Source organism: Clavelina lepadiformis, chromosome 8 (assembly GCF_947623445.1).
Source record: "Clavelina lepadiformis chromosome 8, kaClaLepa1.1, whole genome shotgun sequence".
In the NCBI taxonomy this organism is placed as follows: Eukaryota; Metazoa; Chordata; class Ascidiacea; order Aplousobranchia; family Clavelinidae; genus Clavelina; species Clavelina lepadiformis.
Window position 1 is genome coordinate 6,425,345 of NC_135247.1, and position 571,671 is coordinate 6,997,015.

The 571,671-nt window shown below is 36.1% G+C and overlaps 43 protein-coding genes, 3 long non-coding RNA genes, 3 other non-coding genes and 3 pseudogenes across 89 annotated transcripts; 27 read left to right on the top strand and 25 right to left on the bottom strand.

The window, feature by feature from the left end:
* The first annotated feature begins 2,306 nt into the window (after window positions 1–2,306).
* LOC143468610 (uncharacterized) lies at window positions 2,307–8,368 on the top strand. Its single transcript, XM_076965942.1, has 12 exons — window positions 2,307–2,741; window positions 3,281–3,488; window positions 3,748–3,854; window positions 3,937–4,009; window positions 4,079–4,208; window positions 4,328–4,493; window positions 5,192–5,360; window positions 6,359–6,459; window positions 6,555–6,626; window positions 6,905–7,060; window positions 7,667–7,829; window positions 7,968–8,368. Exons 1-12 carry the CDS (start codon window positions 2,640–2,642, stop codon window positions 8,099–8,101), a joined length of 1,581 nt encoding a protein of 526 aa, XP_076822057.1. The 5' UTR covers window positions 2,307–2,639; the 3' UTR covers window positions 8,102–8,368.
* Window positions 8,369–9,961: 1,593 nt separating this feature from the next.
* LOC143468613 (uncharacterized) lies at window positions 9,962–10,516 on the top strand. The gene is made up of 3 exons (XR_013119009.1): window positions 9,962–10,141; window positions 10,242–10,317; window positions 10,392–10,516. It is a non-coding gene; the product is annotated as an uncharacterized LOC143468613 (long non-coding RNA).
* A 1,910-nt stretch (window positions 10,517–12,426) lies between these two features.
* LOC143468611 (uncharacterized) lies at window positions 12,427–19,615 on the top strand. The gene is made up of 11 exons (XM_076965943.1): window positions 12,427–12,741; window positions 13,010–13,116; window positions 13,200–13,272; window positions 13,342–13,471; window positions 13,599–13,764; window positions 14,559–14,727; window positions 17,062–17,162; window positions 17,258–17,329; window positions 17,608–17,763; window positions 18,372–18,534; window positions 18,673–19,615. The coding sequence occupies exons 1-11, from the start codon at window positions 12,483–12,485 to the stop codon at window positions 18,804–18,806; spliced, it is 1,530 nt and encodes a 509-aa protein (XP_076822058.1). The 5' UTR covers window positions 12,427–12,482; the 3' UTR covers window positions 18,807–19,615.
* Window positions 19,616–21,564: 1,949 nt separating this feature from the next.
* On the bottom strand, window positions 21,565–29,204 carry LOC143468612 (integrin alpha-X-like). The gene is made up of 11 exons (XM_076965944.1): window positions 28,693–29,204; window positions 26,481–26,554; window positions 26,193–26,320; window positions 25,903–26,020; window positions 25,636–25,810; window positions 25,370–25,442; window positions 24,779–24,921; window positions 24,569–24,674; window positions 24,365–24,479; window positions 24,077–24,162; window positions 21,565–23,606 (listed from the first exon to the last, which is right to left on the bottom strand). The coding sequence occupies exons 1-11, from the start codon at window positions 28,896–28,898 to the stop codon at window positions 23,337–23,339; spliced, it is 1,494 nt and encodes a 497-aa protein (XP_076822059.1). The 5' UTR covers window positions 28,899–29,204; the 3' UTR covers window positions 21,565–23,336.
* A 9,918-nt stretch (window positions 29,205–39,122) lies between these two features.
* On the top strand, window positions 39,123–66,036 carry LOC143469881 (integrin alpha-1-like). Of its 3 annotated transcripts, none has more exons than XM_076967755.1 (30): window positions 39,123–39,445; window positions 42,547–42,620; window positions 42,747–42,871; window positions 43,139–43,256; window positions 43,335–43,509; window positions 43,880–43,952; window positions 44,538–44,680; window positions 44,768–44,873; window positions 44,956–45,061; window positions 45,588–45,673; window positions 58,751–58,901; window positions 59,204–59,289; window positions 59,489–59,728; window positions 59,886–60,086; window positions 60,266–60,405; window positions 60,561–60,709; window positions 60,919–61,079; window positions 61,200–61,300; window positions 61,444–61,563; window positions 61,769–61,916; window positions 62,367–62,513; window positions 62,881–62,969; window positions 63,117–63,203; window positions 63,351–63,459; window positions 63,558–63,695; window positions 63,829–63,972; window positions 64,126–64,260; window positions 64,441–64,548; window positions 64,671–64,799; window positions 64,894–66,036. In XM_076967755.1, exons 1-30 carry the CDS (start codon window positions 39,225–39,227, stop codon window positions 65,020–65,022), a joined length of 3,939 nt encoding a protein of 1,312 aa, XP_076823870.1. In that variant the 5' UTR covers window positions 39,123–39,224; the 3' UTR covers window positions 65,023–66,036. The 3 variants fall into 3 exon arrangements, with proteins under 3 accessions (XP_076823870.1, XP_076823867.1, XP_076823868.1); XM_076967753.1 differs by lacking the exons at window positions 39,123–39,445; window positions 42,547–42,620; window positions 42,747–42,871; ... (5 more) ...; window positions 44,956–45,061; window positions 45,588–45,673 and adding exons at window positions 52,225–52,490; window positions 52,719–52,975; window positions 53,185–53,327; ... (5 more) ...; window positions 55,285–55,475; window positions 55,937–56,007; XM_076967752.1 differs by lacking the exons at window positions 39,123–39,445; window positions 42,547–42,620; window positions 42,747–42,871; ... (5 more) ...; window positions 44,956–45,061; window positions 45,588–45,673 and adding exons at window positions 52,224–52,975; window positions 53,185–53,327; window positions 53,444–53,628; ... (4 more) ...; window positions 55,285–55,475; window positions 55,937–56,007.
* Window positions 66,037–68,098: 2,062 nt separating this feature from the next.
* LOC143469789 (uncharacterized) lies at window positions 68,099–71,840 on the top strand. Its single transcript, XM_076967606.1, has 5 exons — window positions 68,099–69,361; window positions 69,476–69,699; window positions 69,931–70,046; window positions 70,118–70,241; window positions 70,408–71,840. The coding sequence occupies exons 1-5, from the start codon at window positions 68,401–68,403 to the stop codon at window positions 71,494–71,496; spliced, it is 2,514 nt and encodes an 837-aa protein (XP_076823721.1). The 5' UTR covers window positions 68,099–68,400; the 3' UTR covers window positions 71,497–71,840.
* Window positions 71,841–72,211: 371 nt separating this feature from the next.
* LOC143469517 (uncharacterized) lies at window positions 72,212–83,663 on the bottom strand. 4 transcript variants are annotated; one of them, XM_076967246.1, is made up of 39 exons: window positions 83,519–83,663; window positions 83,339–83,434; window positions 83,072–83,232; window positions 82,941–82,999; window positions 82,768–82,867; window positions 82,497–82,652; window positions 82,167–82,297; window positions 81,998–82,083; window positions 81,846–81,929; window positions 80,984–81,228; window positions 80,812–80,873; window positions 80,629–80,728; window positions 80,365–80,520; window positions 80,123–80,253; window positions 79,794–79,930; window positions 78,900–78,947; window positions 78,653–78,825; window positions 78,463–78,521; window positions 78,276–78,378; window positions 77,988–78,143; window positions 77,316–77,443; window positions 77,168–77,238; window positions 77,034–77,066; window positions 76,898–76,924; window positions 76,591–76,742; window positions 76,441–76,499; window positions 76,222–76,321; window positions 75,953–76,114; window positions 75,758–75,885; window positions 75,589–75,692; window positions 75,420–75,482; window positions 75,121–75,195; window positions 74,885–74,977; window positions 74,577–74,709; window positions 74,350–74,461; window positions 74,016–74,239; window positions 73,732–73,898; window positions 72,526–72,555; window positions 72,212–72,458 (listed from the first exon to the last, which is right to left on the bottom strand). In XM_076967246.1, exons 1-39 carry the CDS (start codon window positions 83,604–83,606, stop codon window positions 72,388–72,390), a joined length of 4,263 nt encoding a protein of 1,420 aa, XP_076823361.1. In that variant the 5' UTR covers window positions 83,607–83,663; the 3' UTR covers window positions 72,212–72,387. The 4 variants fall into 4 exon arrangements, with proteins under 4 accessions (XP_076823361.1, XP_076823360.1, XP_076823362.1 ...); XM_076967245.1 differs by having other exon boundaries at window positions 78,653–78,828; XM_076967247.1 differs by lacking the exon at window positions 72,526–72,555 and having other exon boundaries at window positions 78,653–78,828.
* Window positions 83,664–85,671: 2,008 nt separating this feature from the next.
* On the bottom strand, window positions 85,672–96,513 carry LOC143469365 (DEP domain-containing protein 1A-like). Of its 2 annotated transcripts, none has more exons than XM_076967038.1 (21): window positions 96,395–96,513; window positions 96,123–96,272; window positions 94,916–95,031; window positions 94,700–94,784; window positions 94,440–94,549; window positions 94,151–94,365; window positions 93,828–93,989; window positions 93,559–93,711; window positions 92,332–92,368; window positions 91,821–91,943; window positions 91,620–91,732; window positions 90,985–91,476; window positions 89,260–89,464; window positions 88,988–89,181; window positions 88,770–88,845; window positions 88,551–88,641; window positions 88,185–88,364; window positions 88,011–88,079; window positions 87,310–87,435; window positions 86,857–86,984; window positions 85,672–86,687 (listed from the first exon to the last, which is right to left on the bottom strand). In XM_076967038.1, the coding sequence occupies exons 1-21, from the start codon at window positions 96,440–96,442 to the stop codon at window positions 86,681–86,683; spliced, it is 2,880 nt and encodes a 959-aa protein (XP_076823153.1). In that variant the 5' UTR covers window positions 96,443–96,513; the 3' UTR covers window positions 85,672–86,680. The 2 variants fall into 2 exon arrangements, with proteins under 2 accessions (XP_076823153.1, XP_076823152.1); XM_076967037.1 differs by having other exon boundaries at window positions 85,674–86,687; window positions 88,770–88,848.
* A 7,198-nt stretch (window positions 96,514–103,711) lies between these two features.
* Window positions 103,712–123,453, bottom strand: LOC143468197 (uncharacterized). 2 transcript variants are annotated; one of them, XM_076965228.1, is made up of 12 exons: window positions 123,202–123,453; window positions 114,294–115,217; window positions 113,999–114,096; window positions 113,422–113,692; window positions 109,614–109,761; window positions 108,544–109,505; window positions 107,939–108,071; window positions 107,280–107,815; window positions 107,050–107,208; window positions 106,385–106,782; window positions 106,028–106,218; window positions 103,712–105,870 (listed from the first exon to the last, which is right to left on the bottom strand). In XM_076965228.1, exons 2-12 carry the CDS (start codon window positions 114,961–114,963, stop codon window positions 105,480–105,482), a joined length of 3,957 nt encoding a protein of 1,318 aa, XP_076821343.1. In that variant the 5' UTR covers window positions 114,964–115,217; window positions 123,202–123,453; the 3' UTR covers window positions 103,712–105,479. The 2 variants fall into 2 exon arrangements, with proteins under 2 accessions (XP_076821343.1, XP_076821344.1); XM_076965229.1 differs by lacking the exon at window positions 114,294–115,217 and having other exon boundaries at window positions 123,202–123,450.
* A 760-nt stretch (window positions 123,454–124,213) lies between these two features.
* Window positions 124,214–125,914, top strand: LOC143468672 (E3 SUMO-protein ligase KIAA1586-like). Its single transcript, XM_076966007.1, is given in 5 exon segments — window positions 124,214–124,306; window positions 125,004–125,354; window positions 125,357–125,481; window positions 125,483–125,672; window positions 125,675–125,914. Coding segments are annotated over 5 exon segments (999 nt in total).
* Window positions 125,915–128,569: 2,655 nt separating this feature from the next.
* LOC143469210 (reversion-inducing cysteine-rich protein with Kazal motifs-like) lies at window positions 128,570–151,984 on the top strand. 2 transcript variants are annotated; one of them, XM_076966821.1, is made up of 22 exons: window positions 128,570–128,743; window positions 128,839–128,897; window positions 129,985–130,068; window positions 132,939–132,972; window positions 139,525–139,601; window positions 143,915–144,006; window positions 144,215–144,396; window positions 145,249–145,508; window positions 145,940–146,042; window positions 146,684–146,807; window positions 146,968–147,117; window positions 147,629–147,765; window positions 147,933–148,076; window positions 148,226–148,414; window positions 148,615–148,728; window positions 148,924–149,095; window positions 149,315–149,471; window positions 149,552–149,701; window positions 149,782–149,917; window positions 150,160–150,327; window positions 150,634–150,776; window positions 151,024–151,984. In XM_076966821.1, the coding sequence occupies exons 1-22, from the start codon at window positions 128,680–128,682 to the stop codon at window positions 151,246–151,248; spliced, it is 2,964 nt and encodes a 987-aa protein (XP_076822936.1). In that variant the 5' UTR covers window positions 128,570–128,679; the 3' UTR covers window positions 151,249–151,984. The 2 variants fall into 2 exon arrangements, with proteins under 2 accessions (XP_076822936.1, XP_076822937.1); XM_076966822.1 differs by lacking the exons at window positions 128,570–128,743; window positions 128,839–128,897; window positions 129,985–130,068; window positions 132,939–132,972 and adding an exon at window positions 138,297–138,487.
* Window positions 151,985–156,840: 4,856 nt separating this feature from the next.
* Window positions 156,841–193,777, bottom strand: LOC143469621 (triple functional domain protein-like). Of its 4 annotated transcripts, none has more exons than XM_076967376.1 (58): window positions 191,159–193,777; window positions 189,718–189,832; window positions 189,250–189,442; window positions 188,421–188,642; window positions 187,833–187,965; window positions 187,416–187,597; window positions 187,126–187,248; window positions 184,211–184,356; window positions 183,525–183,729; window positions 182,458–182,586; window positions 182,221–182,322; window positions 181,558–181,767; window positions 181,285–181,389; window positions 180,857–181,026; window positions 180,263–180,428; window positions 179,612–179,798; window positions 179,334–179,500; window positions 178,979–179,122; window positions 178,460–178,621; window positions 178,256–178,340; window positions 177,975–178,148; window positions 177,722–177,853; window positions 177,513–177,604; window positions 177,045–177,157; window positions 176,760–176,857; window positions 176,372–176,522; window positions 175,862–175,999; window positions 175,519–175,648; window positions 175,166–175,291; window positions 174,432–174,599; window positions 174,172–174,306; window positions 173,880–173,999; window positions 173,201–173,280; window positions 173,024–173,135; window positions 172,695–172,866; window positions 165,254–165,373; window positions 164,745–164,935; window positions 164,421–164,576; window positions 163,805–163,954; window positions 163,262–163,330; window positions 162,935–163,117; window positions 162,604–162,758; window positions 162,326–162,395; window positions 161,836–162,018; window positions 161,497–161,625; window positions 161,242–161,411; window positions 160,734–160,909; window positions 160,271–160,369; window positions 159,794–159,996; window positions 159,640–159,713; window positions 159,446–159,513; window positions 159,192–159,372; window positions 158,938–159,063; window positions 158,754–158,841; window positions 158,588–158,687; window positions 158,307–158,478; window positions 158,051–158,201; window positions 156,841–157,817 (listed from the first exon to the last, which is right to left on the bottom strand). In XM_076967376.1, the coding sequence occupies exons 1-57, from the start codon at window positions 191,223–191,225 to the stop codon at window positions 158,057–158,059; spliced, it is 7,962 nt and encodes a 2,653-aa protein (XP_076823491.1). In that variant the 5' UTR covers window positions 191,226–193,777; the 3' UTR covers window positions 156,841–157,817; window positions 158,051–158,056. The 4 variants fall into 4 exon arrangements, with proteins under 4 accessions (XP_076823491.1, XP_076823492.1, XP_076823490.1 ...); XM_076967377.1 differs by having other exon boundaries at window positions 158,938–159,066; window positions 187,893–187,965; window positions 191,159–193,775; XM_076967375.1 differs by having other exon boundaries at window positions 158,938–159,066; window positions 191,159–193,775.
* Window positions 193,778–196,036: 2,259 nt separating this feature from the next.
* On the top strand, window positions 196,037–198,781 carry LOC143469234 (uncharacterized). The gene is made up of 6 exons (XM_076966861.1): window positions 196,037–197,249; window positions 197,454–197,521; window positions 197,718–197,837; window positions 197,929–198,036; window positions 198,127–198,202; window positions 198,469–198,781. The coding sequence occupies exons 1-6, from the start codon at window positions 197,069–197,071 to the stop codon at window positions 198,480–198,482; spliced, it is 567 nt and encodes a 188-aa protein (XP_076822976.1). The 5' UTR covers window positions 196,037–197,068; the 3' UTR covers window positions 198,483–198,781.
* Window positions 198,530–201,518, bottom strand: LOC143469232 (prohibitin 1-like). The gene is made up of 7 exons (XM_076966860.1): window positions 201,340–201,518; window positions 200,342–200,503; window positions 199,971–200,113; window positions 199,803–199,856; window positions 199,527–199,685; window positions 199,322–199,400; window positions 198,530–198,912 (listed from the first exon to the last, which is right to left on the bottom strand). The coding sequence occupies exons 1-7, from the start codon at window positions 201,425–201,427 to the stop codon at window positions 198,779–198,781; spliced, it is 819 nt and encodes a 272-aa protein (XP_076822975.1). The 5' UTR covers window positions 201,428–201,518; the 3' UTR covers window positions 198,530–198,778.
* A 9,528-nt stretch (window positions 201,519–211,046) lies between these two features.
* LOC143468898 (DNA-directed RNA polymerases I and III subunit RPAC1-like) lies at window positions 211,047–213,859 on the bottom strand. The gene is made up of 2 exons (XM_076966372.1): window positions 213,476–213,859; window positions 211,047–213,375 (listed from the first exon to the last, which is right to left on the bottom strand). The coding sequence occupies exon 2, from the start codon at window positions 212,349–212,351 to the stop codon at window positions 211,302–211,304; it is 1,050 nt and encodes a 349-aa protein (XP_076822487.1). The 5' UTR covers window positions 212,352–213,375; window positions 213,476–213,859; the 3' UTR covers window positions 211,047–211,301.
* A 2,293-nt stretch (window positions 213,860–216,152) lies between these two features.
* Window positions 216,153–221,106, top strand: LOC143469222 (ubiquitin-conjugating enzyme E2 G2-like). The gene is made up of 5 exons (XM_076966841.1): window positions 216,153–216,408; window positions 219,870–219,951; window positions 220,039–220,157; window positions 220,264–220,404; window positions 220,735–221,106. Exons 1-5 carry the CDS (start codon window positions 216,366–216,368, stop codon window positions 220,857–220,859), a joined length of 510 nt encoding a protein of 169 aa, XP_076822956.1. The 5' UTR covers window positions 216,153–216,365; the 3' UTR covers window positions 220,860–221,106.
* Window positions 221,053–224,660, bottom strand: LOC143469221 (WD repeat-containing protein 88-like). 3 transcript variants are annotated; one of them, XM_076966840.1, is made up of 12 exons: window positions 224,470–224,660; window positions 223,849–223,978; window positions 223,538–223,648; window positions 223,334–223,419; window positions 222,607–222,809; window positions 222,202–222,328; window positions 221,972–222,085; window positions 221,816–221,886; window positions 221,644–221,726; window positions 221,432–221,500; window positions 221,272–221,364; window positions 221,053–221,200 (listed from the first exon to the last, which is right to left on the bottom strand). In XM_076966840.1, the coding sequence occupies exons 2-12, from the start codon at window positions 223,960–223,962 to the stop codon at window positions 221,084–221,086; spliced, it is 1,188 nt and encodes a 395-aa protein (XP_076822955.1). In that variant the 5' UTR covers window positions 223,963–223,978; window positions 224,470–224,660; the 3' UTR covers window positions 221,053–221,083. The 3 variants fall into 3 exon arrangements, with proteins under 3 accessions (XP_076822955.1, XP_076822953.1, XP_076822952.1); XM_076966838.1 differs by having other exon boundaries at window positions 223,849–224,000; XM_076966837.1 differs by having other exon boundaries at window positions 223,849–224,660.
* Window positions 224,661–227,016: 2,356 nt separating this feature from the next.
* Window positions 227,017–234,085, bottom strand: LOC143469379 (lysine-specific histone demethylase 1A-like). The gene is made up of 12 exons (XM_076967055.1): window positions 233,880–234,085; window positions 233,426–233,606; window positions 231,857–231,963; window positions 231,582–231,758; window positions 230,255–230,397; window positions 229,864–230,092; window positions 229,106–229,291; window positions 228,880–229,012; window positions 228,445–228,650; window positions 227,902–228,147; window positions 227,638–227,815; window positions 227,017–227,307 (listed from the first exon to the last, which is right to left on the bottom strand). The coding sequence occupies exons 1-12, from the start codon at window positions 234,033–234,035 to the stop codon at window positions 227,156–227,158; spliced, it is 2,094 nt and encodes a 697-aa protein (XP_076823170.1). The 5' UTR covers window positions 234,036–234,085; the 3' UTR covers window positions 227,017–227,155.
* A 2,446-nt stretch (window positions 234,086–236,531) lies between these two features.
* On the bottom strand, window positions 236,532–246,952 carry LOC143468934 (catenin delta-2-like). 2 transcript variants are annotated; one of them, XM_076966419.1, is made up of 18 exons: window positions 246,680–246,952; window positions 246,376–246,470; window positions 244,655–244,770; window positions 243,910–243,971; window positions 241,993–242,620; window positions 241,737–241,883; window positions 241,525–241,636; window positions 241,215–241,272; window positions 240,917–241,042; window positions 240,675–240,828; window positions 240,001–240,232; window positions 239,598–239,715; window positions 239,299–239,472; window positions 238,983–239,179; window positions 238,765–238,898; window positions 238,350–238,599; window positions 237,941–238,145; window positions 236,532–237,830 (listed from the first exon to the last, which is right to left on the bottom strand). In XM_076966419.1, the coding sequence occupies exons 1-18, from the start codon at window positions 246,755–246,757 to the stop codon at window positions 237,603–237,605; spliced, it is 3,114 nt and encodes a 1,037-aa protein (XP_076822534.1). In that variant the 5' UTR covers window positions 246,758–246,952; the 3' UTR covers window positions 236,532–237,602. The 2 variants fall into 2 exon arrangements, with proteins under 2 accessions (XP_076822534.1, XP_076822535.1); XM_076966420.1 differs by lacking the exons at window positions 246,376–246,470; window positions 246,680–246,952 and adding an exon at window positions 245,581–246,341.
* A 3,441-nt stretch (window positions 246,953–250,393) lies between these two features.
* On the bottom strand, window positions 250,394–271,139 carry LOC143468324 (kinetochore protein NDC80 homolog). Of its 2 annotated transcripts, XM_076965464.1 has the most exons (16): window positions 270,830–271,133; window positions 265,953–266,068; window positions 265,627–265,796; window positions 261,626–261,728; window positions 259,594–259,653; window positions 258,205–258,301; window positions 255,873–255,967; window positions 255,666–255,770; window positions 254,545–254,646; window positions 253,852–253,995; window positions 253,582–253,749; window positions 253,428–253,517; window positions 253,228–253,314; window positions 252,403–252,539; window positions 252,017–252,164; window positions 250,394–250,791 (listed from the first exon to the last, which is right to left on the bottom strand). In XM_076965464.1, exons 1-16 carry the CDS (start codon window positions 270,957–270,959, stop codon window positions 250,711–250,713), a joined length of 1,833 nt encoding a protein of 610 aa, XP_076821579.1. In that variant the 5' UTR covers window positions 270,960–271,133; the 3' UTR covers window positions 250,394–250,710. The 2 variants fall into 2 exon arrangements, 1 of the variants encoding a protein (XP_076821579.1); XR_013118989.1 differs by lacking the exon at window positions 250,394–250,791 and having other exon boundaries at window positions 252,022–252,164; window positions 253,278–253,314; window positions 270,830–271,139.
* Window positions 271,140–276,283: 5,144 nt separating this feature from the next.
* LOC143469418 (cilia- and flagella-associated protein 65-like) lies at window positions 276,284–290,809 on the top strand. Its single transcript, XM_076967111.1, has 41 exons — window positions 276,284–276,428; window positions 276,671–276,780; window positions 276,889–276,930; window positions 277,146–277,262; window positions 277,356–277,464; window positions 277,755–277,921; window positions 278,828–279,024; window positions 279,115–279,255; window positions 279,331–279,443; window positions 279,569–279,677; window positions 279,885–280,000; window positions 280,481–280,630; window positions 280,981–281,129; window positions 281,282–281,408; window positions 282,809–282,953; window positions 283,132–283,271; window positions 283,582–283,719; window positions 283,848–283,940; window positions 284,126–284,272; window positions 284,405–284,629; window positions 284,708–284,878; window positions 284,976–285,130; window positions 285,262–285,401; window positions 285,594–285,674; window positions 285,762–285,900; window positions 286,029–286,157; window positions 286,311–286,426; window positions 286,513–286,640; window positions 286,732–286,842; window positions 286,933–287,124; window positions 287,244–287,405; window positions 287,502–287,645; window positions 287,726–287,842; window positions 287,971–288,234; window positions 288,451–288,686; window positions 288,819–288,938; window positions 289,036–289,186; window positions 289,332–289,436; window positions 289,542–289,681; window positions 289,760–289,909; window positions 290,490–290,809. Exons 1-41 carry the CDS (start codon window positions 276,348–276,350, stop codon window positions 290,593–290,595), a joined length of 5,673 nt encoding a protein of 1,890 aa, XP_076823226.1. The 5' UTR covers window positions 276,284–276,347; the 3' UTR covers window positions 290,596–290,809.
* A 5,107-nt stretch (window positions 290,810–295,916) lies between these two features.
* LOC143468887 (galactose-3-O-sulfotransferase 2-like) lies at window positions 295,917–305,590 on the top strand. 4 transcript variants are annotated; one of them, XM_076966356.1, is made up of 9 exons: window positions 295,917–296,104; window positions 300,036–300,159; window positions 300,442–300,542; window positions 300,625–300,742; window positions 300,981–301,110; window positions 301,458–301,563; window positions 301,676–301,827; window positions 302,229–302,421; window positions 304,384–305,590. In XM_076966356.1, exons 1-9 carry the CDS (start codon window positions 296,087–296,089, stop codon window positions 304,786–304,788), a joined length of 1,347 nt encoding a protein of 448 aa, XP_076822471.1. In that variant the 5' UTR covers window positions 295,917–296,086; the 3' UTR covers window positions 304,789–305,590. The 4 variants fall into 4 exon arrangements, with proteins under 4 accessions (XP_076822471.1, XP_076822472.1, XP_076822469.1 ...); XM_076966357.1 differs by lacking the exon at window positions 295,917–296,104 and adding an exon at window positions 297,287–297,423; XM_076966354.1 differs by lacking the exon at window positions 295,917–296,104 and adding an exon at window positions 298,850–299,103.
* Window positions 296,564–297,143, bottom strand: LOC143468889 (uncharacterized). The gene is made up of 2 exons (XR_013119035.1): window positions 297,011–297,143; window positions 296,564–296,889 (listed from the first exon to the last, which is right to left on the bottom strand). It is a non-coding gene; the product is annotated as an uncharacterized LOC143468889 (long non-coding RNA).
* A 6,332-nt stretch (window positions 305,591–311,922) lies between the features above and the next one.
* Window positions 311,923–323,431, top strand: LOC143469464 (uncharacterized). Its single transcript, XM_076967159.1, has 8 exons — window positions 311,923–312,453; window positions 317,037–317,194; window positions 317,370–317,464; window positions 317,691–318,585; window positions 319,373–319,523; window positions 319,681–319,798; window positions 321,374–321,514; window positions 322,231–323,431. Exons 1-8 carry the CDS (start codon window positions 312,386–312,388, stop codon window positions 322,726–322,728), a joined length of 2,124 nt encoding a protein of 707 aa, XP_076823274.1. The 5' UTR covers window positions 311,923–312,385; the 3' UTR covers window positions 322,729–323,431.
* A 2,183-nt stretch (window positions 323,432–325,614) lies between these two features.
* Window positions 325,615–327,998, bottom strand: LOC143469406 (arylsulfatase B pseudogene; annotated as a pseudogene).
* A 7,142-nt stretch (window positions 327,999–335,140) lies between these two features.
* LOC143469310 (arylsulfatase B pseudogene) lies at window positions 335,141–336,319 on the top strand (annotated as a pseudogene).
* Window positions 336,320–341,550: 5,231 nt separating this feature from the next.
* LOC143468658 (arylsulfatase B pseudogene) lies at window positions 341,551–343,630 on the top strand (annotated as a pseudogene).
* Window positions 343,631–344,028: 398 nt separating this feature from the next.
* On the bottom strand, window positions 344,029–356,553 carry LOC143468657 (armadillo repeat-containing protein 8-like). 2 transcript variants are annotated; one of them, XM_076965990.1, is made up of 14 exons: window positions 356,383–356,553; window positions 353,600–353,748; window positions 351,568–351,732; window positions 349,936–350,101; window positions 349,645–349,801; window positions 349,243–349,391; window positions 348,921–349,127; window positions 348,689–348,844; window positions 347,857–347,958; window positions 346,124–346,345; window positions 345,526–345,657; window positions 345,168–345,431; window positions 344,774–344,925; window positions 344,029–344,676 (listed from the first exon to the last, which is right to left on the bottom strand). In XM_076965990.1, the coding sequence occupies exons 1-14, from the start codon at window positions 356,440–356,442 to the stop codon at window positions 344,631–344,633; spliced, it is 2,127 nt and encodes a 708-aa protein (XP_076822105.1). In that variant the 5' UTR covers window positions 356,443–356,553; the 3' UTR covers window positions 344,029–344,630. The 2 variants fall into 2 exon arrangements, with proteins under 2 accessions (XP_076822105.1, XP_076822104.1); XM_076965989.1 differs by having other exon boundaries at window positions 348,689–348,847.
* A 4,603-nt stretch (window positions 356,554–361,156) lies between these two features.
* LOC143468121 (ORM1-like protein 3) lies at window positions 361,157–362,443 on the top strand. Its single transcript, XM_076965120.1, has one exon. It carries the CDS (start codon window positions 361,222–361,224, stop codon window positions 361,681–361,683), a length of 462 nt encoding a protein of 153 aa, XP_076821235.1. The 5' UTR covers window positions 361,157–361,221; the 3' UTR covers window positions 361,684–362,443.
* Window positions 362,444–369,127: 6,684 nt separating this feature from the next.
* Window positions 369,128–376,771, top strand: LOC143468673 (monocarboxylate transporter 12-like). Its single transcript, XM_076966008.1, has 8 exons — window positions 369,128–369,715; window positions 370,514–370,657; window positions 370,835–371,015; window positions 371,119–371,307; window positions 371,507–371,760; window positions 373,617–373,744; window positions 373,903–374,131; window positions 374,781–376,771. The coding sequence occupies exons 1-8, from the start codon at window positions 369,475–369,477 to the stop codon at window positions 374,945–374,947; spliced, it is 1,533 nt and encodes a 510-aa protein (XP_076822123.1). The 5' UTR covers window positions 369,128–369,474; the 3' UTR covers window positions 374,948–376,771.
* Window positions 376,772–378,018: 1,247 nt separating this feature from the next.
* LOC143468120 (11-beta-hydroxysteroid dehydrogenase 1-like) lies at window positions 378,019–383,267 on the top strand. 4 transcript variants are annotated; one of them, XM_076965119.1, is made up of 6 exons: window positions 378,019–379,284; window positions 381,066–381,196; window positions 381,400–381,511; window positions 381,593–381,784; window positions 382,023–382,160; window positions 382,296–383,267. In XM_076965119.1, the coding sequence occupies exons 2-6, from the start codon at window positions 381,146–381,148 to the stop codon at window positions 382,499–382,501; spliced, it is 699 nt and encodes a 232-aa protein (XP_076821234.1). In that variant the 5' UTR covers window positions 378,019–379,284; window positions 381,066–381,145; the 3' UTR covers window positions 382,502–383,267. The 4 variants fall into 4 exon arrangements, with proteins under 4 accessions (XP_076821234.1, XP_076821231.1, XP_076821233.1 ...); XM_076965116.1 differs by lacking the exon at window positions 378,019–379,284 and adding an exon at window positions 379,347–379,500; XM_076965118.1 differs by lacking the exon at window positions 378,019–379,284 and adding an exon at window positions 379,358–379,576.
* Window positions 383,268–386,387: 3,120 nt separating this feature from the next.
* On the bottom strand, window positions 386,388–389,769 carry LOC143468119 (4-galactosyl-N-acetylglucosaminide 3-alpha-L-fucosyltransferase 9-like). The gene is made up of 2 exons (XM_076965115.1): window positions 388,940–389,769; window positions 386,388–388,682 (listed from the first exon to the last, which is right to left on the bottom strand). The coding sequence occupies exons 1-2, from the start codon at window positions 389,656–389,658 to the stop codon at window positions 387,794–387,796; spliced, it is 1,608 nt and encodes a 535-aa protein (XP_076821230.1). The 5' UTR covers window positions 389,659–389,769; the 3' UTR covers window positions 386,388–387,793.
* A 434-nt stretch (window positions 389,770–390,203) lies between these two features.
* Window positions 390,204–398,289, bottom strand: LOC143468122 (uncharacterized). Of its 3 annotated transcripts, none has more exons than XM_076965122.1 (6): window positions 396,618–398,289; window positions 395,531–396,404; window positions 393,599–394,325; window positions 391,905–392,341; window positions 391,531–391,713; window positions 390,204–391,167 (listed from the first exon to the last, which is right to left on the bottom strand). In XM_076965122.1, exons 2-6 carry the CDS (start codon window positions 396,115–396,117, stop codon window positions 390,540–390,542), a joined length of 2,562 nt encoding a protein of 853 aa, XP_076821237.1. In that variant the 5' UTR covers window positions 396,118–396,404; window positions 396,618–398,289; the 3' UTR covers window positions 390,204–390,539. The 3 variants fall into 3 exon arrangements, with proteins under 3 accessions (XP_076821237.1, XP_076821238.1, XP_076821236.1); XM_076965123.1 differs by having other exon boundaries at window positions 395,531–396,306; window positions 396,392–398,289; XM_076965121.1 differs by having other exon boundaries at window positions 395,531–398,289.
* Window positions 398,290–406,498: 8,209 nt separating this feature from the next.
* Window positions 406,499–409,844, top strand: LOC143468124 (uncharacterized). Its single transcript, XM_076965124.1, has 4 exons — window positions 406,499–408,142; window positions 408,265–408,482; window positions 408,582–408,714; window positions 408,832–409,844. Exons 1-4 carry the CDS (start codon window positions 406,775–406,777, stop codon window positions 409,708–409,710), a joined length of 2,598 nt encoding a protein of 865 aa, XP_076821239.1. The 5' UTR covers window positions 406,499–406,774; the 3' UTR covers window positions 409,711–409,844.
* A 61-nt stretch (window positions 409,845–409,905) lies between these two features.
* LOC143468125 (beclin-1-like) lies at window positions 409,906–415,041 on the bottom strand. The gene is made up of 9 exons (XM_076965125.1): window positions 414,312–415,041; window positions 413,081–413,287; window positions 412,780–412,916; window positions 412,251–412,358; window positions 412,056–412,148; window positions 411,793–411,939; window positions 410,669–410,879; window positions 410,444–410,583; window positions 409,906–410,316 (listed from the first exon to the last, which is right to left on the bottom strand). Exons 1-9 carry the CDS (start codon window positions 414,486–414,488, stop codon window positions 410,151–410,153), a joined length of 1,386 nt encoding a protein of 461 aa, XP_076821240.1. The 5' UTR covers window positions 414,489–415,041; the 3' UTR covers window positions 409,906–410,150.
* A 4,380-nt stretch (window positions 415,042–419,421) lies between these two features.
* LOC143468873 (DNA damage-regulated autophagy modulator protein 1-like) lies at window positions 419,422–421,789 on the top strand. Of its 3 annotated transcripts, XM_076966336.1 has the most exons (6): window positions 419,422–419,563; window positions 419,777–419,836; window positions 420,055–420,191; window positions 420,375–420,546; window positions 420,666–420,742; window positions 420,992–421,789. In XM_076966336.1, exons 2-6 carry the CDS (start codon window positions 419,812–419,814, stop codon window positions 421,199–421,201), a joined length of 621 nt encoding a protein of 206 aa, XP_076822451.1. In that variant the 5' UTR covers window positions 419,422–419,563; window positions 419,777–419,811; the 3' UTR covers window positions 421,202–421,789. The 3 variants fall into 3 exon arrangements, with proteins under 3 accessions (XP_076822451.1, XP_076822452.1, XP_076822450.1); XM_076966337.1 differs by having other exon boundaries at window positions 419,458–419,836; window positions 420,671–420,742; window positions 420,992–421,133; XM_076966335.1 differs by having other exon boundaries at window positions 419,460–419,836.
* Window positions 421,790–424,217: 2,428 nt separating this feature from the next.
* On the bottom strand, window positions 424,218–433,561 carry LOC143468640 (zinc finger and BTB domain-containing protein 41-like). Its single transcript, XM_076965970.1, has 17 exons — window positions 433,150–433,561; window positions 429,522–429,680; window positions 429,272–429,427; window positions 429,054–429,134; window positions 428,214–428,253; window positions 427,998–428,060; window positions 427,816–427,861; window positions 427,578–427,660; window positions 427,343–427,459; window positions 427,164–427,275; window positions 426,986–427,082; window positions 426,810–426,863; window positions 426,476–426,560; window positions 426,242–426,378; window positions 425,310–425,506; window positions 424,959–425,003; window positions 424,218–424,631 (listed from the first exon to the last, which is right to left on the bottom strand). The coding sequence occupies exons 1-17, from the start codon at window positions 433,186–433,188 to the stop codon at window positions 424,448–424,450; spliced, it is 1,695 nt and encodes a 564-aa protein (XP_076822085.1). The 5' UTR covers window positions 433,189–433,561; the 3' UTR covers window positions 424,218–424,447.
* A 1,346-nt stretch (window positions 433,562–434,907) lies between these two features.
* Window positions 434,908–434,989, top strand: Trnas-aga (transfer RNA serine (anticodon AGA)). The gene has a single exon. It is a non-coding gene; the product is annotated as a tRNA-Ser (tRNA).
* Window positions 434,990–436,833: 1,844 nt separating this feature from the next.
* LOC143468639 (inositol hexakisphosphate kinase 2-like) lies at window positions 436,834–442,247 on the top strand. Its single transcript, XM_076965969.1, has 6 exons — window positions 436,834–437,226; window positions 437,362–437,530; window positions 438,706–438,946; window positions 439,245–439,445; window positions 439,530–439,654; window positions 439,789–442,247. Exons 1-6 carry the CDS (start codon window positions 436,929–436,931, stop codon window positions 440,621–440,623), a joined length of 1,869 nt encoding a protein of 622 aa, XP_076822084.1. The 5' UTR covers window positions 436,834–436,928; the 3' UTR covers window positions 440,624–442,247.
* Window positions 442,248–445,741: 3,494 nt separating this feature from the next.
* On the top strand, window positions 445,742–456,852 carry LOC143468845 (kynurenine formamidase-like). The gene is made up of 10 exons (XM_076966284.1): window positions 445,742–445,846; window positions 449,757–449,872; window positions 450,723–450,857; window positions 451,000–451,195; window positions 453,225–453,273; window positions 454,378–454,463; window positions 454,633–454,900; window positions 456,261–456,402; window positions 456,485–456,589; window positions 456,683–456,852. The coding sequence occupies exons 3-10, from the start codon at window positions 450,825–450,827 to the stop codon at window positions 456,701–456,703; spliced, it is 900 nt and encodes a 299-aa protein (XP_076822399.1). The 5' UTR covers window positions 445,742–445,846; window positions 449,757–449,872; window positions 450,723–450,824; the 3' UTR covers window positions 456,704–456,852.
* LOC143468844 (far upstream element-binding protein 3-like) lies at window positions 456,137–475,420 on the bottom strand. 6 transcript variants are annotated; one of them, XM_076966280.1, is made up of 21 exons: window positions 475,249–475,419; window positions 469,638–469,707; window positions 467,989–468,039; window positions 467,814–467,880; window positions 467,665–467,714; window positions 467,346–467,396; window positions 466,759–466,888; window positions 466,354–466,549; window positions 466,006–466,110; window positions 465,811–465,879; window positions 465,438–465,570; window positions 465,199–465,324; window positions 464,835–465,002; window positions 464,653–464,760; window positions 464,427–464,569; window positions 464,169–464,352; window positions 463,957–464,022; window positions 463,783–463,866; window positions 462,721–462,830; window positions 462,357–462,503; window positions 456,137–456,575 (listed from the first exon to the last, which is right to left on the bottom strand). In XM_076966280.1, the coding sequence occupies exons 1-20, from the start codon at window positions 475,312–475,314 to the stop codon at window positions 462,390–462,392; spliced, it is 2,091 nt and encodes a 696-aa protein (XP_076822395.1). In that variant the 5' UTR covers window positions 475,315–475,419; the 3' UTR covers window positions 456,137–456,575; window positions 462,357–462,389. The 6 variants fall into 6 exon arrangements, with proteins under 6 accessions (XP_076822395.1, XP_076822396.1, XP_076822394.1 ...); XM_076966281.1 differs by lacking the exon at window positions 456,137–456,575 and adding an exon at window positions 457,349–460,111 and having other exon boundaries at window positions 467,989–468,036; window positions 475,249–475,420; XM_076966279.1 differs by lacking the exon at window positions 456,137–456,575 and adding an exon at window positions 457,349–458,719.
* On the bottom strand, window positions 466,235–466,307 carry LOC143469903 (small nucleolar RNA SNORD83). The gene has a single exon (XR_013119234.1). It is a non-coding gene; the product is annotated as a small nucleolar RNA SNORD83 (small nucleolar RNA).
* Window positions 466,619–466,691, bottom strand: LOC143469912 (small nucleolar RNA SNORD83). The gene has a single exon (XR_013119243.1). It is a non-coding gene; the product is annotated as a small nucleolar RNA SNORD83 (small nucleolar RNA).
* Window positions 475,421–480,718: 5,298 nt separating the features above from the next.
* LOC143469311 (uncharacterized) lies at window positions 480,719–493,947 on the bottom strand. The gene is made up of 16 exons (XM_076966967.1): window positions 493,564–493,947; window positions 490,943–491,144; window positions 490,580–490,752; window positions 490,048–490,198; window positions 489,809–489,972; window positions 489,603–489,699; window positions 489,423–489,512; window positions 484,146–484,257; window positions 483,815–483,925; window positions 483,322–483,611; window positions 482,681–482,815; window positions 482,446–482,598; window positions 482,109–482,213; window positions 481,786–481,965; window positions 481,466–481,651; window positions 480,719–481,313 (listed from the first exon to the last, which is right to left on the bottom strand). The coding sequence occupies exons 1-16, from the start codon at window positions 493,800–493,802 to the stop codon at window positions 481,029–481,031; spliced, it is 2,673 nt and encodes an 890-aa protein (XP_076823082.1). The 5' UTR covers window positions 493,803–493,947; the 3' UTR covers window positions 480,719–481,028.
* LOC143469312 (uncharacterized) lies at window positions 488,369–488,921 on the top strand. The gene is made up of 2 exons (XR_013119098.1): window positions 488,369–488,635; window positions 488,809–488,921. It is a non-coding gene; the product is annotated as an uncharacterized LOC143469312 (long non-coding RNA).
* Window positions 493,948–499,223: 5,276 nt separating the features above from the next.
* On the top strand, window positions 499,224–506,312 carry LOC143468577 (uncharacterized). Of its 3 annotated transcripts, none has more exons than XM_076965888.1 (6): window positions 499,224–499,535; window positions 503,608–503,970; window positions 504,061–504,205; window positions 504,334–504,439; window positions 504,651–504,771; window positions 504,859–506,312. In XM_076965888.1, the coding sequence occupies exons 2-6, from the start codon at window positions 503,829–503,831 to the stop codon at window positions 505,824–505,826; spliced, it is 1,482 nt and encodes a 493-aa protein (XP_076822003.1). In that variant the 5' UTR covers window positions 499,224–499,535; window positions 503,608–503,828; the 3' UTR covers window positions 505,827–506,312. The 3 variants fall into 3 exon arrangements, with proteins under 3 accessions (XP_076822003.1, XP_076822001.1, XP_076822002.1); XM_076965886.1 differs by having other exon boundaries at window positions 499,257–499,535; window positions 504,334–504,526; XM_076965887.1 differs by lacking the exon at window positions 499,224–499,535 and adding an exon at window positions 500,566–501,531 and having other exon boundaries at window positions 504,334–504,526.
* LOC143468576 (ATP-dependent RNA helicase DDX55-like) lies at window positions 499,561–510,458 on the bottom strand. 2 transcript variants are annotated; one of them, XM_076965885.1, is made up of 15 exons: window positions 510,297–510,458; window positions 509,858–509,992; window positions 509,579–509,738; window positions 509,348–509,507; window positions 509,106–509,217; window positions 508,791–508,995; window positions 508,494–508,587; window positions 507,896–507,988; window positions 507,697–507,823; window positions 507,402–507,564; window positions 507,209–507,335; window positions 506,903–507,074; window positions 506,646–506,720; window positions 506,453–506,572; window positions 499,561–500,566 (listed from the first exon to the last, which is right to left on the bottom strand). In XM_076965885.1, the coding sequence occupies exons 1-14, from the start codon at window positions 510,381–510,383 to the stop codon at window positions 506,501–506,503; spliced, it is 1,782 nt and encodes a 593-aa protein (XP_076822000.1). In that variant the 5' UTR covers window positions 510,384–510,458; the 3' UTR covers window positions 499,561–500,566; window positions 506,453–506,500. The 2 variants fall into 2 exon arrangements, with proteins under 2 accessions (XP_076822000.1, XP_076821999.1); XM_076965884.1 differs by having other exon boundaries at window positions 499,564–500,566; window positions 506,473–506,572.
* Window positions 510,459–521,921: 11,463 nt separating this feature from the next.
* On the top strand, window positions 521,922–535,927 carry LOC143468261 (uncharacterized). 5 transcript variants are annotated; one of them, XM_076965358.1, is made up of 9 exons: window positions 521,922–521,998; window positions 522,418–522,514; window positions 531,707–531,832; window positions 531,966–532,097; window positions 532,201–532,381; window positions 532,480–534,005; window positions 534,161–534,358; window positions 534,508–534,640; window positions 534,727–535,927. In XM_076965358.1, exons 2-9 carry the CDS (start codon window positions 522,437–522,439, stop codon window positions 534,930–534,932), a joined length of 2,580 nt encoding a protein of 859 aa, XP_076821473.1. In that variant the 5' UTR covers window positions 521,922–521,998; window positions 522,418–522,436; the 3' UTR covers window positions 534,933–535,927. The 5 variants fall into 5 exon arrangements, with proteins under 5 accessions (XP_076821473.1, XP_076821474.1, XP_076821475.1 ...); XM_076965359.1 differs by having other exon boundaries at window positions 521,933–521,998; window positions 522,424–522,514; XM_076965360.1 differs by lacking the exons at window positions 521,922–521,998; window positions 522,418–522,514 and adding an exon at window positions 526,171–526,215.
* LOC143468262 (eEF1A lysine and N-terminal methyltransferase-like) lies at window positions 535,818–542,884 on the bottom strand. The gene is made up of 13 exons (XM_076965363.1): window positions 542,644–542,884; window positions 541,531–541,640; window positions 540,623–540,724; window positions 540,204–540,395; window positions 539,781–539,924; window positions 539,341–539,455; window positions 538,285–538,413; window positions 538,044–538,201; window positions 537,733–537,922; window positions 537,299–537,428; window positions 536,858–537,111; window positions 536,626–536,760; window positions 535,818–536,346 (listed from the first exon to the last, which is right to left on the bottom strand). The coding sequence occupies exons 1-13, from the start codon at window positions 542,786–542,788 to the stop codon at window positions 536,051–536,053; spliced, it is 2,100 nt and encodes a 699-aa protein (XP_076821478.1). The 5' UTR covers window positions 542,789–542,884; the 3' UTR covers window positions 535,818–536,050.
* Window positions 542,885–545,932: 3,048 nt separating this feature from the next.
* LOC143469025 (transcriptional protein SWT1-like) lies at window positions 545,933–555,269 on the top strand. Of its 3 annotated transcripts, none has more exons than XM_076966553.1 (17): window positions 545,933–546,112; window positions 546,383–546,529; window positions 546,683–547,152; window positions 548,471–548,534; window positions 548,760–548,935; window positions 549,221–549,291; window positions 549,413–549,477; window positions 549,634–549,772; window positions 549,840–549,946; window positions 550,101–550,313; window positions 550,391–550,528; window positions 550,613–550,719; window positions 550,804–550,882; window positions 551,057–551,196; window positions 551,354–551,556; window positions 551,740–551,856; window positions 553,352–555,269. In XM_076966553.1, exons 1-17 carry the CDS (start codon window positions 546,058–546,060, stop codon window positions 553,491–553,493), a joined length of 2,433 nt encoding a protein of 810 aa, XP_076822668.1. In that variant the 5' UTR covers window positions 545,933–546,057; the 3' UTR covers window positions 553,494–555,269. The 3 variants fall into 3 exon arrangements, with proteins under 3 accessions (XP_076822668.1, XP_076822670.1, XP_076822669.1); XM_076966555.1 differs by lacking the exon at window positions 553,352–555,269 and adding an exon at window positions 553,085–553,208; XM_076966554.1 differs by lacking the exon at window positions 545,933–546,112 and having other exon boundaries at window positions 546,121–546,529; window positions 553,352–555,262.
* A 199-nt stretch (window positions 555,270–555,468) lies between these two features.
* LOC143469026 (uncharacterized) lies at window positions 555,469–563,702 on the top strand. The gene is made up of 16 exons (XM_076966556.1): window positions 555,469–556,519; window positions 556,664–556,805; window positions 557,302–557,377; window positions 557,550–557,956; window positions 558,060–558,160; window positions 558,775–558,895; window positions 559,724–559,845; window positions 560,014–560,137; window positions 560,255–560,346; window positions 560,425–560,563; window positions 560,664–560,721; window positions 561,187–561,339; window positions 561,421–561,552; window positions 562,164–562,323; window positions 562,438–562,508; window positions 562,988–563,702. The coding sequence occupies exons 2-16, from the start codon at window positions 556,688–556,690 to the stop codon at window positions 563,220–563,222; spliced, it is 2,109 nt and encodes a 702-aa protein (XP_076822671.1). The 5' UTR covers window positions 555,469–556,519; window positions 556,664–556,687; the 3' UTR covers window positions 563,223–563,702.
* A 2,150-nt stretch (window positions 563,703–565,852) lies between these two features.
* LOC143469559 (uncharacterized) lies at window positions 565,853–570,055 on the bottom strand. Its single transcript, XM_076967300.1, has 6 exons — window positions 569,783–570,055; window positions 569,502–569,671; window positions 569,267–569,367; window positions 568,872–568,997; window positions 567,201–568,104; window positions 565,853–567,024 (listed from the first exon to the last, which is right to left on the bottom strand). Exons 1-6 carry the CDS (start codon window positions 570,012–570,014, stop codon window positions 566,767–566,769), a joined length of 1,791 nt encoding a protein of 596 aa, XP_076823415.1. The 5' UTR covers window positions 570,015–570,055; the 3' UTR covers window positions 565,853–566,766.
* Window positions 570,056–571,671: the final 1,616 nt, after the last annotated feature.

A 571,671-nucleotide genomic window follows, 5' to 3' on the forward strand; every position in this document is an offset into this window, starting at 1 on the left:
GTTACTTGTTAGGCAACTTGATTTCACTTATCTTACCGGTTTTTATGTTGAATTTGTTTATATATTTGGTGATTGTTTTCTTGTCACGTGCTTTTGATTTATCTATTATTTTTATGTACTGTACTGTTTTGTATTGCACGAACTTAGCACTCCCTGTAGCACATGTTTGAGTAAGTTTAGCTGTTGCCTTTGGCAGCATAGTGTAATCTTTAATTACGATTGTAATTCCGCACCGTTTTGTTTACGATACTAATTTTATTATGCACGTTCCATTACCCTTAATTTTGTGACATCAATCAATTCGGTGGATGTTCCCGTAGCAACAGCCTTTCTTGGTTTAGTTATTTTCCTCTACGAGATTTTCTGATATTTTTGAGATATTGATGTTTTAAAATTTTCATCTAATACGTGTTAATCGCATACATAGGCGCATTACGGACTTTAATAAATTCACAATATTCTGACAGAGTTGGTGTAAAACTAATCCAGAACAGGATAAACCTCATTTTAATAAGAAAACTATACACTTAATTGTATTTTATCAAGTTATTATAACAACAACAGACACCTTCCAGACGGACCAATCTTTTACAGCATGATAATCCAAAGGTTGATAAACTCTTCATTCCAAAGTCTTAAGCTGCGGATCATACAGTTCTCAGTGGCAGAAATACTGTAGATAAAGTGCTTGACAAAGATTTAATAACTTGTGCTTAGCCTAGTCAGTTTACGAATTCTCATCTTATGCTATAGCGTAATATCAGCAACAATCATGACTCATTTTGTTGCATCTGTGGTCAACATACAACGCAAAATCAAAGTGAAAACATCACAAAATTTGTTAAGCATTTGTTCTTTCGTACTTCAAGGGTGAACCTTAGCGATCAATTGGCGATTTTGCATACATTGGGGTTCCCACAGGCCACAAGGTATGCAAAACCTGTGTAGATGTGGAAAAGGGTTGAGGTTGTGGCAAAATGGAAAAAAAGCTTGAAGTTTGGTGTACCCATATGGTGTGGAGAGAACTACAAAATCACCACGATAACGTTTATATCTCATAGTGAAGTTAACAGGTTTTAATCGTAGCAAGAAAAATAGGAAGTATGCTGGCTTGGCATCAGTGAGGTGACTAGTGTTGCACTCTGAAGGTATTCCTGGTCCTGTCTTGACATCACTGTCAAACCTTTAAAAATCAAACAAAGAAGAACCACATGACAAACACAACTACAATCGCAAGTTTTATTAACTAATGTCAAAACATTTTTATCAGAGCAATCATCAAATCATAAGCTCCTACGAGATTAGATTTGCTTTTTTTTAAATAACCGGTTAGGCAGCTCCCACCCAGTATAATTGAAGCCATCTTTCTCATTCTTTCGTCTATGACACTCTTTTTCCCTTAAAGATATGTTTCTGTTATAAGATGCGGCATGTATTTCTGCATTATCGTTAGCATATGTTCGATTCTGATTTAACAAAATTTGCTTTTCGTGTTGGTGAGCTTGGAAAATTTAAAGTTTTTCTTAACATTTAGCGCCCTTTTGTAAAGATTTTATAGCCAAGATCTGCGTTGCATTATCCTCAATAACAATGCGCTGACGATGCTAATGCAAGTTGTGTATGTCTTGTAACTGGATCATTTACTAAAAATGCACTGTCTAGTATACGAACCTCGTGATTCTTCTATAACGTTAAAATGTGCATTAATCAATTTAAAAATGTTTCTTGGTATCACTAAGGTTTATATGTCCTGGTTGTGAACTTATAACTTACAAATAAACTTGTTTAATTTTCTTGTCAAAATTTTATGAACAGTAACGTAATTAATTTTTTTAATCAAAGAGGTTTCATGGTGGTTACCCTTATAAGGTTTAGTTTTCATAGGGTTTTATTAAGTTAGCATTGAAGACAGATATATTTAACAAGCTCTGAAACCCTATAGGTGTACCAGTAGTTTATGCAAAATAGGCAAATTAACCCAACATAAATGTAACGAATTCTTGCTTTGTTCTATGAATGACCTATTTTTGTTTTAAGTAAGCGCAACAGCAAGTGCTTAGCTGCGTTGCCCTGAAGATACATGAACTCATCTCTGAATTGTGCCATTGCTAACTTTACAAACATCAGTGCAACAGAGTGAAGTAGAACGTTTCGTAATCAATCAGGATAATCAACTTGAGAGACATAGAGAAGAATTATCAGCTTTAGAAAACATTATATTCGCCTGAAGGCATATCAGCATAGCCGAAACATGAACGTTTTTTCTGGGGTAGGCTTGATAACAATGTAAGAAAGTGTAGTTGGGTACGTTGCAGACCAACACAGTTCAGTAGCCTAGTTAGTTTCATGCGTTTATGCAAGACAGTTGAAAAAAGATTGTTTGACCGTATAGTAGGTTAAAATTTTGAATAAATCTAGACAAAACATAAAACAGCTTCACCCGAATTCTTCACAGGCTTTTAAAATGAAAAAAGTATAGGTGTTTGATGAAGCTTTGTTGATGTATTTGTAAGAAATTTTCTTATATATTGTCTTTACTTTTGTATATTCTATACTATCTTTAATTTTATGGACCAATCAAGGCTCTTAATACAACCTAGAATCCTTACATTCAGTATAGTGAGCTATTGTTAGCGATCATGGTGTTAAAGAGTCCGATGCCCGACATAGTATTGCCTGGTCATAGTTTTCATGAGTATATGCTTCGGAGATTACAAGCCCATGGAGACGAAATTGCTTTGGTAAATATTCTTATAGCCTTTTAGCCTTCTGCAACTTTTCATAAACTATATCGGCAACATTCTAGTTATTACAACCACATGAAATATAATACATTTCATATGCTTGAAGCAACCAGGACCTAAACACACGCTTCAAGTGCAAGCAAAATATATGCTGTGCATGCAATAAAGTCGAAGAAGGTAACACACGTCATCGCTTCGTACCTTTTCTATTCTGGGTGTGATGTGGGCTAATGCGGATACCGACTGTAATAAGAAATGAAGAATAATAATATGAAGGGCTCTATGCCGTTTGATTTGGTTAAATATATCTAATTCTACATGGAATGTTTGAATCGAGAGGCAAGCATGCCAGCATGCACAGAATACATTTGAAAAATTGTTGAAGCGTGAGTTTTTGCAACCTGCATGTCTTGATCTCTTGAAGCTCTAAATCTGTTTGATTCGAGTTATTATTATGAATGCAGAAACTTATTTTTTATCAATTAATGATAGTGAAACAGCTGATAAAGTATTATCTCAGTCACATTTATTTCCAGATTGCCTGCGAAAATGGGGACACAATAACTTTTAACCAGATCAGAGAAAATGCTTTGAAATGCGCATGCGCATTCAATAGCTTGGGTATAAAGAAAGGTGACGTAATAGCAACATGCTGTTCAAATTCTTTCGCTTTCTCTTACGTTCTGATTGGAGCATCAATATGTGGAGCAGTGGTAACAACGTGCAACCCGAATTACACCAAAGGTACTTGGAGCAATGCCGAGTTCTATTTCATAAGTGACTGGAATCACTCTTCCGCTATCTTTAAGGAGCTTTAAGAAATTTTAAGCAGTTTTGACAAAATAGTTGCATTTCGTCATAATGATTGTTATGACAAGTAAGTAATTGTAACATGTAAGACAACACCTATGTAATTATAGTCGTTGCAACATTTCTGCTCAGTGTTTCTGCCGCCTACAAAATTAGCTTTAGAGTAAGCAATAAAACTGTATGAAAATTATAGAGGAAATGGGAAGTCAATTTGCTGACTCTCAACCAAGGATAATACTCATTGATGGGAAAAATCACCAAAAAATCAAAGACATAAGTCTTAATGTAAAAAGTATTATGGTAAGCATTTATATCGATGTCATTGTTAGAAAGCAACGAAGAAATTGGTTTTATTCTGTAATTATGTATTTGCAACGTCTAGCGCATCATTTCTGTTGATGAAAGTACTGAATGTGGAACTATCGCAGACTTGATGGAAAAAGCAACTTTTGCTGGTATAAATTTAAATCTGGCATGGCACTAAAGGACATCAAATCACTTCGTAATGCTTTCAATTTCCTCAGACTATCCTCACGACACAGTTGTTGAATCCGACGACACACTATTATTACCGTACTCTAGTGGCACAACTGGACTGCCTAAAGGAATTATGCTTACTCACCAAAATGTTGTTGCTTTGAACGAAATAAGCAGGTAGAAACTTTGTATAAATGTACCTAAGTTATATTTAATTAAAGAAATTAATTACATAACTACTGTAATTTTCATGTTCTATAGGTGTATTTTCATATTTATATAGGTTTGTTTTACAGAATGACATTCGGTATCTGGCAGACGGATAGCTTGTATTTAGTTTTGCCAACATTTCATATTGCTGGTATATTAAGCATAACACTTAGCCTTTCCATGGGCACAAAGGTGGTGATGGAAAAACGCTTCTCGTTGGAAAGTTTATTCAGAAATATTGAAAAACACAAGGTAACATTAAGTTTTCACATAATCTGAAATCTGTCATTGGAAAAACGAGATATGTCATGGTGGCTCCAGTGCTTCTCAACTGAGAGTATTATTTGGATGTACTACAAAAGCTTGTAGATTTTTAGTGTCATCGTTAATGGCAGATTATGAACTAAAGTTTTGCTTACCTTGACCAGTTTTCTAAAAAATTCCTTTTTGAGTTTTTATTCTTTCTCGTTTATCACATTTCTTTCTTTGCAACTATACTTACCATCTATAACTTGAAGGAAATCATATAGGCAGGTACACGACGTTTCAAAATCGTTGTTTATATATGGCCAACAAAATTTATGTATACGGCGTTTAAAAAGTGTACACCATAAATTGGCAGCTATTGTACATATAAATATGAAAATACATTTCATTTGAAGTCGATTTAAAGCAATTTATGACGCGTACAACCCCCAAATTTTTGCCCATTGCCCAATTTAGGAGAGATGATCAAACACAGGAAAACTCAGCTTTTAGAAACTTTTACTCCCCCACCCTCAAACGCATTCCCAAATACGCCACTGACCAAGCTTATCATAGCATGTAAGATTAATGATAATACCACCGAAAGTCAGGTAAAGCTGTTTAAACTATAGGTCACTATCAATAAAAATGTCAAACAAGGTTAGCTTTTAGTGTGAATTTAACGTAAACATATTTTTCTACAGATCACTTTACTGGTCTCTGTCCCACCAATGGTTTTGGCAATATTTAACAGTCCGTTACTTTCCACATATGACATTTCGTCTCTATCGAGAATTATTTGCGGTGCAGCCCCATTGGCTGACGGTGTCGCTGTCGAAGTCCAAAAACGATTGAATGTCCGTTTATATCAACGTAAGCATTTTTGTGTGTTTTATAGTGGGGAACCGGTATTTATTTGCTTTATTTAAACATAAATAAATAAATTATAACTTAGTATAAATTTAATTTTCGTATAAATTTAAAATATAAATATTTGTGACCAAAATGAAGATCGCAGTACTTAAAAAAGGCTTTTTAAACTTTATAGTGGTAAATTTTGTACTTGTGTTGAAATGTTTGAGATATAGTTAATCCTGCCTGTCTATACCTTTGTCATCCTTGGACTAAAAAAGGTTTTGCACGACATTAACTTATGAATCGTAATTGTTTAACCCACTGCTGCTTGCTGTCGTGCCTGAAGATAGACACAAACCTATGTATGTCAGGTCTATTCTTACACCACATTTAAACTCATGAATAACGATGAACTTAATAAACTCATGAAAACTATCATGTCATATGTAGCCTATACTGGGTTTAGTTTGTTATGGACGCATTTAGATTTTACTTCTTTCACATGACTTGTTTTTTATTAAACCAAACTTGGCTCGTGGCTAACACACTCTTTAGGTCCTAGGCTACATAAGCAATACGGTGCTACAATAGTGACGTTATAGTTCAGTGCGAAAACCACTAAGGCGACAACCCGCTAACAAAACCACTTGACTACGCTCCCGCAGGTGGTCGACTTACCGGGATTCTACGATACTCCTTTGTTGTCTGTCACAGGAAACATTCTAATCATACTTGATTCGAATACCGAAGTGATCTCTATTGTTTCTTTTAAAGTGACGTAACAAGAACCGCGATCTTCGTCATAATTAAGCGATGAATTTGCGTTTTTTTGCCACATATTTATATCAATAACTGCTTAACCACTACTTATTAGTGCAAATCCTTTTACGGTATATTTGCTGACAACTACTCTTTGGACTTGCCCCTCACTTTAAGGAAATTTAGATACTGTTTTACTCAAATAGACAGACTTATGGTTTCTCAACCAGTATAATGTAAACATAAACTTGCTACAGTATGGGGAATGTCAGAAGCTGTTCCTTTGACTTCATCTGGATTGGATGTTAATATTCCCATTCGCTCTGTCGGCGTCGTCACTCCCAATACCATGCTGAAGGTAGTACTACAGCCTATGTTGACTTGAAAAGCTACAGCGTCTTTTTATAATACTGCAGGCTAACACAACATTTTCCCCATGCTCTTTTACAATAGGTTGTCAATCCGGAAACTGACACGGAATTAGGACCAAACGAAGAGGGCGAGTTATGTGGAAAAGGTCCGCAGGTATGAATTTATTTTACCAATGGAAATATCATCGATATGGTGTGAGGTATGAATATAGGTCTACTCGTTATTATGGCATCATTTATGTTGTCTGGGAACAGTCAACCTTTCACCACATATTTTTTCCGCTTTAATGGCTGACTTGAGGCACATTGATTGCCATTACAGTGCAAAAAACATTTGTAATTTAACAGCGAAAAGGTCCCAGGTTCATGCTACGCTGTCAAAAAGCGTTCATTTGAAAACTTTTATCAAATAATTTTTTTTATTACTTGTAGGTGATGAAGGGCTACTTTAACAATCGCACAGCGACATCAAATTGCATCGATTCCGAAGGATGGCTGCACACAGGAGATATCGGTTATTATGACAAACATGGATGCGTTTACATCATTGACCGGCTGAAGGAGCTGATTAAATACAAAGGGTTTCAGGTAATCTTTTCTTATACGTTGTTGAGTTATTTTTGCAAAATGTACTCATACATTTAGCAAAATCCAAACCGTGTTTAAACCAGAAATATACTTGTATATGACTACCAAAACCAAGGTCAAAATATCACATGTTATGCCAGTTTAAGCATACGGGTTTGCACGTTGGGCCACAAGTAGCGAATTAAAAAAATCTAAAATAAAAAAGGCAGCTGCAGAAATATGGTTTTTGAGAAAAATGTTAAAAATCACATGGAGGGAAAGGACTAAAATTTGCAAAAATGGAAAGGACTTCAACAAAATCATTCAGAAAACAACAAATGCAATTCATAGGACATGTCCATAGATATGGAAATCTGGAGAAAGCAGCAGTGTTGTTAGGTTTCATAGAAGGAAGAGTAGTGGACGAAAAAATTGACATATCTCATTAGTTTAAATAAATCGACCATAGATGGGTATGTTAAAACAACGACTTTATCCGCATGTCCAATGACAGAGAGGCTTTGATGACCACGATCGCCGATGTTAGTCGCAGATCTGGCACTTAACTAACTTATGCTTTGAGAACATAGAGATTGCAATCATTTCTAAAACTACCTCAAAACTTAGGTTGCTCCGGCTGAACTCGAAGAAGTCCTTTTGCGTCACCCGCAAATATCTGATGTTGCAGTGATTGGTATTTCTGATGCGCAAGCTGGAGAGGTACCAAAAGCATTCGTTGTCAAAAATGACAAATCTCTTGCTGCTGAAGACATTCATAAATATTTGGAAGGTATGATATTGTCTATATAGGTTCCGTTTTCTTATAGTAAATATCAAGCAGTTTTGATTGTATCAGCAAGAAATTGTTATTTTCCTTTATGACGATACATTTGTTTAATTGCAAGTGACTGCTGTTGAATTTTACCAGGGAAGGTGTCATCTTACAAACATTTGCGTGGAGGAGTCACATTTCTTGATGTTATTCCTAAAAGTCCAAGCGGAAAGATTGTAAGAAGATACTTACGTGATCAGGAAAAGAAAAAACTTTCAAACAGAAACTAAGACAAAAATTAATGAAACAAAAAAATGTTTGGGTTTTATTGTTAATCTCTATTAATTGATTACAAAGCATTACTGTATACATATTATACTGCAAACTATACTAAATCGATTTATTTATGACGTTAACTGGTGGCTTGCAAGACTAATGTTATATATGTTGTCTGATAGTAATATTGCCACTGATTTGAATGCAAGTATACGAAAAACGCACACCTGCTTTTTGTTCTTGTAACATTAGACTAATACATAATTTAAAGGAGCAACCGATCCAGTTGTTGCTATAGAGCAAGCTTTTTTCAGAAACATTCTCACGCAAGTTGATATATATCCAAACTGAAGCTTGTTCGAGCGATTTTGTTGTCATAATACCAATATCAACTGTCGGTAAATCGAAAGTTTACCTCAGTTTACATCAAGTTGATGGCAATAAGAAACAAAAAGATACCTGCAGAGCAGACCTACTGTAGGTGGTGTTTACTATAATTTGCTGCAGGGCAAAGACTTTTAAATAACAGTTTTAACTTGCTTTTTAAATAGACTGCTGGTATTTTTGTTGTCATGTTAGCTTCTGTGTAATCGATAAGTTAGGCTATCGGTACATTCAAGCTCCGCAAAACCTGATGACGACATCACCCTGCACAACTATGCGCAAAATACATTGAATTTCATGAAAGTTTGCGAACTCAAATATGCCAAAATACATTTTGAAAATTATTGAAGCGTGAATGACCGCAGGAAATAATCTTCGTAGTTTGACAGCGGAACCGGCAATCAACTAACATGTGGAGAAATACAAAATCTAGCTATGCGATGTGCGTGTAGCCTATACGTTGAACAAGTTAGGAATCAGTAAGGGTGACGTGATTGCAATTAGCTTGGTCAACTGTATGGAATTTATTCCAATTGAAGTCACCATTTCAGCCTGTGGAGTGATGATCACTACGTGCAATCCTAATTATACGAAAGGTATCAAAGCCATCTGACTTCTTAACTGCCATTGTATGAAACATTGTATTGTAATTACCACATCATTGCTATGCCTTGCAGACGAACTCATAAAGCAATTTCCAGATTGTAAATCAAAGCTTGCATTTGTGGATTTACAACATGTTCGAAAAATGGAAGAAATTGCTGGAAAAATATCTTCGCTTACGGTAGGCTATCATTTCTGGAAGTGTTGAAGAAAGTAAAGAAAAAAAACACAACATAGACTATTCCAGTACTCTGTTACACATATTAAACATCCAGCTGCTGTGGTAACAGGACACGATAAATTACAAACAGTATTCCGAATTGTGAAATGTACTTTGCCTATATGTACTCTTCAACATGTGGTGGTAACATCACTTTTACGAAATTATTTGTTGATAATACCACATGTACACCATCGGTCAACATCCCGGTTATGCTTTATTTAACGATTTAACAACCAGCTCAAAATTAAAAGGTAAAGTAGTTAAACAATTTCAGGTCATACTATAACAGATCACGGCATGAGGTTTTTGCTTAGACTTGACAAAGTTCAAGATTTTTTAAGTTTGTCTTCAGTTGATGAGGAAGATGCGTTTTTGCTTCTTTATGCTAGTGGGACAACTGGATTACCAAAAGGAATAGTACACACGCAAAGGAACTTGACAGCAATATGTGAATTACGAAAGTAAGCTTACTTACAACTGGCCATACTAAAAGTTGCTACCGCAAACCGAGGCTTAGGGTATTTCACTTGCAGCATATCCCTTGGACAAGGAGCAAAACTGATCATCGAGAAACGATTTTCTGTAAAAAAACTGCTTACCAGCTCAGTAAAGTACAAGGTAATATTCACAAGATATTTTAAAAGATTCGTAGCCTCAAAGCTATTGCATTTTATTGAAATGTCGCATTTGTTCCTGCCGTGTCACCGATGATTTTGCAAATCTACAATAGTGATTTGCTGGCTCAGCATGACATCGTTAACCAGGATTGTATGTTCTGCCGCTGCTTTACCGGACGGGGTTGCTAGTGACGTTAAAATACGCCTGGGTATTCGCTTATTTCAAGGTAAGTCTTGTAGTTGTCATACAAGAAACTTTCACTTCATACCGTACTTGACTCTTAAATCACTCAGGTTTCTGGTTAACAGAAAGCTTGCCTTTAACAGCTGCCGCATTGGACATGCACAATTGCACATTCCTATTTGATCGATTGGAACTTTAGTTCCAAATACAACATTAAAAGTAAGAATACTGAGCTTTCAAGAAGATCGTACTCAAGAAAAGTTGTTGTTACGTTGCATGTTTCACATTTGTAGATAGTGGATAAGAACATCGGAAATGTCTTGGACCAAACCAAGCAGGAGAACTATGCGTTAAAGGTCCTCACGTGAGTACCATATATGAAAATTGAAGTATTAAGTTATGCTAAGTATGTGAGTTAACTTAGTCTATGGTACATCAACCAAGGGGAATGGCTTTCTATGAGGGTAGTTTTCGGTTAAACATTAATTAGGCTTAAATTACGTGCACACGGTTATGAAAAGATATTACAATAGTCCAAAAGCAATATTAAACTCAATTGATCATGAAGGCTGGTTTCACACAGGGGATGTTGGTTACTATAACGAACGCTGGTATTTGTTTATTGTGGATAGACTGAAAAAGATGATCAAATTCCACGGATTTCAGGTCAAATTTGATCTTCTATAGTGAAGTTACTGATGTGATGTGGCATCTTTGATGGAATCAGCAATAACATATACAAATTTATGGTCGTTTGTACCGGCTGATTTAGAAGCACTACTTTTAAGTTATCCAAAAGTATCCGACGCTGCGATGATTGGGGTCCCGTACGGTGACGCAGGCGAAGCCTCCAAAGCTTATTTAGTTCGGATTGATCCTTCCCTAATAGCAGAAGACAAACACCAACTCATAAAAGGTAGATTAGCATAGAATATAGAAACTTTAAAACTACGATGTAAGCTCGTTTCATATTTCAGTGCATAAGTGAAATTACGACGCAAAGTTGTTGTGGCTGTGGCAGAGGGAGAGTATAAGTTCGGGCCCGAATCTGGCCCGATTTGTTTGTAACTTGCTGACCCGAAACGCCCGGCCCGACTTATAACTCTGATTTATTTATTTATTTTTGCCAACTTTATTTTGACCTAACGAAATTGCTTATTTGTAGAGGCCACAGTTCTTCCTCCAGTTACCCAAACATAACATTTTGTCGATTTCAGACCCAAACGTAATATTTTGTCGAAAAGTCAAGGTGTTTTATGGATTATAAAAAGTGCGTCGTGTTTTTTGGCGATAGATTTAGGTAGCTTGTGTTATTTTGTCCTTGTGAAAAAGGCACTATGCCTCGATTTTCTCCGCATGCTAAATTCTAATAAACAGCAGATTAAACAATTAATCAGAAAAATCTCGACAAATCTGTCTAACTTTTGCTGAAGACGATTTAGCTTGCTTAGGCATTTATGTAGCCTAATACGGAATGTCAGTAGGCTATTCCTAAAATCCAAACTGTTGATCTTCGAAAAGACCACGTTTATGAAGAGGAAGTGTTTTATAAGAATTATTTAAATACGCAACAATGAATAAACAATGGACAATTTGCGATAAAAGTTACTGCTGATCCAAGTGGGCATTGTGACTTATTTCCTGTTTTTATGGGTTAATATGGTTTAATTGTGTCGCAGTTCCTGATTTACAATGCTTCCACGAGGATTTTTACAAAAATTACTCTCAAAAAACACAAAAACTTTGTCAAAAGCCATAATTTGACAAATTTTGACTTTATTGAAAATTTTGACTTTATTTTGACCTATAAACTTCTTAGTAACAATCCCCTAGGTGCTGAAAACAACTTTATTCTTTGATTCGTGGTCAGACGAGGTCCTTAAAAAATTTTGACTTTATTGACTTTTGCGGGCCCTACTTATAGCCTTTTAGCCTTCTGCAACTTTTCATAAACTATATCGGCAACATTCTAGTTATTACAACCACATGAAATATAATACATTTCATATGCTTGAAGCAACCAGGACCTAAACACACGCTTCAAGTGCAAGCAAAATATATGCTGTGCATGCAATAAAGTCGAAGAAGGTAACACACGTCATCGCTTCGTACCTTTTATATTCTGGGTGTGATGTGGGCTAATGCGGATACCGACTGTGGTAGTAAGAAATGAAGGGCTCTATGCCGTTTGATTTGGTTAAATATATCTAATTCTACATAGAATGTTTGAATCGAGAGGCAAGCATGCCAGCATGCACAGAATACATTTGAAAAATTGTTGAAGCGTGAGTTTTTGCAACCTGCATGTCTTGATCTCTTGAAGCTCTAAATCTGTTTGATCCGAGTTATTATTATGATTGCAGAAACTTATTTTTTATCAATTAATGATAGTGAAACAGCTGATAAAGTATTATCTTAGTCTCATATATTTCCAGATTGCCTGCGAAAATGGGGACACAATGACTTTTAACCAGATCAGAGAAAATGCTATGAAATGCGCATGCGCATTCAATAGCTTGGGTATAAAGAAAGGTGACGTAATAGCAACATGCTGTTCAAATTCTTTCGCTTTCTCTTACGTTCTGATTGGAGCATCAATATGTGGAGCAGTGGTAACAACGTGCAACCCGAATTACACCAAAGGTACTTGGAGCAATGCCGAGTTCTATTTCACAAGTGACTGGAATCACTCTTCCGCTATCTTTAAGGAGCTTTAAGAAATTTAAGAAATTTTAAGCAGTTTTGACAAAATAGTTGCATTTCGTCATAATGATTGTTATGACAAGTAAGTAATTGTAACATGTAAGACAACACCTATGTAATTATAGTCGTTGCAACATTTCTGCTCAGTGTTTCTGCCGCCTACAAAATTAGCTTTAGAGTAATCAATAAAACTGTATAAAAATTATAGAGGAAATGGGAAGTCAATTTGCTAATTGTCAACCGAGGATAATATTCATTGATGGGAAAAATCACCAAAAAATCAAAGACATAAGTCTTAATGTAAAAAGTATTATGGTAAGCATTTATATCGATGTCATTGTTAGAAAGCAACGAAGAAATTGTTTTTATTCTGTAAATATGTATTTGCAATGTCTTAGCGCATCATTTCTGTTGATGAAAGTACTGAATGTGGAACTATCGCAGACTTGATGGAAAAAGCAACTTTTGCTGGTATAAATTTAAATCTGGCATGGCACTACAGCACATCAAATCACTTCGTAATGCTTTCAATTTCCTCAGACTATCCTCACGACGCAGTTGTTGAATCCGACGACACACTATTATTACCGTACTCTAGTGGCACAACTGGACTGCCTAAAGGAATTATGCTTACTCACCAAAATGTTGTTGCTTTGAATGAAATAAGCAGGTAGAAACTTTGTATAAATGTACGTAAGTTATATTTAATTACAAGAATTTAATTAAGCAACTACAGTATACTGTAATTTTCATGTTCTATAGGTGTATTTTCATATTTATATAGGTTTGTTTTACAGAATGACATTCGGTATCTGGCAGACGGATAGCTTGTATTTAGTTTTGCCAACATTTCATATTGCTGGTATATTGTGCATAACACTTAGCCTTTCTGTGGGCACAAAGGTGGTGATGGAAAAACGCTTCTCGTTGGAAAGTTTATTCAGAAATATTGAAAAACACAAGGTAACATTAAGTTTTCACACAATCTGAAATCTGTCATTGGAAAAACGAGATATGTCTTAGTAAAAGGCAGCCTTTGGGGGAGCAATATACCATAGTGGGTCCAGTGCTTCTCAACTGAGAGTATTATTTGGATGTACTACAAAAGCCTGTAGATTTTTAGTGTCATCGTTAATGGAAATTTATGAACTAAAGTTTTGCTCACCTTGGCCAGTTTTCTAAAAAATTAACACTATGCTGTAAGTATGTTTGGCCATGACTCCTCACACACCCAAATTTTTTGGGCCATAGTCCTTTTTGAGTTTTTATTCTTTCTCGTTTATCACATTTCTTTCTTTGCAACTGTACTTACCAGCTATAACTTGAAGGAAATCATATAGGCAGGTACACGACGTTTCAAATCGTTGTTTATATATGGCCTACAAAATTTATGTATACGGCGTTTAAAAAGTGTACACCATAAATTGGCAGCTATTGTACATATAAATACGAGAACACATTTCATTTCAAGACGACAATTTATGAGGTGTAAAACTCCCAAATTTTTGCCCATTACCCAATTGAGGAGGGGTAATGAAACACGGGAATTTAAAACCCAGCTTTTAGAAACTTTTACTCCCCCACCCTCAAACGCATTCCCAAATACCCCACTGACCAAGCTTATCATAGCATGTAAGATTAATAATAATACCACCAAAAATCAGGTAAAGCTATTTAAACTATAGGTCACTATCAGTCAAAATGTCGAAAAAGGTCAGATTATAGCGCAAATTTAACCTAAACATATTTTTCTACAGATCACTTTACTGGTCTCTGTCCCACCAATGGTCTTGGCAATATTTAACAGTCCGTTACTTTCCTCATATGACATTTCGTCTCTATCGAGAATTATTTGCGGTGCAGCCCCATTGGCTGATGGTGTCGCTGTCGAAGTCCAAAAACGATTGAATGTCCGTTTATATCAAGGTAAGCATTTTTGTGTGTTTTATAGTGGGCAACCGGTATTTATTTGCTTAGACTCTAAGCCTTAGAGTGAGGGCAAGTTCAAAAATAAGTTGGCCTTAAATCAAAGAATAGTTGTCAGTAAACATACTGGTGAAAGGATGTTTAATAATACGTTCTGATTGAGTAGTTATTGCCGACATAGTATTGCAAATTCTATTATGACTTAAAGAGCGGCTAATATAACGTCACACTCTAAAAACAATATCCCTCATGGCTGGGATTTGTATTAGGTGGGCTATGCCACTATGGTAGGCTAGCTAACGCTTTACGGATGGAATATGTCTTCACATGTAGGTGACTGGTAGCAGGCAATATTTGTTTTCAGCGTTGGAATGTCACAAAAAAGAACACGTGAACTGATAAAGTATTCTTGTTTTTACCGAAGTTACCGGTACCGGACTATCTAGGTTAGAGCCCACAGCCAAGACTAAACTATACTGGTTTGCATCTACAATTCTACATTAACCAGTACAAATACCCCAACAGTAAGCTGGTTTAGGCTTATTTAACGCGAAATGTTCTTGTTATACACTTAAGTACGCTTTTATTACATCTAATAGGCCTACTATTTACTTGTCGACCACCAAAAACTTTTTAGGTCGCCACTATTTCACCAGAAAAAAATCGTGCTGTCGAAGCTATTTTTTACAGTTTCTTGTCAACCTAACTCAAATGTTATAACACATTAACCTAAAGTTAACTCCAATAAAACCTTAAATAGCTAAAGTCAACTTCTTGCATACCCATTCTCCTAACGGTTAGGAGGACCTAGCCGTTACCTTATTAGGACCTAACCTATAGTAGTTTAGATTTATTTAACGCAAAATGTTCCTGTTATTCACTTAAGTACGTTTTTGTTATACCTGTTACAGTGGAACCCCGGTTAACGAACAACCAGCTATCACGACCACTTCAAAGTGGCACGGAATATCTTTCTATCGCAATGTATAACTTTCTGTTTGGCCAATGCGACCACTCCGGTACCCAAACAGCGACAGCAATAAATTGGCACGAAGCAAATGATTGAACCCCACCTAACACGCCCACTAATACATCATGAGTATGACAGAAAAAATCGCAAACTTTTTAACGGGCAATTGTTAAATCATAAACAATTAATTGCAGCTGCGCCGTTATCATTTGTGACAGTATTGTGGCGATGGCTGGGCACCACTATTTCACTGGAAAAAATCGTGCGTTCGAAGGTATTTTTTACGGTTTCTTGTTCAATCTAACTTACATTTTATAACTTAATAACCTAAATCTACCTTCTAATCTCAGTCTAACTCCAATAAAACCATAAATAACTGAAATTAATTTTTGCATTCTCCTAACCAAGGGTTTCGTATATCGTAAATTTCGTATAAATTTAAGATATAAATTTCGTGACCAAAATGAAGATCGCAGTACTTAAAAAGGCTTTTTAAACTTTGCAGTGGTAAATTTTGTACTTTTGTTGAAATGTTTGAGATATAGTTAATCCTGCCTGTCTATACCTTTGTCATCCTTGGACTAAAAAAGGTTTTGCACGACATTAACTTATGAATCGTAATTGTTTAACCCACTGCTGCTTGCTGTCGTGCCTGAAGATAGACACAAACCTATGTATGTCAGGTCTATTCTTACACCACATCTAAATTCATGAATAACGATGAACTTAATAAACTCATGAAAACTATCATGTCATATGTAGCCTATACTGGGTTTAGTTTGTTATGCAAAACTAACTTTATTTTGATTTTACTTCTTTCACATGACTTGTTTTTTTATTAAACCAAACTTGGCTCGTGGCTAACACGCTCTCTAGGTCCGAGGCTATATAAGCAATACGGTGCTACAATTGTGACGTTATACTTCAGTGCGAAATCCACTAAGGCGACCAACCCGCTAACACGATCACTTCACTATGGTCCCGCAGGTGGTCGACTTACCGTGATTGTACGGTACTCCTTTGTTGTCTGCCAAAGGAAACATTCTAATCATACTTGATTCGAATACCTGAGTCATGTCTATCGTTTCTTTTAAAGTGACGTAACAAGAACCGCGACTTTCGTCATAATTAAGCGACGAATTTGCGTTTTTCTGCCACTTATTTATGTCAATAACTGCTTATCTACTACATATTAGTACAAATCCTTTTACCGTATATTTACTGACAACTACTCTTTGATTTAAAGCCAACTTGTTTTTGGACTTGCCCCTCACTTTAAGGAAATTTAGATACTGTTTTACTCAAATAGACAGACAGACTTATGGTTTCTCAACCAGTATAATGAAAAAATAAACTTGCTACAGCATGGGGAATGTCAGAAGCTGTTAATTTGACTTCATCTGGGTTGGATGTTAATATTCCCATTCGCTCTGTCGGCGTCGTCACTCCCAATACCATGCTGAAGGTAGTACTACAGCCTACGTTGACTTGAAAAGCTACAGCGTCTTTTTATAATACTGCAGGCTAACACAACATTTTCCCTGTGCTGTTTTACAATAGGTTGTCAATCCGGAAACGGCTACGGAATTAGGACCAAACGAAGAGGGCGAGTTATGTGGAAAAGGTCCGCAGGTATGAATTTATTTTACCAATGGAAATATCATCGATATAGTGTGAGGTATGAAAATAGGTCTACTCGTTATTATGGCATCATTTATGTTGTCTTGAAACAGTCAACCTTTCACCACATATTTTTTCCGCTTTAATGGCCGACTTGAGGCACATTGATTGCCATTACAGTGCAAAAAACATTTGTAATTTAACAGCGAAAAGGTCCCAGGTTCATGCTACGCTGTCAAAAAGCGTTCATTTGAAAACTTTTATCAAATAATTTTTTTTATTACTTGTAGGTGATGAAGGGCTACTTTAACAATCGCACAGCGACATCAAATTGCATCGATTCCGAAGGATGGCTGCACACAGGAGATATCGGTTATTATGACAAACATGGATGCGTTTACATCATTGACCGGCTGAAGGAGCTGATTAAATACAAAGGGTTTCAGGTAATCTTTTCATAAATCGTCGTTGAGTTATTTTTGCAAAACGTATTCATACATTCAGCAAAATTCAAATAGTGTTCAAAACCAGAAATATACTTGTAAATGACTACCAAAACCAAGGTCATAAAATCACATGTTATGCCAGTTTAAGCATACGGGTTTGCACGTTGGGCCACAAGTAGCGAATTAAAAAAATCTAAAATAAAAAAGGAAGCTGCAGAAATATGGTTTTTGAGAAAAATGTTAAAAATCACATGGAGGGAAAGGACTAAAATTTGCAAAAATGGAAAGAACTTCAACAAAATCATTCAGAAAACAACAAATGCAATTCATAGGACATGTCCATAAATATGGAAATCTGGAGAAAGCAGCAGTGTTGTTAGGTTTCATAGAAGGAAGAGTAGTGGACGAAAAAATTGACATATCTCAATAGTTTAAATAAATCGACCATAGATGGGTATGTTAAAACAACGACTTTATCCGCATGTCCAATGACAGAGAGGCTTTGATGACCACGATCGCCGATGTTTGTCGCAGATCTGGCACTTAACTAACTTATGCTTTGAGAACATAGAGATTGCAATCATTTCTAAAACTACCTCAAAATTTAGGTTGCTCCGGCTGAACTCGAAGAAGTCCTTTTGCGTCACCCGCAAATATCTGATGTTGCAGTGATTGGTATTTCTGATGCGCAAGCTGGAGAGGTACCAAAAGCATTCGTTGTCAAAAATGACAAATCTCTTGCTGCTGAAGACATTCATAAATATTTGGAAGGTAAGATATTGTCTATATAGGTTCCGTTTTCTTATAGTAAATATCAAGCAGTTTTGATTGTGTCAGCAAAAAATTGTTATTTTCCTTTATGACGATACATTTGTTTAATTGCAAGTGACTGCTGTTGAATTTTACCAGGGAAGGTGTCATCTTACAAATATTTGCGTGGAGGAGTCACATTTCTTGATGTTATTCCTAAAAGTCCAAGCGGAAAGATTGTAAGAAGATACTTACGTGATCAGGAAAAGAAAAAACTTTCGAACAGAAACTAAGACAAAAATTAATGAAACAAAAAATTGCTTGTGTTTTATTGTTAAGCTCTATTAATTGATCACAAAGCATTACTGTATACATATTATACTGCAAACTATACTAAATTGATTTATTTATGACGTTAACTGGTAGCTTGCAAGACTAATGTTATATATGTTGTTTAATAGTAGTTTTGGCACTGATTTGACTGCAAATATCCGAAAAACGCACACCTGCTTATTGTTCTTGTATCATTAGACTAATACATAATTTAAAGGAGCAACCGATCCAGTTGTTGCTATAGAGCAAGCTTTTTTCAGAAAAATTCTCACGCAATTTGGCATATATCCAGGCTATAATTTGCTGCAGGGCAAAGACTTTTAAATAACAGTTTTAACTTGCTTTACAAATAAACTGCTGGTATTTTTGTTGTCATGCTAGCTTCTGGATAATCGATAATTTAGGCTATCGGTACATTTGAGCTCCGCAAAACTTGATGACGACATCACCTTGCACAACTATGCGCAAAATACATCGAATTTCACTAAAGTTTGCGAACTCAAATATGCCAAAATACATTTTCAGAATTATTGAAGCGAGAATGACCGCAGGAAATAATCTTCGTAGTTTGACAGCTGTACCGGCAATCAACTAACATGTGGAGAAATACGAAATCTAGCTATGCGATGTGCGTGTACGTTGAACAAGTTAGGAATCAGTAAGGGTGACGTGATTGCGATTAGCTTTGTCAACTGTATGGAATTTATTCCAATTGAAGTCACTATTTCAGCCTGTGGAGTATTGATCACTACGTGCAATGCTAATTATACGAAAGGTATCAAAGCCATTTGACTTCTTAACTGCCATTGCATGAAACGTTGTATTGCAATTACCTCATCATTGCTATGCCTTGCAGACGAACGCATGAAGCAGTTTCCAGATTGCAAGTCAAAGCTTGCATTTGTGGATTTACAACATGTTCGAAAAATGGAAGAAATTGCTGGAAAAATATCTTCGCTTACGGTAGGCTATCATTTCTGGAAGTGTTGAAGAAAGTAAGGAAAAAAACACTACGTAGACTATTACAGTACTCTGTTACACATATTAAACATCCAGCTGCTGTGGTAACAGGACACGATAAATTACAAACAGTAGGCCTATTCCGAATTGTGAAATGTACTTTGCGTATGTACTCTTCAACATGTGGTGGTAATATCACTTTTACGAAACCATTTGTTGATAATACCACCCAAACCTAAAAGGTAAAGCAGATAAACAATTTCAGGTTTTTGCTTAGACTTGACAAAGTTCAAGATTTATTAAGTTTGTCTTCAGTTGATGAGGAAGATGCGTTTTTGCTTCTTTATGCTAGTGGGACAACTAGGTTACCAAAAGGAATAGTACACACGCAAAGGAACTTGACAGCAATATGTGAATTACGAAAGTAAGCTTCCTTACAACTGGCCATACTAAAATTTGCTACCGCAAACCGAGGCATAGGGTATTTCACTTGCAGCATATCCCTTGCACAGGGAGCAAAACTGATCATCGAAAAACGATTTTCTGTAAAAAAAACTGCTTACCAGCTCAAAAAAGTACAAGGTAATATTCAAAATATATTTTAAAAGATTCGTAGCCTCAGAGCTATTGCATTTTATTGAAATGTCACATTTGTTCCTGCCGTGTCACCGATGATTTTGCAAATCTACAACAGTGATTTGCTAGCTCAGCATGACATTGTTAACCAGGATTGTATGTTCTGCCGTTTCTTTACCGGATGGGCTTGCTTTACGACTTACAACTCTGATCGGAAGTAAGAAGTAACATAGTTATGCTGTATACAATCTTGCTATAAGCTAATTATGATTTTTTTGTATAAACCACTAAGTAGTTTATACGTCAAATGCATGTTATGTCAGATAAATAAACTCGTAACCATTCGAGTTATTGCAAATTACAAAAAAAGTCTTGACTTGACTCCAGTGAACAATATTTGAAGTACCTCGACTTCATTCGAGTCGGTTCTTGTTATTTCACTGTTTGCGTAAAACCGATCTTTCTTTGTATTTTTATCCGAACACACATTGAACACATTGAAATATAAGTTATAAATTATTTTTTTCTAAGGCTATCTAGGTTTCAGACGTCAAATTACTCTGGTCACTTATTTTCAATTGACTCGACTTGACTTGTTTCTTAAAAGGTAAATGCCGATGGCTTGAGTTGACTTGCGACTTGAGTTTCATAATTTGGTAACGAGGATCCAATTACATACAAGTATTTTCAAGCCGTTAATTGCGTAAACACTTCACTGAAAATTTTGAGTGTAAATAAAAATACCACACACACCTGCACGTAACGAAGACGTTTTCAAACCGGTTCGTGGTCGATTCAACCCACGGACAATTCAACCCAGGATTACTCAACTAACATCTGTGAGTTGAATAGACCTTGGGTTGAATCGCCCGTGGGTTGAATTGATTGATCACTTTTCAAACCAGTTATGTGGCAAACTGTTGCCTGTTATATGCACCTGTCCTTCTATCTATACCTACCTACTTGTTTAATGCAATTGTATACCAACATAAAATGATTTGATTTTTGCACTACATGGCCGAATGTACAACACGACTAAATTGCGCGAATTATTCCATACAGCTTGCAACAACTGATTATGTCGGCAGTCTTACTCTTGCTTGCTAGAATAACGGCATGTCCCTTCTAAAATATAAAAACTTTTAGCTTAAATCTAAACCATCAGGCTTTCTGAGACAAAAATTCAAATTAAAGCAAAAATGGTTTAATAATTTTATAAAGCAAATCGTTTTTCGGAAAACGAAATGCGTAAGCTACTTTTGCATGGTACGATAGTACAAAAGGAAACATTAAAACACTCACCCAGGCTTTGAAAAAAATGTTGCTGCATTTACAACCACATTCAACTGATTGTTCTCTCTCATAGTTTATATAGTTCTTTTACAGTAAATCCAATTACCGAAGGAACAAACCAAACAAACTCATACGCACACTAAACAGAATGGTTCCACGACATATGGCCGCGGGAAAATGACCGCGAACAAACTCACCGGGGACAACTGAACGTGACGTAAATTGACCGCGAACAAACTGACTGTGATGTAAATTGACCGCGAACAAACTAACCGAGAACAGACTTACCGGAATGAAAATTGACCGGGAGGTAAATTGACCGTGCAAGTGCTGAATTATTGTGTTTAAGTTGATGGTAGTATATGATATGTAAATATTTGTTTGTAACTATTTCCTTTGTTTTTAACAAAATTTTTTTTTATTTCAATACACATTGAAACATTTATTGAAATTAACAGAAATATTTCCGGAAATACGAGAAATACGAGTAACAACATTAAAAGACGTTCACTGCAAAACACATATGACACTACATAATAAGGGCACTAAAATTTACACAAACTGTTATTTGAACAAATAAGGAAGTTTATTGCGCAAATTGTAGGTTGTGGGCGATGCCTCTGAGAAAATCTAATATGTCACGAGATGAGATAGGGTGAGATAGGCTACAACGCATTGTTTCATAATCTCATCAAACAACTCGTCTAGACCGGGAAAATGCATGTAACAATAGGAAATCTATGAATATGGGTCACCCTACACCCTACAAGGGGCCAAAAAACTCTACGAGTGGCAACCTTGACTGCAATACACGTACTGGATAGTGACTAGATAGCGACTAGATAGTGAATTAGAATTTTGACCTTTTGACGGCCAATTTGTCGCCGGTTAATTTGATCGCCGGCCAATTTATCGACGGTTAATTTCATCGCCGGCCAGTTTACGTCACGGTTAATTTGATCGCCGGCCAATTTGTTGCCGGTCAGTTGTCCACTACCAGTTGTCGCCGGTGAGTTTGTTCACGGCCATATGTCGTGATCCCAAACAGAATACCGGGCAACGTACCGAATGCAGTATGGCGATTGTAATAGTGCATTGTAATAATTTATATAAATGGCATTTTAATAAGCGATCGTGTGTTCTCCAATTAGATGAAATGTTATACTGTATTTAGAAAGCTGTACTGTCATTGGTTAATCGTGTCATTCAAACATTTAATTCCTAAACCGACATATTTGACACAGTATATGAGTGTTTTTAAGTGGCGTCATATATTTAGAGTGTGCGAAGTTAGATGGTACTTTGGTAAAGAATCTCGGTGACGTAGAATATGTTAGATTTTTAGTTATTACTATAAAATACTATGTACACGTAGCATGACGTGGAGAACGATGTTTCTTTCCCTGATTGGCTGAGCATAGCGATATAAAAACTAAGGCTTTGTTCAAGCGACCTCTCTTTTCCCTTCTCGATTATATAATTATTAATTATCATTCAATTCAAGTGATTAGTTCTATTCGGATTTTGATATGGATATGAAATTGCTTCTGATGTAATTACGACTATATTTTGGGAATATAAGAATTTGGACTTTATGAACGTTTTACTGACTTAAAGAAACAATCAGAGATAGCATAAACAACGGAGTCAAAATAAAATAGTCAAGGAGTTCTAAAGGAAAGACTAAAGCCTTTGGCTTCAGGCCAACCTAAAACAATCAACATCGCCATCCCCATAGCAGCAAAGCTGTTGATGAAATTATACGTATGAAACAAACTTACCTTTCCTGTAGATGAATGTGATGAAAAACCAATTCGTGCAAGTAACATGTGGTACCGCTCAGATAAAACTGCACTCAGCGAACACATACATCTTCTATAAATTTCGCAGCATAAGCGATACTCCACATATCCAAACAACTCCTGAGTAAACTGAAAAAAGAAATAAAAGAGTATGATTACCATTCACTACGTTTTAATTTGTTGGTAGTTTAATGTATTAAGTCTAATGTATAATCAGTCCAAAACTTGTGAACCATATATACTCACTTTTAGTTTGCTGTTAATGAATGCTCTTCAAAGCAAAATGTCCTTCAAGGATGCATATTACATGAGTAACATCAAGAACCGAATTGTTAGGTTTTTATATTCTTTCTAAACTGACTTTAAACATTTACAATCCCTTTACTAACTCTGCCACATCATTCTAGTCTCTGTATACTGTTTATACGTTTCCTGTTGTTTTTTTCTAGCTTTCTTATTATACTGTATTGTTTAATACAATTGACGAAGGAATAAGCGAAATGAGCCCACGTTCGCACACCAAACCAACAATCAAACATCTGCACGACATAAAGTGAAACCCTGGACCAAAGCATATCTACTTCATGAAACAAACTTACCTTTTTATTAGAGTAATGTGATGAAAAACCAATCTGCGCAAGTTGAAGGTCGTATGTTATAGCAGAGACGTCTCCCGATGACGATCCTACATTGATGACAAAAATATGAAATACTTGTTTAATTTGGTTTGGGTTGGGCACTATTTTATCAACGAAATCGTATATTGTTATAGGACTATACAAAGCAAGGGTAAACGGTGTTCATTAATAAGTATATGTAACATATTTTATGCTGATTTGTCATACTGAAAAACATTCAGTCAACTATACTGTAGCATCAAAAAGAACCTTCAAGGGCAAAATTTAGGATAGCGTTCCGTAGGCGATTAACAATTTCATTTAGCCCACTAAATTCTGACACATAGTACACCCTCTCATCTGTATCGGTTCCTGTCGCTACAACCTATTAAAAACGTCGTCATACATTAAAGTTCAGCAACCTACTCAACCAAAAGGAAATAAGTGAACTTTCTGAGAAACTTAAATTCCTACTCGAAGTTCTTTTTTGACAGCGCGGCCCACACCAACAGAAAATGTAGTTATGCCAAGAGATCGAACATATGCTGCACTTTGCTCTAAATATTCAGCATCGCTTGATCTAAACACATCACGATTTAAATAATTTGACAACTACCAAAGTAACAGTAGGCCTATACCATAATTATCACATAGTTGTACGGAAATCGCTTAAGCTATTTGTACCTGCCATCGGTTAACAAGATCAAAACTTTTGCAGTTGAGTCGGAGTCAAAACGATTGGAGCTTTTGAAATCTGCGACAGTTTTATTCAATGCATGTGCGGTGTATGTTGTGAAGCTGAAGAGGTCTATTTTATCTACAGCTTCCTAAAAACATATAAAAAGACAATCTTTTCAAAACCTTGCTTTAGGAATGTAATCTACATACTCAATTCACTATTCATTACAGCATGTGATAGCATCTATATTGATCGTACTTATATAACGAGATTAACTACTTTGCTATGCGATTTGCTTAACGTAAAACATAAATCAATATTCAATATTAATATCGCATATCAGGGGTGGGAAAATTTATTCAATGAAAAAGTTATTTGCGGAAAATTACAAACACCAGCGAGCCGCAAAATCAGTAGTGTCAATACAAATACGGCAAACAATGCACGGATAATGAACAATAATGGATATTACTCTTCAGCTAGAAGAGCCACAAAAAACATGTCGGTGAGCCACATGCGGCGCGCGAGCCTCAGTTTGCCCACCTTTGGCATATAGGATATGTTATGTAATATGTATACATATAGAAGTCACTCACCCCAAAAGCTGCTGTGCTGTTATATTCACCGAGTGCTATTTCCGTGACTATGTAAGGTTGCTCGTTGAGTGGTCTATAAAACAAATATGCACTTCCGATATGTCCATTGTTAGGCTACTTCGAAAAAAGTTTGAATATTCGAATGAGGTTCATTTCTCAATCTTTGTTTTAAATTGACTATTTTCGTTATAGGTATTGTTGTAATAATCGATAGAAAGCGCTCAACGGAAATTATTAAACTGTCAATGCAATTTTAATACACTTACAGTGAGTCGTAAAAATGGGCGTACTGGACCACTCCCACCCTGGTGGAATCATCGTTGATGTTAAAGTTGTTTGCGACTGCTTTGGTCCAGTTTTTGACACGTTCGAAATTGTCAGCCCCAACAGAACCAGATCCATCAAGCAAAAACATCAAATCCAGAGCAAATATTGGACAACCTGAGATCATAAAAAATGCTTGTTAAATGCTCTTTAAAAATTAGAAATTTAAAGTAAGATGATAATAAATGAAAGTAGTTTATTTGCTTTACTTGTATTTATTGTTCTTGGGTCCGGGTTCCAAGCCTGACCCAAGTCAGAAGTTTTATAACAATATCCAGGGTTGTAGTTGACGTTTGTACACATTTGTTTTTGTGTGGGAGAGCAGGCCTGCATTTTATGAAAATATGAAGTACGATTATCTTTGTAAAACGTATACAGTTTGAAACACTTCGTCGAAGCCATCCAAAGGTTATAAGAACAAGTGCAGAAAAGCTTTCGACTGAGTATAAAATTGATATAGAATGGAAGAGATGTTTTTACAGTACTACTGCTTAATTACCACCAAATCTCCTTCTGCACTAAGCTCCAGAGATTGCCCAAAAGCACTTCCCGGTTGCAGATCTGGCGGTCTAATTGACGAACAATTTGTATTGCCCATCAGATGACATGAGAAAAGGTTCCCGGTAGCTAAATATACTCCCTTTTTCATAGTATTCGAAATATTTTTTAAAGTTAAAATTAATATAGTAATGGGATTATTAATTATTTGGTTGCCAGATGTCGCACTTTTAAGAAAAAGCTACCAGTGTAATGCAAAACTAAAGTAGGCTACTGGAAGTGGTCTTACGTATTCTGGAACTTGAATTCTTTTCATCACTTGTATTCGTTGTATCAGTAAAATAGGGTGCTCCCACCATGAAGCTTTAATAACAAGAAAATAATTAAAAATTGTTATAACCTGCCGATTCATTGTTGCAGTTAAGTTTTGACTGGATTTGCTATATGTACAAGCCAGTAGCTGATACAGGTGCCAGTTGTGTTGGCCTACGTTTTATGGCAGTATACTTGTATAGCTGCATGGTAGTTGTTATGGGTGCCGTCAAAGAGTTAAAATGGATGAGTGAATGAGTAAAGTTATGTCGTTGTATTAAATCTGTGTCTATCTTATAGTAACGAAAGGACATCGCACATGCGTTTTATGTTGTACAACAACCAGGAAGTCGAGCGTTGGGTGTGCAGTGTGAATATTGTCATTCTTGCATATTGCTTCCTTGATAAACCCGAAAATATATACACAGCTTGTACATAATTGTTAATGTTATCATAATTATATGCAAGTTAGGCATTTTGTACCGCTAAAGTTTGCAGCCAATTGCTTTTTTCACTTCGAATCGGTTGTTGAACGTAAGTGTTAGTGGGATTGCTGTAGGCTGTGAGTAAAGCAAACTTCATAATCATGCATAAATGTTTTTATTCTTTATATGTTTTACATGCATTCAGATTATGTCGGCTACTTATGAAGTTCATATTAAACGTGGATGATGAGAAAAGGGACCTTCTTAGTATCTTCTCATTTATTCGCCAATGTCATGCCTTCTATCGCAAAACACAAATGGTTTTCTTCTGCAACAGTTTAAGCACCAATCCGGCACAGCTAAAGCTAAGGGCTTAATTGTGGCATAGTCAAATTGGTATAACTTAAATTTGTTTTAACACCCGTTTGCCTACTAGCTAATTTGGAAGTTTCTAGCTAGAATCGCCACTTTATGCCATATTGTCTTCTAACAATACACGTTAGCAGATAATTTGCTAGTTTGCGATTTATGTCAATCAAATTGAATGTTTCCTCTAGAGTATAGAGCCTAGAACAAGAAATTAATAAAAGAAGATGTGTTCTTCATCACAGCAAAACAAAACACGCGCTGACATACCATGTCTTATTTAAGTTACTTGACGTCCAATCAGTACTGCGAACATAATTTTAGCATAATCGTAATCTTGGCTTGATCATATGGGAATCACTCAACAAACCAGGAACAAGTTGACTGTCAAAAGTCTCAAACTCAAATTGCTCTGAGGGCCAAATGAAGACTTTTAATTTAACGATAGATGGGCGCAATACACAATAAAAGTTAAAAAGATAACACGATAAAAAAAACAATAAAAAGAACATAATGCTTTACAAATGTTTAATACGGTTTTCTATTAAAATTTAAAAAATTCTAATACGATTGTTTATTGCATACTTTTTAAATCTATAAACAAATACTTGGCGATAAAAAGATTAATTGCTTATTACGGCATTTGGCAATTCCAAACTACATCACGAGCCACGTGTTTGAGACCCATATTCTAAATAACGAACAGTTGTTGGTAAGCACGCTGCACAAAGAATTTTTCGATAATATTTATAATGGTTTTACTGGTTGAGCAACTAATACCAAAAATGTTTGGCAAAATTGCAAATTCGGCGCTAGTTATGGTGTCACAAGGTAAAAACAATGCGAAATCCATGTGAATGGTGCTGGTTTTGGATCAATCATATGATTGGAACGTTCCGTTTTGGCAACAAGAAATGGCTTTGGGTTTACATACTTAAGTGCGTAACAGGTATTTTTTGCTAAGTTAAGCCTAAGTTAGCTTACAGTTGGTGAGTTAGTGTATACACTGGTAAAGGAATTAAAGCCTACTAAGCTCAGTGTGAAAGCAAGTCATACTGGACGTAGTTTACTTATTTACAAAAGCCATGCTTACGTCAAACACCAGCCATAAAGCAGGTAGTATTGTTATTGTTAGGTAATCGTTGCACACCTCCTTAATTAGCGGAAAGTTTGTTACAAATGTTTAGCAATACAGTAACAGCTTAACGAGTACATGTTATGAAAACATTTTTGTCGTTTTACGCACTGTCACTGCATGACCACTATGTACTTTGATTTAAGGCCAACTTGTTTCAAACTTGTCGTTCTTAATGTTACTAAAAATGCTGATTTTAAGCAATACAGAAAAACATTACTGTTAAGAAAATAGAAAGTTTTATATTATTTTTAAAATCATACCTTCCGCTAGTATCTAGCTTGACGTTGTATCCAAAAAATGAAGGACTTCTGCCTTCGTCCGATGTGCTTAAATTTTCACCTGCTTGTGATGCCAACCCGGCTGGATGTATAAAGTTGAACGATTCCACCGAATCTTCTATGTTAAAACTTTCGCACATGTGCGATAGCAAAGCCCACAAAAAGATGGCTCTTCCGCAATGAAGCATTTCGAATTATTTTTATCTGTTTTAGTTCTAATGTAATCAGCGCGTCCGTTCAATCCTCAGTCCTGTCGATTATTTACACTATTCAGCACATAATCTGCATGTCATCAGCGTAAAATTAGCCTACATGATGCAATGTATCAGGAAACAGTCCAACAGGACGCACTTTTTTAATTAGGAATGGCTTTCTGCAACTTAATCAAGTATACCTGGCCTAAATAGATTGTCATAAAACTGTAGACTATGTATTCTGTGGCATATAGAGTATGAATAGAAAACCACCATAACCAGGTCACAATTTATTATTCACATATTTGCTATAATTTTTCCCGAACATATCGTTGAGTAATTTATAAATAAATTTGCACGGCAATTGTTTCCTTTGAACTATTTTTTGATAACTTGTTGCAATTGTTTCTGCAATTAACAATTTTGTTTTGCGTATCTTTCTAACATTGACTTTTTGTCTTATTTCAATTCATCTTATATATGGTTAATTCAATATGCCATTGCAACGACGAAAACTGCAACGTTTGCTAAAATATCAAGCTGAAAAAGAAAGAAATAAACTCCCCAACGTTGAATGCGGAAAGACACTGTTGCACTATCCATGGCAATGGCTCTTTGTTTATGTTGTTGGAAACTGCTTGATAGCAGTTTCGTACTATTAGTCTCATAACATATATTTGTATAAATTATTATCTGATTTCCGGGGTAATCTAACTGTATGTTATCTGACTCCTAGATTGCTAAAGCCTAGCCCAGTTTAGAAAACCTCTAAACCAGTGTTTCTTAACCTTTTTGTCTCAGTACCAACTTTTACTTTCAAACAAATCGGATGCCCCACCATCAGTGGCGTATATTTAGGATTACGCGGAAGAGGAAGCAAAACGTTTTTAAAGCTAAATCTAGAATTTCGGCGTTTGTCCATCTCGCTCAAAATCCGTTTAGCACAAAAACGTTGAGTTTTTATGCCTCAAAAACTGCTTTACATTTCGAAATGACATCTATTTTCATGTTTATAGGAAAGCCTGCAATAGCTTGCAAATTAAGCTGTACAATTTTGAAACGCCATATACCAATCAATATTGCATTATGCTTTCCTCGGTTATAATCGATAAATGGTCACAAACAAGGAAATATGATGAACGATAAGAAAAGATGTCGTAAAAAACGCGAGGGATCCATGGCCCTATACCCTCTCTCCACTAAATACGTTACTGAGCCGGTACAGTGTATTTCCGCTCAATTTCAAAGTGAAAGTTGCAATAATTGATTAAGTAGTTCTTCGTTAAATTTAAATTCACACACTTTACAAAAAAATTTCCAAGCTCCACAAAAAACTTTGCTAGGTCCCACGTTAAGAAACATTGCTCCAAACTATCATTTAGTCAAATTAATATTGAGATTCCTGCTTACAAGAGCCATTTGTATTATATACAGAATTCAGTTACATAGACCACAGATCACAACCTAAGTAGATCAACAGGCGTGGAGCGCTGTATGACTAGCCCAATGAGACTGAACGATATGACGCTGAAGCGCCATGTTGCTCACTAACTGAGATTACCTATATCTGATTAGATGGACAGCTACAGCTATATAAATAGCCAGGATCGGAGAAAGAAGGTGACGACAACACGTGACTGAGAAAAAAACAAATTAAATATGTTAGATCGTATACATGATGCGAAATGTGGTGTAACAACTGATTACGACATTGCACGAGACTATTGCATCGGCGGAAAACAGGTAATTATCCCCGGGTTATAAGGTCATGGGATCACGGAAAGCTATAAAAGGTAATACGCAAGAGAAATTAATATCACGAAACCTATATCAATATTGCTCAACTTTGCAGCTTTTGGAGCTTAGTAAAAAGCAAGAAAAAAGTAATTTGCGGAATGGAAATTTACAAGCGATGTAGCAAACACTATTTCCGGGTTATTATAAAAAGTGTTACAATACACACTGTACAATAGACGCTCTAAAAATAAACCTTAAAAATGGTCTTTCAAAATGTCCCTTTCAAAATGGCTTCACTTGACTCCAGTTGTAAAACTATAATTAAGAAATGAGTTACTTACTGACCAAGTATTAGGGCTAAGTTCCTTCATCTCTCTCTACATATACACCATTAACGCTTGTAGTAACGTATAGCCTATTTGTTAGAATACAAATAATAGGTGATGGCAAAATATTTTAGGCCTTCTAAAAACAATCTGCTTGGTTTGATGTATGGTATAGTAATTTTATCTTCAGAGTGAGGAAAGTCTTAGCAAGACTTAAATCCGGCAATGATTCTTCAACGCTTGAGCTCCAGTTACCGAGCTTGTCCTTGTGCAAGTTCCGATACACATAAAAGTTTTATTTGTTCTTTTTGTGTTTCTTTCATATAATATTACCCAAATGTGAATTTTTCACCAGGACTACCGAAAAGGAGTCAGGGTCGTTACCGCCTTGCCTTTGGGCATTGTAATTACAACGATACAGCGCCACTGGCCGCATTAATGCGAGCTAAGCGCTTCATCCACTCCAATAAAAATAATAAATTAGGCTAACGCAGTGGGCAGGCGTTTGGTAAAATTTCTATGTCAGAGAATATCTTGGACAGAGAGCACCAACCAACAAAGAGAAGCTGTAATAGTTTAAATGTATTGTGTGAGCAAGAAAGATTGCGTGAGGACTCTTCAAAACGGAAATGCTCCACACATACTTTAGTACAACAAACAATACACAGACAAACGTTTCGGTTTAACTTAGTTTCTCCTATTCGTTAGGATTAGGATATTAGCAATACGGCAAAAGTAAACTCAAATGCTTTTTGGAAATCTTAATATGACATCTGTTAAATTATTTTTTGAACTAAGTTTTACATCCAATGAATAATGATTAGTTTCCTGGGGAATTACAGCATGATAATAAAACGGACGCAATACTTTTCATTATAAATATTATGCCTATACTTTGATAGGTATGCCAACCCGTCTGGATGTATAAAGTTTAACGATTCCACCAAATCTTCCATGTTAAAACGTTCGCACATGTGCGATAACAAAGCCCATAAAAAGATGGCTCTTCCGCAAAGAAGCATTTCAAACTGTTTTTATCCCGTTTTGTGTAAGTTTATAATTAACCAATATGTTCGTTTGGTCTTCAACTTCTTTGACTGCGAGCTATTCAGTTCAAAGTATAATCAAATACAATCAAGGCTGACGAAGTATCAAGTACAATATACGTCAGGAAACAAGACAGACTTTCTTTTTAGGGCGAATTCAGTATAAATACATGTACGTAGTACACGAATTCACGTGAGTCTGAAAGACTGTGACTATCTCTATGTGCCTCGAAACGTAACGTCTACATAATCTTACGATAACCAGCTAACTATGTTTCTTCAACGCATAACATTCTGTTTTTCAATATATCCTGCGCAGAAATCGAACAAAATTGACACGTTTTATCTGTTTTAATTATCATACAAGCTAATTAAAATATGTTTTATCTGCGTACCACTTCCACCTCTTTTCACTTAATTCTGTTTACTTTAAAACGTAAAAGTTACGTGCAACAATATTTTAATGATATAGCGAATCGTCATAAACGAAAATGTCCAGCTAACAGAAATTTTTACATATTGCGAGTATATGTATGCGTGTATAATCTTTGCTAATGCCTTTTTGGCTTTGACATCTGTTATTCCTGCGCAAGCAATAAAGTAAAAGAACAATATATGTCATTCGCTGACATTACAAGATATATGACCGAAAGTAGCAAAGGTTAACACACTCATAAATCTGTGATACACATCCGCTTAACAAATTTTGTGATAAATGCTTTGTTTTCTATGTTTGAATAACAACTTCCCAGTACAAAGGGACACAAATATAGTCATGCAATACAGAGTTTAAAATAAATTACTTATTTCGTACTCTTCCTTCGAACGTAAAAGAACACTTTCCAAACAAAATGCCTTTCTGTGGCGCATCTAATATGAAGTGATGTGCCAGAAACCTATTCAATAAAATTGACTAATAAAATCTTAATCAAACTCGAAAGTTCAGCACGAGACTTAACAATTTTTAGTGTTTCACGAATTCCAGCTTCATTTATTCATTCCAGCACCCGACCATTAAGTTTTTATGGAAATAATAAGGAAAAGGCTATATTGTTGCCAGACAATTTATTAAACAAACTAAACCAAATACAACCAGTTATTGTAATGTAAATGTCCTCGGGTTTCATTTTAGGCCGACTGCATGGTTACCGGCTTTTGTTTATGTACACTTGCTGTAGCCATTACAGTACGAAATTCACACGTGTTGCGCAGAACGTCACGCGCAACACACGCAATTTTTCAGTTCCTTTTATCATATTTCCATATTGCAGTACCAAATGCATTACTAGTCTAGCACAGGGTTGCTTAACTTGGGTTCTGCGAATATTATGATGAACTTTAGGTGATTAATCAAAAAGATTTCATTTTTTTTAGTTTTGTTCAGTTTAGGAAGCTTGAATTAAGATTTAGGTAAGAGTGGGATACCGTGGGAGGTGGGACACTATACTGTGCAATTCTTTTCTCGTAGAATCTCATTACTTCAGCTGTTTCCAGGAAAGTGCATGTGCGCATTTTACCTAAAAGAAAAAATGTTTTTCCTTGAGATTTTGTGATGTACTGAATTTACTTTGTTTAGTTGTAGCGGTCCGCAGTCTTTAAAGGTTCCTTGAAGGGATTCGTCACCAGAAAAGGTTGGCTCTAGCATAATGATTTCTACAGTATGAATGGCACAAAGAGCATTGCATTTCAGAGCTTTGTTTATTACGAGAAAACTTCAATTAAATTGTTTCATCTAAAGTATAATCTGCCATTTCCTCTTCATTTTCTCTAAAAAGGTTGACTGATTGATAACGGTCAGGTCTAGGCCGAGGTGCAACGTGCATGCGCTTCATTTGCAACGGGCAACAACGTTAACGTTTCATTACCTGGAATTACATAGAGGAAAATGAGGCACTTGTCGAGAATTTTGCTGGAATTCTGGCAATAAACGTTTTTAAGCGCTAACAACATTTAACATGTTGAATCAGGGACTAATTAGCACATTTACTTCGGTAAAAGTTTAACCCTGGCTGCGGCTTACTGGGCCTAGGAAGCGTTTGGTTTTGAACGTTGAGTAACTGTAGAAGATTATGAATTTTACATTTTTTTATCTTCAGCTTCTGATCTTGACAGACCTTTGACAAAACGTTCGGTTTAGCAAAGTATATTATGTGATTAGAATGTTCATAGACAGATACTGTATCTGGTAACTTCAGATTTGTTGTAAGACTTCCTCAGGATTTGTGTTCGTCCATTCTCGTAAGGAGATTGCACAGGAAAGAGTTTTTTACAGTTTGGAAGCAGCTAATACAAAAGATCAGCAAATTGATTTTTGTCGCGCTTTTCTGTCCTGCAGGGCGGATAAATCCAAACTGTGTGCTTGTGTGGTTTTGGTACGTCGTCTCCTTATTATAATATAATCAACGGAAGCGTGGGACAGGACATTTTTGTGACGTCATAATTAGCTCTGTTCATTGATGCTTAAAGCCACATTTTCCCCAAGAGACTGCACATGGGAACGTGCTATACGTCCTTACTTAGTCCTATAGAATCAATCCAGGTGTTGTTGGTGCACACCAATCATTAAGAACTATCCTGCCCGGCCAAAAAAAATTCAAATCCGGAATTCCGTTTAATCACGATTTCAACTTAACGTGAGTTGAGTTCGAGAGCATGCTTTCGTGTGATGTGACATCATGCACGTCCAATTAAAGTGCGTTTTCATGTTTATGTTATTTTTGTTCTTTGCCTTAATTTGCACAGAAATTATCAATCGAAATACTCATTCAAGGGACAAACTGTATCAAAAAGGTTAGGAACTCCTCGTCTACCAACATACTGTACATAAATGTGTCCATGCTTGTTTTGTACTGGTGCTCCGTATGGCTGCATTTGTCGCTGCATGTAATACATTTCACGCGGCATGTAGCACGTTTGCAGATGCTTTTCCATTTTCGTCTCTTAGAAAAGGGGAAATGATTAGTTTAGTTGACTACGATCAATATCATTTATCTTTGAACAGATTTTTATCAAATGTTTTACAACTAACCTTGTAAGTCACTTTCGAGTTCAGCATTATTTCAAGTATTTGCTTTATGAGCTCTAACTTGAGGCGGAAATTGCCACATCGCAGTTTACCAGGGATATCACGTTCCAAAGGTTTTTCCGGTAAACGTGTTGTCTAATTACTGCAGTAGACATACCTGACGGAAAGTGAAATGCTTACGAATTCTGTGTAAAAGCTGGTTTTTCTTCGTGTTAGTAGCAAGGGAGACGTAAACCAAACTGCAGTTTAGCTTATAACTCGATATTACTGTGTTTTTAGGATATCCTCGTAACGAAATCAACATATTGCCAGGAAGTATCACTCCCTGCATGGCCGCACGCGCTAGTAGTGAGCACGTTACAGTGTGCATGATTGTTTACTTAGTCTAACGTCCCATGTTACAGCTGGAGCAGTATGATAAGCCGATTAATGCAAGACGCAGGGTTGTGAGATAGAATTAAACAGCATTATCGGTTGCAGAATATACTCATGTTGTATTTCCTGATAACTATATATGCATCGGTAAATTGCAGCAGTGCTTCCTTTTTAAACTTGTAATTTCAGTGGTGTTAGGGAATGTGTCGAATTCAAACCCGGAATCCGAAAGTTCCGTACAAACGACACCATATTAAACGTTCTCAAGAAACCGAGCTGTTTTTTCAAGTTTACCCAAACGTTTACTTTTTAACCTAACAAGGAATGATTGTAACTATTGCAAGAGAGTTCTACAAGGCATCTTGAAATAAGGGTCGATGATGATAACGAGTTGAGCTTGAATCAATGAGAAGTAGTCAGTAAATAAACCGGAAAAATACTTTTTTAATAACGTTTCGTGGTACAATAGACAGCAGTACTATTGACAGACAGCTACAATATTCGTAGTACTTTTCGGTTAAAGCTTGTGAAGGGACTACACTTGACTATATTCTTAATGGTTAAACATCTTAACATACACAACAGTTCGTTCTTTCTTTTTTCTGAAGCTTTTATGTTTTTTTCCAAGTCTGCCCATTCACGCAGGGGTGACAAGTGACCTAAATGTGTTTCCGGTTCTCAGTATTCTTGTTTGTATTTATGGTGTTGGTAACAACCTGAGTCCGAAATGACTCGAGTCATATGACGACAGTTGTGAAGTTAAATAAGGGATACACTTATAAATACACTTTTATGAAACAAACTAATTTGGAGACGTCCATGGTTTCACGAAAATCAATTTATGTAAGGTTAGAAAGTTAGTTTGTAAAGTTAAATACATTAATTTGACTTGAGTCTCAGTAAAAATTGACTGGTGTCACAGCTTAAAGTGAGCGGCAAGTCCAAAAACAAGTTCACCTTACGTGAAAGAACACTGCTCACTGAATATTCTGGTAAGACAGTTTTCAAAAATAATGAAGTAATAAAGTTCTTCGTTAGGTAATTATAAGCAAAAGAAAATCGCAAAACTGACGGTATAATTGTGACGTAGATCAAGGTTCCTGTGATGTCATAGGTAATCACACACAACATATTTGCAAATTTATAAATTTAACAATACCTACTGTATATCACGTATGTATCTGTTACAGCTGTATAGGTTGCTCTAACTGCCAATAGCTTGACAGATGACAGCCTATAGCGGCATTGCCAAACCACGGCAACCAGTACGGTACAGGTTTGACCGGTACTCCCATCTAGGATACCGTAACTTTACGGGACGCAAATGATTGCGCTACCGGATTTTTTTGTTTAAAACCATCGTAATTCTTTCAATTACATTGCTTCACGTTGTTAATTTCTTCACAGGATACCTAATTGGACCTAAGCTAAACACTTCTGAGTTCAGTTGACTACGGCGCAAGAAAAGCAACTGCAGCAGCATATTGTCAAGCAACTTGACAGATGTATAACAAGACATAACAAGAGCTTTAATCTACGTTACAACGAAGGCCAAACCTAAGACTTTTTGTAGTTTTCTTTTGCCGAAAACAACTTAACCACAAATTATTTTACAAAAATATTTTACCAAGCTATTCAGTTAACAGTGTTCTTTCGTATAATATCAAATTTGGTTTTGAACTTGCCCCTCACCTTAATTTGATTCGAGTCAGAAAAATGACTTGATTACAACCCTAACGTTTTTATTTCGGAGGTCATTTCTTTTGTTACTCGAGTTAGAGGTCTTTCCCTAGTCGGGCCCTTCGATCGATTTGCCACCCGCGATACAACAATTTTTGTCAGGTTCAATATTCGAAGAACTCAGAAATTTTCAGAACGAATTTGGTTCTTGTTGGTGTGACAAATTTCAGTACGTATGCTCAACTGTCAACTCACAAATTGACTTGTCGCACCATCCCTTTTAACCGCAAGTGAACTGCGTTTTTTCATTTTCACTTCTAGTGTAGCGTGCGTGTCGTTGCTGGGATTGTAATTGTTCGTAAAATATATGTTTAAAATGCTTGAGTTTTAAAACTTCTTGAACTTTCTTAGCCTTGCCGCGTCTACCATCCTGTTGTAGTCTAATGCGAATTAAGACATGTTAATTCACGACTTGATTAAGTTTTCTTATCACAAATGCTTTTGCTTTAGACCGGTGGTTTTCAACCTGGGGGTCGCGACCCCCATGGGGGGCATTAGCCTTTTTTTCGGGGTCGCAAGAGCTTTCAATGAGTATAAAGTTAATACATGAGTCTTTGTTTAACAGAAATATCATTTAATCGTTTTATTTTGCTATTTTGAATACACAACAACATTACATATGTTTAACTGGAAATTTTTGGAAGGGGTTCGTCTGATTATATTGGGTTGCAAAATGGGTCGCTGAATGAAAAAGGTTGAAAACCACTGTTTTAGACTGATACAGGCCATGTGTTATTGTATATGGTAGTGCTTTATAACGCCGGTGATTGCTGGTATTGTATGTGGCGCAAATTATATTTGTTTAGCTCTAAGCAGCCTCTACTATACATGTAGTGCCGTAATTAATTAGCATTTCCGCACAGTTTTGTTCACGTCACTATCTTTTTACGAGCGCTGCCTTTTCGTGAAAGAAAGTTTTATTATGTAGTAATCTGTTTTGAGGTTGGTGATTGTGGTTTGGTTTTGCATTTTCTTCCCTCTGCCTCCATACCTGTTGTTTTGTATATTGTATTCAGTTCAGTTGTTCTTCACAATTTTGCAACTTGTGTTTAGGCAGCAGTTATTAAGCTAAACAAAGAGTAATAAGCTAAGTTACTGTTACTACTTACGTTGGTGTCGATGTTAGTGTGCGTACTATAGAATTTAGCCAAGTTTTACAACTCTGTTACTTTCACCAAAAAGCCATACTTAGTAAGGGACTTTGGTTTGGAGGCTAACCGTTGAAATTTTTCGTACCAGTTTAAAATAAGTTATCGCTTCTTTGCTTGTAGGCTGCAACACAACTTGTGCTTAACAATTTGTTTTATTAGTATAAGAATATAGTTTATTGGCTTTTGAAAACATAACCTCACTTGGTGAATGACAATCAGTTTGGAAGATTGTAAGGTTATTGTTAATCTTACCTTTGCCAGCAAAGTTTACAATGATTTCTTTTCAAATTTAACTAATTTTCGTACTGTATAATGATGTAATTAAGGCTTTCATATGTTATTTTTCGTTTTAGTCGGAATCTTGCCACATAGATCAGCACTGTTCCGTGAATTTTTTTTGGTTTGGGTTCGTGCCGTCTCACCCCTAACATTTTTATGCGATTAATTCCTATGGCCCCTGAAAATTGATTCAAAATTTCTTGCCGAGCTGTTTATTCAGTTAATAGCGCTTTTTCATATTGGACAATTTTGTTTTTGCATTATAATTATTAAGGTAAATATGAGTATTCATAATTACCTTAAATTGTCAACTACAGCGTTGTTTAAAAGAGGTATAATTGTCTTTAAAAAAATGTTCTAAACATTTACAAAATTTACAAATACGATAAATTAATTAAAAATCTGACGTTTTTCCAAAGTTCAACACAATAGACCACTGATAAGTTTGCCACTAACATAAAGGGAAAAAATAAAAAGTACTATGCACAAAGGTTGAAAAACATTGCTTTATTTCTTCAAATGGCGTTGCGTGTCTACAGGAAGAACCTCAGGTTGACTTTTCTTAGATATCATTTTGTTACATAAAGCGTAATTAATTTTGGCTTATTTTGAATGAACATTGAAGACGAAGCTGTGAAGTGATGAGGTGGACTCAGTTTAGAGTGTACCCGTTTGGAGATAAATTTACCTTGTGGATTGTATTTGTGAGCTTGTGCGAAGGCTTTAACGTTGAGGATTCAACTGAGTCGTTGCACTACGTACGCCCATCGATTCGACATCCAAGAAAGAGCGTAACCACATCGGAAAAAGAGAATAAAAACTCGTTTTTCGGTTATAGCTTTCAGCTAGACAACAGTAGGAGGTAAGTCTTACTTTAAACCTATATAGTTCAACGAGTACAAGCAAGTATATAATGTGGTTACATGCACGCATTTCTTCTTAGGTGCACTCTAATAAAATATGCTTACATAAAAACATTATAAAGATTAACCAATTGCTAAACCTTTGCAATACGGTAAAACCTATAGCGCCATTGTTCCATTGACATTTACGTTCCAGATCACCTGTACAAGATCTAGATTTAGGTCAAAGCCGTCTCACGTAACCTTCTGAAATTTGTAAACCCAAGGGACACAACAAAGTAATGATTCAAAAAGCTGTAAATTAGGCTGAAAATGTTTCGACATGAGGGATCCTAATGCTTTTTTTTGTATTATGCTTCTTACATATCAACACGATTTAACGATTTCTTTATGTAGTTATGTAACGCGCCGATCACATTTACTCACTGTATGGGGCAAGATGAGGCTGTGGAGAGCGGTAACCAAAACAAAACAGTGTGTATAAGTAAAAACGATAAGCATTAAAGCGTACTGCACTACGACAAACTAAAAATAAAAACCTGCTGTTGGCATCCAGTCGAAAAACAGCTGCATGGTGGTTGAAAAATACAACGGGTAAGTTAAGTAAGCTGCCGCTGAGGTAAGGGCAAACTATTTAACAAGATTAGTTAGATTACCCAACATTAATCACTTGTCACTTTAAAATAAACGCTGACCTCTATAACCGTGTAACAGTCTGTTTTGAGTTTCTGATAGTCTAAACATAACAAAGTTACCAGGTTAAAACACTACCATTATTATACAGAACAAATGAAACACATACACTTAAAACGCCTGGAAACTGTAAGAAACATATTTTGAAGAGCTTTCCTAAACTATATTGATAATGATAACGATTAATAAGATTTAACGAAAACATCCTACGTCTGGTTACGTGCGAAGTCAAACGAAAAGAGGAAGTTTTAAACAATAAATCTCACTTCCAGAAAATGTATGCAAATACTAATAAAAAACCTGGCCACGGTCGCAACCATAGCAAGTTGCTGCAGTCTGCATCAACACTGCTGTATCAACAAACTTCATTGCAAGATGATTTTTGATGTGCTGCAACATCGCCAAAGTGAGCAACCGCTTTATTGGTGATGCTATGAGTCGTCTGGATTAAACCAGCTGCTTTCTTATTTTTCTGCAATCACGTGAAATCCATCAGTCATCGGTGCTTAACCTTAAGCCGTTTTTGATCTAAACGAAATAAAAATACACGACATTCGGGAAATCATAGATTCGTTTGAAAGGTTTAGAATAATCAGGACATTCAAGCCAAAATTTGCTTAACACAAATGCAGGTAAATAGTCTGCTACATATTCATACGATCCGCATATTGCGATTTCAATACTTTTAATAATGTATACAGTATACCTTTCCGGTGGCATCAAACACCAAAAAATGCCATAAAATCTTTGTTTGTTTTATTATACAGTGAATTTACTAAAAGACTGATTAATCGAAAAATCCTCCATGGGGCTCTCTGATATTTTGCATGTTAATTTAGTACGCTTTGGAATACCATTCCATAAAATACCATTTAAAAACCATGATTCAAACTTTTTTTACAGAGGCGTAAAATAAACACTAGAATTTTTGGTCCAAAAAACCCAATTTTAGCTACATTCATGTTAACTTTTACCATAATTCTGCACGCGACCTGGGACATTGAAGCACGCCAACTGCTAGGGTAATTCCCAGGCTAGAAAACAACTCCAAACATGCTGCATTCTGATTGGTCTAAACATTTTTTTAAAGCCCTACGTAGGAGTACAACAAATTCATAAAGATCTTAGTTTTAGGTGTTTGACGCCTCCTTCAAAGGGTCCCTACTCCCACACCCACATAAACTACCTGTCCCCATGTACTGTAGCTCGGCGTGAGTTTAGATCGTCAACTAACGTCAGTAGCGGATTAAGGGGTTACCCGACTGGGATGCAGCCGAGGGTATCCGAATTTTAGGGACCCAGTGAGTTAAAAAACACGTACTTATAACAACAGAAATGACTTAATTCTGGTGTTCACTTGATGATTTCGTTTGAGTCTGTTCATTACAAGAACATTATTGTCTGATATTTTCTTACATTTGTGCGTTCTCTTGACATTATTACGTCCCAGTAACTATTTCTCCCACCAAGTTGGGAACTGCACATATTCAAACGTCGACTCATATGAAGTCATTCTGAGGCCATCATGAATCGGTAAAGTTAAGACGTCATAACCACCTTTATTTGGTTGCGAACAAAGTCATTAGTTGCAGTTTTCTTAGCCATTCTTAAAATAGTAATTCTGTACAGACTAACCAAACTAAAACCTGTAATTTCGCCTCCAAATACAAAAAAGTTGTTGTATTTGTAACTTAATTTTAACCATCAATGCGATTCAATCCATTCTAAACTTTTTTCGCATCAAAAGAACAATTTTTTCGCAAAAATAAGTAGATTTTTTACAGACAATTTAAGTTTTGCGGTTCCACGTACGTCAATTCCGAAGCTATGGCTGTTAAAAGCCTGATACGTCATTTGGATGACATATGCTGGTTAACTTACCAAGATATTGCGTGTATACATTCCTGCTTCTTAACAAAGAGCTTGTATATCGTTCAAATATACGTCCTCAACAACATGCTAGTTCATCAATTTTACTGTTTTAGAACTGATATTTAACCGCAACATATTAGCATTTAATAAACCTCGCGCCAAGTAGGAAAAGATTTGGATTCGTGGAAATATCTATATAATAGTTTTTCACATTTCAAATCCAGAATCTGCTGACTTTCAACGTAACAAATAACTAATGATGAGCAAACGAACCATACATATAATTTGTCACGCTATTGTTGGATAAAAGAAATCTATTTTTGCTTGCCATACAAAATCGCTAAAATATTTGCAACCATTCCACTGTTTGTATGATCGCTCGATAAAATTTATGTATACGAATATAAATGCTTTGGATCTTGGGAAGAGTAAGGTGTTTTTCTGACAATTTTCCACGAAAAACTTTTCACAACAATTGGTTAATAAGAATGATTTCAGGTTTATTGAGCAGGTAATGACAATTTACTTTTTATAGATTAACTGTGGGCTCACCCTACTTCGCTGACAGGGTTAAGACAAGGGTTAAAGGAAATTCGAAATCCAATTTACGTAAGTTGCATATGAATTTGTTTGCATGTAATAACTTCAATATTTGGAAAATATAAATCAAATTTCAACTTAACCATTTAAACTATTTAGTAAATATACTAGTTAAATTTCGATTACACTCATCAGCAACTGGGAACATATTTTCTTGCTCCACGGACAAGACTAAGTGCCACGCAATTGGGCCGCCAGACTTGAAACCGGGTGATTTATTTGGCGAATCGTTAGATGTTACAGCAGATGGAACGTCACTGGTTAGCCATTTAACACAACTTCGTTGGTTTAAAGTTTTTACCTACAGTGCCTTGTACGTATCTGAAGTTGTCTGAACCGTGTTAACCAAATTTTAAAGTAAATTAAAAAAACAGGATATAGTTTGGCACTTTCTAGATTAACTTTACATTTTTCGACACGAGCTTTCGCAAGCATAAGCTTGCTTCTTCAGGTGTATTGCGAAAGGAATTGTACGTATCTGTAATAGGTGAAGTTCCTTTTAAGATGTTACAATTACTTGTTTATAGGTGTGCTCGCCCACGAAGCAGCAGATTTGCACAGGGGCAAAGTACAGTCCGGGGTATTGCTACAAAAGTTCAGATCGCGGCCATACCTGGAGACCTGACCCATTAACGCGGAACATAAGTTGGGAATAAACTTATATAGACCTAGTTATCTATAATGAATTTTAAAGAAAATTATGGCAGCGGATTTATATTACAGGTTGCCCCCACTTCGCTTTGGATTTGATATTTCTACTTGATGGTTCCTTTTCAGTTGGCGTCGACAACTTTAAACGTGTAAAGGACTGGATGAAATCTGTTGCAAGTCACTTTATCATCAATGATGACACAACTCGATTGGGTGTTGTTCAATACTCGCATTTTTACAAAAACATGTAAGTGTGATGAAAAAACACATTTTTTGTTTTCACATTTTAAGAATATTTATTTACTGTTCGTATGATTTTTTCTGTACACTACAACTGTAAGGAACATAAAGATATAGCTATAACAGAAATGAGAAAGAATAGAGGATATAGAGGAATATATAGATATGTAGATATAAGATATATATGTAAACAATATAAAGGTATAGTTAATGCCTCCTATAAAACTTGTATCCTTATTAAGTGCAATAAAATGTATTCCTCATAAATTTTTTTAACAGTAACTGTTGATTTAGTTATGAGATACTGGAGCTGTAAAAATCCGTAGGTTTCGGTGAATGTTTTACGAATCAAAGAAACCTAGTGTTTTGAATTGTAGGCCGCTCAACGAACAACCATACATGGTAACAGAAATCGCATTGGGCGAATACACTGATCAAGAAGCGTTCATGGTAAGACGCTTTTACATGCTCAAGTTTATTGAACTTAAACTTCCTAATCCAACAGTAATTTATTTTATATCCGAAATTATGACGATAAATCTCTTTTTGCCTAGAAAAACGCAACGAAAACCTAGTATGTAGACTACCTAGAGTTTAGCAGATATTTTAACCTGGCCAATGTGGGAGAGACGAGTCATTCTTTGCATTCGAACCACAGCCAACTTTTGTCGTATAGCAATCGACATCAATCACTCTTCATACATGCTCTATTTCGATTTTGTAGTTACCCACAAGAGCTTAAAACACTTGAATTTTCAAAAACGTCGTATTGTAAATATGGCAGCTAATTAAACGTATAATTGCACATTTTGTCATTGGTTAACCAAATGGAAACAAATGTATATTTCCTATTTATTTTTTCCAGAGGGAACAATTATGACTGTAGGCTACAATAACTTCTAAACTCGTTCTATCAAACATTCTAGCTAATTTGCTATACAATTTTACCATGTAGTTATGCTTTTGTTACTTTTATTTTCAATTTTTGTTTCCGTTAATATTACTTTTTTACTTTCATAACCTTGTATATTTTAGAAAGCTGTGAAGAAAATAAAGCTTCACGGATACACAACATTCACAGCACACGCTTTAAACAAAACCGTACTCGATTTTCAAAGTTCTGAACGTTTTAACTCGACGTCAACTTCAAAAGTATTGATCCTGTTAACCGACGGCAGGTACGGAAAGTGCAACTACTTTCGATAAGTTTTAGAAAACAGTGTAAGCTATACTTTGAGTTGGTCTTTACTGCGTCTTGAATATAGGTCAAAGGATCCTGAATATTTAGAGCAAAGTGCTTCATATGTTCGATCTCTTGGCATAACAACATTTTCTGTTGGTGTGGGCCGCGCTGTGAAGAAGGAGCTGCAGGTTAAGTAGACTCTAAAAAGCAGTCATTAGTGCACATGAGTTACCGATCCCAGATGTTGTTTCATGCTAAACTTTGGAATAGATTATTGCCGGTGACACAGAAAGAGTCTACACCGTATCAAATTTTACCGACTTGGATAAAATTGTCAGCAAATTGCAAACAGCTATTCTAGAATTTGCACTCGAAGGTAATACTGCATAATCCACTTTCAGTATATAGGTCATAGTTTTGCTTTGCATAGTCAAGGTCTTTATGACTTTATGGTCCTGAGACTGACTGGCGTCAAAGTTTCTGTAGATTTATTGGGTAAAATCGATTTTACCTTGCCTATATATACAAAAGTTGCGAATTTTATAAAATTAGTTGCAAAATTTGTCACTATTTTCACCATGAATTTGATTATCAAAGAGCTGATATTAGATGTGTTACCGCAATAATACATTTATTTATTAACATAGGCCTATATATACATGCAATTTTTGCCCGTGTACTGAATGATTAGATGTTATTTTGGAAACTATGAAATATACGAATATAAACTATACAAACAACAAAACTATGTTATTACAGGATAAAACACCTGTAGTTGTCCTTCTCAGAAGTAGAGTAATTCGTAGGCTTATATTTCTGACGAGCTTGATGGTGCCCAAATTGAAATAATTGCAAGTTTAATGAAATCTTTAAAAACATGGCATTTCTATTTATGTGAACAGGAGCATCTCAAGGAAACGCTTCCGCATTGACGTTTAAACTTCAGCTTGCCGAGATGGGTTTCTCAACATACTGCTCTTCTGAAAAGGTGCTTTTGTTATAACTGTTTGCTTACTGTGGTCGTATGCTTGCCTATTGGTTGTTTTTTTGATGTATGCGAGTGAGTCAGTTGTCAGTTTTCCTCCCAGAAGATAAGGGACCTAAAACTTAATGGATCTACCTTAGTGCGAGTACATAATGCGAGATGTTGCAAATTCGTGTAAGACGTATTGTCGATAAACTTCTACGTGTTCTTGGTAATAATATAACAGAATCATAAACTAGTCCGTATAGTCTATATAGTTATAAAATCGTAGAACGTTTCCTCTTACAGACGAAGCAGACTATATTAAAAGAGTACCGCATATCTCCTATATGCTCTTTGCACTGCTTCGGTCTGTCTTGCGTTGAGTTTGCTTGTATTCAATTTACAATAGGCATTCGTAATCAGCCCACGACTAACGCTCGCGCGGAATCGGGAATGGTGCTAAAGTGATGAAAAAATGATGCGACAAATATACAAGTTATTAAAACATTCCACAGTTTCCCATCGCTATTATAGCTATTTTACAGCTAAAAATAGTGAGGGGAATGAATAAAAACGTTTTTGCTTGCAGCAAAATATAGTAGGTCTAGGCTAAATAAGTCATCTTATGAAATGCTTTTAAATAATCTTTTGTCTATGATATAAATATTGTTAATGTGAAATTGTAAGTGTACAAAAAATCTAGACTTACAAAGTCTATACAGTATGTACCAAACTGTCATTATAATAAAAACAAATCGTTTGTGAAACAAACCGGTTTTGCATGTTATCTTCCAAGCTCACAAGCAACTTCATCTTTGAACAAAAGCAGCAAGTTGAATATTAGAGTAGGCACATATCCAGTAGAGTAATCTTCGTAACTGTAGAAAAGTTTGTTATAATTTTATTTACTTTTGTTTTTTTACTCAATATTTATTATATTTATAATTAATGTTCTTTTTTTGGAAATACTTTTCATTTTTGCTTAATGTTCAATAATGCTTAAATAGGAAATCTCATAGAACGGCACGAGAATGGGTCAGAAAAAGTGTCCCGTGAAAAAGCTTGCCAATACTATATAAAATGTCGGCCTCCATATACAGTACTTAGTTCATCACAATGAACGCATAAACCCTGAACCACAGGAAACCTTTAGATATGACATTTTCATTACACATTTATTTCGTAATAGACTTTCCTTATTACGTAGGCTTAGACTGCAACCAGATGTACTTTGTATACGTAACATAATGATATATCTTATGATGCTAACGGTATCTACCGGTTTGGAGATTCTGGTAAACAACACCGTACATGATGGCGCCGGTTTATGTCTCTCATCAGCGCACACGCGATGCCACGGGAACGCGATGCCAGTTTACATATAGTCAGTCAAAACCTGCCTACACTCTGTAAAAAATAAGATAATAATTAAATATATTTTAATATAAATTTAATATACAATATTATTAGCTTACTGTGGATTATTAAAGGTACTTGTATGCATATTTCGTAAATCTGGAGACAAATAGAGTTTAAGGTGACACTACACTTCACCATAAACATCTAATGCATAGTCAAGGTCACTTTATCACGCCGGTGGTCAAACTTCCAAAAGTCATGTAATGATGAAATAGGGGCAAAGCAGGCAAGTGAAAGATGTCACCCAAATCCTCAATCCTGCATGCAGGCGGTTCAAAGGTATGGGTTGTCTGATTTTGAAATTGAATTGTAGATAACAATAGAAGACAGCTGACTCGTTCAAGGACAACAATGCCTGATCCACATGAGGAGAGGCCTGTTTCCAGTTACACCGGTTGGCCTGCCACTGTCAAACGAAATCTTCTAAAGCGGCGGAAAATCAAATGTAAAGAAAAAAAAGACCGAAAGTTATGTTTGCAATGTAGAAGTCATACGGTATTCTTTAACCGTGAAAAAGAAACGGCAAAAACGTCGCTCTTCGCTAAATGCCCATGAACTTACCACTACCAGATAAGTCTGCTTACCTAAATAGTGAAGCAGCTTGGCAGCACATAGAGCCGATTTTACCCTCTTTTTATTCTCAGTCAATTTTACCGCATTTTGATAAAATAGCGTATAGTCGTGACGCCATTTCGTATGGTCTAGATGAGAAGAGACGCTTTCTTGGAATTATAATGAATTGTTAACAGTATTCTTTCTTTAGCCGACAACCTTGTAAATAGGCTAATTTCCTTGTTGGGATTAATATAGAGTGAGATTACTAAAAATGCGATTACTAGAAAAATCCCGCGTAGGGCTAATCCTACAATAACCCGCTAAACTCAAGACTATAATTTTGGGCTAAAACATTTAAAATTCATCAATTTTCAACCACATTTCAGGCTGAGCTAAAAATACGACCTGGAAGTTTTTAACGCCCCATTTTCTAGGGTAATTCCCGCACTGAAAAACAACACCTGCCATACTGCCCCTGATCGGTCTAAGACTTTTTTAGCCATTACGTTGAAGTCAAACAAAATCATGGAAATCACAAAATTTAAAATCTATTGGCTTCTTAAAGGCGAATAATCTAGCCTGGAGTCAAGTGCATATTTAAAGTCACCGCAAATATTATGAGGTCCTAATGCAGTTATTGATATACAGCCTTTCTAACTTTGTTACCCAACAGTTCAACTTGGATACGCTTCAAATTGCCAAAGATAATTAATAAACTATGATCATTAACTTTGATTCCGCGCAAGTTTTCCTGCAAAACATCATCAAACTTTGCAATTAGAAGGATAAACACAAAAAAATCCCGTTTTTAAATAGATTGAAAGAGTTTTAGAACCCTGATAAACTAGGCTATGCATATAGTTTAAAAACAAAAGTTCTACTTCATCTTGCAAGAACGGTTATTCAACTTTAGGGTCGACGCCATAAACGTAAAATGCAAAAAAAACTAACGCTATGATTTGAACAAAATACAATTTGAATTTTTATTGATTTGAGGTAGTGTGGGATCCAAATGGATGCGATTCGCAGAAAAGACGTCAGTTGAGTTGCGATTTTTGTTTGTGGGAAAGGTGGTCATACAAAAATGACTCCTGATTTTCTAACTCATTACAGAAAGATGAATTCTTCCCAGTCAACACAATATTATTGGTTCCGTGACCTTTCAGTTGGTTTAGTGTTTGTGACCTTTAGCAGCTGACCTTGGTATAACCAAAAAAAAATCAAGAAAATATTTTATCCAATCAAAAAAATAATAACGCAAAACAATGATTAATTGATGTTGTAGCCAAGCTTATAAGTCAGTCCATACTCGCGCAAGTGTAAAGGATCATAAGATGATTACGCCATGAAAGCTTCAAAAAGTGATGATCTTAACATGCTATTACATAGGATACAAAAACAAACACAACAATAGAATACAAGAAAAAAATATTTTGTGACAGATGTATCTAACAAGGGATCGCGTGACCCACTTTTAATAAAATAGTTTCTTTCTTTTCTGTCTTTCTAATGGCTTGTCATCGAGGCAATGTGACAAGCCTGAAAGGCTTAGGAAAAGTGCTGATGACAAGTTCTCTATTTATCCATTGCTTACATATGGTTAAAAATGTTTTTGTGAACCTTCCTATGCAACACTCCCTATTACATGCTAGCTTACCCTTAAAAAAAATCAATTTTTTTAGATTTAAATAAACTTATAAACATGGCCACAAGTTTCAAACTCCCGTTCCCGTAGTATGACGAACCAAAATTAAACCTGTAATTTTGACTAAAATGCATTGACATTTTCAGCAAATATTGAACGCATGAACAATACTGTTTCATGCCAGTGCCAGTATATTAAATCAACACCATGTAAATGTACAAGCGTTTGATTTATCTTATTGCGTTTTTTCTTGGAAGGAACTATGTATAAACAATTCAATTAATGTCAACACAGCTTCCCTACACTCACGGGTTTGCCACTGATCGCGTGCGACCGTGTATACAAATATTATTGATACAAAATTTGGGCATGAAACAGGAGCCTCAATGGGAATATCAAATGTATAATGACAAGGATAGCTTACAATCGCAATCGACTTATCGCGTACACTCTGCTGTACAGCAATCTCCCGGTTTAGTAGTTTAGTACGCGACTTGACTCTGAGCAGTGATTGCGAACTTACGATCGCTCATTTTTTGGTGCTGATGTCTGGTAAAATACTTCCACTCATTGTGATGACGTCATCAACTATAATAACAATGACATTGTTATAAATTGTTAATACATTGTTAAAATATTGTTATATGAATTTTAAGTAATATGTTCTGAGATTGGCAAAAATTTAGACTGTAGTAATTCTATATTTAGGAACGTAAACACTGACCAATATATTGAACTCTCGATACCAGCTAGACTTAAACTTTAGCAAAGCAGTTATCAGTAGGGCAAGTTTTTGTTGCACTAAAAACGTGAGAAAGTTGCACTTAATTTTAACAAAAGTTGCAGTCAAAAGTTGCATTTATGCACAAGTTTTTAAAAGCATTAGGGTATGAGATACTCGAAAGGATCCGTTGTATAACCCAACAGTTTAAGATTTGCAGGGTGTCTGCTTGTTCCGTTTCTTTCTTCGCTATACAATCGATCATGCATACATTTATATGTTCTTTAGGTTTGAAACCTACATGACAGCATTTCGCTGTCAGCTCCTGTAGAGCTGTCAAATTTGGTACTTTCCCATTTCACGGACGGCCTGGCGAGACCGCCGAAAATAACATTTTTTGCCGGTACGTAGCAAGAAAATAACGCAATGCGGAAATAATTTTCCGCAAAAAGCCAAACAGCAAAGCGTTAACCCACCCCTCCCCTCCCCCCAAAACAAGTCAAATACCACACCCCAACCCCCCTAGGTCTGCAACTAACTAAGCTATCTCAACAAAAATTGACCTCGAAAGACTAGACACAACCTGTTTCCATTTGTGCGGGCTTGGCCAAAAGCCAAGTCATACTTCCACTTCTAATTTAGTTCGGGCACTGTCGTGCTTGGCTGGGGTTGTTGAACTTCTAGCTTGCAAGCCAAGTGTTGCGTCATAGATAACATTGAGATGCAGCTAATCCAACACATAGCTCTTTGTTATGCAAAGCAAAGAGAATAGAAACATACTAGAAATAGTTTTATAGCATGTTTTTTAAGTCACTCCTTTACATTTTGCGCAATACTTGATAAAAGTTGCAGTAAAAAGTTGCATGAAAAATAGAAAAAAGTTGCAAAAAGTTGCAATATAAAATTCCTACAAACAGCTTAAAACATCATAATACATAAATTCTGAGTATTTAGGAAGCTGCCGGAAGCTGTAAAAAAAAGTTGCAAAAGTTGCAAAAACTTGCCCTAGTTATCAGTTATCGGCCGTTTGTTTAAAATTGTTGAACATGGGACCAATGAGAAATAGCAACATCTCTTTATTCTTTCATATGGGTTGCTCATAACACGATTCATGGAAAATTAGAACCAAATTGATCATAAGTAAATTAATCATTAAAAATAGATTTATCTTCGCTGAAGTGGAAGACATCGTTTTTGTACCGGAAAAAACAGCACAAACCAGTATTGCCGAAGCCAAAACCAACGGCGCAAACTAAAAGATTGGGTTCGGTGTTAAATTTTGCGGTGGCACGTTTGTAGATTAGTAATTGTTTAATTTACTGTTTAATAATACTGATTTTGATATTACTAATTTATTGTTTAATATGTTCTGAAAGTTCGCTTAAGCCATCATGCTTTTGTGCTTGATGATACTGTGCAGTGTTTTGATATGTTTTCTTGGCACCAGAGATAAAGAAGCAAAAAGACAATAAGTTAGCGAAATTGGCTGCTAAATTTTACTTTTTGAATAATTTTTATCTTTAAGCGTCTAAAAGAAAAATTGGGCCCACTTATACTATATCTCAATCAAGTACATATCCTAACAAAATAAAATTATTTTAATTCTTTTAGCAATTTGGTGAAAAACAACAAGAACTTTTGTCACATCGGTTTCGTTCACTTCCCCTATACTAAATTACGTCTTCCAAAAATCTTTCTATGCTGACTACGAAAAAATATGCTCTCCAAATCATTTTCACGCGACCTATCAGTCGATAAATTTCAAGTAGTCTATATACCAAAAGGTGATTTCTTTCCAAAAGGAATCAAAACTTATATGTACCGTGTTTAGAGTTGCTCGCACAAACTTTACTTTCTTCTGGACCTCGTCTTTTGCAAAACTAACTTTTTCTCATGACAAAGTATCAAATAATAGTATTTCGACCATAGAATGAAACGTCTTAACCATAAGCATTGTATAAACTATTTTTTTGCGAGGGTTGAAAGTTTTCGGAACAGTGTCAAAGTGCTTCATTGCAATATACGGAAAAACATTTCCGGAAAGCCGAAAAGGTATCTTTTACCCTATTCAACGTTGGTATGTTTTCATGTTAAAATGCATTTAGTGGTAAATATAAATGATTGTAAAAAGCTAGTAACGTATACGATTGATCAAAAACCTTATGTTTACAAAAAACGCTAGGTATTGTGCTCTTTTTGGTTGTTGTGGCCTGAAATAGATTGCAAACACTGTTTAGAAATATGCTGATTTTAGCAGCAGTTCAATAACTTGGTAACAATTTCAAAACCAATCTCACCTGGCGACAAGTCAACCTGTGTGATGCCATTCTACAGAGGAAGGAGCTTGTTTGAGGAAGACATTTCAATGGCAATGTAAGCGATTTGAAGGGAACATCCTGTCATGGCCATTTAGTTGTCAATATTTAAATGCACATTCCTTTGATGATAACTCTTCAGCAACATTCATGTACACTTTGCTGATTTAGTAAGAATTTAAGGTATTGCCACAATTTATTGAGATTTGCTTTAGCGTTAGATTCTTAGTTTCTCGAGAGTGTTGTCTGAACAGTTGTTAGCAACTGGTATTACAATGAATTGGGCACTTTGCAGTCAAGTTGCGTTCGGTACACGAAGTTGAGTCATACACTTTCCGGTATTGCAAAGCCTTGGCGCTTGGCAATTCGATTTATTGGCAGAAATCAAAATAATATTCCTGTGTTTTGAAGCTTATCAAGATGAAGGTGCACGCATACCACAGAAAAGTTGGATTATTTATTAAGTTCATGCACCTTGTTGTCTTGTTTCAAATGGAAAGAACGGAAGCGTTCAACATTTTAGTTGATGGCCACACCGAAAATGTATTTGTGCGCAAGGACGAAGTGAATTCATTCGGAGAGACAAATCGAGAGTTCAACGGAGATTCATTTTTTGGATATAATATTTTTTTGCAGCTTATTAATAATGGATTTGAAGACACAATACAGTAAGACTTCCATAACTATATGCTTATTAATGTAGTTGAAAATTCTACGTCTGTCTGTATAAGTGTCAGTTTAATTTCTAGCTTGGGAAAGGATAACAATGAAAGAAAAACACCATGCCACCATACCATACTATGTGGATAATGTTTAAAGAAATATTTAATAATAATATCCTACTTGGTCTTATGAAAGCGTATTTTTCCTTAAATAGATTTGCCACGGGCGCTCCCACTGAAATGTTACAATCATATAAGAACAGCAACACGGAAGAAGGTGGACTAATCAAAGAGCCCAGCCCACAATTGAGAGCAGCTGTGTCATCCACTGATGCAATGGGAGAGCTGTACTATTGTGGTTCGTTGTATTTTATGTGTATTTTGAATTTATCTTGATAAAATTTGGTTCATTAGTATCTACACTCGCTGTGTACTTACTTCAACGATGAATCTTCAGCAAGTTGTCGGGTTTAGAAACATCTCAGCTACATTTCATGAACACGACACATTTTCGAATACACAACTGTACAAGAAATGCCAACATTGATCGTCAGCTGGCTGGATTTGAACTGAGTAACCAGGACGCTTTGGGCATTTCATTATCAAGCTTTCCGTTAAAAAAGACTGGCCAATCGCTGTCGACTGCAAACACCATGGTGGTACGATGTGCAGCAACGTTTATGGAGTGTAAACTTGTAGGCCATTTTTAAAATAATCGAAGATAACATCTGAAAGCCTTAAAAATATTTTTGAAGACGTGTGCCCATCTGCGTGAACATGACTGTGGTACAAATTATAAAGCGGAAGGTGCTTGTTATGTTTCTGAAACTGTCCCAGGACGAGGTGATTCGCAGAAGATAACCCAGTGGCAAAAACGTGTCCCATGCAGGCACAGTGAGTCATGAATAAAGAATAAAAACTTAACTTACTCTGTTTGTTTTCATTGGATAATCTAACATATTTAGGGTTGAATTTGTGCTAAGAAAGATTTATTTAATTATTTCTTCAGTGAAGTATAATGTATAAGCGATTGGCTACACTTTATACTGTATTGGTATTTAAGCAGTAGAAGATGCACAAAGTTCACAAGAGATATAAGTAGCCTATAAACAAGCGATAAGTGCTGTGTAACAAAGTTAAAGTCTGAAGAATCAACAATTTAACGTCATTGCTGCTTTAATTCTTAAAAACGTATAATCAAGTTTGTGAAAAATAAGCGCAGTTAAAGCTCCGAATATTGCCAATGCAGCATATATTATAAGTTACTAATAAAAACCAGTTTAAGCAAAATCTCTAAATGCTATAAACTGATGGTGAACCTGCATAAATTTTGTCTAACTAAGCAATAAGCGTTAAGTGACCGAGTAAATCAATTATTTTTAAGGTTGCTTTGAAAAGGACATAGATCTCATGTTTGTGGTTGATGGATCATTTTCTGTTGGCAATGAGAGTTTTAACAAAGTAAAAAACTGGATCAAAGACGTCTCTGAGGGTTTTGAAATTGCCAAACAAGTCCAAGTCGGAGTGGTGAGTCCCCTGAGTGACATTACAGAAATAATAAGGTCGAATAATAACTGCGCAATTAAGCCAAGAAGACAAACACTTATGAAAGCCTGAAACGTGCATTTGTGGTGATTCCTCCGATTACTTCTTACGGATCCTGCCACAAACGCTAAACACACATATACGATAATGCAGGTTCAATATTCGTTCTGGTACGCAAACAAAAAGGACCAGACATACATGACCACGGAAATAGCTCTCGGACAGTACAAAGACAAAAAGCAATTTGACGATGCAGTCGACTCTATCAAGGTTTGAATCTCCAAGTCATGTTTACAGAGCAATAGAAGTCCAAGTTTACTTTTCTGATTGCTGAAAGTAACTGAAATCAGGCTACATTTTAGTACCACGGATACAGCACATACACAGCCCATGCAATCAACAAAACTATAAAAGAAGATTTTAATGGTCCAGCAAGTAGATACCCAGACGCTAGGCGAGTCATGATCCTTTTGACTGATGGAAATGCTGACGATGCGGAGTAAGATGTTGTTCTCTTCATATAACTTGTTTATTTTTCTTATACATCTTTCAGATGTTTTCAAAGAATATCGTTTAACGGGTATTGAACTGCATGGTTACTTGTTAAATTACAGTGCTGGTTATCTGTTGTAAAACTCACGATTTAAAATAACTTTAACTGTAAATGAAAAAGACTAAATAAGTAACCAGGAAACCTGAATCAAACTTGCACCGGTCTTCCATTATGTATAATCGCTTCCATGCAGTAATTGTGGCTATCGCTCACGTAGATTGCTTGGTGGTGCAACAAAATATGCTGCTGATCAAGATGTCGAATCATTCGCGGTTGGTGTTAGTCAATACAGACTTGACCAGTTAGAGCTCATTGCCACCAGCCCCGGCAACGTCATCACTGTCGATGATTTTGATGACCTCACCAACATCGTATCTGAGCTTCAAAAGGGCATTCAAATTATGGAAGGTAATTTCTGAAGTAAAAAGTGTTCTGGGTCCATATACTTCACGTTATCGGAATAATTTTTCGAGCGTTGCCTAAGGTAACAATTGAAATTATAAGTAACTACAGTTAACTTTAATAGCTGACTTCAATAGTTAGAAGTTAACTTTAACAGTGAACTTCAATAGTTGTAGGTAGGTGCTTCCTTTTCAAACACTTCTATAATGCTGTTAGTTTTCTATTACACTTGTGTAACAGAATTGCAAACCGCAGTACGTATGTTGTTGTACCAGTTACAAAGAATTGTGTTTTGATAATCGTTTTAAAAGTGATGGAAAGTGTGCACTTACGCAGTGCAATCGATATTAACATCCAACAGTGCGGCCTGATTGATTAACAGTGTGGAATATTTGTACCAACAACCTCTTATGTTGTAGTTATGCGAGTAATTCAGTAGTAATTATAATTTGTTTACGTTTGAAAAGGTGCTGCGTCGCCGGATATCCATAATGAGCTGATGCAATGCCAGGCTGGGATATCAACCGCCTTTGACAAGGTAAGCATCATGTCGACAAAGTGCAATATACAACAGGCTACATTCAATTATTTGGAGGTGGAATTGATGAATCGATTGAGTTGCAAGTAACATAAGAAATCAGATGACTCGCACTACTGCAAAACGCGTATATGCGCTGTCACGCTGCAGGTTTTCCATAATGAAGTAAAAAGCCATTTCACGATGTTAGGTAAACAAATAATATGAATCACCTCCTTTTCTTTGTCGGCTGTACCACTGTACTCATGCGTGGTAATTAACGACATACAGGCGAAGTTTTTTTCAACTTTTTCAGTAATGCAGCTGAATGCTGAGAAATTAAGTATACAAGAAGTTCATATGCAAACTAAATTATGCTAACCTTTACGTAAAAAATCTACATCATGGCTGCTGTACCAATGTGGAACAAAAGTCACTGAAAATAGAAATGTGTTAAACAGTGCATGCAAGGACATTTAAGGACAGGTTAACACAGTTGTAAACGTCACGAGACATGTTGCAAGGTACGGCGCCCTTTTTGGTAACAGCCCGTGCTATGCTGGATTTCACGACTTCCCTAATACTGCAAACAAGACGAGGTTTTCATAACTGTTGAACATTGCGCTACAGTGCTCAATAGATTGATTTATAGACCAGGGCTGACGTCATTTCCGGAGCATCGACGTGCACACACAAATTCTCATTGCTCACAGCGCATCCGTTTTACTCATCATGATAAAGTAAACTGTGTGAGTGACTCTACCAGTACAACAGGACAATGAACGACGTTGGTACGCATCGTTTTCTTTATGTCCACTGTGACTGCTGTCCTCATTCAGAACCAACTTCCTTAAATTTATAAAAAAGTTTTAGTGACAAAGAAAACATGCATAATTCGCAAAGGTTTTGGTCTAGGTGTAATTGTAACAGGGAGTAGAAAATGAACAAAAAGAAATACTGGGAACTACTGCTTGACAGGTAATACATTTTTATTTTATGCTTTATTGCACTTAGCTTATCAGTGTATCTGTGCCAGTTATACTAAAGTATCCAGACACACAGTTTGACAATTTTGTTGTAGAAACAGAAAGCACGTTTGTGGTAAGCTTGATAGTAACATATAATCCATACAACATCCGTTAAAGTGTGGTTGTTTTTTAAACTGACTCAAAATTATGTAATTTTATTTTTGTGTACCGTGAAAAAACCCGTCGTGATTGCGATTAATTCTAGATACGATAAGATGTTAAGAATTCAGTTAACTTGTGTACATATGTATTTGAATGTACGTAGCTCCCACAGCCGAATGTAAAACATGCAAAATGTAAAATAATTCGTTTAACCCTATAGCATGTCAGTTTATCTATCGCTTGAATTTTTAATGGGCTAAATTTGTGTTCGTTGGCAATATCTTTTCGTTGACGGAATGAGTTTGTCAAGTTATCAGCTGGACGTTTTAGCTTTTACAGCACTGCGTTATACAAACGCTAAAACGAATCTTTGATTAAAACTGTATAGCGTAATACTTTCTCAGGAAGTAGATTTCCCTGTGTTGTAGCTAACAACTCTGGACACCTACATGCGATATTGCCAGCGTAGGCAGAAGTTAATGTGTAAGAGGAAGTGGTTTACAGAAGCGAAATTTACATATGCTTTGACGTAATGGTTGCAAAAATAGAAAAATTAATTTCAAACCAGTTCGCCACACGAACTACCGCTTTCGTTAAACTTTAGCAGATTTTGCGGAAGTATGTCGAACCCGTTGAAAATGACATGCTTTTCTATTCAGAACAAACGATGCAAAAATAGCTATCGCATAGTATACAATAGCAAAAAGCAAGATGAAAGCAATACTTTCTATGGAAATACTGTATTTCCATAGAACATATTTATTACAATTTTTGTATTTTTTCCCACAGATCCACCAAGTTTCACAACTTTATGTAATTTGGAACTTTTAAACGCAGAAGCTCGTTTAGTGTGGTATGTGGTTACGACGTTACACTCGAAAAGTGTGGTTACTACGTAAGATATCGTATTTCATTATGTGTTTGTATTTTATTTGCTGGCGATAATACTGAGCATTCCTTGAATAACGTCTTCCTTTTTTGCTTGTTATGTGCCCGAAGCTGACTAACAAACAGGCGCCTATGGAATGCCATGGGGCGCATTACCAAAGGCAATATTTTGCAGACTCGGCAGGTTGTCGATGAATTGGGTCTTTCTACTTGAAAAGCTTGAAAAGAAATGACAAGTTTTGTTATGTGCTATAACTTTTCTGCCGCTAATCACTTAAACACCCTGATAAAGACATGCCAGATAATGCTTCGAAGTAATGGTGAAACTGGCTTGAAAAAGAAGATTTACGGGAATTATTATTTATCAGTTACATGAATTATACAACAGCTTTCAATTTTTATGCGCTTATATTACTATGTTGAGCATGCATCAAAAATAAAACAATTTTCGCTTTGGTTGTGCTTTTTTCTTCGGCGGTTACCTGCCACTCGGGCATGACAGTACAGGCGTTCGGTATAATTCCAGATTTGGAGGGTCGCTGCCTCAAAACCGACGGCTGTTGGATGTTTTGCGGTTTGCCTGTGTGTGAGTGTGAATGCGTGTATGTGAATTATTTATACCATTTCTGTTTTGTGGTGGTCATATTATATGTTGATAAATGTGTTAATGTAATAATTAATAACACCGCACTATTGAAACAAATTTCCTGGCAGCACAATGTCTGATTATGTATTTTCTACACCAGAATGGAGCTCTTTACTTGGGAGCCGTTGGAGCATACGACTGGAGCGGAACCGTTATAAAATACGACTCTTCTAACGACGAAGAAGCATCCATTCCTTCGTATGAAGAGGTTCAGAGAGTTTTGCCCGATCGAGCCAAAGAATCTTACTTAGGTAAATTATTAATTGGCGTTTTAGTCTTCACTCATTTCGAAATATTTGTACAGTAATTACAAATCGACATGATTTCTTACAATACTTGAATGTAAATTGGAAATAAAACCCAGCACGCAAGCTGCACTTTAGCTATTTATGCAATTTGTAATAGGATAAACATATACAAACGATTATCATGTCAAAAATACTTTATCATATACAGTAGCTATAAATGATTCAGCACTTAAATAAACTTTGTGGCTCCTTATAAACGAGAAGAAACGATACATCGTAAAAACTTGGTAGAATTAATCTTACAGGTTATTCTGTAACATCTGGAAGGTTTAATGGGGGGAGTGTGCAGTATGTGGCGAGTGGTGCACCCCGCTATATGTTGGAAGGAGCTGTGAGTTGTGTTTGTATCTCTGTGGTTGGTAAACCTTTTAAAGTAAAGTCAGGATTTATTCGTTCAAAATGCCAAGGCATTTTAATATCTATTTCTATTAGATGCGCTTAATGCGTGCACATTCACCAAGGCACGCACGAAAAGTAATTTTAGATCACGATCTTATAACAGATTTAGTGAGCAATATATCCTGCAATAGGTGGTCGTTTATGAGTCGGTTGTTGCTAGTGCAAACTTTGACAATTCTCAAACACTTCGAGCGCACGAGAGCCAGCGACAGCTCGGAAGCTATTTTGGCGGCTCGGTACTGGCTTTGGATGTAAATAACGATAACAAAGATGACCTTCTGGTTGGTGCACCCTTGTATACTGGAGAAGGCTTTGATGAGGGTCGAGTGTTTGTCTTTGTTACTAAAAGTGGCACCTATCCAGCAGATTGGGTGAGAAAGTATAAACATGTTTTTTGTAGCTTATTATAGCACGAACTGATATAAAGCTTTCTCTTGTCTCACTATAATGGCCAATTCAAAACCATTAACGATTACTTGCTTTTATGTGCACATTAACATGCGTACATATACATTCTTGTACGCACAGGCTTCGTCCAGCGAACCTCCACTGGAGTTAGTATCAATCGCACCTGGTGGTCGCTTCGGTACTACAATGGCTTCGGCCGGTGATCTGAACAAAGACGGCTACAATGACGTCATCATAGGTGCTCCCTTGAGCGAAGGCGACAGAGGATCCATCTTTATCTACCACGGAAGCGCAGATGGCATTGATACGGGATATAAGCAGGTATATAGGTGTCGGCCGACATTCGCTATATACTACATTGGCCACAGATTTAAACTAGACCCGAAGAAAAAATAGGGAGAGTAATGTCATAAATATGTGTATAAAGTCAATATAATGCACAGGTTGCTGAACATATAAACCAAATGTGTTTTGTAATAAAATCATTCTTTCTGATTTAGAAAATTTCTGCATCTGATATCACCGGAACAAACCTTTTCTATTTTGGCCAATCTATTCAAGGGGGGGTTGATTTAGATGGGAATCAGTACCCAGATGTGGCAGTTGGTGCTCCAAAGAGTGACACAGTGGTCATATTTAGGTGAATACTACAGTATACTTAGGAGTAACAAGTTTTTTCTGCAGCACATATATAATTCTACTCAATTTCAATTCTATAATAATCTATAATCAAATCTATAATCAATTTTCAAATATATTTCTACTCTGGTCCGAAAACCGGTTTGTTTATTTTAGGTCACGCCCTGTTGCAGTTTTGAACGGAACAGTTGAGTTCACTACAGATTCGATATCTATACTGGACTGCTTTAAAATAGAGAACCGTCAATGTGTTAAAGTCACAGCCTGTATTACTGTGACTGGTGAAGGAATTGAAGATAACATCGGTGAGAGTTTGATGAGCGAATATATATGTGTGCTACAGAATATACAGATTACGACGCGCAAATATCAAACAAATAACTAGCACGAAAGTTGTTACTTACTTTATTGCTTAAAACAAATTTGGAATTCAGTGATGGTTTATTACGTCACATTAGATTTTCATATTTGCCAGATAAAACTACTGTAGAAAACGTACGTTTTGTGTTCACAGAAGTGAATTACACGCTCAATTTGGATACCAGAGCTCTGAACAAACGAATTGAATTTCGAACCATTGCCAATTCCACACAGTCTGGCTATGGAACTTTAAACTACAACATGACCATTGAAACAGGAACACCAGCATGTGAAACTTACGACGTTTACGTTAAGGTATTTCTACGTCATTAAAGCCACTTGCTGCTTATTTGTATTTTTTTTCTAAAGATATTTAGCAACACTTTCCATGATTCAAATACTTTTTGCTCACCACGCGGTTATTTTTAACCATAGCAAACCGTAGAGGATTACTTTTCGGAGCCTCTAGTTGCGGAATTGGATTATGCTCTTTCACCGAGACATTTACAGCAGCCACTTTCTTCCATAAGTGATCCGTAAGTAAAACTCAAGCTTATAATTACAAGACCTTCTCAGATACCTATAGCCTAATTTTTATTCTTCAGTAGTCTTATCAAAATTCAGTGAAGTTAATTTATGTTAAAAAGAAATGTTTTTGATTTTTCTGCTTGCAACATAGCTCTCTAGATTACAAGGCGACAGATGAAGCTGAATTTGCAAGTTCTTGTGCGGGGCCCACATGCAATTATGATCTTCGACTAGCTGGTTCTATTACTGTTCCAAACGCAACACTTAACGGGTAAGATATCAAGATTACTGGTCAAGTTGGTAATTTACGAATTTCTGGTATTTAGTTCTGTCATATGTATTCCTACTTTTCTATTTTCGTGCGCCGTTTACCATATTAGAAATAAACAGCTTTTAACGTGTTTTCTTTGTAATTTCACATTACCTTATTTATTAATATTTACTTTGTCAATATGGTTTATTGTGTTCGTTTCCAGTGTGGACTTGACAGATGGGGGCAATGTGATTATAGTAGGTTCTGACAGCGGACAAGTGACAGTCAGAATGAACTTCAGCAACCATGCAGAGGTCGCTTTTGGCGCTAGAGTGACAGTCACTTACCCGGCCCGACTCAGTTGGTCGAATGTAAGTAAAACAAAAAATCGTTTTCACTCGTTTTGCTTCATTGTTTATCTGTTAATTAAATCCAAGCAGGTATGTGAGGCAAATACCGTATTTTTGTTATCACATTATGCAGTTCTACGTATTTCCAGGTTTGTCCACAGGGATGGGAAAGTGGGCGTGGGATTTGTGAATAGTTTTTGTGAAATGCTGGAATGTAATAAAACATGAAAACTAAAAACTATCACGATTTTATTTACATGTTATTCTTCATTTGCATATCAGTCACTGTTTTTGAGATGCGATATTAGTTTAGTTGGAGTGACATGTGAGATGGCATCTCATATGATATGAGATGGTATAGTCACAAACTGCCACGCGTTGGGCTGAGACAGCAAAAAATGTCTCGTGGAAAATCCTGTCTGTCAATCTTAAATACTCCATCTTAAATAGCTTTATGTATGTACAACATAGGTGGCAGGCTTCGAAAGCTCTAATCCAACTTTCAAACAGCCGTGCGTTGCAGACCAAGAAGGTCCCCAAAATGGAACATACTTAAGCCGAATACTCAACTATCAATACGACAGTCAACGTGGCAACATCATGACAAATGACGACTGGGTAATTAAGCATGACGTAGGAACGTGTCATAGCTTTTGCCTAATTTTTATTTTCTGAGAAAGTTTCAGTGCCTTATGTGCAGTGTGTGAAGTGCCAAAGTTTTGGCTTTCTAATCGATCACGATTTTTCTTTATTATGCGTTTTAAGTGCAGTAGTGGAAATAACTACTTTCTTTTACGAAAAGTAAATGCTTTAATCTTGAAATACATTTTTGAGACTACCCAGAAGGGTTAGCAAATATCGCTATTCTCACAGCCAATTAAAACATTGTGATTTAGCAATGTACAAATTATGATAAGATATTACATAATACGAGCGCTTCTACATAAGGTCTGGTCGCAGTAACTAAATCTAAATTTTATGGCAGTGCTACTTTGTGTTCAAATTTTCGTTGTCCAATTTACGTGATGGAGATATTGTGGACCAAGTCGACATTCGTATTGCCGCCGACACGATGTAAGCTTTGTTCTACTGTACGATTGTCCTTAAACAAGAACAGTATACTGTAATATATCCCCGTCAAATGTATACAGTAGATATAATTGCAAATTCAATGACTACATATATTGGCACGTTTTGCGTATACATTTCTTCATTTTGTAGACGAGCGGGTGTGGATAGAAATAAGAATGACAACGAAATTGACTTTAGTAAAATGGTTAAGTATCGAGCAGATGCAACAGTTCAAAGGTGAGTCAACAACCACAATGAAAGATGTTTTTAGGTTTTGTTGCGTTATCCAGTTTATATTTCTGAGATGACCGCATAGATTTCTGACGTCTATGACGTGTTTCCTGTGTTTTGCTTCGTATTCATTACGTGTCGATGTTTTTGAAGGCAACCTATTACTCCATCTATCGTTTTCGATTTTGACGATTCAACTGAACCTATTACATCCGTCAGGCAAATCGGAGTGAACACTTCGGATGTTCAATATCCATTGGAGGTAAATATAACTTGAAGGAAAGCCACGCGCAAACTATAAGGATAGTGTTGATATTGACATAACCAGGTTTTCCATGTTAACGTCTGACTTTTGTTCAGATCACCGGGCGTGGGTATGCAAATATTCCTTTCTCGACGATAACCCTGAGTTACCCGAGCATCTTACCGCTACCCGAAGGGTCCACCGGCCCATTCCATTTGCTTTATTTGTATGAGCTTACTTGCGAATCTAGAACGGTATGTTTTTTATGGGATTTTCATATCACCTTTTTATTAGCTTGGCAAAACTTCCAGTCAAAATATATAGCTCATGGTATTTTAAACAAGTCTATTTTATTCAGACTTGTACTTTTGTGTGATATCATTATAGGGTGGTAATGCAGCCTGCGAGTGTGACGTATCTAACGTCAATAGATACGACTTGAGTATAAACCTTGTTGCTCAAGACAATGCTACTGGACCAAGCGTGAACTACACTTCGTACCCGAAAAAATTTGGCCTGCAGACATCATTCGTAAGTATACACAGGCCTAATGGAGAATAATTTGAAGTCAATAATCGAAGGAGAAAATTATGAATTAAATTAAATGGAAAAATTTGAAATTCATTTAGATAAATTTTATAACGGTTTATAAAGACACAAATAACCATTACGATTTTTGTTTAGGATTGTTCCACTGACAATCCACCACAAGGCTACGTGTGTGAAATGATAAACTGCAATATAACAAACTTGAGTCAAAACAGCAAAATTTCTTTCGTAGCTAACTTCAGGGCATGGACTAAAAGTTTTAATCTTCCGGTAAGCCTTTTTTGACCCAAACTTATTATGCAACGATAACGGTATTAGCTGTTACTGTTCGTTTTAATCTTGCAAATACAAAGAAAAGTGACTTTGAGAGAAGCTTGCTGAGAAGCATTTCTACAAGCTATAGCAAGTTTAACTATGTAGCATAATGAGACACAATCTCTTTACGCGTAGAACCGCACTGCAAGCGTACAGTTGATATCCGGATTCCGATTCAGCACTGAAAATTCTCGTCTTTTGATAAACAACGCAGGAAACAATGTTACGATTGATAATAAAGCGGTAGGTGATTACAAATTGATATATAGGAGTATACTTTGCAATTTTGTAAAGTTTGTAATATCTTATGCATGGTATAAGCACACAGAGGGGCAAAGTGTGATAAATCCGTATTTTTTATGCAGTTGTCCACTACAGTCACACTTCGTCCAGGTGAACAACCGGGTAGCGAAGACAACCCAATATGGATTTACATCCTTGCGGCTATAGGAGGACTTCTGCTTCTTATTGTCATTGTAGTTATTTTGTGGAAAGTAAGTATATCATGCAACCGTGAAGAACCAGTTTCGTACAATAAAGTCTACCATGTTTTATGGCCTGCAAATTAACCATTAAATTTTGTTTCAGTTGGGATTTTTCAAGAGCAAATACGCAAACATGAAGCAAGAAGCCCTGGAATGGAATGATGCAAACGGAGGAGCCGATGGTGGAGCACCAAATGGCGACGAGTCAACAGCTGACATGGTTGGAAGCTAAAATCGGACCGAAAATATGAAATTTCTTCTCAGGAAGAAACGGCCGGATCGGTCAAATATTTTGTGTTTTCACCTGAAACAAAGCTTAAAGTGAGGTCTTGTGGCTTTGGTTTTAGGAATTTATTTTAAACAATTTTAATCGCCAACCTTGTCATGTTCTTCAAATATGAACGCTTCGCTAAGCAGTCGCGTCAGTTTTCTTTATTTCTTTGTGTAGTATTTTTGTCTTTCATCAAACGTTGAGCGCTATTGATATATACCGTATAGTTCTATTTACACACATTTACACGGCCCTATGCTCCAACAAAAATACATAACAATGGACTTTTTTTGTCCAAATGCGAAAAACGATTATCGACAAAGCAGCTGTTTTTCTTTTGTTTGTATGGAATTGTACAGGATGTAGCTTGGGCGACTACATTTATTTTAATAAAGGAGCAAGACCAATACGGGAACAAAATCAAAATATTTGTGTAAAACCAACAACGTGTAACGGTGAAAAAGATGAAGAAACGAGAACTTAACAGTTTGATCGAATTATTCAGGCAATTTTTAATTTATTCCGTAATGATCTTATTCTGTTCTTGATGTAAAAACACCTCTCGAAAGTTTTGAAAAAATATAATTGAAAGAGGGGGAAAAGAAATACTGCCAGCTAAAGATTAGAACAGAGTACATTTTTATAAGCTAATGTATATGACCAAAATGCAGTTGCAAATTTCCGTAAATGTCTATATATGTGGATATGTAACGGGTACTTTTGTCATACTTTTTAAAAATGACATCTATTTTTTGTTTGACATACATTAAGCGTCGGTAAACGAGAGGGTATTATATCGACCGCGTGCTGTGTAAAATTGTACCGTAAATTTGTACTTGCTTGTTACTCGCGTTTACTTGTTATATTTTATATTAACAAAACACTTCTATGCTTGCTCCCTTTAACTGCTGTGTTGATCCTTGTATAGCGTTCACGACGATGTCTGCGCTTTTAATAAAATAACCTGTTAGCACATGCTCTTTGGTTTAGTTTAGTTTAGAAATAGTTAGTACTTCATATCAAACCAACGCTCCCATTATTTTCTTTTTATGAGAGAGAGACAGAAAGAGAGAGAGAGAGACTGAGTGAGAGCGCGAACGAGAGCGTGAGCGAGAGAAAAGGTTGGTGGGTTGTGTAGTAACAATATTTATGCTCGCTCAGTTAACACGCTTCTGTCATCCGTAGTAAATGAAGCTACATGTAGCAGCAGCATTGCTTATTGTTATAAAAGTATCAAATACCGATTGAAACCGATGCGACCTTCGTCTCATTTGTATTGTGGGAGCGGGAAACTGTATCGCTTAATTGGCGACTTCTGCCTTTTAGATGTCACATTCCGTTGTCTAGGCTTCAAAATATTTCGTATGTGCATGCTGTTTAGAACTTTGTGGGCGACGTGTTATGTACACATCTGAATTCTGAAACCTGTATGTACGCGGTTTTCAAAACTCTTATACTGGCAGTTTTTGTTCGCTTAGAATCTATCACCACGTTACGATTACCGTTGCCGTAAACATTTTACTGCTGACTTGGAATGGTTGGTGTTTACCTTAATGTGAAACGGCTTATGTCAACAATGAAGTCTCCTCGTCTTGTTTCTCTTGTTGACATATCCGTTCTTTTATAGTCTACTTTTTTCTCGTCCGTTTCTAACGCCGGGAATGGACCTGGATATAAAACAGCCTCACTAAAACCTTAACAAAAGGCGTCGTCATTGAATGTTATGACGCTAAACAAACTTGTCAGACGAATATGTTGTCAGCAGGGTACGAGGTAGCTAGCAACAAAGAAATTAGGTAGAAGTTGCTAAAAAAATATACTTTTACAAAAGTATTGTATGTGTCCGCATATTATTTCAATTTCGTAAACTTGCCGCCTTGTATAGTGACCGTGTATACTATAGGATGCCATTATAGCTAAGGAAGGCGAAAAATCATACAGCCGCAGATGTTTGTACTGAAAAGGTGGTTTAACGGTAACAGAAAATGCGAAGGAAAAATTGGACTAAACTAGATCAATAACTTATGGTTGGCCATTTTGTCACAAACAAAATATTTTTATTTTAGTTTTGCACCTCTCCGTTAAAACGATAAAATTATGACATCGTTATGATGTCAACAGCATCCGCATACGTAATGATCATAATGACCAGTCCACTTCAGACTATGGCAAAAAACTAAAAGGGTTAGTTGTGTTGAAAACTAGAATATAGCAAAAGAAACCAAATTTTGTTCTATGGAAATTCGGTTGAAAAATTTTTGTAGCAGTAATACGAACAAAACTTTACAGTGTTAAAAGGGATAACTCCCATTTCCACGGGAAGCAGTTATTCGTTTGGATAAGATATCGACAAGTTCTAGAAAGTACTTGAGAGCACACTTCGAAGATTTCAGAGCTTTTCAATTGTTCATGAAAGTTTGTAGGTCGTGGTGAACTCTCGAGGTATTCTTGCGTTTAACCGAAGTCTTGTTTGTCCCTTTCGACTATTTTCACTCAACACACAGGAGGGGTGGTTGGTAAAATTTCGAGTAGGTTAACCCAGCGTGGTGTAAGAGCCCACATTTCTTTTTGTTTAACCACTGTTATTAAGTAAACAAGCAAAGTTGGTTCTTATTCTTAAAATAAACGTAAAACTGGTCAACAAATCGACAGTGAAAACCTATGTCTATGACGTTTTAAAATTCAAGAGAGAGTTACTCAGCCTTTTAATGTAGTTAGTCATATAAAATAACTAACTTCAAAACACAATGTAAATAGACAAATATTGGTTTCAAGGGTATAATCTAAAGTTTTCTAAACCAACATGCTAGCAACAATGTTGTGGGAAAACTAAATATGACGAGTTACTTCATACCATGGGGAAGTCTCCTAAATAAATAGCTACTATTGTGTTATAATTATTACGCTTGGTTGGATCGCTTAACTGATAACAGTGGTGGGTCGTGAGTGATAATTATTTCCTTTCTCAAGCTATTATTCCTTTGCGGCTACAAGACGGATCTTTTGTGACGAAATAACCTAAGCTGACAGAGTTACTTGTTGTCACGCTACTTGTCTTTTGATTTGCTTGGCTTCAAAGCACAATGATTACAAGACTTTTTCACTGTTGTGTGGTTTGTATATCATAGCCTACGTTTAGTGCTGAAAGTAGCCTTGATAAGACCGTGAAAGGTAAATCCGCGAAATGATTGGACTTTTCAGAAAATGAAAAATTGTTCAATAGCGCTCCTGATAAATTAGAAACGTACAGATCGTGCAAAGTGGAAAAATATTAAAAACCTTCTAAACCAACCCGAGAATTGTCATGTTGGATTTAATTTTTTCTTTGTTTCAGAATTGATGTGCAGATGTGTAGGCTATTTTACAATGACAGCAGTTAGCGCAGTAAGCCTCTCGACGACACAGCTAAATGATTTGCCAGGAAACAAGATCACGTCACAAAAGGAAAGGCCGAAACCGCCAACAACGAAAAGCAAAGCTGGGTTGGTGATGCATATGCGTGCAGCACCCAGCGATCACTTTATCAGCGCCAGAGGCGGACAAAATGAAAGACTTGTCTCCTTCAAGGAACATGCTAAGGAATCAGCTAAAACATCCTCTGTAGCAAAAACAATTAAAGCAATGCCGTACGCGAAAGGCAAAGATCCCTTACGTTCTTGCATCCCGTTCAATTATGACTCAACAAGAAGAGAAAGTGCAATCTCTTTGAAATGTGAAAGCCATGAGAGCTCTTCTGAAACGTCCGATGAAGAAGACAGCGACGATGACTCCACCATTGAACATGTTCCTCAAGCATCCGGACACAATTTAAATAAAGCGAAAGAGAAACGTTTACTGGAAAGTTTGATGCAAGTTGATGATGAGGAAGATGACAAATTGCTGCGGATTCAGCTCCAAACAGATGAGGATATTTATCAAATGTGGCGACGTGCTGGTGCTAAAACAACTGAGCCTGGAACCAGGAGCCAGGGCTACGGAAACAATAAAATAAACATTAAAGCTACCCCACCACCACCGAAAACAGGATCCAACGCCGTAAGATCGTATCGAGGAAGAAAAACCTGTTGGATTTCAGGATGGGATTCCTTTGACAGTATTGCATGTCCTCCTAGGAGCAAAGTCGAAGCAAAGCCTAAGACTACGGCGATGAATGCATCAAGGCCTCTTCCAAAATACGTAAACGATCGTAATCTCAACGAACCAACTTATTTATTTTTCCATTACACCGACATTAAGCGTTACATTGAGCAATATCGAAGTCAGCACGTTTGTGAAGACTTGACCAGAAAATATTCTAACTGTAAGTATATGTCATGGAAAAAAGCCCAACAAGCTTACATAAACTGAATAAACACCTATATACATTAAATAAGAAACCTTTACAGTCTTTGAATGTGTGTTTTTTCAATACCAGTTAATCAAACGGTTGACATTTTCCCCCGACCACCTGTCATCAGAGAAAGTAATTATCAAGTTAAATTCGACCTACAGCCAACCGACCACCGTTACAGATTGGTGCCTCCAACTGCTAAGTTCATAGGTAATGTAAAGTACCATGATGAGACAAGTAAAAAACTTTCTAGTGAAAAAGGATTTCAAGACAAGGCAAGCCAAATTTATCATCAACAAATAGCAAAGGTAATGAAACTGCAATATATAAACAATACGTATTTATAAATGTATAAATAAATAGAAATGCGCCAAAGAATATAACATCTAACTAAATTTACTGCTGGTTGCTGAGATTTTCGAAGTTTCTGAGTATGAGGTGGTACAGTAGGTGTTTAGGTATATTAAGTAAATTAACAAAACAAACGTTGCAGATGTTGTTTGTTGAAACTCTCGTATCATCTCACATTTTCGCCACAGGCTCCACAAACTGACCCGAGCTTGATGCGTCTGGATGTTTACAAAGGTTCCAACCGCACGAAGTCACCGACCAGTGAAAGCTGGGCAAGCAACTCAGACAAAAGCGTGCAACAAAAGTACTAAAAACTTAAGAATATAGAGACTTACTTTGTTTTTACCGCTTTAGCAAACATAGTTGTACTGTTAGATTGAACAACCACATGAAGAATATTCGGAAGCAAATTGACGAAAGACGTATGGGTGAAAACAAAGAAAAGACCGGATTCACACACCAGTCAAATAGCAATCAATATTCTCTCAGTGGAAATCAGGTGAGACTCTGTGAGTATCTCTTCTTTTTGGTTTAATCGCTGAGTAAATTAATAATAAAGTAAACAATAAGACATACCGGAAAACTAAGCAAGTGCGCAATTCAAAGATTCTAGGTCCAAATTATCTTCAGCCAACCGCCTTATAGTTGTATATACTTCTTTGTAGGGTGCTCTGGCCGATATGCCAGCTCGAGTTGGAAGCCAAAGAAATTACGATAGAAAATTTCACAACTCTCCCTTCCCGGCCCCATTGGTGGAAAGCTGGGAACAAGTGAAACCTGAAAGTAACGATGCAGAACTCTTTGCAAAAATAATGCACGCCAATAGTCAGGTCTTGGAAAACGCACCGACTAGATCTAACGATAGCAAATTGGAAATTCCATACCAAACAACGGATAAATGTTTTGCCGTTCAAAAAGTACACAAACTCAGAGTAGATCACAAGGGAGCTCGTAAGACAAAATTCAATCAAAATGCGCAGAAACACATGAACCTGCTACACCAAAACGTTATCTTACAAGAGGATTATTTTCCTGAAAACGAAAATAGTGACGGGAAGTATCAGTTTAGTAACGAGCAATTGGTCTATGAGACTTTTGATAATTCTCGTAACGGAAATTTCAAAAACAACAGAATGAAATCCTTAATTGCAGCTGAAATCTACAACTTACAGCAGAGGAAAATAATTACAAGCGAGCAACGAAAAAAACTTCACAAATTTCGTCTTGCTCTGTCCAACATGTCATACCATCCTAATAAAGCTGTGCCGACTGGACAACAATGTAATAGCGCCACCAGACGGGTGATAGCTGGAAGTATAAGAGCCTTTTATTCAAAAACAACACAAGAGGATCATTTGGCAGAACAGAAAAGACTTGAATCTGCTAAATCTCGGGAAACGATTAGCCTACAAGACGCCGAAGATAATCAACCGATTATAGTTGTCAGTCAACCACACTTGAGGCAGTTTGGAGACGAATCCCGTAACAAGTTGGTTTCTCCGTTAATAAGCAGGCCTCTTATCGGCGGAAAACCTGTCGAAAAACGCTCCAACCATCCGGCTGACGCAAAGCAATTTACTCGAATCACCGACTTGCTGCAGGTCAGAAAAAGGCAACGGAGTCATTCTGCTACCGGCTCACGTGCGGTGTCAGCAGTCTCCGTCCAACAACGACATAACTCTGCATCCAGTTCCAATAGCAACCCGAGATTGGCAAAAGTTGGCTGCATTAAACGAGAAAGAAAGAATCCCTAAATCCGTTTTAATGCATTTGCCTAAGTTTTTGTTTATCTGTTGATAATCGACAGCGGTTGGTGAATATTATATATAGGATAACTTACTTTTATTAAAATTGTTATAAGTTAGTATAACACAGCATCAACAAAAGAAAGGCTCCACTTGTGATTTTTGTGATGTTATGTTTTGGTATGATATTTTATATGTCTATAACTTTGCAGAATTTTACTTTGTTATTTTTCTCTCTCGCATTGAACAGTATTTTGCATAACGTCATGTACTTCTTTGTTTAACGTTGCTTATCACTGAAGATATTTTTATGCTGTTTTTTTTTAAATAAACCAAATGCAGAAGCAGATATCTTAAAATTCAGTCACAGTAATGTCTGTTAAATGCCCAAGTAATTTGCAAATTTTAATCGAGGTTGTTGTTTAGAAAAGTTGAAGAAATGAGGTTGAATTTCATAAAAATCATATTTACTTCGGTTAATCTAAATTTATGTAATGTATTACACGTCGAACTTGCATAAACGTACCTTGCCGTCGGCTTCACTAAGAGAAATTGCAGATAACTTTTTTGGTTTTTCTTTGTATATTAACAAGAGAACAAAAGCGATCAGACGACCAATTCGCATGAGGTTTTCTCGTACAATGACAACAATTTAAATAATTAAGCCTTCGTTGTCTATTACAGTCGGAAAACATGATCCAATTGACTCCAGTTACACAGCATCTCATAGTTACAGAACTTTACTTACGACGAAAAACTTAATAACATTGAAATAAGTTAAGAAGGCATGTAGCCTATAATCTTTTTGCAAAACGTGACTGCGATTACCAAAAATAAATCAGATCTTTTCGTTTCCAAATTTCAGCTGTGACTTGTGCTTCATTTGTTTTGTGCTTTCTTCTATTTAAACGTGTAAAGCCCAGAACAAGCAAAACCGGGAAAAGAATCCCATAAAACTGCAACGCTTTCACCTAAAAAAAGTTCGTGTGAGAAAATTCCAGTGAATACGTTTCTTCTCCCTTCGTTAATGTTGCTTGCCTGGGTGGAACCGAGATTTATAAGAAGTTCCTAAAAATGAAAGCCTGGTAAAATGCAAGCATAGATTCGATTCAGTTAAAAAAGGCAATAGCCGAGACTGATTTTAAATCCTTCCACCTATTAGATTACAATTCTTTCGGGTTAAAGATTAGATTAGAACACTCACTATTGTTCCTATCAAAACTACGCTGAAGAAGTTTAAAGCGTACGCGGGCAGTTCGTTTAACTATTTCTGTATACTTTCAGTTACACAAAAAGTGCTGCTTTTTTTTCAACACTATTATAGGCGAAGATAAATTATTACAGTTAAAGCTGAATAAAACTTTTCGTTCCTAATTGAAAATGAATGCAAACGTATAGAGCCACGTCTACGGTATCTACAGTGTAATGTCAAAAAATTTCAAATGTGTAAAAAATACTGAGATAATTCAAGAATTATGTTTTAAATTATGAACATGATGTTAGTCTTATGATGTTATCTTATGTCCTCATGTGGCGGCAGTTGGCGCACAGAGCCACATAGAAATCTAAACTTGTGTATGACGTTATTAATGGTGATTTTTGTTCATTAACATGTTTTATCATTGGTCCGTTTGTACGTCAAGGTCAGTGACCTCAAATCACGTCGGGGTCAGCAATTAAGAGGTTCTTGGGGGTGTACTGTAGCTTTAAAGTCTTTCTTTGAAGATTTCTAAATAACTGGCTGTGACTCCTTAGTGTTCTTCCCAGGCAGCACTATTTAATTGAAAAAACGTCAAACTCATTACAGCAGGCTATACCAGGGGTGGGCAAACTTTTTGTACTGAGGGCCACATTTGAAAAAATGTTGCAGCCGGGGGGCCGCACACTCTCATTACAAAGTAGGAAAATTTACCCGGTGTGTAAATAAACCCGTTTTCTTTCTTCACTGGTGAAATTTTGTCCAAAGTTTGCGTGCTTGGTTATACTATACTATACCGCTATACTATAGTATAAAGCATATATTTGGCAACTGAGTTAGCTCAATCTACATACGACCGACTGTGACGGTGTCACCAGTAGAATGAGTTACCAGGCCAGCATGGTCAGTGACCTTTGGCAGCTGACCTTGACGTACAGACGAACCAATGAGAAAACACGTCAATGAGCAAAAACCACAATGAATGACGTCATACACAAATGTAGATTTCTATGTGGCCCTGTGGGGCCAACTGTTGCAACACTTACTTGAGCATGATTGTGAGCGAAGAGTCTGCATTGTTTGCAAAGCAATCTCCACAGCACGTCTGATGTATTGCTTGTCAGTTTGAGGAAGATTTAACTGAAGTATTTCGTCCCATTGGCAACGATTTGAAAGAGTTTGTAACGTCCACTGCTTGATGTTTTCAAATGCCCTTTGAAAGATACAGGTGTGAGATATTGTTCCAAAACAAAGCATAAGTAATATATTTCTTTGGACGATGATACAATCGGCATACCGTAGTACCTACTCATAGAAGTTATAAAATAACCTGCAAATGTCATTTTTATCCCGTGCCCAGGCAAAGCTGTAATAGAAATCCTTAGCCTTGTCGATTATTTCATCAAGGACTCCATTTTCACACATACTGAAGGCAATGCTTATGTGATAAGGATAAGGAAGTCGCAGACCAGCGTGAAAACAAAAGGCATTGATTTCTTTATTTGGCTCCGTTCCGCCAAATGAAGTAAGATCGTGTATGAAAGACAAAATACTCTAGAAAACAGCCACTGCTGTATTAAACATTTAACCGATTCCGTGTTACAACGTGAAACTACATTTAATTGTATGAGTATTGCTGCAGTTTGATTAAATTTTTCTTTCACCTTTGAATTGAAATTGGGTATCTGCATGCTGTCAAGCTTATTCCGTCCTCCACCGAGTCTACATTGCAATAGCTGGTTACCGATGCAACGCAGGGCGCTATCAACTTGTTCCCTGCGGTTGTCAAGTCAACAGTTACAAGTCTTCTTATAAATTATCAAAAACCTATTACAAACGATTATCAAATCGAGTATAATCTACAATATCTCCGACTTCGTGTAGAACTTACAAACACGATGCTGGTCCACGGTAAGTACTCGGAAGGGCAAAAATCTGCTCGCATCGAAACATTCCGTGGATGATCTGCTTCACGGAACAGGAAGGAAGGAATTCCAAATCTTCCTCCTCATTCAAAGGAATAGCTGCAAGCAAAAAGTCGAAATAATCGAGCTCTAACAAACGGACGTATACCTGATAACACATTTATACTTGATTAGTAACTTCAACACGTAACTTTTCGACAGCAAGCTACTAATATACAAAAGCTAAGCAGGTCGCTTTTTAAAAAAGTGTGTGATTGCGTTGCTCATAACTTACATAAAGTGGTGCTCATACTCCCAGATTTTATTGCGGTTGTTTGTGAAGCTGCTGTGCTGCCCTCATAACTGGTTGTTTCATTCGACTTGTATTCTAAAAAATCAAGTTTTCAAGCAAATAAAATTAAAGCGTCTTTATGGCAAGAAGCAAATAGTTTGAAAAGTTTTCATTTTGTAGCATATCATATCAAACGTGGCCACGTATACTGTCCACAGAGAAGTAGATAAATCCCTGACCTGAATGTGAGTTTTTGAAAACTTGTGGCGTCGTCATTGCGTTTGTCGAATATGCGTCAGTTTGTAGCCTGGAACCTATGAAAGTAAATATCTTTAAGTTTGGCTCAACTTTAAAAAAATGGCAAATTTAGACCGGGGTTAAACCGGGGTGAAGATGACATATAATTGTTTGATTTAATCCGTGTTGCCGTATATCCCCTAACAAAGAAGTGCACCAAAGTATCGTCCAATCAAAAAGGGTTTCGGATGAACCCCAGACGTGGCGTGGCGCGTTTTCATTGAATAGTTTATTCAATTACCTGCGCTTGTGGCTTGGATCGTGAGCTCCGTAACTTGATATATGCTTCCGACAGTTGTCAAGTCTATACCATAAGTTATACAATAATATAATACAAGTTTAAAACTGTAACAAACAAATGTGTCCTTCTGTTATGGACAAATAATATGCAAAAACGTATTCAACGGTACCGGGTGGTTCTGCACTTGGGCCATCATTCTGTGTGATGATAGCAGTAACCATGTTAGTTAGAATGCGCTGTACGGCAAAGTCCTCTATTATGGACGTGGGGTATCTAGAATTTATCACAATTCAAACGTTTTCGCAATTAAGAACTTTGCGCTTTAGAAGTCAGCGTACCTTGACAGAAGTGTGTAACCAAGTAATACTCTAGAAGGTGAACCAGTAATCCTGGCATAGTTGTCTAAATTTCTGCTGTCCGCAGAAAATCTTACGTCAAAACTGGCAGGTCGACGTGATCTCCATTCCTTACAGACATAATAAGTCATATTCGGTGGTAATTCATAAAATGCAAAGGCATCTTCTGCAACCAACCTTCATGTTCCAAATCAAAAAATAAACTTCACAAATGGTTGGATCTCTGCCAGCGTTGTAAATTTGAAAAGTGTGGTATTCAACACGGAAATTTCCGACCGAAATATTTCCGCTAAATGTAGAAATATCCCCGTTCCCGTCGCTTCCCGGGTTACCAGAAACCTTTTAACAAAACAGAGCTCAATAATCAAAAAGATGTAATTACCTTTAGGTACGCAAGTAAAATATGAAGAACTACATTTTTCAAAATTTAAACAATGTAAACTGACCTGAATCTCAAAAACGGTGTAATTATCTTGGTCAATATCTACAGATAGCAAAGCCACAAAAGGATTGCCTGCTCGCGTTTCAAATTGAAATCCCGGAAAACTAAAACAAATTCTGTTTTTAAAACTGTCGTATAAATGTTTTTCATGTACATGTGTAGGCTTATTATCACAGGACTAAAATTAACAATAAGCTGCAACATAGATAGGTGAAACTGGAACCTGTAGGATTGGTTGTATACAGCATGAATAAGCTCTTCGTTGTCTTGGCGTAAGAAAACCTTCACAGAAACAAGGCACACAAGCCATTAGCATTCGTAATTTAGACGGTGTAGAAAGATCTTTGTGGAAGTAAAGGTTATTCGAACATACCTTGTTTCCGTTATCATACATATCATTTAAGCCGTCCAATATAGACCTATTGTCTACACCATCATAGCTATAAGAGAACCAGTTGCTGTAAGAGTTCCGAAGACTTTCCTCGATTCTCGCGATTGATTCCAGCGCTTGGCTTACGTTTGGGCCTATTGTACAAATAGAATTTTTGGAAACTCGTACTTCAGGTTGTTCAGTATTAATAGCGCCATTTACTTTTTTGTAATGCAATAAGCTAATTGTCGATAAAAAGCAATAAAGAGTAAAATAATCTTTAAAATTAAAAGTAAATTGTTGTCATTACCTGCTGTGTAAACCGATGGCATGTGATCTGGAAACAAAAAGTTGACTATAAACAACTTACATTAGTATACGTCAAGATATGAATGATAGCAACAATAAATTCCTGATAAAACGCTAGACTTTTCTAAAAGAAATACCTGTAGTGGTCGAAGAATTTATTGCAGGCTGATCTATACAGTAAACATATGTAGAATAAATAAGAAGTACAAAGACGTACAAGTTTAGTAGTTTAAATATTGTACAAGTGTAAATAATCCAGACTATATCCCACCTATTATGCGAAATATTAGTCGACGAAGAAATAACCTAATCATTTCGTCCGTGATTTGTCGACCACCCGACCTGTTAAAAGATAGATGGTTGTTTTTAAAGACGGAGGGTTACAAGGATAAATTTATGATGTAGATTAACACTCATACCCTGATAAAAGAGCATATCCCACAAGAACGTTGCTTACGTCACCGACAAGTCTTACTGCGTTGGAAACTTCGTTTGTTTCCGTGGAAAATCTCAGTACAAAAAACTTTCCCGTATTTGAGCTCCAACCCTAGAATAAACCAACCAAAGTATAAAGTAAAAGCCTTTGTAAGATTGACTCAGCAGTCAGGCATTGGCAAGATTCATCAGCGCGAGCATAATGTAACTTTACATTCTACAAACTCTCCTACAAAAGCAGAAAAACGTTTTACTGAACTAGGGTTATTGGATGTGAAAGCATATATAACATTACAAAGCAATGGTTCTCGATCTGAAGTCTGTGAATAGTTTTCTGAGGGTCATCGGAAAGTTCAAATTTGAATAATAATTGCCTTTCAAGGTGATTTTTTTTCAACCGTTATTATTATTAATAATATTATTATATATTATAACAGAAGCGTGCAACATACGGCCCGTGGTACCTACTTATGTGGCTCGCCTCCAGCGCAGACTTCATCAGGTAGGCCATTATTTTTAAATATTTTTAACCTTTGTCTGCCCCTTAGCATCATTACACTTGTACATCGTGGCCCATTGCGACAAATAGTTGCACGCCTCTGTATTACAACAAGGTATGCTATGCGACGATCTGGAAGTTTGCAGTTTGTTTTAACCTGGTGAGTCATGGCGAAATAAACTTCACAAACGCTGGGATCTCCTGCACCGTGCACTTGAAAGCTATGGTAGTGTATTATAGAACCGTGTTCCTTGACCGAACCGCTGTTGGTCGTTATTTCACCCCTGCCGTCAGCACCGAAATTCCCATCAACCTGACAAGTTTAACATAACGCTGTTTTATTATGGACAAAATATGTTAGAGGAGGAAAACTGTTTAACGTAGCCTACGGTAACACGCAAACAAAAGTATTTGAAAATACTTAGTTAAAACTCCTACGTCTTACCTGCATGGTATAAGAGCGAACGGTATTACTGGCATTACCTATCAAAGCTAAGGCCAAAAATGGGTGACCTTCTCCACCCAGTCTAACACTGTAGGTGCTTTCCCTAAGAAATAACACTTGAAGATTTCGGAAAGATTTCGCTTCACAAAAAACACGTAACACAATGTCAGGTTAAAGTTAAACTAACCTGCGTACGGTGTTATAGGCTTGTTTATCAGGTACGTCTGACCCTTCGTAGAACCTTACCTGAGAAACGTTGATTTAAAATTAGATTCCAGCATCCACTTTTAAATGCGGTAACTGTTGCTAATATAGCTTAAGCCATCATGTAATAGCTGCGTATATGATTGATGTAAACGATGCAGTTCAACACATACCATATTTCCAGTGTCGAATAAGTCACTTCCACCGTCTTGAATCGCGCTTCTAGGGAAAGTCTCCCCGTCGTATGTGTAGTTATGCCAGAACGGAATAATATCTGGCAGATCACTTTCCACAGAAGACGCTCTTCTGAAAATTTCATCCAATGAAGGTGGTTGAGCGTCTGATGCTGCTGAAAAACGACCGGTTTCCATCACGACCAAAGTAACATGCGCCGATGTTTTGGATATAACTAAAATTTACCTTCATTGAAAGCGGTGGAGCTACCAGGGTTGGGAAAATTTGTTTGCCCTAAATGAAAACAAACAGAAATTTAGAATCCACCCTAAATATTGTCTTTCATATATCAACGTCAATAATTCTTCAACGGAAGTTGCATGGACCTAAAATACCATCGGTACTAAATAACAGCTTTTGGTATATCAACAGTGGAAATCGTTGTTACATATGTTGTGCAAACAGTACATATAGTTGCATTACATAGGCATTGGTAGTTAGGTGCAATGCGGTATCTTTCAAATTTTTGTGATTACTTATCAAGCAGAGTAAATATTTTTCTGCAACAGCAAAAACGAAATATATTTCGGTTGTAAATTTGGAAGGAAAATGAGAAGAGTGAAATAGCATGCTGAATACAAAAAAGAAAAATTAAATATTTAACTTTATAATCCAGCAGGCATGCACAAAACACAGATATTAATTTTAAATTGTACCCTCTAATTTAGGATAAAACATAGTTTTCTACGCATCTGTTCAAGAACCATCCAACATATTTCTCGGAAAAATGCAACAGCGGCACCAGTAAAGAAACTGAGGTCTAGTCACTGTCGGTCACGTTAATAAAACCAGGGAAGTTCCCTAATTAGCAACTACCCCATAGGCGGTTAACAATAAAATAATCCAGCGGGCGATTCTCACGAACAACGAATTGTAAGTGATTTGTTGTAAATAATTTGTCAAAATCCACAGTTCGCACAGACAGCAGCTGCCAGAACTATTATACTACCGGTAGAAATATACAAACATATAACGTAACACGATGCGCGGTAATAGGCCATATTATGTATGTGTCTCTTCACACTTTTTCTGGTATTCATAAACTTTACCAGACAGTATCAGAAACGTCGAAACTTTTACCTGTAGTTTTAACTTGATTAGTGGTAGTGTGGTCGCGGTCTAATGCTTCTTCCAGCAGCTCTCCTGGTAGCACCGCTTTGAGAAAGACGCTCAATGACCTTCTCACTTCCTCATCAGTGATAAACTCGCTTTGGTTTCTTTAAAAGGAGAATCAAAATTTTGAACGTGAAATTTGGATGACAAACGGTTGTTAACAAAAGTTGCAAAAGAAATATCGGTACTGTCGGCCAACTGTTCGTAGCGCATATCAACAAATTCTATACTTAACCATGCACCGAGTTTCTCTAAGGTAAAAGGATGCACTCAACAAAACTAAGCCTTGCGCATACTTCGACAAAAGCATGTAGGCCAACAAGACGTTTTGTGGTCTTCCACTGAGACGGACAGCGTTATTGGTTTTCAGAGTCGAAGTTGAGAAACTGATGATGTCAAAATCTTCTCCTGGCCTCGACATCCACAGCTGAAAGCAGAATGAAATAACAAGGTTTTAAATTACATAGCTTTACAGGTTATTACAATAACTGCAATCAAATCAAACAACTTGTATAGGTTGGAAAATAAAATTATTTACTTGGCTCGATATGGTGAAATAGACTTCGCACAGACTCGCATCGCCGGAATCATAAACTTGAAAAACGTGATAACGTAGAAGAGAATTCCTGCCCAATATCTGACCATGTGTTATCCTGATATTTCCTCGTCCATCTGCCCCAAGATCTCCTGAAACCTTGTAGCAACATAATTTATAGTTGGTATAACACGTGTTCGAAACATTCCGTTTTAGCTAACTTATTTTCTGTAACAAACTTATTATGATGTTTGGTTATATACGTACATTAATCGTGTAGCTGTGTCTTTCTCTGTTAGAATTACTTATCCAAGCTACAGTTACAAACGGATGAGATGCAATGGCAGAGACTTTGTAGCGCAGAAAACTGAATAATAAAGGTTTTCAGAGGATAAACATTTCAAAGTGTGCAGCCAAGTATACTCAAAATCAATTTGACAAAAAACCTACCGATAATTGTTACCGTATATTAAGCTGTCGATGTCCTGATTGTTGTCTTCGTATAATTTAACCTGATTTAGGACAAGTTTGTAATAAGCAAAATAACTGAAGTTGTGAAACGTGTAACTTGTTTTTTTTGCAGAAGAAAAAACAACGGGCGAAAAGTTTGAGTTGAGCTCACAATATTTCCATTGTCGAACAGGTCTCTGCCTCCATCTCTAATATGATCCTGGGGATGCGTTACTGCGTCATATCGGTGATAATGAAAATTATCGATTCCATTCGCGATTACATCTGCAATTGCCATGATTTTTTTCATGATTTCGGCGAAGTTGAACGCACGAATCGTTGGTTGCGTTTTTGTCGTAATTGATGACGTGATCGATGTCGGTGACGTAGATGGTAGTGATTGGCTGGTTGTAGCATCTGTATTGCGTAGACACAAACATACCAATATGGAAAATAAACTGATTTCTGTTTAATCATTTCATGTCGTTTCAAATAATTTATTAATAGCTATCAATTCGTGCAACCCTCTCGGTATATGTTTATGAAATAACGACACGAATATAATGAACTTATGAACTTATACAGAACTTTTGGTAAGGCGGAAAACGATTAAAATCATCTGCGATTTTTGTGTGGCAGAAAAGAGTAAATAAGGTTAATCATTGTCTTCTATACAATCTAAACTCGAGGGTTCTTGTCTTTAACCCCATTGCCGAAATCATCCAACTATGTAATAAAAATCATAACTAAATATTGTTTGGCAAATTCTTCGGTTTTATTTAACGCTGATGCCCAAACTAACCCAAATCCTCAAAGTTAACTTCCAAATTATCGACAAATTTTTATTATTAACCTACTATCTTTTATTTGGTCGGATTATTCCGATGTTAGTATATGGATGTGTCACTCTTCTATGCAATTATACAGTAGCTAAATGCTGTTCAGGAGACCGACATATTCATATCAGTTATCAGCCTCACTGGCACAGAGAGATGAAAAATACACAAGTTTCCTTATAACACAGTGTAACTCACGAAAAGTGGTAGCATTTTCCAATAACGTTGTCCCGAAAACTTCCGTCGACGTTCTTCCAGAAGATATCCGTGAAATCTTAGTTGCTGCCAATAAAAGTTAAAGCATGATCTTAGTTGCGCACAGTTATTACCAGTTTGATGACAACGCTTACTGGCAATGGGTTCGTCAACGACAAGGTTCAAAAGTTGATTTAACGCTCCGCGCACTTCATTTTCCGTTACCAGGTCACTATCACTTCTGCAAATTTCAATTTTGAATGTTGTATTCTTTACAAGACTGAAAGAAATAAGATGTCGTAACTAGATTGTATTTTGTGTTACTTTGATAGCAGAATATAGCCTAGTAAAAGGTTTTGTGGTCTTCCGGTAACCCTAACTTCATTGATAGCTGTCAGGGTAGTCTGAGGAAAGCTTACAACTTCAAAAGTGTCTTCATGTGTTGATTCCCAAGACTATATAAATACAATATTTGCATAACCGAACATTATCAATCTAAGATTTACTCAGCCAGTATCTTCACACTACTATAAGATATTCATATGGTTATGTATTAGAAATTAGGGTTACATATTGTTTATCTATCACCATTAACCAAGGGAGCGAAAAGCACGGTATTAACCTTCATATAGTATAATAATTAGTTAGTCGTACTTTGGTGGCAATTGTAAAATAAACTTCACAGACGCTTGCATCTCTGCTGCTGTAAATTTGCATGGTGTGATATTTTAAAAGGGCATTAAACGTTGTGACGCTTCCATTTGTTCTGCTGATTCTTCCTCTTCCGTCAGCACCGAAATCTCCAGTAACCTAAACATGGGAGTATTGTGATCAGTTTCCAGTATTTTCAAACTTTTCTGGCAAGGAGCAGAACAACTGCTAATGAGAATTAATGAGATGACTTGAACCAAGCACCTAAATATACCTGCAAAGTGTAATTATGTTTTTCTCCATCTTTGTTTTTGATCCATACCAGAGTGAGAAACGGATGTGTGTTAAGAGTAGACACAGAGTAGCGTGGAAATCTAGATGCAATAAACATATACAGAGTAGATATGCGAAATCCACAACAGGCCTGGTTGTAAGTTCGTCCTTTACCTGTAAGTTTTGCCATAAGTCAGCTTTTCAGTTGCAGTCTGGTCCTCGAAAACTTTAACCTGCAAAGCAGTTAAATATGTCAGAAAAACTTGAAAATACCTCAACCTGCACATTACTCATATATTACTCACCATGTTTCCAAAGTCATACATGTCCCGGCCACCATCCCTGATGTGGGTGACGGGGTCGGCAAGAGAGTCATAGATATACGGGTGAAAGTTTTCTACTTCTCTGGCAATTTCTTGAGACAAAGAACGATATCGCTCCAGAGTTTCTTCCAGGTTAAAAAATACTGACAACACATAAGAGTGCGCTATAATGGCGTTTTCGATCCCTTTTTGTGCCTGCTCTTCCAATTCTACGAAAATAAACTCCAAGCGACCGCATTTTCCCTATACCTGCATTAGTGAGATGTCTGACAGTTGGCCTAACCATCACATCCTTTGTTAGCTTTGATCTTGGAGGTCCGGCAGAAAGAAAGCTTGACACTCGAACTGCGCACATATATCACGAAGTTTTGAACATTTCAATCATTACCCAGTGATATTTCAAGTTAACTTTTAAAACTTGTAAATTACCTTGACAGATTGCATGTGGAACTACAAGTAATATCGCCAAGAGGCCAACAGAGCTGCTTGTGTGAAGAATAGATCCCAGTTTTTTCATTTTAAAATTAATAAATATAACAATTTAACTATCCCGAAACAAGATTTCGATTTTTGAAAAAGGAAGAAAGCGTGATGGTATAGAATTACAGCAGACAACTGTCCCAGTTTGATTTAGTGTCATTTGAGCTTAATTTTTTGTTAAATTGTCCGGAGTTGACAAAGTTAATACATTTGATCTTTAGCTCGCAAAGGTTCGGTTCTCGAATTCTGTCCTTGGTTCAAATCTTGGCATGCTTATCAAACTGATAATTATAATTACTACTATCTTTACTTTCACAGTTATGGCAAAAAGAATTCAGATTCGTTCAAAGACGCCCCTTCTAAAACTACCTCCACCCTTAAAGGACCAACCATTACAAAAAAGGAAATACAAACGTAAATTAAAAAGTAAAACCTCAATACCTATCCCATGTTTTCATAAGATCTTTTTGATTTTTGTACTAACTGTCGCATTTGAATACCTCGTCTGATCATTCTAACCGGACATCTCGACTTTTCACATGAAATGCTGCAACTAAAAGTCGAAATAAAATCTTTTTAACCAAAATTGATGATCGGATCTGATGCCATTCATGTAAGTCTGACGTAAGTTGTCAATAAAACGAGCACGTTTTGGCAAAGGCGGCTATAAATTTTATTAGAAAGATACTAATAGCAAAGCAATCGTAAAAAATGCTATACACTTTATTTCTTAATTTCATTCCATTCGTTTGCCATTGATTTTATCAAGACTTTAACAGTTGTTTAACAGTCAAAGTTGAATACAGGGCGCTGGAAATGGTGGCAGAAATTGATGCTTCAGATAATGCTTTAAAAGTCAATATGGCATTTATTACGGACATGCTTTCACAGAACTTTAACGACTACGAAACAAAACGCAAACGACTTTCAAAAACCATGTTAGAATGTAACATTTTCATTCTTTAACATATAATGCTCCAAAAGTAAAAATCTGTGTTTTGGTTACGTCTTTAAATACGTGGTAGTAAAAAAGGATGCGTGAAATGCTACGTAGGCCTACCGTCCAGACATAACGCGCGTAATATAATTTTAGCAGCTTCACAACCTATCTACAATGTCTGTGACTGTCCCGGGTGATCAATCGGCCGCTTTTATGGGACACAGACAAAATTCGCAAAATTTTACGGAACTCTGTGTTATTTTTAAATAAAAAATACAGTAAGTGCATATTTCTACGTATTGGGCACAAAAATTCTTCCAGGAAATCGGTATAGTAGAATAAAGGGGAGTATTTTAAGCAGATGGCCGTTTTCACAATGCACACTGAGCCTCTCAACGTGTCAACCAACTAAGGCCAAACAGTTATGAATGATCAGGAAAGGCAAAGTGGATGTGGGCAACACTTTGAATTGTGCCAAGTTTACAACGAAACGGATTGCTTTAACATCCGCATTATTAAAATTAATTATTCCAGTGGCAGTCTTTTGGCCGAAGCACTTAATTAACGAAATAAAATCGACGTGTGACGCTTGGCGTCTCTCCAATGCTTTACGCCGTAAACATCTACGATTCTAGGGGGTACATCGCACTTATGAAACGCTTCGTCTTAGTGGAAATGATGACGGTTCAATCACGTTGCACCAATATGGTTGGCACAAGCCATCCTGTTGGTGAATTTCCGACGTATCTCGAATTTAACTCACACAACATTGTGTCAACAATCCTCGCTTAGTTTCAAAACACAATTAATTTACTTTTAAAATAAAAAAACAAGACATAAATTGGCACTTTAACCTTAAGAGTGCCAATTTATATCTTTTTTTTATTTCGCTATAAACTTAGGTTAACACGATCCAGCCACCATCAATTTCGAAAGCAAGAAAACCTAAAAAGCACGGGAAATCTATTAACATCAATCAACTGCTCGCAGACGCAAGCAAACGGCTTCTTATTTGGCCTAAAGCAAATAATGTTATTGCGACGACGACGTATCCACAAAGGAAATCTATCTTCGACTTGAAAATGTTTAGGTCATACACGAATTTCATAAACTATGACGACGGACCTACCTGAATGCCTCATGATATGGGAACCGATGACCAAACAAAAGCTGACAGTCACAGCATTAACCAAGATAAGAGATTTAGCAAATCAACAACCGCACGTTTATTAAAGGGGATTCGTCAAATATCAGCATCTAGGCATTAAGGAATGATTTCAAGCAATTACGCTAGCCCAGCAAAAAATAACTGTGCTTGTGCATATCATTTTTTAATTTGACAAAATACAGTAATGTCAAATTTCGATGTAGGGGTTAGGTACAGTAGCGGTTTTTTCATGTAAACATCTCCATGATATGGTAAAACAGCAACCTTCCGCAAACATACATGTTGATCATGGTCAAACACATGGAGAAATACACAGCCCACATAAAGAGAGGCGACACAGCATTACAAATATAATCACAATTACCAACACTAATCACTATAACCTGAAAACAGCACAGCACGAGCAGTTAAAACGGACGAGGTAGGGTGAGAACTACACAATAGTGTACGTGCAAATGTTACGGATTTTGGATTACTAAAACCCAGACCTTGTCACCCGCAACGCATCTGCTGGAGACAGATTTTTCAAACGTATTTCTTGATGTGAGCAAACGAGTGTTGGATAACGTAAAACACAGCAGACAAAGATTCACAGGTTCAACAAATACAGGTGGTAAGTGAAGATACAAAGTAGTAATTATAACGTTTACACTTTAGGTGCGAATATTGGAAGAACGTGCGAGAAATTTTTCAAGCTTAGAACATTGCTAATAATGATTGAAGTGTGTAACACTGAGGCATAACGCACGTGACATTGAAGCGTGTGCAACAAAACGTGACAATAAAACAGATAATGACTGGACAACTAAAATGACCCACATCATAAAATGTATAGTACGGAAGTGAAATGGATAAGAGCATGATTTTACAGATTTGACGCAAATGTAAAAAACTTCCAAAATTATATGTTGAATGACGAGAAATGATCGACCTGCACACTCCAGTCTTAAACTTAACAGTGGATTGGAATTGGATTGGGTTGACCGACCGCTATATCACGTCATTACATTCTAGAGTAAAAATAGACGAGTTAATGAGGTTCATTATCATACGTTGCCACTCGCAAAAATTAACGTCATAGTTACCTGACATTAACTAATAAATTATCCAATAACTACTATAGCCCAATTAGTCCAACAGAGGTTAAGTGCAGTGCTGTTTGGTTTAATAAAACTTTACCTTAAATTCCTGAGCTTTTTTAAAGCGTTGCTGAGTAATGGTTTCTTAGAAGCGGATTGTCTTGTTTCAACGTTCACTTGATTGGAAGCAAAATGTTCACGGTAGATGTCGGGATAAAGCTTCTGAAACTGCCAGCAGAAAATATGATTTACCACATACCGGTAACTGAAGATCGTCACCAGCAATTTTACCATTAAAACTGACACAGGACCGTCTAAACATCCCAACATTGGAGTATCAGATCACCAAAATCTATACTAAGTAATATTGGTATACTAAGACAAAAACACAGCGAACAACAGAATAATAATTGAACGGAACAACGGCAATTTAAAACAAATTCGGGTCGTCGGATAAGTATTCTAGCAGAAATAGAGTGCGGGTAAATGTAGTTACTATTACTGTTGCGTTTGCGAGATTAACTTGGTTGAAGTATTAACTTTAGAACCAAACCTGCTTAAGTTTCTTTTTCTTCTCTTTTTCAGAGAGGTTTTCATTTTTAACGATATCATGAAGTAAACCAGTTAATGCGTTGTTCAAGGTTACTCCACAATGGTTGTCGTATTCTTCATTTGAAACCTGGTGTGACAAAAATACACACGTAAAACTCTGGGCCCATGTGATACAAAGAAACTATACGTTAGCTGCAAGAATCCTTTTGGTGTATCTTGTAGCATCAAAGGCTGAGCCAAGGCCCACAGTGTATGAAAGACCTTGCGAGAAGTTTTTAGCAGAATTTACAATTTTACATATTGCGCTGTGTGTTGTAGGTGCAGTAGAAAATCATGTGGCCTGTTAAGCAAGTAGCTATGAAAAGGCTATGTGCGGCGGCTTACCCTTTTTTACTTTAGGGTCAGTCATATTATCATTATTAGATTGATAATTAAACCGTATAAATATTAAACACTATGAGCTCTATGTTACCTCAAAACCATAAGAGCAAGCAAAAATATGAAAAATTTTTTCTTCATGTAACACTTGCGCTACTCGAAAGAAGTAATCACAGAAATGCTACTAAGTTATTTACAAGCCCTCAAAAATAAAACAAAAACTGTGATAGAAGACCTTGACTTTCAGGTTTTGCATCAATCAACTGAGCGTTAAACCTATGACTGTCAGGATGAACGTATCACAAACCTATTAAAACAAATCACCTGTTTACAGAAAGTATACTGCCTTTTAAGCAAGTGCTCTGGTTCATCGCAGGTTGAGATGACTTTATCCTGTAAATAATACATTGTGTAAGATTAATCAATCTATTTTCAGTGCTACCTTCTATAGTGAAGATGGAATTCAATTCGATTTTTAAGGATTAAGGCATTAGTTACTTTCTCATTTAGTGCTTGCTGCTTTCTTTTTTCCACTTCTTTCCTTAGTTTCTCTGGAGGCATCATCACAACTGATGCGTGATCGAGCAGAAACCGAGTTACTCTTTCCGACAAGCATTGACTGGCAATCTTGTCTTCATTTGATGCTCTTATGATGCATGTAGCAAACTTGTCTATTAACTAAGAGTATTGGAAATTGAATATTAAGAAAAAGTCAAAATAAAAGTTGAAAGTATACTGAATGTCACAATTAAGTATGTTTGATAATTAATTCTTCGATAAACCAAGAAAGTTTTTTCTTTGTTTTGTCAATCTATCACAGACAGAATATTCTCTTTGTAAGAAAACAATGCTTTCAAAACGTACTAAATTTCTTGTAGATTTGTTCTTATCAAAAGCAATGAGATGAGGATTTGTAGCCATTTTAGACATCAAATGGAGCAATAAATGAAGTCTCCTGTAGGAAAAAATATGCACACAGTATGAAACCTATCATCAAAGAAGACCCTTCAAAAATTGTTAACTAATAACTATGCAGTAAAAGCAAAAAGTTAATGAAGAAATAAATTTGCATTGGAGTCAAACCTTCGATTCTCTGCAGGTATCAGAAGCAAACAGAGTTGAAAACCTTCACATGAATGTGGACACTCCATTGCATTGTCTTCTGTCATATAGCGTGAATAAAATTTTACTTGAATTTTAAATGAAAAGGAAATTTGACTGTAAAAATGTTGTTAAGTACAGTAAATTTGATCTGCTTAGACATGTCCTAATTTTTTCTTTTTTAAACTATCCTTCCTTACCAATAACCAGCTTCCGCCTTGCCACATCAAGCGCAGCGGTTAATGGTGACTGCGGTTCATTTGAAGGTGCAGTAAAAGATGGTTCAAATTTATTCAAGGACTTTACACTTTTGTGATGACATGGCGGATTCATTTGTTGCTTTGCTGAACGACTTTCATGAAAGATACGTTTATTACTTAAGCTGGAATGAGATCTAAATGAATAAAAAATTGTTAAGTCATATTAAGGCAGAATCTAGGAGTATCTTAACAACTATGAGACGAAGACTAACCTGCTCAAATAATGTGCACGAGGGCCACCAACTCTGTAATTTGAAGTACTTGCAGAAACATATGGGAGTCGAATGATTCTCGATTTCACCCGATTGCAATTGACGTCATTTTTTGTTTGACTAACTGGTGGCACTTCCACTCTTGCCACAATGCAAGATTTTGAGCGAGATACATTGCCACATGATGGATAGCTAGTTGCCACAACTGCACAAGATGGATTTTTAGATATGTACTGTACTATGCACACATGAGCTACACAATCTTTTACACTCACATAAACCGAGTAAAAACGGTATAAACCAGCGGTTCCCAAACTGGGGTCGAAAAAAGCAGTTTCAGGGTGTCCGCAAAGAGAATTAGTCTTTAAAGCTTTAAAGCAGTTTCAAAGGGTGGATGTAGTACACGACATGAGAGTTGCGCTATCCAAAACCAAACCAAACATTGATGAGTTAATTGCAGCAAAACAAGTGCCCCCTTCCCATTAAATGCTTACCGTATTTGTTAGTTTTTGCTTTTTCTTTCATTGGTGTGGTTTTTGCATTTTTTCCTATAGCATTCTTTAATTTTTATAAAACCGCAAAATATCAAAATAATTGCAAAGGGTCTGCCAGGGAATATTTTTAGAAAAGTTTGGGAACCGCTGGTATAAGCCGAGGTCCGAAGACCATGTCAGATGACTCGACATGCTGATCCCCAAGCAGTGTCTTAAACTCAAACACAGCTAAATCTGACAGATAGAGCCCCCAGGCCCTCCACCCAGGACGTTCAGCAGAAAGTACTAAGGATCCACCTTCATCGCCGAAGTGAAACAACAAGTTTCATCGGCCAACAATACTGCTGCTGAAAATCGAGAGCAAACTCACTGTCATCGAGCATCTCACCCTCAAACATCGGGCCCTTGCCCCACACTGCCTAGATAAGACGACTGGTGGGCTCAGGCTGGGGTTGCTACTCTACATACAGCAGCAGTAGTCGTAACCTACTCCAGCGTTGAGTACTGCACACCTGTCTGGTTTCGCAGTACACACACCAACTAAATTGACATTGTCATAAACAGTGTCTTGCATACTGCAGCTTTAAGTTTGCAGCACACACCATTAGATTAGACAATATCCCCTTTCTCGTAGGTGTCCTACCTGTAGGGCTTTGCCGTGATAGAGCTAATCTTACTCTTGCACTTTGGGCAACAGAACGACTCCGTCTACTCCATCTAAAGCTTTTTGCCTCAGCAAATAAGCAAGGCCAAAGATTAAAATAAAAAAACTCATATGCCCCAGCACACCACAATATTCGGAACAACCTAAAAACTCAGGCACCAGCGTGGTTCATTAGTAGGACCATAAATTGTGTGTGGAGTGTGTCAGACTTTGCAGCTTCATTCCCGAGCTGACTCCCACCCCACCGGACTTTTACAACCCAAGATGGCCTGTGTACGGCTTCTTCGGCTGCAAACCGGCATCTGTAATTTCCGTTTAACTCTGTACAGATGGGAAGTGGCAAATTCTGCGCTTTGTGAGTGTGTTGTAGAGGATAAACCACAGACCGTTGTTATTCCCAGTTGCTTTATTTACAATACTCCTCATGGAATACAAGGCTGGCGAGTTTTGGACGACAGCACAACCCAGTGGTTATTTAATTTATGCCCGACAAGGTCGACAACTAGCCCGGGTGACTGACTCATACAAAGACAGTATAAACCAAAAATAGCTAATTGATTGACTCACCTGGTGGCCTGAGAGAACGTGCCCGGTAAATATGTTTCCGTTGATGAATGTCACACACAGGTTCAACATCACATTCATAGCCCGCGTTTTTGCAACCACCCTGGTGACGAGAGGGTGTTGTGTTTGAATATCGATGAGTAATTTTCAAAGTATTATCGCTTACAGCATTGCATGCCACAGTTTTCTGGCTAAAATGCCAATTGTGGCTATGAACTACTGATGAAGTTTGTCCTGAGGAAGGCTTAATCTGTTCAGTGAATTTAGGTTCAACGATGGGGGATTCTTGAAGGATTTCATGGAAACTATTAGACAGACGATCACAAATGGGTGGTACTTCCTCACATTTTTGGTCACCATCATCGACCAGACTGGTCATCAGATCCATTTCCAGTTCATTTCTGGAAGACAGACTCATGTTCAACAGCAGGTCTTCAACGGATCGATGTATATCAACATCGTTTGTAGAAATAGATTTTGAAACTTGTTGGTTATCTGTGCAAAAATATGTAATTATTAGTAAATGGTAAGCTTGTTTTGAAAGTGCTTTTCAGTCATTAGCTGTAAAGCTTATTGCAGATACTTTAACAAAAATTTTTAAAAGCTCTAGCATAGATAGCCAACAACAACAAACTTACCCAAATCTTTTTGAAACGCAAGGTTTATATAATCAGTATTGGAAGAAATGGGGAATTTCTGATCATTAGCCCATGGCCTCAGTTCAGGTAATGAACAGGCATTACTGTCAGCACTAACAAAAGGAAAAAAACTTTAAAAAATAATTAAATGATTGTAAAAGTGAAGACCTGATGAGCTGTTCTTGCCCAACTATAGCTTACTTCAGATCAGGTTTTTTTGCAGAGGAAAATGATGTTTCTTCGTTCAGCACATCAAGTTCACGAACACTCTGAAATCTGTTTTCCCACGCATGCCTTGTTGCTCTCTCCTCAAGCTTGTACACCCTGCAGCCAAGTTCAAATGCAGTTGACCATGATAAAAACTAGTAACATATCATACTTTTGAGCAACTATTGCAAACTATTCATGGTAGAAATAGCAACAAGACAATAACAATGTTTTGAAGTACTGTAATATCTAATTCGCAATGATATGCTTTGTTGAACTCCCACGGGTAATATGAAAAGCTATATTCCAATTTCAAAACTGACAATTACTGCATGGAAGATTACAAAGGCAGATTAAAGTTGATTAGCCTGTACAAAAACTAGTTTAAAGGCAGAGCAAAATGAAAGATATGCAGCGTTTTTGTGAAATGATCAAGTAAAAAAGAAAATAATAGAACAAAACTGGAGACTTGACATGAAACAAAAACAAAGATGGTTCTCCTTACTGTCTCGGGTCATCAGCAATATCGCTGTCTTCTACATCTGTGAAAAAGTATATTTTCCTATATTATTTATAATAAAATCTAACATTACAAATAAAATATTAAATTTCAGGCGCTGCAGTACATATTTCTTTAGATGGTTAATATTTGAAAAAACAGATATCCAAAAAATAGCCCAGGGTTTACCACAGTTTGAAATGAATTATTGGGTAATCTGAGAACACAAAGCAGTATTTGCAAAACATCTTATATATACAATATACATACTATGGATATCATACCATTTGCGCCATAATTGCCATGTACACTAATATCTCAAAATCTGTCACAAGCCCACAACAGAGCCGAAAAAAAACTACGCAATTATCTTCGAGCATATAGAGTAGAACTCGCTTCAGTCGCCTTCAGCTAAGTCACCAGTTTGCCTAAGTCGCCACCTATCACTTGGTCCCAGCGGTAAGCCTTTTGTTTTCTGTTAAATCAAGTTCAGCTAAGTTATCTTCGCCTAACTCGTTTAATCGCTGAACTTGCCACCATTCTTGCTACTATGACCAAAATAATTTGCATAGGTAGTCAGACCTTCAAAACACTTTGTCAGTGTGATTACATGGCAAACTTAATCTGCGACGACTACACTACCGCTGTCTGCAATCTTTGTTAACGTAGCACAACCTTATTGTACGTCACAATGTAGATTTATGAAGGACCCGAAACCTTATCATTTTACACTGTTTCTATCAGTTTTAATTTTCAGCGAGTCATGCTACAGTCAGGTAAAGCGACCTAGACAGAGATTACAGAAAAACGATGAGAATGAGATTAGCTATGATGAATAGAGTATGTCATTTTTATACCACAGTTTTGCTTTTGCTATCAAATGGAGGGACGTTTTCTGTATTCAGAAAACCATCAAGCAAGTTATGATTGTAGCAGCTTAGGGCTGTTAGATATGAGGTAATGCCTGTTCAGTAGATTTAGGCTAAGAGACTATTCTATGTACAGAACTAAAATCTAAATATCTTGCCAAGCATTAACTTTTAACCAAAAACAGTTTACGGAGTGTTTAATCTAAATCTAGTACCTCAAAATATGCAATAAAAAATGCGATTTTTTGTTGTTTGCGTTAGTCACCACTTTTTCTGTCCCCTTTGAGGTGGCGACTTAGGCAAATTCGACTGTAATGTCATTGGCCTTAAACGATGGAATGCTACAATATATATATATATATACCAATAAAGCCATCTTCATTAGAAAGTTGTCTTTTGCAATATTTTGCTCTAGTGGAGTGATGTCTTGCTATATTTTCATGTCTCATTTGGGCTTGCATTAAATTTTTTTCAATTCTTTTCAGCTCAAGGTCTTGTTTCAAGTAAGCAGATGACACTGTTGAAGAAATGTATATTTTAGCTGCCTGTGAGCAAAAGGGATAGGTAAATGCAACAGCAACCTAACAACATCATAAAAATGCAAAAACTCATTTTCATTTTATTGATATTTACCTTTATCTGCAAAAGAGTGAGTATGACCTCGGCACATTTCATCCAATAACTCACAACGAGTTAACATTGTTGTAAATAATTCAAACAACTGGAAAGTAAGTAACGGTGCAGGATGTGTTTGAAAGTATTCCAAAATAGCTTGAAAAACATCTTTCTCAAATCCTAAGGTGAAAGAAGTTGTTTCAAAAAATTATTTCAGGCTACTTAACAAAACATTTTAATGAAGTGTTCGACCAAGCAAGCTTAAGATTATCATACAGTTAATTGCTTCTGTTGCTTTTAAGACAATTAAAACAAATCTGAAATTAAAAAATAAGACTAGCCTTCATAGCATGGCAAGCCACTATCATCACCATCAGGCCAATTGGAAAGACACTTCATAGCACTGAGAAGCCAACATGGCATATCACCAACACTCTGATTGAAACCTATACATGACAAGTCTACATCTGTGGAATTCTGAATGAGATTACCCAAAGATATCTCTACACTGGGCAAGATGCAGCTTGAGTCTTGGAGGTGCAAAGCCCGTTTTAAGCTGAAACAACAAAGAAAATGTAGACATATTATAGGTTTATATTTGTAAATTTTACAAACATCACAACCACATACCTATCCAGAAATGCTGCCTGCCAGATACGTTCTATTGTAGTTTTGGCCAAGGAAGTTTTCTTTGAAGGTGCTGAAACTTTTTGGGATAGCTTTGCAGTAAAATTATTTCCCTAAACAAAACAAGTCACAACAAAACAATGAGCTTAATTAGTACTGTTTGTTAGTAGAAAATGGTACTTTACTAGTTTTATTGGAGTTTGATTATCATTTTAGCAAATCTGTTGTTGTGATGTACAAGGTAAAACAAAAGTCTATCTTACACAATTCCCAAGTTTCAGAACATTTCCATCGAGAGACGATAACGGCTTTCTGGAAAAACTTCTTGGTGATGTCATCACTGGAAACCTACATTGCAATTTGAATATATCTTTAAACCAATAGAACAACAGTTGAAAATTTTCAATACCAAACAAAATACTGCTGGTGTTATTACATTATGTTCAAAAATTAATTATCTATAAATTATATGTATATACCGATAAAGTTGACTATTATCAGAAAAACTCTCATCACCCCACTTGCCAAAAACATCTTCAATTACATGATTTTTTAAAAACTTTTTGAGAAGTTGAACAGTTTGTTGCTTTGTGACCTTAAAAATAAATAGCAGAATGCATTTTTTGTGCACACATTATAACACAAACTACATACTCCTATATAATTATACCCAGTGCTACCAGTTAAGAAAAGAATTTTTCACCATAAAAAAATTGTAAACTGACAGCACCTTTAGTGCTACACATTTAAGAGCTTTTTTAGAACTTTCAAGTATTTTTAATTAAATCTATTTACCTGTAAATGTAAAAATTGAAGAAAATCAAATAAGCTTAAAAGAGATAATAATCAACTCACTTCTTCACAAAATACAAGATAGTTGTTATATTAATATATACAGCAAATATCCATTATATTATATGCTATTCCATGATTAAGGTACAACAAGATGCATATTTACTAGGGATGGGCCGATACGAACCCAAACCCGAATAGATTCGCCGAATATCACCTTTATGGAAGATTCGGGCGAACACGAACACCAACAACGGCAAACCCGAACACAATATTACTTATAAATTTACTGACTTTTGTTAAAAATGATGATCTAGTTTCGCGACAAAGCTAAACTAGAGTCAGCAGTACTTATAATGAAGGTCGTTTTCCTAACGATTTTGCTTTTTCAATCGTTTTTTAAACACTAATTTTCGAAAGAAAGCGATTTGTTTATCGATTACATCATGTTACAAGCAAGACTTGACAAATTTTGGATGAAATTTTATTGCTTGGTTCTAATACGAATAGATTCGGGATTCGTTCGTGTCGACCTTCATGATATTCGGGTTCGCACGAACCTGAATAATCTTCCTCGCGGCACATCCCTAATATTTACCAATGGCACATATATGTATACATGTATTTACAACTTCTATATACAGGAAATCGTACACAAAAAACGTGCACATATAGCACTTATTACATCTGTAGCCTAAAAAAATATTTATTGGTGTATTTAAAAATATTTTAGTTGGATAATAATTATATTTATATAAGTATAATATATTTAACACTTGTCTGCACTGATGGTATATTGATGTTAAGATATTTTGTCGTCTATAAATCATGTATGATATATGATACTTATTATTGTATTGTCACTTTGTGAGATACTTTAAACTAATGCCTTACATTAGGTCCAAAATTTTCGTTTGCCTTTAAAAGTGCATGCAGCCATTCCACAGCATCACTTGCAATAAAGCAATCTACGTAAGTTTTCAAAAGATGTCTATGCTTCTTAGTTGGCATACCAACTTGGAACAGGTGTACCACATCATTCCACTGAAGAAACAAAATTAAAACATTTAATTGCACCTCATTTTTATAACACGGTACCAAAATTTACACATTGAATTGTTTTGCTCTTAATAGAATAACTTCATAGGATTCAACAATTTGCCTACCAATTTTGTTGCTCTATATGGGCCTTTCTGGGAAGTAGCTGACATCATCGCTGCATTGCCAGAACAATTTCTAGTAAGCTACAGCATTACAAAACAAACTGCAAAGACAATGATGATGTATAAAACCATGCAAGTTTGTACAATTAACCAGCTGATAGCCCAAAGTTAAATAATGAAACTATCTGTTGTAGTTTGGTAGTTGAACAATAACAGAGAAGTAAAACTGCTAAATTTTCTAAATTAAAAGATAATTAATAATAAAATTAAAAGTTGCTTGCTGCTGCATTAAGTATTATTATCGGAGGAGCTTTCCGAAATGTACAACCATATTAGATTTGAGCAATGTTCCATGCAATACCAGTTTTATGAATTGTTTACAAAAGCAGTTGTATTTTTTAAGAACATTTTCTTACCGCTATGTGTTCTGACTCTTTATGATGTTGACTCTTATGTGTATCATATGTTGTTGATAGAATTTTTCAGTATTGTGAAAGCTATGAATTGAGCTAATTAAAACTTAGATTTAAGATGAGCTAAATCCAAAATCTAGCGTAATGACTATTAAGTGTGCAGTTTTCAACAAATGACGTGCGTATCTGCGGCACATGTGAATGTATTTATTCAGTTTGTATCAAATTTGCTTTTAGTTCATTGTTTAAAACTTAGCTTGAAATGAACAAAATTAGCCTATGTAATGCACCACAGTTAACACAAAAACTCTTACACATTTCATGTCACCTGTTTCGCTGACAACGTATCGAGCTATCGTATCGAACAAGTCCAGTGAATAGGATTCAAACAGTTGTAAAATAAAAACTAGGCTACATAATTTCAATATTTTTTCGTTATCCTGTAAAGGAATTCATATGCTACTCACCTGAGCGATATCTTTACAATCTGATGACCAGAACGCTATTAATTTAAAGAAGAAACAAAGCGGGTTGACAATTCCCTTTATTAAGTACAGAGGATCAAAGAAATCTTGCCAGCCAAAAAAATAGCGGCTGTAACTCGGAAAAGGTCTATTGCGCATATAATGGCGACTATTATATCTTTTTGTGCGAAGGTTTTATCACCAAAAAAAGAGAACTTTTCAATCTGGAGTGCATGCTATCACTTCCATCTTTGCACACATGATTTCTCCTCTAAAACCACCGTACTTTCAAGTTGGGATAGTAACCTATGGTACGACTTAAACCTGGGGATGGTTCCTCATTGCTCGAGCCCCAGTTACCGAGCTAGCCTTTGCGCAAGCTCTGAATGCCGCACATTTCTTAATTTGTTTTTTTAATATTTTATACAAGGTAGGCCTAACTATGCATGAATTTAGAACTGTCACACCAGGTCCACTGAACAGGAGCAAGTTTCGTGACTGTCTTGCCCGAGGGCATTACAATGGCATAGCGCCACTGCGTATCAAGCCTGGAACATTTTCCATTATCAGCCAATGGTTCATCCACTGCAAGTATGGCAGTTTTCAACAAGAATTTTTGAGTACAATGACACAAATTTTGGTGTGGAGGCATGCACTGAAGCATCAATTCTTTGTTTATATATTATAAATTGGTATTAAAACGACCAGTTTTACTTTGTTTGTTTCTTATAAGTCCACATAAGAATAAATAAAATTGGGCATGCATGTTGATTCTTGTGTGTAAAAGTCCTCGTAAGAAAAAAAAGTTCAGTGTGAACGTTGATGATTTTTGTGTATGCAGGTGGGGTAGAGCGATAAAAACAAAATTTTCGAAAATACGTTGGCCTCGGTTCTTACTCCACAGCAGTTTGAATCTTACGCACTGGGCATGGTCGATACAAATGTGTGATACATGGTCAGCATAGTATGCGACATAAAATTCGTAAAATTTGGGGTGTTTTTTGTGGCGTGTTTGAATGTAATAGGTCTAAATCGGTTTGCATTTACTTCTAGTTCATTATTTTAAATGTTGCTTGACATCAAAAACAAAATTAGCGTATGTAACATGTCACAGATAACATGCTAACTTTTACACCATTTACATCGCGTGCTTCGCCGACCACAGATCTAGACGTCATATCAAACAAATTCAGCGCATACAAATTCAAACCACTGTAAATTAAACAATTAAAATTTTTAATATGATACATAGGGAATGTATTGATTAAATAGACCTATATAAAAAATAAGCAATTTTTTCTTACATGTTTGGGGGGCAGACAGCAGAGTTTAGCAGGAGTTCACTCGAAATTTTTTGGCACAATTTGGAGAAGATTTTTTAAAAATCCGATTTCTATGGTAAAAAGTCGCACTTAGCCCCGGATTGCAGAGTATGGCAGTTTTTGCTGAGATCTCAGGTGTACAGAAGCAAAATTCTGGTGTGCACTGCGACACGTGGCCCAAAGCTGCCTGGCGTTTGCGCAGGCATGGATGCGGCCCTTTACGATAAAAATTGGGGAAAAATCAGTTTCGGGTTTTTCTTTTTTGTTTTTAGAGACATCGCTTTTAAACACTAATTTTGCAGTAAAAATCAGAGCAAAAATTAGGGTCTTTTTCTTTGGAGACACTGGTTTGCCCTGGTGTTCAATGTCGTTTTGGAAAAAAATTTTAGGTGTGCCATACTCTGCAGTCTGCTGGACCTTACCATCCACAAACGCCAGACAGGCTTGGACCTCGAATCACGGTTCACACCAGATGCTTCTTTGCTCACCAGAATTTTGCATCTGCACATTCGAGGGCCGAGGTACGGCAAAAACTGCCATACTCCTGTACTCTGCCGACTGTGGCTAGGGGAAATAGGGGATTTTGGCTGGAATGCTTATAGGCCTAGATGGCAGGATGGTGATTCACCAATCATTAGTAGCTCAGCTTATCAGTTTCTTCGTAGTGTCAATGGCGACAGTAGGCCTACCGTACGCTACATTGTTTTTATTGAATTGTATTTTTTAATTTTCGCCGTTACCTGTGCGGAGTGAAAATCACGATGCTATAACCATTGTAGTTATAGCACAATAAAAACACAAGTTCACGAACAGTTAACGAGCATGAAAAAGTGGCAAAGACCAAGGACTTAAAACACACAACATAACAATAATACAATTGTGCGATAAGATGGTAGGTTAGCATCGTCACCAAACCCACAAAATAGCCTATTTCTTAAATTTAACGAAATTAAGGCCAAAATAACACAAACAACTACACTGTTGGAAGATGTAGAGAACATGTTACCTAACATTAAAAACACGCATATTAATAGCCGAAATAAATAGGCTATATACCAGGGGTGGCCAAACTGCGGCTCTTTGAGCCTTTGATTGCGGCTCTTTAATGAATTAGGCCTAGCATTGTTGAATTAGACATGCAATTTTCCCGGTCTAGACGAGTTGTTTGATCAGATGATGACGTGATAAAATGATGAATACGTGTGATGTGAATGTGAATGATGATACGTGTGATGTGAATACGTGTAATAGAACGCATTGTTTCATCACACGTATTAACAATGGACTCATTGTTAGTAATAATCAAATTACACTCCAAAAAGTACATTATTGTACAGAAGTGTGCTAACTTGTACACTGTAGTTAAGTAAACTGTCAGATTGAAGCTGTACGTCAGGGCTGACCTAGTTTTAAGTCTTGGTTACGGTTATACTAATAATTGCAAAAAGAGTTGGTGAAGCCCAGGTGGAGAGTCATAGTATCACCACGCAGCACTAATGTTTATCAATAGCTACACTTCTTTGTGAGTGAATAAATTCGTGTTTTCTATTGTGTTTGTGTTGTGGCTCTTTTAAAACTGCAATTTGTTATATGCGGCTCGAGCATGAAGCAGGTCTGGCCACCCCTGCTATATACAGTAAAGCGAAATGGTTAGATTAAAATGACAATGAATATCTTAAGTGCACAACATATGGACGTTTAAAGAAAACCGCATAAAAGAAACTTCATCCTAGGGACCATAATCTTGTTTCTGTGGCCAAGAGATGGCACAATATTGATGCCCACAAGTGCACTAAAAGTAGACAGTTTGCATCAAATAAAAGTATAATAGGCTAATGTCATTAGGAAATCATGCCTCTACATTCCCTTTAACTACAATATTTATGATAAATAGTGGATACACCGACTATGGCGTATACACACTAGTGATTACGATAACTAGGCCTATGCCATGATAACATATTACAATACACAATAACAGAAAAAAAGCAATGACTCAAGTCAATTTTGCCCTAAGAACATCTTTATAAGATATCCTCGATTCAGAACGAACACTACCAGCAACATCTCATTTCATAATTTGGTTTTCGATTTACTTTTAACGAATGTCGGTATTTCTAGTAAACATACCTAAGGCCAAAGAGTAGGCTACTCTAATTGCTATTCTAGCTCTGGCCTACTTTGGTTTTAGTGGATTTTAAACTTATAATAAAGAGCGGGAAAGTACCCCAGCATAAAAATCTTATGTTTTTTCAAAACAAGAAATGCAGAAGTATGGTATGGCATGTAAGCTATCTGTAACATCAATCTGTTTATTATCGACTGAAAAAGTCTTTGCACGACTTAAACTCAGAAATTATTTCTCAGGCATTGAGCTCCGATTACCGAGCTAATCTTTGTTGAGCTCATCTTTGTCGGAGGTTCCGACAGACACACACACGTCTTTTATTTCTATTACACTACGTAACACAATTTTTGTTTGGCTACTTTTTTTAATGCCCCTTTATGTATTTTTGGGTGCTGAGTTCAAAAATCCAGTTAGTTTTTTTGTACCATCGTTACTTTTTGAGATATTCAAATTTTGATATAGCTGTAAGTACAGCAAATCGTGTTCTACTCTTGCAGTAGATTTTAGCTCCACATCAAGGTTCTGTTTGGTTTATTAAACGCAAAAACCAGTTTAAAAACGTTAATAAGGAAGGCTTGAAGATAAATGTAACATAGTTTTGTCAAACAGTAAGAGTCGTTCAAAAATGTACTTTTGAGCGAGTTTTTCTTTTATGACTACTCCTGTCTTGCCTTACTAAAGACCAAATGTAGTTTCCCATCATTACACTATCGTTTTTCCATTGGCTCAATATCCTGATGAAGTCTCTCACCGTGCTCCTCACTGAAGTCACCTAGATTTTCTTGAAAAAAATCTAGATGCGAACATAAAAAATGAAGTTTGACAGACATGCGACAACCCATGTTTTGGTAACTTTTGATAAGTTTCTCCAACAACTCTTTGTAAGTTCTGTCCCTTTTATTTCCCAAAAATTCATCTCAAACACACCTCGCAATGCTTGCCACGCTTCTTTTTCTGTTTCATTCATTTTTTCTTCCAAGCTTTTACACTTTAACATTGCGTTTATCTGAGGACCAACAAATATTCCTCCTTTTATTTTGGCAAGTGATGGTCTGGGAAATATTGAACGGATTTCTTGAAAAACTTGTCCTTGAAAATCCAAAGCTTTGACAAACTGTTTTACCAGACCTAATTGGATATGAAGTGGAGGCAGTAAAACTATTTCCCGGCTTACAAGAGGCTCCCTAATAACGTTGTACATTCCTGGGGTTAGTTTTTCCCGTGCCGGCCAATGAATTTTATCATAGTGCTCACCGTCAGCTCTACTATTCCACAAGCACAGAAAGCAAGAGTATTTTGTGTAACCACCCTGCAGACCAAGCAAAATTCCCAACATTTTAAAGTCACCACAAACATACCACTTAAACTGAGTGTAATTGATTTTATTGAGCAGTTGCTAGACGTTTTCATACTCTTCTTTCATCTGTAAGGAATAAGCAAGTGGAATTGATGGGTATATGTTGCCATTGTGAAGTAACACTGCTGACTTTTGGTAGAACTGTCAATGAAACGCCGCCACTGAGTAGGATCATGATCTATTCCAACAGCACAAAACAGGCCTTCCACATCTTTGCAATAGCAAAGGTCTTCAAAAACGTCAAGGTAGACAGAAAACTCCAAGTGCCTATTCCTGTGGGGTAGGCAGTACTCTTACTTAAAATTTTTCACTCTCTACTAGACTTTTTGATTTCTACTATTTAAAAGATGAACTGAATCTAAGATTTACACAAGACTTAACTCTACAAAATGTAATCATATGGCATACTTCTCTCTGTAAACACTAAACATGACTTTCTAATGAAATACTGAATTTAACAGGCTGAGATAAAATGAAAACTGAGATAAGAAATAAAAGCACATTCGTCTGCATTTCAAACTCCCACTCCCATTCACTTTCTCAAGTAAATAGGACACCCATTTACAACATGATAGTGCTGACAGACACAGATCATAACCGCATAAAATACCTACAGTTAATGGAAAATCACAAAAAACGGAAATTTTTGTATTTTGAAAACGATCGATGATAGAAAAAAACTGATAGCATTTTTGAAATCAGTGCTTGAAAATCATACAGATACACTTAATAAATGTAGCCAAACAAAAAATGTTTTGAATTTTGTTACGTAGTGTTATTAAATTTTTTAGTGTTGCCCGAATTTGGAACTGTTCACCAGTACCCTGTACAGGAGCAAGCTTCGTTAATTTAATGGCTTGCTCAAGGGTGTTACTACAGTAGCACCTGTGGGCGACTATAATAGTTGTCACCATAGAAAAAATGTCGATCGAAGGACAAAAACCGCTGCTGGAGCTTAGGTACAAAGAGAAATAAATATTCAAATAGTAGTAGTAGTAGTGCTATTGTTTCACTAATTAAGACATGAAATGGGTCATATGCCTCATACATAAAAAAAAATAATCAAAAATTGTAAGAACTTTCAACTTAAAACTAATACAAACCTACGGTAACTTGAACATGGATAGTATTTCTGGTAACGTTTCAAACCATATTAAAATTTAGCTAAGGAATAAATAGTTCTAACATTTAAAAAAAATCCGGCTCAAAGATTCCAATTCTCACACTAAAAATAGTAAACTTTTGAATGAAGAAACTTGCAGTTTTTGTTGATTGTTGTTGCTTGTGAAAACGGATGAATTTCTGGCCTACATGTTCAACCAATTCCTAAGGCAAAAGAAATTTTGTATGAATCAATGATCAATTATATTTGGTTTTCAATAGACTTTGTGTCATATAGTTGTCACTGTAGAAACCAAGCAATGGCAGTTATTGGCCCATTTTCTTCTAGCCGAGTTTCATTCACTTATTAATGCAGCACAAACAGTCTCCGGCTTTGTGGGCGCCATAAATTACAAAGTGACTATTTCACAGTAGGTACGGCCACGCGCCCTGTTGTTGTTGATTACTATGCCACATTACTTACTACTGTATTACTATTCACTGCAACTGTAACCCAGTGGGCAACAAAGAAACCTTTTAGCATATCACCAGTATATTTTCGGCGGTAGCAAACATACCTATAAGCAAGAACTGATAAACAATATCCTTGTGGTTACGCTAGGCGTCATAAAACAAAAATAACATAAAGCAGCTTTACTTCATTGTTCGCGAAGAACATATCTGCCAAAGAGGCAGTAGCAAAACAATTGCCAAAATTGAACTACACTGAAAGTTGGTACTTTAGTTTGAACTTCGGAAAAATTTTTAGTGACAACATCGTACAAATGATAAATAAGCACACGATATACAGCATACATAATGCACCGCTATTTCGAAACTCTAAATTGTACAAGCACGTCTGCTATCTGTAATTCAATGTGATGCTAAAACATAAATTTTTATTATCTGTACAATATCAACTCGTTCTATCATCATCCCACTGATTTCATTTATGCAAACATAAAATTTTTCCTGGAACTCTTGTTAAGTAATTAAACAAAAAGTGTTTGAAAACAATATAGCAATTCTTCTATAGACACCTTAAGGCTAAAAATAAACATGTGCCGTATGTTAAAACGATATGAAGAAAACAATAACCTAAACATGTGCGTTGAAGCTCAAGTTGTAAAGATGTTTATGATATCAGTGGAAATTTACAATCGTTGTTAAGTAATGTTCAACCTTATTTTGTAACTACAAGAAAAATACGTGGTTTGAGCGCGCAGTACTCTTTCACATTAAAGCACCAAAAGTAGCGAACAGCATAAAATAATGAACTCTGAAATCACTTGGATAACATGCACTGAATAAATCACAAACAGTATGCAAAGAGGGAACTAATTAATAGGCAAAGTTTCGCCCAATTAAAGGTAAGTATATGCTTAAAATACAACAACAACAAGTGAACTGAATATCTGTGTTGTTGATGTGCAACAGAATAATTAAAGACATAAATTTTTAGCAGGACAACGTAATAGGCACAACCAAACATCTTAAACTACCGGCTCAAAAATTCATAAAGCACACACCTTTGAAAGGTACTCATATAGGCATTTAAGGGCGATGCGCGTGCGTTTGAACGCAAAAGAAAGTGAACGTTAGCATAAATCGATTTGTTAACCTAGAAGCTGTCGAGTACGAACAAAAGTCGCGAGCAACACACCTTTCAAAATGACATCTCGTAAACAGTTAAAATTAAAATTAAATTTTAAAAATCTTTACACTAAAAATAAACAACGATTAAAGCAATATTGAGCAAAGTATAAACGTGGAATCTATGCTATAGGTGGTATGGAACTTTTCAAAAGGCATGAATTTCTGCGATGCTAAAAAATTGCTATGCTGCTAAATAACAGGTTAAACAAAATGCTGAACTTCTTAAAAGCACATCTCATTAGCGCAAATAAAACACTTCCTTGCTTTGGTAGCATTTCAACTTTCAAGAATTAGTCAACTGTAAATAAAAAGCGATCCGTTTCGTTGGTTAGGCACAAACCTGATCGCAATAAACGACAAAACAGTGGCACCAGTGTATAGTTATCGTTGACGTTAGGTCGCACCTTGATAATGGAGTTGCAAATCTTTCCGATAATAAAATTTTTGTCCTTCAAGAAACTACCAATCGTTTGTATTATTATGCTAGCACTCAAATATTATGAAGGTGGAACGATACAAAGTATGCATAGAAAGCTCAAGTACTCTTTTTGATATATGTTCGAACTAATACCATATATCATAAATATTTAGGCTCGAATATATCAACCTACATATTAACTTATACAGTAAAAACAGAAATGCAATTTTTAGCCTTGCGTGGCTTCTGCCCCTTCCTGGGCCTGTATAGGCGCTTTGGCTTCTGTTGCAATGTTGTTGCTGCTATTGTTGGCATTAGCCGTGCTGCTTGCAAAGGTAACATTGCTTATCGGGTACATATTGCAGCCTACTTTGTAACTGGTTGCATGGGTAGGATAAGCACTCGATTCTGTTGATGACGGACGACTCACCAAACGACCAGCAACACTTGGATGGTCTTTCATCAATGCTGCTACTGCGGCAAAAGAACTTTGTGCCCGGAGTGCTTGCTGATGATTGGAGCCTGTGTATGGAAGTGAGGGAACTCTTCTATCATCCAACATCCCTACTGCAGCGCGCACGTGGTCACCATGTTGCTTTTTAACATGCTTTTCCAAAGTGCTGCGAAACACAAAATGCGAAGTCTGTATTACTATGTTAGCCATATCAAGGCTGCAATGTTGGCGCTGTGAAAAAAAGTGTCACCATTTGTGCTGAATTACTCAGAATAATGACCTATGTCCTATTCCATTTACTTCATCGTATCATACATTCGTACCTGTAAACTGAGAAGGGCATGCCACATATTTCGCAATGATAAACATCCCGACCATTTAGTCCATGCGTGCGCATGTGACGCGTCAATTTGCTCGACTGGGCGCATGCGTAATCACACAGTCTGCATTTGTAAGGTCGTTCGCCGGTGTGCATGCGACGGTGAACAGTAAGGTTTGATGTGTTTCGAAATACCTAATAAAAACATCAACATTAACCCAGGTCGCATCGTGGATGTATCTGAAATCTGTTGAGCCACTTTGAGATCACTAATCGCATCCGGTCTTAACAAAAAACAAAATCCTTTGTTATAATCATGCTTTTATCTAAGACTTATATAATATATACACATTGACCTTACCTTTCCGCAGTATTGGCAAGTATCGTTTCGAACACCGTTACGTCCTCTTCGGACCGGTCCAGCCGTGTTCTTCTGTTGTTGGTTTGCCGGCGCCGCGTGCCGTGGTGCCTGCCATCGTTGTCTTTCCGGTTGCCCGGCCCCTGCGGCGGAAAGACTGACAGGATGTTGAAGTAGTCGATAAGATATCCTCTGAGAAGCTGCGGAAGATGTTGCGGATGCAGGATTCGTGGATGGATTAGTCAAAACATTGCGCATGTGTTCGTTCAGGAATGCAGTTTGGAATCTCGTAGCAAACGCATTAGCCTCATTGACATCTGTTGGAGTACGCTGACCTACCGCTGCCGAAATAAACTGCGGTGACAGTATCGGGGGTGTGCCCTCATTTAATCCTGGTAAACCTGCGAAATAGCGAGACATGATCCAGGATGAGAAATGTAAAACGAATAAAAAAAGATGTTTGAGGGTTTGGGTCGTTTTTATAGACACAGTAGTATCAAGTTATTACCACATGAAAAACGATTCAAAAATTGTCATAATAGCGGAGTTACGAGTTTTGTTACGTGGTTAAGGTTATTCCAGCTTTGATACCAAGGTAGAGATCATTTATTAGGAACATCCAAACAACAGAGTTTTATTTGCAACAAAATAATTATCACTTTACTTACCGGCACTAGGTGGTGTGCTACGGCTACTGGCAGTTGATGACAACCTGATTGTTCGTGCATCGACAGTTGGCATGTTGTTTGCAGGGTTATAAAGTGCGGACGAGTCAACTGACGTTAAAGTTGGAAGGGAACCGCGTCTCTGAGCTGTTGCGGATCGAGCTGTAACGACACCAATGAATTTCAAAATATTGTTAAAAGCGGTTATGGCAGTCAGTTGCAACACAAATTACCATCTATACGATCTGACGTAGAAGATACGCTGGCTGTCTTCTGCCGATGATATGTGTTAACTGGAAAGTCGAACAACGACTTTCCTTCACCAGACGGTGTGTTGGCACCACTCTGCGGAAAAAACCGAGGAGATCTGGGCTCTAACTTAACGCGTTTAGGGGTAAGCTCGACACTATCACCTCGGGTACCAAAAGAACTAATTCTATCATTGTTGCTACTCCTTGTGATCGAAACCGGATTGTTTAAATGAGAATTCTCTTCAACGAAAGGAGATTTATCCTCCAGCATAACGTTGTCGCTCCCCTCTGAGCTTTGATATCTCCTTCCAAGAGTAGATTTTCCGTCTGTATATAAAGTGATGTTTTCCTCATCTTTGTCAACAAAGGTGGGCTCATCTTCGCCTTGCAAAGGTGTTGTCGGGGCAGCGTGACCAGCATCAGGACGAAGATACCGCGGTTCATCAATGTGATCCATATCACCTTCCGAGCGTGAACGTTCCAACCTTATCTTAACAACTGTATCGTTGTGTTTGGATCTGTTCATAGAAAATACCATGTTTATAAGTTTTGTCAAAAGGCACAGTGTAGCAAACAAAATATACACTGTTGAAAATGTTTGATTTAGCGATTGCAATATAGGTGAGTCACGTTCTTCTTACCCGTTTGCGATGGCTTCAGTTGAAATACTTTTTGTCTGACTAATACCAGTAGGCGAAAGATCACCATCCGAAAGCGAAAAAGGCTTTTTCAGTAAAATATTGTTTTCCATTGACGTTTTTGATGAGGTCAGATCTATGAATACACAGGTTAAATTAATATTTAACCAAGCTATACGTGGAACTAGGTCGCAGCGCTATAGGACACACATCCTTTACTGTGGAAACTAATCATATAGCAGGAAAAAAGTTACTTAAATAAAGTCTGAAAGGAAAAGCTCCTTTTTAGTAAACATAGGCTGTGTAATTCATGCCATAAATTACAGCCAATGTCAAGGGCAATTTAAGCTAAACTTAAATGTATTTAAAATTATTTCAAGACAAAATTGGTATCGTTAAAAGTAATCTTTGCCTTTTTCATAGTTAATTATATCAAAACAACATTTGATTTTACAACGTAACCCTAACTATCACTTTGAAACAACAAAAAAGTCAAATAAAATAATAATCCACTTTAATAATTACAGTATATCATATAGCTCTTAATAGCCGAAATTGCAACATACATAATCCGCATAAATGGTTCCATGAAGTCTACATTCACTTACCACTGGCACACTCATTTGACGGATTCACGGACACCGCGTTTTGAAGGTGTGAGAGAGCCTCAACTTGGCGACGATGAACTTTCATATGACGCTTCAGTTTACTTGATTGCATGCACCTGTAACTGCACAGGCGACAACTGTACGGCTTTTCACCGGTATGGGAACGCCTGTGGATTAGTAAATTGCTTCGAAATTTGAAAACTTTTCCGCAAAATTCGCACGACTTTCTCCTTTTACGGAACTCAGAGTGAAGCTTATTGAACCTACTGATGATTTCTTTTCGTGTTTTACGGCCAATGATGTTGGAGACACCTTTTGCAAGTAGGTGATTTGCTTGCGATGCATTTGATGCTGCCTCGGCGTGATCAAATGTAAACGCTTGGTTTGTGGAGCCGTTAGTTTGTTCAACATTTACTGGTTGCAAATAAACGTGTTTGCCATCATTAGAATTATTATTCACTACAGCAGGTCTGAGCGGCTGGGACATGTTTGCCGTTGTTACTGTGGTTATCGACTTTTCAGTACCAGTCGATCCGTTCAGCTTTGACGCAGACGACAAAGTGATGTAAGGAGGACTCTTGCTCTGAGATGCTAGATGGCGCAGTCGAGCTGAGTAGTTGCCTGCGATATAGTCGCCAGTGGACAAATGATGGAAAACATTTTCAGGATGGGGAATGGCATGATTTGGCTGCTTGTTATTTGTGGGAAGAAGAAAGTCGTTTAAACCGGCTCCCATTGCAGCAAGAAGAGTAGAGTAAAGCTGATTTACGCCGTCCGGTGAATTGGGTAGGTTTAACTGGTCATGTGTGGAACGCTGAGATGTAGCCTGCAAAAGCTGGTTTATAAAATTTAGCCTGGCTGGTGGTATTGACAGCTCTCCTGTAATCTTTGGGTCGTTGCTTAACTGCTGGTGTGAGATAGGAGAGTTAATGCAAGGCTCTAATGGCGGGGGCATGCGTTGACTGCAATGTAAAAAGAAATCTTCAATCTAACATTTCACAATTGTAGAACTTTCTTAAGTAATGGATGTTTGTAAAACAACAAAGCTTATAGTGTCAAGATAATCGTACTTGGTGTCTCTCGCGGTTGTCAGTTGCTCCCCGTGAGCTATCTGTATGTGCTGCAGCAAAGTGGCAGCAGAGTTAAACTCCTTTGCGCAGTCACGGCATGTATAGCGGGAAGATGAGGATGTGGTCTCCATATCTGCTAACGTCGGCCCTATAATGCAGAAATTTCATGCCAAATATGCGAAGTCACACAAACCCTTATATACATCTGCTGCATAAAACACATCCATAAAACGGTGATAACCATGCATTTTGTAAAATGTTAAACTGGCCTGTCTGAGCGCTATTTGAACCACAGTGGATTGCAAATTGCAACAATTATATCTAATTCGATAAGATGCAGTCACTTTTCGATCATTTAAATTCAAGGTCGAACGGTCGTTGCGGTAAGTGATTAATATTTGGAACGACCATGAATCAGACCGGGAAAAACTGGTTTAGGGTTTACATTGTTTCTCACGTGACCGCATCGGTCTTATTAAATATTTCGCTAATGAGTTACTTATCTGTTTGACCAATAACATAGACCATGTGACAAGGGGAACAGCAAACAAACTACCATATCCACTACAAGACTGATCACGTATGCAGAAAAAACCCCTCTTTGAGAACACATAAAATTTACTGGGAAGAGATAGCGAGGTCATTGACAAAACTAGACAAGCATAGACTAAAATTAGTTTTTGGAAAATGTGCTTAATTGCGCAGTTACAACCAACGACCTTATAACAACCATCGACACTAGGTGTAAACCGCTCTTTTTTACATATGCAACAAGCCTTCTTTTTTCCCTCAGATTAGTGAGTTTATTAATTTAGTTTACGTCACGCAGTGAATGTGGACTTCCATAATAATACATCATCGTTTGCCCTTAATGATAACGTAGCCTAGACGATTAACATCAACACGCGGTTTGCAACTTGTTCACTCTCGCGAACAACACTGCAGAACAAGGTTATTTCCAAAGTATCAATGGTATAATTAAATTAACGATGTTACACTGGGGCATCTCGAACGATATACTGTACAACGTCGTTTAACTCACAAAATTGCTATTTAAGCAGAAAGGTTAGTTAGGCAAGTTCACATTCTAATGATTATTACTTTTGATCAAAGTTCTAGCTGTGTCAAGGAAACCTACTTTACATACAACCACAACTTCTTACCAAAGACACCTCCTTTACAGTAACTAAAATGTATTGTAGCGAGCGAAGTGACTGTTAATGATACAACAAATTAGATGACTTTTATAAAACTTGTTCTTGGTCAAATGTTCTTGGTTGAATGGTAAGCTATTCACAAGATTAGTTTACACGTTTTTGGAAAATTTCGCCGTCTTTCTATTGTGTCCCAGCCAAAAAGGTTTGTAATTCGATCAAGCAACTATCCCATACTAACAAACAACAACAACAAGAGGGAGGCGTTTTATATCAAAAACAGAATAATATGATCATCAGAATAAGTTCAAAATGGCTTGAAGCATTCTATCAAATGAATAGGTTCACATATCTTTTCTATGGCTTACCCAATATACCGTTGATCTTGTTCCTATAGTTTTGATTTTGTTACCATGGTAAACTTATTCTTTTCAAGGAATTAATATAAACGCCCAAAATGACCACTTAGGTGGACAATTTTATGTAACCGACAAATTATGCGTTCCGCAACATTTTCTGCGCAGGGTGTTAGCAAGACAGAAATGCCTGAAATAGGTGTGACTGTGAAACAGCCTATTCCCACCCTTTACTTATTACGAAGTCAATTGGTGTGTTTATCACATAATGTGATGTGACTTGAACATGAAGTGATTGAATCATTTCAACATGCACCTACGAATTTGCGGTAAGACTACAGTTAACGCATAACTTCCACTTCACAAAAATGACGTTTGTTGTATCGGTTTAACTGGTCACAGGTCAAAACAGGGTCAAGGCATAGAGTTGTGACAACTGCACACGAAGACTGATTAAGCGGCAATATTAATGTTTTAATGTCTAATAAAGGTCAAGTTACGACTAGTTCAAGGATACAATTATACCCTATCAGTGATAAAAATTCGGTTGGAGCGACAAATGCATTACGCCAATGATTAGCATGAAGAAGCTAGACAGCAGACTCCGGCCAGAGGTGATCGTATAAAAATTCGCCGAGATTCTCAAATGATAGCAATGAGACATGTCCAGAAAGGGTACGCCACGTTGTGATTTTGATGTCAATTGTTGCACGCCGCATTGTGAAAAGTTGAAATGAAGTTGCTAAAGCTTGACGTGAAACAGTAATCACAACACTTGCAGTTGCACATTAAGCCAAACTCTACCGCTTCTCCCCATCACAAAGAAAAAACGATCGACTTGAAGTTTTGAACATATTTAAAGACCGAGTTTCGTCAAGCAGATTGCATGTTATCCGATTTTAAAGACATGCAAGTTGGATTTAACACTGTTAGACGTTAGACGTAATTGTTGCAAACCCGAATGTTCAAAGATTAAACCAAATAAGAAGTACGAGAGCTTTTTCCTGTCCAATTGGAAATGCAGCGCTGCAATATGAAGCTGTTGATTTCAGTAACAGGCATTTTCCAAGAACTCTACATTCATTGTTTTAGATTGACAACCAATGAGGCCAACGCTTAAGGATAGGGTACGGTCTGGTCACGTAGCAGACGTTAGAAAAAAAGCGAGTAGTCCGAACAAGAGACCCTAGCACACGCCGGCGGCAAACACACAACGAACGCGACTTGTTTCGTCTGGCCACTTCTTTTAACCCTCCCGTGGGCTGGACGCATGTATGAGCGTGTCGCTCTACGGCGCGTGTGTGCGTCTCGTTCTCTCCTTTTCGTGACCGCTAACCACAGAAAACGACCGGACGGGCTGCGCGCGCACCTCTTTAGCCGTAATATACGGAAAAGGACCAATGAGCATTCAGCGATCTTGGAAGCTGACCGAAATGCCAAAAAACGAGCACACACACATCGCACAGCATACACACACACACAAGCATACCAGAGCGGTCGTGAACTTCAAGTCTAAACGTCTCCGCTGAATCACTGCTATTAAATTAGCCAACCTTGAAATGAATTGCTTGAGTTATTTTTGTAACAATAGATCAGTTGAGGCAGCAACGCAGTACATATCCATCGCCAAAATATCTTACTAACAACTGAATGTGCCCAGCAGTCTCCTAGACTTGACCATAAAACTATTACCAACCAAACGTGAAGTAAAATAACCACCATAAAACAAAGTTTCAAACATCGATCGATATAAAATCGCTCAGTGCTTTTCAGCTGAAAACGCATCCTGTCGTAAGGTAAAACAAATTTAACAGCGATCCAGGAAAAAGCCTAAGTTAGAAGTCCACTGACAAGGAACCACTTCGCAGTTTCCCACTATGAAGATGACAAAATAAACCTAAATTGTTTAACAAACCATGTCAATTTATGTATATCATGCATTTAATAGCCGCGCTTCAAAAACAAAATGTGCGAGTAAAATGTGAAAAGTTTCTTAAATTTTACAAGGCCCATTGCTGTCTTGTGTATCTTTTCTTAACTTTTTCGAAAGAGGTGACAACAGTTTCTCATGAAGAGTATTTTGTAAAAACTAGGAGCATTGACCTTAACGCTAAAGCAAGGAGCTGTATTTGACGAATTTCTTTCAGAGTGCTGTCGAGTGTCAAATGGTTTGTTTCGCTTCATTGTCCATAGGCAAGTATTATTACTCAGAGTTTGACCAGTAGCGACTATACATGAGTCATCATGGTAGGTGCGCTTAAACAACTCCATAGAACGCTAGTACGAACCGTTACTAACCTGTTTTGACAGGGGACGACGACAATTCTTTGCCCAAATTTTCCTCAGCATTTAATGCAATTGTTTGCTTGAACAGCGGTCTTATCATTGTGGAGCCAGTATTATACTGTGAACGATTTCCTTCATTAGATGAATTGCTAGTAAAATTGCACTGAATAGAAACGTCTGATGTCGATGCCGATGCGACTTTAAGTCGTTTAGCGTCGTGGTTGACGTCACCTACCACGTGGTCTTCCGACATCATCTCATTTTTACATAAAGTTTGCTTGTGCTGTCAATGTAAATGAAGCAATATCAAACACGAGGTGAGTTCAAGTGCCATAGCATCATGGCTTTTGCGCTCAGCTTTCTTAATCAGTACTTTCCGCACCCAATACTACGTAAATAAAAATGCAATTGCATATCTATTACACAACAGTAAACCGCCAGAGCTCACAGACCTTAAACACTTCAGTTAAAAGTTAGAGACTCGTGAAACGTAACGATCGTAAAACATGACAAATACATGTGCATGCATAAAACGGCTGCTTCTATACAACACGTGTAACATGCTAAAAGCACTTCTCGTGTATTGTACCTGTATAAACTCGATGATTGATGAAAGGGGAAATACCCGTTTGCAGGAGCCACAAACAATTTGATCTTCCTCACCGTCCGTGCTGGTGTCTGACTCAGCTATAAAAGAAACAAAAATTAAAATGTTATACCCACAAATGCAACAATGGAAGCTTGCATCCCACTAAATCACCGTTGTAGTGCTCGGTTAACGCTGCTAGAGTATAACCTAATGCAAATTACGTAAAAGACGAAAAAGTTTCAACGCGCCCATGATCCTGTAATGTCGACGCCTTGTAAAACGCAAATACCCTTACCCGTGATTGCAGACGCATTCTCATTTCGGACTGTCTTGTAAGGCTTTTGCTTTCGTCGGTTAGTTTTAGAGTTCTTTTCGTATGATGAAGCGGAACGGCGCGGCAATGACCCTAAAGACACCTGTGACGTATCTGATAACATATCAACAGCCGCATTAAACGTAAAGGAGGGGCGGCTTAGATTTGAACTTGACTCTTCCGGCACTTCGTTAACTGTCAGTCGCCGCTTCTCCGCGATTTCTTCAACGATGTTTTTTAAGTTTGATTCTTGATGACAATGGTCGTGTGTTTCCCGCTCCACAGACCTGCTTGAACTGGCTACAAGGTTTTCAGCCGAAACTGCAGCATTGTGAGTGCTTTCAGCTTTTACAATGCTCTCCAACATCACTTGTTCTTGGTAAGTTAAAGAAACAGAAGCTAAATGCTGTCCTCGGGGCCAAGGAGGGAGACTAGGGGGACTATTTGTATTACTCTCACTGCTGGAGGAACGCATGGTAAAGCTTGCGTCGTTTTCTTCTGACTGGTCACTGGACAAGTTTAGCCCTTCTCTGCATTTCTCTGATGCCTCGCCAAGAGACTGAACTCGACGGGTGCATATGGAGTACTGATTGCCAATACCTCCCATTTCAGCTTTAACAACGGGATTGCTTAGCAAGGCGGTTTGGTTCATATCGCAACATCAACAGAGTACGATATGGAGCGCAGTGGTCAATTGCATCATAAGTGTAAACAGCAGAAGGTATGGTGGCTCTAATGGGACTGCATGTCACGTGTTTCCCACAATAGCTTCCTGTTCAGACGAGTCACGTGATCACTCACGAAGATAACGTCATCCGGTGTAAGCTTTCAAGCTTCCTCCCGAGAAAGACAAACGCGATGTATACACGGATTCAAATTGATATTCTTATGGTGTATCTTACGGTTCTGCGTAAGGTAAACTCTCTATTAATACCGTTTTGTCTCATATAATATATCGCTGTGTTATGACTGCAGGGGCAGTGCTGTGGAGAACATACAAAGATACATACAAAGATACATACATACACACACACACACACACACATATATATATATATATATTGAACATACTAAGGTGATTTTTGCAAGAACGTTGACCACAGCATATAATAAAAGAGCTCACTTTAACTAAAAACGCGACTACAGAAGCTACTGTGGATATATAAGCGAATGCATTTAAGCCTTCCATGTATGCTGAAGATTGAAAGTTTCTTCAATTATCAAGAACGTTTTTACTAAATTTAAAGGTTAATAAAATTTAATGCGTATATTTGGTCTGAAAAAAACTGCTCTATTGGCAAGAACCTGGCTTGCAATAGATTTACCATACACTATTACCCTAGTCCCCAACACTTGAAAATGTATGCTTGTGTAGTGCGCCTCTTTCTATACGTGAATTACACGTGGATTTAATTAACATTAAAGTAAAATCACTATATATTTGGAGAAAATGTATACTTAGTACTGTATAAGCATATGTTTCTGGTTTTAAACGTTCTCTGGCCAAGCTCCCATGACTTGTGAAAAGTTTTTTACGAATAAGTTTTCCTAAAGAGCTTCTTCGCGAAAATCATTTTGTTTCCCATATGAATTACTTTCTTCCGAGTTCAGTCAATTTACCAAATTCCAAGTAAACATGTTAAGCAACATCAACATTTAAAATCGACATGTTTCGATACCTATTGCCTAACATTACAGATATAAATCGTAGACATGCCAGATAATCACGTAACAACACGGGTGAGAGAGTTACAGTTAAGATATTACCACGGTTTTCGCATATGTCCGCAGCCTGAACAGTCGTAAAATACGCAAAAGTGGCCAGATTACGACGCACTATAACATGAGTTAACCGGAAGGGTACAAATGGGCAATAAAGAAGATCACGAAGATCTCCATCGCTTCACAGCTGTTTCTTGCTAAACGAAGCAAAACAATGTACATGTAAAAGATCTGTCACAACACGGTTACTAATTTGCCTACGTGGTCGTGCACAATGCCGAAGGGTTGGTAGTGGTCGGAAATAATACATCGATATTCACAAAGTCTGTCCGAATCTTGACAGGTGAATAAATGGTGTCAATTACAATAGCGCTACAAAGCTAACACTGAGCAGAAAGACAGACCATTAAAATATTCTTTCCATAGCGAACTGTCAAGCTTTGAAGCAAAATGAATGAACGACTCATTGTTTATTAAGACGTCATACTAAAACCTGTAGCGCCACTGAAATATTAAAATCAACAATTCATCCTGATGCAGACGTACAAGTAATCCTGAATAACATGCGCAAAAACGCAGACCCCATAAACGTTGATATTACGTCATCCCCATCACATGGATGAAAGGAATGACTTCGTAGCAACAAGAGAATTGCGTGAAAAGCTGGAAATCTGGCTTACTTATATCGACAAACGCATTACACATTTCGCAGTAACCTAATCTAGAACGGTACACTACATATCTATGCGTAGGTTAGGGCATTAGCAGATAAATATAACCAACTCGACAATCACATCTACATTTTGAACATACTCAATGATGCACCTTCTTTCAAGGCCCATATCGCCTATTGGTGTATCAGAAATGGACGCTATCGTTAACGAGAAACGCGGCACACGTAAAGATGTGCCATGTCTTTATCATCAATCTACGTTGACCTTACTAGCAAAAATATGTAAAAATTGTCAAAACTGCATGAAAACTACCAAAAATGTTGGACAATGAAGATACTATAACTAGACGATGATGATAGTGCACAATGAAGATAATGGACAATGATGGTAATGTAAGATTTGCAGCTTATCCGCTGTGTATACCAAGTAATCGCGAACTTGGCAACGTAGCCATTTTCTGGCAACCTCCCAGAGATAGTTTGACCAGTTTACGATTAGTGTACAGCACAAAACAATTTTATGCAAAGTGTTCACCTGGCTGTAGTAGTTTACCGATAAAGCTTAACGCAATAACGCATTCCTAAAAATCCGCTGAACGTTAGAGATATAGATCTATTTACAAGCTGACAAAGTTTAATGCAATAAATTGAAAGAATGCGGAAGTTCATTTTATCAAACCTGAAAACTACCAACCACATCTAACATACTGTATCATCATCAACGGAACTTTTCGTAGTAACGTCTGGTTAGTTTTCATCACTTCGTTTCACTTGTCTTAAACCTGAAGCTGCTAGGACGCTGTGTAACCAGACCAGGTTATACCTGTTGAACTTTCCCTTTGCTTCTGATCCGCCATTACACGAAGCTAAAATCGTTTGTACAGGTTCGCAAGGGCATTACCAAATGATTTTAGACTGTCTGCAGAAACTATGTGGGTAACTATAACTACCAACTTGCTATCAGCGTACACAGGGCGTTTACATACCAAATCATACAATGTGCGAAGAATCCGTTAACCTAGGACTGTTCCACAAGTGGCAGTTGAATAACGACACCTGACACTGGTTGTTAATGCAGGCCAGACAGACCTCATTGACCAAGATAAACTACAGCGTGCATCCAATGCCTACTTCCCGTCAAAAGGGATAGCCTCACCACTCACTCACATAATGCGCTTGCTTAGGCTCAATAGGTTCCTGTCACACTCTGCGTACTTAGGCCGAATATAATAGAGAAAAAAGTTTCTCTCCCCTTGACATCTAGGAAGCCTCTTGCTCTGTCGAGTAACCTGTACTCGAAAAAGTTCTAGTCTCTTTTTTCCAATGCGCCAGCTGGTTTGACCGTTTAGGCCGCCTTTGAATACAACTGGTTACACAACCAATTGAGACTGGACGTTTACGTCGTTGGTATATTCAACGTTCGTTCACTGCCCAAGCAATTGCCACGTATCCAAAATTATATTTAGAATCAATCAATAACATAAGCTTTTCTATTCACATTCAGAGTATGAGATAAAGGTACTTGATTGTTATTTTCATTTATTGATAAAATATTTTTTCAAGAATGACAATACGTTTGCGATTTTGTGCCAAGTGGCCAAACTGAGAAAATGGTTATTTTGTAGATAATTGTATAACTGTTCGACCTTCACAAATGTCTTTTGGGACTATGCGCTTGGGCGCTTGCTGAGTTAACTGTTTTTAAATTTTCACGGATATCTAATGGAAAGAAAACTTCACTAGCTGACAATAAGCTTAATAATGGTCACACATTTTCAAATGTCACACCACTTTTATTATAAAATCCTGGTATTGTCGAATGCCATATTTATATCTGCTTATTAGGCGTTGCTTTTTAAGCTACGCTTGTAACATCCTGGGCACTAATAACTGGCAATGGATGAACTTTTTCTTTCATTCGGACGAAATTTCTCAAAAATGTTTTGTGAAACATCCTATTTAAATGAGTTACAATTTACGATTGTTAAAAGCGGAAATATCATTCAATGCTACAATTTTCATTGAGTAGTTTATTTAGGCATTGTCCAAGCTATTATATAATCGACTAAAATAAGCAACATACCAAGAAAAAACGTCTAACCAAGTTGTGCTAACTTATTCAGCATCAAATATTACTTACTGGAGACATGCGTCCCGAATACATAACTTGAAATGTTATATCTTATGTGTCCATCTTGTCGCCGCTACATGAGAAGAAAAAGTAATCGAAGGTTGTAATAAAAAAGTAATCGAAGTTTAATGTAAACTTGTGGTAGCATTTGCATTTGTACTCTCCCTGTGGCCGTGATCCTTAATGATTGCCTCCCTATTTTACTAACCAGTTTGTCTGACTTTGACTCCACTTAACGCAGTATAGGCTACTTTCTGCCGCTAACACATTCTAGCTAAAAAATTGTCGTTGAACAGGATTGGCTTAAATGTTAGGTAGAAACGTATAGCAGTATCTCTTTGGCTCGCTCATCTCCCTGGACAGCCCAAAAAATCGTAAAAATGTTTGCGGGTAAAATTTTCTTGAAGTAAAAATTATCGTAACAATTGTGACAATTGCATTATCGAAAAAAATGTTGAAATAAAGAAATTGCAATTTATTTTACGCACATTAGTAGTAATACAAATAACATATACTGTACATATTAATGAAAATTTACGACATTAGGGTGATCTCAGTGGCGTTAAATTTATCAAATATATTCAACCTCTTTTTGAAATGTGTGAAGCAGATTTCGAACACGCCTTTCTTTGCAAATCCAGATACATAACCTAACTGTGGCTCCAACAACTCTACGCGTCGAATTTCAATCAACATTAAAGCGGTTACAGTCAGTCTGTCACAAAGTGCATGGTAGCCAACTCTAACAATACTTACTTATCTATATATCGAAAAGTTGTTTCTCTTATGTTACAAAACCCAAAGACTGAAATAATTTTGCAGTGTATAAATTACTTTATCTAAACGACCGATTTTGCCGTTTAAACAAACCCAGGTGTTTCATTAAATAGGTACATTATCGAAGGTCAAATTGTTTCACAAGACCTTTCGTTATCTATGTTTCAAGATTGTATTTGAAATATGTACGCAATGAGTTTTTAAAAAGTGGAAATAAAATCATGAAGAAGCTTATTTTGTCATAAGAAAAATACACCAACTGAACATTTCTGCGTTTTTTCGATGACCTGCGTGCTTAAACATGACGTCACCGTGTATTGTCTTAAATAAACCCTGAAGGCAGGTTCTTTGCGAGCTTTTTCTCTTACCAAAAGTATTTTAATCTGCCAAAAACTTTTTATACTTTGCAGACTTTCTGTTGTGTAGGCAACTTGCATATCAATGCTTATTAAGCTAATTTACAAAGAGTTGCTGAGCATTTTAAAACAAAGGTGAGCTCTGAACAACAAGAACAAAAAACAATAAAAGTGGCACAGCAAAATGTGGCATGTTTAAAGGATCGTGACATTGTAGGACTCGCAAAATAATTTTTAAAATATGCTAGATAGAAAAATAGCATAAAAGTCTATTTCACAAGAATTACCACAACCGAAAAGTTAACTTCACAACGCAGACCCATAATTGGCGTTCCTGTTGCATAATAAATCAGTAGACTAGATTGCATTACTTAAGATTAATTTCTCATCTAAAAAGATTACTTGTGAGTTTATTATTTCTTGCCATAATTTAAAATAAACTTGTTTAGACTTGACACTACATTTTGTCTGACCATAGAAAAAAGAACCAAGGCAGTACGTTCAATTTATTTCGATATGGAAAATGTTGCCACTAACAACACTAGAAGCATTCTAAATTAAATTAAAATACCAAGATAGGAAAATATTGAAAATTTTTATACAGTAACAGTATGATATCAAAACCGTCATGAAATCAAAATGGCTATTAACTTCATAGAAGGTAAACTATACATTTTCTGGAAGTTGAAAAAGTCTATAGCTTACATAAATATCAATAAATATATACGTATATACACAATAAGTGTAAGCATATGTATCGGTAGTATACTTATCTACTTTATAAGTTATATATACCTATAGATGACCTGACAATGAAAATGGATGGTTAAAAAGTGTTCCAAAATTAAAACTAATAAAAAATGTTTTGGGGAGCCAATAAACAATAAAAATTGCAGGTCCAATTCAGCTATAAAAGCTTGCACCTATGACCACATAACTGTTGCGTCGTGGCAATAGTATTTTGCAATTTTCTTTCCCAGACCGTTTTAAACGGTGCAGTACCCTGCACATCTCAGGCTCCATTTTTAAATATAACCTGCAACTATTATATCCTGGAAAAGTAACCCACATTCTTTGGCTTTTTGCAATTTATTTTTATTTTAACCAGAAGCATAACTCATTGGGCTGAACAATGTTATGGCTATTCTTGGTATTTGTGGTTGTTACAGGTAATATTATTGGATATATGTGAGTTAATATTTATATTACTTAGGACAATAAAACAAAATGCATCTAATTCAAATCTTTGCCATAAACGTGTTGATTACATGTTGGAAGACAAATAAACTCTCTTTCTTGCTGTGCATTTTACCAACTGCCCTTGATTGACCACAGAAGTTTTGAAAACTAATTTAAAAAATTTATACTTCCACAAACAATAAAAACTAAACGTTGCAAAAAATTTGATATACACAAAGCTTTTATCTGTTATGCGTTTTAATTTTCTTAACATTTTACATAGGATGTATATGCCATATACTTTGTCTGATAACGTTTGCGTCTGATATAACAACCGAATCTTCCCGTTACTGTGTTGTTAAAATTAGTTTTAAAATTCAAGTGATTATACAATTATAAGCATTTAACATGTGTTAAACGCAACTACCTGAGCGCTGTATAAGTTCTCAAAACTTCACCAACAGATCGGTTATATAACGCATGAAAACGCGAGTACGTCATTAAGCGTATTTCAAAACCTTCTTATTATTAGTACTTTTTTGCAATATAAAACGTGGATTTAAGTCTTTTTGTAATTTGTAGTATGCACTCCATGCGTAGTTAAGGAATCTCTATCAACAGCTAATATACATGCTTCATTGCCAGAGCGGATCACGTTGAGTCAGCTTACAGCACAGCAATGTAATTTCAGGACTGACTGACTGTGGCTGAAATCAACGGAAAATTTAAAAACTTTAGAGTTAGACTTTCAGCTAGCAAATACTGTTTTCCAAATTTATTATTTTAAAGTGTAACGAAACTAATCAAACATGAAACAAAGCGTAAACCGTTGCAGTTTAGAAGAACCTTACAATTGTGGAAATGCAGCCTACTACATTTTTGAGTTATACACTGGCAAATAATCAACCGCAGCGAACCATGTTGTGTAATATATCTGTAAGTCTGGCAAATGAAACAACTTTACAAATGGAAGATTTTAAGGGCTAACCTTTGGTAAAAAAAGTACCACGATGACAATTTAAAGAAAGTTTTAAATTGGTTTTATACCAACTTTAACCTGTAATAATGATAAACCATTTTTCCAGTTATATCCACGCTTACCTACCTATTACTGTACGTATTAGAAAAATTTGTGTAACCGTAGTCAGATTTAGCTGGCAATCCCGGCATTATACATCAACATGTAAACTATAGAACTCTTAACATTAACATAACACGCAACGTTTTGGCTTTTGTCTCGCTTATGATCACATCTTCAAATCTTTTTTCTATCAGTTACCTGTTTATTACAAGTTCGTAACTCATATGAACATTAAAACAACCCTTGGAAAAATCTTGATCGTGAAGTGACTATGGTTCTGTGAATCAAATACGTTCTTCTTTACAAAGTCTGTATCAGGAAGAATGAGTGTTGGCTACCCGATTATATAACGAAGTATAAGGCTACATCTTCAACATTCAATCTTACAATTCCAGGCAGTTGTAAGGAAAAGTACCTTGTACAAGTTCACGTTCGTCGATGGCCTGTTACGCTAGCTTAGCAACTATTCACGCTTCCCTTATAAGCCAGACACAAAATACACAATAGGCCAGCTATACAAATTTGTTTGAGCGCATTGTAAGCCATAGCGGCGCATACATGTGTATTTAAAATTGGGCGTCCCGTGTAACGTGCTTTGCAATCCCGTTTTTCCTGACTAGTCCTATGTGGTAAGAGCTGGCACGTCTTAAATGTTCAAGTCGTTTAGTTGGAATCACTGCTTGCTGATCAAGTCGGTCAACTCTAAACAGAACTCTCTCTACTATGCGTTGAAACAAAATGGCGGATAAAAGAAACGTAAAACAAAGACCAGTGCCGTTTAAACAATTGATGGAGATACAATTCAAATCTCTTTTTACAACCACTGTAAAGAGTTGCCGACTGAAATTATAGACGCCTAACCGACGATTACGCGCTTAGAATAAACACTCGGTGGGGCACCAGACTCAAACTTCATGAACATTGTACATACAAACAGCTGTTTATGTACAGCTAGAAGCAGTTTGACTTACCCATACGAAATTGCTGCGGCTTTTCCTGTTTCCTGCGAGACATTTCGTCTTGTCAACTCGAAAATCTTCCATTCCAGTTTATGTCTACTTGGCGTGACTGCCCAGACCACTCAGAGAATGCAACTAGAACCTCTCTCCAATTTTTTGTTCTTCTTCGCAGTGACCGCGCGTAGCCCGACGGTTGCTTATTGCTCGTGAATGTCCCCAACCGCGTGTGTGCGAGTGCAGCCGTGACGTACCCAGTTCAAGTACGGTCTACCCGCAAATGGTGTATAACGACACCTTGTTAAAGACTTCAGCGCCAGCGTTTCAAATATAAAATGCAAATTTGTATAGGCACTGCACGTCTACAATAATCTATAGTTGATGTTGGTTTAGAGTCTAGACGGACCTCCATAAACTAAATTTTCGTGAATTGTGAACGGTAAGCTGATAAATTGCAGAGAATATTGCTGATGTAGTCGACCACAACTTGTTTCATTATTTGATCTATTTGTCTATTCAGTCGATTATTTATAAACATTTAATGATTTGGCAATTTCACACACGTTTAGAAACATTTAAAAAGGACAACTTACAAGAATAAACTGGAAAACACACGTTTAACTGGTTTGTTTCAGGCGAAGGTTTTTCTTACTTAGTGGCTTAGCCTTCAAGTGATTTCTGCACAACGATGAACAGCTCCTACGTTATGCAAGAAAAGTATTTAGTAGCCTTTTACGCAACGTTTCGCTGCAGGGCTGCTTTTGTTTAGTCTAGAGCTAAGCGGTGGTAAGGTCGGAATATTTCCTCAAGACCAAGCTTTACAAATGACCAGACATAGTAAAGTTATTGCTCTGTTGCGCCCTTAACGGGCATTGTTGACTTCTCTCGGATCACAAAAAAGGGATTCTTGCATTTCCAAAACGAAATTACTATTTCACTGGTAAGGTGTATTGTTTGAAATAATTAATCAGTTTTGTTGGGAGAAAATACACACGAAGAGTTAGTTTTTGTTAATGATATTTGGATTATGGTATTTTATAAAGTTATTTTAGTTGCACCCAGTGGTGGGATTCAGCCAGTTCGCACCGGTTCGCGCGAACCGCTTCCTAAAAATAAAAAAGTTCGTAGAGCCGGTTCCTGGCCAACGTCCTCGAGTGGACCTAATATAATCACCGTACGCAAGGTTGCCAGATGTGGCTAATTCTAGCCACATCTAATATGCATGCAGTGTGGCTAAAAATATTTTAGAAAAATTAACCAATTGTTATTGGCTAATTTAGATACATAATTTATATATTGTATACATAAAACCTATTTATATATGTAATATGTACAAATCATATTGGAGAATACAAAAGTAAACATGTTTATTCTTCGTACAGTTTCTGTTCAAATGTATTTAAACCGCTCCCGCGTTAGACAGTTAGACTCACTATCAGGGGTAAGCCTCTATACCTCCATTACTAATCGTACCACCATCATTAGTACAACATGCATTTAGTAGACGCTCGAGTGTTATCCGTGCATAGATTTAAAAATGCATATTTGACAGCAACTTAAAAGTGTTTATCTAGTAATAATGTAATGCCAGTATACATCTATTACTAATAATGTAATGCTCTTCAACGAATTATGCTTTCTATTTCGCTATTTACGAGGAAGCTTTGATAAAGATTTAACTGATTTTAACACCTTTTATGATGAAGCGACAGCAGAATTTAACTGATTTTTTGGCAAGTTTCAAAAAATATATGATAAAGAAAAATCAGCATACACGAGTTATGGATTGAATTTAGCAAGAGATTAAATATCCTCAGAGCACCCAACAAATATGCGGTAATAATGAACTTCCTGAGTGTTGGAATAAAAAGCAGGCTAAAATGTTCAAAGAAAAGTATGAATATTTGCTCGTCACTAACAGAAAACTAGGCTGTGAAGCATGTGCTGAACTTGAGACTCTAAACATAAAGTCTACACATATATCCAAATCATGGGCAAGTCATAATGTCAAAGGACAAAGGAAAAATAGAACTATTAGACAAACGTCTCTACGGAAAAAAATGCACGAACACTTCACATCCAAAGCATACAATTTGTGCGTTGCCGAACTGAAACAACGTGAGAAACCGTAAATTCTCGAAGTTATTGACAAAATAAATGATATTGATATGTAAGTTCTACAGAAAAGGTTTTCAATACAGTTTACAGTATTACAAAACGCAACCTACCGTTTTCATCCATAGAAGATGAAATTGAATTGCAGATAAAAACTGGATTCGATATGGGAGTGGAAAACTATTGTCAAACTAGTTGAGCATAATGCTGGACATATTAAACAGACAGTATTTTGCAAAATAGTTCAACAAAATCTGAAAATCTTCGTTATTATTGATGAAGCTTCAACAATATCTAGTAAAGCAATTTTGATCATTTTCATTAAAGTTGAAGATGATGATTTTTTGCCAACAATGTTCTTAGCTTTAGTATAGAGTTGGAAGCACAAAATGCCGAAACAATATATGTAAATTTTCTTAATAGTTTGAACAACATAGGATTTGACAACCAATATTTGAAACGCAATTTAATAGTCTTGTGTTCTGACGGAGCAAGTTTGATGTTTGACAAATTAACTGAAGTTAGCACAAGGCTTCGAAACAACTTTCCAGATGTTATCACTTGGCATTGTTTGAGTCATCGTTTACAACTCGTGTCTATAATTCCATCATGACATCTGTGTGAACGATTGAAAATGTGATACAATGACTACGTTCAAAGTGTGATACAAAATCGCTCAAATCAAAAGGTTCCTGATACAATACTAAAAGCAAAAAATATTATCAATACGATTGCTTTGAGCTCTGCTGAGGCAGAACGAAGATTTTCAACAATGAATCTCATATATAGCGACAAAAGAAAGCGCCTCGTCGCTAATAACGTACCAAATCTTTTGATAATAAAATTGATTGGGCTTCCCCTTAATTTGTGGAAAGCAAAGGATTTGGTTAAAATGTGGCTAAGGAAAAACCACTCAGCCGATGATGCCAGAGTTAAACATCCAACTGCAGCTTCACATACTAGCAATGAACTGTCTATATGGATTACTATGGTAAATAAAATTATTACCTAAATATTTTTATTTTTTAATACCCATACAAAGAATAAGTTGACCTTCAACAATGGGTATGTAGGCGAACCGGTTGCTAACTAGATTGAATCCCACCACTGGGTGCACTTATTATGATATGACAGTTTAATTATAATCTACCTAGTGTAAAGCTATAGGATTAGACGAAATTTAGCATGTCATAAAACTTTCAATTCACGTTAACCTTTAATATAAAAAAACGCTTTGAATGTACAATTTATGACGGTGAAAAGGACCTATCTTTACGAAAAGGTGGCAAATAATTCATATTGTTGCACAAACAGTAAAGTTGTAATTTTAATATTGTAATATGTCATTTTGATTCATTTTGTTCTAAAGCTGGTTTGTATTATACTTAGCCGGTATAAATGGAAGTGGAACACTAGATTTTCTAAGAATCTTCTTGCTTGGAGAGAAATAATTATAAGTGGCCCATTTTTTGATATATGTGTTTGTTGTACTCATGTACTGGCAATGCATTACCAACTGGTAGTTTCTTTACAAATAACTTAACGCTTAATAGATATTTTCAGGTATTTTATAAGAGGCTTTTATGTTTTTATTTTTTTCTACCATGCACCCAACGTTTAGTAAAATTCTGTCAAGAAATCATATTTAAATTCTAAATAGGATGTTGAATAATAAATTGATGGTGTGTGCGATGAATTAGTGAAATTAGGATGAGCAAAAGCTTTGTTTCGGCTTAAAAGGAATTAAAGACTGTCCTTAAACGAGTCGAATTAACAACATTATAGACCACGATTGTAGTTGAATTGTAACACTGACACCCTTACTTTCATTTTTGGAGCACAATTTCAGTGGTAACGTAAACGTAAAAAAATTTCTTCACCTCTTCGGAACGCTTATAAATTAAGTAAATAATATGATAATAACGAAGCTTCTTCTAATCATCACTGAAGTATCTTTTATCGACGGTTTATCTAACCCAATTATTTATCAAATATTGGAATATATAATTAAATTTGAAAAAGTATGCTGTGCGTTACGTCAAATTAGTCTGATTTAGTTATACCCATACGAAAATTTTCTTTTTTAAAGGTTAGTTTATTTAATTGAAATTTTGTCTAGCTTTAAAGTCTAAACCAGGGGGGGGCAAACTTGTTCAATGAAAGAGTTACTTGCGGAAAACTACAAACACCAGCGAGCTGCAAAATCAGTAGTGTCCATACAAATACGGTAAACAATACATGGATAATGAATAATAATGGATGTTACTATTCAGCTAGAAAAGCCACAAAAAACATGTCGGCGAGCCGTAGTTTGCCCACCTTTGGTCTAAACCATAAATACTTATGAAAGTTATCAACACCACTAGAAAGTTGGCCAGCAAAAGCTATACCTGCAGGCTATACGTGTTGTGTTGTGTTACAACATGCATCTTTTTTCTTTTGCTTTTTAGGATTCTTTCAATTTTTAGTTTATTATGTTTTTATTTTGAAATATTTTACCATCAGCGGAAAGAAAACTCAACACAACAAAAATCATGTTGAATGTTTTCAAAATAGCTTGTACAAACGTAGGTTTTTAACCAATTCACGTGAGCGCATAGTGGAGGTAGAGAGCTACTGCAAGAGATAGATATTTATTTCTTTCAGATGTGGTCAACACTTCTGTGTCAGTCGACAGAAATGTATAGCTGCGCTGTTTAAATAGCATAGCACTCAAGCGGTATTAGTCTCGGTGTATCAAAGAAATCGTTAAATCGTTGGTACACCGTAACAAACGCTTGATATTTTCAAGCAGTTCAGTATTCGCTATATCCGTAATTTGAGAAACTTTAGCTTAAAAACCGCGTTTAAGGAAATGATTCTTCGTTGTAAAGAAAAGGGATTTAAAGTGTGATTGCGTACTACTTTTCTGCCGAAGGAACCTGTTCATGTCAAGCTTGACAGTAAAGTAACAAAAACGTAGTTTTAATATAAATAACACCTGAATGTGGTAAGATATTAAGTTATTTAAGACTGTGTCGGTGGCAGTTTTCAAACTAACCCCAAAAACTTTACTACAGCTAGTTAGTAAAGTAAGAGTTTTTGCACGTTATAGTTGGAATAGGGTTTAGGAACCAGAATCCTGCTGAATAGTTGTATCAAAAAGTTATTTTCTTGTTTATAATCATAAATTTACTTGTTGATAGTTTTTAAGTATGTAAAAGTTTTAACAAGAGCTATAGTGAAAAACAGAGCTTCAAACTGACCTGCTTTGTTTTCTTAAGTTTCTAGGTCTCGCAGGTAGAAATTGGGTAATTATAATAAAGCACCTAAAGTACCGGCGTGTGATTTTTACCAAAGTCTTTCCCAAATCATGAAGCGCAGATCTTTACAAGAAAAATGAAATACTACATTTTTGTCATCTTTCTTCGTACTGTGTTAGGCCTGAACTTTGCCAAAGAAGGTAGAAAATCTATAGCTAAACAACAAAAAATGTAGCAGAATTATCGTTCGCAATTATTAACGTACATTTACGATTATTTTATAATTATGTTACAGAGGCATATTGCTGTAGATATGCTTCGTCCGTGGAAGACTGTCTTGACACTTGCTTAGAGGTGAGTAAAGCAAAGTTTTTTGCACCAATGGATGGCTATAGGTTCACATCATTACTTGACACGGTCAAATTACAGACCACCTGCTATCGTTAATCACGTTTTGCTTTCCTTTCCAAAGAATGTCAATGTTATCCTTGAATGACTTGTCAGGTGTAAATGTGTGAGGTAACTACAGAACCATGCGAGGCAGGTATCACCTAACGGGGCGTTTTTAGGCAACGCAAAATAAGCATTCTAAACTTCGTATAGCAATTGGGATGCAAGACAGAGATTGAAAATATTTAATATACATTTTTTCATGATTTTGTTACTGTAATGTTCACATTGTGGTTAATTAGGATCCAATATATACTTCCAGGCGAAGTGTGTTTGTAAACCACTTGAGTTGATTAAACCTCAAATATTTCAATACTTATAGAACACTGTGAATTATTCCAAAGTCTATTTTGAAATTGGTAATTGGCGCTTTCACCACAGCGCTGCTAACAAACCACATTTATGATAAGAGCTTTCGAGCATGTAGCCGTCATCAACCCATGATGAAAATACTCTATAAGTAAAAAAAGAGTTTTGCCCCTGTGCACAGATGAATCCAACAAAAATTAAGCTTTTAAATGATCTAAGGTTAAAGTACGAGCTTAAAATTAACGAAAAACGTTGGTGTAGATTAGAATTTTAAACATGGAAAATCCAAAATCTCGTAATACACTATTGAATATAATGTACAAGCCACTCTGGCTAACACTGCCAAGGAGAAAGGAAGCCTGTTTTGCAAGGACACAGCATCTTATCTTGAAAGGTTGAACTGCTTCAGAGTTTCGGAGAACCCGTCGCGTTGGTTAACAGAGTTGACTACTCTTTAGCTTATCTCATGCCTCCAATCTACCCGGTACTTGACGCACACTGACTACTATCAATGCAGAATGCACTGTGAAACATTTTCTCGTCTTGGAACATTGTTAAGGAGAACTTGTTTTTCTGTGACGAGAAAGGGTCACCCTTTTAGACCAAATATACTGTCAATGGTATCAACTATCAAAATATTACGTTAAACTTGTTATTTGGTTGATATTGATATATTTTTCAGATTTACAACACAAACGATGCGGTCTATCTTGAAAAGCTTCAAATGCATTTTCCAACCAATTGCCCGAAAAATTCCATTGCTTTGGTAAGTGTATGAGGAAGAATGTTTTGTACAAGACGGCTATATCTTTCCTGTTTGCGTTAAACGTATTAACAATGACTTTTCGCACGCAACGAGAATTGGGGAGATCCTTAATTTCGTTAGTATTGACTTGAGATGAGATGATTAAATGTCATTAATCAATAGTCTGTAAGACAAAACCACTGCACGCCAAATACATTCACTCACTCACAAGTAAGCTGAGATAAAATACACACAAAATGCAACGTAAGTTATTGTTAGTGAAAAAGCTCCATGCATGATAAATCTATTGCAGTAATTTACGTGAGAAACACGCCCGTTTATATGTACAGTAGTTGATAGACTGACTGAAATAAATTATTTCTTTAAAACTATAAAAATGACTTTCATACCACGCCGCTATGAGTTTGTTCAATACGACCAACGACTTTTTGACCTCAATTTTGATCGTCATTTTACACCCAATGTTTTGACGGTCAATTTTACGCCTTGTGCCCCGAGACGTTTATGCCTATCGTTTATCTTTTCCCGGGCTAGGCAACTTAACATAAAACTTCTAACGTGCAATTATAATGTTGTTGCTGAGTTAATGGTATGGTCGCGATTGACTATATTATTGCTCGTATGTTATTATTATAAATGCTCCAGTAAAAAACGCTATGATTCCATTTGGCATTTTGAAGGAAGCATTTCAACAGGAAAACCGTAAAATTTTCGAATCTACTGGCATAATAGCATAAACGACGGTTTCCTGACGTAGGTCAGGCGACAGGTTGATTCACGGAGCCATCAAAATATCACGCCAAGAAAAATTACTGATTAAATTTTCGAGACCTTTCGTCTTTCGTCGCTCGCTGGTCATAAACGCCTTTTGTTTGATCACTGTCACAGATAGGAATCGTCCTACGTCATAATATGTTTCTCCATCGCTTTGTTAGCATAGATACTACATGGACCCGTCGAGTAGAGGAAATGGATTACCGGCATCCACACAAAATAAAATTCCATTGCACGGTTGCTTTTGTTTTGTTTTGTTTTGTTTTGTTGCCATTCCTAACCCACTCGCGCCCTTCTCAGTTTTAATTTTCTTTGTCATTCCAGTTCAAATCCACCTAAATGTTAAATCAGCTGATTGTTAGAAAGGTGAAAAAATTGTAAGGGAAATTTTTTTTAAAAGTTCTTGACTCTTCGATTTGATTAATGTTCTTTGTTCAGCTTATATTGCAAACTCACGACCGATTACAAATGATCGCGATATATCAAATATTATTGCTCTTCATTTCTTTTCGTATTAAGCAGCCTGAGATAAAACGGTCGCTTGTTTATTCAGGCCCTCATAGATTTTTGAAGCCCCTAAATGCCCAATCGAGTACTAGCACTTTAGGTCTTTAACTTTTGCTGAGTCAAACGGGCAAAGAAAGTGGAATTACGCAATGAAGAAAATAATAGACCGCATATATATATACATTAAGCAGAATAAACAAAACTATGTGGTGTAGAAGAAACTGAAACATATAATCTAAAGCAACAATGTGGCATTCAAAGCTATCATCCCATTCCGTCAAAAATACTGCCTTGACTATTTGTTTTCATTGCGCGGTTAAACTCATTTCCTCTTTCTCAAACGCTGTGTGATTTGGAGAGTTGACTAAAAATCATTATACAGGTGCATATTAGGAATCGCAAAACTCGTTCACTTGATCTGTTTGCCTTGTTATTTGTGATCTGTGAGATGATTTCAAGCGGTATAACAGATGGTAGCTCGAAATAGGAAATATAAAACATAGGGTTGAAAATTTTGTAAACAGTTAAAAGCGGTAGGCTACTGCTCTTAATAAACTATACCCATTTCGGTCCATCAACAGCTTTGACTTGAAATTGGTGGAAATGGTTTTAAGAATTTGTTGAGAGACAGTCAGGTATGGTTTAAAAACTTTAACCCATCTGCATCAGTGAAACACTCAAAATTCCATCTTCAAAAGCTGTTGATAAAGTTGGTTGAAATTATATAGGTTTGTTATTACTGCAAAGGGTATTAAGCTATTTCTGCTGTTTAGGCTGTTTCAACTTTAGTGGTCATTTGAAGCACAAAATAAAAAGTACATTAATTTTTGCTGAAAGATTTGAAGTGGTTGACAAACTGCGGTTTGTTGGATGATCATTTCGACTTACATGGTTGTGGTGTCATAAACAATTTTGTCATGTTATTAAGCAACTGATTTTGGTTGACTAAAAAGGTTTTTCGCCGAATTGTTTTAATGAATAATTTACGTTAACTCAAGAGGCTAAGGGCAAACCGAGTAGTGAAGACGTCATTGATTTCAATCTCATTTGTAACTGTGAGATCTTTGTTTGATCTCCCCCTTAAATACGATCGCTTCTACGTAAACGAATTAGCCCACTATGCCCCTTCATCAATCATGCGAATACTATAAATCTTTAAGGATAACAGCATTTTATTTCGCATTCAGAACACTGGTATCGGTGAAAGAGGCAAACATCAATACAAGCATTATACGATGCTGTTATGCTGCACCCAGTGCAAAACATATTTCCATACATGTTAAGAAGAAAGCTATTATTGTGCTGAGAAATCACGTGCCTGAAATTATAGGTTTCGGTAAAACCTTATCATATTACAAATCACCTTGAAACATTCAAGTACCGATTTGCTATCAAATTTAAATCTGATTTTTGTCCATATCTGGCTTCCTTTCGCTTGCGTAAATCCATTTTAGCAAATGTCTTAGTAATAGCCTATGTACCTGTATTAGCGCGATAAACATTTAATTAAGACGTCAAAAAATTCGTATACGTCAATATAAGGCTTTGTACTATTGTATGTGTCAGACGAACTTTTTTTTGTTTTCCAGATCGACTTTTGGAATTGCTTCAGTCCAGAAAACGGTAAGTATATTGCCAGTTTATTTTTGCAATGTTTATTTTGTTAGTCTCGTTGTGTTCAGTATAACTTACCAATCATGCATGCTCAAGAATGTGAAGCGTGGTGAAATAGGACCGGTACATACTTAACCCCTGTTACCTTCACCCTATTTAAGCAATGTAAAACTACATTCATTTATCATGTGAAGAGTTGCACGCCTTTTCAAAAATATTTGCAGAATCTTCTAGAGTTTCATTGTGAGTTCTCGACAGTTTAACAATCAAGTTTTACAAATTATGCGCGTTGAAGACCGTACATGGAACTCATACGTGAAGCATAAGATAAACTATATTCTAAAACTTGGCTTGATTGCATTTATATTCAGTATCAATTTCTTTCCAGCATTTTAAACGTTTGTAGGAAATGTTAAAGCACATTTTGCACCTAAGTTAGTAAACCGCGAAACAACCAAAAAACCACAAGACAAAATTCTTCGGCTTTAATATTAATTTTTTTCAGTGGCATTTTCCGGAACCGTGCCACCTGAACCGTGCCACGAGGTAATCTAAATGACACCTTTCTCGCTCATTGTCAACAATAATCTATTCATAAATAAACTTCTAACTGAAACGTGCGCAGCAGTTTTTCTTTTGTGGAATTGCTCAAAATTGTTGACTCGAAACGATTTGAATGGAAACTGCGTTTTACCATTGCGCGGCAACCTGTCATTTATCTCAAGACCTCGGATGCGTTTGAGCTGTCATTTGGTAAATATAGGTTTTTGTCAAGTTCGGCTGCCATACATAGCCCATTAATTTGTAAGTCGTAGAATAAGTGAACCGGCTATTGTAAACGAGATGTAACTTTTGCATTAATGCTTGATGCGTGTTTGTATGACGTTGTGCTTTGAAATTTACTTGTAGCTTCACACATAACTCCACTAACTGTACAGCCATGCTTGAATGAGGTGAGGAAGGAAAAAAGTTTAGTTTTAAATTCTTGAGTTGAAACAATGCTGACATAAGTACTCGTAGCTTTACAAACCTGTATTGATAAGTTATACGCGGGAACAGCTTTACACACACTATAGCACACATCATCAGTTTTCTGTTGATTACTACTAAGACTTACGGCTCCAAGATTTGTGAGTAAAATACGGCCGTGTCTGCGTTCCGTACAGTCCATTTACTTGACTAACTTGAGCATAGAACCCAAGTTTACAATTGATTGACGAAAATAAAGGTAAGACACACGTTAAGCGGGTATTTAACAATGTAACAAATTTAATCCGATTTCAGCTATTAAAATACATCGGCTAATTGTTGTGCGACAATTTTTTAGGCCAAAGACATCGGTCTTACAAATATCTCACGTTGAAAAGCCCGAGGCAATGACCAAATGGTTTGTGAACTAAAAACTTGATCAATTTTTGTGCCAACCTATCAGCTTAAGGCAACTTAAAATTAGTCATTGGCACTTAATCGACTTGTCTTTAACTCTCAAGGCTTAATGGGTGGTATATTGACACCAAATGGGAATTTTCCTGCAGGCCAGCAAGTGGTGTTGGGCGCGAACATAAGCTTTAATCCTTCAATGAACTTAATTTCAAAAATATATAAAAACTTCATCAATTACTCCTCAGTGTCTTACGACAGCTTTCAGGTCTCGCATGCGCGCGGAATGCTCGGAACGTAAGTTGGCATCACGCCAGACTTAACACACGTAACAGTTCGGTGGTTATGTCATAAGTAACAAAATGCTTTTTAATAATTGCCTAAATAATTTTAGCCGCCTTCTGTATATGGGTAAGAGCATTTTCTTTTTCTTGATAGTCATGCGTTACTATACAATACATGCCTGAAAAACGTAATAACGTGATTTCAGCATTGTAACTATAATAACAGCTATGCTGTAAACGGTACATTGTGCAAAAACTGCAGGTGACCTGGCTATGTAGCTATTGTAGCCTGTGTGGCAAAATGCCGAGACGGAAGCGGTAGATTATTTTAAACGCTAGGTGTAAGTAAAGAGCTGTTGTCGTCATGACGACATTCATTTAACTGTAATTTCCAAACTTGTTTATTGAAATGCTTTTAAGGAAAACATTAAAAAGTCAGTTTAAGTCACGCCAAAAACCCATTTTAGCAGATTTTGAGCAGGGATCAATCTTTATGTTTACTGTTATAAATAGGTTATTCCATTCGTGCACGGTCGCTATTTCGGTCCAGACAAACATAATAGCAATTTTGAATAGTTAATTATAAAATCTCAGTATTTCATCAAAAGTGCTATTTAAAATTAAAACCATTTCATCACCTTTAACTTGCCTTGCATTTATTACGCTCCCAACGCGTGCATTTATTTCACATCACATCAACACCTTGATTGTACTATGCGTAGGGAGTAGGTTACTCAAGCATTTATACGACAGTTCCTATCAAGACGAATAAATAATCGACAACCAATTTAAATTTCTGCCACTCTGCAAAAGGTTGAAGTGCATTTTTCTCTATATTTGCAGCAGTAGTTTTAGCATTGTTACAAAACTTTCTTATATAGAAAAGAAATTTTTTTTTAAATACTTTGTTTTCAGAATGTAATATCGCATGAGGAAATAAACTAATGTTTTTATAAAACCCCAAAAGATGGAGTTTTTGAAAGAGATATTGCGTTTTGTTTTCAGGAAAGTCATAAAAACTGTGCAGAAAACTAAAAAACAATTTATCCGTAGGCTAATTGAAAACGACCAATGCAGCAGTACTAGTAATGTACAGTTTAAAGCAAATTTATGATTCTGCTGAGTTTTCTAGCGATTTCGAAACTCATATTTAATGTTTAGGAATATGCATTGAATGTTGTTTCTTATGAAGTGGGCCATTGGTTTATACGAATCGAGTTTCAATATCGCTGAGATCAGGTTTCATCAGCAGTCGTGTTGACAACTTATCAAATCATGAGTAATTTTGTGAGCCGATGATAGTCCGCGAAAAAAGAGTTTACTAATTTCAGCTACTGGCACTTAAATTCAGCCAAAATTCGCATGTTTGCCAAAACTTGTCGTTTTTGTGAGTTTTAGCTTGACACGATTGGCGCCCAAGTCCATTAGTCGCGTATATCCGATTATAGGGAACTCAGGTTATGACAGCGCAAAGAAAATGTGTTTTAAATAATGTCTTTCACAGGCAAAAAGCAGATCGGTCGCAAACAAATTGTTTTCCGTGTCTCGGACAACGTATTGGGTTTTATCACCTGTGTGCGCTTGCGTCGTCTCAATTGTGACGAAACAATGCCTTCGTGCCAGCATCCGGCGCCAACATTCTCATATGACTTCGATCAATGCTGGCAATTGTTGTATTTGTGATCGAGCCTGGTGACACAAGGCACCCCATTAACAAGCTTAGACGTTGAAAAAGTGCCGCCTGGACACAAGGGAAATGCTATTTGAATCATGTTTAATCGTTAACGATGTGTTTAAATCATGCATCATGTTTTTTGTCAGTGATTTAGCTGCTAAAAGCTAGTCGTTGTTCATTCCATGTTGTTAGGAGATGCGATCGCCTTACAAAAATAAATCGACCTAACAACACCTGCGGTAATTGTATTGCTATCATCACTCGCATCTACAACTAGAAGAGCTACTATAAATATTTAATGAAACGCTTTTTAATGAAACGACTTGAAGCGATTGCTTGGGTCAAAACCGTAAACGCACCGATACTCTCCGATCGCACTCGCGACAACCAATCCAAACAAAGTTACAATGGAGCGATGAGCCATCTGCAAAGTTAGGGAAAGTTTGTTGCAGAGTTTCTTATTCGTTATTGTTTGGTACCTTGATAACTACTTTGATAAACGCTGCATTAATGACCTGGTATATCATTGTGGCTGATAGCACAGTCAACAAACTGAGAGAAGTCTTGTGTGAAATTATTTTAAGCACTTGAAATTGTTTGCCGAAAAAAGACGGAAATTCAACTCAGTCTTTTTTGCGTTGGTTAGTATTACGATGTGCCCAGTAAATGGACACTAAATTAGAGGAAAGATGTTCTCTAAAGCTGAGGGAAAATTCCTCTGCCATATGCAATTCTGTTAAATTTTTTGCACTCTAACAAAATTTTTTCGCACTGAGCTGACACCTAACCCTGTCGTATCGCCTTACCCAGAGTTGGAAAAAGGCGCAGTTAGACGGAGCATGTTATAGGCGTTAACAGCTGATAGTGAAGGGACTGTCAATAACAAAGAGACACAGTTAAAGAAAACCATGCAACGAAATGAAAGTATGGAAATATTAAAAGTGACATTTAGAAGGTAGCTTTGATTGCCTTTATCTTTCGAATTCCTGAGGTAAAATATTGTTGAAAAAATAAGTTTGCACATACAGATTGCCTTTAAATAGATGAGGGCTTGGAATTTGTTTAGGGTATTGCAGATAGCAGTATAGTGAGCAAACTGATTTTTCCCTTTATTGAGGTAATTCTCTTCAATCAAAGAAAGAGCTGTATTATTAAACTGAAAAATCTGGATAAAAAGATTAACACATTTTCGTTGCATATCCGGCTTTTATTCATCCAACGCGTCCCTTTGGTCTTGGGTTAATGAATTTTTACACATTCATGGAGCATCTGGTCGAATTTGGTCGAGTGCGTTAACTGCTAGCGGAAGGTTTTTGTTTGCACATTCATTTACAATTCATTCTACCACTGTATGTTTGATTGTTGGGAATTTTATTATAGTTTGGTCAGCACTTAGTGTACAGCTGAGGTTATTGATATTGATTTTTTACGAAGTAAAGTGCCTGCATATTGCGAAACATAAAAATAGTATCATGCTTTGCATCAACGAAGGTGTATGCGTATATGCAAAGCCTTTGCAGCTACCAAGACCAAGTCAGTTTACCACTCTGTCTTCAGACTTCAGTTCAGGGTGTTTACAAGTTGGTTTTATACATTGATTGGTGCAAGGCAATTGGAAGATCCCTATATACTGTATATACTAAACGGTTCGATTAAATTTAGAATTAGCTTAACGAGCAATATCAGCTTGAGTGGGGGTAACGAAACCGCAATAACATGATAATAACTTTGCTTATCCTGCTTGTGGTTACGGTGCGTTGTTATCAGTTTCTAACCAACATGTTTTTTCTTCTGGATGTTTTGTCAGGTAGTTTCACTGTTTCAAACCTGTTCATGAAAGAGAACGGCTATCACTCTTTTGTAAGCAGTCCAAAACGTGTATGTAGTAGATGCGCTCTAGAGCGGCCAGCCAAACCCCACGGGAAAAGTGTATGATCTTTAGCTCTGTTTATCGTCTGCGCAAAACAGTTTCTAGCTTATTCAAACGGTCATCGCATTTGTGTGAAATTTACAGGCCGTCCGTTGGGAAAGGAAGTAGAATTATTAATTTTAAACACTTTTTTGATTATATTGATGATTTGAAACGGGAATTTTGAGCTACTGAATGAGCCAAATTTCACTTCCTGGGAAATGTTCATTAGCTTACCCTTCAGAGTACTGGCGATTGCAATCACAACAACTTTTGGTACGCTACTGACCGGTTTTAATCCTGACAACATATGTATTTATCTTACTGCTGTTTATGCATTATGCTTTGTATTAACTAAAACTTTTCTTTACTTCGGACGACTTTTTGATTGCGGATTACAGTGGCTTTTTAAGCGCTTATCGCACTCTTGTTTGATGATGTGTTTGTGAGCGTGTGTGGCATTAATATTTTGTCGTTATGGTAAAATCATAAAAGCTTGTTGGTAATGGACAGGTTTTTCTGAAAACCGCAGGACTCCTTGTCACAACATAGTGCATTTTACGTGTGATTTATGATAATCAGCATCGTGCTGTGCCGAGAAACGGGGGATTACGCACAAAAAAACGAACAAATCAAAAGTGTTCTTCGAACTTTTGCATTTGGGTAAAAGTCACTGACTCAAACGTCTAATGAGGCACGTATGGATTAAGCTTATGGAACTGACGCCGTGGGCTGCTAGCGTGGTGCCGTGTAAGCCTCATTTGGACATTCAGACTGAGCTGAATGTAAATTAGCGATTAACTTTATAACTTTGCTAGTCGTAATCCTGTGTTCAGCACGAACAAAGCGCTCAAACCTACATCACTGTATTAAGTCCTCATCTAATACGATTATATTATTTGCAAAATTGTCAATAACATCGCTTATACAAGACTACAATATTAATTAACATGCGCCACCAGCTTTGATTCTTCAGCACTTGCGTGAGATTTCTTAAAGTTGTTATAAAATTTTTGGTTCTTGATAGCAAACTTACTCTGCCGTTGTTTGTAAATGTATTGATAGGAAATACATAAAAAAAATCAAAAATACCACTTCGATAACTTATCCTGATTCCGTGCTATGTCTGACTTTTTCTTGATTCTAATTCAACTTATACGGTTGAACAAAATTCTGTTAAAACCAAACAAGGACTTCATTTTTTACGTGAATGTTGCTTATATACAGCAAGTTAAGTTACGAATTTCATCCTTCTATTTTCTCATGTATGTATTTGAATTATTTTGAATCAAGTCTGAACATTTTTGTTTCAGTCAGTGACGGAGCTTGGATTGGACGAGAATGCTGTGAACTCGCAGTAACTGATCAATGCCGAAGCGTCTGTCTCAAGGTTTGTTCAAAACGGGTTTTGTTATAGCTTGAACAGTTTCGTATAAAAGTATCGTATACGTATCATCAGATCCCACCTAACCTATAGAAAAAATGTGAATAATTAACCATTTAGTTTTGGTTTGGTTTTAGTTTTGTTTAACTTAGTTTTGGTAACATGTCGAAGAAGAATTTAGAAAAATTTATTTTATTTTTTTGAAGGCTGGTTTGGTTTACGTGTTTTCGTCTAACTGTTAAAGTTATTCTAAAGTCGTTAAGATAAGCATCGTCCATTGATGTCACCAAATTGCTCTATTATCGGAGGTCTAGTTCAGAGTATACTCTTAATTTTATCTGGGCCACAATCTGTATTTAATGTTATAGCCTACTTTCCTTGTCGTCAATAGCAGGCTATTCCATTATAGCAGGGTTTGTCGCTTTTGTTCATGAGAGCGATGGCTGGGCGAGAAATATTTCATGATGACGATTATAGCGCCAAATACAAATCTCTTCGCTCTTTCGGCCATTTTAACCAAACATTTGAATTCCAATTATTCTCACTTGTTTTTTCGAGCGTCGCCATCATTCGTTAAGAAACGCGCATGCGATGTCGATTGTGTTAGATTGATCTTTTGATCATGCGAAATGCGTATCCCTGTAAAAACATAACGATTCACATATGGCCCAGTTGTGTACGTAGGTATCGATATGGTTTACTGAATGTTAATATTTCATATCTTTGCTAATGGTGTGATTTCATGCAGCGCTTGGACGGTGGCAAAACAATCCATAAGGCATGTTTAAACTATCCCAGACTGCAGAGTCAACATTAAACTATCTGTATGCATAACGAGATAAAATATAATCACACCGCAATGTGATGTCATATTTCGTTGACGTAATAGTTTAGATTTGTTCATTTGAGAATCTCAGTAAACTTGATTGCGCGCTCACCTGCAAAAACTACTTCAATTTCTTGCGACCCAGTCTACACGAATGTTTCCCGGCACTTCCAGTGTCTTTGCTGCCGGTGCATGTTTCGCATTCTTTCCACCTTATCCTGTTGGGGTTCTTTTGTTTTCGTGAACCCTCCATATCAAGGTTAGCGACAGGGTCAATGGGACTGGCCCAGACCCAATGCCTAGCTGAGTAATGCGATCCTTGGATAAAGATATCGTGACAATGGTCTTTGGTGTCGTGTGGCAAGACAGCAGTAATTTGAAGTTCAGTGTTAATACTGAATTGACGACGCCGGTTACAATTAAATTTAAAAAGCATTTCTCCTGTTCGTTTTTTCGCACAAAATCCAGAAGCTGGCTGCGCTAAATTCCAGTGAAAAGCCTATTGTGTTCTTTGTGATAGCCATTGTTGTGCAATTTAAACAAACACTCTTTACATAATAAGTTGCTTTACGCTATCTGAATTTCAATACCTTGAAAAAAATTAACACGGTGTTTAGATTGTGTTTGTTTTATTAAAGCTACACGAGGGCAGCACGATAGTAAATATCAATGATACGCAAATCTTTCCACTTTGCCATTCATTCTTGTTGGTTTAGTGTTATTTGCTGTCCGGAAGAACGTAATAGATGGCAAAGCATTTCGTACTACCTCAGCAGTCTTTGCGCAAATGATTGTCGTTGATACACAAGTTAAAAACATCGTAAAAAGTTTGCGATCGCAAAAAAATGAGGGCGTTTATGCTAAGTACATTTAGTTCGGTGTGCTCATCGGCTCGTTAAGCGTTTGTCACCTCTTGTACTTCGTCAGTTTACAACTTATTTTACAAGCATAATTCAGTAAGATCATTAATGAAAGCATAAACTCTTCGCCCTATCGCCGTGCAAATCGTTTCGTAACCGGGTGCGTTTCAGGGAGGTGTTTTTGGTCTATGGTACCGGCCGAATGGTCGGGTTTTATCGTCTGTAATTAAGTTTTGACGATTGCTTTATGGCGTATAACCAGACCAACGCAGTGATTTCCAGCGACGTAACCCCAATGCCGGTATTGTATCATGGAATTATTACTGGGGATTTATGTTTGTTATTTGAATTCTTTTGGAGCGATGCCAAGATAACAATGTTGTTGCCGATACTTTTCTCCGAGAATTTCCGGCTTACAGTTTTTGACAATGTTACATATTACATTCACGTGATACACCAGTTAATGGGCTTCCTGCTGTCTTAGGGCTGTCGACTGGTGGTTTAAGGTTGGTAAACATTCCTTTATTTCCTTAAACTGTAATTTTTACAGTGTTGTTATTGCAATTACTACAGCTAGGCGGTTTTTACGGTTTTGCTTCAAGATTTATTAACGGCAATATATCAATACAGATGGTTTACTCGAAACATCGGTGGTTATTTGCCACACACAGACACTGTTGCAAAATGCTACCGTTTAGTCGCCGTATTTATTGGTAAACAAAATTTGAGGTAGTTTTAAGTGGCATTGGATGACGAGTATACTTGCTCCTGTTAGAAAAACGAGTGTCGACTTAGATATGTGATTCATAACCATTTTGAGCATAAACCGTGCGACCAGTCAGTAAAGTAGACTTGAACCAAAACTTGACACCGCGTTTTGCTAACAGCAACTAGCCAATGAAGCTTGGGAAAACGCTCTGTAATATTTTTGTTCAAAATAGACCGTGTTTACCCAACTTTACTGAGGTTTTGCCCACAAAACAAAGACATCCAAGATTTCCTTTGCTTAATTGCATGTCTGACACGGCAGCCAAGCTAATTTTACACGTTCAACAAACACACGCGACGCGCATTGTGCTATTGTAGCATTTCATGTATCTTGTTTGTTATTCTTCGCGTTGGCACGTGTACATTTTGAATAACACGTCCTACCCTGAAATACGAGATTTTACTTCTAAAAGCCGCTTTTATTTTAGGATGCGTTCCTTGGCTATTTCCCACGGAAATTGGCAAAATAGACTTCCAAAGGTGGTTCTTTTTGCTGCGAATCACAAGCGGGAAACGTTTCGCCGATGAACACACAGAAAAAATTTATTCAAAACAAAGAAAACATCGTTCGAATATGTTTTATGTCAAATTAATTGCCCAGTTATCACATGATCCTGGGCCAATAGCAAAGGTATATCGCCTTGCAGAATGTGTCGAACGACCACAGCTCAGTATTTTCCCATGACTACAGTCCTACTAAGCGGGATAACGTATACGGGTTGCGTGACCGCGACTACTGGTACAACCAAGTTCGAAAATTTCATTTCGCGTGATTATTTTTCTGTCCGCCGCTTTCGCCAAGTATACATCACACACTTTAATAGATGTTTTAGATTTTCGGAAAGAAATGTATCTTTACTCAGTGATTGTATTCGCTGGACGCTGATCTTAAACTGTGAAATTTTGTGAAAGAAAAAACAATTCAATCGTTCGTTTTCTTGAAACAACATTTTAAGGATACTCACCAGTGACGCGAAACCACAATCGGGGTTGCATTTAAAACATTACACCGGTGGCGTGACGTAATCATCTACTCATTTCCCTGGAAGCTCGTTCAAATGTTGAGTAACAAACTGCTTGCAAAAATAAAATTCGGTAAGAGTGATAAAACTTTTCGAAGTATTTTTAAGAATGTCGGGTTGAGGGCGTTCGTGTAGCTTAAATATTTTCGTTTGAGTTATTGAATAGAACTCTTTTCATCGTTTTTGTAATTAGACCTTTGCTTTGTGATGCTGTTGTTGCTGTTGATACTCTGGATTAACACACTATACATTATTAAAGTTGGGTCGACAAACGATTTCACAGCCTTGCATGAGGTATAGTGTTACCGTAAGTTGCTCTTGAAAATCTATATGGCTAATTATTTTACAAACTCTTGAGAACAAAGTTTCTGAAAATGCAAGTTTGAAGAGGAAACGCTTATTAGGTTACCAGCTAAGTGTCGATGCGCTGCAATTACAACTTCTTATCTTGAAATAGCTGAATTTGCAGCAACAAAACGTGAGAAGTTCTCTCCATTTCAAGTGCAAATAACACTGAGCGGCAATATCCGTTATAAAAAACTCTAACCGAAAAGTACCACTCCGTCATACGAGTGTATGTTGATCTCATGCTCAGTTTTTACGGTCGTAAGTTAATTTTACCACCTTCATTGAGTTGGGACAAATTAACGATTAAACGCTCAAGCATAAGCCAACAAATGGATATTCCTGTTTAATATTGAAACCGGTACAAGTTCGGTTTATTTTTTGCTGTTTTGTTCACTATTTGTCATTAATTGGACGTTTAAGGTAGATTTGTTCGTAAAATTGTCAGACAGATTGCATACTTAACTAGGATTCATCATAAATTATTTTTATATGCAGGGTAAGGGGAAAGAGGACCTTGTAGGAGAATGTAGGTCGGACTACGAGGAAGGACTATACAGCTGCATCTTCAAACTGGAGAGTAAACAAAGGTGAGATGAGCTAACTTTTAAATAATTGTCAAACAAAGCTGACACTACAGAGCAGTTTGAACAAAGAAAACAACGGAAGGTTTTCCGAAAATTACCAGAAAAAAGGATGATTATAAAGTTTAGTGCCTGTTGTTTGTAGCCAGCGCTAGGTATACTAACTTATAAGAACAAGCGCTAAGTATAGTAAATAACACATGTGCGCTTTCAGATGTTGTGGAAAACGGAATACAGCAACTGGGAAGTCCTGTCGCCACCGATGCGACATGGCGTTCCGTTCTGAATTGGGTCCAACATCAGATGACATAAAATCCGTTGCAAAGTCCTGCGATGCCACTATGGCCCAGTGCATGGCAAACTATACGCAAGCTGTGCGAACAAGCTCTATTGAAAGTAACTACACATGCTTCCATCTTTTTTAATTATTATGTATAAGATATTGTGATCGGGTTTAGAGCTCTTTCAAGCTACTATATTGTCTGCTGACCAAGACCATTTTAAAATTAAAAGTGTTATGAGCGGTAGTTAATTTTGTTTAAGACACATACCATATCGTTATGTAAGCTAAAGGCTATGGATAACCATAAAAATCCTTATACATGTTTGAATGATCTGCGTCTAAACCTTTTATACACATTCGTGTAGCAGAATGCATGCCTTATTTTATAAATGATGTGGCCAGTAGTTCATAAAGGCTTGCAGTGTTCGGTAAACAAGATTAATCAGTTAACGTCTTTAATGACTTGCAAGTTTTATCAAAGCAAGATGACCTTTGCCGAGCTCATATGCAAATTGCAAGGCCTTCCATGTCATCACATCACTACTTTGCGATATGCAGTTCACAGAATACCGCAGGTTTCTTTAGTCTCCCTGTTGCCCGTCATTGGTCATTCGTTGGCTTCTTTCCTTTTCCCAGACGGTTACTTTATCAATATGCCCATATAGTATAAACCGTTTGATGTTTTCACTAATCTCTGTAAAATCGGTCAGGAGCGAATTTTGATTATTAAGACATGAAAGGGCGCGAGACGACAGATTTGTCAAATGTTTTCTCTGTTAATTACGGCACACTAAGATGCCAAATGCCATTGTGATCAAGGTTATAATGCACCAGTACTTATAAGGCCGCCATATGGCCGTTTATATTGACGTTTTATCGTTTACATTAGGTTTTATTGAAACATGTATAGGCTAATTTACATCATGTGCTTGAGAAAACTTAAAATCGATTAAATATATTTCCAGGCATGCATTGCTGCGAATATGCACCGAAAGAGAGCTGCAAGCAATCCTGCAAGAGGATTTTGAAAACCGAAATTACAGATCGTGCAATTGTCAGCGGATTGGTAGATGCTTGTGGTGACGTCATGCCACACGAACCTCTCTGGAAGTGCTTCATGCATAACACCAAGTCGGAACCTCAGCCTCAACCAGGGCCTTGGGGTACAAAACTGCAATGCTGCGATCGTGCCTTGTCCTACAACTGCAAATATCTCTGCCATAAGGTTTGACATTTTTTAGTGAATGAGTGTTTGTTCACCACTACAAAGATAAAAGCTGTAGCTATAAATAGATATCAAGTAAATGTAGTTTCACCCACCCTCAGCTTGAATGAGCGACTCTTCTCCTGATCGAAGGCTTGGTATAATGAGAATTCTTTATGCTGTCAGCCTTGATATACTTCTCTCATAACTCAATGTCAGTGTAAGATATATCTGGGGACATTGACCAGTTCCCACGATTTTTATTTCTTATCAGCTTATCGCGAATGTTTATTGAGTCATCTTCACTACATGTCCATAGTACACGCTACACTTCTGCCAAAAGAAATTTATGATTCCCTGAATTATTGTTTAGGTTTTTTTATTTTGTAATTTTATATCTAATAAAGACCCATTACCCATTGTGTCTCACATGTATATTTTATGATTTGTAGCTTTATGAAAATCCCTGGCCTGACCCGAATAAATGGAATCGATTTGAGCAGCAATGTGAGCACAACACGGACGAGATGGAATTGCGTCAGTGCCTTGAAGAAGGTGAGAATGAAACGGTTTTGTTAGTATAGAGCAGGGTTTCTTAACCGGGGGCCATAGGGGCGTTCTACGGGGGTCACGAACAGATGCCTCACTAGTGGGCTATAGTGTAGTGGTTGGAGAAGACGTATCCATAGCCTTTAGATCACGTTTTTTTGTGCTTGCGCTTGCCCTGCAAAATTTGCGGCGCCAATGCCACGAAGTAGTGAAGTAAAAATTGTTTTCTATCAACAATCAACATTTTTTATTAATGAACAGGGGGGCATGGATTTTGAGGGCCACTGGTATAGAGGCATATCTCCGTGCACGAGACATTATGTATCTAATATCCAAAATACTAAACCCAGCATATAGACGTCACCCCAATAATTCAATCAGACTTATAGCAGTATTAAGTCAGACCTGTGTGGATCAGTTTTAAGGCTGTTGTCGTTTCTAGCGGTTTGGAAAAATCCAACGTCATATAATAGGCACAGGAAAGAAATACGCATGGGCAGTAATTGACTTGAAGTCCGGCGGCCATTATTACACCGACTACGGCAATTACCTACAGATGAAATAACCTGGAACAATGGTCCGCCGGGAACTGCAAAACCGAAAACTTTCTGCAAAGTGTTATTTTATCCGCGCGTATTGTCTTGCAGTAAGCGAGCCGTGTAGGATTGGCTGTTCCGATCTCTCGTTTTGCACCAGCTTCAACAACAGACCGACTTCGATGTTTCATTCCTGTAATTCCGAGGCTGACGATATGGCGCGTGACCACTTCAAGTAAGATGCCAATGGCGACAAGATAAGAGTCTGATAACTGGACTCAAACTTGCTCATTGATGTTAATTTAAAATGGCTGGTTAATTCCTTCCCCTGCGCTAGATCAAAGTAGGCAAAATTTCATTTACAAAATGCGTTTAAACTTGAGGTTTCGTTTCAGCGCTTGGTCAGATGGTGTAATTCAACTTCCTTTTGTTGACATTCCGGTGAAAGACATTCAAAGATGTGAAACAGAAAAGTGGAAAGCAGTCGCCTGTGCTTTGCAGATTAAACCTTGCAGTTCGCGAACTGGTGAAAGCATCATATGCCAGTGAGCTATTTTGAAATATTGAGCTTTGAATGATACCTTAATTTTTGAAATTTCTTTAGATGTTTTATGTTTTACTTAACATGTTTTAAAAATAACATTACCAAGGATAGCAAATTTTGGCTTCAATAAACGTCAATGATAAATAAAATCAATGTCAATAATAACCGTCTTACCGTCGTTTGGTGAAAACAACGTAAAAACATTAGCGCGTGTTTACAATATTACCAATAAAATATTCTATATCAACACGACTTTTAATTACAAAGAGGGCAAATGTATATTGCTTTTTAACATGCCGTTAATGGCTTTAGGCTATATTAGATATACGTTGTATCAAAGTTTCCGGAAATATAACAAACCTACAATATATCTTCCTTTATTGAGCATGTCGCTCTGCATTCAAAGGTTTTTTTCTCACAAATGAAATTCATAACCGCAACAGAATAGATTGCAAGTCAGCACGATGTGCACTATAATTACTTGTTAGGAAAATGGTAATATTGTTGTGCAGATCGGATTGCGTGTCGCTGCTCAACAAATGTATCGACAAGAATAGATTTCCAGCACGGATATCAGTCGAGGATTTGTGCGAAAAATTTTCACCGTCTCACCTGCAGCAAAATTGCATCTCCTTATCTACATACAGTCGTAAGCTTATTCAGCATTTTATCTTAGATGTTACTCGTCACTTTTATAATTTTATTATGTGATTGATGCTGAATTATTTCTCCACTCGGCCTCGGCGCTCATAAATTGAGTTAACTTATATAATAAGTTCTTCACAAGGTCGCAAAAATATATTTTGTCTTGACCAGGACCTGGACAATCAGCGAACAAGGAAAGTTCAGAGGTAACTCAACCTTGTCACCCGAATCCTTGTTCCGATGGTGAAGTTTGTGTCTTAAATGGGAAAAAGTGCGATGCAGATCAATCCTGTCCTCAATTTAGCTGCTTATCAGGTATTTTATTGACATTAAGATCGCTGCTTTTCGCGTCTTTTCCGGTAGAAACCATAAAGCATAATCCAATGTAGTTGCTTCACTGCCACCTTACACATCATCAGCTTAGCTCAAATTTTAATTCGAATATTTTTGTCTCTTCAACTTAGGATGTAAAATGGGTCATGGATCTTCGTTTGTGGTCAGTCACGGTTCACTTGTGAGAGTGCCGGATAAGTCACGTGGTGAAGGCTGTTTCCAATCATGCGTATGTTCAGCAAATGGTTTTCTGCGCCCGTGCACTGAGCTGCCCTGCACCGATCTACAGAAACCCTGCAAGCTTGCCGGTCAACTAAGAAGTAAGTATATTTTGTAAAAAACAAACCGCGATTCTATGCGCCGTCTTTCCCATTGCCGATGTTCTAGGTTCACCACAAAAATAACAATTATTATATGTGGTTAAGTTATTTATGGAGCAAAGTATCCTTTGCAAAAGGATACGCTATCTCGGCATAAGTTTTGACATTTTCATATTAGTAAATAAACACTTCTATTAAAGGTCACGGCAGCAGTTTTAAGGTGGATTGCAACTTTTGTAATTGCTTTGCGGGAAATGTCACTTGCACCACTCGTCAATGCCAGGCTACAGATATCCAAAAAGGTGCTTTTACCGGTAAGGTATAGCTAAATAATGTTTCTTAGGTTTACTTCATTAGTTAAGTAAACCGAAGCATATATCCTTTGAAATGACTTGATATATACTTCACAAACTATGGATATTAACTGTCCGTTAGAGTGTAATTATTCAACACTTTTTAACTACTTCCTCATTCTAACTCTACTTATTTAACCAACTATACTTCTTTAGGCATAGCAGGAAATTGTCCGGCATTTTATCAACCGGTATGCGGCAAGAACGGCCAAACCTATCCCAGTATGTGTGTGGCCAAGTGGCTTGGACAAGAAACGGATTCTGTTTCATCGGGATCGTGTCTAAGTAAACGACCGTGTCATCCGAACCCGTGCAAGCCTAAAGAAAGGTATTTTTCGGTTGTTCTTAATGTCGCCAACAGGCATCCCCCTTGCCAAGTAAAAACCGGTTCATTATCACTCTGTGTTTTACCTCCTTAAGGATATACCGGTGCAGTATGAGCTACAGCCATATTACCCTACGTATGAGCAGTTTACCGGATTATCAGAAATTTTAATGGATCTGTAAATGGTGGTAACCTTTATTATTTAATTAATTTGAATTTTAGGTGTGTCCCCACTCCACGCGTGTGCTTAAGTGATTTGAGCAAATGTCGCCAACACGAGTGCCTTCCTAGATTCAGGCAGTGCACACGATTGCTTAAGAGCGCCACCCCGCCGTTAAAATCATATAGACTCCATTCTCACCGCTACCTGGATTTCAAGGTTTTTTGTTGACGCATACCATCAGTTAGCATTTTGAAGTAAAAAGTGTTTATTTGCTGAACGATGTATTTTCTATGCAGAATGTCTTATCATCATCGCGTTTCTTTTCCAACACAGCTCTGCTTGCAAATAATACTGTGGTTTGTGACGCTAAAAATCAACAGTTTGAAGATATTTGTAAACTGATTCGGAGCAAACACAGAAGTTTTGCTTACCAAGGTTCTTGCCAGGTTTGTGAAAACTTACATTTTTCAAAAAACTAGAATATTTCCTTTTTCACAAGTCAGCGATCCGAAATATTTCCTCATAGGCAAACTGTTATTCGCGATATGCCCATGCTGTGTGTGGACAGGATGGCGTCACTTATAATCATTCATGCATGGCCGATGCAAACGGAGTTCTAATTGATCATCTTGGCCCATGCAGAAGCATTGGATCTGCCACAAGTTAGTAATTAAAACTCATGTAAAGCAAGTTAAGAACGATTTTAAAGTGCAAAAGTTAAACCAATCATGCTTGAAGACCTCACCGATCCTGTTTGCCAACAAAAGATAGGTTTAGGCTGAAAACCTCTTGTATTAACTAATTTGTGCAATGTTGCATACTAAATATGGTAACTTCAAGTCATTGTAGTGATAAAAGTTTAACTGACCACAAAAAGTTTGCATTTATGTTTCATTTTATCCAGACGAAGATGGGACAGGAAGCTGTGCTGGTGTGGTTTGTCCTCCGCTCTCCAACCCCCGTTGCCACAAAATCCGTCCCCCGGGATCATGTTGTTCGTTATGTGGAGGAATGTTTCGTGTCCTCATCAATCGCATCCATCTGCGAGCAATATCGGAAGCTTCGTGGAATGGTAAGACGTGGTAATAGTGTTAACTCAAGGAATTCATTTGCTGTTGATTAACTTTATAGCTAATTTTTGTCCCATTTGTAATCGTACTCTTACCCAACCGGGCAATAACCCTTAAACAAATATAATTATGTTACCCGACGTTACTTCTTTTATATATTACTTGGCGCTAACTATCTAAATTCATAATGTGTGAATCGCTTTTAGTAACAACTTCTTAAATTAGAAAATCTTTTTATCAAAAGCAAAATTTTACTTTCTCAAAAAGTAAAAATTAGAATACTTTAACAATAGGAATTAATTGCACAGGACCTGTCACGATGAGAGATGTTATATTTTTGCTACGTCGTCAACTACATATCTTGGAATGCAATGCATATGGCCAGTTGACAACCGAAGGAGACATGGCAATTGTAATCGTTTCCCGCATTCCAAAGCCATCTTTGATTCAAGTAAGCAGAGATTCCAAACTCGTCTTACAGACAAATAGATTCTCCATTGTTTATGCAAACTACAAAAGCTTACACAAAACTTTATCAACTAATTTAACAAATTTTAAACAAATTTATTAAATATTTTTAATTTAACAAGAAAACAATGCTTATTATTTTTACCAACTGAGAAACGGCAATATTCATTATAAATTCGGATTATTTCCTGGATATACGCTGCAAATGATCACATGATGGATTTGTGCAGGAGGAAGCTTGCACACGAGAAGCAGAGCGACTATCTCGTCTTATCAACACGAGAAGTCCTACATTGACGTCTTACCTCATCCTGTCGCCCCTAACAGCATCTGAAATTTCCGCTCCCGGAGATGGAGGATCAGCATCAAAAGTGGCGCCATTTTCCAAAAATACACTCTTCCTCTCCACTATTGTGACGTTATTACATTTTCTTGTAAGGCAATGCATCACGTGATTACACGATCACGAATGGGCGAATCAGCACATTTTAAGCGCTTCAAAATGGCAGCCGCGCGTATTGCGAAATAATTGGCTGCAAAGGAAACGACGCATGCCGGACTATTAAGATTATACATCAAAATCTAATTTCTGTGTATTGTGACTGCCTTGTTGCCTTTTTTGCCGTTTTGGTTGCATTTCTACCTTCGATTTATATCATATATAGATTATATTTATGTTGTTCCCCGATTCACTGTGGTTTTGACTGCTTCGTTATGCTTCACTTCACTCCGGTGATAATATTGTCATCGAAACTTCGTTTCACGGGAAACGATATGTTCGTTCGCTTTGTACAGTTATATAGTAATCTTATAGTTGGATGGTATACTTGCTGCTTTATTAAAACATGACATAATAAATGTTTGTCTTGGCTTGAAATTTGAAAGATATATAGGTGTGCGTTATGTGTGGACGAATATGATTGGGACATTTATCATGTTTCTATGTGCAAAATAAACAGAAGAGATATAATGTCTACGGTTTCATGTTGCACGTGTATTACTATAAAAGTATTGAAAATATACAAAATTTTTCATCAAAACCATTCTCTGTTTATTTTGCACATTAGTATAAACCTTTAAACATTTTTCTTAGATTAAATTGTTTTTGTTTGTCTTTTCACGTACTTGCGTATTTTATATACGTGCTTTTTTAGTTGTAACAATTGCCAATAAAGATTTCTTACAACCTCATTGTTCTTTGTATTGAGTTCTACGGATGCAAAAGCTTATGATTTTATTGCTAATATTTTATGAGTATACGCAAAAGTTCACGAACATGAAAAATGAGGGAGAACTTTCCAAGGAAAACTTTTTTTTATTTGTTGAATTCTAAATATCTCATAACGTGATGTAACTCTCTTGCCACGTAGTAGTGTTTTCCATTTTACACGAGGATATTTTACGTACCACGGAACGCAGATAGAGTAAACCGAATCCATAGTCTTTTTGGTAATATATTTATTTATTGTAACACGAGTGAGGTCCAGTTACACTAGTTTTATTTAACTTTACTTATTAGAAATGTACAGACGTTATGCTTGAGTTATTAATATAATCAGAAGTAGGCGATATTGCATGAAGACTATAAGTGATCGAAGAGCAAAATAACTTAGACTCGCTGTTTTTATTCTTTTAAGAATCTTTTCTAAAATATTCTTTGCATATCGTACTACGTAGCCTACGCAAAACGTAAGAAATTTTATTCTGGAAACCGTGGAATTCATTTGTTATAATATATATAATTATATACCCTTAAATGTACTTCGAAATTGATTATTTAGGCAAAATTATAACCTAACATGTCCCACATGCAGAAAGATAATGAAATCAAATAAGATAACAATTCACAGGGCAGTTTTGTGAATCGGACAAGCAATTTGAACCAGGCTGTTCACATAGTCTTGCTCTTCAACCTCCTTTTCATAGGGATTGGGTTCCATTCACTGGGCTTTCTGTGCATTTTACTAGTTTTTTACTGTTGTGTTTCGTAAACTTATTTAATTGAAACTCAGTACAAAATTGAAGTTAACAATTTTTGTATATTATACCTAGGACTTAATTACCTAATATGCAGAGTCGTAATGACTCGAGTCACTATTTCCAAAGACTTGACTTGACTCGAGTTGGTTGTTTTGATTTTGTTTCAGTATTAAGGTTAAACGAATACCTATTCATTGGTCTGAACACATTACAGTGTATAATTTAAAAAGAATTTGTTTGTCTACGAACGTGTACGGTGCCTAAGTCTAGACGTTTTTAATTGACAGAAATCGTTATTCATTTCTGTGTTTTGCTTGGTTTCGAATATCAGTTGACTTGACTTGAGCTTTGTTTACTAAGTGACTAGACCCGAGTCGAGTCACCTGTACCGCGAGGCTCGACTTGACTTGAATCTTGAAAGGTAAGTAGTATACATTACGAGGCTACCGGGACAATTTCAATTTCTCGGAACGAAACAATTAATGTCATTAATCTAGGATAACCTTTTACCACTTTAGCAACTTTACGCAATCTCCTGCTGGAAGAAACTTCCATAATATAAAATATGGTGCCACCAAGACCATTTCAAAATGAAGTTGTAATTTCAAAGTTATGTTGTAATTTTAGATTGAGCCGTATGGGGCTACCAAGATAAATCATGCTTTTTTGTCCTCAAAAATTAAAGTGTTATTTTTCATAATTTTACTTAATGACGGTACCTGGACGTTCTTTAAGTGTTTTAAAATTCACTTAAGGAAGAGATTTTGCAATATACAAAATATTTTAAAGTCAACTTTTAAAAATTACTTTAAAATAATTTTTTTTAAACTTTCAAAAATAAATAAATAAAAACTAATGAATTTATTTAAAAATCATATTTTATTTTTTATTACAAGTTCTTTAAGTGTTGAATTTACTTAAGGATGAAAGTTGACAATAGGAATAAAAATTATTATTTGTTTAATCTTTCTGAATCGTAATGGCGTTCATCACAGTTAAAATAAACATATTTAGGAATGTCTGTATTTGTAATCACACCTTGTTTCTCAAGTATTTCAAACATCGTTTGTTTTCGAAAATATCGAATATCCTTTGATCGTGTTTAAAAGACGTTTTAAAAGAGCAAATAGTAATGATCTTTTCAAATGTTTTTTTTTCATTTCACCATAAGCGTCTGCTCAGATCTAGACTTTTATATTGTCACTTCATTTTAGTTTTTTTTTCTATTTCTTTCGTTTTTGTCTGTAACCATTCCTTTTAAAATTAAAGTTTTACGTTATTCACTGCTACCACGGGAAATATGCCATCTTAAGTTGCATAGGATACGTCATTAGCATTTTATTGTGATGTGCTTTGTGTAGCATGTCTACATGGAATAACTAACGCTTCATCCTTAAACTTTTTATCTTCTAATAAGGTATTACAAATACTAGCTATAAAGATTATTGGTACCATACCATACTGGTACAGAACGTTCCAAACTTAGGCCAACCTACTCAGTACTTTCATTACGTTTCTCGATGCTCTACGTCTAAACGTTACAGTAACGTAATCGCCAATTCTTAACTCGCAGACCTGTAGCAATTGCAATAAGCCCTAGCCTCATCCTTATTCCAGTATGGAATGTACTGTAAGTTTTTTGTGCACCGGCCAGCGTAATTTTCAAAGACTGGTGAGCACCAGTAGACAACAAAAAGTGTGCACTGGTATGAGCAAGTGTGAACGAGATTTCCCTGTTTTGGAATTACTTAGTTTACAAACTAGATTTCTCAACCTATTTTGTAAATCAGATAGCTATGTTGTCCACAGACATGTCTGGTCACAACACTTTCTTTCCCTACGGTTCCTCATTCACTCATCAGCCTGTATAATGCTAACAAACATACTAACCTTTATTATCTGCCAACCAGGCCTATATTTCACACAGACTAAAATTTTCGTGATTCAACTTAATAATTATTAATTAACATTTTGAATGACTTTTCCAATTGTTTTTCAAAGACTGACTGCAGTAAAACACCTTATTTGCATTGCAGATACACTGCACTTCACCGCTATCAGCAATGTCAGTAGAACCTTTCAAGATGGCCGTATAGAGATCAGTGAAATCATCAGACGCGTGTTCGATGGTTATGTAATCCCATACTGTCCTACTAATCTGGATGAATGTTAAGACTAAAATGATTCAGTCGAGGTAACTGCTAGCGTTTTACCATTAAACTACACACTTTTGTAAAATTTCATCCTTAAGTCAATTTAAAAGCACGTAAAGAATGATAAAATTTAAAACTTTTACCAAAAAATATCCCCCTGCCCAATCTAAAATTGCAACATCACTTTTGAAATTACAATAAAAAAAAATCATTTTAAAATTGTCTTTAGAGTGCCATATTGAATATTACCGAAGTTTCTTACAGCAGGAGATTGCGTAAAGTTGCTAAAGCGGTAAAAAGTATCCTAGATTCCTGAAATTAAATGTTCGGTTCCGAGAAATTGAAATTGTCCCGGAAGCCTCATACTGTATACTACTACGGTAAATGACTTGACTTGCGATTAAAGTTTGATGATTTGGTTACGACTCTGCTAAATTGAAAAGAGTTCCAGCGCTTTTAGTTCACTGAACGTCCCTTGTAGCCTATTCGCTTATTCAAATAAAACGCTTACCATGACTTAGGGCAAGTGGAAAAGTAGTAGTTAGTAGGTCCTGTCTTTGCTAATCAGGCCGAAAGAGTTTAAATCACGTCGCTGGGTGTCATTAGCATGGCATGTTCTGGCACAGTCAGAGCCTTCCCTTTGCAATTAATAACGTTATTAATAGGTATATAGTTTTGCTTCCTACGGTGAAAGATAACCAAAAATGTCCTTACAGGTAGAGGAGATACGGCATATTTCTAGGTCAGAACTTACCACTCGTTGAACCACAATCACTCACGTTCTTTCATGTGCGTGTTTTGTTTCTGGTGATATATATACTTGCGGGGAGTTGTTGATTTAATTATTCACCAGCGTTGAAAAGCGCAAGTTCATGAAAGTTTGACATGTTTCCGGTGTACAGAGTTCGGAATGTGTTTACATCTTTGTTTCGCCGAAAATTAGACCCACAAATTATGGAACTAAATTTCTATTGCCTGGTGCGTTTTGTCACTGCAATGAGACGCTGAATGGCTTGAAATCGTTCATATATTATTCATTCTTACAGTGCCTTGCAGAGATTTTAGCTACTGGTTCCAACTTATTTCTGCTGTTCCGTCCCCTTGGGTTGTACGTGATGCTGGTGGACAGTAGATCCATTGATTAGCGTTGTTGTGCAAAATGTTTTTCTAATTGTTTTATTTTTTACTTGGTCAGAAAAGAACAACATCAAAGTTACATAGTCTAATACTGTACTTATAGTGTATAGTATTTCCGTGCTTTAAGCTGGTTGCCAATATGAGCTCAAAAAGCAACTTTAGCTGCAAAACATGCTATCGCAGCAGGGTCATTTTGCTTTATATTTTGCTTTTAAGTTTAACTGAATGTATTTTTTGATTTGTGAACTCACATGTAAAAGCTGCGATGCTGTTATTGATGTGGTTGTTATTTTGTTGTAGAGTTCATATTGCATTTCCGCAGCCTCAGGTGAACGAAAATCGCAGCTAAACCTCACTGGTGTTTTGGTTACGTTTTATCTATTGTTGGCACAATGAAGTTTATGGGCTTTTCAGGTCGGGTCTAAGTTTGTGAAAATTTTGGGGCTGATTACCGTTTTGAATAGCTCAATACTTTTTAGGATTTTAAAATTAAGAATTTATTTTGATTTTAGTTCAATTGAATTGATTGCTTCTTCAATTAAGAAACAACTTTCGGGGTCAAAAGTAAATCTTAGATTCCCAGTAGACCCGTTTCCATCTCTGGTTGTAGCTTAGTTACTGTTGAAATCGACAAAAAGTAGTGAGAAAGGAAGCCCTTTACCAACTGTTTTGTACAATATCGTTTTTACTGTTATTTCAATCTTATTGCTGCTATCTTAAGTTTTTGCGTCCAATCTATTAATTCAACATTGAAATGGATGCAATAATCACTTCAGAAACGATTGCTTTTGTTTATTTTTCGTACAAAAACACACGACATATTCCACTTAGAAACGCTACAGTGCATACAAACAGTTAGGACAAAGGTAAGCAAAGTAACAAGAGTCTATGATACGCTAGGTGATGAGGACCTGAAAAAAGAAATGACGACGTACACACGAAAATGACAGACCAATTGAAAACTAAAGAATTTTGATTTGGTGAAAGTATAGCTTGATGATGATTTATATAAGAAATGACATGACACCAAAATTATTGAAAATATTGAGTTTTCAAAACAAAAGCGGGATGAATTTCACCAGCTAGTGAAAACACTGCACACGAAGTTAAGACGGAAGGCAGTCTAAAGAGAATCAAATCATTCACCTAAACAGCAACATTGCGACGCAAAAATAATAAAAAAACACCTTGCTGTCGCAAATATTTTGCTGAGATATTTTAAAGGTACGACAAGGTGCTAGCAACTCAAAAAAAGTTGACCTTTTGGTTGAACGATGTCATGGTACTTCTGGTCCACACTACGTATTCCTGACATTATTAGGTGTTGGATGTAGTTTATTGAACGATATTACAAATGGAAGAACCATAAGATGAATGAGGTAAAAAATCAAAACACGCTACCCAAAATATTGTCGGCGCAATAATAAAACACGACACAGTAAAAAGGAGGAAAAAATGCAGGTGAACAATGATGGCGTCAAAAAGGGGTTCGCATGTGTAAAAAGCCCGTGTAAGTATCGTTCAATGGAGCTAGTGCAATCAGTGCAATGAAAAATGTCATCAAAAAATGCTCTTTAATCTATAAAAAGCGCAAGAAAAGTCAGTGATCAGTAAGTGGAGAGATACAAGATTGCGACAAACGTAGCTTCTTGTTTGGCCTTCCGAGCAGTAACTTGGGCGTACCTTCCTTCAAACTCAGCGCAAAGACGCATTTTCGATAACTGCACCGCAACTTGTCTTGTTAACCAAAAAACCTAAAACATATATGAGCTTTAGGTTAGCCAAAAGGGTAATAAGCGCATTAACAAGTAGTATCGCTGCTAGAGATGACAGTTTACGCTGGGCAACCACTACATTTTTATAAAAGCACTTCAACCACGTCGTGAAATTTGTTAAAAACATGGTTTCAGCTACTCTAGGCTGAGAATACGCGTTCAGATGGTTTATAATATTAGACAAGTTTTAGAAATTTAAATTTGATACTAACCGTATATTATCTGGCCGTGCACGCTGTTGACAGGTTTCCCATTGATTGATTGGACAGCGAACTCAATTGATCGGGAATGCATGGAGTCGACACTGATTTTCCGACAAGTTTGTCCGTGCTTCTGCTTTTACGCAATATTCGATTTAGTGCCCTGCAAATAAAATCGCATTAAAATGAAGCAATTAAGAAATGTAGAAACATCGAGCGTCTTTCTCGCATGTCGACTTTGGTATATTTTTGTAATGAGTTTGCATACCCGGACGATCCGCTGTTCGTTCTTTTTTGGTGGTTTCGTTTGACAGTACGCGGTGTGACTCGCTCTTTCCTTGCAGTGTTGTTAAGCACTGTGTGTCCCACCACGTGACCTGGCACCCAGCCCTCCGCTGCCGGCATGCTCGAAGTGGCTGCGCGGTACACTAGGCATAACCCTAAAGAGAAGACAAATTACGTGACGAGAATGAACTCAAAACAAAGGGATTCGGGGGCAGTCTTTCTTCGTGATAAGAGCTGAAGTCATGACACCGGGTTTTTGTTTACCTTGGGCATTTGTGGCGATTACTTCCAAAGCATCACCCTGTGATAAACCTATCTCGTCTTCTTTGACAGCTTGGTAGTCGTCAGTTGCAATTACCACAACCTGATAATGTGAAAGAAGTGTCGTCAGTTAAACCTGCTTCAAAACTACAGGTGCCCAGTCACGTACCTTTTCGACGGGCGACTGGGACGTTGGTGATGACTCACGCGTGGATCGTATCGTACCGAAGCTGCTAGCTAAAGACACTTGGTCGGCGCTGAAAGTGAGATAAAGCAATGAAAACTACATGCATTGAAGTAATACAAGCAAAAGTATAATCCACTGTAACCAAGCACTGATACAAAAGTCTTACTTATGATTGCTCTCCGGATAAGTGAACTTGCAGGTGGACGATCTTATGTTGGCAGGCGAAACAGGCGAAAGCCAGAAGGAATGTGAACCGGATAAATCCGGTGCGGAAAGGTGGCTGTTAAAACCGCTTCTAAGGTAAAACAATCGATTGATACGAGCATACAAACTGTTAACTTATCGGATGAGATTGCCCAACATGAAGCGCTAATACTTACAAACACTTACAACTGGTACATTAAAATGATTTCAATCTACCTGTTTGGGGTCATGGGGCTGCTAAGTGATGAGTGGGATCTCAAGGGAACCAATGTTTCTTCAGTCTCGTGTCCAGCAGCACTTACAGGCCTCGGTTGAGGGATTTTGTTGCGTTTGAAAAACTTCCTCCGGTCTCTTGTTCCGAATAATGACGAGGATTTTTTAACATCAGGTTCGTTGTCTGAAGATTGTTGGAGAAAATCTTTAAATGAGAACTGACTACCTATAACGAGAGATTTTTAGAAAATACAGACCTGCTGATCTGGCAGCAGGGAGCAGGTTGGTTGATCCGAGGTCTGCTTCGTCACAAACTTCGTTTTCTCTATTGGTGCAAATTAGAGCAGGATAAAGATTTCGAAAAACTGTTTCACTTGCATTATACACAGCAAGTAACATGATAGCAAGGAATGCAATCACAATTTTATCGGCCAAATTCCACTCTGCTTACCGTGTCGTCGTTATTTCAGGTAAAACCAGAGGAAAGGGCGGAACAGACGATTGATTAGAATTAGTTTCAATTACCTGGATCACACAAACAAAGAATAGATTGTAAGTGCGGCAAAAACAATTACCAAGACTAATATAACGACCGAACTACTCACTGATGATGATTGGGAATCTTGGTGCGAATGATCATGTTTTGACCGCGGTGGTGGGCTGGTTGGAGCGTCACTGCCACCTAGTGGCGTCCAACCGGTGGATTCAGCTAGGAATTTTTCTCCAGCCGATGTCGACGATGTCAAGGTCTTGGCCTCACCACCCGCGTTACAGTTTAAATTACCGTTCGGGTTGGGGCGAAATGAAGCTGAAAAGAGTTCATTTCCATTATATTACTTAGTTGCTTAAGTAGGGGTCTTTAGGACTGCCAAACCTCAATGACTTGATTATACGTGAAACTTTTACGCAAAAAAGCAGCTTTAGAATTACAAAGTTAGAACAACGCCAAAGTCTATGGAGAAAATTATGTAAAGCGTAAGTCAAGCAAATGTTTTCTCGCATTTCAAGCAATGCTTAAAATTTCATGATACCATAACCATACAAAAATGAAACTACAAAAAAAACAATCGAACGATACGAACCTAAAAATGGTTTAGAATTAGTTCTACTGTTGTTATTATTGCTATTGCTATTGGTGCTCTTCAAGCGTTGTTGCTGATAAAGAATCGGCGCTTGCAATGCTACAAATGCAACAAACGTAAGCATGACATATTAAGGCAAGACAACATCTGCCTTGTATGCGGTCATAAATATGTAAATATAGCTACTGCTACATACCAAACATTTTAATGATACTGGTTACAAGTGACTATCTATTGTATGAGTACTCGTATGAAGGAAAATAAATCACAAATAGCATTTGGTATATGAGGATTTATTTATTTTATTTATTTCTTGGTAACTGTAAGATGGATCCAAAAAATTTATGATCCGTGCAGTTAAAATTAAATCTATTTTCATACCTAACGCACATACCCGTGCTACGTGATGTGGTAAACGATGAATCAGAGCATCAACGAAATAACCTTACACCGCACCACTCACCGTTAACAAAGTCCTGCTGGTTGTCTAGTTGCTGCTTAACAGTGTCCATCCAGGTCTGTTTAATTTCAGGTGATTTTGCTCGTAACTCCATCGAATCTTCTCCACTTCGATTAGAAAGACGAAAGCGGATGTCGCAGCCCGACACGTCGCGTAGAACAAGGTCGGAGTTTTTAATGCTGCGTTGGTTAAAAAGAAATTTATTCCAACCATTCCGTGGGGAAAACTAAACTGACATATTACAACTACACGACCAGACAGTACTTGAAACGCAAACTATTAATATTTAACACTTAAATGGCAGAAGGTGGATTTGATACGAGTTCCAACATATTTGTGTTCATGCATTTCTAGACACCGGACAGAAAAGGACATTTTAAGTATATGTTAGTTAGATCTAGAGATAAAATTAATAGTGCCGGAGAAATTGAATCAAGCTCAGGATTCTCGGTATTTTTTTATAAATAAATGGTTATATTGAACTGGTAAGGCTAATGTTAAGATTTCCCACCTGTTTTTGTATGTAAAGCCCCGTTCTTCAACTTTCTTATCAACCAGGTCGCTAAAGATGACGATCTGTTCGAAGAAGAAGACCTTCCGCTCTTTTTCGTTTGCTCCCCCGTCATGAGAGACATGGAATGTATCCTGGAGGAGAAGTTTCCCTTGAGCCGAAATGCGGCCCTGCAAGAAAAAAAATCCTGATATAAAACTAACAATCACGGTATAAATAAAATGTTCGGGGGTTTAGAAGGGGACAGCAACGAACCGGAAACCCATTCATTCTTGCCACCATCATCATGTCATTTGCGAGTTTGGGAACAACATGCATGATACGGACAGCAGCTTGCAAATCGCTGGTATCAAGTTTTGCCCTTTCGGTGAACTTCAAAAAATCCTGCAGAAGATTTATACACAATAGAAATTAAATTTCACAGGATCCGGAAAGGGCGGTTAGGTAATTTAAATGTAGACCCAATAGATATTTTAAATATTTTCAAAGTACTGAATATTACATAGTCTTCTAGCATGTGAAGAAAAGACGGTTTACAACCAACGAAATCATGGGTTTCGTGGAATGCAGGTAGGTGAAATACAAGCAATTTACCTTTAACAAAAGCTGATACTTCATGATGCGTTGGACGGGTTTAATTAAGAAGTCTGCAATGTCCAGTTTTGTTCCTAACTCGGCTTGGATCTCGGTGAAGTAAGGTTGTTTATTTTTTTGTACGAGATACTCGGACAGGGGTTTGTTCTGGCAGTAGTGGACGTACATGTGTAGTCTGCGTTCCTGAATAACAGAATAATGTGCGAACTGAATTGATATATGAATAACAGCGATACGCAAAGAACATAAAAATTGCGATACAGAGCTCAAACATATTGTTTCCGTGAACAAACAATTTAGGGTAGAAGTAACCATATTCATTGTAAAACGCAACAGAAGCGTTTCAACTAAATTGTGAAGTTCTTTCATGGAAGAATTACGACAGTAAAATACTTTTAAAATGTGCAGAAGCTCACAAGAATTTTATTTAGTATGGCGTGCAACACCAGTTTAACAGTTTTATGTGTAACATCGCAACTAGCAAGCCTACATATTTCTTGAAAAGAGGTCCCAAGTAATCAGGATCTGCCATGCACTTGTTGATTTCTTTTAAGAATGTGCTGAAACAACAGAATTAGACAACTAAAAAGTGAGTCGTTACAATGACAGATTTCACATAGATATAGAATGACCTAATTGTAAACTGTCTTATGAAAGTACTAAATCTGTATGAAAATGCTTTCAAAAACTCCACAAAAATTGAAAAAATAAAAAACAACATTTTATATTAGAAACGTGGTGCTGTATATTCCATTGCATGGTGCTTACTCTCTGTGCCATTCGTGTATCTGCGCAATATTTCCAAATAAAACTCGCTCTTTGCCAGGGTCGGAAGGGAGACCTTTCTGAAGAACTTGGGCCATGTAACCCTCGGTTATTGTAGCAAGATGACTCACGTACTCCTTTTCCGTATCAACCAACTCCTATTAATGACGTTTTACAAAAAAATTTATTGATGTTTCATATGCATTTAACTGTCGTAAAGTTTTAACCTTAATCAGTAATTATCGATTGTAACGATTCGTTAAGATCAAAATAAGCCAAACTTGTTTCATTCAAGAAACTTTTCTAACATAAAAAAGAAATATCGACATCTTACCATGAGCACATATTGCCGCTTTTCCAGCGCCTTTTCTGCTTCATTTTTGGCCGGTGTATCAGGAACAGATAATTTTATACTATCATCTTCGTTCATTACGTCACCGTTGCTGAGGTTCGTTTCGGGTAGATTGGTGACGTTATTCCCAATATTTTTGCCGTTTGTGGCAGTGTCGTCGCCGGACTAATTATTAGAACTTCTGATTTATGGTCTTAGTGGTATGCGTTAATAATAGTTGCATATAGAAAGTTTTGTAAAAACGAGATAAATATTAAATAAACATTTTAGCTGGTTTAGTTGGTTTTGTAAAAAGGTGTAACGGCTCACCCGTTTTTTCCAGACATTGCTTGCTGGTTCATTCGATTGATTCTGGTTGATTTTGTGGCTTGGCGAGCTCTGTTAGTAAATGTCAAAAGACTGTCAGTTCAAAACAAAGTGACGACAGTCAATAAGCATCCGAACAAAGCCATGCCACGCCACAACAACGTATAACACATCGGCCAGCCAATCCAATGTAAAAAAAGCTTACTTAGCATGACAAGCAAGGATTATATAATAAATTATATTCAGCCTAATTACGTCAATTTCATCTATAAATGAGGTTGCCTGATATAGCAGTTCGACTAAAAGCAATTATGAGTTTGCAACATGTTTTTAAGGTTGCAGTACTAAAACTTCAGATGAATCAGCGGAATTTCATATTAATATTGTAAATCAAATTAAAAAGATTCCAACCTCATGAACATTAGACGTCACAAAACACGCAACGTCATACTTGGTAGAGACTAAGTCTGCCGTGTTCAATATACCAACTATTACGTGTATAAAGCGAGGAAAATATCAATCAATATCAAGGTCAAAGTTGTGTACCGGGAACTTTTCACTTAATATATCCTCCATTTCCTGGCGGAGATCTTTTGAATGGGAGTGATTGATATCGGAAGGTTTGCTGCCGAACATATCGGAACAACTTCCCTTAGGACTTGATGAATTTGAAGCAACAGAACATGCAGACGAACACTGGCGACATGCAGACAAAATATAAACTAAAATTCACAGTTGGATTTTGCAACTTCAAGCACTTAGCGCTTTCAAGTTTACTGCATTAAATCTTTTGTTGTTGTGTTCAATAGATTATAGAATGTCTCACATGTAACATATAAGCCAGTTGACAGAATAGTAGCATTTGTTTATAACAAGCAGGTTGCAGTGTAATACCAAGATTACAGAACTGTAATTAAGCCCAGTCAACTGGGACAACATTACTCAGGGTATTACTCATCATGACACTAACACTCCGAATATAAACTGAACCATGCAAATAGTGACTAATCAGAATGATTTGAAAGCCCAGAGAATAGCAAACCTTTACATCATATGACATCAGACATATAATGCTATAACAGCAGGAAGAAAAAATTTGAAATAAGAAATGATGCAGAAAAGAATACAACAGATAAACTCCAGCTGAATAGCATCGACATACCTGACTGCCCATGGATGCCAAAGTCCGTGATTGTCCAACTATTTGCATGGGAGGAGGAAGGGATGCAGGAAGCAACTCCTCTTCATTGCTCTCAGAAACTAGATGTTTCACAGAAGAAGCTGGCATGGCTTGTGGCAGGTTTAGGTTGTTCTTTGCCTAATGATATTTGGCATGATCACAACACCACAACAACAAGCAAATAGTCAAACGTTTTCCGCTATTATTTTTAAGACTATTTTTGAAAACAAACAGAGGCAGTCTTGTTTTAACAACTGACTCAACAGAAATAAATATATTTGAAACTAAAAGTCAAACAACTCTCACCTTTTTCAATCTTCGTGCGGCTGGAGATTTATCTGTCGGAGCATCGCTGTGGAATGGTTCTTGGCTGGGTGGGGATAGGTCTTGGCTCGACGATAACTGCGAATGATTTGCAGATACTCTTTCCTTGCCTACAGTTGCACTCCCACTTATCACCTTTTTCCTTGATGTGGACGTGAGCCACTTTCTAAACCCTATTTTATACAAAAAAACGTTTCAGTAATATCGTTATACAGAAATACTGCAATCAACAGTATTCAGCAATTACTAGTACTGTAGTGCCAGACCACATTAATTGTACCTAATTACAAATTATTTTTAAGCAAACGACTTAAACTCCACAGTAATTTAACTAAAATACACTTTAACTAAATTATTATTTACAAATAAAATCGATGTAGTATGTCTACACCAAAAACACAAATTCTCAAATTATAAATGATGCAACAAAGCCAAAGAAAGGTAACTGCTGGTAAAAGTAAATGTTTAATACTACTAGTTTAGTTCTTTACCAGATCTTTTCTCACTAGGCAAGGTGGCTGTAGATCCAACATAAGAACTGCTTTTTGACGACCTTGATGAAGCAAAGTCACCCTGCGCAGCACCAGAAGAAAATTCACTCTCCGATCCTCCTGAACGATAAAAAGACATTTTAGTTAGCTTACAGAAATTGCTAGATAAAGTCAGGTTGGATTCCTGTTACCTTCTGAATTTTTTTTCTTGTATTCTTTTGAGTTATTACAGGAAAATAAAACGTGGCACCTTTCAAATATCTGATAACAATCCATTCAATACATTTATGTATTTACAGAATTCAACATTGACTGATTGGAAAAGAGCCAGAGAATCTAATACATGTACCAACATGTCCTTACAAAGCATATACCTTTCTAATCAAGGTTTGCCAATGGCAACGAAGTCAAAAAATAAACATGCGAGATTCACATAGCTGATAAAAGCTGCAGTAAGACAACATATAACAAGGAGCTTATTTTTAAGACTGATTCTGAATTTGATTGTTCAATGCTGTAAAGCTGCAACTGCTAGTTATTGTCATTTCTTGTTCATAACCAACACTGTTTAATATAAATATACGGAAGGCAATTGTTTTCATATAAACATCCACTATGTAATTGCAAAGGATGAAAATTAGCATGATCAATGAACGACTAAATGTGGCCCTAAGTTAAGGGTTGAATCATTTTAAACAATATATATATGTATATGCATACATAGGATCTAGTACAAAAATATGCCATGCTTTGCTCATCGTGCTTGTATCAAGTAAGAGGCAAAACTAATTTTAAATATTATCTAACGCATAGATAGAACGATATTTGGAAAGTAGTTAGTCAGAATTCAACGCACTGCCACATTATCCTAGTAATGATAGTAACTAATCCCAGCATGAAAAACGTAATTCAAATAACAGCGTTTTTATTGTGCACACAGTAAAACATGTTACTTTAGTCTTTTGCAATGCGCGAAAAGTGCTGAATTGTTAAGCTTGTGTTCGCTCAATCCAACGTTGTACGTTAATCAAATTAAACAAGCACTGCAAATAGGGTGTAAGGAAATACTCCCAGTTCCACAAGGTCAGCACTAATCTACTAATCCAGGCTGGTTTTAAATATGTTGAAAAGATAAAGCAAGGGAAGCCCATACTTTACTAATGGGATTAGCTATTGCTGTAAACGCGCTACTAGTAGAATCATCCACTTCGATTAATGTCAACACAACATAAACGTTTAAATTACCAAACAATCTAAAGAAAAGATCAAACTGCGTGCAAATGCCATCGATAATCCATTTCAATACCACAGGCTTCAAACGTAATAAACTTTGTATAAAGATAAAAAAAGTTTTGCATAGCAAAGCACAACAGTAGTTGCGAAACTATATTCGTTCCGTCTAGTTAAAAATGATAATTATTTTCCTGAAAGAAAAGTATTTGCGACGTGCGCTCAATCCACAGTTAGCATTTACGTAATTTGAAATGGTGTCATTTGCATACAGTATGGTAGAACATAGGTGTCAATATAGTGGTGTCGTAGATAAAACGTATTGACAAAGAATATAAATGATTCACCAGCTATGCCGGGTATCTTCATAAATTATAAAGTGGCTATTCCTCAAGCGAAGAAAGTTAAATGTGACATTAACGCCTGTTACAGATTAGCAGTAGAACGTTTATATACAAGGTCTATATAGATAAGCAACACCTTTAAAATCTATTTCTTGAATGAGACTGACACACGCTGTCGCCACTGTATCACAAAACGCTGTGGTTATGTTTGGTAAGAAACTGAATACAGTATCTAAATTTGAATCGTGGTCTAACAGAGACCTTAGAGGGAAACCGTTGAATCTGGAATAAGGCCTAAGATCAATAACACCATTGCAAATGCGCAAACTTTATTCGATGTCCTACAATCTACATGCGTTGCTTCACCTTTGACTCACTACCTTTATTTCACCCACTGATAAACACAGAAGTTTAAAACCATTACATTGCAATCGTTTTCCTAAGCAATAGCCAAACACATTCAACTTTGCTAGGCTGCAATTACAACCACAGTTTGTGAACCACAGACGCTGCTTCAAACGTGGGAGGCTTCCTTCCAGTCCTGCAAGTTCCGACTACAACCAGCGTCAGACGCACCGCTTTGCTACGAAAAAACCTATTGCATTCACGTTAAAGCTAGCGTCACGTGGGCTCTATTCGTCAGGAAACGTTACAACACGAATACTTCACCATCGTTTGTAATGACAAAAAAAAAACAAGTTTAAACTGATGTTCTTGACTTGGTTAGTACCTAAATTCTTTCGAAAGAACGGTCTTGTTAAACGATAGCTTCGCTGCAGTGATATGCGTTATCAACAGTTACGTGTTATTTGCATAAATAACAAAATCTGGGTGCTGAATGTATGGTACAAAGGTTGAAACCGTTCTCGGTAAGCTTTGGGTTTAAATTAACCGTTGATCTCAATTAAAACAACATTACTTCATCTGCTTTCGCTTCAGTCAGTTTACAAACATAACTTAACGACTTGGAACTAACGTAGTTGTGTTTTATTTGCTCAGGGGTTAACGGTGAGGAGTTCTGGTAAAACAGTACTACTGTATTACCTAGTCGAAACGTAATTCCTTTATGGAACGCCTTTCATTCAAAAACTCCATTAAAACTACTGAAACGTCACGTAATAATGTTATATCTTCATAACTATGGTTTAAGAACAAAGTTAAACAAAAAACACTACATCTAACAATTAATTATATTATCAGTAGTCGTCTTTCGCTTGCAAATTTTCTTCCACATGAGCGCTAGCGTTATCGGTCATCATACGCCTTTGTTCAGTATAATATGACCGGCACGCTTAGGTAAGTAGTCTACAATGTGCAAATGACTCCCTCGAGCCCTGTAATCTCATCGTATCGCAAATTGATCAAATATTTCATAAACCTGCCGATCGCTTGGTTTATTCGGCGGGAGAAAAGATCGATAAATTATTATTATTGACTGACTGTAATTACAAACAACTAAACAGGTGATAAACGCAGTTAGACCGCAACCTGCAAGTGTAAAGTATTAGTTAACATCATTTTCAAAACCTGTGCTTTAAGCTGTTCTATTCAAATTCCTGCATATGCTGGGTTTGCATGGCTTTGTTGTTTTGCATAGAAGTGCTAGTAAACGTATACTATTATAAGGCCAATGCCACTCCAATATACTGAAATATTATGAACTGTCAAAGTTAGCCTGTGATCTGCTTTTAAATTTCAAAATCTGGTTGTTTCAAAATCATTGCGTGCTAGAAAGCAAATGATACCCAGGTTTGACTACATCAATATACATATGGACGGTCATTTCGCATTTAGATCGGATAATACGGTTAATCTGACACAAAGTTTCCTTTTACATAGCCTAGGTGTGACTAAAGCACCAACCTCACCTAACTGATAATGCTGGATAAGAATTAACGCATAACAACCCGTGAGGTTATCGAGGCGTTTAACTATGCGATCAACCCAGGCGCTTCTTTGCTAGTGTAACAAATACCTCAAGCAAAGTATGAAATAGCAAAAAAATATGAATTCGAAAATTTTTCTTGTGTACTCTTGGCAAAAAATAGACGGTCTAAACTCGAAATTTGTAGCTTTATACTATATTTTCATAGATTTTAACTGTCTCGAACATTAAATGTGAGACACTAAATGTTGTCATCAACTTAGCATACACAGTCGGTTTGAAACGATCAATATATAAATAGCATGCAACAAGTGACAGTATTAAATTAAGTCAGGCAAAACACAAACCGAGGTATCCCGAGAACGAATGAAAAACTGTTTTCAAATTGTAATTAAATTGTAGCAGGTAAAAATTGGAAACTGGAAAATCTGCGTTAACAATAGTTCAAACGCCGATACAATATCGATTTATAGCTTGGTAGGTGGCCGGCCCGGTACGAAAACTAGTCGAAACTAAAGGCATATAACATTCTTCGTGTTCGCGGTAATCCAGTCGATTATTCCGTAAAATTGAATTATTCCAACGGTGCAATCTAAGCCTGACACTAAGCAAGTGTAATCTAATGTAAACTGGGCCTTACCTTCATCATTAAGATGGTCAAGCATGGTGGGTGAAAATGCATCATGTTTTTGACGTTTGAAACGAAGCGAGATCTTCAGAAACTGTATATCCAGAGACATATTTGCTCGTGGGTTTGGGAAACCAAATGAGACTTGTGCAGAATTTAAATGAGAATTTGCGGTGACTCGATTGTCTTTTCAGTGGGAATATAGTCGGGTGATTTGTACGTCAGTTTATCTTTAGCAAAAGTATTCCGCCTACGCCCTACAGTTGCATGTATGATACATAAAACCCATGGTGTTTGACGCATGTATGAATATCACTCAGTTGGGCCTAGCTGAAAACCGCTGCCAGTAAGAACATGAGAATATCAGTTAAGTGTATAGTCTGACAAACATGTTTCGTACGCAAACAACTTTTCAGCAAAAAGAGAAAAAAATGATCGGAGATTTCTATCGCAATTACGTTTTACGTTTTACCCTAAATGTCAACCTGCGCCGTTTAAGTAGACTGCAATTGTTATATTAACTTTTCTTGAACACACGCAAAAACATTTAACAATTTTTAGTTGCTGCCGTATCGTTTGGTATTCCTATATTTATTGTTTTTTTCTAGACGTCGATATGTGCGGCTGGCTGGTCAGCTTAATTACAGGTTAAACAAATCATGGAGAAACGTCCACTCTGTGTAGCTCGGATTCTAATTTTCTGGCATATAAGCTTTGACAAATTGACACACACTCTACAGTCTACAATGACTATTAAACTATGCTAATTTCCAGCTGACAAATATTTCAAAATGTTCTAGTTCTGTTAAAAGTGAGTGCAGATAAAAGTGCCAAAAACTTGCCGTGTCACCATTATGCTTGAACACTGCGTGTAGCAAGGATCAGCAAAGCGTGAACGTTTTAAACATACCTACAAAAATTACCATGTTATTGCTTGGTGACTTGCCCACGTCTTATGATACCAATCACCACTGGCATGACGCGTGTAAAACCACGTAATGGCAATACTGTATATGTATATTGTATGTCTTCCTCATCTATTCTATCTCAGTGCTACTTTCTGCGTTATGACGGGGAAAACGTTTTCGTATTTCTTAAATTTAAACGTGCTATTTCTCTAATGTCATCTCCATACTCCCAAGACCTGGCGTTTGACTGGCCATCGGCTTAAGTTTGTTTCCGTGTAAATACAAGCTTTGATAGCACGCTACACTCATTTTGTAGAGTTAAGTAAACTTTGACGTTGTATTTGCTGCCTGACAAAAACATAGCAGTCAATAGCAAAACCACGAACCTTTTAGATGCGTCTGACAATGCATTTTGAAGGTGGGGTCGGTGACATTAAGTGCTGAACGCGTTTGTTGTAACTTTATACCGACGACAAAAAATGCAGGAAGACGTAATCAATCAATACGTCGTTTAAAATTACGTTCTGTTTCGTCAAGAGCGATTCACTTACAGTAATGGTGCCAGTGAGACATATACCAAATTAAAAGACGTTTACTAAATAGCTTTTATCCTTGAATGACATTCTACGTTTTACAACAGCATGGCGCGTGCGCAGAAAAAACATTGAGGGGCGACAAAAACTGGATTCGTTTCTGAGACCATCTCGCGGTCTAAACAGAAGCATAGATCTCTCACAATGATCATAAAACAATTTTACTGCTGTAAATATGTGGAGAACCGGCCGCTTTCTGTTGTGTCTATACTTGTGTTGTATCATGAATGGGGTGGTATTCGAATATTTCTTGTTTGTGAGAGTTTGGTTCAAATCGAGGCTAACGGAAATTTGCATGTACAACGTCTGTCAACAAAAGCAACTTCTGCATGATGTTAAATTGCATTCAACAAGACATCCATCAATTGGCCTTTGGACTAACGGTAAGAAACAAAAACCAGACAGAATGATAGATTTGCAAGTGCAACGTTGAACACGCATTGAAACGTTATTGAAAATATTGACGTTCACTTAATTTCTAATTTCTACATGATGATCACGTCGAAATGTTACTATACCTAAACTACATATATGATACGCAGTTGTGTATGTAGTTTGTGTCATAACGTGTATACTTGTGCGATAAATACAAGTCGCACGTACACGTAACTGTCATAACAGATTACAGCACAAGTTATTGTGAATAAAACATCTCTTAATAATTGGGCAATCTTTCTGTCACTTCCGGATTTATCGCACTTCCACAATCACGTTACGTATAATTAACAAAACAACGTACACAGGACGTCCATCCACGTATACAAAATTCCATCAGAGGAATTATGACACGCAATTAACATTTTGCGTCATGAACTCATAGTGCTGCTGAATAGCTTAATGTATCCTTATCCTCGCCTAAAACCTGAACGGTGGTTTGCAGGTAGCAGTTAAATGGTCACCAGGCCTAAACTAACAAACTATCTGGAATCTTGGATAAACTAACGAGTGTGGGAAGCATGCCTTGTACAAACAATCGATCAAAAGCCTTAACGCGAGCAGCAAACATGAAAGGTCTGTGTGAAATGTTTCGTGTCGGATCGTTAACAACTATTTAGGGCATTATTGCACTTTACATTTGTCTGTTAGAAACTATGGTGATGTTGGAAAACTGAGGCGCGTCACCGCGAAAATGAAATGGAATTCATTTATCTTCATTACAACAAATGTTTTTTGACAGTGTTTAAAGTTAAATATTATAGCTTAGTGCGACAAAATGAAACTCGATACGTCTTGTATTATACATAGGCCTAACTATAACCTGAACATGTCTTCCACAGCATTCAGTGGAAGCTCGTTAACTTGAAGTCAAAAGGACCGATTAATCAGACAATTTGAGTTCTCTTAAGTCCGTAAAAATTGGAGGCAAATTTTCATGAAAGATAAACTGAGTGATATAATTGAAGCTTTTTCGGCAATCATTAAACTTGCGTTGGTTTTTTAGCCTTTTAAACAAAAAAGAATCCAACTCCTAGATAAATATATCATTAAAACTTCTTCACATCATCGGTGAAGTTTCTAAAATATTAACATGTCAATCCTTTCACAAAACGAATCTCAATGATGTAAATGAACGATTTTTTGGCTACAGTATTCTGAAAAACCGAGTGCTGTTATGTACTTGAGGCAACAAAACACTTCAACTTATTCGAAATTTCGTGATATGCGAAGTCCAGTTAACGAGCTTCCACTGCATATAGTTTCAAGAAACAATGCATGTAAAAACATGTAAAATCAGATACTGTATGTCTATGTGATATATAAAGGAATGGCAATGGATCTAAAAATAGTGTAGAAGTACTAAACCTCATATAGTATATATACATATATACATAGTAGTTTTCTTAAAAACTCACCAGCGCTAGCTAGACAGGAGGTCGGTACCAGACCTTCTTTCGCGCCGTCCTGAGCAACGACGAACTCATCACGTGATGCCAAGACAGTGAGCAGCTGACCGCGTCGAACGTTCAGGTGTCCAGTGGTACCTGTGTGCTCTTCGACCACTCGCACGCTTTCCCCAGGTATAAACTGAACATGTTTAAAAACGTTTAAAAAAGTTCACGGATTATTGTTCGGAGTAAATTGCTGTGCTTGGATTTTTCATGAATAGTTACAAGGATTTGCTTATGTTATAAAGGGACGTCATTTGTAAATTGCACCATCATTACAGAGTAATTTGTCGTACGTTTTCGCTGTTGTAGGAAGCTCGCGAATGCAAAGAAACAGAATCGGGGTTTCCGACACTGCTCGATTCACTCCAGCGTTCGTCGTCAAGGACATTACTACTGCTGTTTTGCCTGCGAAGAAAACAGTTCTAAAAGTGAAAAACCCAAACATTTTCAAAGAAACATATGCAACCAACCTCTTAGTTAGGTAGGGTTTCGGTAACTGAACGGAACGTGAAGCTTCTTGAATGACTTCGTTCAATTTTTTCACCCATTCCTGCATACAAAATTCGCTCAAAATTACTTGAGAATATCGCTTTATAATCAAAAAGTAGTTAATGCAGCCTTAATATAATGGCAGCCCAACCGCCAAGCTAATCTTATCAAAATACACTATCTATTGAATCGGGCTTCAATAAACAAGCGCAACATGTAACCGTAAGTACTTCATGAAATTTGGAAATGCTTCACTGCAGATGGGAAGTGATGTTAAGTGAAAGTATAAGCAAGAAAACTTTACTTTTCTTTACTTTTTGATTTGAAAATTATATAGTAAAATTAAGGGATGCTGCTTTAAAAACATCATTTTTTAAGTGAAATAAAAACAGCTTTTACTGTAAGAACACGCGATTATTTATCAATCACGTGCAATGTTAAGGGTCAAATACAGTGGAATATTCAAACGAAGATAACAAAGCTTTCAATTGAGTTTTGTAATATTTATCTGTCACTCCCACTCACCTGTGTTGATTTATTAAACAAACCAAACGGTACTGAAGGTGGGCTGGCTACCGATATAATCAATAAAGAATACCGACCATAACTCATAACAAGACGGGACCAATGTAATTGTAAACCATTGAATATTTTACTTACCTGCTTCGTGTCGGGGGTTGGCGCTTTGAGAGATAGTTTAACGTCGGACCGTGGGCAACTAATCACAAATTTACAACTGTCTTCAGCTTCGACATTGTCTTGTACGCTCAGGTCACACGTCTGAAAGTAGAGTTATTTGCATAATATGATCTACGAATGGTGTATTGACAGTAACACTAAATTATACGCGATATTCACCAAAGTGAATGGTCTATATAGGCCTGAGTAGACCTAGTTCATCCAGCTTTAATCTCGTAAAATTCATAGTAAACATTCAATTCGATAAACTTACGTAGTATCTATTTTTAAATAAATATTTTGTTTTTCCGCTGCTGTCTTTCGTTTCTTTGCAAACAAGCAGCGAGAGTTCGAACAGAAACAAATGACGATCTCGGCCTTTTCTGATGAGCTGCTTCGTGTCCAGCACCTAAGTAAAGAAAGGTTATGAAGCATCAATCAACATTGAATTTGTGGCGCTCGTCTGATCCAAAATGAAGTCAGTGGTATCTTGCAGTGGATACGCCAAGTAGATTTTATCATAGCCCTGTGTACCTGGAAAGAATCTTGTAGGATGATGTCCCCTTGAAGTTTGATGTCGTCGTCGAATCCTCGCATCATCCCGAGATGAAGCGCGTCATTAGCGCGACGAGGAACGGACAGCATCACTTCCAAACCATCTTTTATCTCACTCATTTCGCTCTTGCAGCATGATGCAAGGTCCTGGAGGATACAATGACAAAAACATAGGGATCACGTACAGGTGCCTTAAATTACACACTTGAGATTATCCCGGTGTTCGCATTAGGAGTTCCTAATTACAATAAATAGTTTCTTATGACTTGCACCGTAAACAGTTAAAACCACTGCTATGTCTTGCAAGTGTTTGTGCTTTTAATCTTGAATTCTGTGCGTGATGAAGCCCGAAAGCTATGTGCACTCATTAAAATCAAGTTGGAAAAATGTGAAAGTAGTTTTTAGTGCGCTGCCATGCCGAATGCTGCCAATTTAGTTTCACAGGTAGCGAGTCCTCTCAATACAACGTTTCACCATATCGCAAAATAATTCCATACAAACGCAGACCAAACACGTAATCGTGCTTGCTCCACATAACGCCTACGCAAGATGATTTATAAGATGATATCATAATCGTAGGCAAAGACAATTCCGTGGACTGTTGTCTAAACGCACGTACTACACGTAAGTAATAGCTTCGAATCATAGTGTATTATTAAATGCGTCTTATAAAAGCCTAATTTGGATGAACCACCTTTACCACCACCGCATACCTTTAACAGGAGTTGGTACTTGGTGATTCTCTGCACTGGCTTGATCAGGTAAGACGCAATTGAATTGCTCAGTTGCTTGCGAGCTTGAATTCGGTCGAAGAAGTCACCTGCTTGCTCGATGAGAAGCTGAACAACAACAAGGTGAGACACATTTACGTGAACTTCAATAGTTACCTTTGACTATTACACAGTATTTACGTCATACGTAGGAATTTAACAGGAATATTATCACCGTAACGTCACATCCATGTCGAGCACACATGATTTTCATTACCGCAAGGTATGGAAATTTTACACAACCTCTAACCTTAATAGCTTGTAATTGTAAGCGTTCTAAAATTCAAAGCACTTACCTCGGTAGAGGTGGGCTTGTTCTGGCAGTACGTGACGTAGAGGTTGAACTGTGTTGCCCACGTGACAAAACAATGGCCGAGATCTTCAGGCAGTAGTTCGTATTTCTCAAGTTCTTTCAGAAATATTTCGCTACGAAAATAACAACATTTCCAACTATATTCTTTAAATAATAACATGGAATCACATGGTTACAGAAAAACACTCCGAAATACGCCATAACCAATCAGCAGCTATAGGCTAATACCCGTGGAATAAGTTGCTGACTTACCACAAGCTTTCACCACGCATTTTTTGTTAAACATACAGAGAATTCCTTTGAAATGAGTTGGCTGCTAAACTCACCTGTGAAATCTAAGAAGTTCTTTCATGTTGCCAAATATGACCTCTTGCTGACCTTTCAACGGGGCGGGCATTTCCGGGTTGTTGTCGGTCATTTCAGACAAGTAGTGTTTGATACAATCTTCCAAGTCTTTTACGTATCTGACAAAGTGACACAAATATGTAAATAAAGAATAATGCTTCTTTCCATACGATACAAGCCGCTGGGTAATTACATCAATGCAGCTGCTACAATACGGTACACCTAATTAAGCCAATGTCCAGGTTAACGGCTCCTAGGTTTTCACGTGCCCTTGCATACCCAACCTTGAGGCGCTGGCGCAGTGGTTCCGAACCTGATGCCGGGGAAGGTGGCGTACGGTGTACGCGAGTTATACTTTAAGTCCTCATAGTAACAATTTTGAAGTTGGGGTCCGCGAGAGAGGAATTATTACAGCTTGGGGTCCGCAAGTAGGAAAAGGTTGGAAACCACTGCGCTAGCCTAAGTATACGATGGTTATGCGCCTTATTTACATTCGTTCCGTCTGCAGAAGTTCGGTCATGATGTATTTCTGACGACGCGCGGTTTTGCCGTCGTCTGATGCTTGTTTCGCGCTGACCTCACCAGAACCTGACGGTGGTTTGTAGGATATGTCGACGGGTGACGTTAGACTTGTACCCGAACCTGCAATAATAAAGGAGGTCATACACACATAAGCGACATTGCTGAGTGTTTCAATCTTGCTAGCGTTGCTAGCGGGTGAAAGTCAGGCTTGCTTATTTAATGTATTTAATACTTAAGCCTTTCTTCATAGACTTGAACCTAACAAACAGAGTAAAACTTTCTCCTGACTAATTTATAATTCCAGCTAATTTTTTTCAGTTGTTACAGAGTTCTGAAAACGTTATTTCAAGAACAAACCAGAACGGGATGAAACGTTCAACTGGTCCATTGACTGCGCAAGACTGCCATCCAGAGATTTCCGTCGCGCTTGCATTCGCCTGATAAAATCGGCGTATCTGAAAAGCAGGATAAAAATTTGAGGTTAATACTTCCAGAACATTTTTAAGTCTGCACTCTAAGCTAACTAATGCCAATGAGTATGTGAGATAGTCAATCGCGACTTACCCAAACAAGTTAAAAGGTACAATTTCCTTAAAACATATTAGCGGCAATACGCTACTTCGTACTAAACAAGCAGTGTACCTGGATTGAACCGCTTTCTGGTATCGTTGGACGCAAGCCGCGAACGACCTATCCTTTTCGAACCACGCGTTTGATATTTCAGAGGTTTGACTGTTGAAAGAGGCAAGGCGACTCTGCAAGAGATGTTGTTTAGAGTCGAAATATTTTATTGTAAAATACCGGTATATATGCTTCATAGCAGTGCTTCTCGATATTTTTAGCCGCGACCCAAAAGACACCGTTGACGCAGACAGCGCTTTACCTCAGGCGTATAATGTTTCGAGCTATATAATTGATTAACATGATTTTAACCTACGAAACGTGACTTACGCATGGCAACCTACCCAAATCCATCAGTGACCGAATTTTGGCACTGCTTTTATATGTTGTGTGAATGTTAAACGCTTAACGCTTAGAGCTGGAGAAAAAGCTCCGTTTATGCATGCATCCATTTTGATAAAGTTTAATTACTTTCAAACAACGTCTTACCTTAACTTCATCTTCAATCGTTGTGAGTTGTTTGAACGTTTCAGTGTGATCGGACTTTTTCTTTTCGTCAATAACTTGCCCGTATTTTTCTCCTACAAATGAAATGGAGAACGCAACCGTAATTTTAAGGCAGATGGTTTCAAGCAGTTTAAGGGCGGAATCCCTGTCAGCTACTCCATTTCTACTGAAACTGTGAATGGATAAAATACCTGTAGTTTGCAACCATTTAATCATCTCCTCCACTGTATCCTGATAGGCTTGCCATTGTTCCATGCACATGTTCCTGGTGCTCCATAACCGCAAGACCTGATTTTCTCGCTGCAGCAAATCTTCGAGGACGCCTAGTATCATTTTGTAAAACAAGCTATTAAAACGCCAGTTTCAAACTCTCATTAAGCACAATCAGAATGTCTTTTGTAAATGTTAATCATTTTACTTTTGAAGTACAATGAAACACTTTACCGCGAACGCATTTCTCAGGGGCTTTCCCGCTTGTGGAATTCTGAGTGTCGATCGTGAATTGATCGTTGGGGTAATAGGTGATTTGGCGTTTTACTGTTTTCGAAAACTCGTTCGAGAGTTTGCGGACAAGAGTACAAGCATGCAGAAATTGGTCTTTTTGTTGTTCGTGCTTTTCTAAAACAATAAAAGAAAACGAAATAGAAAGGATTCATATCTGAGTTCAATGGCTTTTAAGTGCAGAATTACATTAAACAAGACAAGGTAGGCATTTCAACACTCACCCAATTGCGTCTTGATATTAGAAGTGTCGCCCCAGTCATGGGGTCGTTTATATTCGGCTTGCAAACTATCTAAGACACTGCACACCTACAAAATAACATACCATATTAAATTGTACCATTAATAACAAGACAGGCACAAAACACAACAATGAATAAAGCTGTGTGAGACAACAACGACAACACATTATTGAAAACTGACATCACCTCGTCTGCTGTTTGAAAAAACTTGCACGCGCTTGTGATGAGCTTAGATCGGTCGTCGTTGTGTCGGGCAAGGGCCTGCCAAGCCCGACGTACGGCGTCCTCAGCCTCGCGGGCTGCCTGAACGAAGTCTCCTTCTCTTAAGCGAAAAGCGTCGGTCTGCACCTGCGTCGTACCAAGGCAAGAACATATTAAGCAAACTGTCATTTTAGAGTAGGTTTATCTGCGACAATGCTTTGCAGAATCGTGCAACGTCAACCAGTGGCTAATATCTCAGTCACAAAATCCGGAAGCTTGCCTAAAATCTTGGACTACGACGTAAAAGCGTTGTTCAACTTCGACTTTAAAGCAAATTTTAATATAGTTTTACAACAAGAAAGCTCAGATACGTGTTGTCATCAAAACAACAGAGGTTGAAAGACTAGGCGTGAAGGACGGGGGTAATTAAGTCATAAACTTCCACGTTAATAATGTTATAAATGTCGTAATGAATAAAATTACATTCTATAAACATACTTATACCTGCATGACACTAGCGCGCGTTTTTTCCGTGGCAACCGTACATCGTTCGTGTTCAGCACGGCACCGGTCGGCTCCGTGCCGGTTCGTTAAGTTGAGCACGGCTCCCCGGAGAACGTCTTCACCGGACGCAATCCAGCTTTGCACCTGGAGCAAAAACACGAATTACAGATGGTCGGTTGCGGTTTCCTTAAAACCTGCTTCAAGGCCGCGAACCTTCGTTACAGTGAAAATAATAGATGCTGATCATAGAAATTGTTGACAAGCGATTAACCATAACCAGTAACCGATTTTAGTAGGTGACCTAGCAGGTTTAGCGCAATGTTTATCATAACAGTAACTTCGCAACGACACGTACCAAAGCTGACTGTTGTTCAAGTTGTCTTAGATGTAAACACTTCTCAAGTTTCGTTCTGTGCTCGTTCGATTTCGAGTTGATCTCCCGCATCCTGCGTTGAATTTGTTCACTCAATTCCCTCACACGAACACATACGGACACATCTCCGTCGCACACCATTTCCAAATCTGACAAAAAAGCGATGTAAACCTATCACGCATTCAGCTTCGACAACAATGCAGTTTGGATATTTAGTTTTCCCCAGGTGTAGCTCAAGTTATTCACGAGGCGGTTCGTACCGGATTGTTCCAGCTGCAAGAGAATGTCCTGAGCGCGCGAGTTGACTTCGTGGACTTGTTGCTGCATCAGCTCTGCCCTACATCGGACTTGGGTGAAACGCTGTTCGATGACGGATGAGTCAAACAGAGGGAGATCGGCATCTGTGCGCGACATGTCATCCACCCAGTTTTCGAGTTCAATAAGTATCTGGTGAGCGTGGATTGGATTTTTAGGCTTGCAGAGTTTTAATTAAGCACGGGATCCTTTAATTTCAATATGCTTATTGCTTAAATATTCTATAAGTAACCACAATGCATTTTGTTTCAATCAAACAACGAACTTAATGATCGAGCAAAGGTAAATTTCATGGCAGAACTAAAGAGCGTGAAACTTAATTAAACATAAACTACAAAACAAAAATGAAAACTCAAAAGCAATGGTTGATAATAATGAAAAAATGGGCTTTCTGTACCACTAACCTTTCTCAACTTCAACCTATGATATAACAATGACATAAATCTCGTTTACCGGTTCATTTAACACTTGAATCATTGGCGAAAGATATACCAAAGTAGGTCCTCGGTTAAATATGACAGCAATACAATAACACTAGTGACCTATGACCATGACACCACAATGATGACACAGTGCCATAACAGCACTTCACATACCTCGGTGGCATCGCGTTCGTAGCTTCGGAAATGTAGCGAGAGTTCAAGTCGTGTCTCATATTCGCTACAGGAATCTTCAAAGTATCCTTGAACTACTTGCAACTGATGTAAAACGGTGTCGATGTGTTGAATTGAAGTGTTCATATTTCGTTTCTTATCCTCGACGCTGTCGGATATGCGAAGTAAAATAAAGAAATTTGGGCATGGTAAAACTGTAAGTTTGGCCACTGTCAGTTAAACAAAGTCAGCCGACTGTTGACATCATTATTATAGGTTGTGTAGGCTTTCTGTCATAATGTGTCACGATAGGAAAATGACTGGTATCGGTATAAACATTCATGCCCTTTCGCAAAACTTTTAGAAAAGAGCGGATTCACAAATTAGCTTCAATGGCGCGATCTACTCAACGGTTCGTGTTGGAAGTTCAAGATCACATGATAAGTGGCTGATTGACAATAGAATCAATAGAAAATGCGCTGAACTCAGTTTGTACCAACGTGTTTAAAATTAAACTTGGACCAAACCCTGGTCATGGCAGGTAAATTTAAAACCAGTCTAAACCATTGAATTGAGACAAAAGAAATTAATAAGAACCTTAAATTATGAAGTAAACTTTTCGCTTCTCCCTGACATGCAACAAACGAATCAATCAGTTGATATCGCTGTCCGCGGAATCTCTTCATGCGGCTTTCTGCTGCCTCCAGTGTGTCTGCAACATCGTCCTCCTGCATTTCGTTCCTCACTCCCTCATGAGTGTTCCACAACTGAAGGTTAAGAAGTAAATAAGGAAGTCAAAAAAATGAGATTATCACAAAATTGATCTATGTCAGAAAAAGGAAACAACTGTTTTATTTATTTTACAATGTAGAGTAATGCAAAACACTTAATGGAACTTAACTATATACAACTGGTTTACATAACTGTAAATTTATTAAATGCAAACTATGTACAATTGAACATACAATTACTATATCAATATGATTACTTACTGTAATTAAAATTACAAGTCCAAAAACAAGTACCTCTTTTATGTTGTTATTAAAAGAAACTGACATATCCAGAAGATTTCTCCTTCTTTCCACGCGACGTGCAAAGTCACGAATTTGTTCTTCTAGTTTTCGTGCCACCTTGACAAAACACAAGTAAAAAAGTGTTTTGGTAGGCAATGCACAAAACATATATTAAATGATAATTAAAACACTGAAGAAAATTTATTAAAACATGAATAAGTGTAGTAAGTTCAACAAATTGAAATGCACATTGTATGGTATTAACTATGCACACTAAGGCCGTACTTGAAAAATTTCATGTGGATCACAGTCACCATTTTGTGCAAGTTGTTCGGCTGCTTCTAAGAGTTTTTCAGCATTGGTGTAGGTGTTCTGTGCCACATCTTCAAAATCTTCATGTCTTTTTCTGAGCTGCCTTGCTCTGTGCAATGATTTTCCTATTCCTGTATATTTTGCAAGGAAGGCTTCACCATGCTCAGCTATCCATTTTAAAACCTGGTAAGCAATGTATGCCATATTATATCCCACTTCACCGAGCATTAACACAGTAACAATAAAAATAATGTATTGATAACAACAATACCAAAATATTTTTTGGGATTACATGTTATATGACAGACAAATTTGAGAGTCACTATTTAGTGATGTTTTGTGGAGAATTAGAACGAAGAAACCGCAAAAGTTACATGTTAGATGTACTTAAGACAACTGTAATTTGAAGGCAGAAGACCAAAAATAGCGTATGCTGTAATCAAATATAAAGCACATAAGCTAAAACATATGATTCAACCATTGAAGAGCCATGACTGATGAAATTCTTAAACCATATCCAAAAATCTGAACATTGTGTTACACTTGATATAACTTAATAATAGCATTAAAAATGCAGAGTAGAAGTATTTCCCTGAAGAGGTTTTTAACACAGTTATTTAAATCACTTATATATACCTGTGATACATCATGTTCATAAACACGAAGTTGATGTTTTTGAGCAAGGGACATTTTCCTTTCATTCCAGTGCTTTTCAAGTTCGCGATGGTGATGAAAAACCTTGATAAATGCACAGTTAAGCCACAGAGCATGCTGAACCATCATCAAACCACCAACTCTAGCAGCTCACCTCCCAAGTGAGAGACTACAGCAGGTTATGTGACCTTGACATATCTGTGAGATAAAATTGATTACCTCGTGTATGCTGTCTAAAACTTGCTGTGAAGCACTGCTGTAATCAATCAACTGAGCTAACACATCATCGGTGCTTGGACTTGTAGGCTTTTGAAGAAAATCGAGTAACTCTTTGCCATTTTCACAAACCTAAATTTGTAAAGAGATTAAAATCTTGACTTTGCCTTTAATTTCTATAGAAAACCTCATTAGAAAGCCACAAATATGTGTACGTCATAAATGACATAAACACAGTAATGATTATCCATGAACATGACGAAAATTTCTTTAGCATAATTCAAATAAGGCAAATTCTGAACATGTATAACTAACAACTTGAATATCAAGGAACCGACATTTAAGTTAGATAGGATATAGAAGTAGCATGTTAATAGTACATATTGTGACAAATCAATTTCCACAAACAGGTTTTTAAATGACCACCATTACGACAAAAAGAAACATTAAATTAACGTATTTCACATTGTAAGTTAACAAAAACAGATTCCAGACAGTTTAGGCTTATGAGCATACTCATAACACAAAACAGGCCAGCTATAACACAAAGGTCAGCTTTGAAGGTAAAACTCAGCTGAATGAGTCATTTAACTGTAAGACATTTCAATGTTTGATGTGTATATCCTTAAGCGACCACATGACAGTATTTTATGGAACCCATAGCAATATCTGCTTCATGTAGCTGGCAGGCAGTAAATGTAACAAAACCGCCTCAACAGTGTTAACATTGTGCCTACTGTTGCTTGACATACATCACAAGCAAAAAATTAATATAATTACCATGGGTCAATAAATTTAAATGTCTGCAAATGTACCTTACAAAAACCACCTAATACAATATTCACCTTTTTAAAAAAAAAAGTAATGGAACAACATCATAAACATTATAAATAAATTGTACAAGTAAGTACATCAATGTACCAAGATTTAATCCAAGGATGGGCTAAGGCTTGTAACAAGATTCTAGTGCTACAAGACGTATAAAGATTGAAAGAACATGTAAAGGTGTTAAAGAACATACAAAAATGTAGAAGTGTATAAAAATATTTGACAAATTTTACAAAACCTACATCATGATACGCCTCAGTTATCCTCTCATGCAGGCTAATATGTTTTTGTAAACTTTGCGCCAGGACAGGTATAGATTCCACTGTGGTAGTGGATTCAGTTGGATATCGTTCATCATTATCACATTCTTTCCTCCATTCTACTGTATTGACATTAACAAAGCGCTCAACCCGCTGGTGAAATTTAACAGCTAATGCCATCAGACGACTGCAAAGAAATAAAAGCATCAAGTATATAGTTTAAATATTGGTAGCAACAACTATTTTCTGTTTTATGTACATCCACAAAAGATTTCCATCTAACTTTCAAGTACTGCTACAAAGCAAAACAAATCACACTTGCCCTAAATAATTAATGAAATGGATTGGCCATTACACTGGTTCATAAACTTAAAGTTATTTATTATTGATCTTTGCAAAGCACATGCAATGCAGCTTGACTAGAAGTTGCTGCTTATTGTTTATCTTTTTAAAGGTTACTTTCTTTAAACTGCTACATATTACACCTTTGATTGACACAATACATTAGTTATATTGTAATTTTATACAAATAACTTTATGCATAATGTGTTATATACAATGTTTAATGAATCTATGCATTCACTATTAGATATAGATATGAAATAAACAATTAATTTTTCATTTAAAAGTGATAAAACTAGGTTAAAAATTCAGGCAAACTTTACCACCTTCTTTCATCCAGTGCAGCGGCAAAAATTTTCCATTCAAGGTCAAGGTTTGCAGATATGGCTCTGATGTCATCAGCTGCATAATGTCCCGCTTCAAGCATACGATTAGCAACCAACATCACACGATGAACATTGACATAAACACTCTGAAAATAGACAAAAAAAATTTAGTAGTCCACAAATCATCACAGTATTACCAACTGTATTGTTAACATCATTAACTGTTGTCCTGGGGCATACAACACTCAAAAATGTGTAGGAGATGAAAACATAACCAGGGTCCTAATCAAACCATCATCTAAGCAAAACTTTTATTTAAATCTGTTTTGTAGTCTAGCACACTCTCCCAAGTTTAAGATAAAGCTTTTAAACCCATTAAGGAGAATCAAAACAAGTCTAACTTTACAGAAAATTTACACCAAATGACGCAGGGCAAGCCATTTAAAAGCAATCACTCGTGTCAAACCCAATTGCAAAAATACCTTGAGTTAAAGTTTATCCAACAATCTTAAGCTTGTCAAGGCAACCAGTATGTGTTTGACTAAATCATGACAACTGTGTGACACCCTGCTGATTTAATAACAATGTACTGAGTGACAACAGCAAAAAACTGGCACTTGAAAAACATCAGGCAAGTAAACATACTTTCCAAATATAAATCCTGCCACATATTGAATTCAACAACCAAGAAACATCCCAAGTATACAGGATCAAACTGGTGAAAATGTCTGGCTAACCGCTGAAGAAAAAGTTTATTTTCTGCTTTGAATGAATTCAACTTATTCTAAAACAAACAAACTATAAAACCTAAATGGCCAAAAACAAATAAATACTGCATTTGATGACATGGCTGGCATCACAGAGATTCCAACAAACACTTTTTATCCTTTAACTATGATGGAAAATCATTCTTGTACAACAAGATAAAATAAACTTAGCTGGACTACTGAGATACAGTACACTCCGCTTATTATGTGGACTTGGAACCAGAACATTCTGGTTATAATATTCAAATGGTTACAACAACCGAAACAGCTACAGTATGATACTGTTTAACCAAACCAGGATTGGTACAGTTAGGCTCAAAATGACAACAAAACATCAAATTCATCATATATTTCATTAACATTATAAAGTGAATATAAGTAGATAAAATAAGAATACACGTGGTGCAATTTCCACTGTCAAATTGCATAACTGACACAAAAAATTGATAAAAATTCCTGAACAAGATAGAGAAAGTGGTTATAATATCCGAAGACTGGTCAAAGTAAAGAGAGAAATTATACGGCCAAATGCGGGACCTACCAAAATGGTCATATAAAGCGGATTCTGATGTATTAGGACCGATGAAACATCACACTGGCGGGAGTGAAGTAATTTTTTGATTACAAGTTAACTTCAATCTGTATCGGTATTGATAACTTCAATATGGAATAACTTTAGCCATGAATGACAAACTGCAAGAACAGAATAATTCATTGACTGCATTATAGCCATATTGTTCTTAAGGTTTTAAATTACTGGTTTTCTTCAACTATTAATCTCAAATTTCTTGCGTGCTACAAATTGTAAGTTTTACAATAAAAAAAAAGTCAAAGGGAATTTTCATTAATACTTTCCGACACTTTCCGATTAGCCACTCACTTCCGATTCCACTGTCACCTTGATTACCTTAATTTAAACAAATAAAATAAAATTCTTAGACCATTTTTAAAGTAGACATATATGCTTTGGGTCTCAATTCATAAAGATTTAACTTAAACCTGAAACACATACAGCTTCTTTCATGTAAGAAACAAAACATTTATAACAAAAACTTTGGAACAGCTTCCGAGCTTTCACATTACAATATGCTTATCATGACATATTATTGCAAAGTAAAATTTTTTGTTTCGCCACAGAACATTTGAATTCTATTTTAACTCGACTAAATACACAAAACGTCATTTTTATAAATTCCAACCTTGACTAACTTACCCCCAAACTAAAATTTCTTTTTGTCATGAGTCAAATGGTTTAGACTTGGAACTATGCTAGCCAATGATGAGTTATGCTCATGAGCTCAGACAGTTTGGTCATAAAACCATACATTAACACTACAACCATAGTAATACAGGAATACATAACAGTATTATAACCATAACAGCCCAATAAGTCATTCATAAAACTGCTGAAACTCTTCATTGAAAAAGGATATATACCCTGTAGTAGATTTTAGCTACAGATGCATTACACAACAAGAACAAGGTTATATCATATAATTTTGAGAAGCTTGCTTGTATAAATAGAATGAAATTAAAGGCGCAAGTATACAATAGTGAAGTGTAAGTTAATCGAGATATAAAATTCCACCAAGAGTAAGATGTGTAAGTCAAACAGTGCAATCACCCCTATTCATTATGCTGTCTATTCATCAAGGAATGGTGCTTTACAGTTTAAATACAACAATTTACTAAGATGAATTGCTGAAGAATAGTTACAGCTGCAAACAGCAAGCATTCAGGTCATGGGTTAAAAAAAACGATTTTTATACATATCTAACTGAAACGTTTTAGGGAGATTTACAATGGAAAAATAAACATACAAAACACGATTGTGTAAGGCTATATGCCATCCATCTCCAGCATATGATTATTTCCACTAGCAGTGGACTACAATTATTGGAAATTTGAGACTTGTAATGATATAGCAAAATATCACATTCGGCTTAGAAAGCTTAATAAGTAACATAATAACATACATTAATACACTAAGTAAGTCACAAAAAAAGTTTAGCATGCACATTGATAATAATTAATGATAAACAAGCAAGTCTTTATGTACTTGATACATATTTAACATACATCCATATTTCATTATTATTTGCACTAAGTTTCATATCATACAAGGTGTAAGGGCATTACTGTACATACCATGGAATTGGTGGCAAAGTGTCTGTGGCTTTCTTGTAATTCACAAGCTTGCTGATAAGATGATCCTATCTCTGTGCAACTCCCAACAAACAAAGCACGATTTTGTTTAATCCACTCAAACATCTGTGCACAATAAAGACACTTTGATTTCAACAAATAGCATTGCACAATAAACAACACTTCAACAAATAAACACAGTATAATATAAAAGTTGGAAAATTTACATTATAAAACAACAACAAAACATAAATAGAAGTAGCAGTAGCAAAAAATATTTCAAAGATATGTACCTTGTTAGCATCTTGCTGAAATAGTCTTAGTTGGTAGCACTGTTCTAGTTTAGTTTTGCGCATATGCCACATCTTAAGGAGTTGGTGTCTAGTTCCATGCAGTTTTTCAACCAAACTGTGAATTCGTGGTACAGCACTTTGAAAGTCGGCATTGCCAGATAGAAGCACACCCACACTGCTCCCTACAGACAAAAAAAGCATTCTGATAATATTGATTACAATTACAATAAATTGATTATATCCAAACCTTAGTTATCTGGTGGAAGCATGCATAAATACTATACAAAGCAGCTTCACTGGTAGGTCAATGCACCCTCTCTGACAGCTAACTAAAATCTTGCATGTAGTAGTACAATCAGACATGTCAAGTAACAACTACTATACAAGCTAGGTAAAAAATTATCTCTAAAAATAAACCAGAAAATCCACTGTCAGCATCGCAGTTGTTTCCATTAATGCGTTTCAAAAGCTTTTGACCTTGAGAATCAAGTTGTTCGATTGGGGCAGACGTAATTCTTTTCTTCAATTTTATATGTTCCTCAATCATAACCTGCAAATATTTTTGTTGCTTAAAAGTAACAACACAATAACTTACCAAAACTACAAGATGAAGCTGGTGAACTATTGATTTCTGTTAACTAGCAAAACCTGATTTAACTAGGTTTTATGTCCTGGTATGCTGTATTTTGGCAATAAGTGCTATGACCATAACCTATGTTATACATGGAACATTTAATCTTAATATTACAATCAGCAAGAATGTTGCGATATTAATTAACAGTTATGTTACAAATGTACGGTATATAACTGACTACAAGCTTATAAGTTCAAGCCAAGTCAATTTTTAGCATAAGGCACAATGCTGAGATATGATTAGTTAAACCACGAGTATTGAAAATGATGACAAGTCGAATAAGGCTTTCTGCTTTCACTGAGCATTAGTGCGATGACATCTTATTCGAATGTTGAACAAATGAACTCTATTTGTTGTGCTTATAGATATACCTTGGCCCCTTCCTGATCCTGAGCAAATTTGTCAGACAAGAGTTGACTTTCAATGTCGTGAAGTTTATCAAGGACATCAAGGGCATCCCAAATAAATTCTTCGAAAGCAATTCGAACCTCTATCCACTCCTCATGGTCATAAGAAAGAGTTCCTCCTAGCTCAGGAGTTAGCTGACGTGGATCAATGGCACGAGTAAGACTTTCCACAGATACTGAGTGGATCTACAAAAAATTTCCAATTAAACAACAAAAGAGTAAACAAATAAATAAACTGAAATTAAATCAATTCCTTCGAACAAAGGAAATTATATTTTGAAGCATTTTTCTTCATAACAGCATTCAAATAAAGTAAATTGCAATACAATAACACTTCAGAAATCAAACACCCTTCAACTCAAACTCTGAACTGAACTTCTTCATAAAAATTTCACCTCAGGAGTTGAAGTTTTCTTCAAACTCCACGATAATTAATCAATGATTAGATATGCACACGTGATGTGATGCTTTTAATAAGTATGCTGTATCTTCATTGGGAATGAATAGGTCTATGCGAGTAAAATTTACACAATTTTCGCCTTCTACATTTTTACATTTCTCATGTCGCATGACTTAGTGTACTGTATTGCTATGATTTGGTCATTTTGGGCATAGGTTAGGGTGTATTAGATCTGATGTAGACTGAGTTACCCTCAGAAACAAGTTAATTATCAGTTCTGAGGCATCACTTTATTAAGTAATTAAAAAGCAAAACAAGAATTTATTTCATTCAAGAAAAATCATTCCATTCAAAGTGAGAGTCATTTGCAACTTAAAGAGTTTATTAACTAACCTCAAACGAAAACTTGTTACTGCCAAAATTGGTCCTCTGTTTTTGCCAGAAGTTATCTGGTTTAATTATATATGCAGCTTCAATCTTGGCTGGGAAGTGCTCCTGCAGTACTTTCAGTATCGGTTTAATAGCATTCCATGTGGAGCCCCTCATATCCATGACCACAGTAAAACCAATTTGCAAAACATCTTCACTGTAAATATTAGTGTGGGGATGGAAATATTACAACTGTTATGGGCACTGTTGATGCAATTTAATTGAATTTCATAATCTTAAACAAATTGTAATACAACATTAATATTTTAATACAAACAATCAATTCATGATTACACGCTATCCACCTAGCACTGATCATTAATCCAATTCCATCCAATATTTGTGATTAAAATGTTTATATTTTAATTGTTATTCAATGCGGATAGTTGGAAACCATTTAATAAATGTTAAAAATATTCAAAACTTCCATACCTTGGCACACTTGAAAGATACGAAATCAAACACTTCAGATCTTCCTGCTGAACCTTTTCCGTGTTTTGCCATGCTGGAAATGTCAATATTGGGCCACCATGTTGGTCACGACCACCTGTGGAATTTTATTTACACATAAATAACTATTTGAAATGAACTGAACTGTAGTAGATATTGTATCATTAAACCCAATATGCATACGCAACTAAATCATATTAAACCCAGTTTTCTAGACCTGACAAAAATATATATTTACTTTTTAACTCAATGTTTTTAATAGAATATTGTGGATCTTAATAAATTAAATTCTACTAAACAATATGTTTTTATTATACTAAAATTTTGTTTATAAAGGCTAATTTACATTACTACAATATATACTAAGTTGATTTATCGGTACCATAATCAGAATTTTAATTAAAATTAGTCCATTGTATTATGTGTTACATACTATTACACACATTCATTACACAGACATTCATTAGATTTTCCACACATTATAGATATAATATATATATACTAAATATAAAATATGGGATACTAGACCACTTAATAAAATAAAGAAAATAAATTGTCCATAATAAACATCAGTATTGTAATGACTCGAGTCACACTTTTTCATGACTTGACACAAGTCAAAACATCTATTAATGACTTGACTTCAGTCAGAGTCCAAAATGATTCAAGTTACGATATTACAAACATGATGGCAAAATACAGCGCTTTGGGTAACAAAATCTACCTTTTTTCTAAAAAATTACACTTTTCTGAGAAAAATATCAAGAAGATTAATTTGAATGATACAATAATCAATGTATCGTAACACATTGTATGACATCAGAATTAAAATTTAAAAGCATTGAGTTGACTTGAGACACAGTTTAAGGCTCAAAATGACTTGAATCACAACTGAAATTGACTTGACTTGACTCGACTCGACTCAAGTCAGAATAAAATGACTTGGCTACAACACTGCTGTGCATACATAACAAAAATCTCAAACTGGGGGGCAAATCCTTCAACTGGGACTAAATAGTGCAGCACACATAAAATACCCGTGGGTTTTATTAAACATTTTGCTATCATATAACATATAATAATACAGTATCATACTAGGTATCATACCAGTATATCTGTATGGTATATGCTATATTGTGAAACTCACTCAAAGGTTTTATTACGTAATAATGTATAACAACCAGTGCTGCCAAAACTTAAGGAACCTATTCATATTCACTTTACATGAGTTTGAAAAATAAAAATTTTCACACAAACAATAAGGATGACAAATTTACGATACTATATACATAATTATATATATATCAGGTCAGCTTTCAGGTTATAATATTTCAAAAATGAGCACACTGAGCAAAACAACACCATTTGTAATCAAGCATAGAATATATCATATGGCTAAAATTCTATAAACCAGCCTACTCACCAGACAAATAAGCCAACTTTTCTTTAAGAAGGGGAAGCAAATCAATTGCACGAACTCTGTCAGCCATGCTAATTCAATTAATTTTCAGTTTTCGTAAATAGCTCCATCTTCACCAGGCTCAGGTCAGCTAATTCTACTCTTATTCTCTGTTAGCGTCTAGTATGGTGCAAATTTTTTTTTTGACCTTAAATCGCTCAATAATATTCTGTTAAAAAAATAAATACTGTAGGGCGTAGGCTACTAGACTCTGGTTGTTGGCACTTGGCAGTATGAAAAACATAGAACTGCAAAAATATGCCAAAACAAACATTCACAAAATGGTGGCTCAGGGCTGGCCTAAAGCATTTTAGATACCCAGCACAATGTATTGGACATAAATATTTTAATCAATAACAACAACCAAAAACAAGATAAAATTTAAAATGGATGAAAATACACGTTATACAACATATATCTTTATACATTTCCTTGAAAACTGCATCTCAAAATAACACTATAATATTCCTATTGTTAACATTGTAGTAGGCTATAACATTAAAAGATGTAGCCAAGTATCTATTTTCTAATACGTAAAATTAATACAATAAATGTTAACAAAGTACAAAGATGTAACTAAGCCGAGAAATATCAGTATTGGAACAAATATAAATGAAACGTGTACATCAAAATATAAAGACAATATCTTTATAATGGGTAGTACAGTATGAAATGAAATATAAAGAAATGCTTCTGGAAAGTTACTTCAAGTGCAAGGATTTTGGGATACTTGCCATACTTGCTTCAAATATGAACAGGATAAATAAGTTAACATCATACATAAACCACATAAACTCAAAAGGTTCGCAAAAACCACCGCTAGTCCCTTGTCTTGTGTATTTTTTGAATAACCGGTAGTTTACAATACTCTGCTCTTATAAACAGGATAATTCTAAAGCATTAACAAAGAGTTACAGAGTGAAAACTAACTAAGGGCTAGTTAATAGTCAAATATTCTCTGATTGTATGGAAGTCAGCAATCAGGCATCGAATAGAGCACAGAAGAATTTGTGTCTCCAAACAGTCCCTCCACAGTGGAGATGCAATGAAATTCAAGTATACAGTATATTATTATAAACATAATTATGCAATGTTTGCATAGTGGTACAACATATATGGGTGTCAAACATATAGCATGTGAAATGGTGTAATCAGTTGCCAAACAGTTGCATGTTGACCAGAAACACCTTGGTTAACCTGGCACGGCATAGCAAGCCAATTTTTTTACTGTAAAAAAGTCATTATATGCACAGTACAAGCAATATTCATAGTAAACAAAATTTGAGTATATTGTATGCAATTGCACTTTTTAGAACTAAATGTCAACGCATAAACAGCCTACAGACTACAAGAGAAAATTGCAACTGACATTCAGACTACAGAGTATGGCAAGAGCACACCCGAGATTTTTTCTAAAACGGTAGGCCTATTGCACACCAGGACAAACCGGTGTCTCCAAAAAGAAAAAAGGGAAACTAATATTTGCTTCCATTCGTACTGCAAAATTATTATTTAAAGCGAGGAACGGAAAACATTTAATTTTTTCCGGATATCTATTGTAAGGGGCAGTAGCTTGCCTATCGCATATGCTTGGCAGCCTTGGGGCACGAGTCGCGGTGCACACCAGCTTTTTCCTTGTACACCAGAATTTTGATTCAGTATACCCAAGATCTCAGTGAAAACTACCATACTCTGCAATCTGGGCTGACGATTGGCTCCCAACTGGAAAGCATGTCAGTTTTCGACAAGAAATCGTGCGTTCAATGACACAAACTTTTGCGTATTGGCATGCACTGAAGCGACAATTCTTTGTTTTTTATAATTTGACATTCAAACAACTCGTAATTCTTTGGTTATTTGTTATAAATCAGCGTGACGATAACAAAATTTGGAATTCAAGATGATAACCACGTGCAAATGCCACACTTTCCAGTGCGACCTTAAGCTTAATTTCAGGCTATCTTTTAACCTTTGCTTTTAACACTTTCGCAACCATCTGCGTCAGCACAATTGTAGCATACGTTTTAATTCATTAACTAGCCTAGCATAATCGCCGTTTACCGTATTGTTATAATTTTCTACTTCAGTAAACGGTGGCCGGTAAATTAAGTGTCTCCTTCACCCGTCACCGTTTACCGAACTAGTAAAATACCAACTTGGGTAAACGGCTAGTCTAGCCTTTTACCGAAGTAGTTTTTACAAATTCGGTAACCGGCAGTAGGTGAAACAAACGCTGGCTAAAATAAATTCTTTTAACTGGCGTAACCGCACACTGGCACACATAACCGAACATTGTACATGCCCATGGTACACCGCGTATAGCCTAAAAAACGTACCTCTTATATACAAATCTTACAGCAATAGGCCTATAGCCTAATAGCGAAACTGGTGCACGCGGTAAAATCGATCAATAAACAGACCTGGGGTCTAGTATACAAATGCGCAACCACAGGATGTCTTTGTATACTAGACACCAGCTACTCAAATTATGACGTAATCTGGTTGTGCACTTGTATACTAGGCTAGACCCTAGACTTGTAACACAAGAAAGATATCTACCACACCACCACATCAACCACAACAACAAAGTCGTCCGTCTTGCCTTGTATTGTCTTAGCTGAGAAAGCAAATAGAAAGGACATTTTTCATCCACGTGAGGTCGCCCATATGATTTTTATTGTATCCTTGGGGCACAGGAGTAAATTTCTTCTTCTTTTTGAGTTGGTTGGGTCAACCTGGGTTTAGTCGTTGTGGGTTCGATCTTGCTGGGTTGAATGAGCCGTAGGTTGAATAAAAATGGAACGGGTTCGGTGAATGCATGTATGAAATTTTGCGTAGGGCATAGGTTCATATTTATAGGTATATTTCATATTTATAGGGCATAGGTTCATATACAAACCAATATTTAGAGAACAAGCACTTGAACTTTCGATGACAATATGGTCAATGAAGAGAGCTAGGGTGGGTTTAAATGTAGGCCTACGTAATAATTCCGAAAAATGTCAAGTTAAAAAATCACAGCTAAGGGGTTTGAGTTGTTTGAAAGCGTCCCGCTTTGAAGCCACAAAATTATGGTAAGCCTACTTCAAGCAAGTTTAGGAACTGACTTGAAAGATTGTAAACATTACAACAGTATATACAGCTGGATGCAACAGAAAAACCTACCATATTTCAAATTGTTACTGTACCAAAGCTGTAGCAGTCTGACAGAAGGTTGAATTGAAATTTTGCAGCAAAGGACTTACCATATGTGTTTCAGGTTTTAGTTTTTATAAGTAAATAATGTTTTGTGCAAATTTTTAAAATTTTGTATCTGTATGTAAAATGGCCTGGACTGGCGAACACCGTGCATTTATTGTAGAAGATTTCATTAGAAATGGGAAATCTGTGACTCGAATGCTAAGAAATTTTAAGACACATTTCCAACTAAACCGTACCGATCCTGGTCCAAATCGAAAACCTGTAATGCTCTGAGTCAAAAATTTCAGAGCTACGGGTTCACCACTAAAGCGAAAGCCACCTGGAAGGCTTCGAGGGGCATCACCTACATTTCGAGGGCGCCACCTACAGGATGTAATCTAACACATCAAAACATAAATACATCAAATGGGAACCTTTTCACTTTGAGATGAGACAATAAATGTTTTGATTGCTTATAAATTTTGTCTCTTTTTCCTAGTTTGAAATGTGGTAGCTTTTTCTGTCGCACCCTGTGTCTGGCACACCAGTTCAAGCGAGGTAATTTATCAGAACCGCATTAAGGAGAATTTAAGTTTGGTCAACAACTGAATTGCAAGATCCAAAAATAAAATTTCAGCATTTACAAAACAACCCATGACTCGTGAAGAAAGGTGACAGAAAAAACTGTAGCAATTACCACGGCGTCCTACTCCTAAGCACTGCAAGCATCCTTCTCAATCGTCTTCTCTTTTTCGCCGATAATGTCCTCCCTGAGTCCAAGTGTGGGTTCAGACCTTCCCATGGCACAATAGACGTGACTTTTTGTGCTCGCCAACTCCAGGAGAAGAGCCAAGAACAGCAACAGGCAATCATGCTGATTATTTGGGACCTCAAAAAAACTTTTGACGAAGTCCCTCGTCCTGCAATGTGGGCCGTACTCACTCGCTTTGGATGTTCAGACGACTTTGTTTGCCTTTTCCGAGCCCTTCACGACGGTATGGTCGGTGGAGTTTGTCACCAAAATCATAACTACCAAAAAAGAAGTAGGCTAAATAGTTTTCCTAATCTGTGAAGTGGAAATTGTTGCAGAAATCTTCTGGAGATTGAGATCTGAAGCAAACACGGTGGCAGCGCAGTTGTGAGTTGCAGTCGTGTGCAGTTAAAAGGGCGTTTCCTTTCCACAATGGATGTTATCATCAAAGGTATATTGTCCAAGAGAATGCGAACGTTGACATAATAGGAACAGTTTTGTGTCCAGTTGAAGACTCACGTGTGCGAATGTACTAACTGTCATAATTAGCCCTTATTCCTTCGGAATTATCGTGCAGATCTGATGATTTATAATGTTATTAGTGTTCTATTTCGTGTATTTGACAACAAGCGCTGTACTATATTTTGGCCGTGTTTCGAATACACGACCCTGCTTTGACTACTTCCGAATTACATCATTCGTACTACAACGCTTGTTGTTAAACACCGTATCTTGAAAACTGCCGTTCTACAAGATTTACAGGAGTCTGTTTTCACCGAATCCGACAGAGATAAGTCCAGCGATCTTTCTCAGTCTTTGTTTGGTCACTGATAAAAGAGCAAGCTTTTATAGTGTGCAGATGAAAAGTTGAAATGTGCGACCCAATAAACAACAGGTATCAGGTGCATAATGCAGGTGGTTATAGGGCATCGTTTATAAAAAAATAATTTTCTGCCATAACACGCTTTCCTAAGCCAACATTTGCCAAATTAGAATGATTTACATTAAATTGAACTTAGGCTATGTATTTGTATCGGAATCATTCCCTTTCGATTTAAATAAAACGCTTGGTTTTGAATTAAATTTGTTTGTTATAAATATTTTGTTTTAAACATTAGACTACTTTGTTCTAAATATTAAATCATCCTGATTTTTTTTAAATCCGATTTAATTAAATTGTTCTAATTAAGATAAGTCCTTTGTCCTAATATAACTTAAATCGTCCTGATTCATTTAAATCAGACAAAAACGTTCCCATTTAGCATTCAAGCTTGACCACTTTCCGATTTAGCCCTTAATCGTGCAATGTCGCAGAAATTGGGTGGATCCACATATAGGTGGCAGGTGCATGAGAAGTTGTAATGGGCTGTTCTAAAAAACATATTCATAAAGGTAAATCACATGTTGGAAAGCCCATTGATAAAATGGTGCACCGTTGTTGTAATAAGTCACACAAGCCGTTGCACATATTTCTTATTTTAGTAGCGTGTCTCGAAGATTTAGATTTATCTAATGTGGCTCGAACGTGAAGCAGATTTTGGCATGACTGCTGTATAAGCTAAGTGTTGAAATGTCTATGTTATTATCAGTAAACATTTTTTGTATTCAACTAATATACATACAGAAGCCTATCTGTTTCACAATGGTTATAGTATGTGAGAAAACATTACACGAACCCTTATATCATGAGACATGTCCACAACCACGTTGTCTTTCTTTTTGAACAAGGGCATCAACTAATATGAAAGGACAAAATGAAACCAAATACTGAAGGTGTCAATTTATCTCCATTGACAGTCTTATCTATATTTGTCGAAAGGCAGGGCTCAATAATTAATCAATAGTCGGTTTTCAGACTTTCCAATGATGACAGTTTTAAAAAAGGTTTAACGTTACAAAGTCATATAGCTTGTAAGTAAGCAATAGAACCTCAATTTCTAACTATGGGCTGTGCTTCAAGCAAAACAGCCGGCCCGAAAACAAAAATACCTCAGCATTTTTCAAGAAGGGAAAGCGCTGCTTCAAAAGACAGTGGCATAGGTTTGACCTGTTCGAAAGAAGAAAAAAGTTCTGTTTCCGACCAAGAATTGGTGGAAAAAAAGCAAACCCGGCAAACCAAAAAGGGTTAATTGTTTCCTCCCCAATGTTTTGCTTAACTCTAGAATTGTAGACCTTACTATCCTGTTATTGTTATAATAGGCCTAGTAAGAAATATTGTTCCGGGTAATGACAGTAAACAAGACACCTGGTTTATTTGGTTAAGGATCCTATATATAACATAAATAAGCTTAATAGCATATATATATATTATGAATTGTTTTTTTTCAGCAATAGCGTTTGAAATCGGCATAAACAAGGATGGAAGTATAAAGCAGCATCCTCCCCACAAAAACCAGGTAAAATTTTTCATTTTCTATTCTGCTTAGGCCTATTGAAGATGCTTTCAGGATCGATAATCCTATCAAACGCCTAAATATAACATAAAAGTATAAGGAATGAAGGCAACGTAATGGCAAAGCAAGAGTTTACTTTTGTTGGATATATTTGCTTTTTACGTTATAGCCTTATGACCGTAAGTTACCATTGTTGCAGAACCGCTTGAACACTCCGTCGAGCCGCAACTCCGAGCCTAACTCGCTTCCACCCTTATCACAGAAGTCTCCGGGTCGTAAACGGCGGCACCACGACGTACATCGGATTACAGCGGAAGAAGTAGGCTATAGGCTACGTTTCAAAATTAGCGGTTATTGTAACACACTTTGAAATGGTGGCCTGAAAAGTTTCTAATATTTGCGTGAACTAGATTGAGCAAAGGCAAGCAGAGGCCGAAAGAAAGCGAGAAATTGACAGACTTGCAACAATTGCACGACAACGAAGACGGGAGCTCAGGGCTCAAAAAGTTACGGAAAGAGTAAGTAAAATGTGTTGGAAACCTGCTGTTATTTGGATGAGAGAGCTACTGTTCATTAGGTTATTCAGGTTAAAATAAATTATTTCTCAGAGGAAATGCGACCACTGGTCGGAAAATACCGACGAAGAATTAAGCGACGCTGATCAGACGTTCAACATCGACGACGGTGAGAAAAAATACGATTTGACGAATTTCTTTTCTTAATTCTTGTGATAGCTCTCAGTATGCCTTCTGCCGCAACGCAATTTGTTTGTGATCATTATGTAGCGATCAATTTGGCATAAATTAAACGGAATTCAAATAAATTTAACCGTCCCGTATTTCAAACTGACGTTTCTCTAATCTAACCTGATCAGTATGATTCATTAACTTTTCCTATTTTAAATTAGAAGTATTTTACCCGTGTTTGATTAAGGCTAGCTTTTTTTGCAGAAGATGAATGGTGACCACAACACAAAACGCAAGAAATTCGAAAAATTCATCACACTTCAAACCTATTCAAGTTTTTTTCAGGATAAACGCATACTACAAACTTTATCAGAAACTATTGTGCTATGTAAAAATCCAGCATTCTTGGAAAACGACATATTATAATTAATAAGACATACTACAGTCAAAAGGATAACATGCAGAACTGAAAAGGTGCCAAGTCATAAAGCGATTGATTAGTGTTCAATTACCAAAAGCTCCGGTCACTCCTGAATTGTAACTTATGTTGACAAATAAAACGGAATCTTTATTGTTACTGCCGCAGAGACAAAAGAACACTCTGGTTAGGAGGCAGATAGTTGATATTTTTGGACTTGGCCATCAAACCAGCGATTTCTTCAGCGGCTTCAAGTTTACGAAGTTCAATTAGACCTTCGCCAGCTTCCTCTATAATATAATAGCATATAATAACAACTTACATTACACACCTTAAACTACTACCAACTTCAAATGCAGTATATAGTCCGTCCCTAACATATGTGTTTGAGCTTAGGTTAATAAATGCATATTGTCTTTGGTTTTACATAAGCATAAGTTACAATAACAATGATGATTTAAAGGTTCAGATGAGAAAGCAATTATCGGTTTTAACAACTTTGCTGAGCATACTGTTAATTTGGTAGGTGACTTGGCGAACCTAAGGCTATATATTTATCACGTAATGTTACCCCGGACTTTTTTAGGTTTATTGAATAGAAATAGTTGAGATGTATTTCATCATTTGCGACAAAAGTAAAATTTGGCAGCAGTGGAATGATGAAAAAGCCAATAATTCAATTTTTCTTATGTACTGCACCTATAGCTTGTGCGATCATCTCAGCAGCTTTGGCATCTCCTTCAGCTGTTGTAACTGCTGCAATCTTCTGCTGCTCAGCCTATAGTTTTTATAGAAAAAAGTCTGAGGATCTTTGTGATATTTCGTTTGTTTGTTGTAATAATTACTTAAAACTGAGAGTGAAAATTATTTGCTGCTATGTATTAAGGCAAACCAAAGTACTTACTTTTTCGACTACAAATCTTGCACGTTCAGCTTCCTGCTGCGCAACTTGTTTCTGTTCAACTGCACTGGTAAATTCATATCCAAATGTGAGATGGGTGAGAGAAACATCATCCAAAATAATACCAAATGAATCTGCTCTTTCTGCTAAGTCTTCACTAACCTTTAAAATGTTTGCAACACAGTGTTAATTTTTAACTTAAAAAATGCTGCAAATATATCAATAACATTAAAAATCAGCTACAGTTCCAAAGATTTTTGTTATTGAATTTTCTTTTACCTGTCTTGATACCACTTCTCGTTGTGTAATTAAATCGCTAGCATCAAATTGAGCCTGTATCCCCCAAAAACAAGACAATTATATGCAATACTACATATATAAAATATTTTGTTATTTCATATGCCTTACTGTAACAGTAAAGAAATACATAGTATTGCAAAAGCTTACAACAACAGATTTTAACACTTCATTTGTGATTGATGGGAGAATCCTCTCATCATAGTCTTCACCGATTGTGGAAAAAATATTTGGTAACATAGATGGTTTAGGTCGAAATAAAATACGGAGGGTGATGTTAACATTCTGAAGATCTGTGAGAAAATAATCCAAACATAATAGAATTTAATTCGAGCATAAATAATTAAATCATTCATCACAATATTCATTCATTATGGCAAGAAACTATTTCCTACACAAAAAGACAAAATTTACATGAGCATAAGCAAAAAGTATAAATCTCCTGTTATTGCCACCAACACCAACATCTTTAAACTTAAAGTGCGAAAACAATGATTCAGCAATATTTAACTGCACCTCACCCTTAGATCCTGTAATGACGGGAACATTTCTGGGTCTTGCCTTGCAGTCAAAAATAATAGGTTTCTGGATGAGTGGAATAAGGAAATGAGTGCCTTCGTTGGATACAGTTTGTTTAACACCAGTGAAGCGATCGAAAATAACCCCTCGGCACCCAGCATCAACTGCAAAACAAGTAGCACATCGTAATGACATCATAATACCTTTAAAGGTTGTAATAAAAATGCACTTTATGTATATATATATATATATACTTAAAATAAACTTGTTTTTAAAAGTAGAAGCATAAATTTCTCCAAAAACACAATAATTCAAAAGTTATATTAACGGGCGAATTTTGGTGAAAAAGCAAACAAGTAGACAATTTTTCTTCATTACTTAATTATTTATTATCGCTTAAATTAAAATTAAATTTCCACAGCCCACAGGTCATCACAATATTATTTAAGTTACATTTGTTATTAAGCCATATTTATAATACACACAATTGATACAAATACTTGCGTATGTATATAAATACAGTACTAGGGATGTGCCACGAGGATGATTATTCGGGTTCGTGCGAACCCGAATATCATGAAGGTCGACACGAAAGAATCCCGAATCTATTCGTATTAGAACCAAACAATAAAATTTCATCCAAAAGTTGTCAAGTCTTGCTTGTAACATGATGTAATCCATAAACAAATCGCTTTCTTTCGAAGAATAGTGTTTAAAAAACGATTGAAAAAGAAAAATCGTTAGGAAAACGACCTTCATTGTAAGTACTGCTGACTCTAGTTAAGCTTTGTCGGGAAACCAAATCATAATTTTTAACAAAAGTCAGTAAATTTATAAGTAATATTGTATTCGGGATCGCCGTTGTTGAAATTTGTGTTCGCCCGAATCTTCCATAAAGGCGATATTCGGTGAATCTATTCGGGTTTGGTTTCGTATAGGCCCATCCCTAATAAATACGTATATTTTAAATTTAAGTATAAGACAAAACAAACAAACTCACCATTATACAATGCTGAGCTAACAACTCCTCCAGCAACCGCCAATCCCAGGCCAAGTTTTGTCAGTTTTGAAAGCAAAGCATCCATCATTTAAGTGTATAGCCAGTCACTTATACTTTAATCAGTTGCATACAAAATACACACTAGTAAAACACCATGATAAAATATGAATGCTAAGCAACAACATATCAGAAATGTATTATGTCGACGTTGGCAACAAGGTTTCACCAGACTGAATACTTTGGCAGTGTTCTCGGAAAGCCCATATGAAGAAACGAAAAAGTCTTTGTGGGTGAAAAAATATGTCACTTCCAACTTCGAGCAGTGGTTTTTATGATTAAATCTGCTTAAATTGTATAATCAAGTCAGGAATGACATCTGTAAGTTTATCTGTGTAATAAAAATGCTCAGCTGGCAACATTGCTTTATATTCTACTTATTTAATGGTTTTAACTTGTAACTACACTTACGTCCTAGCTGGACATGACCACGTGGCAAACAGAGCCTGAAGCTTGACACAATTCAAGGTACATCCTATAGGATGCCAAAGGTCAGTTCGGCATACATGACAAGTGTGCCAAAGATGTGCTCTGCCAACTACAAGCTACAAAATAAGGACACAATGTGCTCTTTCTTTTCTTAACACGAGATAAATGCCAGGGTGCGTTCCACGTGAGATCGTTGTGACCTACAGTCAAGTGGTCTAAAATCGGTTTGACCTCGGCATCGCACAAAGCAAATCAAGTCTTGGTGCAACCATACTGAAACCAAAAAGACTGCAAATCACTCGTTTAGACACGATCGTGTGAGTTTGGGCATTTTCATTTAAACAGTCAATATTGTACACATTTTTATACGTACCGCTAATTGTCTAAATTATTGTATAGGCTTCTTATATAAACATGTGTGCTTGTGCAGAGCTTCATTCAGTTTAGAGTTTAGACAATGCCCGTTAAACGTTTTCCAAGTCCTTTCTCAATTTGCCCCCTACACTTTCAGGTGCAAACCCAGAGGATGCCTTGTAACATTTATTATATTTCTGTTGCTCACCACATGACAAAGAAGTGGAGTAACATTTGTCATCATTGGTGTTAATTTTCCAAAACAAAAACAAAAATCTGGGGGAAAGCAAATTGAATATTGGGGATTTCTTCATTGAGAAAATGTTGTCCCCAAACATATTGTGCCTACTTTTATTTAAATTATAAACGACACGTACAATTCTGTGGTGCGCACTTCCACCGCACTTGTCATTTTTGGTTGTTTGGGGTACACAAGATCTTGCTAAAAACGAGCAATGTCCTCATGGGAATCGACGTCAATGCTTGTCATGCATGCCAAACAGACCTTCGGCGTATGCATCTATAAGCTTGCTTTGCAATCCACGCAATTTCAGAGCTTTCTCTGAATTTCGCACAACAAAATTGAATCCGCAGTGCTCTTTGCAACAATTCTGAATTTGTAATTCCTACCATGGTTTTCCGAAGCATAAGTTATTGAACAGTGCTAACATGAGTCCCTGACCTCAAATAACTGTAGTCGGGAACTGTAGCAAAGTCACGATTTGTAAATCTCTGCCGAAAAGTGAAGGATCGGATTCATGCGATCATTTCCAAAATTACCGTTAAGAACTGTACGGTAGCGTGTAAGTCAGCTGCACGAGTGAAGTGAGTGCGAGTCCAATATAAAGCGCATCAAAACAGCAGCAAGCAGGGTAGATTTTATTGCTCTAAAATCAAATGCAAAATATGTAATCCGTGGCAAAAATTAGGCTATTCACGCAAAACTTTTTTTAACGCAAAATCCAAACTTTGCAATCTGGTACAACTGTACAAATACATCCTGTGGTTCTACACTGGATCATTGCAATAGAATTGTTAAACCCTTCGGCAACATAAAAACAGACAGGGGATAGAGAGAAGAGCAGGCTAATCTTGTCCCATGCCTGGCAAGGTCGTTGTCGAAACATCACGCAAGTTGCGGGCTTGGCGAGATCGATGACACTCAGGCAAAACCTTCGTAGGTATTCATTTTGTTTTCCGTCTTTAATGTGTAGGGACAAAAAAGTTGTGCTGACGCAGGTACATAGTTGCAAACATATTAGTAGTTGTTGTCAATAATTTCCACAAATTGAACTGGAAAATGTGACTAGCCTAGGCCGAGGCCTCAAGGGCAAAAACGTGCATTACAACCGATAAGAGAATTAAAAGTTATTAGCGTCAGCACGGCCACCAGTCTAGGTCTATTGCCATTCTGCACCAGTGTATTTTCACTGTAGATCTACCGTAAAGGGTACAAACAGCAATTCGCAAGCTCATTCTTTCTACACTAACTTAAGCTATTTCGGAAGCTGCCCTAAGCCTAGTAGCTTGGAAGTCAATTGACTCAATTCCTGTCTAACACCATTACCACGTGATTACATCAGACTGGTCATGCTGGATTTCATGAAGGGAGCATAAGCGCTTGGAAAAATGTTTGAAAAAACTTAACGTAAGCGCCACGCCACAACAATGAAAGTATAAATTGCTAAAAATTTAAGATGTACAGATTAATAACGTTGTTTATTAAAAAAAGGTTTCAATTAAATTCTTACTAGTTTTAATGATATAATTAATAATACTAAAATAGTCATAAAAATAAGTTGTCAGCTGGGTACTCGAGTGGTTAGAGCGCTCAGCATTTGACTCGTAATAACGCGGCCCTTGTTTGATTTGCAATTGTGCTACCGTTAAAATGTCCTTGCGCAAAGATTTATCGACGACTTCTCTGGTTCAGTGGTCCTGATGAACTGATCCAAGTTTGGACATGCAATGCCATAAAAAAATTAAAAAAATGGGTTTAGGTAGGCTGCTCAATCGGAACTTGCACAACGTTTTGTAGCGTTCGCAAACCAATCTGCTACGCAGCGGCAGGACGCCATGTTTATTTGCCGAAAAAGTCATTGCGTTTTTCACTCATTCACAGTTTGCATTTCAAGTCAGCCAACTTTAAGACACGGAGCACACAGACGTTGTTTTGAGACGTCTTTCTTCGTCAAATTATGCCTGTGCTTTGCTGCATATTTATTTGCTAACAAAGTAATATCAAGTTAGTCTCTGTCGTGGATCATATACACATCAAAAGCATATAGGCCTATATATATATAGCGTAGTGTCTTTTGTTGCGCTCTAGCTCATTAACCGTAGCTCGACGATGGGGAAACATTGCTTAGTTTGGCTAGCGCAACGAATTTCCACAGATCAATGTTAAAAACTATAATACCGATACTATTTCTTCCTGACATAAAAGTAAAACTCCATGGGCTTTTCCTTAGAAAACTTATTCATAAATATTAATCATAAGTTTGGAAGACACATTGCAAGAAATGGTGCAATGTTGTTGGAGAAAGTCACCAAGCCTTTGCATTCCTCCCCCTCTTCAGAGAGAAGAAAATTGGTGACACTGGTGGCAAAAACTGTCCGCATGCACAAACAACAGACGACGGATGAAGTTATTAACAAATAAATGAATAATTACAGATAATGATACAACTGCGTCATAGAGGACATCTCCGAGAGCAACATGTTTTGCAATTACTGTTTGCATTCTGCGTATTGCATTTCGTCTCCTTTTCAGCGTTTAGAGAAACTTTATTTCTTTAATGAACGTCAGTTGCACAGAATACACCAAATAGTTCACAAGTTGCTTTTTGGTAGCTATTTAACTTTTTTGTGTGTATAAGTTGTTTTTAAGTTGTTGAGCAGTTGTTGGTCAATTGTTTGATTATTCACCAGTTGTACACTTGTTTCTTATATGTTAAAACCTTTAAATGTTTAGTGAAACTTAATTACTCTAATGAACGCCAGTTGCACAGAATACACTGAGCAATTCACATGTTGTTTTTTGGTAGCTATTAAACTGTTCTTCAGTGCATTAGTTGTTCTAAAGTTGTTATGCAGTGATTGGTCACTTGTTTGCCTTGCCACCCAAAGCAAGATAGCTGAGGGGGAAAGGGTCTATGCTATACCCATTACAACTACTTACTTTCTTGCTTCTTGCTATATTGTATGACCAATGAGTAGTCTGAAAAACACTGCATTAATCCGTCGTTTTAGCACTGCATTTTTCTGCTTGCCGTTTTACAGCAAACCATATATGTATCTAATTAAGAACTGTCATGGATGTGATTGTGGAAGCTCATTATTATACAAAGTTTGAGGTTGAAAACAGAATCGAAAAGAATAAAGATAATTTCTAATATCTTTCATACTGGATGCAGCTAGACATATTGGTTACAATGTAACCAACTGCTGAAGCGGAAAAAGTAAAATATCACGACTTATAAATTATGACAAGGATTAAAAAGGTTTTCCACTTTTTCTGATTTAAAATGACTCAGACAACTTCTTTAGACTCAAAAGGATGTGCGTTTCTAAAAAAAGTGAGACTTTTTGCCTACAAGGTGATACGAAAATTGTTTTCTTTCTTGTGTAGATAAACATATTAGGCTATAGTTACAGTATATCAATGAACGATGACGTATATGAGTTGAACAACGCTGTTTCACATACTCACATTGAAAATTTATAAATTACATTTTTCTTGATGACCGTTCATGCGAAGTAGGTATGTACGAAATATATAGGTTTAGTTTACGTAAAATTTTCGTCATAAATTATGACGCTAACACGTCACACAAATCGCTTTGTAAAACGCTAATTTGTAGTACGCCGTAATGCAAATGAGCACGGTTTGGTTTATTCGAATGCGACACTAAGTTTAGTGCTGACTGCTTTACAGCAATTGAATGGACAACATTTAAGCTTTATAGCAGGGGCGGGCAACATACGGCCCACGGGCCTGACCCGGTTCGCAGACAGTTTCCGATCTTACATGATAATGTGGCCCGCGGTCACAGTCTGCCGCAATCGGCGTTATAACGTTAATAGATTCATTAAATAATGTTTTTGGTCTCTAAGGTTTTAAAAACTTAAAGTTTACATTAAATACGATTTAATCCATGTATAGGTGGATAAATACGCGATTAATGTATCAATTCAGGAATCCGGTCCGCCAAGTAGGACTACTTTATTTTCCCATATCGGGCCCGCGGACTGGGTAAGTTGCACGCCCCTTCTTTTAAGCCATATGTGACATACCTATATTTAAAGTGTTGTAGACCTGTAGTTTAGACTTTAGACTATACTGTACAGTATTACCGACAGGGCAGCGTCGTAACCTATTCAATATAGCAATATTTATTTCCTGGCTCAGCACATAAATGTTTATAAGACATTTTGGTAAAACCATAAATCAAACGCGACAACGGAAAAGATTTCTAAAGTCGAAGCACACTTCAACTTCTTTTACTAGCCTATAGTACAAGGCGACAGTAAAATAATAAACAATAGGCATATACCAAAAATTTTCAATAACTCAAATATAAAAGTAGAATTATAAAACTGTCTATGCTTTTTTGAAATAAAACAATCCGAAATTTCACACCAAATAGCCTATTTAAAAATAGAATCCATAATAATATCATAGAAATCTTGTCTTCCTAATATTATCTGGTAAACTTTAAGTGAGATTGTTGAACATAGTATCAATTCAATACAATATATATTATATAACATCATGCATAACAGCAATATGTTTATAGTGATGTCGAACTTAATCAGTATTAACAAACTAAGTTAGAAGAAAAACTGTTTGTGCAAACATTTACTCTATAAACATTCACCTATATAATAAGCATGCAATTATATACCGCATTTTCCTAAATAGAAACCGCCCTTGAATAGAAGCCGCCCTCGAATAGAAACCGCACGATTTGATTAAAAATAAACAATAGAAGCCGCCCTCGAATAGAAGCAGCAGAAGACAATGCTGAAATCGCTTCGGTGTAATATAAAGGCTGTCATTGCGAGCTTGCACATGCGACAAACAGCAGTTGTCACATTACAGTACTGATCGGATAGTAATAGAATAAAACCTTTTTGTCAAAAGAGAGCGCAGCATTTTATTGTCACCTAATCAACACTACTGGTACTTCATGTAGTAAAAATAGAAGCCGCCTTCGAATAGAAGCCGCCCTCGAATAGAAGCCACACAAAACGTTCAAAAATAAAAAATAGTAGCCGCGGTTTCTATTCAAGAAAATACGGTAAGTATTTTCTCATTACTATTATTTGCTGTGGAAAAAACATTTTTATTGCCTGCATCATGAGTATTTCAGCTCTGCAATGTGCATAGCATAAACTATAGGCTACGAAGTCAGTTGTTAAGCTATAAACAATAACAAGATTACACAAACTATACAAAATGTTGTCTGTAATGTAAATAAAGTGCCATTATATAGATCATGTGTGATATTGACATGTGTTTTGCTCATAGAAATGGATTTACAACGACCAGATGCAGTGTTGTCAATTGGTATAAGGTTAATTCACGATAACTTCATTAAGCCCATTTTACATATGTTTATAATAAAATAATTTTCAAAAGAATTTGATGAAAAGATTTACAAGACAATAAAAGACAAGACAAGAAAGATTCTTTTGTATATAGCCCTACTATAAAATAAAAAGGTTTATAAGGCTTATACGTAACTTGATAACCATCGATGGGAGCGTTCACCAGTTACCGTTAGAGTCTCATGATCGTCATTTGTTATGATTTTAATTGATCGGCAATTTATTAAACTAGACAAATTCCTTTATTCTGTTGTTATTATTATATATTATTTGTGAAAGTATACTTAACATACGATATAAGCATGTATTTTGTCTTAAGTGACCGCATATGACTATCATAAAAACGTAATACCCAAATTACGCATATGTAACAGCATTTGGTCTTTTGACCTATATGCGCCCACCTAATAGGTAATGATATCTGACGTAGCCTATAGTAGCAGTTATTTGTTACAAATCGTAGCCAATCGTCACCATATTGTCACATTTTAGGTGAAAATTAGGTTTGGTGTAGGTAAGCTGTTGCCGTATATAGTATATGTAGAACACTTGCAATGAGGCAGAACTTATGAAAAAACAAAAACTATTTGTAAAAAATTCTTTTGCAAGAAGGTGATACCACTTACCGGATAAGGCTGTCTTACACGCTGAGCGAACTCTTCGCAAACGATTTAAGAAGTCTACAAAATAGGAAAAATAATTATTTTTATGTTTGTTTGTATGTTCAAGCTGTGCGCAACAGAAATTGGGCAACTTTAGGCCTAACTAAGTTATAGGTTTTATAGAGTTCGGTGAAAGTTTACAGAACATATATACAGTGTAGTAGCAATAGTAGTTATGTCCCAAGCAGTAAATAGATTAAAAAAAGAACTTCAGCGTTTAAAGGCCAACCCCGAAGATGGAATATTTACGGAACCCATTGATGACAAAAACATTTTCTACTGGCGAGGTGTTATCATTGGTCCAGCTAACTCGCCTTACGAAAACGGTCGTTTCAAACTTACGATTATCGCTGGAAGCAATTATCCATTCTCTCCTCCGAAAATAAAATTTGAGACTCGAATCTACCATCCGAATATCAGTGGTGATGGAAGAATTTGCTTAGATCTCCTTCAGAAGAACTGGTCACCAGCGCTTACAATTTCCAAGGCGCTCTTGTCTATAGCGTCGTTACTGAACGACCCAAATCCAGAAGACCCGCTTGTATTTCACGTCGCTCAAATGTATAAGCACGATCGACAACAATACGACAAAATAGCGCAGAAATGGACACAAACTTATGCATCAAGTGCGGACAGTTCCAGCAGCGTTATTACGAAAAACAAATAACGTATAATTATACAATATTGTAACGCTTTTCGGGTCAAATTATAGCATATAGCAGGGGCGGGCAACTTCTTCGGTCGGCGGGCCTGATATGAGAAAATGAAGTACTTGGCGGGCCGGATTTCTGAATAGATTGGAACGCAGCTTTGTCTTATTAATGTTCATGGTCGAAAATGTTTGCTCATAAATGTATGTAGACCCGAACAGAACAAGTAGATTTATGGCCATCATTCTCAGGTTGGCAAACTTGGACTTATTCAGTGACGCAATAGAGGGATTGCGGCAGAATGTGGCCGCAGGCCACATTATCATGTAAGACCGGAAACTGTCTGCGGGCCGCTCAAAATCCCGTCGCGGGCCGGATCCGGCCCGCGGGCCGTATGTTGCCCACCCCTGGCATATAGCCATCTGTTTTCACTGAAAAAGACGTTTTATAAAAATTTTAGACTAGCTTAATGTTGGTACAAGAATTCTGTGTCTTCTCATATGCAACTGAACGTAATTACAATTGAGCGATGACGTATAAATCGCAGAACGCAGCATCACATATAAAATTTACAAATTACATTTTGCGTGATGATACTACTCATATGTAAGTTGACGTTTAAAGATTTTTGCGTCAAAAGTTCTTATTTATGTAGACTTTATTGCCAACTTTTAGCTTTCAATGTTATTTCGTTTAGCTATAAACTCTTAATGAATTTGTAGTGAGTGACGTCACGTGTGGACTTGAGTTACAACAAAAGTAGAACTTTTATTCAAGTTTCAGTGCCCATGCTTTGAAGCAACGTAAATAAACGCTTGTAATGTATTCAGTGTGGGCTTAGAATTGGGACAGAATCTTAGAGGAACAGACAAGTTATTTATATCGAAGGTCAGGAGTAGGCCCTATATTCCAAAAATGAGTCACAAGACAAATATTTTCAAAGATGCAAATAAATAATCAGTTTTCTAAATAATAATTTGCACATTCACCAACTTCGGAACTGCAGGAATGCCAGCACTATAAAATGACGTCATCGGAAATTTCACACCTTGATCACTATTCAATAAAAACTACCATTAAAAAGCTGATATACCATCTCGCAGTTCACCTAACGGTGAAATGTTTTCACAACTTGCAAATATGTGTTAATTGTAGAAATTTCAACTTGGTATAGCAAGAATGTAAAGTTACACTGCTGCGTCAAAAGTGTTCATAAATGCGGAAATCTTACTTAAATGAATGCGTCTTACAAAAAAATTCTTTCACTAGACTACTAGAGGATAATCTACAACTCGCCTATATGCTTAATGCTTACACGTCGATAGACTTCAATAAATGCATAACGTGGCTGCCAAGCTACACAATGCGTATAACAATATCTACCCTACAAATAAATCACTGTTGCAATACAGATTTCGACTTAAAATTCACATCATGGTGTGAATTGCTATTACCATAAGTAATTGGCTTATCTCGTTATTGTATGACATGTTGAGGCGCCTTGTATGCTTGTAAAAAGGCCTAAATTCTTTGTTTATTTTATTATAAAGTGAAATTACAAAAAAAGGAATTAATTGCAAAATCCCGCATGTGCCTTCCTGAAACTTTTTATGTCACTTTTAGTATGCCTTTGGCTATTATTCCATAAAATCCTAATAAATTCACATATCTCTAACTCTTGCAATAGAATGTTATCGTCACGATTACAACTTTGGGTCCGAAAAGTCACATTTCATAAATGTTTACCAACATATTAGGCTAACCTGAACATGCGACCTGCTAGTTTTTAACGCGCCATTTGCTAAGGTAATCCACTAATCTCCGCACTGAAAAACAACACCAGCCATGCTGGCCTCTGATTGGTCTAACAGACTTTTTTCACCATTACGTAAGACTCCAACAAAAGCATGGAGCGTATACGGCTCCTTAATTGATCTTAGAATGATGATGTCTTTTACTTGTATTCAGTGAGCCAATTAGCAACAACAGCAACCATCACTTTCACTCAAAACAACAATTTGGAGCTAATTAGAAAAGACATCGGTAATGTACAATTGTACGTGTTCACATTAACTGAAGAATAATTAGTCTTGATATTAAATTTGAAAATTACCATGGTGACATAAATATATATACTCATTAGTAAAACAACATCATTGGTTGAGATTGGTATGAAATTACTAAGGTCTGCATTAAACTACTCCGTTTCCATATCTTGCTGAGCACTATCCAATTCTGCAAGAAACGTACGGCACTTGGCCATCAAAATTTTAATAGCCTCAGAAACCAGCAAATTAGGAGGCTGTCCAACAGCAGATTCAACAGAGAATATGAAGTGATCTCGCACCTTGCTTAGCTTTACCAGGTCCTTCAAATCTGGATAACGTAGAACTTCTCGACTACATGTATCTTTCCGCGATTCCACCACTCGAGCCTCTTCAATACCATCCTCATTCTCCACAACATCAATCACACCAGGTGAGAAACAACTCTGCAATTTCACAGCTTGTTTTCCATATACCGGTTTCAGTATAGTTATCTCTGGAAGTAGCCTATACGAGGCGGTAGCAACCGGTGAGAACTTGGCATGGTCCTTACCAATTCCCTTGACTGCATGCATTTTTAAATCAATTTGGTGTCCTGGGCGAAGTTTAGCAATCAGTATATCATCATGTACCGGCTTGACAGAGACCAAATCTCTTTGATCTCCTAAGGGATTCCACTTAATATGACTGGAGTACACTTTATGATCCTTATACAAAACACAAGGGTCTGTTGCATCCTTTGGAGCATCAGGGTTTTTAGTGCATTTTACTTTGATTTCAAATTCTAGTGTATCTTCCGGGGATGGATTTTCTTCCATATTAGCTTCCTGACTTTGACGAAATTCAAACATTCTTGCATCAACATCAAGTGGTATAAGTCCAAGTCGGTGAGCAAGCACTTCATCCTGTATAACACTTGTATTGTTGTACATGAATATTTTTTCAATGGCCATGGTAGGCACTTCAGCCAATAAAATGCGTCGAAATGAATTTGCTATAGAAGCATCTATCCCAACCATGTCAAACTGCATTTCTTCTTTATTCATTTCTAAGATATCTATTCGAAATTTAGACTTGAAATCTTCTAAATCCCACGCATCATTATAGCCAACATAACTTCGTGGATAATCTGTAGTATGTACATTATCAATTCCATGCTCGTTTAGAGTAACTCGTGTTCTAATATCTTCAATATGAGCCATTTTCTTAATCTCTTGTAAATATTATGAAAGCCTACTGAGGTGATGAATTGGTTTCTGGTAGTTTTCCCTCGATGAACTGTGCCTTGCGTTCAGCACGTTGTTTAAAAAATGATCTTACAGAGACAGCCACCAATGCACCGCTTACTATAGTTAAACCAATTAAACTTGAAGTAACAACCAGATGTACTCTGTTCAAAATTCGTTCTTTCCTCTCGTAGCTCCACCAGCCCATGACAAGCAAGTTTGTCAGAAAAATATAAGCATTAGTGACTAAAATCTGTGCAAGATAGTAGGTTGCATTACATTTGGTCACTATGAAAGTCAATAAAGTTGATACCTGACAAGGTTACATGAATGTATGTTAGCAAGCAATTCGTAACATCACTTCAATTCCACTATATGATACCCGCAATTCATGAAATTTGAAGCTGGATTTAACTTCTACAATCATTTGGGATGAGCACATGGTTAGTTGTAACAGAAAGGTAGGTAAATAACATACTTACATTTGCTGCTACATGCAACCACAATTATAGCATCATAATCTTTATCCTCGAACTGAGGAAAGTCCCCAGCAACGATTCCTCATCGCTGGAGTCCCAGTTATCATGCTAACCTTTGTGCAAGTTACTACTGATACATGCAGTTATAGTCAGTTTTTGATTTTGTTTATTTGATATTACCAGAATTTGGAACTGATCATCAGGACCACTGGAAAGGAGCAAGTGTCATTAATGCTCTGTCCAAAAGCATTACAACGATAGTGCCACCGGATATCGAACACAGGTGATTTAATTGCAAACACAGCACTCTAACCATTTGACTACGTAGGCTGAGCTGATGGCTCGATTCACTTCCAATATGAACCAATGCCGGCCACTGACCAAGCTAGAAAAAATGGCACTTATCTACGAGATCTCAGGAATGCAGGGCAGGTAAAATCGAGGTGCATCTGGTGCAATTTGCAGTCTGTAATGGCCACAAAGCCAATGGGCTCTCTTTTTCGGCGGTAAGTGTGCAATCTCTATAAAAAAGAATAAAGACAGGGTGCTCATCTTCATTAAGAAACATAAAGACAGACGAGCAAAAGTGAATGTCTGCAATTGTAGAGATCATAACTTTACCTAAAATTGCCATTCAGGTGCACCAAACACAGTCTTGAAAATTCTCAAGGTTGCAGTTAGCACGCTTTCTACTATGGTGCACTGAATAGGTTTATCTCATTATTACAACCCCAAAGGTAACAAATTACTTGCATTCGGTTTATCTTTTGTTCCATTCTATAGGATAAGCAAGAGAAAAAATAATCATGGTCTGATGCTTGTAGAGGCCGGTGTCGAAATATTATGCTGAAATCCGTGTTTACTGACTAGTTAACCGTTTATGCTGTTATATGTGCTATAAATATCAAGCAATTTAAAGACATTCCATATTTTCCAGATCTTTTTTCTCTCAGCGCCCTTTGAAAACTTATGTATGAAATTTTACGGTTATTTTAAATGACTACACAAAATGTACTGGCATTAAAACTCGTTCAATGTTCAATATAAAAATTAATGGAGTTACCTGCTCATGCTGAGGCAAATTAAGGTAACAAATCTTTCCAATTACTTTACTAAGTCTTTCAGTGTCTGTATGTATTAGCAGATACCTATTGCTTTACCACACATATATACAGAAGGAAAACTAACTAATGTGAAATTATATTCATAAAAGTGGATAAGGTTGAAGTTTATGAAATAAGCAAATAGTAGCTTGCTTAAAGTGAGAAGCAAGTCCAAAAACAAGTTGGCTTTAAATCAACGAGTTGTAGTCAGTAAACATAATGGCGAAAGAATTTTTTATAATTCGTACTGGTAAGCAGTTATTGCCAAAATTGTATCGCAAGTTTGGCCCCCTACTAGGCTATGATGAAGAGGGTGGTCATTACGATGTCACAATCTTATAACGATATGCCTGATGATTGGGGTTTGTATTAGGTATGGACATGGTAAAGATTAGCTAATACATTTTGGATGGCATACCGTATGTCTCCAAAAGTAGGTGTAGGTGATTAGTAGTAGGTGAAGCAGATGAAAAAGTATTCTTGTTTTTACTGCTGTTACCGGCACCGGGCTAGGCTAAAGCCAACAGCCAAGACTGCAATGGCTGTTGGTTAGGATTTATATTTACCACAACAAATACATCAATGGTAAGTTAGTTTAGACTTTAGAGCTTATTAACCACAAAATATTCCTGTTATACACTAAAGTACGCTATAATTATACCTGTTTTTCGCTAATTTTAGCGGCATACGTTTTAGCAATTTTAACAAAGTTAGTATCGTTAGAATCGGAAAGAATTTCTCCATCCCGGACAATCTTAATTTTGACGAAGATCCACCACAGCTTCAACTACCGTTGGCTAAACTTACCCTTAATTCGTTACGTAATGATTCGCCAGTCGGTGGCGCAATTATCATCGGATTTCAACGGATGCCGGGGCGGATCTTCCTAAGTATGCTTGCTAAATTTAGAATTGTATATTTCTTTTGTTAAGAAGATATTAAATTTTAACTAAAGACCATAAATTCGTTAGTTTATTTTGTTTGGCGTCTGTTAGACACCACATTATTTGGATTCCCCTTATTTTCTCTCACAATTTTTGTGTTTCCTTGGCGTGGTCTTGTGGCGGCTTGGCTCGCTTTTGTAAAATCCTTACGTCTTTCGTAGAAATGTGTTTTCCAGAACAATTGGAGTTTTTAAACTTTCAGTCCCGCCACATCATTCTTATGAAAGAGTTTTCCAGCTAGTAAATGGAGTTTAAAACTTGCCTTTTCAGAACACTGCAAACTACCGTTGGTATATTTGAAAACTTGCTACGAATAACTTCGTGTGAAAGCTCCTTATTTAGTACGTTACCAGGTCGCTTCCAAGTAACTGTTTCCAACTTAACCAAATTTAATTTGCATTGCAAACACACCGATTTTCACGTTCACACGCTTTGAAATGTTCATGCCTTTTTTGTCATATATTTCCGCCACATCGCAGCACGTTTTATAAGCTTGAACTTTTGTGTGAGACTCCCTCAGAGCCTCAGAACCTCAGTCACAGACGCGAAGTTATAGACATATGTAATACCGTACTACTGTAGTTGTGGTGATTGAATCAGTAGACATCGTGTAAACAGTCACATGACTTGTGTTCTCGGTTATTTGTAATATTGAGAAAGTGTACAGCACCTACAATAAAAGCCTTTTCTGGCAAACGGTATTTGTTATAATATAATACGAACGTTCGGCTATCAGAAAGGTTAGAGAATTCTAACCGCACGCAACAATAGAGTCAGATACTAATGTAGTAGGTTAACTAAGTCAATAACGTAACGTAAGCTAAGACCGATAAACTCTGCATCTGTATCTGCATCTGTCGGCATCAACCTCTACATCCTAAAACGACCCCAACCTCTACAGTCTTATTAGAGGATTTTGTGAGTAAGGTAGGGTGTATAATTTTTTAAAGATCAGAGTTAAAGGCCGTGACATCATTTTTCCGTTAAAAAGTTTTCGGTTTGTTAACAGGAAAGTGATGTAGTTACTAATAAATACGTATTTTTGTTTTTTGTAGGGGGCATATAAGTGCACAAACACAGAATGCCTTTGTATACAAGATTTTAGCTACTTAAATTGTAAAATTATCTGGTTGTGCACTTGAAAATTAGCCCCCGTCATTTTTGTGACGTCTCCTCTATTTGACGTCAGATCACGATGACGTGATATTGTCCAAAATCGGACCGTTTGAGGTGGTTATGCAATTTTGCACTAGATCCAAAAACTTACACTGGCAGCGATTCAATTTTCAGAGTGACTTAGGCTGGAATCTGATATCACTAAAATCTTACAGTGTAGGCTACCAGCCACCACAGTGAACATACTAGGCCTTAAGCCCAAGTGTTCCATAGTGTAATCTGTAGTGTAGCCTAGGCCTACCGATTTAGCTTGGAAAACGATAGATCGATACCGACACAGCCTATAAGATGGTTGGTTCAGCGTTAAAACGTCTTATGGCTGAATACAAACGTAAGTATATAACCTAGATCGTTATCAGTTATAACTTATTAGGTTTTAACTAGGCTGCAATTAAAATCAATGGCCTACACTGTAAAAAATCTTTTCTAATTGTAAGTCAGTGAGACAATTTAGACTAACTATAAGCCATACTTTTCGTTGGAAGACTAACTATTAGTCTCAATTGTCTCACTGACTTATAATTAGAAAAGATTTTTTACAGTGTAACTTGTCTACCTTATGATAATTGCTGATTATTTAATTATGAATAATATCTCTTATTTATTGAATTAAAAACTGCGCTACGAGGATAACTGCATTTCTGCACAGAATTTAAGCTAAACTTTACCTTCTGTCCCTATTCTGTTGCAATCAAAAGTGCTTGTCATATACTTTACCATGAGGTCAGTCTGTATTTCATGGTAAGATTCGCCGAGATCTCGGGTGTGCAGACACGGTATTAAGTCAAGTGTTCAGGTGTGCAACGGCTAACCAAATGTGCAACTGTTCAATCTTTCTTCAGTTCATATCCAGGCTAATACTTGTAATTGTAAATATAAATTTATCTACCCTAGCATAACACCTTAGTGCCTTATCAAAAAATCCTGTGAGCTTGACAAGTTTTCATTGCTTAAATTTGGAAGCAGGGTCTTCACCAAAAGTGCGGGTGCCATTGTTAAATAGCAGCTTGTTGTTTTCAAATAGCGTCCTGAGACTTGCTGACTCAGTAGTTACAGACAAGCTGCTGTTCATGACGTGATCAGTAGCAGGTCAATTTTTCAACAAAGTGTGTGAATGATGTGGATTTGTTCCGATGTTGTGATTTATTCCGATGAAGTGTTCATTAATTTTCAGCAAAGAATATTGCATTGTGCTGTTAATGTTTCGTTTATTGAAATACATATATTTAAAGACCGGTTGTAAGGGTGAGGATAGCGTAACTTATGTTCAGGTTTTGATACTCTTGAACACCCTTGGTATAAACAAATGGTGAGCTGTCAGGTTTTTAACAGCAACCAATAACAGCAGTTACTGAGCAGTAAACAGTAAACAGGGTATTACTTGAAAACAGCAGGCTGCTGTACAACAATAACAGCTGTTCTTATGATAATGCCATAGCCTTTTCAAACTAGTAATCAACCACAGTGCGTGAAGCCACCAGTTGGAGGGTACTACTAAAAAACAGCATGCTGCAATTGGTGATGCCAAGAAAATTTTAGCGTGTTCTCAGTTAAAACTGCTATTGGAAATTTAGCCTATCATTATAGCTGAATGTACGAAGCCAGCAGTGCCCATTCGTCAAGCTTCGATGATTCTAAACATTTTGCAAAGCTTACTTGAAACTTTGGCCCCCCTATGATTATTTATTGAATTGTGCAAAAAGTTTGCTTGAACTTTATCTTGGGTGTTCAGCTGCCCTGAAATACAGACCAGCCATGAGACACTAATCGACAGGCTGATGTCTCATGATTTTTTTACTTTATGTAAATGGCAGCTAAATAGTAAATAATTTCCTAAGAGATAAAGTAAACTTCTGTGTCCAAATTGCCAACTATTAGTTGCAAAAACCTCCTGGGTTCAAAACAATTTGGTTTCAAACACTGAACAGTCATATATCAGTCTGACAAGGCTGTAATCAGTTACAGACACTTCTTGTGCTCATCATGTTACCACAACAAAAAGCAGGCAAAATATTCTAAATTAATATTCTAAAGACCAATAGCACATTACAATAACATAAGTCTATGAAAAGTACTGCTGTCACAAAACGAGAAAAGTGTTATATATTTTTTAGAAGAGATGACCCTTACCGAATTACGGCAACCATTTTCTTAGGTATATACTAAACAATGGAAATTTTCGACCAACTTTCATTACAACTTTTTTAAAATACAAGCGTTGTGGGCGTCGGGCTATAAAGATTTTGTTCCGGTGAATAGCATATGAATTCCTTTACGCGAGTGTAAAGTTTTGAAAATATTTTGCCTAGCCCAGTTCTTATTTTACACCAGTTTGAATCTTAGGTACTGGACTTGTACGATCCGAAGTCACGTTATGTGGTCAGTGTAACATGTGATGTAAAATGCGTATGAGTTTGCGTAGTATCTATTACGTTTGAATGTAATAATTCGGTTTGTATCTACTTCTAGTTGATTATTTTAAACCTAACTAGACATGCAAAACAAAATTAGCCTATGTATGACGCAAACTCTTAAACATTTTACCTCGCATTTTTCTCTAACCAAGTATCTAGATGTCATACCGAACAAGTCCAGTGCGTACGTTTGAAACCGCTGTAAAATAAGAACTAAACAACATACTTAGAATATATTTTTCTTTATCGTTTAAAGGAATTCATGTGGTGTTACATCAGCGAAATTGTTACAGTCCGATCCCTAAAATGTTTGCAATTTAAAAGAGAATCAAAATAGGTTTACAATGTATGTTGTTAAGCATCGGCGATTGAAAAAATCTTGCCACCCAGACAGTAACTCAGAAAACATCTATTGCACCTCGTTGTGATGCCTTGCTTAAACTTAAAACTGTTGTATACTCACATTAAAAGCAGAGTGTTGCTACTTTTTAAATACACCTCATATAAAGTAGGCTTTAACACCGGGAAAGATTAATTTATTTACATATACCTTGTATCAATGGAAGTTTTGTAGTTTCACAAACATCTTGATACGGAAAATTTAACCAGACCAAGAGCCGTATTATGAGCATTGCTCACTATTGGTAAAAAGCTTGCAAACTTAACTTCAGCAATAATGAGCTTTACCTCACTCCCAGCACTCGCTATCTCCACGAGGCCAAGAAATCCAGCTGTGCATATTTAATTGCAATCACATTTGTATGGAGGCTGGACAGTTCAAAAATATTATAACTTAGTGATTTTTCAATAGAAGACTTAAAACCAAAACCAAACGGTAAATAGATTTTTTTAACAATATAGAAATAAGTGATGAAAGCACCAAAATTGTTAGCTTCAGTAATTTTCTCCTAGCTCCAACCAGCCTTTAGTACGATATAAAACCATTTCATGGATGTGTTGCGAAAGTCCAACATTTGTGACAATTTTGAGCTTGGGGATACTGGTATACAGACACAACCTCTTTGAGAAATAAATTCAGAACATGTTTCACATTGACTTCTGTGCCACTTACTGTAATAATACAGTTTGTTTCTTTGGTGCAGTAACTTGCTCTTCTTCTTGTATTGGACTTCAGTAAGTTTCTTGAAATGAGTTTTTGAACACCTCGCCATCGAATAAAACCAGTCCGGTGCAAGTTAACTTGCACAATTTCAGACTAAGCAGCATCAGTGACTCGTGAAGTAATATGGCACTCCATTGTTGTGATGATTTTGCTTTTTATGATCACTATTTTTACAATGGGATTAAACTTAAAAAGCACTATTTCTATTTGTATGGTACAGTCTAAAATAATTGTTTATATTTTGCTAAATTTTAGAACTTTCTTTAAATCCACCCGAAGGTATTGTTGCTGGTCCTGTAAATGAAGAGAACTTTTTTGAATGGGAAGCATTGATACTGTAAGAACATCATAACAGGAAATCATGTATATATGTTGTTTAAGATGTAAATTCTGCATGCATTTTGCAAGTGTAAACACATTTCAGTGGGCCGGAGGGGACGCCGTTTGAGAGCGGAGTGTTTCGTACATCTTTACATTTTCCAACCGATTACCCAATGAGCCCACCAAAAATGAAGTTTATCTCTGACATTTTCCATCCAAACAGTGAGTTCATTACATAGCTAAATCTGTATCATTTCTTTCATATCATATTTAGATAAGTCACCATAAAGGTATACATTAGTACAGGAATGTTTTGTTGTGATTCTAGTTTATCCAGATGGTCGAGTTTGTATTTCCATCCTGCACTCCCCTGGTGATGACCCAATGGGTTATGAAACTAGTGCAGAAAGATGGTCACCAGTTCAAAGCATAGAAAAAATCTTGTTGTCAGTTATGAGCATGTTAGCCGGTAAGTGTAAAAAGAAATTCATTAATGAGGTAAAATCAACATTATAGAAATCGATCAGTTGAATTAATCAAATCAATTAATTGAAATCATTAGCGAAATAGCCTTAACGTCCATAGCTACATTCTTGAAATATCAAGATTTTGATAAAATTAATTTTGAGATCGGGACTAGAAAAAGGGTTAAAATTCTGGGGATTTTTTACGTTGATTTTAAATTACCTAAGCTTTGCACAAACAGTAAGTTAAATGGTAATTGTACGACTAGGGCTCTAATAGTTCAGAATTATTGCTAGTAGTTTGTATGTTAGAAGGTAATTATCTCTTTATGCAGAACCCAATCCTGAATCAGGAGCAAATGTAGATGCATCAAAAATGTGGAGAGATGACAGGGAACAGTTTAATAAAAGAGCTGAAGTACTCGTACGGCAATCGTTAGGTCTACCAGAACAGTTATAACAATACTGGGAAAGCAACAAAAAGGCATTTTTTTGTTTTTCGTATAACACCTCTGTCTGTTAGGAGAGTATTTGTGTTTCCTTTGGTAATGTGCAATTAATGTTCAGAAGTTGGATTTTTATCGTGTTTGGTGTCATTTTTCTTCAGAAAACATGTAGGACTCCAATATTCAATCATAAGTCTCTTCCATAGCAACTGTTCATGTTTGTTTAATGTACTACATGTTAAATATATGGCAATTTGTTTCTTTCTGGATCCGCAAGACGACAGAACACACAAATTCCAATATCTGCAGGATCCTCCAGTTGAGCTATAGAGAATGGCTTGCTACACTTTTCACACTATAACATAAATAACACAATGTTAAATAAGATCGGAAAGATGCAGCATGATTGTAGTAGTAGAAATTTACCTTTACTATTTTTAATCCCATAGCTCGTCTGTTTTCAATTACAGCAGGTATATGATCAGCTTCTTCAATATTCCATAACCTGATGGTTTTATCCTAAAGTGAGTTGCATGATAAATACTGAATTAGGTTGAAACTATTCATTTCGTAATAATAAACATACATCTGAACAAGAAAGAATTGATTTTCCATCACGACTTATGTCAACTCCATTTATCCAACCATCATGTCCCTGTAGATAGAAAGCAGAAAGCACTTCATTTTGGTAACACATAATAGTTCCCAAATCGGTTTAAAAGGGTTGACACACAAAGAGTGATGTCACTTTAACTTAAAATCATGCAGTGAAAAAAGCTTCTTAAAATGCCACATTACCTTTAAAACAACCTTTTTGCATTTGTTTTCGACATCCCATACAACTACAGCACAGTCATAACCTCCGGATATTAAGTGTTGGACTGAAATACATTGAATAATTGATTTTGCCGAATAACGGCATAAAACACTCTTATCAGTAATTAAAAAGAAGTTCATAACATATTGTTACCATCTGAAGAAAACTTGCAACAACTAACAGAACCGTCATGACCTTTGGTAAGATTGAATGCGCCCTGAGATCTATAGAGATGTATAATGATTGATTTATAAATGTGTTACATGGCTTGTAAGTTATGATTAGACTAACCAAACAGTTTTAATCTACCTAAACATTCCTGTAGAAATATCCCACATTTGCAATGATTTGTCCCAAGAAGCTGTGCATAGGAATCGCTCATTTTCAGAGAAGCAACAGCTTGACACTATGTTTTTGTGGCCACTGCAATTATTGAGAAATTAACAAATATAGCCAAAGATCCGGAAGTTTAAATATTGTTTATTAATCTGCTGCTTAACATTATTTACTGATGCAGCAACAAAGTTTGAAGTGATCACCTTAAGGTAATGGTTGTTTTCTTAGAGAGTAAATCCCATACTTTTGTAGTTCTATCCATACTTGTAGTTGCTATTCTTTGACTGTTAGGTGAAAAAACACAACTTGTGGGTGTGCTAGAGTGGTGACCTTAAAGTTAAAAATATATAATTTGGAATTCTTGATTTCAGGACTTAAATAGTTAACAGCTTGGTTACAGGGTTTCCGTAGGACTTTCGTCTTGATGTCAATAACAGTAATGCACTGATTTATCTTTTAATGATTGTGATCTTCTAAAATGGTCATATCTGCTTTATTACATTACAATAAACCTTTAAAAATGGCAGCTGGAAAAAAGCATTTGTTTTTGTGCTCTATTTAACCTTCCACATAGTGTATTTATACCAATGATTTACAATGCAAGGTACCTACTATTTCTTCAATTATGGAGCCATCTCTTAAGTCCCACAATTTCACAGTGTTATTGAAGTCAGTGCATGATAAAGCGTATTTCCCATCTGAAGACAAATCACAAAACATCACAATACCGTCATGACTTGCTCTCCACAAAACATCACCAGTTTCAATGTCAAAATAACATAATGTTTTATCCCAGGATGATGAAAGTAACCTGCAGAGATCACAAAAAGGTGCCTTTAGCAAACCAGTTGTAGACTATTTTGCATTGAGTCGTCAAAACTGTATGAACCATATGACAGATTTGAAATGACTCGAGTCAATTTTGTGCAAAGACTTAAGTTTAGGATATTACACAAAAGCCTTGATTTGATTATATCCAATTTTCAATAAGATTTTACTTAATTTGAGTGGTTTCTTCTTGATTACGTTTCAGCATTAAGGTAAAACTGTCTCTGTTCATCTAAACACCTTAAATTTAGGTCCAATTGAAAATTATTTGTCTACAAACGGGGGCAGCGATACAAAGCAAAATTTAACGTTTTTTTTGTATAGAAATGGTAATTTTGGTTTCTATAAAATGGTTTGACTTCAGATATCAAATGATTTGACTCAAATCTTATTTCCCAAATGACTTGACGTGATTTGCAACTTGTGTTTAATGATTTGGTTGTACATATACATACATACATAACTCTTACATATAACAACTTATTTTGCTGAATTTGTTGTTCTTACTTTGATTCATCTGGTGAAATCTTACATCTTGTTACAGGTAACGTGTGGCTTGTAAAGGTTTGCATAACTTTATTGGTGAATATATTCTGCAAAAGAACACATATTAGTTATCAATCATATAAATGCCATTGCATACTGATTCAGAAAAAAGCATATTTCATAAAAATTTTAAACTGATGAGTGCGTGATTGATTTAATTCTAACCCACAACTGAGAATTTCCATCTTTTGATGCACTCAATATACGTTCGCCAGACATGCAAAATTGACAGCTTGTCACTCCTTGTTGGTGGCCTCTCAACACTTTAAAAGGGATCTACAAAGCAAAGTGAAAACCTTTAAGCTGCTTAAACGTCCTCCTCTATTTAACACAAGCTTTAAGAAATATGTTAAAATTAGACGTAAATTAATCCTTCAAAACTTAATATTAAATAGTGACAAGTTAAGCGAATATTAAATAAAACATCAATATTGCATTAAACCAAATTTATATGTATAAAGAATTCAACTTTTTACCTGTGAAAGATGCTCATTTTCCCATAAAGCATTTGCTGAATTTGCGTTAGGCACAGTACCGGTATTCTCCTCAACCGCTTGTAATTTACATTCACTTTTGCTTGTTACAAGCATTTGTTCGAATTGTATACTGTATTTATATAGATTTTAATCTGTCGATGAGAAATGGACACTTTCCTACTTACAGCCGCAGTTTTTTAAGGTGTCAAGATGTTTTTGATCGCCTATACTTAACATTAGAAATTGATGACCCATTTTGATTCTTTTTTAAATTACAAGCGTTTTGGCCATAAGATTGTACGGATTTCACTTGGGTAAGTAGCATATGAATTCTTTAAACACGACAAAGACAAGATCTATAACATTTAGCCTTGCTCTTGCTATAGGCAACATATTTCTAACATTTTTTCTTTATCGTGTAAAGGAATTTATATGCTACTCACCTTCAAGAGTGAAACCTTTACAATCCAATGCCCAGAAAGCTTGAACTTTAAACAAAGTGGTTTAACAATTTCGATTTTCAAGTATAGCCAATTGAAAATATCTTGCCACCCAAAAAAATAGCAGCCGTGAACAACTCTATATATATATATATACTGTATAGCAGTTAGGCATACATACCGATACCACCACCGGTTATTTCGGCATAAGTGTTATTGGTGTTATTTCAATAAACTTGCTGAACATTCACAGAGCATTCAAATAACATGAAACTGTAGCCTTCTTCTTAAAATCATTTCATTAAAAAACAAAAAAGTTAGTAATAACACAAAGATTTGCTAAACTGCATTTAGAACTAAAGCTAATAGAGTTAATGGAGAAGCTTAGTTTGAAGGGATAACCAAAAACATAAACGTTGTCGTGACAATGCGGGAGCTACTATGCGCAATCTAAGAAAAGTTAAAAGTAACCTTACTGAAAGTGTTATTTATTAAATGGATTGTGTTCTTCATTGCGATAACTTAACTATCATAAAAGATTACACAAGCGAAACTTGTTTAATTTATAAATTGATTGGTTCCATAAAAAAATTCCCACTACACGAAGTTACTTTTTATTTTTTTCATGTTTTCTGAACCGTGTTAACCAAATTATAAAGGAAAAAAAAAACTGGATATAGTTTGGCACTCTGAAGGTTAACTTAATATTTTTCGACACGAGCTTTCGCAAACATAAGCTTCTTTCGTTAAGTTTTCTATGAAATGGCAAAAAATATTTCAAAATTTCTAGGTAAGGATCTGCTTGGAAACAATAATTTGAACTGTGAAGTAATATATACATGCATCCAAACAATTAAAAAATACTTGATGGCGTAACAGAATAAAATAAATCGGTAAAGGAAAGGAAAACGGAATAAAGCCGTATTAAATGTCAAATAACGGACATTTATTTATGAAGTCCCATAAAACCGGCATCTCTGTTAAGGCGGTCATTAATACAATTAAAGAAGTGAATGGTGCGCCGTTCTTCAAATTAATTTTCGTTATACAGTGATTCGTAAGTCGTTGATGTTTTGGCCCGGTGAGTTGAAATGTTCAGCTACTGGTTTGTGGTAATGTTCAGGACGAATATTGCTTCTTTGACCCGTAAATCGTTTCCTCAAGTTTGATCCTGTTCCTCCCACGTAAATTGCCTTGGGACAGCGTTGACAGCAGATGGCATAGGTGACGTTAGTGCTGTTGCATTAAAATCTTCCACTGATGAGATGCGTAAATCCATTTGGGCCGACTACACGGTCAGTTTTGTGGATGTACGGACACAGTTGACATCTGGTGTGTTGGCTTTTTTATGCCATACTTTTTCATGTAATCTCATTCATCCAATACTTTGTCATGGTTGTAGGGTACAAAATTAATTTAACTGATTCATAAGCCGATCAATATGTGTTGTTTTTATCTGTATGTTTGATTAAGTATCTTGCAATTCGTTAAAATTGTGAAGAAATAGCCTACATAGACCGGCGTTCAGGTAAGTTACTTTACTAATGTTAAACAATTTTAGGTGCGGATTGATAAAAGTTCTCTACAATGATTATCCAAGCTTTGAGTAATTTTGTGTAACTGTATAATTTATTTAACGTGTTTGTAATTTTATTTTGTATTCACCCAATTATCCAGACTCAAGTTTATTACGTGTAGGATAAATTACATACGCAATTTTGTGTACGTGTTCACATTTACAAGTTTTCCTATGTGTTCAAAATTGCGAATTCTAAATTTTTTCTCGCCAAACCATGCATGACAACCCTCTGGTAAACATTGTTAGCCACTTGAACAGGTTGGAAACGGAAAGGGGCAAGTAGGGTCGTTGGGCAGATTAACGAATAGTGGTAAATGTTGCAGTTGCCACAGGTTCTACGTTGAGCTCGCTCAACAAAATTTTATGTTGAATGAAGTTGATGAACTTTTTCATTTTACGAAATTAACTCATTTATCAATAATCTCTTCTTATAAAATTTTGGCTAGTAGAGCACACTTGAAAAAGTTTGAACTTTTGAACCTACCTTGAAAACAGCTATCAATAACTAAATCATTAAACTCGAGTCACAAGTCAAGTCATTTACCTTTCAAGACTAAGTGGAGTCTACTGTTAGAAGTGACTTGAGTCAATTGATATTCGAAACCAAGCAAAACGGAAGGCTAAAGTGCCATTTTTCTCAACCAGAAACGTTTAGGATTATTACATAGCTTACCTCATTTGATTTCACGCACGTGTCACTATCATAATAAAGTAATCGTAGACAAATAAATTCATTGTAAGTTACACTGCAATGTGTTTACACGAAAAAGCAGAGATTCTTTTTACTTTTATAACGAAAATTAATCAAAAATAACAGATTTCAGGCAAATCGAGTCATTTTAAATATCGACTCGAGTCAAGTCTTTGAAAAAAGTGATTTGAGTCATTGTGATTCTGACTTTATGATGGCTATACAATGACTACTTTAAAATTTTACCACGGGCATCGTATTGGTTAATCCGGCCCTGGGCTGTAAGGGGACTGAAGGAACTATTTCTAAACGAACTGGTAGCTGATCTCAACTACTTCGGTCGTATGACTTTGTGCTGTCGTATCACTTTTATGAGACCCTGTATTGTTTTCATGGACAATCACTCCAGTTGACCGAAAACCCTGTAACGTGGGTAAAAAATTTTTCCACCTTTGTAACACGGGTAAGTATATCAATATTTTCATCTATCTTGACTTACGAAAATGCTCCATCCTGCCTAGGCAAGATACACACGAAAACTGGCAGACATAAAGGCAGTGAAAGGGAAGCAGAAACTACTAAAATATTAACGAGAAGTCAATTTTCAACTGCAGCTTCATGCAGTATCTTATTTGGAACAGGAAGAGTGGGTGGATCCATAAATACTTTAGCTATTCGAGCTGCTTCGCGGAAACCACTTAGAAGTGCACCATGTACAGTGGCTGGATAATTCCTCATTGTGTGTTCTCCTGGTACAAAACATACAAAAAATAATAAGTAGGCTAACGATATTTTCCAAACCAGAAACAGGGACAACATAAAAAACAATTTGCAATGTGACGTCACAGCGATTAGTCCAATTACAGTGGACATTAATGTTAATAAGGCAGACTCTGATAGGGATTTGACTAACACTGCCAGCTTTTAATCGAGGGTTACCTATGAACTAGCAGCGCAAATTTGCCGCCTTTGTTATACTGACCCATACTGTCTCACTTTTCTTTAATAAAATAGTTCATTTAAACAAAAAACGGAGCTATCGGGGATAAGAGACGACAGAGAATAGAGCAGGAACTTACCAGCAAAACATAATCTTGGAATGCCCATTTCAGACATTTTTTCGATTGGTGTTCTTTTTGTGTCAACAGGTGCTGCCATGATATCATAATCTTCCCCTGACGATCCAGTTGCCACGTAGGAGTAACTACCTCGACTCCATGGTTCCGAACCCCATCTTGTAACAGTGTAACTTAAAGGCTGAAATACAATAAAGCGGGGTTCGAAAACAAGTAGTGTTGTATACACTCTTGTGACTAAGTTATCCTAACAGCATTGTAACTAACCTCAGGGACATTACTTGGTCCAAATATTCCTTTCAAAACTGCAATTGTGCGGGATATAACCACACCATCTCCGACATGTTCCATTACATTTGCTGCCTCCCCAGCTACTAATGCGATAAGGACAGGTGCACGATATATGGCCCAAAATAAAAATAATTCTCCTCTTGAACTAGTTGTAGATCCAATATGCCCAAACAGGTTGGATGAAGATGCATCCCAAAAGGCTCGATCAAAACACAACACAACCTGCATTCAATCATTTACATAAAATTAAAAATAACGAATCCCATGTGTGAAGGATACCTAAGTACTATGAATCTTTACGTGTTACTGGTATAAGTGACTGTTGAAAACCCCAATTTATCGGAACGTAAAAAAAACATTACTGCACATTTTGGAAGAGCATTTTGCATTAGTGTTATGAGATTAACTAATTCGTACCAAAAAAAATCATAACAAAAGCAGCAGAAATGAAGGGTTAACAAAATGAATTTATTTCATTTTAAAGTTTTCAATATTCATCCAAAGACTCAATTGTCTTACCTTGTTTAAATTTCCAAAGCCCATTCTATTGATGGCTTCTGTTTTCCAACTAGGTAAGGGTGGGTCAAACTCTACATCAGGTCCGTGATCCAGCTGTGGGTCAGGAGGTCGCAAGACTCCAAGAGGAAGAGTACAGAGAACAATATCACAATCAAGGGTGGTCGGTGGAGAATTGACTTGGGTGGACTGAACCACAACCTGGCAACCTTTCCGTAAAACATGCAACGCTTATGTGAGCTGTAGTACATTATGTTTTAATTCTTAAAAGATTTTCTCAAAATTTTAACTTGCGTTGATCTTTAAATTTAAAACAAATGTGTTGCTTTTATGCTTTAGTAATGAGAGACATGACAACCCATCACCTCAACAAAAGTCACTTGTTCCAATGAAATAGCCAAAGACATATTTCATTCAAAGTACAAGAATTGTAAATACCATTTTGCCCATATGTAATCTTTCTAACCGCTGTGTTGAGACGTATATCAAGCGAGTCAGCATAAGCTGAAGGTAAACTAGAATAACCATTGCGAACCACCAGATGACTACCGCTGAATTCATATGCATCATCCTAATTGCGCAAAGCATAGTTAAAACTTCGAGTTTTTTCATTTCTGCAAAATTATTTCCAGCTGTCATAATTACTCAACGTCATTGAGAATACCTGATTCCAATGTTTCAAGCTGAGCTTATTAAGGGGGGTGGCGTTTGCAAACTCCAGATTAGCTAAATGCCAATCCAATAGCTGACGATCTTTCGATGACAAGTATATATCACTGGGCTGATTATGTTCCATTGCAACGATTTCTGATTCCAGATTTAAACGCTTTTCAGTCAGTTCGTCATACACCTAAGCAAAGTAAATCTTAGGGTGGGTTATGTTATGAGCAAATCTCATAAATGAAAGGATAAAAATTTGTCAAAAAACATTTTGTGCATTTTTGATTTTGTGCTAATTGCCATAATTAGCCCTTATTCCTATGGAATTCTTGTGTAAATTTGATGATATTATAATGTTATTAGTGTTCTATTTCGTGTGTTTACCAACAAATGCTGTGCCTTATTTTGGTCGTGTTTAGTATATTTCCATCCCACCCATTTCTATTACTTCCAAATTACGTCAAGCGTTACCACAGCGCACAATGCGCTCTCTCGTAACGGCGTTCCCGTTTTTACAGTGATATAGAATGAATCTCTGATATGTGCTCTGAAAGCAGTAAATGTTTTGTTGTGAAGCAATAATACAACTATATTCAAGAACACTCTTAGTTTGGTCACTGTAATGCTCAACTGGTCTATCAATGGTTAACGAACACACAAATCAACAGTCAGATAAACGAACAATCAAATAATTAATTACAACCAAGAATCCTAGTTGGCACAATTTAATGATTGGAACACTCTTAATGACAACTGACAAACCTTGCAAGCTAATTTCCATTCTCGTAATTTGCACCTTTTCTCAAATTCGTTTGGGATGTTATTTTCGCTCTTCAAGGAATCACTAAGGTCTTTTACATCCACTTTGTACTGTTTTGATTTTTTCTCAAGATCAACCATTTGCATCAAGACATCTTTCAACTGCTCATGAAGTTCATGTATTTGCTGCCAGTGTGCAATGAGCTGATCTTTAACTTTCTTCTCTTGAATCCTAAAAAGATCCATTTCAAGATGAATAGAACATACATTTTAGTTCAAAACCCATGAGGATTGTCTGCAGATGGAAACAATTCGCCATACCAAAGTCCCTATGCATTACAATAATAACAAAGATGACTTACTTGATGTGTCTTATCTTATTGTAATTACTTACTGGATAATTAGCTCAAATGCTTGACCCAAAGAAAGTTGTTCTCCTTTGAAAGAATCAATATTCAATTCATGGCTGAGATGAGCAGTCGCTTCAAGAAGTTTATTAAATTCTTGTTCAACCAGAACATCTTTCTCTTTAGGAACCTAAAAAAGTTATCCTTCTGAAATCATTTGAAATGCGTTTCATTAAAAGTACATATGAATACAACCTACAGGCACTCCCCAACTGACAAACAAGTTACATTTTAATTTCCAAGCAACCTTTCGCATTTCAAATTTGTTTATAAGTTGATCAATGATAATTTATATGTAGTGTGAAGCAATACAGAACTGTTATACAGTGTATAGTGCAGAATGTAATTGTCAAACATTTATCCAAATAGCCTATTGTATGAAGCATAACAAAGTTGCTGCTATCTTATTTAAACAAAAAAACAAGGATGTGTAATGTCTAATATTTGTTTGATTAATAATGACAATACGCTATCACCAACCGAAATTCACAAAGGCATGGAGAATACTCTACCATACAACGTTCCCTCATGCAACATAGTCAAAAAGGGTATCTGATTTCAAATGAGGCTTAAACAACATAGAAAATGACTGTTGTCAAGAAAGGGATGCCACTGTCACCACTCAAGAAGTCACAAGAAAATTTATGACATCTTACTCACAGATTGATATTTGATTGAACATTATGTTGTGACAGAGTTAGGCATGTCCACTTACAGGGATGTGTTCATGCAATTATGCACAACCACCTTGAAATGAAAAGGGCCAAGCTAGATAGGTCCTAAAACTTTTTGGACCTGAACAACAGCATCACACGAATTTGCTTGATTCTTGCTATCAATAATCATTGAGGCTTCTAACTTGTTCAACGTCTGCTCTATTACTGTAATCTGGCTCAATCAGATAGATGAATAGATACTGCTATTTATTCTCCAAGATGAAAAAAGAGTACAACGATTAATATTTTGCTACGGATGAAGTACGGTTTTCCAAATACACCTCTATCACAAGTCATTTCTGTGATAGAGGTGTATTTGGAAAACCAGGACTCAGGTTTTTACAAAAATGGGGTCTGTAAGCTTCACAAGTCACAACCTTTGAAATATATATGTGTGCAAACTTTCAAAGGGATTACATTGAAAAAATACATCAGTAAAATTTGTTGTAAAAAGCTTTTGTATCAAGTTTAAGTATTATCACCTCTCATATTTGCAATTGCAGTACGTGTTGTTTGTTGTGGATGTTCAAAATCTAGGAGTGCCTGCATTAAGCATTTTGCATAGATTTCATAATATAATTATTGAAAGAGCTTATACCCTTGCTCCTCCGGTTTCATATAAAGGGCAATCTTGCTTTATTTTGTGAAGTTCCATATTTATTTGCTTGCTGATGACAGTGATTGGATTTCCTCCCAATCCTGTAACAACCATTGCACCAAGATCGGCAACATATTTTCCTTTACGGAAAGTGGAAATTCTCCCACCAACTCGATCCTAAACATTTCTCAAACTAATCAATTTTCAAACATGAAAATGCTTTTTTTCAAATTTTACATATATGTATGTATTGTGAAGCATAATTAATTTCTTACCCTTGCCTCTACCACAATCACTTCCACCCCAAATGATGTCAGTTGCCTTGCTGCAGCTAACCCAGCAATACCTGCACCAACCACGATCACCTTCCCCTTCTTAAGTCCTAGTTGAAAATTTGGTTTATTTGGCAATGTAAAAGATCATTGTAAAAGTATATTGAAATTATGGCCTAATGTTAAAGTTGCACATTGATATAATTTAAATAATTATGAAGTAGTTTGTAATTACTTCATTAAACCCATACACAGTTAACAGTAGAACCTGCTTAATACACAATTACCAATAATACCAATGCAACAAGAGGAGGATTTTTAAACTAGTGCCTAAAAAATATGGACGAAAATACCAAAATGTACAAATAAACGAATAATGTTTAATGATTGTATCGTATATACTGTATATCTTTTTCCAGATAAGAAGTGTAGCAACAGAAATTGTTAGTTGATGATGCATACAATTATTACCAATGAACATTACATTGTTATACAGTAATGCTTTGTGATGTGATAATAAAACATTTATATATATGTTTTCATTTGTGCACTTTTTTCTATGATAAAGCTATGAATTTGTTTTGTCCGAATCAAACCTGCCTAGGGCAACAATTAAGCAAACTAATTTGCGCAGAGCGACCCATGACAATTGAATGACATTGACAGACAAATTCTTGAGATATACAGACTAAAGCAAAAAATTGTCATGGAAGGGATTGCTAGTTCAGACAAGGTCTTTGTTTGTTCTTGGTTCAAACAAATTTTGAAATTGGAAACAAAAGAAATTGATTGGCTGTCAACATAAGGCAATTAGTTCTTAATTTACATTTATTTCCTGTTGCAATTTATTGTTTGCAAAAGTAGAATTTGCTGAAGTCACTACTTGTAGGGAAACAAAAAAGTAGAGAAGTAGGTGAACTGGCAACTCCGGCAATTAGCAACATAATATGCACAGACCAACACATACTTGAGAGCCCTCTTTTTCTAGGAAAGCTGAACATTTAAAAAAATTGAATAATGCAAAAAAGGAAGCAAAATTTGGGTTGTTGTTTGGAATATTTTGCGCAGTTCATTTAAATTCTCAACTTGCAATACTATCGACAACAAAAGCACATTTTGATTGTTCTTTCGTATCGCACAGATTAAACCAAAGTAAAAGGACAAAACAGTGTCTCCATGGACACAAATTGTGATTCATAATGGGGTTATAAATATTACATCACCAAAAATTGTAGATAGCTAAGCTAAATCACTGCAGGGTAGTCAAACCAGATGAAAAGTTTACAACGTAATCGTGGTGGCAAAATTTTTAGAAATCTGATTAATTTAGGCAAATAATTCCATTCAAAATTAGCAAAACGTTAGCACAATCGTTTGAAACTGTTTGTTTGTTTTTTATTTTATATTGACTCAATTATGAAATAACTAACATTACACCAGATTAACGCTACAACAAATATATAATGCGTTACTGTTCAATACAGAGGCCACCTTTCTAGTACTGTAGTCTATAAATAATAAAAATACAGTATATTTGCAATAACTTTTTCTGTAAAATGTTTTTAATCTTACTTCTGATAGGATGGATTCTTTTAAATATTCCAAAGTTGATATAACCATGCATTTCTAAATATTTGTGAATTTGCAAACTCATTTGCAGGTAATTCTGAGAAGGCATATTTGTTTCACTGATAGCTTGAATTGCCATTTCATAAATGATTTCCAGCTTTGGGTTTTCCAACCATAATTGCAACTGAAACAAATTATGTTAGTAAGAATCATTAATATCCATTGATCTTTAATAAAACTTAATGACATTGAATATGAATGCCTACTGTAAGCACACAGACAAACAGATAACAAAGTTTACATGCATGGCAAATGTACACATATTTCTAGAGACATTAAAAAATCTAATAAAAACAGTAAGTGATTAAATTACACTTTAAGTGAATCTATTAATTAATTAGCTAAGCACAGACCTTTCCACAGTAAATATGGTAAAAATTCGGCAAAAGTAACTTACAATTTTATTTCGAATAAACAGAAAAGTTTTCCGTGCTTCAGCAGAACCACTCGTTATTTCAGGAAAAAGTGTCTTTTCTAAAGGAGAAAGGTCATTGTGTGGTAAACGGCTTTGAAAAGCAGCCTCAACTAAATTAACAGTCGAAGATTCATCCATTCTGTATTACAGCCTAATACAATATGGTTTCTAAATCAAGAAAAAACACTTTTTTACCAATGACATGCATTGATAAATAAAACAACTTTTTTTTAAACCATATAAGCCTATAGCTTATGAGAGGTAGCACAAAATTGTTGTTTTTACAGTAATTTCATTGCGATACTGTTAAAAGTAAGCTGGGTCTATACATCAAAGTTAAAATTTCTCACATTTTCCAAATAACTTTACTTTTGCACTCCTACATCAGGATCGAGTGTTGAGGAATTATATATTATATCACAATTTGTCAATACTCAATCCTGGCATGGGAGTTTGAAAGTAAAGGAGACACCAAAATTGGTTACAGTAGTCACCGCCTCAGGACCGTACCATTTTGAGCATGTTAAGCGGAATTGCATGTTTTCGTCAATCTAGAGCCTATAAATAACTGTACACAATACCCACACACAACAGGATTGTTTGTTGGTGCATGCAATGCTCGGCTCTTTTTCAGCAGCTCAATTTTCACGATCATATCTTTGCACACCCTACTGACCATTTTTAAATCTATGGTAGGCCGGATAAGTCTCTTACACAATAACAAAATAATACAGTTTCAGCGATTTTTTTATCGCTTTTGGCTGCACACTTCTCTAAAGTTTTCACGTTACTGTAGTTCTTAAAATTCTGAATCTTTCACACACTGCAAGTCTGCAACAGTTACAGTACATCACAGTACGATTATAGACGAATAAGGACTAGCAATCAAGCTTGTGACGCAACAGTTGTATGGGATACTGTAGTTAGTTTTTCGCCCAGATTGAGGGTGTGCAGAAACAATACTCTGCTTGGTTGTATTTAATGGATAGCCTACCGTAGTACACTACTGTAAAACCATCATCACCCATGTGCTCACGCTCAAATTATGCGAAATCTCTCAGAAAAGGGGCTTATTAAACGGAGTTTTAGGTTTATAAAGCGTAGTATTTTACTACAGGAATAAATGGACTAAATCAGGACTGTGTTGAATTGGGCTTAATAGGTGGCTGGGCTTATAAAGTGGCGACTACTGTATTGAATTTATATGGCCACCATTTCAGTGTAAGTACAGGTCACGCAACTCATTATTTAAGATACACAAAATGTTTATTTTAGCTGTTTAGGGTTGGATTGAAGTCGAGATTAGAAGACATATTTAGTTAATTATATTGTCATATTTAAGTTGGGATAACAAGAAACTGAAAAATGGCTTCAAATGTTAACATTTCATAACTTTTTCTGTTGAAATAATGACAGCGTTGACTTTATGGTATCCAGGTCTCACCAAACTTTTTCCACTAAGGGCCAGATAAACAGAGAACTGGCGATAGTGGGCCAGGTCCCAGCTTTGTTCAATAGGCTACCACGCAATAAGCTCATTTGTGGCGTAATGAGGTGGGCCAGATCTGGTTAGTGGATTAGTGTGATCGAATTTTTTTTTTTGAGATTTATGTGACGTAGAATAGGAAATGTTAGAGTAGACTGTGATGCCATTCATCGTCCCGCATGCAGTAAAATCCTTTTCAGTTTTTATATAATTTTTGAAAGTTGCTGTAAAGGCAAGTTAAATCTCTTTATCTCTCCAATAAGCCAGGTTTGTATGAATTTGGAGTAATTGGCCTATGTGGTACTATTTTTTTACAGCGTGACTAGGCTATTTAGGCAGGTAGGTCATGCCACCCGTTGTTAAAGATAGGCGGTTAGGTTTGGAGAATGGCTGCCACTCTTTCATAGAAAAATAATCGTACGTTTGGAGCCATTTTCACAGTTTTTGTTAACTAACTTAAATATGGGTCTAGTCCAGAAATGCACAACCACCTCAAAAGATCTCAGTTACGATGTCACTATGATCGAGACATGATGTCACTGCAAAAAGTCGATATAAGTTATTCATGGTTTAATTGAAGTTGAATTTAAGATTAGAAGGAAGATTTAGGTTGATATACTATAACATTTATGTTAGGTTAACAAGAAACCTTTGAAAAGTAACTGCCACTATTTCACGGGAAAAAATCGCGCGTTGAAAGATATTTTTCCCAGTTTCTTATCACAGCCTAATTTAAATGTTATAACATAATAAACTAGTTTTAACCTAAATATTTCGGGTCTAGTACAAAAGTGCACAACCAAATTATGATGAGTAGGCTGTTAGCTTGCTGTATCAGGAGGAGTAGATCTGACTCCTGACTTGTTCCCGGTAACAGTAGCTGACATGTAGTAGTTTCCTTTCCGATTGCTTATAGCCTTATACTGTCATAGTAAACGTTGCCCAATGCTTCTCGTAACGTGATTATTTTCACGCTTCGATTCACATTCATCTCGCCCAGTGCAATGCTTGAAGTCTGGCAAAGAGAACTGGATAGTACAAATTCCACACGAACAGGGCAAGAAATAGCCATGCGCATTGCGTGTTACAGGCTACAGCAAGTGGATTGTGCAGCATTCGGGATAATTTCAGCCTACAAACACACCATGTTCTGATTTTGGTTCTATTTAACAAAAGTATGGTGCAAATAAGGGTGTTACATAAAACAATATAATAACAATAACGTCAATTGTTAGTGAAATTTCATGACAGCGATTTAGCAACTAGTATTGATGAACCCTCGATCAACCACCCGATTCATCTGCTTTCCGCCCATTAAAATGGGTGAAAATGCGGTAATATTTTCCTATTCGAATGGCAGGAAGTATGCCTTTCTCACCCTAGAGTAAGATATATGCATTTGGAATGGGGAGATGTTTACTTCGGCAGAAATATGGTTTGTGAGAAACCCCATTGCTGAAAGCAGGTCCATTTTAATGGGTGGAAAAATAGACGAATTTTCAATCTTTCAACCATTGGAATGGGAAAAAATTCCCGTACTCTGGACCCTTTCAATGGGCGCAAAGTAGACGAATGGGGTGGATCAACGGTATTTAGAAGAATATATTATTATTATTGAAGCAAAATTCAAATCCTCAGTTTTCGTGCACTGAGGTATAGGAATAGCAAGACTCAGATGGCGACAACTTTAACTGCATAAAACTAGGCTCAAAAAATAAAGATCTCAAGCAATATGTCAAATGAAAAATGCATAGAAGAAATACCTGCAAATAAATTGTAAAAGGAATCGCGGCAAGCAAATAGGATATGGCATTTCATTAACTTGTCGTTAAACATGTAAGTAATAGCAAAGTCAAGTGAAGTTTAAAAAATCAAACTATATTATTAAAAATTTACAAAATTAAAACACACCAATTTGTTCCAAATAAAAAAGTTTGTACAGGGCACATACATTAACCAAATCATTATTATTATTAGTAAGAATTTCATACAATATCGTTACAATTGCGTGCATTATTAGCACCTAGGTACATTACACAATCATTTCAAAAGTAACAATAATTTAATCAGTTAGCAGATTCTACTAATCAAGTGTTTGGCAATATTAATAAAGTAATACAAAGTCAACAAAATCTATCAAGAGAGGTTTAAAATACCACCCAAAGTCTTAAAAGTGAGGGCAAGTCCAAAAACAAGTTGGTTACTAGTCTGAGTTACTTTTACACCCAAGAATCAACTGGAAGCCCTTCACTTTCATGCTTGATCATCATGACATAATTTGCATCAGGCTGAGGAGAAGAGTATGTAACATTGGCATTAGGTTGTGTAGTTGACATTGCCACATAAGGCAAATATGGCGAAGGCACTGATGAAGAACTATGCATGTTATGATGATTGGAAGATTGAGGAAACAATCCGTGTTTGTAGTTATGGACGGAATTGGCATCCTGGAAAATAATTTTTTATTTTAGCTTGATAACTCTGCAGGTTCTCATCGAGTCTCAACTGCTGTTTACTAAAAAGTAAAAATGAATCATTACACACAAGAAACACATACTCTGGATGAGTTCTGTTCATTGGGTGAAAGTGGAGGACTGGAGAAAGGAGAAACTTGACTTCCCACACTAGCTATGCTTGGGACGCCCGCTAGATGGAAGTGATATTGCGACCAACCACGTTGTTTAAGTAATGTTCTCAAGCATTTGTATTCCCATAATATCATTAGAACTTTCCCAGCTGCTTTAACAATGCGGTGAGGATACCTGTCCATGCAAAGAAGTTTTTAAAACCCGCATATCAATAAAAGAATGGTCTTTTATTACAACTCGTACAAGCTAATCACTTTTACAGATAACCTGAATTACACCACAAAAGAGTAGGAATGGTTTGTATGAAAATGTTGGTGAATCATTAATATACAGTATTTTAGTGCTATTTATGACACTTGTTTTATTTCATTTAATGACCTGTAATTACTGCCTCGACTTATGTCAATTAGTTTTGGAACAGCACCGATATTGTATAGAGCAGTAGCGTTTTCTGTATTGGATGATATGAGTTCTCTCAAAGCACTGCATACCGCTTCATACAGAAGAACTTTCTGACCACTAATTACGGGTGGAAGTTCTTGTAAGGGTGGCAGACCATGGGAATCACCATGTGACCAGTGGTCGATGCCTGGCAGGAGATCAACAAAATCTGACAAGGCATGTTTCCCTGCAAGTTATTAATATGCATTCATGAAATACAAACATTGAACATCAATCAACATAAAAAAATTCATTGACTTATCAATTATCTAGTCTATTTCGAGAACAAATGCACAAGCTGACATACCATAGAATTACGCAAATGGCCTACATTTCTCAGAAAAGTGCTTACCTATAAGCTGTTTGTTTCGTTCATCAAGTGCCATGTTACGCAATGTCGAGCACATAACAGTTACAATACGTTCATTGTTCATTTGGAGAAACTCGACCAGCATAGGCAAACCCTTTTCTTTTCTTACAGCAGTCCTATTGTAAAATTATTACTTTTTACAAGCAATGAAGAACAGGCAAAAAAACGTTATCACAGAAACGGCTGTTCCCGATTCTTACCTGATATTTGCCGACCAAACCCACTGCCCAGCAGACAGATTTTGCAAAGCTCCCGAAGCCGCCTCCAATGTACCATGGTTGCATGTTTCAGCTAAAAGAGCTAAGTATCTTCGCACAACACCCGGTTGCCAGAGCAGCTCAACTCCATGAATACTTCCCTGTGAAGTTGATCTTGACGGTGTAGCATTAAGAAGGACCTGAATATAAATATAAGCATTTCATATAAAACACAAACATTTAACGTAGTAGGTGAAGCATGAAAATGACTGCCTTTAAGGTATATGTTTTTGACTCAGTTGAGTTTGCTTACACACACCTCAATGTCGTTTGATCGACGCTTTCCTTTCTTTTTTCCTTTTCTCCAGCAATCTTCTTCTTTAGATTTGTGTTCAGAGTCGGCATTCCTAGAAAGTGGAACATGAGCAGCTTCCACTTCCAAAGCAAGGCGGTAGGAAAGATTTCGCAGAATGCACATGCAGTTTTCGACACCCTTTATATCAAAAGATTAAACATACTGTAATATACAACATTTGTGACTTGTCAATAGGTAGAGCCAATCTTATGTTTAACAGAATGCGTTATCTGCAGTAACAAAATCTGATTTAGGCGAAGTACCTTGCTATCAACATCATTCTTTCCAATCACATTTTCTATGACAAGCAAGAGTGATTCAATAAGTCCCTCATACAACCGCATTTTCCTGCGCACCTCAACTCCAGCAGAACTGATGTTCCTATTTTATAGACAAATTAATTTTGTAATCACTCTAACAATCTGTTACTTTATGATTTATGGGATAGAGTTTTGCACTCTTAAGGTTAACTTTATATTTTTATATATACTTTATATTTTTATGATTTATATGAACATAACCTAACATAACACAGTTTCCAGATTGTGATCTATTGAGCTATACTATTTATGCAATTGTATCAGCCAAGCACAACTGCATTTTGTGCATTTTCAGAAATGGTAAAATTAGAACTTTTGAGCACAGTTGAATTAAATGCTTACACACCTAAGGCACCCTGTAGCATTAATGAATAAGGTGGACCAATGTGGGTCAATTGTGAGGTCACTTGCAGTCAATTCGGTTACAGAATCACCATCTTCAGTGCAGAACTTAGCCATGCGGTTTGGTTCCAATAAACTCACATAATGTATAACTACCCTTGAGGCCAAAACTGGCATAGCACTGTCTACTATACCAACTTTTAAATGTTCACATGAAGATAAATTCCACAGCACCCCTGAGAATAAAAAAGCAATTCAGGCAAAGCGTTCTATTAAATTATAATACAAGTAAATAAAGCACCTTTCAGTTCACCATTTAATTCAATACTACTGCGTTAAACTGGCAAAACCTATATCTTGCTATGTAAGAAAATAAATAAGAAAATTACAAACAAGATAAAAGCAACATGTTGTGCTTGAGACAATAAACATATCGAGCTATGAGTTGCATGACGTCGAGGAACAGCAAATTTATGTGTTGTAGACGTTTCAACAGTTCTGTGGGGGCTATTGTAGTTTCTCACGGTGAAAACAAGTTCGTACCTTCAACATGGCAGTTATAATTTTTGTCCTTGAATCACCAGGTAGGTCAATTAACTGAGAACTTTAATTACATGTTTCGACAATAATTTAGCCACACCTCTGCGCAAATTATTGAAAGGCAAAATCACCAGGCACCTGTTATTAACTCTTTCATTTCTTGATTGACAGTGTTCCGTAACACATGAGCTAATGATGAAATTCCTCCACAATTTCTAACAATTATTTTTGCATCATCATTATTTTTCCCATATACCATGTTCCTCAAAGCACCACATGCGTTTTGTTGAACCTTGATGTTCAAACAGAGGAATACTATCAATATGCTTTCTTATACCATTACCAGGCTTAATAGTTTCGAGTTCTAGGATTTTTCTTACATCTATAACATGGTGGTGTAAAAGATTGACAAGCAATGGTAAGACACCTCGATTTCGAATGACTGATTTCATATTGTCATCACCATATGTGACATGCTGTATGTAGGCTGCAGCATTTGAGACGATCTAAACAAACACAAAATTACTAGTGCAACGAAAGTTATGTATTCTACCATAAATGAAAATGACTGTAAAAGAGAGTACACCAAATTACTATACAAAAAATAAAAACAACTTTTGGAAAAGATTTGTATACCTAAAATAACTGAAGTTAAACACAAAAAATAATAATAAAAACCGTGTATGATGGATGCCGCAGCATTTGGATTACTTCTGATATTTCCAAATCTCTGTCTCTACATAAGGCAAATATGTCAATAAATGAAACACAGAGCACGATTGTCAAAGCAATAAACAAGGCAAAGCTCTCAAATAACAAATTAATAGCATTGTTAGATCATATATATATATGATACATAATGAACAAAGACGAGGTTGTTAATTTGTTATTGTGTGCATACTTACAGTAAACATCAATCACTAACCAAACATGATCCAAATAACCTACATGTTAAAACTTTAAACAGTCAGAAATTCTAAACTGTTACCTGCTAAATTCATCATACAATACAGGGTGAAGATGTGCAGGATTAACAGTACGAGGTGAGGCTGAAAGAACATTTTTGCGGTGAATTTGTGGATGTAGGTCGCCGTAGTGAGCTATAAACAAAATTTATTATGCATACATAATATTGGATGAAGGCTAAGCAAACATCTCATTTGTTACTGTTGTATATGCCAATAAAACGTATAAATTTACCTGAGGGTAAATCTAGATATTTCTGTGGCTGTGAACTAGGCCAATGTTGATTAGGTTGCCTTTCACTGTAGGTCAGGGAATTACGAAAGGCACGATGTGAGTCTGTTGAATGCTGCCGACGTCTTACTGGAGTAGACTGTGGGATCCCTGATGTTAGCACAGTAACATAGTTTGTCCAAAATAAAATTAGAATAAGTGCAAAATACAAGGAAAAGAACACGTAACCAATAACCACACAAACTGTTGGTTTACTTACTCTGCACTTCATCAGCAGTATGATTGTTCTGATGTACTGGGTTTGGTTGGTTTTGTGGCACGTCAGGCAAATGATTTTGAAGAGATGAAGATTTACGTGGTGGAGGAGGAGGAGGTTTAGGTTTGCTTGGTACTGGCGGGGCTCTATGACTAACTGGTTTATACTGATTTTTGGGAGGATAGTTAGTATACGGTTGATTACAAACAAAATAAGCTTGTTGAAATTTTTGTTGAGATGGTTGATGCAGATAGTATTGTCCTTGGTAAGAGGAATTTCCATACAGTTGTGGATAATCTTGAACATGACTTTCATAGGGTGGTGGTTGGTTATTTTCAAATGAAGAATTCCGACTTTGTACTGGAGCTTTGGCAGTATAGTCAACTTGTCGTAAAACACCGTCAATGTGTTGGCCAAACATTACTGGATATTGATGATAGGCTGGGTGATAGTGGACTGGCTGAACTATCTGCACTGAATTAGCTGGGTACTCTGGCATCCATGTACTTAGTGGAGGGCCGGCATAATAAGGTTGAGGATGTGCTAAACCAGCCAATGGCTTAAACTGCTCAGAAGAATAATTAGTATGGTTCTCTGTAGAAACAATGGGGCATGTTTGTGGTCGATCCATCTGCACAAATACACATACACCATAGGTCTTTGGTTACTGTTAAAGCATGTTAATGAAATAATAACTTCAACATGCCTAAACAAATCTATACAACACAATAATGTTCATTAACATTTAAACAGATTTTTAAGTATTTATATGTCAGTGGGTACATAGTTTGAAAAGTTTAAACATAAAAATATTAACCAGATATTAGGTAATATTAAAAAATAAGTCAAAACAAAACCTTCAGACAATAAATATACATACATATATATTCCATTCTCAGTGGTTCCCAACTAGGGTGTTGTGAGATATTCTTAGTTTATACCTATCTTCTGTAGCAGACATGAGCTAACTTTTTTCTACTTAATTCAGCCTGCAAAGCACTGATAGAAATTCCATATTCTCATAAAATATATTGTGATCCCATCATCCCAATTTATTTTGCATTTTAATTTTCAACATTATAACTCAGACCCAAGCCCACATCCATTACCTAAATTCAGATACACTTCGGCTTTTGCTGCGATTGTAATTTATTATATATTTGTCGTAAGTATGCATGTTGCTGAACAAGCGCATACCAGCACAATTACTCTAGGCTTGGTTGTGCTGAGCTAGCCAAGTAATGGTTGCAATGTCTATAAAACGTCTTTAGCCTTAGACTATACCTCTGAAGCTATCTAGTGCATTTTTAAGATGGTGTATTGACCTGTACAGCAAGTTTGTCAATCTGATTAGATTTAGCGATTAAATAAGTGAGCGAGCAAGCTGGTTAAATTTTAAAAGCAAATACAAGTGAGAAATCTGTGTGTGTAGATCACTGGATTTAACCCATGCATTTCAACGTGATGAAGTGAAGGCGTCACTACCACGGTTTTTCAGCATTTCACAAAAAATCATTTGTGTAAAGCTAATTGTTCTAAAATGGAATCAGCTTTATATACGTTTGACAGCAAGCTTCATGACCTGCTTTCGGTAAAATAAATCCGTAACTTCTACTACTATTAAGACATTGTTGAAGTTGACTTGTCATAATTGACAAATCTCACTCCTACCTGGGCTTACACGAACATCTGGCAGTATAAGTGCTCCAAAACAACAGATACTCAATTCTGAGTGCCAAAAATAATGTCTAACAACAATGATCATGTTGACTGAAAGATAAAGAAAACGTCAATATGACGTTATACCTCTTAGCAAAAGTGCTGTGGGTTCCCCACAGGGTGCCACAATCTCTTGTCAATGCTTTAAGCCAAAAAGTTGGGAACCATTAATATTATACAAAAAAATAAACATGACTATACCTTAGCAGCAATTGCCTTTTGAGGAGAAACACTGCGTCGAAATAATGTGTCTGACATCTTATCTGCAGATGTAGCAAATATTTTACAAGCAATATTGCTAGATATAATAGGCCTATATAACAAAAAGTAAAATATATGTGAGTGTGAGAGAACATACAAATACATCATTCACCACATTCTTAGTTTTGAGAAGGGCTGATAGCCGAGCGGATAGCCTATCTGACTCGTAAATTATATGCAAGCTGGGTTTGATTGCCAGCTATGCTATTGTTGTAATACCCTTGAGCAAGGAAATAATGATGCTAGCTTCTATTCAGTGTTCCTGGTAAATAGTTTCAGATTGTGGTAATCTAAAAAAAATAAAACAAATAAAAACATGTATGCGCTGAGTTTATGTCATGCAAAGACTTCCCTCAGTCCGAAGACAAAGATTGCGTAATACCATACCAATCACCAAAAAAGTAGAAAACATAACAAAATCTGTTCTATTTCTAACCAAACATAAGCCCTCCTATATGCAGGGAAATGTTCATCATATGAATAATATCGGCACATGAAGTTGTTTATTTTTTCAATTACGAAAAAAATTAGCAAAATTAAACTTAACAATCTTTGGAGAAATGTGCTATGTGCATCATACGTGTGCTATGTGCATCATAGTCCACATAGCAGTAGTGCACAAAGTGCTTGGGCAATGGGCACTTTCAATGAGGGCCATGTTCAATTAAAAGTAACATAAACCTACACAAGTCAGGATGAGAAGATGCACTACTTTGCCTAATCAATTTTTGGTCTGCATCATTGGATGAGTCACGTCGACTTTCTGTATCACTGGCTTCGGCCTGTTCTTCATCTACCTCACTATACACACAAAATTTAAACAAAATTAATTCATACACTAAACTATTCCAATAAGATAATAAATTACTGGTACATAAAAAACATACACCCATTCAATAACAGCCAGAGAAATGAACTTGATTAGCAATGGTTTATTGGAACATCACAACTCATGCACTACTGTGCACTGCACTTATTATGCATGTGACTATAAGGGTGATTCCTTTATTCAGGTTTGTACAAACTGACACCTTAGTGAGATTTTACATGCTGGCTGTATGTTTGAACTACTGCATCCAACTGTTAAGTTTTTGAACGCACATTACATTCACAATATTGACCAAAAACTCACATGATATATATCCCACACCACAGCGCTCAGGTACAACTGATATTACCTCATTGTTTTTAAATCAATTAGTTTCTCCATACTTTGAGCTCACCACCCAAGAATAATTTTATTTGCAAAACAGTCAGCAGCTCAAGTAACAGTGGTCAATCAAATTTTATAGAATTCGTAACTTTAAATAATTCTATTAGTCATAACTTTACAGTAATCTCCCAGTTAAGTATGCATCCAATTAAGTTCACATCCAAGACTTGTGCAAAAAAATGAGTCACAAATTCTGGATTCAAATTCATCAGCAATTTATTGGTTGTTTATGAACAACTAAACAAGTTAGTTGATGTTTAAACAATTTAAGGCGTCAGCCATGCTAGAGTTTACTGTTCAAATATGTCATGAGATTGTCATTTGAAGCATATTTTGTACTGAGCATCCAACGTCACTTGTTTCTAGTTTATTGGATTTTAGATTATCATAAACATCACCTGCTGGGTCTCCTTTACTTTTCCACTCCTGTTATCAACATAGAAGCATTATTACACATGTCATAATTTCTTTTCTATTATCGCATAATTCTGTGCTAATTGTCATAATTAGTCTTTTTTCCTACGGAACTTTCATGCAGATCTGAAAATATTGTAATATTATTAGCGTTGCATTTTGTTATTCACTATCAAATGCTTTGCTATAAATTGGTACTTGTTTTAGTAGGCAGCCTGTTTTCTATTACTTCCGGATTACATAAACTTGATACCACAACACACAATGCATTCTCTCGTTGTTCAGTATAGTTTTGCAGTGATACTGAAAGCATCTCTTTGAACGTGTTGTGAAAGCAGTAACCACCTCGATATGAATAAATAACACCAACTATATTCAACAACACTGTCAGTTTGGTTAACGTGCTGTGTAACACTAGTTGGCACAACTCCTTCCTATTTAGGCTTTCAAGTAGGAGTGAAAAAGTATAGAAGTTCCCCAGCTTGATCTTGTACATCTGGAAAGAATCTGATCTTCAATTTGGATCACTTTATTGCAAAACTCTTTAAAGCCATCAAAAGTGACATCATTCTTGTTCAGTCCACAATTAATTACTAATATCAAAAAATTAAAAGATAAAACCAACTAAGTTTGCACCCAAATCATCAGAATCAGTTGCATACTTTATCGGGAGATTCCTGTACTGAACCTATTGATTTATAGTCCAGTCAGAATTGGTGACAAAATAATGCCAAATTCCTATCTTTTAGCATTACAAAAGCAAATATTAGTCTACTAACTTGAGGTTAGTTTTTATGCGACATCGTTCAAGTTGATTAGCTACAGTGTTATGTTCCTCTTCAAGTTCCCTTGTCAGTTTCTCAAACTGGATTTCCTGCGGCACATTATCAATTAATGCATTAGATTAATAGATTGTTTGGACACACTTACAAGCCCAATAAAAAGCTTATTGGCTAGTATCGGTGCTGTACAAGTAAGTTCAAAGTTATAATAGTCCATATAAATAGTCCCATAGCCATAAGGTCATACTTATGGAACTGATCTTTTCATTATATTTAATTAGCAGGCTATACATGTGCTTACCTGCTCTTTAACAGAAGCTAGAATCAATTCTGTGTCTGCTTGTCTCGTAAAAGGTTGTTTGCGTTTATCGCAGGACATATTTGTTTAGCCTATCAGACTTTATTTGTATTATATCGAGATTGTTTACACTGAAAACCACCAGCTGTCAACTCGTTCAAAGCGGCAAAAACGGTGACTTCACACCGCAGTCATATTTGCAGTCGTATTAGCGTACAAACACAAAATCACATATTTTGTTAAAACTGGTACCAGTCTTGTAAGGTTTTGCAAATCCCCTAAGTAGCGGGTAAATGAAACCATTTGTAAATGGGTTGAAATTTGAGATAGAATGGTTTCATAGAAATCAAATGTACGTACATGATGTCGTTTTTAAACTTACATTATGCGTGAAAATGGTTTCTACCATTGTTTGTTTACCATCTTGGCGAAGCGTGTGCGATGTTGACGTCGGGACACAAAAGCTGTAATTAAGGCAAATCATGGCCGAGCTCTCAGAATCCCGCCTACAAGGCGATGCGCACCCTTTCTTACGTGCCGGGGTAGATTATTTTGGACCTCTATAACTGTTCACAAGGCCGTAGAACGGTTAAATCTTTCGCTTCTATATCACTTGTCTAACGACCCAAGGAATTTGCGAGCGACTTATCGACGGATGCGTTCAGAAGGTTTATTTCACAAAGTGGACCAGTGGTGCAATCAGCACATGTACTCGGATAATGGCAAAAAAGAGACCGAATGATCCGTCAATCGGCCAGGAGCCAGCCATACAGGAGGAGCTTGGGAGCGATTGATAAGATCGATACGGCGAATCCTTCTTGCCTTGTCCAAAGAATGCTCTTTAACGGACGACCAACTTCTGACGTTGTTTGCGGAAGCTGGGGCCATCATAATCCCTGGTAGGCTGACAAAGGTGACCCTAGATATAAACCATCTCTTGTGAGTCAACGCCCCGAGCAGGCTTTCGCCGGGTCAATCAGACGACGGTGATCGCTACTGCAGAATAAGGCGACGCTACTTGTAATATTTGGCAGACCAATTTTGGAAGGGATGATCACGAGAGGATGGGGGTATAGCGGACCACCTAACGCTTAAACTATTACAATTGACTAATGTAAGCAAAACATCTGTTTTTGTTATGAGTGTCATGCTTCACTAAGGACAGTAGTATCCGCACCGTAATAAGAATTTATTAAGAAAAAAGGTGTGTCCCGCTTTACCCCGTTGGTTCCCTTTACACTACCTTCTCCTAAACTCGACCATCGCACGACAAGAATGGCACCAACAAAAGCAAAACTTCCAGTTCGATGATATGGTGCTTCTTCCGGACAACAACCTCCCACAACCCAATGGGCGATGGGTCGCGTTGTCAAAACATATCCCGATAAACATGGTGCCGTCCGGTCCGGTCGTTATGCTCTAGAATTATTGTTGCGATTCTTAAGTCTCCTGCGTAGCAAACGTTTGGCTCCTTCATTCCTTGTGTCGAAGACGTTTACACGACTCTGCGGTACTTCAGATGTACTTTTGTTCTGGGTTGCCGCGTTCCTGCTCTCCTAGGAGTCGTTCTGGATCAATTGGAAACGGCGAACGAGTGGAAATTTGGTGTTGCATAAATTGATATTAGCAGTTTTCCGGAGGAGCGTGTTAAATTCTATTTGTCCCCTGAGTGTTCCGGTCTAGTCTGCATGTGTTTATGAAATTCTTTGTGGTTTATTTCCCTTAAAAGTGAGGGTCAAGTGCAAAACTAAGTTGACCTTCAATCTAATAGCAGTTGCTAGGAAAAATACTAGTGAATAGATTTTTTAAAATATGTAGTGGTTAAGCAGTTTTTGCCAAAATTGTATCGCAAATTAGGCCTTCTATTATGACACCACAATGTAAAAACAATACGCTTGACGTATGTGGTTTTGGTAGTAGCATTTACGATAGTTAAAACGCTTCTAATGAAATACGTCTCCATACGTAAGTGATGGTGAAGCATCCCTGTTTTTACCACAGTTACCGGACTAGGCAGAGTTAGCAGCCAAGACTGCACTGCAGCCTACTGTACGTTAGCATCTAAATTAGGGTTGCTATATGTCAGGATTTTCCCTGACATGTCAGGGAATTTAGTGTTAAAATCTGCGTCAAGGAGAAATGCTAAATTGTGCTTAAAAGTCCGGAATTTTTTTAAATTGTTTTTTAGCCTAAGTTTTTCTAGGTTGCCACCTTTTTCTTGGTTGCGAACATTCTCAGTTCGTCAAAACTGTATCCTTTAAATCTGTCTGCAACTCGTTTATGACGTAAGTTGATTACTACCTTTTAAGATGAACAGCATTAGGGTTTGGCTTATTCTAGTGCAGCGTGGTCCAACTGCAGGCCCGCGGGCCAAAGTTGGCCCGCGAGCACCGATTTTTTGGTCCGCGAACTGATAGTCAGCTTTGATAGTCGCTATTGTTGAGGAAGAACCTCGACCGCAGATGTCACATTGATCAGTATTTAATAGCTAAATTTTGAACTATTCTAAATTTCTAATTTCAGTTTTAATAAAAAAAGAGAACTTTTTTCAGTTCTAATTTCAGTTCTAATATCAATGTCACATTGTTTTTCAGTTCTAATTTCACATTTCTTCAGTTCTAATTTAAAAAAAATGGCCCGCAATATAAAAAAATTTTCTGATTTTGGCCCGCGATGAAAAGAAGTTGGACCACGCTGTTCTAGTGGTTGAAGTTGTTTATGGAATGTTGCATCAGTTACGAAGAATTTACTGCACTGCCAGCACATAAGAAATGGTGCAGGTATTTTCAAAAGTCAAAAAACGCTGAATGTCACTCAGAATTACTAAGGATTGCCCAGTTTTTCTTTGCTGTGGCGCCATAAAACGCAAATGTTGAACGGGTGATTTCACTGATGCAGAGTCAGTGGACAAAAGAAAGAAATAAGGAATTGAAACAATAAAAGGAATTTTAACACTTCAGTTCAACTTCAAACGCATGTCTTGTGGGGAATTTTATGTGTTTTTGAAGTCCAACAAGAGCTTGTCGAAAAAATCAGATCTTCGGAAAAGAACGATTGGTATGAGGAAGAGTAGAGCAGGGATGTCCAACCTGCGATTTTTGTGCGGCCCGCTAGTCATTTTCACTCCAAGTAGTATTTTGAACTTTGAATCTTAGCCTAATTAAAATGTACCAGTCAGCTCTTTATGTAGGCCTACCCATTTTTCTTGAAATTTAATAGGTTCTGCGGCCCACTATAATAAAAGGTTGGACATCCCTGGAGTAGAGTATAGTTTTTAAACTACTATAGGCTACGGTCATTACTTTTAATTACCTTGGAGCGTATTTTGTAAAAATTCTGTGCTAATTTTCGTTTTCATAAATGTTGCTGTTTATAAGAAAACTTGCATTCGTGTATTGCAGTGCAACGTTTCTTTGCTGTTTTTGTATTGTTTCGTGTTTATCACAAAAAAGCAATGGCGGCAATGTACTTTGGTAATATTCTAAAGTTAATCAATACAACTGAGGTAAATTTGTCACGGATTGCGCATTATTAAATATGATAACTCTAATCTACATCAACCAGTACAATTACACCGACGGTAAGCTAGTGTAGGCTTCGTATTTAATGCAAAATAATTTGCGTCGTGCTCTTGTTTGGAGTTGAGTCATTCTTGTTGGCAAGCAACAAGCTTAATTGCACCTCATTCTAGCCGCCATGTTGATAATAATAAACACACCCGGTTTTTACTGTATTTTTTTACCACAATCTCTGTCGTGGAAGCAGTAATCCGGTTTTTCACAGTAAATGACTTGACTTGCGAATCGAGTTTGATGACGACTCAGGCTATATATTATAAATATCTATTGCATCTGTAATATCGCAATAGAAAAGCCAATATCAATATAGCAAAATACTATTCATACAGGAACGTTAATGGCAGTTGTAATTTTTACAAAGAAAAAGCAATACATAAAATGACTCGTGACCTAAAAATATTGTCAGTAAGTTTCTCAAGGTAAAGAATCGGGATTGTCCGGCCTCTCTCTTCGTTGTTATTGTTTCAAATCAATCTTGACTCCATCCTCGATTTGTTTTGCGCGGTTTTCAATATCTTTAATTCTGTCCAGAAAATCCTACACCAGGCAGATTGATTATGAGTTGTAGCAATTGCATATAAAAGAAGTACAGTAAAATTAAACTGTACCGATTTTTTCTCTTTTAATGAAACACAGCACAAGTCGGGAAATTTTTCTAGTATAACCCGAAATTATTTGAAGTTGAAATGAAATTACACCCGGAATTATTGCGTGAGTTTGTTTCACAGCGTTTTTGCGGTGAGTATTTATGACTTCCGCCAAGGCCGTTGCTATATGTTTTATCAGCAACCTTTTTTGTAGGTTTTGCTAGCTAGCAGCGCTTGATAAAAATTCATTAACGGGTTTCGAAAATTTGGGATGATACAACCAGAGGCAGCGGGGGCATTTCTATTACTAACAGGATAATAAAGTTCAAATACATAAGTAAATTCTTAAATAAATCATACTCCTTCTGTAAGAAAAACGAGTGCTGTAACGAGAATACTTAAGTAGCTTAAGTATTTTTCTAATTCAACGATTTCTTTCCCTGTGGTTGGAAGTAAGACCAGCTTTAGGCCCCTTGTCATGTTGAATGTTTGGTAAATTAAAAGACAGGTTCGGTAAATTAATTGCGACATTTACAGTGTTCCAACAAAATCTTCTAATTAAGCCTATATCAATTCGCGTTTGCGCTCCACAAGTCACTATGAAAAAAACAGAATATCGACAAACGCATCACAACAGACGGTCATTCTCATACCATTTGTTTGGTCAATTGCAATAAAGGTATGTTGTGACAACGCGATATACATACTTATAAAAACCGCCTTGGCTGTGGTCTGTGTCTTTGCGTTCTCCAGGTTAAAATTTAGCTTAAAATGCATTGTAACTATGCACTTTAACAAATGGCGGATTTATACCGTATGATTCATGCAGCGATACATTTACACTGAGTCTCTTTGGCCATGTCAATCACACCCGTTTAAATACGTCCAAGTTTTCTAAATTTACCCCACTTAATGCACTTTACTTCAACTTCTCGGCTTTCGAAATACAGTATCAATGCCTGTTATATTAAGTATATGGTGCATTATCAGAAACTTTTTTAGACATGTGCTGTGTATGTTAAAAAAAACACATGGTTCCGAAAATACGCTGCTCACGAGTTAATGGCCACAGAAAACTATATTAAAAGGCACTTTAGCAGCAACATCGCTGATTAAAAAATTTGTCATGCTAATACTATTAAAAACGTTTGCAACCAATTGAACCAGTTACTTGCCTTTTCTACTTCCTTTGTTTTTGTGTTCAACCGTGACAGCAGCTGAGCATGATGATCTTGAAACTGTTTAGCTTTGGCAGCTAATTTAGCCAAATAATCTTCAGCTTCAATTTTTTGTTTCTGGCAGAAATCCTTGAACTTTTGAACCCTAATATGGGATAACAAGTGGCGGTTTGCGTTATGCAGGTAAGAAGTTTGCTTACTACAATTAATTTTCTTTCACAAACTAGTTTAATACACTATTTTGAAGAAAAACCTCATTTGCTTTTTTGTTTTAATTCTTATTTAGCAATAATTACACAATATATTCGATCGGCTATTCAAGACTTAAAATAAAACAAGCTACTTTACTAATAGTAGTAAAGTGAAACTTTATTTTTACAAACTTCGTCTCAGATTGTTTAAATTGTTCTTCTAAATCTTCCACAGACTCTGTCTCTGCGGCTTTTAGCTGTTCAACTGTAGTTGCGCATTCTTCAGTTTTGTCTTTTATCTCTTGTTGCTGTCTGTTGAAGTCTAGCATCTTTAATAAGAAAAACATGATATAATAAAAACCCTAATTATAAATATGAAGGCAATAGGCATATAGCTCCATAGCGGTTAAGAGGTAAGGTAAAGGCAAATTCTATAATTGTGTAGAAGAAGTAGAAGAACTTTCTGATCGATTTGTAACCTTTTGAATCTTTTCTTTGTAAAATAAATCAATTATTAATTATCAAACTTCTAATTGAAACAAACTCCCTCACATAATGAAATGTTACAAAGTAATAAGATTTCAAGAGCATATCTTTAAATTTTTTAAAGATGTCACAAGGAATTCATGTTAGACCCTACAACTTTTGTTCTTTAAAATTTGAACAATGAAGTTCATATCAGTTAGTCAACTTGTGTATAAAAAAATGCTCATGTAAGCTTCCAAGTTGAAAACCTGTGCTGCTGACTGTAACAAATGAACAACCAAAATGAATTGGATCATTTGTTCATGTACATTATTTGTTTATTTTTTAAATAATAACATCATTAAGAACTACGTATGACGCAACTACAAGTCCAAAATTTAACTATCATACCATGGTCAAGAGTGGCACCCAAAAAAATTTAGAATCGTTTACATATACTGTATATGGTAGGTCTACTATGAATACATGTGCACTAGTTCTGTTAATTACTATACTTTCAAGTTAACAAGTTATAGTAAATGCATTAGTTACCTCAGTTTGTACATCGTGGAGTAATTTATCAAATTGTTTTTGCAAAGTACCTTTCTTTGATTTTAAATCTGTTGATATTTCTTCATCCTAACAAACATTGCATGGTTAGCTGAATAATAACAAAATATTGAACAGAATTAAATATTAAGTAAAACGTAAATTAGACATAACTGAAATCGGAGATACTGTGCACTATATACCTGGGCAGATCGTTTAGAAAGATTGTTCTTTGCATTGTCCAAAGTTCCGACCGACGCTAAAAGATCACTATTCAGATTTTTCAAGAATGGCTAAATGAACAATAGACAATCTCACTTAACCTAGATGAGGTTTTAAGTAAAAAAGCTTAGTTACCTGAATTTTAGTTATTAGTGCAGTCTTGTTTTCTTCCAAGCCAGTATGGCCCATAGCAAGATATCTGTGTTCAGGTAAAGTTTGCTCAGGAATTGACTTTTGAATGTGTGGCAAAGAGTCAACCAGTTTCATAAACTTTCCATTAAAATCATTTACTTGTTCGTCTAACTGGTAGGAGAAAGAAATTTTTTTTAAAGGCCGCAACCTTGGTATAATCACAATATCTACAAAATATACTTCCATTGGATGTGAATGTCTACTTAAAAGTACCTGTGAAATAAGATTACTAAACTTAATCTCAATATTCCACTTTTCTTTTCGACTTTGTTCAACTCTTTCATTTGCAGCGTTGAAAGCTTCTTTTAACTGTTTCTTTTCAATTAAAAGATTTCGAAGGTCAGCTGGACCAAGTTCCTGCATATTTATGCTGTAGTTAACGGACACTAAACAACGCTTCAGTTAAACACAAGATTATGAACATTTCTGCCCAAAACTTACTATATATTGGCAAAATATGTTGCATCCTGATTAATTAATGCAGGGGTGGTGCAAAGATAAGTTTATGTCATATAAAAGAGCATAATTAGATTAATAAACTTGCGAAATGATTTGTAAAAAAAATTACAGGTTAGGTAGTTAACGCCAACAGCGTCGCAACATTGAAGATCGCCATGACACGTTCAGCCGATATTGTGACGTCAATAAGCAAATATCTTGTTTTGTGGTATGGAGGCATTGCTTGCAGAAATGTAATAGACTTACTATCAATGCAAATCTTTCGTTCGACACAGAACATATTTTGGCGATAATTCGTAAGCCACTAAAACTATTTTCAAAATCTTTTCATCAGTTAATTCAGTGATTACAAAATGTTTCGGCACTAGCAGAATCTCTACAAAACTCTTGCCACTCAAACGAGATGGCAGCTATAATTTGGAAAAGTTCTAGTAACAAATAGTCTACTTGTTGGGCGATTGCAGTTTTCAATTGCGTAAGTGCTTCTCTGGCAGCAGCAATTTCTTTCTCCTCCTCATGAATGGAATTTTTTACCTCTCCGTCTTTTGCCTAAAATAGTAACAAAACAACATGTGACATGTATATACCAAAAATCACAAGATCTACAGGCCGCTCTTGCTCTTTTGCATAAAAATGGATTAAAGCTTTTTCATGTGGACAATAACTGCATTACTACGTATCTGGACGGCAAGTGGACAAAACAATCACCCCTAACGAAATATTTGGACGCACAGCAAGTGAACGTGACTGACCTTACATAAAAGTACAGATTCAGCGAGTTGACACCCATTACTATTTTCCAGCTTTAATTCTTAACCCAAAATTTTTGTCAAGTGCAACAAAGATACTGATGTCTCTTTTAGACACAGTATGAAAACAATACTGGAAGGTTTACAAATGTTGTACTAAACTGCAGTTGTGTTTGCGATCCATAACACATTAACTGTTTGAAAATTTATGACAATAATTTGGTAACTTATTTTTGATGTGCTTATCTATTTCTAGAACTAAATGAACACCAAAGTTTACTAAATATTTATAGCGCCATGGTAATTCCATCAACGGCACAAATTCATTCATACTGGAATAAGATTAATGAGTGATGATTGTCATCAAATGGAATACGACCAATAGCATATTGAGTCCAACAACGGAAAAGATATATGATAAGTTATTCCTATCAAATAAATGCTCATGTCATTTTAAACTTTTTTCAGTGACGAAATTATTCTGTTATTGATATGAAAACGCATTCCCAATGACAAACAATAAAAGAACTTGCGCTCTTTTTTGTGATATTCAGCATTGATAATGGTTTCTTTCTATGTAAAAGGTTTATTTGAAATGTTACTTCAAAATAGATTGGAAATAATTATGGCAGACTGAAAAATTTGTTCGATTTTGCAAAATCCCTTGACTATGGCTTGTGCACCAGTTGCACCACAGCTTTGAGGCTGAACTAATTGTCTGAAAAAATGCAATCTTAACCAGACATTTTACGAGTAGTGACACAACATCGACATAATTAAAGTGAAATTCCATTGAAAACACATTATGTAAGCTTTTACCTTTAACGCTTGGGCATAGTTATCACATTCTAAAAGATACTGCTTGATTTTCTTTGTGTTATTTTGAGTAGTAGCAATTCCATCTGCAACATGACTATTTTCTTCCTGCAAGCAAATATACATTACACATAACCTTTGTTAAAAACAGGTTTGGCAATGAGCATAAGATAAAACGTTTTACAAGCAGCTTTTTCTTTCAACCATTACCTTTTCGTTAACTTTTGTTTTATAGTCTTCCAATAAGCGCTTATTAAAAGCTTGGGCGTTTCCAAATTCCTCGTTGGCATCTTTGTTTAACTCCTCTGAATACATATACAATATACTGAAAACATGCTTGCAGGTTTACCTGATGTCAATTGTGAACTCATTCAGTTACAATAAATACTTTGATACTACAATACAACTTTGCAAGCAATTGAAGATGTGACATTTAGTTTCATTCATTCTTAGTTACAGAAATAGACAATGGTACTTCATACTGATATAATTAATGTACTGTAAGCTTAGTGAAGTGCAAGTAATATGACAAGTCAAACTTAAACCAAAGAAGAGTTGTCAGTAAATATACTGGACAAAGAATTTTTCAATAATGTATTTAGTAGTTAAGCAATTACTGCAGAAAATGCATCCCAACACTGGCGATTGAGGTGGCGACGATTATGCCTTCAGAATGTAAAATTAACAGTGTGACGGCTGGCGCTTGAATCAAGAATGGATGTAAGATGAGCTGTAGGCTAGGCCGGTCCTATCCTTTGCACATAATGGGCCACATGTTTTCAATGAATACCGGGACAGGTCACATTTTTGTTTCATCATTGTAACGTCATGACATCATTAACAGTCACCATTCCAAAAACAACTATGCGACTGAGAGTTGTAGCTTACATAATAAAATTACCACTTAAAAATATTATTTGTTACTCGAATTTGTTTGCTTATCAATGCCATTATTCAAAAATTTGTTAATGAATGTTGAGAAAAAATCTCAGGATACCGTATTGCCTCAATTGTATTGCAGAGAAAAGTAAATATAAGCCATTCTGAATAATCATATAATATGAGAATGTGTAAGATTATAGCCACTTATTTCACCAAAAGTTGGCTAAGCAACCTCCTGCTAAGAATACTTTGTTGACTTAGCAATGGATTTCTTAATGAACATATATCTATATTAAAGAAAAGCTTTTGGTCTAGTTTCGTTAGCTGAACAAGTATATCTTTCTCAACAGCTCTGCACAGTATAAAAAACTCGTTTGACGCCGAAAAATTAGCAATCATAAATAATTGTGAAAAATCAGAAAAAGAGCTCTTTGACTCACACCTCAGGAATAAGAGTTGTGAAAAAACGTTTGACATGTAAAGGCTAAAGCCATAGTTATGGTCGACTTAATCGCAACAATTATAACAATTATCATTTACAATAATTATATTGTTGCAATGACAGATCACAAAACCTATGTTTTTCATCTCAATTTTTGGGGTTTAAGTGTACACTGGCAAAGCAATATGAAAAGCTGAATAGGGAGGAGTTACAACAAAATAATCTTTGAAACTCGGTGTTGGTGTGGGCTATATATATATATATATATATATATAATCTATACACTCAACTTCTGGAAGCACTTCACATGTTTTCACATTTTGCCCATATTATTAGTCTACCAGATCACTAGGCTAAAATTCTCCATCAATGATATAAAGTTTGGTAAAACTATTAAGTAAAACTTGTTTCATTTTCGCTTAAATCAGCAACGTAGGATTTTTCCGTATATTGGCTAGCCTGCACAACTCAGAAATGCACAAACTACAATGCAAACCATCTGTTGGTCAAAGAGAATCTATACAAAGTCATCCTGGTAGTGGCTTAAAATGACCTAGATTTCTAGAACAACTCCGCTCATTCTTTTACCAAACAATTATCTTTACCAAATCACTACCGAACTCTAAAACTATTAGAAATATTAGTTTTACTTTAATGCCATTCGCTTCCCGCAGTGCCGCTCTTATCCCAAAAACATGAATACTTTTTAATTCGTGCAGAAGTATCACATAAATTGTAACAACAAACTAAATTTCACTTTTCTCTGAAAATAGACAACACAGTAAATGTTTCCGAAATGCCAGTTATTGCTTTGTTCGGAAAATAGTAACATTATAAATATTCAAGTGGTTGATGTACTGATTATGCCAGTTCCATATATCAGTATAATATTTAGGTATACCTAAGTTATACTAGTAAAAGATTTTCCATATATCAGTATAATATTTAGGTATACCTAAGTTATACTAGTAAAAGATTTTCCATATATCAGTATAATATTTAGGTATACCTAAGTTATACTAGTAAAAGATTTTAGCGTTTAGTCCTTTTTCAATGTTTTTATTGCATTTCATTCTCAACGTGATTTCTACGCTTAGCCTACTATATGGAACAAATAGTAAAAGCTTTTTTAAATGTTAATAGAAACATTTTGCCCAGTTGTCTAGCAAACAACTCTCCTATAGTTTACTTGCCCCACACTTCAAGCCAACAACAAACCAAGATTTTGTTTTAAATTTTCCACCAATTCATCATATGGACCATCTATGCCTTTCATGAATTCCACATATGCTTGGCTTAAGAACGTATGCTTCAACTGAAAACATAACATAAAACTGAAGTGAATTGAAATAAAATGCAAAAGAAAATTTAATCACTAGAAAAATAAGCATTTAGAGCATTAAGATGGAAACATTAAGTTATCGCAGCGTTTGCTCTTCTATTTCAGACCAAGACCACCAACTATGGAATTACACAGGGAATTTGTGAAGCTAGACTATCAAAACAATCTCATGGAAGATCAAATGAAAAAAGCCAAAAAGAAACCGCGTTATAAGCTCCTAGAATACAGTACAGATGTAAGCCTCAAGATTCATATAGGACTCCACTCGCTATGGCTTTCTCTCCACAATTGAGACCCATAAAACACATAGCTTAAGATCTACAAGGCATCCTTGAAGTAGATCCTACACTAAATGCTATTTGTCCTAACCTACTGTACCTCTAATTACTTATCAACAATCTCCCATCCTTAGAAATCTCCTGACATCGAGCAAATTACCCGGCACATATGAAGAAGTGGGAGCATTTCCCTGGCTAAACACTAGATGTCAACTGTGTCCTTACATATACACAACTAACTGAGTAGTCGGCCTTAATGGCTTTACGCATTTTATCAGTGCAAGATTTCAACGCAACAGCACTAACAGTCATCTACGCTATCTGCTGTCAACGCTGCCCCAAGGCAGTTAACGTGGAAGAAACAGGATCAACGGTATCAGTCATGAACATAACCACAAACCCGCAGCTGAACATTTCAACTCACCGGATCACAATATCAAAGACTTACTTACTCATCATCATACTGTGTTTAAAAATCAATTTCTAACAACCGCCTTGACCACAGAATTGAGGAACAACACACCATTCACTTCTTTAATTGCATTAACGACGGCCTTAACATGTTTTGTGGGACTTTATAAAAACATATTTATTTTTTGATTTTAATGCAGTAAGCTTACCATGACTTTATTCCCGTTTTTCTTCAATTTACTAAGTGGTTAAATTTTGCAACAGTAAATTTTATAAGCATTCTATTCATGCTGTGTTACATCGTTAAGGACTTTATGATTTCTTGGTTGCATGTAGATATAGCATCGCTATTGCGTTTGTTGTTTCTAAGCAGACCTTACCCAAGCAAATTTGAAATAATTCTTGCCATCTCTTAGTATACACCTGATGAAGCAAGCTTAAATGCTTGCGAAAGTTCATGTAGAAGAATTAGAAATACAAGTTAACCCTATATAGTGCCATCTTATATTCTGTTTTTATATTTTAAAGAAATAAAACATAAAAACTTTGCTTTTACAACTAGTAACATTTACTCACCTGCTTGATTGGAACAAGTTCAAATGTATCCAACATGGGTTCATCCACATCTAGTGTATACTATAAAAACAATACAATAAGTTTACATGGAATGAAAATCATAATTTGTCCATTTCCATGCCATAGCACTAAACATGCTAGTACAGTGAGACCTCGTTAATCCGGACCCCGATGAACCGGAATCCCCGCTATCCGACACAAAACTGCCGGGAACGGATTTCTTCCTATGCATTTTACCCCTTTAATCCGGAAACCCCGCTGTCCAACTCCGACACAAAAGTTTTGGAACAAATGTGCTAAATCAATAGCAATAAAATCCGATAAACCGGATTATTTGCAGTTAAACGAAAATGATTCACGATTGTCCTAATGCAGTATGTAGTTAGTTGACGAAACAATAGCCGATTATCTACGCATAATAACGTTGCGGTCTTTATTGATTCAAAAGTACAGTACTGTACAGCATTGCGCTTTGTAAAAAAATTTAATTTAATTAAAAATTTAACGAAAAAATAAATTGTTCATCAACAGTAACAAACAACGCTTCCGCGGTCGCAAAAAAATACGTACAGTACATCGGTTGAGTGCGGCAATCTATTGAAGACATACTGCTGCAACTCAATCGTGCTATCAGCTTTTGATATCGCATTGCGCAAAGATTAGAAACAGGTCAAAGAAAGTTCAAGACTGCTGGTCCCGCCGGAATGCTTCGCAATGCAAGAGCGGTTGTAAAATCAATTTGCGGCCGCATGTTCGTCACTTCTGGCTTAGAGCATTCGTCTTTAATACGGTGGTTATGGGGTTCGACACTGGGTCGGATCATACAAAAAATATAATTTTATTTTAGTTGCTGTCCAGCCAGAAACTCGGTACTTAGAATTGGAGTAAGGTGCATACTGCGTTTTGAACACGGTACTGCATTTGCAAGATTGATTGATTTTTTACTTTCCAATAATCCGGATACCCCGCTAAACCGACATTTTTTGACGAAACGAAGTGGTCCGGATTAACGAGGTCTCACTGTATTCGTTCATTGGTTTTTCCAACCTTGATTAAAATTTTGTTCACAACATGTTCCATCTCAGACTTGCTTCAAATTATTTTAATAACTTAGTCAGAAATGAAAAACTGGAAATTAAGAATTCTCCATATGAACAACTACTGGGACATGTTGTTTTGAAAACTTTTATTGGATACATTACAATGGTCAGCAAATTTTGCTTTTTGAATGCTTTAGTTTGCAGAAAATGCTAGTCATCTATTCTTGCGGGCATTAATTAAAAAAATTAAGTTATCATGACTCATGACCTTAAAAATTTATCTTTTTGGTAAAATGCTAACTTCAATATAATTAATTAGGCATTTGAAGTTTATTCTACAATGCTTTGCAGATGCACAAAAGAAAGAGATTTATTCAAAACAATATTATTATACTTTGGTGCATAATGTTTGGAGTGACTTGTAATGTAAAGCATAAATAAAACTAGCCACAATACTTATAGTATTGTACATATTTGCAGCAGTCTTAGCAGACAATTCGTTTCATTCTGAAGACATTCTCAAAAAATTTTATAGTATTTTTATAATAAAATATTTTATATTGTTACTAAAATTCTGCCACAACGATTAGGGAAGCAAAATCTAGTTTGGTTCATTTAACAAAAAAACTAATCTAAATCAAGCTCATATTGTACCTACAGCCTTATCTTATCTCACTGACATGTCTGGTCCAAACCTATCTCAGCATGTATTTCTACTACAACATATTTTTCAACACACTTCATCAGTTAAACATAGAAATAGTTTGACTTGTCTATATTTATATTGTCAACATCCAAAATACGTTAATTTTGTTAACACACCATGATTGCTGCATTCATAGAATTAAAAGCAACAGCCAGCTACTAATCTCTATACAAAATTTGAAGCAAATCTGGAAACATATCAACATGGACTATAAACCAATCCTACAATTTTCTAAATTTACTATGGAATGATGCTTAGACAAAGAATAACTTGTAATACTGTTTACCTTTACTAAGTCTTCCAGCCAAATGAGTGCACCAAGTGCATGGGGCCAAGCACTCATCGCCCCAACATTATTAAGTGTACTCTTTGAAATGTTATAAGGGTATCTGCAAAACACATTGACTGTTGTGAGCATTGCAGTTGAAACTACATGTGAAAATTTTACAGTTTAAACATGAAGATAGATGATAGTCCAATGCCAAAACATTGGACGTATCAAGTAGCAAGTCACAACATGGATTACACTGCCCAACAAAAAATTTTTTTTCCAGTGCCGGAAATTTTTCAACGGTTTTAGGTTATTTTTAGGGCACTGAATCCAAAAATGGCATTGGTTTTACCAAGTTGGCTTTACTTTTTGAGATATTGATGTTTTAATATTTTTTCATCTAATACGTGTTAACCGCATGCACAGGCACCTTATGGAGTTTAATAAATTAACAATATTGTGAGAGAGTTAGTATAAAATTACTTCTGAAACAGTATAAACCTCATTTTAATAAGAAAACTATACACTTTATGGTATTTTATCACCTAGAAATCATTATAACAACAGACACAAAAAATTTTACGGCATGATATTCCAAAGAAAGGTTGATAAACTCTCCATTCCAAAGTCTTAAGTTGCGGATTATACAGTTATCAGTGGCAGAAATACAGTAGGTGAAGTGCTTGACAAGGAATTAATAACTTGTGCTTAGCCAAGTCAGTTTATGAATCTTCGTCTGCCATATTGTAATACCAGCAAGAATCCTGACTCATTTTGTTACACCTGTAGTAAACATACCACGGAAAAGCAAAGTGAAAACATCACAGAATTTGTCAAGCCAGTTTTCTTTCACACTTCAATGGTAAACCTTGGTCATCAAGGTTTTGCATACATCGAGCTGCCCACAAGGTATGCAAAACCTGTGTAGAGGCGCAGAGGTTGTGGAAAAATGGAAAAAAAAGCTTGAAGTTTGGGATAACCACATGGTGTGAAGAGAACTTCAAAATCACCATGATAACTTTTATTATCGCATAGTCATGTTAACAGGTTTTAATCATAGCAAGAAAAATGGGGAGTATCCTGGCTTGGCATCAGTGAGGTGACCAGTATTGCACTCTGAAGGCATTCCTAGTCCTGTCTTGACATCACTGCCAAACCTTTAAAAATCAAACAATGAAGAACCACATGAAAGGTAATGTAGAGATGTCAACAGTGGTAGTTGCAGTGATCAAGGCAAGAGTTTTTTAACTTATCGGATTCAGCACCCCAAAATCGATGAAACATCTCAAGCACGAAAAATTGTGTTGACCAGTGTTCTACTTTACACTCCATTGACTTTACAAATTTAGTCATTTTTACTGTTGCAAAACAGGACACTAAGGACCAGAAAGTAAAGACAGAGGAAAGAGTCCATCTCCCCAACAGTCAGTTCACACTCAATATTGCAAATACAGCAATGATAACGATACCCAATGTTTTCATGCAATAAGTAACAGGTCCATATCTTCGCAACTACAACTTTATCTGATCGCTCTATTATCTGGCTGCCATATACAGAAAAGGTATATTTAAACCAGTGTTTCCCAAACTTTTTCCAATAATGCCCCCCTGGACAAATTACTGACTATCAAACGCCCATTTAACAAAAAAGTAACAACAAATTTACTATCCATTCGAGAAGCAAGGAAAAAGCACACGCATGCTTGCAAAACCAGCACTAAAATTAGCCTGAAATTTTTACAATTACTCGACGTACGATGGGTCAATTTTGACAACTAAAACATTTCTGACACGGCAGGACATTCCTCTTTCGAACTGTGTAATCGCTTTTCTTTAACTACATCGATAAGCAAATAAAATGAACGTTTACAAGCCTAGCTCCAGCCATCAAAACTAGATAGCAGGGATTATTACATCATCCACCATTCAAGTCAAACAAAGCTTTTTGTTACATAACACTCATAAATCTCCTCGTCTCACTATGTCCAGGCGGTTTCTTCTGTTGTCCAGAAGCATTGTGACGGCACTGAACGTACGTACGCTCTAATAAGTATGAGCTGGGAAATGCAATTAAAAAAGTTTTTACCTGGTCCCACACGTGAGGATATTTCACTTTAATTTCGCGTTGCAGCCAAAATGATTGATACGAGATACGGAATTTTGGTTTGAGTTCAAAATCATTTTGCAAGAATCCCTTGCTCGGAAATATCAATGAATGGGTCGATTATCCAGTCAGGAATCTCCAATTGTATTACATCCTGAAACGGAACTTCCATGTCTTCATGCAATTCCTGAATATACTTGCTGTATGTCTCAACATCAACATTAGAAATACCTTTGTCGCTGATAGCAAGTTGTTGCAAGCTGGAAAACTGGAAGAATTGCGTCTAGCTAAATTTCGCCCATACAACGCAAGCTTATTTTTGAATCCACCCAGTGCTGATTTTACCTTGATTAGATTTACCTCGTTACCCTGAAGGAATAGGTTCAATTCATTAAATTTGGAAAATATATCTGACAAGTATGTGATATCATTTCATAGCAATAATGTCTTTGGCAAGGCCAGGGTGACAGCTTTCCAAGAATTCCACAACAGTATCTATCAGTGTGTAAAATCGTGCAAGGCAGCTTCTCTTGGAGAGCCATCTTACTCCCGTGTGTAGAAGTAAGCGCTCAAGGGCCTCGTTGTTCTCTTTACACAATTGCTTAAACAAGCGTGTGTTAAGTCCATGAGCTTTAATCTTATTTACTGCCTTGATGATAGTCTTCAATGAGAGCTATTGCCAACTCTTCATGTAAAACTCCATCATTCACAAAACGAACATACCCAAGTAATAGAGACTCATTTCCTGGCAAAGTTGACTCATCCAGCTGTAAACTGAATTCTGTATTCCTGATGATGCTGCATAAGCTATCTTCTTTATCGGTAGCCATCTCATCCACCCGTCTCTGAACAGTATTGTTACTTAGAGGAATAGATTTAATAACTGTAGAAGAGGCTTTGTGATGCAAAACGGTGTCCAAAACTTCCTTCACTGATGGCAAGATCAATTCTTCGCCGATCGTATGCGGCTTGCCTTTTCTTGCAAGCATCAAAGACAAATTGTAAGACGCACATTATCCATCATTACTTGTATGGGAAAGGTTTGAAAACATCGTGCCAACAGTTTTCCGTTTTTTGAAATTGTCCCGGACCACTTAAAAAAATGTTGCAATCTTGGCTACTTTATCTGGGTGAATTTTCGTTAAATGCTCGGAAAGTCTGGACGGTTTGATCGCTTCATTAGAAAACACTTTAGAGCACAGCAAACACATTGGCTGTGATTCGGAATTTGGGGCTGGAATTAATCCATACTGGAGATAACTTGAACTGTATTGCCTGCATTTTCGTTAGACTGAACTCATTATTTAGCACTCTAATGACTGAATAAAATAACTATACCTCGGTACCGGCTCACTAACTAAAATCTAAGAATATTGCTATTCACAATCACACTAGCTTCCTCGTGGCTTAAATACCCTTTGGCATATGCAACTTGAGAAAAAACGCAAGATTATTATGACGCAATACTGTTGGAATTCGTCTATTAACATAACAATAAGAATAGTGAGACCAATAAATGTATTTTATTTTAGGATTAACCAAAAATTCTCAGACTATAAAACCGAACACAGGAAAGTAAAATAAGTAAATTGAAGCATAAAACTATTATACAAACAGCGCAAATGTTTACTTTGGCACTGTTCTTGTTACTGCTCACTTTATTATTAGCGCCCCCTTGAGAGGCGCCAACGCCCCCAACGGGGGCGTTGGTGCCCACTTTGGGAACCACTGATTTAAACAAAAGAAAGTTAATATCTGAAACGTTAAACAAAGTTTCCTGCAGCTTACAGTATATAAATCAATCCAAGATCATTAATTAAATTACAATAATTTACCACGATAAATCAATCTACCGTAATCAAAGCATAATTACTATATTGTACTAAAGTCAAACCCTTGTTTCACAACACACCCCAAATCTTTTAAGATCCTCAACATTTCCTCCTCAGGTTTACCAAGAATTCGATATGTTCCCAAAATCTTCATTGCAAGGAATTCAAAAACCTTCTGGTATTCTTTGTTTGATGGAGGGTTGAAAATTTTGGCATTGATTACACTTTGGTAATTCAAACTAGTCAGGAGCTGTAACAAGTCATTGTATGTAACTTTCAACTTATCAGGCTATAAATGGTATTATTTCGATCAATATATATAATTATACATTAATCAACAGACTTGTCATTTATTAATTATGGTGTTTACTGACAGATAAAAAAAACATCATAAACAAAGACTAACATTAATTAATTCAGAAACAGATTTGCGGATAAAAGATTTATCTGATAATGGTCTTGTGTCTTTTACAGTGTGGACTGTCATAGCACCAACAAAAGACTCTCTTTGATTGGTTTTGGCTGAAACAAAAAATAGGCTTATATAAGAAAAATGAACACTACATCTACATGTAAAATCTAATTTTAAACACAAAAGCTTTAAAATAAATAACCTGAAAGAATTGTTATGTATATCAGGCAAGTTTGATGCCTTGACAGCTTAATCAACAGCTTTGTTTACACAATTCAAACAAAAACCGCACAACATACGAAATGACACAGTTTTCTTGAAAAACATCGATTGTAGTAGATGCTTAAACACGCCACAGCACAAACTTCATTTTTTAGTACACGAAAACAAATTATATAGAGTAGCCTAACTTATATACTCAAAGAATCATGAACAACTGGTTTTCGGAGAGCATGGCTTACTACAGGGATGGCGATCCACTGAACCGCGGGTCCCGAAGTGACCCATCACAGATTTTCAGTGACCCACTTGTCTTTTTAAAAATAACGAAATATAAACAAATATTTCAGCAAAGAATAAATGTTTCACTAAATATTTGTAATAAGGCCCAACCATATTTTAATCTAGTACTGTAACGAATTGCCAGTATGTAGCAGTCTGACACAACTAAGGCTACAGTAGTACATTATCACGGCAAGTAACTGGGTGCCTATAACGTAATAAAGCTATAGTGCTCTTGATTGTTAGAAAATCATTTTACTTGTTTGTACCCTTTATACTGACTGGCTGTTTAGGATTAGTGTGGTCTGGTAAGGTGCAAATTTATTGCCTGCATTAAATTTGCCATTTATTGCCTGCAAGTAAGTTGTTATATTCTGTTGAGTTTGTCTCTTAGTATTGTGTTTGGCACTAAGTGGTAGTTGAGTATAGTCTTTCCAGAAACTCTAAAATGAGTATCTTTAATCTATTTTTTAACTGTCAGTTTATTTGCGAGAACTAGTAGCGAAAAAGATTACAAACAAAAGAAAATTTAAATCTGATGCCAGTATTAGTGATAGGATATCCCATGCTGATTAAAGAGATGACAGCGTTATACGCAGGCGGTTGACATTAGCACTCACAACATCGAGTAAAGTTTCAACAGACTAATAAACTTTTGCACATGTATCCACCATCCATGGTGAGCAGTTAACCAAAGTCGCAAGTGAGGGGTAAGTCCAAGAACAAGCTTACTGGTGATTTTTAATATAATATGTAGTAGTGAAGCAGTTATTGGCAAAATTGTATAGCAAATTTGGCCTCCTATTATGACGTCACGATGTAAAAACAACATGCTTAATGACTGAGGTTTGTATTAGCTATGATCGCAGTGGTAGGCTGGCTAAGGGTAATGGATGGAATATGTCTCTGTTGGTAGGTCAGTAGGTGATTAGGTCAAGGTCAATGTCAATGTCATATTGCTAAAGAATTTGGTAAAAAAAACATAATGCAATGCATAACGGAAATGGAAGACCACACGCTTGTGATCCAAACATGTAGAAATATATCCAATTTTGGGAGTGTCGACGTGCAGCTCTATGATTCACGAATGTGCCAAATTAACAGGTCATTAAAAACGAAGTAAATATATGCGATGGTAAAAGTCGTATTTTGCCACACAATCATTCGGTTAATTATGGTACAACGTATGCCAGTGCAATTTAATGGACTCACAACTTTGGCTTAATGCCGACAATTGATCGACAGGTGGTAGATACATGTGCAAAGGTTTATTTGTTGACTGTAAACTTTGCTCGATGTTGTCAGCCCTAATGTCAACCACCTGCAACCTAAAGTTGTTGTCTCTTTAGTTTCATGAGGCTTTAAGAAAATCGATTACCGAATATACTCGAGTATAGGACGAGATTTTCACCTCAAAAAGCAGGGGTCGACCTATATACGGGACAAGCCAGTGTAAAATCTCAAAGTCCAGCTGACAGCACGGTGACTGACGCATACAAAGAACGGAAAGCTCTCTGATAAAAGAAAAAGTTTAACCACAAAAACACCAAATGGTAAACGCAACCAACGATACGAAATAAAGCCAGAAGATGCATTGCGATAACAAGTCAGTTTAAAATCCATCAAACTCTTCTTAACCATTATTGCTGTCATAACATCGCTATCGCTGTTTTTTCCTGACGTGTTAAGCTCATGGGCAGCGGCAGAATGGTTAGTTTTTTGGCAAATTCAACAACGGTTAGCTTAAACTTTGCCATGAATTTATTGCGTTTACTGACCATTTCATATAAATAACGTCACAACAACTCACACGCCTGCCGCTTGCACGAGACGAATATCACATGACGCTTTCATGCATGAGACGAATATAACTTGCGTCACGCAAGTTCTTTGTAGACTTGTCTTAAAGAAGTGCTGCTGAAGTTTACCGTTATGCAATTGCTACGCATGTACTGGCAAGCTAGGGCATAAGCTAGTCGACTTATACACGAGAGAATAAAAATATCTCCGATTTTCAACGAAAAAGTAGGGGTCGACCTATACTCGAGAATATGCGGTAGTAAAATTAAACACGTCTTGAGTGTTTGTTTTGCCAGAATTGTTTCAGACGCATTTAATATTCCATGGAACGTTTTAGCATCGCTAACAAACATGAAGTTCGACGCAAAAAAGCGGATGACATTTAAGCAGTGGAAAACAGTTGTCTTGTATAATAATTAATGTACATGACACAAGTTTCGTCGCAAGAATAAAACGTTAGGTGGTTTATAAGCTAGGTAAACCTTAAAAATATACTTAAACTCCAGGACAGTCGAAAGACCTCATAATCCAGAAATAGGCAACAACTTTAAAACTAAATGAAAGAAAGTGTGTTCATCATGAAGTTTTCTGAAGATTCAATAATCAACATTTGCAAGATGTAAAATCTGCCCATCTAGCATGCTCAAGGATTAATCGCTCGCACCAAACGATCGAGGTTAGAGCGGGTGATCGCTTTCAAACAACCAGTCATGAAAAAGATGACAATTGCACTCTTTAACGTCACAAAACATGTTTAGCAGATAGCAAGTGAACAATTATGCTGAAACTCGGCTCAAAAGTTTTTTCGTGTTGATGTTAGTAGGTTGCCATGTTACCGAAATCTCGTGCAAATAAAAAAACTTGTGTATGATTGCATGTTTTCTTTGTTCACGCTTGGTAGCCGAGTGGTTCGAGTGCTGGCGATGCAGTAAATGCAGCTTATATTCCTAGTTCAATACCCAGTGGCGATATACCTTTGTAATGCCGTTGGCATAAACTACACTTGCTCCTGCTCAGTAGACCAGATAGACAATTCTAACTTCAGGCAATACTATATAAAGGCTAGCTCGATAACAGGGGCTCGAGCAATGCGGTATCATCGCCAGGTTTAATCATATCATAACATACCACCAACAACTGCTTTGTGGCATTTAGCATGCAAGATGACGAGTCTCACATATGTTTGTGCCACACTTTCCACCATGACCTATATATTAGATCAGTGGTTCTCAACCGGGGGTCCGCGGACCCCCAGGGGTCCGCGAAACGTTTTCAGGGGGTCCTTGAGAACTTCGAAATTTGCAACATAAAGTACGAGTTTTTAAAATTTTTTTGCTGTTTATCATTGCTTTTTGAAATAGGCTGGAACATTTGCTTAATTGCCTATTGTGATGGGACAATACGAAAGCTTATTGAGATTTATCACCCGCAGGGAAGGCCTATTGTGATGCACTAGATTGCGGATTATACGAGAAGACAGCTGGATACAGTGATTTTAAGTTGCTGGAGATTGCACATAATCGCTTTCTCAGTTTTAGCTTGTAACTAGCAGCTTGTTGTGAGCAAGGTATAGATAACGCTTTGAAATAAATAAAAATATCCGCATAGTTTGATGTTATTGTGAATGAATAGCGCAGTTGTGCACCAAGACTATTAAGTAAAACTAAGCAAAGCAACATTTAAGTGCAGTCTCAGAACCCTTAGTTTGCTTAAACTTCAGGGGTCCGCCAACTGCTTTGACAGCACCAAAAGGGGTCCGCCAAGATCAGAAGGTTGAGAACCACTGTATTAGATGCTACAACTTTTAGAACGCTTAAATTAAGCTCATATCATAATCATACATTAACAAAATGAAGAAATATCAAGATAAAGCATAGTAAATACATTAGGATGTTTCATTTTTTCACCATTTTGGAATTTAAAAAAGCTTGGGGTCTCCCTAGGCGGTATTTTGGGCACAATGAAAGAATCTAAACTTCTTTTTGATTTATGACGTCATTTTGAGGTTGCACCCCCTTGTTGAAGTTTCAGTGGAGGTGCATTGTTCTTATTTGGCGATATCTTGGTAACCGATTGAGCTAGGGCCATTATTAACGTGTCAAAAGATGCAGAATGGCTGGTTTCCTATAACCACTCAATACATTTTAGTTGCATTTTCGCTCTAGAAAAAAAGTTATTTGAGAAAAACCTAAGTTTTGACATATTTTGTATGCAAATCACAATGTAGTTCCCAACATACAAAATATGTCAAAACTTAGGTTTTTCTCAAATAACTTTTTTTCTAGAGCGAAAATGCAATTAAAATGTATTGAGTGGTTATAGGAAACCAGCCATTCTGCATCTTTTGACACCTTGATAATGGCCCTAGCTCAATCAGTTACCAAGATATCGCCAAATTAGAACAATGCACCTCCACTGAAACTTCAACAAGGGGGTGCAACCTCAAAATGACGTCATAAATCAAAAAAAAGTTGAGATTCTTTCATTGTGCCCAAAATACCGCCTAGGGAGACCCCAAGCTTTTTTAAATTCCAAAATGGTGAAAAAATGAAACATCCTAAAATACATACAACTTGATGAAGGTGGTCGTTTGGTAGAACGAATAAGTGGAGTTGTTCTAGGACCTTTCAAGCCACTACTTGGAAGGCTTAGTAAAGATTCTCTTGGACCAACAGATGGTTTGCGTTGTGGTTTGTGCATTTCTGAGTACCGTCTGGCAGTAGACCAACCAAAATATGAGAAAATGTTTACCTTGCTGACTCAAACCAACATAAAACAGGTTTTATTGAACCTAAAAGCGCTTAACTTAATACCACCGTTACGACTGTAAAAAGAACTTTAAAAGTACTATAATGTATGGAAAATCTGCAAACTTTTAGCCTTAAGAATGATAACAGGTATTCTGAATGTACAGTCCAATCTGTATTCCATGACAGGATTTGCCGAGATCTTGAGTGTGCAGACATGCTAACTTAAGTATGCAGGTTTGCAATGACCAGCCAAGTGTGCAACTATTCAATCATTCCCCAGTGAACTTCTTAGGTAACACAGTTTGTAAGTAGGTTAGGCCTGCACATTTATCAACCGACTTAAGCTTTGACTAAAAGTGTTAGCCTGTGAAAAGCGCAGCCAGTGGCAACATCGAACCTGTGAAAGAAATGCCACTTACCGAAATTTAGTCAGAAAAAAAATTACATTTGGACCGTGGAACTGTAATCTTTGTCGAGCAACAAATGTAAGAAAATGAAGGCGTTGACTTGAATAAAAATTTACGAGTACTTACAAATAAATTATGCACTTGCATCAACTATGTTTTTATACAAATTTTTACATTTTGCAGAGTTATGTAGACTCTCCTTCCTATCAGCCCTATTATTCATCTCTTAAAGTGACCATCAGCTGTCCTGAGAGCAGGAATAGAAGTTTACAGACAGAGCTCGATTCTGATGGGTTAACTAATGCTGTAAGTGGTGAATATCAACATGCAAGTTTGACGAAAAAGTCATCTATTTCTGATGACCAGCACATCAGAAATATCATTCAATGTTTCCTATAAGATTTTCGAAGAGGGATCCCACTGAGGAAAACCTAAGCTAGTCGATAATCGAGGATTTGAGTTTACAATAAAGGAAAAAAGAAAAAGGTCGGTCATTTGGGAATGTTCCAGAGGCACACCCAAAGAACTTGTCCAGCCACGATAATCTAAAAAGGCGGTTCATTTCGCGACAGAACCAGAGAACAAAATGACCAATCGAAGGTAGGGGCAAAAACTGCAATGGCAATTTCTACCACTGTAAGAAAAAAGGCACTGGCATTTCCATTCAAATCGGTGGGAGTAATTGTTTGAAAAACAATCAGAGAAGAGCTTCCAACACATGGAACTTGTTCAGCCTTGCAAGTATGTACGTTGGCAAGAACTGCCAATGAACAACGTCAACATAGTCGTCCGAAAGATCCTGATATGTTGTCAGGTCTAAATATGCATCACCTTCCACAAGATTTCTTAAAAAGCGACTTTTGTGTGTCATGGCATTGACACTTGTTGTTTGCGATTTTTGCTTAACTTAAGCTGTTGGAAAATGACATGGCACGTCGACATCACTTTCAAGGTTGTGAAAGCTCCTTTCATTCAGCTTTTTTTCCCATACACACCTTTGCCAAAATAGCTGATGAAATTTCTCAAGTTCCTTTGATTTTTTTCGTTTATGTGACGAAGACAATTCACAAACTACGCAGAGATAATAAGGCAGCTGGCTGCAGTGTTACCACACTTTCCATAAGTTTGTCGTATTGTGCTTGACTTCGAGGCAGCGATGTAAAAGGATTTTCGGAAAGAGCTACTGTATGTGGAGTTGCAGGGTTGCTCTTTTCATTTCACACTACCAGTGTTCAGACACGTACAAGAACTTGGGTTACAAAGGTCATATTTTCACAATTGTGGAACATACGATTTAGTAAAAAAGTTGATGACGCTATGTTTTCTACTTAATTTTTTTATTGAATCTTGGTTTGAACAAGAAAATAGTGACCACACCAGCGCTGAAGCAATAATATGAAAACAACGTGGACCAACAGCAACATTTGGTCCCCTGCTGCATGGTTGGTACACGGAACGGCCATTTGTACAAACAATGATCTTGAAAAATGTCATTATCAATTGAGCCGAAGGGGCCAAGAAAAATGACTTGTTGCTGAATCTTGATCAACACACACATAACACTTTCGGCAGAGAAGAAAATAAAGCGGCATCAAAGAAAAATTTACAGACATGTGCAAGGAAAAACTTTTAAAAGCTAGAAAAAGCTTGAAAGCGGCAAAATAAGCGCATCAAACTTACTTGACATTTGTGCCAGACTAAATGAGCTTTATTTCAAATAAGCAACTTGTGTCAAATTTTTGTTATCAAAAAAAAAATAAAAAATTATGTTCATAAAAAATAATAAACATATATAGATACTAGCCTATATTACATTATTATCGAGTAATGTATGATCTATGGTAGGCTGTAAGATAAAAATATACCAACTTCAACCATTCATTTTACTTTCTGCCATAATTGTGGTGGAGGAAAAAGTGCCTACACACCAGTTTTCGAAAATTAAGCTGTCCGGTGAACAAAAAAACTTACATTCCATACTGGTGTTTAGGGCTTTAGGCTATTTCACCAGCCGCTTTGTATCGAAGTAAGAAAATACCAATTACGTAACCGGCTAGCCGTTTACCGTAGTAGCTTTTTCCAAATTCGGTAACCGGCAGCCGGTGAAATAGACACCGCCTAACGTTAATGAAACAATAATGATTTTTTGTTTTGAAACTTATCGCTAGCCTTATACTTGCTAGTGCAGTACTTCGGTCGTTTCCCGCGACTTGACAAAGGATATTTTCACAATTATTTGTGAAATAATTTTATCGTTTTCGACGGAAGGTTGACAAATCTTACACTAGTGATTTTGAGGAAAAGAGTTTTTTAGCGGCCGTTATTTTATTGTGGTGAATCTTTTTCAGCTTTTATGATGAAGTTCAGTTATACGGTTGTGGAGGTATTGTTGTCGGCTGAGTAGCACTACTGCACTACTCTACTGTAGCACTCGAATTGAATAGTTAGAGTGTACTGCCACCTTAGATTTGCAATTGCGGCCTGCGTTCGATATCAAGTGGCGTTACTACCCATTTCGTAATAACCCTTGGGCAAGGCATTATCTACGCTTGGTCATGATCTGTGTTTCTGATGAACAGTTCCAAATTCGGTTAATGAAATAAAAAATATGTGTATCAGTGGGAATTTCACAACGGCTAGTTCGGTAACTTGGGCTCGAGCGATGAGAAATCTCCGTCGAGTTAAACATTTTTTCATAAGTCCAAGAATAAAGAACACCATACCGATCAAAATTACACACAGTGCAATAAAAAGGCTATCTTTAATTTTTGTTACTGATCCCGCGCAATGACAATAGAATATTAGGTGGTCATCTTAGAAGTCGTTAGATTTCTGTTCGTTTTGTTTTTGCTACAGCGAAATACTCCATAGCAACAGGGGACTCCAGACCGTGTTAGCAGGATTTGCAAGATAGTTTGCTAAAAAGCTTCCAGTGTTTTTTTATAGCCAGTATAGCCTACACAGTGTGATACAAGATAACCAAGTAATGTGATGCATTGTTACGTAAAGTTGGTAGCTTTAGAATTATTATGATCGATCCAGGTAGTAAATTCTTGCAGACAGGTGGAAGGGAACGGCGAGTGGGCATAAGCAAAACCATGAATGCGGAATAAGCATAAAAAATAGGCTGCCACTATTTCACCAGAACAAATCAAACGTTTGAAGCTATTTTTCACAGTTTCTTGTTGACCTAAGTTAAATTTTAGTTTATGACATAGTAACCTGAACCTAACCTAAATATACTTTAACTCCAATAAAACCCTACTTCCCAGTGTGGAATGTAAGTTTTAATAATAATGTAAGTAATTTTCAAAGACTGGTGCGCCCAAAGTGGGTCAAGAATTTCCATTTTTAAGTATAGACAATCGAAAAAAAACTTGCCACCCGAAAAAAATTGGTGGCTGTAACATGGAAAGAGTCTGTGCAAGAACTGATGATCACTTGTCGATTTTGAACGACTTAATGTAGCCTAGTAATCATAGAAACAGGTTCTCGAATCACAACTTACTTAGAAACAAAAAATTCGAGCAATCAACACATGCATGGTAGCCAACATATATACTATCTTACAAATAGAAGAACGAAGCCTAGCACATCTAAGCCAAAAAAAACGGGATGGTGACTCGATCGTCCATGCAACAAGGCTAGGCAACCTGTAAGCTATGCAAAACCCAAAATCGGTGTGCACGTGTAGAAGAAACAACGCATAGAAGAAATCGTTAACACTTGGACGCAGAAAGTCTTACATGGGAAATTCCCACAATAAACGGGAAACAACAACACAAATTCTGTCTAGTTGAAGTCGTAACACTCTTGATTTGAGTATGTAAAACGACACTAACGAGTCATCCAACGAGACCTTTGCAAAAACTAGAAGTCGTGAAAAAATATCGTAATAACATAAACCAATTAATTATCAACTCTTTGCAAATCAGTTATCATCATATCTTTGCTTTGTCATACATTTTTACCAAAACATTTGATTTCGAAAATAAATTGAGAAATAACATGGTGATTTGCGCAAAAGAAAAGCTCAATTGTTATTTTTGTTTTAGTGCTAATCTGCGTGGGGCCAACGCAATCGCATCGCTTTTACTGGCCTAAGGCCAGCCCTGGTTACCATTAAACGTAATGCTATTAAAAAATTTATTCTTGAGCTAAGCAGAGTTTTTGTATGACATAAACTTTGGCCTGATTCTTCATCGCTCAAGTTCTAGTTACCAAGCTTGTCCTCGTGCAAGTATTGATGAACACACACATTTTCATTGTATGTTCTTTAACGAATTGCCCAAATTCAGAACGGCTCATGCACGAGGATCACTGAGGCATTGAGCAGGAACAGGTGACATTAGTGCATTGCAATGGCAGTGCAGTTAGGTATCAAATCTGAATTGCATTAATTTGCAGTGCCGAGTCGGTAAACATTTTTTGCCCAACTGGTAAGACAGGTACAATGCCTTAATTACTGCCATTTGAGGGACTTCCACTAAAATTTTGATTAAGATACATAACGCTTTTTTTAGTTCAGGAAGTCGGCCATCAGATGATTGAATTCGCTTGTTGCATCAAAATGAACCAAGTCAGCAACAGTATGTGAAAACAAACATTTTAAAACAAACCATGCACAAAGCAGTAAATTAAACTAACCTCATGCATTCCATCTTACACAGTTAGCCATTAAGTGAGTTTCTGGTAAAAACAAAAGAATTCCATACAAAAACAAATCATCCAAACATTGTGTATAGACAAGTTTGTTAGTAAGAAGAATTGAACACACTCATATAAATTGGTGCATTTAAGCGACACAGAAACTTTCCTTTAATTGATACCATGCCACAATAGGTTTTGTTTTGATATTTTTAGATCTGTGTAACTGAAAAGTTTTATTACTCAGATTGTCAATAAAAAATGTAAATGTGGATAAAACGAAGATGATAACAGCCGATACAAGATCATTAGCTGCAACTTCAAATAGAACTAAAGTTACTAGAGTAGCCCAACCATTGCTAACGGTAATAGAAACCAAAATAATATGATGAGGATTGTTACAGCTATTTGGAATTCTTTTTTATTTTAACAATATTTAAATTATTTTTAGCTGCTTTTTATTTGTTTTTTTTTTAGTTAGTTTAGCTTTTTTAAAAGAAAAGTTTTTTTCCGTTTTTAAATTTTCCTTAATTTGGTTGAAATCATATTATGCAAATGATACATACAGTGCTACATTTGATGTCACTTACATGCTTTTCTATTTTAGTCTGAAATATGTTCGAAAGTTGCAACTCCAGTCCCTCCTAGCACCTCAGCTACAAGGCATGAGTCACTGGCTCATCGCAATCGAAAAACTGGGGCTTTGTCTAGTTCAAGGTACAAATATTTCCATTTACTTTATATTACAGTACATAACTTTTATAAGTATTGTGTCACCATTATCTTTATCTGTATTTAATTTGGTCTTGTTTGTAATTTTGTTAGGACCTCCATTCAGCAAAAAGATGCTCCTGGGTTAGTTTACAGGTAATTCTTTGTTGCTTGCTGTTGCTGTTGTTACAATAGATTTAAATAAATGTTATTTTTCTGTTATTAAATTTGTAGATGCTTAAATATATATCTAAGTTGTTGTAATGCGGGTTCTTTGTTTGAACCTAATAAGATGTTGAGTTATGCCGTTAACAACATTATTGGAATTACACCTAGTAGACAACATATCAAAAAAAATGTATTGCATGTAGGAATTTGGGACTTGAAGTGCGACCGGAAAAGGTAATATGGAAAGGGTGGGAGCCTGGTGAAGAATATACAAGAAACCTCACACTGAAAAATGTTCATGTCAAGACACAAAAAATTAGGTAGCATCTGATACTTCTTTGACCTTTTTTGTTATCTGTGATAATATATTAGGTTGTGAGTATATATTAACAGTGTACTAATTATACTTTCAGATACAAAGTTCCATCCTCCAGATTTTTTAGTACACTCTTTCCTCAAGTTGTTGTTTTAAGCGCTGGTACAAGTTTCACTTTGCCCATCACCTTCAGGCCTTTAGAAAAGGTATTAGCTTATATAATGATGATATTTTGACATAGTCATTGAGGGTTTGACTTAATATAGACTGGTAGTTAATCTGTCCAGAAGTTGCAGCACAATAAAATATTTTAGAAGTCAAAGTTTTAGGAACCATGTGTAGTTGGAAGTATGCTTTTACTTTATTTACAAAATATTGAAGTGATTTAAAGTAGATAAATTTAAAACACATGAACAATCATCATATTGTAGCAGAAAATTCTATATTGTGTATATACATAAAATAACAAATTTTAAATGATAACTTTTTTTTGAAGGAAAGGTATGAAGACAAGATAGAATTTATTACAAGTCGAGGCTCTTTTACTATTTGTCTCCAGGCATTGCTGCCTGAGTTGAACTTACATTTGCCGGAAAGTGTTCACTTTGGTCTTTCCGCTGTTCATGACACTGCAGAGCTAACGTTTGAAATGCGAAACCTTAGGTATGCTAATCAATGCTTGGTTGCAGTAAAAATGACTAATAATTTCAGCGTATTATGCTCTTAATTGAGTTAGTAAATTATTATTATAGTAACTAAGAGAAATGCATGCCCAGTGTTTCAAGATGAAAGGGGTATTTGTGATTCCAGTCAATCACATATATTTTAATGATGGAAATTAGGATTCGTAAACAATACTTGTCAAAACATTTTCACTCCCACATAAGATATCAGTCCGTTATTGCTAATTTGAGGATTAATTTTGAATTTACATACAAAATGATTTGCAGTCTGTTAAATGCATGTTAACATAATTTTGGTTACTTACCATGGCGTGCAGAGGTGAGCAGTTGGTACTTTAAAAGTACTCTCGGTAACGGTACCAGTACTTGGCAACAAATGTATTGACGGTATCGGTATTCGGTACTGTTTCAAAAAGGTTGGTTGGTACTTTGTGGGTACTATATGTCAATACTTTTTGTGCTATTTTTGTCTCTACTGTGGATATGCTACAGGTTACTCCAGGTCATACATATTAGACCTCACTTCTGACTTGACTCGTGACTTTATTACACATTTGCAGCTTTAATAAGACCAGTGAATGCTAAAATTGGTAATGAGGTTTAATTAAAATGAACTTTTGATAAACATACTTGTCAAAACGTTGAAATTATCACTTGATAAGTACCAGAACCGACTAGAATTTCTTGAAAAAAGTAGTTTGGTACAGGTATGTGGAACATCCTGGAAAAGTAATTCGGTATCGTACTATAGTACCGGGGACTGCCCACCTCCGCTTACTAGTTATGAGTCCATTATCGTACATGTTATTACCCTTTTTTGTTAATCAAGTTTCGTACTGTACTTTTGTAAAATAAGTAAATGAAAGAAGGATTTTATGATTTTAAGTACTGAACTCATTGCAAACTATTCGTGGGAAGTCCCTGAACCATTTGCAATCTTACCGTCAACGGGCTCACTGCCTCCAAAGACATCATGTTGGGTGAGAGGTGTTTTCAGGCCCACTTCTGCTCGAGTCTATGAAGCATCCGTTATATGCTTCTATGGAGACGATAAAAAGATAATCATGAAGTGGGAAGGAGTAGGTGAGTGATTGATGAGTCATCAGCTTATCATGTCTAATTTGTTTAATTCAATTTAATTATTATGATATATTGTCACATTTTTTTTCTCAGGAAAATTTCCCCATCTTCTTATCAGCACAGAGTCAAAAATATCAAACGAGATCAATAACAAGCCTGCCACGCTAGTTTTTGGTTCAAAAAGTGTACACCAGTCAGTTGAAAAATTGATATGCCTACACAACCTTTCTAATGGTAAGACATGTAATTTGTATTATCTGCACAGCATACCTATTTGTGGAGCTAAAGTAAATCGTGAACTTTGTTCAGTGAAAGCTCCATTCAAATTCAGTCAGCCTAGTGGGACGGCTTGGATGGATAGAGCATACACCTGCCACGTTGCAGATGGAGTTCTTCCCCCAATGGGAAGCATGAGAGTACCTGTAAGTTTTAAGAAAAGGGGCGCTGTGTTCACATAGGCATGGTTTTCAATAGGGAATTGAAATTAGGTAATTGAATCGGGGAGCTAGCACTACCTGACAATTATTTGATTACCATTTTCAAACAGATAAAATACACACCTCAGCTTGTTGATGCGACGAGCATTGATTATTTTGAAGTCAGTACTGTAGGGAACATTGGCAAGTCAACTCTTAAATGCATAGGAGGTTGTAATGGTAAGTTTTTGAGAGTATGCAATGCTTTACATAAATACCATTGGTACAATGCTGCAGTTTAATGTAATGCTTCATTATATTTAATGTAATGCTTCAGTTGTGTTTCATGTATGCATTCATACTTTTTCTTTTTGACTATTGAGGGAAATTTCTAAAATACCTTTTTGGATCCAAAGAATTACTTTTATTGATACCAATGTCTTGCAGGACCAAATATGCAACTGAGTGCATCTACCATAAACTTTGGAGTGGTCACAACAGAAAAGTCTGCTACTCACACTTTGCAACTACAAAACGATTCTGGCTCTCCAGCGTACTATCAGGTTAAAATTGAACTTGGTTTTTGTCTTAAATAGATACACAATGCAAACAAGACTAGTTAAGAGACATATACTATAGTGCAGGGCAACTCAACTGGCGGACCTTTTCAGTGTTGAATACAGTCTTTTGTCTGTTTCAGTATTTACGCAAATGAAATCGTTTATCATTAGCTTTGTTATTCCTGCTTATTCAATTAATCAGCGAGTGTGTAAGTGATAAATTAATACCCATCCAGAGAATTATTATATTATATACCGTATTTTAATACATTTGTATGACTGTAAGTTATTTCAAGAAAGTTATAACGGACCTAAGCAAATTTTGAACTTTTGTATCTGGACCTTAGCTAAAAATAGTTGAGTAGCCCTGGTATAGTGTATACTATGCACTTAGTGCTTATAAATACTTCATACTTTTGATTTCATAAAAAAATGGTTTTGCGGTCACTGAAATTTCCAACAAGCTTAATCAACTTTAAACAGATTCATTTGGATGAGGAATTTGCAGTGTTTTCTATCAATGCCAACAGTGGATTGTTGCAACCAAATGAAACAAAGACTGCGATTTTGACTTTTTCCCCTCCCTATCCCATCAATTATTATAAAAAAGTTACAATTTTAGTCCATGACCAGGTAATGAGAAGTGATTTAAAAATTTGTTTCGAACATAGCTTTTATCCCGATTTAAGTGACTAACTACTTTGTACGTTTAATAGTAACTAAACCATTTTGCCGTAAATTAGTTAGTTATTAGTTGTTCCAATTTTTCATTCTTGTTTGAAATATAAATATTTTAAAATGGTTTATAAGACTACAAACTTGTCTACATTACATTTGGTATACAGTATTCTGAGATGGGTAACATAATAAAATGACAATATACAATTATACATACTTTTAGAACAAGGAAGTAGTTTCTTGGTGATTGTTTGTTAAGACAAAGTTGTCAACGTTGTTGATAAATCCTGTGTTAAATTATATAGGAACCTTTATTCCTTCACTTGATGGGAACATGCCACAGTGCAGAGTGCAAGCCTCCACCCCTCAAGTCAGAACACTTAGAAAGATACAATGTTCATGCTTCAAGAGGGCTTAGCTTTTACTCACCTGACATCTTGAACAACCAATTCAAGTAATAAATTTTATACATGTTTTGTTAGTGTTCCTTGTGATGTTTCTTTGTGACCATCTAACTAACCTAAACAAAACTAATTAATTGTTGTAATGCAATAAATTGTGAATAATTGCTAAGCGGTTACCAAATAGTTGATGGATTTGTTATAGAGAGGGTAAGGTTGTAGAAGATAATGACGGCTGCTTGATATTAGCCTGTGATGATCTCGACCACAAATATCCTCCTCAATCAGGCATGTTAGAATACTTTGATGATGGCCACAATACTGAAGTGACGGTATGTCTCACTGAAACTTAAGCCATTTATTGTTGTAAGCTGGTTCTTTAAATATCTTCTATACAAGTTCATGTATTTATTTAATCTTGCTGTTAAGTGTCAGAGTGCAACATACTGTTGGTCACTACTCACTCTGGCAGACAATAAGGTGGAAAAGTTTAAGTTACTTTTAAGCAATTATAAAAGAACCACATTTTAATCCTGCTAGTTTGAACTAGATTGTTACATTTGAAACAAACCACACTTACATTTTGGTTCAAACTTTCAAACTCTAAAATGGTGTTGATCCTTTGTTGCTCATCTTCTCTACTCACTATGTACTTGTTGTAATCAGGTTCTCAAGTCTGACAATATTGTTGTTGGTTCACACCTGAAACATTATGGCATACATAAGATTTTCGAATTGATTATTATTTCAATTCATTAGGCAATTGCTTTTTGGCATTAGAAAAACAAAACAACAACTTTTGCAAATAAAGTTTGATAATGGCATTTCAATGCGATGTCTTTATTTATCAACTACGACTGAAAAACTATGTTACAGGCTAAATTAAATGTAATGAGAGGCTTGATTGATTATATCAGTGGATATGTTATACCGATTTTAAATGTCATACTTGGACTAGACTCATCAATCTGTTAACAGTCTTGTTAACTATAACAATGAACAATGATGTTAAAAGCTACCGTACAAGATTGGGAAAACACATTGTTTTAGCATATGAAACCGGAATAACAAAATTAAATTTGAAGTGGCAAAACTTTTTATATTTTTTGAGTTACTCCTTCGTCCATCCACGTACTTCTTTTGACTTACTATTACCCATTTTAACTTAATATGATTTGCTCATCTGAGTACAGTGTTATAAACTGGACGCGCTAGATGTGTTGTAAAAATGACAGTCAAACTGGATTCAAAACTTTTTACAAATGACATATTTACTGAGCAACACTGTTTTTTTGCAACTTGAAATCAGCAGTGATTCCTTATTGCTTGAGCTCAGACCACAGTGCTTTTGTGGTCATTCTCAAAATTGGTAAGTCTGTATACCAGAGCCATGGAACAGGAACTACTGTTGTTAATTTCTTGCCCAGAATGTGCATTATTTGCAACTGTGCTTGCAGACAATAAATAGCAAACATCAATGTCAACAAAGGCACTACATCACCAAGAGTTGCATTAAGTAAACAGTTTGCTTTCCTTGGCTTCCGTTGATTTGACTGGATTTACTTTCCATAATTAGCTCTGTTTAAATCTACAGCATCACATATTGTTTATTTTATAAAATTTGACCCTGGAATATAAGCAGACTTTCATTTGCGGTCCTTGATAAATTTCAGTTGGACAGCTTTGTGATACCTGGTAGCCAAGTTAACAACATAAACGTTTTTTACTTTAGCACCATCCTCCGCACGTTTCATTGGATCGAATGTCAATATGGATGGGAGAAGTTCAATTTAAATCTTCATCTCAAGAAGGCTTGACTATGACATTGCAGATGACCAATCACACAAGAGGAAAAATTACTACAATGTGGATACCAGGTATTTGTTGAGCTTTGTAATGTTTATATCATAAAATGCATTCAGCATTGTACAAAATAGGCAAATAAGCAGAAACAAGAACATAAAAAGATATACTGAATAGCAAAAGTAAGCAAATAATAAAATTTTAACAGAAAAATTTTTATGCAGTTGCTTTTGTAACCTAAATTGATTTTAGATCCACTGGCTATATTTCAAGTAGTTCCTTCAATCTGTGATATTCCACCAATGAAAAGTACTGACTTTAGGGTGATTTTTAAACCAAATGCGCCTAATCAATTCTTTGGTAAACAGCTTGAATGTTACGCCTTTTATAAAGTAAGTATCTGCTTGCAGGTATAAAAAAGCATTCTTATCATGGTTTAATTTTTCAGTGTGATAGTTTCAAGGTTTGATATATGATAGTTTCAAGTACTATTCATGAACTATAATTTCACTGTAACAAAACTGCACTGATGATATATTTTTATTAAATTTGTTGTGTGTTTAGATTATATGTACCATTTACTTTTAGGAGCATAAGTGTTGCATGAGAACATTGCACATCTTTGTTTATATGATAATGTGTGCACAACTGCGCATAATGAACTTCTAACCAATTTAACCTTTGTGCGTTGGTATGTTGCAGTGTTTAAGAGATTACAGACTTGTTGAGGAAAAGTTTGTTTGTCCGCCATGGCTTGTGGCAGTTGATGTGGCAGGTCACACCTTTAATGGAAAAAACGAAACATTTCTACCAGAATATTCTTTGAGCAGCAGCCCAATAGTAAAAGTTTTTTTATTGCTGTTTAATATTGATTTACTATTTTGTAAATAGTTTTTAAAATGAGAGTTTGGATTCATTTTTAGATTTGCACCTTTTACTCAAATCTTTTATAACTTTTCATTTTCTAGACAATGCCCCCTGTAACATCAAATGAAAGTTCATTTAGAACAATTTTATTGGAAAACCATGGAACATCTTCAATTTTATATCAGTTTTTGAAGGTAGAGCAGATAGTTTATTAAAGTAATTGTCTAATAAATGTCATTGTACTAGTGTCATCGAATGTCATCGACAACGTCATCAAATTTTTGATACACTGGATTTGGGTTTTCTGTATGGATTAACATAAACAAGTTTATGGTTAATACATGCTATTTTTGAATGTTATATTTCTTTGTATATGCAGAACAACAATCATTTCACTGTGAAACCATCCCATGGACTCACAAGATCAAAATATCACATCAGTGTTGTTCGTCTTGTGCCAGATAAAGTTGCAGATTTTCAAACCAATATGACCTTGCGACTTAATGATAACGTCAAACATGATCAGGTGACAGTTTCATATATGTTATAATCTTGGAAGTATATTCGATAAGTTTAATAATTGGTAATGTTAATGCTAATATTAAGCATTGTGTTCCACAAATTGAGAAATCAAATACATAAGGCAAAATGTGTTCAGGACTTGAAACTTATTGGCACCGGGGAACAGGCAGAGCTACTCCTTGGCAATTGCGGAGAACTTTTTTTCAGACCAACTTGCATACGAACATGCATCAGCAGTGACTATGAAGTTCACAACGCAGGGAGGCTCCCGATAAAATTCAAATGGGTCTTGTCAAAAGAGGATGCCAAGCATCTATCCATTGAACAGCCAGAAGGCATCATGCTTCCTAATGAGACACAGGTAAATTGATGACTTGTGACACATATCGTATTATATTTCACAATTTAGTTAATGTAATTTAATGAAATGTTGGAACAGAAACACTTATGGACATTTCAACCAAGTGAGGTGAAAAAATACGTTTTCAAGCCTCAATGTCTTGCTTGGTCGCACAACCCAAAATCAAACCTACTCATGCAATATGCTTCACTACATGCACGCAAGTTTGTCCTGAGAGCTGTTGGAGAAGGTTCTGAGGGTGACATCAAGGTTAGATTAAACTTTTCAATACAGCAGCCATATGAACAATATACCTAATAGCTTGATGACTTGAAGTTTATGCTATCAAGCAATCTATGTTGTGTAGGCTGAGAGGTGTAATATTGATTATGGATGTGTCATATCTGGCACCTCAAAAGCAGAGCCACTTGTTATTGTGAACGATTCACAATGTGATTTGCACTTTAAGTTGTCAGTGGAACAATTTATCAACAGTCAATATGGTGATGAACCCGATGACAAGTTAGTACATAGGCTTTCATAAACTTTCATTAAGTTTACTTAAAATTAATAAAGATAAAAAACTAAAGCAAACTGAAAGAAAGGTCTTAACTCTGACTCAGACGTTCCCTTTTTCATTATTTCTTGTATAGCGAACCTATCGGCCTAAAGCTAAACAAATGGAACGGTGTGATTGCTGCTAGATCTAAAACTGTGATAACTGCTATGGTTCATCCCTACAGAAGAGTTCTTTACACCTGGTCCCTCTTCTATGAGTTATTCAATTCAGCTGGTAAGGCCATTGCTTTTCACTTGGTCATAAGAGTGGATTTCATGTGTATTGCGCAATGTTGATTGAGTCATAACGTTGTACAAATTTAGAATTATAATAATTAAAGTCCATAAATTTAGCGTCAAATAAAGTTTTGAAAGGTTAATGATGCCATATGGTTGAATGCTGAAATTTGTGTTGGTTATTGTTTAGGGAAAAGCATAACGCCTAATTGCAAATATCTTCTTTGTCAACTAAGTGCAGATGGTGTTTTCCCAACTCTTGCAATCACAGGTATTTATGACAAATAACAAATTGTGTCGTGCCATGACATGACATGACTCTTAAAGAAAAAGCATGAAATGTTGTTTCGTTCATCAGATGCAAGATCCAGTGGAAGTGGGGCAAACATCAGCAAAACACAACTGTGGAGATGGTTCAGCCTGGAGCATCTGAACTCTTGTCTGGATTCAGATCCGGATGAGGCAGAATTAATTTACTCTGTTTCTACCCGACACAGGTTGGCAGCACTGAGCTATAATAATGCTAGTTTTCAGTAGTATGTAACTAACACATCATACAACGTATAAAATCTTACAGAAATCATAATCTGTCTGACTTGTTGTATATTTTAACGTGCGATATCAGTACCTCAAGGCGTCCAAGCGTATATACCAAATCAATAATGGACTTCAATTTTGGAGCTGCTTCAATTACGTCAGAACCTTGCTATGTGAGCGTGATGGTTAAAAACTCTGGCTCTGTTGCAACTGAATGGTAATGATTTAAGTAATTGGGTTTTACGCATGGATTGCTATTGTTTCTTCTAACTGCTCATGTGATACATGTTGCGTAGTGCATGCTGCCTTGTCTAATGTAGAAATAACCAGTAAGGGTTTTATAAAATTTCCTCTTACTTCTTTATCGTAGGGCTTTCTTGTTCCCTAAAGACCTCGAACTGGACATTGACTACTGGGCTGAAAGTGGGCTGTTTGATTCAGATGAGCTGCATGAGTTGCATATTCAAGACAACAAATTATTTACTGGTACAGTGTTACGTTATTGTGTTTTTTTGGATGTATCCACAAGCCAATATCAATAGAAATAATAAACCTTTGTATACTTTGTGCAGTATATCCGAGCAAAGGAAACTTGCAACCTGGTGAAAGCAGGACAATTCTCTTCACTTATAAGCACGATGTGGCAGGCACCCATAGGCTACCGGTTTTGTTAAAGATTGAAAAAGGAAAAGAGATTTTGGTAAACATTCCATTGTGCTGGCAAAGATATTTGCTGTTAACGTCGACCGTTTATGTTATCAGATTATTTTTACACATCTATGGTTTCTCAGATAAATTTTATTGGAGTGACAGTAGAGCTGAACCGCCAATATCTGCACTTTCCTGGCACGAAACATGTCTTCACCCCAGTACCAATTGGTGGACCTACACCACCAAAGCAGGTAGGACATCAACAGTTTTAAATATAGTAAGTCAAACACCATGTTAACTTTGCTATATTTTACACAACTTTTTCTGTTTTTTGTTCACAGCTATATGAAATGTACAATGGAGGTGCTATGGCTGCCATCTATGAGGTAGATTTGGCGCCACTGCATTTACTGGAGTCAAGTAATTATGACCATCCCGTTTTCACTTGTCTCAATCCACAAGGAGAAATCTCACCGGGAACAAGTGCAAATTTAGAATGGATCTTTTCACCACTTGAAAGCAAAACCTATGTGGTAAATATGATTGTGCGGTAAACTTATCCATACACGATTTTTAGGGTGGAAATACAATTCCGAAAACGTTTATGAAGACCTGTGACGCATAAAATTATTTTTATTTTGCTTATTCTTAGGTTGATATTCCCATCCACATCGTTGGCGGCGATACAGCACTTATCACATTCAAGGGAATTGGATACGATAGCAGGACGATGGGTACGAGCATGCCAATGCTTGATCAACCACCGGAGTATACAGCAGTACCAAGTTCGCAAAGGGTTCCCGTACCAGGACAGGTAAAATCTCTGGGAAAATCGCGCATCACATTACGCCAAAACTATTTTCATTGTTTGTTGCTCTGGCGTAAATATTATGATTTCTGCATGTTGCAGCTTTTGTTTCTGTCCGAAGAACGAATCGGTTTCGGCAATATACCCTTATTTGGCCGAGCTCGTCACGTGGTTTTCCTGATGAACAAATCAGAAAACAGACCAATCACTTACTCATGGCACGCGACGTCGGAAGTTGTAAATGACGTAAGAACACTTTGGAATAATCTTACCTTGTAGTTGCATTCAAATTGACGACGGTTTGGTAACTTCATGAACCCTGTCAGGTCTTAAGGGTAGAGCCCGTTCAAGGATATTTGGAGCCTGGTCAGAAAGTTATGACGAAGATATCTTTCTGTGCGGCAGGGCAGCCGTCCTTCTACGATCTCGATCTCATCTGCGAGGTGAAGGAAATATAAACATTCTCATCGCCACCTAAGCAGAGTGTACACGACCTACCAAACAACCGCGTTTATTTTAACCATAGCTCAGGAAAGGCATCTGCTTGATCCTCCGATATTTCTCCGTTCAGGTTGTGGATGAGATTAAGATGGGGGAGTATCACTCAGAGCTTGCTGCTTGGGAGGAGGAACAGAATCGCCAGGTCCAGGAATTCGTCATCACCGATAATGATACCGACGACGTCTTGAGGGATTCCAGAACGGAGTTTCACACCGGACCGTCTAAGTTTGAGAGCTTTACCACCTCACCACGGCGCAATTTGGAAAATGTCTTGAATAAACGAACGTCGCCTATTCGTCTTACTGAAAGCAAATTGTCCAACGTTGTGGCGAAGGTATTGGAAATTGTGCTGTAGTACTTATGCAGGTCCGAAATTAAAGGTGCTGTCGCACCGTGATTTCATCATAACTATGCCAGTAGAAAGGTTATTGTCATTGCTCGACCTGTTGCTAATGGCAATTAAATTTTGCGCAATGCACATTTGAAACACTTGTTTGTTGCCTTTCATCAAGACACGGTATTTTAAGTTATTGGTTTTTCTATGGTCCAGTCGGAGAAAAAAAGCTACAGCACCCTTCCACCAATCAGATTCGAGGACCCAGTCAAGTTTCCAAGCAACCGATCTCGGCTGCTGCGCCAATCAGAGGCCGCTGCGAGGAACGAATGGGTTCAACCGTGTCCTCCGAAGCCATTTATTGCGCATTTAGGAGTGACTGCCCGCACGCATGACATCGCTGAATTCCGAACTAACTTTGCCGGTGACAACAACAAACAATTCATCGATAGGTAAGCTAATATTGCCATGTGTGTGAGTTTTGTGCGGGCATACCGCATATAAAAGGCATTGTGTTTTTTGAATTGTCACGTTTTGGCTTTATCGCTATACGAAATGAGTTTGCCAAAATTCTTTGTCTGCAGAACTCTGCAAATTGACTACCCAGTGCCACCTAAGTCTTCTGCTGAAGATCAGTATCCTCTGACGACATGTAATGATGTAGAGAAAGAGATGGTCGTCTCCGTTATGTCGGACGTAATAAGGTAAAGATTGGAAAGATAATTAACAATCAAAATCTGTTTTTGAAATTGTTTATGATTTAAAATGTTACGTTACAATTTCTGTCACTGCTGCTTCAAGGGGTTTGCTGGATGACCCGACCTTCCATGAAGCTGTGAAGGACTTGACAGATGAAGTGGTCCCGTTTTTCAGACAGGTTCCGAGGGATGAGGAATTAGACGAAGAGGAGCAGCGGAAAGATGAAAGAGAAAGCGAAGAGAAGTTAAACGAGGTAAAAGCACAGCAGTAGCAGTATTTTCAGGTTAGTTGTTTGCTTAATGACTACGTGATGCAACAAATGGTCAAGTTATATTTTCGGTAGGTTGAACTTGCATTTAATCGCCTTAAGCTATACTTTTCGTAAACATTGATTTTAGCCGGTCCATGGAGATAACACAAGTGATCAGCTTGTGACAGAAGAAATGCGGAATCTTTCGTCCCCTGGAAAGTTTATGGATGAGATCCTAAAGCATGAAGAAGAAGTAAATACCATACCTACAGAGGCTGTATTTATTCTAAACTGTGAACATATTGTCATAAAATCACCTCTCGAAAGTGGAGATAAAACGAAAAATTGTGAGTTTCAGGTCAGTCTTGACGAAGGTGCCAAGGACAGAGACATGGAACGGGCGAACGAAGATTCTCCGAGGGCTTTGGAGTGTGAAGGCCGCTCAACAGCTCAAATGTCGCTCAGCCAAAAGAACTTGATCGACGATCAACTGAAGAAGTAGGATCACCCTTAAGCAATGCTTTCCGAGAACTCCGTTTACTTGGCGCTTTTTATCTGATTTGGCTGTTTGTTTAGGAGCCCTTTGTTCGGTGCTCTGCTGGAAGACATCTTAGCGTCGACAGTTGGTAATATCATGGAAGAGGCGCTAAAAGGCGAAGTGATTCTCACTGCTCGTCCCAGAGTAATCGCTCTCCCGCCATCTCGTGTACCTAGTGTAGCAGAAAGGTAAAACAAAATTTCGTTTCAACATTTTTAAGCTTGAAACTGCGTTTTGGCCAAATGTGACACGTGGTTGGTATTTAAGGGACTTCGTTACAGAAAAGTACATGACAAAGACTTGTTACGTTGGTTTCTCATACTTTTTGTTTTAATTTTTGACACGCATCGCCTCTGGGCAGATTATCGTTTGCTTTTAGCGCTGAATGCGTATTAATTCATTCCACGCGATCATGTGAGCAGGTTTGTTGAGATGTTAAACGCTGTCTGAAATAATTTTTTTTATTCACACAAGGAATATTCATTCACGCCTGGATCAATAGCCCAAAATAGATGCATATTGATAGTTTATGATGCGCGTTTCGCGTCGCCTGCAGTCAAATTTCTTGTCACCACAACGGCATATAGATATAACATTCGGAACAACGCGTTCTAAATTTTACGATCCGTCATGGAAATTAATTGCAACGTGAATTATGTCACATTTGTAAATTTTATCCATGCCATCGCAATTAGAATCCACGGAACATGTTCGGCGGTCATACAATAAAGTTGTCGATATTAACAATGACATATATTTGGTCCACAGACAACAACCCCTTCCACCAAGCTCGCAGAAAGGTGATTCCTCGAGCAACAAAGGAAAAAGGTCGTGGAATAGTTCATCGAGGGTGTCAACCTCAAGTAAACGATAAACTGAATTTTGTGTTTTTGAATATGTTTTATATACCGATTTTTTGTATGTATTGTATATGTTAAACTTTGTACTTTGCGTTACTGTTTCATTTTTATGATGAAGATTTTATGTGTTCACTGTATGTTATTCGACCAATTTGTATTCTTCTTCGAAATAGTAGCTTGGGCATGTCCGCTGCATTGCGGTTTAATATAATTGTACTGTATTTTGAATTCCAATATGAAGATTGAAGATATGTTGAGAGCAGGGAGGACGCAGTGCACAAACACAGGCACATCAGTGTGCCCGCTCGAACGCTTTCTTAAAATCAATCCTGCTTTCGCACATTTTCACAATGACTTTTTGTAATCAAGTTTGTGGGATTTCGCGTTTTTGCACCACTGCTAGTTGCCAGTATAATATTCGTAAAAGTACACACGATAAAAATGACATTTTATATTGCATCATATAATTATGGTAGCTGACCCAATCACGTCAAATGATATGTTGATACTGCAGTCATTTTTATAGTCTACTTACTGAAGTCACTCAAGTCATTCTTACAGTAACCATAACATATGCAACGAGTGAGGTTTATAGTCAAATGTCGTAATAAGCCAGGCTATAGATGAAGCTACGTGTAAAAACTCGTGTTGTTTACAAACAAGTTGGTAAAACATCAAACTATCGCTTCAAAAAATATATACATATAATAAACCCGTTTTAGAGTAAAAATTTGATTTAAAACTTTGAAACCGGTTTCTAACGATCAGCATGAGGCAGCGCTTTTATCAACTGTCACGATTCATAGCTTAAATAAGAGCACGGTTTTTAACAAAGATGACACAATTACCGTATCTCAAGAAAACCAGAAAAATAGTATTTTGACCCGGTGTATCGTGGCTATAGACAACCGGTTGAAAATAATGGATTGCAAACTGGTATCATTGTAGACACAAAATTTTCTCGGTTTAAATCCATATTTAAACGCCCGAATAATACTGCCACGTTTTTCGTGAATATCTGACCAAGATATAGTCAACTTTTCTGGAAGTGGTGTGCGGGTTACAAGGATATGAAAGGTACTCTCCTAGGATTCTCATGCCTTGATCGCAACGCCAGCTAATCTAAATCACGTGGTATGAATCTCAACTACACAAGTGCGATAGTTTCTCAAATTCTATTTTACCTACTCGCAAAATTATCCTAAGACATCGCAATTACCGACAACTTTTTTTACAAACTAGTATAACGGGTTTATTTCAGCGTAGCCTACATCATAGTACATGTATGCGGGGCGCACGCGGAGCATCACAACAAAGGTGTTATTCATAACTTTTTATCTCGGTCGAAGTTGCTTGACCTGTTGCTCTACCTTTAAAAATCCTACCACCGTATAAGCTGACGATCTATTTCCTGATACCACTAGCACTCCTGCTATGAATTTTTTCCATATAGGTTGAATATAATATCATTTTATGTGGCTATTGTAGCCATGTCATTATATAACCAGAACGACCGCATTGGTGTGCTCTCATTGCTATAACAATCTAAATAAATTTAATCAAATTTGTTTTTAGCAGTTTATACAAGGTTTGGTGACACTTAACCACGCGACACTTAATCACGCGACGCTTAATCACCGACACATAATCACTAGGACATTTAATCACGCGACACTTAATCACGCGACACTTAATCACGCGACACATAATCACTATGACATTTAATCACGCGACACATAATCACTAGGACATTTAATCACGCGACATTTAATCACACATTTACAATTTCAAGTTTCAAGTAACATTGTATTTTACGGTGTAACGTTTTGATGGTACTTTGGTCAAGAGCTTCGGTGACAATAGAATAATGTTAGATATTACATAGGTTATACGTAGCAATGCAAAATGACATGCTATTTCCTGATTGGCTAATGTGTTTGTATAAAAACTAAGGTTTGGTTAAAATCTCCCCTTCTTGTCTCTACACATAATATCAGTTTTACCTTCTGGACTGTTCATTACTGAATTGGAGTTATAGTTTTGTTTAAATGTGAAAAGATGATGAAAATGTTTCTATTGTGATACAACTTACTTCGGACAATATAACAATTAGACTTTATGAAGCTGGTGTTGATTTAAAGAAACATTATAGAGAAAGCCGGCGAAACGGAGTCAAGGACAATTGTCGGGGAGTTCTAAAAGAAAGACTAATAGCCTTTGGCTTTAGGCCAACCTTAAAAGCAATCCACATCGCCATTCCCACAGAAAGATGCACACGAGCTTGAATTACTGAATTTTCCTCACGCTTTTCCGACATCCAAGTGATTATGTGTCGCGTGATTAAATGTCGCGTGATTAAGTATCCAAGTCGCGTGATTAAATGTCCTAGTGATTATGTGTCGCGTGATTAAATGTCATAGTGATTATGTGTCGCGTGATTAAGTGTCCTAGTGATTATGTGTCGGTGATTAAGCGTCGCGTGATTAAGTGTCGCGTGATAAGTGTCGGTACACCTTTATACAATATACATAGCGCTGACAATTTTCGGCGTATTTGTGATTAAGTTTATCATTTTCGTGAAAACTTGTAAAAGGAAGTGAAATCGTTGATAAAAAAGAACAATAAACAACACTGTGGAAACAAAACTTTTTTATTAAAAAAACATATCGATAAAAGACATGTAGATGTAGTTTACAATACAGTAATTCTCCGGACAGTAAGCGCTTGACTTCTTTAATTGCCACTTAAAACACTTAATGCACATGTGCAAATTACATCGTAAATGTGTGGTTGTGTGCGCTATAAAAAATGTTCGGCAAGCCCAAATTCTTAATTCGTAGATAAAATATGCTCTTTGTGAGCTTGAATAACCGCAGCGAGTACAGCCAAAAAGGCCGCAATATTAGTTAACAAAATAATAATAATAATACAGTATGCTAAATTTGTATAGCACTTTAAGCTAATTAAATTAATTTTAAAAACTATAATAACACTTGTTTCGACTGAACATTCAACATTATGGTTTCAAAATGGTTTAACTTGATCGACATAAATGAAAAAAGTGACTTTTCAAACCCCGGTATATGATCCGCGATAAGCCTCCATCAATTGCAGCCTACTCAATCGATGGTGCTGAACTGCTGATCACACTCATACTGGGGTAAGAGCAAGGGTGTAGTGACGTGGGAACGACGTTACCACACTTTTTAGTTATGGACTTGACTCTAGTCAAACGCCCTTAATGACTTAATTTGACTCAGGTCGAGTCCAAAATGACTCGAATCACGTTATTACAGTCGTGACGGAAAAGAAATTGAGCTTTAGGTTACAAAACGGAATATTTATATAGAAATTCACACTTAGCTGAAAAATTATCAACCAGATTCATTTCAAAACATCCATGGCGTTATGAATACTCACGTCAAGACGTCACCGTCACGCGTCAGGACGTCATGATAACTAATTTAACATGGTGTGACAAAGAAAAGTTTCAAGTTAAATGCATTAACTTAACTTGACTGGAGTCACAGTTTAAATTGAATCGATTTGACTGAAGTCACAATGTAAATTGACTCGACTTGACTCAAGTCACAATTCAACTTGACTTTACTTGACTCGTGTCAGACAAAAATGACTTGGTTGCACTAATTGTGAACCACTGCACTATATCATTCAACAATTGGCTATTGCGAACTTGTCAACTCTGCAAGGCCATGTAAACCTAGTAAAGACACATATCGAATTTATGACCGTATAATTAGTCAGGACGGTGACCGTCTAATCGTTTGGGAACCGAACATTATTTCTTTTACAATACTCTTGTGAACGATAGTCGCCTAAACAGAGTGTATATACCTGTGTTGGTTTATGTCTGGTAAACGAAATCATTACTGCTGTTATAAATCAAGGGAATAACAATCATACAGTGTGGATGAAATGTCAAACTCGGTCAAAATTGTAATGTATATGCTACCGACACGCGAAAGTGCAATATACCAATAACTGCCAGTAAGCGTGTTAAACACACACGCAGTACATCTAAACAAAAACTGCTTAATGCTGGTACAGAAGGAATGTTAGACTTTAGACAACAATGCTCACGTAAAGAAAAAAATTAACCGCCTTAATGGACTTCACTAGATAAAGTTGAAAAGCGGACAAACAGGTTTATGAAATAGTTTCTGATTCAAGCAAGATAATAGCTGTTAGCAACGTCGTTAGCCCATGGCGCGAATTTAGGTGTCAGAAGCAGTTTATCCATTTACGAGAAGAATGATTTTAAAATGTTGTCACCAGCCGTGTAGTCATTTGCCGGATACGGCGGATGGTGAACCTAAACCCAAATTTAAACCCCTAAGTTGTCCAATTGGGGTATACGTTTAGGTGCATATGTACGCCGAATAGGTTAATATATTTTACTGGCAAAGTATTTCGAAGTTGATTTTAGCTAAGTTAAGGGAAGTTTTATTGAAATTTAATGGTAGGCCTAAAGGCTATGTTTTTCGCAGCAGGATATGTTGACACAAGTATAAAATATGTTATTAGACAAATAACTTACAAGGAAAAGGCAAAATATGACTAAAATAAATTGGCTAAACTATCGACCTTGAATGTTTTCTATCAGCTACTCACCTTTAAATTTTTCTACGGGCATTATCATGGTTGTGAAATTGGCATAGAAATTTTTCTCATATAGATTTTATTACGTCAAACCGTGGATATAGACCGCATGGATTTACTCGTCACAAGTTCAATTGCTATGTTCTTAATTGATTCCTTAGCGATCATCATAAGTAGTAGGCTACGATGCACAATGTAATTACTCGCTTTTACAGGGCATTTTATGCTAAATGTAATCGAGCCGGTTTGGGCTTTATTGTGCAAAGTGTTTAAACTTTGAAACTTTTGTGGCGATTATGGCAATATTGGCCTCACATTTCTCACATGATCCCGTATTTTCTACCTTACCGCATTACCATCGACGTGAAGGTGGTTATTGGTTTCCTGGTGACTTGTTTGCTCTTAAAGTTGGTTATCGGAACATGTCCGCTCATAAATTTATTCAGATTTACACAAGTTGTTTGGAGTTCATCATAACCTTTACAACAGGTATAACTCACCCTTATTGTAGATATGTACAGTAACTAAATATGTAATCAAGTTACAAGCAATTTACATTACATTTTCAAAAGGTAACTGAATAAGTATATCACCAGGGCGCCAATTTTAACCGTAAATACTACCTGAAGAAAAATTGCAACAATAGGGTACCGGTAACCATTTTCATGTTTGTATGGTTAACTATTTAGCATTGATGTAAATTGTCTGGAAGCCTTGTCTGAATATGAACATATATATCTGCAAGGTTTGTAGAGACATACACTGGCATAGGAGCATATATACTGAATGCGGTACGCTCATTTTACCTAAGCGATATAAAAGTTTTTTAATCTGTTTATTTACCAATTAACGAAAAAGAACACGGAGAAACAATTTGGAGAAGAAATGCTTGCAAAATATTGGGTAAGTTGTTTAATTTTTATTTACAACGTTTAATTAAACGAAGCAAATGCCTTAATTAAAAGTTAGGCTAAATAATATAGTGGATTGGCTGTTAAATTTATTGGTCGGAAATGTTTTGTGAATAACAGATTAACAAAATTCAGCTACAAAAATAAGCTACTAGTTGTTTTTGCATCAAAATCTGCAGTCAAACTAACTTTTATTTTATAAAGATTCTATTTAGCAAAACTTCAAAACTTCCGTCAACAATGCAAACTAATTACTTGTTTGTTGATTGCTGTCGATACAAACATTTGTATCAATTTATACCAATCTCGTACCTGTAAACTAATTTCTTCAAGGATTAGCTGGTGAAGATATATTTAATCCGGTTAAATGTCATCGGCCGACAATGTGGGCGTTTCAATTTGCTTGGACGATAAATTAGCGCTACCTGTCGGTATTCAACTACACTTCTACAACAATCTACCAAATTTATTTGTGTTATACAGGCGAAAGAGGTGCTCATTGCATTGGTTGCAATTTTATCAAAAATAGTTTCAGAAAATAACAAAACGAAAATCATTGTAAGACAATTAGCGAAAGCAGTTGATCGAGGCACACACAAATTTTCATTCCCCCATTTTTTTGACATTGCTTCCTATACATTGTAAAAAACTGCACTTACGTAGAATTCAGTGTTAACGAAACAAAGGACATGTTCTTCAAGCTATATCGAGCTCACAAAAATATTCGATTGAACTTGACAATGTTTCAATATGTGCATCGCAGTCATATAACATCAACTGCAAAAAATGTGTATTTGAATAATTGATAAAAAATCTGTTGAAAAAGTTTTATCAATAATAATTAGGCACTATGTACTATCGCTGTTAAGAAATTAATATTTCAAAGGTGGTAACTTACCACTATACAATGACTCATGGAACTGGTGTTGTATAAAGTAAATTAAAAGTTTTTATAAATTATAGTAAAACTTATTTCCATTGATGTATAAGGTCAAAACTATAACCAAAATGTACATAAAAGTTCTCATTTCCATTTTACTTTACGAATCTTGTAATCGTCGTATTAACTAAATAGTAATATCTCCATGTTGATGATACCAAAGCGTAATTAAAGTATCGCGATTCATATGATGTGCTTATATTAAATACGTGAGTGAACTTCGACAAATGCTGCCTTGGGCCAAAGACGCTGCGGTCTTCTTTGTAACAACTATGCTAGGCATTGTCGAAGCAGGGTTTTCTTTTGTTTGCCCAGGTATTACCTATAGTGCTGTGAACTACGTGAAACGCGTTTTATAACAGATTTATCAGGTATGATATACTGAATGTGCCTTTCTCATTATAATTAAAAAATGGTTAAACGTTTAAAATTTATAACAGAAAAACAACTACATTACAACTTGTAACCGTAATTTGAATGCATTTAGATATTGTATTGTATCGACATTTCCTTTGGGAAAACTCAGTTTTAGCGCGTATTAAGTTTCCGATTAGAAAACGTTCTAGTAAGTGAAAGCAGAAGCAGTTGTTTTTGCTAATATATTTTGTATAAAGCATAAGTAGTCTTGAGGTCGATCAGAACATTTATTTCTTTAAATATAGGTCATTTAGACTCCATTTGTTGTTATTTCTTCTGATGAAGTTACAATAATAAATCATCTGCGTTTGGTTAACTTATTTTCGCCTTATTGAATGTGCTTGCTTGACAAATGTTTGTTAGTATAAGGCTGTTCCTATTGGTATGTCAGACTATCGGACTATATTGCCATTTCTTGTTTTTATTTGAAAGTACTGTATTTTTCTGAAACAAGCTTTATCTTATTTTGCTGAAGCTGAGACTAATCTCGATTATGACGTTACGGTAGATTTGCCGAATTATGTAAATCGTTAGAAACGGTGAAAGGAACGACTCATTAGACGTTGGTGGTACCGCGCGGTCAGATTTTTAAACGAAAAACGATTTGAAACTGAAAGACAACGGGTTTCTAAACACTTCTACAACCAAATCGTAAATACCAGCATTTAGCAAATACGTCAACAACCCTTTCACACCAAAAGGTGAGGTCATCATTGTCAACTTTTGTTTTGACGATGTTCAATTCAGGTACATCTTTTTAGCAATAGTTAAAGCCAATTAGAATTAAAGAGTAAGCCTAATATGCCAGTCAAGTTACTTAAAAAGGAGTTTGAAGTTAACCTTTTCCACTTGGCACCGTATGTTTTCAGACGCCTACTTTTACAACCAGGCTATGTAAATTCTCGATACATGACCTAGCTAAACGTATTCAAAATCATTTAAGAATCAACAGCGGTATCGATTCCACCGGGTTATACACTAGAACCAGTTCATCCACTAAATCAAGTATGACTTAACACTGCGCCTTCAGAGAAATCACTGAGATGGCTTTCTCTGCTTCGGTAAAATTGAATTGTTTAATCTACCTAACAGGGAGTTAAGTTTGAAATCGCTTTTTAAGGTATGCTATTCAAAGGCACGATCCAACAAGTTAAAACCCTGTAAATATTCACATATTTTACTATAACTAACTAATTGCATTGTTTCACTAGTTACCACAGTTCACCAAAACTTGTTTTTACTGTCTATTGTCCAGTCATGGTCGTGTTTGTACTTCAATAACGCGCAATCGCTAGCAGGTAAGTTTAGAGAAAAACCGAGATAACATTTACGCTCAAAAAAGAAACACTCCAAAACAACGCGTTCCAGGTCACGGTCTTAATCCATAATTAAAAGCGTGAAAGCAACTACTGACAATAAAGACAAGACTAAGTAGTGAGTACCTGCTGAGTGGGATTAAAAGTCGACAAATGGAAAATAAAATTGACAGAAACCCGAAAGTACGAATTAACTTAGGCAATAGGAATACCGTTTTTATGCCAACGGAATGTGGTCCGGTTTGCAAACGTTTATTCAGCTCACGAAAACAAGAACTTAAAACATATTTTCCAAACAAGATTGTATACAATTATAAGGTAAGATTACACACCTAAAGTCTAATATCAGTTTGATATAGAGTTTATGTAACCTTAAATGTATCAGATTTCTTGCTCGTATTGCCTGCTTGTGATTGTGGCAAATTAATTACTGACTTTGTAAAGAGAAATAACATTTATAGAGACGAAGTTTTTTCTCATTTTGTATAAACCTGGCAACTTTATGTGAAAATAATAGTCAGCCAAGTGGTAGAATTAAGGTTTGTAGGCGATAAATGTCTCCGAAAAATGTCTTGTAGGCCTGAGGCTAAATTCTCATCGATTTAAACTAACATTATACAGTTGCATCAAGAGTGCACAAACATTATAAGATTGCACTGAATAAAAACAACCTGCTTTATGATATAAATTCAGAAGCTCTGAGAATTGTAGATGTGAACAAAAATTAAGCATTTTGTATTGTGCTTATTGGTCAGTGCTTACTATATCGGTTAATAACAGTTCTTTGCTAAAACTATCCTAACTTCAGCCTTTGTACTCATAACGTAACCACATGTCCAACTTTCAATGCGTAGAGCCAATATAGTATAATTATGCAGCGTGGACGTAGAAGAGTTTTGGTATTTCTCGGCGCTCGTATGTATGTTTACTGTCAATTATACGAGGCTAATTACCGCCCACTACGTGTACTTCTTTCGAACAAGATGCCATTTCATTTGAAACTCTAACGACAGGAATTGGATGCAAGGTGACCAGTATCGCATTCTGTACGCTGTACCTAAACAAATCACGACGAAAACAAGCATTTTATTTTCTTATCTCGCCTATGAGCGGGAACCTGATGACTTTGTAAGGTTTACGGAGTTTTAGAATTTGAATTTTTTTTGAGACAGTTTTTCTGCAGTGCCAGTACACAATAATTTAGAGCAGTCCTTGTGATGACAGTTAATGAAACTAATTTGCTTATTTAGGCGAACGCAAACAGCAAAGGTTCATCAATGCTGAGGTCACGAAGAGGAGTCCCACCTTTCTTCAAGCTCACATTGGTCGTTCTATGCGCCTTTATTCTTTGGTCTTTTAACCATCCTCGTTCGCGTAAGTGTAATGTAACTGAACCATTCAGTACGTACTGTAACCACTGCCATACTACGGAGCTGAAAGCATTTTACGTCATCTTTGTTCCTACAACCAGCAAGTGAATAACCGTTAAACTAGTGAACAAAGCAGATGTGTACAGATGCTGCGAGTATATATTTTGTACTCGTTATTGTAATACCATATGCTAAATTTGGTTACTACACAATTTTCATAAGTATGCAATATTGCTATGTTTACTATTTAAAAAGCATCATTGTGAGCTTTTTTGTGGTTTTTTAGAGCTAAACATTAACCGTTCAGTAAGAGATTTTGAAAATTTGAATCTACGCTCAAAAACAGCAAAGAAAGCATCATCATCATCATCATCCAAACCGTATAAGGTTCTCGCACTAGGCTTACAAAGTCAGTTTATGTCAATAATTCATTATATTTGAAAACATTATCTTATATGCTTGCGTTCAGATTTCTGATTTTCACAAAGTCACGGCAAAATGCACAAAAACATCAACGAATGTAGTTTTCCTGAAAACCCATAAAACGGGAAGTTCCACCATGTCCAACATCATGCTTCGTTTTGCAGGTAAGTGTTTATAACTGTAACAACTCTATTGTTATAGCATTTTACTTAATTTTTTTCAGTTATAGGGTTAATGTTAACTTGTTAAAGCACAAAGCCTGGAATTAATCTGTTGTGATCTATACTCTTCTGTCCGATCTATACCTGTATATTTGTGTATTAATTTTGTCCAATATGTGTATGGCTATGTTATAGATGTTTAAGCTTGATTATAATACGTTGGTTTACCGTAAATCTGCAGATAACCATAACTTGACGGTCGCATTACCGTTGAAGGACCACTGGGAATTGGGTGGATATCCTGCGTACATCGACAAAAGGCTTATTGACCCCCCGCTACCAAAATATAATATTATCGGGCATCACTTCAGGTATAACGTACATTTTTACCGTTTACCTAAATTAGAATTTTGCAGTCCACATCATGGACTAAAATAAACATTCTCCACAAGCATTCTCACACAGATACACAACTTATTCGTATGTATTAGTGAATTAGTGTGCATGCAGAATTGCTTTAATTAGAAACATTAATTTATCGTGTCTTTTGTAACTATATAATGGCAAGCTTAACAGCATTTTATTTGTCACAACATAAAAGTAGTTATCGATTGTACTTTAAAAAGGAAAGTTGATTTATTTGCATTAGAGGCCAACAGCAAGATATTTATAAAAAAATGCTAAAGCCATTCGAAAGATTTTGCCTAATTGTTTCTAGGTTCAATATTGAAAACTTGAGAGGAATAATGCCGGATAACACACGTTACATCACCATCATTCGCGCGCCAATGGACAATGTCGAATCCGTCTTTGGATTTTTCCAGGTTTGAAATAAACTTCAATAATCATCACTTTTTGACTGATCTGTCAAAATAGGCACCGCAGGTTTCACTCAGCATAATATGCTTAATCGGTTTGATGTATATGTTTAATCAGGATCAAAGCCCATTCGATGATTGGCTTTCTGAAATCGATGCTAATACAACTGCATTACGATTACATACGTTCTATGACAATCCGACTAAATTTTATTCCAAGAATACTGATTGGTTCTTCAGGGCCAAGAACCACATGTTTTTCGATATTGGGTATGTTTTAAGCCTAGGAAAGAAACTTAGATTATTGTTCGACGTAAATCGCGAAACTGAAAAGAAAAATTTTACCTTTTAGATAAATAGCCTATGATCAAAGTTGTGACATTTCTCAGAATCATATGTTTTAGGTTTACTTTTACATAAGCAAACTTAGAGTGCTATGGCCCCAACATGCTCTCAAAATTAAAGATTTGTTCCTAAAATGACCAAGTGTACTGTTTTTTGTTGTTCTTTTTTTATTTGTACAAGTAGGCTATAGTTAAAAAACAGCCTAATTAAGACACCTTTCCATTAAGGCCTTTATATTACATTTAATATGTTCTGTCTAATTTCAATAAACTCTTGATTGACGCATTTTGATGGTTGATTAATCAGGCCGCGTTTTTTGTCATTAGAAACGACGTCTCAAATGATGATGACGCTTATATTGATGCAAAGATCCAGGAAATGGCAAACACTTTTACTCTAGTCCTGTTAACTGATTTCTTCGATGAGAGCTTAATCATGATGAAACATCTTCTTTGCTGGGATTGGGACGACATCATTTACATTAAATTTAAGATGAGGATAGAGGAGGCAAAAACTGAGGTTAGAAGGCTCTAGTTGAACTATACACCTAATACAGTATAAAGTAAACATTGGTCTTTAATAAGTTCTTTGTTTATTCATATATCCATACATAGACTATACAGAGTCGTCCAAAAATAGTTTCATTTTAAAACCTTTATCATGTCCAGGTAAGGTATAAATTAAACCACTTTTCTATTTATAAAGTTAATCACAACGTTTAGTTGTTTACCTGTAGTAAGTTATTAGTGAGTCTTAGAATGAAGTATTCTGTGGTGGAAAGTGTCATGATCGAAAAAAATAAATCAGCAAAGCAAACTCGATGACAATATTGAAAAGAATTTACAGGCAGAAGTACTTTCAGTAGATCCTCCGAAAGGTGTGTTGTTAACAAACTTAAGGAAACAAGGATTGTTCAAAATATAAAAAATAAAGATCTTATTGAGCTTCACACTCTGCCAAGACTGAACATGTTATTGAAAAAATTTAATGGTAGTCACCTAGAAAATATTTTTAACAAAAGGCAGGAGGAGCAGTCTCCAGGAGTTATGTTATGTCTGTACATATTTTACCAGAAGCTTAACTCTACAATTGGCGAATTGCACAAAGTTAAACTTGTAAAAACAAAACTCAGGGAACTTGGTTTGTTAGACTTTTTTTAGAGACGATGCAAAGGTTCACCTTAGTGCCTTTTTGTTTATGTTAAACTACCAAAAGAATTTCCTTTAGGCGCAGACCAAGCCTCCTGAACATTAGTATCAATCATTAAGTGTGGAAAAGTGACTGTTTGTTGTGGTTTAGGCCTTGAGCAGATCATTATCATCACCGTACTGTTTAGTGAATATAAATAGACGTCAAGTAATTGCCAGCAACGAGCGATACCTTGTATTGAGAAGAAAACTCATTTCGGCCTTGAGAAGAAAGCGTGGAGTAGACACGAATACCGTGTAGTGTATGAGCAAGATTGAACAACACTGCTTTACTTTAATGTATATCTTAAAGTACCCATTAGGTTCCTCTCAAGAAAAGCTCATTTCCAGTCCTATACAGACCATTTTGGCTTCAAGTCGTTAGACGCTCAGACATTGCACTTCTGGACTACTTTTGGTAAGGGTATCCCAGAAATGCAGAGTCTACGTTAACAATCTCCGAGGAGTAGACAGTATGAAAAATAAAAACCAAAAGGAGATTAGGTGTACTTCTTTTGAATAAGTTAAACACAACGTTGTTTCCAAATCTCATTGTAGGCTACGAATATAGCCACAGTGCCATAACAGGAAAGGGGTATGGATCGAGCACATTAACTTATACAGATTTGTGTCCGTTTGCGATGGTTGCGATATGATGATACGAAATGAGGTATATTTGACTCCACGTGATGTTGAAGGCTGCGTGAACATCTCGGTATTGCACGTCTGCACACACTATCGGCAGAACAGTCAATAGATGAAAAACTGATAAAAACTTTATTGGCTGAAATAAAAATAGTAAACTTAATCGAACTGATAATATTAATCGTCCAGTAATGAAACGCCACTTGGTTAAAACCGCAAATACTTATGAAGGAAGGTAATCAACGAAAGAATTTAAATTACACAAAAAAACGAAAATTTAAAATAGAATTATCCAATGTGGTGACCCGGCCGCCACATACTATTGAGCTGTACTTGAAACTTTGTAATGTACCAACTGATAAAGAACGAATTAGCCCACACAAATACCTTACATGCCGGTAGATCAGGCCTATAAAAAACTTTAAACTATTTACTCTCAGAAATGATGGTTTATGATAAATGAAAGCACTTTTTAAACCCCCCGTACGTACAGGTTATTCATATATAGTGTACATATAATCTATATCTTTGTGGGAAATTTAAAACTTTGATCTTGCTACACGTAAAGCCCTTTATATCTTATGCTCAAATGCCTAATTATTACCTTGACGCTTGCGAGTTCACGAAGATAATTTTTGTTAATGATTAGGTGGATCCGGAGTTGGGCCGCAAGATTGTCAAGTGGAACAAGGCGGACACCAAACTTTACGACTATTTCAACAAAACTTTCTGGAAACTGGTAGAAGATTATGGAAATAATAGAATGGAAAGTGATCTTGAAACATTTAGGGCAAAGCAAAAGGAAGCTGAAAACCTTTGTATTGAATCTTATCAGCCATTCAAAAGAAAGCCGTGGATGGTGGGCGCAAAGCTTAGACCAAAGCCATCCGACTATTGCCGGCATTTAGCTTGGTCTGAGACCGTTTACGGTGAACGGTTAAGGGACAAGATGTATGAAAGTATTCCTGGTTTAAAAACTCCAACTGAAGAACAAGATAAAAAAAGAAACGAATTGTTTGAAAAAGTTGCCACTGGGGCTTTGCGAAGTGACTAATATCACGTCAGAAATGGTTATACTCGTTAAATTGCCTGGATACGATTAGTATAGCAGCAGCGCTGGAATATAATTACGCAGTATTGCCCGCTGCATTAAATCACTTAACCTGAAAATCAAGTTTATCCGAACAGATAACAGATTTTTTTAAATTTAAATCGACCATATTATTTCTGTAATTTGCTTTAGGAATATTATTATTCATTTCTATTTTGCCGAGAAAACCAAAAATTTTTAGCATTTTTGTTGCCTATGGATCTTTTGTATATTCTGAAATTCACGTGTTGAATAAGGCATCAATAACATTTACGTACGTTTTGTAATTACGCCAACTAAAACATCAGTCATTTACACAAGTAATTAACAAGCAATCTACGGACAGCTTTGCTTGAAAAGGGTTTTCAAATTTGTTTTTGTATAATTCTAGGAACGTTCCATGTAAATATCTGTTTCTTGTAGCCGTCTGTATGATATGTGCCAATGTTTATTACTTTACATTATCATTAAGCTGTGTTTTATGAAGGTTCATCTCATTTCAAACAATTTTTATCCAAAATGTAAACAAAATTAACATTTCAAGACTATTTGTGCCCTTTCTTGCCGTAAAGTTACAATATATACATGATGTTTTTATTTGGGTTAGGCATGATTGGCATAACTCAAAAGTAAGTTAAAGTTTTGGCATTTCCAATTAGATGTTTTATTCACGATGATGATAATACATATGTTTATAAAATGCACCAAGTATATGCTATCGCTATGCATCTAATTACACTTATGCGAATACAGGTTACTTATACAACATTGCATTTCGCATATAATTGAAAGTAGTCATTGAGAACATTCTCTCTTTAATTCTCTCTCTTTTCGAAACCCACTTCTTCCTATCAGGAAGGTCGTGGAGGCAGCAGCTTTAGGAGCTCCTGGAACAGTTAGCCATATTTCGCCACGCCTGCCAGTTCGGCTACAGAAACACCTACAGTCGTGACCAGGCCAAGTCGGTGATGTAATAATTTTCTCACCAAGTTCTTGGTCGACCAGTTGGTCTTATTGCCGGTTGGTGTGGCAAGCATAACTTGGTTTGCAAGTCTTTCCTGAGGCATTCTGGTGACATGACCAAACCATCGTAGTTGGGACCTCTCAATTTGAAGAAGTAGTGGTTCAACATTTAGAGATTTACGGATTTCGGCGTTACGCATTTGATCTGGTAACATTACACTCTTCTTAAAAATCCGATATCTAAGGTCTGTCCCCGTGAGTGCACCTTTTCGGTCATTATCCATGATTCATGACCATAGGTGAAAACTGGAAGGACAAATTGAGAGTTTTGAGATCTTAGAAAGCTCTCGTTTCAAGACAGCTCATCGTTGAAGCTCACGCATGACTGCGCTTGCTTTACCAATTCGGGTGTTTAATTCAGTGTTCTGCCTTCCATCACTCGTGAATTGCAATCTCAGATACTTGAACTTATCCACCTGTTTTAGTGTTTCTCCGCACAATTGCAATGAGCATTGATCAGGATTTCTTGAGAGGCAGAGTACCTCAGTTTTCTTTACGCTAATATTCCCGGAGTCATTGCAAATAGTTGCAAAACGATCAAGTGCAAGTTGGAGATCAGGTTTGGAAGAAGCCAGAATAACTAGGTCATCTGCAAACAGCAAATAACTAATCTTACTGCTTCCAACCATGACACACTCTTCGCCAAGCCTTTGCCTGTCTATCCAGTTCATGTGAACTATGAAAAAAAGAGGTGACAATATACACTCCTGGCGGATTCCAAGCTTTTGACTTAATACAGTTCAAACGAACACAAGCTTTAGGGCAATTGTACATTGAGTTAATGCTAGTTAAGCTACCATCAATACCGTTCTCTTGCAGTACTCTCCGGAGCTTATCTCGAGGAACTCGATCAAATCTTTTTAGGAACTCGATCGTATCATACACTCAGGTGAGCAGGCGTAGACATCTTTGCGCATTGCCCATGACTTTTTAAAAATTTGCTTAAGAGCTCAAAATTGATCCGTTGTGCTCCAATCTGGACGGAAACCACACTGTGTGTCCTCAAGTTGTGACTCAACGTTCTTTCACGGCATCGCTTCTTAAGACCTCTGGCACACACCTTTCATCACACCCAGCCGTCGTTTTAGCTTTCAAGGATCATACAGCTTGGGTAACTTCGGCCTCAGTAAGATCACTTTCTTGTCCGAAACATATCGTTTGTGTTTCAGCCACAGGGTTTAATGGATCTTTAAAGTATTCTTTCCATCTGCCAAGGATATCATACTCTTTGATTAGGAGGCCACCTTGTTGGTTTTTAACAGTCTTTGCAGCAGGTGACCTTTTTCCTTGCAGTCTCGGGATGGCTTGCCAGAATACTTTATTAGTCGTTCTATAGCCTAACTCCAACCCTTGTCCAAATTCCTTTCAGGCCTGTTTTCGGACTGTTTTACTGCCTTTGCTGCAGCTTTTCGTGGCTCAGTGTATCGAGCTTGCAAAGCATGCGAGACCTGTCATGGAGCCAGGTTTTATGGGCCGCCATCTTTGCTCGAAAAGCTTCTTTAAAACAGGGTTTGTGGCTCTACTTTTAGATTCAACATGCACAATCAACCTCCTAAAGGAATCCATTCATCCACACAATCTGCCAGCCGGGGACTTGTGAGTATCCCCACACCCGCTTAGACAGAAACTGTTGGATTGACTCCAGAGTAGAAGAGTATCCATCAGTCTGCCAGCTGAACCGTTCCGGAGCCACGGCGCTTTGTTGAAGAAATCCCTACGATATCTAAGCCATACCGTTTGGCTTTACTTCTTTCCTGTCAGAGAAAGGACATTCCAGTTTCCAACTGCTAGCCTTTGACAGATTCGTCAGCAAATACGAGATTCTACAAATACGTGTAGAATCTCCAAGGGTACAAGTGCTCAGCGCCGTCCCCAGTTGCCTATCCAAACACATAGCGAACGCATCGTAGGGTTCCGTTTCTGGGCGGCTTGTGGATGGAAGAATGTCGCTTTTAAACTTTCCGAACGAGCCCCTCTGCCAAAAACTCGAACGCGTCCCCTTTTAACCAGCGCGAAGAACGATGCGGCATGACTGACATTCTTGTACGTATTCATGTGTTTTTGTTTTCGCTTTAGCTTTGGACCACTTATAGCTTGACCTTTTATTTTCGACCTGACCTGGTATGGTATTCCTTGGGAAACAAAGTTTCCTCCAGTATAGCTCGGACGTTTATCGAGGCACTCAAGCTCCTCTGTCACGACAAGTAGTAGTCCATTTGATGGAGACATAGAGAACATTTCGCTGTTGAATTTTTCCGCTTAAAAATACAGCCAGGTATGCATACTCTACAACTGGATTGCTATATTACTATCTGAGCACTGTTTTCCTTATCATCTCCAAGACACGACCCTCGCCCAGCTTAGACTATTTCTTGCTGCGTTATGCTGAAATGGTATTTTTACATTTACAGTAGGCCGCTGTTTAGCAAGTGTGGATTAATAGTTACGACGACCAAAATTATTTTTGGGAAAACCTATACTTGATTCGTGGAGTTGATTGAGCTTACCTTTATAGTTGTGCTCGAGAAGAGTTTAGCAAACAACTTCACATAATAAACACTTAAGCAATCAAGATAAAATTTTAGAAAGTGGTAGATCGAGGTAATATTTTAGAAATACAAATTACATTTATACAAAGGTACACTGTTTCCAGTATACCTTGCCAATAATTCGAAATACACGTTTAAAAAAGTTTGATGTGGTGTGTTACTATATTACAGTAAAGCAAAGTAGCTATAAATGAAAATATTAAAATTGCTAACCAAACGTATGCACACCTTGCAACAAATATAAAAGTTACATAATTTTTTGTAGACTTATGTGTTAAGCGAAATGATCAAGGCAACGTCAAGAACAAATTGACTTGAATCTACCGCGCTATTGTTTGTATTACAGCACGCACCATGAACATCTCCTGCTGCTTGCTGCATTTATTGGTTTGAACACGTAATAAAGTCAGTCAAATTGGAGCAGCTTAGAAACGAAATTTAATTCTTCGCCAGTGCGGGAAGTAATGGACCTAGTTGGGCATTTTATTGTCGCAAGCGCATTACATTTAACACAATGGTCATTACGTCGCGGAATTTGGTAAATGCATTCAAATACAAAAAAAGGAAATAAAAATGGACTTCGTTCTGGCCCACTGCAAAGCATATTTGAGTGTTGCCCCCTCGCAAACATATATAAAGGCTAATTGGGTATTGCAAACCAGAGTAACATGAAGTTAGTTTTAAACGAGAATGTGTTTTAATTTAAACTGGAATGCCAAGCAAATATTGAAAGTTAATTAAAGTTATGGCTACATTTTAATAAGCAGAAAAAGATTCAGACCAATGGAAGAATAGAAAGGCAGTCATTTTTTTATTTGCCCACAGACAGAAAGAAGAAATATTTTGTAAAAATAATTGGTCATTGGGCCTAATTATATGTATGTATTTTGGAAATTTTCTGGATACTTAATCTAATGAGTTGGTGTGAAATCTGTTTCTGCATAAAAAATAGGTTCTACAAAAAACTAAAGGTTCTTTTCAATGGTTGCTCTTTTCTAATACTGAGTACATGGAACGAGCGATAGATACATTAACCTTCTGTTATTACTCGCTTGAAGACGCTAAAGATCGAAATTTGTAACGAATTGAAGCGTTCTTTTGCACTGTAGTTTCAGGTGACTGGGCAGGTTTTTGGGGCACCCAAAATATCTAAATAAGGCGCTTGTTGTTAAACAGGTCAAATGTTTCGTCTTTGGCATAAATACACAACATTAAGCCAGCAAAAACTTTTTGATTACACATTTATAGTTCATTAATATTCATTAGATCTGGAGCTTAAAACATATCAAAGGTAGAATTCAGCCATCACGAACGCGTAAAGATAAGCGCTGTATCACACACTGATACGCATCCACGCACGGATTAATGATTAAATTGTTAGGTTTGCCCCGACACAATGACTCACAGGAGATAAAATTTAGAATGCGTTTTACGTTTTAAACTTATAATACTATAACATCTTCGTTGATACCCATATTCTGAAGTTATTCTCCAAATCATAAGTCTACAAGAAAACACTTACTATAGTTGTTAAATCTGGTGATAAAAATTGTGTTTAGGGGCTTAAAAGTTTCTTTGATCTTTAGGGCTGAGTTAGAATCATCTGATGAATTTTCTTCAGTAGTTTATAGTACAGTGATTTAATGTTCAACGTGGTGTGAAGCAAAGCAGTCGTGTAATTCGTTTACCTTGTAGCATATAGTGAGGCCAATGTCCACTATGTGTAAACCCTTTTATGTTTAAGTATTTATTCGGATTTTGCGGGAGCTCGCCAATGATCACACGAGTCGGCAACCACAAAGGCAGGCGGAAAACCGACGTAAAATAGTCCGCAATTTTCGGTAAATTATGTTTTCAACAGGTTCTCCTTAAACACGCCGGGAATTAGCTATCTTGTTTAAAAAACCTTAACTAAATGGTTTGGGACACTTTCATCACAAATAAAAAGAATAAATGAAAGAGGAGAGCAGTTCAGGACTTGAACCTTATACATCCGCTCCAAACATCCTTTGTCACAAATGTAATAAAACATCTTATGTTCTGTGACTTGCAAAAGGTCTCGTTAAGTTATTGCATAAACAACGCCTTTTTGGCAGGGAAATAGCGGGGGAAATGGACAAATATCTTATGGTTTATAAAAAGTAGTTTTCAAAACCATAACGATTCAGTTTAAATAGAGTACAAGTACAAATCTTTCATTTATTGTTCGTAGACTAAGACATTTACATATATAAACGTTCTATGCAAAACCAAAAATGAACGTAACCCTTGCCACAAATTACTATGTGTGTTTACGGGCAAACCACAACATCCTTTCTGACGACGCATCCTTTCTAGATTTTCAAGGTTTCACAGGAAATAAAATATTTTATAATTGTTCAAATCATTTAGAACGATTATTCTACATATCATGGCTAAATATATGTGATGATTTAATTCGCTTTGTATTCACTAAAATTTGCTCAATAAGAATAGATCTAGAAATACATTTCGGGAGTTAGATTTATGTAGATAGGTCTACTGAGAAAATGTTTATGCAATTTCGTCGCAATAAAAATCAACGTGGGCGATGATTTGTTTGGCGTCTCCAATTCCTAAAATCGGAGACCGTAAAAAATAACACCAGAGTCGAATTCCAAAACTAGTTTATGCCCCAAATCATTTGTAAATATTATGCTGCAATTTTATCACCGCCTTTCAAGACAATTACAATCTGATTCCAAAAGTACTGTGCCAGTTTATAGGAAAGACGACTTTTGCGAATTTTCTTATAAACATTGTACAATTTTTATAAAGCACTTTCATTTTATAAGAAAACAAGCAACGTATTAGCAACGCAAAGATATATCTCATCTAGTAGTGTTATTTTCTCATTTAAAAGAATTTTTGCAGACATGATGGAGAATTTCAATACAGATGATTAAGAGTAAGACGAGTAGCAGAGTTTAAAGTCAGAAGAAGTGGCATGAGGAACGTCAAGTGTTTGGTATTTGGTGAAGGTAAAGTGGAAGAAGCCAAGTGTAATGTTGGCAAAACATTGCAAGTCCAACAATGGCACCGCATGGTCGAAGTAGAATAAAATGCTGTACATGGATACCACCATTTAAAATGGTGGACAAACGCCATCTAATAAATAAATAAGAAAATAGCAGTATAGAAACAACAGTCGTATTTTTCATATAATTTAACAGGACAAAATATTTAAATTACTACCTAATCACCTTATATAAACCCATATAAATCCAGATGATATAATCAGGCATATTACTTGACGCTTTGCATGGTCATCTTTTCGTGACATCAGAGACCCACACCCGTAGTTAATTAATTGTATTTAACAACATTAGTTAAATCATGTTAAGCAAGACGTTGGTGAAAGGTCTCTTTGTTTAAAGAGCAATGTTTAATAATTACATTAGTTGTCAAAAATTGAAAGAAAACTGTTAATCAGAACAAATGCGTCAGTCAAGTGAACAGCCTTAAATCACAACTTTTTCTAACCGGTAGCCTATATTATAGACGTATGTTAAGTTTTCTTCAATGTTGAACAACGGATATTTTTTTAAACTATTCTTATTGTTAATACTGTAATATCGTCTCCTCGGTTGATGACTAGGGCCATCATTCAACTGATCGTGTGAACCTGAGCGCCGCAAAAAAAGCCATTTACTTGGACGACGGGAAGCAATCCTGTCGGTATACGCAGCTAACACCGCGTCATGAAGTATCCGACTGGAATCATTCGACTATAAAGAGCGGGGTCAAGACGTCACACTACAGCCTCATCGAGTCCGCAGAAACGAACTGACTTGTCTCCGAGGAACATTACTGAATCGCGAGTACAACAAAACGTCAGTATTTTAGAAAAAGTATCTTTGACAAGCAGATACGGACAGAGCTGTGAATTGTTCAAGAGAAAAATATATAACCTGTGCAGGAAATAGTTCTAACTTTATTGGATTATTATATCTACGTTACCAAGAGCAAAGATGAAAAGAAATTGTTTTTTATTCGTCATTTGTGTGATATTAAACACAAAAGCAAGGGCGTACTTCGGGTGAGTAAATCGTTTTTACGTTTTAGTCTACTTAATATAGTGCATGGTTTCTTATAACTGTAATTTAAAGAGAATGTTGTCGAATATAAAATATAAGCTTCAGTTTATTTTGGAAAATGAGTTAATGTTGCCATATTAGGAATTTATGTCTAGCTGGCTTATATTAATGATGTGAGCTCAAAAATTTGAAGGTAAAGTACTCAGTAAAGGGCGAGGAATTTTTATCTTCAGCTTATTTTGTAAAATCAATTCATTTAAAAAAAATTAGGAGCAATTATTTTTAAACAGATTAAAACAGAAACAAAAGACATTTATAACTTTGAAATATTTCCTTTTAACCGCATGCACTTGGTATTTTATTTTTAATGATTTCGTATAGTCCAATTAAACAATTATTTTTATAGGCTGTAAAAAGTTGGGTTGTCTTAACCGTATTTTCACATAACACGTCGCCTATGTATATTTATAGAATGTCTAGTATTAATCAAAAACACGTAGTTTTAAGAATATGACGTTACACAATATATATACTCATTAGACTATACCACAAACGTAATGAAGCAAGCGAAAAGTTAATGAAAATATAAAGTTGTATTTGTATAATTATCAATTTTTTTCATTAAAATGGGCAGTGCATGTATATATTGTGAAGGACTTTGTTTGTTGCTGGCTTTGAACAGGTCACCGAACAAACCAAAAATGTCGGCGGTAGTTTGCCTTTCGGACTAAAGGGAACTTAAAATTTATCAGAAATTTGTTTTCCACTTGAGGCACGAGTGTTTGTTGGTAAATTAAATTGCGGTAGCGCCAGGGCATTCATGCAGTAAGTATCATACCAATGAGGTGGCGATTGGGAATGTATAATGGTTAATTATCGATTGCAATTCGTCACTGTCCATCCTAAAAGCAATTATTGTAAACTTTACTAAATACTAACTATATAGACTTGCACAAACCTAAAGCTTTATGCATATTGCTAGGTCGGCCACAATGAATTATTATTCTCTAATTCAGACAGTTTTAACAAAACTGAAGGCGTACGTTGCGATAAAAACAATCTTTACGCAATCGGACGAGCGAAAAGACAGTTCGGTTGCCTTTCCAAAATGTGTTTATGTTTCACATTGAAAAGAGACGCATTGAACAAGTCCGAATCCATTTACTGGGTCGTTATAAACATTGGCTATTGTCTATGTGTTGTGGTAGCTAGTGCGGGAAGTTCCTTAGGCTAAACTAGTTTGTTGGTACCAGCAACTCTCTCTCCGGGCAGATTGGAGTGATAAGGGGCGGGAGGCCTGTGTCTTTTGTGACTTATCAGTCCCTTTTCTCCCCGAATAACTTACGATTACCTCGTGTTCGTATACAGCGATACACTCTGTTGGCCTTTTGTTTTGGATCGTGTTTTCGTGTATTACAATTCGTTACATCTTGCCGGTCAAACGGCCTTAGATTCTAAATGACAATTTATTTACGGTAAATAGGAATTCAATGATAGATCGAAGGAAGCGACGTAATTTTACCGTTTGGTAATCATGAGAAAAATCCCGTTAAGTTAGTTACTATACAGCACTCGCTAATCTTTATTTGCAGTATAGCGTTATAAATACTGGTCTCGGTCAATTTGTCGAAGTACACATGTAAGCTAGTTGGATAATTTTAATAAAGGTATAAGACAAAACATTCAGGCCCAATAAAGCAACTATTTTAGAATAATTACGAAAATGTTTTTGTGTAACACTGTGCTTTGTGTAACACTGTTAAAGCAATGATACCACATTTTTCACATGGAGAAGATATCTTCAAAAGTCCAACAAGTAGCTGGTAACTATTTACACAGGTTTGCGATGACCACTTGTAAGGGAGAATATAACGCCCTTGACGAAAAAATGAGACAATTTGCCGCCTTCGGCCGCTGGCAATTTCACCTTTTTTTCCAGAAGGAAACGCCTTTTTAGGAAAAAAGATTGCGGATGTTATTTGTGCATAGTTTAGCAATAAAATGGAATTTTAAAGTTGAGATCGAAGAAAATATTTGTACATACATTACGCATCAAAACATTAGCTAAGCCTAAAATGCCGGCATTTTTCGTCAAAAGAAAATAACAAAAAAGTTTGGAAACTTTACTATTGACATAGAAAATTCCTTATAAAGTTTAAAATTGCAACAATTAAAATTTCACATTAAAAGATGAACAGTACTGCATAATTTGTCAATACATATAGCCAGTTGAAACATTGTACATATTGCCAATGCTTGGCAATATACAAAATCAATCAATCAATCAAAATTGTAATGACTACAAGGCTACGTCTGAATGGTTCCGGTTTGTTATGCTTTTCATACTTCGTTTATAAGTTGTATTGACGAGCATTGTTTTTACCAGGAAATCATTGTTGTCGCCCATTTTCTGTTGGGCAAGATCAATAAAGAATAATCGAGGAAATCTATTTGAATATTTTTCTTATTAAAAAGTGTTTTGAAAATAATAACGGTTCTCATTTATCGACAAATAATCAGAAAATTGGTACCAAAATCCAAAACTAAAAAGACCCAAAAATATAGCATTTACTAACACCTATACACCTATATAAACATTTACGCTTAAAGCAGATTCAAGTTATAATTGTTTGATTTACTGTATACAACTTGAAAATAGTATTATATCTAAGTTATAACGTGGAAAAATTCATGTAAGACAAGAAAAATACGTTAAAAGGCATTTGCTCTTGTCGGAAACTGTAAACAAATTACGAATGTAATAAAATAAAATTGTCACGATTACAATAAGGTTTCGCCCCCTCCGAAGTGAATCAGCCATTCGCCTACTTTTTCTGAAGAAAAATTTTCCACCCCAGTGGAGACTCATTCGTATTACAGCAGTCTTATTAAAGCATGGCCGCCATACTTTTGAGGAGGACAGTCTTTGACCTTTAACATCAACGATTACGAAATGAATCAGAATTGTTTCTTTTCCACTTCCCGCTGTCAAGAACATCTTAGTAAACTGTAGCGCTCGCCTTACAGGATAAATACCCAAAACCCAACATTCGTCAGAATCGTGATCATTAAAATACTGCGGCTTTCCAATTCAATGAGTACCCCACGTATGGGAAGCAGTGACTAGCAAAATCACCACAAAGTGGGGTCGAATCCGGGTCTCATGACGGTTTCCCGCCCAAGATTCAATATAGACATAAATGAGATTCATCTCACGTGGCAGGGAAGAACGAACATATTTTGCGTGCCTGGTTAAACAAACTTAAAAACAGCACTGGTCGATCAAGGAAGCTAACGTGAGCGCGACAGTTGGGATAGCCTCGTGACTATTACAGTCAATCATTACGTCACACAAGGTAATATGGGATAAGCCGAGCCGTAATGATCTCGCATTCCGCAGGTCTAACGACAACATTTTTATCGGTCTGCTTCCCATCATAGAAGAGTTTATCTCCAAACAAGGATACCCGCTGAGATTCAGGATAAAATTCTACAATACATTTAGTCCCGAAAAAGTCTGCTCGGTCGCTGGTTTGTAGCTGTAGCAACACTATTTAACGTTATAAAAGGTTACATATTTAATTTTTTGTATGTTGACAAGTCACATGATTTAAATCATAAATAAAAATAAATTATAAATAATTACAAATATAAATTATACAGCATGCATACAGGCATAGACAAAAGTATTGTTATTCTAAATAAAATGTTTAATGTTTCGGGATTACTCAGCTATTTTAATGTGATCACAATAAAAAGTTGGGTCGAGCAACAACAAAGTGAATCACTATCAAAGCTGACCTTACGAAAACGTCATAGTTACATTGCTTAACGACTGGCCCATTAGACGTACTGCACTACTTTCCACGAAGACGATAGGTTAATTATGAATCGTTTTGTTATCAGCGTTGCCGCTCTAGTGATTCGGAAAATCTCAGACAATCTCTTATATAATACAAAGAATAATGCAGTGCTGCATCGGCAAAAGTAATATAAAACCACGTTATACAGTAAAATGGGTGCAAGACGATATTCTACTACAGAGTCTACATCGGTATAAAATAGCGACGGCGAGGTATGACGCACGTTGCAGACTACCTGCAACTCAGCAAGTCGGTAAGAAGTCTCAGATGCGAACGACCGAATTGGCTTCTTGTCCTATGTTTAGCGATCAACATAACTCGTCGTGGGAAAGCTTACACAAGACTGTTTCGTGCAATGGCAAGATATGTAAACAAATAAACAAACACTTGCAATAGGCAGCCAGCAATAAATTGGGCCACATGCCCTTACATCATCAATGTCACTCAACTTCTTTTTCACAGTGAATTACATCACAAATACCGGATGCAATCATGCTATATAAGGTCTTATTCACACGACTTCGTCCTTTCACTGAAAAGAAATAAACATTTGAACAAAACCTTTCTTAATACAGTACAGTGAAATTCTGCATTTGACTTTAATTGAATTGCAAAGCACAATTACTTCTCTTCTTTATTTTACTAACTATTTTTATATCATATCATACTTTAGAGTTTAGACCAACTAATTTTAAGAGCTAAAGTTATTATACATGGCACAGCTTAACAGGAAAAGAACAGTTGCATGACTTGTGGAGCATAAACCTTAATTCGGCATCACTAGCAACATCAAGTGATGAGCCGGAACCATCGCGGGAATACGAGCAAGTTGATCTCAGTCCTCAACCAGATCCACCGATTTCACCGAAGCCAAAGAGAAGTAAAAAACACATACGAAGCATTGATCAGCTATTGATTACATTAATCGAAAACTTCAGTTTTACAGTTTTCTGTTTTATTTCTGCGCAAAATCAATTTATTTCTATTTTAAAACAAATAACTTTAATAACTTATAAAAGTAGAAATAAATTTTATTGCAAGTTATGTGATTTTAGTGGCAGCCAGACATGAGGACACGCAATACATAAGCGATGGATCGGACAGAAGTAGATGGTCTGGCTCGAGCCGGCCACAATCCAGAAAGAGACCGGCAAGTCATACAAGAATGATAATAATTTTTCTTCGAGATTGAAAACGATGCATATATACTCGAATCTTGATTTAATGTTTACCAACTTTTCTTAAATTTAGAATTTTTTTATTCTAAAATTTATTTTCAAAATTTATTAATGTAACACAAACTGATGAATAGCTTACGAGGAAGAAATATCAAAGCATAATAACAGAGCCTAATAACATAAACGCACTATTTTTAGGGTTACGCAAACCAACCTTATACCAGAGAAACACGAAAAACGAAGAGAAATCAAATAAATGATTTGCAAAACGGACCTCCCAATAGGCCCACCTATCAGAATCAAGCTGCTCACAAACCTCGAATTCCTTATGTTAAAAGATTTACCCCACCGAAATACTCAAATCGTCTACAGAGTAAGGTGAGGGGGACAGCTGAAAGTCGATTGCAAGGCCGAGTGTCCAAAGCCCCACGTACTCACACCACAAGAGATGTCAACCCGCATCAAAGAAGGCATCACAAAACTTCTCCTACATTAAGTGCCTTGAACGAGAAATTGCACTCTCAAAGACTACTGACTGGAGGTGTCAACGTCCGTGGAAATCTTTCGCAGGATATAGACGTGATCATGAAACAAATCTCAAAACCTCATAGCAGGAGTGAAAGGGAAAGCGAAAAGATGTGGCCAATTAATCCATCACGATACCGAAAACTAATTATCTCGTCACACAACAAAAATTCAAGAATACCGGAACTAGGTAGATGGCCTAGCAAAGATCGTCTTCCATCCCAGGGTGTACCAGGAGCAAATGATACTATAAGGGTTGGTCACAATTCAGAGCCCTTCCTCGGACTTGATCAGGCTTCATTTGAATTTTATTCCAAATTTGTGGCAGGAAAAATGGGCAATTTTACCCTTTTAGAACCTGAAAATATAAACAAGGATTTGGCGAAGAAATTGTGTAACACATTCCAGTTAACAAACAGTCAAAGAAAAAAATGTAGAAGAGATCCCGGCCTTCCCCAGGTCTTAACAGAAGCAACCCACATTGCCGCGGCAGAATGTCAATATCAATTTCGATTTGAAAAATGGAATTGCTCGTTGGGGACATCCAGAATCCAGCTATTAAACAAAGGTAAAAATTGACAGATCTCTTTAAAGTTTTACAAAGCTTCGAGATTAAATATAAATGAAATATGTGTATTTACAAAAAATGCTTCATGTCCAAAAATACCGTACATACAAAATTTCAAAATAAAAGTAAAACAACCGTGCAAAATTTGAGCATACATTCATTATTTGTTTATGAGCAAACAAAGATAGATACATAGAAATTCTTCACGAAGCTATAAAAATAAGTAAATACCCAATGTTTAGCTGCAATGGCGTCTTAAACTCAGAAAGTTAAGATGAGGGGCAAGTCTCTTTCTTTCATATAAGATCAACTTGTTTTTGGACTTGCCCCTCACTTTAAAAACCTTGTTCACAAGTTTTTATTCAACCACCATGTTATTTCATGCTTACAAATCACTGAAAATATTGATGGAATGTACTAAGTGTCAGTGGACGAAAAAGATTTAAACATGCACAGGCCTTGTACAGGAAAACCACTTTTATTGATTCATCTTGTTTGCAAAACAAAAACGTGGTTTTTGAAGCGGCTTTGTGGTGCTTTGCTAAAAAAACTGTGGTTATAGCTAGTACACAACATTTTTAACCTTATGAAATGACTCCTTGGTGAATCTATATAAATACAGTGCACGGAGAGGGTTGATATATAAAAGCATCGCTTTTGTTATTGACAGAACTCAGAAATTTTTTTGAAATATTTTTCAAAAGAACCAAACACCAATGAATATTTGTGATCACAAAATATAAATCTAACGAATAATTTCTAATTTCATTTCTATTCTTACTTCTAGGAAACAAAGAGACCGCTTTTTTGTATTCAATTTCTTCAGCTGGTTTAACTCATTCAGTAGCACGGGCTTGTGCAAATGGACACCTGGAGAAGTGCTCCTGCCAAGAAAACCCTGATGAATCCGTGGATCAAAAAGCTTGGCTGTGGGGAGGGTAAGAAAAATATATAATCAAAATCAAGTCAAATGTGTTTAAATTTACAAAGAAAAATAATACATATGATATAATTATAGGAATGCAATTTTTAAAATATATTTACGATTTAAGCTTGCTCTGTCTTGTCCAACAAAGTAGGTTTTTCTTTTTGCAGGTGCGGTGACAATGTAAAATATGCTGCTCGATTCGTGCGAAACTTTTTGGAATCACGTTCAGACAGCCTAGATTTGAGGGCTCAAGTGGATAAACATAATAGCGATTTAGGAATACGGGTAAGTAATGGTTAAATAATGACTGCAAACCGGGCGCTGTGAAAATCTGACAGACATGACGTACTATATGGCTCTTTCAGGGTTACAATAATTTATCACAAATGTTTCCATACACCACGTCAAAAATAGTTTTCTAACTTAAATTTCAAAATACTATATCTTCAAAAATCCAGAAACGGCTGCCAGGTGGCAAAAAGGCTTTGCGAGTTTGAAAGCAAAATTGAAAGGGTCGATAAGCGCTTAATGAACTGAAGGCAAAATAAATGAGGTCTATAAACTTGGATTACTAAACGTAGGAAATCATACAGGTTAGAAGAAAGCAAAATGAACCGGTGCAAACCGATAGAATGTTTCTATTCTTGACTCCCGTGGCATCAATACTCTCGTTTGATGTGCCAGTTTTGTCAAATCCGATGATCGATGGTCATTTTAATCCTTAGTCACCTATCGAGACCTCATAAGAGCCCAATACTCTCACTTCGGTCCTGTTTATTCAGTATGTGATGGGACAGATGTTTAGACGCTCTTACAGCACGCGCGCATACATCTCTTCGAAACGACGTTATTTCATGAGCCATGCTTTAATGTTTCAAATTGTTTCTTGAAAGTGCCTAAAACGGTGCTTGAATCAGCTATGTGCCGTATCTCACCTATAAGGAGTACACCATTTTCGATTTGTTATTTGTGAAAACTTGCAAAACGGGTGAAACATGGGCAAGGCTAATTAAAGCAAGATATTAAAAAGTAAACGCAAGTTTAAAGTTTGCAATATTTTTAAGTAGAAAGATCGATATCAAACTGTTCATTGACGTAGGCGTTGCCATGGGGAAATAAAATAAAGCCACTCTTTTTTATAACGAGAAAAAATAATGTGGTGCAATAATGCACACTTAAACCTAAGATAAACGCCATGACATGGGTATGTCAGACGGTCAATAAATAAATCATACGGAAAAGCTTTCCAAGTAAATCAACGTAAGCCCCGTCCATTATATTAGCCAAGCAAGTGGGGATAAAGTAAAAGCCCCGAGGATCATTCAGAGCCACTTGGAATGCAACAAAAAGGATCGCGGCAGAAAAAGCTCATCCAACCTAATCCTACATTGTTACCCGCATCTCTATACATACCCTATAAGTACATGTTTACCTACTATCTCTATAGTTAACTAATGGAGAAAAGTTTACTCTCTTAACCAGTTCCACGTAACATTTGTGTGGATAAGTCTTCGTAGAATTTCAATTATTTATACGAACCGAAACCCTAAAATTTTCTCGCGCAATGTCATACAAAGCAACGGCATAAAAATATATCATTTTGTTAATTAAATTATTATTAAACCAAGGACTAATTTATGACCACTTTTCTTGAAAGATCTGGCTAAACTCCACGATTTGCCTGAAACTTAACTTTACCCAATAAAATGTGTTAATGTGAGTTCATAATCTCAACAAAATAAATTCATCAGTCATTGTCATGAAGTTTTCCTGTCCAAATCACATGTTAATGATTTGATTTCAGTTAACTGTTATTACGTAACCAATGCAATTTTGAGCAATCTGTCATTGTTATTTCAGATTGTGAAATCAAACGTCAAACCAAAGTGCAAGTGCCATGGCGTGTCTGGATCGTGCACTACAAAAACCTGCTGGAACAGGTTGAAGTCATTTTATGAAATTGGAAAAAAGCTAAAAAGAGCCTACAACAAAGCGGTGCAGGTAGTCACATACAAATTGTTTGAAAACGTTTTAGTGCATGCACATGTCGGAATCATTTTCCCTCTGTTCCAAGAATAGGTCAATGACTTAAGATTGTGGTTAGAACACGTCACACAAACGTAATCGTGTTATAAGCATTTTAAGGAAAATGCAAAACTGTCAATTTCAAAAAGAATTTTAGGTCAATTTACAGTCTTTTGTAGGTCACATGTTTGATAAGGTTGCAGATTACCAATGTCGTCGTTCACTTGACCGACACAGGTGCGTTTTATATGCTCTTAACAATGTTGCGAGCAAATTTAACGTTTCTGTGGGAAAAGACACGCCATTTGAGCAAACAAACGTGCATAAAAACAAGCACTAGGCAGTCCAACACCTTCGTTTTTACACTTTTAAGCGCAAAGCCTTCTTAGCCCGATGCACAAACATGCGTTACCGCATCTTGGGAGTCGTTGTGTATACGGTGCTTAATCACGCAGCAATTCTAGTCAGTAGCGGATCTATTGTCTGCGCGCAGCTGTATTTTGCCCATGCAAAATTTATTGAAACAAAATTACTGTCTGCCGCTCAGGTATAAGAGGCTCATGCAGGCTGTACTCGAATCTGTACCAGATTCGGAGTGGCCCACATGCGAGAATAGAACAGCTTTCTCCTAAACTCATATGAAAATAAATGGACACGAACAATTTATCTGACAAGCAATTTGCGTTTTACAGGTGGAAAGTATTAATAACTCAAACGGCAGTTCTCGTCTGATACGGCTACGACGAAGCGGAAACAGACGACAGAAATTTATAACGAAGCAATCTGGAAGGCATATTACGTCACCACAGACTACGTCAAGAGGTCGCACGTCACCATCGTCAACAAGGAGAAACGCCAGGTTGTCTGCACTCAACAGTAATACAAACCCACACCGCCCACCACCGTCGCTGCAAAAAGCAATAGCAGATAACCGAGATGAGCTTCCTCGTAAGAAAGAGCTTGTTTATCTTGAAAGCTCTCCAGCATATTGCAAGAGAAGCCGAATATCCCTCGGAACAAAGGGAAGGACCTGCGACAGCCGTAACAACTGCCAAAAAGTGTGTTGTGGAAGAGGCTATACAACTCACGTTCAGATAATCAAGAAATCGTGTGAATGCGAGGTGAAATGGTGCTGCGATCTTCAGTGTAAAACCTGCACGGAACGAAAGATGATACATACCTGCAAATGATCGGTGCAGAATTTCCTCATCCTATGCTTAAATGTTCTCCCTCTTTTCCGCGCGGAGCAGTATCCAAGCCGGGATGACAGGAAGTAAAGGGAATACCAAAGACAGGAAGCTTGCAAACAGGCACTTGACTGGAGCTTTCAGCATTTGAAACACTTGAATAATATATACTGTAGCTTATGTCCATTTATCGTACACTAATAAGCTCTTACGAAACATTTTTATGCTACACTGTTTAAGATTGAGATCGATCACGTAAGTCAGTTATATTCTACTTTAAATGATGTGGCAAATTATTTAACTACAATTTTGCGGGAGTAAGTAACACAGATGAGAAAAAATTTTGTCTTCAAACCATATCATTGCAATTCATTCTTTTCTTCAGGATACGTATCCAGAGAGAAAAATTATTATTATTATCAATGACTCAGCTATATCCCTTTTAAAACTACTGCAAAAAGTTTTCCGTGCACAACTATTTTAAGGGGCTGAAAAAAGTACAAGTCATGTCTGTCATTGTGTATTCAATTGAAAAAATGGTTGCGACCGGCAAAAGCACTTTTACTTTTATATACGCTTTTTATTTCTTATTTATTAACTTTTTTTGATATTGTTTTGCGATATTTTTGTATACGCTTTGTACTTTGATAGCTGACCAACAACTGCAAGTACCGAGTTTCTTTGTAAATAAATATTTTAAATGATATCTGTGGAGCCGGGTTACCACGAATAACATATCCAGAGACTTTGAGAAAAATTAAAACAAAAAAATAAAAATATGAAAAACTTTGGAATGCTAAAATTTCATTTATATGGATAATTTTCATTTTACTGTATATACGTCAAATGTCAATAAAAATCTAATGATAGGTCCATGGTAGACAAAAACCGTTCTTTTGGGATTTGTTTTGAGACATTAAGGCTGTTTTTAGAAACTTAGGTGCGCCAGCTAGCGACTAGCTAATTCCATTACACCTGAGTGGCAGGGTACATGGCCTTAAAGGAGAGGATTTAACGCAAACTGTAAAAAAAGGTTAAATTGTATTCTGAACAGTTTGTCACAAATCAAAAATAGAATTATAGAGTTTACTGTATTAGAAAGGTACGGTATAGCCTGGTTTTTCATTTTTTACATAATTTACACTGTTTTACAGATAAAACACAATTAGCCTAAATGTAATCATATCAAACAGCTATATGTAAACAACCCTTACTTCCGATTAATTATAAATCAGCGCGGTGGATAGGCATGTGTTGCCTCAAAGAACTCTTGAGTTGTACTGGCGTCAATGTGCTTTAGGTAGGGTCGCCAATATTAGAGAAGTCATGAGGGAAAGACCAGGGTAAGCTTATATAATCCAAGTATGTCACCATATCTCGATGTGTCTGCAAACCTCGTTTTTGGACAAGATCTGAAAACTGCATCCGTTAACAAAAAGCCATACTCCCTTATAGCTATTAAATATAGCTTACTAAGCGATTATTGAGTTGAGAGCAGTGCATGTTAAGATATTTTGAGGAATCGAAACGGATTTTGAGTTCCTCCAACGGTGTCTCAAAATTTTTACTTCTGCTATTTCGGAAGTAAATTAGCAGTTAGTAGTCTTTAGTGGAGATGGAATATATTACGATACCAACAAAATAAACTTTTGTATTGACAAACTTTATCGAGTTGAGCGCAAGTACAACAGTATCTGGGTCAGCATTGTGGGGATCACGACAGCCACAGCATTCTGGCTGCGAAACATTTCACGACCTAACGTGTCCAGAAACCTCGTCAAGATATCAGTTGGCAAAGCCTTGATGGAACACAGTGGGCTAACAGCGAAAGACAGGTCCGTTCTTATGACTTTAACCTTGTTTTGTTTACATATTGTTAATAACAGAGAGATGGCTTGTATAAACGAAGAGGCGGCATCATTGCGGACAACAACCATTCAGTGTTATTAGCAAATATTGAGTTTGCTGTCACTATTTCGCCGGAAGAAATCTACGTTCGAAACTACGTTTTACCATAACTTAAATTTTATAACATAGTAACCTAAATCTTCCTACTAATCTAAATCTAACTTCAGTTAAACTCTAAATAGGTAAAATCAACGCATACCGATTCACCTAACCGTTTTTTATCTTACGAAACGAGCTGCGTAACCTACTTGCGGTGAAATTGTCACTTTCTATTGGATTACATTATATAATTGGACCATTGCTATGGCATTGTAATCTTTATCCTCGGACTGAGGAAAGTCTTTGAATGACTTAAACCAGCGCTCGTCACTTGAGTCCCGGTTACCGAGCTAATTGTTGTTACCGTTATTTGTGCAACTGTGCTTCGGTTAGCATTGAGTCACATCTATAGTTCATGGTTACGCGGTTGTAGCTTGTGTTGTTTTCGTAATATTGAATGAATGTTGTATCTATCGGTTACGAATTAGGATGTAAACCTGGTACGTACGTCAGCTACAATTAACACGTTGTTGTCTTCTTCTTGTGTATGCCTTTTCCAAGTGTGGAGTCCCTGAAGATAATGTTAATTGTTTTTACAACACTCATTCAGTTTGTTGGTACAGTATTTAAAACTTATCGGCGGAAGTACGAGTTCGAGAGAGGCCATGATACTGGGAATTGTGACCTGATCCTTTGATTGCAGCAGGTGGAACTAGACTCGCACTACTTTGTTATAGGAAACAGAAACTACTCATCCTTTTGCAAAGCAAAATTAGACTGCTTTATTCAACAAATCAAAACTTTCTTTCTATATGGAATATAGTAGTGAGGTAGAATTTAATGAATCTCGAGGATCACTCTTTAGCTATTAAAGATATTTAATCTTCAAAGCTTACGTAGTTCAAAGTTTATGAGACCGACCTATTCAAGAACAAAAGACAATTAAGAGATAAGGGTTTTAATGGTGCATAATCAAAATGTAATAAAATATATCTATGACAAATGTAAATTATATGAAGTATAATACAAAATTATGGCTTATTTCCAAGAAAAAAACCATACAGCATTTACAAATTACATTACAAAATTTTTTGTGAAAATGGAAAAATGACAACAAAGTTGAATATCAAGTAGAACCAGATGCAATAGTAATGTGTACATAATAGTTATAAGCAGTAAGCACATTAAGAGATGTACAATAAAATTACCTATTCTAGACACAAAGCCATATTCTTTTGAAAACTAGAATCTAAAGTGCTTTACTTAAATGCACTTACAATGGCTCTGTGAAGCTATTAATGGCTAAAGTATTTTTGCCACTTGCCAAAATAATGGAATGATTATCTCCAAACACTGATACAAAAATGCTAGTACAGTAAATAATTTTAATATATCTTGTTCACAATACTAAAAATCTAGAACTCCAGTGAAGTGTTTTACTCGTAAAGCAATTTCATAGTAATAGAATTTGCTTACAAAATAAATCCAGTATCAAGGTTTCAGTAAAAAGACAAAAACCACATTTGGGTCTTGTAAGGTTTGGTTCTCAAGGATTTGTTATTTTACAAAGAGCATCTCTAGGTTAGGTAAGCTATGCAAAAGTGATGACAATTTCTTTGATTATGAATGCTTAACAACATAATTATATTCAATAAAAACTTATTATGCCTGAAAAGATGTGCTACATGAAATTCACCTACGGTTGCCAACTTCATTTCACCCAAGGTTGCCAAAAACCACCAAGTCGAGCAGGATCGGCCTCTTCTTCCTCAGGGGGAAAAACAACAGGAACTGCAGTTTTGTTGTAAACAACCAGCCTTGCTAATAGTTCATCAACAATTTCAGGATACAAATCTGATACCTCTACCCTTTCTTCTGGATCATATTTAATGTTGAACAGCTGTACTGGTTTGTGATTGAACATTTGGTATCCGGGATGATCAAGTTGATCCACGTCATGATATTCAGTGCTGACATGACTTTCTGGAGGTTCAACCCAAGAATCCATACCTTGCTCTCCAGTAAGCAATTTCCAGTCACGTACCCGAATGCCGGCATGAACTGAGGTGTCAAATCCCATCCTAACTGTGCTATTAGTAAATTTTGTCTTTTTGTAATACATGGGCACAAACAGTGGATCTATATTGTGTAAGATCTCAGAGCGTAAAGAACGTGCATTTTTCAAAATAGTATTCCATTGATCATATCCATCCAGACTTTGAGTTCCTGGAGCTTTTTGACACTGAGCAGCACTTAAAATGGTTGGAAACCAATCAGACACATGAATTAGTTCATTGTTAGTAATAACATTAGGATTAGGTACATTAAGAATTTTGCCATGCACAAATCCTACTCCTTTTACACCTCCTTCCCATAGGGTAAGCTTTCTTCCACGCAAGGGCCAGTTGTTTCCACCAGAAAGTGTTTGTCCTCCATTGTCAGTAGAGAAGATAAGAAGAGTATTGTCCCACATACCAGCAGCCTGCAAATGCTCTGTAATATTTTTGACCGCTTCATCCATTGCTGCGACCATTCCACCGTAAATTTGTCGATTTTTGTCTTTAATAAATGCAAATGGCTTTGAGTAAGATTCAGGAACTTGCATCGGGGAATGAACTGACTGAAAGGCAACGTATAAAAACATGGGGTTGGACGTATTGTGACTCTTAATGACCTCACCAGCTTTACTTGCAAAAAAATGTGCTGAGTATTCCCCATATGTTTTGTTTGTAGGACCACCTTCAGTACTCATGTCATATCCACAAAACTTGGCACCATCGCATCGATATCTCGTATAATAGTCTTCACCACCAGTTAAATACCCAAAGTAAGTATCAAAACCACGTTTCCATGGAGTATATTCCTCCTTGAAAAACCCCAAATGCCATTTACCTACCATGTGGGTGTTATAGCCACACCGTTTCAATTGTTCAGGCAATAAAATGTTGTCCAATGGAAGGCCATGTCGTTGTCGCGGTTCAATAATATAATGCTGTAAACCAGTATGAATTTGGTATCGACCACTCATCAGTTGACTCCGAGACGGTGAACAAATTGGCTGAACATAGTAGTTTTCTAACCTTACTCCAGCCATGGCAAGGGAATCCAGAAAAGGAGTTTTCATTTTAGAATTATGGTTAACTGCATGATACCCGATATCATTAAAACCAAAATCATCGGCAAGTATAAATACTATATTTGGTTTTGCAGGTTTATTTCCACTAGCAGTTCCAGTAAAAACCACAAGCCCCACAATTAGTAGTATACATTTTAAATCCATATTACTTCTTAACTTCCAAGTACCTAAAATCAACACATAACTTGCACTCAAGTTAACTGGTCAAACTAATAATAACTTTTAAAAGTTCCCTATAGACCAGTAATTTGGTCAGTGGTCTGAAAGGCATTCGGTATGTATGGTATTTATCCTTGGACAGAGGAAAGTCTTTGACACGACTTAAACTCGGCGATGATTCCTCATCGTTTGAACTCCGACTAATCAGCTAGCCTTTGTGCAAGTATATACTGATTGTCCCAGATTTTTTACTTGATGTTTGCTTTTTTATATCACATGATATTACCAGAATTTATAACTGTTCACCAGGTTCACTGAACAAAAACCAGTGTTGTTAATGCCTTGCCCAAGGGCATTGTAACAATATGGGCACTGGGTTTAAAACACAGTTCAACACTGGCTGCTTTATTGTGAGTCTAGCGATTTAACACATTGGCAAATGAGCCGATAGAAGTATCCAAAAACAAAATCCATTTCGCCGCCCGCAACCACTGATTTTCTTTAATGAATTTGTTTAATTTGAAAAAATCTGCAAATAAATTCTTTCTCTCTCCCTGGCCTAGATAGATTTCAAAAACATGTTTTGTGCACTTGACTCTTCATAAGCCGTAATTTGGGGTTCAGCGTAATAGTTTTAATTCATCCTCTCATAAGAGATTATATCCAAGAAAATTTATCAGCTATAGTTTCACGGGCAAAATTTATCAGCTATAGTTTCACGGGCGAAATTCTATTTTTTTAAAACGCATTGCACAATACATAAGGTAAGAGCATATCCTACTCATAACCCTGTAGCCACAAAAAGTAAAAAAACGCTTCAGAAAATGTTTAGAACCAACAATTCGGCTTTATCCATTACTATAACGACTGGTCAAATTTCAATAAAAATTTATCTGACTCAAAGGATTTTTTGATAGGCTGTTAGATAAATGGAGTCTGATATACAAGTATACAAACAGATGACGTCACAACTTGAGTAGCTGGGGTCTATACTACAGTCTATACTACAGTTAGTATACTATATATAGTATACTAGGACATCCTGTGGTTGTGCACTGGTAGGCCTATATTAGACCTTGTGTGTGTAAGTGTTAGAAGCGTACTGGTAAAGATCAAATAGGCGCACACTTAGCTGGCAGTGGCACACTTGAGTTAACCTAGCGGGTCAGTTTTACTCAGTTAGCCTAACATACACAAAATTTCGACAAACGTCAGGAATTACAGGCTGAACCATAGAAATCTCGGAAACAGAATTTATATAAGGCAGCGATTTTTAATCAGTGGGAAATTTCCATAGATATCTTATATATAATAACTAGATATCCAACTCTCGCTGAAAAGTGAAGCAAGCCTGCGATGACACATGCGCCCAAAAGCGTTGGGAGGGAGTGAGAGAAAGGCTAAAAGCCAATTGTAAATTTGTTCTGTATAGGCCTAATTCTATTGAAGTTTTTCGAAAAGCCGAGCTGTTTGCACTGCGCTATCATCGATTGTTTTTGTAAATATTTGTATTTTAGCTGTATCAATGAGTAAGCTTGCCTAGGCTAATTGCCTACCGGTACCGTATAGGCCTAGCATAAGGCAATGTGGTTGCCCTTCATTTGAGTAAGAGTTGCATGATCCAAAGCAAATGATTGATACATAAATAATTTCTTTCAACAATTTATTGCCAGAAACATCCTACCATTCGCACAAACTGCTCGCTAATGATACCGGTACGGTACGGGCCGTTCCAGTATCTGGGCCCATATTTAAACGCCAAACACCCTTTAACTATGCAATTGAGCTTTAGCAATATTGCTTAGCATCGTCTGCATCAAAAAACGTCTTTCCATTTCATAACTATTTTCCAATGTCACATAATCTTTTCATATGTTGCATTCAACACATATGCGCCAGAGCATTTCTGGTCGCATGTGTTGACAAAATGGCGGACCCATACTGGCTTCACTTCTTAAAGCGCAACCGCAAGGTAGTTGGATATCTAGTTATTATATATAAGATATCTATGGAAATTTCCCACCAAAGGGAAATTTTGCAAGTTCAAGTGGAAAATATGTGAACTGTATATCTTTTGTACACATAAATCCTACTCACCAAACCAGTTTTGTTGAAAATGAACATATACTATACTAGGGTTACCATATCTGAAAAAGCCAAATTCCAAACACCAGACAGATGCTATACGGCATTTTACATTTCACATGTTACAGTTACATGTTCTTACGCACTACCAATCCAAACGCTCATTTGTTTTCAGTTAGACAGCATCACTGTCATAGAGGGAAAAAAGCACTGAATTGGCACATTTGTTTAGTCTATTATAAAATTGCTTGCAAATCGAATGCCGCATAGAATACTTGTTTACGGAAATCGGCAAAGCAAAGCATTGCGTTACGTAATCGATTACTCTCTGCTTATCGTATTAAGTCGTGACAAAAATGTCGTGCATGCCTATATTGCGTGTGTTATTATTCATAGTTGTTCAATGCGTTACAGTCTACCAAGTCAACCCTAGAAAGTGGTCGACTTCATTATGTAGCTGTCCCAATGTTTTATCTCGATGTATTCGTTCAAAGAAGCTTCAATATAATCAGAATATAAAGTTGTCAAGGTGAACAATTAATTCTAAGATTAAGAAAAGCGAAACAACGACCTTGAGGCTCATTTACCATCGAGGATAATAAACAATTCAAACAGACAAACATTGTAGTGATTTGGTCGCCCTTACAGGCTAAGGAACGATAAACAACCATTTCATTACAAGTCCAACAACTTTCTGTTTTATTAATATTGACCTTTTTTCCACTTAACGAACATAAGACCAATTTTGCTACATTCACTATCGATAAAAGTTACAAAATACGAAGGTAGGTCTGGTTACTATAAAGCAAACAACAAAATTGATCCCACAAAATAAACTAGCCTAGACAAGTGACTTGAAAAATAAAAAAGATCATTCACATAATTACCAAATATTGAAAACTCTGACAAGGCGAAATTAATTAAAAATCACACTAGATTGGCATTAGGGCTATGTCTTGTAGCTGATAGGCCTGCAGAGGTTGATGTGACAGATGCAGAGTTTATCGGTCTTAACTTATGTTATTGACTTAATTAACCTGCTGCATTAATTAGTATCTGACTCTATCGTTGCGTGCGGTTAGAATTCTCTAACCTCTTGTCAGCCGAAAGTTCTTATTATATTATAACAAATACAGTTTACCAGAAAAGGCTTTTATTGTAGGTGCTGTACACTTTCTCAATATTACGCATAACCAAAAACATAGTAAAACCACTGCTAATAAGATGTCTATTGATTTGCAATCACCATGACTACCGTAGTACGGTCGTACAACTGTCTATAACTTTCCGTTTGCGCACTTCTCGCGCAGGAGTTCGAGCTTATAAAACGTGCTGCGATGTGGCGGAAATATACGACAAAAAAGGCATGAACATTTCAAAGCGTGTGAACGAGAAAAACAGTGCGTTTGCAATGCAAATTACATTCAGTTAAAGCTGGAAACAGTTTCTTGGAGTTTCTTGGAGTTTCTTGGAAACGACCTGGTAACGTACTAAAAGGAGTTTTCACACGAAGTTATTCAGAGCAAGTTTTCAAATACACCAACGATAATTGCAGTGTTCTGAAAAAGCAAGTTCATAAACTCCAATCAATAACTGGAAAACTCTTTCCCAAGAATGATGTGGTGGTATTAAACGTTTAAAACTCCAATCACTAACTGGAAAACTCATTTCCAAGAATGACGTAATGGTATTAAATTGACTGGAAAACTCTTTTCCAAGAATGACGTAATGGTATTAAATATGCCACCCAGGCCGCTACAGGCCTTCATATCGACCTGCTCCTGAAAGAAGCTTGCCTGCATCTCGTCAGTAAATTTACATTTTTCTTTAGCCATTTTCAACAGTTAAACAATAATAAAGTTTAATATTTAGCACTAAACAAATTCATACTGTGAAAATATTGCCAGTTAGATTTCATAAAATGCATTTTTCAAAAATCCTGGACATTTAGACACTTTTAGCATTTCTCCCTGACGCAAATTTGAACACTAAAATTCTGGACATGTCCGCGAAAATCCTGAAATATGGTAACCCTATACTATACGCTACAGCTTATTATTTAATACGCCTTTTGCAGTGTAGCTACTGCCCAATGACCTAATACACCCAAAGAGGTGTGGCCAATTTACATTTGAACTGATGTTAAGAAAATTCGACCATTATAAATTACTAAGCTGCGTAGACTTTGCATTTGTGGTACATATAAGAAATGTCATGATTTGAATCCAACAATTTCGTTACATTAAAATGTTTGGTTGGTTTCATTCAATTATGTTCAGAAGGGAGGTTTATTTCAGCGTTAGCCAAAAAAAATGCAAAAATCCAAAGTGGTGAAATTTGGGTTTGATAGTTGGCTTAAATGGGAAAACAGATGAAAAAGGTTGAGATTCGCTGATAAATAGAGAGTTTATAGAAAGCCTTTGGCCTAAACAGGGTATCTTCGTAACGGTAGTCCTAAATAAGACCGGAGGGGGTAAAAGACGGAAAACGTACGGAATTTTAAGCACTTTTATAGATCCTGCAAAATAGGTAAAAGACGGATTTACCAGTTTGGTTGGTTAAATAGGAAATAATTTTTTTCTAGCTGTCGACTGACCATCGGCAATCACGTTCGCTATGACTCCAACGCTTATTACTATACTAACATGAAAAACAAAATTAACCTCTGTAACGCACTGCAGTTATCACGCAAACTCTTACACATTTTACGTCTCATGCTCACGTATGTAGACATCTTATCGAACACTTTCAGCAAATAGTATTGAAACCACTGTAAAATAAGAACCTGGTAACATATTTTAAAGCATTTTTATCTTGTAAAGGAATTCATATGCTACTCACCTGAGCGAAATCTTTAAAATCCAATGTGCAAAACGCTTATAATTTAAAAAAGAATCAAAGTGGGTTGACAATTTCCATTGCTAAGTATAGGCGACCGAAAAAATCTTGCCACCCCAAAGAAATGGCGGCGGTAACTCGATCGGAAAGGGTCTGTTCTATTGCTTGGTTTCATTGATAGTTACTCTTACGAGCTGTTCGAGTAAATTTTTTGGCATGTTAGTTAATTTCATCTTTCTTTTATAAAAAGGAGAGGTGGAAAAGAGCAATTAACTATACGCATCACCACCAAGTGCCAAGAACGCCAGGGTGCATTCCGTACGATGCTTACGCCGATGGTCAGTTTGGCGCACATTACGAATACGTCAAGGACGATTTGTCAACTGCGATTTCTGAAAAAAATAGACACTGTGCTCAGGTTAAATCGAGTTTACGCCGCTGGACCGTAGATCACACCCCTCTTTTGTCATGATTCACGTGGAATACACCCTGGCAAGAGCGAGGCAACAGCTGCTTTGCATCTTTCTATTCTATTCTTCCTTCCTTTCTTTTGATTATGTTCATTTTTCGCTAAACAAAGAAAAGACAAAGGTTTATCCCAAGGAAAATTGGTCTTTAAACTCCACAGGTTACAAATGGCTATTACTCTCGAACTGCAGTGGCTGGCACAACTGGAAAGTTTGGCAGTTTTCGGCAAAAAATCGTGATGGCTGCACTGAAGCTTAGAGCTATTCTTGGTTGGTTTATATTTATTTGGCATTTAAACAACCAACTTTGCCTGGTTCTTTTATTATAAACATAAATATTCCGGGTTTAGTGCAGAAGTGCACGTCCACCTCAAAAGGACCGATTTCTGACGTCATCGTATTCTGACGTCAAAAAGAATAACGTCATAAAATAATCACCTTTCTACAACATTAACTCCTGGGGAATTCCGTTACAAGAGTAAAAATACGCATTTTTCGAGCATTTATTACGTTGCTTTCCTGAATCGAAAACCTTTGAACGGGAAAATGACGTCACGATCTTTATGCCTGATCTGCCAAAAGATATGCCTACACCTTACCTTACCCAAACCCTTGTCCTATATTTTCTCGAGACACTGTATAATTTTGCCTGTGTCCTGCAAAACTGTTTGTCTTGATTATTAAAGTAGAGAATTCCATAAGTTGGCATTTCGCAATTTTATTTGAAACAGTTTTATTGAATTTGCAACGGTTAGCTCAACTTACACGGACTACAAATATTTGCTTTACGCAGCTGGTGTCAGGTGCGTCCTATTTACAGGCCAATTTATTTTATAGAGTATTGTATTTGAAATGTAAAGTTTTGTGAAATGTTTGAAGCTTATATGCGATGCACCCAGTAATTATTTACTGGGAAAAGAAGAACGAGTGAAAGTTATGAGATTATGCTCCATGAAATATGTTAGATAACTTTCTATATACTAAATATTTGTCCGTTTGACCAAATTAACTTATTGCAAGCGTATTGAGTAGGTTAAATGAAATCCAAACAATGAACCAACTAACGAAATCGACTTCATAAATTTGCAGACATACTAAGTTATTGTAGCAGTTTTAGAGCCGTTGAAAGAAATAGTCATTGTCAGTTCGACGTCACGTATATTGACTTGTACTTCATTTGCTATACCAAAAATTAACATATGTATTCTATATATAGCCTATACTGTAACGTTTTCACCACTATGGGGCCACGTTTATGTTAAAATGCTATAGCAGAAGCGCATGTGAATTACGGACAAATTTGTTTGATAACCATAATTTAGTAAAATATATACTATCAAATTTTATGTTTTAGCTATAATTATAATTCTTAAATCCGTAAGTTACTTAGAATGTGCAATTTTAGACACGAATATTGCTATACAGTATAACCTACACTCCCAAAGCTATAAAATTATGTCTGATAAATGTTAAATGAAAAAACAATTTTTCCTTTAAGTTTAGAACGTCGGTTCACATTACAATTTAACGACTTTATTTAGCTCGCTATTGCACCATGACGGTTACATTTGTATCAATACTTTGCAGCAATAAAGGATATAGTCTATAGTCTATACCCTTTCATCTACAGTATTTAGATTTTAGAAGATCTTCGTTTTTACATCTATACCGTTTTGATGTAAAAAAGTAGATCTTTTTAATTACTGAAAGGCAAGTTATCTTTCATTTTTGAAACATTATATTGTACCAGTATATTTTGTCTAAATTTGCACGATTTTTAATAAACTTGCGTTTTTCTAATGAAAGTATTTCCTTAAGAGTTTTTTCAATCATGATTTTGAGAAGTAGTTATTCACTCCTCTTTGTGTTGAGTATTATTTTCGTGCCTTGTTGCAACGCAACTTTCTCAGCTAGACCAAACATTGTGTTTGTGCTCTCTGATGATCTCGAATACAACGACATCGGGTATCATGCAATTAAACACAAATCAGTCATGAAATCACCATTTTTAAATTCCCTCGCAATGGCCGGGATAAGGCTTGAATTACTACGTTTAAAACATTCGCACGCCCTGCAGAAGCCAGCTAATGAGTGGAAGGTATCAAATACACACAGGCTTGCAGAATTTCATTATTCTGCCACGACAAAGACATGGGCTGCCCTTGGATAACATTCTTTTGCCTGAACAATTGAAGCAATGTGGATTTAGTAGACACATTATCGGAAAATGGCATTTCGTCTTTTACAAGAAGATTATACCCCATGGAAACGTAGATTCGATTCTTACTTTGGTTATTTCTCAAAGGGAAAGGACTACTATAGAAAATTTCGCTGCGACAGTGACACTTACGATTATTGTGGATTTGATATTTGGGATGAACCCTATGAGGAACATTCCGCTCATACCTTTGCCAGGAAAGTTGGTAAGGTTATAGCTGCACACAACAAAACAAACCCCATGTTTCTATACGTGGCTCTTCAATCGGTGCATGAACCTATGCAAGTCCTGACCCTTACATGAAGGACTTTACGTACATCAAAAATGATTATCGGAGATATTATGGTGGGATGGTAGCGGCCATGGACAAAGCTGTAAAAAATATAACGTTTCATATACAGCCGGCCAATATTCGGGACAACACTTTATTTATATTCTCAACCGACAATGGCGGTAACACACTCTATGGTGGCAACAACTGGCCATTAAAAGAGAAAGAAAATTAACTTTGTGGGAAGGCGGTGTATGCGGTGAAGGTTTTGTTTATGGCAAAATGTTAAATGTTCCAAACCCTAATGAAAAAAACAAACACCGGGTTGATGCATATTTCTGACTGGCTTCCTACAATTTTAAGTGCAGCTAATTGCCCCCTCGCAAAAGGAACGCCTAAACTTGACGGGTATGACCAATGAAATACAATCCTCATATGTGCACCTTCTCCGCGATCTGAAATTCTTCATAACATTGATCCTTTGTTTGCACCTAAGTTTTATAACCGCTCAGGAAAAATTCACCTGAAAATACAATTAAAATAGTGTTTGATACATTTGTTCACGTTGCTACTCGAGTCGGTGATTGAAAGCTTTATACAGGGGAGCAAGGTATGGACACGTGGGTTGAGCCTCCGGAAGCCAAAAGTAATCATAATTTTACAAACGATGATGACGTGCATAATCACCCGGGTTTTCAAGTGTTTAATGCAAAGAGAATTCAACTGTTTAATACAGCTGACGATCCAGAGGAACGACATGAACTATCCGAAAAATACCCAGAAGTAGTTGATCGGCTGCTAAAGCGATTAGCTGAAGGCAATGCCACAGCTGTACCTGTCGTGTAAGACAACTTGCTTTGAAAAAAACTCTGTGTGAAAAGTTTTTAAAAACAAAAGCGTTTTTAATCCCAAAATATCTTTAAAAAAAGGTTTTCAAAAAATAAATGAAAAAATTTTTGGAAGTAAATTTAAAACAAATTACACAAAAAGAAACTTTAATTACCAAAAAATTAAAAAAAAATATTTTGGGAAAAAAAAATAAAAAAAAATAATTTCAAAAAACTTGCAGAAAGTTTTTTGAAAAACAGTTTTCAAAAAATAAAAAGTAAAAAAGCAAAATTGTAATGTAAAAAGTTTTTAAAAACTTGAGAAAATAAATTAAAAAGGCCAAATCATTAAAAATTTTCAAAATGTTGCAAAGTTAGCAAAAAATTTGTATGTAACGTGTTGGCCACCATAGTGTGGCCTATATGTTCCCTATCAAATAGAGCATGACTTATTTGCTTCGCTAATACCTTATTTTAGTTTGAAGTGGACAAACTTAGAATAAGGACTAAACTTACATTTTATAATAATGAATCTCCCCACAAACTGTTTGACAAAACACTGCAATATTTCTTCACTAACATGCAAAAACAAAACACAAACCCCGACACGCACCGAACCTAATGACAACCAATCTACCCAAGCTAATTATTATAGTACCCCTACCCAGATTAATATTAAGACCTTGATCGGCCTGGGGCTAAAATGTACAAAGAGGCCTATATGAAAATTTGTGTCTACCATTTAATATAAAACAAAATGCAAACAGAATATTTACAAACAGTATTCCCCAAACGCGTAATAAAAATTCCTTATTTTTTTAATACTTATTCAACACATTCTCTATAAATCATATTAAAATATTTCGATTGTTTAATATGGCAGACGTATAGGCTATACGGCTATTATGGGTTTCGGAATTTGAAGTGCGACTTCAAATTAAGAGACTTTACCTGCCAATGCAATTTTTCATTGTTTTTTCATTAATCGGAATCAAGTAGTTACGTCATTCGACAACATAACATATTTTTAATAAACCAAGGTATTTGTTTGCTAAATTTCTAGTATGTTGCTCAACACTCTATATTTAGGAGTAAGCGCTTGTGAACGATTCTTTCTGCAGTTTAGTTCTTGTATTAGCTGTCCCCTTTAATTCAATATGGTGCAATGTAGTCTAGTTTTATCACACTTTACAGATGAAAGCTTCGAGCCAAGTTTGGTTTAACAAAAAATAAGTGATGTTAAAGAATTAAGATCCAAAGAAAATTAGTTTTGCAAAACAAACTTTTTATTCAACAAGTGCAGGTGAAACTAAGCCTAGTAGGCCTATAGGCTGCACATGACAGGATAGTTTTCATGAGATTTTTAAGTTCATCATTATTCATGAGTTAAAATGTGATATAAGAATAGACCTGCCATCCATAGCCTAGGTTTGTGTCTATTTTCTGCAGGCACGACAGAAACCAGAAATGGGTTAAGCAAGAACGATTCAAAAGTATTTTCTTTGTACAACTTTTGATGATATTTTCAAGGAAAACAACAAAATGGAAACTGAAATACTTAATCGATCAGGAAACCTTGCTCTGTAGTAAGGACTCGATAACGTAAGACGGTTCGCTCCGTGCTTGTGCTATACTTAGCGTCTTACAAATTTGCACGTCTTCTTGGGGACATATCCCTGTGAAGTAAGCTTGTTGTTAGATAGTTATTGGTTAGAAATGAAATATTTCTGTGACACATTCTGTGACAAGAAAATAGACAAAAGGAGTTCTATAGGACAAATAAAGCCTTTTACTTCAGTGAATTCTAATGTATTATAATACAACCCGTCATAGATCGGCGCTATAATTGCTTGGGAAAAAGGTTGTGCAAAGTCACTATAGACCATACGTGTCAAACTCCCGGCCCGCGGGCCACATCCGGCCCACTTTACATTAAAACTTGGCCCGCAATGCTATTTTATACATAGAACTATTTCTGGCCCGCGAGATCATTGTATAGTAAAACTTACTTTTTTCAAGCAAGAAACAAGATTATAACAAATCGTAAAATACAGCAGCACAGCAGTTGCCCCACAATACGACAGAATAAATCGATTTATTCTAACGCTTGTAATCTGGGCTGCTTTTTTCTTTATTGTTTGTTAATTCTTTAATGCTTTTGCAAAGAGAAAAATGAAACATACCGATGTAAGAGAAGAATAATCAAAAATAGCCCAGTCAAAAATCGTCAAAAACATCAAAAATTTGGTGTTGTTTCGCTGCCTCTTCCAACTCATGTTTCTTGTCACGAAATGTTCAATCAAGTTTTATCCTTGACCGGCCCGCGGCGTTAAATAAGTTTTGAGTTTTGGCCCCTGGTGCGATTGAGTTTGACACCCCTGCTATAGACATATGAAGACACTACTTTGAATTTTATTGCAATATTCATTTAAAAAAGTTTTTGTTGTACTAGTTGTATTCCAAGCAATAGAAAATCAATTGAAAAAAAACACATATGTCCCATAATGTCAGAAAAATCAATCACCTCTGTTAACACAAAAATATGACTAACGGATGCAAAAATTTCACACAGCCACATACTTGATATAGCTACACCTGAATAAGCAAGATCATTCTTGCAAACGTTGATTGAAATAAGTAAAAAACTTTTGAGTTGCTCCGTTACTCTGCTATTGCTTTTATACAGTAATACTGCATAGCCTAAGCCTGCTGAAAATTCTATGTTTTTATTTGCATTTGCATTTCGCTATGCAGGACTTGCCCAAGAGCATATCATTCAAATAAAGATTTGACAAAACCCACTTTCCTACAGACTTTAGGGTAAACATGTTTGTTTTTATGAAGGCGTACGTGTACACAAGAACATATTCTGGGAGGCCTATTTTTGACAGTGGGCCTGGAGCTGGAGCCCCAACAGTCCCTACCTTAATCTGCTACTGAATAGGACTAAATGTTTTGGGAAGAATAAGATCGGTTTTTGACAATTTTACATAATTATGATCTGGTATGATTAGTTGTACGACGTAAGATTGTTGGTTAAAATTTAATTACGTCTAACATAATATTAAATCACTTGGTACTGTAGGCTACTGCTGATGTAAACCGACTAAGTTTACAAAAAGAGACTTTAATTCAATCTTAGCCATGGGCTCTACCCAGTCTTAAACTGCCACTGCTACGAGTTTAATTTTGTCTAAAAATTAATACGTCCAATTAGTGTGTACGCGTATTATTTGTATGAGTTTGGTGGCCGTGTTAACGCTTTAAATTTGTCTTAAGTTTTTTTTATTATGAAGCACATTTTTGCCCTGGAGGTCTTGTCACCTTTTCCTGTTTTATTTAAGGTTCGACCATCAGTGTCAGCATAATGTTTCGTCGCCCACAATTATGGTGAAAAGAATTTAAAAAAAAAATGGGTGAACGTGCTTGGCACTCAAGCTGGGTAATTCCCTAAAAAGATACCATGATCATTAGTTACATAGTTATATTCCTACCTGTTAGTTGTACCTTGTTAGGTAGGCTACCTTTCGATTGCAAAGTAAAAAACGTACCATAAGTATCGTATTGTTTATTTTTTGCCATTTACTGTCTTTAGGGAGCATAAAAGATGTTGCCCACCCTTACATTAAAAAAGAACGAAAATGCTCACACACAACCAACGAACGGGAAAAATGCGGCAAAGCCTCAAAACGTTGAAGGTGTTAACTATGCTGTGGCGTTATAACGATGAATATTGTGAGCGTGCGAAGCAACGCACGTCTTCACCAATATGCCCTGAAGCTAAATGCTAAAGTTATAAATAGTTAGAGGCTATTCGTGATTAGAAGTTTATCACGCGTGCAGCCGCAACGGAAGAGCGTTATAAGTTGCAATCGCTTCTTCAGCAGTACAGCCTATAGGCCTGATATACTTATCAATGTTTTGCCTCTCAACGTACAAAAGCAGTTTTAACTGAGCATATGTTAAGATTTTCTCATGACTTCAACAATTGCAGCCTGCTGTTTTTGAGTAGCACCCTGCAAATGGTGACGTCACGTAGTTACTGATTAGTGATTTAGAAAGGCAAGGTCGTATTACATTGTATTGTTTATTTTTCGTCATTTTCTGTAGAGGAAAGAAAAATAAAATGCAAACCATTATGGCATAATAAAATAACAATTTCATCAGCAAGCAATGAGCGGGAAAAAGCAGCCAAGCCCGAAGGCTTAAAACATGCAGGAATAATTAAATAAGCTGAAAGATGAATAATGGTTAGTATGGCCACTAAACCAAACATACAATAATTAAGTTGAAAAAATTGATTTGTTGAGAAAGATAATGAATTCCTCTATGTTTAAATAGTGTATACCAATCATTTGTTTGGCAGCTTTGTTTACACTATAAATTTTTCTTTTCAAACGTTATTACTATGATGCACTTTTTTGCTCTGCTATGTGCTGCCACATTTTCCCCCCTTATAGCTGTGTACTGTTTTATTATTGTTTCTAGTAAGCTTACTTTCAAGACTATCAACGTCAGCACAATTTTTTGTCCTCCACATTTATGTTAAAAATAAAATGACTGAATAATAGCACGGTAGGCAAAATTTTTCTTCTGTAATTTATTAATCATTTACTAGGCTACACAGATACGCAAATTTTATTGGGATTTTTTTTTAATGCACCAAGAATTGTGTACTGTACCGATTAGGCCTACTGCATGTTTAGCATACATTATTGTGAAATTTGTCTTGTAGTTATTATATTTGAAGCAGGTTAGACATTATATATTCTGCCTGTCATTGTTTGCAGAGTCGTAAATTTAAGTAAACCTTAATTTAGTTATGTATTTAAAACTGCATGCTGAATTTTAAATTAGTTAATAAAAACAATATGCTGTCTAAAATCATTTCTGATAATAGAAATCTGTGATGGGCTTTTGTTAGTTAAGTTGAATTATTTTTTGATTATGGTTATTGCTAAATATGGAACTGTCTCATGTCTTTGGTTACCCTTTGTCATGGTCACCCTTTGCTGCATGTTTGAAAAAGGAGAAGTTTTTGGACAGACTACTGCTGACAAACCCAACATAGTTTTTATTCTAGCTGATGACTATGGTTATAATGATATCGGCTATCATGCTATCAAACATAACTCAAGCATGAAAACACCATTTTTGGACTCACTTGCCTTAGCTGGTGTCAAACTTGAAAATTACTACGTTCAGCCGATTTGCACACCATCTAGAAGTCAGCTTATGAGTGGAAGATACCAAATTCACACTGGTTTACAGCATTTAGTTATAACTCCTCCCCAACCAAATGGACTTGGTTTGGACAACATTATATTACCTCAACAATTAAAACATTGTGGATACAGCACATATATGGTCGGTAAATGGCATCTTGGATTTTATAAAACTGAGTACTTGCCATGGAATCGAGGTTTTGATTACTACTATGGCTACCTTACCGGTGGTGAAGATTATTACACAAAGTATCGTTGTTTCGGAAAATTATGTGGTTATGATATGACTTCTCCAAAAAGACCCACTAATGAAACATATGGTGAATACTCGGCCCATTTGTTTGCTAGAAAAACTGAAGAAGTAATAAAAGCTCATGACAAAACACATCCTATGTTCTTATATGTTGCACTGCAGTCTGTACACTCACCTATGGAAGTACCAGAGTCTTATGCAAAACCATTTTCTTGGATCAAAAATAAAAACAGGCGTATCCATGGTGGAATGATTCTAGCCATGGATGAAGCAGTAAAGAATATAACTAACTCTCTAAAATCAGCTGGTATGTGGGATAACACTTTACTTATATTTTCTACTGACAATGGTGGACAGGTATTTGCAGGTGGAAATAACTGGCCACTACGTGGTAATAAGGTAACTCTATGGGAAGGGGGCATTAGAGGAGTGGGATTTGTACATGGCAGTATGTTGAAAGTACCGAATCCTAATACAAAACCAAACACCGCATTAATCCACATATCGGACTGGCTTCCAACAATTTTGTCTGCTGCGAAATGTCCTCTGATATCTGGCTCTCAGCAGCTGGATGGATTTGATCAGTGGGATACCATTCAAAAATACACTCCTTCTAAGCGTAGTGAAATTCTCCACAACATTGATCCCTTGAATCGTGTTCCAATACCTGATCCACATAGCATGTTTGTAAGAAAAGGATTTAACACGTTAATTAAAGCGGCTATCCGTATGGGTGATTGGAAGTTAATAACAGGAAATCCAGGTTTCGAGAAATGGGTGGAGCCCCCAGAGTTAAAAAATGAAATTTCAGATGAAGTACTAACTACTGATTACGAAAACGATAAAAATTTGCCATCAAAAACAGTGCATTTGTTCAATATAGCTAAAGATCCATATGAACGAAATGAGCTTTCACAGCAACATCCAGATATTGTTGACATACTTTTAACTAGACTGGCAGCTTACAATCAAACAGCAGTGCCTGTAAGGTATCCTGCTGAAGACCCTAGATGTGACCCAAAGCTTCATGGAGGTTTCTGGCAACCATGGGAAAACTGACATGCATATCAACTAAATCTTTTGCTAAGAAAGTTTATGTTAAAATATTGAGCTGTTATTCCAAATTTTCAATATTCTATGTGTTGTATAGTGAGATGTATAAATTATACTTAGTATTCTTGATTACGGAATAGTTAGATGTTTATTAATCATGGATGCCACATTGGTCAAACTTTGAAATATTTTCAATCCAACATTAATTGAAGCATCATTACCGAATAAGCATAAATATGCTTTCTGCCAAAAGCTGCAAATTAAAAAAGCAGTTACTGAACTCAATAGCAATTGATCTTGATCTTTTATGTGTTTATTTCATGTTTTAGGTGTCAGTATAAACTAAGAATGATCATTACTGTTCATAATTATCTAATGATATTCATCATAAAAAAGTCAGTGTCATTAATGAATCAATTCCAAGTAGATTGTAGTAAATTGTGTTTAGATTCAGATATTCATTTGTCAAGTGAAAGTCTATGAAGGGTGTTTAAAAAAATATTTCTGTAGTTGTTAAATTGTCGGAAAACACAAGTTTGTTAAGACCTTGAAAAGAGTTATTTTCAAAGGAATCAACTTCAAGATGTCTTGTTATTGTAAACAAATTGTTATGGGTCGATCCTATATCTGCCTGGGCAGTTGACATAAGCCTGGGAGAAGGTTCACATACAGTAGGATATAGTATTATATTCTCAATTCGTCATTAATCCGAAACTTCCATCAGGCGACACATATTGACAAGAATTTCTTTCAATGTACTTCAGTGCATTGTATACTGTTTTACGGAGTATGGAAACCTCACCTACCTAGGAGACAAAATGATCTGGATTAACAAGATTCCACTGTATTACAAAACAACAAGAAGGCAACAGTACGATAAGAACCACAATTTGCAGGACACGAGCCCAGCTAAACAAATAATGAACAATATAATGCTGCAGTAAAGTTTTTTGTTCATTAACAAATCATAAAAATGGTTTGCTCCTCCTAGATTTCATTAAAGCTTATGTAGCGTGTTGGTTGTCAATTGGTGTTAGCATTACCACACCTTTTGTAAATAAGTTTTCCATTTATTGTACCTTTAAACTTGCCATTACCAGTTCAGTTAGCAATGATAAAACACAATCTTTCCAACACTAATTGACAGCTCTAGCTGGGAAATATATAATATTTTATATATAATAATTTATAATATTAATAGATAATTTCAGACAACTAGGCCTACTAAATCTACCGAAAGTGGCTTTATTCACTTATATCACACTTTCACAATGCAGTCAGTTATTCTTTCACCCCTACAAGGTTCGTTCAACTTTGCTTGAGTTACTCAACAATTGTTTGTTCTGGGTTTATTTCCAGATATTGTGGTTGAAAATCCTGTTCACTGAGTTGAACTTCCAAAGGTTGTTGTGAATGATGCATTTGCTCATAAATTTCCTTGAAGTTGGAACAACATCAATGCCAATTTCACCCTACCAAATAAACAAATTTATTATAATAAAATTTTGCACTAGTTTTCATATTATTTCGAAATTTCATTGCAGTTATTCCGGACAAATATTATATTACCTGTCACACAGGGAAGCTGTTGCACAGTTAACATTCAGCTTGTGCAATGCTTCAACAGCTCCAAGCTCTTTCATTTTCTCCCGACGAATAATGACTTCGTCGTCTTCATTTTGGCATAATGTACTTATGCACTGAACAGCAGCAATCTGAAGCTACAAATGATATAGATGGTTACTCCACGAAGAGTGTAGGCATGTTCATTTAAATGGCAATTACTGTCATGTATTTAGTAATATTCAAACCGACTATGGCTAATTTTATGCAGATAGATGACACTATTGAATGATTTAACATCATTTTACCATAGTGTTATTAAGAAAAGAACATAAATGATCACTTCACAGTTTTTTCTTAATAATGTAGCTATACTATAGATAAGTAAAAACTTAAGCACCTCAAGATCAGGATGCTCCATAAAGAAAATAAGTTTTTTCAGAAAATGTTCATTCTCATACAAAAACTTCCGAACTGTTGTTACCCCATCACCAGCAGCAACACAGCCCAATACACACAATGTGTGCGTATATATTGAAGAGGACACTTCTCTGTTTCCTAATCTAGACCAAGGATTGGGGTTTGGCAGGGATGTAGACTCAAGTGTGATCATGCAGGCTTGCATAATAGCATCACCGTATTCATTCATTATAGCATCTGTATGCTGTAAGCCACAGTTTTATGAACTAAATGCGCTAACTTTTTGGCTTGTTAAAAGTCAATAAGAGCCCTTGGCTTGTAATATACTTACAACTTACCTCTTTGTTAGTAAGTACATTGTTAAGTATACCAAGTGTCTTTATCACGATATCATAGTCAGAACAGGTTAGCAGCATAAAAATATCTGGTGAAATCAAATGCATCACCTCCATCTTAAGCTTCAGTTCTGCCTTTAATAACAAATATATGCAAATCAAAGAATTAATAGAAGAAACGCAAGAAAATTTTTCATTAAAATTTGTATTTTTTAACCAAATTTAGCAGTTTTCAACTGAATAATAATATGCAGCAGTGTGATAGTTTTTGAAAAAAAATGTATGAAGTTGCGGCGTCAATGAACTTCAGTTAAGATCATGCAAGCCGATTTCATGAGAAGCTATACGTTGCAAAGTTTTAACAAGCATTTTTGTAGCAGTTAAAGTAATAATAATTGAACAGTTGTTACTTCAACAAACCTGACTTCACTGTCAATGAAAATATAATATCTATAATCATGAAATATTTAAAAAGCACTGCTTATTTAGCAGAGGCCTAAATACAAATGTTAAACCATACTGAGATACAGATAGGCATAAACTATCTGTACAATTGTACAAAACCAAGTAATATATCTAAAGTAGTGTACCACATAGTAACCTGAAAGGTAACATTTAACAATCCCCAAGTGGCATTTCTTTTCAAATCCAATGGGTATTCAGCTTTTAACCAAATTTTGAATGTTTGAAGGATATTTGCATTAAGCAACTTTACTTTGCATGGACTGAAATCTAAAAGAAGGTTGCATAGAAGGGCACTAACTGCAACTTTTTCTCTATCAGACCCAACAGTGTTGTTTCCTACAGTTTGATCTTGGGTGACCTGCAATTACAAAACTTTCATGATAAGTTCAAACATTTCTGAAGTGCCGGTACCATATTTTAAAAAAGTTCCTAACACAAACTTAGACAGAGATACCTTCTATTAACTCATTATAATGGAAAAACAAAATGAAATGTGAGCAACACGGTGGTCGGCACTTTAGAAGCCCATCTTCTCAGAAAGCCCAATTTTTCCTCATGCAGATTTACCCCACTTTATCAGCAAAAAATCCTGTTTCATAATCTGACTTTTGAAAAAGGATCGCAAGAAGTTGAACGCAAAGACAAAGTGATGAAAGCTTTTAGTACAGTGAGCTTCATATCAAATGCAGCCAAGCCATATATCGTTTTTTACACCCCTTTCCACATTTATGCAATCCAATGGGGTAAAAATGCCGAAATTCGGTTTTCGGCCGAATTTATTTGCAAGTTACAACTAAGTATATTTTAATTCAATTATTGCATTTCTTTTATTATATAAGCCGAGGTGTATAGAAACTGTTTCATGCACTTTTGCGATACAAATACTAGCAAGGCTAGATTGCAGGATTCAGCTGAAATAATTTGGTTTCGGACCGAATCCAAAAAACATGATTTGAAAATTAATTTATCAACGCGATAATTAAGCCTATTTTGCGAGAGGTGTGTTCACTTGATCTGTTCTCGTAGGCAGGGTCATTTACCATTGTTTTGTCAGGCATGAAAATGTTTTAATTACGTCTAGCTTTTTCAATTGTCAACAATGTATGTTCTAATAAGCGTTAATGCATACTTACTCTGCTTTGATTGGGTGGTCACATTCGTCTTTAAAAAATGTGGTAGTACCAACTTTCCAAAAAAAAAAAGGTACGACTCATATCCTCTAAATTTTTTCTAAAGAAATGTTTACACTTTTTGTATATGAAATCTACGCAACGTGGAACATCTTACGATTACATTTTTAAGCCGTTTGAAAGGAATTTTAAGCTTAACATTAGCAATAACTTAACCGCAAAACTTGACATGCTCTGCTTTGCGCATGGGGTGAGTTATTTATTTGACCTCATGATGGAACGTGATGATGTTACACCACACGCCCAGTTATTTTACTAAGCTGGCGTCTATGTTTGATATACCCCTAGTGTCAATAAATGTTGCTGATTAAAACAATAACTCTGCCTGTAGATATTGCGTACAGTCGTCTATCAGGACTGGATCAATGAAAGCACACTTACCGATTAAGCCCAAAATGATCCGGTCCATGGTGGACTTCCAAAGTGGGGACCACTGTAACGTACTACGTATATTACTTAAACTCAATGCTGATGAACAGTGTTATATAAACAGAAACAATTTAATGCTTAGAAATATAGTTTATATGTAATAAACTTACTAAAATATACTGTAACAATAAAAATTGCCTTAAATGGTGACCTTTGTGATGCATTACTACTTTCTGTAATTCTTTAATAAGTCAAACCATAACTGTTTCAAATCATCACTCTTTAAGTGCTGATACTACAAAATGTTAACCTTTAAAACATGCTTCCACACTTCCATATCTTCAAATATTGTCCTCAGTATTCGAACTGATCTCGATAAGCTTAACAGACTCTTAAGAGAAGCAATTCGAACCTACACAGCAAAAGGAATTTTCAAATTCAACAAAATAAAACATGACCTTTGGGACCCATAAAAACTAAAACTTTTATTACTTAGGTGGTCTGGGCACCAGAATTTGATCTAAAGTAGCATTGGTTGACCAACTAGTCAACAGGTGCGAGTACCTGCTATTAAGCTCATCCCATAAGCTTTTTTATTGTCATAATAATCCTTACTAGGACACAAATGTACACAATCTTTTTTAAATTGATATCACCAAGATACCAGTTATTCACTAACACTCAGATATAATTAAAATGATTAGTCATGTTAGCTACATGAGATTAGATTAGCTGGAAGGAATTAGCGGAAAGGAATTGTCCGAAGCAGGCTGAGCAGGTTTATCCCTACTCATCCACAGTAATCAAGTCTAGCAGAACCACTACCTGGTTCTTTCCACCTTTTATCTTATATATCTAAGTATCCTATAAGCTACGGTCACCTGTGACCAAAGGAGGCAAACAACAATATTCAAAACATATATGTCTTATTTTAAAAAACGTGGTAGCAGCCTTTAAAACTGCTTCAAACTGCTATAACTTTTCTAGAAACCTCTCTTTTATGAAGAACATACCTTTATGAAGATGAAGCATATCATTTACGAGGAAAATGTTTATAGTGTTTTAAACCATCCTGTTACTCATTAAGTAAGCAAGGTAGAATCAGTGAGCTTCTACCGTGTTACAAGAAACATCATACTCACAGTTGGGGATGTATTGGAAAGTTCCTCAGCCAAGCGTTTTACTAGTGTGTCTGACACAACCAGGTCCCTAATATCCTCATCATTTGATAATAAAGCTGCATAAGCAAGAAAGACTGCTTCCAACATTTCTTGTCGGTGTCCAAGTTCATGTTTAAACTGCTGATTACAAAGTCTTAATAACAAATTTGATATGTTTGCGATTCAAGCGAAAGATAAGTATAATCTAACATGCCTTTCGCATATCGGCCATGTTCTGTGTGTCAGCAATGGTAGGGTGCCGAAAAAAAGCTTCTAATTTTTTTGGAAATTGTTCACATATCAGTGCAATTCTTTGCAACTTTGGTTGTGTTTCGATAAGATAAGCTAATGTTTTTGCTCCAACAACCCTTTCTTCAATATTTCTAGATGAATCACACATGCGAACCAAACAAGGCAACACCTAAACAGATTATGTGAAGAGAATTAGGATAAAATTGAAAATGTAGAAGAATAGCCACTGATACATATGATACCACAACAATACTTCAGATGCTGTTGTTACAATAAGTAAGTACCTTTCGTTCAATAACACCCTCATCAATAATGATTCCACTTCGATAAATATAAGTTAAACATTTTGCTGTGTTTATCTGTATGTCTACAGGTTGCGCTCGTGATAACATATCTGTCAGGATATCCATTACAGCATTTCCTCTCAAGTGACCTGTAATGCGACATTCAGATTTTACAGTTTTAAATTTGGTCCAAACCTAGGTTAACACAACTGTTTTCATCAACCATAGTGATATCATATTTTACATATGTTATTCTGAATTTTAGATAGGTTTTTATTATCAAAATTTGCTTCATGTTCATATTAATATTTTTAACTAGCTTCCAGAATTCAGTTCATTATAGTATAAAAGCAAACTTAGTTGGGATAAATTTCAATAACGAATGCAGGAATTGATGAAAACCTTTCAAAATGCTTTGACATGTTGTGTAATTCCTTTTGCAAAGCACTGCAAGAGCTTGCAGAGACTTGACTTTAACTTTTAGTGTCTTTGAAGTTAGAAGCTCCGTTATAGAATGAATAACATTCAGGTCATACAACAAATCTTGGTGCTCTTTTGACTGGAAAAATTAATTACGCATATTCTTGCCTCATATTGCATAAAATAATTGTCATATCAAAATCTTATTTAAACTTGAGCATGAGTAAATTAATGTAATGAGTAAAAGTATACACGTCATCAATAATAACCAACCGTGCAGCAGTGACTTATAATCTCACATGTACATTCCTGTGTACATGTAGACTTGTTGATAAACTCTAGCAATCTAGGTATAATTGAAACGTGGACAAAGAGAAGGCCACTATTATCTGGATACATCACAATTGTGCGGATACATCTTAAGCAAGCTTCATAGAATCTAAACAAGGGTTTAACACATAAGAAAAGCAGAAGTTGCAGAAAAGTCCTGTGCAACGCGACTTGAATAAAGAAAGAAAATTAAATTTTATTCACATAATGTGTATAGCATAACAAAAGCAACAAAAAACCTCTAAGTAGTTTGACCGTTGACATTATTTTTTGTATTGGCTCTCTGGAGTGTATTCTTAATGCACATTGCCACGAAAATCGAAGAAACATGTCAGCATCATTTTTACATTACTGTGAAACTTGTCTGTGCTTCACTCTCCAACAGACATGCGACCACTTTTGAAAAGATTCATTTATTTGAGTATGACTTAAGGCCTTATCTCTAAAAGCTTGCTGAATCTTTTCAGGTTGATTGCTACCTAGCTTTTGGTAGAACCTGAAACATCATTTTTGTTGAAACTGTTACTGCCATTTTATTTGGGTGCAAACAATTGATTATCATGCACTATATAACTGTACTAAATGCTTCAAAGAAGACAATGACACCAATTGTCACGGCCGTTTTTCCCCATTTCCTTATACCCACTTTCGTTCCCTTTTTATCTCTAGAATTCTTGGTTACACTTCAGTGTGCAGCACTGGTCAAAGCTGAACAGGAGAAGCTATTCAACATTAGTTTTCCTTTTGTACATCGTTGTGTTGGCGTTAGATGCTAGGCAGTTGTTCTGTATAAGCCTGTGTCAAGGTCACGATACCTAACATAAGTACTGTAACACTTATCGTGTTGTGTTATGGTTTGGTTTGACTTATGTTATTTAACTCAGTTTATGGAATTGCTAATTTACCTTTGGTGTGTTGTGGATTATTATGAAGTAATTGTGCACTGTTTATTACAGAAAGCGTTCGTCTATCGTAGTGTCTCTCAACCTTTTTAGCTCATGGACTATTTCCACATTAGCATAAATATTCGCAGACTCACTCACGCTCACACGCATTGTAAATTTCAATGGGAACCGTGTCCTTAAACTTGTTTGCCCAAGTTTGTCGAAATCAGGAATTATGGTCATTAATGCAAATATGATATCTTCTTCTGGTTGAAGTTGGTTGTGGTATTTTGTTTTAACCATAATCAATATTAAAAAACAGCTTTATAGTGACACTGCGCATTTATAGTGACTTTACGATTAGCCAAAACAAATTTGCTGGCATTGCACAATATTTAGCCGAATGAGATAAGATTGTATACTTTTTTCACAAACCACATATAATCACTGGTTCTTTTTTATAAGCTACTACCTTTTGTATTGTGTTTGATACTACAACTAAACTTATTTCCTGCTTGTTAAAGGTCGCGTTACAGTTTATTAAACTTTAATTAAAAACTCTGCAAGATTCTGCTGGTGCCACTGCAGATGATATATGTATGGTAATCTAATATTAAAAAAGCAAAAAATTATATATCTAGTCACACACTTGCTTTACATTAAGTTTAAACCTAAAATTAAACTAAATTACCTCAAATCTACTTGACGTAGCCCATATAGCATGACATCATGAACACCATAGTCAAGCAGGCTTTTTACATTTGCCTCCATTCCCTTTGCCAAGCTACCCAAAATAACCGCACAGTGTGTCTTTGTTGAGATATCTAAGTTTTCTTGTTGAATTAGATAAACCAGTCTGAAAAACATGAGTGTTTATCACTTAGTCTTATGCTTAATCATTTATATTACAGATATGTAATTGATGTGCAAGTACAGCTATGTCCAACTAAAACGTTTTAATGGGCCAAAAAATAAATCATTTTTTAAGTGTGGGTCGCATATTGAATACCAGTAAGTTATTACAATTTATTAAGTTTGACACGAAACATAAGCGACAAAAAATTATTGCCTTTAATTAAAGCAATTTTAAATAATTTGCGCGAGAAGTGAGTACATTGTTGTAGAGACTTCTTTGCTGCTGCATTTCTGAAAAGTATCACAAACACAAAATGTCAGCAATGTATAACACTTGAAAGCTTCACCTGAAGAGGAGTGAGTTGGCTACATCCTTTTGGGTGTTATTAATTAGTTTTCAAATTAAAGAGTAGTTATCATTATATAACAACGAAAATGTCTAAATGGGCCACCAGTTGGACATGGCTGATTTAGTGCATAATATTTGGAGTGGATGGTAATGCATAGCAGAAACGAAATAGCTGATACACTAGAGCAGGGGTGTTCAAATGATTTCTGCCATGATCCACCACGGCCAAACCTGACAAGGTGATGATCCACTAAATACGAATAGTAAACATATTGGACATGCTTTAATTTTTATGGTGCTTTATTTATGTAAATGTACCCTACATTGTAGGGCCTATAACATATTTATAACTTTGTAAAAGTCCAAAGTGAAGTGTGCTACAGCTGCAAGATTGTTTCAAGACTACATTGGAAGATCCACACAAAAAGTTGAAAAGATCCGGATCCGGATCGAGATCCGCCATTTGAACACCCCCGCACTAGAGTATAGTGCAGCAGGAATCGTTTCATTTTTCGATGAAAGCATTAATTCAATGCGGTCGATAGTTACACTTACAAGTATGAAAACATTGTCAAGATATTGCATACCTTTCCACACACAAATGCAACAAACTGATCAGGTATATCAGATACACTAAATATGGAAGGTGAAAGTGATATATATATATGACAATTCCACCAATGTCATTCTTTCACCAAAAATATTACTAGATCGCTTAGCTGCACTGCTCTGGAGTCCTTTACCCACTTATTTCTTACTGTGGTGCCAGCTACATCAATGAAAATACAAGGAGCTTGGCTGAGCACAACCAAGCTAGTCAAACCATGGATAATATAGTTGTTGCTCCCAATTTGTTCATCATATAAATGAATATCGTCAAATGAAAACAATTTTAAAAAAAGCAAAAAGCATTCGCAAGAAGTGATCATTGACGTGGACTGCTTATCAAGGAGTGACTGCTTTGCACCAGTGTAATCATACTAAACACTACTTCAGCCTACACCTTTATACCAGTAACCATTTCAAACTTCAGTATGGGTGTATTGACGATGTCAAACATCTTATCTCCGTGCAATTGCACATGTGCCCGTAGCCATGGTGTCATTAAGACATCATAACCCTCTCAACCTTTTCACCAAGAGACTATATGAGCTATGTTTGCGTTACCGATTTCCAGTTATCATCACTGAGAAGTTTTCAACACAAAATAAATTACTTGCTGCTATACATAAATGCATTGGCTGTTTCATCTCCAACATTGCAGTATTTCGTTTAATAAACACAATGTTATAAAACTTAGCAGAGCACCTGAAATATCTTTGTTTTTATTAAAAAACTATTATAGCTAAAAATTCAACAATGGATGTTTCACGATAATAGTGGATGTTTCAAGATAATAAAACTAAACTAATTCTTAAATTAGGTCAAAGAAATGCATTATAGAAATACAGTATGTAAGGATAGACCTACTACATTTTAGTAATTACTATACCGATACAAAAGATCGATACGCATTCACCTTGGAACAGCCCCCAGTACAATGAAGTTTGATTTTTGCTTGTTGTTTCCAATCACAAGGGATTTAATTTGCTGTAAACCTTCCACAATAGTAGCATTGTTTTCACTGAAGAGTTTCTCCACAAATGGTTGATACATTGCTGTAACTTCCTAAAAATTTAAAAAATTTTTTTTATAACATTTAAAGTAAATCCAGGTATGGCAGTCCTCAAAATGAACACATGCTATTACTGTGTCTCAGCCGAACTTTGATTGCTGAAGAATGCTGGGCCTTTAAGTATTTTTTGTATTCATTATAAATCTATGTAAGATGCTACATCCTTGCTAATTAACATACAATAAAGCAGTATGCTGCTTGTTGAAAGGTCTCATGCTTGTCTACATATAGTTTGTACGTCATTCACTCTGGCAGAACATTAATGGTTAATATTTAAAAAGTTAAGTAACTAAGGCTTATATTAGTCACTAATCAACTGAAATGTTTCTGCTTTTTTCCGTAACAACTGTCAAATATGTGGATGATAGAGAACCAACTTGGTCTAATACATAAACATATACAGAGGAAGCTTTGCAGCTTGACTTAATTAAAATTTGAGCTATTTCAAGGTAACTTAAATGGAATCAGTAAAAACTCTATGAAAACGCATGAGTCAGTACAGCACACACACTGCAAGTCAAAATAAAGTTCATTAACTTGAAAGTTTGGGAAATTCAAGTGTTCGTGAAGCTCACATGAAAAAAGTAATGTTCATTATCAAAAAATTTGTTGAAAGATCATTTACCAGCACTATAAGGTAATAATCAAGTTAGCAATTTGCTGTGTTACCAAACCTATAATTACACAAGGAAAAAAGCAAACTGGCTAAGTTGAATCTGTTTCTGAAAAATCTCAGTGTGAATCTACTCTTAAGTATCTAGTTTACCTTTCTTTACCCTAGCTGTCTAGTCATTGTAATATTTGCTGGCAAAAATAACCATTTCCTGTTATGAGAAATAATAGCAAGAATTTCCTAAAAGAACTTGTCATAGTCTCTCATACCAGGTATTTTATAAAAAAAATTGTATAGTTCTTATTTGTTGAACTAAAATAGGATCTGAAAATCAGGGCTCAAAAAATTATTCTTGAATAGGGTATAAGACAAATTAATCTATTTTGCACATCCCCATGGCTTATACATAGGTCTACTGTATTTCATATATTGTACAGTCATTTTGAAAATACTTAACTTTACATACGTTGGTTAATAGCACTTCTAAAAAGTCTAAGCTGCTAAAGCAAGACACCAGAACTCGTTCCATGCTAATTCAACCTTTGTCAATCTGAATTTTGCTCAGTTCAACCTCATTCAATTTTATGTCGGTCAATTCAACCGCAAAATTATGTTCACTGATACTAAGTTTATGTTCTTCTTAAATCAAAGCTAATTAGCAGCTGCACATAGGACTGCTTGTCTTTAAGTCATTGTTTGTGTGTGCGCGAAGTTTAGCGCATGGCACACTGTAGTCATGCTGCAAGATAATCCTGCTGTTATAATTCCTTCTTTTTCGGAACTTCTTGTCATACAATGTCAAATGGACAATACGAGGTTATGTAAACAAACGGAGAAAGAATACATAGTAATATCCCGTTTAGGTTTGCAAAAACACCTTTTTGGCAAATTAAAATGTTAACAGACGCATGAAAATAATAACCTATATAAATAAAGAAAGAAAATTTCTTTAGCTTAGTATGTAGTAGGCTCATGTACAAATGGTTAATCAGGTTTCGTATTTAATAAGCATGTAAGTTCTTGTGCATCGGTCTGATGGATGGTGGACTTACTGCACTTCTTCTGTGTGCAATCACCAGTGGGTTGAATCCGAGGGATGCGCCGAATCAAACAAGAATCCAAATATTACGCAGAAATATGTTGTTATTCTAAAGAATCTTAATCTTGCACGCATATTCGGCTGAATCTTTTATTCTGCATTAAGTACACACCAACTGCAAAACATTCAAGTTTTTGTTTGTTTGATCAACTGTAAAAATAGTTATTTAGTTGCGAGAAGTTTTACCTAATTCGTATAAGCGGAAGGCAGATTTATTTCTTTATTCACCAAGAAAATGACAAGTTTAGCCAAGCAAAAAACAGAAAATGTTGTTCCGTCAAATTGAATTCAAGTTTTATTAACAACTGCTCAGGGTTGAAATGACTGAGGTTGAATTGATCGATCACCGTCAGAACCAGAAAAAAAGTATATTAGGAAGTTACAGTAAAAATGTTGTTTTGGGCTTTTAATAAAAGTGTATTGTACATATTTATTTAAAAACAGAGTAAAATTAATAAAACCCTTTTTTTAAAGAAAACCTAAAACCTGTCCTGGGACCAGACAGACAAGTTCTGTGGATTTTGACATCAAATTGTGCACGTAGCAACACAATTTTTGGCATGACAGCGTGTACTGAATCCTAAATGTGCTTAATTACAGTAATATGAATGGATGTTCGAACAACCAAACTTACCTTACTTATTTATGTAACTGGTATAAATGTGTAAAAGCTTGGTATAAACTTTGACAAGGCATGTGCTTGGGTGGGTGTTATATTTTCCATTATGGCTTTGCGTATGAGAAATGGGCAGATCCTCAGCAAATCGGTCTGCCCGTGCAACACATAACCCTCATCATTAACACTTTAGAAATTTTGTGACACTATGTTGTCTTACTGTCATGAAGTAATAGTACTAAAATATACCAAACCAGAATTCTAGTGGTGGTAGCCTACACCATTGCAAATTAACTTACCGACAAAACACCATGAAGATGTGGAAATGTCTCTGTCACGTTATGTTCGTCAACTTCCATTGCTTCAAATATCGGTAGAATGAATGTTCGGTTGCTTGGCTTTAATATTATTTTAAAATACTTTTGATATCTTAAGCTTTTTAAGTCTGGCCCTGTTGTAAGAATAAATCAATCAAGTGCACAGCCAGATGACGTCACAATTTGAGTAGCCGGGGTCTAGTATACAAATTTATCCTGTGGTGTGCACTATAGATCCCAAATAGATTTACAAAAAATAGACAAATAGACCATTTCTGAGTTCCGCCTGTCATCTTGTTTTGGGTGGCAAGATTTTTTTGATCGCCTACACTTAACAACGCCCTTTTTTAGTATTATGGATCTAGCCCGATATGGGGTTTCTTTTTCGGTGGGTTTTCTTTTTACAACCACTGATGTACACCATTGAAGCAATTTTCCGTAATCTGTAGCTTGAACACTCCATCTGCTCGTCTGCTTAATTTCGTTTTTTCAACTTATGTTTTATGGATTTATCTAATTATGGGCTCAGTGGCCATTCTAATTGTTACCAGCAATCATTACCTTAATTATTTTGAGCACCTTTTAAGCCTTTTCGGCTTTGTCACTTTTTCATGCTCATTAGCATGTGTTAGTAACAACTGACTTGATTTTTCGTCCCTAACGCACTTTTAATGAAAAATAAATGATTGGTTGATGGTCCAATGGACACTGTTGGTCAACGCTTTGAATCCTAAACATTGGTTTTGTTCGACATGCTGACATGAGGTTACGTTACATGATCAGCATAGCATGTGATATGAAATGTATTCTAAAAGTTTGCAAGGTATCTGCGACGCGTTAAACAAGTAATTCTGCCTTGTATTTCAGGCAAAGTTTAAAACAATAAACTAGCAGTAAATATAAACTGAATAACTGTAAACACATAAGCGCTAGCTTAGGGTTGCAATACGTCAGGATTTTTCCGGACATATCCGGGATTTTAGTGTTCAAATCTGCATCGGGGAGAAAGTTAAAAAGTGCTTAAATGTCCGTAATTTTTGAATAATGCATTTTATGAAATCTAACTGGCAACATTTTCACAGTAAGAATTTGTTTAATACAAAAGATCAAACTTTGTTATTGTCTTACTGTTGAAAATGGCCAAGCGAAAACGTAAATTTACTGACGAGATGCAGGCAAAACATTCATGCTTCAGAAAAGGCAGAAATGAAAATGAATGGAATGCGCTGCGCGTGTTTGGTGTGGCGAAAGGTGGTCATTGAGACCTTCAGAAATTTGGCCTTTTTAAATATGGTAACACTAGCCTAGCTTACACCACATATTCGCGATACGCTAATATTAGAATATAATGTCTACAACTTGCTACGTACCCTAGAGATATACAATACGGGGCAAAACGCTAACTCTGCGCCAGCGACGCCACTACACAAACTTTCCAGTGAAAAAGTGGTCTTCTGACTTCTTCATTTAGTCAAAACGTTTGAATGTGTCAATAGTCAATACTAAAGTAAAACTGTTTTAACTAAGGGTAATCCCCCCAAAACTGTACCCTTCTGTTCAAGAAAAGCTTGGTCGGAAATAAGTCGTATTGCCTATAGTCTAGGGCAGGGCTAGTCAACTATTTTTAGCAAAGGTCCAGTTACAAAAGTTCAAAATTTGCTTAGGTCCGTTATAACTCTTATGAAGTAATTTACAGTCATACAAATGTATTAAAATACTGTATATAAAATATAATTCTCTGGATGGGTATTAATTTATTTTTAAAATCTCTGGATTTTAAAATATTAAAATCTCTGGATTTTTTTGACACAACAGATGAAATACGGTATATACAAATTCCGGTAAAGTGATATTAGCAAAAGCAATAAGCGAAATTTATTTATAGTTCTGTTAGTCACAGCTAGTGGGAGAATTGGCATTTCTTATTTCTTGCTAGTTCTTTAAATCTTGGTTCTAAAATAGCGAGAACGAGTCGAAGGCAGTGGAGAAAGTTTTCATTGATCATACAGATGCGAAGTTCATGTTTGAAAACGCTGACTTGCAGCTGTGCATTGTGACGTCAACAAGGCTTGTTTGATCTGTTTAAACTTGTGCTATTGTCTGCTGTTTTTTTGTTTTTGCAAATTAACGATAATGGATTTGTTTTGCTAAAAAACTGGTGTCCTTTATGAAGTCACAAATATCATTGTGACTTCATAAAGTTTCTTTATGGCTTCCAATTAGCGCCTTGCTGATGATGGGCTTTACCAAGAAACAGCGCTGTCGAATGCTACATCTCCTTTGTGGTTTTGTATTAAACTTGTATAAACATCGTTTTGTCAACGAAAGATGGCGCAAAACGCCGGCTGCCCCGATTGACAAACGACGTATTAACAAAAACCGCTAGAAGACTAGTTTGAGCTACCACTTACACACTCGCTGATTAATTGAATAAGTAGGAATAATAAAACTAATGATGAACGATTTCATTTGCGTAAATACTGAGACAGATAAGGTCTGGATTCAACATTGAAAAGGTCCGCATTCGGACCGGGGTCCGCTAGTTGAGTAGCCCTGGTCTAGGGCTAGGCTATAATATGACTGCGTTCTTAATCATATGCCATACTGCAATATTGTAATTCGTGAAGTTGTTGCAAAATTGTGTTTCGGACTGCAGAGTTTGGCTGTTTTTTTGCAAGATCTTGCGAGCGTCATACAGCCAAAAGTGACAAATGAGTTGAAAATCGGGTTCACATTTAAGGTCTGTGTCCATGTCAATGAGTGCAAAATTCCGCATTACCCTCAAGTACGCCACTGTATCTCAGAAAAACAATTATGAGTGCGCCTATGCCAAACTATGTATACGGTGATAACTTTTCTACGGTGATTACAAAATTATACTTGTATATTTTCGTAGTCTATACCCGACGGCAGACGTCATGGTCGTAAAGGACAAGAGAAACAAGCAGGTAGGCCTGTCGTGTAATTTAAAAAATAAGTTAGATACGGAAGTGTGAGGTACAAAAACCAAGTGCTGCAAACATGTGGCCCACCAGGTTTTCTGTACACGATAATAATGCTTCATCTGATTGACAGGAAGGTCAAGTGTACTTCTCGGGTAGCAATGATGTCGATGAATATCGGCGAACAGGTAAAACTTTAATTAAAGAAATAAACCAGAACTGATAATCGTAAAGTAATGTAAAGTATTTTGGAAAAAGGTTGACAACGCAAAGGTATATAAAAGCACGTAATCAATGAAAGAATGTAAATTAAGGAGGAAAACAAGAACTTAAAGGAAAATATCCGAAACGTGGGGCTTACCGCCACAATCACAAAATAATCGGGATGCAATAATAAAAATAAAATCGTCAATGATGTAATCATGTTAATGAAAGCTTGACCAAAAATAGGCATACTTTGCAGTGACTAGTAGTTTTGGTAATTAACATACTGAAAAACACATTGTGGACGTGTTAAATTACCGTACCAAAATGTTGGGCACCTCGGCTGTACGTAAGTTATTCTTTATTTATCTACAGTATTCCTTAAACATATCAGTTTAACACCATATGTTTGGTGCGTAAAAATACAGTTGCGTCGACATCCTAGAGCTTAGGCAAGAACGTTTATCTCAAAAAGTTTGTACAAACTATGCGATACTTTGATAAAACAATGTGAAATCATAGGCCACCATAAACTCGTAATTACCACTGTTTTGAGATTTCTATTGCTTTTCTACCTTTGCTTTAGCTACCGACATCTTATAGTTTAATTTTTGTGGTTTGACACAATTCTAGCCTCAGCAAATAACACAATGGCGTTGTGAAAAAGTGGAGTTGTTTGAGGTCGTGGATACGTCGTGTTCCCACTGTTCCGCAGCTTATGCTTCATAAGACCACAGTAGATATTACAAATTGTTACAAAAAGAACCGCAGATTCATTTGTTACTTGCGGATTTTCGGAGAAAAGCACCGAAGTTGCGCGGAGGATTTATGCTCCAGGTTTTGTAAATATTTGAAAGTAAATAGAAAGTGTTACTATAATTTCGTACAAAATCATTCATTGCATAACGATTTTGGCCGAATTTTTGGTTTCTCAATTAAGGTAAACAAACGTTGTTGAGAGAGCTGAAAAGCTAAGTCGAGAGCTCTTAACATTTACATTTGCAACTGTGCTTTTGACTAGGCTACCGCTGCCTACGATCTTTACTTACATGCTGGAAATCATACGTATTTAAATGTAAGTGACCCAATGATAGCCACAACGATTATGGAAAGCTTGAGGAAAATAAAAACCTGGGAATCTTTATTTTGCAGACAAGCATTAGGCCTATATTACATTTTTCTTCTTGTGGTTTATTGTTACCAATGTTAGGTCACAAAAATGACTTTTGGGATGATTTTAGTTGATCGCAAGTTGTTAAGAAATTTTAAAGTCTGCCCAACACCCCTGCTTTACTGTATATCTTAAATATTAGGAGACTAAGTTACAGAACAACACCATTGAGATAGCAACACAAAAACTTAAGGTTTTTAAATAATCCATCATAATAACATCAACAATGCATTTTATGTGCACAGATGCTATTAACCTGTGTTCATCATGAACACCTTATTGGTTTTACCCACAGTTGTGCTGTATATAATATTTATAAGTAAATAAATTTATTTATATATATATATGCATATATGAGCTTGCAAAAAGTAATATATTTTATTTGGCAGCTTCCTATTAAATAAGTATTATTATTTGGGCCAAAAATATTTATACTGACATTATTTTTTCTCCATTTAGCTCTTCTAGTGGTTGTTGTAATCAATAGTATAAAAGCAAATTACAATGCATACTGGAACTACTAATCAGGTTGCCAATCCGAACACTGTTGTATGGAATAGTCCTGGAATCTGGATAACATATTTGTTAACTACTGGTTTTATGCATTTAATACTTCTTAGTATGCCTTGGTTTACAACCTCAGTGTCTTGGACGTTAACAAATGTCCTACATGGCGTGTGCATGTATTTCTTCCTGCACACCATTAAGGGCACACCTTTTGAAACTTCAGATCAAGGAAAGTATCGTTACTCCACTCATTGGGAACAAATCGACTCTGGAACACAATTTACAGCTGCACGCAAATTCTTTATGACAACGCCTATTGTATTGTACATTTTAGCCAGCTTCTACAGCATGTATGACTTCACCCACTTTGTTGTAAACACTTTGGTTTTACTTTTGTCGTTGTTGCCCAAGCTACCACAGCTTCATGGTGTCCGGATTTTCGGAATTAATAAGTACTGAAGGCTTCTGCTTCAATGTAAATTCTTGCGATTCGGGCGAAACATTAAGATATGGAAGAGGTTTTAGTTGCACGTTTTATTCTTCCAATTCTACCTGATTTTCTTATAAACTACTGAAATTTTTATCATCTGTTTGTTCACGTATTTTGACAGTGTAGATTTAGTACAAAGCATTAAGCATACCAGTGGCTGAACTGTGAAAGAATGATATATTTTATTTATATTCAATGAACTGTCTTGGAATGTGTGGATTTTTTTTTCAGCTGTTGTACCAGACCCATGTGTTTATAAGTGCCAGCATGGTGCCTAATCCCTCACTCACATTTGACAAAAGTTATGATTTTATATCAGTGGGTTTTTTGGAATTTTCTAGATTGGCATGATTAATGAATTCAACTATGAATAGCATTTTTGGTTTCAATCAATGTACTGGTATCTAAAAGTCAAAAATGCAAAATTAAACTGTTTGCTATTTGCTGTACAGTTACTGCGTCAGCTTTATAACAAAAATACCGTGATCTGTGCAGTACCATCAGCCGCAGCATGGTTGATGTCATCTTTGTTGTATCATGTAGTTTACTTTTAATAGAACTTTACAAGCATTTCACCACATCACACAAATCCTAAACTGTTTATAGCTATTAATGCAAGTATATAAGTTGATTTCCTTAGCAGATTAGTATGAAAAACCATGATTCAATGCTACTTCAAAGTGTTATATTGAATTATGTTTTTGTGGTGATTACAAGCAGACACAATGACTTCTGTGTGATAAAGATGCTGTTGGTCAATATAGTTCAGGTTTTTGAAGTCTTCAGTAACTTCTGTAGGTCTGTATTGCTTTTTTCATATCCCCAAATATAGATTATTATTCAAGCTGCTAAGTAAACGCACAGTACGTAAATGTAGAGAGCATGTACATTTATATAGCAGTATACAATTTGCTGTTAATTTCTCGTTACACAATTCACACAACACAGCTTCACATCTTGGGAATATTCTGTAAATTTTTTGATTTAATACTTTCTGACGTATTTAATTTATTGTTTATGAAATGCACACTATTACTATTGTTCATCGTAGCTTGTTGGTGTACTTGTAATCATGTATTGGTTTGACATATGAAGTCTTGTTGTGTTTGTGGCCCTAGGTGGCCGACTCCATAATGTTGCGTATTCTTCTTTAGCACAGAAATCAAACATAGTTAAAAGCAAATTCCAACTTGTATTACCAGCAATCCGAGAAAAAAACTGTTGAACAGAAACCAAATGATTGCGACTGTCGAAACGCCTCCACACATATTTAAATAGCAAAAAGCAGACAAGCAATCAATAAAAGAATGCAGCAAGTATGTGTTAATTAATGAAAACGCGTGTGCTAGTCTCAGCAAAAATGTATAACTTATGAGGTAAGAACATAAGGAACATGATGAAGCGGTACTACAAGAAAACGTGGCGATGTCGACACACTCCTTTACGTTTACTCCAACCTTTACCTAACTCTGAGTCGCTAAATCTCATTATAGACTCAGTTTTTCTCTACCAGGTCTGGTCTATCTGTTATGCATCAACTGTAGTGAGATAAAAAGTTTAATATTAAAGCATAGTCGGTGTTTATTGCAAAAGTGATAAAATGGTAATGTATGAACAAAAATGCATATTTGTTTTTAATCAATGAACAATAAGCTAACTTAATGTTTATAATCAAACATATTCAATGTAAAATCCTTCAACAACGGTCAAATATCAGCCATAAAGGGGCATTTTATTGATGTCCAAGAATGAGTGGCAAAAGCATCGCCAGGCTTAATTGACCTACAATTAACAGCTAGCATGACAGCATCCCACCTCCCTTATTATCTGCATTTTATCCTGATGATGACTGCTCCCCCCTTTCTCGTCACTCAGATCACCGAGCTTTTCGGGGAAGCGATCTAGGTGGCTGTATAGAAAATGAAGCTTGATGCTCATGTTAATACCAATATCCTGTAAATTAGTCACAATCCTTTTGTAGTAGGAAGCTTTCGTATTTCCCAAAAAAATTGACAACTTTCACAAAAGCACTCCAAGCACAGGATTATTTTTCATTCATGGAAGTTGAAAAGTTAGGATCATTTATAAGTTTTCTGATCTGAGGGCCATCAAAATGCCAGCTTTTAATTTTCTATTGTTGATACCAGGAATATGGTGCAAATATATCTAAAACAGCCACCATCTTGTTAAGTGCTTTAACAAATTGTTTTATAATATCCAGCTTGATATGAACATAAGGTAAAACTATTTTAAATCTTCTTGAACATTTTTAACGCCAGGTACAAATTTTTCTCTCACAGGCCACTCTTGTTTTATCCAGTGATATGGGCCCTAGCTCTGCTATTCCACAACCACAAAAAGCATGAGGACTTGGTATAACCGCACTGCAGCCCAAGTAGAAACCCAACACAAACAATCCAGTTGTGTTGATAGTATGAATTTTTTTCTAGAACAAATTTAATTTCAACATACTATTCTTTGAGAGTTGTTGAGTGCCTTAGAGCAATAGATCAAAAAGCGTTACCATTATGCAGAAGAACACATTTCAAGCTTCTTTTACAGCTGTCAATAAAAAGTTGACAATCGTTAAGATTATATTATGAGACGCCGACCTTTTTTCAGAAAAAGATCTCATTTTCCTGTGCTTCCTCTACTTCATTGAAAAAAGAAGATTCTAGTTGTGGTAAACCTTCAAACACAGGAACAGAAAATTTTTCACTGTGTGGAACTGGCCTGATTGCCAAGCATAAGTTTGGATATGTCACGCAATTTCTATTTTTCCCATTGATATCTTTAATTTTCAGTGCCCAGAATTAGCAGTTGTTGCAGTGGTCTTTTGGTTCTCGCCATACCACTGGAACTGCAAACTTTTTTTTGCAGCTCTTTATCAATTGCCATAAGTGTTCAACGCAAGGTTTAAACACGATATGAGGTGCCCAAGGCTTGTCTTAATCATCCAGCATTACTTAGAAGTGAGCAAGATGCACGCCTTACAAAATCTCTGATTGCATCAAACAACGTAGTGTAGCCGTATAATCGATATTATGATGTCACCAATAGCCAATTGTTAATTAAGGTATGTAACAGAGAGCATATCATCTTGGATTCGTGACGTCATACAGAAGTCAAAGAGCTTAGCTAATTTGTTCATTTTGGCCATCACACGAAACGAAATTTTTAAATAACTGAAAAAGTTGACCTGATAGAGAAAAATGGACTGCATTTTTTAAATAAGCGGCCGAAATTTAGTTCAGAACAGCTCTAAAACCCTGGACATCAAAAATTATATTGGCCAGTGTAATAGGTGGGAAGCGTCATTGACAACCTATGCGCAACTGTGTGAGCATGGAAATAAACATTAAACACTTAACATGATACATATAAATGATACTCGTATATCATCACGAACGCATTTAAGAGTAACAAGAGGAATCGAATATTTGTTTTGAACAGATTGAGGTGTTGTTCGTTCCCGGATGGTTGTCGCTAATAGCGAATGAGGCCTAGTTAGGTTATGGTGAGAATTGCTTGGTGAGCGACGTCTTCAAAAGAGTTGTAAGTGGCTTCATTGTCGGCCGACGCTTGACTGCGAAGGCTTTGTCGTCCACCCGTTCGCATGGTGTGCTTTATTGAGAGAAGTATAGTGTCTCGTAAATGTGGTTTGTAGATTCTGCAAGCGAAGTCCGCCAACAGGGGAGAGGCATCCTCTTCCGTGATTGTGCTTAGCAAAGTTGGTGGAAAGTTTGTTGCAAGTTTGTTTGTTGCACTTTGATTACGAGTTGCAGCACAGAGTGACAGTAGGTCAACGCAGTCCGACAAAAAACTTGAGCAATTCGTCCACGTGTATGGTGTTATGGAGCGTGAAAGGAGTTCTACTAGTAACTAGGCGGTAGATCTGTCCTGCGTCTTTTAAAAACTGGAGCATAATGTCCTTGCCTGACGGCACGACGTAGGGGCAGATATGTCCCTCAATGAAAGGGAAAACGAGTGTTTTAACATGAATTCGGCAAAATCCATCTTGGTAGGAGTAGTACACAGCTTGTCGGAAATCTGGTTGAAGCGTTTGCTGTGTATGTGATACCTCCTGTCTTTCCGTTGCCACGTTAAACTCCTGGTTGGTTCTTGAAACTATGGTAAACTCAAAATATGGTCCCAGCCGGTTAATAGAGACAAATTTCAGTGATCCAATAATATATATTGATATTGAATATCGATATATTTTGATTCTCGACGAAACGGTTGCTGTTTTTAGTACAGCACAGAATAAAGCTGCATTCGATAGACTGTAAATTACAGACTCTCATATCAAACTGACCATATGAGAACTAACGCATTGAGCGCTGTAATGCGAATGACGTTATTCAGAAGCAATCAAAACTGAGTCGTGTATACAAAACACGGCCAAAATATAGTACAGCGCTTGTTGCTAAACACACGAAATAGAACACAAATAGCATTATAATATCATGAGATCTGCACGTAGGAATAAGGGCTAATTATGACAATTAGCACATTATAATGAAGCATAGCTAAGCGGTCCCGCTAACAGTTACGAAATTGATCCCCGCAGTACGTAGCGCCCGACCTGGTCACTATCTTGTATCACCAGAAAACCAAATGTTTAAAGCTATTTTTACGGCTTCTTGTCAACCTACGATGACCACCGTCATTCTGGCAGAATCCTAGCAGGATCATACAACCCAAAGCACCAAAAGGGCAACTCGACGCGGCACGGCCGTGTTACAAGCGTGTTACACGCTGCGTGTAGCAAAGCAACATGCTTGAATTAAGGCATCCATACCAGGTAGTCAAGCATGAACTACAGCGAAGTAATGTAAAATATAAAGCATAGAATCGGTAAACAAAATAAAAAAGCATAATCTAACTCGGAGTAAATTTCTTTTAAGGTAAGTAAATTTCTGTTAATTTTAGCAAATAAAAAACTGGAAACACCGAGTTAGATTTCTCAGCAGAAACGATTGAAATTTTTGGTTCAAATCACTGCATTTCTATCGCGTCGCGTTTGGATCGTCATGTTGGAGTACCATTTACAGTAATTAGCTCAAAAGTACTACTAATTACGGCCAATTGGGACAAGAAAATTAAATATAATCGTAAAGGTGAGTAAATTTCTGTTAATATTAGCTAATAAAAATGGATGGAGTGTTGTTAGAGTTGTTAGAGTACTAGTTAGGTTTATCTAAATTTTGTTTTAATTGCAAAGTTAAGCAGTTTTTGTTTTGTTTATCGATTGTATTCCTTATATTTTACATTATTCGCTGTAGTTCATGCTTGACTACCTGGTATGGATGCTTAATTCACGCATGCTGCTTTTCTACACGTTTGTGCAGGGAAGTGCCGCGCCACGTTGCCCTTTTGTTGTGTTGGTTTCTATGATCCTGCTAGAGTTCTGCCAGAATGACCGAAAGGTTTTTGTATTAGAACAAAAATAGTTTACAAGAAATGTTTTATCATAGGTGCTGTACACTTTCTCAAAAATACCAATAACCAAGAACGTAAGCAATACTACTGCTTATAAGGTGTCCGTTGAGTTGCAATCACCATGGCTAGCATAGACCATTCATCTGTTGATTTTAGTGATTCACTCGGTTAACTCTGCTCGCTGATAGAAGTGCGAGCTTCCATACATGAAGGTGATGGCAGTTAAAATGTTCGACGTGAAAAACGCTGCGAGTCGTAGCAGGTCTAACGAGTGAAACAATGTTTAGACGACGGGAGATACATATAGCTAGAGCTCACACATTCTGCAAGAAATGGTGTAATGGTATTAGGAAATACCACCCAGGCCACTGCAAACATATAATCTAAAACTAACCGAAATCGTTCTTCTAAATCTAACCTAAGTCGAACTTGAATTGAACCGTTGACAGCTAAAATCTACTTTTTGCGTATAACCATTGTCCTAACTTCAACTTTAATCCTAAGCTTTTAACTTTAACCCTATCTTTAACAACGGGCTGTGTGGCAGATTTACAGTGAAATAACCACTTTCTGCAGTCTATGAAAGATGAGAAACAGAGAAATCATGCACTGAGAAAACGAAAAGAAGAAAACTGCAACAAAGTACCAGTGCTTATCATACATCACCATAATCTATAAATAAAGAAGTCAGAGCCGATTGCTCCCATGAAGTAATGCTTTTTGCCCTCATCATCCGATGTTTGCTGTTGAAGTATGTCATTTCAGTTTAAACCTCTAAATTTCGCAAATATTTACTTCACTTCATCGTACTTCATTAACTAAGACGTCGTCGACAATACTTGCTTTGCTTACATAGCAATACGTTTACTTTAAACAACAGAAATTAAGATTTTGTTAAACGTGAAACTAAATCCAAAAGCTGTGTTTAAAAGGTATAGCTAGGAAAAAGGGTGTTTGTACTTTTAGTTTACTGCATTTACCGCCCATTTTTTCCACTTTATGTTTGCTGATGAAATTGTTATTTTATCACGCTATAATGGTTACTGCCTAGCACAAACAATAACCAAAATTAAACAATACAATTTATTCTTAAATTTAATATAGGCTATACTTAAAATAAAAGCACTTTTTGGTATAAGGTTATAGCAATATTAGTGAGGGTTAACGATTAACGACGAAAAATACTTTGAACCAACGATGTTATGCACAGACAATTTAGAAGAAGCCACTAAACCATTAAAATATTAAATTGACTACAAGTGTTGCGGTTAACCTTGGCTCACACTACGATTTATGTATTGATTAATTCTACTGGAGGTATACATAACATATTAATTCACACACTGGTAGTTATTACCAGTAGTCGAGTAAATATACTGTATGTTAAGTAACTGCGTAGACTTTGCATTTGTAGTGCCTTCTGAAAGTGGCAGCAGCAAGCGACGCGCTACAGTATTATGCTTTTATATTGCTATATTTTTATTATGCTATTTATAATAACATGTCATTTCAGTCACTAATGGTTATTTTATAATCTACAGATTAGAGCTCGCAAATGCTAGACTATTGTTACATTTAGGTAAATCTAACATTGTCCGAGGATAAAATTGCTTACGCCTTATAGAGTGTACATCTTTTTAAATCAAACTGATATATACATATATAGGCTACTCATTTTTATAACACTTTTTGAATTAGAATTAAGAGTGCTTTTGATTTTGACAAGTTCGGTTGCTATTAATGTTTACACACAAAGGGGCTTATGTGATAATCGCTGAGGTCTAGCTGTCATACATATTCACACCATCCTTGTGCGAGGAAACAAAAGCGTCAGCTGATTGTCAAAGAAAAAACAAAATCCTTTTTTCGTTGCCATGCCTCTGTTAAGCATGAGAAATATGGAGCTTGCCAAACGTCAATAGAGTGTGTTACCCGCGGCCAATATCTGCGTTAAAAGCCCAATTTAAGCAAAATGCAGCTGCAATGGATTTACACGTATTTGTCAAATGAGCATGTTATCGGGCATATACGAGGTACAGGTGCTTTTGGGGTAAAAACATTGTGCAACTAGCTATAGTTAAAAACAGACAACTAGCAAGTGCAAAGTTCACCGCGATTGTTTTTCGGATTTATTATGGTTACGTGTAACTGGTGTTACGTTGCGTCTGAGATAGTACAAGTAAAATTATAGAAATTATTTTACTGAAATTTCACCATTCCATCGAGATTTATTCTTTTACTTCTTTCTATTTATTTACTCTTTTACAGTTATAATTACAAGTATTAATTGTAGCATCGTATGCCACAGCCAGGTTAGAATGGCTTCATCTTTAAGAATCAGCAAAAGGCGAGCGAGTCAACTCATGCAACTCCAAGACCCACCTGACGGCGGCTGGGCCTGGGTGGTTGTGATTGGAGCGACATTTGCAATGACTCAGCTTCAGTCATTGATGAGATGTTATTCAGTATTTTACTTACCTCTCATAGACGAATTCAGTGCGGGTTATTCTCAAGTGTCCGCGCTAACAGCGATGGGTCAGCTTGGTGTTGGAGTGGCAGGTAAGGAGACTTTGGGAACGTATCATACTTTAATCAACATCAATATGGCAAATGACAAGGATTGACTTCGTATTTTCAGTGTCTTACAGGGTGCTCAGTAAACTGCAATCGTCCAGCTATAATCAATACCAGATGAACACTTGGTCGTATCGTTAGCTCAAAGGGTCATAATGTGTCTAATAATTTTGATGTGCCTTTGTTTGTTACTTTTCTCATCAAGCAGATTTCACTACCAATTGCTTAGCAACATATTAACAAAGCATAAATGAGCGTCTAAATGTTTGAAAATACAACTTGTTGATTCGATAATAACCAGCTTTACTCTCAAAACAGAGAGAACCACGCTAAACTAAACTGGCTTTGACAAGTTTTGTGTGAGCTCTGACAAACCAGCATCCTACATTTAATTGTGGTATTATTCTCTTTAATTCTCATAGTATGCTCTTAGGAAAGAAACAATCACGAAAGTGGTGCCACTCGATTGGTTGACCGTATTTTCCTACCAATCGCCCGATTGATATGTATATTCCAGTTTTAACCGGCTACAACCAGACCGTATCGCCCCTTTTAAAAGTTTGCCGTTGATAAAGGCGTTTACGTTACTAAACCAAATTCGTAATATTTGTCCAAGTATAATTTTCAATGCTCGATATTGCCTCGTAAAATACCACAGGGTAGCCTATACAGGCATATAAAAACAAAAAATCGTCTGTGTTTCGAGTGGAGAAATTGCAAGGCACTCCTTATTGCCAATATTGAGCTACATTTTGCAATTAAGTCGTTTTATTTGCTTTTCAGGTCTGGTGTTACCGCCTTTGGTTACCAAGATCGATTATCGGCAATGCGTCATGGGAGCTGGTTTCATTGCAGCTGCATGTGCGTTTTTGTCGTCTTTCGCAACGCAACTTTGGCAAATTCTATTACTCACTGGTGTCATTTGCGGTATATATTACAGCTTACTTTGCACTATGGTTAATTGCAGTATACTTGCAATAAATGGTCGGAATTGTTTTGCCTGTTTTTCTTTTTTGTTTATCTGTTACACAGTTTTATTTTTTTTGCTCACTTTCGAATTGACGTAAGAGCTTTTTATATTTCTTCTTAACTTTCTTTGTACAGGATTATGCATTGGAGTATCATTATCAGGTTCAATGGTAGTGGTGACACGTTATTTTTATAAAATGCGCAACCGAGCAACCCAAGTTTGTTGTGGTGTGGCTTCGATTGGTGTTCTGCTTTCGTCTCCCTTGTATCAGATTCTCATTGATACTTACACGTGGCGCGGCGCGGCGCGTTTCAGGTACGGATTTCATTTAAAGAAATGTTGTCAAAACTGCAAACTTTCAAACTAAGATTTAGCCTGTTGCCAAATTTCTGTATGAAAGCAAATCATGTAAATGAAGTGGTTGTGTGCAGATTATTGGCGGCATTTTTCTTCAGCTGGTATTGGTTGGAACCGTATTGCGGCCGATTGTATTGCGGGAAGATTTTACCAAAGAGATTCTGACAAAATACAAATTATCTTTGGCGAATCAAACGAAACTTGGGAAGACCCTGGACAGTAACAACAACAACGCCCCCTACGAGATTGTGTGAGACATAAAATATGCATTTCAAATATTTTCATCAGTTTTTGCTATGTAGTTTTACACAAATTAGCAATTTATTGCAGTTTTAGTAATTTGTATCTTAAGCTAAGGTTAAAAAACGCACATAACGCGTCTGCAAAGCTGAGCAAGCAAATTCTACATTGATTAACTAGGTATAATGGTGCTGTAAAATGAATTTCAGGCACAACAACGAAACAAACTTCATTGGTGATGATACCACGAGTACTGCGTCGACTTGTGATCTCGGCGAACAGATGAGTAGTGGCCTACAACAGCGCGACAAAACCTACTTTGCACAAATAAAGAAACAAATCGAAAAGGTCCATTTGGACATTTTCTTTAACCCGGCATTCTACGTTTACGTGCTTTGCTGGACATCTTATTCGATCGCATATCACTTGGTTCCAACATATTTAATACCTTTGGGTAAACAAGGTACGCAACTTTTGGTAAAATGTTGCCTAAAGATCGAAAGTTACAACTTATAGTTTTAAACTCTTAGAGTTTCCTTTATGTTTATGAGATGAAAATAGAGTAGCCTAAGCATTAAGTTAGGCAACCAACGAGCAATATTAAAAGGTGGAAATGCGTAGTAGGAACAGCCTTACTATGTACTTTTTTGCCATACCTGTTTGGCAATAAAATTCAACGTTAAGATACACATTTTTACCGAATTGTCTATAAATAATTGCAGTATACTGTAACAGCATTTTTCTCAGCAGCATAGATGGTCAATAATTTGATTAACCAATAGAAGCAGTCAAAATAACAGGTTGGTCTAGACTCTAGAGCTCTTGGCTGAATATGTTCTACCAAAATACTAATTTGGGCCAAGAATAATGTCGCTATTTTAATGAGAGCCGCACATTAACTAACGCATTAATTAGACATCGCACATGACCAGACAATCAGCAAATCAGGTATTTTTAAGGTTGTATAGCTTTTTGTACATGCGAGTAAAACGATTTTGACGAAGCAGGTCAGTACTCAATACTCTGTGACACGTGGTTCCAGGATAATACGTTTTGTTTTAGTCAATTTGTATCCTCCAGAGTTTTGTCTGCAACTCTTTCTTGATTATCAAAAATACGACTGGTCGACGTTATAGTGTTCACGTTTGACAAAGAAAACATGTAACTGGGTCGCAATAGCAATTCGCTTACATCGGCACCGATTTTTTTGCCTCGTAGAGTTACTCCGCTTGTTAATGACAGCATTGTATTTGTGTATGTAAAGTAGGCTATCTGCATCATTTTTACTTAATACGGTGAAGTATGTAGGGCTGTACTGTTGTTACAGTACACTGTACTAAGTACGGTATTAGTATTTTATGGTATTACTTTAAACTCTACTGACGTAATTAGCACATGAGAAGTAACAATCAATTTTGTAGTCCCGTGAATAGAAACTGGATACAATACAAGCGCTGTTGTTATTAGTCTGCAGTTATTGTAATGAAAACTGAATTTTCAAAATGGAAATGTTTAGCATGCGAAGAAATCTTTTATTTTAAATGTTTTATAAGTTTTATAAAGCTTTCTGTTTCAATTGAATACTTGATAGCTTCTAAGCTGACTCAATCCTTCTCTAAATAAAAGTGAATTTTTGCCATAATTATGCTTAGACCATAGTGAGTCGTCTACAATCGCAGTTCGCGTATTTTGGGACTTTTTTCAATATTCTTTTTAAGGTGCCGATATAGGCAAATCTATATACTTTATTTAAAACAGTTAAAAAGCGTATTTTTGCTTTGGTTAACTGCAATTTATATTTTGCTATTGATTAATAATTATTTTACAAAATGGCTTTAATTTTTCTTTTCGTTGAAAGTGAACAACTGAACATACACTCAAAAGTTAACTTAAATTAAATCGATGAGACTAACGTCGTCGTGGATAACTAATAAAGTACATTTAATAAGCATAGAATGAATAATAACACAATACACAAGCATAAAAAAGAGCAAGTGTAGTTTTCCTGCCATCGCCCCTTTTCCGAGTCCAGACCATACAGTATACCAAAATTGTTTTTCAAAACAATTTTTTTAAAACTTTTATTGCGTAAAAATAGCAAGGGATAAATTCGTTTTAAAAACATAAATAAAGAAGATTTTCTTGCAAGATAAATCAATTTGGCCGTTTTGCAGTTTTTACACTTGCGCTTAAGTTCCCACAAAAATTATCTTCAAAACCTTTGTTTGAATATAGGTATTGCCCACGGTTAACCAGCTTTATTCTTACAACATTTACAATTTGCTACGCATAATTCTGTTTATTACGTCTTTCGCTTAGTGGCGGAACTGTCAGAAATAGAAGCCTCTACCCTGGTATCTGCCATTATGTGTGGAGAGCTTATAACAAGGCTTTTCTACGGTATTTTGTTCGATAAGTTCTCTCAGCAGCGTCGAGTTCTATATTGTGTACGTAAAGCATCAGCTTAGTATCTCTTATGTTTTTATATTATTTTATGTTTGCTACTGTGTATTGCACTCATTTTTGTAAGACATTTTTTAATCTCACTTGCAAAGGTTTTTACTTGATTTCAATGCTAGATATTTGCATTTGTATTTTCGTGTAGGCTTTTATGAAAATCTTACTCGGAGGAGCGTTGTGTTTAATTCCTTTCCTTAAATCCTATGTTGGCATGCTAGTAGGATCAGGATTACTGGGCGTGGTCGGTGGAGGAATGGATGGCATTTACACTGTATTTGCTGTTGAGTTGTTTGGAATTCAAAAAACACCTGCCTTATTCGGCTTTGGCAATGTCTTCATATATGGAATATTAGCTGGCATAACTGTTGCACTGGGTAAGTTACATCATACCTTTTTCAGAAACCTTTTAAATGCCCCGGTGATCCCAGCATTGTTGTTATGACTAGAGTCACATTTTCCATGACATAACTTGACTCCAGTCAATGTCTAAAATGACTTGAGTCAAACGATGACATTTGTGACAAACGGCAGAGTTTTAGGTAAAAAATTGTATTTTTTTAAAAGTATTACACTTCTTTGAAAAAAATTGTCAATTAAACTAATTTTAAAACAGCTATAACGCTATGAATTACGACAACCAATTTGACGCTACCTGTAGTGTGACGTCAGAAATGTTTTTGATGTTAAGGGCATTATTTACATGACTAGAATCGAGTCACAACTTGAATTGATTCGAGTCAGAAAAATTACTTGGTTATACTTACACAACCATGGGTCCCAGACCACAGCCTTGAGCAACTCGTTTTGCTGACAAAAGATTTGCATAATTAAAAATCATTAAAAGTAAAATGTATTGCTGATGAATAGGCTATTGATGATTTCAGGCTTTTTGCTTTAGAAGGCGAGCTTGAAAAAGCTATAAGTTACTATAACTATGCAATAACATGACTATTATAGATAATTTTCTGTTAAATTATAATCAAATTCTAATTATACTCAAGTTATGCAACTATGCTCACTCAGGTAACTGTGTAGACGCCACAGGTAACTTGTCTAGTGTATTTTACATTGGTGGCGCATCTGGTTTGCTGTCATTTGGTTTGGCTTTGTGGATGGGAAGAATTATGGCACACCAACGACAGAAAGCGAAGGATGCGGAAATGGAAGAGAAAAACTTGGCAAATTTATGAAAAAATACGATTTTTAATTTTGAGAATTTACGTTATTTTTATTATTTTGCGTCATTTGTTACAAATGACATTTGTTTGCGTAAATTTGGGCAGTGAATTAAGTTACTCATTAATGCAACATTTTATCGATTTGAATATGGCCAAACAATGTTTCAATTTTTAAACAAAGTAACCTACATTGGTATTAATATATCTTTAATATGTTAAATTAATTGTTTTATTAGTTTAATCGTATTGCAATCAGAATTTTTAACGCTTTCGTATTTTCTTGAAATAAAGTTTCGCTTTTGTAGTTATTAGTAGGGCGATTATTTTTTGACTTGTCAAAAAAAGTCAAAAATTGGTCAAAATTTATAGCGTTAGGTCAAAAATTGTCAAAATTGTTTACAAAGTCAAAATTGTCACCTGATTCGTCTACTTTCCGCCCAATGGCAGGAAGTATGCCTTTCTTACCCTAGGGCCTAGAGTAAGATATATGCCTTAGGAATGGGGAGAATTTTACTTCGGCACAAGTATGGTTTGTGAACCGCATTCGTCTATTTTTCCGCCCATTAAAATGGACCTGCTTTCAGCAATGGGGTTTCCCACAAACCATATTTCTGCCGAAGTAAACATTTCCCCATTCCAAAGGCATATATCTTACTCTAGGGTAAGAAAGGCATACTTTCAACCATTAGGATGGGAAAAAATTCCCGTACTCTCGATCATTTTAATGGGCGGAAAGTAGACAAATGGGGTGAAAATGTTTACAAACTGCATTGTCGTGGTGTCGTGAAGGTTGCACTGTCAGTGAACTTTTCATTTTACATTTTACACCTCGTAGCCTACTTTATACTGTTGTAAATGGCCCATTGTCTACTTATTGTGAATCATAAACAATTAAGTGAAATAATTAGGTTGATATGGTGTGATGCTCAACACACCTTAAAACGTGTAAAATTTTTGGTAGGTCCTAAGTCATTTTGCGGCAGCTGTAGGTTAGGTGCATCTCTTGCTTCGGTTTTGCTTTAGATACTTCATGTATCACTTCATTTTTCAAAGCTAGCCTATAATTTAAAGTGGTAATAAATTTTGCTCATTATTCAGACGGCGAAAAGAGAATGTTTTTTATTTCACTGGAACAAATCGCAAGTTTGAAGCTATTTTTCACAATTTTTTGTTAACTAATTTGAGTATGATAACCAAAAAGCAAAACCCAACTTAAGTAGCAATAGCTTACTGCCCTACTACACTCAGACACTTCCTTCATAAATAATAATTTAAATATAACTTAAATCTTTCAATTAAACCAGTAAACCCTAAATAGCTAAAATCAACTTTTAGCTGATTAGGTGAATGGCAACTGGTTATTGAATTTGGAATATACCAGCACAGTATGTAGCAGTTAGGAGTCTGCCAATTTGAAAATTACCACTTTTCAAGTTGAAATCGCATACTTACTATTTTTCTGTATCCTAAATTAGTCAAAACTTCCCTTCAAAACCAAACCCTCATAGTTTACTGACTTGTGATGATAAAGGGATATTATAATATACAAATCGAATGCAATATAGTATTCTTATTTTCAGACATCTGCTTTACGAAACGTGACGTTAATGATAGATCACATTGCGTGCCGATGACTTCCTGTCTTTCGTTTTAAGTCGTGACATAACTGTCGTGCCTGCCTATCTTGCGTGAGTTATACACAGCTGTTCATTTTTCATTCAGTCTACTAAGATAATAGCTGTAACATGGACGTCTTTATGCTGTTGCTGTGCCAATGTTTTGTCAAAATGTAATTGTTCAAAGAAACTTCAATATAATCAGTATATACAGTTGTCATTCCTGTGTAACCATTGTTGAATTCAATTTGAAGAAGTTCAGTGTTAAGATAGACAACTTTGTTATCATCTTCACAAGACAATAAGCCGTCAAGGTGAACAATTAAATTTGAGGGTGAGAAAAGCAGACAACGACCTCATGAGACTCATATATGAACACCCGCAATAAACATTTCAACAAGTACTTATTGTAGTGGGTTGGGTCAACCTGTCAAGTTCAGGTGCCATATATCCACTTTTCGTTACAGACTAATCAAACACCAAAGTAAACTGCTCTAAAATCTAATGGTCAGATGAATGTAATATAAAGTAACAAGAGTTTTAGGGTGGAGACCAAAAACTCAACTTAAGTAGCCTACTGATCGAAAGTTAAAGTGCAACTCTTTACTTATGTCCACATCGAAAACCCAACTCAATAGAGTAGAGTGGCGATCTTCGCCCACAAATACCAGATATTTTGAGTCGCCGATTTTGATGACTTGAGTACCCACTGTCATGGATATGTCAAATAAATGCACAGAAAATAAACAATAAGTATTTAAAAAAAGTTGCTAAATTCATGTCAGAGAAGGTTTAATTCTACTGACTGATTCTATTTTTTAGTCGGACTACTTAGATCCATCATGTGGACTTGCAGGATAGCTGGGTTTTTATATAAAGCCATGTTAAGGATTGGTATTACAGGCTTGCTTTTGTAAAACAAAGGTATAACACAATGTCAAACTTCCATAAAAATATATGCCATATGTAAATTTGTAAAAAATCTGTAGGTTAGATACCCCTTGGATGCTAGACGTGTTGTACCATAGGTGTAGTCTACGAACGTTTCACTCTCATCGTCCCAAGCAGCACACCAATGTACTTTGTCATATCAGCAGTTAATAAACCATGCCGCGAACATGTCTGTAACCTAAAAGCATTGCTTTTTTCTGATGGTTATGTGCAATACACGATGGTACAATGTGTTTATCGGCCCAGTTTTTCTCGTGGTTATGATCTGTGTTTCAAACTAATACAACAATATACCTGGTTGTTGTCTTAATGACTAATCAAATGTGACCAATTCCATTGATTTTCACAGTACACCTGAAGAAGCAAGCTTATGCTTGCGAAAGCTTGTGTCGAAAAATATAAAGTTAAACTTAAAAGTGCCTAACTATATCCTGTTTCCAATTCCATTGTGTGAGTGTGCACCAATCGCGAGCGCGAGCCAATCAAAAATACAACTCAACTAAGTGGGCATCTAATTTAATTTTTGATTGGCTTTAAAGCTTGGCAGCTGATGGAGACTCAGAGGAGTAAGGCTTGATGTTCTAGTCTAAACTTTGGTGGGTTGGGTTTTTGACCTCCACCCTTAATCTTGCTCATTCTAGAAAAAACACACTTTATTTACTTTGTTCTTTTCTCGGCTTAACAAAAGAAACAAAATCTTGTCAGCGGGATTCAACTTGCAGAGGTCTGGTGTGATATCCATTATTTAAAGAAGTCATTCAACTGTTTTGTGCCTGTGAAGCTGCACAGCCTTTAAATTAATCGAATAGTTTAACAAAGCAAGATTTATGCACAGTAAATAAAATAAAGACAAAAATAAAAGTTTGTCTAAAATCTGGATCTAAAAAACTTCTCAACGTCAGGTATTAAACAACATGTTTTAATATGTTCTTCACTCCCAACGGTGTAACATGAATTGAGCCAGAAGGGCCTGCAGTGTATAGACAAGACATAATAAGAATAAAAATTTGTCTAAAACCTGGATCTAAAAAACTTCTCAGTGTCGGCTATTAAACAGCAATAACGATAAAATGGCATTATTAAAATACTATGTTATGGTACATAAAGGTGCCATCAAAACAGACATGATTTAGCACATTGTTAGAATGTTATCTTTGTAGAAGAACCGGATATCAACAACCTCGATCATTGTAAAGCCAAGTGGTTATGCCTGACGCAAGCCAGCCTGAATACCTATTAGTGAAATGATTTTGCCTCGCGTGAGATGATATTTTACTTTTTATGATGTTGATTTTTTGTCTTTCACCTTCGTGTTCCCCTGCCACATCCCTTTCTGTGTTAGTTTTTAATTGGACCCTTGTTTTCCTTGTCTTTTTACACCACACTTCGCAGTTTGTACCTGGCTCGTTTATTACTCCTGTTAGAGCAGATCACAGCTTTTCTTTTTGCTATAGTTTGAGTGCAGCATATTAATTATTATTACTTTAACAGCTCTGGCTTCTACATTTTTTTATCTATTTTAACTTTTAGTTTTTATTTATCTTTGATTATGATTATGTGTATTCTTTTCTATACCACAGACTGATGATGCTCGCTTCGGGTGACATATGAAAAAGCTGACTCTGGTTTTAATTTTAAATTTTACTCCGCAGCAAATAAAAATGGTCAAAAAATTTAGTTTTGCGTCATGTTTTGACTTAACTGTTTTGGAAAGTTTTTATGCCATTTCTCTTTTTGGAAATTATACCTTTCTATTTATTTAACCTGTTGGCCATCCCTGGAGTAAGTTATCAATACAACTCTGGTAAAGTTATAGCTGATGCTTATGCAATTCACACTATGCTAAAGATATACTGAGCCGTTGTTTTTGTTAGCATGTGTATAGCAGTTGTGGCATAAGCCTCTGAGGCATGATGTTTGTGAAGGCTGGGCTTGCTGTTTCAGTTGCTTTCATTGTATTGATGGTAATCCGAGGTGGCAAGAAAAGAGTAAACCCTGGTAACTCCATAAAGTTAATTTCGGTCATTCCTTCTCAGTTCTGTGACGCTACGGTAGTGAAACCCTTAGTTTTTATGTATGCACATACTAACTATATATATGTATATTCTATATATATGTACTGGGTATATATGGTTCCACGACATATGACCGCGGGAAAATGACCGTGAACAAACTCACCGGGGACAACTGAACGTGACGTAAATTGACCGCGAACAAACTGACTGTGATGTAAATTGACCGCGAACAAACTAACCGGGAACAGACTTACCGGAATGAAAATTGACCGGGAGGTAAATTGACCGTGCAAGTGCTGAATTATTGTGTTTAAGTTGATGGTAGTATATGATATGTAATGATACGTATGATACGTACAGCTTCAATCTGACAATTTACTTAACTAAAGTGTCCATTGTTATTGCAATGAGTCCATTGTTACAACATGAGATAGGCTACAACGCATTGTTTCATAATCTCATCAAACAACTCGTCTAGACCGGGAAAATGCATGTAACAATAGGAAATCTATGAATAAAGGTGAAAAACCCGTAGGGTCACCCTACACCCTACAAGGGGCCAAAAAACTCTACGAGTGGCAACCTTGACTGCAATACACATACTAAATTGGATAGTGACTAGATAGCGACTAGATAGTGAATTAGAATTTTGACCTTTTGACGGCCAATTTGTCGCCGGTTAATTTGATCGCCCCCCAATTTATCGACGGTTAATTTCATCGCCGGCCAATTTACGTCACGGTTAATTTGATCGCCGGCCAATTTGTTGCCGGTCAGTTGTCCACTACCAGTTGTCGCCGGTGAGTTTGTTCACGGTCACTTCTCGTGATCCCGGTATATATTTGATGTAATGTTTTCATGAATGGGTCAAATACGTTATGTCTATTCAAGTTACAATGTAATGTGTTCGGTTGAAAAAATAAGATATTTGTGTTACGTTAGTACTGAAACGTAATCAAAATGAATCGACTCAAGTCAAGTTACTATGTACTTTCTTTGCAAGGGAATCAAGCCAAGTCTTTGAAAATACCACCCTAAAATTTAGTTTGGCAGGCTTTTATTTTATGAAATCCCAACAATATTACTTACCGGTATCTCGAACTCTTGCAATGACTCGCTCCACTGAAAACTATAATTTTGCGCCAAAAAATGAGTTTTCAAGCACATTTTAGCTAAACTTATGCATGCATGCGACTAACTTTCGACATTTCTAGCCTTTATCAACCCATTAACAAAGCAAATCAATAAAGTATTTACCAGACTAATGTAATTAATACCACTTTCATCTTGTAAATCGTTTATATAATTAATTCATATCTAACTTTGTATTCATACAACTTCGTCCATTCATTTGAACATTGTGTTAAAACATACAAAAAAATCTCAGTTGGTTGTCCAAGTGCCTCCTGGTTAATTATTCAGAAATATACCAATTCAGTTTAATTGTTTTATACTTGCTATACTTAAAAGAAATACTGCACAGCAAAATTTGTTTCATAGTTAGATAATTAATTACCACCAAAATGGTATATAATTTTTCCTTCTTAGCTGATGTAAAAGCTTTGAGAGTCGTGATAACAGGCGCAAGCAGTGGAATTGGGGAAGAAATTTCCTATCAGTTAGCTGCAATGGGAGCAAAATTGCTAGTGACAGCCAGAAGAGAATCTAAATTAAAAAATGTATGGGCATTTTGCATACCTTTTGAAATAATTTAATTTTGATGACTCTGTATGATGATATGATGTAATTGATCAGTGCAATTAAGACAACATGCTGCAATGTGATAGTGCAATTAACACATAAATCGTTTAACATAATTATAAGACTGTAGCAAAATATTAAACCAAATTTTAACAAAAAGCCGTTCACTTTTTTCAACCAGGTTATTGAAAAGTGCAAAAACCTCGGATCACAGAATGCTATGTACATAGCTGCAAGCATGGACAGTTTGGAAAATGCCAGCCATGTTATTACAGAAGCCAAGGAAAAGCTTGGTTGGCAACATGCTTACATACTGCACAGTTAATTTTAGGATACTGTGCGTGAGAATTATAAGACTTTCGATTCTTGTTTAGGTGGAATTGATATGCTTATTTTGAATCACATCAACCCCTCACGTATGGGTGGATTTTGTGACAATCTTACTGCACAGGAAATTGAGTCCAAATTCGTTGCTAATGTTTTGGCAAATGTGCATATGACTGCCCTTGCCATGGAAAGTCTTAAAGCAAACTTGGGTCGAATTTTATATGTATCATCATTTGCAAGTATGACCTACTGCAATAATTGATTTTAATATACGAATGTAAATGTGTACAGTATTAGGAAGGTCAGAAAATTAAGGTCTCAAATATAGTTTGATGGCAAGAATTTTAAGGCTTTTCACAAGATTTTTAAATCTTAAAATAAGTACCAATACTCAAAACTGTGTTCAATATGTCTACACGTTATTAATTATGAGTAGTGTTGACAACAGATGAATTATTTCTATTCAAATTTTTTCAGGTGTGGGTGGTACGCCCTTCCTTCTGCCTTATGTGACTCACAAATCTGCCATGAACGGTTTTTTCCAAGGATTGCGTCAAGAGTTGAAGTACAATAACACAGATGTGTCTGTTTCCGTTTGCTTTCTCGGCTATATAGGTTTGTTTAAAATGAAAAATCGTATTGGCTATGTTTTAGGTTAGCATTACGTTATACTTTATAATATGTTTGAGTGAGCTCTTTTGCCAGGGCTGAGCATATCGCAAAATTAGTTGTTTCATTTTCCAAAACAAGGTACTGAGAAGGCCAAAGCTGTACAGAAGTCTTACACTGTAAAACCTTCTCCAGTCGATGAGTGCGCTAAAGAAATGATCCGCGGGGCAATGGCACGCGAAGATAATGTATATTATCCATCTGTGGTGTCTTGGGCAGCCAAATTACAAGGGCTTCTCCCGCAATACATGGAGTATATTGTTCGTTCTACCGTCATCCTTCCGTAGTTCGGATTTACGTTACATGATGCATCTATAGTGCTTTGCGTCAGAAAGGATAAAATTCTCTTTCCGTTTGAAAGTCGATTTGTACAGCGTTTTATGTATAATACTCGTAATTTCAACACATCAACTTGTGGAAAGTTACTTTTGATGTCATAGAAACGTAGACTATTCCACAAACCTTACTTTTGGCGCAAACAATAGGATAAGTGAAAGTGTAATGTAAAACGCGTCTCCAACAATATCAATAATATTATTACATGCTTGTGTAAGCTTCAGTTGAAATCGTATACCTATCTCGGTTTTTCGAAACAATGTTCCTTGAATTCCATTCACTTATGCGAAGTGATGCCACTTTCTGCACTAGTTACAGATGTTGGTATATTTAACTCTCTGTAATGAAAGCGGTAGTATTTCATTTAATATATTATTTTTTGTTATTCGTATATTATGTCGTTATTCATATTTATAGCTTACTAAACTATGTCTTCTGCTAAAGTTTCTTGGTAGAGCATGTCCATTCTTTGGGTTTTAGCGACGTTTAGCTGGCTTAGACAGTTTAAGCTGTTTCAAGCGTGCATCCATATTTGTTGAAGTATGCAGTCTTTTTAATAGTTGAAATAGAATATGAGGCAACTATAATTTTGCTGTATTTTATCAGTGATTCGTGTTGTAATGTAACTCAGCTGTTTATATTATGCAAAAGTTTTTTTGTGAATTATCTTCTGTAGAGATTGATCATGTAGTAATAATAATAAGAACGTCGGTTGCATTTCTAAAAGTTGTGCGTTTTTTAATCTCATCTGAAATCATTAAACTCTGTGAAATCTTAATGTGGACCGACTCGGCAAAGGAAGACGAAATTGTTCAACAACTGAGAAAGCTTTGTGATGAAAGAGGGCGAGAAATCGAGCCTTTGAAGTCGGCCAAATGGCTCCATCAGCTCGGTCTAGTTTACTTGAACAGGAGTCCAGACAAAATATGTTTACTACAATCCGCTGCACTCTTTAACGCATCGATTGTTAGGAATCCCGAAAACGTTGACGTGGTAAAAAACGATCTTGGACGGCTATGCAGTGAAGTGCTTCGGATATCAGATGCGGAGAAGTGCCACACAGATTTAGGTGTTATCTCTAAAGAGGTACGCAGGAAAGTGGAAGGTATGAGAGAGGCTGTGAGATTGCGGCTTAGCAGCTTCTGTCTTGGTGACGATAGCGGTGAATCTTACGAAACTGGCGTTACAGATTTCATTCAGGATTTGCAGAATAATATCACGAAAGATTTCAACAGCGTAATGAGATATTTGTCGGATGTATGCATCGATGTCTTAGGCAATGCGCCATGCGAATATTCTCATGTAGGTATGGGTTCACTAGCCCGAAAAGAAGTTACCCCGTTTTCTGATTTCGAAAGCATTATTGTTTTGAGTGACAGGGTCAAAGTGCAAAAAAATTACGAAGAAATTTTGGAATATTTTCGTTGGTTTACGATTATATTCCAAGTTGTACTGCTGAATTTAGGTGAGACTGTTATCCCTAGTGTGGCTGTTCCATCACTAAATAACTTTTTAGTTAAGGACGGTGACTGGTTTTTCGATTGCCACACGCCTAGGGGTATTTGTTTTGACGGACTGATGCCCCATGCTAGCAAAACACCGCTAGGAAGACAAAAGGAGACAGCGGCAAAACCTTGGAAAACTGAACTTATCAAACCACTTTCTGAAATGTTGGCGTATTTAAGTTCAGAAAGTGACTTGAAAAACGGATATCATCTTGCCGATATCCTAACTACAACATGCTACGTTTCGGGGAATGAAGATTTATGTGAAGAATTTAGGGATCAGGTCGTCTTATATCTTGAAGCTCAAGCTAGGAATCCTCACAGAATCGAGATATTGATCGACATGATTAAGGAAGATTTAGATTCGTTTGCTGTGTTTAACAATCTTTATGCAGCACACTCAAAGAACGCTATTAATGCCAAGAGAATGATATATCGGAGTTCTACAATATTTCTTTCTACCCTGGGTAAAATTCATCAAGTAAAAGGTGCGTCATGCTTTGAGATCGTTTCAGAGATGGAACAAAGAAAAATAATAACACCAAAAGCAGCACATAACTTACGTTTTGCTATCGCTGTGGGATGTTACGTGCGCCTCAGTGCTTACATGAAAAAGAAAGCTCAGTTTGATGCCATAACCTTTTATTCTCGTCCTGGTGAAAGCAGTCATGAGTTGGAACTTTTAAGTTTAGCACCTCCTGACGATTTGCTGACTTACTTCAAAATAACATTCTGTATTCAACAAAATATGCAGAAAAGGGCACAAACTGCTTTGGTTGGTGATCTGAGAGATCCGGGAAGAGATGCCGAGATGCTGATATTATTCTACCTAGGCCAGTATGAAAAGGTTACGAAAATATGTTTAGAGCTCCGAAAATTGTTCACCAAGCAAAAACACAAAGCCGAAAAAATTGCAGCATATACTTCAATATTAAAGGAAAGCTACTTTCGATTGGGTCATTACGAAAGTGCTCTTTGCGAGGCAGAAGCTGAACTTGATTTTCAACTACAACATAAAAATGAAATCGATATAGCAGACTGCAGAAAGGCAGTTGGCAGATGTCTCTTTAGGCTTAATAGATTTCATGAATCAGTTTTGCAGTATCAAGCTGAACTTATCTTGAGAGAGAAATACAAAGTCAACGACGCTCAACAAAAAAAAATGGCAGATTGTTACAAGAATATTGGCTACGCAAATTTTAAACTTGAATTGTTTTCGGAAGCATTTCGCTTTTTCCGAGAAGAACAGAGTATTCTCTTAAAAATGACATCTATTAAGACAAAACACAAATTAGCGGAATGTTATACAAACATTGCTGGATGCCTATGCAAACTCAATCGGTTTGATGAAGCATTATCTGACTATAAATCAGCCAAAGACACCAGGATATTGCTCTCTGCAAACTGTGCGATAGATTTGTCTGTTGCAGAGTGTTTAAGTAAAATAGGATTTTGCTTGTATACACTGCATAATTACAAAGAAGCCTTAGATTCTTACAACAACGAGCTAGAAATCCTTGAAAATATAGTTATGTCTGTTGATCTTAAAGAAAAAATTGAAGATTGCCAGTACAACAAGAAGGCATGTTTTTTACATCTTCGTGATGGCGTATGAAGTGTTGCTTAAAAGAATGCCAAGAAAGTTTACGATTGATTGATAGCTTGGTTTGACAAAGCTTACAAGAAAGTTTACGATTGATTGATAGCTTGATTTGACAAAGCTTACCGTATAAACCTAAATAGAAATTGGCAAATGCAAGCCTATAATAATTGAATGATTTGATTGTCTCAGGTCATTTAGATGCACTTTTTAGTTTTTGTAGTAACGTCTACGTTTGCATTTTTGTAGCCGTTCACCAAAAAGCCTTTTTTCTTTTATGTTCTGGAGTTTTTGTGTGCTATATAAAATTTGCCATGCGTTGTAAAAGCAGAAAATATAACAATGTGGTTTTTAAGTTAATATATATTTACAGTTAGGTTAAGCAGATCACATTTTCTGAGTTAATTCAAACTATTGATAAGTTAGCTCAAAATTTATTAAAAATTCCTCGTGAACTGCAATATTATAAGAACTAGATATAGTTTGGCACTCTGAAGGTTAACTTTATATCTTTCGACACGAGTTTTCGCAAGCATAAGCTTGCTTCTTCAGGTGTACTGTGAAATGGCAAAAAAATATTTCAAAATTGCTAGGTAAATGTCTGCTTGGAAACAACCATCGCAATTGTGACGTAATATCTACATGAATCCAACCAATCACAAAATACTTAATGATTTAACAAAATAAAATAATATAAATTGGTAAATGAAAGGAAACGGGAATAAAGCTCTATTAAAGTCAAATAATATATATTTATTTATAAAGTTCCATAAAACCGGCATCTCTGTTAAGGCCGTCATTAATGCAATTAAAGAAGTAAATGATACGCTGTTCCTCAATTTTGCAATCAAGGCGGTTATTAGAAATTAATGTTCGTAATACGGTGATGCGTGAGTTGTTGATGTTATGGCCCGGTGAGTTGAAATGTTCAGCTACTGGTTTATGGTTATGTTCATGACGGTTGTTCATGATGGATACCATTTTTATGATCCGTGAATCATTTCCTCAAGGATGATCCTGTTTTTCCCACGTAAACTTCTTCAGATGGTTCGGGTAATTTGCTTGACGTCAGGAGATTTCTGAGGTTGAGAGGTTGTCAGTAAGCTATTAGAGGTTGGTTTGGAGAGACAGCATTGAATTTAGGATCAGCATTGCGTTTAGGATTAACATTGAGAATGCCCTGTAGATCTTTAGCTATATACTCTTTATGGTTCTCAGTTGTGGAGAGAATGTCATGACGATTGGAGTCCTATACGACTCTTGAGGCTTACGCCCATAATCCAGGAGCTTGTAGCGTGATTTCTTTTTTCGTTTTGGTAGCCGAGCGTCGCAAATTCCCGATGTAATTTGCGTAGTTGTTGGTCTCGGTCTGAAAGGGAAGAGCAAATGCGGCAGTATCTTAATGCTTGACTGCAAACAATAGATTTACATATATGAGGGGGGTGTGAGCTGTTAGGGTGTAGGTAAATAAAAGAATCTGTAGGTTTTCTGTAGGTTTTATACTTTATTCTGGATTAACGCTACCTGGGTGTCTAAGAAGTGGACTTCCGTTTTGGACCATTCCAACGTCAATTGGATGCTAAAATGTTTAGAGTTAAGGGCCTCCGAAAATTGGACAAGATTATCGTAACCGTGAGTCCTAAATAAATTTAGTTAAAGATTCGGTAACGGCAAAGGTGTCGTTAGGCGGAAGACTACGACGGATGGCCTGTTGACCGGTTTTGTGAAGACTGTTCGTGGAATGAGGAATTTTTTGCCATTTCACAGTTCACCGGAAGTAGCAAGCTTATGCTTGCGAAAGCTCGTGTCGAAATATTTAAAGTTAACAGTCAGAGTGCCAAACTATATCCTGTTTTATGTTTTACTTTAACATTTGGTTAGCACGGTTCAGACAACATCAACATTATAAGAACTGGTTGGTTTAGCCTATGTATGCCTATGGCTGTATTTTTGTGTAACAGTCTTAAACCCAACAAAACAATTAAAGTTAAAATGTATAGAGTAGACTACGCTTGCATGCATTTTTACCGCGGTGATGCTATTGTATATTTATACTGAGCCCTTTATACAGTTAACAGAATGTATAACGTTCAATCTCGGTAGAGCATGGCACTGCAAGTTCATATACTTAAGGAATTTCATGGTTTTTGTTTTACACTAAGTATAGGTGTTTCTGGTGTAATATATCCCGAAGAAATACAAGAACTATTGATAGTCTGGTCACCAAATAGCCATTTGATAGAAGAATCAAGAGTTTTGTGAGGAAGTGCTCCTCCATTGTCAACCAGAACTCGACAGATCTTGCATATAGGAGATTCGTACCCAGGGCGAAGCATTTGTGTGGGGACGTTTACCGGTATTGGCTCCTTCTTCCAGTGAAAATATTCCCTGTACGCCGAATCGTTTTTATCTAGATAGTGCATGTACTCGACAAGTTTCTGTGGTGATTCAAAATCTTCAACGTGAATAAAGGAATATTTTGGAGCCAAAGCTGCAACGTCTTCACGTGAAGGTCCCCATACTATGGGAACCAGATTGGCCATCAATCCATTTCTCCAAAACTTTTCTGTTAAGTAGTCTTTGCAATGCCAAGAGTTTTCAAAGGCGAGATAAAATTTGTAGGGTCGCAAAAAGGCCAGAAAATCTGAGATATCTTTCGATATTGGAGATTTATAACACTTACCGTGCAAATCAATATCCAGTCCAAGTTTGATCAATTTTTCGACATATCGCATGCGATCAATTGATCCTTCAGACCTGTTACAGTTGCTGACGATCCATACAGCAAGACGTCTTTTGGAAGCAATTATTTGATTTATGTAATTGTCGATTGAAGCCCGGTCGTCATTAGGAATAGAACGCCTTACATAGTCTGCATTGCCTATGTACCACATGATATCCGCGTCCCGTCGATAAGATAGGGTGTAGTTGAACATCGTATCAAATGTCCCTTCCATGTTTTCTAACAAACGATAGGTTTTTCCTGGGTCATCCCTTTGCCACAACACATATGCTTGTTCCTTGCGTCTGTATTATGAAAACAATTTTTATACTCGCATATATTTAGAGAGATACATACATTGCTCTCTTACACGTTGTTTAAACATATACGTTTATGCTGTTTACTGATTACCTGACTTACTTTGTTAATGTCGGAAACACTGAAGTATGCAGTGAAATATTAAGCAATTTAAACAGATTTGAGACGGTTTTACTCTTAACGGAAACGTTTTAGACGAAAATACTGATAACTTTTACAAATATGTATGGTAACTGTCTATTACCGGGTGTTTTTGGACGGCAGATCATTCAAGTGACGTATGTAGGGAGTGTTATCAAAGAGTACCACGTTGCTTTTATTCAGGGTTCTTCTGTCCGTAGTCAGCCTACATTTCCCACAAACACCAAAAAAAATTCTTTCTAAAAGAGTTTCTTTGTTCTTTTCCATTATAGCAGGAGGCCACCAGACCAGTATAACCGGCATATTGTCATCCAACTGCTCGCGAAGGCCATTTTTCATTATAGAATAAGATGGTTCTTTTGTCCATGATTTGTCTCTCCTCACTTGCAGAGATACCGGATCGCGAAAGACGTTTAAGAAAAATTCATTTTTGGAAATTGCATCCTGGTTTTGCATGTAAAGAGTCCCTGTACCCACATTTTTTTCGTATTTAGTTATGTCCGAAGCGTCTTTCTGGGCAGTGTTGCCATTTTTCTGCTTTGAAAGCTTCACTGCTTTTTGTTTTAAAGACGCTAAAGTGTTCAAGATTTGAGGGTGGTTTCTTTCTTGCTCAACTTCATTTCGTATTTCCTCAATATCATAAACTTTCAAAATGTTCTCTTTTTGGTGCGAATTATTTTCCAGCTCGTCTACGCTTTCGCCTCTATTTGAGGTAATATAAGAAAACGTGCAAATTATCAGCACAAAGCTAATTAGCATCCATCCGTCACTTCCTTTGAATCTTTTCGCCCTAAACCTATTCTTTTTTAGTTTCGATCTCATATTATGCAAGCAAAAACTTTCTAATGCTTAGATTACTGTATGTGGTTATAACCTGCTAGCACCCGTGTGTTTCACTAAAGTAATCGTTGACTTGAATAAGATTATTTCTCGCTATAGCTTACGGCCATAAATTCAAGTGCACACTTTGTAACCGTAGACAGTCTCATAGCAACAGATATTGCCTGAAGCAAAAGCGCGAACCGCTCTAGAAATAGAACGTTGGTTCGACAACTTAATGAATCTTCAGCATTCCAACATTTTGTTGTCATGGTTAAACGTTTAAAATGCTTGGGGCAGTTTTAGGCTTTCGGCAGTTTGTTGTTTTCTGTATTAGAGCCATGCCGCAACAACGGTTGTTCGGCCCACACAAGATGGCCACCAGCGCAAAGGGTGGCCAGTTTTGACTGACAGAAACAAATATTCAGCAGCGTCACTCTCATCTTTAGGTAAAACCCAAAAATGCAGTTTCGCGTAATAGCTAGGATTACGTTGTAAACATGAGATTTTAACACCGACACTAATGCTTTGCTTTATTAGATATGAGGTGGCATTTTTTCCTTTTTTGATTTAATAAAACGGAAGATAAACAAAAACAAAACATAACCAAGAGAAATTTTCGGAAGCGGTACATAAAATGCTAAATTATGGGACGGCATTTTTAGCTTCCGTACTGGTTCTTTTCACTTCTGATTCGATCTCTGTTCGACATTATATTAAAAGTAAAATTCACAAATTAAAATGTTATTTAATGCATATAATAATTAAAACATACATCATAAGAGCAATTAAAAACAATGAAGAATTAATACAAGAATAATTAGAACTGACAAAGGTTTAGCTATATGAAAGGATCACTTCAGAAGTTACACGAATAGGTTACATCACAAGGAACAATCGGAATTTGTACCATTTAAGTCACATGACTCAGTGAGCAACGGTTTACTTCCGGAATTACTTCTCGTTTTCTTCTCACGAAAAGATCTTTTTGATGGCGATCTGTTACCACCTAAAAATGTTTTCACATCAAACGAAAAGCTTTGAATTTCGGAAGCGTCTTGATCGACCATTGAGTTTGGTTTGTGCACAACTTGTGCTTGACCTGCTTGCTCTGCATCCCCCGTGTCTGATTCATCGATGTATGGCATCGTTCCTATTCTTTCCAAAGAACAACAAGTTTCCGTGTTCGCTTTTGGGTTGTTCATCTGGCATTCGTAATGTTGCCCAATCCCGTTTCGGTCGTAAATATTCGGACAACTTACCGACGACAAAACATTATTTTCTTCGACGTTTTTTCTGATGGGTTTTATTTCATAAAGCTTTATAACCTGCCTCTCACGTTTCTCTGCTTTTTTCCCAAGTTTGTTTGTGCGCTGACCGTTTGCTGGGTTTGGGGAAGACGACCTAGGTAAGTTCCATGATTGTATGGAGTTGCAATAAGGAATCCGATTTGTGTTGTTGGTTCGTATTCCACCCATTCCACTTAGGACCATGTTGGTTTTGTTCATCGTTCTAAGTATATTCGTGAATAAAAGCTTAGGCAAACTTTCCACCCTACCAACACTAAAATATATTGGCAATATGTGACAACTTTAATAATAACAATGAAATGTTTATCATGGTTCCAGACATTTTGGTTTCCTACAAGTGATATTCCAACAAAAATTCTATACAACCTGAATTTGACCCATTCAATCAATAACTCAAAATATATATTCTTGTTTGTAACTTCCACTGTTTTACTCAAAATAAAATCTTGTTAGCTATTCCCCCTTAATTTACATTTAACTTGTAAAAGCGGTAAAACAGTGACCGTCATGCAAAGTTCAAACTTTCGAAGTTTTAGTATGGTGCATCAGTTGGCATATAACTTACCTTGGCGACATAGAGAATTGTGATGCTGATCCATTTTGTCTGTGGAGTTTCTGCGGCTTTCGCCTTCTGAGTAAAGCTTCATTTTTTGAATTAACTCTCTCCTTATAAACTCTCTGCTCATCCATCAAATCGTACAGCCCTGACCTTAGACGATGTATTCGGCTTATCATAACACTGCAACATCTGTTCAAATAAATTAGTCAAAAAACAACGTTTGGCCGCAGGATATGCTCACAGAACTGTTAACAATTAAATTCTACGCATATTCTCTACCAAGCTCAGGTAGAAGATGTAGGTGTAAAGTAGTTCAAATGACTGATATTAATATTTGTATAGTTCATACTAATAATAAGGTTCTAAACATAAGGTCTTACCCACATATCATTACGATAACGATCGAAACAGCGAATGTCAAAGGGCCGATTAACATTGATATAAACAGTGACAAGGGTTCCTCTGTACATGTGAGATAAAAGTTCGAAACTGAATCCACTAGAAACTTCTGGCCACTTTGCGGCAAAAAGCAAACCGTTTTCTGGTCAACTTCAACTGAATAGCATCGATCTTCGTAAAAATAGCTTTCACCATCAAGACGAAGACAATTTTCCAATCCGTCACAACTGTTGCTGCACAATGAATTGTTATTTGGTTCCCAATGCAATGCATATTTCACCGCTCGAATATGACAATCGCAGTATAGGGGATTGCCGTATGCCCATAAACCTTCCAGATAAGGTAAGGTGGACTTGATTGCGTCACTTTGGTAACGATATTCGGTAGTTGCAATTAGGAGCTTTGTGATATTGCACATCTGGAAAAGAGACGTAGTTTGAAAGGAAAATAAAATAAGAGTTCAGCAACTTTCTTCCATTTTTGTGAGTGCGTGCTTAGTATGGCGCATAACGGTACGTGCCATTTTTGACTGAGACAAATCAAAATTGCTTTGTGAAGCTATGTTTATCGGGGTTGATACTAATGAGGAAAGAGTGTCGTGAGTGTTGATATATTTCGTTTTCCCTACGTTTCGCCATTTATCTATTCTACACTCTAAACTTTGTAATGGGGATATACTTCAATGAAAAAGCTTGACTGAAGCGGTAATGAATTACAAATCAGAATTGCAGGTGACACATACATAAATAATTAATTAACTTCAACCTTCTCGATGGCCGCTTCGCACGCTTAACGCGTAAGGAATAAATTATAATGGTTTAATTGTTTTGCATGAAGCAATTAGGCTATTTTAAATGCAACTTTTACGCCAGGTGCAGGCAGCTCGTATACAGAGTTTGCAAGGCTGCAGCCCTTCCTGCAATTTTTTCCAGCAAGTCAAATGAAACAAAATGCTAACACGTTTTAGTTTTCTATTCTTCCTTCAAAGCACTCAGTATTTTCAGCCCGAAATCGTACAAAACTGCGCAGCATGCCCTAGTTTTCTGCTGGTTTGTAACAAGCAGTTGTTACTGCTTGTTACCAGTGCTACTGCATTGATGTTGAGTGACTTAACTACATGCTACTGCTACAGAACTTTTCACTTGTAGGTTAGGATCGTTTTAACGGTTATTTCAAAGATGCAATAGACTGGGGCAGTGTACGTGGGCTTAGACCTGAAGGCTGTGCCCAAAGGCTATTCATTTCGTATTGGGTTAGGCTGCAAGGAAAACATGCAACTTTTGAAAAAATCAAGCTTATGAACTACGAATATACAATAGCACATACCAAAAGTTTCCTTAGGTTAGCCACACACACTTGTTTAAAACAGAGATTCATTTCGATCGCTCATTTAAAAAAGAATTAAAGCAGGTCGAAAATTTCCATCGTTAAGGCGATCGGAAATATCTTGCCACCCAGACGGTAACATGGAAAAGGTCTTATTCTATCCAGTACTTTCAATTCGTTTATTGGAAAATGTATAAATAGTATGGTTTGAAAGTGTCCAACTAAGCTGCAGCCCTTCCACTTATAGAACTCACGAGCCGCCACTGGCCAGCTGTATTTGGCAAATTTACTACCATAAGCTTTCATTGTCAAATACGTATAAAGCTATACTCAAAAAATAGTTACTTGCCTGAAGAAACAAAAATTTTAGATTTGGAAGGTAACGAAAAACATCATCATCGATTGATTCCAGATCGGGATTATTCTCCAAAGAAAGCCATTGCAGACTGTCTAGCGGCAGATAAAACAAAGGGTCGAATTTGAACGTGATTGCATCTTGGAACGTAGCGTAACTGATGTCTTTTGTTGCCAAACCCGTATCGCTAACGGAAGGAGACACAATATAGGGTAGGGATGCTGGGCTTGAGACCAGATCGTTTTCAGTTGATTGGTATTCGTAATCACCTGTGTATATGCCGACCAATGTGCCCGATTCAAATCGCTTTATTCGATTGCGTGACAAGTCAAGGGTTTTCAGTGTTTTATAAGGTCCGCCATTTAACCAGCCTTGAGCCAAAGTTTCAATGTTGCAACTGCTTAAATTCAATTCTTGCAAATCTGTCATTCCTCTAAACGCCGCGTAACCAATCGACGTTATCATTTTCAATCCGTGAAAATTCAAACTTTTTACTGACCTTGGTTCTATACCAAGTTTCGCCAAATCTGGCACTTGTGAAAAAGCGTAGAAATTACTTGCAAGAGATAGCCACTGAAGTGCTGGCATGCCACGTAGGGAATCTTTGTACAACGTGCTTCGAGATATGGCGTTGTGAGAGAGATCAAGAAATTCCAGGTTTGGATAGGCTTGAAATGCTGAGGGCTCAATAAGTTCTATGTAGTTGTGGCTCAGATCTAACCTTCGAACAAATTAAGTTGACGGTTGTAGTAGATTGTATTGTATTGTTTATTTTTAGCCATTAACTCTGTGTAAACACCTGTGAAATTGTAACTATCACATAAATGCATATACAGTGAGACCTCGTTAATCCGGACCACTTCGTTTCGTCAAAAAATGTCGGTTTAGCGGGGTTTCCGGATTATCGGAAAGTAAAAAATCAATCAATCTTGCAAATGCAGCACCGTGTTCAAAACGCAGTATGCACCTTACTCCAATTCTAAGTACCGAGTTTCTGGCTGGACAGCAACTAAAATAAAATTATATTTTTTGTATGATCCGACCCAGTGTCGAACCCCAGAACCACCGTATTAAAGACGAATGCTCTAAGCCAGAAGTGACGAACATGCGGCCGCAAATCGGTTTGACAACCGCTCTTGCATGGCGAAGCATTCCGGCGGGACCAGCAGTCTTGAACTTTCTTTGACCTGTTTCAAATCTTTGCGCAATGCGATATCAAAAGCTGATAGCACGATTGAGTTGCAGCAGTATGTCTTCAATAGATTGCCGCACTCAACCGATGTACTGTACGTATTTTTTTGCGACCGCGGAAGTGTTGTTTGTTACTGTTGATGAACAATTTATTTTTTCGTTTCTAAAATACTGTACAGTATTTCATAGTATGACTAAAAAGCTGTGCGGCTAAAATTTTTTACAAAGCGCAATGCTGTACAGTACTGTACTTTTGAATCAATAAAGACCGCAACGTTATCATGCGTAGATAATCGGCTATTGTTACGTCAACTAACTACCCAGTGTATATAGTGTATTAGGACAATCGTGAATCATTTTCGCTTAACCGTTAATAATCCGGTTTATCGGATTTTATTGCTATTGATTTAGCACGTTTGTTCCAAAACTTTTGTGTCGGAGTCGGACAGCGGGGTTTCCGGATTAAAGGGGTAAAATGCATAGGAAGAAATCCGTTCCCGGCAGTTTTGTGTCGGATAGCGGGGATTCCGGTTGTTCGGGGTCCGGATTAACGAGGTCCCACTGTACTGTAAATACGTAGACCAGACACGGGAAATAAGTTTTTAAAACATCTGAAGATACAGGTATTCTACTTTTGTAAACTTCATACTGTGTAAGCAAGTGTCGTATTTGCTACTAGTTTCGGTTAACTCATACACTTGTGCATTTATGCAACAAATATAGCTTCGTACTTACCCCAAGAGAGACGGCAATTCAAAATTGCTAGCTTTCACTTTCCGGAGTAAATTACGAGACATATCCAGATACGCTAACGTTGAATTTTTCATTCCTTCGGTCCAGTTCATGTTGTTTAGGAGGTTATTGCTCAAAATTAACGCTTTGAGCCCAACATAATCTTTGAAGTAAGAAATTTCGATTTCAAGTAGCTCATTTCTTTGTATACTGAGAATGACGATCCCAGAAAAACTAGCAAAAGCATTCTTGCCAGTGATCGCTGAATGCAAGGCATTAATCCTATTGTTGTTCAGAATCAAGGCTTGGGTGTTAGGTCCGATGTCGTTCGGAATTTCAGACAGATTTTCATTTTCACAAATAGTGGTTATCAGCAAAGCGCCTGAAAATTCATATGAAGTCCAGCGTGATTTATCAAAGTAAAATTTCTGCTTTTGACATTGACATACATCTGAGCAGGAATATGATTCGGGAATATTGACAACATCATCGACAAATCCAATTTCACCAACTGTAGACGTGTATGTTGATATTGCATAGGGTAGATATAGCACGAACGAAACGGAAAAAATGCTCATTTTTCTTGCCATTTTTATAAAATGCACAGTAATATTATAAATGAGACTAGTCAAAGCTTCCGTTCATTATGAAAAAGGAAAATGCCTTGTAGCTTTTGTTCATGCAGCGAACGTTATCAAAGCAGCTTCTGACGTGTGCGGTTGCAATACTTTCCAATACAACAGGTAAAACACAGCTGGACAGCTTTGCACGAAAGACACCTAAATCAATCATCAAAACGCTTCATACAGGTTTGGCATCAGCTGCATATTTGTTGATTCAAATATTTATCGGTCCTATACCAACCTTCCAATCAGATCTGAAAAATTTCCCAAAGTTGATGATATTCTCTCACATTAACACTTTCGTATCGTGTGCTATATCCTCACACATCATCGCAAAATGCCAATTGCCAATTCAAATGCCTGTGTTATTAGCATGCATACTCGGGTATAAGAATAGTAACTGAGCAAAATAGATGGCTTCTATTAGATCAGAATGCCGCTATTATTTTAACACACCAATTACGTACGTTCCATATAGGCCAACTAACGCCAATGAAATATCAATGCGGTTTCATATAGCCCAAAAATCGTGATCGATTTATCATTTTCGTTTTTACCCCAGCATAAACACGATATCCACCTAAACCTGAATAGTAATAGAATAGTAAATATATTTTATTTCTACAATAACCTTCCTGTTTATTTATGGTTGTGAATTTATCACAAACCAGGTTATGTGAAAGCTTTATTCAACTGGAAGGTGATTAATTACCTATAAAATAAAAATAAATATAAGTTATAAGTAACTAACTAAGACACAAAGCTGTTATAAAACATATTCTGCATTCGCAGCTTATATCAACTGCAGAGCAGCTCAGTAGCAAGTTACAGTAAAAAAAAAATCAGCATGTAACTAACGACTTCAATGCTCACGTTAGGTTATAACATCTATGAATAATTTTTGGCATCTGGTCCTGTAACGAAAGCTGTTTTCAGCAATAAAGCTGTACTGAAAATTTGCGCTGAAGCGTGTTGCTTTCTAAAACTGAATTTACAATGCTGATTAGACGCTATACATATCCACATTAATGATTCTATACGTTTTACTAAGCACACAAACGCGCCACCTCACCCTACTTTCCCTATGAGAAATGTAACAATTTTTGCGAGCAAGAGAAACTATTTTCGAAATGGATGCTAAAGCACGTGTAATTGGATAACTAATGAATAGAGATTACTTATAAATTCGCTTGACCTTCGCTAAAAAAAGAAAATCAATTATCGTAATTGCTCAACATATTTGTTCACGTCAAAATCCATTATCCTGTCATTCTGTTCGATTTTGGATATAGAATATTTCCATTTTTCAGCAGAAATTCATGTTCACATAAATGACTTTCGCAAACGTACTTACTAATGACATAAAAGGTCGATGCCTGTTTTACGCTGTCTACTGAAACACTTATAATTAAGACGCATGGCAAATTTCCTGAGCGAACCAAAAGCGATTTAAACTTCCATGGTATTAAAGCTACCTGTTTGTACATACAGTACATTCATCACCTAATCTTCTTTCTACACACTATCACTATCAGTTGTCGTAACTTTGAGTGATATATAACTTTCAAGTATAGCGGTGGACGGGGCTCGAAATTTTGACCCAACGCCGTCGCTTAATGCTGAGCATACGCTAACCGTCTGCAAACTTAAACCATCTGGTAATCACTGAATCTCTTTTTGCCTTTAATCATCAAGTTTCCTGATGCACAGCTTTGAAAATTCTATGCATTTCTGGTTAGATGCAGACTGCAGCAGAAAATCGTGAGCAGGCAGGCAGGCTGATATCAAGTAATGATATGTCTGCTACTTGTCCCGCATATACCAGAATGAGATGAGAGTAAAATAACGCCAAGTGGTGTGGAGAAAGTCGTAAGCTTGGTATATTGCGATTCAATGTCAAAAGCTTTCTGTTACAATTACACGCTGGTCGCTTTCCGTTTGACGTCGCCGACTTTCTTGGGAAAAAAAGAAGTGGTAATGTTTTAGATTAAAAAACTACTATAAACTTAGGTTATACTTCAGGAAAACAATGAGATGAATATTACAAATAAGATGAATGAAACAATTGTTATGCATCTTGCCAACTACTTTTTGCTAGATTTTTTGTAATAACCAGTCACAAAACCCCGTTAACGCACTAAGCGCAATGGAGCACTGTGTAATTCGAGCGTAACCACCCGTATACGCAATGCACTTATTTCAAAGCTCATAACTGCGTGTAAAATTAACGTTTCCCAGGTCAATTATTGCCTTCATTGTAGTAAAGCATTTTTAGTAAAACCTTTTTCGATCAGTGAAGGCATTTGTTCCCGAACATACTGCAGCCTTTCAACGTAATAAACTAATAACCAATATTTATACGTTCTAATAGTACTGTATTTATTTTGTACGTAACACCAACTACCACATGGCAAGACTGAAACTATCATTACCTACAATCGTTCGTCCAAAGCCAAGTATCTGAGAGGACTCAGGTTGAAGGTAAAGTTCAACCTACTTTGTGTTTTAAGTTATCAGTTTATTTGTCAAAAACAGTCTGCAACCTTTCAAACTGACATACGAATTAAGGCCTTCAATTTTAATTCCTTGAGCAAACTTCAACTATACAAAAAGCTAACTGTCAACTGCCGTCCATTTATACAACCAACCGTAAACAAAGTGATCAAAAACAAATATCTTTGTAAACGACGCTAACATTTCCAGTATAACCAGCCAAAAGTTGAGATATCTCATTGTTCTAAGAAAGTGAAAATATTATGGTATGATGCACGAATAGGTAAAGAATGAACACAAAAGTTATTGGAAACCTTTACAATTTTATTGACAAAATAAACTGAATTAGCCTTTGTTTGATGTTGGTAAAACAACATTGTTCAATGACTTCTCGAAAATTTTTTTTCATGAGTCAGGGTGACCTATTTAGACAAATCTTCCAATACACATTGAATGAATAACCTTACACCTGGCACAAACAAACGTATGAATGCTCGCGCAATAATCTACTAATCTAGTTGAGGGCAGCCATCGTCATACTGCTGAAATTAATCAAAGCAGGTACAATACAGTATCCAATTTAAAGGGACTTAGTTAAAACAAATTGTATTTAAACATTTCTCCAAACAAAAGTTTTACACCTTGGCTAAGATTTTCTCTATTATACATAACTTGCTTTATACGTAGTACTGCGCATGAACTGAAAGACCATAACTGATATTACCTATAGCTGCTGGTTGGCAGCTGTATTTTAGACAACGTGCAACTATCCACCCAAAAGCAAGCAAATAAGACGCTGGAAATTCCACAGCATGATATGAAGAAAACAGTTATAGTTAATCATTTATCGTCCAATAACAACGACCCTTTTATGAACGTGGCAAATTACAAATACCTGCCATGGAAAACTACCATTCGCATATGTAAATATTTGTAAATTATTCTTTAGTACATAAATCCGGCAGTGACATCAACATCAACGGATTTGGTAAATCACGTAACATGACGTTCATTCAAACCAAGCCGACAAAACACGTTTCGTACACAGTGAACTGTGTACACAGTTCAGCGTGAAATGATGCAAGTCGATGTTATTTTGGCAAACTTATTATACAAGAATAACTTAAACCAGACTTGGCCAGTCATCATCGAACGTAATCAATTCCATGGGAAATTAACAAACTAGATTTTCCACCATTTCATGCTACACATTGCATATTACAAGCTGTCAAACATCATAATTTGTGTTAAACAACTTTCTCTATTTTGTTTATCCATACCTTATACCTTATACCTTCTATGCACAATATACGCTAAATCACGTTTCTCTTAGTTTCCTGAAGTTAACAACCTAGCATAGCCAAGAAAAAAACAGAAATCAGGTACTGACTGCTGTTGTTGAATTCAGCTAAATTATGACAGCGTCAGGATCGAAACAGAAATTTTCTCTCAAAAACAGAATTTTTTCAAGTACCTTTTCTGTAGGTTTGCAATAGTGACTCGAAAACTTTCTTTTTTGTGTCATCACAATCTAAGGTCTAAAAATGTTTTTTCACGGTCGACTTAAAACAATTTCTACGACAGTGCATCGCAGCTTACAGTAAGCCATGCTCCTAGCACTGTAAAGGTACCGTAAACAGATTGGTCGTCACTCGACTACTGCTCCATACAAAACGCGTGTTTGCTGGCAAACAATATACCGGTATGTAGCATTGGCAGTAAAGAGTATCCACTTGCAATAACGCACGTTATTATCACAGCCTTGCTGCTTAAAATATGACAAATTCTGAAATGTACGCAGTTTCCAAGCTGGCAACAGTCGCACATGCCAACAAAATAGTAGGTTATAATTGCCTCAAGGCTCGTACGTAAAAGCGCGTTTTGTTTAAGCTCTAATAATCTGCATAATTATGTCTTGAACCTCAAATCCAGTAGACGGATTTTTATTGCGGTCAATTTTTACTTTAGTCGTTTGAAGAATTTGCCTATACGATGTCAAGTGTTTTCTCTGCTAGCCAAGCCGGATTTCGAATGAAACAGCAGCACGCTTTTTATTGTACAATAGATAGGCCTTTCATAAGATGCTTCTTTTTATCATCAAACATAAAAAGTGTTGCGTGAATTGCTTGTGAAACCATCAGTTATAATGCTCTATCTATACCATTACTTTGCAAGGCAGGAAGTTTACATTAGAGGCTTAGAGTCGTGAAGTATCTAAAAAAGTTCATGCCAAAAGGTAAACTCTGTCGTTCTCAGAAAAACCCTGAAATCGTTACAGCAGCAAAATATGGCAATATCAAATGATGCAATCGAGACCTAAGACATTGGTGAAGTATGTAATTCGATCAACCACAAGGCTGGGATAACGTTTGCTGACTCACGTAGTCACGTTTAACGTAAAAAATCCATAACCTGTACCAAACCTTCTGTTTTTTTCTGCCAATGTCCACAAATCTTAGGTGGAAGCCACAAGCCAGGACTACAATGAGACATGAAAGTTTGATTTATGGTTATCTGACCCAACTACATTCTGATAAAACATGAAACGTAACATCCCTGTAAAAATTGTTAAGATTAAAGCAAGGACAATAAGCGTATGTATACATATTAATAGGTATACCGACATGTTTCCAAAATGAGCATATTTCCTTCTTCAAAGTAAATAATAATTGATGGAATGACGGAACTAAATTTGAGTAAATGTAGGGGTATGTATTCCGTATGCGGAAGTAATTGCGCAAAAATATTACGAATGTTTTAACTTATGCATTCAAAGATAAAGGGTATAAGATGATTAACGTGGCCGGGTGGAAAAATTTTTGTTAAGTATACTGTAAGAGTAGCATGTTAAAAAATAACTTTTAATCGTTTAACAAACGCTGAGCAGAGTGAAATCATAACAAAGATTAACGATGACGTAACCAATGTTGTGCAAAGATTATGACGATAAACAAGATAAACGATTGATACTGCAGCTGGCTAGAGGGGTAGGCCTACATACCTGTAATTTTATATTTTTAACAAAAATGATAAACTATATTTTCAAAAGGCTCTTTGTCAAGGGCCGAATATAATTATTTGATTACAAAAAAAACTTCATGAATTTTGCTTTTGTGATCGTTTCTATGTCGTTGTAAAATTTTGAAATTATCTGCGCTGTGATTTTGATTTCTACACGTAGGGCAATCCATAATATGTACTCGTATTTCGATGCATGGCCCATTAAGCTGATTTGTCTACAAGGGCGTGTGCTCCACGATGCTTGCGTGAAAGTGATATGAACAGTAATTACAGTACTATAGTACGTCTTGCCAATGCATTGTATGCAGTTACAGCTTATATTAAGTCGGCATGGATATACTGGTAAACCGTATACACCGCATGAGGTGTTTTGTGCCACAAATCTTTAAGGTATAGTTTCCGACCATAAACGAGGAGCATAAGTAGTAGCATATAAGCAAGTATTTCAATGCTGAACTTGCGTTTTTTGTGAGAGCATATTTGAGAATTTGATAGGAGACCTTAGAAATAGAGATAAATGCAGATCCACATACCTTGGCAGATATTTTTTTCGCTGACGACTGACATTTAAAATTTAAAGCAATGAGGAATTAAGCAAATATTTAAATTTAATGTAATAACATTATAGGCGGCGCGTCTGCGTTCATGACAATCACGTTGAGATGCTTTGCACGTCGCTAAAAGCTGCGTAAATATGACACACAAAAAGCATTTATTATTTATATGCCGACACCGCAGCTTGAAAAACAGGATAAAATATACAGTAAAACGAGGTATTGCTTGCACAACTGCCTCTTCATGGTTGTTAGATGAAAATCTTACCTTTCCCTCATTCCTAATTCACTTATTATTTGCATGGAAACATTTCGTATGACGCCTTTGCATAACGCCGCCAGTCGCGATTTCCAGTTTAACAATAAGAAGTAATTGAAATTTGTACCACGTGCACTGATTCCTTCCTGTCTTCTTAATGGCGATGTCTTTTTTGCCTCGCCCTGTTATCGTTGTAAAATAGTTTTTTTGGTAATACATAATACCTAAAAGCATTTACCAGCCAATACACTCATTTTTATAAGAAACAGTGACGCCTCCTTCTTGAAACTATAATGAAAACACTATATCATCGGTCAAAGTGAATATTGAGAAACTTTTTTCGTCTATTTATTTGAACATTCTGTTTTCGGTTGTGCTAGTTATGTATGCAAAATTCATAAAATTATCTGATTTTGTGGAAAACTTTAGAGTTAATAACTATTCAATAAGCTGTTGTCGTTTTGGTTCCTGAAAACGGCCTATGTCAGCACTTTTTCAATAAACGTTGGGTTAAAATAAGTTTATAAATCAAAACACTCTGCATAAAACATATACTGCAATTGTGCCCATAAACAAAAGAAATGAAAAGCAAGTTACCAAAATCTTCAACGCAAAGTTTTTTACAAAATAGATGTATTACTATGCCTATTCAATCTAATGTGCCCAATTTTTGCGGGAATTATTTCCGCGGCAGTACCATTAAAAACAACTGTTTGCGTTTTTAATCTTTCGAAAAAAGTCTCCTCGAAATTCAATACAGAATTTCGCTTTATTTACAAACTGACGATGTTGTTCTGCAGCCAAAACATACCTTGCATTATGATTGTGCAATCCTTTAATCTCGCGTGCATTGCAAATGGAAGTTAAAACAAATTTTGTTTATCTTTAAAGCCATTTAAAAATGTCTGGGTATGAAATTGTATGGGATTCATAAATAATTCCAAATTGAATAAGAACAACAAAAAGGTAAGGTGAAAAATTTACATGCAGCACATACAGTATAAAGCGAACAGCTGGGTCTCTCAAAAACATCTTGCTAGTTTTGTGGTCATATTGATTAGAAATATAAATATTTAGGTTGTCATTGCTTCGCTGGAAAAAAACGTATGTTCAAAGTTATATTTTCTACTTTCTTGATAACCTATGCCTGGAAAGTTATAGGTTTCGAACACTTTGCAATTGATCGCAAAGAGGTAGCGGAATGATTTTTGACTTGTTCCAAGACGTGGTCGAGTCATCGAGAACCCGTGCTAGACTGGTCGGCACCCGCTCGTCGATAATTACCAAACACAGGTCGCTGGTAGCATGAGGTCGTGAGTTGTATTGCAAACCGTTTGTAATCCAGCATCGACCACCTCCAACCTTCGCAGACCACCGCCGACGGCTTAAATCGCCGACCACCATCGTGACCTGTTGCAAAATAGTGGTGGCAAGTGGTCAAAAGCTGGTCTTGCGCTGGAATGGTACATTTTATTCCTGAAGTAGTATGTGTATTATGCTAATCAAAAATACTTTTTATTGACTTCTCGCTATAAATGCCTTTGCCATGGTTTTGTAAACAACGAGAAGGGTAAAGTATGATAGATTGCATGGTTTACACACGCGAAGCCGTGCGTTTAACTATAAGCCGATTTCCCGTATCCAATTAATCAAATCCAGGTGTATCCATTTCCTATTAATCATGTATGCTAGGCTTATATCTTTGCCTTTTTGAACCGTAGTGCTATAACAAAGAAACTATTGTTCAGCAATAGCCAACGTTAAACCTTCCGAATTAAAAAAGACAGTTTTAGGTTTCGCACCAAGTTTACATTGTAAACTGCTTGCTTGGTCGCTTTGTAGTGAAAAAGGATAGGAGACAGCACTACATCTACATTGTATAGGTGGCATTTCGTATGCTAATTCAGTTTGGTGACAAAAAATATACAGTTATGCACATGTACACATTATATAAGGTGTAAATATTTTAAATTAAGTTTTTATAACCGGTTCTCTTGTATACCTCCAATATGGGAATGAAAGTGCCTATTTCGCCTAAGTAGATCACGTAGCCCTATGTTAAAGATGGGCAGAGATATGAAATACGCAAAAAGTCGATTTCAGCTATTTATGGTTTAACTGAATTGGGATTTAAATTAGAAAGAAGTTTTGAACGTTAGGTTTAGGTAAATATGTTAATAATATTTAAGTTACTCCAGAATGTAGATGAACGAGAAACTGTAGAAAACTAGTTAAGAACATATAGGCCTACAACTTTTTTCACTAAGAAATGACTACCTAAAAGAATCGAGTATATTAAGCGATTATAACATCTTTACCCTTTGTATTCAGGCTTTCATGTTGACGTGCATATAGTTGTACAAGACCTGTGTCAATGAAAAAGGTTTATAATATACTTATTATTAAAAATTTGGGTTAATATTTTGTGCTGTAAATGTGCGAAGTGATAGGGCAGATATCCCAACTTATAGTTTTAAAAGGTCGCATGGTGCGCAAATGACAGTGTGAACACATTTAACGTACTTGATTTCATTCAGTACAGCAAATCACCACAACGTCATTTTTGAAGCATCCGAGGCTCCAAAAAACTTTCAACAACTGGTGACAAAATACTTTCAATTAACAAACGTTTTGTCGCCACCGGAAAGGAATAAATGTAATCTTTGAAATGAGAAAGTTGAACTTTTGCTAATCTGGTAAAGGTTGCAAATAAATTGTTGCACGTAACCTGCTGAACTACTGTGTTTGTATATCTGTTACAAGGTATGTGAGACTTTCGATTCAAACGGAATTTTGGAATTTTCAATCATAATGTCGTAGCTTCGGGCCAACAACCCCTGGCTTTTGACAACTGGTTCGCAGATTGATACAAAGCAAATTATAGAAAGAGAAAATTCATGTTATGGACAAGTACAGAAGAAGGCTGGAATCTTTCTGCATAATAAGGTGATGTTATTAATCGACTATACATTCAACGTAACAACAAATATACAAATTATGTGGAATAAAGGAAAGTGAGAAATTCTTTTTTGTTTGGTGATTGATGTTGTCATCACCTTTTTTGTTTGGTGATTGATGTTGTTTGTTTTTAAGCGATACTTGCCGTAAATTGGGTACAAGCTTAAAATAAAAAAGTTCCAATTTTTTTTCTCATACTGTATAGGTTCAAATTTGTTATGGCCTAATTATAACCTAATTATAATTTTACGGAAGTTAGTCAAACGATCAGTTTACTTCGTAAGTTATGATGGCCTTTCTTTATAGCGGATCATTATAAAAGTAGCGCTTTTTGAAACGCAACTTGATGCATAATGTTTGGTTATAATGCGACGCACGGTTTGCTGTGAAGCAACTAATAGTAAGCAATTTTACTTTATATTGTTTTCATTAGAATGTCAAAACCAAAGGACGGAAAGAGGTTAATTAGCGAAATATTACGTTTTCAATTTGATGACGCAGTCTTTCCGTCACGTGAAACCTCGATTTGGCCTTTTAAAAGTCGTGAAAGGAGCGATAAAAAACGCTATTGAACCACCTACACAACATTTCCTGCGTCAATCCCTCTTGATGTGATTTTACGTCAGTTTTAAGCTGATTGGAAAAAATCGGAAGCAATAACTGAGAGTATCGTGATCTGTGACGTCATCATGTTTCGAAGGACTTGATATAAAGCACCAAGCAATAACAGAAAGACCTTTGTTACCAAAAATCAGGCCTCCTATATATTTAATTGCAGAAGAAAGATTGTAGATACATCGGATGATTTCAAATCTGTCTCTCAGAAAAAGCCGCAAAAAGCTAAAACTACATATGTATCGTATGGACGATAGGTTATTAGTAATTTTTGTTTGTGTAGATTTGCTACAGGGAATTCTAACGCATCAGACTGTCTGCATGTGTTGTTAACACCAAATATGAACAGGAATAAGCTGTTTGTTACAGTCTTATAAATATAATTAATTAATGTTTGCGTTTAAGATTACGAAATGTACACGTCAGCAAAAGCTTGCGACAATTGTAACAACAATTTTGATTAAACAGGATTCAATTCTTTTGATATTTTAAATGGCAGGCTTATAAACATATATTTGCTGTTAAATAAACACAATTTATTGGAAGAAAAACAAATTTCCATTACCTCTCGAGTTTGCAAGTCTTACAAGACACAGCTAAGAAGCGACAGCCCGGATTTCAAAGCCAACTGAAAGCGGATTACAAACGTTTTATTTGGCTTAATGAAGAAAACTTAAACGCCGAGAGCGAAATAACAGAAACTGTGAATGATCTACGTTCTTAGATGAATATGCTTGTTAGTTTGTGTCACGCGAATACACTACTGCTCTGGACTTTGTGCAGTTATGCTTGGCTTAAATGCAGCCACAGTTATCCAGCACACGAAGACGCTTCGCAGCTTGAAAGTGATTACGCTTCCATATACTTTGAAGATGATTATGAAAATGATACAGAGTTAAACAACATTTTTGGCGATGAATTGACTTCGGTGCGCTTGCAACTGCCTTGTCCAGAAAACTGTCAGTGCTTTATCCCTACAGTAGCACTTTGTGCACGCTTAAACTTGACTGACATTCCTACCGACAGGCTTGTTTCAACTGGCGCTAACGGCCAACAAGTATACAGTCCGGTCTTTCCTCAAAGTGTCACCACCGTTTATCTTGATCACAATGACCTGAGAATGATTCCAGCTCGCTTCATGATTGTTAGTGGCTCCAATCTCCGGACGCTCTCCCTCCAAAACAATAACATTAAATTGATAGCGGATGGGTCATTTCTGGGAATAGATAACTTAATAAACCTTGACTTAACAAACAATGCATTAAGAAATTTGGTCTTTGAAGAAACGCTTAACGGCACAATTGTTTTCTCCTCAATATTTCATGAAGTTAAAGACTCTATAGAGAATTTACGTTTGTCTTTCAATCAAATTACAAGCTTACCGGCAGTAGCATTTGCCGGCTTTCACCACCTAAAAATGTTAAGTCTAAGTAATAACAACATTGCATGGATTGCAAGAAGGACATTCGAAGATCTGACCAGTCTACAAATGTTAGAGTTACGTTCAAATCCACTCAACTCGGCAACAATAGCAAAAATGAACCTGATATTAAGTCGGTTTACAGTACAAAATTCTACAACCGAAGAAAATCATCTTTTATCGGGAAGCATTTCTACCTCCCAGTGCTTAAACGGAAACATAAATATGGACCTATTAACTTTGCGCAAAAAACGAGATCTCGCTGCTGCAGTGAAAGCAAAAGCAAAAAGCAAGAAAACAATGAAACGGCGATGGAGAAGAAACGTTCATCGTGTAGAAACTTTAGAAATATTGGATTTAGGTAATCTTCGCCTCAAGAGTTTTCCAAATCTTCCGAGTTCGCTACGCGTCCTTGTTATGGATGGCAACAGAGTGACATCGTTAGCTCGTTCTACGTTGGCGAAAATTCCAAATCTTGAAGTGCTGCAATTAGCAGGAAACCGGATACGGTCTCTTACGGACGGCGTTTTTTTCAATCAGGCCCAACTGCGTCTTCTTGATTTGTCCTCCAATAAACTCTCATACGTGAGTTCGTTTGCATTATGTGGATTAATCAGGTTGGAAAGTTTGCGGCTCTACAATAACCCAGATCTCATTGAACTACCAAACAAGGTATAGACGATGTGCTTTTGTTGTAGAACTAAGTCAAAATATGTAGCTTTGCCGTTTATTCGCATTCTTGCACATTATACTTCAATTATTTGAAAGCTAATATAAACCTTTTTTAATGACAGGTTTTCCGTTCTACCAGAAGTTTGCAGGCTCTTTATCTTCAAGACTGTGGTCTTCGTACTTTACCAGAAGGACCCTGGTTGTATAGGCTGGCTTCTTTGTGGCTCTATGGAAATCCTTTATTGTGCGACTGCGTTACATTAGCACCGATTTTGATGACTTTGCAGTTACATTTAACCGGGAATAGGTGCCAAAAAAAATTTGTGCTTGATCCATACAGGTAATTGTTTTTAAAGATAAACTATAGCTGTACGTATACGATATTTGTAAACACAGTGGATTATTTTGCGAAGGATTTTTTCATGTTAGTTGCTTTCAGAGATGTTATTTGGGACGATAGAGATACATGGCCAGGTCAACGACCTGATAACACTGCATGTGTTACGCCTTCTCGTTTCCAAGGTTTTCCTATAACAGAAGTTCGTTTATCGGATCTAAGATGCTCCTTAAAAGTATAATCTTTGGTATTTTTGTGAATAAAATATTAATAGCTGTCCTTTGGCAGGTAGATGTTGTATAAAGAATGATCAATAAACTGAAAACTTCAATAATTACATTTACCTTTTCAGGATCTGACAAAAATTTGGATAAATCGAAGGTTAGCCTGTCCCTTCTCTGATTATCAAGACGACGATGGATCATATCTGGAACATGGAGATTTCTTTGCAAACGATCAGGACAATCGATACGATTACGTACCGTATGAAGATTATACCTCCCTTAAGAGCATTAAGTCTGTTAAAACTAACATAAACGAAAGCAGGTATCCAACCGGGGGCCATGGTCAAGGGGTATCTGTAACACCCAGCATGTATGATAGCCCGCAAATATCCGAAGATAAAAACACTTTATTGCCCATTGTACAAAAAGATCAAGGTTCTCTTGTCGGCATCAAGCAGGATACGGAATCAGATGTCAATACACGCGTGAGTCGCCCGCCTTCCTTGCCCAAAACAACCAACTGGCTGATCGAGATAACAGCGGCAGTTGACACTGTCGAAGTATACACAAATGCAAAGCTAGAAGTGAACCATAGTGACATACAGCGGAACGAGTTGAAACCAGAACTGTTACCTGAACTAAATGAAACATCTGCGAAACGTGGTGAGGATGCAAGAGTTAATGAGGAAGCAGAAACGACAAACAATTTCCAGACGGACGACCACGACAGCGACGACTATTTGAACTATGGCAAGTCCAACGATCAGCTGAATCAGTTTAACGACGAATTTAAAATGCCGGATGACGATTTCAAGAAATGGATAAAAGAAGATCAGTTTACGGTTTTTAAGAAAATGCTTGAGGATATTGATATAAATGACGAGTTTGGTTCTTATTACTATTCCAATATTAATGGAACAGACATAGAAGTGGACGATGGTAGCGTCTTCTACGCAATGGAAAACATGACCATCTTCTTTAACGATACGTTATACGACGATTATTAAAAGTGGAAATCATTTCAACAAATGTTTCATTTTGAAATTGAATTGCGTGGAATTGAAAGAAAGCCCAGTCGCAAAAATACCGTTGCAAATGAGTGTTAATTTGACATTTTATAAAAAAAAAAATCGTAAAACAAGGACAGTTTGAAAAAGTACTTCACTTTTTAGTTTTATAAAACTAAACTATTAGGACAGGGAAACCAAAAACTACGTTTATTGCACTTCAACATGAGCACTCAGTATCACATAAGAATGGAGTAAATTACATACAAAAAAGAAACCTAAACAAAATAAGCTCAGATAAAACGGAAAAACTAGTAAGGGTATAGAAGGCGAGTTTAACGGACGGCATATTTCATATTTCGCTGCATGGCATGAACTCTGTCCAGTTGTTCAAAGTTAAAGCATACCTTGTATCATACATACAGTAGAAAGCAATACTGTTAGGTAGGAGTAGCAAACTGAGATGACACCCAGGCTAAACCCCATTTTAAATTGGTTAGCATAAATTTTAAGGCTTTGGTCCATTGCTCTTCAGAGTTAAACTGCATTTTAATGGAGTAAGACGCTCCTGATCCACCTGTATCTTCTATTTTACCTTTTTCCATCCTGACAAATCAAAATTATATAACATAGTTTATGATATAAGAAGGCAGGATAAATACACTTCAAGAATCAAGATACATAAAAAGACGTAATGGATGACAAACCATTACGTTTTTGCAGAAATCTTCACCTGTAGGGAAGAGCAAATCCACTATTCCTCTCAACTTCTTCCTTAAATTGCTGGAGACAATCAAGGAAGGCCACCATCGCCTGATCAAAATTTGTATCCCAAAGATATCGCAATCCACCAGATCCATGAAGTGACAGCTCCTGTGAAATAAAACAACAAAGGTAATTCAAAACGTTTACACTTGGATAATGCTATCGAGAAGTGGTGGATAATGCTGTTATCTACCTTTGCTTTCTCATCAATTGTCTCCAGATAGGAATGATTTCCAAATGGAACAAGCCGATATCGTTTAAATTTCAGACCCATCTTCTTTGCAAGAGAGGCCAATAGTAGCACCACTTGGCCCCAAGCCGCATTGATTTCTGTCCATTCTATCTGTATGCCTGGCAGACGACCCAAACGAAAGCCATTGATTGTACCAAATGGGCCTTGGTGCCTTGGAAAAGAAGTAGTAGTTTAAGTTCTTAAATTAAGAATTTGAACAAGCACCTCAAGTTTAATCACATAACCTTCATACCATAACATCAGTGGCATATACCTTTTTTCGACAAAAACTAACCCAAAACCATCCTGTGTCGTGTGTTTAATACAGATCTACTCCAATCTATTCCTAATTTTAATTCCAATATTGACCTACGTTTTCTGTAGCAGCTACAGAGCCTTAAAACCACAATGCTGCTTTGCTTTATATCAAAAATGTCTCGGAATTCTGCATGTCATGATAATAGATATAATAGATAATTGGGCTGCTTTATGTCTAATTGTGAATTCACACTGTTTGGAGCTTTAACATAACGTCGTTAAACTCTTTTTTCCTGCACATACGCTGCTGTCACTCCTGTGTATCAATGTCAGTTTTGTAATGAAATGGACTGCCAGAGAGGATTTGCTAAGCATGCAACTTGATTTTTACGGCATTAAAGTCAAGACACGAAGCTAATATGAAATATGTTGGTTGGTAGGCAGGTTTCATAGCATAGTAACAGCCAAGTAGCTGATTTCAAACATTGAGACCAGTGATTCTCAACCTTTTTAGTGCCAGAGCTAAATTTCAAACATAAGGTTTGCAAGGAGCCGCATGAGAAATGACGTCACAAACCACAAAATGATTTTACACAGCAGGACGGTAGTAACCTGGTGACATTAGTATTTTGTACACGGGATCCTTGCTGAGACAATTCACTAGTTCTTGATTTCTTTTACTTCCTTTGTTGCAATTCTGGTACAACTAATTAATTTTTCACTAAGTTAGTTAGAGCCGCAAAATGTACAGTTGAGAGCCGCGGTTGAGAATCACTGATTGAGACTGACACAATAAAAGTATCTTTAAGTGCTATCTGCCAAATTACCAGATATGAAAAGTGGCGTTAAACACATTTGTTTTACGAAGCTTCTTCAACAGCATCTCAGTGTGTTGTAACTGTTTTTCCGCACTGCATTGTTCTTCTTCCAGCTCCAGTTGTTGAAAGCGTAGTTCAGAATATGCTTGAAGATGCCTAGGGAGTTAGCAATTTAAAAATACTGATACCTAAATATAATACCAGTAAACAGTCAACATAACTTAACAAATTTATCTCATTTGTTAATGTTACATTGCACTTAAATGACAAACCTCTCTTCCTCTTGCTCTAATGTTTCCTTTTGTTTTTCAGTTTTTTGTCTTTCTTTTTTAACTACTTGTCGTTCGTTCTCAGTATCTTCAAGCCTGTGACATAAAACCAGAAAACCACAGTTATATTGCCATAATCAGTGCAAGAAAACTAATAACGCTTTTAACATCACATGGGAGGGAGTTAACTTTACTCACTCTATTAGAAGAGCCTGTTCTTCTGCTTTAAGTTGTTGCAGCTTCTCAGTTAGTGTCTGGACAGCATCATCATCTCTTTCATTGGCAGATAATGACTCACAATACTTTCTAAAAACTTTTAGTTACCATGAAAGTTTTCAGAAAAATTTTAGTTATCTAACAATTATTGAAACCAAGGGTCCACAAATAGTGGGTTGTGACCAAAGTTTGGGTCACGAGAAATTTTTTAAACTTGTTTACCATGATTGTATTGCAAGCGTTTAATTTGGTAATTTGTGTATGATCTTAACGGATGTAACAGTCTGACAGCGCCATTTAATTCAAAATGTTTTGTGAAAACAATCATGATTCGAAACATTTGGGTCGCAAGACTTTAGAGTAATTGGAACTGTTGTTTTTTTGTCGCGCCAAAAATAATTCTAGGTCCTTGATCTAAACAACTTACAAAAAATTTGTTTAGTCTCCTTAATTTTCCCCACTTTTAAAGATCTGAACCCTTAATGTTGCTTGAAAGTATAATTTATGTTACTTGTAAAGGGTACTCTCTTCCTGCGTGCGATGGAGCTCTTTATCAAGCTGTTCAAGCAAGTTTTCAGTACATTCTTCACACAATGGATGTTCTAACTCTGAATTGCTAGACATGATGTCAAAGAGTCGCACCATTGTCTAAAACAAAAAATAAGGTTTTCGTTATCACCACTGTAAACCATTTGTATTGTCAGTGCAGGCAGTACAACAGTTTTGGAACAGGATCTATGCACTAAAAATCAGAAATACTCAAATATGCAAAAAGTAACACAAAATACAGTTTCAAGTTTGTAAAAATGTACCTTCATTTTGAAGCTCAAAGTTTCCATTGATGTACCATTAGAATCTCCAATAAATGTAAAACTATTTGTACTTTCATGATTTTTATTTTCAGGAATCAAGCTAGATGTATTATGATCATAAATTGATTGTGTTTCATCACTTTTTTCACTTTCTGTTGAAAGAACTTCTTGTTCATGAGGTGGCTTATCATCGGATCCAGTACTGTCCTGCAGGTTGATGAAAGAAAATCAAACTAAAATGTATGGTAGTATATCTCACCTTGTCAGTTTGCCACTACATATGTGGCACATTATTGACTAACTAACCAAAACAAACCACATGCCCAGATTAGCACTTCCCAGTTGAGGTACTCAGAGTTATACTTGCAAGAAGTACGATATTGGATTCTTGGGGGAATAAACAAGCTTAGTAGACTGCTTGCAGACATATGCTTGGAATAGGCCTGGTATGCTTTTTTAAATAATTTCAAAATACAAAATCATTTGAACTCTATAACCTTCATTTTACGTAACCATTATTACAAGCCACAGGAAGATGCTTTATTACGTCATAAGCAGTGTTTCTCTGATTGCGCAGTTTCAGTATTGTAGTGGTGTAATTCAAGGTAGATGCGCCCAAACAGGTTGAAAGCGATTACCGCTGCTTTGAAGCAACAAAATGCATTAGTTAAGTCTTTTTAACATAAATTGCATACTTAATTTGCTCAGAGCTTTGAGACCTGTTTCATACCAAAACGAAACAAAACTAACCAGAGTTATGCCAAAATGGAAAGAATTTGGATTGTGAAACAATACAAATGAGATTTTCATGTCAGTACAAAACTGAATCTGCCAGCTTGATGGTAATTTTACTTCATCATAAGTGTGCAACGAGCAAGGGAAAAATGTTAAATTTGTAAGCTTTTTGTTGAAAAAACAATCAATCTCTTTAATTGCAAATACAGACTAACTAGTAGTATAAGTTCTCGCAATTATTCCACTGTCTTCACGGTCAATTACACAAACACAAGCTCAATGTTTTACTGTTGATTTCTTACTTTCAGCAAAAAAGGTATCTTATGTTTGAATTCCTTTCTAAAATTCGAATTTGTACGAATAACAAAAATGATACATATACGGTATATATTTGTGTTATCTTCCGATTGTGTTCGCTTTGGCACATCCCTGAGATTAACATGATTCAGAAAATAGGCTTGCACAGTATTGATTAGCCGTTGGTATTATTACTTACAGGAGAATGTACGTCTTGATCCTCTTCTTGATAAGTAGACTCATTCGCACTTGCGATAGAAGTTGTGTTTATAAGTTCCTGAACTGTTTGAGTATCAATGGAATCAAAAGAACTATCCAGTTTAACCAACTGCTTGCATCTCGTGCACAAAAAGCAAACATTTTCTTGCTTTTCCATATTTCAATAATTGTGACCTTAGCAGGGAGTTATTCACCGTTTAGTAAAAAAACTATTATCCATAAGCGTTAAATATAAAACTTTTACTATTTTGTGTCATGCTAAAAATATAGCTAGATATAATCTTTGCAAACCATTGCTAAAAACGAAATTACTACCACATAATAAAGCTCAAATACTTGCACAAGTAATACAGATAAAGCTACATTATAATAAAACTTGTGGATTATTCATTGTAAAAGCATGTATCAAAAAATATATAAATCCAAAAAAATAACCTACAACCAAAGAACTTTGAACATACATAATATGTACACACAGAAAGAAACATTCAGTGAAGTTAAATTTAAGCAAATATAAAAATACTGCAAAAAAGTCACAGTAAAATATATGCAATGTTATGTAACATATATTTTTAACTCTAACAAACTAGCTAATCACCATAGAAACTCAGGTTTTTAATTTTTCCATTGCCTCAAAGTAAGCCACTGACTTGATATTGTATAATTTTAAAGAACGGTAAATTATTATTGTCAAACACTTCAACTTTACAGAGTCGTATTTCTTGAAAATGAACATAATGCAACAACTGAAAAGAGGAATTCAACAGCCTGTAAAGAAAGCAATATTCCACACAAGACTACATCAGCCCTCATGACATAGGTCTGCCATAACAAGAAGTAAATTACAAGCACCACAGAGCAAGCTAAAAAGACAAGCGAAATAATTGTTGAAAGTGAATGTTCTGTTAAGTTTCCTTTTGACCCAATAAATATCCGTAGAACTTCTATAGCAGCCAAAACAAAGATCAGGACAATGTCCAATGCGATGTTTGTTCCAGGATATGGAAGAATTTCAGCTTTGTAAACAAAGAGCAAGATCTCGAGTAACCAAAACAAAGCAAAGTAATATGCATTCAAAGTAAAAAATATTTCCAACGTAAGTGATGAAAGAACAGCTTTTCCTTGCATTTTCTTGCTAGATTTCAATGTAAAAATGCAACTTTACATTCAGGTTTAGGCATGTATGATACAACCTATAAAAAATTGCATAAATTAAGTAATGCATATGTATGTATAAATGAGTGATGTAAAGAAAAAGATGAATAACATTGATACTTTATGAAATGTTATTTTTTTGAGTATGAGAACCCTATTGGTATATCAAACATGGCAACTCTAAGTTACGACTTCATTTCATGAAAGCTTAGTGTTATTTTATATTCCATGATTTCAAATTTTTATAAAAGATTTTTAGGTCATAAAAACGGTTGAATTATAAAACCCATTGAAACTCTGCTTTTTTGTATTAACAAAGTCATTACTTCACCGGCGCCCGTTTACCGTAGTTGCTGAATCACTATATTGTAACCAACAGATTTTCTTTTTTGTCTAAATTTATTCTTGGACAAAGATGCTCTATTACTTTGCTGTTGTTTTCTCTTTGCCACTTCCACATTCTGTCACACTCTTTTTTTATGCTGGCAATTTTATTCATGGACGCTATATCGACAAAGCTGAATTTGCTAATGTAATAACTGCGTAACATATATTACGGATGAGCTTGCCTCGACCACGGCCAAAGGGAAAGTGTAAAAACACCAAACTTGCCACAACCAATCAACGTTGCTTAAGAATAACCAAAAATCAGAGTAAAATAAAAAACAGGATATATTTTGGCACTCGGAAGGTTAACTTTATATTTTTGTACACGAGCTTTCGCAAGCAAAAGCTTGCTTCTTCAGGTGTACTGCGAATTTGGTTAACACGGTTCAGACAACACCAAAAATCAGAGAAAGACATTTCGTCTGAAGTGTGTTTGTCATTAGAACTAGTGCATATAGTAAAAACCACTGGACTAGCGTAATTGCCGTTTACTTTATTTTCTTATTGGTACTTCAGTAACAGGCGTCCAGTAAAATAAGTGTCTACTTCACCGGCCACCGTTTACCGAAGTACCACTTGGGAAGACACCAGTTGCATAACCGTTACCAAAGTGTCTTTTTCCAATTCAGTAACCGGCAGCCGGTGAAATAGACGCCTTGTATTCAAACCCACCCCAGGCGGGTAAATGGGTACATACCTGGGGTCTAGTATACAAAAGCATCCTGTGGTTGTGCACTTGTGTATTAGACCCCATGTTCTACTGTAAGTCATTCTGTTTTTGCTCATTTTTCCTGCTCCTTAAGTGTTCGTGCTCAAAGCATGTTTTATTGTGCTATAACTACAACGGTCAGCATCCAAACTTTCGCTCCGTACAGATGGCGAAAAATAAACAATACAGTATAAAAAGTAGGTTACGGTACGTAGCCCATAGTTAAAGATAGGCGGTTAGGAGAATTGATATGCAAAATCTAGTTATTCAGGGCTTAATTACCGTTAGATTTAGATTAGAAGGTATATTTAGGTTAACCTTAGGTTACTAGGTTATCACATTTATGTTAGGTTAACAAGAAACTGTGAAAAATAGCTTTAAATTCAAGATTTTTTCTGGTGAAATGAGCCTATTGGAACTTTGGAAGTCAATCTGAAATCATGACGGCGGGCTAGTACTATTTTGCTATCAACGAACAATCCGTGTTGCCAAATAATAATATAAAAAAGCGATGCTGGCGCATAGATGTGACGCGTTTTAATATCTGTGTCTCAAAGCGATTTTAAAACGTGGAAAACTCTATGGTAAGAACTAGAAATAATTATACTTTTCAATAAAGATTTTGGTAATAGGCTAAAGTAATATTTGACAAACAATTAAACACAAAAAACAAATAAAGAATCTTTGGTTTTAAAAACATTAATTTTACAGAGAAAAGCATAAACTTTGGTAACCAAAACGCCTACATTTTACATCTTTATTTTAACGCCATAAATCAGGGGTGTCCAACCCGTGGCCCGCGGGCCAAATGTGGCCAAATGAAGGTTCTGAGTGGCCCGTGCGGTATTTGTCGAAATGACTTATAATATCAACTGAATCGCCTACGTAATTTATGGCGAACTTACAATCCGAAAAATTGGCATTTATTGTTTGTTTACTATTTTCTGACAGCCATATGGAAAACTCGCTTCGCATTGCTACATCGTCCTTCTCACCGAATATTGCCAAACTTGTTAACGAAAAACAGTGCCAAACTTCACATTGAAATGCCGACGTGTAGTAAAAACTTTGTTGAAATTACTAGGCTATATCTTGGTATGTTTATTGTTCTTATAATTGTAAAAGAAGATAATACGTATTTCTAAGATTAGAATTTTGGTGTGAGAGTTTTTACCATTTTATGCGGCCCGCCGGCACTTGCAGAAACTCCTACTCATCACTTAATTATTGTTTTAATTAAACAGGTTACATGACAAAATATTATTCCCTTTACGAGTGTGTTTTTCTCTTCACTTTCAGTGCGTATTGCGTAAACACACACACGTCAGTCGCGCATGTATTGCAACATGCTCTCAGCAACTGGCCGTACACTTCTCACGCATTGTTTGATTCAATTGTTTGATCATAAAATACAAACACGGTAGGATTTACAGCTGGAACTGCTGGACTTGCAAGCAAATAATGACTTGAAAGAGAAGTTTAAGTCAGATTCACTGCCTGACTTTTACAAGTCATTGTCTGACGATTTGTTTCCAAACTTAAAAAACTTTGCTGCTAAGTTTTTGACACTGTTTGGATCCACATACATATGCGAACAAGCATTTTCTTGTTTAAACATAAACAAGTCGAAGAACAGGTCTTTGCTGACAGACACCAACTTGCGTGATGTTATGAGGATATCTACCAGCAAACTTGCTCCCAATTTGCAGTAGATTGTGAAAAACTGTGAACAGTTGCACAAGTCTCATTAACTTTTGTGATGATGATTGCATAGCTTTAAACGTAACTGAGTGTGAAATACAAAAATTGTGTTTAATATGAATATGCGTTTATTTACACACCGGGTAAATTTTCCTACTTTGTAATGAGAGTGTGCGGTCCCCCGGCTGCAACATTTTTTCAAACGTGGCCCTCAGTACAAAAAGTTTGCCCACCCCTGCTCTACAGCCTTTGGCACAAATTAGCATCATTTCGGGAGCGATTTGAAAAAGATGCGTGATCGCCGTCTAAAAACATTCAATTTTATAGCCTTGTTATTTTATAAAGCGGTTTATATGTTTCCAATTCGAACTTGTGTTGAACTATAATATTGTGCAATAATAATAAAACAGAAAGTGAGTTATCAAAGACGATACGTTACCCGTGATATGGGCTGCATTTTGGAAATAATTGTAGCGTAGTCTGGAACCAGGAAAAACTTTACCATCGCCTAAATATCTCCCGTTGTAGCTGTTTCATCCACAATACGCTGAAAAGAAAAAATGAACTGGAGAATAAGATTAATTCATGTCTTCCGTCTCGTTGCAGCCATTTGTAATGCAACAATTTGAAGTGCTGTTGTAGAGGATGGTTCAAACGTGCTAGCTAGATCTTATTTCAGGAAATGTCAGGCGCTGCGTTAAATGTTTCAGGCATTTTTCTCGCAGGCTGCTCTAATCATACTAATTTATGTACGACGTTGTTATTTTACCTATAAAATAACTTTAAAAAAAATAAGAATGGCGAAAGAGAGCATGTGAAGGTTGTTGTATAATTATACAGTAGATGTTGATGGGCAAGTTGGCGTAGGCCTACAATATTTTGGCGTTTTGGTGGATAAAATAGAAAAGCTATTTGTAGGTTCTTAGCAAGAATTGCATGGCACAATCAAATAAATGTAGGCCAAGGCCTAATTTGAAATTCGACTATTGAAAGAATTGGAATGGTATCGGCTATAGGTTTCCAAGTTCACTGTGTAACCTTAGGCAAAAAAAATGAAATTTCAGATGTACAGGCTACGCAGTTTTAAGTTGAGGTTAAGAATGAATTCGAAAGCCTTTGTTCTTGTCGTTCTTTGTTTGAGGCGTCTCTTACTCACAGTAGGATTCGTTTATATGTGCCTCGCCCTTGATGACAATTTGCTTACATTGGCACATTTTTTGTTACAGACAAAATTCCCGCGGAGGCCTAGCTTTCATGTGGCCAAAATTCATCTGTTACCAGTATCCACTTATATACAGCCCTGTATGCTATCTTGAGCATAAACATTTTGTAAATTGTTAAAAGAATGACGATCAGTGTGTGCGGGAATAAATTAATAACAATACTACCCTGTTTTCTGTTGATCTGGAGCTGCTTTGCTTTTATCATTTGTTACGTCATCGCAGTTAAGAGAGATGATGTAGCACGCGTTTTCCCTTACATATCCGACATAGCTTTCTATAAACCAGAAAGTCAAATATTTTCGCAAATGATGAACATTTCAGTTATGGCAGGTGAGCATATTGTTTGTCAGTTTAACTGGGAATTTCCAATAAATAGCTTATAATGCAAGTACAACGCAAAACTAAGTTTGTCTTAAAACAAAGTAGGTAATATAGTTATGTATAACCATGCTTTTATTTCATCTCGCACCATAACTATACTAGTCTTATAAGAGTATACTCTTTGATTATACAAGCTAAGAATCTTACATATTCTTTTTCTCCTATAGCTTTTGTATGCATTTATATCCGCTACAAGCAAATCCAAAATCTTTTATGCGATGCATGTGCGATATCTATTAACCGTTTGAGTTGTGCCTTCGGTATCATCAGCAGCTTGGGGATATCCATGGTTGCAAATTTTCAGGTTTGCATGGCAAGGAAGAACATCACATAACCTCAGTTACACGTATAGGCCTGTAAATGACGCAGTTTCACCGCCGATATGCTTGTGTATTGCTGGTTACAAAATCTTTTTAAAGTAAAATAATGGGAATACGTTTATCGTTGTAAACATGCCGGAAGTAATCTACAAAATTGTTGATTTTAGGAGAAAACAACTTTAAAGCTTATTCATGAGATTGGTGCTGGATTACTCATGATATCTGGAATTTTGTACCAAATGACGCAGAGTTATTTAACTTATAAAACTTCCAAGGATAAGATCTGCTTCTGCTGTAGGCTGCTAATTCTCGTCATCAGTTTGACAGCGTCGATTGCAAGTAAGACGTGTTTATACACAAAAGCGTGAACAGTTTGCCTATATATCGGTTATATGGAGAGTTTTTGTAACCTGAAAGTTTTATCAGGCCCAAAATTTAGATTTCTTACTGTGTTAAAGCTCAGGTGACAAAATTTATTGTGGAGTCTGACATGCTTTGCAACAATCACTGGTTTCACTGGACACCTGGAGAATCGGTTGGTTTATTGCACTTAAATATACGTGTACACCATATAGCTAAAGCACGCTTCTATACACTTTAATGGATGTGTTTATTATTTTATTTATTTCGACAGACTGAAGATGCCCAATTACGAGCGAAATATATTGCTGTTTTTAAAACCTTTGCCGTTGATTTCAATTTTACATTTTATTCAGTGATATGTATGGTATTATTCTGACTTCTATTGCCAGTCAGAAATTATTGACATGTTTTTGATTTCTAGAACTATAAGATGCACATCGTCAGCGCTGCGACAGAGTGGATTGTGGCATTTGCTTTTCTGATCTTTTTTGCTACGTTTACATTGGATTTTAGTCAATGTTCTTTGCACGTGCAAGCTATAGTCCATCCACAAACTGATAAACGAACACTCCGAACGCTCACAGTTGAACAGGAGAATCCAGATATTATTCCATTGTTACCATTAAACTAAACAACAGTAACGTAGCCAGCAGGATAACTACAATAAGGCCAATTTTCTTAGTCCGCCATACGTCCGTTGTCAAATCTATACGTATACTGTACAAACTCTGAAACCTGTATACGCGGTTGGGTTGTATTTAAATATCCAAATCTAGATTCTCGTTAATGCGATTTCGAATACATCAGTATCCCCGAATACTTCGCTAAACCGACGTTTTTTGACGAAGTAAAGTGGTCCGGATTAACGTGGATTAATTTACTGGAATTTTTGGTGCCATGTCCTTGTTATAACAAAATCTAACAAGAAACAAACAGTCAACGAGTAAAAAGCGGCAAAGCCCAAAAGCTTAAAACGTGCAAGGAATAATTTAATTCAGTGGTGCACTGCTATAACGATGGAAGATTAGCACTGTTAATATCGATACTCTCGTGATATTATGGATTGATCTAAGATATAAGTCGATGAGACGTTCGGAAGAATCTCTTGTATTTGTAAATACTCTTCAAACTGTATTCATTCGTATACGAATGCCCGAAGCCTGGTTGTCACTTGCACCTTTTTTGTGGCAGAACTTACCAATTAAAATGTTCGAATCTACCCTGGCTCTGGTATTTTCTGCGTCGAATTTGAATTTCTTTTCACAATAAAGAAAAAACATTGAGAAAGATTTTCTACTTTTTATATAGCTTTGAATCCTACCTATTCACTTGTTTAATTCGTCATGGACTTGCAGAGGTTACTGCTTATCTTAACCTTTAGGTCTTAGTTTACCTGCCGAATTAATGATCTGACTCCGTGGTTGCGTGCGGTTAGAAATCTCTAACCTTAACGTGTTACTACTGTTACTAGCCGAAAGCTATTACGATTAACAGATACAGTTTATCAGAAACAATCCTTTATTGTAGGAACTGTACAGGTTCCGATTATTATGACACAAGCACAAACTTAGCATTCACCAATTAAAACAAGTCTAACAAATTACATTTTAACACGACTGACGTAATACGTTCGTACGATTCGGTATCTCTGACTGCGCCTACACGCACAGAAGTTTAAGCTTATAACAGCGTAGAGCGCTTGTGAACGGAAACATTCAACACAAAAATACACGCACATTTCAGAATGTGTGAACGATAAAAGCAAAGCGTTGGCAAATGGGAATTATTCACAGTTAAAACTCTGATGTTATGAAATCACCTGGTAACGTACTAAACGGCGCTTTCACATAAAGTTATTTAGTGCAAGTTTCCAAATATTGCATAACGATTGCAGTTTGTAAGGTTGCGACTGCAGCCGAATTGCATCTGCATTGCAAATATTAAATGCTAGCTGTAGGTTTATCAATGAACAATGTTTAAATGGCGCATATGTTTCCACAATTGGTATAATGGTATTGGATGTGGCTCCCAAGCCACTACAGACTCATGGTATGTGGTCAGAGTTTTCACGGTGCATGTAAATATAGTAAGTAAGTACGGATTCACTACTAGTCAGAAGCGTATCTCGGGTTTTTAGAGCCTGGGTGCAGAAGTAGTTTTTGCGGACACACTTTAAAATAAATGAAAAGTGCGAACACTAAAGATGCGAGCTATAGTCGAATTTTCCGCTCGAAGTATGTTTTCTAACTTTCTAGCGTAAAAGCACCAAGGTAGGTTACCCCTAGCTACGCCACTATATTAGTCTTACGTTAAACTTTGCTCTAGATGCAAGGAAAAATTTAAACCACAAGAACTCAAATGTTACCATAAAAGACGAGCCATGGCAAGTAACATTGAAAGTACACGATCCTGCTCTGCCAACGCCAGTAACAGGAAGTATACAAGGGGATCACGATAAGTGACCGTGAACAAACTCACCGGCGACAACTGGTAGTGGACAACTGACCGGCAACAAATTGGCCGGCGATCAAATTAACCGTGACGTAAATTGGCCGGCGATGAAATTAACCGTCGATAAATTGGCCGGCGATCAAATTAACCGGCGACAAATTGGCCGTCAAAAGGTCAAAATTCTAATTCACTATCTAGTCACTATCCAATTTAGTATGTGTATTGCAGTCAAGGTTGCCACTCGTAGAGTTTTTTGGCCCCTTGTAGGGTGTAGGGTGACCCTACGGGTTTTTCACCTTTATTCATAGATTTCCTATTGTTACATGCATTTTCCCGGTCTAGACGAGTTGTTTGATGAGATTATGAAACAATGCGTTGTAGCCTATCTCATGTTGTAACAATGGACTCATTGCAATAACAATGGACACTTTAGTTAAGGAAATTGTCAGATTGAAGCTGTACGTCAGGACTCCCACGGTCAATTTTCATTCCGGTAAGTCTGTTCCCGGTTAGTTTGTTCGCGGTCAATTTACATCACAGTCAGTTTGTTCGCGGTCAATTTACGTCACGTTCAGTTGTCCCCGGTGAGTTTGTTCGCGGTCATTTGTGGAACCGTATACAAGTACTTTAGCTAAAAGTATACAAACTTACCGTTATCAAAAATTTTTAGTCCGTCCCAGTGCTTTTTAAGTGATTATTTCAAGATTTTGAGAAGTATGTTTTTTAAAAGTTTAATTACACCTTTATTACAGCATTCAGTTCTTTTTTAAATGTACAAAAGTGGCAAGGTCACATATGTTTCGAACTTTTGACCTGAATTAGCCTGTAGCGGAGATGTAAGTTGCACTTGTAGTAGGATTCCCTATACAAAAAGTACCGTGCTACTTTTTTTGTAACAGTACCAACCTCAGGTGAGCATGTTATTTCTTCCCTTCGCTTATTTGCAAGCAAACCTTGCATACTCTTTCAGAAAAACGGAAAATATCTTTTAACGTAAAAATGTCGGGTTAAAAAAATTATTTTTAAGTATGCCTGCCACATGGTTGACTCGTTCACGAATTGAATATGTGACGGTAAATCTTTTCAAGCAAGATTGTGCAAGGCCCACCACCACTGTGATGTAGAATCTCCTGACTACCGACCTTCAGTTAAAAAGTTAATGGCATGCCAAACAGATCTTTTAGTTTTAAGCAGGATAACTGTAAATTTTGTATTACTGTGGGCTGGCATGGTACATTTCATCAGGTTGTGACCATCAAATGAAATGAGAATAAAACTTGAATGTATAAAAGTTTTAAATTTAACAGCACAACGCACAAAAGTACAACGAAAAACATGTTTTCCCGAGTTTTTTCAAGTAACTTAGCTTAAAATATACAAAAAGACTGAACAGCTTCATTCTAGTGAGGACGGAGTAAACAAGGAGCTACACTTCCGGCTTTGTCGGTTTATGAACCCACAGATGGCCGTTAAGTGATTCTTTTTGTGCAAACTTTCGCCCACAATCGGGACACTCGTACTTCGCTGCGCCTTGAGCTTGATGGGTCTCCATATGGCCACGTAAGTTTCTATTTCGTTTAAAGCCACGACCACAAATAGTACACCAAAACCTGTAGATAAAAATTAGAAAAAGTTTTGTTGTGCTCCAAAATGCTTATACGTTTGATTCTTAATTTCCATGATCCAACGTATTTTATAATTTATATATATATAATACATTTTTCCGCCAATCTTTTTTTCAATGACACAGTGATTTTTTCTTATTGCATTAGAAATGTTTTTTTTCTCCGTGCTCACCAAAGCTAATTTTAAAACTTTCGTACTGTCAAAGCGTGTTTTTTTTGCAATTTCGGTTTGTTTTGTTTTTCTTCTTTTGTGTGATTAGCGTCATGCAATAAAAAAATCATCAGATCCAACGTATTTTATAAATTACTTACTTGTAATCTTCATTGTATTTGTAGTCTCTCTCAATTGTTTCTTTCCTGAAAATATTATTACAAATTTACTGAATATGAAATTAAAACACAGTTTATTAAAAAGTTAATTTCTTTACATTGATAAAGGTTCTACAAGTAACCTTAACCACAAGGTCTAATTAACTGATGTTTAATTAAGTTCGCAGTTATTTTACACTTCAACATTTTTACTTACTGTTGTGTAAGCCATACTTCACAAAACACACTGAATAGTTAACAATAACTGTGCCCATCGTTCAATTCACCTCTCATTCAAAGTGGTTACTATCGGTCCAATTACTTTGTATTGAGCTGGTTGCTAGCATGACTTACTTTTGTCTCTTGCGAGGGACATTAAATTCTCCTTGCTGGCTTTCGCTTGCTTCAGCCAAATCAGTGGCATTCATTCCATGTATTGACGAGGCATGTCGGCGTAAATTATGAAGATTACGAAATAATTTTCCACATTCAGGACATGTAAAGATAGCTTCAATATACCTTGCATCTCCAGCAGTACAGTCACCCTTTTTCTGAAACAATAATTGCGTTGATGATAGCTAGGAATTGCTACATGAAAGGCATCATAGTGTTTTCCTATCACGAAGAGTCTCAAGACCAACATCGATAGTAACCCTACTAGAATTTTTCAACTTCTCTTAAAGCCCTAACTCAAAATGTACAGAAAGACAACAAGCAACAATTTGACAATAAGTTAAAAGCAGAAAGGTGGTGAGAAGAAGCATAGCTAGACAACACTATGTTTCATATACATCTCTTTCTGAACCAATAAATAGGTGGAGACTTAAAAGTATGACATTCTCTCCACCAAAATGCATTTAAATCGAGTGCTGATTACTGACAGTATGTAATAGAAATTCTACACTTGGGTTGGTGATAGCTTGTCCATAATTTCTACGAAAAGCCTATAACTAGAGTAAATAAATGTACGGTAGTAAATTATAAATAGTATAAGCCTTCTCTAAAAAACAACCCTAGAACTAAAAATATTACAACACCCACTGTCCCAGTCCCTTCAGCAAATAGAAAATGAAACACAATAAAATATTGTACCAAATTGCTACAATAAGCGAGATAAAAGCAGATTTATTAAGACTAACATGTTTCGAACTTCACTTAAGTCCCTTAGCAGAGTATAATACAGTCCATATTTGACAATAATATGCCATGAATACAGTGGGTAACATAACACAAGATTTCCTTAGAAAATAACAACTGATGCATTTAAATGTGCAATCTGGTCTTACTGAAGACGTGTGTATCAGTACATGACACTTCAAGTTCCATCTTCTGTCAAAACCTCTGTCACACAAGGGGCACTGGTACTTGCCGTTTTCACCACGCATTATCTCATTAACGACTATAGGGTTTATTGCAGGTTTATCTGTCAAAATAACAACAGGTGCCTGTGAGACTAGCAGACACGTGCCATCATCTTAAAACGAAAGACAGGAGTTTGGTAAAAAACATTTTAAACATACCAGTTGACTTATTATTCCGAGTCATTGACGGCGTAACTCCAGTTTTCCTTCGGTTTGGCCTGGATGATGCTGCTCGATTATTATTCTAAAGCAAATACTAGGAAATATTAAAATTGATTCTATTTTGTACTTCAAGAAATCAGATAGAATTACACTCAAAGTCTGCATATATACTTTTTTTAAATTGCATAATATCGATCCAAGACAGTAAACAATATTATATTCACTGACAAATTTGGCCAACAAATAATTAATGTACAAAAACAATGGTTTCAGTATACAATAACCAAGTCAAGAGAAAAGTAACATGATTAATGGTCATCTGTACACTCACCTCACTTGAAGATGGGTGTTCTTCTGCAAGGTGGTCTTGAAGTTCATCTGATGACTACAAAATATCACAAATTATCATATCACTATTTTGCAAATGAAATTACATAACAAAAAACAAGAAAGTTACTACAGGCATTTGTGTAACTTGCATGAATTGCTACCTGGAAAGTGGTTTACCTTAAATTGTTGTCCGCACATGCGACATGTAGCATGACTGTTTTTGTGAACTACCAATGCTGACTGGAATTTAAAATGAAGGCCACATATATCACATCTAAACAAATTTGTGAGATACAAAAGTAAAAAAGGACCAAAGGATATTTTACAATATATTTGCTTCGTAACTTCCACTCACCTAAACAACTTTTCACCGATATGAATATGCATGTGTGTCTTAAGATCAGCTGTGCTTAAAAAGACAGCTCCACACACCCGACAAGTCATTCCCGTTTCAGACTCATACTCATCTGAAAGTTAACAGAATCTGAATGTATGTAAGACCATGCAAAGAAAAATACAATTTTCAAACTTTACCTTCCTCTTCTCCCTCCTCGTCTTCATCATCATCATCATCTTCTTCATCATCCATTGTCCCAACCTCGAGTACACGAGTGGCTCCCGAAGGTATCCTACAACTATTATCTTCATCATCTGAATAAAATTAATGGTTGTGATGATAAGCAGTAATATCACACCCCAATGAAAAATGCCAAATAGTTTTAGATGGTGTATTGCTGCTATTCTATTGCGGTATAGTATAATGCTATGCCTCTAGATTTTTGAAAGCCATCTACTTCAACTTCTGCAGCGACAGGATCTTCGGAACATTCTTGTTCAAGTTCTTTACTTGTCCTGCAGTACATTAAAGGCTGTTTTAAACTGTTTTATCACGTTCTTTTAACATGAATGAAAAAAATTTAAATTAAAAAATTGGAAAAAAACAACATATATATATATAAAAATGATTTAATTTTCTACAAATTTCTGGTGGTAACCAAAAATCTAACCTCATAGCGTTGTCCTTTAACAAATCATTTCCACATCGATCGAGGTCTATAATTTAATTGTCAGGTTATACAATATTTTCGCTTATACAACTTGTGTAGTAAGAAGCAGTTTAGAGGGCCACTGCACGTCATGAAATTCAAGTCAACAATTTAAATTGGCAACTACAAACACCTTGGCTAACCTCCTGAAACAGATTGGTCTAGTACACCAGAGCTGTTGATGTTTTCTCGCTTGATCAGTAAATCTAATTCAAACACAATTTATACTACGATATTAATTTCTACTTTAGCGCAATGTACCAGGATATAGTTCAAAATATCTACTATTTACACCCTAGCAAGTAGGAACAGACTGTTAAATTTGCATCAGAATTTAATTGTAATACTAAGCCCATTACCTTCCTTGCAGCTACTTGTATGAGTCTCTGCATTCTTCCCCTAAAACATGTACAATATCATAAAAACTTATTACATTATATGTAGGCATAACATATTTTTGTGATTGAAAACCGGGACGCTTCAAAACAACAAGCCTTATCGAACAAATGTGGGTCATATTTTGCTAGGAGTATGAAGCTATTTTGGATTCCTATCGTCAGGGACAACTTAAGTAGTAAGACACCAAGAAAAACTAAAATAATGCATTTTACTAGGAAACAAAACAATGTTCAAGCATTTGTAAATTTACATAATCGTCCAATCATACTTTTCTGAAGACAAAACTTTCTTCAAGAAGTCTTTATTCGACTTTATTTCTCATAAAAATCACAGCAGGATAAGTCAGTGTTAATTTTGCAGGTGATAAGGGCTTTCACATTCAAATGTTTTTTCAGAAGGAAATGCAAACAAGTAACGGAACGAAATAAGTTCTTTCCATAACCTAACTGCAAAAAGATCACCTCCTGCTTCTTGCCTACTATTACTGAACAAACGAATGCGCAAACAATCAACTCACTACTGGACCAATTACCCACTACAATGACGTAACAATTACTTTCACATTTAACACAACGAAACAAGAACACGCATCGAGCATTGCTCTTCAGAAAGTTGGCTAAACAGACCAATCACAGCATGCTAATATTCGTGTAGTGTGAGGCAATGCTGGCTGACTAAATGCCAAAGCGGGACTTTGGGTTGACTGACAGGGACAAAGCCTTAAAAAGCGGGACTGTCCCGGCTAAAACGGGATGTATGGTAAGCCTAATTATATGCCATTTTTGAGCAATATCATTTACTTCACTGGTCTTCGCAGCATTACTCTGTCGTAAAAGTATGTTCATCAAATCGCCCCTTTCCCTTGTACAATATTCCATTACCTAAAAAGTAAAGAAACTTTACTAGGTAGTAGGTAGCAACTAATCATACATTATTTTGTTTATGGATGGATTCACACATACTTTCAAACTGAACTAAAATTAAATAATTAGGAAATATGTAACTCTTAAAATCTTACTGTTTCTGCATTTAGGGCATCAGCAGCACTGACAATTTGCTGAAATTTTGAATCACTTAAATTGTGAACTTCCTGCAACTTTCCAGAATAAAGTATTTCAAGCAAACATTCAAAGCCATAGTAGGTAACTCCGACTAACTGAATAGTATCCAAGCCCTGCAAATAATGCCGCCATGATGATTAAATACAGAACTAGCAGGGTCGACTTGGGAAAACAAACTACACATTAACATTAGATAAAAAAAATTACATTTATTTGAGAATCGAGTTGAACTGAAGCTGCAGCCAACACACAACGATGGACGAAATACTGCTTATCTCCAACCAACACCTTAAGATCGCAATATTTTCCAGACTTTTGTTGTTCATAGAGAGTGTGAACCACAAATGCTGAGTGAATGATGTCAACCTACAAATATACACGCAAACATAAATAAAATACACACTATATGTCAAAAAATTTCATTAAGTAACCTTTAAAATGTTGTTCAGTTTGTAAATAGTTTTGTTTATTGTTTAATGAGTTTATTTTTGCAATAGTATATACTATATACAGTAGAAGTTGCCTATAGTGACACTAGGAGCTTTGGAAAAAGTGTTCTTATAAGCAAATGTTATTACAAGTGAAGCAAAATGGTCGCAGATGACCCTAAATAACGATTTTTTTAATTAGGCTACAACTGTGCAATGCAAAGACTATGAATTATTGTAAAAATGTAGGTTACTGCATGTTGTGATGAGAAGAAAGAAAGAGACCACATTATAACTTAACCTTTACATCAACAACAAAAACTTTTGTATTAACTATTTATTGAATAATGGAATTATTATGAATAATTAGATATTCATATTCTCTTTGTTTTACTAAAGAGCACAACCCTATTTGCCTTTGGTGATGACATAATTTAAAAATTCCTTTTCATTTTGCTTTGCTTTATATTTTGATGTCGCATGTCAAATCAGCAATTATAAGGTAAGTTTAGGATATAATAACTGACGTTGAAAACCTAAGTCAATGCAAAAGTTCTGCAGATTCTCGGAGTTATGAATCTGCTGATACACTAATGTTGTATTATTTCAAGTTTGACAAAATTCCCACAACAACTGATAACACAAAAAACTCAAAATGAATTATTCTTGTTAAGGATTCAGCATTAATGTAAAATAAATCTTTTTTTTAAATTTCTCGAGACACGCGTAGCCTACATTATGCAACATCAATTTTTAGTGATTTTGTCACATTGAAGTGACAAAATCATTGATTGTTATTGAAGCAGATTTTGTCATTTCCAAAGGGGCTTAATTTAAAGTGGTTTTCACTATATAAGGACGTAAATGCAGCATGTACCCATAATGCTTTGCAATGAAGCTAGCAGAAGTGTGGGTGTACATTGTAGTCCTAATCTGTACATTTTCGCAATCCAACGCTATGAACTTCGAAATTAATGCATTTTTAAGGTAGAAGCTCTGCACAGTCAGACTAAACGCTATTGTTTTGTCGAAAAAGGTAGGTTTAAAGAGGTATCCAGATAATTGAAATAATAGTAAAGTGAAATCAATTTACATAAGTTAAAATTGGTCAATGACTAAAATAAACATTGATATGTGACATGTATGAAAAATTGACAAATCACTATGTAACACATGTATGTCATAATCCAGATAAGCGAATGTTTTTTTTCTATCAATCTGGCATAACCTTTTCAAAATTGCAGTGTCAGAGTCGAAGTGAGGTTACCAGATGAAAAAAATGATAACAAATCCATCTTAGCACTTTCTTGTTGGATAGCGAGGATTCCGATTTATCGAGAGTCAAATAAGTAAAATCTGACTGTCTTTCTATAACATGTTGACTGATAACAACAAGATAACTCTTGGTTGAAAGTCTGGCTCACACTGCCAACCATGAGTTATCTCGTGTTAATTGTCTTGCCACTACAGTGAAAATCACAAGTTTTCTCATGTTTTCAAATGCACTACAGGCGTGTGTGGCGTCTGGGACATGAATGGGAAAAACTTCTGGCAACAAAAACAAACATTTTTGCGGAGAAATGTATTGAAAATTTGAGATTAGCAAATCAGCCCTTGGCAGTCAACATGTTAAACAATTAACCAAAAGGTTTGAAACAAAAGCATATTTCAATTTACTGCAACTCTTTGTTGTTGTTTTGTGGTGCTAAGCTGATTTGATCAATTTACATAAGTGGTGCTTTCCTACTTCGGTAACCGGTCTGCAGAGTTCAGCAAGAGTGCGGTTATCATTAATAATTATATTCAGTAGCGCACTTAAGGTTCATTAATGAGTACAACCATGTAAACTTCGCTGAATTTTGAATGCATTTTATCAACTGACCCTTTCTGAATTACAGCCGGTTTTTTCTGATCACCTATTCTTAACAATGAAAATTGTCAACCCACTTTGATTCTTTTTTTATATTACAAAAGATTTGCAGATTGGATTATAATGATTTCGATCAGGTGAGTTGCATATGAATTCCTTTATGTAATAAAAATATATTAAAAATATGTTGCTTAGGTTTTATTTTACAAATCTGAATGATCCTATGCACTAGACTTGTTCGATATAACATCTGGACATGATCTGGATGGTCAGAGAAGCATGTGATGTAAAATGCATAAGAGTTTGCGTGTTAGCTGCGGTGCGTTACATGGGCTAATTTTCTTTTGCATATCAAGCAAAGTTTAAAATGTACAAACCAAATTATTACATTCAAAACTTCCACAGATGCCATGCATTTTATGTTGCATGCTACACTGACCACTTAATGTGACTGCGTATCGAACTAGTGCAGTGCATACGATTCAATCCATTGTAAATTAATAACTAGGCAACATATTTAAAAAAAAATTTTTGGTGGAAAGGAATTTATATGCAACTCACCTAAGAAAAATCTTTCGAATCCATTGACCAGAACGCTTGTAATTTGTAGCGGAGGTGGTCCCCGCCTGCCGCTGGCTAGTTACAATCAAGAGATGTAGCCAGCTCACATCTCAAAGGTTGTAAGTTGTGTTGCACTTGTGCGTTTATGAATTGCTTACCAATTATAATAGTTGTAGCAATAAGCAGGGTGCTACAAATTTAAAAAAGAATCAAAGTGGGTCCCAATTTTCCATTGTTAAGTAGACTATAGGGATAGGCGATTAAAAAATCTTGCCACCCTGACAGTAACTTGGGAAAGGTCTATTGTGGACACATGTATTTTTACATGATTTATTGCAAGTTTATTTGGGAAACAGGTTCTCAGAAGATTGCTAAAGCACCAAAACCAGCACCTGGCAGTATGCAAGTATGTACTTGAAGTGCACTAGTTAAGTCTTTTGCACAAGCATGATCTTCAATCAATCATCATTCAATCAATTTATTTTTCCAAAAAGCGCCACCAAAAGCGTGGTGGCGATGAAAAATGAAGCCAGTTGTTCATGCCAATGAACAAGAAAAAGTGACAAAGACGAAAAGGCTTAAAACGTGCTCAAGAGAAATAACGTTGATATTTGCTGGTAACAACTAGAACGGCCACTAAACCTATAATTAGTTAAATCCATAGGTTGATTGATGGTTAAATCCAAAATCGAAAACCAGCATCTATTACTATTAGCATTTTGTGTCATCGGTAACTGGTAGATTAGTTCAACAGACACTTATTTCACTGATAACTGGTTATTAAAATTATCTACATAGCATAGGCTAAAACCAAGTACACGTTACGGCAAACCATTGCAGTACACACCATTATTTTCAAAATATACCACTTATTTGTGTATTTCCAGCTAAGCTATGATCGTAGAATTGTTGCATGCCCTACATAGGCCTAAGTAAAGTACAGGTAAAAGAAAAACAACACAACACCAAACCACACCTTGCGTTGGGCAAAGATTTCCTCCACGTTTTTTCGCATAATGATAATAAATTTTAGATAAGGCTGTTCTTAATGAAAAGCAGACAATGAATCCAGCTTCGCATTTAAATGAATAACTGGCTATTTACTTCGTTACATTCCGTAACATGCAGTATGTACAACAAAAGCTGGTTGCTAGCAGTTCTAGCCTCATACCACCCAATTCAGCAGACAAGTGCTGGTAACTAGCCGATTAGCCTTTTTCTCTCTGCTAGTCTCCCAGCCTCGCACAAGTTCCAGACTGGGCGGACCAATAGGCGATTCCGTTGTGACGACTCTATAATTAGCACGTTAGCCAGCCAATCATCACGTGTTATTAGCTTAATCTCCATTCCCCTTAAAATAAAAATTTCATTTCACCTGAAAAGTAAAAAATATTGCGACATCATATTTTCGCAACCAGCATATGCCGGGAGCTTTCCGACGAATGTTTTGCTCAGGAGTGTTTGGATCACCTTTTGCAAACTTTAGGCCCTCGTAATTCTAAGGTTTTTAGACGTACGCAAGACAAAAACAACATGCACTTTGTTTACACAACCATGCTTATGCGTAAGCAATTTGGGCAATATTACCATAATCGGTTATATTCACTGTCTACCTTAACACAATTTTCCAGATAATAACCAGTCAAGCTTATCAAATTAGCTAAAACGACACCTTTCAGCATACATGGACCTTTCAGAGCTGATAAATCTCAAACAAGTAAAGCAGTACCAGCAGGCAAGCCGATGATTAGTTCATTGGCATTTGTTTACTGTGGCCTCCTACTTATAGCGATCGTAGTAAAATGTGCTTCTTTTCTCGCAGCCGCGATGTTTTCTCTCGCGGGCGTCAGCTCTTGTCAACCGTTGTCTCGGTTTCCATCGATGTCATGTTACAAAACTTACAAACATGCTCTGGCCAGTTTACGCAACCATAGCAGTCACTAGTAGCGCTGAGATCACGTTGTTTACGTGCTGTCGGCCAAAGAGGCTTGTGTGTACGTTTAGTTATTTTGCAAGGTTTGTTAGCAAAATTGATTTGAATGGAAGCAACGATTTTGAAATTGCGGCAAACGATTTACCGCAAAAAAGTCATGAACTGGAATGTTGCGCTCTGTCGTTTAAACAGGTTCGAGCTCACTAAAGGATTTAGATGTGATAGTTTATGTTTTTCCTAATTCATTCAGTAAACAGGTTCAATTGTCCATTTGCCAATTGAAGACCATAAAAAATTCCACTACAATTAATTTCTAGGCCTACTACCTATTTTGTTTCTGGGCAAGTAACAACATTTTATGTAAAACTGCTCATATTCATCAGTTGCACTGCTGTGTTTTATGATCGTATTTGAGAAAGTAAACTTTGGCGGACGGACATTTCATCCTGATAGGCCCAAAACTGTTTGATAAAGTAGAATCATGTTAGCATACGGATTTATTCCACATTGTATTGATACCTTTGACTTCAGGTGTAGAGTAAGCGTTCGCAACGACACCAATTTGCATTAGGCCTCAAAATAGTAGTATTAGCTACCTTTGAAGTCAAAGTAGGTCTAAACGTTGAGGTATTGCAACTATTGAAAGACCGCAAGAGAAAAATTGGTACAGTACTAAAAAAAGAATTGCTATACATTACTGTTATTTAATAATGTCACTGTTTTCCAGTTTAAGGCTGGTAACTCAAGCCCGAAATACACGCGTTCAAGTATTTATACTATTATGACATTAATTTAACGTAAGTCGTTGTGGCCGAGTGGTTAAGGCGACAGACTAGAAATCTGTTGGGCTCTGCCCGCGCAGGTTCGAATCCTGCCGGCGACGCAGCTTTTTTGAGCTACCATTAGCACTTTTCAAACCAGAGCTCTGTATATTTTCGAGATCCGCGGGAACTTTTTGTTTACAAGTTAAACAGCACAAGTACATCATATTTACTTATGCCAAATAGATTTATACACGCCGGTCAGTAAAGCGGCGGTATAAAAATTTTAGCACAGAATTAAAAAACAATCTGCTCGTATTAGCCTGTAGCCTTATATCAAGCACCCTCAGAGGTGTCAGAACCGAGACTATAAGGCGATATTTACGTATACTCGTAAAGCACAATGTACCAGCAAATATGTAGATAGCGTTTGGAGTAGACCATGGGTCCCCTACTCCCCTAACGTTTTTCACTTGAAAGCTGCTTTAAAAAAAACGGTCAAAGTGATTGACCATAAAAAAGCATTTCCTAAATCATTGCTTGCTGTATCGTATGTTATATGATAATGTATATTCTGAGTTTACGCTATGTACAAATGAAATTTTTGGTCGATTTTGAATTAATGGAGCTGTGGTTCTTATCCTTTATCCTGGGGATGTCCAACCTGCGGCCCGCTAGTCATTTTCACTGCAAAAGTAGTATTTTGAACTTTGAATCTTAACCTAATTAAAATGTACCAGTCAGCTTTTAGGGGCGCAGTAATAGTATAGTATGGGAGCAACAGGATTGTATATAACTATAAGACTCGAAGAATTAAAGCCATTTTTCTTGCAATTCTTTATGTACCCATTTTTCTTGAAATTTAATAGGTTCTGCTGCCCATTGAATTATTTCAAGTGACAATGCGGCCCACTATAATAAAAGGTTGGACATCCCTGCTTTATCTGGTCACGCACTTGTTTAAATAAATAAGTTTTGAGGAATGAAGACCCCCCACATACAGGATCCCGAAAGCTCAATAATTCTTTAACTTTTGTGAATCGTTATCCAGAACCCTTGGTTTACAATAGCAAGTCTTCTGCCAAACTATAATACGCTTTTCAAACGTTATTCTATCATACGTTAATTCTGTATCACAAAATCCCAACGGGTCTTAACACATATTGCATTTGGCTACACAATGATATCTATTGTTGATCTACGGTATGATGTCATAAAGATCGTTCACGTTATTCAATAACTGCTTCAATATAATCAATTCAAAAAACCCTACCCAGCTTGACTCAGTCCAGTGAGACCACCATAACTCAGGTTAAGAACCGTTGTAATAATCATATGCATAGATGGTCAGTACACTGGGAAAGCAATCTCCATACTAGCTCTGAGAAAATTTAGTATGCTATTAGCCGATCTGCGCTTGAAGCTCTTTGGCTTTGGTTTCGTAAGTAGAATACTTAAGCCACCGTGTATGTCAAATTTCTGCTTGGGTTTAAACTTTGAATTAAAGTACCGATTTGGTTTAATTCATAATGAATTTGGTTTTATTTTTACCCTACTTCTATTGCATCCTTAGTTTTTCGTTCTCATAAATAGAAATACATTGTCAGGAACCCATTTTAACGATTAAGTAGATCGTTGTTTACCACAGGCGAAAACTCTAGGAAACATGTTCTTGAACGCGTCAACTGAATAAAAATATAAAGACTTAATTATGCGCATTTAAGTGATATTTTTGAAACACGACGATGTTTCCACTGTTAAAAAAACAACAATGGTGACAGATTTTCACAACTTGCTTGCGAAAGCACAGTTGACTGACAGTTCGGTTCAAGTCAATTGCAGCAGTTACATCGTATCGTTCTACAGTTAGACCAGAAAATAGATAGCCTACTGTATAATGACATAACATTATTTAATCGCAGTACTTCTTACTAGAATATAATAGTACATCTACATTTACAGCTTTTCAGACGATATTATATTTGTATAGGTATTGTAGGAATATTGAATAGCCTATTATCATGGACAAATTGATGTTATTCCATCAGTATTTGCTGTTAAATGCAAGTCCCCATTGGCGAAACCGTACAACGATTTAGTTGCAGCATGTCAGCAAATATGACTTTGTCTCACGTACAGTCGCCGTCCACCTCAAAGCAAAGGCAAGAAAGTTGTACATACCACGAAAATGAAGAAGACGTCCCGGTTTTGCTTCAGTCTTTTGGACATCAAGTTAGCGGACGTGCTGGTATACTTTGTTACAACAATAACACGATTTGCAAACCATATGTGTCCCGTGAACTCTTCTTCTACCATTACTTTCCAACAGTACTGCGAAAATTTATTCCGCAATTTAGAGGTATAGGTATTTTTCTTTGTGTGGTGCAAAGTTATACAATCTTGGTTATAGCCACGTTCTTTATATAGTAGTCATTTCTCAACAAGTTTGTCACAATGATTGTTGATTATTAAACTTCTATGATGTTTTTGACAGGCCTAATCAACGTAACCTTTTTGGAAAACGTGCAATCCGGATCCATCTTAATATACGCCCAACCGAAAACAAGAATAGCCCCGCATTCTTCAGCTTTAAAAAAGTTTGTAGAAATTCCTAAGCCTCATTCCAAAAGATGTGTGAAGGATTACGGCCGGACCCACGTAATGTAAGACGTAAGACGTAACGCAACCTACTGCTGCTATCAATTGCTTTGTTTGTTTTAGACCTATTTCATACTTCTAAACATTTGCATTGACATTCAAATGCTGTGTAATTGTGGAAAATTATGTATTACACACAATAATGTTGTATATGCTTACGAGTTACGAGATATGCGTAAAGAATCAGGTCAAATATTGCAGCATAGTTCATGTTAGAGCAGTGCTTCTCAAACCGGGCCACTTGGCTCACTAAAGGGGGAATTTTTAATTCCAGGGAGGAAGTTTTCTCTAGGGAGGAATTGGGGAGGAAAAACTGTATATGAAAAAAACTTTAATTTTATTGGTAACAGAAAAATCCTCTCGAAGAGGTTGTTTAGATGTCTACAATAGTGGGCGAGGACAAGCTCCTTAACTGCAGTGACTGACGTTATAAACGTGTGTGTTTGAATCATAATGGCTATTGTTTTCTCTTTATTGTTAGTAAGGTACTTATAGAACTAGCTAGTAAGCTAGTGATGAAAAAAAGAGAAACACACGATATTTGCGGAGACCTTCGAGCAAAACTCACACGCTTTTCTCCTCGATTTTCTTTACTAACTTCTCAACATGAGGCTCACGGCTCTCACTAACAATGAGCAACGATTTGTTTGTAAATTTGTTTGGTTATTTTGTAAGAGCGTTCTTTTGCAATTTTGAATTTTGTTCCTGAGATAAACCTTCAAAAGACATCATCCAGGGACAATATTCAGGTAGTGTAAAATTTTGGAAATTATTTTTTGTGATTTTTTTGGGGGGGAGGAATTGATGGTGTTCTGGTTGGTAAGGGAGGAATCGGAAAAAAACTTTGAGAACCACTGTGTTAGAGTGTCTACAGCTTGTCCAGACACATGGCTGTATGCAAATGCAATATGTTGTTGTTTCAAGGCGGTATCGTCTTTTCTTCGAACTCTTGTATCTGCTATGCTATGAGCGCAGAGTTGTTTTCGCAAAACACTTCAAACCGTAAATCATACAATTAAAGTTAAAAAAAATCATAATTTAAATTTTAAACGCTTAATTAAAAAGTATACACCGTGTGTTTTTAACCGGTAGTCGATCTGGATTGTATTTATCATTTCTGTTTAGCAAAGCTGAAATCAGTGCACATTTCGTCGCGTATATTAAAAGTCTTCGTATGTAGATACCCTTGTAGTCCAGTGCTTGCTCCACTCCGTGCCAAGACCGTAGCAAACGGAAGCCTCGTCATCGAAGAAGACGTCGAAATTTTGACGCGTGGGTTTGATGAAAACGTTAGCTTACATAGCGATGATGCCCCACTCCACAATCACAACGTTGTATGTAAAAGTTCAACTGGACAACATAATCCATGGAATTCTAAAGTCATTGACGACGCCTGTATTAAGCTGAAGACCAATTTATCGGTTAGTTCTGATGAAAATGGCTATAACTATCACATAAAGCGATGCAGGCCTGTGGTCGATTTCTTGTTGGCTAGTATGATACCAAGACGTCGTTATACCTGTTTTGCATTCCTATTTATACCCGTATACTATGTTCGATAAATTTTTATCTGAATACCCTGGCTATTATGGATTATGTTTTGAACACGTCGTATGTCATAAAAAATACCAAACTCGATAATAATAGCAATACAGCGATAAATTCCTCAGAGCAGAGGACCGAATCAAACCAAATGAGTGCTCTTTCTGTTGATTTCAGGAAATGAAAGACATAGAGCACATGACAACGACTGCGAAAACGAAGCGCTTTATTTTGTTGGAAAACATTGCAGCACCTTACCGACGGCCTTGTGTTCTTGATCTAAAGATGGGCACTAGAGTGCGCGAAAACGCATCTTCAGCAAAGTTGGCGCGTCACGTGACTGCAATCGACATTGGTGCAAGGCTGAGTGGCATGCAGGTTAATGCATGTTTTGGTCAGATTTTGTCAAATGATAGCAAACTAATTTTTTGTTTTAGTTTTAATATATGGCTTCTTTTGCAGATATATCTTCCAAAGCGGAAAGAATTTGAATATATGAATAAATATTATGGCCATAATCTGACTGTGAATGGTTTCAAAGCGAACCTCGTACATTTCTTTTCAAGAGGAATTTCCCTAACAAACAGGTATAAATTACTGTAGTAACAAAATCGAAAACGAATTTAAACTTTTTGAGCAGTCATTAAAGTATAGAAACTTCAACAGACTAACAGTGATGTTTGTTGTTTGCTGCCTATAATTTTCATTCATAATTTACCAGGCCGCAACAGTATGAACAAACGACCGATCACCATGACAGGGTTCTTAGCACGAATAGTGATGTCGATGTTAGTTTGGTAAAGTGTGCCATTGCGAAGCTACGTTTGTTACGAGAGTCTCTTTCCACGTTATGTGCCTACCGATTTTATTCGGGATCAGTGCTTATTTTATACGAGGGCGACTATGTGTGTGACTATTCGGCTCCAAGCGGCGATGCTGGCATGAATGCAAAGCTTTCATCTAAGAAATCGCAGAACAACGGCCGCCTTGCCTCGTCGCATTTGACTAAAAACGAAACCCATCACCAACAGCAAATACATTTCAAGGCACGAGCGAAGAGTGACCGTCCGAACAGTTTACCGGTTGCTGTAGACAAGAAAGGTTCGAAGAGCGACGTTTCAAGCCCAGAATTTTACCACTCGATGGCTCGATTGGTGCGAAAAATTGACCAAATAACCAATCCAACCGAAACAATAAGTAGCAAGGCCATGAGAATGTGCAACGAGCAAATAACCTTTTCGGACCCGAATGAAGCAATTGACCATCCTGTCGTTAAAGGCAAGGAAAAGCGCCATGTTTTACAGAAAAATAGTGGAACTAGACGGCAAAAACTCTCCAAGTCTTGCAGTTCTTTACACAACCACCAAGCGCAAGATCGCTTTGATGATTTTGACCAAACAAAAGTCAAGGATTTTACCGAGCAACTGGACGTGCGTGTGATTGACTTCGCCCACTACTGCTTCCAGGACCAAGACGTTCATCCTGGTCCGGACGGAGGATTTCTTTTTGGTTTGGATAATGTCATTGATTTATTAAAAACAATGATAGAGAGGTGAAATGCGCGTTAAAAGTTTTTGAAAACTTCGTCTTTTAACCCACTTCCGTTTTACCACTGTATATATACAAAAGTATTGCAGTACTAATGATTGTTTTTTATGCCAGCAGCTGTTATGCTGCACAGTGTACAGTTTTATTATTTGTGTGCAGTAACAGAAAAAATAGATTTTCAAAGCTGAACTTGACAATTTTGATCGTATAAAAGTTTTTCCGCCTGTTTTGTTTATTTTCTGAATGCATATCGTAGTGATATTTTTGCATTGAGATCGTTCTACGAATACATTTTCATTGGAATCTGCTGGTTTCTGTCGTTTTGGTATTCTTACTCGTTTTGTATAGCTTATATACACATTTTCAAATGCTTTAGATCGCTGCTATATACTTGCGATTGTACATACAGTCGTCAAATTCTCTGTTACTAATTTACACTTTTAAAACAAACATTGTAACTGAACATGAATTCATTGCGCCTGCCGCTGATTCGTACGTTGACTTGTCAGTTGTGTATTTGTTGTATACAAGCTTCCCAGTACCCAGTCTAGAAGTTAATTTACCTGGTGGTTTTGTTTACGTTTTTTCAATCAAGTCCCATCTGCTAAAACTGTATACATTAGTTAGCTGTTGGAAAGTACCTGATACGTCATTAAAGAATATATTTGTGATCTAAACTGTAAACATACTCATATTATTTGTTAGTCATTGTTGTACACCCATTTTTGTATAAGAAATTTTGGGTTGCGTGAAACAAGTCGGTCTTAAGTCGATTCAATCTCTTTTGACAACCTCTGCAGTCAGACGGCACGATAACGATAAGAGATGTCGATTCATACGAACAAATATGCCGTACTTGCATTGTGTTAGGGACGATTTATGGCGTAACGCAGTTTTAGCCTTACCGCCACAATATTAACTGTGGGGAACGTCATCTTAGAAGTGCCTGTAGCATGAAAATATAAAAATTTGCAGGAATTGTTTGGTTCATTAATGAAGGAGCCGTATATGCTGAAACTTTGCGATATCCTTGATTTTGTTGGAGACTTCCGTAATTGTTACAAAAAGTGTGTTAGAGCAATCAGGCCAACATGGCCGGTGTTGTTTTTCACTGCGGGGATTATCCTAGCAAATAGCAAGTTAAAAACTTGCAGGTCGCTTGTTTAGGTTAGCGCCCTAAATGGTCGGTGAAAATTGATGAAATTTGATTTTTTTGGCCCAAAATTGCCGTCTTGACTTTAACATTCTATTGCAAGAGTTAGAGATATGTGATTTTAGTTGGATTTCATGAAATTATTGCTTAAGCCTTAAGGCATACTAAAGTGACATACAAAAGTTCAGGAAACCCCATGCGGTATTTTTCGGTTAATTGCATTTTTAGCAACTTCACTTTATAATAAATTAAACAAAAGTTAGGCCTTTTTACAAGCATATACGGCGCCTGAAGGAGTTTTTAAAGATGTCCGCAAAGTAACGAGCCGCTAAGAAACGCCAAAGCCACAAAAATGGCAAAGTGTTAAATTGTATCGTAACTTTGCAAGTTATGTGTTGTTTTCATGACTTAAGTGGAGGGTTTTCGACCGTGTTTTTATCGATTCCAGTCACGAAACAATAAACCAAACATCAAAACTAGCATTCAAACATGCTTTTCTGTGATTGCTGTTGCACGATTCATATGATAATTTTGAAAACGGTTTCGCAGCATTTACAATTACACCACAGCTTTATAAACTTGTTTTTTTAGATAAAAACACATATTACTTTAAGTTAGATATAACAATTGCCAAGAAAACTGGCTCTTGGCAAGTTACAATGCGTAATTGCAAATGGTGATTTCCTCAATTGGATTGTAGTTTTGTGAGTCAAATGTCCGTTTTTTTTTAATCACGTAACTTATACCATCTGTTATAAAATGGCCAAATGATTGGAAATTATTCTTTGTAAATTAAAAATCTGCAAACCAATTTGAAAAAGACATACGTGAGTAGACAAACATAAGTTACACAAATTACTGAACCAACATCATTCCTAAAAAAAGCACTAAATGATTATACTTATCTAAACGTACAAATAAATCGCATAACGTCTCCATGAATTGCCAAGCATACATTGATCGTCAAACGTATTAATCAGTGTTTCTTAAAGTGGGGCTTGGCAAAATTTTAGTGAAGTGTGTGAATTCAAATTTATCGAAGAATTACGTAATCACTTTTTGCAACTTTTATTTTGAAATTGAGTGACGATATAACTTTACGTGTTCAATAGCGTACACTAAGTAGGAAGGCCATACCCTACGCGTCATGAATCTAATTGTTTTAAATGCCCTCATGAACCAAATGTTTGGAGGCCATAGGCTTTTTGTATCTTTCATCCTTTTTGTTCATCGCATTCCCTAGACTACGACCACTTATCGGCTATCACATAATTGAAAAAAAGCGTACAATTAGTGGGTATACGGTGTATCAAAACAAATAGCTATAGCTTTTGTATGTATAAATATGAGATGTAAATTTCATTTCGAGGCGTTCTAAAGCCGTTTTTGAGATATAAAAACCCGACGTTTTTCTATTTCGTGCATTTTGGCAAGGTGGGTAAATGTTGGAATTTCAGACTCAGTTTTTTAAATACTTTTGGCCGCCCCTTGACTTAAACGCAATCCTGATGAATACGCCACTGATGGCGGGGCGCGTACTTTTTTGTAAGTAAAAGTGGGGTTTGGGGCAAAAAATGTTGAGGGAGACTGGAAAAGATGATTTGCCAAATGAACATGATTCGCTAAATATACATGATTCGGCAAATGTATGGGATTCGGTAAATGTATACATGATAAAATGTACTGTACCTGATTTGTTAGGAAGTGAAAACTGTACAAAGATATGATTAACGTCATAATATCATTTCTGTATTTACGAAAACTGAAGGAATTGACAGAGAGGTTTTGTGTATACTTTTAGGGCAGAGCAGCTTGAAAAGTTACTGTTATGGTTGATTAGTTTAGCTTTTGCGAAATGCTTTACCATTAGGAGTACGCGTTGTCGTGTTTGCGATGATAAACGGAACCGTCTTTCATGTCACTTGTGGACATGGCCTGAAGTTAATGGTGTAGTGGCTTGGGAGCCACATCCAATACCATTATACCAATTGTGGAAACATATGCGCCATTTAAACATTGTTCATTGGTAAACCTACAGCTAGCATTTAATATTTGCAATGCAGATGCAATTCGGCTGCAGTCACAACTTTACAAACTGCAATCGTTATGCAATATTTGGAAACTTGCACTAAATAACTTTATGTGAAAGCGCCGTTTAGTACGTTACCAGGTGATTTCATAACATCCGAGTTTTAACTGTAAATAATTCCCATTTGCCAACGCTTTGCTTTTATCGTTCACACATTCTGAAATATGCGTGTATTTTGTGTTGAATATTTCCGTTCACAAGCGCTCTACGCTGTTATAAGCTTAAACTTCTGTGCGTGTAGGCGCCCAGACAGAGAGATACCGAATCGTACGAACGTATTACGTGAGTCGTGTTAGAATGTAATTTGTTAGACTTGTTTTAATTGGTGAATGCTAAGTTTGTGCTTGTGTCATAATAATCGGAACCTGTACAGTTCCTACAATAAAGGATTGTTTCTGATAAACTGTATCTGTTAATCGTAATAGCTTTCGGCTAGTAACAGTAGTAACACGTTAAGGTTAGAGATTTCTAACCGCACGCAACCACGGAGTCAGATCATTAATTCGGCAGGTAAACTAAGACCTAAAGGTTAAGATAAGCAGTAACCTCTGCAATGGTGTAGCCAGAAAAAAATGGGGGGGCAGATATTTGATGAGTTCAAGGGAACTACAAAGTGTTTGTTTTAAGACACCGCCACCTGATGTAGAAGCCTATAGACACATAAATTGATAAGGGTTGATTAGTAGGCAAAGTAAGCTGCAAGCTTTTGCATAATTTTGCATAATTTTCTATAATTTATTCAAATTTTGTTATGTTTTCAACATAAGGCTCAACTTTGGAATCCAAACTTTGAAAATTGGGGGTGGGGGGCATGGCCCCTTTGGCCCCCCCTGGCTACGCCTATGCCTGAATTAACCTGTTAACTGACGAATACGAAATACGGACTGAAAGCTTGCCAAACCAAGGAACAGTAATTTGGAGTTCTGCTTTGGCCTCTTAACATTGAACGCAAATCAGTTGACTAAACGAATATGGCTACAGGTTATTTCAAGTCAAAAGTAGCACTGATGTCACTTCCTGCTACTTTTAGCTTTAAAATAAAGAAACAGCGAATATTGAAAGTTTAAATTTAGGTATAAACTTTTAAATAAGCAGAAAAGTTTAAATATGAACTTTTAATTTGTGACCAACAACCATATTTATTTTAAATTATTGCAGCAGTCACTCTAGTGTCTAATCTAACAATCAAGGATCAATCAAACATGTACAGCTAAAATTAAATCATTAAAACATGTACATTTAATCATTAAAACATTTACAGCTAAAATAAATTCAAATGTGTACTTATTGATATCACCCATATTTGCAGCTATAAAGCTAGTGAAACTTCTGCAAACTGAAAAGTGGAAAGCACGATGCATGGGATAAAAAGTAAGTCGAACAGTGTTGCGTTTTGCCATAAATATTTGCTTACTGACATCTGCAGAAATATTTCACCGAAGCAAGGCCTTCATGACGGCAAGATGGAGCAAAACTACGCCACAAGCGTTTTTGTCTAAAGGTTGAAACCAAATGCATTGTGTATGTATGTGTACTACTGTGCGCGAAATACACGCGTGTGTGTACGGATAGGTGGAAGACTGGAAGTGCTTGTTTGCAGTATTGTCTGAACTCGAACGTTTACAGTAGGTTAGTTAAATTTTAACGTGACAGAAAAGAATCCTATATTTTTGGAAGTCGTTTAGTAAATTAAATTGTGTACTGTACATTGTACAGTAGTTTTTATACCGACGTAGAGCTGGTTACCTGTTTGCCTTTATTCATTCATTCATTAGGCTACTTATTTGTGAGAAAAATTGTTAGCTAGCTTCTTTTTTATAGAGTTCGTTTTTTTTATATAGATTTATTCGTTATAGGCTACTGATTGCAACAGTTTGTATTATACAGAGCTTATTGTTTAAAAATGAGTGTAATGGGCTTTGGATTGGAACCCTAAATTATCGCTCGAGGATTTAAAAGACTGAAGTACTAAAAGGTTATTATAAGACGGTAAGAGGAATATGATACGAGGACTTTGTGCATAAGGATTCTCGCACCGTAGATATCTTTTTACAAGATATCTGGCAGAACCTCGGCTAACGACCACCCCGATAACTTTACCATCCCGGTATCACGACCATGTAAAAGCGGTACGAAATGTCTTTCTATTGCAATGTTGCCTATTGTATTCTGTTTCACTAACACGACCAGTATCCAAGCTATAATCGCACTACGGCTTTCACGAAACAATTAGTTGAACCCCGCCTAACACGACCATTAGTCAATAGTTACGTAAAAATTCGCAAATGTTAAATTAGAACTAATTAATTGCAGTACAGTATATAATAAATTAAAATAAAAATACTGTACACCATATTTCATAGAACTCTATATAAGGTTAGCTTTTCTTTTTTGGGCTAGATTTATTAGTCGAAGTGACTATATCACCGTATATAGATCACGCAGCCTGTTGTTAAAGATAGGCGGTTAGGTTAAAAGAATGGCTATGCAAAAAGTTGATTTAAAGTTGACTATTGCCGGTTTTATTGGAGTTAGATTTAGAGTAGAAAGTAGATTTAGGTTAGCAACACTAGAACGGCCGAGGTGTCGAAATCGACACTTTTTGAATTTTGATGTATATTTTTTTTTAGTAAAAGCAGTTGCAACGATATAAAATTTTCAGTAGCTTCCTAACTTTCTTGAAAGAGTATGGATAAGTAACATTTACCGAAATTTGATTTTCGATTTATTTTTTACAACCTGTTATACCTTCAACCGCCGAGGTGTCGAAATCGACACCAAGATGATTTTAGAGGTTCAGTAGACTACAAAATCTTTTTACTTCGCACGATTGCACTTGCAACTAACATATACTTGAGATTTGCCCAGTTTTTATCTTTTCAAGTGATTGTTTATCTCATTTAGATACAGCTTTTACGGAGAGTTTATGACATCCTAAACGTGCTTTGTCCATGTACATTTACACAATACAAACTCGCTTTGCTTTGCAGCGAAGGCGAACTGTAAAATGCACACGACAGTTTTTGTGCAACGTATGGAGTGTATGCAATACGCTATTAGCAGAGCTAGGCTATAAACTGTACAGTAGGCCAAAACAAAAGAAGGTAGGCGTGGACGTTTAATGACCAAACGGCGAGAAAATACACAACTCATGCAGCAAGTAGACGATGACCTTTGGCTGTTTGGACAAAACTACTGGACATAGTAGAGCTAAATTCCTGGATTCTGCACAGCAAATGTTTCGGTAGCAAAATCGGCCGACGAAGCTTCATACTCCTGCTTACGGAGGGGTTGAGGGATGCTTACGCGATGAAGCGGAAGCAGGTGGTCCAAAGAGAAGTGAACACAGCGCAGAGAAGACCATCTGGAAAGCGAAGGAAATGTGCGGAAGAAAGTCTTAAATTATATAGTTACAGTTTGAAGTCACTGCAGGAGGCCAACTTGCGGAGTGTGTGGTAACGGCGACTGGAAATTTACACAATGCAAAAACTGCCCGACGTAAATAGATCAACATGGGTCCTGCTGTAAACTCTAAAGACTTATCACATTGTGTGTGGGAAACATATGAGCTTTTTCTGCAATAGTTAGCGTTTTGTTAAGATACCTACCATCAGAATAATGATTGTTTATGTTTCAACTCATAAATATTGTTTTTTTTTTCGTTTCTTACAAATGTGTGCAACGTCATCAAAGGTCGAATTGCTGTAGCTATGTTAGTTTTTGTTTCTACTGAACAAGCAAAATACATCCTAAATTCATTACGGAAGTATTTAGTTTTGAGTTTTTCGCTAAATTAAATCAAAAAGTACATTTTTAAGGATGGTGTCGTTTTCGACACCACCGGCCGTTAGAGGTAAACTTGTTTTCCGGCCGTTCTAGTGTTAAGGTAACTATGTTATAACTTATAACATTTAAGTTAGGTTAACAACAAACACTAAAAAGTAGCTTCGAACGCACGATTTTTTTCGGTGAAATAGCGGCGGCCATCATTCTTTCGTGCAAAACCTTTAAAGTTTTACACGTTCTTGCTCCCGTTATTGTAATAACATGTTTGACATATTTGATGCATGATATGTATGCTATAGCGTACTCTTCAGGCCTGCGAACTCGAACGATTTTCAAGTGAGTTCAAGTTCTGCATTTCAATTATTCGAGTTCAAGTTCGAGTTAGGCGGTACTATTAAGTTCGACTTCAAGTTTTTTTGATCGATTTTGGGAGTTTATTATAATTTCAAGCTACAAAACTAATGAAGTTTCTAGTGTAATGCGTATAACAAACCACCAAAGCACGGATACATACCATATAAAATCTACTAGTAGAAGTAAAGTTGTACTCAACACATTTAAGTTGGTGATTTTTCACAAACCAAATGGCGTTGTTTATCTAAATATTCAAGATACAATAGAATATATTTAGAACGGCTTTGAACATATTCACTTTTAATGTCGGTTCGCCGATGAAGTGTGAATTCATAGGCGAACCGACATTATAAGTGATTACTAGGGCAACCAAAAGTCAATATGGTCAATTTTTTTTACCTGCTCAGAATGCTATGAAACAAGCACAAAACAAATTTCAGCTTTGTACGACGTGTGGTATAGAAGTTATTAGGTCAGATAAAGTCAAAATGTTACGTTAGGTCAAAATACGGTCAAATTGTTTCGTTAGGTCTTTTTTTTAGGTCAAAATCTATTAAACTTGTAATTTTGTAACCATTTTGTAATATTATTCTTCCGTTTTTCTCTTTTCTTGTACCGCAAACAATTCCAGTCCCGCAAATTTTACTTAGAACCAAAGCCACAAAGAGAGGGAAGGCTTTTCAGCGCGTTTGGTGACGTCACGATGTGACGTCATTGCATTTGAAACTGCAAGTTGTCAATCTTAATACGCAGAAACGAAAAAAAAGTCAACACTAGAAAAGCATTTTGTCATTTTTAAATGCAGCTTTAGATTAGAAAGTTGCTGTAGACAGTGTAGAGACTGTCAGTATAGCGTTTTTCAAAATGAGGTCAAAATTTAAACTTTTTAGGTCAAAATAAGGTCAAAATGTAAACTTTTTAGGTCAAAATAAGGTCAAAATGTAGACTTTTTAGGTCAAAATGAGGTCAAAATTTGCAAATTTTAAGGTCAAAATTTAAAATTTTTAGGTCAAAAAACTGGTTGCCCTAGTGATTACTAATAATGTCGAAAAACAAAAAACAAGTTGGCTTTAAATCGAAGAGTAGTTGTCAGTAAATATACTGGCGAAAGGTTTGTACAAATATGTAGTGGTTAAGCAGTTATTGCCACGAATAAGTTCCAACAAAACGCAAATTCATTGCTTAATTATAATTATTTGAAGTTGGATGGCGGTTCTTGTTACGTCTCAATAACAAAAACGATAGGGACATTTCAGGTATTTGCATCAACTACGAATAGAACGTTTCCTGTGACACACAAATAAAGAGTAATATACATAACTATAGCATACTTAAGTGTATAACGGGAACATTTTTCAATAAATGAACCTAAACTAGCTTACTGTTGATGTATTTGTACTGAGTAATGTAGATGCTAAGCCAGCCTACATGCAGTCTTTGCTGTCGACTTCAGCCTAACCCAATACTTACGGGAAACTGCGGTAAAAACAAGAATGCTTTACCAGTTTATGTGCTGTAATCTGTGACATTTCTATTCTGCAAACAAAACATTAATTACTATTTATCACCTATCTATGGTGATGTATTCCATCCGAATAGTCTACCATATCCAATACAAACCCCAGCCATCTTGTTTTAAATGGTGTCGTCATAGTAGGCCAAATTTGAGATACAATTATGACAATAACTTCGAAACCACTCCATATTATTAAAAATCATTTCACCAGTATGTTTAATGACAACTATTCTTTGATTTAAGGCCAACGTACTTTTGGACTTTCCTTCACTTTAAGTTATGCACAACAGGATCGCGAAAGCACGTGCTAACTTCATGTTCTACTTATCGAGGTTCTACTGTGTATACAAGTTGTAATTGTAAGTATACTGTATCTAAAACACATGAGCATTTACGCACGTCCTGGGTGCAGACTCAAGCACGCATGAAGAAACAACGACATTAGCCGGTATAATTACATTGTTTTCAACTCAGTGTATATAACAGGGCGCACTTGGCATGGTGGTCAAAAATCACGATTTTAGATTTGTAGGAAAAGTTGTTCAAGACGTAGTTATTTACCCCAGATACATAGGGTGCCTGCCCAGCCGTCATATATTTTATACGTGACTAAACAGTCATACACAGTAAACGAAGGAATCAAATATATGTCATGTAGCCTATTTGCATAAAATGTCATATATCCCAAGACACTTAAAGAGACAATAATTTGTGCGAAGAGGTTGTATTGTATTGTAGTTGTTTTTCCCCATTGACTGTGGGGAGCGAAAAGTATGATGGTAACCTCGTTATAGAATGGTCAAACAAGACGTATGCTAACAAAGAATCAACGGCAAAAAGCGGCAAACCCCTAGGACTTAAGACGTGCAATGTGTGAATTACAGTGTTGCTACAACGATGGAAGGTTAGCACGGCTACCAAACCCATAATTCGTTTATATTAAAATTAAACCAAGCTAAAGTAAACCGGAAAACACAAAAGTTATGAATATTAGTATAAAACATATCTTATAAGTCTATTCAACTTAACCAAAATGTTGTTTTGACCTTTTTAGTTAAGCCCAAAAGTTAGTATATTGATTGATACATTTACTGTAGGTATATGTAATTTTAAGTCGTGTAGTTCAAAAGAACGAATGTTGCCTCCGCTGGTTTGAAATTGCAAAACGGAGTGCAATTACAACTACCTTTATAATCTTATTTTTTGCAGCTTTTCTTAAAAAACAACTTTGCTATAGAATTATAGGGGAAAAGTGTTCATAGTATTGGAATTACATTGGTATACTGACGGAGCAATTACGGCTCTCAAGCCATGGCAATTGTTTTCACACCATTTGGAGATGTGGTAGGCTATGTAATGCACAAAAATAAACAGATGTTCATAAGTTTTCTAGTAAAACAACGCATTATAGGCTATACGAAAAATAAACCAGCAGCGATATAAGCTAAAGTTACTTTTTAAAAAATAATTTTATTACTTTTATCAGAAAGAAGAAGATTTTCCTTCATGTGCTCACTTCACTAAACGAAAACCGGCTGATGAAATCTTGAATGAATTTTACGAGCTAGGAAGGGGGAAATCAAAGATTGCCAGAGATACCATAAAATGTGAATTGAATATTTCCTATGGAGAAAGTCCTAGGGAGATTATTGACGTTTTTTACCCCAGTAATGTTACGGAAGGTATGTTTTAATAAAGTTTAATTGCATTTTAGGCATATCTATTGTATTTCATAGTGCCTACTATCCTGCATAATAGACTGGCAAGGCGCGAATACCATATTGTTTATCTAGCAACTGGCACAAAGAAGGCAGTAGGCTATAAGCACCATCCGCGCAAATATTTAACGCAACAACCTTAAGTAACTGTGTTTTTTATAAAAAAGGATCGTATGTATAGGATACAGTTTGGTAAAACAGCTTTTGTATTAGTATTGCATTGGAGCAATCGTATTGGAATTATTATGGTTTGTATAATTCTCATTTTTGACAAAGGCCTAGTGCCCTAGTCTGAAATCAATCCGAAATTGTGATGATTTTAAGAAGACATACAAAGCAAAAAAACACCCTAAAATCGGTGCAGTCAAAGTGCTACAAAACAGACGATATCGATCGCTTCGTAATCTCAGAGTTTTTATGGCTGCTTTTATTGAAAATTGAAAAAAAGCTTCTAAGAATTGTCTATAAAGCGTTATTGTTAGCAAATATCGCATAAAACAAAATTTATAGATAAAATAACGAGCAGACGAATTATACATTGGAGGAAAGGTGTAGGCCGGATGCACACAAGATTTTTCATGAGCTAATATTAATATTATGTTTGTTTAACTTGGTCGAACGAGCATAAAATAAGCAGTTAAATTAGCCTAAAATATTCAAGCGAGAAAACTTTGTGTAGACCCAATTTTATCTATATAAGCTTTCAATAACTACAGTCGATTCAACAATATATATTAATAAGACAGAGAAAGTTAGTACTGCAATAAAATAGTTAAAACTGTAACAGGTTTTTCAAGGTTTCACTTCGGTGACCGCTATATTAAGAAATTTCAAGAGACCGCATATGATAACTGCTAATTTTCTGCTATAGCTGCCGAAGTATAAGTTTTGACAGATCGTCGGAGAAATGTAAGCGACTTTTTCGGTCCTCAAGCACAATGAAAATAAAACCATTAGGTTAGGCGTGATACATCAAAAATGTCTCTATAAATGCACTTGGTCGCTTTTATGTTAATATTCTGCATTGAAAGATACAAATGATAGCAAATAGAAGAAGAAATCCAATATACTGCAAAATAAAACCTGACGCATTATGCAGATTTGAAACTGTCGTTACTCTACATCTTGGTAATGCTCTTGAGTAAGGCACTTTATATAGACTGTGACGGTGGTTGCCCCCACTAGAAGGGTTCTGCTCCATTAAATAAGGTTTTATTATATTCTATACTAAGTAAGTAGACTAAGTCGTAACCGCACAAATTTATTCCGAAACTGATAAGGAAATGGGTCAACTGCGCATTACAAAAGTATGAAATTTATGCCCGTCGTGCAGTATGCAAAGAATGCAGTCTGGCCTTCCGGTTCTGTTTGTGTAAGCAACAGTTACAGTAGGCTTACTGGTTAGTAGCCTAGCACTTAGCATCACAGTTAACACAGCAAGTGAACAAACACATGTAGTATAGCCTACTGGTAAGATATTCAGTTGGAGACGACTGCATACACGAGTGAAACTACTGCATAATCTTTATATACTGTGTTTGTGTCAATCAGGCTAGATTCTCTGTTAATTTATAAACTTACTTTAATAAACTGATTTGTATAAATATGATGGAACGATGGCTGAAATTAGGAAATGAAGAAATTAGCATTTTATTGTGCTTAATTTCCTTCACTATACGAAACCTAAACGGCAATTTAGGTGAAAACCGTTTATGTTTATTTGACATTACTGGCTTATTTCTGCGTATATTAGCTAAAACAAAACATGCAGTAGACAATAGCCTACCGGCGATAGGACTACGATCAATCAAAATACAGCAGTTGATTGTGCCAGTCGCAGGAAACCAAGTCGCTTTGGGGGTCAATATAAGAAGCAGGTGTTTGGCTTGCGCCCAACTTTAAGAGCGGGTAAACTAAATATGCAAAAAAATGCTAATTCCATATCCATCAACGTCGTTACAGTTGGTCTAATTCTATCCACGTGTTTTTTCAGATACTGGCATGGTTATTTTTTTCCATGGCGGATATTGGCAGGAAGGTTGGTAAGTAGCTTAATTAGTTATAAAACTTATTATATATCTGGAAAAAGTAAAATAACTTGAAATTAACTGGTTAGTGGAATGGTGTTTAGTTAGTTTATTCCCAGGCAACTCAATCATGATCGATTAAAGGAAAAGTAGAAAAACTTCTTATGCATATAAAAAAACAATGCTACTTTCGTGTGGGCGAATTCGCTTGCTTGTGTATATACAAGGTATGTCAGAAAAGTTTCAAGAGTGGTGTCACAAAAAATCTAATTCAAACCCAAACTACAAGTTATCCCCTTCAAAGTAATCCTCCTGGAATCTAATGCACTTCCATCCTTCTTTGCCACGCTTGCATGCACTCCTGGAAGGGTTCTTCCGGGATTCTCCGTAGCTCTGTCGTCACGGCCTTTTTGATGCCGTGCCCATCTTCAAAACGGGTTCCCTTGATAACCCCCTTGAGCTTGGGGAAACGAAAAAAAATCTCGTGGAACCAGGTCGTGCGAGTAGGGAGGTTGCTTCAGCACAGTGACGTTCTTCTGGGCCAGGAACTCTCGAATACTCGGGGCAGTGTGGGTAGGTGCGTTGTCATGGTGAAGCATCTTCGAGATGTCCTGCCACAACTCATGTTGATCGCATTCTTCGATGTGAGGGGCACCGTCCACTCCGAGTTCTTGCAACAAGGCCAGATTATCAACCAGCATGTGCACAAAGAGATACTGCGACGTTTGATTCGTTCAGTGCGCGAGAAGAGGCGAGAATTGTGACAGGAAAACTCGTGGGTGCTTCACCATGACAACGTAACGTAATTGCACCCACACAGTATTACTCTACTTCGGTTTGAAAAAGAATCGTTAATTTTAATATCTTTTCTCGTGATTTATGGTTGAGTGGAAAATTTTATGATAAAACCTTGATACAAAACAAATTTAGTTAAAAAGTTACTTTTTGAGTTTTAAATCGAATTCTAGATCAACCAAAACTTGATTTCAGTAAAAAGAAAACCCTTCTGAGAGATGAGTTTAGGGTGGGGGTGATACATTGGATGAACAGATCAGGGTTGAGTTGTCTGATGTTAATTTAATATGGAACCTTTGTAATAATACTTGCTTGATATTTAAGCTCCCAGGACTATCACTTCCTTGCAATCCCTATTACTTCTTCTGGAAGAATTTGCATTTTAGTTGGCAAAGATTTGGCGCCACAAGGTGAGGAAAATATTTTAAGACAGAAAGGAAACGTTTGCTGCTATTAAACTTACGTTTACTTATGTTTTAGCTATATTCTCTGTAATCGGAATTGGTAAGTTGTGGTCCAGATTAAAAAAACCTTGCTTTTGGAAATTGCACACAATAACTTCTTTTTGCTTCTTTATAGCCAGTTTACAAGAAAGTTTAAATCAGTGCCGAAAATCTTTGTCCTTCATTTCCAAAAAGTTTTGGGCTACATCCGAGATTATTATTTTTGGTCATTCTGCCGGTGGTCAGGAATGCACCATGCTTTTATCAACTGACTGGAAAGCTTACGATGCAGAGCTGGCGTTTTATCTGAAATCAAAACTTAAGAAAGTCATAAGCATATGTGGTGTCTACGATCTTACTCAGCTCATAGAGACACATGTGAACGACGTTTTAAACATGTCCTGGTAAGTATGTTGGATAAGGAATTAGATGAAAGAGGCATCGGAAACTATCTATAGCGTTGGAGGCAGCTTTACATTAAAAACATTCTTAATTATTTTGAGATGTGCAGGCCTATTCATAAATGTTTGCGAAGGAACACTCGAATGAACAATCGTAAATTACTTTAGTATGTGTACTTAGTTAGTAAAAGCTTATTAACTCAACTTCGCTTACCTTGAAGTCTTGGTTGACTTGCATCAGCTTTACCTTTTCTGGCGAGGTATTTATCACAATGCATGAAAACGGTTAGGGACCACGACTTCGGCTAACGTGAATTGTGTTCACAGCGACACGTGTCGCAACAGGCAAACTTAAACGGAAATACGTCCTCTAAGAACGTTTGTGCGCTTCTTAGTACACAAGAAAAACTATACAGCGGACAGTACAAAACACGCTAAATCTGCTGACTCCACGCAACTTTCTTGTGAGAGAGCAAAAGTTTGATTCATTACTTAATTACCTGACATATCAATGCGATTGTACATTTGACTGGAAACTGTGAGTGTAGTCGTGCCTGAAACTTTGGCATCAAAAATGCCATGGCCGTAAAATAACAAACACATGCTTAAAGAAGCTCTTATCTCAATTGCTATTGGTGTCTTAAGTTATTTAGCCACGTTATTCAAAAAATGTATTCGGGTTTGGTGGCCATGTTGACGCTTTAAATTTGCCTTAAACTCGTTTATTATAATGCACGTTTTTGCCCTCGAGGCCTTGCCACGTTTTCCTTCCTTAGTTGTGGCGTATTATCAGTATTGCTAACACGTTCGACCATCAGCTTAAGCACAGTTTTTCATCTTCCACAATTATGGCCTAAAATAAACTGAATGAATGAAATATCCAATGATTTTGACTTAAAAAAACAACTGCGTGACTATCTTGTATTTATATTTTAAATATTTAGATAAATATTTAAACAATTTTTTGGCGTGCGATCGTCGGAACCTGGTATAGATCAACTAAGGGTCAGCAAACAGTACAGTACTTGTGCTAAAGGTTGCTCCCAAACGTGGGAAAGCAAACAGGCGTAAGATCACTGGAGTAAATAATCCGTTCGATATAACAGTGACGGAATTCTTTGGCCTCCGATTATAGACTGATCGTGGATACTTCCGTAGCACTTGCAATATTTGTTTGGTTAAAAAGGTTATACACAACTTGTAACCCGGACTGGTATGAATACAAAGAATTTCATATGAGTGATGACGAAAAACACAGTATAGCCAACAGTTGTTTATTTGATATCAAATTCACAATTAGCGTATTTCACAACAGTCTCTTTCATATAATAACAGTCTCCCGCGATGATTCTTTTTTGTTTAGGAAAGAAGCCATAAGCGTTAGTCCAATTGCTCATATTGACCAACTTTACGCTAATCTTAGAAGTTATGATTGCGAGTTCATAATGATCAATGTTGAAAACGATGCACCAACAATCTTGAAGTGCAGCAGAATTTTCGAAAGGGTAAATGAAATCAGAAAGTTCGGCATCAGTAACAACCTGAAGGTACAACTGCACCTTTGATCTGCTGCGCTTGTGTTTTCAGGAGATGAAGCTGGGGGCTGTCCCGTTCAGGAATTTCTTCTTGAAAGACAAAGACCACTTCAGTGTAATTTTGGAAATGGTTGACAAGAATTCTGTAGGAATAAAGGTAGGTTATCAGCAATATTCACGCTGCCACTGACATAATGTGACTACGACAATAACGCTCAGCAACTTTTGAACAGCGTGTTTTTCTTTGCAGGTTCTTTTAGGGGAGGATTAAGAACCTTGTTAAACCGATGTTTATTACATGTTTTTGTTTTGTCTCATGATTTTGGACGTATATTTGATTATTTCGATTTTATCACGAACGTAGCTAGTTGGAAAGATTCGGTGTCGAAAACATGAATACTATAACAGAAACGTTTACAACTGTTATCCGTTATGTTAGTGTAGGCCTATGTTTGGGGTAGTAAGGACCCGATCAATGGTATATTTTGCCATTTCCGTGAAAATGTCAGACTTTTTATAGAACGTAAGGCTTTAACTCTTCTAGACCAATCAGAGACCAGTATTGTTTTTTAGTTTGGGAATTACCTTAGCAGATGGCACGTTACCAACTTCCAAGTTGTATGCATAAGTTTGACTTTTTTGGTGCAAAGTTCTAGTCTCAATTTAGCGAACTGTTGGATGAGCAAGAGATGTTAATTTATTGGAATTTCATGAAACAGTAGCTCAAGGGATGCTAAACTCACATGCAACATTTCAGGGAGCCCATACGGGATTTTGAGAAATTGCATGACGTCATTTCACTCTATAAAAACAACGAACAATGTAATCAGCTCTTTTTGCGCAACATATCGTGTCGACTGGTCATGGAACGACGAGATACTTCTTGACCTGACTTACGACAAACCAGCCATGCAAAGCGCGTGTGAGCACTATTGTATTTGTACATAAGTCGGAAAACATTGGCGAGAATGTTGAAATTATTACAAAATGACGATAGAAACGTAAAATATTGTTTTAAGAGTGCACACACAATTGCGGTAACGCACAAGCATTGAAGTGTTGCTTACTAAAAGCATTAAAGTTCGAGCAAAAAGGGCTATTAAGTTTAGTACCAGATTCTTATTGAACACTACGTAAACCATAATGGCAGTTACAAGTGGTGTATTCGTTTATCAAAATAAAGCAATCAAACACGCTTTTCCATCGTATAAATCCACACACTACTTACATTTTAAATAAGAAACATCACACACAATTACATAACGACACAGCGATGTGAAGTGAAACACACATCTTTCAGAAAAACGACTGTGGCCGACGGAGGCGACAAAATCGATGGTCTTGCTGTAGCAACGATGAAATTTGCAAATAAGACTTGGCATACATTTCGTTTTGCAATCGCCCTTAAACGCAACGGAAGAAAAAGGTGCGAACGTGACAACTTCTACAGGCCGAGGCGAAAAACGACACCAATCTATCACATTAATCTTAAACTCTTCGGAAAAGTGAAACGCGGCGGAAAACGAAATGGCTAAAATCGTTAATTACATTTGCGGTAAAGCGAGGATGTATACGACACTGGTAGCAGGCGGACTTGTGGGGAAACTGTCACAGTGACACGTTTAAACACAACTGCAGAAAAATGTTATCTTCATACATACATACATACACACACACACATGCAAAACGCAAGCACATCATTAAGGCAAAAAAAACCTGCCAATTTAAACCAGCGAGTGGAAAAAAACGAAATGAAATTGTTGAAAATCGCGCTACTTAACTCATCGGATAACGAAAGTAAATGATAAAGGTCGAACGTTACTTCAATGCGAGTTACACTTTCTAGTGAATTCACTTGCATAAACAAAAATGGTAACAAATTGACACAGTTAATGATTGCGAAGGGGGTGCGCATGCAACTAGAAACGATTGAAATACACGCTGAATATTAATTTAAAATCGACTTAAAAGAATCACGTTCGCAAGTAGTCAATTCTTGAAGCATTTAAGCTGCAATGCAGACTTCGAAAAAGTTTCAAAATCACACAGAAGACACACGTGTCGCCCAGCCATCGACCACAGCACGCTATGATGTTAGATAAAAGCTGTATAGGAAACAAAGCAACTGTACAGAGAAACAAAGCTTTGTACAGGACCGTTGTCACATGCAAAACTGTGGAAGCAACGATAGCGGCACGATATATACCAACGCGGGTAGGCCAAAGATTGACCCAAAACATGGAGATATCCAGTGATTGCGGGCACCATCTGACGATCGGGAAAAAAGCTGTTGAAAATATACACAATACAAGGCACGCTATGATATTAAAATAATCAGGTATGCTACATTATTGTATTGCGCTATCAAATAATAAATCCATTAATATTAAATGACATTAGCACTATATCACAATGTCAATATACATAATATACACACAAAGGGTAGACTTACAATTCCCACTGGTTATACAGTAATAGGGAAGAGTCAATTGGTACGTCAACGTAAAATCTTTTAAACAAAACCGACATGTAAAAACTGAACAAAACCAGCGATTAACACTCAATAAATAATGCGCTCGCACTGTTGAAGTATCGTCATGAAAACAGTCAAACATGGTCGTAATCGTAATACAAGCAGCGAAGAGGTTCTATAACGATAATTTTTATCAGGTAACACTACTAACACCTTTAAAAAACGACGGTTGCTGAAAAAACGCTTCGAATCAAGGACGAACTAAATAGTACTGAAGTGCAACTCGCTTTGAACTGAACAGTTGGTTAAAACGGGGCGCAATACACGAGCTTAGTGTAACTAACCATTTAAAATTGAAAAGGGATTTTTTTTAAATTGACGCTAAACAGTGGTTTTCGCTATTATTTTGATTCACACATTTTACACAGAAGAACGCACCATATGCAAATATCAATGCAACTTAAATAGTTTGTCTATTTAAGAAACGCAACCACCCTATACACAACACATCACAACATATATATATAACCGGTTAAAATAAGATTAGGCATATGATTGGTTACTATGGCTGTTTTCTGAATTTTGGTTTCATGTGAGACACCCAGCGAAGTGGCATCGACCAGGCACAAAAGTGTGCGACTTTTGGTCATTAAAATATTGTATTTCCTACACACATTGTAAAAACTTGCATCTTTTTATGCCTGCATCGTAACGCATTGCAATAGCGAATTCAAGAGTTTAGGGCAAGGGGCGGCGGCAACGGGAATTCAATCATTCGCTAAAGTAGAGCAACTGACAACTTAAACAAAAGTTTGTCTCACGATTAGTGGGCACAATACAAGAAGGTATGTGTAATGTGTATGAGCGGGCATATAATTGCACGCACATGGAGCGACCAAGACAACATATTGGGCAGCTAGTATGTCTTGATCGCTTTCACTGACACCACTGGCCATTTCAAGTGCGTTTAACGTCCTTTACTTGGAACGAGGCCAGGACATGGAAAACTGTTACCATTTTTAGGCACATATTAGGGGGGCCAACGCTGGGTGAAAACTGTATTGGCACTGCAATTAAAACGGGGTGAGTTGAAGACAGGTGTGGGTTTGGCACGTTGTAACTGATTAGATTAATATTGACTGGACATCCATCGTTGAAGAAACTATGTACAAAAGGATGAGAGTTGTATGTACAGTCGTCGGGAATCTGTACAGACAAAAAGAAAACGTTGAAACAAGATCCAAGCAACCATGCCAACAACGAAGTACCACGGAATACTGAATAAACAAGATCTCAAACGAAAAAACGTTTCGACGACAAGTGGAACTGTTAAAGAACAAAACAGCTATGACAAATGCATCATAATAATCATTTTGTAACCAAATCCACAACAATGGAAACGCATTACGAAAAGTTATGAGCAAGCTTCAAAAAAATTGAGATTGATCACCTCACCAAGACTTCTGGATACTTACCCTCCTGTAATTGTAAAGTGCGATACAAGTTCGAAATGAATGTTTAAGAAATTTGACCAAGGTTCCATAGAAAGACCACAAAGAACAAGCTCAATGCACAAATCAAGTAAAAGTACATTACGTCATTCACAGTTGATAATTGAGTTTTCACAGCAATACGAAGGTTTCAAAAGTTAAAGTTTGAATTTAGGTTTATTGAGACTATAACATCGAAATTTATAGTGACAGTCCTCTGAGTCAAGTGGTTGAAGGTTATACGAAGCACAAATTTGCACAACGTTCGCAAGGTGACATAATAATAACAGAAAACATTTCTGCTTACCAAAAAACAACATTTTCTCATGTTGCATGTAAATACAGATACTTGCTTCCCTATACACAAACAAGATTATACAGAATTACTGAACTGCGTGCTAGTTAACTATGCAATACAAAATCAAGTCTGCATGCTTTCCAGTTTCCAATGTTTCAATTTATAATTGAGTTGACAAAATTTGATTTATTTGGGCCGATAATATTTGCCTTAGTAAGCGGGTAAGATGAAAAGTACCAGAAATGATAAATGTATCTAAACTAACATAGCAGGGCAATTCAGGCATCAGTTTAGCTTTAAAACATTTCATCAAGGAACTAAAATGTATATCAATACAAATGTTAATCAGTGACATAACACACCAAGTATACATAACATCATTTCCCTCCGTTTACATGAAAATATCTCAACACTTTATGAGTTGTGAAAATTACAGATCTTTTAAAAAGCAACACTTGCAATATTAACCAACATTTGTTTTGAAGCGGACTTTTGAATTAATTTTCCATTATTTTTGGTCAAGCATTGTGGTTTCAAAATGCTTACTAAACAGTGAAAAAGCAACATTGGAATAAGTAGTTTACATGTGCAATATGGTTTAAACCAGCATTACTCAAACTTTCCCTTGGTTGATGGTTTGGTTCGTTTTTGTTTTGGTAGTGTCTTTTTAAATAACTTTACATTTAAGTAAAAAGAAAAGTTAACACACACTGGTACTCAATCACAAAGAATACTTGTACCGCAGTTTGAGTAGCGCTGGTCTAACCAATGTAGGTTTGCAATTTGCAATACAATTTTATATTGCAATGCAATTGCAATGTATAAAATCCAGCAGCTAACCAACAGAAACATTTGCTTGGTTTTGAATGAGCAGAAAACGGGTATGCTTCTTTAATTACATTGTACATATTTCCAAATAAAGCGATAAATGTGTGTACTGCTGATACCAACAACAAACAGAAAATCTATCTGCAGAAAGTGAGTGATACTGACATAATAACGTTACATATTGATATGTTTCTTTGCTTGTATTCAAAAATATAACACTTAAAAACTGTCATTAGAAACCCTGTTAACAGAGACTTGCTGGCATGTGAAAATGTCACTTGACATTATCAGAAAATATTCCAAACATTTCATTTGAGAACACAGAGTATGAGAAGTTGCTTATTCTTGTAACGACAGGTACAATTGCGCAGTAAGTGAATGCATGTTAGCAGCAATAGCACATACAATGTTTACGGTTATTTAGAACTGGGCGTAATTGAGAATTCTTGTAAATACAATGTGAAAATATATTAGTTCGTGCAATTAATCATTAGCTATAAGTCATTTCAGTAAGACCACACCGATTTTCTTGATTTAAATTTTGAGTAGCTTATACTATGATTACATAATAGTAACCGATGATGTGTATCATTAATTTGCGGTTACTAATTAGTAAATTACGCACAGCTCTACCGACGGACAGCTTGTAACCAACTCATTCAGAAATAAAAATGAACATTTATTTAACTAGCTCAACTCAAAAAGGTTATGTTATTGTATTATTTATAAGACAATATTTATAATGCAATTCACTTTAAATTCTCCCATCTTGGATGAGATAAAAACAATCTACTAAAGAAATAAGTTTTAAACTAAGTTCATAGAAAATTCTTACCTGGCTATTTACAAAATTTTACAGAGTTGTTTCCTAAGTTTGAGCTGGAGCTTGTCCAGCTGCTGCAGCAGCAGCTGCATACTGTTGTTCTTGTACTTGTTGATAGTACTGTCGATAGTATTCAGCCCATGCAGCCGAGTAATCAGCCTAAACAGTAAGCCTTACAGATAATTTTTCCAACTTACCATTGCAATATGTGATTCATATTTTTTTATGATAAACTCACATTAGGCTATGGCTATGGGCGGTCTCAGCTAAATTGTAACATTTTAACATCAACTCCATAAATCAGAAGCAGAACTGGCAAGTTACAATTTCATCATGGACACATTGAGCATTTTATGAGAGTCTCTAAACTATTTACCTGTGTTGTAGCTGGCTGTGCAGCAGTAGCTGTAGCGGTGAGAGGCTGCTGCAAAGCTGGAGCAGCAGCAGCTGCTGGAGCAACTGCAGGTGTGGCTACTGCAGCAGCGCCTGAAAACAATAAATTTAAATGTTTCTTTAAACCTTTGAACAAACTACACATAACATAACTGCACATATTGTTAAAAGTTGTTGTAAAGGCTACTAACTACAAACTGCTAAAGAAGTAAAATATCAAAGTTGTTGCCTGCACGTGCACGTTGGGATGTTTCATTTTTTCACCATTTTGGAATTTAAAAAAGCTTGGGGTCTCCCTAGGCCAGGGGTTCTTAAAGTATGGGTCGCGACCCAAACATGGGTCGCGGAGGGTCAGAAAATGGGTCGCGACATAGTGACATAGGTGGGTCGCGACATAGGTTAATATAATATAATATAGGTCTATAGGACATTAAAATGGGTCGCGACATAGGTTTGGGTCGTGAGGTGATCATGAAACTCAGATTTGGGTCGCGCTCAAAAAAGTTTAAGAACCGCTGCCCTAGGCGGTATTTTGGGCACAATGAAAGAATCTCAACTTTTTTTTGATTTATGACGTCATTTTGAGGTTGCACCCCCTTGTTGAAGTTTCAGTGGAGGTGCATTGTTCTAATTTGGCGATATCTTGGTAACCGATTGGGCTAGGGCCTTTATCAAGGTGTCAAAAGATGCAGAATGGCTGGTTTCCTATAACCACTCAATACATTTTAATTGCATTTTCGCTCTAGAAAAAAAGTTATTTGAGAAAAACCTAAGTTTTGACATATTTTGTATGTTGGGAACTACATTGTGATTCAAAATGACGTCATAAATCAAAAAGAAGTTTAGATTCTTTCATTGTGCCCAAAATACCGTCTAGGGAGACCCCAAGCTTTTTTAAATTCCAAAATGGTGAAAAAATGAAACATCCTAGTGCACGTGTTTGGTTTAATTATGGGCACACAACATGGTGCATTCTCAAACCAGTAGCAATTAGCGTGTATAACATGATAAAGCAGCAAAATAAAAACTAGTCTTGTTTAAATACCTGTTCTCTTCAGATATTCATCCCATTGTTTGGAGTAGTCTGGTTGGGTCGGCACAGCGGCTGCAGATGCCGCCGCTGCTGCAGCTGAACAACCAAAATAATAACTAACTGTCACGATCAATATGCATGTGTTTGCTCCACAGGCTTTCAATGTAACTATGAATTATTACACACCTTGAGGGGCATACAGTTGCAGATATGATTGCCATGCAGCATTACTAGCATCAGTTGCAGGTTTGCCTACAGTAAGATTATATCATATATGTGTAAAGTGCAAGAAAGTCTCATCCCAATCAAGCACTAACGCATTTTTTTCTGAAAAGGCTATTAACCAACGATCCACAGTCATGTGGAAAGCCGAGCATAATAATAATATGGAGAATTACCTGGGTCCGCTCCATTCTGCTGTGGTGTAGTAGCGCTTGGAGGATTCCACTGAGGGAACTGAGTACCCCACTGTTGTTGTTGTTGTAAGGACTGTGCTGGCTGAGTCTGAGTTGGGGGTTGCAGTGCACTTTGCTGTGGTGGAGCATAACTTGCAGCTGGTGGTAGACCACCATAGCCTCCTTGCTAAAGTTTGACAGCTGAGTGGTAGTAGACGCTTGTATGAAGTATATGCAGAGGGATAATTTTTTATATTTTACCTGGGGAGGGGGTCCGTAGTTTCCAGGTGGCGGTACCTGTCCAGGTGGGCCGCCCAATGAACCATTTGGCATTCCTCCTCCAACACGAGTATCAACCTTCTCCTGAATCAACTGTCGGCAAAGTTTTATTTGTTCAGGGGTACCTTTGATAACAAAACATACCAAGTGAAAAATTCATGAAGAACAAAATATTTCCATTTCAAGAAATTATCTTCATTTCACTCACCTTTAATAATGAATGTTTTATAATTTAGATCTGATCCTGGAGGTGGATTTCTAACTATTTCAGCATGCGCTCCAGACTGCATATTAATCTGCTTAATTGTGTCACCACCTATAAGGCGTTAACAGTAAAATTTAATATAAACATAAAAATGAGTAGTTGAAACACAAAATAGTTTTACAAACCTTTTCCAATGACCAAGCCAGTTTTATTAGCAGGGACCAAATGAGACTCTGTAGTAACTGCACCCATGCCACCTCGGTTGTTCCTGTTAGGTCCTTCCCACTGACCAAACCCACCCATTCCTCCTTGCTGGCCCATTCCACCGCCGCCTCTGCCACTACCACTACCACCTGTAAATGGGACTGTGTTCCACATACGACTTTTCAATTGTATCAATCAAATGTAGGGCTTAACCAAACGATCTCAGCATACAGTAACGTTTAACAGCACTTCAATATCAGAAGCAGAACTGGCAGTGTTACAGTGTCATCATTGATGAATGATACAAAAACTAGATGTAATATAGACTATCACTGCTGCGTTTACCTCCCATACTCATTCCATCTCTTTCTGCTACATTCTGTATGATTTCGTGAACGCGTGCAAGAGCAGCATTGCATCCCTCCTTGCTGCCCATCACTGTACAAATTCTATCGGGAAGATTTGGTTCCTCTGTGAACCAACAACATCACAGGTAAGGTGCGGCAGAAGAAAAAGTCAAATGTAAAAGTCAGAGCAAGAAATCACGTTGCGAAATTGAAGTGTTGATCGGATGTATTTTCTACCTGGTTTGAATTGGATTCTAGTGCCTGTAACATTTTGGATCTGATTTATCATATCACCGTGTTTCCCTATAACAACACCAACTGCAGCTTTTGGTACTGGTATCGTGTTTTCTTCCTGCCCACCAATGGATGGCTGAAATTAACAAGAAGTTCTGGTCAGTAATTTGTTTGGAACTGTGAAGTTTTACATGATACATTAACAGCTGGATAGCTACAACCAAGCTCAGATAAACAGATTTATGTTGTCTTCATTGGCTGAAAAACACCATCTTAACCACAGGAAAACATCATTGCAAGGTAGCTAATTTATGAGAAATTTGGCTCATTTGTGAGCAATTTACCACAGTAGTAAAAAAACTAATGAAAAACTTACATCCATCTTTTGTTGGGCAATTTGCAAATCACGCTGTGCCATCATTTGATGAATTGCGTTTACAGCATTCTGCAAAAAAATATAAAAAATCACTGACACACAAAGCTCCCAAACTTATTCCTTTGAATGCAATGGTTGAAAATCCAAAAATAAATACTGATTTTTGCTATCTCGCAACGTATGCTAAATGCTTACATCTATATTTGCTTGAGTTCCACTAATACGAAGAGGTTTTGCAGCACCTGTATTCTCAGTGGTATGCTGAACCAAAAGCATTTTGACTCCAAGATTTTCCTGAAGCTACATCAGAAAATATACTTATTGCAATGTACGCATGAACTAAATCTCAATTTACTAAAAAAATTAATTAATGATAACCATGGTATGATGGTCACAGAATTAATTCATATATATAAAAGGAAATTACCATCAGGTAATGGGTGATAGATAACTGTCGTCACAGTGTGACACTACGAATACTAACAACATCATGTGGTAATTTCCTTAATTGTCTTAAACAATTGCTGATCAGGCATTTCTTACTGCTTTGATAGTCTCTCCCTTCTTCCCAATGATAAGTCCACACTTGTCTGATGGAATGGAAATTTCAACAGATTTTTCCATAGAAGTAGCCATGCTATCTCCAGTGATGGGATTATTGGAGTTCAGGTTGAAATTGCTGCCCAAAGTGCCCGCTTGTGAACGGGAAATGATTTCATTCAACATGTTGCGACAAACTCTACGAAATTAAGACTTACTGAAAAAAACTATTTAAGGATATAAAGGATTATATACAGTAGTTCAGAAATGCCATCAGAAATATGGGTGATAGATAAGAGTCATCATTAAATAAATTAATGTAATCAAAAACATCATGTGGCAAATAGCTAACGATGCATCAGTATTTTGAATTTTCAAAAGTTCAACATATCATAATTTATAACTCACTCTATTTGCTCAGGTGTTCCAGAAAGAGTGCAGGGTCTCTCTTTCGTACCAGGTATGCTCTGAGTGATTTGAATGCGACAACCAGTTTCCCGTTGCATCCTCATGATGTTTTCCCCGCCACGCCCAATAACTATAAAATAGGTGTATCATAAATAAAAGTGAGTTGTATCGATGCTGGTTTTTACCGTCGTCGATGTATCGGCCGATGTATATGACCTTACACAAAAGCAACATTTAATGCGATGTGGTATTTTTCTTGCATGCTGCACCATGTAGTATGCGACTGAGCAAAACTGTAACTTTTGCAGTCATAAGTGCATACTTATACGTATACATAGTGTATTGTTAGGTTGTTTTTCGTAGCCTACTGTAGATGTCTGTCATGGCCTACTGTAGTTCACATAACTCAGTTTATTGTGCTTATTCAATGTTGCTACTTATAATGCAGCAAAACATATTGATTAACGAAACACAAACTTTGTTGATCAATTGATAAAATTAACCGATGTACGATTTACCCATAACTATACAGTTGATTATTATTGGCATCTCAAATGTACCCTAAATCTTAGTATACTAACAATTACCAACAGTTGTGCTTTCTTTGTCATTTTTATTAATTTTGTTCTTTTCTTGTTCTGTGGAAGACATTTTTCTTCAAAAATTGCAAGTGATGGGTAAACGTTTTTCATTTAAATTTTAAGAAATTTTACTTAGGCAAGAGTAAACGTTTTTCATTAAGAGTGCCAATAAAAGATGTAAAAGCAGTTCCAAAGCCAAAGCAAAGTTAACGGTTACACAAAACAGCGACTGACAGATCGGTTTTCTTACGATGAACATCGGGTATAGGTACATCTCTAAAAATTGGTAAGAGGCGTTTGAAACATATTTATTCGAAGTACTTACTTAAACCAACAAGGTCATCAGGTAATCTCATCGACTCAGACATCACGCCTCTAAAATAATGAAAAACAGCATTTTCGATTAACTACAACTTATATACATTAAACTTCCTTTCATGCACAATTTAGAACCAAAAATTTGTGGTAACTTACGATTGCCCTTGCATGTCAAGTGAGGTATCTACAGTCAGAGGAGTACCAATGGTTGCAGAAGTGGAAACTACGGAAGCAAAAAAAATTGTATTTTGAAAATCTTTTAAACTAACATTACATGGAGCAAAACTAAATACACGTTCATAGCAAACTTTACAACAAACTTGTCACTTACAATTTGCACTAGAATCAGAAAGAGCAGCTAATTTCTTTGGGCCAGGCTCTTCTAAATAGCAAAAAAAACTAATTAGTTTGCAAACAATATTCACTAGCATGCATGTTTCTGCTAAAGCTGTATATTCCAGTAACAAGGACTATTCAAAATCATGTAAACTCATCACCCCTACTTTATGGCACATAGTTAACAAATTCATCTATCACACGCAGAAGCAAGCAGTTTCCTGTCAATGTGTGGTTTACATCCTGTATGAGGCAGGCTGCACACACCACCATTTACCAAACCCACACACACGTGGTTCACTGCATGACTACACAGCACATTGAAAATATAGCTAGCCAATTCTTGGAGACAGTAACTGCTCTCTCTGCATAAAAGGCTTCATTATTATCGTCACATGGTTTAAATTCTGAACAACTAGCACTATACCTCTTCAGTATGCAGTATTTTAATGTGATTAGTCACAAGCAGTCAATATTAAGATCGAAGTACATTTGTTCAAACCTTGCATAGGAGCCTACTTCTGAAAACATATTGGGGATGGAGTACTCGTTAATAGTTAAACCATAGCTAGGCAACTGCTCTTTTTTAAAAACATCTCTTCCACTTAAGAGAGCCCTTTTTTAGTAATTTAAAGATATATATATGTCCTATTATTACCATCATCACGTCATGTGGTTACTTGCCTTAAGTTAGTCTCAAAGCAGTCTTCCTTTATTCACAGCATAAACTTAATACCAAAGCTGTCAAGTATCAATTTTAATTTGTTTTATGAAATTTTTTTCTATTTTGTGCTTTCTTAGCACTCTTTGCGCAAAAAAGAGCAAAGAGCAGATAGACCTAAAATAGGCTCGCAATTTGAAAAAGCGTCAATAACGCTACTAAAACAAAGGAGCGCGCTTGTGTCATCTCTGGTATTAAGTTATTGCCTTATTGGTCAGGCCAGGAATGTGTTTCCATTGTTTGGTCCTACAATGCTTCAAACGACTAATTAGGGCGTTATAATTGGCATTGTTAGTTACTGTCTGCTTTGCTAATATCAGTTTTGAAATAAATTTTTCTATAAATGTTTGGCTTGTTGCAGTTGCATCCTAACATTTCAAAACGCGGAAATCCCATTTATATCTTAACCCCAGCATTCATCTCTAAATGAATATCGAAGCAAGATCAAACATGCTACAATGCATATCACATGAAATTATAGAGTTAAAAAAATATCCCTCCAATACTTTTTTAAATTTTGGTATTGTATAGGGGTAATTAGTTAATTACCACCTTGTGTACAATTTCCAAATTCTTTAAGGCTGAATGCCAAAGTTTGACTTTTACTGTAATTTATTGATATTGAGTTGCATTGCAAAAGCTAAGTTAAGCTAAGAGTGCAGAGTATGTGTTATAAACTTATAATAGCTTTGAATCATAATTAGGTTGGCCTGAGAATACAAACAAGTATGGCAAATATCAAGAAAACAAAACACTTGCAGAAACTTAAGTTTTGTGTAGCTATTGTGGTGTTATGTTCAAAACAAAACGGTGTAAAATGCTGATAAAAGTTTAGTTGTGCCAATTTATCGGATGTTGGCACTTTGCAGTAATAGTGTTAAAACATTACATCCAACAGCCTAGCAATAAAGTTATATACTTACCACCATCTTCAAGAGGTCTCTTTTGTGGAGCGTCTCCCATAGGCCCTGAAACTTCACTTGATGAAAGTGTCTAAACATAGAAATATTTGTCAAGAGCAATTGCAGCAAAGTTTGTATACTTTCTGTAAAAATACATAAATCTGACGAATACAATAAACGAACTTTACACCTTGTAATTAAGTTGGCCATTCGCACCACTTAAGCTAACTCACTAAGGCATTGCCAAAAACTTCTTTTAAACATCAAATTCAAAAAAAATTTTTAAAAATTTTTGATTGAGCACAAGGCAAGTTTTTAAAAATATTTTATTGTTAACAACTTTCTGTGCAATAATTTGAGTAAACTATTGTATCCCAAAAAAACGATATATGTACAGTAACAATTCTGGTGTCTTAACTGTATGAAACATCATCTTGGTTAAAATTTTCCAAAAATATTAAAATTTAAGTAAAGAAAAACTTGAAATTGAAAAATTTATGTCTGGTTACCTATTTTTTAAAGTAGTTTCGTAATTATGCTGGAATGTTAAATTTCCATACTTGTCATGATGCTTTTCTGAAAATTCTATTTAGTTTTACAGTAATTACAGGGTCACTGAGCTCAGCACAAGGCCCAATTTTAAACTTATTATCACTTTCTTTTGAATTGAAGACTAAGTACTATGTTCAAATTACAAAAATCATTACACAGAGGTAAGTATCCTCGTATAATATGTTCGCGCAGACGATTATTGTGAATGGTTTCACTCGATGCGATGGTGTGTCTAAAACTCTCTTTTCATTTGGCGACAACAACAGCTAAAGGTGAAAAGCGATTTAGAGACATGGATTGCGATGGTTAGCGGTCGCCATGTTATGGTCCATTTCCTATAATTTCTTTACTTTGCCAAGTTGTTCACCTTTTCTGCTCTTTAGCGCTGTTGGTTTTCAATTTTGTTATCATTGTTGTACGATTTGACATTCATACAGCTCAGTTGTTTGTTCAAATTGCTATCTGTTCGATAACATTTTACTTTCCACCATATTGGTCGAAATGCTTCGGCAGAAGTCTATTAAGACATGCAATCTTACAAGACAGTTAAGTTTTTCTTGGAGTAGATTTTTGCTGCTGACTACCATCATCAAAGTTCTGTCAGCGGTCATCCAACCCGGGTTTCACAATTCTAAAGTATTTTTTTAGGTTGACCAAATAGAGTTCACTTCGGCAACTTGTAGGCACGGAACCCGAACTCACTCAACACAAGTTTTTTCACTTCGTCAACTCGCAGAACTAAATTTGATTTCTGCTTGAACTTACTGAACGCATTAAATCATCCATGGATATGTCATCTCAAAAAAGCAATAAACATAAAGAGGATTCGTTTGACATTTATGTAGGACAAACTGCCGAAGAATAGACCCTTTCAGCTATATATACTGTCCAAGTGGCAAGATTTTTTTATCTCCTATACTTAATAATGGTAAATGTCAAGCTACTTTCTTTCTTATTGATTGATTGTAACAATTTCACTCAGATGAGTTGTATATAAATTCTTTTAAACACAAAAATTTTTCAAAATATGTTCCCTAGTGGTTTGAATCCCAGGGCTAGTTTGATATGACGTCTAGATATGTGGTCAGGAAAGCATGCAACATAAAATAATGGTTATCTGAGATTAGTTAGTTTATTCATACAAAGAGACCATTTTACCGATGTCCGTTTATCGAAGTTGCAAAATCACAATATGGTGATAGACAGACTTTCACTGGTGGGTTTATGAGTCTCGTTCAGTTGAAGAGAAGAAAGCAGTGCGGTGGCATAGTGGTTAACAAAGGGTCTCTTATTCTGGAGGTCTCGCGCTCGAATCTTGTCAATGCTTGACTTCTTTTTTTACGTAATTTAGTCGTGAGAGTTTGGGTTGGAGGAGATTAGTTTTAAGTTTAGAAACAAATGTCATTTTAAACAGAAAATTAGCATTCAGGGTTGGCTAGCCCTTGGACTCGCAGCAAAATAAAAAGGTTATACTTAACCAATGTTCCCTCTAAGCTGCGCGCGTGCGCAAATGCGCACTGCTGACACGGTCTCCGCGCACAGAAAATCTGTGCTGCGCACAAGAAAACAATCCAACCTGAATTGAAAATAAAATAAACGCATAATAATGGCCACAGTGCGCACGTGGAACGTTTGATTTTGCTCACAGTGGTCCAAGGGACCCCTCAGGGAGTTAGTGTGTTTGCTCAGACTCGTGAAAAATTAGAGGGAACATTGTACTTAACCATAGGCGCCAGCTTAGCGAAGTATCTGGGTGTGTGGTGTGATGTCACGTTACGTCATTAGGTTCCGTTTGCAATGACGCAAAGGTAGTGAAACTAGTTGGAGCTATAAGAAATGTTGGTGTCAGGAGCCCATTTACATGAGCGTTGAAGATGGATTCGAATCCAACTCACTCGCCACCCATACCACCAAACACATAAATTGCTTTATCACATAGAACTCCATACTCCCAAACTATTCCCATGTGAAGAAAAAGGGCAAGTTAATCACATAACAGTTTAAAACTACCAACTACTACTATTTTTGTATTGCAACCAACTCGCCATGTACGTGGCTTAGTGGATACGCTAGAATAAGCATGCATGACTTGTTTCTTTTTTTAACTTGTATTTGCCAACAGAGAGAGAAGTTGATTAAAGTTGGTAGTTGCATCGGTGTGTCCGCGAAACCTTGCTTCACCATTACCAGCTGGAGCTCTATGATGGTGTTCAGTGCCAGTCTGTTTGCTGCACTTGCGAATTGTGAGTGGCGTTTAAACTACATGCAACATTTGTGCCACTTTGCAATTGCATAGTCATGCATGCCTGGCGCAAATTGCTTTTATGATGGAAACTAATCCTCTTCGCCAAGTGTTAAACCTATTTATCCACACTTTGGACTGGTCATTCTGGACTAAGATGTCCATAGTGACAAAATTGTATCTAAATGCCCACAAACATATACGGCAGATTATAACGTCACGAGTCACGTCATACTCTACCCATCGATATTAAACAGTCCACTCAGTTTTTATTTTCTGCCAGCATCCCTATCCATGAAAGATCTTACAACTGGCTGTGGTGAATCATTCTCTTGTCTATTTGTGATAGTTAGTGAAGCATCTGCTACAGCGACTACTTGGCTGCTCTCTTTTGTTGCAACTGCAACGTACTTGACACAAAAAAATTTCTGTTTTTGATTGCTTGCATTTTTTGCACATAGTGGCCATCTTGAACAATAATGCTCAAAAATTTCTAAGAATGAACTTTTTATCAATTTACTGTGAGTTTGAAAATATTGTAATATTCCCCCGAGTTTTGTTCATTTTTAAGTCACAATTATAATTACCGGCAAAACTTTGGATCTTTCGTTTGAATTGATTGTCTGAAAACTTATATAGGGTCAATCGGCCCTATTGCGGCCACGGCGCTTTTGCGGCCGGTAAATTTTTTTCTGAAATTACCGAAAAATTTTACAACGAAAAATAATTTTTTTTAAATTAGCCTCATCTAATATTCCTAACAAACAACTCCAGCAAATTTCAGGAAGTTACTCCAAGTAAAACGTTTGTTATTACCCTTAGAACGTGACTACCTCAAACAGAGACCAGAACGATATGAAAAACAGCCAAAAATTTTTTTTCACTCTGCAAACTAAACTGCTGTTTCTCCCGCAAATGTTGCTCTTTTTTCATTCTTTTTTCGCACACGAGTAGCTGTATCCTTCTTCTGTGTATGTACAAAATTTTAGGTGTCTATGTGTATTTTTTCAATGTTTTTTTTTATTTTTCTGTGTTTCATCACAATTACAAAACAACCCCCTAAATGCGGACAGCATAACGTGGTCATTCTCGTTTATCAAATGCTTTGTTTGCACGTGATTATTTGCTTACTTTGGTCTACTTGCGCAATATGGAGTTACCAAGTAAGAAATCAAGGAACTCTTACGATCAAGTAATGCTAAATGCAGCTCTTTCAGCTATTTGCTAAAGTGGAAAAGAGGTCCGGTTGAACCGTCATGGGTAGCTTGTGATTTCTGGGACCATACCAAATGCACCAACCTCAATATCGAGGTTAATGAAATTGAAAACGTGCAGTGGTATTGTGATATGTTTGTGTGAAAATGGTGCTGATAAAATTTTTCGGTTCTTTTTTCATTAGCATCGACTCTCAAGTGGTATTTTCTTGAATTGTTTCTTGTCGCATGAAATAAACAAATACATTATCAGAAAACATGTTGTACCATAAAGTTTTAACATGTAGGCTACACGAGTATAAGCTTGCCGCCTTATTCCTTTGGAATTTTTCTTGTACTCGATGCAGGCTAAGCGTAATGACTCACTTTTTATTTTGCATTACACTGTAAACGTACGATAATCGTTACGGTTAAGTTACGCTTATAGGATATGTGAGGTATACTAAAAACGTTTAAAACTTGACCGGTCCATTATACAAACGCAAAAGTAAAAACGAATCGTAGTGGTTGCGCATCGTTTTACACCAACCAAGTTACCTGAATATTCTTCTCCCTTATTCTTACAATATTTATACATACATATATTTATTATGCAGTTATTCGATGAATCAATGAATAAAAAAAATTTATTTTGCATTGCTTGTAACTCCAATGTTCTTCTTCAGTCTTGCACACAACAAACGGCAATACTGTAAAAGGCTAAATTCTTCATAAAAATACGTCCGCAAAAGCAGGGAAATGCGGACGCATTTATGGAGATTGGTGGCCGCATTTGCAAGGAGTGTCCGCAATTACCCGGAAAAAGTAGTCTTGGAAGAAATCGTTTTGCTCCGTTTTTGCATCAACAGAAAATAATATAAAATTATAGTAAAAAAGTAGATTAAATTCTGCACAATATGGTGAAAAAATTTTTTCGCTAGCCCCAGGCAAACGTATTTAACATGAGATTTAAATCGCAAAGAAAAAATGTGGCCGCAATACCGCCGATAGACCCTAGTAGGGTGTAATGTTTATAGTTTTGCCAGTTAGTTTACAATAAAAATTTTTATCATAAATTTTGTTAATTTGTGGTTTTGTTAATTTCAAACTACATCATTCAGCCAAAAAATTTTTAAGTAACTTTTTTGCAGTGTAGTCAGTTTTTCCTCAAATGGAACCTGTCTTCTACTCGTGCGGGCGATTTTTTGATAAAATTTGGACACTGGGTGTTTTCATAGACTGAATACTCGGACCCCTACTTCAATTTGCAGCTTTGCATTTAAGCTTAGTAATTCAGTCACGCAACGTCAAAGTTTGGGTCAGACTGTCGAAGGGAATTAATTTAAGTTTAATTTACACTTTGAGAAAATTAGTAGCCTATGTCGTTTTAAGGTGAAAATTAGTATACATTTTAATTTACAGACTAGCGTAATTGCCATTAACCATATTCGTGACATCATCTGGTTGTGCACATGAATATTAGACCCCTTAACAGTTTCATTAAGAAAATACCACTTGCAGGTTACGCAAGTGTTTTTTTACCAAATTCGGTTACAGGCAGCATGTGGAAATGGAATAGACGCTGGCGTATAATTATAGCCCATACATAGGTTTAGGTCTACGCCTTACAATAAATCAAACTTACCTGTTGAATTGTTGCAGTTACAGCACTAGATCCAGTTGATGCGTCTCCTGCTGCATTAGCTGCCATTTACTAAACGAGTCAAGTTTGGTCTTCAACTTATTGTTTCTTCAGCGGACTGCAGTGGTCTAGCAAAAAAACGAAACCAACGCCTCGTGTAACTCTTCCCAAAAGAAAGAAAGGGAATAAAATGGCGACGGCAAACCACGTGAGAAACAAAGCATTGTGGGTAAAAATAACTACCGCTGTTATTGATGAATCTTGGACTTCTAGGTCTTGGGCTTAGGCCAGGGCTACTTAACTATTTTTAGCAAAGGTCCAGTTACAAAAGTTCAAAATTTGCTTAGGTCCGTTATAACTCTCACGAAGTAATTTACAGTCATACAAATGTATTAAAATACTGTATATAAAATATAATTCTCTGGATGGGTATTAATTTAATTTTAAAATTTCTGGATTTTAAATTATTTAATTCTCTGGATTTTTTTGACACAACACATGAAATACGGTATATACAAAATCCAGTAGAGCGGTATTAGCAAAACCAATAAGCGAAGTTTAATTATTGTGCTGTTACAGCTTTACCGTTAGAGGGATAATTAGTATTTCTTTTTCTTGATAGTTCTTTAAATCTTGGTTCTAAAGTAGTGAGAGCGAGTTAAAGGCAGTGGCGAAGGTTTTCGTTGGTCATACAAACGGGAAATTTATTCTTTATGAAGTTCATGTTTGAAAACGTTGACTCGTAGCTGTTGCACTTTGATATCAACAAGGCTTGTTTGATTTGTTTGAAATTGTGCTATTGTCTGCTGTTTTTTTTGTTTTTGCAAATCAACGATAATGGAGTTGGTTTTGTTAAAAAACTGGTGTCCTTTATGAAGTCACAAATATAATTGTGACTTCATAAAGTTCTTTATGGGTTGCAATTAGCACCTTGCTGATGATGGGCTTTACCAAGAAACAGCGCTGTCGAAGGCTACATCCCCTTAGTCAGCTTAGTGGTTTTGTATTAAACTTGTGTAAACATTGTCTTATCAACAAAAGATGGCGCAAAACGCCGGCTGCCCCGATTGACAAACGACCTGTTAACAAAAACCGCTAGAAGACTAGTTTGCGCTACCACTTACACACTCGCTGATTAACTGAATAAGCAAGAATAACAAAACTAATGATGAACGATTTCATTTGCGTAAATACTGAGGCAGATAAGGTCCGGATTCAACACTGAAAAGGTCCGCATTCGGACCGCGGTCCGCCAGTTGAGTAGCTCTGGCCTAGGCCGTTGCTACATAGAGGCAAACGAGGCATTTATGTCCGTCAATTTTTTACAATTCTAGTACAAAACATTGTTAGTGCTAAACTACAGCACTTAACCGGGGATGTATTTGGCAAATTTGCCTCCGTAACAGTTTTATCTGGCTACGGCTATAGAGTAGAATACAGAGAGTAAACAATGAAAAATAATTTCACATAACACAATGTTTATTTAAAGTGGAAGCGTAAAATTTCAATAAACAATTACAAAAACGGAAATTTCAAAGTTACAAATAAATAAAATATTTTGGATTTATTCAAATCCAAACCAAAAATGATCATACTGCTTCAATTTATACAGAAATTTGTCAAACGGGATAGATAATTCCAAGCAATGAAATAAACAAGTTGTAATGGGGCAAAACAAAAATTATTCATACGGATATATCCTAAAAAGAAAACCAGTACGTTAGATAAATAATTTTACACAAGAAAATGCAAAACCGAAAAATAATCAACATCAAAAGAAAAAGTTGAATGCGTTGTAAAGTTCCAATTCGGAATTTAATACAATGAAGCTTTCCAAACAAAAAGAAACAAAAAATGGAAACAATTAAACGCAAATATAGCAAATTGGAAGTTACTGAATAATAATAAGTTATTGAAAAAATGTAAATCAAAGCTTTTACCAATGTTGTAACAAGCCGATCAAGCGCTGATCTCGAAATTAATGCGGTTCGTGTTCCGTATTCGATACCCAGTGGCGCTACAGCCTATACCGTTGTAGGCCTAACGGTTAGGCCCTAACCTAATGCACTTGGGCAAGGCATTAACGATATTGCTCTTATTCAGTGGAACTGGTGGACCGTTTTTTAAATTCGGCCTATACTACATAAAGAAAAAAAAACAAAAACAAAAAATGTGTGTCAATTGGAATTTGCACAAAGGCTTGCTCGTAATCGGCGCTCGAGCGAGGAGGAATCGTCGACGGATTTAAGTGGTGATCGTGCTAAGACTTTCCTCACTCCAAGGATAAAGATTATCATACCGTTCTATATGTTACGGGGCCAACAGATTCAAGCTACATGCACATGACAATAACTAGCCTAGATAGCCACTTGTTGCTAGATGTCTTTGTTACGTTAATAATTACCACGTTAGAACCCTGATATTTCATGTTATAATTATTATCTTTTGCTGCACTTTACTCACATAACGTTGATTGAAAGTAGGCAAGGATATTGTCTTTACGTAACCTATTTTCAAGTCCAAAAACTGACCCGATGAATCGCAAACGAATTAAGCTGCATATTGGAAGTCATTAAACAAAATTGGGGAACAACTGTCTTCCAAGGCTTTCCGTGCCGTCGCCCTTGATCCAAAATTCTTTAACTTAACATAAAAGTTTTCTGCCAAAATTGGAGCAAATTTACAACAAATCGATAGCGCTTGTTTCAATGAAATTATATGATTAACTGCAAATAAGTTAAATTTTGTAACACTTCGGAATGTGTACTGCATTACTTGCAATATTGCAACGTTAATCGTCAATGCTACATGCAGGTCGGCTTTGCGGCTGGCTGTCATTCCTGTAGCCGAGCGAGTTGAACTGTGAAGTTTAATGATGTTTCACGGCTATTCAGGTCAGGTTTCACTAAAGATTCTTATCTCAATGCGTAACTATTGCTGATTAGAGGCTGTCCTAAGGAATGACTTGCATGTGGTCAGATAAACATATATTAGTTTTTCAATTGTTTTATTGGTTCGACCGTCAAAAGCTAATAGCCCGACATGTAAAGGTGGTCAATGCGATTACTACATCCTGAGCTAATTGTTAAGAGTAGGTGTGTCTTGAGATAGAGATGCAGTCCTTTTTTAAATACCTTATAGCGTTTATTGCAAGAACGCTTGTAAAAGCGGTTTTAAACACTATTTACCCGAGGGTAAATAATAGTAAGTAAGTAATGTAAGTACTAAAATTTGCTACCAATTACGGGCATCGCAATGTAATTAAAGCAATTACTGCGACGGTTACGTCATAAGTTAAAGACATAGGCTAGTTACAAGCAGAGGTGGGCACGAACTCACTAAATTTTGAGCGCGCTCCTTATTAAGGGTTATTCGCTCATCGTTCTGTTTTTGCACTAACAACGCTGTGAACGCATTAAGTGGATACAAATGGTTGGATTTTGAGTTGAAAAACATTTTAGGTTGTTGGACTGCTGTAAGACTATAATTTTAGGTAGCAAATAAAAAAATGTCTGCTTTGAGACTAATTTCACACTCAATTTTTGCTCCACGAAATTAATGGCGAAAAATAAAGAGCATAACACGCTATATTAAGCACACCACGTTATAACCATGTAATGGCGATTCGATGTAAATGCTTTGTTATTTAAGCAGACAACAGTGAGCCGAGTTGTCATCATGGTGACGTAATTTGGTTCACGTTGCCGCTATTTTTACAGCTTACCCGATATACCGGTATGCTTGAAAGTAATGTCGCATGTAACTTTATTCGAAATTGAATTACATAATTTACATGCGAAGTGACGGTAACTATAGTGTATAATTGTGACCAGCTTTGCATGAGACGCGAAAGCTATAAGTTATATACGTCGTGGGTTTCGTGTACTGTGATATGACTTTAACAGTTTAGCGAGGTCACAGGTAGGGATACACATTCTAGAATAACGAATCCTAAAGAACCGAATCTCAAAAGATTCGAATACAATTTTCTTATTTTTCCCGAATCTAAGGAACCGGTTTTATTCCATGATTGAAGGTTTCCATTGGTACACGCAGGAGATGTTGTTATCGATTGTTATTTTACATTCGTATACTGTGTGGTGGGTGCGTTAGACGTCATAAATTAAACCTTGTGTTATGTCTATTCGACAATTGTAAACTTGCTTGAACCATAATAATTCTGTGAGCCTACTGTAAATTCAAAACAAAAGCACTGCTGGTGCTTAATATTTTTTTACTTTCATGCTATTCTAGAATAGATTCCCAATTCTAGATCCGGAATAAACTATTCTAGATTATTCCAAAATAGTCACTTATTCTGTATTGCACATCCCTAGTCACAGCTATGCTTTCCTTACTCTCCATATATAGGTTACTTGATTTATGGTTGTAGCAATAGTTATCAAAGAACAGTTGTTATGCGTCACATTACAAACTTTGTTTTCTGGTACTGCCCGGTTTCGGAAAAGGGCAATATAGGCGAAAAGCCCAGTGCAAACTTTTGTGACTCTTTGACTAATTACGTAAGTTTTATAATTACTGTCACTTACGTTCTACACTATTTGAAAGTTAAAATATTAAATAGTGGAACGACGACATCTACAGTCCTAAACGGTTTTTAATACTCCACATATCTTTTGTGGCAAGTGTGACCAAAACAAAACTCTTCCGCATGCATGGGATTTCATGAAATTTTCTATAACTTTTACAAAAAATAACTAATTACAGTTGCAGTTAGGCACACATTTTACAACGCAAATTTGCAAAGCAAGAATACGACTGGTGTTCAAAATTGCGCCGGAGTGAATATATTTTAGCTACTATTAATTTTTAGCGGGAGCGTCAGCAACAAAGAAAAGCGCTTTTTTTAATGTAAGAACGAAAGCTATCGAGCGACGCCCTTTTGAGTGGTGGCCCAGTTCTGCTTCGAGTTCTTAAGTTTACAAAGTTATGTTTATTAGTTATTGCAAAGAAAAAACGAGTGTTGCAGGCTGCAGCGTTATTATTATTACAGTATTTAACCAGAAATTAAACGTTCTACTTTATAAAAAAACAGGTACTCAAAAACCCATTATATGTGCTACTGCAAGGGTTAAACCAAGTTGTTTTTTAGATTCGATGAGGCCCAGTGGTACAGAGTTGTGATCGAGCCTTGCCTTTTTAAACCGAAAATTTATTTGAGGGTAAAATTAGGCCCAAAAGTCAGATTTGCCATATGAATCAAAGTCATTCTTTTATAAGATGCGCTTTGCTCCCGACGGGTAAGTTTTTATAGCACTCTGAGCATATGCACGTTCGTGCATAAAGAAAATGAAATTACAATGTATATGTGGCAGAGTCAGTGTGAGTATGAATAAATTTAGACTGGAAATTGTTTTAAAATTAAGCCCGAACCCGATCCTCAATTTCTTCACAGCTCTTGTCATATTTCATACAAACTCACTTCATAAACATTAAAGTTATATAATAAATCATAGTCAGCTTTATAAGAAAATATTTGTATTTAAAAAAGCTACCACAAAACAAATTATGCTGATGGGAGCATCAATTATTATACGCGTGGAAGTAGGCCTAACTTGGTTACTTTCTTCCACAGCTGATCCTTGAACTCTACAACAGTTATTCGAGCAGAATGAATTTTTAAGAAAAATGCCTTTAATAAGCAACACAAGATTAATTTAAGTGGCCCGTGCTTGCAACTTATGGCAACGGAAGCAAAAAGCGCGTATTAGTGCAAAACAAGCTCACACACTACAACCGTGAAAAAGAAACTGAAACATTGATCAACTTTGAAGAGCGACAGAAGACGACATTGGTTGCATTTGTCTTGAAGCAAAATCATCGTTAGTAGAAGGATAAAACATCGGAGGCAGTTCAAACTGAGCGGCGTCATTGGCAAAGTCTGCTTCGATTGTTTCGCCCGAGAAAGCAGTGGTTTGCTTTGCATCCTGTAACTCTGGTAGTGATGTTTTAGCCGGACCTTTTGAAGGTACAGAAACTATATTACGCGACACAACTAAAGGCCAAGGGCCAGGCTGGGCTGTTGCAGGAAGACTGTGTTGATAGGCCTATAAAATCAAACATAACAATCAAACATAATAACAAAGCAGTAGTATGAAACGTTCAATTATGCCTTAATGAAGATAAAACCTAAATACTCTGATTGTTCAATTACAGTATATCGTCCTATGGCAAAGGAAATATGCAAAGTTCCGCAAACCTGTATTGCCGCTTTTCTTGCTTTTTTTCCAGCTACACGTTGCCTTGTTGTCATTATTCGGTCATTTGCTTCCTGGAGTAGCCTTGTTTCAATTTTCGACTTATCTTGAGCACCCGCCATCTGTCTCATCAACTGCTTATGCTCCATGTATCGTCGTACTAAGTCTGCCTGCTCGGATAACTGAAGCTGCAAGAAAGAACGATTTAATGGAGATGGAGGAAATAGAGGTACACTTGCTACGCTCAAAACAGGATAAAAATATATTTACGCAGAAAATGTACACGACGTTAGTAGCCTACAACTTTGCTGGTTAAGTGAACCTTTATTCCATCGACGAGTTGTCCTTTCTGCATTCTGACATCATCTTTGGCCGCCTGCCTGTCGTGGCGAATAAGCGCATTTGATACGGACATATGCTGATTTCCAAAGTCTGCAGCAAACATGAGCTCTTGGTGCCGGTTTCGATGTCTTTGAAGTGCTCTCTCTTTTCTTTCTTGTGCCTTTATTGTAGTTGATATGAATAAAAACTATACTTTCGTTTCCGTATTTTCTGCAGTCTTACAAAGATTACCAATAAGTGAACACGCTCTTGTAAATAAATTGTTGACGAAAGAATGCATTTAAAATAACGGTTTGTACTAACATATTCGAGATAAGTGGCTTTATTGGCATCAAACTGTTGTATAGCTTCAGCTATTCGAAGTCTATCTTCTTGTCTTTGGTTTAAAGCAGCTGTACGTTTTTCATCCTTTGAGAGGAACAAAAGTAATTTAATTTAAAAATGAAAAGCAAAACATCAAGAACATAGAACACTTAAGAAAACTGCAATTAGTTTAAGAAATACGCTTCGTGATTTAAAATATTTGCTACTTATGCGGGGCTCGGAAAGTTATGATGTTACGATTAGTTACGATGTCCAAGTGATGGCAACAAGTTCACCGCGTGGTGACGATGTGGCCGTCATATCTTGCTAATTTTACCTTGAAAGCAGAAACAATCTGCTTAGCCTGCATCCGCTCTTGTTGTACTTTCATAACTCTATCCACCTTTGTAGCGATGTTGTCAGTCTTATCTCGATCTCTGTATGCCTTTGAAACTGCTACCAACGTTGCCAGACTTACATGATCTTTCAGCTTTTAATTGAAAGATAAATGTGTCTTCGTCAAGTCAACAACAAACTCAAGTGGATACTTTTTAGACACTGATTTAGTGTACCCGAGGAGGTGGCTTTGTTCTTTTTGCTTGTGGTTTAGGCTTCAGGAGTTCCTGGTCATGCCAATAATCAAGAGCATCTCTCACGTCTCTTCCTGCTTCCCTGTTCATTAGCACCTTGTCTTGCACTGGATCAAGCTAAAGCAACACAATATCAACTCAACCACTGGAACTAAATTGAATACATTGTGTACAAAAATGTTGCAAATCAAACATGAATACAAAGATTATGCAAAAATATTCGCAAATTAATAATTACATAATTCTCTCAAACATGGCTTTTGTCAAAAAAAACAAATAACACAATAACGGAAAAACACAAACGGTTTAGTGCAGGATCAGTTTTAATGATTCTGGGATAATTACAAAAACGTTTAGTATTTTTGTTTATGAAAAAACACGGCTGAATTTTGTTGTTTGCTACATGGAATGAAACCTCTAAAACATCCCATTAGAATTATACTAAGCTCAACAACCAAAGTTAACAGATTACAATTGACATGAAAATCAATTATAGCAATTGTTGGCTATTATTTGTATACTCATGAACCTAAATATACATTTTTTGCCACATTCAGATCTGTTTTGGACAAGGTAAGGTGATTAGATGTTATGTTAGAAACACACAAAACAGATAAGCTAACCTCTGCTATTATTGGCCTTCCCCCGGAAACTTGAAAAGTTTTGTCATGAATTCTCCAGTCATGGTTTGGTATTTCCTCATCTCCTTCAAACTGAATACCAACTTCTCGATGACTGTTACCACCCTCAACAAGCGTACCGAAGACCGGATGTGGCTCGGCCAATACATGATGTACCAAGTCATTCTGCGGGCCAAGCATCTGTTGAACAGTAACTGGTTCCTTTCGCTGAGCTTTAAGTGCAGAAGCCGGGGCGGTAAGTGGAGCATTCAATGGTTTTGATGCCTTTTCCACTACATTGCATTACATTGACATGATTAGTAATGAACTGCATCCTGGTTAAGCATTTTATCAACAACTAGTCAAAAAATTCAGATTTGTGTATCCTTAAGTTATTTAAAAATAGTATTTAATCCCTGAAGGAGAGCAGAGTTTCAACTAATATCAGGAACTTGAACACTCATTATGTCGACAACTGCTAACTTCAGTTAAGTACCTTTCTGCTTTTCAAACGACAGTGAAAGAGGTTTTGAAAATAAGGACTGAGGAGGAAGATCAATCTCCTTGTGAACATGAATGGTTATATTTTGTTCATCAGGACTGTTATCTAAAAATATTGTGTATTTGACATTTAACACATAAAAAATTAAACAATAGGTAGCTTGCCAACTAAAATCTGTCAGCTTTCTGTTTTTGTATATCTCAGTAATAATTATGGAATACAATAATGTGCATAGTTTTTATATCAACACAAGTTTTCACATTTGGATAATGTCGTCTTTACTTCTACTACTTAACTTTTATTTTCCTACTCTTTTCAAGCTTACCAAATGAACGTAAAGCATTTTGATGAAGCTTTGCAAGATTAATATGAAGAGATGGTGGTAGCAATTTTAAATCAAAATCGTCATCTTTTGGATAGGGCAAAATTTCTTTGTCCTGTAAAATAATATAAAAACTGATCATAAAGAAAACTTAATGTGATGATAAATTTCATCCACCTTTTAATGTTTTCTAATTTAAATATAGTTAGTATCAAACTGAACAATTTATATGCTGGTAGTCTTATTCCCGTATTTATTCGATTGTAAACCGTGGCTTACAAATTTTTTTATCATCTTTTGTGCATTTTATATTCCAGGACGGCTTACATTTTCTTATCTAACAAAAATTTTATTTGCTGCTTTTTTTAAATTGGCTGCACTTCTTTGACAAAACTTTTTTAACTCATCCCTTGGGTAAAACGTTTGATCTAAAACAGTTTACCGTATTCTAATTTCAACACAATTACCACACATGCTGTGCGGCTTACAATCAAGGGAGGCTTACATTAATTTTTTAGCACTACCAGATGCGTTTTACAATCGAGGACGGCTTACAAACAAGAGCGGTTTACAATCAATCAAGTAAATACGGTATATGTCAACTAGGTATACTTGGGACATTTTTTAATTTTTTTTTAAGTACTGTAGATTATTTTGAAATGTAGTAATAAGAAAATTACTGGTATTTGGTATAAAAACTGGTATGTAGCCATAGTTTTTGAAACCACAAAGGTTTTTGATATTTGAAGGGTTCCCTAGTCCCTTTTTTAAAAAAATGCTGTTGTCACAAGTTACCAACTTGGAGTAACTTAGGACACAATGTTTTTAGCTGTTTTCGTTAGGTATCCCGGGTTTTTGTGGTTACTTGAGACAAGACCACTGTTTTAAAAAATACTAGTACCAACTTGCCTGAAAAATTGTATTGATTAAAGAAAAAAACAATGAAATTCACAACAAAATCTTCATAAGACCATGCTTCAACGATTACCATAGTTGATACCCTGATAAAACTACATTTAATCTGATGTATGGTGATGCAGTCAGGGTTGCTAACTCAAAACAACTCGATCATTTTGCTGAAGTTGATGTTGTACTTAAAAAATAAAATTCCTTAACTTGAACTCGAAAAATAAGAATTCCTGAATTTGAGCTTAAAAACTAACGATGCCTGTACTCGAACTAAAAAAACAACGATCGAGCTATCTCTTATAATGATTGCAATAAAACCACTTATCAATTCTTGCAGCTTGCATTAGAATAAGATTTCAATACTGATCAGAAAAACTTCACATTTAGGTGAATTCCAACTTGAACTTAAAAAATACTTCTGTTGACCTAACAAAAATTGATTATGCAAAGCTTGACTAGTGAAACCTTTGTGAACTCAAACAATTAGAGAACAAGAAAACTCGAATTACTGAATATGCAAAACTTAACTTGAACTCAGACTTGCAAAACCTTCTTGAACTCTAACTCCAGCTGGAACTCAAATAAAAATTGATTGAGTTAGCAGCCCTGATAACAATGTAAGTCAATATATTTGAAGAGTGAAGAAGTTACAGTTGAAAAGTACTTAGAGAGTATTTTACTCTCAAAGATCATAATGTCTCATCTCCCAAGAGTTGGTTCTGGAGGTATGTCAACAATTTGACAATCTTTTACAATATAACTGTCCTTTTGTACTGGTCATGCAAATTCTGCTGCAAATGTTTGATTCATGAACAAGTTCTCCTCACCTTGTTTTTCCTCAACTCTCCAAAGAAAGTACTTGCCGTTTTTCTGCTTTACAGTGGGGTAGCGGACAATTACCCATCATCCAACACAGACTTCCTTGTTTTCAAACTGATTGTCATTTGCACTGCATAGACACTGTTCATGCTCAGTCTCAGATTGTTCAGACGATGAGATTTTCTCTAAATCATCCTGTGAACCTGGCCACAAATTTCTGGGTAGAAGTGCATTTTTCTTTGATTTTGACTTTGTTACTGCTGGTGGAGAGCTAAAGCTATGTATGTCTTCTATTTGGACACATTTACCAGGAACAGCATCAACCTGTTTTGCTTGTTTGTCTTGCACTTTTCAGAAAATCGCATTTCCTGCAAAACATCAACAACAATTTGGGAGACAGTTTGTACCATTTCATCGTTTGCATTTTCATTCGCCGACAGCTTTCTAATGACTTATACAGCACTTAATGGCACAATGTCAGTGGTTCGAAATCCAGAAATGATGTTTGTCTTTGCATTGACCAACAGCTTCTTCCTCAGTTTGTCAACAAGCTGGGAAATTTATTTTTTGAACACTTGTCAGTTTTTTCTGTTTGTTATCTTCCATGAATGAATAATTTAGAGTTTCTTCAATGGGCAATAGGTTACAACAGGTTAGTTGTATTTGAAGGCAGGCAAACAAAAATGATCTCGTCTTATTCAAATTTTTGCAAAACTTTTCCAGATAAATGTGAGCTTAAGTTGTCACCGATGAGTACTTTCTTCCCTTCAAGCCCGGTGAACCACAGCACTATAGCTTTCATGAACCAGTCTTCGAAGCAGTGTTGATCAAACCATCCGCTTTTTGAGAGATTGTAGATGGTATTGGAAGGACCGCCTTCTGTCCAACACTCCCACAACTGTTGTGCTTTGGAAACAACATACTCAGGAAATATATATCCAGCCTCTGTCTTGGCATACATAACTGATGTTGATGATTTTGAAGAATTCATGATTCTTTCTGAATTACCGACTCCACGTTTAAATATGAGCTTTTGCCTTCCTGGATCATCACTAATGTTTCATCGTAATTCACTATGTTTTAAGATGGTACATCCTTTAGAGATTCAGGAAGGTTTTCAAAGTACTTACTTATGGCTCAGATTTGCTCAAACAGATTTCATGTTTCGACACAAGCGTTGTGTGAGGACATGCTGATAACGTTTTTGGAATAAATTTGCCCACTCTTTTCCTGGCACATTATTTTTAAAACTGGGAATAACCATTCCTTTTTGCTCAATTATGTTTTTTCCAATCATTGTAAGGTCAAGAGTATTAAATGGAAAGCCCCACTCTGAAACTTTGATGAGATGATTAACAACTACTTTTTCAAGTTGAGGAGGAAAAATTTTAGGGTGTCCGACTGGCCCAGCGAGTTGATTGTGAATTTTTCAATGAAGAGTTGATTTAAGAATTCCACGCTTTTCTGATGCATCATTCAACGACATACCACCTTGAATATCAGTTACAGCTTTTTCTACAGTTTGTTTTGTGAAATCATGGTACTTTCTAGAACCAAGGAAACGTTTGTGTTTTCTTGGCATATTTAAATTAATGTATTTACCTGAAATGCTGAAATATGAAGATCATTTCATAACTTATATTCACATTTTTACTACTGGTATCTTCCGTAAGTCCAAACCAAACACTAAGTTATTGAAAAAAAGAAATACGTGCAAAATGAACTTGGAACATTTCATACACTAAAATTTTGAGGTATCCCAAAGTAACCTAATATTTTTACTATATTATCTTGGCAAAAGTTTTGATGAAAATCTTGTATATTAAGGTAAATTTAAAGTTGAGGTATTAAGGCATACTGAAAGTAAAAACTAATCAAATTAGGAAATTCCACCATACTGTGCCATATAACTTTTTTCTGGTCTTCAAACAAATTATTTTTTTGTATCCTATAACTAAATAGTTGTAATATGAATTTTGTAATTTAAAGTTATGTTACTTTGACATATTTATTATTAATTAATCATAGTCTACATCTACCAATTATAATATCAATAGTCAGGAATGATTTTGCATATAATCATAGAGCTCTATCAAAGTTGAAACCTCTGTTTGTCCCAAGCTACCTACCAAGTCCCAAGTAATCCCGTTTGATGAGTATGTTTTAATTCAGATGCAAGTTAGACTTGTAAAATCAATTTTAATATATTATTTTAATGGTGATAAATATTCCAGGTAAATTGTGCCAAATTGCACCGATAAAAACCTTAATTTATTTTAAATCAATAAAAATATAAGAATTACTGTACATCATTTAAATACTAAAAACTGCGATAATGTTATGCCCTATTTCTGTTAATGTTTTGCAATATAAGAACTATTTGCAAATACAGTAAAAGTTTGTTGAATAAACGCTGAAAGTAACGAAACTAATGATGTTTGAAATATGTAAAGTAAGTACGATACAAAATTGTGATGACTTTTAAGTATTATGTTTAGGAGAAGAAATATGATTACTCAGTCAGTAATCAAGAAATATATTTCTACAATTTAAACTTACATCAATTATGTTTCAACATGACCTAATTAAGCTATCAAGGACACAAATCAAAATAAAATTTTCATATCATAGTGATAAGAAACACTTACAAAATATTTGCTATTAACAATGATCTAACAGCCAGCCGAAGATTTATTATGAGATTTTTTGATTAATTTTAATATAATTAGTGCTAATCATGTATTGGGATTAAAAAATGCTTTGAGGTAAGTAAAATGTGGAATTAAACAGCTTCAAGTTTTAGCTTGCTGGAACTAGTAAACTTATTGTAAGATATCGTAACTAAGTGAAGTCAGTTTATTGAGTTTCTGCTATATTTGTTTAAAGTTAATGGAATCAAAAAATTAATTCTTCTTTGAATGCAAACTTTTTGTGTTAGAAACATTGGATTACGTCAGGGTTCTTAACCTAAGGCAGATGATCGAAAAGGTGTGTCACAGAAACAATCATCCTGGATAATGAAAACTGAGCAATAAAATAAACTTTGAATTACTACTGCTGGTGTCTGAAAAGTTAGGACGTAGTTAACTGGTTATAAATTTACATCATAGCAAGCAACACTCAGTGTAAAACCTCAGATGGACAAAGTGTGCATACACATTCGTGCTTGCAAATAATTGCACATCTGTGATCGTTTATTGTCGGTTATAAAATAGTTCTGTTGGCTATAATAATCCAATTAGCTATGGTTAATAAAACGTCTCATGGCAAAAATACCATTTTTAGCAAAGTCCATGATAAAAGTAGTTTTATCTGATTGTTCAATGTGCTTTCCATTGATAAATTAGCTGACCAAGCAGTTGGTTTCGGCAAATATCAACACCCATGAAAATCAACTTGATTGTTGATATACAAAAACTGATATACAAAAATACATGTTTCCCTTGTATCCTGTTCATATAGCAATTTCTAAAATTAGTGTAGCAGAAACATCAACAAAAGAACAGTAAATACATTTACAAATATATACAAATACATTTTTACGCAACGTACATCAGCAATTGCTGCTTTGTTTGGAGTGTCAGCACAATGATGAGTAAGAGTCGTAGAAGCACTTGGCGTTTTTGAACCTGGCCGACGATTCTGCATATAGACATTCAATCACTTACACTTATGAATAAGCTAAGATATTTCAAAAAGAGTTGATATTGATGAAAACCTCAACCTTATTACCTTAAGATATGTGTCATAGTCCAGGCTGAAAGCTTCTCCACCATGACTTTCACTGGGCGTCTCATGAGCGAAGATATTTAATTTCCGCATTTTTTCACTACAAATCAAGTTTTATTGTTGACAACATTTCTTCATATACCTTTTAGGTACTACAAATAGATGACTAACTATAAAAGAGGATTGAGAGTTGATATAAGAAAACATACCAAACTTTAAAATAACTGATGTTTCTTTTCTTTCTACACAAGTGGCCTCTGACCCAGCGTTGTATGACAACTACTGGTGATCCACGAACAAATCGTTTGTTGATATCAGACAAGATTTTACGTACAACTTGCATTTCAATTTCAAGAGTTCTCAGTTGGGCTGGCTGCAAGTAAAAACTACATTAAAGTATGACATTTCTTGGGTTTGTTGATAACTGCACATTACTAAACACACATACTTCAATTTCTTTTGGACAGAGTTCCACATACAATCTTGGATTCATGGCACTAAATCTTTTCGAAAACAAAGCATCTTCAATAATTTCGTCATCTCCAACAACATGATGGTCCAATGCCTTCAAAGACCATATGCTATTGACTGTATGGTGTCTATACAAAAAAAATATGTTTTTGCAGGTTGAAAATGAATTTCATGCTGAATATGAAAATTATTTTTTCACATCTTTCTGTATTTAGATACGTCTGAAAGAAAACCAAAACAAGCAAGTCTTAATTTCAAAACTGGTCCATCCTTCCATTCCTAAATTTCTCAAGATAATTTATTTGCTTTAGGTTTTTAACCGTTGGTTTTAAAAATTATCAGTGTTAACCATATATACATAACTTGTAAGTTATAAACTTATAATACTGCGTAATGAATCAAATTTTTAAAAACATTTAAAACAATCTTAGTTCTTCATTACGAAGCTATATGAGTGGTTATAAGAATGATGCACAAAGCATAGCTATAGTTGTGCAATTTAACAATACCTGTAGTTAGGCTTCAAACTTAAAGGTGTGTCATACAATGTAAGAGCAAGGAGATTTGGGCAAGCAGCAAGGGCTTGAACGTACTCAAGCTTCCCAATACCATTATCATGAAGGTTTAGGATTTTCAAGTTTTGCATCTGGCTCCAAAATGGTTCATCTGGTAATTTTGTAATCTAAACATAAACATGCATGCGTAGGTGAAAGCAAACATGAGTATTGTTTATATTACACTGTAGGTGGTAGTAAATAGACATCAATTTAAATTCCATAAAAACACCATATAAAAAAAGAGTAGAATTTTATTGACCATAAAAAAAGTTCACTGCAACCACAACGTTTACGGCAGAAAAACAGTAGCATTACCTGATTGCTGTGAAGATCCAGCCTAATTAAATGTGGGCAGTTTTCCAATGCACTAAACCTTGTTAAATAATTGTTGTGTAAAATGCAAACTTTAAGGTGGCGACAAGACTGAATATAACCAAGAGTTCGAACATGAAAATGTGCCAAATGTAGGTATTCAATCTTGTGCAAAGATTGTGTTTCCTGATCAGCAGTGCTACATCTGTAAAGGAGTAGTTAAACAGAAAATTAATAAAAATTAACTTATGATATACACTTAGTATATGGATACTGTATTACTATAATTTCATTTTGCTGACTTATATTGCCAATAAAACATCTATGCAATCTAAGCAATAATTTTAGTATGTGGGTCTTATGCAAGAGTACTGTAAAAATTATAGCCGATAAGGAGTTGCAAGGACAAAAATGCGATGAACGGAAAAGGAATAAAACAAAAAGTAACAACGATTAGGGCATGAAGCAACAAATAACATGATCATATGCTTTTTATGGTCATATTTGCATGGTCTCAAATTTTTCTGTATGAAAGCATCCATTTAACATGTTGATTGGAGCAAATATTTCAAGAAGTTTGAATTCGTTTGTCAATTTTTGTTGCTTACAGTTTATGAAAAGTTAATTGCTTTTGAGGTGGTTTAACATCTCCGCTAAAAACATATTGTTAGCTTTTAAAAAACGTTGTAAGTATACACACATCTGCCTCATAAAAGAAGTTTTTAAGCCAATATTAAATTAGAGTTATTAATATCAATATTAATACATCATATGTAGATTTTTGACCAAATAATTTTCCAATAAGGACACAGTTAACTGTCAGGTCTGGTGCAACAAGCCAGGCTGTGCAGAATGTAGAATATATCATACATGAAATAATAAAAAATTGGTACTTTGGTGTGAAAAATTTACTCTCTATGCCAGGGGTTCTTAAACTTTTTGGCACACGCCCCCCTTGACGGTACCTAAAAATTTCGTGCCCCACCTCATTGCAAAATAAAAAAGCATTAAACAAAACAACAATTTATTTTCAATTAACTTTCATTAATATGAAGGATGTAGTTGTTTTTGGTAAACCTAACGTTTAATTCGATGCTTTGTAGAAGATAATGCACATCTAAGGTCGGCTTCACAGTCAAGTTTGTTCCTACGTTTTGTCTTTATATTCATGAAGATGACGCTGCAAACGACTTGGTTTCAAAACGTCGTTGCTTAGCTTTTCTAAGCATATCACGCATTGCGGTACGACTTTTCGGTTCACTGTGGTATCTATAAAGCCATACTTCAGATAATTTTGGTCATACTTTCTCTTTTTTCCACTCATTTTGTGTCAATACAATTAGTTTAATTACTAAAATACCTGGTTATTAAATCAATACTAAAATTAAGTTTTACTTGATAATATTGACATTACTATTTTTATTATGTGTGGCCGACACTGCACACAAATTTTCAATCGTTAATGACTCAAAAATTATACGTCGTAAACTGATCGGATATTTACAGGTTAGTAGCAAAAACATCAGGCTTCCTGTATACATCAAAATTGTAAAACTAAAGAAAATGCATTTAGTGTAAATTTAGTATTTCTACAAGTGATACATTTGTAAAAGTTTTTCTTGTTACGCCGCCCCCCGCTGTGAGAAAAAACAGGTTACCCCAAAAAGAGAACACAAGAGAACTAGTCGAGCTAGGAGTGCGTGAATGAGTAAACGAAAACAATACGCTTCAATGCGGAGAAACACCAAAGATTATGACGTAACAATTGATGTATTTCAGAATCCAAATTTCAAAAATACAATTGCCATCGTGACACACTTTAAAATTTTTGTAAAAATGAACCTATAGCGAAAGTCAAGAAAGCATGTTTAGACATAGCTCATATAATAGACAGTTTGTCATCTCTCGCGCCCCCTTGTGAATGTTACACGCCCCCCAGTTTAAGAACCACTGCTCTATGCGATTGAATGTTTTAGAAAAGCTTTAAATTAGTCAATAAAGCTTTTACAAGTGATTTTTTTTAGCGAATGAATTTCAAATTTTTCTTTGCAGTGAATTTCAAAGGTGTTGACTGTTGACCAGTTAATGTGTTAATGGTGATTGGTCAATTCAACCCATGCATGATTCAACCCAGGACAACTCAACCCAAGGACTATTCAACCCACAGATAATGGTTGGATCTTCCTGGGTTTAGTTATTCTACGTTTAATTGTCCTGGGTTAAATCGTCTATGGGTTGAATCAGCCTGGAACCACATGTTAATATGACCAGACTCCAGATGTTATGAACACTTTTTTATTTCTTTTACTGGTATATCTTGTTTTTTTTCTGCTAGGATGATGTTGTTGTGTTGTTACTTTGCGCTATGTGACATTAACCCACAACTAAGTCATTTTTTTTTCTTGTGAAGTAACTGCAGAATAGAGTTTGAGCTCTTGGCATAAAACACGCAGCTCACCTTGCAAATGACCAAAACATGATGTCTTGGTCATTATGTGGTTAACTGTGTTGATCCAAGTCTGGTCATTGTGGCCATTCAGGCTCACCAATCAGACCATTCATGTCCCAAGTTAGTCTTAAAGTGGCTTTTACTGAATATTACATCGAAAAGTGTTCATACGTACCGTTCAAGAAGAAAAGCTCTTGATGGAGAAATAAGGTATCCACCCTCAGCAGCTTGCCTTAGTGCTGCATCTGCAAGCCGCGTGTCATATTTAGATTGAATGATATCATCTTTCTTTCCTTTCCTGGAAGCAAGATTGTTGCCTCTATTGCTTTGGGCTGAAGCTAATGCATTTCGATGCGCGTAAGGTTGAGGTGAAAAATTGTTTGCATCAAATGATTGCTGGGCAGCACTTTCCATGCTGCTAAAAATCTTATGGCCCTAACTATACATTGCATAAGCAAATTACAGCATCAGGTAAACTAGATCTACCTGTTGACAATTTTAATCACTCAGAATGGCTATTACCATAATCTCCTTAAAAACATGTTATTATGCTTTTTAACGAACAGCTACAAGTGATACAGCAAACACATTTTAATAATAAACTAAAATATTCTTATTACAAGCCTTTAGTACCGTAAATATCTCACACAAGCCAAACTTTACAGTCTAACATAATTTTGAAAATTTATACTTAATATATACTATGCGTGCAAACGGTATCTTTAGACATTTTTGATAAACTTTAATAGCACTCTCTGGGTATTTGCTACATTTTTACAAATAAATAACTCATTATATCTTATCAGAACTTTTCTCGGCTGTACCTTCTATCTCAGTTATGCTGCATAAGTGCATATAAAGTAGGCTACTGAGGGGATGACAGCAACATATTTCTAAACAAAAGTGAATTTTAGTTATACATCATGAACATGAATTTTGAAGGGCAATATTATAAAATTTATTTCAAAATATTCATGTAATAACCTGCGTGACTAACAACTTCATATGTTGCCTTATTGAATGCCAAAACAGTGAATAATTTTATTCTTAATTCAAGTTTACTTGTACTTTGTGTCATGCTTAGCGGATAGGCCTACCGCAACCGCACAGTTGCAAACAATCTACTTGAAATCAAACTAGTTGGCTTGTAGGGCACATGGAAGATCTTGCCCACAAACTTTGGTATTCAAGCATAAGCAACGTTACAGTACAATACAATTTGGTAAGGATTTCTAGTAAATAATTTGCACAGAAAATAATTTAAATTTAGTTGGACCCAAAAAGCCAGATGGGCATACAACAATCAATAGGCTTGTAAGAAAAATTTCAAAAACTTGATATTCTACAGAGAAATTGCAAAGCTAACAGTGTTCAATGAAAATCGCCTGAGCTAGAACATTGCAAAATGTATGCACATTGCCCACAGTCAAAAGGGTGGCTCCAGAAGTTCATAAACATGCCAGCTGAACTTTTTTAGTATCACAACGATTTATAATAAACAAACAAAGAAAAGCTGGTTTTTGAAAGTCAATTTATAATAAATGCACAAAGAATTTAAGTTTCAGTTCACACCATCAAGCCAAAATTTACGTCTTTGCACAAATAATTTCTCGTCAAAAACTGCCGCAGTTGGGTACAATGAACAATGTGGAAAGAAACCAAATCTTTTTTACGTTTTATGCTTTTTTAAACTTTTAGCTGCCACTCAAAGAACCTCCTAGAAAATCTCTTAGTCGTTCATTTGGCAGTTTCCCAAATTTTCCACTCTGGAAATTCAAGAGCAAGGTATTTTCAGATATTGAATGCAGTTTTATGTTTATTCTTATAATAGCCTAATGTTCATTTTTCCTATAACTGCATTGTTATTTTTAATACTTGCATCTTAGAATTTCAACATGTTTACTAGTTTCTTAGTTTAGTTCATTACATCAAATCTCCACTATGGCAGTATTATTGCCACGTTTTGTCATATGCAGATACTGGTTAAATAAAAAAATGCAAGAGTCACCATGCTTTTTACTAGAATATGCATTACTTCATTAGAATTATGAGGCAAAAATTAAACTATGTCAATGTTAAAACAATGCATAAAATCATTAATTAAATTGCAAATTACCGGTTCACTGTTGTTTTCCTCAAGGGTCTATTTCATACCTAGTTATGGTACAATAGACCCTTTCTGAGTTACTGCATGGTAAAATTTTTTCGATCGCCTATACTTACCAATGGAAAATGTCTACCCACTTTGATTCTTTTTTAAATTCTGACGTTATGGGCATTGGAATGTAAAGATTTCACTCATGACAGCGAGTTGCATATGGATTAAGATGCATAAAGAAAAAGTTTGGAAATATGTTGCCTAGTTCTTATTTTACAGTGGTTTTAATCCTACACACTGGACTAATTCACTACGAAGCCGCGTTAGGTGGTCTGCATAGCATTTGATGTAAAATACGTAAGAGTTTGCATGGTATCTACGGCGTGTTTGAATGTAATAATTCGGTTTGCACTTACTTCTAGTTGATTAGTTTAAACTTCACGTGACATGCAAAACAATATTAGCCCATGTAACATGTCGCAGGTAACAGGCAAACTCTTACGCATTTTATGTCGTATGCTTCCCTGACCACGTTATCTAGAGGGCATATCGTACATGTCCAGTGTGTAGGATTTCACTCACTGTAAAATAAGAACATAGGCAACATATTTTATATCGTTAAGGAATTCATATGCAACTCACCTGAGCAAAATCTTTAAAATCCAATGCCCAGAACGTTTGTAATTTAAAAAAGAATCAAAGTGGGTCGATAATTTCCAGTGTTAAGTAACCTATAGGTGATCGAAAAAACCTTGCCAGCCAAAATCGTAGTGACTATTTCACTGAATGTAGGTCATGCAGCCTGTTAAAAGATAGACGATAAGTTCTAAGGAGAATGGGTAGGCTATGCAAAAAAACTTTAGCTATTTAAGGTTTTATTATCGGAGATTTAGATTAGAAAGTAGATTTCGGTTAAGTTTAGGTTACTAAGTTATAAAGTTTAACAAGAAACTGTGCAAAATAACTTCGTACACACCCTATTTTCCGGTGAAATAGTGGCAGCCAAAAAAATAGCGACGGTAACTCGGAAAATGTTTACCAGAAATCTACAGTAAATACAAAATTCAATAAGAACGACGGTGCGCATAATATTTGGAGTAACTTGTAACTCTAAGCATGAGTAAAAGAGCCACAAATAGCCAACAGAAATAACAGTAGGTTACACTTACAGTAGCCTATCGCAGACTTTATCCTCGGACTGAGGAAAGCCAAAGCCTTTTCCGATTTATTAAACTCGGTGATGATTCGTTACCACTAGAGCATATTTTCATAAGCCTTATGGCTACATGTTTTGGTTGCTTTATTACTGGTTCGGATGAAAACGAGATTTGTTGATGTTAGGCGGGCTACCAAACAAAAACAAGACCTTGATAAATGAAAGCTTTTCAGAAGAGCGTAGTGTTGTCATAACTACGTCACACGGTAAATTGCGTCCTCTAGTGATTAATTTAATTTTTGACCAATGTGGTGATAATAATCATAGATATTACATTACACATAGTTTAATATCTGTGTGACAATCAATTTCCTTGAATAATATCTTCTGCATTTAAGCAGAGATATACAAACTAGAATTAGTTTATACACCTCTGGTTTAAGGAAATCTTCAAATACTTGCAGAAATGTAGCAAAATAAAAAAGTTGAATATAACATGGTACTCTAGGGTTAATTTTCATTTTTAATTCTTCCACACGAGCTCTCGCAAGCATAAGATTGCTTCAACGGGCGTACTAAGACATGATGATGAGAAATATAGTGAGTGAGCTAAATTTTTTGCTTTCAACGAAATCAAGGACGAAAGAGTCTACACTCTACAACATAGATTATATTCAGCTACACTACAATTTTCCATCAACCAATTAAAAACAATTTTATACTCTAAAATCAAGCAACAATTTAAAAATGCATTTAAAATCACTAATATAATAAAATAATATGTACCAAAGATAAATATTTGGCCGGTTAACTTTGTGAACGGCATTGACTTGAAAGAAGTCTTACAAGAGGTTGAACCATTTTCAGTCGGTCCGAACCATTTCGCTATTGGTGAGCAACTCTGCTCTTTAGTAAATATGACATATTCCTCGTTGGTTAATCTTAGGTTCTTAATTAGTGTTGTAATCTTAATTAGTGTTTGCGCGGAAACAAATCGTTAAAACGTCTAAAGTGTGCCTTTGTTTTAATTGTTAATTGCAAACCTACTTTGTTACAGGTTGTTTTATTTGTGACGATGCTGTCACTTGGCTGGTGGCCTGTAAGTGAAAGAATAAAAAAAACTTGTGTTTCTCAAAGTTGTGATTACCTCAATCCTTATGAAATTGTTGAAGATTTATTAATAGATTAAGTTTGTAAAATGATCATGTGAAATAATAGTTTTTTCAACAGATTTAACTTTTATCAGAAAGAAATATGCCTGCTTTTAATGGCCAAGATGAGCTGTATTTTCCTTCAAAATATAATGTGTAATTACATGTTATATTATTCTATACCATATTAGGCCAATATAGAATATAATATAATTAACTACACGTGGTATAATTTACCCTGAAAAATATTTAATGAAGTTTTAAAAACAAGCAACAAGTGTTATTGCTAAAACAAAGTTGCCTTCCGGACGAAAATATTGTATGAGCATGTGTCATTCAACCTAACTGATACAACTAATTGGAGAGCTTTGTGCGATTCCTTGGCACAGCTACCGGTCTGCACATCTACAGCTTTTTAAATTAACAGTTTCCAAAACAAGCGCTTGAATAAGAGTAAGCCACGCGCTTTTACTGTGTTTCTTTTAACTGTCATCAGGTCACTTAGCCATACAGATCGACGAAACTTGGTAAACAAACACTAGGGTGATATACAATAGTCTCCACAAATCTCCAACGTTGTGAATGATTGGAATACAATGGGAATACAATGGGATTACTATAGAGCGCATCTGGGTGCATATACTGTTATTGTAACAAGCGACCAGCGTAATCTGATTAGATCAATTAGTAAACATATTTTCGAAAATTTTCTTACGGTATCAGCGTTATTTGATTCTATGCTTTTTCCATCTACCTGACGACGTCTACATACAGTTCAAACATTAAAGATTTCGCCAAAGTTTCAGTTGAGACAGCAGTAAATTGAAGTAAAAAAAACATGATTGAGAAAGCGGTAAGGTTTCTTTTCAGCAAAAAGGAATTTTCAGAACATCTGACCAAAGGAACACGTATAACTCTTATCTTTTAAAACATGCTGCTATGAAAACCGCGATGCTATCGCCCAACTATTGGCTTTGTATGAGAAAGTGAGCTAATAGTATACCTGATGTAACGAGCATATAAGTGATCTTTGTACAAATAAAACTTTTGCTTGCTAACATAAAAATAGTTCACGGCGCATTTTAATAGCTGGCAACAAACTACTAATAGCTTCTACAAGAACCATAGATACCGAGCCACAACAACATAATATTTCAGTTGAGATAGTCGCAAGTTGATTTTACTGTTAACACAGAAACCGTTAGTTTGTGTGAAATCGATATGTATAGGCAGTGTGAGCATAGCGCTTTTGTTCGCTATTTGCTCAAAATTGAATTAAAGTATTAATCTTAACAACAAAGGATGACTTCGTGATAAAATTAAATGGTTGGCAATGCCATATAATAAAGCCTGTAACAGTTAGCCTATTGGTTACCTTTGTCAGTTACAATACGAAGGTTTTTGTAACTAAAGAGGACGAAAATTGCAATATTCTTAGTGACAAGTTTGCCAGCTTTTATAAGGAGTGGTATACATAAGCAAAACTATAAAGTTAATTAAGAGAGTTCAGTTTAGGCCTACTTTACTTCGACAGACTTGTAATTCGTGCGTGTTTAAGTAGATCATCATAAGCAAGGCAACACAAAGTTGACCTATCCTCTGGTAAAGATTGTACAAATAAGTTTGGACTGCGGAAGGGCCATTCTATAAACAAAAGCCTAACCCACAAGTGAGAAGAACCATATTTGAATACTGTATTCTTGCATAGGGAAACAAAGAACAAGTTCTAGGCCTACATCGTGGTAAGTAAGAGGAGCGAAATGAGTGTTTGTTTCAATAACAGCATGCAAACACTTTGATAAAATGTAACATATGTGTTTATTTTACCTACTAATTGAAGTTCTGCTAGCCTACTATTTTATTCTCAGTAGTCATCTGTTACATACTACGTATAGGATATATTTATGTGTAAAAGGCGGTTTGCTCACCAGAAAATTAATTAGTAAAATAATAATTTAGTCTAAGTAAACAAATAATAGGCCAAGAGGCGTTATACCTTTCAACACCGCTAGTATCTAAGCACCAAGTAATCCCATATGACAACGTGATGCCGATGCGGTCAAGAAAGGATTTAAGCGAAGGTTAAGGCTATTTATGATATTGCAGCAGGTTTTCTGTGATTACGCATTAAGGTTATGACTTATCCTTATGAAGTAGCGGATGTGAAAACATTCCTCGACCTCGTTCTTATAGTTATGATTAACGTGCTCAAAACACGGTGTGCTCAGTATAACGTTCGATGATATCTGAATCTTGTCACAAATCATTAGATTTATCATGATTTTCAAGTTATCAGCGTTTTGTTTTAGAAGCAGGTTCTGAACAATGAGGTCTCTCATAGGCGGTATTTCCGACAAGTTTTCAGGTGTGTTACGGAACACTCGATACGAGCAGCGAAATGTCAAAATTAAGTCACACTGTGCGCAGAAAGATGGTGTCTGTATGATATACGGTGCGGAATTTATGTAATTTAAAACCTTTCCACCAAACATACTGCTGTGTGTCTTCGCGTACCTTTATCCACATAACAAGCGCAGTGCAGCAGCTGGTTAGGTTTAATGTTATAATAGGCTTTATTAGCGATTTCACAGTTTTACCAGTAAGACTGTCATCGTCATTTCTGAAATAAAACTCTACGAAAAAGTCACAGTATGGCAATTAGAGGGCCCATTTTTTGCACCGTCGTGGCAGGTTATATTTCCTCAGTTCGGTAATAGCTGGAATGTTGCGGAAAGGATCGATCCATCTAGAAGTTTCACGTTTCTAGTCATGTCTAAAATGAAAAGATTTACTTTTGTAGACGTCACACACGTAATCAAACAATACATCACGGACAGACAATAAGTGAAAGGTCTTATAAGCAAACACATTAGCGGAAAATCCAGAAGCACATCCTATTGTTGTATATGACAGAGAGTGTAGTAGAGCATCTGCGACAACTAAGACGACTCTATCGCGTTGGTTGTTATATGTAACCCATAACCACCTTATGCGTGCATAAAATCTAATACGTGTTTCACGTTACGTCCGTCACCACTTATAAGTACGACATTATTACAGTAGTATGTTATAAAATCACTCAGTTTTAAAAGAAACTCTTTGTAACAGCGTATTATAAAAGATCTCAGCGTGAATATCTCAAAGTATCTCAGCGTGTATAAAATTGAATGACTACGCTTTAAACTTTGCAGTAAATCCCCAATTATGTTTTCGGAACCGATTACGACTAAATCGGCTTTTGTTCAGTTAACATGGTTTTTAAAAACAAATATACGTCTTGAAAAACCAAGAAGCTCTGAGGAAACTTTTATTATAAAAGCTTTTGCTAAACCAAGTTACTAGAATCTCCAACGCAAAGTTTCATATCAAAATGTGTAAATGAATTAAATACAAACCAGCAATACAAAACAGGTAGGTTTAATATACAAAATGAGATGCTGCCAATCACGACGCCTTTGAGTACTTTTAATCGGGTATATAGCGCTATACAATTCTTAATATAATTATTTTTACTATTATTGTTGTGATAATGACCCAGCTAGCTAGTAATAAAATGCTCAAACGTTAGGGAAAATGCATACCATGATAAGCATAGTACGTCGCCAGTTGCAAATCCATGAAAGGCATAGAAAAAGGTTTTAAGCATGAAAAGGATATGTCAATAGGTGAAGCTTTGCCCAGTTACCGTGGTCCGGTGTTACCAAACTACATCCCTAGAACGCAGACAGCGAGACCAAGGTTTGTCATTTTAACTCGTTTATATAGAGCTGGCTAAGGCTGGGAAAATCGACCCCGCTACGTACATGTAAAAATATTTAGCAAGGCTTTTTGTAATCCAACGACCACCGGGAATGCGCTGCTCTGTTTATCATTTTATTGCATAAATATATTACAATCGCTTTAAACTTTGGAGTCTAGCAAGATATACTACTTTAACAAATTTCATACCGATTTTTAAAAACAAAATGTGGTATAGCTTGTGATTAAAAATTTCACTTGACATTGTTAACGGCATCCATGGCGACTTCATAATAGCGACGTAATCAAGTGAGCGACATTCCAAACAGCGATTGTATAAATGCCGACCGCATTAAAACAGCGACTGTTATGATAGCGACTTAACTAGGCTTACCATATTTTTTTGATTGAAAAGCGGAAGAAAATGCAAACAAGTACCGGAACCGTACGAAATAAGTTCTTTCAATAACCTAACTGCAAAAAGATCATCTCCTCCTCCTCATAGCCTACTATTACTGAACAGTGAACAAGCGAATGCGCTAACAATCAACTCACCACTGGACCAATTACCCGCTACAATGATGTAACAATTACTTTCACATTTAACACAACGAAACAAGAACACGCATCGGGTATTGCTTTTCAGCAAATTGGCTAAACAAACCAATCACATCATGCTAATATTCGTGTAGTGTGGGGCAATGCTGGCTCAGTAAATGCCAAAGCGGGACTTTTAGTTGACTGATCGGGACGCCGGGACAAAGCCTTTAAAAGCGGGACTGTCCCGGCTAAAACGGGACGTATGGTAAGCCTAGACTTAATTCACTGAGTCGAATGAGGCATTTATAAATGGAAGGCAACACTATGACGTGTCACATTAATTTCAAGGTCGTTTGAAAAATTTCATTAATTTTAAGGTCGTTTGAAAAATTTGCCCCAATGGATTTTATAATTTCAAGAAAAGGAAGTGACATGATAAGTTATGAAGGCTTTTTGTACAGGAAAGACAAAACAAAGTTAAATACAATCAATTGGAGATGTGCTAAAACAGGTTGTAAAGGTCGCCTAACGACAAGCCTTCAGTATCGTGAGCAACAACAACCCCCAGTGAGCAGTGGCGTCCACACGCATCCACCAAACCCTACGGAAGTGGCAGCCAGGAGAGTTGAAAACAGTGTAAAAACAGCTGCAGTAAGAAGACTTGACGTGCAAGACTTTTGGTTGTTTAAAAGTCCCTTTTGGTTTCAATCTTTTTCTAGACCCTGAATTTTATTGCAAGGCTTGACGACTTTCTGTTGTTTGGCTTGCCTAGCCTATTTCTTTTTAAATCATGTGACTTCTATGGATAGTCCAAATAAAATGTTGTTTTAAAGTCCCTTTTGGTTTCAATCTTTCACTACGCAGTGTTTGCCTGTTTGTGCGTGCATACGTGTGTAGAGAGGTGTGGGGGATGGAAGGTATGTGTGGAGGGGGTGAAAGAGTGCGTGTGCGCGTAAGCCTTGGATTTAATAAAAGAAGTGAGGTCGCTGTTGTGGCAGTCGCTGTTTTTGATGAATCGCTGTCGTGTAGTCGCTCTATTGACAGTCGCTGTTTTAAATGAATCGCTGTCGTGTGGTCGCTCTATTGACAGTCGCTGTTCTGACAGTCGCTATTTGGAACCCGAGCCCATTGTTAACAGCGATACGCCAGCTAACGGCGAAAGGAAGTCGGTTAAAATTCAAAACCCATCTCTGAATATTACATTACAGTATTCTAATGTTTTAATATTTTTTATGAGATAGATTTGGAATCTAGCATAACATAGTTTGCTAATAAATTACAAGAAATTCCATCCCGTCTCTGAAAAAGAACTGAAAGTAGTATACAATCAACGTCTAAAGCTATTGCTAACTTGCTGCAGATAGTCCGCTAAAATCCCAGCTTTATGGTGTTGATGCTTCCTTTAGCTACTGCCTTTGTATAATATAACATTTCGACAAATATTCATCACTAACAGTCTTTTAGTTTCCGCAACTTTACATAGCACGGCCGTTTCAAGTTTTCTGTGCAAATTATTTAGTGAACAATATATTTTAGATCGAGAGAAGTACCACAAAATCCAGCAAACAACCGTCAAGTGGTTCAACAACAACATCAACCCTCTTCATCAATTTCCACTCCACAAAATCCACGGACATAATATTCTGATGCAAACAGCTACCACGACGGACATTCATTGAGAGATCATGAGACTCTTCACTGCAGTCGCAAAAAGCACATAATACCTCCACCAATTATTGCATAAACTGTCTTCAAATATGCCAGAACAAGATAAGCTGGCAAAATTAATCGCACACCGGCAAAAGCAAGAGAAGAAAAACGACCGACTACGAGTTCACAAAAACAAGCTCGAAATAGACAGACTGAAACTACAAATCTCTCACTTCGACTGGAACAAAAGTAAGCATTCGACCTCTACGCAGCAGGTGTTTGAAAGCTGGCTATTTAACAAAACTTGATGCAATGCTTTTGTGGCTTTTATTGTTGAAGAAATACGCAACCATGAATTCGTCTCCCTCGAGACTGATTATATGAGGAGATTGGAGAAGATCTATGACAGACAACTCCGCATTGAAGACAGAAGGATCAAGGATGAGGGACAAAGGAGGCTCGAAAAAGAAGCGAGAAAGCTGAGGTGCTTTAAACAATAGAACAAGAACATATTTCACTTACTTACTTAACCGAGTCCGACGTCGGTGAGCAAGTCATACCAGTCCTTAAATTTTAATTATTGGATATAGTAAATACTATTCTTAACAAAAGGTTGGAAAATTCTGAAATGAACGCTACCAGCGAAACTGATACATCTGAAAGGCGAAAACAACTACACGGTTTCAAGCAAGGACGAGTAAAATCCTTTATGAGCAAAGTTAGAACATTATCAGGAGGTTACCGTGACAATGATCCACCTCAGTCGTATTACAAACGGAATGGTCTCGTCCCACCAGAAAGAATGGTTTGCCTGGCAACTTATATAAGTTTATACGCACTACAGACAAAGTTTATATATCAATAAAGCAATCTACTAGTAAATTGAAGTAATGAAAGACGACGCTAAATTCACAAATTTCTTGAATTAGGTGGACCCAGAGACTAGTGCTAATGCTCAAGCTAATTATGGTGGAGGGTGGAGGCATCCGGCTTCTGCAGATCATCTTATTAGGAGTAAATTACCCAAAGAAACTCTTTATGGAGTTAAAGGTAATGTAAAGTGGGTTCACTATGTAGGTAAGCCTAGTGAACTATGCCAAGCTATACAGAGCTAAATTAAGTTTGTGTTCAACGCAGAACCACCGAGTAACAGACGTATCAATAGCAATACGCGGAGCAGAACAAGCAGCGCAACAAGCAAGTCCGAATTATGCTCCCAGCTCTTGTTATCAGACGACGACCAGGAGGACAATGATGTTCTGATTGATGAAGTGATGGGAGTTAACGTGAGACCAAGCACTGCTCCCGGCATCAGAAATTCTGAAGAAAATCAAACAGCTCTCGAGACGAGAAGATCGGACAGTGTTATGGTAACTCATACGGAAAACACGCAGTTGTATGGGCAAATGCAAAGCACTGGAATAGAACCTGAAGTTATGAACGTTGAAGTGAAAGTCCCAAACGACAGCAAGGTGAGGAAAACGCCTCGGCCAGCAAGTGTCGCGGTAGCTGTACATTTTAACGGCAACGTTAACGAACGAGAAACCTCCCCGATGCGAGGACGCCGACGAGGTAGTATGTTACGAGCTCCAAACGCGCTCATGTTTCGTAGGAAATCTAATGTGGGTTTATCGCCACCATCTAACGGCACCGTGTCTGCCCCAACAAGCCCCCGACGTCAAAACAGTGGTGGTGTGGCTCAAGAGATGATGTCGAACATTGAACAAGAGAGAATTCGGAGAAAGATGCATGAAAAGGCCCAGTGCCTAGCTCGGGAGAGGACGCACCGTATGTTACTTGCATCTATGGCCAACGACGAACAAAGAAAACCGTCCAATTTTCGAAGTCACTCTGCACGACGCGCGCGAGACTTTTCACAGTATGCAAGAAATAGATATAACTTTGCTAAACACACGCCAGTTCAAACCCCACGAAGTACGAGTGAACCAGATAAACAAATCGAGGTTATGCTGAATTATATTGATCGTTGCGATAGGGGATTAATCATACCGGACAACGATGAGGCGAAGAAAGTGTTGTTGCAAGCAACACGCGAAAGACTTATTAAATTAAAAGGAACTGTTGCTGAATTTGTATCTGCCTGATTTACGGTGTAAATCCTTATATTAAGTTTCCGAAACTAAGAAGGTTTTCCTTTTTACAGGCAGAGCGACGCTAATTAAATCATGAAACGAAAGTTTGGAATCTTTATTTATTTGACTTTAAAAGGTTGTGATACTTCAAATGTTTCGTTAAATTTGAATGTGTTTTCTAGAAATTATATTTTTGTATTTTAAACTCAGTACTAAGGTAATAATTAAGTTGCTAGGAGATTTGTATTTTCATATGCTTGTTCCTTCCGCTCAATTGAACTTGTAGTTATTACAAAATAGATATATATTTCTGAAAAGCATGGTGACAAAATGTTCTTTGCAGCAACCGCCAGGGCCTGGAACGATGTACTGCACGACGTGCGTGATGCGAAAAACTTGAAATCTCTTAAAAATTACTATTTGTTAAATGTGAAGCGACCTTTGAGCGTTTTTTTTTTTTTCATCGGGAAAAGGAAGCTATACAAATTATTATTATTATTTCTAAACATTGTGAATTATTATTCATACATTTATACGGTAACTCAATAACCTTACAAAAGATATATGTTTAGATTTATTGCAGAATTTAAAATGGCAAGAGCAGTTACAAATAACTGTAATTGAAAAAGTGTACACACCTTTAGATAAAGTTACTTACAGCATGACTACAATAACGATATGTGGTGTCAGGGAGTCTCAGCCATTGTCATCTGCTTTTCCTCTTCCTCCAAAACTTTGTCATACTCAGCTTCGTTCATCTAAAATGAGATTTGGAAGCAAACATTTCAATATAAAATGACACAATAGCTGGCAGCTCTTTAAAAACCATACCTTTTTTTGCTTTATTTTTTTAATTAGTTGAGCATCTTTTCTTAACTCTTCTAACTCATCGTCATTAAAGGTCATCTGAACATTTGCAGAAAATATTTCTGAAGTGAACAAACTTCACAAAAATATAAATTTTCAGATAAGTTATTTTCAGGGTCCAGAATTATATACAATCACATAATTAAAATTGTATAAAGTATCAATTATTATATCAGTAATAAAAAAAAAAAGTTTACAATGTAAATACACACAACACCCACTGTCTTTTCTTTTTTCAAACGCCTCTTCTCTTTTCTGAGCTTTTTAGTTTCCTTTCGCTGTTTTGTTTCAGTCCATGCCTTTGCTTTTTTACTAGTATACTTGGGTTTTGAATCTAATTCATTTGTTGAACGCTTCAGATTACGCTGTCGCTGCTTTTCCCTTTGTTTATCTCTTGATAATAACAAATCAAGATATTTAAATAATGAACAATGACATAAATACAAAAGAACACAATAAAATAATAGCACTTACAGCATATCCCACAACTAACCCTTAGAACTAAGAATTCATAGAAAATATTTCACCTGTATCGTATTAAATTAACATTAACATCTGCTTCAATGAATCCAGTAACTTTCTTGTTTTTCAGCTCTGGCATCTTAGGAAGTTTTAATAAAGCAAAACCTGTAGCCATTTCACCCAAATTCAAATCTGAAACCAACAAAGTTTATTAGTATACAGTTCCTACTGCACTGTAGGACTTAAAGAGGCATGAACCTTTTAGCCGAAATATAAAGCTGCATTCATGCTTTGCATACGACTGAACAAATGATACAAAAGCACGGGTTCCACGCTCCATGATGGCTCTATCCTTGATTGACAAATTTCTCATCTTTGCAAGCCATTCAATATGGTTTTTCTCTGATTTCAAAACGAATTCCTATGTATTGAATTTAAGATTAACTGAAACCGAAAAAATGAGCAGGGCAACAATTTTTGGATTGCAAAACAGTATATAATATTCCCACATGAATAAATAATAACACAAATATGGAGAAGTACAACAACAAACCAGCATTGGTGCCTTTTGATTTATCTCAATGAAATCTACATAAGGAGTTTCGGTCGGTAAGAGAAATACTAAAGCATTTCCTTTTCTCCCCACTCTAGCTGTACGTCCACAGCGATGAACAAATGCACTTTCCATGAAAAACAACAAAAGGTGAAGACAAAATAATAACATGTAAGTATTATTTTCATGTTTATTTTACCTTGCATTGCTCGGAGGATCATACTGAAGCACCCAGTCAACATCTGGAATATCAATACCTCTTGCCATGACATCCGTACAAATTAAAACACCTCTGCATATTACAAATATCATTAACTAACAACATTTACATAATCTCTATACATAATTTAGGGTATTATACACAGTTATAAAATTGGTATGGCATCATCTGAGTGGTTATCCTCAAACTGAAGAAATTCTTTGCTCAACTCAAATTCAGCAGTAGTTTTTCACCATTTAAGCACCAGTAACCATGCTTGTTTCCACCAGTTTTCAATGGGTGCTTTATTAATTCTATTTTTTTGGATTACTTTGACCTTAACCACATTTGGTGTTGTTAACCAGATCAAATAAACAATAACACAGATCAATCATGCTTTCCCCAAAGTATTCTATTAATAGTGTTCGGCTGTTGAGTATGGAACATTAATCTGTTAGTTGCTTATCAAATGATCTGACGACTATACCATGAGTAGATACAGTTTGACAATTATCAGATCCAAAATGGTTGAAACCATGCCATTGAGCAACAACAGAACAATAAGTAAAAAGATGATTTAGACTGAATTAGTAATCACCTTTCCATTTTTCGAAAATTGTTGAAAATATCTAGCCTTTTCTTTTTCATCTTGCCATGAAGTAGCAATGTAGTTAGCTTACTCCCACACAATTCTGCAAGTAATAAGAGTTATTTTTGATGAGATATTCTACAAGAATAATTTATGATATATTATGAAAAATTGCTAATGTTGAAAGTTTTGAAATGTAAATATTCAATTGTAAAAAACTTGGAGCCATTAAATTATGAAAAATACTGATGACTTTTATTGGTACAATACAATTTTTATGTAAGTTAAATTAAATTAAATGATAACCTTTTATAACACGCCCAAAATAATCAACACTAGCACATGTTGAAAAGAAGACAAGCATTTTTTCATTGATTTTTCCAGTAATTATATCCATAAGTCGATTAAATTTCTCTGTAGGCTGACAAACGATATAATAGTTGCTGAGAGATGCTGGAGTTTTTACATCACTGAATCCAGTTTGCTCGATAGATTCAGTAGTTGGTGCTTTCTACAAATATTATACCAATGTTAGCATTACCAGTTTAAAAGAAATTTTCTTTCATGGATCACAACCTAAAGCGTACACTTAGAAGTTGCATTACACATACTGTAGTATACCTCTTTTACTACAATCTTTACTGGATTGCGCATGCCAGCTTTAATGAGCTGCTCAACCTCATCAGTTTGTGTGGCACTGAATAAACCAGTTCTTCTCTGTTTGGGTAGATATCTAAAAATTACCAGCAATTTCTTATCAGATTTTAAATTATAATTACTTTAAAATTAGTTCTTTTACAGTTAGTGATGAAAACTATGTCACTAAATTGATTAGCAATAAGCGAGTGTGAATAACAACCAACCTTATTATGCTGGTTAGTGTTTGGTGAAACCCTAAGTCAAGAAGTCTGTCTGCCTCATCTAGGATTAACACTTCGAGCATACGCATACCACTTTGCAAAAGTGGACATTTTTCAAGTGCAAAACTTATACGTCCTGGTGTCCCCACAATTATATTAGCACCTAAAGATTAACAAAACAATATTACAGAAAAAGTGGATCAACTTTAAGCATCTTAGATGTGTTATAGTTACCTAGTGCTTTGTAATCTTCAACATCTTTTTCTATATCGCCTCTGCCACCAATTAGCAAAGTACATGAAAATGCGCAGTGATTTTTATTGCTGAATGACTTGAAAACTTCAAATATCTGACTGGCCAGTTCCCGTGTAGGACTTATAATTAAGCCACCAACCTGATTGAATAAGTTTTACCATAAGCTTTACGAAAGCAACTTAAGACAAGCAGCAGTTTAATTGTATTGACATAAAATATTGATGTTTGTATTTGTACAACTTCTGTTATTGCATTTACCTCGTGTTTTTTAAGTGGTTCACGTTTCAATAAAATCTCCAAGACGGGTATAACAAATGCGAGTGTTTTTCCACTACCAGTGACAGCTTCCACACAAACATCTTTGTTTTTCATAAACACAGGAATTGTGGCAATCTTCAACACAAATCACACAATTAATTTAACTTTACTTTAAAAACTAATATAACCAATCATAAAAGGCCAATTTATAAGTTGTTTATCCATCCATGAAGAGTGAAAACTTGTCTGTGGTTTATTAATGTGGTGTTTTAAACCCTGTGGTTTATAAATGAACATTATATTCGTAGCCTAAGTCAAAAATAGTACTAAGCAAAAAGCATTTCTTAGTGTATTAATACGGAAACAGCAATATAAATATATACATGTACGATTAATAAGAGAAATCTAACCATTTCCATGACAACACCATTATACATACTTGTACTGGTGTCATTGATTTAAATCCAAAGTTATTTACTGTTTTCAAAATGTGGTCATGTAGAGTGCAAGTGTTTTCCCAAGACATATTTGCAAACTTAGTTGTAGGTGAACACAGAGTTGCTGTAATTTACTTACTATGGCTGTGGAGTCAGGAAACAAAATTTCTAACTCTCTTAAAAAATTTCCATAAACATAATCAAAATTTACAATCCGAAAATTTCAGGTAGGCTGTAAGTCAGTTAAACTAATGTCAATCAAAATCAATATTTACAATCCAAAAATTTAAGCTTACAGCTTACAAACTTACAGCTTACAAACTTACAAATCAGTTAAACAATGTTTGTGTAACAAGCTTGTACAAAACCAGTTTATAAACTTATAAATACAGCTGATGCCAGCCAGCCAAATCAGTAAGCTAAGTGAGAAACTGCTTGACATATATATTGGAAACGTTTCTATATAAACATACGCATATGAACAGGACTGACTCGACATTGCATTGTATTCTTTATATTTTTGGCATTTTATTGTTTATTTTTCGCCATTAACTGCGCGGAGCGAAAGTTAGGATGCTAACTGTTCTAGTTACGGCATAATAAAACAAACGCTCATGAACAATTAACAAGCAGGAAAAAGTGACAAAGTCCTTAAAACATGCAAGATAGAAATAATAGAATTGTGCTATAAGATGGTAGATTAGCATAGCCGCCAAACCCAGAAAATAATTCCTAAGTTTAACGAATTTAAGTCCAAAATAACACAAACAACGAAATACCAACGCTGTTGGAAGATGTAGACGACATGTTCCCTAACATTAAAAACATGGATATTAATAGCCGAAATAAATATATAAGGTGACATGGTTAGATTAAAATGACAATGAATATCTTAAGTTACATATGAAAACGAGTACAAATATTATTTAGTTTAATCGACCATCAGCGTTAGGACAATTTTTTGTCCTCCACAAATATGGCAAAAAAATAAGTTGAATGAATGAACTTGGTTAGCCGTTTCACACTTGCACACCTAAGTTAGTGCATCTACACACTCGATATCTCGATGAATCCTACCATGAAATACAGAACGGGTAACTTCAGATTTGGACAAATTATCTGTGTTGTCATTCTTGACCGTTTAAACTTGAAATTGCAGATTTTCAGCTGTTGTAGCAAATTAAGGTTGCACGCAACAAACACAAACTATGCTTATAATCGCAACTGGAAACTACAGCAATTTGATGAGAACTTGCATGTGCAAAGCCATGAATTTGGTGTGATGGCATCTTCAATTCTTCGTTTATTTATTACAAATTGCCTTTCAAGTGACCAGTTTTTCTTTGTTTATTTATTATAAATTGGCGCGAAGATAAAAATGTTCAGCGTTCATGTTGATAAACCTTATACGCACAGGTGCCATACACTTTCCATTATGGTTTAGTATATGTGGTATATACTTATAAATTCATGGCCCAATAACAAGTCATTATTAATACCCTGTCCCTTACCAGATCCTAATCTGCAAACAACGAATTAGAGTATAACACTTCTCACTACAGTATTGCATTTCAGTTTGCAAGTTACGTCCTTAACAAAAAGGACAGTAAGAAGATAATAAATTTATCGGCTTTGGTGACAGCCTACTTAAAAATTAACTTTATTTAAATATAGGAGAGGGCCTGAAGTTGAGGAATCTTATTCTCTGCATACATCACTGAATGCAGAGAATACTTCAATTTTTACAGAGTGACTAGACCTATTTCAGCATAAGTAGGTTACGCAACCCATATAGTAAAAGATAGGTGGTTTGGTTCAAAGGAGAATGGGTATGCAAAAAGTCGATTTAAGTTATTTAGGGTTTAATTGAAGTTAAATATAGATTGGAAGGTAGACTTAGGCTACTATATCATAACATTTAATTTAGGGTAACAAGAAACCATGCAAAATAGCTTGGAACGTACGATTTTTTCTGGTAAAATAGTGGCAGCCTAATTTTTACGTTTGCAGGTTTTTTTCGTTAGGGCAAGGGTGGGAGCTATTTTTCAAAATTTCATAATTATTTATTCCTATTTCCTAAGCTAAATTTTGAAAATTTAAATATGGTTTGAAACATTACCTGAAATGCTATCTATTTTCAAGTTCTGATACGTTTTTACAAATTTTAAGTAGGAGCTTTTACAATTTTGGATTCTTATTGTTTGGCCCATAGGTCTCACTCCTCTGCGACCAATCAGTCATAGAGATGACCTATGAGGTATGGGACCTATGATCTATTTCAGGGTTCACCAAACTACGGCCCGCAGGCCAGATCCGGCCGGCAAGAGTAATTTATCTGGCCCACCTCACTGATGAACCGCTTATTGTATGGTAGCCTATTGAACAAAGTGGGAATTTGGCCCGCGATGGCCAGTTTTCATGATTATCTGGCACTTTGTGAAAAACGTTTGATGGCGCCTGATCTATTTCATGTCTTAACCAGTTAAACACTAATAATACTCGTATCATGACAAAACAATGTTTATTAACGAAAAACGATATGGGCATCAAACAAACAAAATATTCAACCTTCGGATAATTTATAGGTTATTCTACGTGTCATAAATCTACAGTAAACCTTACGACTTCGGTTAGGACAACTTTTGCTTAGCTGCAACAGAGGTAGGTGAGGATGAAATCTTAAGGATCTTATGTTTTGCGACACATGTAGCCTAATGTCCTCTTTTATAGCAATTATGAAGAGCAAGATGTCTAGAAATAAATATTAAGCTTAAAGTACAACATTGTAGACTCATGAGCGACCATGGTTCAATGTTCAAAGGTACCACTCACGACCACCATTTTTGTACAATAATAAAATACAATACATTTTTTCAGGTCTAGCACACAAGTGCACAACCAGATGACGTCACAATTTGAGTAGCTGAGGTCTAGTACAGGGCTTCCCAAACTTTTTTGCTCGCGACCCCTTTCAAACTTCTGAAGTTTTCCGCGACCCTTCACGTTTAAATTGATTAGCAGTGCGAAATATACATTAGTCATTACTCATTAGTGACATTTATTGAGATGCAAAGACTGAATTCAAGCAACCAGTACTCAAAGCCTACCGGTACTTACTACTTTACACATAGCCTATGTAGGCTACTGGAAACAAAAAAGCACACACATTTATTCAGTGTGATTGGTGCGACTGCTTTCTGCTACAAAGCAAGTCCAGCCGTGGCTCAATATATGTTAATGCTGGTCTCAAGGCGGTTTCAATGTTGATTAGGCTGGAACGATATTTTGTTTTGATTGTATTTTGTACTTCGTGTAAAATTGGTATACGCTTTGCGACCCCTGAAGTTCGTTACGCGACCCCTTGCGGGGTCGCGACCCCCAGTTTGGGAAGCCCTGGTCTAGTATACAAAGGCATCCTGTATCATTGTGCACTTGTATACTAGACTCGTTATTTGTTGATAAGGTCGTTAATCGTTATTACACTTGATCAAATCAGACCACAGCTGCAGTCAAAACAATGCACCTCGACTAGTTTGGACCAAAGAACATAGAAATCCCAAAGAACAGAGGGTCTATGTAATATAGATTACAGACCAAAGAACACAGAGGTTAAAATGAAGACTTTGGTTTGGTCAATTGCAAAACCGCCTTCGTGCTCGCTGTTCGCTCTATTGCTTCTATTTCTTTTCTGATTCATTTGTTGTTTTCCTGTTGTTGTATAATTAAGTTACTTGTACATTGGGTGTACCTTTGAGTGCTGTTCATTGATTTGTTTTATGTTTTGTTTTGTTTGCCGTCTTTTCGACTGCCACCACATTGATTTGTAGTGGCCTGGGTGGCATTTTTAATACCATTATATCATTCTTGGGAAAGTGTTCGCCAGTTATTTATTGAAGTATTGTTTATTGATAACACTGCAATTGTCGTTTAATATTTGGAAACTTGCTCTAAATAACTTTATGTGAAAACGCCGTTTAGTACGTTACCAGGTGATTTCATAACGTCCTAGTTTTAACTGAATGTAATCCCCATTGCCAACGCTTATTTTGTTCGTTCGCACATTCTGAAATGTTCGTGTATTTTGTGTCGGATATTTCCGCTCACACCGCTCCACGCTGTTATAAGCTCAAACTTATACGCGAGTAAGCGCTCAGACGGAGAGATACAGAATTGTACGAACGTACTACGTTAGTCGTGTTAATTGCAATTCTTTAGACCTGTTTTAAATGGTGAATACTAAGTTTGTGATTGTGTGTAATATTCGGAACCTGTACAGTTCCTACAATAAAGGACCGTTTCTGATAAACTGTATCTGTAATATCGTAAGAGCTTTCGGCTAGCAAGAGGTTAGAGAATTCTAACCGCACGCAACCACGGAGTCAGATCATTAATTCGGCAGGTAAAATAAGTCCAAATAACATAAGTTAAGACTGATAAACTGTGCATCAACCTCTGCAGATTAAAACCTAATTTCGACTTTTGCAATGTTTTTCTTGCAAAGTGGTCCATAGCTTTTCAAAGAATGTTATGGGAGTTCGTGACCCTGAAAAGGTTAAGAAACATTATGCTAACCAGAAAAATCGTGCGTTAGAAGCTATTATGATTTCTTGTAACTCCTATAACCGCTTATCTTTAATAAGGGATTGCGTTACTCACTTTCAGTGAAGTACAGTAGTTACTTTTTTCAAGTTCCTTAGGCTTGGAGAAAGCAAAAACCATGTGACTATTCTACCGTCAGGCAGCCCGTTGTTAAAGACAGGCGATTAGGAGATGGGTATGCAAAAAGTCGATTTAAGCTATTTAGAGTTTAATTAAAATTAACTTTAGGCTATATTAAAAGATAAATTTAGATTAGGTTTAATTTGCTATGTTATAGCGATTATAATGGATAGATGAATATTCCCGATGAAATATTTGCAGCTTAATATTTCTGCTTGGCCGTTTCTTCAAATAACTTTTTATCGAAAATTCGACATGAAAACATTGTAATATAGTCGCGTCACAATACGGCTTATTTTCGAACTCATAACAGTGCAATTGCAAGCTTTAATAAAAAATTAAGTTAATTTTTATATTATCCATATTTTAACGAATCCATAGCTCTTCTCTCAAGTGTGCTGATTTTATTTGTCGCTTATAACACACCGCATTTTCACGTCCATTCTGCAACGCACCTAATTGTGTCCAAAATTAACAACATAAGTCGTAACTTCCAATCATTTTTCTGGACACGATTATTACAGATAATGATTATTATTTTTTGTGAAATGTAAGTTCGTTTATTTATCAAACTATCATACGATTCACGCTGTGATTGTAGTGCTATTATGTTACCAGACTACATTCAAAAGTAACAGAATAGAAAACGTAGGCCAGCCTCTAAGTTAAAAATGAGCAAAGTTTTGTTCATGCCAGCATTCATTTTTCTTTACTGCGCTAGCTGCACTATTGTGCATGTGTTCAACACCATGCATTATAAGTTGTAATGAACTACATGAAAAATAAAGCCTCTTTTCGGCATGAAAATTGGTTGCGCATTAATTGGACTTTTATCATCTTTCTATTTTCATGGGCGGAGGGAGGGGGGCGAAAGGCGCCTTGCCCCCCTCCCTAATTTTTGACAACGAAAAGGTTTTTTGGAAGGGCTCGGTTTGATAGTTCATGTTTTAATACTTCAGATTATAGTAAACTTTTAAAAGATATTTAAAATCGGTCTCCTTTCCGACTGCACTACCATATCAGATCGAGTAGCCTATTGAGAAATTGTCACCTCATAATTCTTTTTCATTCAAGCTTTCAAGTCGGAGTGCAAAAGTCCCCTTAAAATATTGTTTTTAACTGTTGAATATGTTGACATCGTAGCACCTGTTTGCGAAACTAATGTTGCACTTTGGTTGATCTAACATGGTCTATGTAGATTCGTTTATTAGCTCTCAATTAAGTTGCGCTACACCACACGTACTGATTCCATAAATTTTCGTTTGTCAAAACTCATAATTTACTAGTGCTTACCTGCTTTTTAGTCGTTGTGTGTTGCTTTTGTTTTATGTCGATATGGTCTATGCCATGTACGTTATAGCTACTAAGTGGCGGAAATTTCTGTTAAATCCATTTTAGCATTATTTGTTATTTTGAACGCAGTATACATCATAATTGTAAAACTAAAGAAAGTGTATTTAGTGTAAATTAAGTACAGTGGGACCTCGTTAATCCGAACCCCGAACAACCGGAATCCCCGCTATCCGACACAAAACTGCCGGGAACGGATTTCTTCCTATGCATTTTACCCCTTTAATCCGGAAACCCCGCTGTCCGACTCCGACACAAAAGTTTTGGAACAAATGTGCTAAATCAATAGCAATAAAATTCGATAAACCGGATTATTAACATTTAAGCGAAAATGATTCACGATTGTCCTAATACACTATGTACACTGGGTAGTTAGTTGACGAAACAATAGCCGATTATCTACGCATAATAACGTTGCGGTCTTTATTGATTCAAAAGTACAGTACTGTACAGCATTGCGCTTTGTAAAAAATTTTAGCCGCACAGCTTTTTAGTCATACTATGAAATACTGTACAGTATTTTAGAAACGAAAAAATAAATTGTTCATCAACAGTAACAAACAACGCTTCCGCGGTCGCAAAAAAATACGTACATTACATCGGTTGAGTGCGGCAATCTATTGAAGACATACTACTGCAACTCAATCGTGCTATCAGCTTTTGATATCGCATTGCGCAAAGATTGGAAACAGGTCAAAGAAAGTTCAAGACTGCTGGTCCCGCCGGAATGCTTCGCCATGCAAGAGCGGTTGTCAAACCGATTTGCGGCCGAATGTTCGTCACTTGGAGAGCATTCGTCTTTAATACGGTGGTTCTGGGGTTCGACACTGGGTCGGATCATACAAAAAATATAATTTTATTTTAGTTGCTGTCCAGCCAGAAAGTCGGTACTTAGAATTGGAGTAAGGTGCATACTGCGTTTTGTACACGGTGCTGCATTTGCAAAATTGATTGATTTTTTACTTTCCGATAATCCGGAAACCCCGCTAAACCGACATTTTTTGACGAAACGAAGTGGTCCGGATTAACGAGGTCTCACTGTATTTCTAAAAGTGATTCATTTCTAGAAATTTTTCTTGTTACGCCGCGCCCCCGCTGTGCGGAAAACCAGCTGACTGCGAGAAGAGAACGCAAGAGAATAGTTAGTCGAGTTAGTGGTGCGTAAATGAGTAAACGAAAACGATACGCTTCAATGCGGAGAGAGAACAAAATTATGAAAATATGACAATATCTCAAAAATTACAAAATCCAACTTTATAAAACAAACGTGGACAGATAGCTGAACATTTTTTAGGAAAAGTCACCAAATTTCAAGTTTCTACAGCAAACAATGCAACTGTACGCCACGTTTTGCTGTGACTGTGTGCAGGAGAAGCCACCACTAGTGAAAATAGGGTTAAAGGAAACCGCGCAATTAAACAACTATGACTGCGCGTGGTCACAACGACATTTTGTTGAATTTGTTACTTAATTAATTTACCAAAAACCCTGAATTGATCCTTGTAGCCTGCACCGCTTTGTGAACCGCTAGACCGGTTCTGTGTCAAAGTCGTTGAAGTTTTCTCCTCAAATTTATGACATCCCGCAAACCTTTGTAAAGTATGATGTAAAGATCTAATGGCAACAACTTAGTTGATCAAAGGAGCATGTTTGTCGATGGCATCTTGGCAAAGGGCAGTATACCAAGCTAGTATCTCCAGTTCAGGTTAGGAAATGTGAAACACGGCACCCGTTTGGCTATAGGCTACGCAGCAATCAACATGCATAAAAAAACTTAGAAAATGACCACATTCACCTTATTTTCGCATGCGGTTAAGGTCACATTTTAGATTATATCTTGGAATTTTCAACACATGGACACAAATACAGCCTGTCAGAACCGTGCGAAATAGCAGTTGGGAGTTAGCGAAGGTGAGATTAAACTATGACTATATTAGACTTACAGGTTAAACTAGGTCCAGCAAACCTGAATAGTAAACTTTATGACTATTAGTTATACAATCCACTCCAGAATATTTTTCTGCTGAAGTAGATAAATGTAGGTTGAATGCTTAAGTAGGTTAATATAATGACTTTGGATGAGACTTCCTACCAGAGCACACCTACTATACCGTATAGGCTGCACTATACACCTAACACACTGAACCTGTGCACTGCACATATGTTTAAACTTAAGGCAGTTGAAACTCTTGATGGAGTTTGAAGATTTTTTACTTCAAAATGTTAACCTTTCTGCACTAGAGATATGTGTTTAACTTACTTTCAATTATTAAGTTCTGAAGCCTTTCCAATGTAACGAATAGAAATGTGTAGGCTACTACGCTACTGCTGGACGTATTACAGTAATATCGGTCACTGTTACATGCCGGCTCTGACGATTTTTGTCATTCCTATAGTAGCTGAACGAGATGAACGGTGAAGTGTGGTGACTGATGACGTTTTATATATGTCGATGAGATTGCGTTTATAGCAAAAATAAACGTTGTAAAACCAGTACTGAGCACAACTTGTCCAAAGGGTAAATGTAAGTTTACATAACGACAAAAATTTCCAGCCAAATACGGGCATCATCATTTAATTAAAGAAATCACTGTGACGATTACGTCATAATAGCTTAGCTTCTACTGCACAAAATCTGAAACTTCAGCATCGTGGTAGGGAAATTACCATAACAGGAAGTTTGTGAAAGCAACATCATAAAATATTTTTAGTTATGTCAAGTTGCAAACTTATTTAAAAAAAAATATTAAATTAATTAAAATTTATTAACATCAGGAACTTTTCAACTTGATGCTCTGTTTTTTTTAAACTCCAAAAAATTATCGAAAAACGCACACATAAAGCCTTTTTGCAGAAAAAGTTTGTGATGGGCCTATGATCAGATCTGATGTTGGTAAGGTAACTGAAGTCACTACAACAGTGGCCTACTTACTGACTTATACTGCTGCGAAGTGTTCCAAGCAAAGTCATTATTAAACAAAGATAAGACTATAGGCGGTCTAGGTCTGCTGAATTTATTTTAATTTTGAGTGCTCCTATGTGAATATTATGAAGTATCGAATTAATGTAAATTAAATAATTTCGAATACCCTAAACTTTAGGGCCTAAAGAATATATATCAAATCGAAATCAGAAGTTCAAATACCGGTATGCGTGTCTACTTTCGGTACTGTAAAAAGCAAGCTTGCAGGGTATATAGGCCTATGCTAGATTAAGCGTTGCTGAAAATAATACGCTTGGTTGCGATGATTGACTTGTTACCAAACCAGGTGTCATGAGTAGATCGTATGGTCCATAGCAAAATGTTCAAACGTCAGGTTTGAAAAACAGACAATATATTTTAGAAACTTACGACCAATTTGCGGATACTGTACATCTCTACTGGAATGTTTATGTTATGGAGAAATCTGGCGTCAGAAGTTGGCTTCTGCGCCAGAAAAATGACGTTTGCCCTATACTCTATGTTGGGGTCTAGTCCGATACTAGACCCCTATGTTATAAGTATTACGTTGGCGTTGCACAAATTTTGGCATTACATTTACTAGCGCATTTAACCGGCGTACTGAAAGCAAACTTTCCAGTAGGGCCTAGGGCTGCATGTGCATACTATTTACATCTATACAGATTTATATCTATACAGATACCTTATAACAGCTGCGTTTTTTTTTGAAACTTTAGAACAGAAACTCTATAGTTGAAATCTTAAAGGGATAAAAAATTATCCTGAATACTTTAGCCTGCATTTTTTAACCTATTCAATTTGACATCCCGTTTTAACCCATGATCATGAACCCATGCTTGGTAGCCGAATGGTTCGAGTTTTGGACTCGCAATAATTGCGACTCCGGGTCTGTATTGTAATGCCCTTTGGCAAGACATTAACGACACTTGCTCCTGTTCAGTGGATCTGGTGGATAGTTCTAATTTACAACAATACCATAGAAAAAACAAATAAAACTTTCTGACAATCGAAACTTGCATAAAGGAGCAAGTGTCATAGCTCGGTAACCGGGGCTCAAGCGCTATTACCAGGATACTTCAGTGCAGAAAATGTTGGTATGTAAGGTTGGTAATGTTATGTACAAAATGTGCTGATTGTGGAAATGCTATGTTAATTAAATCAATTTAAAAGTACGGCAGTTTTTGGACAAAAAATCGTGCATGCAAAGACGCAAATTTTGACGTGATGGCGTGCAATGAAACCTCAGTTCTTTGTTTATTTATAATATATTGGTGTCCAAACAACCAGTTTTTCCTTGTTGATTTATTTATTATAAATCGGCATCATAAGTAAAATATTCGACATGCGTGTTGATGAATCTCCTGTGTGGAGGTGCCACACTTTCCACTCTGGTTAGTAATTATTAGCATTGGCTAATAATAATCATTGGTCCATTGACTGTCTCTAAAGGATATTATTCCTCATTATTTATACGTCAACGATGTCTCTACATTTTTTGTACATCAACTGTCTTGAAAAGTTGTAATTATTCAAAAAAGCTAAAACAAATGTTCTCACTCTGACATTTAAAGGCAAATTATTTGTAGATTATAGTGTTGTTTATTTGAATTGTCTACTTATGTTGCATATTTGCATTACAGGCATATTGTGTTGACTTGCCACATATTTTGTACATCAGTGACATCACCACACATTTTGTACATTTGTACGACATTACCATTACTGCTGCCTATAAATTACCTATCCAACTATGATCGCAAATAACTTTGAAACTAGAAATGTATTATGAATGAAGCTTGGAAGTTGTATATAATATATGAGATAACTGAGACAAATTGTGGACTACACTTCCAATTGGTATTTTTCTAGGAGGCCCTAATCAATTTCTCGAATATGAGAGATACCGAATTCATTTGTAGCAAAATGACAAAGTTAATAAGGATTGAAAAAGAAACTATACATTGTTCATAACTACTAATGACCAGGTGAAAACCAATGGGCTATCATTGTTTTACCAAAAAACATCCTCACTTGAAACCAAGTGTAATTATTTATTTTATCCAGACAAAATAATAGAAGAAACCAAACACTCAGCTAAGCTGAACTGAAAGCTATTTAATATGTGGATAATTTGATTAACATCGCTTCAAGTTAACTTTATTTAAGTAAATGAGGATTTGTTCATCCTTTTTAGATCGCAAATTTAACCACCTATTTTTAGCATTGTGCTCCACATTTTACTTATAAATTGAACAGTTAGTGAGCCTGTTCCTTTCGGACATCTAAACACTAGACGGTACTAATTTTTGAAACTTGTTGAAAACCCCAAGATTCCTGACCCCATACATGGAAATGGACATGTCTTTAAGCAATCATTTTTCTGCCTAGTTATAACTTTAAATTTCAAAATTTAATTTGGTTAAAATGGTGTGAAATGGCCATAATACAAGTACGAGTACGAATGCAGAACTTTGTGTAAATTAAGAAGTACAATCTGCCTATTTCTTGCACTTGCATGCATAATTTTGTAAGGTCACTAGAGTAGGCTATCATTTTTTATTCGGCATGAAGGTTAATTATATGTATTTGTCACCAGAAACTTCACTGCTTAGTTTAAAGGTTTTTTTTAAATTGTCCCATTGATGTTTGCTTTGGAAGTGGGCTTATAGTACGGTAAGTTGAACTTGCAAATTATAATTCTTATGCATGCTATTGTATTAGAATTAAGTTGATCATATTATAGGTAGTTTTAAATGAAAAACAAACGCTTACATTAAACATAGCTTGAAGGTTTTATGAACATTTGTTTTGTTTGTGGAAGTTGCGTAAATTATTTATTAAAGTGATATCTTCTTTATCGAAGTAATTGGTACTATATGTATATGATTAAATTAAAATGAGTTCTGTGATTTTCTTTATCAACACTGATTACTCGACAATTGCAATACATCTGTTTTAAAGTGAAGTGAAAATGAAAAGTATGGTCATTTGTGATTAATTAAATTATCAAGCAAATCATGGTTACCTACTAAAATATTTTAGTTTTGGTATAAACTGCTTATATATACTTGTTTTTTAACATGGATTGACAGTTACAGAGGAAGTTTAAAGATGTTAGAATCAACCATGCCATCGTGGAAGGCCGAAATATTGGAGAGAAAAAGATCTGACAAAATAAAAACTGAAATGGTAATATGTTTGTATGTTACATGTCAAATTTAATGTATCTAATGGCTTATGCTTGCTAATACCATGTGAAATAAATGATTCTTTGTATGACTAGTTGTGTAATCATTCAATTTACTAGGCTTGGTCTGCATAACCTATAGTCTTTAACTTTATAAACGTTTTGATTCACAATCTTATCTGAACTGGTATGATGATAATTTTGACTCTGCTTATATCATCACCTGAACTTGTCAAACAGGTTTCATTTCATACAAGTAATGAAAAACCAAACGCGATAAACCATAGTAACAACTGATGGGCACCAATTGAACTAAGGCCTATTGGTATTATTTCATATGTATTGTATTCCTGCAGTGTTAGCAAATTATAAACAAATTTACCTGCAATGACACACAATTCGTGAGGTTTCATTAACATTTTTTGTTCGTATCTTTTTTCAACTAGTTTGTTGTCTATAAATTTGTGTAATAAAGGTGTAGGTAGTTTATAGTTATACTGTATGTAGCAGTATGACATGATATGACATACAATCATACATACCTGTAAAATATTCCTTATGGGTTATAGTGCCATAAAGTAATTAAAATGTGTTCGCCTTTCGTTTAATGTGGGGCAGGAGCATTGTTTATAATATTATCCCATCACATGTTTAAAACAGTGTTATAAATGATCATTATGTAAGTGTAGAAAATCTAATTATGCTTCGTGCTGTAGTATGTTGTTTGCATGCAGTCTGTAGGGAACTGTATTTTGTAAATTATTCATGGAGTTAAAACTGTTCCTAGTAAATTTCATAGCATCAAATATTTAAGGATTTGAAAGTAAATAGGCGTCACTATTGGTTGACGTAATGTTTGTTGAGCCAATAATGCCAGCTCTACCACATAAAAATCAATAAAGTACATCATGTATGATCTGTATAAAGTTTTATGTAAACTTTTAACCCATTGTTCTCAAAAGGAGGCTTTAAATTAAATTTAATCAAAAAATAGATTTCGAAGTTGAAGCGCAACCGCCGTTAATTTGTACCATTGTAGTGAAATGATCCTACCTTGGGGACCTAAGTTACATTGGTCAATGTACAGTCTGCGTCAATAAGCACAACTCAACAGCTGCACAAATTTTATTACCCGTTTGGCACGATTAAAATTTCGCACCATTTTGAGTCTATCACGTGACGCAACAGCGAAATAACTTTTTTGCGCTTGAGCATATTTCGCTCTCATGTAATGATTTTGGAACCTCCGTTTTGTTGTCTAGCACATAACGTATCTAAACCGTACAAAAGTGCACTTCCTGTATGTTAAGTAGTTAATTACGAAGCTACCAACAGCTCTTCATATGCTTTTGGTGAAGTGCTTCAGTTTGTCGCGACACCGCGTCATCGCAGTAACCTTTCAATATGCTTGTCCAGATTCGTGTGACAAAGCCTTAAACACAACATTTCGTGTGTTTAGTTTTGAATTTTTATCAAGGTCTGAAACGGCGCATCCACCTTGAATTAAAATCGACATTAAACAACGTGCCATCGAACGTATACGTCCGTCATAATCCGTTCTCTCCATGCTGACGTGTTTTGTGATATTAGCTATAATGTATAACGGAACAACGCATGTTTTTAAAACTTCTTTAAGTTGCAGCATTCAGGATTTCAGGCGATTGGTTTTCAAGAGTTCTATTTAGCTTGGGCGATACCTTTCAATCGACTTTTGTCCGACTAATTCTGCATTTCGTTTATTTTCAATGTTAATATTTTTGTCGTGGCAATTGATCCGATTCAGGTTGGTGCCTTATCCGCCGATCTTGGACGGCAATGTGAATACCGCGTTGCAAAGAACATTGCATGTTCATTGTCGAAAAGCCTCAAGCTGATTTTGAGAAGGACTGAAATATATTTTAGTTGTTCTCATATCGCTCTTTGCTTTGCCAGTAATCATTTGATGGTCGACTGAAAGTTTATAAAAAATTGACAAAAACGTTTGCTTTCGTTGTTTTTTTGCACGAGTCATCTGTGGATCTGGGTTTATAAATGCTTTTAATCAATTTGTTTTAAATTAACCGTTTTGGTTTTATTAGCGATGGGCAGCGCACTTCTTTGTTTATTTTTTGGATTTTTGGCTCGGAGATTGTTTTGTTTGATTTGGCAAACTGCAGGTTATGTGCGGGGCCATCTCATCCGCATATTTCTACTTTACTAGGTGACCTGTTATTAAGTTTCAGTTGGTCGTCATCTAATTCGGCCAAGGTAATAATTTGTCAAGGCATTACCGGTAAGCTTCGTCCTGTTAACGTCCCACTAATAGCTTAGAAGTTTCTATTCGATGTAATCTGAAAATTCAAGGTTAGGATTTTGGTAATATTTTCTGTTAAACTATTTGGTACCCCGTCAGTTAATCGTATTATCCATTTTTATCCTTTTCAGGATCATTCCATGGTGAATATTAACGCTCAGGTTTGTTTTGAGGAACAAACTGCATTGATTCAGTGCCTGACTGACGTCAGCCAAGGTTATTTTTGAGCTGCTTATTAGTAATTTTCCCTGCGTTTATTTTGCCCAACAGATATGAGTGGGTAGTTATTACTACTCTTTTGTGAAACAACGGCGACAAAGTTTTCACTGTGTTGAATTTTTCTTGGCCAAATTTCGAGCGTGCATATACCAGAGAAGCAGAGATCTTTTGCTGTGCATAACTTGTGCTATTAAGTTTCAATAATAAAATCAAGTTACATGTTGCCGGTATTGATTTAGCGGGATTTGTCCGATATCAGATTACATTCGCCAAACTGAAGATAATACAGACACAGTTGTCACAACTCTGACCTATGAACTATCCTTATTTCTTGTACATTGAATATTCTTAAAGACGAACTAGGTATTCTGAACAATTTCGCAAAATGTTCATAAAATTTTTTTCTCTTAGTTATACAAGTCGATTGCTCTTTAGCGCTGTTTTTTTCGCTTTTCTCCTCTGCGAGATACGTGTCAATGTACTTTTGTTGCTATTTTAGCATCGCTAGGTGGCGCTAAGTGCGTATTAACACAGATAGTGTCTTTTGTTGTATGTTTGTTTTCAGCGAAAAGTTGCTTTATGTTTGTGGCATATAATTCCATTCAAGGTATGCGTTCATTATATGTACTAATGGTACAATGCATACCTTGCGCGGTTTAGTTGATGGTAGCTAAAGTTACATCATAAAAACTGCTGTCTTTATTTTTGTACTTAATTTTTCCGTACATATTGGCAAAGCGACACCAGTTATACAATCTTTACGACAATGTTTACTTTCGGGTCGATTAAAGACGGAGTTCAAAGCCCCCCCGAAAAAAGTTTTTTATGGCCTACGATTACGAAGCTTTTAACTCAACTAATTAACAAGAAATCGCCTGCAATCTTCCCACGAACTACTACGGCCATTATGCAATGTTTAGAGAAAGAGGCACGGCGTTGGATAAAAAATTATGGTGATTGATGTTTGTAATATTTAGAATTTCACTATTTTGTGTGGGTTACGTGATCTCCCTTAAATATCATTTAACTCATCACGAATGAAAAAGGCTATACACAACGGAAAATATGCTCACGGTAAACTAGTTCTTTGTTTTGAAGCGTTTATTTACTAACGTGACTGTTGTTATTATATGTGCGATATTGTTTCAACAGCATATAACTATGGATAGTCTCAGCAAGAAATCGGTTAAGGTAAGTTTTTTCATGCGTTGTTATTTCTACGTGAGAGTTTTGTGAGTCACATCGGGGGGAAAACATGGTATGTACTTATAGAAAGCATTCCGCGACGTGTTGCATTTGTTTATCTCAGTAGCTTCCTGTTTTTGTTCATTACAATTGTTTTCAACCGAGACCGTTATTCATTGTGCCAAGTGATATTTACCGGACGCCTTTGTTGCTAAATTTATTCCTCAAAACTCAGCAGGGACGACATTTGCAATTTAATAAGAAAATTTCGCAGCGCTTTTGTGCCCTAATGGTACACAGCATTACAAAGTAACTACAGTATTATTATTGATGTCCCAAGTGATAAAGAGCCTAGCTCTCCCATCGACGCGACATTTGCGCTGACTTGAGCTTAAAATAGTGTGAAATTTGGGAGCATTCCCTTCTTTTAGTGAGGGTTTTACCTTAACATTAGTGACCGTTACAATTGTAAGCAATCTACTGAACCTTAGGGCACGTTATTATTTTAAAAACCCTTTTAAGTTTATGAGCGATTAAACATGTTGGTAGCTGCGGGCTGTAGTGGATCGAAATGGGTTTGATCATCGGTGCATAATTCCTGTTCGGTTTTGGTTAAAGTATGTTTTCTGTCACAGTCACACATTTTGATTTGGAAGGTGCTTTTTATTTTGCTTGGGCGACTTTCATGCGGTTTATAACCGCGTTCCCTTGAGAATGTCTGACTACCTGCTCATTTTATCTTATACTATTGTACAGTATGGGTTAAACAAGGACGTCTAATCCTAAAAGATTTACAGATGTAACAATTTTCTTTAACGGTTATGTTTTTCTGGCAGCTACATCCCATCGCCTTTAATTTACGTCAATATGCCCTGATTCATTATTAACAATGTAATTGAAATAAAAATTAGATTACGTCTTATACTAATACCTCGCACACAAAGAACGGACGTTTACTTTCTCATAATATGAGCAGAAACACTGGTTACCATCACTGCTCTGTGCTGTCGTTTTCCAGCTACTCAGTGATTCTAACCAAAGCATGACTGAATATATTTCGCATTGATTATAAAGTGTCAAAGGTTTTTAGGGCTATTGCTTTGCTTGTTGTCGACGCCTTTCTTTCGCTCTCCGATGGTTATGACTTCATGAAAATAGAATGTGATTTTGTGTACAACTAGAAATTTTAATAAGCCCCGTGATTTGCCTTAAAATTAAAAAAACAAAATGTTTTTTTTAAATGTTATGTTTGTGAGATATGACAATACTAAACTTCACATAAATCGAAATAGGTCTAAAAACATTTCACATAGAGACTATTTCGCCTGAAGTGGGTCACGCATCCTATAGTTAAAGATAGGTGGTTAGGTTAGGAGAATAGGCATGCAAAAAGTCGATTTAAGCTACTTGTGGCTTAGTTGAAGTTAAATTTAGCTTAGAAGAAAGATTTAGGTTTAGTTTAGTAAGTTACTATGTTACAACATATAAGTTAGGTTAACAGGCAACCATGAAAAATAGCTTTGAACATATGATTTTATCTGGTGAAACACTAACAGCCAACATTTAATAGCGTCGCGGCTCCTGGTTTATGCTTAAAAGCCTGCCGTGTGGTGCTAAGGCGAAATACATTTCTGTATCCCATGGGACTGAATGTCTATGACGGTAGGTGTAGAATTTCATCAATTTAAAGATCGCAATACTGGATTTTGAAGGTCCCGTCTAGGCTATAGATAGAAAAAAGAAATTTATCTCCATATTGATTCAAGTTGTTTATGTCAGCACAAAAGTGATGGTTTTTGTTTCCTTGTTTTGGGATTTACATTTCCTAGTTTCATCCCGACATATGAGCCGGTTGCAGTGTCATGTGCGTGTGTTATTAACGTTAATGGAAACCGAAACGGATATTTTTTGCTTGTTTTATGCTCTAGTTTCATTTTAAAGTTTACATAAAGAAAAGCATTGGCGAGTGCTGTATTCGTTAAGTTCCAGTTGGTGCATATTGGGAGAATGGTGAATGCTTGCCGAGGTACGTACCGGAAATATAATTTGACAAGAAATTCATTTCGATCGACGTTGTTTACTGAATGTAGAAGCATTTAAATTTATACTGTATATGGCTGACTAACAAATGCGTTAGGTAGATCATGATGTTTTGAGTGGGCTGTGTAGGTCATGTGGGCGTCCAACTCAGATCCGCAACTATTCAACCTATGCTAGCCTTCGTCATGCAATTGTTTTTCTCTCAAGGAGACCTGATACGGTTTTCAGCTGCAAACACACAATCTGCAGCCTTTCAGTAGCACGCAAACTAATTGAAACAGGAAGCTACACAGTCTCTGAGCATGAAGTTTAAAGCTTTTCACCTGAACGTGAAATACAATCAACATATCATTATGCATCGATTGTCAGCAGTTGGCGCAGTCGAACACAGTAGTTCAGTGTCAGTTAGTTGTCCACTAAATTTTGTCAAGGCTGTCACGGTTTGCGATTTCAGCTGCTTCAAATAATTTAGTGATATTATAAGATGAATCCCAGGTTCCAGATCCATATCGGCCAACTGTGGGTAATTTTAGTGGTGGCTTAGTTAAGCCATGAACCACTAAGATCTGCAAAGAGTATTTATGTTTCAACTTTATTGAAAAAAGGAAATGATTCATTAAACACATTTGAAATGAAACTGCTTGTGTATCTTTGTATGATACGTTGTAATCATGGAAGTACGTTCCTGTTGGCCAGCACAGCACGACCTTTTAGCTTCAAACGCTGTGCAGTTTGTGACTGGTGTAAATTGATTACAGACGATGAAATGCTTTTTTTGCTATCCAAATAAATTTGTAGATCTGTAGTAAGGGAAATGGTTTGAGTTTAGACTACTAATTACTCGGTTTTAGGCTCAAGAACGCAATTTAAGTTAATTCGAATGTCCTCCTATCTATTAATTATCCACTATTGTTTATAAAAGGCTCTTAAAAATAAAACAGACGTCCTTGAATAAACAAACGTTCGTTCAAAATCGAAAGTGTTAGTTTGCGTTGTAGTTATGTGATAAAATCATGCAATGTTTACTTTGATAAGATAATATAATCAGTGTACGATTGTACATTCCCCGTAATTTATTCGTTTTCACGTATCCATTTTAAATTGAATCGAAAGAAATGCATTAGGTGAAAGGGAGATTTGTGGTGATCTATATCTGGCTTTAGATTGTCACATTTTTAGACCCTAATGTCAACAGGGATATGGAGCTACAGAAAGTCTGGTTACAAAATTTTTTAGTTACTGGTCAGTTTTACTGGATGGGGAAACTAAACGCCTTCCAAAGTTAAGTTAAAGTGTGTGTTTGTGGCCTGTGTTTGGCAAACAACGGTTGGCAAAATTTAATCTCTTTCGCCGGATTGTTCTTTCTTCTTCGGTTTGACTACATTTGTTCATTTGACAGTGAAGGAAGCTGGAAATATTTCAAAATGTATCTGAACTTCATTCGGATCGTACTCCACCAGTATGTAAATATTTGCAGTGCGTATATTGTCTTGTCTTCTGTACATCATTGCTTTTCACAAAATGCGACTATAAGTTTATGCTTAACCAAATACAATGATTCAATATTTAGTTAGGTTGACGGTCGAAGTAATTTTGTTCAGGGTGGGCAGCGAAATGCTAAACATTTTACACATTAAACGGGTTTTGGCGACTAACCGTCTATATGTTTGTTTAAACTCGTACATTTTGTCACACGTTAAGATTACGTTGCTGTGTGTTAATCTTATCCCGAAGACTAACGAGATTGTCGGAAAACGGAACAGCTTGACAGCGAATATCGATTTATCTGTAAAAAGGCAGTTTTAGATTTTGAAACAGCCCAGTAACTTCCAGACAGCTCAAGAAATCACCAAGGAGAAAATGCGGAGAAATCTATGTGCACTCATCTTTAATTTATGACCGGGCGCGTCAATCACCCCTTTTCAATGTACGTATACGAGATAAGCTCTGGACTTCTTAGTAGAGTGCAAGTACAACTGCCCAGATGTAAATTAGAACTTAAGATTGTGTTTCTTCAATGTTAGAAACGCAATAAGCCATTTCTAAAATGCGACATGGTTGCTCAAGCGTGAAGTCGGTAGGGCAGAAAATGGGGAGTTAACCTTGCAGAAAGATCTTTAGGTATCTTTGCTGAACTGTAACCATGGTATTATCTGTAGAAAAGTATGGTATAGAGCTAAAACGATTTTATAATATGATGTGAAAGTAATTGTTTTATGCAAATGAGAATAAGTTACTTCGCTATGGTTTTTGCGGGTCAGCTACAGCGCCATACCGGCACTTCTTGGAAGAAAGATAAAATAAACCATTTCCTGAAACCTGTTTGTTGGTTGTTGGAATACTATGGATTGGTTAATTTTTACCGATGCCCGGCTGATTTATTGTTAAAATTGTAGCTGTGTAAGATATTCTTATGACACTGCCTGTTGACGTAAAAATTGCGATTTTATCGGTAAATGTATTGAAAATGCTGCGCAATTAAGCATAATTCAGTTGTATCAAGGCCCATATTTTGTTTATAAATAGAAAAATTCTAATCGCGTCATTTATACTTTATAGCAATGAGCCAAATGAGTCTGTTTTGTGAAGATGCGTAAGACAGACGTATTGCTATCTTTTCCAGTTTAGTAAGCCAGTTCGCTCAAGTCATCCTCAACGCTGACTCATAGCTACGTTGGTTGTGTATAATTTTATTTGAAGTGGTATCCTCCTTGCTATGGTGTGAATGGATGTTTTATTAGTTTAGATTTTAGAAACACGGTCGTATGTTACAGACTGCTGGTACTGGCCGCACCTCTTACAATCCAGGCGAAAACCGGGCAGGATGCGTCTGAATAGAGAAGCTTGCAGAAAATACGCTGCTATAAAATGTCAGTCTAAACGTTAATAGAACAGCTGCGCAGTTTTTGTCAGACAATATATATCATGGCCACATCGCCATGGTTGAACAGCGTAAATGACTTTTATGATCAAATAAGAGAAGCAGTTGGTGGCAAACGACGTCGCAAAGCAAAGCGTTGTCTCTGCTTTGCACATAATTATGTGGTGTACTGGTGCTCTAGCAAATATTTGGGACTGTGAGTGAAATTGGTAAAAGCTTTGCAAGATCGATTTTGTTGGTCTTGCCATTTAATTATAGGGCGCCCATATTAATTTCATCAAAGTTTGAATAAGATCAAACCGAGAACGGGAAAAATCCAAAATATTGAAATGAGACCATCACCAAATGGAATAAGACCAACGGTGTAATTAGTTAAATATGTAAAAGATACAAGAACTTATTGCTTTGATGGAATTATTCAAACCATTTTGAACTTTGTCTGGTGATGATATTATTCTGTTACTTTCGTTACTGATATAAAACACGTCCTCCAATTAAATTACATGTAGTCTGTAGCTGGCTTTAGTGCAAATACTGACTACCTGTCCTTTACACATAATTGATATTTTTTTCTAGATTCCTGAATGGAAAAAAGATTTGTTAAAAAAGTTACACGCCAAAGCTGAAGCAGTGAAGCAAAAGTTGGCTTCAGAAGCAAAAGGTGAAGGAGAGAAAGCGGTTGTGGATGAACATATTTTAAAGGTTTGTTTTATTAAAGAAATCGTTTCAAAGAGACGAATATGCTAAATAGTTAATTTAATACTGGCAAACATGTAATGTGTGCTACATTCACAGTACGAGTTTTTTAAATGTTAGTTGTATTATTTTTATCAAGGTATCCGAAAACGTGTTTGTTCGACAAGAGTATAAAAGAAAAATGTCCACAGGAAAAGCTATCAGTGAGCATGGCCTTCACGTCATTCGAACTGATGATATTGTGATTATTGAGAATGATGCAGCTGACGAGGTACGTGTACTTGCAGTAAAAAAACAATGGTCTGCTTGGCATTAATAATTTATTTTTTATTGTTCACCTGCACGCAATTGAGATTTTATATTTTGTGTTTAAGGTTTTTACTGATACAAAGAAGAATTCCGAAGTGAAGGATGTTGAACTACCCAGCGCAGGGATTGTGAGCAGGTTAAAGGATAAATTTAGAAATGATAAAAAAATAGAAACTGCATCCAAGCCTACTACATTTCCTGCCATATACAAGAGAGCAAAGAGCGCTAATGATATGTTCAGCCCAGGTATTTAGTTTATTTCAAGCAGTCTTGCTTAAATCTTGCACCATGCGTCATGACCTGTCCGTTTGCATGTGAATAATAATTCCACAAACCTTCTATAGTTTTCATGAACGGGGTGCAGGAAGACGGATCAGCACTGACACCATCCAACCCATCTCTTCCAAGGACATTTACATACCCAAGTGATACTTCTGTTACTTTAAACAAAATAGAAAGAAAGGAATCTGTCGATTTAACAACACCACGAGGATTCAGGTCACGAAAAGACTCCATTGAAAATTTTGTAACTCCGTATCACAAGGTAACCTCTCCAACCGGCATACGGAAAGTCACTCCACCTGTGCTGTCACCAAGGAAACTAAGAGGACCCGTGAAATCAGCGTCAATTGATACATCTTCGCTGCACGCTCCTGGGCGTAAGGAGTTTAATACATTTGACACTGTGATTACTGAGAAGGCAATTTTGCCCAAGCTACATTCCTTTGAACCATCTCAGGATTTCAACAAAGAGGTCATTACGCTGCACTCTGGGAACTTGGAAAACCAAGTGAAAGTAGAACAGAATAACAATCCATACATTGTGAAGACTTCAGAAGTAATTAAATCAGCTGCACTAATTTCGCCCGAATTGCATTCAGTAAAAAGTCCACATATCAGAGGGCCTCGATCACCAGCTAATTCAAATAATGTTCCCCCAGCTTCTAATAAAGAAAATATCCCACAAGTTCCGAAACGACGGCAAATTAATTACACCAAAGCACATATCCCTGCAAGTACAATCAAGTCCCTTCCACATGAGAAATCACCTATGGTGACCCATCAAAAATCCCAAGACATCATCCAGAGCAAAGATGAGTGCAGGATAATAGATCTTGGCCGAACATCCATGGATCCTTCCCTTTTGAAAAGCAAAGCAGCCATTGCGGCAAATGAAATAATGAAAGAATCTAAAACAATCATGATAGTACCAAAGTTAAAATCGAAAGCCACTCCAGTTACACAAACACCTGCGCCATCAAAGCAAAAGCAAAAGGTTGCAGCCAAAGACGTAAAAGTGGTGAAAAATATTTCCAACATTGATGACTTTGCTACAAATATTCCTCCTCCAAAAGATACCGTTATCTCTTCTGTTGATCATGCAAGCTACAAAAGTGGGACTAAAAGCATCAATAAAACAAGTACTGTGCCCGCATCATCAATTGATGACGTAATAGCCAAGGATAAAGAAGAGAAAAAAGTTAAAGATTCCGTTCCAAACTCTGGCATCAAAACTGTTGTCATACAAGAGAATATGCCTTTGTCTGAAGATCTATCTACAAAAGTCCGATCACTGCCAAAGACAGCAGTGCAATCAAAAACTGTTGACAGAGGAGTTAATTCTGCTGTTGCTGAAACTGATGGCAAAGCAAAGTCCAGGTCTCTTTTTGTGAAAAGTAGCAAAGCAACTGTTCAAACAAATCGAGATTCATCTTCAGGTGACACGATACAATCTTTGTTTGGACCAAAATTTAAAAAACCAGGCACGGTTACCACCAACAGTTTTGGTGGAAAAAGCTTTGTTATTGATCCCAGCAAATTTAAGTCGAGTGCTAGATCTGCCACAACAACTCCCACTTCAGCCTCCAAGGTAAACTTTTACTAAGTTTGTGCCTGATGAATTTTTTTGATGTTACACAAAATAACTTGCATAAAATTTGAATATCATTTTTCTGTGCAAATTTTTTGTTGTGTCACATATCACCTTCATTGAAATACCATATTTTTACAATTTATACACAACAGGGCACAGTTCAATCTGTAGGCAATACGATGGTAATAACGCCCAAAACTCGTGCCGGAAGTGCCCCTTCGCCATCAGATGACAATGCACAGTCAAAGGGAAAGCGGAAGTTAACAGTGGATCAAATAAAAGTTATTGGAGGATACGTTAAGCTTGATCACAGTAACCTTGCAAAGCCAAACAAGATACCCAAAAATAATGTAAGTTTTACAAAACTACTGAAGGAAAGTACAATGTATGTAATTATGTATTTTGTTTTCACAACAATTTCCTTGCCCTTTATTATGTTTTTAATCCACATTTGGATGACTTATCACAATATAATTTATATCATTTAAATTCAACAAAGCATGTTAGATTTCAAGATGGTCGTCTTGAAACCGTTTTCCAATATCCATCCGAACGGTCCTTGCTGAATGAAGTAAATGAACTTAGCTTGAACCAGAAAATGGCATCCCTGCATAATAAACCAAGCAGTATGAGTAAGATTATATAAATCTTATATTATATGATAATTAATAACTTAATGCACCAAAGGCTGGGCTTTAAAAGCTTACTTTTATTGCAGAAGATGCGAAGACCAGTTATACACCAAAATACCTTCTTGGAAAGAAAGGAAATCTCGACATAGAAGATAATGATGAAGATGATCTATCAACAATTTCAGCACCTGCTCCAATAGAGGAAAAAATTTCATCAACGGATGCCAAACCACTTGCAGATGGCGATGCTACTTCATTTAGTTTTTCCTCTTCCAATGATCTACTTTTCTAAACTGAACAAGTGCAATATATATTGATGTTATGCTAAGTTGAATAAATCTACAAGAATTTAGTCATCTGTGCCAGCAAAAACTGTAACGGTTAGTTTAGTAACCTGCATCGTGTTGTTGCTTGACGATAAAGATATGCTCATTTTAACTTGTTTAAATAATAATTACTGGTCTGTTATTTCATTAACTGTGATTGAGTTGTTTTCTGTATGCATTTAAAATCAATTTAGACAAAATAAGTTGCTGTTCTTAAATATGTTACGCTATATATTTGCTGACTTGACATAATACAGTAGATGCTTTTGTTACTACCAGTTCTAAACATCCCGTTTGTGAGCGCTGTTTTATGTGTCAGTACGTTCTGGTGGAACTCTCGTAAAAGCTACGTTTTTCACCATGCTGATTGTCCCATTTTTATTTTGTTTGGTATATTTTACGTGTGACGGATAACTTAGTAACGTTTAGATGTATGTTAACGTAACATCTACCAAGTGCCCAGTGAAGTGTTCACAATGTAATTCTTTAAAAGTTTCTCATTTGCACTTATTTCGAATTTTTTGTTATGCGCAAATAATAGTTACGTTTTTGAGTGAGAAATTGATGAACGGCATTTTGTTTATAATTATTTTTTCTGTACGCTGTTACTGAATCATGTATCAACTATATAGCATAATTAATGTGGCGGCATCCTTTTTTTGTAACACTCACAACTTGGCATAAAATATTATCAGTTTCTTTAGTTCTAAACGGATTGTGCGAGATTATTTCATTAACTTGTATTATGCTGTTTGATATAAGTTTTACTTCGTAAAGATGTGTTACTGACCTTGCGTTACAATAGTAGTTTTATATAACAACGTATACATCTCGCTTATGAGAAGCATCCGTTACTGTATTTTTACTTTGTATTTACGTGTGCAATTTAGTCTTGACGGCTAACGCTTATTAGACAATGCATTGAATAAAATGCTAGGTTGAGTTTACACAAGCAAGCAGACGAACTTCTTTGGCAACTTACTAAATTGAATAAATATTGCAGTGATAGTTGCAAATTCAGATAAGCAGTAGGAGTAATGTATATGCGTTTGCACCGTATCGACCAAAATTTGCTTTTTTAGGTTCAATTTACTGGCTCCCGAAATTTTAAAACATTTTCAAGAAAATCACACAAAACTAGTTCGTAATTGTCTGGGTTGGATCTTTTCCACTCTGCCTCCCACAATTGAGCCTTCGAGTGCCACTGAAGTAGCTCTTCGTTAGAATCTTCTGCACCATCGTTTTTGTAACAGAAAGCTACCGTATTTACATCGCTTTCACAGTCCCGAGTGTAGACAAGTGGAAACGTTTTCTGTATGTCAGCGAATAAGTTCATCTTCGTTTTTTGGTCACGACAGAGAACATTCACCATAAGCGCTCCTGAAGGAGACATAGAGTTAATTAAGTGTATCATAAATAAACAAAGTTAGTTTGATGACGTTAACAGATGCCTCAGAATTCAGAAAAACTGCGTGGTCAGGTAGCATTTCCGTTGTTTGATTTCATTAAGTAGTTCCACAACGTTTGATAAACATGGATCAACTATACACCGACACGCTGCCAAATCATGTCACATTTGCGCAAGAAACTGCCTATTAACTTTCAATTCCGGCTACAACCAAAATTTTTATTACACATGTCAAAGCTTCACAAACCTACCTCTTGGTTTGACGATGCATTTGATATTTTCAAATGCCTCCTCGGTAATAAATTCTGCTGGGGGTGCTCTTAGACTCTTAGTATCATCTTTAGAATCAACATCGATTACAACAATATCAAACAGATATCCATCAGCTAAAAACAAAGTAACGCCATCTAGCCATAACTAAAAACACCATACTCATACTGAGAGACCTACACTTAAATTTTAACGACGTGAATTTTAATTTACATTTCTCATCTGCTACTTCCATCTTTTTGACCATGTTTTCTACAAAACTAACACCGTCTTCAATGCAAATATCCAAACGTGATTTGAAAGTTTCTTCCGACACTCCAAACCAATTTCTGCAGACATCAGCTACAGCTCCATCAAGTTCAACTGCAGTCACATGACTGTTGGGGAAAAAGTGAAGTGTGTGAAAGGCAAGGGATCCACCTCCAAGGCCCAGGATGAGGACACGAAACGAATCATGCATTGAATCCCTGTATGAAAGCCATTGTGCCTAATTATCAAATAAACAACAAACAAGCCAAAAGGCTCAGTTGACCTAACTTTCCAATACGAATAACTGGAGTTTAGGGAATTTTGTTGTTTACAATATGTTTCTTATTGTTATCCTGTATTGTTAAATTTTTTGTCAGTAGCAATCATTCAGACAAGATCACTTACAAGATCCCGGTATATCCTGCCACCATAATTTGAAGGTACTGAGATGTAAGATAAGAAGGGTCCGGTGTGAGATTTTCAAAGTCAGTTTTTGTCTTTGAAAGCTTTTGCTTTTGCTTTTTATTGGTTTTCTCTGTATTTGTATTAAAATTGATTACAATTATTCTTCAGTATTGTTTATTGTACTTATCGATTGGTACTTCACTAATTCTTAACTTTTATGCATCTCTGGACAAAGTAATATCACCAAAAAATATGCAACAAAACAAAACGTGATACTAATGTGTATTTAACATAATATCAGAATATTTGTCCTCAAACTGAAGAAATTCTTTGCACGACTTTTGAGCCTTGGTTACCAAAACTTGTTTATGGCATTTTCTACGCCACCTCATAACTATTACAATAGAAAATTCTACCAAACTACTGAAATGTACTTTGAGAAGTCTTTCTTGTTAGCCTGACTACACTTTGCACGATTGCAGATGAAAACAACAGTTGTCGGTACCAGACACCTTCACTTCCGACATAGTCTTCAATCACAAACGGCCCAGTGAACTCACTCTCACCACGATATCTAACATGCCTTTCACCAATATCATCTCCACCAATTGACAAAAATGGTACCTGAAGAAATTAGAAATGAAATTACAAGCTAAACCACTTCAAACAACAACAAGCTAAATGTTTAAGAAGTAAAGCTGGCCCAAAAATGTTCAAAGACTGGCTGCTTGAATTTGATTTTTACCTTATAATTATCATCCAGTGACGCCGGTGCAAGTTCCATTACTTTTAAAGAGAGCTCTTTTTGTATTTGCTGCATCCCACCTTCATACACATGGTCCCTGCTTAATGCGACTATTGCCAATCGCTTAAACTGCGCATTTTTGGCCACCTCAAGTCGTCCTAGAAAAGGTACAAAACTAAGTTTTTCACAAATAAATTTTCGCAGAATGATTAAGTTTGGACAAAGTTTTTATTCATTCTACCTTTTGGTGATGAAAAAAGCCATTCGGATTCACGACCTTGTGGTATAATAAATACACCATATTTCAGCAAAGGGTTATAAGTTTCCAAGTCAACAATGTTTATCTTGTATCGAGGAATGATGATGTTGTCTAAAATTATCAGAAAAAACATTGCAAAATGAAACACGATAGCAGATTGCATAATGACACTGTTATCTTCAATGTCATGATGTTCAATGCGGTCCTTTAACAACCAAGGTCCATGCATCAGATTTTCAGAAATCAACAACTTGTTTTAGTCATTTCCAATGCCATTTAAAGGGCAAGTTTTAGGAAATCTTAGAACATATTTCTAATAGTATCTTGTGGTTCTCATGGCAGCAACTCATTTTAGCCGTCAGTCTGAAATATGACCACAATAATATTAATGGATTTTAGCAAATAGCTCAACTAACATGCTGTCTAAATAACCCTTAAGAGTTGTTACTTCACGAAACCCAAGAACTAACCTTCAAACATGTAACTTCATTACAAAATAAATGGGCATAATTAGTCATTTAACTAGGCCAGCCAAGAAATGTGAAGTAACGGAGTACACTGTACTCTGTTCTCATATTTTATGAGAAGTGAAAATATCACAGGAAAAGGTAAATATGTAAAACCAACATGAAGCTTTACAGATTATCATGTTAACCAATGTTTATTTTGTAAAATAAGATATGATCTTGAAAAGGTTCAGACTGTTAAAATCAAATTTTGTGAGATCTTTGCATATCTTAAAACTCAGTAATGACCACAATTTATGTTTCCTTTGTTGTTGATTGCATTATTACCTGAACAAGGTGTTGTTTGCCGCATAATGGAATAAGACATTATCTATAGTTCGTATGAAATATACACAATATATACACTATAGACAACCTTTGTTTTCAATTGCACTATACTGCAAAATATCATAAAGGATCAAAACTTTTTTTCAATCAAAATTTTTATGTCCAGTCCAAAATATTGTAAAATGTCAAAAGTCTAAAATGCATAACACTCAAAGCAGAAAAAATTAAACTTTTAAGTGGTTACCGGAAGAGTGCAATTCTACTGATGGAAGACCAAGATTTTTGATATATCCATGGGCAAGTTCATTGCGTACAATTGCATAGTTTTGCTGAGTTTTTATAAATTCAAGAACTTGTTCCTGTAAAACAATGTATTTACAAGAAAATGGTAATGGTACTATTACCCATCTATTACCATTAATGGTACCATTGCCATTAGGTCTTTTACTGCTCCACGCCAACAAAATGTTGATTTTTGTTAAGTTGTGTTATTTATTTGCATACCGAAATAAATTTTCTATCTTTTATAAAAGTTAAAGCCAGTCTCTTTGTGGCAGAGCTGTTGTTGTAACTATAAGTCAATTTATGGTGTACAACCTTGGTAAAAGTAGTATGCTAAAAATGAATTCAAATAATAACCAAACATTTTTAACAATATTAAAATCATCAATGTTTTAATCTTACTTCAGACTCCAGTTTGCTTGGCTTAGTTGCATCTTCAAGACAAACTTCTAAAATCTTTCTTGGTAAGTTTCTGAACTTTGTCAAAACGATTGCAAACACAGGCATTTGAATTTTGTCATAGTCTTTATGATATGACACAGATACCTATGTTTAATGGATGTTAAAATAATTTAAGTTATGTCAGGAAGCTTGAAATTTCAGTATATAATTTATTTGTTCCACTAACTTTTATTCGTTTGTTTTCATTGGTATTTTTCTAAATTTAAATAAATTAAACATGTCCAAAGTATTACTACAAATCATTAAAAAAAATGATTGGCTACGGTGTTAAATGTTGTTGTGCATTGCACAAAACAGAATGCATTCCGTTTCCACACCATTTTAATATGATATCATCAACAAATTGGAGGCAAATCACCCAACCTTGTGAACTCTAAGCAGCCAATCAGTAACTTTTAAGTATTGAAGGACTGTCGACACAAGTGGATCCTGAGCAAGTGTGATGCAAATGTATCGACCACCTAGTCGAAGAACTCGCTCAATTTCTTTAAACATTTTTCCTGCAGTCACATTCACCTCTGACGTATAATCACTTAATATTGCATCAAGTGTACCCTGAAATTGCATGAAAATATATTCACAGTATATCATGTTAACGATAAGCTCTTATAAAGTGTAAAGAACTTGTAAATACAACATAAAATGATGTTAATATGCTCAATACTGCATAATAATGGTGAAATATTATTTTCATTGGAAATTTTTACATATCATGTAAACTTTAGTAAAAATGAAACCCTACATGAGCATTTTAAACCTTACTGTAATTGACAATGTCTTACTTTGTCTAACACCACTGAGCAACTTTCATCATCTAACTTGAGCTGCGCAGCATCCATCACTTCCCACTTCATTTCACTACGTGCTACATTCTTCTGTTTCATCTGCAACACGACAATATGTTTAACACATACAACAGCATCAATAACAAGTTGCATTATAGTTACAGAAGATTTCAGTATCAGTACCATATTCAATTCAAATTGTCAATCTACATCATTTTTTACTGAGCAATAAACGATTCATACGATGGAAAGTCAGTCGTACAGTGTAATGAAAAGTATTGTTAAATCAAAAAAACTAAATTGCAGTTAGTAAATTCCAAATGAATATACTATATATCACATGAAGATCACTACACTTTGTATCCAAACAATTCAAATTACTAAAGTATGATATACATATAATGGACTGCATTATACATTGAACCCACAGACTTATGCTACTGAGTGAGAAATCTTTAGCATGGTCAGGGACTCCCTTTATGCTCTTCCTTGGCAATGTTGAAAATTTTCAAACTATTTCATTACTTACAATATTTTGTAATTGCTTTCTGCAATTGCTGTAATGTCAACATCAATGCCCATACTGGAAAGTAGTCCTTACTAAATATTATACTAACCTTTATACTAACTCAGAGTTACAGTTTATTGACTAACGATCTCCTTTGTCATGGGCGATATGTGACAAACCAGTCGTTATACTAAATGAATATTTGAAAAATGACAATTCTTATATACCAATCATTGTTCAAAATACTGTATTGTTATAAATATATTGTGTTCAACGTTGATAGGCAATGTTGAGTGATAGACAAAAATGAAAAAAATTACATAAATTATAATGACATATAATTTAATAATTAGGCCTACTGATACTACATGAATAGAATTTTGCATAATTCATCTACCTGATCAATTACAGTTGTACTAATATCTATGTTCAATATTTTGAGAAAACCACCATCATATAGCTTTTCACTTAGTTCTGAATTTCCACAACCAATCACCAAAATATCATCTGCAAAACATATTTTTGTTTTTAAAGCCTGCAGTATATACAGGTCTGACACCTTTTCATATCACCATAAACAACATTTTTTTGTTTTAGAGGATATTTCTTGATAGAAAGAATATTTTGTATAAAAATATATATAGCCTTATTATATATAGTCGTATTGTATAGGACTATAGGTGATATAAGTTGCTCAACAACAAAAAAATAGGTACGATAAAATTAATCATAATCTATTAGTCGTTATGTATTGGTTTCATGTGTGCCCCAGATTTACTGTGTAAATATTTGGCATTTAATTTTTATAGATATTATATATACTGTATATTCCAATTTTGTTGCCTATAGGTTAACCTGACCGAGAACACAAAATTATGCAGTAACAGAATTATACATGTTTCTTTTTTCGCTGCCATATCTTGCATCGTACTTGTTCTACCAGTGGGTATATTTATGTGGTGTTTTTTAAAATATTTCACGATTGGTATATTTACAAATGGATTTATCCTGTATATTTTGCAGTGATACTCTCAAACTTCAATTTTGCTTGGAATTTAAACAAAGACATATAATGTTTATATGTAATGCTCTCAACTGGTATGATTTCATGAAATATCAATTTACTTGTTAAACTTTTAGCATTTTCTTCTTTGAACTTTTTGCATTTCCGTTGATACTTGCTTTATATTGTTATTACTATTTATGTTCTAAATCTAAGGCGTAAATTAGGTATTTATCATTTAAGTTTTTCTTGCTAAAAATATGGGTTTTTTAGAATAAACAATAAGAATTGGGTGGTTTTGATATTCTCGGAATGGATAACGAAGTTTCAGTTGTGAGATATAACTGTATGGTGTAAACAGTACTAATTTTAACTTAAAGCAAGTCATTTGAGCAAATTAATGATATGACAACTTTCCCTGACATGCAAATTTATTTGACTCTCATTAAGAACAATACAATTAAAACATAACATAGCTACTCAAAATATATATGCCAACGTACATACCTTTCGGTTTGATATATCTCAATAAAATTCCACTCAGTTCAAAATAGTTTCCATACCATTCAAATGCTTTTGTGCGTTTAGTGAAAAACTCCTCCCAATATTCAGCTTTATGGAAATCTGAAGAGGATTTTGGCAAAAGATCCATATGAAAATGTGCTAACGTATCTCCAGCAGTAGTTTAGTTCAATTTTGTTGGTTTTAAGTATCTTAAAACTAATAACCTAATGTACCAATATATAAAAAAGTAATAAACATTGATATTACTCAAACCATGCTGCAGACATGGAAAGACTGAGGTGAATGACTTGGGTCTGAGCATGGGAACACACAGGAAATTTTACAAGGGGCTGCAAAAAGTGCTATACTTTTCAGTTCAAACTAATTCAAATTTAATTGCTAATATTTCACACCAATGATGCTTCCAAAGATTGTAAATTAATCTAAGATAACGCAAACTTAATCTTATAGTTAATTATTTTAAGACGAGAATGCGAAAACTGAACTTTGTTTCGAATCCTAAGCCAGAATTTAGTCACATTCTGATGGGTCAAGCAATCACCCATGGTTCTGGATGTTTCTGTCTCAAGTCAGCTTTTTATAAAAACTTGGCGTGAGTGTTTTGTCAAACAGAATAAGCTTGCATTAAGGGTCATAAATATTTACAACTAGACTTGTGCTTCAAAGCCAAGTGAATTCTTCATGGTGAAACAAAAATTTAGACCATTAAATTTAAGGAATTCGGCCATACAAACAGCTAATTCACAAGCATGCAACTTGTGCAAAAAAGCTTTTACTACCTTATTGAAAAACTGGCATATGCAATACAGTTCTATATTTAGTGGAAATTTACACAGTAACCTACTTTGATACCAGCACGAATTTTAATTCCATTAAAAGCGTTTGCACATATCCGGTTGCCCACAGTATTCTCAAATGACACTTTTCCAGGTAATTGTTGATTAATATGAAAATAACTACGCAAAATTTTTAGACTGGACTGTGAGTTTGAAAAGGATATTCTTTGCGTCGTCAGACTTTTGTTGATGTTTAAAATTATATAGAGCCTACACTCAGGCCTTGTTAATCTGGATTACTTTGTTTCGTCAAAAAATGTCGATACAGCGGGGAATACGGATTTCAATTTCTAAGAATATTACAGTGAGGAAAAAATTACAGAGTGCTATGAGCAAAAGTAGAGCTCGCCTTAATCAAAACCTAAATGGGACCAGGCTGCACGAGAGTGACGAGACGAGAACATTGAAGAGCACTGCAAAATAAGCAACTGAATTTATGATTTGGCCCAAAAAACTACTTACAGAATGGGGTTTCTTTTGACCCCCTTTGCGACGTAATAAATTCATTGTCTGATAAATAATTTGACTTAGCGGAAAACGTGCGCCTACTGTATTCAGTGACTGAATAGTATGATACCTGCATGATAGATAATAGTATGATACTCATGCTTGCGAAAAGTATAAAGTTAACCTTAAGAGTGGCCAACTATATCCTGTTTCTTATTTTACTTTGAAATTTGGTTAACACGGTTCAGACAACATCAACTTAGTATGTTATGGTAACTTTAGCGAATACATGTATACTGGTAAACAAAATACCGTATACAAGCCACAGGTGTTGGCCTACGCCCTACGTGAATGACAGGACATATAATGAATTTATAACTTTACAAAGGGGAAGGTCACTATTTGGTATGACACCGTTGGCCTCGCAATAAATGGATCTCAGGTTCCATGTTCGATACCGAGTAGCGCCATACCGTTGTAATGCCCGTGGGCAAGGGGGCATTAACAACACTTGCAGCTGTTCTGTGAACCGAGTGGACAGTTCTACATTCGAGCAATAATACTACAAAAAAGTCAAAAAAAGAAATAAAAAATGTGTGACGATGGTATGGGATGGTATGATAAGTGATAACGCTTACCCTCGAACTGAGGAAAGTCTTTGCAGGAAACCCCGCGATAATTATTCAGCTAGGTGGCCGGGGCTCCAGCAATGAGGAATCATCGCCGAGTTTAATCCGTGCAAAGACTTTCCTCAGTCCGAGAATAAAAATTATGATACCATACCAAATAAAACCATGATAAATTAATTTATTAATACAATACGTCCCATGTATATCGATTGATCTTTGATATTATAGTTTTAACTACGGGAATTACCCATTTACGAAACAAAACCGGACTTGTCAATTTTGTTACTCTGAATCAAAATGTGGCTTTTGCTGGTAGTTAATAAAACCGGGAGGTAAGTTTAGAATTGCTTATACACACAAATGCGTTTTAACAGTCGGCCAACCCCTAAATTCACAAAAAATTCCCAAGTTTTTTCGCAAATGACAGTGGATCACCAGCAGGCCAGTGTAGAGGAGAGGTTAGTCGAGGCATGGCCTAAGACATTACGACTTTTAATGAATGAATGGGGCCTATTAAACTATTTGCAAATCACATATTAACATTCATGCTCACGCTTCACTAAAGGAAGCATGTAGTTAATAATCCAAAATTTAAAAGGAGTTATACAAAAAATACGACTTCTTGTGCGTTTATTGATTGTATTCCAATAGCCAGACAGCTCCATAGCCAGATAGCCCTGTATGGAAAGAAAGCGTTGTGCATGTCTGGCATGTTCGGTGCACAACAAATAGCTTTCTGGTACACAACGTAGCGAGTGTACACTTTACATAGCAATGTAATCTGCACATGTTTTTGTTGCCTACTGCTGCCCACCAGTCTTTGAAAATTACGTTGTATGGCGCACCAAACACTTTTATTCCATACTGGGTCATAGCTAAGCATCTGTGTCAGTCTGTTTTTGCCCCATAGTGGAAAGTTTGGCAGCTGTACGCACAAGATTCATTAACGTGCAAGCTAAATTTTTTATCTTCACGTCGATTTATAAATAACAAAGAAAGAAAAGCTGGTTGTTTGAATGCAAATTTAAAATAAATAAACAAGGAATTGAGAATTTCAGTGCACACCATCACGCCAAGATATGTGTCTTTGCTTGCACGATTTCATGTCGAAAACTGCCCTACTTTTCGGTTGGGTTTAAGCCCAAGTGGGCATGAATTGGTATTGAGGCATTGGTTACATGTTTACATCATTGACCAAAAAAACCTTCCTAATTTGAGATTATCTTGAATTCATTTTTATTGAAATACTGTATTGAATTGTGTATTCACACTGGAAATGCGGTATTCATATTATAAACAAATTGAATAGCGGTAAACATAATTGAAAATTTTTGTATTTTTTAATTTTAAGTTTTAGATATTGAAATAATAGAAGAATTGATGTTAGATGATAAGATGGGGATTGATGTAGTTGCGAGAAACATTACTGACTATGTTTTGTCTCGTTGAAATGCATAAGAAAATTGAAGAGGCGTTCATGTGAAATGACCAGCCAACCCCTGCATACTCACTGTGCAGGGATCACAGCACCATATAACCGTATGATAATAATTATTGCCAATGTTGCTTCCAAAAAGCTTCAGAAAATTAGTTACTAAAATTTTTTAATACACCACTTATATGTAATAAGTTTTTACCTATTACACATATGTACACTGTATGTACTTGATTAGATCAATGGGCAGTATATTAAGTAGTAAGAATATACAGTACATCACTTCTGTGGTGGTATTTTTTTCTTATCATTTTAACGCTGGACGTTAAAGAGTTGATGATAACTTGGCTAATTACTTAATATTTGCAAAGTAGCAATGAATGAAGAAGAGAAAGCAGAAGTGCTTGTCCAAATGCAGCAAGGCCTGCCACCGAACTGGATTGCTCAGTTTTCAACAAAATTCAGAAGTCGCATATTTTATTTCAATCAAGTAACTGGAGAGACTACTTGGAATCATCCTGGTAAGCGTTAGATGTTCAATGGTACTAATTTAGCCTAAAAGGTTTTAGTTCTACTGGTACATTCTAGCTTTTTATTAGATATATATGCAATATTTTAGTATTTATGAAAACATACAGTATATTACAATTTTTGTTATAATTTATATATTGTAGCTCAAGTATATTCTGAGCGCAAAGAGAGCATCACAGGTAACAAAAAATTGGACAATTGTGTAAGTGCAACAACATCAAAGAAGAAGAAAAAGAAAAAAAAGAAAACAAGAGATTGCCAGCAGGCAAAGGTTGACATAAATCAAAGCAAACCATCTGATCACTGTCAAACTGTAACAGTCATCAACAGGAAGAGTTTAAATGTGGACGAAAAAAGTGACCAAAAGGTTACAAAACAAATTAGAAAGACATCTGGCATTTCGAAAAATGTCTCCATTCAGACTGAGGGCCCTCTTAGCAGGCCCAAAACAGATCAGACAACTTCTTCTAATCCTTCAATACGAAGTGCAAAAAGTAAAGGCACCGGACCAATTAAAGAAAACACCCATAAGAAAAATCGTCATAACCCCTACAACATACATTTAAAAGTACAATCCATACCGAATCAATCTCAATCCAAGATTTTCCACAAGGTAATAGTTTGAATGTATTTATTTTATTACAGTCATACCAAATAAATAATACAAAAATATTATTACAGTCATAATACAAAATAAGTAATTAATATAATAAACGAAAGCACACCACTGCACGCATATGTTCCTCTGGTTTAGCCGGGATTAATATGATAAGTGCATCTCTCTTAAAGTGTAATATTGTCAATCAGTCTGGAAAAAAATGATCATAAAATATTTTTCCCGAAAATGTTAAATTGTGTAAGTTTTGATGACTTGCTTAGCTTCCCAGTTTTGTCTAAAGTGTATCTTTCTAACGTAGAATATCTTTTTGATTTATTAAATGTTTTTGTTGAATACATAAGACATGTATAATTTATACTTAGGTATATAAAGTTATATGTTGTGTGGATTGTCCCAAATCACCACTCATTTTTAATGTAATTCTTAAGCACATTTGACAGGAATATTTTTATTGATGATGTACCACACTTGTGTATGTGATTGTCAAATGCAATGCTAAAGGTTTAGATTAGTTTCACTCAGCTTCCCGCCTACTTTATCTGAATTTTAGAAGTTTGTTTAAGTTTCTGCATACAATAAAAATACATGTGATGCTATCATTTGGCCCCATGTTATGGGAAAGAATTGTTTCCTGTAATGTGTTTGGCAACCAGGTCAATCCTTGTAAAATTTAATGTGTTCCTCTGTTCACACAGTGAATTCAGTAATTTTTTCATTCAGATTTGGATTCTATGCTTTGAACTTTTAATTCTTTGTTTTGCTTTAATCAGTACAATTGGCTACAATGATAAAGTTTTGTATGCTAAATGCCATTTGAAAACTAATTTTAACTTGTAATTGGGCAACGTGCAATGGAGTCATTAAGATAAATAAGCAACCAGCAACCAACCACAAAGTCAGCTCAATATAATTTGCTCTGTACCAAATGAGATTTCTCAAAAATTTTGCATGCGTACTAAAGAATTAGGCTCTACTATGCATTAATTTTGCATTTGCTTAATATAGGAAGCATAATAGCCATTAAGCGAAGGGTTAATATGTTTGCTCTGTCCTGTTTATTGTGCATGATTTAGACCAACTTTTAGCTATTTTAGTGACGTACTGGTATACCCTGTTCAATTTTGCATCCAATACAATTTATACCTGGTATAATTTTGCAAAAGTGCGCTTCTATGGTTGAATGCGTGTAGTGTGAGTTGTGAGAAACCATCCCATAAAATCATTGTAAATGTAACTGCTTACCCTAACCCACAATTAGTTAAAATGCTCATATGTTTTAGCCAGTGGATATTATTTCTTATGTTTTTTATAGGGCATTAATGCACTTCCAAATTCTAAATCTGATGTTGAAATGGATGACATATCTTTACAACAAGGTATGTTATTGCAAAAATATATGTTGTCTTCGTTTCACTGATTGGGCTCTAAATGGTTAATTGCACATTTATGTTACACATAAATATACTATTTTTCTATATTTAAATTAAGTATACCAAGTTAAAACAAAATCACCAAGGTATCTAGTTTTGTGGCCACATGGATACCTCAGTATATTATGATGATCAAATTCTTGTTTCATCTTAAGTTTTATTTATTTCCAGCTATCCCGGAATTAAAGAATTCGCAAACATCTTTTGTCATATTCGTTATTGTTGACACAAATATTTTGATGACATCTGAAGGTCTGAAAAGCATTGAGGAACTTGCAGATTGGCAACCGTCATCCAGTAGTAATTTTCGAAGAGTTGTTGTGGTTATCCCTTGGGTTGTTTTACAGGTTTGTGGCAGTTATAGTACAATCTAGTGGTTTTCAAACAATTTAGATTCACAGATTAGTAATTCAAATGACAATTACCTTTTACATAAGAGTTAAAGCTAAAAATCTTTTTAGCTTCCTGCAAAACACCTTCCGCTGAAAGTGTTATCCATATATTGTGTATTGCTACCACTGTGTTTTAATGTTCTTCTGAGATGTAGTAATTTGCAAACTCTGATGTGTGTGTGAAAGAATGAAATTGTAGTATTTGTCAGAATAATAACAAGTTATCTCATGAATATTCAGGAACTAGATCATTTAAAGACACGATCTGGAATAGCTCCGAAAGCTCGAAATGCAGTAGCTTATTTGAACAGGTAGGCATGAACAAATACTCAAACAGAGGTGTTTTCAGACTTTGCGTGAGATTGTGCGAAATAGCTTACATTCAGAGCATAACAGTTGTTAGTGGTGCTTTTACTGTTTTAAAACTTGCAGACACTTTTATGCTAAGAAGCCAGGAATTCGGGGTCAAACCATTATTGAAGCAGCCACTGTGATTGGTAAGAATAATTAGTACCAGAAAACAAATGCTGTAGCGCATGGTTGTAAAGTAACGAGTGTATTATAACTTTCTATTGTAAACTTTCCCCTGTTATTTTTCCAAATCTACATTTATGGTGCCATGCTTTAATTTCATCTAAATGTTTTTGTTATAGAGGGCCTGAATGTCGAAGTGAATGATGACCGAATACTGCAATGCCTTTTTTTCTTCGAGCAACTTCACACCAATCATAAGATTCTTCTGTTTAGTAAAGACAACAACTTGTGCAATAAAGCCATGATTAACCATTTTAGGTACGTTCTCAGTCAAAGTAGGGCTTTACACTAATGCATATTGCAGTGCTGTTTTCTGCTGTCTCAGATCATTTACTAATTATGTGAGCTTAATGAAAGCTGTCATGAGTTTATGTCAAAGTTGTGGTACATGTGACATCCAAGACTCCACTGTGAAGCAAAAAAATGTTGAAGGTTGGTAGTGATGTTCCACATTAATGTCATGTGTTTTTTTTAATTGTTTTATTTGGACGTTAGATACTGCCATTCACATAAACTAATACTGTTTCTTAGATTGAACTACTAGCAAGAATAACTTCTTTTTGGTGTTTTTAATAATATTTTTTAGCAACCGCTAATCATCGTTCACATAAAATCAATTCCAAAAAACAGACCACAACCGAAACAAGCAAAAACTCAGATCTAGATGAGCTGTACATTTCATTAAAAGACCTTTGTAAAACTGCTTTTGCTTACATACTTGAAGCAGAAATGAAAAAAGCTTTTGGAGAAAATATGTGGGAAGAAATCGTATACAGAAAGCCTCCCTGGCAACTCCATGGTTTGATTTATCTTTGATGGATTTTTTAAACATTAGCAGGATTAAAAGGGTTACCAAAAGTGAATTGGCATTTTCAGATGTTCTGCACTGCATAAAGAAACACTGGATTGCTGTTTTTAATATGCTTGGACTTGATCGACTGCTTTTGGTCCATGTTGATATTTTATTGGCAAATCTTAACCAGGTTCACCAAAGAAGAAAAGTGCAATTAGAAGGTGGTTTTCAAAAGCAGATGTTTATATGGTTTACTTGTTTGTTTATACAAGAGTCATTGACAATGGTGTTGCTGGTTTATTTAGGAAACATTGTAAAAGAATTTTTAAACAGTTCAGTTCAGCTACTGACTGGTATTGGAAAAAATTATGTTAAGTCCAACCCCATAAAAGATGCCTTTATTACACTGAAGGTAGGATGGTTTTTGTTTGATGCAAAAAAATCTCCTTAATGTTTGAGTGAAATACATTGCGATTAACTGCAATTTTCTTTGCAGAAACATTACAATGATTTTAAAACCGTCCAAAACCAAGCAAAACCATCAAGTGCAATCAATAAGAACCCTCTGAATGAAGGTACATTTAGTTTGTCTAAATGTATTTGCTTAATGTATGTACTTCTATAAAAAAATATTTGAAACCAAAACTTTCTTTCTAATTTGTGGAGTATTTTTTGCTTGATATAAATAATTATAAATAAAACGTGATATTAATAATAGTATCAATAACATAATTGCTGTTGTGTTAAAGGTCATGATGACAATGTTGTGGCAAGTACCCCTGCTGTATATCAGGATGCCAGTACATATGAAATCGAAATGTATAATGTGGATATGGCGCAAGCAACCTCACCTGAACATTGCCAGATATTTTGGCAAGCGCTAGATCAGGTTAACATAACTTATGTTCATTTTTTTCCTCTCATTATCTACGGTATCAAATTTTGATGTTTAAGTTCTTATTTCAACATGTGGTGTGAATTTTATGCTGCATTTTGTTTTTTTGAAAATATATCATGATACCACTGATTTTTTAATGCTTTTGTAGATATGGGCATCAGTGGTTGTACACTGTGTTGCAATTTTTAAAAGTGTTAACTTCCTTAATTCCCCTGCATTTGAGCACGCTCCTGTAGAACTTCAGCAGCAACTAGCAGCGTCTTTTGATGGTGTTCCCACACCTGAAATGTCCATCCAGGTCATTCCACTGCTTATGCAATTGATGGAAGGTCTTTTGAATGCATTGGAAAGGTACTGTGTATGCAGTTTATTGTTCATACTTTTACATAATGCATGATATAAAATCCAGTTTTAAATTCCTGCCAAATGCTAAAGCTTATAGAATGAACTATAGAACTATATAGAATGCTTTTCTTAGTGTTCAGTAAAGTGAGAGTGGTTTGATATCATCTGAAACCAAAGATTGTGGTTTAGATTTTTGTCGGCTTGCAAAACTCAAACATCACTACCTCAACTTCCTGACTGTCTTGATCTGCTTCAGACACTTTGGACTATTACTCAAGCCTTTTCCATGCAAACTAATTTAGAAAGGTAAGTACAGTTTTGCTGTAAAATAATGTCTTTTTGCAACATTTTCTATGTGTATGTCTATGAGGATGTTTCAGTTTTTTCACCATTTTTGCATTGAAAGTTGTTTGGCGCTTGCCCTGGTGATATTTTAGATGACCGATATCTGGGTAGTCCAACCCTATTTCCAAAGAAAGTTTTTAAGTGCTGTAGCATCGTACTGTAGTCTAACATTTTCTATTGGATTATTTTGTTCAAAATCAAACAGTTTACAAAATCTCTTGCCTAGCTGATTATTTCAGCATATAACTAAATAGGTAAACCCCTTGTTTAATTAACTGTTCACAAACAAGTAAAGGTAGTGAACATTGTGATTGGATGTTGGATCTGACCATTGGCCTTCACCAGGCTATTTAGGCAAATGTATCAAATCACCGTCCAACCTACAATGCTATATTTGGTTTCTCTCAAGTTTAGGCATACAAATGGTGAAGTTACATTGTCTTGATGACGTTAGCTGTAGTACTGCACCTGGAAAAAAGGACAAGAAAATGCAGTAGTAGAATTTCAATGCAACATAGGTAATGGAAAAAAAATTTTTTTCTGTAAGCTGTTGGAAATCAATTCCTTGTTTTTATTGATAACTGTTACTTCTGATCAGTGGTTACTAACCTGGGTCCCCGGATCCCTGGGATTTGGCAAATATGATGCCAAAGATCCAGGAATTATACTCTAATTCCTTATAAATAGCCTATTATATAATAATTTTGTAGTTGGGGTCAACGACAAAGGAATGATCGCAGCTAGGGGTCTGCAAGTAGGAAAAGTTTGGGAACCATTGCTCCAGATTAACAAATTACAAATAATGCAAAGGGTAATTACTTCTGTGTCCTAATTGTCAACACCGATCGCATCAAAACATGTATGTGGTGAGCATATGCTCTGTTAAAAAAATGAGATTTTTATTCTATTTTCAACACAAGTTCACAGATTTATTCCTGTTTGCATTTCAAAGATATACATAAGGGTGTTAAAATTGAAAATTATTGCAACAAGTAACTTATCAAAGTTACACTTGCTATTTCTAAATAAGCAATTCAACTGATATGCCAAATAGCACATAAAGTTTGTTAAAATTTAGGTTTTTCTTTAAATACACTGCGTTCTAGAGAAGTGCAGTCAAAATATATGGAGTAGGTATAGGAAATCAGTCATTATTATCATTCTTTTGACATACTGTTCGTTATTCTAGTTCAATCAGTTGCTAAAATATCACCAAACATCCATGTCAAAACTTCAAAATGGTGCCATAAATCCAAAAACATTAGACTTGTCCATTGTGCCAAAATTATCACCTAGGCCCTAAGTGGACTCCAAACGATTTTCACTTCAAAGATGGTAAATGATAAATAAACATCTTAATGTACATTTATATATATAATATACATTCTAAATTTTGTTTGAAACCTAATTCATTAAGAAACAAAATATGGATGTTGATGCCAACATAACTTTTCAGTATTTCACCAAGCACTGTGCAGCATTGTTCAAAAGCATCAGAAGGACGATCTCAGCTATTTGTTGGTTATGAAAAACTTCGTGCAGTCTGTAATGTTTTGAAGGAATGTTTTGCATATATCAGACAGATAAGCTCTAGATAATGTCAGTGAATTTTCATTGCTATCTACATCTATCTATTTTCATCTGGTGATAATCTTCTACACTCACAAACGTTTCTGTTACAGATACATTCCCTGAAAATATTTTTACACAATTACTTGCTTTTGTGTTGTATTTTAATCCATAACTTATTTATTTTTTTATTTGGTTGGTTGATTTTCTGTGTTTTCGTTGGTTTTTGCTTGGTTTATTTTTGTTATTGCGCTTCTTTGTTGCTATGATTACCCAGGTTTTTGAAATGATTGCCTGTAAATTTTGGAAACACTACACATAACCGAATTACAAATACAGTACAAGTACATTCATTAAACTTTGTATTAGATAACGGTCCATTTCTGTTGCTATTTTCCTTATCACCTAAATGATGGTTTAAAAAGCATACAAGCTTAGAATATTTAATGTTGTTTTTTCACATTAATAAAGTACATAAGGTCTCATAACCATTAAGTGCAGCGAATGTAATTACTTTTGTACTTTTTGATGTAAACTCGTTCTAATTTTTAGCATTACTAGTTTTAAAATGCATTTCGTCTAAAATGCGTAACAGGTCAGTGTAATTGCACAAGCATGTTCTTTGAAGAATTTCTTATGCAAGTTATTACATTAGATATTTTATGTTTAAATACATTTTTGCTCAACCATATCCTAACTGTTTAGTTATATGCATTTGCATATCCGAACTTTGTCTTCATGCAATAAGATTTTAACAACTTTAAATCCTTTTTCCAAATCTTATCACACCATATATTTCAGCCAAACTGCAGCATTAGAAACATAATTTTTCTTGAAAAATTTTGAAAACAATTATCATTTCAAAAGCTTACCATCATAGCATGTAGTAGTGTTCACTATGTGTGAAGTGATTTTACCATAATGCAGTCTGTATGCTATCGCGGTATTTGTAACAGTAATTAAAAATTTTGGTTAAATTCGATTTTGTGTTGGCTTGGATAGAATTGAATTTATGTTTTTTTTCATTTGTTATTTCTGTATAGAGATAATTCTAAGTACATTTCTTTTACTAGATCTTCGATATTTTTCACTATCTGAATTAAATTTAAACTAAGTAACTTTTTGCAGCTATTCTTTATCATACTCTTTTCTATTTAGTAATTTCAAAACCTTGCTTCTGAGTTTTACATTTAAGAAGTCATAAATGGTTCCTAGAAATTGCACCCATGCAAATCAAATTTCTTAATGCAATTGTAAAACGTTTATTTTGATAAAGAAATAGCAATCGGCCTTATAAAATAAGTAAAGTTGTTCTCAAGGAATGAAACATGTGCAAAGTGTTGCGTGATTTATTAAAGGTGCTTTTTTGCATTAAGTTATCTTGGCAATGTTTTTCATTTATTTCTGAAGTTTCATAAAACTTCCATTCTTATTTAAATAGCCTGTACTTTTCTTTTTTCACACAAATGCGAGAGGGTGTTTGCTGAGTTTTGAAGCATAGGATAAACTTTTAAGAATTATAAATGTTAGTTTTTCAGAATATCCAGAAAAGTAATGTCGTTAAACTTACTAACGTTACTTCAAAGGAAAAACTTACAAATTACTATTGTTTTTAATAAGTCATTCCAAAGCAATATGCTGCTGTGAAAACATTGCGTAAGGTGTCCCTTGCATCTTGCAACTATTTCACAAACATCCTTTTTCTTTTTGTTGACCAAGACCTTTTCAACCTTCTGTTTTGCCGTAATTTTTCCAGATCATTTTCGCTTTGTGTTATTTCTATATTTCGTCCCTGCATCGATTAATTATTTTCGGGTAATAGATTTATTTCCATGGTACGGCATAAATGTTTTTGTTCGAATAGTTGTATAACCACGCGAAGTGGATTAACAATTTTTTCCAATTGTCAAAATTCACTGCAGCGGAACCATTCTTGTGTTTTCGCATCCAATATTACTTGGCTAGAACCGGTTGGCATCTCTTCGGTTGTTTGCGACTGGAAATTATTATTATCCCATTATTCGCATTCAGTGGGACGTTACAGGACAGTGTTGTCACTTGTTTGGATGTCATTTTGTCCAAACTTCCATTATGATAGCATCGTTTATTTGCATATCGATGATGAATTCGCAAAAGCCGTGATGAGAAAGGACAGTTTTGGTGGCCAGTCGTCCGATTGGGTAAATAACACTTCTCAAAAAAAAGTTTACTTCAAGCTGGAGAAGGAGATGAGCAATTAGATCAGGGATTAAGCTAAGATCTAATGTAATTTCTATCTGGAACCTTTTGTATTTTCGGTATAAGTTATTTTACGTTGCTAATTATCACATCGCCGTAAAAGATCAATGGCTGGTATAACACTGGGCGCAATGTACAGCTTAAAAGATGATTTTAAACTATTTATAACAATGCAAAATCATTGGGTATACAGGCTACAACACATTTATCCCTTTCATTTCGAGCTGTAGCCTAAATTCGAATTTAGTACAGAAGCAAAAGATTTTCTGCAGGTGCCACGCCGTCATTTTGTGTTAACATTATTTACGTTATAAAAAATAACCAAGGCTTTCAATCAGTAATGTATCTGTGCAACAATTCAAGACTTTGGAATTTAAAAGAGATGTGTTTTACCCCCTGGCTCGTTGTTTTGACGTTTTTAATTTGTTTTTAACAAGATGTTTTTGTCTTTAAGAAAGGTACATCTTTAAGTACAGTAAAAATTAAACGAGCAAGCTGTAATGGCTTAACTAACAATTCAGCCACAAATATTTATTTTATGAGCAACTAGCGTTGCCAAGACAAGGTTTAATAACTAGCAGGTATTTATGGCCCAATATGAAGCACTATCCTGACCCACTAATTCAACGTGTTGTTAAACACGATGTCAAACAAATCACATTAAGATAGACCTTCGTACATAAAAATGCGCCAGTCTCTGGGTAATGGTCGTTTAGCTTGCTGATCAATTGCAGGAGGCTGTGATACTAGATCGCAGGGAAAGTGTGGAGCGATTTTCCTCAGTTTATCGCTGTCGCAAGTATACGTAGCTCTTAAGGTATAAAAAAGTGCTATACTTTTATGATAATGATCGTAATTGAGTTTATGTTGTTTTTGTTGAAAAATGACTAGTAGAATGCTGAAGAGAGTAAGACTATAAGTATACCGAGTATAGTTAAAAGTTAGGAAGTTTTTTCAAAAGGCAGAAAAAATCAAATCGCGAATCATGGGAAGTTGTTGCTCAAAAGGCGACGTTGTTGCCGTGAAGGAAAATATTGGTCCCAATCCTTCCAATTACCAAATGCTTATTACCGAAAATATTGGAGTAGGAAATGGAACACAAGGTAAAAATAAAACTAAATACGATGTTGTTTTATAATTTCATTTTTTTACCATGTAACATTTTATAATTCGATTTTACTGTGTTTTATAGCTTTAGGCTAAGCTAAAGTATAATGCATATATGCATTGTATATTTAGAAATTTTATTTGATATAACTTTAAAACTCCATTTAATTTTGTTCATGCCTATCTAGCCATTTGCAATTCGTTAAAGGCTTATTTAAACAACTTGTCTCACTTTTCGTTGTGTCGCCAAATGACGTAAACTTCACTACGTCACATTGCGCAAATAGTGTGGGAGAAATGGCTTAACGTGATTGAAAGGAATGTCTTATTATTTTCTTATTTACTAACTCTGATAATTTAGGCTTAATACCAGCAGTTTCCCAACATTCTTTGTCTTGAGCCCAACTTTATTTGTGGTATTATCAGCAAACAATTCATAATGGTTTGGACGTTATATTTTAATGCTTTTGTTTTGTAAACGGATATTTTCAGGTTCGGTAAACGTCGATCCATTACACGACCAACCTGTGCGTTCTTATTCTAAAGATAGAATCCCTCTCATAGAAAGGTATAACGCGTATTTCCTTTAAAGTAACTAAAGGTCGATCTCTAATATCTCAAAACAATCAATTCCTTTTGTGCTGTTTTTCATTTTTAATTCGACAAGATTGCTCATTACCATTTAGCTAAACTTTCTTAAAATAGGCCTATATTTGATTAACCCAAAGCATTTTATTTAGCATAATTGATTTGCCCACGCAAGAATCTGAAGCGGTGAATACAATCAACAAGCAAAATAACTCTGCGGCAAGGTCGACCTTAATTTTTCCAAGTTACTCGGGTTACCGAAACAATGACAATTCTGGTTTTCCCAGAAGAAATGCCATCGGCGACATAGGCCCCACAGCCCTTGTCTCTCCAGTTCAAACCATCCAGCGCTGCCCTTCGCCGAACCGAAGTGCTGTTGACTTCATTGTACGCCGGGGAAGCCCCATGATGTCACGATATTCTCCGCTTGCGTCACCAGTTTTGCAGCGTCGTATTATATCCAGTGCTTTCGAAAATATATCGTCGTCGAGCAGGATAGAATCTGGAGGATTTGATTCGGACTTGGAATCAGAAAATAATGAAGAACCACCAGATACAGGTAGCAGAAACTTTACATCAAAATCATTGGGTATCCTGAGTAGATTTTATACGTCGATTCGTTCATTACAATTCAAACTTTGTAACGTAAAGCTTGTTCTTAGAATTTCTCGCCAATGTTACTACGCTGAAATCAACGGGAAGATTATTGACAAACCAAGAGAGTGTCATAAAAAATGCATCTACAAGTTTAAATGCGTATGAAGTAAATGCTTATAAAAGTTTTTGCTTATATATCAGTTAGTTTTTCGACTTGATTTATCAAATAACGATATTAACAAAATTAACTTCGTAGCTTAACACATGCCAAGCATTTTGTATTTTAACCAAATAGAAAAGTTTGGTTGTTATAGCAAAAACGACTAAATAATTTACAACTGAAAGTCATTTCATAATATACCGCCTATACATCATCTTTTTAGGTTTTATCGTGATTAATTAAGTATGTTTAAGCTATAGCTATATACCTTGAATAAATACCTATAAATAATCTGTTAGTTCATAAAGTCTTTGAAGATCGCCAGCTCAGGCAGTAGGCTTGATTTAAGGACTTTTGTTATGACTTGTTGGTCAATACCTGATTTTAGTGACTTCTAGTTCCAAATTAAAGACATATTAGAATATACATTTGCCAATAGCCATATATTGTATACGGTTACCAAAAGAATATGATAATTATGATCGAATCTAGAACTATTTAACTTTGATAACTTTTAACTTTTCTCTGTTTTTTTTATTACACTTAGGCTACTTGCTATGAACTTTATTTTTTCTTGGTTATATATGAAGAAAGTTTTTTGAATGAAATTCTACATTTAGGTGGTCGATGCTTGCATTGGAACTGACAGCGACAGTTTTTACCATTCCTCAAGAAAACCTGGCCTTGATAGCAGTAAAAAGAATTTAAAAACATGTGATATGGCAGTCGGAACAGAACCAGGTAAATTTAAATTCCATTCTTTTGTATTTAACTTAACATGGGGCCATGTAAATACCCCGTGCCGTGATATACAGCCATTGTGTGAGATATACTATCATAAAAACTTAAATTTTGTTTGACTTCTAAATTTTAAAAAATTCGTGAAAATTCGGGTTAGTTTTGAGTTTGGCATAAATTAATATAGTCAAAGAATAGCTGTATAATTGAGCAGTTTGTCAAAGATTCCTTTTTGCGGATGGAATTATTCGTGCGTAATTAATGTCAGCGATTACGAAACATTTTTTAAAGTAAGCGTATTTATAATTGTGTTGAGGAGGGTGGGAAAACTTTTTTGGAAAATATGAAAAATCGAAATCGAAAACCTTCTCACAATGCTTGACAACCGGAATGACGCGCAAAATGCCGTGCTTGAGCTAATTACGTACTTGGCTATGTTCGTTGTTTTATAACATTACAGGAGTTTTCATATAGAACCTAACATTGTAATAGTTATAGTTGCTAACGAGTCGCAAACAAGAAAATACGATGAATGAAAAAGAATGAAGATGTCCCCCACCCCCATTAAATACCCTAAATAGGGCCCTGTGTGGACTGTGGCGCGACCGAAGATTCCGGTTTGGCGATCATCCCATTTTCAATCATTTATTGTTAAAAGTGGAGAGGCTTTTCGGCCCCACTGTCTTATGGGCACTGTATTGTAGAAACCTATTCAACGCCATGCGAGTCTCCAAAGTCCATCCATGGATCCATTCATCTATGCAGTTAAAACCGTTTGCTTTATATTTTTATGAGGTTTTTACCCGAACTCAATAACACTTTTTCTTTCAGTTACAAAAAAACGAAAATCATCTGTTTCTTCACAAAGTTCTGATATTAACCAGAAACCTTCTAAACAAACAACAAAATCAAATGAGGCCGACGCTACAAATTTATCATCAATGCTTGTAGAGGTGAAATTGCTAGGTTCTCATGCATCATTCTGAACTACAATTAATATATTTCCTATCTATACGAAAGAGACCATATATATAACCTTCATTACTTGTTTACCTTTGCTTAATATCCGCAGAATATTGGATAGTTACCTTAAAACAAAAAATAAGATTTTACTATCGCAGATAGTGGATTCATGCGTTGGAACAGATACAGACAAATGTTATCGATCAACGAAAACAACGCAAGTGCTAAACGATTTGAGCAGTAATTGCTCAAAAGCAAACGTAGCTGTAGAAACAGACCCAGGTATTGCTTAGATTTCTATGGTAGTTTTACGGTTTTTCATTTTAGGTTACAAATGCTATACAGGCAGATATAACTTAGTACGATTAAGAGAATGTTCCTTCATGTCAATGTTACCAGCACCGAAAACAAATACATCTGCACAAACCGAGAGACACAAAGGAAGTAAATCCATCGCAGGATCACCAATTTTATCTGAAAGTTTTATTAAGGTAACGTAAGCTATTATTCAGGCTACCATTCATTTCTTCCGTATTGTCAAACAATACGAACGTTTGTGTGGTTATTAGATGGTTGATGTTTGCGTTGGAACCGACAGCGACGACTTTTACCGTTCAAAGAAGCCAACCAGGTTTCAAGTTGACCTCAAAAAGAAAAAAAAGTTGAAGACCAGCAGCATAGCCATTTCTACCGAACGTGGAATGCAATGTACTTAATTAACATAGCCTCCATCTTTTGCAATATAACGCAGTTGTCCGGCCATAGTCAATAATAATTCATAATGATGCTTACTTTATTTGCTTTTCAGCCTGCAATGCTTCAAGCCAAACCAAAACCAGTCCCAGACCAAAACCGAAAACACCTAAGTATACTGTTTTAAATCGTAACTTTACTTCGGCGATTTTGGTTGCCGTTTACAGTTGCCATATAGTTACAGTGACAGTTGGCTTTAGTTGCCACATGTTTGCCTTTTGAAAAATATGTAGCCTATCATGCCGTTTTACAAAACAGATAAGCTTGACTTAATAACTAACGGCAATAGAAAAATGCATTTAACAGTATTATTGCATGCTTATATTTTTTAAGCTAAATTAAAGCCACGCAAACCGTATACTTTTAAACAATCGCGGAGTTCGCGTTCACAGAAGACTTTTCGCCGTCACATCTTTGATTCAATTTGAAAGGCTTGCTGATAAAGCTTTAGTTTAAAGCTTTTAGAGTCTTAGATGAGTAAATTTAATCAAACATTTGTCCAGTAGGATATGCGTTGATCTTACAACATTTTTGAATCAGTCGTTGAATATCATCATGTTTTTGTTTTGTATGTGCAGAATCTTGACAGAAATTGAAGGGGCTGGAATTCCAAAGGTAATGGCGGAATCACAAACCCCATCACCTACGCCTAGAAGTACACACATTAATGCAAAACCCAAGCCTCATCCTATAATAGAGACTCTTGAAAATGTTTTCACTAGGTTTGCAAGGTAAGTAGTTAGGTCGTTCCCAGCCATGGTTGTTTTTTTTGTTATAAAACGAGAAAAATTTGAGTGAATTTGTTATTACAGGTACGGAGAAGTGAATAATGACGGTCGTGAAATGAATAATAAAAACTGGGCCAAACTTTGCCGTGACTGCGACTTTGTAGACAACAGAACCATCTTGGTCGGCGACGTGGACGTTATATTTTCAAGGCATAAGTAGGTTTGAAAAAGATATTTCCCAAAACGTCATCTCACTGCTAGTTAATCTGAATAATCCAACTATCATCTATATAGAATATATTTATAGTATATATAACTTACATATATATAGTACTGTCAAAATTAAAGGCTGTCATAAATTGTAATATTTGAGATAATTTGTAGAGCTGGTTAATTAAACAAAGTTCACTGATCTGTTGGCTAAGTTTAATTTATACTGTTGAGATTCTTGTTGCAAAATTTGGATTATTCTGGCGTAAAAAGGTTATCCCATATAGGTTATCTGGCTGCCCGTTACCAGCGAACGGTAGCCGGTATCTGTTTAATTGTGGTAAGCAGTTCTACGGTATAATGTACCACAAAAATATCACTGAAACAAATTTCAAGCCTTCGTGTATAGGCTACATTGTATACAGTGTACACAATAACTACAAATGCTATTCTTGCGAAACGCTTTTTGAAAATTTCGCGTTATTGCATGTCGTAACGTGAACATGACACTTCATTGAAGCACATGTGTATAATAACTATATGCTGTAGATAAAAAATAAAGATCAATGAAAGTTCTAATTTGGTATTTCCGCAAATAAAATGATTTTAATTTGCAGACCGAAAGGCTTTCGTTTAATCGATTTTGAAATGTTCACAAACTGCCTAAATGAAGTGGCAGATAGAAGACTTTCCCAGAAAGTTAAAGATGAGTGGGCAAGGCGGAAAATGATTTATCAACAAGTGATCGGAAAAGCTCCAGAACTAATCGGCATCACGGTAAGTGCAATGGCACACATATATGTGCTGGCAAGAGTTGGTTTGAGACTAGTTTGTTGCTAAAAATTAGTCATTATGCTTTACTCTACGTAATATTTTTTCTTCTCTGCATAGGGCACGTCCAGAACTGGCAATGTAAACAGAATGACAGATCATACACTGTACCCAGTTTCACATAAAATAAGGTATGGCCTTAAATTTGTAACTTGTAAAATTTGATGTACAAAGCTGACTTCAGGACGGTGACATGCAACTTGATTATTATATGATTGCTCGTTGTATACCCGTAACAAAGGATTCAATATGTTTGAATAATTGCGGAACTTTCAACATTCTTTAAAAAATATTTGATGATTATTTATTCAATTGTAGCTTACTTTTCTTTTTGGATGATTGCAACATCCCATCATGGCTATTAGCCTACTTCTAGCTTACCAAGCTTACAAGGCTTTTCTTTTATCAGGATATAATAATTTTTAGTTTTTCTTTTGTGTTAGTTACCACCACGTGTACGCAAACTATTTAGCATAATGTTAACCACTTCAATGATGCAATTCATTGTTTTCAAATAAAATTAAACCGTATCGCGCGTATCTACAGTATGAAAATGTCAATTACTACGAACGAAAGACTTTTAACATTTTCATCCTGTTTAATGGTAAAGGTTTGACGAACAAGGACGAGGTTTGGGAATCGAAGACAAATTTGAAGTTCATGATTCCCAACTCGGTTACGTGATGGGCTACAAAGACCGAGATACATACGACCAAAAAATGCTCGGTAGACCTCGATCACGATCGGGTTCCATAACTAGCAGCAACAAACAATCTGCGTCGAATTCCCCGCTGCTTCTACGGCCAAATTCTAGCTCGTCGAGAAGCAGAAGTCCGATTATTTAAATTGTAGTTATCTTTTCTTATCATTGATTTGTTGGGTTAATCACTGAAAAAGAGATGAAAGCTTTAGAACTTAAACGTTTTGCTTATATCTTATATTTATTGTAGAGATATAGTTTATGTTTTTGTATACTGTAAATAACATACTTTGCGTCTGAATATTACAAATAGAAAAGATAAAATCCGAGATGACAGTGAGTGTAATAAGAAATACAAAAAGGCATGCATATGTTTAAATATAGCGTATATATGGAAAGTGTACAAAATTTACGTAAGTGGAATGTAGCATTAGCAATCTTGAGGAGATTCCAGTTTTGTTTAGTAACGTTTTTAGTACTGCAAAAACATGGTTAAGTTACATGCATATTCTTTCCTTCAAACTACGTTTTACATATAACTCATAACTCTCATGTAAATTTTTTGCTTGTTGTTTGGTTATTTGTTTTTCGTGTGTTTTGATTTGAACATCTGTTCATGCACTTATGTTTTAAGGGTTTATGATTAGAAGAGTGACCTTACAAAAACAAGACGTATATTCTAATGTTTTGAAAACATTTTATTTTAAGAAATGTTATTAGTTGTGAAAACTCACTGTGCTCACTGAGATGAAAACGACATGTTTACTTCAAGAACCCTACATAAATAAGCATGCAGCCACTCAAACTTACGTTCCCAAAAAAGTAGTACGTTTACAAAGTAATTTTAGCAGTTTTTTATGCATTAAGTAGGGTTACCGTCGATCTGGACTCAAAAATAAGAGCAATCAGGAAACAACAGAAGAATAAAACCTTAAACGAGGCAATCAATGTTACCAAAAAAAAACGAGACACTATTTGCATGTTTTTAATTTTGGTCTCTCTTTGCTCCGAAGTGGTATCCTAAAAGTGTCGAAATGCTCAAAATGCAAACCTCTGCCCTAAAACTAGACAAAAATAAGGACATTTCTTAGAAAAAAAATCTTTTCCAAGACACAGACCTTCAAAATAAGGAGAAATCTTACAAATAAGGACGGTATGGCAACCCTGCATAAAACCATCCACAATTACGCAAAAATAAAAGTTCGTATCGCATAAAAGTCAGTTGTGATGCTGAAGCAATAGTAAGCCCTTAACATTTTTTCAACTCATTTAGGTTTGGTGAAATTACTTGGTAAAAGGATCGTCTAGTATTTGTAATGTTCTGATGTATCTTACAATTCTATGATTTAGAATGAGCTCACACAGAGCGACCATACACGACTGATGGTTTATTCGAATGACCTTAGTAAGTCAATCATAATGATAACGGTACAACACCAGATTAAAGGGAGCAGTAATCATTTAATCAAGAAACATCTTGTAATAATTTTTGGGCTATTAAAGTTAAGCATGTTGTGTCCCCATTAGGTGGTGTAACAGTTAGGGAGGTGATGGCGAGGATAGATCAAGCAGTTACCAGGGTAACTAGTATAGCGACCAACACATCAGCAATAACAATTTCTTACAAACACTATCACAGTATTGTTCCGCTAACCCATACATGTCAAACTCCCGGCTCGCGGGCCACATCCGGCCCGCTTTACAATAAAACTTTGCCCGCGTACTTATTTCATACATTGAACTATTTCCGGCCCGTGAGATCATTGCACAGTATAACTTACTTTTTTCAAGCAAGAAACAAATCGCACAATTCAGTGGCACAGCAATTGCCCCATCATACGATAGAATAAATAGATTTATTTTATCGTTTGTAACCTGGGCTGCAACAGAAGAATAAGTAAAAATATCCTAGTCAAAACTGCTCTTATTCAGCAGCCTCAGTTTAATTTTGGCAAGTCTAATAGTACGGCACCTTTCAATATGGCCAAACTTTCTAACGCTATTTCTAATTTTAACTTTCAAATGCTTGGTTTCATTTACATTTTTTGATGCAGGCTACCTGTATTACGGCCGTCTTTGACAGAATCTTATTGCTGCATTTCTGCGTATGAGCTTATAGTTATATAGCATACCGTAAGCCGCGTATATTCATTTTTTACATATTCATTTTATCGGTCTACTTTGTGCTCATATTTGAGAACGGCTTCTTTAAACATCAAACAATGCAGCACAGACGTAATAAAATATTTTTCAATTCATGTTGTTCCAACTGATTGCGCGGCCCAAATTCCGTGAAATACGCTGGTTTTCCCAAAGCCTTGTTATCAATAATAAACCTACTTCGTGGTAGGTAAGCTTTTATTCTATTTCATGGTAGGGTATATTATTGAGTGTGACGTATTTTTACTTTTTTTCTTCAATATTTGTTGGACTTGTATTCGAAGAAGAATAATAAACCGAGCTTTAAACATCAAACACTTGGTGTTGTTTCGCTGCCTGTTCCAATTCATGTACGTTCAATAAGTTATCATCCTTACGGCCCGCGGCGTTAAATAAGTTTTGAGATTTGGCCCCTGGTGCGATTGAGTTTGACACCCCTGCGCTAAACAGAAACTATAAAGTCGTCGGTCATATTGTTTTCAAAAATGTTACAAGAACAGCTTTGCGCAAAGATTTCATGAAAATCGTATCGAAAACTATACTTGTATAAAATAGGGTTACCATATTTGATAATGCGCAATCCCTGACAAATTTACCTCAGTTGCATTGACTAACTTTAGAATATTACCAAAGTACATTGCCGCCATTGCTTTTTTGTGATAAACACGAAACAATACAAAAACAGCAAAGAAATGTTGCACTGCAATACTCGAATGCAAGTTTTCTTTTAAACAGTTACATTTATGAAAACGAAAATTAGCAAAGAATTTTTACAAATTACGCTTTACAAGGTAATTACAAGTAATGAACGTATAGCAGTTTAAAAACAATACTCTACTCTCCCTCATACCAATCGTTTTTTTCCGAAGATTTGATTTTTTTCAACCAGCTCTTGTTGGACTTCAAAAACACATAAAATTCCCCACAAGACATGCTTTTGAAGTTGTACTGAAGTGTTAAATATCCTTTCATTGTTTCATTGGTCATCTTATTTCTTTCTTTTGTCCACTGACTCTGCATAACTGAAAACATCCGCTCAACATTTGCGTTGTGTGGCGCCACAGCAAAGAACAACTGGGCAACCCTTAGTAATTGTGAGTGACATTCAGCGTTTTTTGACTTTTGAAAATACCTGCACCATTTCTTATGTGCTGGCAGTGCAGTAAATTCTTTGTCACAGATGCAACATTGCATAAACGACTTCAACGACTAGAATAAGCCAAACCCTAATGCTGTTCATCTTAAAAGGTAGTAAACAAATTACGTCATAAACGAGTTGCAGACAGATTTAAAGCAGAGAGTTTTTGTGAGCTGAGAATGTTCGCGACCTAGAAAAAGTTAGAAAAAAGGTGGCAACCTAGAAAAACTTGGACTAAAAGACAATTTTAACAAATTCCGGACTTTTAAGCACATTTTAGCATTTCGCCCTGACGCAGATTTGAACACTAAATTCCCTGACATGTCAGGGAAAATCCTGACGTATGGCAACCCTAACTATAAAACAACAGTGATTCAAAAAAGAACGAAAGTTATAGATGCTTTGGGTAAAGATGTTTTAAGTTATTCGTTTGCGTCGGAAGTCCCACTGTTCCAGCTTTCGCTTGAAGCTGGACTGGCCGCATAGTGCCGATAAGGTTCGTTGGGCGACTGAGGCCGTTTTCGTTTGACTCGAGCATTCCACTGTTTTTCCTGTAATGGACTCGCAAGAATCGGTAGAGTTTTGCTTTTAAATGCGGTATTCGCCAAAAGTAAAGAAATGGATTGAGCATGGAGTTCAGGGTTATTACCTGGAACAAAATGGTTACAAAATTTTATATGTGTAATGACTAGCACCAGGATCCATTATAAATTTATATCCACACGCCGGTATCAAAAGCAATTAACACTGTGGAACTTTTTTACTGACTTGAAAAAGTCGAATGTCTGGTATAACTACTGTAAATATGGAGAATAAAGCACTTACTTGGAAAAGGTAATTGAAAATTTCTTTCAAGCTCCGATCATTGTTGAAAAAAGTGTAAAACATAAAAATCATCAAAGGAGTCGTAGTGACTACAAACACCGTCATTATCGTAAACATTGCTCTCATCACTCTGACGTCACGTTTTCTGGAAGCGTTGGTGAGTCCATGCCTGTGTGCTTTTCGCGTTGATTTTATTTGACTGAAAACGCTGACCACACTCTGAGTGACACTTTTACGGTAGTTAGGTGATCTTAATCGCTGGGTTTGTATGCTGCGGGGCCGCAAACGCACTTCGACTGTGCTGTCCTCATTAGTGGTACCTTCCCCATCTTCGCCGTTTTTCTTTGTTGGATTAATTTTAATGTACATTCCTGCTTCTCTCTTGTTAGTCGCCTGGGCGTCTTTATTCTGCAGTCTGTTGTTTGGAACATTATCCGCAATTGCGCCAGCATTACGTCGTACCTCCTCGTGGTCGTTTTCATCAGAGAAATCGTAAGCTTTATTGAATGAGCTGAATCTTATAACCTTATTTTTACTTTCTGATGGCATTTCGGGCAGTGTTGCTAAGTTATGGCGCCATTGCGATTTTGTCGGAGACGCTAGTCTGAAGGAAGTTTGGTTATCTTCAGTTGTTGGAGAGTTTTTATGTTCAGAAGTAGAGATGCTGGATGTAGTTGTCTGTGTGCTGCTCTGCGATATTCTCTTTTGCTGCAATGCCGCTTGAAGTTTCTTGGATTGTTGTTGTATTTTCTTAAACATCATTACGTATAGCACTAAAATCCCCAGAAAAAGCGCTAAGGATATAACGCTGGCAATCAACAATTGCTGTTTTGTGAGTGGTGGCAGTATTTGTGAACAGTTTTCGCCAAAACAGTAAATGTCATCCGGGTGCATATTGTGTATTCTGCAAACAAATATTCATCACGTTCGTAACAGTTATATATATATAATTAGACAAATGACGTGAAGATTTTCCTCATTTGCATGGTTCATACTTTGGCAGACTGTAAATCTGTTTCAATATTTATTTTCTTCTGGTATTTGATATATACGTCAATGCCGGCCGCCGGTTTAAATTATTGGCTATAGTACAATATTTGCTTGGTTAGCTTAGGCTAATATACTTGGTTACTCAAATTAACGGGATCTTATGCCTTAATCTCAACATTGCGATGACCAGAACCAAATTTAAAAAAATTAACTGCATAAAATTGTGCAAATTTTAAGTTAGGTTCCAAAACTATATATATAACTTAATCTCTTAAGTTTTTAACTTATTTTAGAAATGTTTAAATTATATTGACAAATTTTTGCTTTGGTCAGTTATTTTCTTGGAAATAGTGGGATTATCCTGATGCAATTCTTACACGGTTCCACGTGAACGACCGTCTAAACTTCCGTTGGTTACGGTCTAGTGCAGACTTTGTACACTATATAAGTAAGAAAATCTAATGAGCGTATCACTTGCATTGTATTTTTGGAAAAGGGGGTTTTCCACGTTGACGACGTTTTCTTAACGTATACAAAGTTGAGAATTTATTCTGGGGTTGCAACATGTAAATTTCCCATTTGAATATTTCTTCTCAGTAACTCTATCCGTCTTACTAAGCAAATCGGGCTTGCTAGGCAAGTGCAAAAATAACCAAATCAAAACATTAGAAACCGATTTACCTGCAATCACAATTCTTGACACAAGACCATCCGGAGACGGGACCAGCTACCAGAATTGCCATGGGTACAACCCACATAATGACCAAAGAAAGAATGAGACGTTTTTTTGTAAGTATTGTACGGTAGCTAAAAAAATAACATGCTACTGTATATGCTGAAGGATTCTTTATTCGATTCATAACTTTAGCACATATACGTATTGCATGTGCGCTATATCCTTATATATAAAAAACTCTTATTCCACGTACGTATCAGGTTTTTATTTAATCATCTCAGTGAATTTCACGTCTAACATCCAACAGTGAATTTCAAGTCACACAGCTTAATACAGTATAACAAATAATTCCTTAGAAGGCTGAGACAACTGCACATTTTGCAGATTAACTGCATTATACCTCCTCTGGTGTAGTATGAGTAGATAACGATCAACTGCGATCATCAGTAAGCCTTCGAACGAAGCAATCACACACACTATGCTGAACCCATAGAATATAACCTGCAAGAAAACATTGGCTGTGAAGTCTTTCTGGTTGCTGTGAATATGAAGTGGTTTGGTGTGCATCAGGTTGGTAAAGATAAATAAAAATAAATGTACTATAAATTCAAAAAAAAAACAACAAAGAAATTAACCTTTTGTTGCAAGGGAAAAGGGATTAACAAAATCTCTGCGATTCCAAACCACCAAAACACGGTGAGTCCAATGGCCAAATCTGCGGTTGCCAGATGACATAGAAGCCAATTAAGAGCGGTGAAGTTTCTTGAAGGGTAGCGATAAATAACTACGACAACCAGAAGATTTCCTGTTTGAAAATATTCATTTTTTTAGTAAACTACAATCAATTTTTCTATATTGGATTTCCAGGTTAAAGAATAATGTAAAATGAAAAATACACATTGCTTATTTATATTACCCAAGATTATTATAAGTCCAACGCATATTGTTATCACATTGACCACCAAAGAAATCTCTTGCGTCGTAATACAAACGTCCCGAGATCCGATAAAAATGTCTGACGGAGACGGAACGGCATTCTCGTAAATGGTAGAGTTGTTTTTCGGAACAGAATCACTGCTCGTTTTGCCTTCTAACACAGACAGTGGTTCGGCTGTGGCAGAACTAAACATTTTTTCAACTACCCTCATTTTGATTTCATGTCTTTCACATTTGCATTTCCTCTATGGGAAGCCCTAAATATATGTAAATTACAAAATTAAAAAGAAAAGAAAACTAAAAAACTTCGAAATTTTGTGTTGATAAATCTATAAAATACTCGCGTTACACAAAATAAAATTAACCACACTGTTGACTAATTCCTGCTTTATAAGTAAAACAGGCAAATCCAGTGCGGCAAACCCTTCAGGCAATAAGGAATAAAAGAAATTACTTTTTCATACAACAACAGTAAAAGCTGTCTTTCAACATCATACTTCTTCAAACCAGTTTTCAGATCATGGTTACATATACTGTAGGCCTATATCTTTCAAATGAAGGGGGAAAATATTCATGTCTAGCTTTTCTCGTCTTCTACAATACATAGTCTAGCTCTCTCTCTTATAAATTCGACTTACAAAATGTTATTGTCAACGCAGTAATTCAGCACAAATTGATTTACTACAAGGAAAAAATACCAATCAAACATGTTTTAGTGGATTAAATTATTTATCAGGCTCACAAGCAAGATTAAAATTATTTAGCCTGTGGACGAGGACAACATGCTGCAAAGATCACTATAGTATAACATCACTTCACCTCACTATAACTTTATACGCTGAAACGAAACGTTTGCAAGGTCAAGCATCGCTGAAGGCAAGTAAATCCATACGTGCGTAAAATCTACCATGCGACCCAGAACTACGTAAAACTAATTGATCGTTATCCTACAATTAACTATCCAAAAGTGGCAAAACTATCTGAAGTAGGCACCGATATTTTGCTTTTTGAATCGTAGTTCTCTTTTTTATGATATCCTCGGATAGTTCGCATTAATCTGAATAACGGCAATATATAGTCTACTGTAGTATTTTACCAACAAACCTATATACCGTATAGATTAAGCCTGGATGGATGTAGATGAAAGAGTAAACAGCTATTGTTAATGAACAAATTAATTATTAGGTAACGACCCATCTGGAAATTTTCGTGCAATCGGTCCTCCCACTTAACAGCACTTTTCTATTCACGTGACATTTTTTCAAACCCACGCAGCACAATTCATATAATATTACAGGCAGTCGATGCTTTGGTGAAGCTTACACCAAAAAGTAAATTTATGCGATCATGTGATTTCTTAACGTCATCCCAGGTACCTAAAGTGATGCGAATTCCTTTTGTGAAAGGCTATTATTAGAAACGGGCTTTCTTGCAGCTCCTGGTTACGTCAAAAAATTGACATTAGTTCCGCATAGCATTTGGCGGTTCCTTTGTTGGGTTAAAGTATTATACGCTTGGTTTGCAAAGGTACATTTTTACAGTCCTTCCAAAAATAAATCTTGCTTATTTTCAACATCAGTCGGGCCTAAGAATTAGATTCCCCGTTTTTGTGAGTATGAAAGACTGTACCGAAACTAGAAAGCTTTTTTATGAGGAACTTATCAAAAGTTATCAACGTTGCTCAAAAGTTTGTTATTGTAGCCTATATTAGGACGAACTCCATAACAACGACCAAGAAATTAAATTGCGTATAGTTATAAAACGGTTAAAGCATTGTACAGTTTGTGCTAACATAACTTTTATACCGTATTGCATACTAGTTATATTAACTGACTTCTGTGTTATTTCTACCGTGCTTGGTATGATTAC

Coding starts and splice junctions, on each gene's coding strand:
- LOC143468261 (XM_076965358.1), top strand. CDS start 522,437: ATGTTAGAATCAACCATGCCATCGTGGAAGGCCGAAATATTGGAGAGA. Junction 531,833..531,965: donor TGGATGAACATATTTTAAAG/GTTTGTTTTATT, acceptor ATTTTTATCAAG/GTATCCGAAAACGTGTTTGT. Junction 534,641..534,726: donor TAATAAACCAAGCAGTATGA/GTAAGATTATAT, acceptor CTTTTATTGCAG/AAGATGCGAAGACCAGTTAT.
- LOC143469222 (XM_076966841.1), top strand. CDS start 216,366: ATGGTTGGTTCAGCGTTAAAACGTCTTATGGCTGAATACAAAC. Junction 219,952..220,038: donor GAATGGGAAGCATTGATACT/GTAAGAACATCA, acceptor AACACATTTCAG/TGGGCCGGAGGGGACGCCGT. Junction 220,158..220,263: donor TGACATTTTCCATCCAAACA/GTGAGTTCATTA, acceptor TTGTGATTCTAG/TTTATCCAGATGGTCGAGTT.
- LOC143468898 (XM_076966372.1), bottom strand. CDS start 212,351: ATGGCTCATATTGAAGATATTAGAACACGAGTTACTCTAAACGAGCAT.
- LOC143468934 (XM_076966419.1), bottom strand. CDS start 246,757: ATGTCCTGCGATAAACGCAAACAACCTTTTACGAGACAAGCAGACACA. Junction 243,972..244,654: donor ATCTTCTCATCCTGACTTGT/GTAGGTTTATGT, acceptor CTACATCTGCAG/ATAAGATGTCAGACACATTA. Junction 240,233..240,674: donor AATGAAAGAGTTAATAACAG/GTGCCTGGTGAT, acceptor TTTTATTCTCAG/GGGTGCTGTGGAATTTATCT.
- LOC143469559 (XM_076967300.1), bottom strand. CDS start 570,014: ATGAGGGTAGTTGAAAAAATGTTTAGTTCTGCCACAGCCGAACCACTG. Junction 569,672..569,782: donor TGGACTTATAATAATCTTGG/GTAATATAAATA, acceptor ATTTTCAAACAG/GAAATCTTCTGGTTGTCGTA. Junction 567,025..567,200: donor TTTTCAATTACCTTTTCCAA/GTAAGTGCTTTA, acceptor ATTTTGTTCCAG/GTAATAACCCTGAACTCCAT.
- LOC143468610 (XM_076965942.1), top strand. CDS start 2,640: ATGGTGTTAAAGAGTCCGATGCCCGACATAGTATTGCCTGGTCATAGT. Junction 4,010..4,078: donor GGAAAAAGCAACTTTTGCTG/GTATAAATTTAA, acceptor CAATTTCCTCAG/ACTATCCTCACGACACAGTT. Junction 5,361..6,358: donor GAATGTCCGTTTATATCAAC/GTAAGCATTTTT, acceptor AACTTGCTACAG/TATGGGGAATGTCAGAAGCT.
- LOC143468640 (XM_076965970.1), bottom strand. CDS start 433,188: ATGCGAAAAAACGTGGAGGAAATCTTTGCCCAACGCAAG. Junction 429,135..429,271: donor ATGCCCTAAATGCAGAAACA/GTAAGATTTTAA, acceptor TTTACTTTTTAG/GTAATGGAATATTGTACAAG. Junction 426,379..426,475: donor TCGGAATAATAAGTCAACTG/GTATGTTTAAAA, acceptor TTATTTTGACAG/ATAAACCTGCAATAAACCCT.
- LOC143468673 (XM_076966008.1), top strand. CDS start 369,475: ATGGCTTCATCTTTAAGAATCAGCAAAAGGCGAGCGAGTCAACTCATG. Junction 371,016..371,118: donor CGCGGCGCGGCGCGTTTCAG/GTACGGATTTCA, acceptor ATGTAAATGAAG/TGGTTGTGTGCAGATTATTG. Junction 371,761..373,616: donor AATACCTTTGGGTAAACAAG/GTACGCAACTTT, acceptor TCTTTCGCTTAG/TGGCGGAACTGTCAGAAATA.
- LOC143469464 (XM_076967159.1), top strand. CDS start 312,386: ATGAAAAGAAATTGTTTTTTATTCGTCATTTGTGTGATATTAAACACA. Junction 317,195..317,369: donor TTCACCGAAGCCAAAGAGAA/GTAAAAAACACA, acceptor ATGTGATTTTAG/TGGCAGCCAGACATGAGGAC. Junction 319,524..319,680: donor AAAGCTTGGCTGTGGGGAGG/GTAAGAAAAATA, acceptor TTCTTTTTGCAG/GTGCGGTGACAATGTAAAAT.
- LOC143469026 (XM_076966556.1), top strand. CDS start 556,688: ATGGGAAGTTGTTGCTCAAAAGGCGACGTTGTTGCCGTGAAGGAAAAT. Junction 559,846..560,013: donor TATCATCAATGCTTGTAGAG/GTGAAATTGCTA, acceptor TTACTATCGCAG/ATAGTGGATTCATGCGTTGG. Junction 560,722..561,186: donor CCAAAACCGAAAACACCTAA/GTATACTGTTTT, acceptor TTGTATGTGCAG/AATCTTGACAGAAATTGAAG.
- LOC143468612 (XM_076965944.1), bottom strand. CDS start 28,898: ATGCTTCATTGCGGAAGAGCCATCTTTTTGTGGGCTTTGCTATCGCAC. Junction 25,811..25,902: donor CCCAAGAACAATAAATACAA/GTAAAGCAAATA, acceptor TTATGATCTCAG/GTTGTCCAATATTTGCTCTG. Junction 24,163..24,364: donor CCTAAATTTTGCCCTTGAAG/GTTCTTTTTGAT, acceptor TCATCAATGTAG/GATCGTCATCGGGAGACGTC.
- LOC143468576 (XM_076965885.1), bottom strand. CDS start 510,383: ATGTCTTGGGAAAACACTTGCACTCTACATGACCACATTTTGAAAACA. Junction 509,993..510,296: donor AATCAATGACACCAGTACAA/GTATGTATAATG, acceptor TTTGTGTTGAAG/ATTGCCACAATTCCTGTGTT. Junction 509,218..509,347: donor ACACTAACCAGCATAATAAG/GTTGGTTGTTAT, acceptor GGTAATTTTTAG/ATATCTACCCAAACAGAGAA.
- LOC143468262 (XM_076965363.1), bottom strand. CDS start 542,788: ATGGATCTTTTGCCAAAATCCTCTTCAGATTTCCATAAAGCTGAATAT. Junction 540,396..540,622: donor GCTCAGTGGTGTTAGACAAA/GTAAGACATTGT, acceptor ATGCAATTTCAG/GGTACACTTGATGCAATATT. Junction 536,347..536,625: donor ATGCATCGTCAAACCAAGAG/GTAGGTTTGTGA, acceptor TGTCTCCTTCAG/GAGCGCTTATGGTGAATGTT.
- LOC143469210 (XM_076966821.1), top strand. CDS start 128,680: ATGAAATACTACATTTTTGTCATCTTTCTTCGTACTGTGTTAGGCCTG. Junction 128,898..129,984: donor GTCTTGACACTTGCTTAGAG/GTGAGTAAAGCA, acceptor TATATTTTTCAG/ATTTACAACACAAACGATGC. Junction 132,973..139,524: donor TTGCTTCAGTCCAGAAAACG/GTAAGTATATTG, acceptor TTTTTGTTTCAG/TCAGTGACGGAGCTTGGATT.
- LOC143468197 (XM_076965228.1), bottom strand. CDS start 114,963: ATGAACCAAACCGCCTTGCTAAGCAATCCCGTTGTTAAAGCTGAAATG. Junction 108,072..108,543: donor GTCAAATGAGTGTGCCAGTG/GTAAGTGAATGT, acceptor GTGTATTCATAG/ATCTGACCTCATCAAAAACG. Junction 105,871..106,027: donor ATGCCCTTCTCAGTTTACAG/GTACGAATGTAT, acceptor TGTGTTTCGCAG/CACTTTGGAAAAGCATGTTA.
- LOC143468873 (XM_076966335.1), top strand. CDS start 419,629: ATGACGATCAGTGTGTGCGGGAATAAATTAATAACAATACTACCCTGT. Junction 420,192..420,374: donor CCATGGTTGCAAATTTTCAG/GTTTGCATGGCA, acceptor TGTTGATTTTAG/GAGAAAACAACTTTAAAGCT. Junction 420,743..420,991: donor ACTGGACACCTGGAGAATCG/GTTGGTTTATTG, acceptor TTTGATTTCTAG/AACTATAAGATGCACATCGT.
- LOC143469379 (XM_076967055.1), bottom strand. CDS start 234,035: ATGGATGAATCTTCGACTGTTAATTTAGTTGAGGCTGCTTTTCAAAGC. Junction 229,292..229,863: donor AATGGAAATTAGCTTGCAAG/GTTTGTCAGTTG, acceptor TACTTTGCTTAG/GTGTATGACGAACTGACTGA. Junction 227,308..227,637: donor TCCAAGATTATGTTTTGCTG/GTAAGTTCCTGC, acceptor GTTTTGTACCAG/GAGAACACACAATGAGGAAT.
- LOC143468611 (XM_076965943.1), top strand. CDS start 12,483: ATGATAGTGAAACAGCTGATAAAGTATTATCTTAGTCTCATATATTTC. Junction 17,163..17,257: donor CTCCCAATACCATGCTGAAG/GTAGTACTACAG, acceptor GTTTTACAATAG/GTTGTCAATCCGGAAACGGC. Junction 17,330..17,607: donor TATGTGGAAAAGGTCCGCAG/GTATGAATTTAT, acceptor TATTACTTGTAG/GTGATGAAGGGCTACTTTAA.
- LOC143468121 (XM_076965120.1), top strand. CDS start 361,222: ATGCATACTGGAACTACTAATCAGGTTGCCAATCCGAACACTGTTGTA.
- LOC143468845 (XM_076966284.1), top strand. CDS start 450,825: ATGGCAATTGTTTTCACACCATTTGGAGATGTG. Junction 456,403..456,484: donor GCAGCAGAATTTTCGAAAGG/GTAAATGAAATC, acceptor TTGTGTTTTCAG/GAGATGAAGCTGGGGGCTGT. Junction 456,590..456,682: donor AGAATTCTGTAGGAATAAAG/GTAGGTTATCAG, acceptor TTTTCTTTGCAG/GTTCTTTTAGGGGAGGATTA.
- LOC143468844 (XM_076966280.1), bottom strand. CDS start 475,314: ATGGCAGCTAATGCAGCAGGAGACGCATCAACTGGATCTAGTGCTGTA. Junction 469,708..475,248: donor TAACTGCAACAATTCAACAG/GTAAGTTTGATT, acceptor TTCTATGTTTAG/ACACTTTCATCAAGTGAAGT. Junction 466,550..466,758: donor GGAACACCTGAGCAAATAGA/GTGAGTTATAAA, acceptor TTAATTTCGTAG/AGTTTGTCGCAACATGTTGA.
- LOC143468120 (XM_076965116.1), top strand. CDS start 379,413: ATGATGTTTGTGAAGGCTGGGCTTGCTGTTTCAGTTGCTTTCATTGTA. Junction 379,501..381,065: donor CAAGAAAAGAGTAAACCCTG/GTAACTCCATAA, acceptor TTTCCTTCTTAG/CTGATGTAAAAGCTTTGAGA. Junction 381,785..382,022: donor ATATGTATCATCATTTGCAA/GTATGACCTACT, acceptor AAATTTTTTCAG/GTGTGGGTGGTACGCCCTTC.
- LOC143469221 (XM_076966840.1), bottom strand. CDS start 223,962: ATGCTTGTAACAAGCAAAAGTGAATGTAAATTACAAGCGGTTGAGGAG. Junction 222,810..223,333: donor ATTTCACCAGATGAATCAAA/GTAAGAACAACA, acceptor TGATCTCTGCAG/GTTACTTTCATCATCCTGGG. Junction 222,329..222,606: donor CATAATTGAAGAAATAGTAG/GTACCTTGCATT, acceptor TTTAACTTTAAG/GTCACCACTCTAGCACACCC.
- LOC143469232 (XM_076966860.1), bottom strand. CDS start 201,427: ATGATGGATGCTTTGCTTTCAAAACTGACAAAACTTGGCCTGGGATTG. Junction 199,686..199,802: donor GAGAAGTGGTATCAAGACAG/GTAAAAGAAAAT, acceptor AACATTTTAAAG/GTTAGTGAAGACTTAGCAGA. Junction 199,401..199,526: donor CAAGATTTGTAGTCGAAAAA/GTAAGTACTTTG, acceptor TAAAAACTATAG/GCTGAGCAGCAGAAGATTGC.
- LOC143469025 (XM_076966553.1), top strand. CDS start 546,058: ATGACCAGCCAACCCCTGCATACTCACTGTGCAGGGATCACAGCACCA. Junction 546,113..546,382: donor GATCACAGCACCATATAACC/GTATGATAATAA, acceptor TTTGCAAAGTAG/CAATGAATGAAGAAGAGAAA. Junction 549,947..550,100: donor GAAGCAAAAAAATGTTGAAG/GTTGGTAGTGAT, acceptor AATATTTTTTAG/CAACCGCTAATCATCGTTCA.
- LOC143469234 (XM_076966861.1), top strand. CDS start 197,069: ATGGGCTGTGCTTCAAGCAAAACAGCCGGCCCGAAAACAAAAATACCT. Junction 197,250..197,453: donor AACCCGGCAAACCAAAAAGG/GTTAATTGTTTC, acceptor GTTTTTTTTCAG/CAATAGCGTTTGAAATCGGC. Junction 198,037..198,126: donor CTCAAAAAGTTACGGAAAGA/GTAAGTAAAATG, acceptor ATTATTTCTCAG/AGGAAATGCGACCACTGGTC.
- LOC143468639 (XM_076965969.1), top strand. CDS start 436,929: ATGCAAGTCCCCATTGGCGAAACCGTACAACGATTTAGTTGCAGCATG. Junction 437,227..437,361: donor ATTTATTCCGCAATTTAGAG/GTATAGGTATTT, acceptor TGTTTTTGACAG/GCCTAATCAACGTAACCTTT. Junction 439,446..439,529: donor CAAGGCTGAGTGGCATGCAG/GTTAATGCATGT, acceptor CTTCTTTTGCAG/ATATATCTTCCAAAGCGGAA.
- LOC143469418 (XM_076967111.1), top strand. CDS start 276,348: ATGATAACAGCCGATACAAGATCATTAGCTGCAACTTCAAATAGAACT. Junction 286,427..286,512: donor AGACAACAAATTATTTACTG/GTACAGTGTTAC, acceptor TACTTTGTGCAG/TATATCCGAGCAAAGGAAAC. Junction 289,910..290,489: donor GTACCTAGTGTAGCAGAAAG/GTAAAACAAAAT, acceptor TTTGGTCCACAG/ACAACAACCCCTTCCACCAA.
- LOC143468887 (XM_076966354.1), top strand. CDS start 298,939: ATGGAAAATAAAATTGACAGAAACCCGAAAGTACGAATTAACTTAGGC. Junction 300,543..300,624: donor CATCATCCAAACCGTATAAG/GTTCTCGCACTA, acceptor GCTTGCGTTCAG/ATTTCTGATTTTCACAAAGT. Junction 301,564..301,675: donor CCGTCTTTGGATTTTTCCAG/GTTTGAAATAAA, acceptor ATGTTTAATCAG/GATCAAAGCCCATTCGATGA.
- LOC143468119 (XM_076965115.1), bottom strand. CDS start 389,658: ATGAGATCGAAACTAAAAAAGAATAGGTTTAGGGCGAAAAGATTCAAA. Junction 388,683..388,939: donor CTGCCGTCCAAAAACACCCG/GTAATAGACAGT, acceptor TTCATAATACAG/ACGCAAGGAACAAGCATATG.
- LOC143469621 (XM_076967375.1), bottom strand. CDS start 191,225: ATGGCTGACAGAGTTCGTGCAATTGATTTGCTTCCCCTTCTTAAAGAA. Junction 187,966..188,420: donor AGGATCAGGAAGGGGCCAAG/GTATATCTATAA, acceptor AAATATTTGCAG/GTTATGATTGAGGAACATAT. Junction 181,390..181,557: donor ATCCACATGAAATTTTTCAA/GTACGGCCTTAG, acceptor TGTTTTGTCAAG/GTGGCACGAAAACTAGAAGA.
- LOC143469789 (XM_076967606.1), top strand. CDS start 68,401: ATGTGCAGATGTGTAGGCTATTTTACAATGACAGCAGTTAGCGCAGTA. Junction 69,362..69,475: donor GACCAGAAAATATTCTAACT/GTAAGTATATGT, acceptor TTTCAATACCAG/TTAATCAAACGGTTGACATT. Junction 70,242..70,407: donor ATTCTCTCAGTGGAAATCAG/GTGAGACTCTGT, acceptor ACTTCTTTGTAG/GGTGCTCTGGCCGATATGCC.
- LOC143468122 (XM_076965122.1), bottom strand. CDS start 396,117: ATGGCAAGAAAAATGAGCATTTTTTCCGTTTCGTTCGTGCTATATCTA. Junction 394,326..395,530: donor GAATTGCCGTCTCTCTTGGG/GTAAGTACGAAG, acceptor ATTTGTTCGAAG/GTTAGATCTGAGCCACAACT. Junction 392,342..393,598: donor TAAAATTTTTGTTTCTTCAG/GCAAGTAACTAT, acceptor TCTCTTTTCCAG/ATGTGCAATATCACAAAGCT.
- LOC143469881 (XM_076967752.1), top strand. CDS start 52,728: ATGAAGGTGCACGCATACCACAGAAAAGTTGGATTATTTATTAAGTTC. Junction 60,406..60,560: donor GACACAGTGGTCATATTTAG/GTGAATACTACA, acceptor TGTTTATTTTAG/GTCACGCCCTGTTGCAGTTT. Junction 63,460..63,557: donor ATGTTCAATATCCATTGGAG/GTAAATATAACT, acceptor ACTTTTGTTCAG/ATCACCGGGCGTGGGTATGC.
- LOC143468324 (XM_076965464.1), bottom strand. CDS start 270,959: ATGCACAAACCACAACGCAAACCATCTGTTGGTCCAAGAGAATCTTTA. Junction 259,654..261,625: donor GGCTGGAAGACTTAGTAAAG/GTAAACAGTATT, acceptor TTGTTTTTATAG/TATACACTAGATGTGGATGA. Junction 258,302..259,593: donor AACTTGTTCCAATCAAGCAG/GTGAGTAAATGT, acceptor TTATGTTTTCAG/TTGAAGCATACGTTCTTAAG.
- LOC143468124 (XM_076965124.1), top strand. CDS start 406,775: ATGAATATGCTTGTTAGTTTGTGTCACGCGAATACACTACTGCTCTGG. Junction 408,143..408,264: donor TCATTGAACTACCAAACAAG/GTATAGACGATG, acceptor TTTTAATGACAG/GTTTTCCGTTCTACCAGAAG. Junction 408,483..408,581: donor TTTGTGCTTGATCCATACAG/GTAATTGTTTTT, acceptor AGTTGCTTTCAG/AGATGTTATTTGGGACGATA.
- LOC143469365 (XM_076967037.1), bottom strand. CDS start 96,442: ATGATGTCAGCTACTTCCCAGAAAGGCCCATATAGAGCAACAAAATTG. Junction 91,944..92,331: donor ATTGCTGATGACCCGAGACA/GTAAGGAGAACC, acceptor ACTTGGCTGCAG/GGTGTACAAGCTTGAGGAGA. Junction 89,465..90,984: donor ACGTTCTCTCAGGCCACCAG/GTGAGTCAATCA, acceptor CATCTTGTGCAG/TTGTGGCAACTAGCTATCCA.
- LOC143468657 (XM_076965989.1), bottom strand. CDS start 356,442: ATGGAAGTTGACGAACATAACGTGACAGAGACATTTCCACATCTTCAT. Junction 348,848..348,920: donor ACATGGCCGATATGCGAAAG/GCATGTTAGATT, acceptor CTTTGTAATCAG/CAGTTTAAACATGAACTTGG. Junction 344,926..345,167: donor TGGAGCATCCTGATCTTGAG/GTGCTTAAGTTT, acceptor TATCATTTGTAG/CTTCAGATTGCTGCTGTTCA.
- LOC143468577 (XM_076965886.1), top strand. CDS start 503,829: ATGCCAGAACAAGATAAGCTGGCAAAATTAATCGCACACCGGCAAAAG. Junction 503,971..504,060: donor TCACTTCGACTGGAACAAAA/GTAAGCATTCGA, acceptor TTATTGTTGAAG/AAATACGCAACCATGAATTC. Junction 504,527..504,650: donor TCGTCCCACCAGAAAGAATG/GTTTGCCTGGCA, acceptor TTCTTGAATTAG/GTGGACCCAGAGACTAGTGC.
- LOC143469311 (XM_076966967.1), bottom strand. CDS start 493,802: ATGGAAAGTGCTGCCCAGCAATCATTTGATGCAAACAATTTTTCACCT. Junction 490,199..490,579: donor AGTTTGAAGCCTAACTACAG/GTATTGTTAAAT, acceptor TTTTTTGTATAG/ACACCATACAGTCAATAGCA. Junction 482,816..483,321: donor GAAGGCCAATAATAGCAGAG/GTTAGCTTATCT, acceptor GTGTTGCTTTAG/CTTGATCCAGTGCAAGACAA.
- LOC143469517 (XM_076967245.1), bottom strand. CDS start 83,606: ATGAAAAAACTGGGATCTATTCTTCACACAAGCAGCTCTGTTGGCCTC. Junction 78,948..79,793: donor TAATCAAGTTAAAACTACAG/GTAAAAGTTTCG, acceptor GTTTTCATTTAG/GGCAAACAAATTTTCCCAAC. Junction 78,829..78,899: donor CTCCACCGCTTTCAATGAAG/GTAAATTTTAGT, acceptor GTCGTTTTTCAG/CAGCATCAGACGCTCAACCA.
- LOC143468125 (XM_076965125.1), bottom strand. CDS start 414,488: ATGGAAAAGCAAGAAAATGTTTGCTTTTTGTGCACGAGATGCAAGCAG. Junction 412,359..412,779: donor GAAGAGAGTACCCTTTACAA/GTAACATAAATT, acceptor AAAAGTTTTTAG/AAAGTATTGTGAGTCATTAT. Junction 410,317..410,443: donor GGATTTGCTCTTCCCTACAG/GTGAAGATTTCT, acceptor TTGATTTGTCAG/GATGGAAAAAGGTAAAATAG.